The sequence below is a fragment of the Pelophylax lessonae genome (genome assembly GCF_965119305.1).
Source record: "Pelophylax lessonae genome assembly, chromosome: 1".
In the NCBI taxonomy this organism is placed as follows: Eukaryota; Metazoa; Chordata; class Amphibia; order Anura; family Ranidae; genus Pelophylax; species Pelophylax lessonae.
In genome coordinates, this window is record NC_138768.1 from 669,636,274 (window position 1) to 670,212,989 (window position 576,716).

General features: G+C 42.9%; 2 protein-coding genes across 5 annotated transcripts in view; one reads left to right on the top strand and one right to left on the bottom strand.

The window, feature by feature from the left end:
• Nucleotides 1–91,767, top strand: part of FHIP1A (FHF complex subunit HOOK interacting protein 1A) — a 334,888-nt gene extending 243,121 nt beyond the window's left edge. For 3 of the 4 annotated variants that reach the window (XM_082248315.1, XM_082248314.1, XM_082248316.1), the window contains 8 exons: nucleotides 705–791; nucleotides 48,307–48,474; nucleotides 60,476–60,555; nucleotides 66,900–67,084; nucleotides 70,884–71,903; nucleotides 75,992–76,170; nucleotides 84,290–84,431; nucleotides 91,416–91,767. In XM_082248315.1, the coding sequence (XP_082104441.1) occupies nucleotides 705–791; nucleotides 48,307–48,474; nucleotides 60,476–60,555; nucleotides 66,900–67,084; nucleotides 70,884–71,903; nucleotides 75,992–76,170; nucleotides 84,290–84,431; nucleotides 91,416–91,648 (2,094 nt within the window). In that variant the 3' untranslated portion in view covers nucleotides 91,649–91,767. The remainder of the gene's footprint in view (nucleotides 1–704; nucleotides 792–48,306; nucleotides 48,475–60,475; nucleotides 60,556–66,899; nucleotides 67,085–70,883; nucleotides 71,904–75,991; nucleotides 76,171–84,289; nucleotides 84,432–91,415) is intronic. The other variant, XM_082248317.1, reaches the window with a different exon arrangement.
• A 69,612-nt stretch (nucleotides 91,768–161,379) lies between these two features.
• Nucleotides 161,380–411,337, bottom strand: GATB (glutamyl-tRNA amidotransferase subunit B). Its single transcript, XM_082243457.1, has 13 exons — nucleotides 411,187–411,337; nucleotides 396,333–396,483; nucleotides 373,980–374,093; nucleotides 321,069–321,267; nucleotides 285,890–286,012; nucleotides 257,798–257,911; nucleotides 256,314–256,398; nucleotides 254,879–254,923; nucleotides 243,947–244,136; nucleotides 221,192–221,325; nucleotides 218,932–219,010; nucleotides 163,370–163,501; nucleotides 161,380–161,968 (listed from the first exon to the last, which is right to left on the bottom strand). The coding sequence occupies exons 1-13, from the start codon at nucleotides 411,318–411,320 to the stop codon at nucleotides 161,840–161,842; spliced, it is 1,629 nt and encodes a 542-aa protein (XP_082099583.1). The 5' UTR covers nucleotides 411,321–411,337; the 3' UTR covers nucleotides 161,380–161,839.
• Between the last annotated feature and the right edge of the window lie 165,379 nt (nucleotides 411,338–576,716).

Here is a 576,716-nt window from a genome sequence, read left to right on the forward strand (position 1 = left end):
TGTGTTTACACACAGCGGGCGGATCTCCAGACTCGATCCCCGACGATCGGGTAAGAGCAGCGGCGATCGCCGCTGCTCCTCCCCTGGCCCGACTCCCGATGTGAATGAAAACAGCGGGAGCGAGCCTCCGGCGGCGCGCAAGCGCCGCCCAGAAGGGGAGGAGTCCAGTCACGTTAATACTACGTGACTGGACGGGAACGAGCCACTCTGCCGCAGTAGTATTACCGTGAGCGGTAGTAGAGTGGTTAAGGCTGCCCTCCTCATGCCTTGCAGCAGAGAAAGGGCACCAGATAAGAGATGCGGGGCATGTTCCATGGAGGCCCAATGCATATGTCACAGATTATCTGGAGTAATAGCAGTAGTGACTAGATAAACAATTCATTTTTGTGTAAACTTGCTTGAAAATATATAAAATAACCAGAATGTGAGGAGACATTTTAGGCAAGTTGTCCAACTTCTAATAGCCTTTCCTGCAAGAGAGAGATATAAAATACCTTTATATAATGAATACAAAGCATGACTGGTGTGCAGACTTATGTGATTTGAATATTTTCATGGATAATCTTATAACCACAAATCTAACCTTATGCAAGTATAAAGAGGGAACAGCAAGATCTCCACTCTCTGCAGATATTGTAAAGATTTCATTTTAATGTCCGGAGGTCACTTTGTTTTAATATGGATACATTGTTTTATCTTTTCAGGTGGCACATCCACTTATACAAGCTCAGCTAGTGGACTACATTTACAATGGCTTCCTTTTGCCAGTGATGGCTCCTGCATTACACAAGGTTAGTGAATTTGCGTAAAATATTTATCTCAATGTAAAGATCTCAATCTGCAATAATGAACACGTCTGAAGGTTATTGGTGCAATGCCCAATCCTTGTCTGAATGCCACAAGCAGTTCATTATGTACAGATCCCCTAAACCAGTGATGGCGAACCTTGGCACTCCAGATGTTTTGGAACTACATTTCCCATGATGCTCAACTACACTCAAAAACATCTGGAGTGCCAAGGTTCGCCATCACTGCCCTAAACCATTGGGTATCAATGGACATGAGAAAAGAGGTTGAATATTCTTATGAAAGATTTTTTCATAAACATGCATGATTGGACTGTCCTAGTATGGGTGGCCATAGCTAAAGAGGAGGCAGGAGAAAGAACAGGAAAGTATCTCCTTTGGCTAAGTAATCCAAGATGGACATTTCCTATTTCACCAAGGTCAGTAAGTTAGGAAAATCAGTGGAAACCTTGTGGTTGTGCTCATAGACATGCGTATAATTTCATGTATATCGGTGCCTTAGCTCAATGACTTTTGGCAGGCTCTCCTCATCAGCTGTAACATACAGACAGATTTAAATGTTTTGAACACAAGATAAGCGAGAGATTAGAGACTTTAAATGCTAAAATGCGCTGTAATCCGCTAGGGCTCCTTCCTAAATGACAGAAAGTGAAGTACCTTTGTTCTCCTAGAGACTCCAGGAGTGTGATCAAGCGTTTCATTTAGTGGCTATTAAGAGTGTTCTCTATGATGCAGAAAAAATTGACCTCGTCAGCAGCAATAATGCTAATATTATGGCTCAGAGGACTGTGTTGGCTAATGCAGTTAACCCATGGCCATTTTTTTAAATAAAGATCTGTCGTAGCTTCTACCTTTTTGCAATGTGCGAAGTCAAAATCTTTAAAGAGAGATTCTTTCTTGACATATTTTCAGAAAATTTCTGACATTTTCTTCCCATGTACAGGCAGTTCTTTTACTGAACAGAACCTGATATTTGTCTTTTTTCAAATAATCTATAAGTAATTCTGCAAACTGCCTGTGATATAAATGATTTAACCTAAAAGTGCTGACATTCCCTTGCTTGCTGAATAAATTACTAATAAACGCTACAGATTGTTATTTAACCACTTGCCAACCAGCGACGCACAGGTACATTGCTGGATTCAAAGGGGTATATCTTAGTAATCACTGCAATGATCGAGATATAATTTTTCAGGGCTGGCAATTCTCTTCAATGTAAAAGTAATCCTAGTATCTAAGAAGCTGCTGGGTTACTTTTACAGGCAGTAGAAGGGGGTCCCAACACCCTCATGCTGCCACTGCCATTACCAGGCTCCCCCGTACAAGTGGGGCCAATACCAACTTGAACAAGCATCTGATCTAAAAAAGGTGAATAAGGCACCTGGATTCAATAGCATACACCCACGGGTCCTAAAGGAACTGAAGGAACTGAGCTCTGTCATTTCAAAGCCATTGTTTCTAATTTTTAACGACTCTTTAATGACTGGCATAGTACCACTGGATTGGAGTAAGACCAATGTGGTGCCTGTATTTGAAAAGGGATCAAAGTCTCAAGTACCAAGTAATTTTAGACCTGTTAGTTTAACTTGTATAGCTAAGAAGATACTGGAGAGTTTAATAAAAGACCATATAGATACGTTTTTGCTAGAAGAAAAAAAAAAAAAACAACACTTTAAGCAATAGCCAGCATGGATTCATAAAAGACAGAAGTTGTCAAACAAATCTGATTCCTTTTTGAGGAGGAAAGCAAAACCTTAGACAAAGGAGTTGCTGTGGGCATAGCATACCTGGATTTTGCAAAAGTGTTTGACCCAGTCCCCCACATACGGCTAATGTGTAAGGTAAAGACTACAGGCTTGGAAAAATCAGTTTGTTAATGGAGAGAAAACTGTCTAAAATGAACCACGTATTCAGAGAAGTGGTTAATGATTCCTATTTGAATGGTCTTAAGTTTATCAATGGTGTACCCCAAGGTTTAGTGTAGGGACCCATACTTTTTAATATATTTATCCACTTGCCAACTGCCCAGGCAGATTTACTGCAGCAGGGCAGCTCAGCTGTGCATAATCATGTAGATCTACGTGATTATGTGCACTCAGTCTCAGCGGGGCGCACGCCGCTGTAGCCACGCTCCCGATGTGATTAAACACAGCGGGAGCCAGACCGCGGGAGGAGTGGGCTCAATCGCCTGCCTATGTAAACAAAGCAGACGCTCTCCTGTCACACAGGCACAGTGAGTTACAGCTAAGCTGAAACACAGATCTCTGTGTGCCTTTCACAGAGCCCTTCCCCCCAACATTTAGCAAGCACATTTAACCCCTTGATCACCCCCAGTATTAACCCTTACTGTATTAATTTCACTGGTCCCCAAAAACTGTCAAAAAATGTCAGTTAGGGGTCCGATCTGTCCGCCGCAATGTCGCAGTGCTGCTACAAATTGCAGATCGCCGCCATTACTAATAAAAACAAAAAAATAAATAAAAAGTCCAAAAATCTATCCTGTAGTTTGTAAATGCTATAATTTTTGCGCAAACCAATTAATATACACTTTTTGGGATTTTTTTTTGCCAAAAATTTGTAGCAGAATACAAATTGGCCTAAACTGAAAAAAAATTAGATTTTTAAATTTTTTTTATTGGGAATGTTTTATAGCAGAATGTAAAACATATTGTGTCTTTTTCACAATAGTTGCTTTTTTTTTTTGCATTTATAGCACAAAGTCTAAAAACCGCAGAGGTGATCAAATATCACCAAAAGAAAGCTCTATTTGTGGGAAAAAACGGACATCAATTGTATTTGGGTACAGTGTCGCACAACAGTGTCGGTTATAAATGATGTAGGGTCTGGGATTTAAAAAACATTTCAGTCTTTGCAGATGACACTGATCTATGCAGTGGAATAACGTCCTTACAGGATGCCTCTAATTTACTAGCTTACCTTAATGCACTGTTTATTTAAGTAACCGTGTGGCAAATTAGGTTATTGTTGTTAAATTTAAAGTTATGCACTTGGGGGCTAAGAATATGCACTCCTACAGCTGGGGGAATCAATAGTGGAGAAGGATCTGGGTGCTCTGGTAGATCATAAGCTTAATACTAGCATGCAATGCCAAGCTGCAATTTCCAAAGCAAGCAAAATCCTTTCTTGTATTAAAAGAGGTATTGACTGCAGAGAGAGAGAGAGACCTGTTTTCCCCTGTAAAAATCATTAGTAAGACCTCATCTGGAATATGCAGTTCAGTTATGGGCACCAGTTCACAAAAAAGGATATTAGGGAACTGAAGAAAGTGCAGAGAAGGGCAACCAAACTAATAAGAGGCATGAAGGAGCTCAGCTATGGGGAAAGATTAGTGGAACTGAATTAATTATTTCTTGAGAAAACGAGTTTAAGGGGGGATATGATCAAAATGTACCAATACATAAGTGGTTCATATAGTGAACTTGGTGTGGTGTTTTTTACCTTAAGGTCATCACAGTAGACAAGGAGGCACTCTTTACATCTGGAGGAAAATACATTTAATTTTAAGACATTCAAAAGGCTTCTTCACAGTAAGAACTGTGAAAATGTGAAATAGACTCCCTCAAGAGCTGGTTCCGGTCAGCTCAGTAGATTGTTTTAAGAAAGGCCTGCATTCTTTCCTAAATGTACATAATATACAGTGCCTTGAAAAAGTATTCATACCCCTTGAAATGTTCCACGTTTTGTCAAGTTACCAGAGGCGGTAACTAATAATGACTTAGTTGATGGTCAAGCAGAGGACTTGGGTCGGGGCTGGAAGATGCCCAAATTTTGTCAGCTTCCCAGTTAATCAGTAAATGAAAAAACAATCAGCGCAAACAGGTAAGTGTAGCTAAACTAGATGGAAATGCCAGCTGAACACCGACCCAGGACACACAGCAAAAAATCCCAGAGAGATATGACAGACAAAATGATGCAGCGCAAATCCTGTAAATAATGGCATAAGAAATAAAGAGTCCCAGAAAGATGAAAGAGACAGTTCCTTAGGTCCAATCTGTGTTGAAAGAGGATATAGGAGACAACGACTCCACACAGTGATCTCCCTCCACCATAAAGCACACTGATGCCCTCACCTCATGATTCGACCACTGTGTTACCAGAGGTCAAAAATCGCAGTGTCAATCCACATCAATAAGCAGGCTTCAGGTACATTCGTATACACTCCTTGATAACTAAGGACCAGATAGGACTCACAGACCGGATTCCCCAAATGTAGACATTCCGAGGTATAAATGAAAGAAGAAAACCTCTAAGTGCAGACTGCCAGTACTAAACTTCCTTTAATAAATATAGTATGCACTTACATGGTAAACGATAAACACAGGCACATCAGTACAGGTGCACATCAATAAGACTTCAGCGTCGTGGGCTGTGCATGCCAGCAGCCAGCCACACACGCTCGGAAGTCGGAACAGCAGCAGCAGCGGGTGACGTCAGACGGATGCGGCTCAACCTCCCGTACGTACGTTACGTCCACCGGGACTTCGTCAGCGGGGGTGGAGCCTATCAGTCACCAACATGATTATATAACCTGACGCTGCTCACATGATCTTGAGGACGTACTTGACAAAACACTGAGGACATCTAGTGGTCAATGTCAAGTATTACATCCTTCAAGTAAAAGAACCCACAAGGTCTCTTATAAATACTAATGTCTCATGGTCAATTTGTAAAAAACTTTTTTCCATATCCCAGACAGTTAAAAGACCTGACATCAACCGCTGCTGTAATAAATAACACATGTATATATCTTTACAAATGAAGGCACATACATATAATGTAAAAATACCCACACTGTTAAAAACACATAAAAACACATAAAAAAAATATATGTATTAAAAAGTTCATATAAAATCAGAAACAAATATAAGATATAAAAAAAGAAGAAAGAAAGAGTCAATCACCTATCCGAAATAAAACAATTAAGGTCAAATTCAACATTTAACCCTGACGGATGAGAAACTTTAGTTTCAAATATCCAGTAAGATTCCCTTTGACTCAGGAACCTAACAAAATGTCCTCCCCTCCAGTGCCTATTCACCCTCTCTATGCCCCAAAACCGCAAGCCTCTAGGGTCACGATTGTGCACCATCCTGAAATGTTTGGACACACTATGGGTTTTCAGGCCTTTCTTGATGTTACTCACATGTTCGCCAATGCGAACCTGCAATGTCCTGGAAGTTCTGCCGACATACTGGAGGCCACAATCACACTCCAGCATGTAGACAACTCCCTGGGTCTGGCATGTGATCAATTCCCGTATTGGATAGACCTTATTTGTGGCAGATGCTGAAAATTCCTTCCGCTTCTTTACATTGCACTTGGAATGCCTGCAATTCCAAGTGCAATGTAAAGAAGCGGAAGGAATTTTCAGCATCTGCCACAAATAAGGTCTATCCAATACGGGAATTGATCACATGCCAGACCCAGGGAGTTGTCTACATGCTGGAGTGTGATTGTGGCCTCCAGTATGTCGGCAGAACTTCCAGGACATTGCAGGTTCGCATTGGCGAACATGTGAGTAACATCAAGAAAGGCCTGAAAACCCATAGTGTGTCCAAACATTTCAGGATGGTGCACAATCGTGACCCTAGAGGCTTGCGGTTTTGGGGCATAGAGAGGGTGAATAGGCACTGGAGGGGAGGACATTTTGTTAGGTTCCTGAGTCAAAGGGAATCTTACTGGATATTTGAAACTAAAGTTTCTCATCCGTCAGGGTTAAATGTTGAATTTGACCTTAATTGTTTTATTTCGGATAGGTGATTGACTCTTTCTTTCTTCTTTTTTTATATCTTATATTTGTTTCTGATTTTATATGAACTTTTTAATACATATATTTTTTTTATGTGTTTTTATGTGTTTTTAACAGTGTGGGTATTTTTACATTATATGTATGTGCCTTCATTTGTAAAGATATATACATGTGTTATTTATTACAGCAGCGGTTGATGTCAGGTCTTTTAACTGTCTGGGATATGGAAAAAAGTTTTTTACAAATTGACCATGAGACATTAGTATTTATAAGAGACCTTGTGGGTTCTTTTACTTGAAGGATGTAATACTTGACATTGACCACTAGATGTCCTCAGTGTTTTGTCAAGTACGTCCTCAAGATCATGTGAGCAGCGTCAGGTTATATAATCATGTTGGTGATTGATAGGCTCCACCCCCGCTGACGAAGTCCCGGTGGACGTAACGTACGTACGGGAGGTTGAGCCGCATCCGTCTGACGTCACCCGCTGCTGCTGCTGTTCCGACTTCCGAGCGTGTGTGGCTGGCTGCTGGCATGCACAGCCCACGACGCTGAAGTCTTATCGATGTGCACCTGTACTGATGTGCCTGTGTTTATCGTTTACCATGTAAGTGCATACTATATTTATTAAAGGAAGTTTAGTACTGGCAGTCTGCACTTAGAGGTTTTCTTCTTTCATTTATACCTCGGAATGTCTACATTTGGGGAATCCGGTCTGTGAGTCCTATCTGGTCCTTAGTTATCAAGGAGTGTATACGAATGTACCTGAAGCCTGCTTATTGATGTGGATTGACACTGCGATTTTTGACCTCTGGTAACACAGTGGTCGAATCATGAGGTGAGGGCATCAGTGTGCTTTATGGTGGAGGGAGATCACTGTGTGGAGTCGTTGTCTCCTATATCCTCTTTCAACACAGATTGGACCTAAGGAACTGTCTCTTTCATCTTTCTGGGACTCTTTATTTCTTATGCCATTATTTACAGGATTTGCGCTGCATCATTTTGTCTGACAGCTTCCCAGTTAGCTTCCCAGTCACAAAGGCTTTTGATCCAGTCTCTTACAGAGATGGTTTGTTCGTCATTTAGGTTGCCTCCAGTATAAGTCTCCAAGACCCTGTGCTCCTCTTTGAGGACTTCAGGGCCTTCTTTTAGAGCACATAGGATTTTCCATTTCAGCCGCTATGGGAGCAGGTGCAGTATTCTGATTGGGAGGACCCAGACAGAATTTCTGTTCCTCCTAAAAGGTTCTCCTTCTTAAATCCTACAGAGGAAAAGTTGTAAAGAAATTGAGCATGCCAGCTGTGAATGCAGCAGTCTCTTCCTTAAATAAGAGTTTAACTTGTCCAGTGGACAATGCACAGGCCTTTAAAGACTTTGCTGATAAGAAATTGGAGTCACTATTAAAGACTTTCTTTTCTCTTGCTGGTTCCACCATTTAGCCTACGGTTGCAGCAATTGGAGCTTGTCACTCCTTAAAGAGGTTGTAAACCCATTAAAAAATGTTTTTTTTTCAACCTGAAAGAGAAACACATAATGAGCTAGTATGCATCACATACTAGCTCATTATGAAATTCTTACAATAGAACGAGCCCCCGCCGTGCCGCCCGCTTACCTGTATGACGGGCGAAATGTTCACTCGCCCACCTTCCGGGATCGCGGGATCCGGCCATCTGATTGGCCGGAGCCGCGGTGACGTCACTCCCACGCGTGCGCGCTGGAGCCGACGGTCACGGCACAGGGCTCTGAAGAAACGGCACCAGCGGCCGTTCCTTCAGAGCGCATGCGCCAGTGATGTCACTGGCTGCATGTAAGGTAAATATCTCCTAAACAGTACATGTTTAGGAGATATTTAGAGTGCCTATAGGTAAGTCTTATCATAGGCTTACCTATAGGTAAAGGTTGCAGAGGAGGGTTTACTTCCTCTTTAAAGGTTTGGGTCAAACTGCCTAATAGGCCTAGTCAGGAGGATGATTCTTCTGATGATTTGTGGATTTATTTAGGCTTTGTATTTTGCTGTAGATGCCCTTAAGGACTGAAAACAGCAAGTCTCCCATTTAGCTCTCTTGTCTGTGCATTTGCGCAGAATTTTGTGGTTAAAGAATTGGTTGGCTGAACTTCCTGGCAAAAAGTTGTTAGCTGGTTTTCCCTTTTATGGGGAATGGTTGTTTGGTGAAGATCTGGATAAATATATCCAAAAAATTTCCGGGGGGAAAGAGCTCTCTTCTTCCTGTTAAAAGAAGGGTCAAGCACCCTTCATTTAATAGCTCGGGGACTGCTTCTTTAAATTTTTCAGCCCCTAGACAATTTTGGTGGGAGCAGAGGAATAGGGCTAGAGGCAAGCCTCAAAATCAGGGCCAAAAGAAGCCTTGGGTCCTCTAAGGCTGGTGCCAAGCCCTCCTTTTGAAGGGACGCCCCCACTCGTTCGGGTTGGGGGAAAGCTACTGTACTTTTCAAAGGTTTGGAAAACACTGATTCAGGAAAAGAGGGTCATCTCCATGGTGTCCCAAGGATACAGGTTGGAATTACGAGTCTCTCCTCCTCAGCATTTTCTAAGATCCAGCGTCCCCCCAAATCCTCTAAAAAAGAGCTTACTGTTTCAGGCACTAGACAGCATGAGACTTCAAGGGGTGATTGTAGAGGTTCCAATGACCGAGAATCAAACCTGTTCACGGTTCCAAAACCGAACAGGGACATATGGCCTATTAAGGAGCTAAAGGCTTTCAACCGTTATTTTTCAGTTTGGTCCTTTTCGAATGGAATCAATCTGCTCAGTGGTGGCCTTACTGCAAGTAGGAGACTTTTTGGCATCCATAGGTTGCGTTCTGCAAAAGAAGATCATCACTTCCAGTTTGTTGCACTGTCCTTTGGGCTTGCAACAGCTTCCCGAGTCTTCACAAGGGCACCAGTTTTAGGCATTCTAAGGTCTCAGGGGATCTTGGTGTTGGGTTTTCTAGACAACCTCTTGCTCAGGGATCAATCTCTGCAGGACCTAAAACGGAATGTAGCTCTCACGGTTAAATTCTTGGAATGTCTGGGCTGGATCATGAATGTTGAAAAATTGGCTTTGGAAACAGTCCAGTGTCTAGAGTACTTAAGACTAGTTCTAAATACGGCCCAGGCAGAGGTGTTTCTGCCCTTCAAGGAAGGTCAATGCCTTGAAGGTTCAAATTCAACAGGTGAGGGGCCAGTAGTTTGGAAGATAGTGACCACAGATGGCAGTTTCTCTGTTTGGGGGGGCAGACCTGGAAGACTCCACAATTCAGGGAAGGTGGTCTCCAGTGGAACAGAGTTTATCTATCAATGTTCTAGAGCTGCGGGCAGTGCGCCTGGCTCTGAAATTCTCTGAAAGTCAGATTACAGGATTGCCCGATAAGGGCTCAGTCCAACAATGCCACAGCAGTGGCTTATGTCAACCACCAAGGCAGCACCAAGAGCCATTTGCCTCAGGAGGAGGTGAGCCATGTATTTACTTGGACAGAGAAGCATATGCCAGTTCTGTCTGCAATCTATATTCTGGAGGTGGAGAACTGGAAGGTGGACTATCTCAGTCACCAACAAATACACCCAGGAGAATGGTATCTTCATCCCGAGGTTTTTCCGGAAATTTGCCGGTGATGGGGCATGCCGGATGTAGATCTGTTGGCATCCAGGTACAACAACATGCAGCGGTTGGTGTCCAGAGCAAGAGATCCTCTTGTGATTGGAGTAGATGCTCTAGTATTTCCTTGTGCATACATTCACAAAATGTTATCAAGTGGATGTTAGAGCAGCAGAGGATTCGGCTTTTGGCCGTAGTGTGTTACAGGCTGCTGTATAGACTGATGGTGTTTTTTTTCTTTTAGTATGTCTCCCTCCCCTCACAGGGATTGCTCTGGGATGCCTCAGATAGTAATGTATACAGTCTGTTCTGTGTTCTGTGATGTATGATAAAGAAAATAGGACTTTTTTTTTCATACTTACCTGTAAAATCAATTTCTTGGAGTACATCATGGGACACAGAGGTCCCTCCCCTCTTTTTTGGGAGTTATTGCTTGCTACAAAACTGAGGTACTTCCTGTATGGGAGGGGTTATATAGAGGGGGACTTCCTGCCTATTTTTTGGTCTGCCAGTGTCTATTCACCTATAGGTGGTGCATAACCCAGATAGTAATGTATATAGCCTGCTCTGTGTCCCGCCCGTGATCTACTCCAAGAAATTAATTTTACGGGTAAGAATGTAGAAAAAATCAAATTATTTTAAAGTTCAGTTTTGGCCAAAACTTTTCATTTTGTTTTAGATAAAACAAGCTTTTATTCTCTCTGTTGGGGAGAGTTCCCCTTCAACTCCTGTCAGTACAGAAAGTGATGGGAAATCTCTCAAATGGGGAAAAAGTCAAAAGCCAAAAATGGAAAATTGTTATCAAATACTTACTGTAATTTTCCTTTCCTGACCAATCTCTATGACAGCATACACATGGGTAAGCCTCTGCCGCCAAACTCCCATAGGACCTCATATCATTTTTAATTTCATGGTGGCATACACATTGGGAATATCTAGCCAAACAAAACTGGGTGGGCCTCTAGAATGAAACATTTACATGCTTCACAATTTCCAGCACTCTTTTGCCAAACTCTACTGTAGTCAGAGACAGGGCCAGGTTAACGTAGGGGCTATTGGAGCTGCAGCTCCAGGCCCCTACCTTTATATAGGCCCCGGGTTGGCCATATTCACTGTTACCGCTCTTCTGTCACTTGTAAACACAGAAGTCTGGCTTCTATGCTCGCTTCCCCAGGCAGCTCCCTCAGAACCTCCCCACACAGCACGAAGGCCAGACAAGGAGGGACAGTTGCCGATGCATGGATGTGTTTATGGGCTTCAGAGACAGCATCCCATGTTGAATTAGGCATGCATGGCTGCACCCTTCCTCCTCTGGGTGCATGCCAAGGCACGGCCCTTAAGGCCCTTCAAAATCCTCAGCACCAAGCCCATGATGCTCTTAATCCGGCCCTGGTCAGAGAAGTAGGCTCAATACAATAATGCAACATAAACATGTTAAAAAATGATTATGTTGCTGCTTTGCTGATTGTCTTGGGCAAAATCTTTGTAGAATATTCTTAGGAAGTGGCAACACTGCTTGTAGAAAGCACTGCCTTCTCACATAGTGAAATATAACTTTCTCAGCTTGATACTGTGAAGAGAAGTGAACAAATTTACCTTCAGATGAAACCAAATTTGGACTATCCAATGAAAGCCTCCGGATCTAAAGCCTGGTACACACGGTAAGTTTTTTTTCATACAGCCACGGGGGCTGAACAAAAAGGAGGTCTCTGCACTAATTATTTGATGTCAGTACAGCGATCTCCCTGCTGTGCTTTTGTGTTCTGACAGTGGGACCCCCCAGTCAGAACACATGAGTGAGAGCTGATCAGATGCCGATCAGTTGCTGGTTTTCCAGCATGCTTGTTTGACAGAATGATCTACTGTACCGGCTGATTTTGGCCCATGTGTACAGAACTTAATAGTTATTCATTGTTGTTTGTCACTGGCCTGAAAAGGTGTTTTGCCTATGTCCAAAATACATATAACACCATACACCACTACTAGGTGCAATTCATAATCTCTTTGCTGACATACTGACCGACACTGGTAGTACAGTTGGGCTAAGCACTGTTCTCCGAGCATGTGAGAATCCTTACAGTGTTCATATAGGTGAGGTAACTTGGTGAAAACTGCCATGGATTTATCTATGGCACAGGTAAGGGGATTTCTTCATCCTGATTCTTTGGTCCTATATAGTGAGGACAAAAAAAAATGGTGCTAGCTGGGTGGGATGTCAATTTAATTGTATGTGGTCCTATGGGAGTTCAGTGGGGAAAATTTACCAAAGTGTATGCTGCTGTAAGATAGCCATAGAAGATGCTATGTTCAGTGCTGCATGCATGCTATGGTTTCACCTGTAGGCCTACTGCCCTACCTGATTTACAAATCTCTATATGTAACATAAAAAAAAACAACTATGTTCAGTATGACTATATCAAGCTCTGTATGGGTATCTTTAATCTGATGATCCCTCTTGTTTATATTGATATCCATATCCTGGGTTATATATGATTAAAGATTTTTATACACACAAAATACCAACACAATGAGACATTTAAAAGGTCTAGAGCTGAACATTTTAATTGTATAGTCAAACTTGGGAACACTAAACTTATAGCAACAGCCTCAGAAACAGTCTTAATTGTCAATTTGACCCATCGTGATGAATGAATATTTAATTTCTCATTAAGACATGCTAAGGATTGTGGAATTTTGTTCCAGAATTCTATATCGCTTGCCTCTTCATCTACTTTCTATTGCTGTTATTTATCTCTGGTCAGCAGCCGTGATTGGCCATGTTGATGCCTTTCCTGATTCCAGTGGGACACATTGTGGTGTCTTATTGAGCTGCTGCTGTGATAAAATGTGAAGTCACTATTCTAAATGTATACCTCAGTGGTGTTGTTTATGTTGTACTAATCTAATTCCCAGTACAATGGATGTTGCTTGCGCACAGTAAATAATATGCTTGTTAGGCAGAAATTACAAAGGCATAATAAAGGATATTCCATTAAAATTCTGCACGAAACGGAAATTATTTGTCAATTAAATATTTTCATATTCCTGTTTATGCTTCCACAGAACTTTCTTCATAAAATGATATTGGTTTTTGATTTGTTAGAGCTTAACTACATCATGCTCAAATATTAATATGTTCTCATAAGTGTTTACAGTTTACCTTCATATTGCTCAAAAATGTTCTCTGAAATCTGATATTTGAATTGTTCTGTCTTCCACGAATGATAGGCAGTTTTTGGAATACTGGATAGGCTTATTTAATAAGGTAGTGCCAAAATGTATAGTGATTTGAAAGGTACTGTAAGCAATAACTACCAATCAGATTTCAGATTACTGTAGCCAGATCAGTTAGATATGAAGTGATTTGTTGTCATGGGTTGTTGTACATCAGTATTGCAATTTTTATAGGATTTTCTGAAGCTAGTTTGGACATTTACACCTATTTATACTGGCCTATTGACAGCAATGCCAACACTTGCAGGTGCTGTTGAGTGCTGGCCAGCCCTTGTCCTGTGTCCTAGAAGTTCCCATTATCATGAGCCATTGGGCGTATATGCGGTAGGTGGGAGGAGACAGGCCAGCACTCAGGAAGTATTAAAATGTGCTATAGTGCTCCAGGAGTACTGTCCGTATGCAGATACACTTGTGATGGTGAAAATGAGTCTACATAACTTAGCAGGGAGCAGGATACATGGGAGTTGATTCAATAAAGGGAAATAGGCTGTTCACATGGGATTTTTCCAGAGCTTAATGAATGTGCTGAAATTTCACTTTGCAAAATACCCAATCATAAGCAAGGAATAAAAAACAAAACAAAACAACAAAGTGCTTGCACTTGATTGTATGATGGAAGTCAGCAGATATTCACCTCATTCACTAAGCTCTAAGGAAAATTAATTTGCAAAGTGAACAGTCTACAGCAGGGTTTCTCAACCAGGGTCCCTCCTGAGGTTGCTAGGGGTTCCTTGAGAAATGGGCAATTTCTGCCTCTCAGATAATTTTTCAATGACACCATTGTTCCTTTCAGCTATCTGTAAGGGGGTCATTCTTAATATGTCATGAGTTGTAGATTTTTCATTTTTAGCAGGGGTTCCCCTAGACCAGAAATTTATCTCAAGGGTTCCTCTGTGCTGAAAAGGTTCAGAAAGGCTGCTCTAAGGGGCCATTCTCCCAGGCACCAATTTGCAGTCTGTCATTGCTGTGCTCTGCTTCTAAAAGTGCAAATTATCTGCATATTTGCTAATTATCTGCCTGTCCTGCTGATCCTGTAGCTTCAGTATTTCCTGATACAGTAAATACATTGGCAGATAAGGAATTCTTCCCAATGATGACAAGAGTAAGGAGCATTCTTCCCACTGACTGTCACACTAATGTGTCATGAGTTGTAGATTTTTCATTTTTAGCAGGTGTTCCCAGAGATCAGAAATTTATTTCAAGGGTTCCTCTGTGTTGAAAAGGTTGAGAAAGGCTGGTCTACAGTATTTGCCTTAAGTAAATTATCCCCATGCTATTAACTTTTGTTCCATTCGGACACCTAGTGCTTTCATACTATACATAGGGCAAGTGCATTATTAGGGATACCTACAGAACAATGCACGCATCTTAGGTAAAAAGAGCTCACTTCAAATGGGTCTTGTTATACTACAGCATTTCCAGGTTGGTTTTGCAAGCACTGCTATAGGCCAAAGAATCTTCTTTGCACTATATACAGCATTTCATATCTTTTGAATTTACGTTCACATCCTATTGTGTACATAGTTTATACCTCCGTCGTTATCAGTTTATCCCTGATGTGAACAACCTTAGCCTAAGAAAACGTTCAGCTGGTCATGCGTGCCTCCATTTTCACAGGAATTTGCTGAAATTCGAGTTGTGGGTGATCCTCTTGGCACCACTGAGCTCAACAAACTTTGATTAGGAAATTAAAAAACCTGCACAGATAAAGTCAGCTGAACAATGACTGTAGCCAATCAGATGCAGTCTCTGCTTGGATACTTTGACAGCTGCGGGTGCTGGGTGTCAAAATACAGTAATTGGCAGCAAGAGATACATCCATTCACGCTGCTTAGAGTGAGTGAGGGTGGGGGTGGGGGGGCAAGCAGTTTTATCTCATTCGACCCACGTGCTGAACAAGAAAAAACTACATGAGTATGGCCAGCTTTAGCTGTGCGGTGCAATGAAGCACTTATGTACGTAGAACGTTCCCCTGTGGTCTTGCTGAGAAGATTAATTCTATTGTTGATTTGGACAGGTTCTTGTTATCAGCACAATTCTGTTGTAGCATAGCAGAAATAAGGCTATTGCCATCCTGCAGCAGATACAAGCAATTAATGAAGCTAATTAACTCTATATTTACTATTCTGTCTTTAAGCGAAGTCCCCTGTTCTTTTTCTAATTAGTTTAACACACTGCAAAGGCAGAATCACTTCTTTTATCACCTCTCTTACTAATGAATGTTATTAGCATATCTGTACACAAATGCTATCGGCACCTGAAAAATATTGTACCAGTGTGTCTTTTGTCTGTGAATTATGTTGATCTAGTGTTACAAATTACACCTTGAAAACTTGATGGTTATAGCTGTTTTTGTACATCCACATTAGCTAGGCTTTGTAATGCTGTATTGTGGTTTTGTATATTTACAGGCCCTTTCTGTAATAATGGGGAAAATCAGTTTGTGTTGTCCAGATTCCATTTATTAAAAAGAGCAGCCTTTTTCAGATTTTTTATCATATGTGTATAAACGACTCCACTTAATAAGTAACATTTCCTTAAAGTAGTTCTAAACGCAGGAGGTTTTGCATTAAGGAAAAAAGACCTCTGCATGCAGGTTCCCTCCCAGCCCCCCTTATACTCACCTGGGCCCAATTTCAATCCAGCAATGTGCATGAGAGCAGAGCTTCCCCTCCTTATTGACTCAGCCAACGGCTCCCGCTGCTCTCAACCATAGCAAGTAAGAAGGGAGTTAGGGGGCTGGGCCAAGCTGTACTCTATGGACACTCAGAGCTGGCTCGGGAGTGAGCGTGCACAAGTGCCCCCAATGCAAGCCCATTGCTATATTGGTGGGGGGAGCCTAGGAGGACCCAACAAGAGGAGGATCAGGGGTGCTCTGTTTAAAATTATTGCAAAGAGCGGGTAAGTATAAAAAATGTTGTTAATTTAAAAAATAAAAAGTGTTCCTTTACAATCACATTAAAAAATCTTTTAGTTGAATACTTTATAAGATGTGTATAAATATGTATGTTTGTATATACATATGTGCATGTGTGTGTTTGTTTGTGTGTGTGTGTATATATATATATATACTATATTGTCAAAAGTATTGGGACACCTGCCTTTACACGCACATGAACTTTAATGGCATCCCGTCTTAGTCTGTAGGGTTTAATATTGAGTTGGCTCACCCTTTGCAGCTATAACAGCTTTAACTCTTCTGGGAAGGCTGTCCACAAGGTTTAGGAGTGTGTCTATGTGAATGCTTGACCATTCTTCCAGAAGCGCATTTGCGAGGTCAGGCACTGATGTTTGACAAGGCCTGGCTCGCAGTCTCCACTCGAGTTCATCCCAAAGGTGTACTCGGTGCAGGCCAGTCAAGTTCCTCCACCCCAAACTTGTTCATCCATGTCTTTATGGGCCTTGCTTTGTGTATTGGTGCTCAGTAATGTTGGAACAAGAAGGAGCCATCCCCAAACTGTTCCCACAAAGTTGGGAGCATGAAATTGACAAAAATGTCTTGGTATGCTGATGCCTTAAGAGTTCCCTTAACTGGAACTAAGGGGCCAAGCCCAACCCCTAAAAAACACCCCCACACCATAATCCCCCCTCCACTGAATGATTTGGACCAGTGCACAATGCAAGGTCCATTAAGACATGGATGAGGGAGTTTGGGGTGGAAGAACTTGACTGGCCTAACCTCAACCTGATAGAACACCTTTGGAATGAATTAGAGTGGAAACTTTGAGACACGCCTTCTCGTCCACATCAGTGCCTGACCTAACAAATGCGCTTCTGGAAGAATGGTCAATACTTCACATAGACACACTCCTAAACCTTGTGGACAGCCTTCCCAGAAGAGTTGAAGCTGTTATAGCTGCAAAGGTTGGGCCAACTCAATATTGAACCCTACAGACTAATGGGCCATACACACTTTAAGATTTTCTGAAGACTTTTTCCTTTAGATTTACCAGAACCATATAATATGAGGTCAAACCTAAACACTTTCAATTTGTTTGCAATCTGGCTGGCCCTTGCACTACATAGAAAAGGTAAATCTGAAGGAAAAAGTCTTCAGAAAATCTTATAGTGTGTATGGCCCTTAAGATGGGGATGCCATTAAAGTTCATGTTTTTTGTAAAGGGAGGTGTCCCAATACTTTTGACAATATAGTGTATATAAACCATTGTAAATTATAGTTGTTACATGAGTAACATGGTAGCTTAGTGGTTGTCACGTCCGCCTTGCAGCATTGGAGCCTATGGTTCAAATCTCAGCTTGGAGCATGCATGTTCTCCTTGGGTTTCCTCTGGGTACCCTGTTTTTTCCCCCCACACTCTAGAGACATGCTGGTAGGTTAACCACTTGCCGACCGCCGCACGACTATTTACGTCGGCGGTCAGCCCCTCACAGGCAGAGCGACGTAGGGCTACGTCGCTAGCCTGTGAGGGTCTAGGGAGCGAGCACGTGCTGCCGGAGGCGCGCTCCCGCGTGGTCACGGACCCCCCCCGCGCATGTGACCGGCGGACCCGATGTCCGCCGGTCACTCGCGATCGTCGGGTGGAGAGGGAGAAAGGCAGGCGGCTAATGTAAAAAAGCCGCCTGTCATTCTCCCCTGTGTAGGAATGGTGATCATACGGTTCTACTATGTAGGACCGTTGATCACTGTTCCTACACCTCAAGCCACAGCCAATCACAGTTAGAATCATGCCCCTAGGGACACACATAACCCCTCCCTCTCAAAAAAAGTTAACCCCTTCACTGCCAGTGTAATTTTACAGTAACAGTGCATATGTATAGCACTGATTACTGTAGAAATGTCACTGGTAACCCCAAAAGTGTCAAAAATGTCAGTCAAGGGTCCGATCTGTCCACCGCAAAGTCGCAGTCCCGCAAAAAAATCGCAGATCGCCACCATTACGCGTTAAAAAAAAAAACAACAAAAATTACAAAAATCTTTCCCTTAGTAAACGCAATAACTTTTGCGCAAACCAATCAAAATACGCTTTTTGCGATTTTTTTTACCAAACATATGGTAAAAAAAAAATCGGCCCAAAATGTTAAAAAATTTTGATTTTTACTTTTTTTGGGGGGATTTCATATAAAAAAATGTGAAAAATATTGTTATTTTTGCAAAATTGACGCCGTTTTTTTGTTTATAGCGCAAAAAGTAAAAATCGCACAGGTGATCAAATACCACCAAAAGAAAGCTCTGTTTTCGGGAAAAAAGGACGTCAAATGTGTTTCGGTACAGCGTCAGACGACCGCGCAATTGTCCGTTAAAGTCACGCAGTGCCGAATCGCAAAATAGGCCCTGGTCAGGAAGGGGGTAAAATCTTCCGGGGCTTAAGTGGTTAATTGGCTCCTGTCTAAGTTGGCTTTAGTATTTTTGTGTGTATACAGGTGAGTCAAATCTAAAAAAAAATAAAAACACTGACAGGCAGGGTTTTTATAACAGAAAAAGTTTGTCCTATCATAATGCCTTCCCCCGAGCTGTCAGTGGTAATGTGATCTGAGCCGCACATATGCAGCTCAAATCACATATACGGCACTTGCTGTTTGCCGTGGTTATGTGATTCCAGTGTACATGCGTGGAAGTGATGTCATAGTGGCCTGATCATGCAAGTGGCCGAAGAGACAAAAGAAGACTGGGTAAAGGTAAAAGTGTCTGGGACTAGCAGGAGCAGTGACAGCACAGTGCTGGAGGACTCTGTTTGACAGGTATGTTTATCATAATGTGCTAGTATGCGGTGCATAAAAACACATAATGGCAGGAGTTTAATACCGCTTTAAGGGGCAGGAACTGTTGTGAATGTGCAGTATGCAAATTGTTGGCGCTATATAAATACCTGTAATAAAAATTGACTATGTTAATTACCAAAGTGCCAAATCTGCTTAAATAAACTTTGGGTTTTGGCTTCTTTTGGTTTAGACTTCACATTTGTGTTGTGGTAATGTGTGGTAAATCACTCATTTTCTTAGCCATATATCAAAATTTCTTAAATCGCAGGGAGGTTCAATCCATTACCCTGTAGATTAAAACTAATGATCATAGATAGAAACATGCTTGTTAACACTATATACATTTTTAAAACCAAAAACCAATATAAAGCTGCCCTCTGGAGAGCTCACATACAGTGGGTACGGAAAGTATTCAGACCCCCTTAAATTTCTCACTCTTTGTTATATTGCAGCCATTTGCTAAAATCATTTAAGTTCATTCTTCTTCCTCATGAATGTACACATAGCACCCCATACTGACAGAAAAACACAGAATTGTTGACATTGTTGCGGATTTATTAAAAAAGAAAAACTGAACTATCACATGTTCCTAAGTATTCAGACCCTTTGCTGTGACACTCATATATTTAACTCAGGTGCTTTCCATTTCTTCTGATCATCCTTGAGATGGTTCTACACCTTCATTTGAGTCCAGCTGTGTTTGATTATACTGATTGGACTTGATTAGGAAAGCCACACACCTGTCTATATAAGACCTTCCAGATCACAATGCATGTCAGAGCAAATGAGAATCATGAGGTCAAAGGAACTGCCTAAAAGAGCTCAGAGACAGAATTGTGGCAAGGCACAGATCTGGCCAAGGTTACAAAAAGATTTCTGCTGCACTTAAGGTTCCTAAGAGCACAGTGGCCTCCATAATCCTCAAATGGAAGACGTTTGGGACGACCAGAACCCTTCCTAGAGCTGGCCGTCCGGCCAAACTGAGCTATCGGGGGAGAAGAGCCTTGGTGAGAGAGGTAAAGAAGAACCCAAAGATCACTGTGGCTGAGCTCCAGAGATGCAGTCAGAAGATGGGAGAAAGTTGTAGAAAGTCAACCATCACTGCAGCCCTCCACCAGTCGGGGCTTTATGGCAGAGTGGCCCGACGGAAGCCTCTCCTCAGTGTAAGACACATGAAAGCCTGCATGGAGTTTGCTAAAAAAACACCCGAAGGACTCCAAGATGGTGAGAAATAAGATTCTCTGGTCTGATGAGACCAAAATAGAACTTTTTGGCCTTAATTCTAAGCGGTATGTGTGGAGAAAACCAGGCACTGCTCATCACCTGTCCAATACAGTCCCAACAGTGAAGCATGGTGGTGGCAGCATCATGCTGTGGGGGTGTTTTTCAGCTGCAGGGACAGGATGACTGGTTACAATCGAGGGAAAGATGAATGCGGCCAAGTACAGGGATATCCTGGACAAAAACCTTCTCCAGAGTGCTCTGGACCTCAGACTGGGCCGAAGGTTTACCTTCCAACAAGACAATGACCCTAAGCACACAGCTAAAATAACGAAGGAGTGGCTTCACAACAACTCCGTGACTGTTCTTGAATGGCCCAGCCAGAGCCCTGACTTAAACCCAATTGAGCATCTCTGGAGAGAGCTAAAAATGGCTGTCCACCAACGTTTACCATCCAACCTGACAGAACTGGAGAGGATCTGCAAGGAGGAATGGCAGATGATCCCCAAATCCAGGTGTGAAAGACTTGTTGCATCTTTCCCAAAAAGACTCCTGGCTGTATTAGATCAAAAGGGGGCTTCTACTAAATACTGTGCAAAGGGTCTGAATACTTAGGACCATGTGATATTTCAGTTTTTCTTTTTTAATAAATCTGCAACAATGTCAACAATTCTGTGTTTTTCTGTCAGTATGGGGTGCTATGTGTACATTCATGAGGAAGAAGAATGAACTTAAATGATTTTAGCAAATGGCTGCAATATAACAAAGAGTGAAAAATTTAAGGGGGTCTGAATACTTTCCGTACCCACTGTATAGCAGTGAAATTGATCTAAAATAAAACACACTTAATGTTTGGTACACGGATTATTGGTGGGCAGCCGCTTTAACCACTTCTGGACCGGACCGCAGTGCGATTCGGCACTGCATTACTTTAACTGACAATGTACCCAAATAAAATTGATGTTCTTTTTTCCCCCACAAATAGAGCTTTCTTTTGGTGGTATTTGATCACCTGTGCGATTTTTATTTTTTGCGCTATAAACAAAAAAAGAGCAACAATTCTGAAAAAAAAAAAAACAATATTTTTTACCCTCCTGCTTTAGAACATTCCCAATGAAAAAAATGTAAAAATCAAATGTTTTCATCATTTTAGGCCAATATGTATTCTGCTACATATTTTGGTAAAAAAAAAAATCCCAATAAGACTATATTGATTGGTTTGCGCAAAAGGTATCACGTCTACAAACTAGGGGAAAGACTTATATCATTTATATTATTATTTTTATTTTTTACTAGTAATGGCAGCGATCAGCGATTTTTAGCAGGACTGTGACATTGCGGCGGACAGATCGAACACCTTACTGACATTTTTAGCTCTTTTGGGGAGACCAGTGACATTACTACAGTAATCAGTGCTAAAAATATGCACTGTTACTGTACTAATGACACTGGCAGGGAAGGGGTTAACACCAGGGGTGATCAAAAGGTTAAATATATCCCTTTCTAACTGCGTGGGGGATGTACTTATGGAATGAACACAGAGACCTGTGTTCCTAAATGGGGGAACACAGGCAGGGCCGGTGCTACCACTAGGGGAACTAGGCAGCTAGGGGGAGATTCTGGAGACCCTGATGTAAGTGGGGCAATGGGGACCCTGAAGGAAGGGAAGATTTTGGGGATCCTAATGAAACTGGGGTCTCTGTTGTAAGAGGGAACTCTGATGTAAGGGAGGGGGGCCTTTGGGGACCCTAATGTAAGGGGTGAAAGGGGTTCAGGCCTAAAGCTGTGTAAGAGGCCCCAAAATTTCAGCAAGTTGCTGGTCTTGCCTAGGGCACAAAATAGTCTAGCACCGGCCCTGAACACAGGAGCCATGTGTTCATTGCTGACAGAACAGCGGTCTGCCGTGTTTACACGTGGCCGCCATCTTGGAGAGGGCATGGAGGAGAGGGGGTGACTTTCTCTCCAGCACTCAGTCTGGTCTGCTGCATAACCACCTTTTATGATGAATGACGAGCAGCCGGTGTGGAATTAGCAGAGTGACATCATTTCTATATGCCTTACACTTGCCTAATTGGGGTAAGAGATTAATACATAGGGAGCGGGATGCGCTTGTAGTGATCGGTGTTGATGGCTGAACTCGACTCATGCATATTACTATTTCACAGACTGTCTTCTCACACATATATTGGACTATCAATTTTATGTGCAATTGAGTGATAGAAAAACTGACTGTTAGATGAATTAATATATGCATTTGTTTATTCTATGCTATTTTTGAGCACTGCTGAATTGTGTATCTACTATATACATTATTGTTTAACCACTTGACGATCGCCCACCGCAGATTTACTGCAGCAGGCGGCCGCTCCTGGGCAAACCGACGTAGTACTACGCCGCTCGCTCAGAAGCCACTGGCGGCGTGCGCTCGCCCCCACTCGTCAGCTAGGGAGCTGGTGCGTGTGACAGGCGGCTCCAATGGCCGCCGGCCACTCGCGATCTCCCCCCGCTGACAGAGAAGGACGGACGGCTGATGTAAACACAGCCGTTTGTCCTTCTCCCTGAAGTGATCACAGAGGCTATGTGATCCTGCTATAAAAGATCACATGTCTCTTTGATGATCTCTCAAGTCACGCCCCTCCACAGTTAGAATCACTCCCCCCTAGGCTCACATTTAACCCCTTGATCACTAATAGTATTAACCCCTTCCCTGCCAATGGCATTATTACAGTAACAGTGCATATTTTTAGCACTGATTACTGTAGTAATGTCACTGGTCCCCCCCCAAAAGTGTCAAAAATGTCAGTTAGGGGTCCGATCTGTCCACCACAATGTCGCAGTCCTGCAAAAAATTGCAGATCGCCGCCATTACTAGTAAAAAAAAACAAACAATAAAAATGATATAAATCTTTCCCGTAGTTAGTAGACACAATAACTTTTGCGTAAACCAATCAAAATATGCTTATTGCAATTTTTTTTTACCAAAAATATGTAGTAGAAAACAATTTGGCCTAAAATGTTAAAAAATTTTGATTTTTAGTTTTTTTTTTTTGGGAATGTTATATAGCAGAATGTGAAAAATATTGTTTTTTTTTTTTTTTTTCAAAATTGTCACTCTTTTTTTGTTTATGGCGCAAAAAAAAAAAATCGCACAGGTGATCAAATACCACCAAAATAAAGCTCTATTTGTGGGGAAAAAAAGCTCATCAATTTTATTTGGGTACAGCGTCGCATGACCGCGCAATTGTCCATTAAAATAACGCAGTGCCGAATCGCAAAATAGGGCCTGGTTATTAAGCAGCAAAATCCTCCGGTGCTAAAGTGGTTAAAAAGAAACTACTTTCCCAGGCTTCTTTGGTCACTGCATTTTGGTCGAATGCACTAGATAAATGTTAAAATATGCCTTTGTCCATGCAAACTAAGTACAGTAGATCTCACCCTAAACTAATAAAAACATAGCAGTAAATATTGGAGCTGGTTGAGATATAAAGTTTAGGAGAACTTTAGTATTGGTTTGTGATCACATGATATTGAAACGTAACTCCTCTCTTTATTTAATATGTGGTTGATTTACACAATACCAGCTCAGACTTTCCTTTAACAAATATTTAGCACATTACAAATATTCATACATCTTGCAATTTACACTTCCCACAGTTCGCTATTCTATCGCATTAAGCAAACTTTCTTTTCATTACAAGTTCTCTAAATAATACTGCCCTCAGTAGTCCTCTATAGACATGTATAGATATATATTTGTAATAATGCCCCAGACTGACCCCTTCCCTGTTCTGTGCTATCCTGGGAATGTAGAATGTGTACATCTCAACTATTTTACAAGTAACTTGAGAGACCTACAGAAAGATTGCCAACCCCTTCTGCAAGCTCTAAGTCTGCTTCCCAGCTCAATGACAAATGAAGAGACATTATGGTGCTATATATGTAACATTAAATTGGCAATCACAGGGCTTTCACAGTTGCAAAGCATGTTGGTGGTATTATTAGCTTATGTAAAGCTGCATGATGTGCATGGTTTTACCAACATCAACACTATTATTTACTCATATTTATTATGCTGTTCCACAGCACAAGCAAAACCTGCGATAAGTAAAAAATGCAGGCTGCCATTACTGGCCTTCTTTGGAAAGTGCTGGTTGTCTGGTTTTTCCTTGAGTCAGTGACCTAGAATGAATATGTAGCAAAGGAATTAGAAGTCAAAATTCCTTATCTGCCAATGTATTTACTGTATCAGGAAAAACTGAAGCTACTGGATCAGTAGGACAGGCAGATACCGGTAATTAGCAAATATGCAGATAATTAGCACTTTTAGAAGAAGAGCACAGCAATGACAGACTGCATATTTGTGCCTGGGAGAATGGCCCCTTAGAGCAGCCTTTCTCAACCTTTTCAACACAGAGGAACCCTTGAAATAAATGTCTGGTCTCCAGTGTTGGGGGTAACTAGTTACAAAGTAACTGATTACAGTAACTACATTACTTTTTTTGGTAACGAAGTAATGTAACTAGTTACAATAATAATATTGGTAACTACACTACTTTACTAGGCTATAGGAAGTAACTACACTACTTTACTAGGCTATAGGAGGTAACTACACTACTTTACTAGTAGTGCTATTGGAACGCGGTTTCCTGCGTTACCCAAGCCGTGCGATACAATCGTTATTTAGAAGAATAGAGAGGGTATTGCACTTTATGTTTTATTCTGTTTTTTTCAGGTTTTGTTCTCATGTTTCCCAAAGCCTGTGTTTATACAATAAACTCTATGCAGAAAGAGTGTCATGTATCTTCTTCTACATGGTCAATTAAGAAAGAGGAAAGTAAAGTAATAGGTAGTGAAGTTACTTTTCAAATGCAGGAACTAGTAAAGTAATCTCGTTACAATTTACAGAAGTAACTAGTTACATTGTTTGAGTAACTACCCCAACACTGCTGGTCTCGAGGAACCCCTGCTAAAAATTAAGAATCTACAACTCATGACACATTAAGAATGACCCCCTTACAGATAGCTAAAAGGAACAATGGTGTCATTGGAAACTTATCTGAGAGGCAGAAATTGGCCATTACTCAAGGAACCCCTAGCAACCTCAGGAGGAACCCTAGTTGAGAAATCCTTCCTTAGAGGGTCATGTGGAGACCATCTTTCTAGAGGAACAGGCGGCCCTGATGTTTGGCCGGTGAACGGAGATGTGCATACTTTCTATTTACATACAATTATAATGAAATTACTTTCATGATGATACTGATCTTACTGTACACCTGCAGACACTAGGATGAATTGTATGAAATAATGTGTTCTATTTGGGTTTCCCTTGTTCTAAAGAAGACCCAAGATATGTAAAAATGTATTGGACACCCTGTTGTAATCATGTATACTATGTTTGGTCATCATTTTTTAACCGTGTAATATCTTGTTGATCATTATATACAGTGCCTTGCGAAAGTATTCGGCCCCCTTGAACTTTGCAACCTTTTGCCACATTTCAGGCTTCAAACATAAAGATATAAAACTGTAAATTTTTGTGAAGAATCAACAACAAGTGGGACACAATAATGAAGTGGAACGAAATTTATTGGATATTTCAAACTTTGTTAACAAATAAAAAACTGAAAAATTGGGCGTGCAAAATTATTCAGCCCCTTTACTTTCAGTGCAGCAATCTCTCTCCAGAAGTTCAGTGAGGATCTCTGAATGATCCAATGTTGACCTAAATGACTAATGATGATAAATAGAATCCACCTGTGTGTAATCAAGTCTCCATATAAATGCACCTGTACTGTGATAGTCTCAGAGGTCCATTTAAAGTGCAGAGAAGATCATGAAGAACAAGGAACACACCAGGCAGGTCCGAAATACTGTTGTGGAGAAGTTTAAAGCCGGATTTGGATACAAAAAGATTTCCCAAGCTTTAAACATCCCAAGGAGCACTGTGCAAGCGATAATATTGAAATGGAAGGAGTATCAGACCACTGCAAATCTATGAAGACCTGGCCGTTCCTCTAAACTTTCAACTCATACAAGGAGAAGACTGATCAGAGATGCAGCCAAGAGGCCCATGATCACTCTGGATGAACTGCAGAGATCTACAGCTGAGGTGGGAGACTCTGTCCATAGGACAACAATCATCGTATACTGCACAAATCTGGCCTTCATGAAAGAGTGGCAAGAAGAAAGCCATTTCTTAAAGATATTCATAAAAAGTGTTGTTTATAGTTTGCCACAAGCCACCTGGGAGACACACCAAACATGTGGAAGAAGGTGCTCTGGTCAGATGAAACCAAAATCAAACTTTTTGGCAACATTGCAAAATGTTATGTTTGGCGTAAAAGCAACACAGCTCATCACCCTGAACACACCATCCCCACTGTCAAACATGGTGGTGGCAGCATCATGGTTTGGGCCTGCTTTCCTTTAGCAGGGTCAGGGAAGATGGTTAAAATTTATGGGAAGATGGATGGAGCCAAATACAGGACCATTCTGGAAGAAAACCTGATGGAGTCTGCAAAAGACCTGAGACTGGGATGGAGATTTGTCTTCCAACAAGACAATGATCCAAAACATAAAGCAAAATCTACAATGGAATGGTTCACAAATAAACATATCCAGGTGTTAGAATGGCCAAGTCAAAGTTAAGACCTGAATCCAATCGAGAATCTGTGGAAAGAACTGAAAACTGCTGCTCACAAACGCTCTTCATCCAACCTCACTGAGCTCGAGCTGTTTTGCAAGGAGGAATGGGCAAAAATGTCAGTCTCTCGATGTGCAAAACTGATAGAGACATACCCCAAGCGACTTACAGCTGTAATCGCAGCAAAAGGTGGCGCTACAAAGCATTAACTTAAGGGGGCTGAATAATTTTGCACGCCCAATTTTTCAATTTTTTATTTGTTAAAAAAGTTTGAAATATCCAATAAGTGTCGTTCTACTTCATGATTGTGTCCCACTTGTTGTTGATTCTTCACAAAAAATTACAGTTTTATATCTTTATGTTTGAAGCCTGAAATGTGGCAAAAGGTCGAAAAGTTCAAGGGGGCCGAATACTTTCGCAAGGCACTGTATCTGATGTACAGTTATAATTGTCAGTAGATATGTATCCGAAATAAGTCCATACTTTGATCGTTAGTTTTTATTTAAAGGGTAATGGACTGAGAGACTCCCTGTGATTATAAACATTTTGATATATAGTTAAAAAAAATTAGTTCCTTATCACGCATCACCACAACACACAAGTGTGAAGCCTAAACCCAAGAAACCAAACCCCAAGACTTATTTACACTAATTTGTATTTTTAACCCTTGTTCAAGTTCTGTCTGTATAAATGGCCTGTGTAGGTATTATAGGGATAATTGATCCTTTGTTTTATACAAGACTGAGTTTCAGCTAGTCTTGTAGCACAGTGAGATATAAGTTAAGCATGGGTGCTGGCTGTATTCTAAGAGCCCTGTTTTGATGGAAATGCAGTAGACACAAGCACAACTACTTCAACCACTTATTTTTTCTAGCCATGAAGAATAAAGGCAGTTTAGACAAAATAAGATGGAAAAGATCTTCTGTCTACCTATTTCCATTTCACAGGCCATTGCAATCTGCTGCTTACTAAATATTGCTTTTTATAGCCTATTCACTTCAATGAGCTATTAGGAGTCTTGCAGAGTAGTGCTTATTAATAAATATGTCTTTTTATCTTCAGATGAGGTCCTTAATTTCTCTCTAGGAGCTTTAAACACTGGAGCGTTCTTACTGTGGGTACTGCTGATATTTCATGACCATAGATCCAATATAAAAGACTGCAGAAGCAAAAATATTAGGCCTTGAATCCATAGAATATGAATGCTCTTTCTCACGCGGAAATTTCTTTGTGAGCAATAAAGGCAAACATTCAGGCAAATAAAAAGTAGTAGCGTGAAAAGTCAAAATGCTATGTACTGGAATAAAAGCAAACCGTGAGCTATCAGACATGGGCATATCTTAAATAAAAACAGCTAGCCTTTGAAATACTGTATACAGTATATGTAACAAACACACACACACATAACTATTGCATGCATATCCTTTGTTTGTTACAAACGTTGAGTATAGTCTTGGAGTCTAAATATTCGAAAAGTTTTGAAAATCCCTAATCTTAAAGTGGTTCTTCAGTCGGTTCTGCAAAAAAATTAAAATTCAGCAGCTACAAAAATCAGACACTCACCTGCAGGGCCGTGCAGAGACCTTTGGAGGGGCAGGTGCTCAAAGTATAAAAGGAGCACATGGAACAGGGCTTTAAATAGGGCAGGTGCGGGGGGTGATCAGTGGCTGCGGACATGGTGCGGGGGGTGATCAGTGGCTGCAGACATGGTGCAGGTGGTGGTCAGCGGCTGAGGCAACAGACATGGTGCAGGGGGTGGTCAGAGGCTGCGAACATGGTGCAGGGGGGTGTCAGAGGCTGCGGATATGGTGCAGGTGGTGGTCTGGTCATTGGCTGAGGACATGGTGCAGGGGGTGGTAAGAGGCTGTGGACATGGTGCAGGTGGTGGTCTGGTCAGAGGCTGTGGACATGGTGTAGGGGGTAGTCAGAGGCCGTGGAGTAGTCTGGGGTCTGGTCTTACCTGCTGATGTGACAACGAGGCGCCGTCGCTGCACAGAGACCAAATGCCCCACTTTCAAAAATGGCACCAGGTGGCACCATTATGTCACTGTGCATGCGCCCACTCTGCCGAGCATGTACAAGCTTTCCTGAGCCCAGCAGGCTTAGAGAATGGCGAATGCGCAGTTGCACTGTCGGCCCGCAGCTATACTGTTTATGGGCACTGCTGTGGAAATTTTGCCTTGACAAAATGGCACTTCGTGCATCAAGGGGCAAAGGGGCAGGTGCTCAAGCACCCTCTGACCCGCCATGCATGTGCCTGCACACCTGTCCATGAATCCAGTGCCGTCCTCACCTGAGCTGGTTCTTTACTGGTCTTTGGGTCCCTGCCACCAGCATGTTAACTGTGAGCAGTGCAGAGTCCTGACCTCAACCTAATAGAACACCTTTGGGATGAATTAGAGCGCAGGCTGCAAGCCAGGCCTTCTCTCCAACATCAGTGCCTGACCCCCCAATGCGCTTCTGGAAGAATGGTCAAACATTCCCATAGACACACTCCTAAACCTTGTGGACAGCCTTCCCAGAAGATTTGAAGCTCTTATAGCTGCAAAGGGCGGGCCAACTCAATATGGAACTCTATGGACTAAGACTGGGATGCAATTAAAGTGCACGTGCGTGTAAAGGCAGGCGTCCCAATACTGTTGGTCATATAGTGTATGTCACACTGGTGTTATCTTCACATAGCTCAAATAATATAATTGTATGTAGTTTCTTTATGCCCCCCCCCCCCCTCCAATACCTTTCCTCAGTTACAAGATGTCCTCACTCTTTTGTGTTAAATGGTGGCCAGCATCACTCGACACTGAAAACTGAGGAAAGACTGTGAGTGCAGGGTGTTATTGCCCCACCATTATAGCACAATGCCCTGCATTCAGTAAATTGATGTAGAATGTGGGGCTGATGTCATTATGTCCGTGCCACACTCTGCATCATCCAGGTCTGCCCACTGCTCGAAGAAGAGGACCAAGCATGTCATATGACTGGTCAGAAGTTATTTCAGTAAAGTACAAGGTGGTTGAAGTACAGAGTCTAAAGTTGGGCTTTAAAGAGAAATCATAATGATATGGGGTCCGTTTTATTTATTTATTTTTTGTAGGTTATAAAGCACTTAAGCTCTTGTACCCGTATATGCCTTATAGACCTGGGCAATTTTTACAATATTCCATGAGTCTGTTTATTCAGGAATAACCTTATCATTACATAACATAATAAAGTAATACATAATTTGTTTTTGGAACCAATTAAACTTTCTGTTGGCAGAATTGTCTTGCCGTAATACATCATTTTTTTTTTGGAACCAACTAAACTTTCTGTTGGCAGAATTGTCTTGCCAAAATAATTTTATTTTCTATAACAAAAAAATGTACTAATTTATTTTTTTTTCTATTACCAGTGTTGGTTTTTAAAGTATTTGTATGGTAGTTGTAGTAGTGTACATTTTTTTTAAACAATTATACAAAGTATGGCAAAGTTATTTGAAAATGAATGGCAGTTTTTTTTCCAATCTTTTACATTTTAGGCAACACTAAAAAAAAAATCACAAACAAAACAAGTAAAAATGAAAAAAAATAAAAAATTTTATTTGTAAATAATAGCAATAAAAAAAAAAAATAGAAATCAGTAGAAAACCAATAGCTATAGGGAGGAGTTAATTAGGGCTGATTAGGGTTAACTAAGGGTTATTAAAGCATTAAATAGAATTACATTCTGCTAAAAAAAATATCAACAATGCAATTCTTGGCTGGTAATAGTGGCTGGGGAAGTCGCGGCAGGGGAAGAGGAGCAGGAAGTAAAAGAGAGCACTGCGCAAAGCAGGTTTTGCCACAATATTCACCTTCATTCTGGAGCTGTCCTGTGAATGGACACAGAGGAGAAAACAGCACAGTAATAAGATGATCAATTTGTCACTCAAAAAATGTCATGATGATCTTTTTTATCTGCCTGGATAATTTTATCTTGATCTTTTGAGTTAGGCAGGCATACAGGCATACAGGCATACAATAGATGGGGTAAAATGTAAATGTGAAGCTTGTGAAAAAAAGCCAACAGCTCCATCTTCTAGCTGTAAAAAACAAAAAAAAAAAAAAAAACACATTTTTTTAAATGTAAATTTTTAGTCTTTCGAAAAAAAAAAAAAAAAATACATGAAGAAATGATATACAAAAGTACTATGTATTCTCTTTAAGGATAGATTCATTTACGTTTTTCCATCATGTTGGTGAGCTTTACCCTTCCAATACATTGCAAATCCTCTTATTTTAAATTAAGCTTTGAATAAAAATGACTTGATGCATTTTCATTTCAGTGTTCTGAGGCTTAATAAACTTCCATAGCTATTTAATGGATTTAAAAGCAAAGCATTTTCGCAAACTATTTTACTTCTTTGTTTGCTTTTTTCAGGTAGCTAAAAGGATTTTAGACTTTCCTTAAAAGGGTAAAGAATTTATTCTGCTGTAAATGTAATAGATTTGTTTTAAATCATGCAAATGTACTAGTCAAGTAAAACATTTTGTGAAACCTATTTTAGATCATTTTTGCTGGGATGGGGAAAGTTAAATAAGTATTATGCAAGAATGATAGTTATATTATCCTGGATATGGCCATAGGATGACAAAATAATTATTAAAGCAAAACTATACTTGCCTGCCCCACCAGGGATAACAGATCAAAGCTGTCACTCATGGCTCTGTTCACAACATTGTTATCTCACAGTCTTATATTAGGCAGATGATTTGGTTTCTTTCATTTTGTAATTTTGTTTTTCTCAGTTTATACAACACATATATACTGTGTATATACATATATACTGTGTATATATATATATATATATATATATATATATGTGTTTTATAGTTAGTTGGAAAAAAATTGTAACCAGTAAATTGTTTATTGCATTAAGTTTCCATCTTTCCCCTCAGCTTCGTGCACAAGGTAGAGAAGAATTCTTTTTATGTTCCTTCTGGCCACTATAACCTGCTCAGAAAATGTATTTAAATTTTTAATAAATTAATCAATTGCGTCACTGTATGAGTAGGAATCACCCTCCTGGTGGCAACCATCTGCTTCTAGCTCTGTGGAGAGAGGCCACGTTATTAACAACATTTATCACTTGCCTTGCAACTCTCAATTGAAGTCAATTCATATAATCATCCTTTGTGTTACCTGACAACAAGGCAAAGACGATCAATGTGTTCATTAATGTAATACAAGTGATCACTTTTTAGACTCTTTAAAATCCCCTATTTATAATAGATTATGGAAAAGCATGTAGAAAATTGGGCTAAAATTTGAAATGTGAGATTCCCATCCTTTTAATCACTTTGACTTCCATGTACTTATATTATCCTGAATGTACATACTGTATATAAACACAACATGTGTTTATGGATATGAATGCATGGATGTTCTCTTATATTGGGAAAAAGCAGTTTGGCTTGTGATCCTGTACCAGTCCACCACAAGTGAGTGAATATGAAAATCAGACAGGAAATCTACTGTACTAAGTTAGTGCAGACTGCTGGGAACCCTGTTAGGACATGGGAGCAAAAAGTAAGGCGCCTCGAGCATTACCTAATTGGAAAGAAGTCTTGTTGCAGTCAAGCAAACCTGTCACTGAGTAGTCCAGATTGAGCTTATGATGGAAAAAACGCATAAGTAAGGGTTACTTTCCATGAAAATAACATGTTTTGACAATCGGTAGATCCAGATATGAGGACAGCTAAAATGATATGCAAATCTAATTTTTTTCCTTGAGGCTGGGTTCATACCTCCATGCGGAGCAGCTCACAGCAGCGGTCTGGTGTGTCCCTCTTCACTGTTTCAGGTCCGATCTCAGTCTGAATTTTTGGCTGAATTCGGACCTGAAATGGACCAGAAGATGCACAGGACTCCTGTGCAATTCGTTCTGCAACTGTCCCGGAGCTGTGTGAACCGGCTCCATTGAGAGCCAGTCACAATCTTCTGACATGCGAATTGGATGGGGGGAAATCCAATTCGCAATAGTGTGAACCCAACCTAAAAGTTGTTATTCATCCTGCCCCCTCCAACCTCTTAAGTCTTTCTGTTGGTTATTTATTATGATGGGCACTTGGGCAGACTTAATGACCAGTACGGGGCCTTGAAAAGTGGAAAGGAACAGACTCAAGCTCCATTTTACAGGAAAAGCCGAAATTTCCTTATGAATCAACAGTCTGTTGATCAATTTGACATATGGTTTTTACTGAGGGTAACCCCTGACTATTTATTTTTATCATACACTTAGTCCCGGTTCACACTAGGGCGACCTGTGAGGCGACCTGGTCGCCTCACAGGTCGCCGTAGGTCGCCTTCCATAGGGAAGCTGCGGACCCATTCTAATAGGAGCGACACAAGTCGCTCCGACTTAGAAAAAGGGTCCGGAGCTTCTTTGGGGCGACCAGGAGGCGACCGCCATAAACTTCAATGTTATGAAGTCCGTGGCAGCCGCTCCGAGGTCGCGGGGCGCTGCTCGCACCGCGACCTCGGAGGTCGCGGTGCGAAGTAGCGTCGCTCGTATGTGAACGGGCACTTAGTGTTCATTGCTCAAGTGTTACAGGTTTACCTAAACGTTTTTTTTTCCTGAATGCTTTATTGAGAAATAACTTGAAAATAAACTATGTCTGACTAAACATGCTTTACTGTACATTTAAAACTGAAATTTCGTATTTTTTTATTTTGGGATGCAACACTATACACATTCATTATGTGTATTATGTGTAATATAGTCACAAAAAAGTGCAGCGCTCTCCTTCAATAAAGTGCATTCAAATTATAATGCATAAATAAATATCTGAAAACATTGTAAAAATCATCCATATATAATAAATTAACGCAAGTCCATATTTTCTTTTACGTAGTTACATAGTTAGTCAGGTTGAAAAAAGACACAAGTCCATCTGGCTCAACCAATAAAAAACAAAAAAAAACAGTAATGAAAACCCAACCATACAATCCCATATACACAATCCTATACCCGCAGTTGATCCAAAGAAAGGTGAAAAAACCCCAGCAAAGCATGATCCAATTTGCTACAGCAGGGGAAAAAAATTCCTTCCTGATCCCCCGAGAGGCAATCTGATATTCCCTGGAATAACTTTACCTATAAATATTAGTACCCACTTATAGTAAGTACACCCAGGAAAGAATCCAGGCCTTTTTTTAAAGCAATCTAGTGAGCTAGCCGGACCCACCTCTGGAGGGAGTCTATTCCACATTTTCACAGCTCTTACAGCTCTTAAATATATATATATACAGTTCATCAATAAATGATTTAATGTCCATGAAAAAAGGTTGCAGTCCCATACACCAGAAGCTCTTCAGTAATTGCTTATAATCACCACAGTGCCCTTCACCCCTCCTATGGGTGTCTTCTTAACTGCTTGAATGCACCTCACTACTTTAAGGAGGTTGCAGTGTTATAAATGGCACTGCTCCCACTGGCTGCACATTCCAAATCCCTGACTCTCAGCAGCTCTCAGCATGATCTCTATCATATAGGAGGCACAAGGAAAGACCCAAAGTGCAAATCTCTAATAAAAAGTACTTATTCCCATTCACATTTCAGTAGTAAAAATTGAGCATTTCACAACACAATCCTCTGCATACACAGCTCCACCTCGTCCCAGCGTGATTAAGTCAGGACCCATGTAGTTCCTCCACCCCAAAATCGCTTATCCATGTCTTTATGGGCCTTGCTTTGTGCACTGGTCCAAGTCATTTGGTGGAGGGGGGATTATGGTGTGGGGTTGTATTTCATGGGTTGGGCATGGCCCCTTAGTTCCAGTGAAGGAACTCTTAAGACGTCAGCATACCAAGACATTTTGGACAATTTCATGCTCCGAACTTTGTGGGAGCAATTTGGGGATGGCCTCTTCCTGCTCCAACATGACTACGCACCAGTGCACAAACAAAGTTCCATAAAGAAATGAATGAGTGAGTTTGGGGTGGAGGAACTTGATTGGCCTGCACAGAGTCCTGACCTGAACCAGATAGAACACCTTTGGGATGCATTAGAGTGGAGACTGCGAGCTAGGCTTTGTCCACGTCAGTGCCTGACCTTACAAATGTGCTTCTGGAAGAATGGTCAAACATTTCCATAGACACACTTCCAAACCTTGTAGACAGCCTTCCCAAAAGAGTTGACGCTGTTATAGTTGCAAAGGGTAGGCCAAGTCAATATTGAACCCTACGGACTAAGACTGTAATGCCATTGAAGTTCATGTGCGTATGGGCATTGTAATGACAGCAACCTTCCTTTTGCTGTTTCTTGGGGTAGACAGACTCAGGAAAGGAAAGGTTTAAAACTTGCTAAATCTAGTTTATTTGCCCATCAAAGAAGCATAACTGGCATTTCATTCTGCATTAAATAATCTAAACAGCTTGTCCACACCAATGAAACATAACATGTAAAAATAAATCTTTGACTGAATGGCTCTAACAACAGATCAAGTTCCTTTCTAGCAGAGAAATGGACCTTGCCTTCATTCTTTAAAATCACCCCATCCACAATCTTCTGCCACACAGTACTGTATCTTTCCAAAGAGCCAGGGCATAGTCCTCTCCAGACCCATGTGAGGCCAGCTTCATTAATTTAAAAGTACACCTGTCATGATGGAAATATAGTTGTTGCCATTGCTGATTGCCTTCTGAGAATGCTAGTTACCTGGCTGATTCTGGCTTTCAAACTAAAATAACACATAAAAGTCAGAGATTAGTCAGAATTTCTTATTTCTATACTTGCTCCTGGTTAGTGACACAGAAATGATTGAAGACAATCAATCTTTAATGACTAAAGAATAAGAATCAAGCAAATAGTTGAAGGAAAGGTCAATATTGGAAGACTACATCTATTACCTTCTATGAAGAAGTGAGCTGCCATCTAGATAAAAGAAGGCCTGTGGAGTTTGCAAAGGCATTTGATACAGTTCCCCACAAACGTTTACTATACAAACTAATGTAAGTAGGTATGGACTATACGGTGAGTACCTGGATTAAAAACTGGCTTCAAGGGCGAGCCTAAAGGGTGGTGATAAATGGGGAGTACTGGGAATGGTTTAGTGTGGAAAGTGGGGTCCCCCAAGGATCTGTTCTGGGACCAATCCTGTTTAATTTATCCATAAACGATCTAGAGGATGGGATAAACAGCTCAATCTCTGTATTTGCGGATAATACAAAGCTAGGCAGGGCAATAACTGTTACACAGGATTTGGAAACCTTACAAGAAAACCTGAACAAAATAATGGGGTGGGCAACTACATGGCAAATGAGGTTTAATGATGAAAAATGTAAAGTAATGCATTTGGGTGCCACAAATACGAAGGCAAGTTACTCACTAGGGGGTAAACCTCTGGGGGAATCTAGGATAGAAAAGGACTTGGGGGTCCTAGTAGATTACAAGCTCAGCAATGGCATGCAATGCCAAGCTGCTGCAAGCAAAGCCAACAGCATACTGGCATGTATTAAAAAGGAGATTCACTCCAGAGATAAAACTACAAGACTCTGGTCTGGCCACATCTGGAGTATGCTGTCCAGTTCTGGGCACCGGTCATCAGAAAGGATGTGCTGGAACTGGAGAGAGTCCAGAGAAGGGCAACAAAGCTAATAAAGGGACAGGAGGACTTCAGCTATGAGAAAAGACTACAAGCATTGAACTTATTCTCTCTGGAAAGGAGACACTTGAGAAGGGATTAGATAACAATGTACAAATACAGTACTGGTGACCCTAGCATAGGGAACAAACTTTTTTGTGAGAGGGAATTTAAAAAGACATGCGGCCATTCACTAAAATTAGAAGAGAAGCGGTTTAACCTAAAACTGCTTAAAGGGTTCTTTACCGTCAGAGTGGTAAGGATGTGGAGTTCTCTTCCACAAGCAGTGTTTATCAGCAGGGATGGTTGATAGTTTAAAAAAAAGATTAGATGGGTACCTTAATGACCACAACATACAGGGATATACAATGTACTATTGACATAAACAAACACTGAAGCCCCGTACACACGTACCGATGGTCGGCTTACAAATGTTCCTCTTTTCTCCCCGGGATGTCGGTGTCTGCTGAAAAGTGCAAAGACAGCACAAGGACAGCACAAGAATTTTGTCCGCCGACTGCAGAAGTGATGTCATGTAATGGTTAACTTTCCCTGTGTTTTCTATTTTCTGAGCATGCCCAGTCTTGCAAATCTGCGGTCTGTCGGCCGAATTGTGTACTGACAGGCGAACAATCGTCCGTTCTGGTGTCGGCATACAAATATTTTCATGTTTGCACGAAAGACTTTTGTCCGCGGATTGTGCGCAGACATCTGTCGGAGGCACCATACTAACACGCGTACAATCGGCAGATCCTTCGTCCACCGACGTTTGTATGCCGACGATCGGTACGTGTGTACGGGCCTTTACACACACTTGCGCACACACACACACACATCATAGGTTGAACTGGATGGAATGGTGTTTTTTTTCAACCTCACTAACTATGTAACTATGTAACATATTTCAACACAAATTTCTTTCAAAGAACACTTTTTATAAGGCGTATGAGGGTTGCCATTGCTCCCTTTGACAAAACAATATAAAATTAGTTGCCTTTTTTATTTTGTTGTTTCTGACAATGTTGGGCTGGCCATACATTATGATTTTTTCTTTCCTTCAACCAATTATCCAATTAGTGTTGATGGGGGAATCCCCCCCCAGTATTGTATTTTGACAGCGGGAGGTTTCTCCGCCATCAGAATACAATGTTCACTGCAGCCAGCTATAGCCAGTGGCAGTAACTGTATGAAAAAAAAAAAACAGGCTGGTTGTACTGAAGTTGATTGATAGAAGGACTTCAGTAAAACCAGCCTGTCCATGGATGAATCAAGATTCATCCGGTTCCTGCTAAACCAGACAAATTTTGATCTGTCTATGGCCAGTTTTAGTGGCTTGACTGTTACGCTGGCTTAGAGGATCCAATATGTAGGGAAGGTCAGCAATGGCATGTCTTCCTGATGTAAGGGCTAAGTTGCGCTAACGGGTACTAAATCCACAAATAAATGTCAGATAAAGCACACTAATGATAGTCCACAGTAATGACAAGTCCGTGTCCAAAATGAGAAAGGCACAGTCCAAAAATGAGTAATTCCAATGGTGGATGGTTAAACCAACATTCAAATCTCCTTACCGGAAAGCAGAATGGAGTTCGCCCAAAAACTCTAGTCGGATTTAAAACCTCAGCCTTCAGTCAATATGATCAGAAGTCCTCACATCCACAGGTGATGGTCATATGTAAAGATAAATAGACAATCCATAGCGTAATACTGTTGAATGCTATTTCATCACCCAGAGGAGTGCACACCGTCACCAGATGGTTAATAGTAGGAAACACCAGTGACCTTAAGTCCCAAATGCTTACCAGATAGTAAAGGTAATGATTGGAAATAGAAGCACCACACAGAGCCCTTTCCCGACACCACTGCCTCTTACCAGATATAAATTAGTGAGAGCCACACAAACTGTCATCCAATCCCCGGAGCCAGTAGCTCTAATGGTCCTTCCAAGTTATGTCAGGCTCTCCCAGAAACATGGGTTAAACACTCTCTCCAGAAGCCAATCCACGGAGCAGATGTCACCAGGAGAAAAACTCTATTGCTGACTCGATCATGTATCATATGGTATGTAAAAAACAAAAGGCACTACACCTGCTTGTGGGAACGAGTGTTGAATAGGACGGGCGGAGGAGCCGACCGGCCGGTGGCCTGCCTTTATCCTCGCTGATATCTGTTTTAATTTCTGTAAGTTGCTGTCTTTTTCTTTATTAAAGTGTCTTTGGTAATGCACTATGTAGTGCCTTTTGTTTTTTACATACCATATGATACATGATCGAGTCAGCAATAGAGTTTTTCTCCTGGTGACATCTGCTCCGTGGATTGGCTTCTGGAGAGAGTGTTTAACCCATGTTTCTGGGAGAGCCTGACATAACTTGGAAGGACCATTAGAGCTACTGGCTCCGGGGATTGGATGACAGTTTGTGTGGCTCTCACTAATTTATATCTGGTAAGAGGCAGTGGTGTCGGGAAAGGGCTCTGTGTGGTGCTTCTATTTCCAATCATTACCTTTACTATCTGGTAAGCATTTGGGACTGAAGGTCACTGGTGTTTCCTACTATTAACCATCTGGTGACGGTGTGCACTCCTCTGGGTGATGAAATAGCATTCAACAGTATTACGCTATGGATTGTCTATTTATCTTTACATATGACCATCACCTGTGGATGTGAGGACTTCTGATCATATTGACTGAAGGCTGAGGTTTTAAATCCGACTAGAGTTTTTGGGCGAACTCCATTCTGCTTTCCGGTAAGGAGATTTGAATGTTGGTTTAACCATCCACCATTGGAATTACTCATTTTTGGACTGTGCCTTTCTCATTTTGGACACGGACTTGTCATTACTGTGGACTATCATTAGTGTGCTTTATCTGACATTTATTTGTGGATTTAGTACCCGTTAGCGCAACTTAGCCCTTACATTTACCTATTTTGCTTGTCACAATTTAAGTTGCTGCTGTGTTTCTTAGTAGTTAGCGCAGTTATATTTTCTTCTTTTATATGTCTTCCTGATGACAGATTTTCTTAAAGGGTGCAGGTAACTGTATGTTCTAGATATGGCCATATTGTCATATGTTTTGTTTTGTCTTCTGCGAAAACAACTGGTGTAATTATGGGAATCTCTTTTAGATAAATATTGCAATAATAACTTTTGCTGTGGCCTTTACATACACTCACAGGCCACTTTATTAGATAAACCTGTTAAATTGCTTTGTTTAAATGCCATGGCCTACCTGAGTATTGTTGCTGACTAGGGATGAGCTTCGAGTTCGAGTCCGAGTCAAACGCAAGTTCAACTCCAACATTGGCTGTTCGCTCGTTCGTCGAATGACGAACAAATGGGATTCTTTGCAGGAACTTCGAGTTCCCGCATTATTATGGACCTCTGATTCCAATAAATCACCTTGCTGACCAGGGGATTTGAACCCACAGCCATCTCAGTTGCAAGTCTGGTATTCTACCACCTACACCACTGTCAAGCCTGCTTAGGCTGAATACACTCTCCCTAACTTCTATCTCATCCACTGTGTGTAGGGTGGCATATTTGGTAGAATACCAGGCTTGTAATTACGAGGTTGTGGGTTGGAATCCCTTGGCCAGCGGTGATTTATCAGTGGACTTTGAAAGTTAATAATACATTGCTGGCAGGGAGAGAGATTTTTGCTTTTTACAGTTTGTTGAGATCAGATAGTGCAGTGTATACCACATTTATATATATATATATATATATATATATATATATATATATATAGGCACTATATATTGCTGTTTATTGCTGTAAAAACGGCGCCAAAATTAAAAAATTAAAAAATGGCATGGGGTTCCCCCTAAAATCCATACCAGACCCTTATCCGAGCACACAGCCTAGCTGGCCAGGATAGGGGGGGAGGCCCCCCTCCTGAACCATATCAGGCCACATGCCCTCAACATGGGGGGTTGCTCTGCCCCACAACCTTGGGCTGTGGTTGTTGAGGTCTGCGGAGGGAGGCTTATCACAATCTGGAAGCCCCCTTTTCATTTTTCCCGCCCCCCCATTTTTCATTTTTATTGTTTCACTTTAAGCATTATTAAAATCACTGCTCCTGTAAAAACAATTGTTTTAAAAAAAAAAAAAAAATTGCATTGATTCTTGTACCCCAGGGCAGTACCCAGGTCCCAATACACTTTTTTGGGCCAATAACGTGTTGTGTCCCATAGACTTTAATGGAGTTTGCATGTTCGCTAGAACATTAGCCCTGTTCCAGATGTTCTGGTGCGAACCGAACAGGGGGGTGTTCGGCTCATCACTATTGCTGACCATGCCCATCCTTTTATGACTATAGTGTACACATCTTCTGATGGCTACTCCCATTAGGATAAGGCACCATGTCACAAAGCTCAAATCATCTCAAACTTGTTTCTTGAGCATGACAATGAGTTCACTGTACTCCAATAGCCTCCACAGCCACCAGATCTCAATCCAATAAAGCACCTTTTAGATGTGTTGGAACGGGAGATTTGCATCATGGATGTGCAGCCGACAAATCTGCAGCAACTGCGCTATGCTATTATGTCAATATGGACCAAAATCCTGAGAAATGTTTCCAACACCTTGTTCAATCTATGCCATGAAGAATTAAAGCAGTTCTGAAGGCAACAGGGGTCCAATCTGGTACTAGCAACTAGCAACATGTACCTAATAAAGTGGCTGTGAGTGTAAATTTATATGCTTACTGTACCATATTGCCATTACTATATTGCATAAACAGGTTTGTAGATTTCCCTTTAGTTGCCTTCTCTGTGTCAAACAATGACTTTGTTTCTCTGATCAGCCACTGCAAGGATATAAGCTCAGATAGATATGCATTGTTTTTATTCAGTCAGACCTGGCTTGTAGATGTTCACTGGCAATAAAGTGCAACCATTGATAGACTACTAGTAGTAGTAGTAGGCAGAAACCACATATACTCAGGCAATACACATATTAATAAGTGTGATTTCCATTGAGCTGATCATATACTCAAGTTTTTTTTACTCTAGTATACATCTTGTGGCCTGCAACGTGATGGACGTTCATGTAAATTACCTTATTTTCCACATGCACCTAGGTATGGGGAAAACCATAATACTCCCCTTGTCCTCATCACAATGCAGAGCTCATTGCCTGATGGCCACTCACCAGGTCTTCTGGGAATGGGTGGATCATAGCTTTTGTAATATTCAAGAAGTTTAAACTTGGAGGATTCAGGACGCTAAAGCAGGAGATTCATGGTGAGGGAATGACTGGAAGGCAAGTAAATAATGTGAAATTGCCTACATTAAAGCAATCTTATTGTTTTGCTAGTAAGGACAAAATTCAACTTTACTTTATTTCCTCACAGCTTACTACTTGTACTTTGGCTTTGGTTTAATACAGTATCTGTCTCTTATTCTATGTATAGAGATAAATGACAGCTCTCAAAGCTGTGTTCTATTCTTGATTCTTGGGGATCAGTTGTCTAGAATTCCTATAATCACTGTGCACATTGCAGTATATATACTGTTAACTGTCTGTGTTTCAAATTTGGCATTTAACTTCATAGAAACACAACACTCAAAATTGACACTTCAAATATTTTATCACACTTGCCTACACTGGCTCATAGATAAAAATAACACATGCTAATGATGCACTACAGCTAGTGCAGGCTGTATTCATATAAAAGTAGATACGTTACCTGTCATGATGAACACATGGCTCGCATAAGGTGTTGCAGGTTGTTGATGTGAGCATGCCGCTCTAAGGACATTCAGCTTTGCATTTCATACAATTTGCTGTGACATGCACTAGCTCTCCACATGTCTTTATTTAATGATAGCACAGCCATTTCTAGCATTCCGAATTCTAAAATAAGTATCATAGATCATGGATGAACAGCTATCATGATGGCATAAAGAAGAAGGATAGTGACCATGTGCAGCTGATTCAGGCTTTCCAACCTGCAAAAACTAATTTCAGGGAGGTGGCAAACTCATTTCAGGATGGTGGCACTCAGCACCGCCACTGCCCCGCTGCGCCCTTCCCACGCCACCGCGCCCCCCCCCCCCACACTAATTTAACACAACTAGAGGATGATGAAATGAAATGGAATGAGTATACAGAGGATTACTTCTTCTAAAAGATATTAACCACTTAAGCCCCGGAGGATTTGGCTGCTAAACGACCAGAGGGCATTTTGCGATTCGGCACTGCGTGACTTTAACGGACAATTGCGCGGTCGTGCGACGCTGTACCGAAACGAATTTGGCGTCCTTTTTTTCCCACAAACAGAGCTTTCTTTTGGTGGTATTTGATCACCTGTGCGATTTTTTGATCACGCGCTATAAACAAAAAAAGAGCGTAAATTTTGCAAAAATAGCAATATTTTTCCCTTTTTTTTATATGAAATTCCCCCAAAAAAAAATGTAAAAATCAAAATTTTTTAATATTTTCGGCCAATTTGTTTTATGCTACCTATGTTTGGTAAAAAAAATCGCAAAAAGCGTATTTTGATTGGTTTGCGCAAAAGTTATTGCGTTTACTAACAAAGGGAAAGATTTTTGTCATTTTTGTTGTTTTTTTTTTTAACGCGTAATGGCGGCGATCTGCGATTTTTTTTGCGGTACTGCGACATTGCGGCGGACAGATCGGACCCTTGACTGACATTTTTGACACTTTTGGGGTTACCAGTGACATTTCTACAGTAATCAGTGCTATACATATGCACTGTTACTGTAAAAATGCACTGGTAGTGAAGGGGTTAACTTTATTTGAGAGGGAGGGGCTGTGTGTGTCCCTAGGGGCGTGATTCTAACTGTGATTGGCTGTGGCTTCAACTGTATGAGGAGTGATCAATGGATCTACATAGTAGATCCATGTGATCAGCTCTCATACAGAGAGGAGAATGACAGGCAGCTTGTTTACACAAGCTGCCTGACTATCTCCCTCTCCCCCGCCGATCGCAGAGTGGCCGGCGGCGATCGGGTCCGCCGGTCACGCGCGCGGGGGGGTCCGTGACCACGCGGGAGCGGGAGCGCGCCTCCGGCGGCGCGCGCTCGCTCCCTAAACCCTCACAGGCGAGCGACGTAGACCTACGTCACTTTGCCTGTGAGGGGCTGACCGCCCACGTAGATAGTCGTGCGGCGGTCGGCAAGTGGTTAAAGGAACACTCTAACCACCATGACCACTTCAGTGATTTGAAGTGGTGATGGTGGTAGGAGTCGGAAACACTGCACATGCTGGGATATTTACAGTTATGTGCTGGGGGCTGGTTGCACCCTAGCACATATGACTTAGGCAGCCAGAAAATGTCATGTCCTTATTCATACATGTATGAACAAGGACATGACATATTATGACAAAACACAACTAGTTATTAAAAAACATATTGCAACAGTTTACACACGCTAATGCACATACCTTTTCTACTTATTTTGCAGACTGCTGGCGGGTACTGCTGGTGGTTACTGCTGGTGGTTACTGCTGGCGGGTACTGCTGGCTGTTACTGCTGGCGGTTACTGCTGGTGGGTAATGCTGGCAGTTACTTCTGGTGGTTACTGATGGCGGGTAATGCTGGTGGGTAGTGCTGGCGGTTACTGCTGGAAGGTAGTGCTGGTGGGTTAATGCTGTTGTTTACTGCTGGCTGTTACTGCTGGTGGGTAATGCTGGTGGGTACTGCTTGCGGGTAGTGTTGGTGGTGGGTAATGCTGGCGGTTACTGCTGGTGGGTACTACTGGCGTACTGCTTGGCGGGTACTTCTGGCGGTTACTGCTGGATGGTAATGCTGGTGGTTACTGCTGGTGGGTACTGCTTGCACTACTGGTGGGTAATGCTGGTCATGCGGGTACTGCTGGAGAAAGCAGCGGCTGCAGTAGAGAGCAGAGCCGCTGCTTCCTGTATGGCTCCTGTCACAGGCGGAGTGTATTTCATATCACTCCACCTGTGACAGAGCCGGAACTATACAGGAAGCAGTGGCTCTGTCACTGACTGCAGACATCCTAAGTCTCCCTCAGCAGCCGGGAGATCGCACGGTACTAGCGGATATCCGTGAGCCACCGTCCAAAGATGGGAGGCTCCCGCAAGTCGTGGGAGACTTGTGATGTCTGTTGATTCATACACAAACATTGCATATATATCCTACACAATATATTGTGCATATCCTACAAGTATTTCTACACAAAGATTTCATACATATCTATCACACGCATCACACATTTTGCACAGATCATCAACACCCTGCAAACTTCATGTTGTACTTGAAAAATCTCAGTCAAGTGCACTCTACTTTAAAATATATTACAATACTATGCCCTAATATACAATGTATTTTTTTTACACATATTTACCATACAAGTGCTATCCAAAACAATTTACAAAACCACAGTATGGCTGTTTAAAAGTCTTACTTTATTCGTTTAACTGTGTGCTTGTAAGTGTAAGTGCATGAAATGACACTAGGAAATAGAATCATTGTGCCATCTTGGTAAATAATTATACAGGTTCTGCTTGTATTTCCATAGCCAATCAGCTAGTACTCATCTGCTATTCTAATTAAAAAGTGCTCTTCACTTTGTCTGGTGAGTGTCTTTTATGTTATAAGTCACAAATACAATGATACATTTGTTTCATATCTAATGAAATTTGGTACAATTATCAATGTATGTAAATGTTTCAAAAAAGTTTTCACTGTTCCAGATAACACGAAGGTGAAATTCTAAATACAAATATTAGAAGTTAGAGTTTGATTTCCAATTGTAACTTCCTCTATAGCATTGTTTCCAAAACCTAATTTCTCAGGTACCCCCAACAGGCCATGTTTTGGCCATTTCTTTTCGATTAGTGATAGTAGTCAACTTTCTGGATATGGAGGGCATCAAGTGCGGCCTGCACATAGAATTCAGTAAAATTTCAGTGCCACAAAGCAGACACACAACAGGATATATTCAGAGACTGCAGACATGATACAAGAGGCGGTCAAAGACTGTGGATAGGATACAAGAGATGATAGAAGAGATGGTAAGGAGGGCATGCTGCAGGAGATTGACAGAGACTGAACATGCTGTAAGATTTTTTGAAGACAGTCATAGACTGGAGACATATTATATGAGACTGCTAGAAATTATTGCTATCACAGGCAAATAGAAAAACACAGATCAATGTCTACAAGGTCCGCACAGAAAGTGTCAAAGGGCCGCTTGTGGCCCCTGGGCTACAGGTTGGGCACCAGGGCCATATATAAAATAGCTGTCATAAATACCAAGCCATTGACCCGGATTTAAAGCATGGGTACTGGGTGCCAAAGAACAGGCACAGAGAAGGGACTATAAATGTACCACAAGTCAAAAACAATATCTAGAAATCATAACAAACCCTAGACGTATATCATTTTAAATATACCACAAAAAATATGCTTGTAAAATTCACAGAATTCAATAAAAACAAATTGAAGAAATCACAAACAGTTGTTTGTACCAATACAGATTCAACAGCGATGCATATATCAAAGCCCATAAGTCAATGCATTTCGCAGTAAAACAGTCGCTACTACATTGTAGATCAGGTGACCAGATCATGTCATTGATATGTAAAATTATGTAGAATTATAAATGGAATGTCGACAATTATATAACCATTCTTCCTCCAATCTGTCCAATATACTGTAAATACAAGAAAGGAAACCGACAGATGAGCCGCCTGTTGGAATGGGCCAAATAGCCCATGGTGGGGTTTCATCGGGGTCCTAGCAGATGCTAAAACAATCACAAATAACCAGTGGTTCAAATAACTCCTTAACCACTTGCCTACCTGGCACTTTCACCTCCTTCCTATCCAGGCCAATTTTCAGCTTTCAGTGCTCTCACGCTTTGAATGACAATTGCGCGGTCATGCTACACTGTACCCATATGAAATTTTTATCATTTTTTCCACACAAATAGAGCTTTTTTTTGGTGGTATTTAATCATCTCTGGGTTTTTTATTTCTCACAAAAAAAAAGAAAAAAGACAGAAAATTTTGAAAAAAAAAGTTTTTCTTATTTTCTGCGAGTAAATTTTGAAAATAAATAAATTTTTCTCCTTCACTGATGAGGCCGCACTGATGGGCACTGATAGGCTGCACTGATGGGCACTGATGAGGTGGCATTTATGGGCACTGATGAGGTGGCACTTATGGGCACTGATGAGGTGGCACTGATGAGGAGGTACTAATATGCCGCACTGATGAGCACTGATAGGCGGCACTGATAGGTGGCACTGATGAGCACTGATAGGTGGCACTGCTGGGCACTGAGAGGTGGCACTGCTGGGCACTGAGAGGTGGCACTGCTGGGCACTGAGAGGCGGCACTGACGGGCGGCACCGATGGGCACTGATGGGTGGCACTGATGGACACTGACGGGTGGCACTGATGGGCAGCACTGATGGGCAGCACCATCAGTGCCCACACTCAGTGCCCATAGTGCTGCCAGTCAGTGCTCATCAGTGCCTAGATGAGCAGGCACTGATGGGCACTGACTGGCAGCACTATGGGCACTGATTGTGGGCACTGATGGGGGCACTGATGGCGGGCACTGTGGGCACTGATGGTGGGCACTTAGTGTATTTTATTTACCTTGTGTAATCAGGGCACTGATGATCAGTGCCCTGATTACATTCCTCTGTGTCCCTGAACGGATGATTGGGTCTGCTCCTTCCTCACATGCAGTCTCTGTGTGGGGAAGGAGAGCTGGCGATGAGAGATGATCTCATATGTTTACATATGAGATCATCTCTCATTGCATGGGCCGATCACGTGGTAAATGGCCGCTGTAATTGGCCATTTACCACGATCTGTGATTGGCTGTGTCCAAGGGACACGGCCGACACAGATTTTCCCCGATGCGCGCTCGCGGGAGCGCGCGGGGAGCCTGTCTCTGGGAGGCCGTTTAAAGACGGCCTCCCGGAAATTCGAGTCCGCGCTGCAGCCGTACTTCGGCTATATCGCGGATCGGAAGAAGTTAACATGTACACCATAACTACCTCAAACAAGAGCAAACACATCCAGTCTGCAGTTCCGAAATCAAAAAATTTAAAGTGCCTGTATACAGTGAAGTAAATCCTGAAAATCTGACCTTTTGGGGGTAATTGCGGACTGAGGATGGAAACCACTGTTCAGTGGGCCTGGGAGAGACTAACAGGGCTAGGTAACAATCCATTACAGTTTACCTTGGCATATCTGCTTTCCATTGTATCTACAAAAAAAAACCTTAAAACATTTTGAAAACCATTTATTATTTTCCTTTCACATTACAATTATGTGCCACTTTGTTGGTCTACCATAAAAAATCCCAATAAAATACATTTACGTCTTTGGTTGTAACATAACAAAATGTGGAAAATTTCAAGGGGTATGAATACTTTTTCAAGGCACTGTATGTACAGATCAGATATTGGGAGCAGATAGGTAAGGGGAAAGAAGCACAAGTAGTGCAATGAGAATACAAGAATGAGATTTCCTGGAGGATTTGCAGCATACAGCCTTGCCTTGGCTATTCTTTTTGCTATCTCAATTAAGTGCCCTGGATAGGGAAAATGTTTGGCATTCTTGAATTCTTAGCACCAACATATTGCTTCATTTTTGATTTGCTATTATGTAATTGTGTTGTCATGTTATAAATTTGTATTCAGTGTGATAAATATTTTTGTATTTAAGTATTTATGTATGTATTTTTGTATTTAAGGTGACAGTGGAGGAAGTAATGACAACAACTGCTTACTTGGACCTCTTTCTACGTAGTGTCTCAGAACCAACTTTACTAAAGATTTTTCTCCGTTTTGTTCTCATCTACCAACATGAAAATGTTCAAATCCTGGACACACTGGTCAGCCGTATCAATACACCATTTCGGGTAAATTGGTTAAATTTTTTCCCCTTTATTTCTCAAGTAAAGTTGGAAATGTTATTATACACTTAAGTAGAATATTAACTTAAACACTTCTCTGAATCTAGGAAATATAATTTTTTTAGCAATCTGTTCTAATGTAAGATGATGAATTGTAACTCTAGCCAAGGAAAATGAAAGTTCTGGTTAGAATTCATGTCAGGTATTTTATGACTATCTATGTTACCATTTCCAAAGCCAATAAAATGACTTAGTGAGACGTGGCCTCTATTGACTCTGCTCTCAGCTCACAAAGAAGCTGCCTTGTAAACCCCAGCTGTAGGTACCATGCCTGAACTGGGTCCCATCACTTCCCACACGTAGACCCAATGTAAAAAAATGTCCACTTATCCATACTGCTCCATAGTACCTTTATTCAAACAAGAGGATGCAACACTTCACAGGTTGATGCATTCTAATTGGCATAACTAAAGAATTAAAGGGTCTTTACGCCCACAACATCATCTGAAATGATCCTCCTGTCTGCTATAAGTTGCTGAAGAGTAAAGTGAAACTCCCTCTTTGTTAAAAAAAAAAAAACACTACAAGCTTCATAGAAATGTTTCCTAGGGGGTAGGTGGGTGCACTTCTGGGTAATTTACAAATAAAGTGCATATTTAGACATAGAAAAATACATGTTTTCTCCTGGCCCCCTTCTTTTTAAAATAAAACCACTCACCTTCCCGTTTTGAAGATGCTGTATGCTACCTAAGAATCAGTGTTCAGGTTTTTTTTTTTTTAACCTCCCTGGCGGTATGATTATGTCAGGAATTATATACCAAAAGCGGTACAATTTTTTTCATGGAAATTTGGCGTTATGTATTATAGATAATACTGTAAAAGTAGGGTGGCGCTCACTGGTGTTTATAAATATCTGTCCTCTATGGATAAAAGACCGGAAAGTGTATCTTTAAGGTAACAATGGTATTTATTGAAATCATAAATGAATAAGGGGTTAAAATATTGACCACGACAGTCCCGACAGTCCTACACCTCCTTGGGTTGCTGTGGGATACCAAGGGAGATGTAACTACAGCAGATAATAGCCGATGTTACCTGGGGATCTGCTGACGTCCCACTTGATGGAAGATGGCTAGCGGAAATAGCTGGTGGAGTGGAGAGTGGGGTACCTCGAAGGGCGCATTGGCGCCGTTGTCCGGCTGGAAGGAGGACACTGTGCGCGGCTGCCGCACAGTCCTACGATGGATAAGGCTTGCCTGTGTTGAGTCCCAGAATCATCCACTACTTCCGCGATAGCCGGAAGTGACATGGGGATCGCGTCACCGGAAGTGACGATCAGGAAGTCGGGCTGGTCACGTGTATAAACAATCTTGCTTTCTGGTTCCAGCAACTACATGTTTCGGGCGCATGCGCTTTGTCAAAGGACTTGACAAAGCGCATGCGTGCGAAACATGTAGTTGCGGCATGCTGCAGGGAACGGAACTAGGAAGTCATCACACCGACGGAGGACGGACGAGCGGCCGGACTCTCGGCTGGTGGTCACAGCAATGAGAGATCATCGCTGGATCGCCAGGAGAAGGTGAGAGACACCGCTGCGCTCTCTGCACATTCACCCCGAGCGTGACTCGGGATACCGATCCTGGACTAAAAAATCCACCCCGAGTCACACTCGGGATTACCGCCAGGGGGGTTAATAGAAAGTTGATTGGAGAGCCAGAAGTCAATTACAGCCTTTGGGTTTGCAGGAACCACATTTCAGCACCCTGTTTATATGTAAACCCAATGGCTGAATTGCTGGGCAGTACACGGCAGCCTAGTAAGGACCTCGGAGGAAACTATTATTTTTATGTCTAAATATGTTCTTTTCCTTTTCATTAGCCCAGATATGCACCCATATATACCCTACAAAATATTTCCTACTGTTAAGGTGTTAAGGTAAATATTTTTAATCAATAGTAAATTCATAATATAATTTGTACAATAAATCAATAGTTACTTTAAGTTCTTCTCTGACAGTTTAATTAAAAGAGGAAAGTATTTTGAATTATACTACAAATGTACAAGCTATTTTTTCTAATAGAAAATCCAGATTATTTTTACCTGTGCAGGTAGTACACCTGCATGACAATATGCCTTTTTTGTATTATATTTCATATAGTTAAAGACCTTACTGCAGTATGTGTATTAACCTCTCTCATTTAGCAGTGTTACAATGTTATGACAATTTGTTCTTTCAGCAACTTACTGCCAAGTTCCTTCACAAATTAAAGCAGAAGTTCTAAATGCCATGTGTACAATGGCATGCATTCTTATTTAGTTCTTAAATTAAACTACTAACTTTTATGGCTTACTTTTTATGCTTGCTAGGCAAAGCACGCACATTGTTCTGTGTATCTAGTTTAATCATAATATCTAAATGATTTCTTGCCTTTGCTCAGAAGTTGCAATATGAATGTACTAGCAAAAAAAAAAAAAGTCAAATGGATTATGGAAAAGGACCACTATTGTTAATTAAGAGCTTGCTGAGTGCTGTACGTGCCTGTAATCCATAGCCTGGTATGGCCCATGCTACTGCCTATGCCTATTCTATTACAGATGGTTTTGTTATTGGGAGATGCTACAGTCTAATAGAGCACTGGCTCAGAATGGGGAAGTTCTCTACATAAAAATCAAATCATCATAAATTCTACAAATCACACAGTCATATAAACGAAATCAATGAACTGTAAAAACCAAACAAGCAGTGCAGAATATTAAAAGAAGGTTAAGCTAGTGCATCTGATTTTACAGCACATTATCAAACTCAGAAACCTAGGCCGAAGCAATTTTCTTAACTGTGCCATTAAAAATTTAGCATACACAATGCCATGCATTTTCATGGAACTTTGGTCAGTAGATGTCACCGTTTTATAGGCTTATATTGGTAATTGCCTAATAAAAAGTGACAAGATGCCTAAATGAACAAAAGGAAAAAAGTAAAAGTTAAACTTGCAATACTGTGAATTTTTTTTTTCAGTTTTGGATTGAGTGCAAAATGACTAGAATCTCTTATCAATATTTTTTTTCTGTTTGGGGTGTCATTTGGGAGATTTCCACTGACTTATTTTCAGTGACAATGTTATGACCAGGGTAGAAAGTGTGCTTAATTAAAAAGCTGGCAGGGGTTCTAGCTTTCCCCCTATCTGCTTAAAAATATATTTTATTGCTTTTGGAGATTTACCTTTACTTCTGGCCTTGGTGAAAACTTTATCACAGAGAGGAAGGAAAGGAAATAAACTTGCAGAGGTTCGAACCCCTGTCCTCTATTTCTAAAACAACATTTTTTGGAATGTATATGTACTGTCACAAATTAAATAAGTATTCAATAAAGGCAGGGCAGGGAAATTTTGGATTTTTAATGGGCACCAGTAAGGATGAGCTGTGGCTTTTGATACAGAAAGAACTAAAGGTAGTTATTCATCAAAAATGATTGTAATTATTATTATATTAATATTAATTCTGCTCATTGAGTTTTCTTCTAAACATACACCATATTGTCAAAAGTATTGGGAAGCCTGCAATGCACACATGAACTTTAATGGCATCTGCTGGGAAGGCTGTCCACAAGATTTAGGAGTGTGTCTATGGGAATGTTTGATCATTCTTTTAGAATCTGCACATTTGTGAGGTCAGGCACTGACATGGACGAGAAGGTCTGGTTCGCAGTCTCCACTCTATTTCATCCCAAAGGTGTTTTATCGGGTAGAGGTCAGGACTCTGTGCAGGCCAGTGAAGTTCCTCCACCCCAAACTTGCTCATCACTGTCTTTATGGACCTTGCTTGGTGCACTGGTGCGCAGTCATGGTGGAACAAGAAGAGGCCATCCTCAAACTGTTCCCACAAACATGGGAGCATGAAATTGTCCAAAATGTCTTCGTATGCAGACGCCTTAAGAGTTCACTGGAACTACGTCCCTTCACTGGAACTAAGGGGCCATAGATGAGCAAGTTTGTGGTGGGGGAACTTCACTGGCCTGCACAAAGTCTTCACCTCCTGATAGAAAACCTTTGGGATGCTTTAGAGTGGACACTGCGATCCAGGCCTTCTCATCCAACATCAGTGCCTTACCTCACAAATGCGCTTCTGGAAGAATGGTCAAACATTCTAATAGACACACTCCTAAACCTTGTGGACAGCCTTCCCAGAAGAGTTGAAGCTTTTATCACTTCAAAGGGTGGGCCAACTCAATATTTTGATAACGCCCACAAGTCGGGCGAAACGCGTCGACGCACTTCCGGGCAGCAGCACGCTACAGCGTCATTTCCTGCGAACCACCGTGAACCGCACACCGGCAGCGGACACGGAAGAGAAGGACTTCGCTGTATATGCCAATCCGTGCTTAATTACATTTTACCTTTGTGAGTACCTCTATTTTCTAATATTTTTAAATAAACAAATTACGGGCTTCACGATGTCTGGCTTCTCTCCTTTCTTCTGAGTACACCATTGGGGAGAGAGTGGAGAGGAGGTAGTAAGGAGCCCATAGTAAAGGATTGCAGCCATCCATCCATCCATCCAGGCAAGGGAAACCTTAAGTCTCCGTGGGGCTGCTCTTACTTTCTAAACGGAGTACCACACATATTCAAGGCTCATTTACATCCTAAGTTTGGTGAGTGCATCCCCATAGGGGGATTTTCTTTGAAGAGCACTTGGGCACTTTATTTGGATTTTGAGCACTTTTTGGCACATAAACTTCTTTGGAAGAATATAAGTTTGGACTGCACCTTAAATATATCTTGCACTTTAATATTTTTTACATTTTTGGACACTGGAAGCACTTTATTTTTGGAGATTATATTTATTGTTACATTTTATGAATTTTTGATTTTCACTGTTGCATTTTATGGATTTATGAATTTATGTATTCACTGAATTATATACACTCAATTTTAGTACTATTTTTATCATATTATATTAATGTTAATCATTTAGCACGTATTTATAGATTTTACCTGCTAGCGCTGCCTTTATATGTTGTTCAGCTTTTCCCGGTCTTTTACTTGGTGAGCAGCAGCTTCAGGATAGATATAAATATATTTACAATTGTTTAAAAATCACTAATATTTATTCATCACAGCGCGGGTATTAATCTATTGTTTTACACAACTCAATATTGAACCTTACGGACTAAGGCTGGGATGCCATTAAAAGTTCATGTGCCTGTAAATGCAGGTGTCCCAATACTATTGACAATATAGTGTATAGTAAAAGGTATAGCTATGGTGGAGCTAACAATCATAGCAATAAGTGAGTTCACTTAATTCCATTTTTCCAGAGCACACTCCTTTGCCTAATGCCCATGAAGCCACTTGGGGCATTTACTTCAAGGATTTCTTTTTTTTTTTTAATTTAAGTTTTTGTTAATTGAGTTTAACCATGGAGTTGTACAATACAAAAATATTTCAATACAAAACGTTGTAGGAAGACCACATCACTACTCCAATCATACAGCACAAGTGCGGAGTTATATACATAAAAAGCATTGATGAATAGAGATGTAGTAAAAATACTCAAAACCTATATCAAACAAACCTTAAGTACAGCTGTGCATTGTAGGGAAAGCTATATTCAACAAAAGCCTCCTACAACGCAAATACTGTGAGGGGCCTAAATATGTTTTATTTTCAAAGGCTGGGGAAGTGTGTGGGTGAGCTAACCCCACTCCCACTCCCACACAAAAAGTATAAAGACTGGGAATAAAGCCAGATAAACTGACAGTCAGAAAGTGAGGACGAAAGGCATCCCAATTTTGGTACCACAGCCTGGGTGGTGCCTTTTAAAGGGTGTGCCTTTACATCAGGGGGAAGTGATGAAGGTTGCCATGGTAGGGTCATTAAAGGGAGATAAGCCCTGTCCTGTTCCAAACTCATCAACTGTTTAACCACTTTACCACCGGAGGATTTTGCTGTCTTACGTCTGGGCCACTTTTTGCACTGTACAACTTTAACTGACAATTGCGCGGTCATGCGACACTGTACCCAAACGAAATGTACGTCCTTTTTTTCCCACAAACAGAGCTTTCTTTTGGTAAGAATTTAATCACCTGTGCGATTTTTACTTTTTGCGCTATAAACAAAAAAAGAGCGTCAATTTTGAAAAAATAACAATATTTTTCACATTTTTTTTATATGAAATTCCCCCCCCCAAAAAATGTAAAAATCGAATTTTTTTATCATTTTAGGCCAATTTGTTTTCTGCTACATATTTTTGGTAAAAAAAATTGCAATAAGCGTATTTTGATTGGTTTGCGCAAAAGTTATCGCGTTTACTAACTAAGGGAAATATTTCTGTCGTTTTTGGTGTTTTTTTTTTTAACGAGTAATGGCGGCGATCTGCGATTTTTTTTGCGGGACTGCGACATTGCGGCGGACAGATCGGACCCTTGACTGCCATTTTTGACACTTTTGGGGTTACCAGTGACATTACTGCAGTAATCAGTGCTATAAATATGCACTGTTACTGTAAAAATGACACTGGCAGGGAAGGGGTTAATTTTATTGGAGAGGGAAGGGTTAATGTATGCCTGGTGCTTACTGACGTGTGTGGGGGGAGGTGACTGAGTGACTCAAGGACAGATCGCAGGTTCAGCTATGCTGAACCCTGCAATCTGACCCTGCCTGTCACTTCGGAGATCCGCCCGCTTTGTTTACACAAGCGGGCGGATCTCCAGACTCGATTCCCCGACGATCGGGGAAGAGCAGCGGTGATCACCGCTGCTCCTCCCCTGGCCCGACTCCCACTGTGACTGAACACAGCCGAGAAGGGGGAGGGTCTGCCGTCGTAGGTCTACGTCGTCAGACCTACAACAGCCACTTTGCCGCAGTAGTGCTCTAGTAAGCAGACGGCAAGTGGTTAAGGGCATCATGTTTGAGCCAATCAAGGGCTCTGCTGATATGCATGCTTGATGATATTTAGAGGGGTTGGAAAATCCCCATTGCATCCCCCCCCCCCCCCCACACACACACACACTACCTTAGGAAGGGACAATATCTGATACAATATCCCCTTTGTCCCCTAAGACCAGAGGAAATTGATGAATTCCGATTTGACTGAGAGGACAGAGGAGACCCTAGGAATGTGGTCTGGGAGGGTTTGTAAAAAGTACAGAAGCCTGTGGAGAATTTTTAAAATATTGTTTCTGCCAAACCAGGTAAAGGATCAAGAATTCCAGAGTTTCAGATCAGACCAAATTACTGCTAAGAGGGGTGGGAAGTTTTCCTTGTCTGTCAGAGAAGGTGTGATTTGAACCCTCAAGTATCAGTGTTTAGTGGCTGCCCACATGAAAGGAAAGTTAGCTTGAATAGCTCTAAATCTTCAAGAATTTCTTAACCCAAAAACAGAAATGTGATATATGACATCATGTACCATATAACATTTATTGAAAACGTGAAGAAAATCCAAATTAACGGGTCCAAACTTTCAGGTAACACTTACAATGAAAAAAAAAAAATGAAATTGTTGGTTAGTTAGTTTTCATGAGTCAGAATATTAACAAAATTTAATTTTTTATTTGTAACATTATCATTGACAGGTAAAGCAGGCATGCCCATCAATCTGCCTTGGTGGGGAATAACTCTTCTCAGAATTTTAATGCAGAGTTTTTAAAATGTCTGCTTCCTGACAATTTACAGGGGAAGTGGTCTGCCTGACAGGAGACAACTTTTATGGGGCCTGGTCCATCTTTGGAAACAGAATACTGAAAGGAACTCTAAACTCAAGAACACACATTTAATACATTGCAGCTTACCAGTCCTTAGATGTAATAGCTGCACTATATTTATTTTAGCAGACTAAGAACATTTTCACAACTAACAGGTGGATGACCGCACATTGATATCGCTAAGATCCATAACATCTATTGAAAAAGTAAAAGAAAATCTAAATATCATAGCACACACCAAGAGAAAATGTTAACACGTTTTGCACCAATGGACGCTAATCATAAAACCCCATGCACAGTGGGTCAATTATTTAATTAGTTATTTCATTCGAACACTCAACTGGAGCCAATCTATGCAAATACTCAAACAATAACAAACCCTTTTCCAATCTCTAAGCCCCCGTTCACATAGGGGCGACGCTACTTCGCACCGCGACCTCCGGACTTCATAACATTGAAGTCTATGGCGGTCGCCTCCGGGTCGCCCCAAAGAAGCTCGGGACCCTTTTTCTAGGACGGAGCGACTTGTGTCGCTCCTATTAGAACGGGTCCGCAGCTTCCCTATGGGAGGCGACCTGCAGCGACCTGTGAGGCGACCAGGTCGCCTCACAGGTCGCCCTAGTGTGAACCGGCACTAAACCATAAATGTTTATACACAATAAAAAAAAAGAACAAAAACAGATAAATAAATTAAGTCAATGAAAAATAAACACTACCCAACAATAAAGAACACATTTAATACAAAAAAAAACATATTTCATATAAAAGAGGAAAAAAAGAAAAGGTAAAAGAAGAAAAATCCATAAGAAACTAGAATTAATCTGTGAAATAATTGCATCACAAGAAAATAATATTGTATAATCCTACATCATTAAATGTATATAAATAAATCCATATACAATGAGATATATATTTATAGAACAAATCATATAAATACTATTTAACAAAAAAATTAACATTTGATCCAATGCACTGCATGTCGCATACTAAACCCAATCTCATTTAAAGAGAAATCAACAAAGAAATTATTAAGATTAAACTGCTTATGTCAAATATTATCAATTACATCACTATTAGGTATAAATTATGAATGTAGACAAACATTTGGATGAACACACATCTAACTGAAACTTAAGATGCCGACATTGGTAACACAGACACCTGTTTTTTCCACAATACAAAATCCCCATGAACTGTTACCAGGTCGTGGATTGAGTAGGGTTAAAGCTAAACAAACTAAAAACAAAACATTTCCCACTGCAGGAACCCTTTCCGATACAAAATTATACCTCTCTTTAGGATTTCAGAATAAATATTGTCATTGAACAAGACAGGCAGATTTCTATTGATAATCTTTCTAACTTGGCAAAACTCAAGGCTAAAGGCAGTAAAAAATACTTGTTTTCTCCCATGGGATCTGGTATTACTGCTGGTTCCTAAAAGTTCCCACCTAGTTTTATTTTTGGCTATACTGTAATTGCGATTCAAGTTTCATGTATGATATTTTGTAGATCCATTATCAATAAAGTGTATATAGGTGATTGCAGCTTCCATTTCAGAACTACCTTCCTCACTACAAATGCAACATAGTCGCTAAAACTGTCCAATTGGTATCGATGTGATAGTGTGTTTTGGATTTCCTGACTGTGCTCGCAGTAAATTGTTACCTGACATGGGCTTTCTTTATAAATTTGTAATCGCATGATTCCCACCATCCAGTCAGTTTGACGTCCAGAAAAGCCACTTCTTTTGCATCCATGTAGTCCGTGAATGATAGGTTGATAGTGAAATGTGCAGCGCTAAAACAATAAGACAATAAAAACATCAATGGATAAATGAAAAGTCTATGAATGGCACGCAGTAGTCTTGTAAAAAAGAGGAGAAAACAGTCCAATAAGAAATCCCAATGAAAGTGCTCAGTGCTGATCAGTAAACAGGACACAAGTGCTTGTTCAGTGCAATCCTTCACCAGAGGTGCTAGCCTCTCACCTGTAGGCTGTGAAAAGACAGCCTTAAAAGTACACTCCCAGCAATGTGAAAATCCTGACCAGGACAGCAATCACAGAGGGCATCTCTCTTCAAGGTAATGCAAAAACGAGCAGTACAGCAATCCAGCTCATCTCCAGACAGAGCGGAACGCTCTGCTAACAGGGGCTACGAGTGACGTCACGATCTCCTCCCCCTTGCGCACGCGTATCGTCCGTGGGCGGGACTTCCTCAGCGTACGCGTGCGCAAGGGGGAGGAGATCGTGACGTCACTCGTAGCCCCTGTTAGCAGAGCGTTCCGCTCTGTCTGGAGATGAGCTGGATTGCTGTACTGCTCGTTTTTGCATTACCTTGAAGAGAGATGCCCTCTGTGATTGCTGTCCTGGTCAGGATTTTCACATTGCTGGGAGTGTACTTTTAAGGCTGTCTTTTCACAGCCTACAGGTGAGAGGCTAGCACCTCTGGTGAAGGATTGCACTGAACAAGCACTTGTGTCCTGTTTACTGATCAGCACTGAGCACTTTCATTGAGATTTCTTATTGGACTGTTTTCTCCTCTTTTTTACAAGACTACTGCGTGCCATTCATAGACTTTTAATTTATCCATTGATGTTTTTATTGTCTTATTGTTTTAGCGCTGCACATTTCACTATCAGTTTTACATTGGGTTTTACATATTTTTTACCTTGGTGTCAGCTGCTTTTATCTATTTCCATCCATTTATTTATTCATGCTTGCGCCGATATTCCTGTTTTTTCTGTGAATGATAGGTTTACATGATTAATATTAAGATAATCCAGAAATGTATTCAGATCTCCCACATCCTGATTACAAGTGAATATAAGATCACCTATATAACAAAATAAGTTTTATTATGCAGTCTAAAAAGGTCATCATCTCCATAGATATGGGACTGCTCCCATCAATCCATATAGTATACAGGTTGGTGAGTGAGGGCAACAAGTTTCTCAGCTTTCAGCTCCAGCATAGTGTTCAACTGAATTAACTATTTAAATAAACGAGCCACTGTGCATGATGTGTTTTGATTAAGCGCCCATCGGCGTGAAACGTGTCAACACTTGCTCTTGTTTTGTGCTATGCTATTTGGATTTTTTTAACTTTTTCAAATAATATGTTATGGATCTTAGCAATATAGTAGACTTCACATCCCAGGACTGGTAAGCTGCAATATATTAAATGTTTATTCTTGGGTTTAGAGTAGTGATCGACCGATATCAGTTTTTCGTTGCCGATACCGATATTTTTGTCAATGCATATCGGTATCGGCCGATATGGGCCGATATTTTCATACATTTAAAAAATTTTTTTTTTTTTATCTTTGACAGGTACTCTTGTGGAGGGATCTGGGGGTCTAAAAGACCCCAAACCCCTCCTCTGCACTTAAAAGCATTCAAAACTCCAAGTTTGGCTTTTTCGAAGTGATGTCATGACATCACTTCCGGGTTTTTGCATGAAGACCCGATCAGATCCGAATGCGGCTTTGATCAGGTCTTCGGCGGCTGTGCAGGCTGGTTGTCCAGGTCTCCTGGTGGGACGGGAGACCCGGGCAAGTCGCATAAGGCAGCGGGAGGGGGGGGCGTCCCCCTCTGCTCCTTGTAATGACAGCTGAGCGGCTTCTCAGCCGCATCGGTTGTCATTACAAGACAGCCGACCGTCAGCTATGGACGCCGGTACCAGGGTTATGCCTCTAGCTGCAGGCATCACTCTGGTACAAGCACTTTCCCGAAATATCAGCAATATCGGTCACGATATATCAGGGAAAGTGCAGATCAGCCCTCGATATATCGGCTTTGCTGTTAATTGGTCGATCCCTAGTTTAGAGGTCCTTTCAGTATTCTGTTTCCAAAGGTGGACCAGGCTGTCTCCTGTCAGCTATAGGCCACTTCCTCTGTAAATTGTCGGAAGCAGACATTTTAAAAGCTCTGCACTAAAGAAACCTGAGGAGAGATGTTCCCAACAAAGGCATATCGATGGCCATGCCTGCTTTACCTGCCAACGATAATGCTACAAATAAACAATTACATTTTATTAATATTCCAACTCTAATGAAAAGGTGTAATCACAAAAACTACCCAACACTTTCTACTTTTTCATTGTAAGAGTGTTATCTGGGGGCCATGTAAAACATATGATAATCATACTAAGTGGGAGACACTTGCTGGGGCTGCATCTCACAGTTATACCATAGCCAAAAAAGCACAGGTTGCTGATCCTGGTCCTGGACAAAACAGCTACACTATGGAATTGTTTTAACACTGATGTTGTTAGTAATTGTTTAACCATATTGTTTTCATTATTCTAGCTCTGTGTGGTTTCCTTAGCATTATTCCGAACTCTTATTGGTTTACATTGTGAAGATGTCATGCTACAACTCATTTTAAGGTATGATCACTTGTATTTAATGAAAACTGCCTTTTTAATTATTAGTGTGTGCTATTTTTTTCAAAATGTAGCTTTCATTTCACTATGGATGAAATACCATTCCACTAGCTTTTAACAAGCATTTGGTATTGTTCTTCTGAGTGACGTAATTTGACTTTCAGTCAGTAGAGCGAATTACCAGCTTTTTTAGTTTTCAAGTGATATCTCATCAGCTGACCAAGTAGCAGCTTTGAAAGATGGCTCTGCCATTAGAGAAACCCAGTAAACCAAAAGGAATTGCATACTAAATCTGAGCATTGAATGTATACATGGCTACAGTGATTTTTTTTTATTATTATATTAAGCTCAAATAGGCCAAGGATCACTCAGCAGCTTACAATAACCCACACATTGGCTTAGACAGATCAGGACTGGGCGCTGAACTCCAAGCAAATACTAAATATAGAGCTTAAATACACATATAGAGGCTGTTTTAACTTCAAATTGATTTGTATTTCTGTCCATCCAGTCATGAGGTTTGCATAGCCCTCATAGAAAGCCCAGTCTGGTTGATAACTTCACTTTTATTTACTGCAGACGTATGGTTAGATCCCCTCCCTATCCTCTCGGTAAAGACATGTTGCTGTTTGCTCCCCTGCTGTACTGTACTGTGTTCCTGGAAAGTCTTTTGAAGGTGGGCCCAACCAGTGTCTTCCAGTGGGAGCCAGGATAGTCTCCTTTTTTGAGGGTTTGGGCGACAAACATCAAAGACAGTTAGCTGGGAGTACAATCACCAAATCCTTTTATTCATGATCAACAGATCTCAAGAAGAAAGAATTACTATAAGAATACGTATAGGAATTCTACTGCAACAAGTCCATAGTGCTGCTACCACCAAAAGAACAAATCTGGGGGTTTCTCCCCATTCTTTCTAGTGCCCAAGGCATTAGGAGCTTTCCCAACTGTCTGGGCTTGAAGAAATTGAATGGGTACATACACAAAAAAAGGTTCAAGATGGAGCCTGTGCAAACAGTCATGGTGATAGTTCAGCATGAGGACCGGTTAGAGTCAATAATTCTGGCTGACGTATATTTCCATGTACCAATCGGTGCGTAAAACCAGAGACATCTGAGATTTGCAGTGATCGCGTGTCACTTCCAGTTCAGGTGTTTGCCATTTTTAGAATTGGCACAGCACCAAGAAACTTTTTGAACATTTTGTTGGCAGTAATTCGTCTTTGGGGATAAGACTACTTGGGTGATGTTTTGATTTTCACAGGTGTAAGACAGGAGCTGGCAAAGCATCACAACCTTGTCCTAGAAATCCTTTTCCAAGTTCAGTCGACTAGTGAACAAACATAAAAAGCAGTTAACCCCTTCTTAATCTATGAAGGATCTTGGAGAACTTTTTCATTTTTTCATAAGTGAAGAAGTTTTCCAAAATGACAAAAATTTTCAAATTAAAAATCTGCGTACGAATTGCTCCCCCAGATGTCATCCGCACCACCAATCCCATTTCCGGTCAAACAAGATCTTTTATGCCAACGTCAATGGCAGCACCCCGATCCAGTGGGACTCTTAATAGCCTGGCTATTGAATTGGTCGGACTAGAGGTGCAGGGATTCTTATCCAAAGTGGTTCAGACCTTGGTGAAGACCATGAACGCTAAATAAAAGAGGATATGAAGGAAGTTTGTTCTGTTTGCTGTGCAAAGTTTATTCTCTCTTGTGTCCTCAGCTCTAGCCAATATCATGGACATTTTTACATTCAGTGCTTGAGGTTGGTCTGGCATATAACTCAATTAAAGTACAGATCTCTGCCTTTTTTTCAAGCTTCAGATGGGTGGAAGAGCCATTGAACAAATGCCTCATGCAGGCTGTAATCCATATAAGACCACCAAGGAAATCCTTGTTTCCTTCATGGGATTTAGGCTTGGCTCTGAAACACTAGTACAGGCATCCTTTGCTTCAATAGCTTCATTTTCATTGCAGTTCCCAGTGGTAAAATGAATTCCTCTGAAAGCAGTTTCTTCAGACAGAAGAATGTTGGAGATTGCAGCACTTTCCTGCAAAGATCCCTTTTGTGTCTTTTTACCAGAAATAGTGATACTACGTCCATCTCTAAGTGGTATCCAGTTTCCAGGAAAACCTGGGGGAAGTCCCTCCAAGCATTCACATGGAGTCGCTGAGTAAACAGCAGGAAGACTTCAGGTCCTTACACAAGTAGCTAACCACGTACATGGAAAGGTCAAATACATGAGGAAAGTGGACAATTTTTTCTTTTCTATGTCAGGTTCTTGAGTCCTCTTCTATTGGTTTACCAGGGTGATTAGATTGGCATGCAGGAATTAGGCCTTTCTGCTCAGGAACAGGGGCAAGCTCCTTTGACCGGAGGGTGGCAGCCTTTGGGGCAGTTATGCCAGGATTTCAGTGAAGGATATATGAGAGATGGCTAGCCCTTCATTTGACTTTACAAGCTAGGCATGCAGTCAGCAAGTTCTGCAAAGTTTGGGACAAGACAGGTAAATTATTTTTGTCTTTGGCAGCTTTTCTTGGATTGTCAATATTTCCCTTCATGTGTTCTTTCCCGTCCATTTATTCAGCTAGTTATATCCCATTGTGTGCTGATGTGAGGTATTGCCAGGAATATGGAAAATTGTTATCAAATACTTACCATACTTTTCCTTCCCTGGCCTATCCTCACGTCAGCACAGGACTCCCTCCCTAGTGGCCTGTTGCAGGCTAGGTTATCGAACACTTCAGTGGGGGAGGGACTGTCTTTTATTTAGCTAGGAAGAGGTGGTCCTCTGTGAGCTCCAGAGGAGGTGTTAACCCCATTGTGTGCTGACGTGAGGATAGGCCAGGAAAGGAAAATTACGATAAGTATTTGATAACAATTTTCCATATTCCTACCAAAACAATAGCTTGGGTACAACGTACAGTATATACAGCATTTTATTGCAAAACATGATTTCATGTACCAAATCATGCACAGCGGATATGACATCTAAAAACAATGCAGTATTTGTTTGAATTCTTTAAGGTCTTCTTCACATATTTCCATAAAAATAAAAAAAACATGTTATAGCAACATTATTTAAGCTCACTTTTATGTTTTGACATGCGGTAGCATTCCTTTTTTAAAAAGCATGCATGTGTACTTCAAGTCTGAGAAATTACTATATATCATATTTTGCACTGTATAAAATGGCATATTGGTGAACTGTACCATTAAAATACAATTTGCGTGTGTGATTTATTATGTGGGGCACTGCTGTGCAAGAGGCATAACAGTAAAAAAAAAAAAAGATCTTTTCCTTTCAGGAAAGGACCTCTGTTTCTGCACTTTCACACATGCAGCTTCATTGACTTACTGCTATGAACAAAGACTTTTTTTAATTAATGAAATACCTCTTTTTATGTACAACACCAATTGAAGATAAAATATTCCCTGTTATACATACAAAGTTTAATCCTGTGCTTATTACAGAAGCTCTTAGAAACTGTGGGATTAAAAAGAGAAGCTAGCACAAGGGAGAGGTAGACTAAAACCAGTTTTTTAGTTTGATTTTAGTAGCTCTGCATTTCATAATGTTTTAACAAGTTTGTAAAGCATAGAGGGCTGATGTGTTTAATACTCAGCTATAAACAATGCTGTTTTCTGTTTATCCCCTTCCCACTCTAAGGCATTGGGAGTGCAACGTGGGTTTTTCCTTCATTTGTTCCTGATGCTGTTGAATTAAAGTGTATGTTAGAGAAAAATAAGAAAAAAATATGTAGTACAAATCTGCAACATGTGGACATTTCTCCTTCTTTTTTCCTTTAAAGATGCTGCAGGTACAGAAAAACTCTTCTCAATCTGCCAGAAATGCTTTTAGCTTCTAGGTCTTGATGTGGGCTGACAACACACAGCATTTTTGTGGACTGAGTATTGTCAGCCCTGCCCAGTTGTCTTTAGCTAATCTACTCAGCCCAGTTGTTTTAAGTTGATCCACCCCTTATCCCAAAATCCACAACACAAATACTAATTAGTCCTCCTATCTGTGATTATGGACCACATAATTATTAGATCCCTTCAGTTAAGTGTGCACAGGACAGGTCTTCATTTCTTATCATTTTTCACTTTTGAAACTGATATATAACAGAATCCCTTAATTTTTTTTTTTTCAAAGTTCTCTTTATTGGAAAATTATATAAATTATATATAGGTAGAAAAACATAGCCTTGGGGGCTAACAAGTGTACATAACCACGTACAAGACATAAAAGTCACACTTAACCTTATAACACTAAACACGCATTGCTCAGATCTTTGTTGACCAGGAGTATCTCAAAGGATTAATGAAGCTAAGAACAATCCCTCTCCTTCCTACACACCTGAATACCTGAACCTACAATGATAACATTAGTTCTCGACCATTGTCACACCAATGCCACTATGGTAGAATACAACTCTAAGGATAAATCTCAACCAGGTTTAAATTAGGGCAGATGCTTAGGAAAGGTATGTAAGACCAACCCAAAGGCTCATAATAATCTACTGTGGAGTTCACATCAGTCTACAGGTGCCAAACCTTTTCATATTTCTTGGGGCAGCCCCGAAATAAGTAAGTGGCCTTATAAAGGGGCACTTCTGAGTTAACTAGTTGCTTCCAAAAGGACAATGTAGGAGCCCTGTCTGACTTCCACTTGAGCACAATTGCTTTCTGAGTGTAAAATATTAGGAGGCCCATTAGGATGCATATTGCTCTGGCAAAAGCCAAAGTCGACCAACTCCAGGAGACAAACACTAACCGTAAAGTGAACAGGTATAGTGGTCAGGGTGGATATATTGGGTCACCTCCAGCCAATAATCTTGGATTTGTGGGTATTCCTAAAAAATATGGGCAAATCCTGCAGGGTCGCTAGAACATTTCCAACAGCAGAGGGAAGAGCTGGGGTAGATGTGGCGTAGCCATTGTGTCAGATAGTAAATCCTATGTAATAATTTGAATAGAATTAACTTATCACTGGTCGCAATTAGTAGCTGAAATGGGTTGTCCCGCATATCCTCCCAGTCTTGGCTGTCCAGTTCCTGCTCCTCCGCATGCTTCAAGGTTATTTTTACCAGACCAAAAGATAGAAACTAAAAGAAGTGCATTGTTAGGATGTACATATACTTTTTGCCCTGGATAAAAACAGATTGATTAATGGTTAGTTGAGACCTTTGAATGTGCCATCTCATACTTTGTATGTTAAGTTTGTGTTAAAAAGGAACCAAAAACCATAATTGAATCCTAGTATTTCTAATAGTCTTTTTAATTAGTGTTTCAAAAGGTTTTTTCATTATTCAGCTAAAGGTATTTTTATTGATCCATTGACTTCTGAATTGCATGTTGTTGCAATGAGAGTATTTTTTTTCAGTCCTGTGTGGCTAAATACTCATAGCAATCCAAATACTAGGATGGACACCCAAGTTTGGCATGAAAAAAAAAATAGTTTTTTATTTAAGATTTCTTTCTCTTCATGTAATAATGTCTTGATAGGATATTGCTTTGCATAACGCTGTTCAGCCACAACAGCTGTTATTGGGGTGGTACTTCAAGTCATATTAAGAATCTATAACTGAAATCTGTCTCCATTGCCACCTCACATGCCAGAGGCTATTCAAGTATTGTTTACATTTCTGTTGCTTGGGAAGTTTGTTTTCAGAATCAGACTCAAAGGCCTTCAAGTCTGTTTGAAAATGACTGTACAACCATCACAACAAAATAACATTTCAGAAGAGATTTGCTTGAGTTAAAGGCTCAACCGGTCTGGTGATGGCAGTAAGAATAGTTGGATAAAAGATATAACACCATTTGACTGCGTAGGACAATACACTTTATTTCACAATAAAATGTCAGAGAGTAAAGCCATGTCATATGAATTGTTTATCACAGACATTTTTTCTTTTGTCTTTCCAAGTTATGGCCCCAGACATCCATAAATGACCATACACTGTGTTGTGGAATGAAGTTATGGTATAACTCGGAGGCTGATCTCATGTGGGAATTAAGCAGGAGATTAAAATGGTTACTTGCCTTCCTGCGATTTGTAGTCCAATACCATGTGTGCTTCAAAATGAAAGTGTCTTGTACTTCATGGCCTACTTTATCTTGACTTCTATTTCTGTTACAATTAGGAAATGACAGTTTCCAGTAGCAACTAGATTTCCATTTACTAATCAATAAATTATGATTTACTATCTTTTTTTTTTTTTAAGTTGTTTTTATAAATTATAAACTCCTGTGCCTTTCAAGCTCTCATTAAGCTCATTTCAAAATATAGATTGTCTTGTTTTTCTTTTGGGCTGAGTAAATAATTTTTTTATTATTTGTCTTTGCCAGGTATTTATTGCCATGTAACCACATGATGGTTAGTCAGAAATGGGCAGTGAAAGAAGAAGATTGCTATTCTGCATCTGCTGCTAAATTTTTGGCCTTAACCCCAGGCTGCTGCGCAAACAATACTACTGATAATGCCGGGAGTTTGGAAAGAAATTTTATAATGTTGTCAAAATTTAGACAAAAAGGTAACAGGCAGCTCTGATGTGCTTTAAAATGATGTGTTAGGGTTTCTAATTCCTTGGAAAAAAATAATTTTTCAGCTTTCCTATGGTAATGACTTTTTTATGGCTACTTTATAAATGCTGTAAAAAAAAAAAAAAATATATATATATATATATATATATATATATATATATATATATATATATATATATATTATTATTATTCTATATTATTACATTATTAATATATTATAATATATATTGTGAGGGATTTAGCTCGGTGGCGGGTGTGGATGACCCCTTGGGGGGGGTTAGTTACACAGGGAGATAGCCGAGAAGTGGTTGCAAACAACAGTGTATGGTTTTATTCTTGCAATTTTCTTCACACAAGTGCAAGCATCAAAAACAGCATACTTAAAAATAAACATAAAATAAAATAAACCCTTGCCACTGTGGGCAGCTAAACTTCTCACACACAGGAACCTACCTAAGGAGTCTGTCCCCAACCTACTGTTGGGCAGACTTTGCTGATCCTACAGCAGACCATCAATAGTCCATTTATTTTCTCTTCACACAGAAAATGTCTCTTTTCTCTTCACATAGAAAACATCCATTGGTTTTTCTCTTCACATAGAAAACAATCCAAGACCTCACCTTGAGAAGTCTTCAGTTTTTTTATTTTCTCCTCACACAGAAAATGTCCATTGGTTTCTCTTCACATAGAAACAATCCATGACCTCACCTTGAGAAGTCTTCAGTCTTTTTACCCTCCTCAGCGCACATCGCTTCAGGAGGCATTCCTCTCCCTTGCTCACACAGCTTCAGGAGGCACCCATCTGACTGTCCTTCTCTACTCACACAGCGTCAGGAGGCAGCAATCAATAGACTTCCTCTGGAAAAATTATAGAGGCCTTAATTTCCTCATTCTGAATAGCTGAAGGTTTTTCAACTTCCCTAAACCTTCCTGCTGGCTACCTCTGCAGCCGACACCCTATAGTAATTGGTGAATTGTCTAAACCAAGCAGACATGTATCTCCTGTCTGTGACAACATCCACAGGTTTACCTGACTTCCTGTCACAATATATATATATATATATATATATATATATATATATATATATATATATATATATATAATTATTATTATTAATAATATTATTGTTATTATTAAATAAACATACACTTTTCATTTGCAGCCAGCTATTTTTTAAAGATACCACAAATTAAAGCATATTTAAATGTAAGAACAAAGATATAATGTATTACAGCCTACAAACCCTTAGATGCGGTGGCTGCATTGATTTTCTTTTTTCAGCCTAAGAACATTTTCAGAAATACATAAAACACCCGTTAATCTTGCCAGAAATGCAGTATCCAAAAATTTTTTTATCTTTCTACTGTAAACTTTTAATCCCCTCACCCCCATAAAAGGTAGATGAAGGGAAATTGTTGGGCAGCACAGTGGCTAAGTGGGTAGCATTTCTGCCTAGCAGAACTCGGGTTATTGGGTTCAAAGCCCAACCATGGCACTGCCTGCATGGGTTTCCTCCCACACTCCAAAGACATGTTGGTAGGTACAGTGGCCCTAGTATGGGTATGTATGAATGTAAGTTAGGGACCTTAGACGGACCTTAGACTGCAAGCTGCTTGAGGGCAGGGACTGATGTGAATGTATAATTGCTATGTAAATTGAGTGCACTATATAAGTACCTGCAATAAATAAAATATAAGGACATGTTTAAAGTTCAACCTAGATGGCAACCATAATTACAGTGAAGAAAGAGTAGCCAGTGCAGGACAGGAAATGTGTATAGGCAAGATTACCAGGTAAAAATAAAGGAAAAAAAGAAAAGCCTGAATAAGGAACCTTAAAGCAACTATTTAATCTATGAACTGATAAGCTTCAATATATTAAAATTTTGTTTTTGGGTTAAATGTGCTTAAGCAAACACCCTTTTCTACAGAAGAACAGAAGGTATCATCCCGAGTAAAATCCAATTAATATATTTCTAACGTTTAACAAATGTGTTTGTATGGGCATTGGACTCGCTTTAATGAGCTTTAGTATGGGCAATAGACAGGTGTTTATAAAGCGTTAATCAGTTAAAAATGCTCCCCAAACGCCCTATGGGCAGTTCTGAAGCGTTTGATGAGCGTTAAGGCACGTTAAAACTGCTTCACAAATGCCTATTCCATTACAGTTAATATGGTAATCCTAACGCCCCGAAACTGCTCCGCAACTGCATTTGCAAAGCCTTATCATAGACTTGAATGGAAGGCGTTTGAAAGGCTTTAAACGCATCCTGACTCAACATGAGTCTTTAATTTTGAAGCTAACGCTTCATGTTTTGATTGTGTTAACAGCACTATGAACTGTCTATTGTATCTTGTGCATGGGCGTTTTTAGCGCCCCTCAAACCCCTGTTTTTAATGCCAGTGTGAACTCTGTCTTTTGCCAGAGTGGGAGGCTACAAAATAACCTTATTGTATGTACTGCATGCTATGCATTGTAGACATACTGTAAGTACATAGTAACAATGTGATTGATAGCTGTTTTTAAAAAATGTTCTATAATATTAACAACAACTTTGTACAGAGTTATAAACTGTATGGTTTACTTGGTTCATGCTCAACATCAAGTGACATGACACCAGAGCTACTGATTTGCAAACTTTACAAAGTAGCTTCAAAAAGTAAAAGTTTTTCACCTGTACTTACTCAGCAGGTGTCTGCAATGTAAAGGGAACCAAATTCTCTCTTCTGATATTTCTTTTAACAAAATAAATGAAGACTAACAATCCGGTCCTGTGATTTTTTTTCCTTTTCAATAGCGTAGATTAAACTGTTGGCCTATTTGTCATCTGAGTATGTGCACACTCCAGTATAACTTTCACAAGGTTAAGAGGATCAGGATTCAGCACAATTGCAATAATAACTTTTCGGTTTACAATCAGCTTTGTGTCAGAAGAGCATTTACCTTAGAGGAAGATATTCAGAGCAAAAAGAGGCGATTTCATGCTTTTTGTTATTTTGGGAGACAAATGAGCAAAAAACTCAATAAGCAATTTTACAAAACTGTAATTTCTTGGACATTGTGCTCTACAACCCTGTCCAACTGACTAATACATAAATCAGTATTTTACTAATCATGATTAAAGAGGTTGGAATCCTTCCCGGTTTAAGTTACTGTATACATAGCCCTTATGTCAATGCCTTCACAATTTGTGCTGGAAAGAAGGGAAAGCTATCTTTTAGTACTTTGGTCCCCCTATAGGACTAAAGGAAATGTGATGACAATATACACAATAATGCAGAAAAAGCGGAAGTCAGGGCGCACATGGACTATTTAAATTTTCTGTTAATCTAAACATTGCTGAAGATCGCCCTGCAATTATTTGCTAGTGATCTCAACACATGTTGTTTGTTATTGAGATTAATCACCTAAATTAAAGTATTGTGCTACTAATAGCAATTGATAGCTACTACATGCTGTGTTCTATTGTTCCAGTCTTGCAGCAATCACTAGTGATTAATAGTGGGGTCATCGTGGGCAAAATTCACCCGTGTGCACCTGTGTGGCGGTCATTTTGTATTCTTATATGCATTGGTTACAGGAGATGTTCCATTCAAAGTTCAGTGGAACCATAGCTGAGAAGCTGCCTTAATTCTATTTTCTGAGCAACTTAAGCATACAGCCTTTTTCTATACTAGTATTTCTATTGTGTGAATCTCAACTTTGTGCAAGCTATTTTGGTGTCTTAAAGGTGGATACTTAATAAGCAATAGACACACTTATCAAATTATTCATGCTTCCTTTTACAGATTCCAATGATCCTAAAGTATCATCACCTTCATCCGATGTCGTGTCAGCCTTTAATGAGGAAACCATGCAAATTGTGGATGCCAGCTACTTAGAGTATCTTTGGGAAGCTCATGAAAATATTACTAAGTGTGTTCAAGACTGTAAGGTATGGTCAGCCCCATATGATGGGGAAAATCCAGATCCAGAGACTTCTTTTCAAGCTCTGCTGGAGAGCAGTTTTAGAAGAGGTGAGTTTCCAACTTTCAGAGGTACAAACAGACGTAATTTAGAGTCTTACTCTTCTGACCATCCCTCTCTTGGAGGCAAACTTCAGATTGATCTTGAATGGGATGACAGCTATGACACTGGAATATCTCCAGATTCTGGTAACTGTTCACCACAGCCAACTCCTGATCCCATGTTACCACCAGAGCCCCCACAAGACATTCAAGAAATGAAAATGAATGCAATAATGTTTGTTAAAGGGTCATATATTGAAGAATCCGATTTTCAGGATGATGTAATGGTTTACAGGTTGTGTGCGGAAAAAGATTCTACTGATACAGTAGAGGAAGAAAATAAAGACATGTCAACAAATAAACTGACATCAGATCAGCTGAATAAACTTAATGATGAGAATTCTCAGGGTCAAAAAGAAAATAAAATTGTGGAAAACAATAAAAAAAATGCAACTGTGAACAAATATACTGTAAAAAGACACAGTAAAGATTTACCAAAACTGGATCTTGATTTTACAACTGATGCAGACTTGAATTCCAATAAAAAGACATTAAGTCCGGAGAGCGAGGATTTCATAGCTCGTTGTGATGAGATCATAAATGGACTGAACACCACCTCAATAGAAGTTCCCAGCTCACCAGCTCATGAAAGCGTTTCTCTAGTTGATGAAGACGATGATGACTTTGAAAAGTATTCTCTGGGAACACCATCGTCAGAAAGTGTCCCATCCCCATTTGGGCCAAAGGAACCTGCAAAATACACTAATAACTCTCCACGTTCCCAAGCAGCGCCTTTCACAGGTATTCATGTTTATCACTTTTAATTTAAATGAATTAAGCAAAACTCAAGCTCCCTGGAGAGCTCTAGCACTAACTCTAGAAAGGCTTTACTACTACAGACTGTGATTGCTTACTAAAAAAATTTAACTAATTTAACCTGGTAGTTCAATTATGACAGTTGTTGTGAAAAAGTAACTGGGTCCACTAATGTAATTCTTTCAATATTACACTTGAAAACCATGTTCCAGCTAAAGTGATGCTAAAGTTTTGCTTTTTTTTGGGTTAAAAATAACAAACATGGTGAATGTACCTGCTCTGTGCAGTAGTTTTGCACAGAGCAGACCAGATCCTCCTCTTCTCTGATCCCTTTCCAGCGCTTCTGGCCCCTCCCTCCTGCCGGGTGCCCCCACAGCAAGCAGTTGGCTCTCTGACTTTGATTGACAGAATGGCACCCACTGCTGTGTCTCAGCCAATGAAGAGAGAGAGTCCTGGTCAGCCGAGTCTCCCGTGCAACATTGCTGGATCGAGATGGGGCTCAGGTAAGTATTGGGGGGCTGAGGGGAGCTGCTACACACAGAAGGTTTTTTATCCTAATTCATTGAATGCATTGAGATAAAAAGCCTTCTGCCTTTAGAACCACTTGAAGCCTATTTCTAGTCAAATTGTTATTTTTGCATTGACTATAGTGGAGAAGAATTCAAATTGCTGTGATGTATTAAGTTCTAATTGTGCACCTGAGAGAAAGAGTTTACTTTACTTCCTGTCTCTGTGATTGCTGAAGGTAGTAGGGGTGCAGAAAAAAAGCATTGTTGGATGTTCTAACTCTTCTCAACTTTATTTATTTTTTTATAACTGTTTGAGTGATTTACCACCACTTTCTGTCCTGAAAGAAATCGGCCAAACCAGAACACAGAAAGCAATAACAACCTGATAGAGGCTCCAAGCCTTTTCTGTTCTATCTGAAACTGAATAAAAGGTTTTGGCTGGGATTTTATTTAATAATAGAGATGTAAACCTTTTGCCTACTGAAGTTAGGTACAGAGAACCCTCATTCAACCAGGCATTTCTTTTCCACCTCTACCCATAATTTATTTATTTGACTTTAAAGTGGTTGTAAAGGCAGAAGGTTTGTTATCCTAATGTATTCTATGGATTAAGATAAAAAGCTGTCTGTGTGCTGCAGCCTCCCTCAGCCCCTCTAATACTTACCTGAGGTCCATCTAAGTCAAGCAATGTTGTACAGGAGACTCGGCTGTCTAGGACTCTCCCTCCTCATTGGCTGAGACAGCAGCGTGGCACCATTGGCTTCCACTGCTGTTAATCAAAGTCAGTGAGCCAATGAGGAGAGAAAGGGGGTGGGCTGCAGCTCCATATCTGAATGGCCACAGGCACCAGCAACTCCACTTGGGTGCCACCATAGCAAGCTGCCTGCTGTGGGGGCACTCAACAGGAGGGAGGGGCTAGGAGCACCAAAGAGGGACCCAAGAACAGGAGGATCTGGGCTGCTCTGTGCAAAACCATTACACAAAGCAGGTAAGTATAACATGTTTGTTATTTATAAAAAAAGAAAAAACATGAGACTTTAGTATCGCTGTCAATATAATTTCTTTGCAGGTGATACTTAATGTGGAATTCAAGTCTAAATCTAACTTTTCTTAAAACTGCCCCCCCCCCCCTTCTAACTCCTATTTTAACTATCCTATAGAAGGAAGACTCATATGCTTACCTATTCTCAGGGCACTCTGGTCTGGTCACATGATCTCCCCAGTGGCCAGCTTCAAGGGAGAGAAAAGAGCGCCAACAATAGAGGGAATGCTTGGGCAGTGATATTACTCATATGCTTACTATGGGGCATACGTTGTCAGTACTCCCCCATCCCTGAAGCCAGCGGCTGTGAGCTGATCATGTGACCGGACTGGAAAGCCTTGAGAATTGGCAAGTAAAAGCATCTTCCTTCAAGTAGTTAAAATAGAAGTTAGGAGGGGGTGGGAGTTGTTTTTAGCTTAGTTAGATCTAGCCTGGACTTCCACTTCAAATGTATATTTTAACATCTGATCTTGCTTTCCTGCTGTTATGGTTCCCTGGATTTCTATATATGCTGTCTCTACTTGAATGCCTCTGTACTTCCTTATAAATAAAATAAATACATTTTACTGCCAGCTTGCACTACTAACTTACATAAGATGATAATTATTGTTGACAATGGTAATACTTAATTCCTTTTATTTTAACCTCACTTTCATGCATTAACCATCTTATGTCAACTTTGTCTAAAAGCATTATCTGCAACTACCCCTTCCGCATGCATGACAAAAAAAAAAAAAAAATGCTAGTGCTTTCCTGTATCACATCCGACTTGACTAGTCTAATAATTTACTATATAGTCTACCAACAAACTGATTGGTCCAGTCCATCCTTAACTTTGCTACTCAATATATCTACCTCCCTCTCATTGCACAGATTCTGCCTTTCTCTGTAAGTTCCTGCACTGCCTGCTATTTCCCTCACACATCTGCATCTAGGACCTCTTACATCATGCCATGCCTACTTCTCTCCATCATGCCATGCCTACTTCTCTCCATCATGCCATGCCTACTTCTCTCCATCATGCCATGCCTACTTCCCTCTATCATGCCATGCCTACTTCTCTCAATCATGCCATGCCTACTTCTCTCCATCATGTCATGCCAACTTCTTTCCATCATGCCATGCCTACTTCTCTCCATCATGCCATGCTAACTTCTTTCCATCATGCCTTGCCTACTTTCCAATCCCTTGTAACCTCAAGCACTGCCTTAAAACACATCTCTTCAGTCAAGCATACAACCTGGACAAAGTTATTCTATTATCCTATTTATCACTGCTATCTCATCTGACAAGGCACTTGCTATCACCTGTAATCTGTGTCTGAATTGTTGAGTGAAAATTTGAAAAATGGTTGGACTTTTGAAGTTTTAGACTTGAAGAGCTTCCAGGAAAATTAAAAGTGACCTACTCAATATCATTAAGACTCCATTCACACCTGAGCGCAGTGACAGCTGATGCAGCGCATGTTTTTTAGCTGTTTTGTATTTTTTTTGGTAGAGCGTTTTCGGAGTGGCACAATTCATTTGAATGGGCCTCCCTCCACTCCAAAAACGCTCCAAAGAAGCTCATGTACCAAATCTTGGCACAGAGCCAGGAGCATTTGGCATTGTGATTTTTGCATGTTTTGTCTCAAAATCGCATTGCGTTTAGGGTGCCATTGAGAAATAATGCCATCACAAACATGTCCCGCGTTTGCCACGATTCTGGATTTGCAGGCAGAATCGCTGTGGTTCCACCCACAATTCAAATCGCCTAGGTGTGAACATAGGCTGAATGAACTAGAATTGTAGACTTTTGTAATTATTTTGATTGGGCATGATTAGTTAAAGGGTTGTTTCAACAGCACATTGGGTAGATTTACGAAAACCAGAGAGTGCAAAATCTGGTGCATCTCTGCCTAGAAACCAATCAGCTTCCAGGTTTTATTGTCAAAACTTAATTGAGCAAGCTGAAGTTAGAAACTGTTTGGTCACCATGCACAGCTGCACCAGATTTTGCACTCTCCAGTTCTAGTAAATCTCGCCATTGATTTTATTAGAATGTTTTTATATGTTCTTGTCAAATGAAGAATGATAGAGTTTGAAAGAAAAAGGTTTTGTGTGAGTGAAATGCCTCAAAAGACCAACTATTTTTCTAGTTTCTACTCAATATCGTTTTTATAAGGATGTGGCACAAATAACTGAACCAGTCTACTTGTTCTCTATATGTGGCTTATTTCTTTTAACCTTTATTTGTACCCCTTACCTTATGGATTGTTAGCATGAACAGAAAAGGGCCCTATTTATTTTTTCTTTTTGCTACATTTTGCTTTTGTGTTGTTTTTTTATTACTTGTACTATCCAATTTTGTTATTTATTGCTTTGTACAGCACCACAGGAGAAAAGGGTACTATATAAAATAATAATGGAAATGTCACATGACAAGAAAATCCATACTCTGAGAACTGAATGTTATGGATGCAAACTGTATTAAAGGTCTATTTGTGAAATAATAATAATAATGTATTTATGTTCTTTACTTAGGTCCGTTCATCAGTGTTGTTTTATCAAAGTTAGAAAATATGCTTGAGAATTCTTTACATGTGAACTTGTTGCTGATTGGGATTGTTACACAGCTTGCAACTTACCCCCAACCTCTCATCCGATCCTTCCTTCTTAACACGAACATGGTCCTGCAACCCAGCGTCCGATCACTCTACCAGGTACAGTAAAAAACCTTAGATTAAATTGGTATTTCTCTTAGTGTATTCTCATTCACTTTAATTTTGCTGCACACTCTAACGTTCTCACAGTATCCATTCGAAGCTGCAGCTCATCTTATTTCTTGGATTAAAGATGTCCAGAATCATCTAGTCCTTTTCTTCCCAGCCTTAGGGCTCTTTCACACAGCCCGCCCGTCGGACAGACTCCGTTTTTTTCAGCGGGGGATCAATCCGCCGATCCCCAGCTGAGCAGGAGAATGACAGCTGTTCTCCGCACTGTGTGCGGAGACACAGCTGTCAGAGCCCCATACATCTCTATGGGGGTATCGTATGGGAACGGACCGTCGGTCGGTTCCCATCCAATCCGATCAGCTGGACGGATAGAAAATAGGGTTTCCATCCGTCCAGATTTGACGGATCGGATCGGGTGTCAGCGGACATGTCTCCGCTGACATCCGATGCCCCATAGAGATGCATGGGGGGACCGTTCAGATCCGCCAAAAAAACGGACAGGCGGATCTGAACGGTCCGCCTGTGTGAAAGTGGCCTTACTGTCCCATTCATTTATTGGATTTTAGCCATATCAATCATGGAGGCTCAGCATCACATGTGGGCATTGCCTAGGGCAGTCTGCATGCATACCAGGCTGACACCTATTCATCAAGGCAATTTGATATGTACATAACTCCTCCCAAGAGATAATGCACCACTTGTATCAGGGCTAAGGGCTCTTGAGAGGAGTACTAAGGCAGGGTGCTGCAATATTTTCAATAAGCTATATACAGAACCCTGCTAGCTACTCCCTCCAGCCACAATCTGCCTGCATTGCACAGAGAAGCACAAAGACCCAGTGATGATGTCACTGGGTCTAACATAAGGTATGTAAATAAAATGGAAAGGTTTTAATTAAAGGTAGGGAGGGGTTGATCTAGGGAAGGTGAAATACTGTATAAACAAATTAAACTTAATCTTTAAGCATAATTGACAAACTTTTACTTTCTTTCCCTGCACTGGGAGAGAGGCTATTTTGCAGTAGACTGACAGCACACAATGCAGGGTAGCGAAAGCTCCTAGTGCATCATTGGTGCTGTTTTTTTCGTTCTTTAGTCTCAGCGAGCTAAGCATAATGAGTAGAAGGAATGGCCACCATCAGAACCTAAAATTTAAATTTCTGCATTTGCAAAAGTGGTGATAGGGTTGCATTTTATAGCAATTATAGAAACAGATATTGTAGTGGAAGTCTTTAAAGTAAATCCAACGACACAAAATAATATATGTATAAAATGAAAAATTAGAAGCAAAGGGTGATATCTGTTACAAATAGTTTGGGTTTAAATGTTAACCTTTTGCAGCAGATGCACATAAATGGATGTTCTCTTGCTGAGAATGATGACAAGCATGATCCTAACAGCAGGCGGAATTTGAAGACTGTGAAGAAATGTCACATCAATGAAAGACACTTTCCTTTTTTTGTTGCTTCAATGTCTCCTTTCTTTTCACTTGATAGATACCTAGTACACATATACAACAAAATGCTTCTCTTTATTCTGTAATGGATGCCGCAGGATTGAAGGACAAAATGACTAAACTTTAGTGGCACACCGTACACTGTCTGCTGATAACTACTTCAAATGACAGTCTTTATTAAGAGCGTTCCATGGATCTCAGGCCCCTGAGTGTAGTCCAACATACCGGCTTTCTCTTTTCTGTTTTTAATCTGTGTCTTCCTCAGTAGAAGTACAAGTGTATTTATTATTTCATTCATTTTTGTCATTTATATAGAACCAACACATTCTGTAGCTCAATACCAATTGCATAGATTATCCACATCAATCTCTGTCCTTAAAAGAACTTGCAACGTTTTGTCTCTGCCACAGTCTTATAGACAAAAATACAGTATACAATGTAGGGCCAGCCTGCATGGCAGGCAGCTGACCATTGTATTTTTGAACAGGGAAATGAGAAAATGTTGGCTCACATTAACACAACAATCATTGCCACATCGCTAAATCATAATTAGAAAAATATAAAAATGGTTAGGGGCAGGCCCGGCACTTTATCAAGCCAAAGGGCTGAAGGGATGCCAGAGCTGCACTTCTCCAAGCGCATGGGATTTTCAAGGGCAATGATTGGTGGTGAATTGTGGTAGAAATTCTTGACAAATGACAGTTATAAAAGGAATTAATTTTATTCAAAATGCAAATACAAATATTAAAAACAACATAGAGCAGACATAGACATATCCAAACATAGTAGAAAAACAATGAACAGCAGTATGGATCACATAGGTCATATGTGATCCATACTGCTATTCAATGTTTTTCTACTATGTTTGGATATGTCTATGTCTGCTCTATGTTGTTTTTAATATTTGTATTTGCATTTTGAATAAAATGAATTCCTTTTATAACTGTCCTTTGTCAAGAATTTCTACCACAATTCACCACCAATCATTGCCCTTGAAAATCCCATGCGCTTGGAGAAGTGCAGCTCTGGCATCCCTTCAGCCTTTTGGCTTGATCGAGTGCCGAGCCTGCCCCTAACCATTTTTATATTTTTCTCATTGTATTTTTGAGTTGGACGGGGAAAAAAGCAGAACACCCAGAATAAACCAGTGCAGCTTTGTGGATAAAAACAAGGGGAGATTTTAAAAGCAAGCAGGATGCTGATGACCTTCAATCTCACAGGCCCGATCAGGTTCAGGAGTACTGACTCACCCAATCATTTGGGTGGAGTTCCTCTCATTAGAACAAGGCTAATAGCCAAAAAATGGGGTGGGTGGGAGGAAGGAAAAACCCAAAAGTAGTCCTTAACTCCAAAAAAAAGGAAGGGGGAACTAGAAGTGGTATTTTCCTGGTTAAGTCTTTATTCAAAAATGTACACAAATTAGAAACATGGATAGGCATAAACAATAGGCGATTGCATAATACAACTAAAAGATGACAACGTTGTCAAGTTAAAAACATATGCCCATGGACTCAGCCACGCCACTACTTTCGCACGTGTCAGTCAAACTAGCTTAGCCAACAGTGTTATCCGTAAACAGTAAAATATAACAGAAGGTCTGAGAGAGTCCCGGGAAACCTCTAGGGCATGCATTGTATACTAACTGAGTTACTCAGTATACTTACTTGTATATTAACTGAGGACCGCCAGGATCTCTATTTGTCCTTGAAAGAGGTACATACAATTATGTGGTAACAGATGCATTAAAAATGGTATCATGGTAATCAGACAGAGTAAACTGCATTGAGAAAACTGAAAGGCTCCTTTCATGCGGTCCGCTCTGTCGGCGGACTCCGTGCTGCTCAGCGGGGGATCGATACACTGATCCCCGCTGAGCCGGCGGATGACAGCTCCCTCTCCGCTCTGTGTGCAGAGAGGGAGGTATCAGAGCCCCGCTGCTCTCTATGGGAAATCGGATGAGAGCGGACCGCCTGTCCTGTCTCATCCGATCCGATCCCCTGGGCACAGATAGAAAATAGGGTTTCCATCCTTCCAGATTTCACAGACAGGATCGGATGCGGATGGCAGCGGGTGTCAGCGGACATGTCTTCCATGACATCCGCTGCCCTATAGGGATGCATGGAGGATCCGATCAGATCCGCCTAAAAAAACTGACAGGCGTATCTAATCGGATCCTTCGTGTGAAAGGACCCTTATCCAGTTGGATAATATCAGTTATGAAAAATCCTACAATACTGCACTGTAGATACCATACAGACTGAGGCTCCATGTGCATTAGGCTTAAAATACACCAGTTCCCTTGGCAGGAAAAAAAAAAGCTCAAATAGAGCGTTTCCGTACACATCTTTAGGTGAGTTTAGAGTTTTTTTCTGTTAGAAAACTCCAATCAAAAAAGCAAACCAGAAGGGGTTTTTTTCCTGCCTCTAAACGCTTAGCTTAAAGTATGCCTGTAATCGTCTTAATGTTCATGGTCACATAAGATAACATTAGCTGCTTCTACAGTCAAACCACAAAACGCCTGTGGAAACAGTGTTTTCTAAGTCAGTGTGCATTGACTCTTAATGCAGATATTGTATTTAGAGGGGAGTGAGCCAAGACCCCTTCTTTGTTTATTAGCTCTCTGGCTTTTTCTTCTACTTGCTTACATGAGGCTTGAGTTACATTTGACTGTGTGGGGCTAAACTTCCCCAAAAACATGGAGAATCAGAACTAGGCTTTAATTGTGAGTTATAACCTTGCATTGCTAAGGTTCACATTCAGAACTCTTGCTGACAGTTTTTTCATGGCAGAGTCAAATAGCAGGATACTGTGAATGCCGCAGTCTATATTCAGATTGCTGTGGTATACTCTGAGACAGGAAAAGAAACTGGTGCTGGAAACTGGAAAGTACAGGGGCAAGCTTCTAGAAAAGACTGACAGACCTTTTAGAATGTGCAACATAGCTGCATAGTTGCGAATGTTCAATTGTCAATAAGTCATCTCTTGTCATATTCCGATCTGTTAAGACTGTAAATAAATCCTCAGCCTATTCTTCTGGTCTCCACCAATTTTAACAGTCTGTCTCATTTATCCAAAAACTTGAAAGAAGTCTATTTGCGGAATGTTCCATTTTAATAAATGAAGTTTGTCTTTTTCTCTGGGGGGGGGGGGGTACTTGAATGTGATATGAATGATCTAGTGCAGTGTTTCTCACCCTTTATCAGTCAAGGCACCCTTTTTAAAATGATGGACAATCTCGAGGCACCCTTAAAAACTTATGGACAGTCTTGAGGCACCCCATTCTAAAATGTAAAAACGATTTTATTAGTTTTACAATATGCAGCAACATCCACACATGTAGGACACCCAGGTGATTTATTCTTCCAAAGCAAATACACTTTTTCAAACTGGTACTGACTAGTATTCCAATGTTTCTCTTCTCCCTCAGTTTTTCTCCATCGCTCAGTTAATGTGACCCCCAAAGCTGATGGAGAGGGGCAGGGGAGGGTCAAACAAGGAAGCTATGCAGGCGACTGACATCCTCCTTATCAAGTGATTATGCCAATGGACGTTAGGACGCTGGCAGCTAGAAGGTTGCAATGGTGTACAATGAAAACTTGCTTTGTGTAACTAAAAGGCAGGCTTCATCAACATGCCAGTTTGTATATCATTTTTGGGCAATTTTTAGGCATTTTGCCAAGACACCCTTGAAGAAACCTCAAGGCACCCTGGTTGAAAAAGGCTAATCTAGTGCATGTCTACAGGTAAAGTGGATTAATAACAATGCAGAGGCATGTTTATAGATATACAGTACAGTTTAAACTGTGGTCTAGTGTTTATAGATGTAAGCTGTAATGTACATATAGTGGTTTGGATGTAAACGGCAACCTTTACATAGGTTCAGTGCAGTACCAATATGTATAGTGGTACAGTGCATTGAGCTGTAATATGATGATAATTTTATCAATTACAATGGCCTGATATGGAAAATGCACACTTCTGTACATTGCTTTTATGCATGAAGCCCACTGTGACTAGGTGTTTCCATTTTCCCAAGTGTTCTAATATGTTAGTATTTAAATGGCATGTAGTCACATACCATGAGATGGCTATATCTTGATTATACCATGCGACAAAGAAATCTTGCTGAATTAATAGGCTGAATATTGGGCAATATCATGGAATGGCTGTCCCCATTGAATATGGGTAAAAGCTATCTTTTCAGCTACCATTACCAATAGCTGAACATAGTCAGGCTTATTCCACAAAATATTCTGAACCACAGTGACAGTGTAAAACACTGTCTTTTACTTCCATAAATGTATAAAAAAAAGTAAAAAGGTTTTCTGTTTTACTGCAACCTGTAACTGAAGGCTTTCAATGCTTTGGGCACAGCCTTACATTACTGAAAATGTTTTCAGTATCTGCACTAACAAATTGTACGCAAGTAATTTTGTGTCACCAATAAATGCTGGGCACTAATGCAAATTGCGCAAATTATGTTTTTGTGCAGCAAGAAGACCTAAAAGTAAGTAATTACCCTATTATTTAGTCTTTAAGTATAGGTTTTAGCTTTAGAACTAATGTTCTTTTTAGGCACCCTTCTCGAACATTTTGTCACAAGTCATACGTACCTGAAGCACAATTCAAGGGAGATACCTACTCAGTGCCAAACAGCATGGCTCCCCCTGTATATGTAGCCCAACGAAAAGCCTGAATGGATCCAATGCACCCTAGGATTAGGCCTTTAAATATCAGTTTATCCATTTAAATAGCCCTACACTAAAATGTTATCCTAAAGTGTAACTAAAGGCAATTTATTTATTTTATTTTTATTTTTTTAAGTGGAAGAAAGGATTATAATGCCATCAGTTTTTGTTTTTTTTGGCCCACTGGAGGATTTCCCTTGACTACCTGTCCTATAGCCAAAACAGGATGTGAGAGGAAATCCCACCAATGTGAAGGAATCCCACTGTGTCATCAGGGTCATCTGGTGTCACAGTGGGATTCCTTCCAATCTGTCCCATAGTCAAAACAGAAAGTAAAAGGAAACTCCTACAAATTGAAAGAATCCCTTGGGGACACCCAGGTCACCAGAACTAGTGTCCCAATTGGAAGATTTCTCCTCCATTAGTGTTCTGATGTCAACCCAAAATTTGGGATATTCTTTTACTTTCACTTTCAATGATAATAGTAAGCAGGACAAATAGAGAGGGAGGATGTCCCTAACCGGGACACAGACAGCAATAAATGTTGACAGGTGTTCGAATTCCTCTCCACTCTAAAACTCCAATCCAAAACTAAAAAAATGTTTTGCCTTTAGTTAGACTTCAAAGATTGTTTTGTTGAGAATAATTGAATAAAATCTAAAAGCCTAGGATTTTGAACCGGTTGAACTTTGCTGAAGGAGAGGAACACAGTTCGGATTTGTTGAACATCTCTAGTAATGGCCACACTCCCTGAAATCCTCTGGACCACAAAAAGTGCCATAATTACCTTCAGTTTCTAATAGCAGTGGAGGGTGGCACATGGCACTTCTACGTGACTTTTATACAATATTCTACTTTTCCTAGAGATCACCACTAGACAGCTAGAACTCTAAAGGTCACAAGATGGGTGCTTTGAATAAGATTTAGAGAAAGGTATAGTTGACGAGTTAAAAAAAAATAAAATTGCACCACATTGAGTAGGGTATAGAAGGGGATGTTATTGGGTCTTTTAATTTGGTTCTGAAATTGGACTTGGGATCTAAAACCCCAAACCATTTTTTCTCAACTCTCACACTCAGCCCTTAATCTCTAATTGTAACACATTTGTGCTCAATTCAGTACACTAGCTGTAATACTAATTCTGATATTTTGACTCTGAATTTTTTTTTGCCAAATCAAACCTTTGCCTTAAGTTAATAACAAAAAAAATATTTTTGCCAATTTATAATATGTCAAAAAGCAGTACCATAAAGAGCTATTCCTCAATGTCTTCATCAAATACAACCAATCTGCTGTAGGTGGCTAAAGGAATGATGGGCTTTGAAATGTGTTTATTCTTGTTTGGTCATTATTAGTCACTTCATTTGAGCAGCACTTAAATAAGTAATCACTTCTGTCAGTCATGCTATAAATAAATAAATTGAGTTGTTACCATATACCTTCATTTGATTTCAACTCCAGCCTCTGCCATTTGTGTCATTTTTATTTTGACTGACACCGAATAATGAACATATAGGTGGTATACACATCAAGTAATGCCATTTTTCATGCAGCTTTCCACCTTTTTCATAAGAGCTGAAAAGATGCAGTGAGAAATAAATCTTCTATTGTATTACTGTAAATGGCCAAATCCCCCAGTGTATCCTGGCAATGTGCCCTAAACTTGTATTTGGAGCAGCTTTAGCAGAGAATAGAGAGCAGAATTCAAATGATCATTTAGCTGTAGCTCTCAGGATGTCAAGTGAGCTGCCAGTTATATTAGAGACTTCATCATGGCACAGACATACGCTTCCTGAGCTGCTGTGGGTTCACTTTTTTCTGGGACTTCAAGGCTATTTTCTGCAAAATTGCTCATTCATCACCTCATGAAATCAACTCAACCCCATTTTTTAACATCTGAAGAGAAAAGTAATTTTGGAGAGAAAAACCATAAATGACATATATTTCTCCCTCTTCGTTTCCAGGTACTTGCGTCTGTCAAACATAAAATTGAACAATTTGCAGCAGCAGAGCAAAGTTTTCCCTTGTTACTTGCAGAAGCTCAACAATACTTGCTGGCTCGCATGGACTCTCCAAGTCCCGATCTCCCAGGTGTGTTAACCAAAGGTAATAAACAGGTTGCATGTAAGCTTATTAGATCATTGAATGACTTTGTTGAAATATGAGAGGAGACAATTGTATATATGAAATATTATTTCACCATATTTTTGCATTACCTAGAATATATTTCCTCCAACATGTCTCCTCTATCATTTATCTAATATAAAAATTATTTTTTTTTTTTACACTTAAAGCTGAACTCCAGGAATAATCGTTTTACTTACTTTGGTCCAGCTTGGTTGCCTCTAATTCTTCTTAGCTCATCGAACAAGGCAGAAAGGAAGGGGAAATCTCTGCCTCATCCAATCAGAGAAAGACTTGTATTCACTGAGCACAATACAAGATATTCTCTGAATGATGGTGGTGTGAAGCAACCTCTATGTTCAATATACAGAAGGCAAGTCGCTCAAGCAGCCCCCAGAAGTGACCAGCGCTTACTTATGTAGCATAGATTACTATAGTAAATTTCTGCATCCCCAAAGCCCCTTGAATGTGAGCTATGATGGATTAGCTGTAACCAATCTGGACCATGTAAGCTGTAAATGCTTGAAAAGGCTTATTCCTGGAGTTTAGCTTTATTGCTTAATATTAAGGAATTTTCAGTGAAAGAGGAATATAATTAGTAAATAACCTAATCTGCTTCTTTTCTTCTGCCTGTGGGAGTTCAGTCTGTATTAACAATGTGTTTCTCCTTAAAGTGATCCTCTGCTTTGTCCACATAAGGCAAAGCAATAGGTTTACTTTATTTCTGTCTAGGCCTTTCTTGTGCTGTCTAAATTTAGGCCTTATCCACTCAGACATATAGACATTTCTAATTCTATTACTTGCATGTAATAATTTTAAATGGTATAATGCACACTGTGCGTTTACTTGCGTTCAACTACGTTCAGTTTAATTGTGTTTAGAAAAATAGAAATCTGTACATCCAGGGGCAGAATATATATTTTTAAAACACATGTAAATGCATGTAAGCTGATTGATATGTAATATATTTCCCATAAATGCAAAACAAAACAAACACTAAACTGTCCAGAAACCATTTGTCCTGCATTTAAATAAAACACATGCAGAAGGCCCATGTGAATGAGACCGAACCTGAGCTGTCGTCAGGTCCTGAAGCTGTAACAAAGGAAGTGGGAAGAACCCTGTGTAAGCTCAAACTAGATCAACTGAGAACTAATACAGGACTCCTTCTCTTCGTTCCTGTGGGTAAATGGATTATCAGGGTCGTGAAATGACAACAAATTAAAGCAGGGAGGAGATAGAACTTGGATTAAGCACGGCCTATTTTCTAACCTAATTATAGGTAGACGCAATATTAAGAGCCGGTTCACATAGGCGCGACCCGACTTGCCGGGGCGACCTGTGAAGTTACAGTGCACAGCTCACACCGTGACCTCGGAGCGGCATGCACGGACTTCATATCATTGAAGTCAATGCAGGTCGCTCCAGGTCGCCTCAAAGTAGTACAGGACCCTTTTTCTAAGTCGGAGCAACTTGTGTCGCTCCTATTAGAACGGGTCCTGTGCTAATCTATGGCAGGCAACCCACGGCGACTTGTCAGACGACCAGGTCGCCTGACAAGTCGCCCCAGTGTGAACGGGGTCTTAAAGTGATTGTAAAGTCTTGTTTTATTTTTTTGTTTATAAAAATAAAACATGTTATACTTGACCTCCTCTGTGCAGTTGGTTTTGCACAGAGCAGCCCCGATCCTCCTCTTCTCGGGTCCCTTTTCTGCTCTCCTGGCCCTTCCCTCCTGATGAGTGCCCCCCCCAGCAAGCAGCTTGCTATGGGGGCACCCAAGCCGAGTCACAGCTCCCTGTGTCTATTCAGATCCTTTCTCTCCTCATTGGCTGACTGACTTTGATTGACAGCAACGGGAGCCAATGGTGCCGCTGTTGTGTCTCAGCCAATCAGGAGGTAGATTCCTGGGATGGCCAAGAAACTTGTGAACATTGTTGGATAGAGATGGACTCAGGTGGGTATTAGGGGGGCTGGGGGGGGGGGTACTGTTACACACAGAAGGCTTTTTATCTTAATGCATAGAATACAACCTTCTGCCTTTACAATCACTTTAAAGTCCATTAAATTAATTATGGATAGAGGTGGAAAAGAAATGCCTGGTTGAATGAGGGTTCTCTGTACCTAACTTCAGTAGGCAAAAGGTTTACATCTCTATTATTAAATAAAATCGCAGCCAAAACCTTTTGTTCAGTCTCAAAACCTTCTGACTTTACAACCACTTTAATATGTAATATTTGGAAACACATAAATGTACAGTATTTCTAAATAGTATTAATTAGAAATACATACATGTATTTTAAAAAAAGTATCTCATTCTGTCTTTATACTAACCCACTCCCTAGCATTAAGACTAGGAAAGGAAGGGACAGCACTGTAAGCTGATCAGCCTTTCCTGAATTGTACCGTACTCTCAGCCTAATAAATGCAGTTCACTGACTAGAGAGGAGTGCGGGGTAATGACTTCATGAGTAAACTGCTACTCCTTCACTATCCAGTCACAGTCTTCATCAAGCTGCACTGCTTTGATTGCAGTGGCCAGGATCATATTCTATGTCTGCCAGGTATATTTGGATTAGAAAGCCAACTGATCAGAATTACAACATGAGTGGCACATAATTGTTCACAAATATGCATTTTACTAAATTTAAGAAAATAGGGATTTTCAGGGTGCATTAATCAATACTCCACAAGTAACATTTAGGTATGTGATAAAAAAATGTTTTATTAAGTTTACAATGTGTTAAAAAAAACAACAAGATACATATGTTAACACAGAAAAACATGCGGCTTGAGTATTAATACTTCTCAGCAATTTTTATTTGTCTGTGTTTTCGTATTTATGAATTGCATATTTTATTTATTTTGGTAGCCTATGCAGCACTCCAGAAGAAGCCATATCTTGGTAAAACATGTAGAATGGTTTGTGGTTTTAACATTTGTATCTTATTGGTTTTCTAAGACTTTGTAAACTTAATAAAAATTATTTTTCTCCATCGTCTGTGAAATGGGAGCAGGGTACCCTCCTCCAACCTTCTTTCCCCTCTCTCTCTCTACGGTTCTTTTCCCCCCTTCTTTATCTACTTTTCCTCATATTATATTTACCTTTTGTTTTCCTTCTTTTCCTTCTATCCGACAACTTTTATACACAACTAATTGATAATATGGAAATACATTTTGCTCACCCTTCCAAATGCTTTTGATTGGATTCCTATATGTGCCTTGTTGCCTATACTGTAAAGTTACACACCTGTTGTAAATTTTGAGTTATGTCACTGATGGATGTATAATGTTGTATTGTTGTTATACTCTGCTTTTCTCAATTAAAATGTATTGAACAAAAATATATATATATTTTTATCATATACCTAAATGTTACTTGTGGAGTATTGATTATGGCACCCCAAAAATCCAGATTTTCTTATTTTTTGTAAATTAATAGCTCTTGTTGGGATGTGGTGCCTTTGATCCCTTGACACCTGGCAGCTTTAATACAATTTAACAAATATGCATTCACCTGTGTTTTTAGCTATTTGCCTACCCTTACATTTACACTTACACTTAGGCTTTATACATTCAGAATAGCCAAAAGAAAGATCCCTCCATCACAACCCACTGCACACAACTGCAAATTAATTTTACCATTTTTTTTCATGGCATACCACTGTACTTGTGGGTTACACATATGGTGAGGATAGGTTGGGGGCATTGCAGTAATGTATGTGAACATGCTGTAAGATTCCAGAGACAGCTGAGCTTCAGCTTGCTAACCGGTTGTGCTTAGATAGACCAGTCCTTCAATATATGTACTCATTTAGTCACATGATTATCTATAAAACAGGAACTTTCGGACCTTATACAACCCTAGGCACTGAACATAAAGCATGTTTAAAATAATACTAAGGCAGTTCAGCCAAATCTTACATCTGTCCCTCTTCAATAACTATAAAATGGCTAAGATGCTTTATATACTGTCAAAACCAGAACTTGACTACCCTCATAGACATGCTTGCAGTCCTATGTTAGCATGAAGACAGGCAGAGGTTTATGGGTTTGTAAACTTTTCATTATTCTAAAGCCCACCTTGTTGTAGCTGTTGATATTGTTGTTATCATGTGTATTACAGTGTAGTGATTACTTTCTGCACTTTCTTACCTTAGCAAGCTAGCCCTGACCAATGTCTGGTTTCCAGGTTATAGATGACTTAACACCAATACGCAATTTCTTGACTGTATGACACCTTGTACTTCCAGAGAATAAGGAAAATGGAAAGACATCTCAGTCATACTGTGTAAATTAGTCTTGTCAAGTATAACACGAAGATTCTGCTCTGACATGCTGTAGATCTTTATTCTATGTACTGAAACAGACCACATTCTCTATGTACAACCGCTACTCTATATTTATCCCCAAATACTGGCATAGCCATATGTCCATTCCAAAGAAGCCTAGTTATGTCCCAAGCTGACACCCAGCATGTTTTATATATAGTATTCTCCAGGCAAGTAGCCAAGCTCAGGAATAAATATGTTGTATTATTACAACCAACTAACCTTGGCATGCAACATCATCAAGGACTCTGCATAAGGGAATCATAAGACTTGCCACGCAGTTCCTGTATTTGCAGTGGCCTCTGATATGCCATTAGTTACATGGAAGCTTTAAAATAAGTCACTATTTTCAGAAAAAAATCTTAGAGAAAAAAAAAAACTAGGACATTTTTTCTTTCCCCACCACACACCCTTTCGACTGTTCTTGCATTTTATTTAACACAATATTATAACTACCTGCTTTCAATTTCAAGATGCCTCCATTTAATAACTTGTACCCCTACTGCAGAATTGTATATCTTATCATCTAGCCTAAATTTAAAGGGCCCATTTTTCAGGAAACACCATTAATATGCTTACCTCTTCCTCCACCCTGTGCCTGCTTTTGCCTGTGTTCTAAAATTTAATCGGACCCGTGAAAATTCCGGACCTCGTCACTTCCGGTGATGCTACGTCACCACCAGCTGGTGCGACAGCTGGTGTGAGCCCCGGTGCGCATGCGCACAAGACATTTTTCAGGTCCGATGAAATTTTAAGACTTAGCGAACTGCTGACTGAGAGGAGGCGGGGCTGAGGCACCGGGTATGTGCAGTCCACCAACTCCACTTCCGGGTCTATGCGTTCCAGACATAGATCTTTTTTTTGTTGTTTTCTTTTTTATCATTCCACACATTCACACACATTCCCTTTACTTCAATGGAACGGAAAGGTGGACACACTGTGCAGGGGTCCAGAAGCACTGCATTTCCCATGATTCATTTCCCTTTTCTGCTTAATATAAATACTAATTATGATTACGATGAGTATTAAACATTTTATTATTTCTCTCGATGTGTGCAAGGGAATGTGTGTAATTGTGTGGAATGATAGAAAAGAAAACAACAAAAAAAAGATCTATGTCTGGAACGCATAGACCCGGAAGTGGAGTTGGTGGACCGCACATACCCGGTGCCTCAGCCCCGCCTCCTCTCAGTCAGCTGTTCGCTAAGTCTTAAAATTTCATCGGACCTGAAAAATGTCTTGTGCACATGCGCACCAGGGCTCGCACCAGCTGTCGCACCAGCTGGTGGTGACGTAGCGTCACCGGAAGTGACGAGGTCCGGAATTTTCACGGATCCGATGAAATTTTAGAACACCTGCACTAAGCCAACATATAACCATCCTGTTGAACTTGCCTGCCTCCCAAGTCTGTACATTTTACTTAAATCTGCAGGAAAAAAGGTTTGCAGCAGAATCATCCCATTATAGGTATTACCAGTTTTTTTTCACACCATGCCAGACCAAAATAATTACATACATCTGAAATATGATTATATCTTACTCTACTAGATCAGGTTCACATGTATAATTTCAAAGTAGTTGAGAGGTATAGATCACTATGACATGTTTACAATGTATAAAACAGTGCAGCACAATAAATAACTAAAATATTTCTAAAAAATTGAATTGGTAAGAAAAGTCCAAAATGTCCAGAGGATCCAAGTGGTCCAATTCAGTGTGAAAAAGGAAGTTGATTATTTCAAGTGACAGACCCCTCACCAGTGAGAACACCCCACACTCACCTGAGAGCAATGACCTCTGTGTTACCAGCAGGCCAAACACACTTTCCCATAAAGGGTAAACCAAAGGCAACAGACTCCAACTTCTTCCAAACATCCAGGCAAAAGATAGGGACTGAAAATCCTCCTGGGGTAACTTGAGTCAGGTCACCATAAAATCAACAGGTCCTCTCAGATACACAGCAATGATTCTTCTGCAGTGTCTTCTGTATTGTGGATCAGATTTGTGATTGAGGCACCTGTAGATGAAGACCCTTCATTTATTTACTTACTATAATTACTATTCTGAAATGCATAAATACTCCATATATTATTCTTCTATGTAGAAAGATACCCCATAGCATAATAATCTATGTACAAAGATACTCCATGGTGTATTATTCTATGTAGAAATATGCTCCATAGCATAATAATCTATGTACAAAGATACTCCATGGTGTATTATTCTATGTAGAAATATACTCCATAGTGTATTAATCTAACTAGAAAAATACTCCATGGTGTATTATTCTATGTAGAAATATACTCCATAGTGTATTAGGCTATATAGAAAAATACTCTATGGTGTATTATTCCATGTAGAAATATACTCCATAGTGTATTAGGCTATGTAGAAAAATACTCCATGGTGTATTATTCTATGTAGCAATGTACTCCATAGTGTAATAATCGATCTAGAAAAATACTCCATGGTGTACTATTCTATGTAGAAACGTACTCTATATTGTATTAGGCAATGTGGAAAGAAACTCTAAAGGTGTATTATGCTATTCTTATTGAAGCTCCATAGTGTATTACTCAATGTAGAAAGATACCTTATATTGTATCATGTGAATACTAACAGTTATGTTCCCTGGCAGATGCTGCACTGAATATTGGAGAGCAAGAAACTAGCACTGGAGAGAATTCTCATCTGGTGATGCAAAAGAATAAAGAACAAAGAGTAAAGATGTCACCACCACTTTCTACAGCCTCTACTCGTACCAGAAATGCTGTGCTTGCAGCTGCCATATTCCCAGAATTCCTAAAAGAACTTGCAGCTTTTGCCCAGGAACACTCATTGTTATATTATATAATAGGGGACTCTTTTTAGAACTTTTTTTTTATAGCTGGTGATAGGATGTTATATTGTTTTTATTGTAATGTTTATTTTCTATATCATGAAAAGACCTATTTTATCCAGCTGGGAATATTGCAATATAGTGATCAATACCTTAATTGCAAAAAGCTACTTCCTGTAATACTTGATAGATGCTGGACTTTCTGGTCCATCTGAATATGGTGGTTGTCTTTCCTGTTCTGTGTTAGTTTATGTGTTCATTGTTTTACTGTTCTCTTTTTGCCTTTGTACACTTTTTGCTTTGTTACCTGTTTGCATTGGGCACTTTTTAGAGGTTAATTCACCTTAAACTGTTATTTTTGCCTAGGGTGAATGCTAATAATATGTACAGGTACATTTTTGTAAAGAGAATTCATGAGTAAGATTTACTAATGATTTATTGACTCTTCAGGCAATACTTCAGCCTCTGCCATGGCTTCACTGACTGTGTTGAACTTGACCTATTTGGAAAAACAAGTCGTTATTTTAGTGCGGTTTGCAAAAAAAAAAAAGTTAGGAATTAGCATTTTCAGAAGAAGGTCAACAATAGTTGCTGGCATATTTTATTCAGCACAGGTTTCCTTTAACCTCTTGCCACCCACATCAGAATCAGGAGTCGGCAGGATGGGCTCCTGACCATGTGGCCACTGTGACAGCCAATCATAGTGATCACGTGAATATGAAGTTTGTCCCACCCCCTTGCACATAAACAGTCATTTAAATGAATGCCGGAGCTGGGTGGGAAGGGGTTCAAACTTTACTCTGGGCACAACTGCTTTATTATTGCCATGTGCCTCTAGTGTCATCATTTGATTGAATTACATTATTTTAGACAAAGAAGTAACTGCAAAAAAATATATTACTTTAAAAAAAATGGTGTCCTCACATGCCTGCCCAAAGTGTTTGAATAGTTCTGCAGGTGGGAATCTCCTTGTGCACCATGACATTTCCCGTGAATATGGGTGCAATGGGGAGAATACATATCCCATAATTATGCTGTTAGGTGTGTAGAGGTAGTGAATAGTTTTTAGCTGGAGCTTAGGTACGGCTTGGGTGGTGATTGGGTAGATATGTGGGCAACATGTTCTACTTTCTTATTTCCAATTCATGCCCATGATGTGTCTGGGCCAGTAAAGCTGACTAAGACCACATTGACTGGATATAATTTCAAGAACATACCGTATTTTTGGCTGTATAAGACGTTCCGTAATATAAGACACACCCAATTTTAAAGGAGGAAAATCTAGAAAAAAAAAGATTCTGAACCAAATACTGTAGTATTAAGAACTATCTTTAATCTCATTAACAGTCAGTAAAGTCAGTAAACAGTGAAAGTAACACGGGCATCAAATCAAGTAGGAGCGGGGCGGAGCACAGCACGGACAGCACACAGTAAACATTTGCCGGAGGAGGCGGAACGTATGGAGCAGGAGGGGCAGACGTGCGGACATTTCAGGGCAGCATAGATTGATACAGTGCCCGGGAGATATGCACAGAAGCGGCGCGATTGTGCCCACACTGCCCGGCAAGGAGTGAGACTGCCCGGGGAGACATGAGGAGGCACAGCCCGCACTGATGGAGGGAAAGGTACCGGTAAGCTCAGCAGAGCGTTGAGATGGTGCCCGGGCAGCATGTGGTTAGACTGTCGGGAGGGGGGGACAAGGCGCACTATAGGAGGGAGAGGGAAGCCCGAACACACACAGCCTGGCCGTGCAAGGAGGGTCAGAGAAGTCTCCACAGCCCGCAGTACATGCGAGCAAGCACCACACAAAGTTAGGGGCAGTTTTAATGCAGGCAAAATGTGTATTTGTCGTATAAGACGCACCAGTTTTGGGGAAGAAAAAGTGCATCTTATACGGCGAAAAATACGGTAAATTGTAATTGCTTGTATAGCGATTATATATATATATATATATATATATATACACACATAAAAGTTACGTTTTCTCTTTTATTATGGGGGAACAACGGAAACAGGTCTTTAGAACGGAGTTGTGTTTTTGGACTTTCCTTCTAATGGTTCTCATTGTACATGCAGCATTCTGTAGACACAGGTTGAAACCTGGCCTGATAGAGGGATGCAGATCTTTTCTAATTTAGGAAGATCTAACTATGGCCCATTGTTTTCTATATGTAATGTTCACACTATGCATGTGGAGTGGTGTGACAAAGAAAAAAAAAACACTGTTTAACCAAGATAATGTGAACAAGCCCCCATGGTGATTACTGAGGCCTCGAGCTCTAGTCCTGGCTCAGCTTTTTCAGTTTCTGAAGGCTGTTTTACTTTTAAATACTGTACTCCGTTTCTGAACCATAAAATATCAAATGACCACATGAGGCGCTCAAACTGACTATATTAAAAATGAACGTGAATGTCATTTACAATCCCATGAATTTTCCAGCAAAAGTAGTTGTAGAATCGGTTCAAGGTTAATTTTATGTTTTCGATGTTAAACACTTTGGTTGTAGTTATTTATATGTAGGAATGTCACCATATGTGTTCATTTACCTTAAAGTGTACCTGCTCTGCCTGCATAGAATTAAAATTAAGTAAAGTGCTAAAAAAAAAAAAATGACACTAGTAGAGCCATCAGCATAACTTTAATTTTCCATCCTGCACAGAAATAGCTAACAGGGCTCCCAATAAATCCAATGCTGCCCATACTTCAGTGTTCAGGTTTTTACAGAACTTTGTGTGACATGTGGAAAATAAAATGTATGCTGAGGACCCTTATAGCACCTTCTATTCGTCACTAATCTTATTTTACAGTTGTGCCAGGAATACAGCCTTCCTTTAAGTAGCTGAAAAGCTGCTCAAATTATCATATATATGCAGCCTATATTTAAAAGATTTGTATACATGAACTGTTGCAAACTAATCAGCAACCATATGAAAATGTTGGAGGAGTATCACTAAATAAAGTGCCTTTGTATTTATACTGTAACTGTAATACATTAATGTCTCCATCATTTTACATATAATGGTGAATAAAGTATATTGCAGGCTATCATTTTTACAAATGCCTGTGATGATTTTCAGTATTTGCAGGTGAGTCAATAAGGGTTAAAGCGGTTGTCAACCCCGCTTTATTTTTATCTACAGGTAAGCCTATATTAAGGCTTGAAAAAAGGGGAGGGGGAATGTACAGCTGTATAGGACAGACTGTATAAAGTAGGCATAAAGTAGACCATGATGCAGCGTAATGTACAAAAATTTATTGAATTTCATAAAGTATACAGAAATCATTCCATTTAAAATTACTTACACCTTCCAGAAAAACAACACAAGACACACTATACTCAAAACATAATTAAAAACAAACCCGGTGAAGTAACCAATGTATTGGCGCCCAGGGCCGGGAAAAGGGGTGGGCAGGAGGGAAAGTTGCCCTGGGCACAGTGAAACACAGGGGCAATAAATGGATGCACGGTGGTACACCCATTCTACGACATGTAATTCCTCACCCTTGGCCTCTGGATGACACTGTCCCGGCCCTGTTGGCGCTTATTATCATAAGTGACATAGCAATAGTTGAAGTTCAACCAGATATTCAGTGAGGAGGCTGTCTCCCTTAATTATCAGTGGATGGTCGCAATGTGTCATGCCACAATTATTTTCCCATAGATCGTCACTGTTAGGGACAGTGGAGTATTGCATTAGGTTGGAGTTTTGCAATGAACTTGTGCACAGTCTAGAGGCTTTGTGAAAAAAGGGATGTCGTTGAAGATCCTCAGAACCTTCGATGACATGGATATCCGGAGCCAACAATTTTTGAAAAATGAGGCCTGTGTCCTCAATGGCAATAAATATCGGATTCATTCACAGTTGCCATCATTGCTTTCACGATAAAAGCTGCTTTCACAGTACATTGTAGTAAAGATAGCAAGCAATTCAGCCAAGCAAATAGATAGATTGAAACAAGCTGAAGATGCATGCTGCAGATCATAGGACACATTGCAAAAAAAGTGGGAGAGAGCCAAGCGCAGTAATTTGCATCAAGCGATTGAATTAGAATCCTTGCTGGTCATAGTATTCATTAAGTGCTTACCGCTCTACCTTCCCATGTTAGGCCAAACATCTGTGTCCTCCACTGTTGTTTCTCATTAGACAGCGGTTTGGCATTATTGATTGATGTGATGGCTTGCTACAGTCTCCGCAGTCCCCTTTTACCGTCTTATGGTGTGGAGCATAGGCCTGCCGGCTCAGTCCCTTGCTTTCACACACGTGGATCGGCATTTGGGACGTACATTCGTTCCCCCTCCGGGTGTGATCACGTCACTACATTTACGCGTTTCGTCCGCCAATCAGCAAACTTCTTCAGAACAAGGAGGGGTTATTCTAATGTCCCTTATATATTCATTGAAAAGTACAAATTGGTGAATTCCCTCCAGTGTTTGATTGTCATCACTACAGTCAATTAGTCAAATTGGATACTATTTATTCATTAACTATCTCCATCTTGTGGTCAAAGAATATAAATGTCATTCCAAGTTTCAGTCTGGGGATTTATGATTTTTTTTATTATTATATTATTATATATTTGAATATTGAAGCCCTATTAGATGATTCCCTCCCTCTTTTACCCTAGGGAATGACCTTCAATATTAGATTAACTTTTGTTATACATATGGAGCTATAGAGCTGGCACCTCCAGGGTACCCTATACCAATCTTTCCAATATTAGAGATAAATCATTTTTAAAAATGCCTGTGATGATTTTCAGTATTTGCAGGTGAGTCAATAAGGGTTAAAGCAGTTGTAAACCCTGCTTTGTTATTTTTACTTACTTTTTACTTTATTATAGGTTTACCTGTAGGTAAAATTAATATCTCCTGAATGCGCACAGTTTATGAGATATTCATCCAGCATGCAGCCACTGACATCAGCATGCATGCACTCTGAAGGTCCGGCATGCTGTGCCAGACCTATGAAGAGAGATAACACCGCACAGGCTAGGCAAAGTCCACGATTCAAGGTGGGTGATGAACCTCGGCTCACCACCAGGAGAAGCATGAAAGAAAAAAAAGGTTGCACACCACCACGGAATCCAATGAAGAAAAGTTCTTTATTCACATAAGTGGTACAAGGTACAGCAGGATAGGACAGTACTGTCCTACCCTGCTGTACCTTGTACCACTTATGTGAATAAAGAACTTTTCTTCATTGGATTTCGTGGTGGTGTGCGACCATTTTCTTCTTTCATACTGTGCCAGACCTCCAGAGCTTCTTTCTGTAAATTTTGCGCGCTTGGGCGGGAGTGACATCTTTGCCGCTCTGGATACTCACAGCGCTGGAGGTCACGATCCCGGAAAAAAGTATGGGAGAAGATGACAGCCCCCACAGTGGTGAGCGGGCGCCACTCTAAGGGCTTTGTTCTAAGGCGAGTATTTCATAATGTGCTAGTATCTGATGCATACTAGCACATTATGCCACTGTCTTGCAAGTTTAATAAAAAAGGATGGCAGCTGTATTGTATTTTCACTCTTCGACATACTAGCAAATTAAAAGTTTGTTAAGAGGCAAGTAAAAATATATTCCAAGTTGGTTTATATTAAAGATCCACTCATAATAATCACATACAATTTTCATGTCCTTATCATGATAATGGCTATGCACCCCCCATAATAGCATGACACCTGACATGCTGAACTCTAGCCATACCTTCAGCGTTGCATAGATGTACAGGCTTCTTTTCTGTACTTAAATAGCATAATCTGATTTCACTGCACAAAGTCAGCTTCTCATACTGGACTCAGTTCACGAATAGGGTTGAGCGGACACCTAGATGTCCGTGTTCGACGGGTTCGGCCGAACTTTAAAAAAAAGTCCGGGTCCGTGTCCCGGACTTTTACCGAACTTTTCCCGGACACCGAACCCCATTGAAGTCAATGGGGACCCGAACTTTAAGGCACTAAAATGGCTCTAAAACACCAATGGAAAGGGCTAGAGTGCTGCAAATGGCAGCAAAACGTAGTTAAGAGCATGGCAAGTGCTCTGCAAACAAATGTGGATAGGGAAATAACTTAAAACAACCAAAAATAAACAGAAAAATAAAACAATGTTCTTCATCTCTGAAGGACGAGGCCCATATGGAGTAGGAGGGAGGTTGAGGTGGTGGTGGATGTGGCGGTGTCATAGGCGTGCGCACAGGGTGTGCCTGGTGTACCTGGGCACACCCTAATCACCTAGGGCACATAGCATTATCGCTCTGTTTGCCAGTGAGGAGATGGGAAAGATCTCCCTCGCACCTGCTCTGCTCTATTTCTCTTTGCCAGCAGGGAGAGTAATGTATCGGGGCCATGTACATGTAGGCAAACACATGCATGTGTATTTCAACTTTGGGGTGCACACCCTAATGCAATAGGCTGCGCACACCTATGGGCGGTGTAGGTGGAAGCGGCGGTGGAGGAGGACCAGGGCCGGATTAAGAGCATCATGGTCTTGGTGCTGAGGATTTTGAAGGGCCTTAAGGGCCGTGCCTTGGCATGCACCCAGAGGAGGAAGGGTGCAGCCATGCATGCCTAATTCAACATGGGATGCTGTCTCTGAAGCCCATAAACACATCCATGCATCGGCAACTGTCCCTCCTTGTCCGGCCTTCGCGCTGTGTGGGGAGGTTCTGAGGGTGCTGCCTGGGGAAGCGAGCATAGAAGCCAGACTTCTGTGTTTACAAGTGACAGAAGAGCGGTCACAGTGAATATGGCCAACCCGGGGCCTATATAAAAGGTAGGGGCCTGCATGGAGCTGCAGCTCCAATAGCCCCTACGTTAATCTGGCCCTGAGGAGGAGGACGAGGTAGCCAACACTGCTTCTTTTCACAAATTTTAAATGAGGGTACACCCCAAAAGAGTGAGAAAGAGCAAAAATGGAACAATGGCTGGGTAAGGTCGGTATCCATTGCTATTCTGCACAAGGTACGGAAAAGTCCCGTGGGATCCATGCCTGGTTCATTTTAATAAACGTGAGCTTGTCCACATTGTCTCTGGACAGGCGGCTGCGCTTGTCTGTTATAACACCCCCAGCCGTGCTAAATACCCGTTCAGATAATACACTGGCTGCAGGGCACGCCAGCACCTCCAAGGCGTAAAGGGCAAGCTCAGGCCATGTGCCCAATTTGGAGACCCAGAAGTTGAAGGGGGCAGACCCCTCATTCACTACATGTAGGCGTGTGCACACATACTGCTCCACCATGTTGGTAAAATGCTGCCTCCTGCTAAGACGTTCCATCTGAGCTGCTGGTGCTGCTGTTTGTTGTGGCGTGCTGACAAAGCTTTTCCACATTTCGGCCATGCTAACCCTGCCTTCTGAGGTGCTGGCGGTGCCCTGGTTGAGTTGGCGACCTCCTCCTCCTCCTCCTCTGCCTTGTGCTTCCACTGTGGCCCCGCTGTCAGATGGGAATGCCAGCAGCATCGCGTCTACCAGCGTGCGCTTGTACTCGCGCATCTTGCGATCGCGCTCCAGTGAGTGAATTAAGGACGGTACGTTGTCCTTGTAACGGGGATCCAGCAGCGTGGCCACCCAGTAATCAGCACAAGTTAGAATGTGGGCAACTCGGCGGTCGTTGTGGAGACACTGCAGCATGTAATCGCTCATGTGTGCCAGGCTGCCCAGAGGTGACGAAAGGCTGTCCTCTGTGGGAGGTGTATCGTCCGTGTCCTCTGTATCCCCCCAGCCACGCACCAGTGATGGCCATGAGCTGGCCTGGGTGCCACCCTGCTGTGAACATGGTTCCATCTCCTCCTCCAGCTCCTCCTCCTCCTCCTCATCCTCCTTATCCTCCAGAACTGTGCCCCTGCTGGACAATTGTGTCCCTGGCGTTTGTGTGTGCAGGAACCCACCCTCGGAGCCCCTTGCGAATGACTGCCCTGAAAGCCTTGGAAATGTTACCTCTTCATCCTCCTCCTCCTCCTCATCCTGTGCCACATCCTCTTCCATCATCGCCCGAATTGTTTTTTCAAGGAGGCATAGAAGTGGGCTAGTTAAGCTGAGAACGGCGTCATTGCCACTGGCCATGTTGGTGGAGTACTCAAAACAGCGCAACAAGGCACACAGGTCTCGCATGGAGGCCCAGTTATTGGTGGTGAGGTGGTGCTGTTCTGCAGAGCGACTCACGCGTGCGTGCTGCAGCTGAAACTCCACTATGGCCTGCTGCTGCTCGCACAGTCTTTTCAGCATGTGCAAGGTGGAGTTCCACCTTGTGGGCACGTCACATATGAGGCGGTGAGCGGGAAGGCCGAAGTTACGCTGCAGCGCTGCCAGGCGAGCAGCAGCAGGGTGAGAACGCCGAAAGTGCGCACAAACGGCCCGCACTTTCTGCAGCAGCTCTGACATATCGGGGTCGTTTTTAAGGAACCTCTGCACCACCAAATTCAGCACATGCGCCAGGAAAGGGATGTGCGTCAAACCGGCTAGGCCCAGAGCTGCTATGAGATTTCTCCCGTTATCGCACACCACCAGGCCGGGCTTGAGGCTCGCTGGCAGCAACCACTCATTTGTCTGCTGTTCCATGCTCCTCCACAACTCCTGCGCGGTGTGTGGTTTGTCCCCCAAACAGGCAAGTTGTAAAACTGCCTGCTGTCGTTTACCCCTGGCCGTGCTGAAGTTGGTGGTGAAGGTGTTACGCTGTCCGGATGAGGAGGCGGTAGAGGATGAGGAAGCGGAGTAGGAGGAGTTAGGAACAGGAGGCAAACTGAAGTGCCCTGCAATCCTCGGTGGTGGAAGGACATGCGCCAAATTGCTATCCGCCTCAGGCCCATCCGCCACTGCATTTACCCAGTGTGCCGTTAGGGAGATATAACGCCCCTGACCGTGCTTACTGGTCCACGTATCGGTAGTTAGGTGGACCTTGGCACAGATGGCGTTGCGCAGTGCACACCTGATTTTTTCCCCCACTTGGTTGTGCAGGGAAGGGATGGCTTGCCTGGAAAAGTAGTGGCGGCTGGGCACGACGTACTGTGGGACAGCCACCGACATAAGGTTTTTAAAACTGTGCGTCTCCACCAGACGGAATGACAGCATTTCAAAGGCCAATAATTTTGAAATGCTGGCATTCAGGGCCAGGGATCGCGGGTGGGTAGGGGGGTACTTCCTCTTCCTCTCAAGTGTTTGGGAAATGGAAAGCTGAACGCTTCCACGGGACATTGTGGAGATGGTTGTTGGTGACCCAGGTGGTGGTGTTGCTGACAGATCGTCTGTTTGCGGGGTGGCAGGTGCCGGTATCACTACAGATGTGGCTGGAGCGGCCGAGACTGCAGCAGAAGAGGAAGCAGGATGAGCCAGAGACGTTTCTTGGTTTTGAAGGTGTGTACTCCACTGCAGCTCGTGCTTTGCACTTAGATGCCTGATCATGCAGGTTGTGCTCAGGTTGAGAAGGTTTATGCCTCGCTTCAAGCTCTGATTGCACAGGGTGCAAACCACTCGTGTCCTGTCATCAGCACATTTTCTAAAGAACTTCCACGCTAGAGAACTCCTTTGAGCTGACTTTGGTGCGCTCGTTCCCTTGCTGCGTTGGGCAGTAGCGGGCGTAGTGTCTAGGGCACGGCCACTCCGCTTCTGCACCCTGCTCCCTCTTCTGCTGTGCTGGTGGCTCTGTGCGACCACCGCCTCTTCCTCCAAACTACTCAGGTCACCTGCATGACGTTCATTCCATGTGGGGTCGAGGACCTCATCGTCCTCCACATCATCTTCCACTCAGTCTTCACCCCTGCCCTCCTTGTCGGTCTCCACAATGCTGAACGCCGCAGCAGTTGGCACCTGCGTTTCGTCATCATCGGAGACGTGCTGCGATGATCCTTGCATGTACTCATCTTGAGAAATAAGTGGTTGGGCATCGCTGCACTCAATCTCTTCCACTTCTGGGGCAGGGCTAGGTGGATGGCCCTGGGAAACCCTGCTGACAGAGTCATCAAAAAGAAGAAGAGACTGCTGTATGGCTTGGGGCTCAGACTGCTTGCCTGATTTGCAAGGGGGTGAGGTGAAAGACGGTTGGACATCGGCTGCAGGTGCCAACTGTGACCTTTCTGCAGTAGACTGGGTGGGAGACAATGTGAAGGAACTGGAGGCACTGTCAGCAGCAAACCAATCTACTATCGCCTCCACTTGTTCTGGCCTCATCACTTCTAGGGGCGTATGATGCCCTACCAAATACTGATGCAGGTTCTGTCGCCTACTCACACTTGAGGAAGGTGTTTCACTTGTGCGTGTAGCTGGCACAGATCGACCACGTCCTCTCCTTGCAACAGGAGCTCTAGCAGCAGCACCACCACGACCCAGGCCACGGCCCCTATTTGACGCTCTCCTCATATTTCTGAAATTTAAGATCTTGCCCTAGAAAGGTCTTTATTGAATAGCGGAACAAAAGAACAACAGTATCGCACGGGTGTATCTCACAGTCAAATATGCAAACTATGCCGCAATTTAATGTTTTTTACACCAAAAGGGTGTGTATTGAATAGCGGAATAGGATAAAAAACTGTGTATCTCACACGTACAAACACAGACTAGGCCCGATTAAATTTTTTCCTACCCTAAAGGGAGGATGAGGAAGAGGAGTATGGAACAGGCAGCACCCTCAAATCTTCAGAAGTATGAGATGAACCCCAAAAACTTGGAAAGGTGGATCTCACACGTACCGACACAGACTATTCCGCAATTTAATTGAGCCCCAAAGGTTTTTATTGAATAGCGGAATAGGAAATATGATCAAAAAAAAGTGTATGTTTTTCACACGTACAGAAGCACACTAGGCCCCAATTACTATTGTTTGTACACCTAAAAGGATGGATGAGGAAGAGGAGGAGGAGGAGTATAGAACAGGCAGCACCCTCAAAGCTTCAGAAGTATGAGATGAACCCCAAAAACTTGGAAAGGTGGATCTCACACGTACCGACACAGACTATTCCGCAATTTAATTGAGCCCCAAAGGTTTTTATTGAATAGCGGAATAGGAAATATGATCAAAAAAAAGTGTATGTTTTTCACACGTACAGAAGCACACTAGGCCCCAATTACTATTGTTTGTACACCTAAAAGGATGGATGAGGAGGAGGAGGAGTATAGAACAGGCAGCACCCTCAAAGCTTCAGAAGTATGAGATGAACCCCAAAAACTTGGAAAGGTGGATCTCACAAGTACCGACACAGACTATTCCGCAATTTAATTGAGCCCCAAAGGTTTTTATTGAATAGCGGAATAGGAAATATGATCAAAAAAAAGTGTATGTTTTTCACACGTACAGAAGCACACTAGGCCCCAATTACTATTGTTTGTACACCTAAAAGGATGGATGAGGAAGAGGAGGAGGAGGAGTATAGAACAGGCAGCACCCTCAAAGCTTCAGAAGTATGAGATGAACCCCAAAAACTTGGAAAGGTGGATCTCACACGTACCGACACAGACTATTCCGCAATTTAATTGAGCCCCAAAGGTTTTTATTGAATAGCGGAATAGGAAATATGATAAAAAAAAAGTGTATGTTTTTCACACGTACAGAAGCACACTAGGCCCCAATTACTATTGTTTGTACACCTAAAAGGATGGATGAGGAGGAGGAGGAGGAGGAGTATAGAACAGGCAGCACCCTCAAAGCTTCAGAAGTATGAGATGAACCCCAAAAATTGGAAAGGTGGATCTCACACGTACCGACACAGACTATTCCGCAATTTAATTGAGCCCCAAAGGTTTTTATTGAATAGCGGAATAGGAAATATGATCAAAAAAAAGTGTATGTTTTTCACACGTACAGAAGCACACTAGGCCCCAATTACTATTGTTTGTACACCTAAAAGGATGGATGAGGAGGAGGAGGAGGAGGAGTATAGAACAGGCAGCACCCTCAAAGCTTCAGAAGTATGAGATGAACCCCAAAAACTTGGAAAGGTGGATCTCACACGTACAGACACAGACTATTCCGCAATTTAATTGAGCCCCAAAGGTTTTTATTGAATAGCGGAATAGGAAATATGATCAAAAAAAAGTGTATGTTTTTCACACGTACAGAAGCACACTAGGCCCCAATTACTATTGTTTGTACACCTAAAAGGATGGATGAGGAAGAGGAGGAGGAGGAGTATAGAACAGGCAGCACCCTCAAAGCTTCAGAAGTATGAGATGAACCCCAAAAACTTGGAAAGGTGGATCTCACACGTACCGACACAGACTATTCCGCAATTTAATTGAGCCCCAAAGGTTTTTATTGAATAGCGGAATAGGAAATATGATCAAAAAAAAGTGTATGTTTTTCACACGTACAGAAGCACACTAGGCCCCAATTAATATTGTTTGTACACCTAAAAGGATGGATGAGGAGGAGGAGGAGGAGTATAGAACAGGCAGCACCCTCAAAGCTTCAGAAGTATGAGATTGTGTTCACTGTACCCCACAAAGATTGTGTTCACTGTACCCCACAAAGGTTTTGTTCACTGCACCCCACAAAGATTGTGTTCACTGTACCCCACAAAGGTTTTGTTCACTGCACCCCACAAAGATTGTGTTCACTGTACCCCACAAAGATTGTGTTCACTGCACCCCAAAAGGATTGTCTTCTCTGCACCCCACAAAGATTGTGTTCACTGTACCCCACAAAGGTTTTGTTCACTGTACCCCACAAAGATTGTGTTCACTGCACTCCAAAAGGATTGTCTTCACTGCACCCCACAAAGATTGTGTTCACTGTACCCCACAAAGGTTTTGTTCACTGCACCCCACAAAGATTGTGTTCACTGTACCCCACAAAGGTTTTGTTCACTGCACCCCACAAAGATTGTGTTCACTGTACCCCCCAAAGATTTTGTTCACTGCACCCCACAAGGATTGTCTTCACTGCACCCCACAAGGATTGTCTTCACTGCACCCCACAAGGATTGTCTTCACTGCACCCCACAAAGATTGTGTTCACTGTACCCCACAAAGATTTTGTTCACTGCACCCCACAAAGATTGTGTTCACTGTACCCCACAAAGATTTTGTTCACTGCACTCCAAAAGGATTGTCTTCACTGCACCCCACAAAGATTGTGTTCACTGTACCCCACAAAGGTTTTGTTCACTGCACCCCACAAAGATTGTGTTCACTGTACCCCACAAAGGTTTTGTTCACTGCACCCCACAAAGATTGTGTTCACTGTACCCCACAAAGATTGTGTTCACTGTACCCCACAAAGGTTTTGTTCACTGCACCCCACAAAGATTGTGTTCACTGTACCCCACAAAGGTTGTGTTCACTGCACCCCACAAAGGTTTTGTTCACTGCACCCCACAAAGATTGTGTTCACTGCACCCCAGAAAGATTGTGTTCACTGTACCCCACAAAGGTTTTGTTCACTGCACCCCACAAAGATTGTGTTCACTGTACCCCACAAAGATTGTGTTCACTGCACTCCAAAAGGATTGTCTTCACTGCACCCCACAAAGATTGTGTTCACTGTACCCCACAAAGGTTTTGTTCACTGCACCCCACAAAGATTGTGTTCACTGTACCCCCCAAAAGATTTTGTTCACTGCACTCCAAAAGGATTGTCTTCACTGCACCCCACAAAGATTGTGTTCACTGTACCCCACAAAGGTTTTGTTCACTGCACCCCACAAAGATTGTGTTCACTGTACCCCACAAAGGTTTTGTTCACTGCACCCCACAAAGATTGTGTTCACTGTACCCCCCAAAGATTTTGTTCACTGCACCCCACAAGGATTTTCTTCACTGCACCCCACAAGGATTGTCTTCACTGCACCCCACAAAGATTGTGTTCACTGCACCCCACAAAGGTTTTGTTCACTGCACCCCACAAAGATTGTGTTCACTGTACCCCCCCAAAGATTTTGTTCACTGCACCCCACAAGGATTGTCTTCTCTGCACCCCACAAAGATTGTGTTCACTGTACCCCCCAAAGATTTTGTTCACTGCACCCCACAAGGATTGTCTTCACTGCACCCCACAAGGATAGTCTTCACTGCACCCCACAAAGATTGTGTTCACTGTACCCCCACAAAGGTTTTGTTCACTGCACCCCACAAAGATTTTGTTCACTGCACTCCAAAAGGATTGTGTTCACTGCACCCCAAAAAGATTGTGTTCACTGCAGCCCACACACAGAAAAATGGATGTGGATCACTGACACCTGCCTATCTCCTATCCCACACCACACAGCAATAGCGATTGTAGTTTGTAGAACACACTTTCCCTAAAATTCAGCAGACTCTGTCCCTAACAGGATTGAGAAGAGATCGTAGATCAGGAGAACTAAGTGCAGACCCCACCCCACACAGCAATATCGATTGTAGTTTGTAGAACACACTGACCCTATAATTCAGCAGACTCTATCCCTAAAATGCCTACAACTCGCCCTGCCTAAACACTCCGACCTGTCCCTCAATTCTATCCGGACACAAATGGTTTTTTCCTGCCTATCTTTCCCTAATCAGCAGCCAGCACATTGATGTGTGCTCTGTCCCTGAGCTAAGCAGCATAATGACGCCGCTGCGGCTGCCTCGAACTTATAAAGACTTGGTCACATGCTTCAGACGGCCAATCACAGCTACTGAGACATTTGCAGGCATGGCTGGGATGGCTTAAGGCACACCAGTTAAACGATTGTTGATTGGCTGTTGAAAGCCCGCCATGAAAAGAGCGCCAAAGCATGCAAAACCCGGAAATAAAACGATCGAACACTGATTTTTACCCGAATATACAGTAAAGTGTCCGTGTTCGTGTTCGGGTAACAAAAATCCAATTATTCGGTACGAACACGAATAATACAGTCCGTGTTCGCTCAACACTATTCACGAAGAGTTATTTTCCTCTTTAAAATCTGGGATAAAATAGCTCATAGCTTTTTTCACAAATTTTTTTGCAATTGACAAAAAGAGGCGACTGAAATAAAGCATGAGATATATAATGGAAATGTGAGGTATTTTATCTCATGATGTGATCTTCAGTGGAATGGATACAGTGGAGAAGGATTAGAACCCCTGTCAGTTTTTATTACTAATAAAGAGGTACATGGTTTAAACCATAGAAATATGTCCACTCACAAGTCTGTGCAGTCCCTGCAGCATATGTATTATTACAAAAGAAAAAAGGTGACTGGAATACCACTCAAAGGGAAGCTGCTTTCACAGGACACAAATGAACCATATCCCATATATAAAAACCCCCTAAACCCCCCTCCAAATCCATATGTCTAAACGAAAAACCCCCTATAGAGGGCATAAATTTAGAAACAGCCCTATTTATCTTTATACGTGTTTTCTCCAAAAACAATTGTTCTTCCGAAAACCAACACAATCTGGGTATAATTTCGGAAAAAACAAAAATACAAGCAGAAAACACAGACTTTAAATGCATAAAATCAGATTTAATATGTAACAACAAATCCACACTTTTACGGGAACCTAAATCATTGCCCCCTAGATGAATAATTACCGCATCGGGGGAAGGCCAAATTAAACACAGTTCATAAAAAACAGAACAGATGTCATGCCAACGCATTCCACACCTACCGTACCAGAATAGCGAAGCAGAGGACGGTGAAAAACCCAAACTTGCAGTATAAAGCCGAACTTCTGCCCTCCTGTGGGCCCAAAAAACGAACGAATGTCCGATGATCCAAATAATTTTACGGGAACCTGCAATTAAATACAAGAATTAGGACGGACATACGACTTGAAAGTGGCAGAACGCCATCTACCAATACTTCTAATAGAATTGTCAGACATACCAAATTGAGCAGCAATGGTAGCGGCGCCAATTCGGAAGGAATGAGCGGAAATCGGAAGATGGCCCAAATTCAAATGGATCAAACATTTCTTTAAAATAGCATTGAATTGAAAAACCGTCAGTGGGTCACCATTCTGATGTATGAGAAAATGAAGAAACGGAAGAGGCCTCACTGACAAATAACTTTCAACCCGATGAACAGCGCAAATTTTAGAATTTTCATATCGCCCCAAAGATATCCAATGGCCTTTACCAAATTGATCTGTTTTACTTCGCCTCAAAAAAACGCGAAGCACACCTTTGGTAATAGAAACATCAGAGAAACGTAAACCATCGATGGCAGATGATTTTGACGCCAGCAGCTCTGAAATGCGAAATGCGCCGAAAAAACATAAGCAAAAAGCGCACTGTAACAACACAGCCTCATATTGTGAAAAACAAACAGAAATGGAGGCCACACACAAATTTTCCAACAAGGAAAGGGAAACAGCAAGTCTCCTATCAGGGGCAATATTAGACTTGCGATAACCCTTCAAAGCCATTTTTACTGAGAAAATTTCCATACATGAGCGGTGACCATGCAATTTCGCGAAAAAGGAAATACCTGCTAAAGACTTGAGAACATGAGAATAAGAAAACTTTCTATTAAATAAATATTCCAAAAAAAGACAATACATTTTTTTCAGAAAAAGAAAAATCATGACTATCATGGCTAACAAAAAAGGAAGACCACATACGCCACGCGGCGTGATACGAGCGCCACGTAGAAGGAGCCAGGGAAGAGAAAATTGCAGAAGAAACCGCTGTCAGACCAGATTCCACAATTGAGAAGGGCATGAAAGGCCCAAGAGATCCGCGCCAGGAGCTGCAATCCGAAAACGGTCCATCTGCTGGCGAGACAGAGAATCAGCAATAACGTTGGAATATCCGGGAATATATTTAGCTTTCAGCCAGATATTAAGTTTTAAGTATAACAACACTAAATACCTAAGAAGTAAAATGACCGGAAGAGTCTTGGAGGATAAGCAATTAATTGCAAATACTACTCCTTTATTGTCGGAATGCAACAATATATGCTTATTACTAAATTGCAGTCCCCAGATCTCCAATGCAACTAGAACTGGAAACAGTTCCAATAAAACTATGCAACCAGTCAAACCCTCATCTATCCATGTGGCAGGCCAAGTAGCAGCTGACCAATGGCCGTTCCAGTAAACGCCATATCCGTGTGAGCCGGAGGCATCAGTGAACAAATCTAATGCAGAAGATGAGCAAAAACAGTCTTGCCAAACAGTGTAGCCATTGAAGGAATCCAAAAATTGCAACCAAATCAATAAATCATCTTTAATGTCAGCCGACACAGTAATGAAATGACTAGGGGATGAGACGCCGGAAATAGCCCTATACAACCTTTTAGTAAAGGCCCTGCCCATAGGCATGACCCTTGATGCAAAGTTGAGTAAACCTAGAAGAGACTGAATAAATTTCAACCTGACTCTAGTTTTACCCACAACAAAATTCAAAAGCAAACGAATTTTAGATATTTTTGAATCAGGTAGACGAAAAACCATGGCAGTCGTGTCAATTTGAATACCTAAAAATTCAAGGCAAGATGTAGGATATACTGACTTTTCGGCTGCCAATGGAACACCAAATTCGCAGCAAATATATTCAAAGTACCTAAAACAAGAAATGCAATCAGAAGACCCCGCCTTTCCAATAAAGAGAAAGTCATTCAAATAATGTAACACACTATCCGGACCTGACTTGCTAACAATCACCCATTCCAAAAACGTGGAGAATAATTCGAAATAATAACAAGAGATGAGCACCCCATTGGCAAACATTTGTCAAAAAAGAATTCTCCATCAAAACAAAAACCCAAAGAATCGAAAGCATTGGGATGAATGGGCAATAGCCGAAATGCGGATTTTATGTCGGCTTTAGCAAGTAAAGCAGAGCAACCTGCTTTTCTAATTTTGGACAGTGCATCGTCAAACGTAGCATATGATACAGAACACAAATCAGTATCAATCTCGTCATTTAATGATTCCCCTGTCGGGAAAGACAGGTGGTGTATCAAACGAAATTCACCATCCACCTTCTTGGCTAGGACTCCTAAAGGGGAGACCCTAAAATTAGGAAAGGGAGGAGCAAAAAAAGGCCCAGCAACCCTACCGCTAGCAATCTCCTTAGCAATTTTTTGCCTGACAACGTCAGGATGCACAGCCACAGAAGGAAGATTATCGTGAATTACACAGCCTGTACCTGAAAAAGAAGGTAAAGAAAAACCAAAACAAAAACCCTGAATCAAAATATCAGCAGACTTACGGTTTGGGTAAACCTATAGCCAGGGGAGCATTTTTTCCAAGCTCACTGTAGTTTTCGCCTTTAAGAAAAATCCGATTTTTATTCGATTGACTACCAAGCGAAGCCTGTTTTTTGTAGCACTTAGATACAGGGTGAGCCCCAGCACAATGCGAGCACTCGTGCTTGAACTTACATGCATGCGGCCATTTACACATGCCATCGTTGAATCCAAAACAAACACCTTTCCTATGTGTAACTGAATTGGCAGGTTTTGGTACAAAAGTAGGTTTCTGCGGTAACAACAAGTTGAGCCATAATCCCACGTCCTTAACTCCCCAGTGTAAAGACCTATTGATGGATAGCTTTTGTCTGAACGATTCATCGTAAGCCAACCAACCTAAACCAGGGAAACTCTTGTATGCCTCCAGCACAATATCCAAATGCTGGAAAAGCCTGCTACATAATTCTGGTCTTTTCTCACCTAGTACACTGGAAGAAACCCTGTAACCAATTATTGAATGTCCTAGGAGCCACCCTGGATCTATCCTTGCCAGTCTTTTCACTGTCAAATTTTGAAAGCTTGAGGCCAGGAAGCAACGACAGGATGTCAACATACTCCCCTCTAAAAAATGTTTTCTTTAACAGTTTCCTTAAAATGAAATCCTAAAGGAGACACAGGACAAGGTAAAGCTTATTTTAAAGCAATCTCAGGTACAGTCCTCAAACTCCCAGCGAACGCCTCATGTTGAGTAACCGGTACCGGATCCACAACGTAGGTATCAGAAGGAGAAGCATCCTGAAGCATATCAGTACCCCAAACTTCCTGCAAGGAGGCAGGAACCTCAGACTCAAAAACATTCCCACTTAAAGTAGAATTACTAGCCAAAACAGGAGCGGAAATTTTTTTACAAAAGTCAGACATAACATTTAAAAATTCAGACATTAACACAGCACTAGCAGGATGCTCACCTGCAACAGCTGCGTCATCACTGACCGCAGCACCGCCAGCCGATGGCCGTTGGACTGGAGCTGGAGGCAAAGAAACTGAAATACCAGAAGATGACGAAGCTGAGGCCAACGTCGCCGGTACCGAACCGGGTAGAACCGTACATGCCGACTGACCTGTAACAACTTTCTTCTTCTTAGAGGCAGGGATCGGAGCCAAGGAAACCGCAGCCGGACCGAATCTGCTAGGCCTCCTCTTGATCCGTGGCGATTTCCTATCCCGGGACCCGGAGGAAGCCGTCGCCCGGAAATGACGATCGCCGCAAACCGCATCCAGGTCACCGGGGGCGGACGATCCCATTTGTGAAAACTGCAGAGCGGAAGCCGCGTCAGCACCGGGGTCAACAGGAGCCGGAAACACACAGGAAGCCGGAGACGAAGATGGCGGAGGACCAGCAGAGACGGAGGCATCCACCGGAATGGAAAGGCATTTCTTCACCCATTCCTCACCATCCGCACCACGGGCTCTCTCCAGCAATTCACGAAGAAGGGACTCCATGACAAGGTAACCGCCAGGCAAACGAACTTCTTGGTCCTCTCCTGTCGACTGATTTTTTTAACCGTTACTGCACTCCCTTATATAGGGAATAACTGTCACCTCAAGGTATTGAGATTATTAAAAATCCTCCAATCGTTACAGTATATATATATATATATATATATATATTTTTTTTTTAAATTACCAATAACATTTCAGCTTTAACTGACCAATCCTGACACTTGTAATTTAACTAATAGAAATATTTATATTCTATACAAAAAATTTTTTTTTTGTCTTGCCACGGCCCCATACATGCATGGCAGGTACTATGACGCCATGCATTTCATTCTAAATTAATAAAATGTAACAAAAGAAATCTGGCTGCTTGCTTGGCGCTACTGCTCTAATTTTATCTTGACTTTATTTTCTCTAAAGCCTGTGCTGAAAAAATCATTGTTGGCTGCCACTTCTGACCTTCTTTGCCCCCAAAAATGTTTTGTGTCTGGCTGTCACTGTACTTTTCAAAACTTTCAGCATCATTGGCTCAGAACCAGTGTGCAGGCACTGAAGCCAGAATTCCTGTTCTACATAATGGTTCTGGCTCAGTGATTCAGAAAGCAATGGCAGCCATAGCAAGCCATCATATTGAAGTCAGGAATGACATCCTCCATATTTCTTACAGCATGGGTTTCCTTTAAAGAATTCCAAAAAACAGTACATGTATATACAATTATATTAGAATAATGATACCAATTTAATTTGGTAAGATCTCAAATGCATTATGTGAAAATATATGCAGGCATGGTATCTTTGTATTCGGCTGCTCTGTCTCTAAGTGTCTTCTGTAACCTCTAAGCAATGTCGCTACATAAAAATACACTAGGACTCTCCCATGTATAATAGGACTATGGGATAATGTATGGGTATATCCAGGCTAAATGGATTTTTCAGATTTGAGTAGAATGTGAAAAGCTTAGAACCTCTCTGGGACTGTTATTACTATCGGGGCTCTGTATTAGAGATGCTGCCTCATTTTCTGTCCCAGAGACAATGTTTTTACCAGACAGAAAGTGTAGGAAAATCTACAACTGGGACACATACAGCAATAAAAATCTGACAGGGCTTTTATTTACCCATGTTGTTGTTTCATATTTTTCCTTACTTCTTGTTTTGTGAGCCTGGCCACAAAGGCTAATTCCACCTTTTAGACCATGGTACAGCTGTATTTAGGGTGTAACATGGTGAAAATAGGATCCGCCACCCCCCAAACTCACCCCTGTGACAGTGTACTGGGGTCCCCCACAGCTGCTGTCACTTTTAAAATTTGTGTAGCCATGTGTGGCTCTGCCTGCACAGATGCTTCATTCATTCACAGAGATCTGTGAATGAATGAACTACAAGTCCCGTCTACCATTGCAGCAGATGGACTTGTGGTTATCAATGGAACACAAGTCCACACATAGTCCATTGACAATTCCTGCAGCTTTAAAAATTTAAGTCTGTACCTTGGTACAGACATAAAGCTGGAGGAAATGTCTGCAGAACTTTGGCCCTGATCCACTGATTGCAAAGAAATAATAAATGCACATTTTTTGCTGCAAGTATACAGGTGCATCTCATAAAAATAGAATATCATCAAAAAGGTACTTTATTTCAGTAATTCAATTTGAAAAAGTGAAACTCATATATTTTATATAGATGTGTTACACACAGAGTGATATATTTCAATCATTTCTTTCTTTGAGATTTGATGATTATGGCTTACAGCTAGTGAAAACACAAAATTCAGTATCTCAGAAAATTAGAATATTACATAAGACCAATAAATAAAAGGGACTTTTAATACAGAAATGTTTGCTTACTGAAAAGTATGTCCACGTACAGTATAGTATGCACTCAATACTTGGTCGGGGTTCCTTTTGCATGAATTACTGCATCAATGCGGCGTGGCATGGAGGCGATCAGCCTGTGGCACTGCTGAGGTGTTATGGAAGCCCAGGTTGCTTTGATAGCGACCTTCAGCTCGTCTGCATTGTTGGGTCTTGTCTTTCATCTTCCTCTTGACTATATCCGACACATTCTCTATGGGGTTTAGGTCAGGCGAGTTTGCTGGCTAATCAAGCACAATCATCACGGACTGTGGAAAATGTTGCATTGCATTTGGAAATCAAGATCCCAGAGTCTGGAGGAAGAGTAGAGAGGCACAGAATCCAAGTTACATCAGGTCCAGTGTGAAGCTTCCACAGTAAGTGGTGATTTGGGGAGCCATGTCATCTGCTGGTGTTGGCCCACTGTTTTTTATCAAGTCCAAAGTCAGTGCAGTCCTCTACCAGGAAATTCTAGAGCACTTCATGCTTCCCTCTGCTGATCAGCTTTATGGAGATTTCATTTTCCAGCAGGACTTGGCACCCGCCCACACTGCCAAAAGTACCATTACCGGGTATAATGATCATGGTATCCCTGTGCTCAATTGGCCAGCAAACTTGCCTGACCTAAACCCCATAGAGAATTTGTGGGGTATTGTCAAGAGGAAGATGAGAGACACCAGACCCAACAATGCAGACGAGCTGAAGGACACTATCAAAGCAACCTGGGATCCATAACACCTCAGCAGTGCCACAGGCTGATCTCTCCATGCTATGCCGCATTGATGCAGTAATTCATGGAAAAGGAGCCCTGACCAAGTATTGGTATAGTGCATACTATACTGTACATGGACATGGACATACATTTTAGTAAACCAACATTTCTGTATTAAAAATCCTTTTTTTTTTATTGGTCTTATGTAATATTCAAATTTTCTGAGATCCTGAATTTTGGGTTTTCACTAGCTGTAAGCCATAATCATCAAAATTAAAAGAAATAAATCCTTGAAATATATCACTCTGTGTGTAACGCATTTATATAATATATATGAGTTTCACTTTTTGAATTGAATAACTGAAAACAATTAACTTTTTGATGATATTCTAATTTATGAGGTGTGCCTATGTTCATTCTTGTTTTTTCTTTTTTAATAAACTTACCCTTTAAATTAGCTGTAAAAAATAAAAATAAAAAATAAGCAAATTGCATACCTTAAGATGCCACTTTATATAAAAACTCCAGACTTGATCTGTGTTACCCAAAATGCTGATTGAAGGTTGCATTTTATTTAAAGTGAAACTTACGGGCCACCAGCAAAATAAATGATTAAAGGTTGCACACCTCTGAAAATCAGAAAGATTACTCTGCTACTTCCTGGTGTAGCATTACTGAATTATGTGTCCTTTGATGGCTTCCTATGTAAACTTGTGCTTACTGGACAGAGGTGTTGATGCCGATTCACTGTTCAATGGGGTAGCTGAAGGAATGGTGATAAATGAACTGCAACGGAGAACCAAGACGATTAATTATATATTCAAGAACTAAGCGTGTCACCTGTGCAATGTGGAAAATGTGTGTTATTCACAAAACTGGCTGTACAGAATTACAAATCCTTTGGCATGTAAAACAGAAAATATGCATTATATATGCATGTATCGAAAACCTGAATTCTGGAAACCTGAAACTTCTCCCTTGGAGTGGGGCCAAGCTCGCTCTACAAGAGTTAATTGCTCATTCAGTCTAGGGGCCGCCAAATAACTTTTACTCACCTGATCCTCCACTGCCCCAGGATACTGTGCATCTGTGCTCTGGCGGTGGACTGTCCCTACCTTGGTCTTACTGATATCAGAACCATAAACTGCTGGAACATGGGGGAGAAGATGCTGCAGGGACAGGTCTAGCAGTGTGGAGGATCCATTAATTAAATCTAATTTCCCTTGCCCCCTAGACCAGTGGTCCTCAACCCTGGCCTACAGGGCCCACTAACAGGCCAGGTTTGCAAGATAACTGAAATACATCACAGGTGTTATCATTTGCTGCTCAGTGATTGCGTACTCTAGTCTGCATCTCCCCAAGGTAATACTTAAAATCTGGCCTGTTAGTGGGCCCTGAGGACCGGAGTTGAGGACCACTGCCCTAGACCACCTAAATCAATAGTTAACCCTTAATGTGCAAGCTCGACCCCACTGCAAGAAAGATATTTCAAGGTTACCGAAGCTCGGCTTTTACTGTTTGCCTGAATCTTTTAATGGCTGCTGAAAAACTAAAAAATAGGTAATATTTTTAAAAGCATGACAGTTTTAAGGCTACATTCACACCTGAGCGTAGCGTTTTTCGCGCGTTTTTTACCGCGATTTTACCGCGATTTTTGCGGCGTTTTTTACCGCGATTTTTACCGCGATTTTTGTGCAGGCGTTTTTAGATTGAATAGAGATCAATGGAAAACGCCTGTAATCTGCCCAAAAAGAAGCTCATGTACTTTTTTGAGCGTTGGGCGTTTTGTATACAGCGTCAAAACGCTCAGATGTGAACAGGGGCCATTGAAATGAATAGGATTTGTCTTGTTGGGCGTTTTGAGAGCTGATCCTAGAGCAGAAAAACGCCCCAAAAACGCCCCAAAACGCCTAGATGTGAACGGAGCCTTAATATCTTGTCTATTATTAGCTCTTCTGCTAAAACAGATTATGATGACCTGACCTTGATAACCTCCAGGACATAAACAACCAAGTTGTCCTCATTACTGATCAGCTGTCTGCACTCCAAATCTTATGCATTATTCATAGTGGTTACCACCAACGTAGATCAGATCAGATATAAATAGTTACTCCTACATACATTACTCATCTGGTATACTGCATTATATGTGCAACAAGTTGTAATTAGAGGAGTCTGAAATGATCCCCTGCATATTTCCCACAGGAGGATGAAGCAGTGATATTCAGTCAACAATCTGGCAGACTGAACGAATTATATTTCAGTGACTCTGGTCACTTAAACTCTCATTCATTCTGTTCAGTATTATCTGGTAAAGCATGGTGTTCCTTAACTACTTCAAAACAGTCCACTTTCACCCCCTTCCTGCCCAGGCCAATTTTCAGCTTTCAGCGCTGTCACACTTTGAAGGACAGTTGCGCGGTCATGCTACACTATACCCATATGAAGTTTTTATCATTTATTTATTATTTATTTGGTGGTATTTAATCACTGCTGGGTTTTAAATTTCTAACAAAAAAAAGAAAAAAGACAGAAAATTTGGGAAAAAAAGTTTTTCTTATTTTCTGTGAGTAAATTTTGAAAATAAAAAAATGTTCTCCTTCACTTATGTGCGCTGATGAGGCGGCACTGATAGGCTGCACTGATGAGGTGGCACAGATGAGGAGGTACTAATATACCACACTGATGGACACTAATAGGTGGCACTGATGGGCACAGAGAGGCGGCACTGATGAGCACTGACGGGCGGCACCCTCAGTGCCCACACCAGTGCCCATAGTGCTGCCAGTCAGTGCCTAGATGAACACTGACTGGCAGCACTTTGGGCACTGATGGTGGGCACTGTTTTTCAATTTTTTGTAATCAGTGCCCTGATTACCTGTCCTGGTCTCCTCTAACAGTGTGAGAGCCGATAAACGTCACTTCCTCCTTTACATGTGATCGGCTGTGATTGGACACAGCCGATCACATGGGATCACATGGATCCTCATATGACGGCTTCCCAGAACAATATCTGCACCGCTCTGCCGTCATATGACGATGGGCGGGCAGTATGTGGTTAAAAAAAGGTACAAGAGAAACTCCTGACATTGACATATAAGCCATACCCAGGAGGCCTTTCAGATTGCTATCTTTGGAGTGAAATGGAGCATCAAGTCCAAGCATACTGTTAAATGAGACTTAAAATGGTAGTAAAGTCACATAAAAAACCAAAAACATCCAGGCACTTGTAAGTTAATAGCATAATGTGCTTGTATTCATTGCATAGTAGAACATTATGAGAGACTTTCCTGAAAAACAAAGCCCTCCAGCAGCGCACTCTCACCGCTGACAGGGCTTCCACCTTCACCCGGTCTTCCTTCTGAGTTTGCGGGCTCTGGCAGTTTTTATGGCCGAGTCACTAAGATGTCATTCTGGTGCATACACACAGGAGTCATGGCCACACAGCTGTGGATTGACAATACATGCACTCACAGAGCAGCGCGCATGTACCGGTGACGTCACTGGCTGCAAAACAATTGAATATTTCCTAAGTGCTGCAAGTTTTTCAAGCTTTATTATAAGCTTCCCTGTAGGTAAAAGTAGAGTTTACTACCAATTTAACCCAAAAGGAAGGAAGCACAAGCTCCCAAGGAAAGTATTACTGTGCTATAATGGAGTGAAAACTGCTTTTGAAGGTTCTTAATATTTGTATCTGTGTTCATACAAAAGAATGGTGTTAGCCATAAATCCTATTGCAGCATAAAAAGAGATTTGTGTTCTTTTTCTCTATCGTGTGCCTCAGTGTTTTATAAGATGCCTTGTAAATCTGACTTTCACAAAAATGCAATGACTACAGAGTCAAGTCAACTTTACAACATCTATGAAACAATTTGATGATCCCCATGGTGTACCGGTTCCAGTCTTCAACTAAACTAAACAAAAAAAAAAAAAACGACTAAATGTGACAATTGAAGCTACTTATGAGATTTTTGAGCTTGTTGCAACTTACATTTACAAAATCACTGTGATCACTGTCTACATCACCAGGGGCTGACTGGAAACTTTTGGCCCAGGGGGCATGTACAACCCAGAGGCGCATGGTGCAGCGACTCCCGCTCTCCTTCTTTTCTGCCTCCTTCCGACCCCCTTCCCAGGCTGAAGCTCCACTCCACGTACTCTCTACTCACCAGGTGGGTTGGACTGGACAGCGCCTGCTGCACTGACTCCAGGTTCCAGACTTGGCTGGCTGGGGGAGGTGAGGCATGGAACTGATCTCTGCTTGGACACAGCTTACACCATCCATGCCGGGATGTGCGCTGCCTTTGTCCGCACTTGGTAGGTCACCAGCTGGAACTTTTTACTCCTCTCCATCAGGAATCCTTTAGGCATGTCTGTGGTGGAAGCGGTGCAGCCTTTTTACAAGGCATCAGAGCTGGCAATCGCCCCCCCCCCCCCTGGCCCAGTCCTCCCCTGCACATTGCCTTGTGTTATCCCAACTTATAACCAGTCTGTCCTTGCAACCTGCTACTCTGTCCACACAAGCATCTGTGCACATCACCTTATGTCCTCTTTTGCCTCCTTCTGCCTAAATGTTTTGGCTGGTCTGTGCTACTGACAATGAAAACCTGTGTTCACATCACTTTTCTAATAATGGGCATAAAAAAGCTTTTCTTTTTATATTTCACTGCCAATGATTGGATATTTTGCATTCGCCATTTGCACTTCACAGTTTGGTAACTCATGCGTACATCAGGAAAATCTATCTATGAGTATAGGTCCACTTTAATCACTACTACAGTCATGTTGCTGACTACTGCGTCAAGTCTGCTAACATAGATGTAGACATTTCTATATTTGTCAAGACCAGACCATAAACAAAATATTCAGTCATGGGTGTATGTGTGTTACAGCCACTTAATAAGCTAGAAAAAAAGAATGTTTAATGTTTTAAACCTGCATCTTTCATTACGTTAATACTTGATCATCCTGCCATGAAGGTCCTTGTTCAAGCACTTTATTGTATATAATGACAACTCTTTGTCTCTGTTTTCCAGCTGTGCCCCTGTGTTGTCAACCTGTCACATGAACTTCTGATGAAGACTACAAAGTGGCTGGGTCATCACACGTTAGGCAGGCATAGTCCATTTTTGTCACCATCAGGAAACTACATGTGATTAATGCCATGAAGCCATTGCATTTTTAGAGATCAGCAGGAACAAATATTAATTGTTAAGAGAAAGGGAATACAATAAGACACGTGGCCACTCACTAAAACTAGAGGAAAGGCAGTTTAACCTTAAAATACGCAGGGGGTTCTTCACTGTGAGAGCGGTAAGGATGTGGAATTCTCTTCCGCAAACTGTCTTATCAGCAGCGAGCATTGATAGTTTCAAAAAACTATTAGATGGGCACCTTAAAGACCACAACATTCCGGGGTATACAATGTAAAGTTAACAGTAGACACACACACACATCATAGGTTGAACTGGATGGACTGATGTATTTTTTCAACCTCACTAACTATGTATAAGGATAAACAGTAATATAATTTAGTTAGAGTTTACATCTACTTTAAAAGAGACAAATAAATGCAGTTGTGTGATCAGTAATCCAGTAGTAAATGTAATTTTTAAATATAAACAGTGTAAGCACCTGAATATGACCTTGTATGATGCTTTTCTAGTCCTTGTATACCCAATATAGCAGAGCTGGGGTTTTAAAGGAAGAAGCAGTACAAGGAGCCAATCAGTTCATGGGCTGACAGGAAGCATGCTGAGGCTGGAGTGTTTGAGAGTGTTTTATCTGGCATTTTTGTACAGTCCGCCTATCAGTGCTGCATATTAGTGCCTCATCATCAGTGCCCATCAGTGCAGGAGAAAAATTAATTTTTTACAAACTTTTCATAACATAAATGAAAAAAAACTTTTTTTTTTAAAACTTTTCAGTCTTCTTTTATTTGCTTAGCAAAAAAGAAAAAACCCAGTGGTGATCAAATACCACCAAAAGAAATCTCTATTTTTCGAAAAAAAAAAAAAATATATAAAATTTTTTTTTGGGTAACAGCGCAATTGTCATTCAAAATGTGACAGCGCTAAAAGCTGAGAATTGGGCTGGGCAGGAAGGGGGTGAAAGTGCCTGGTATTGAAGTGGTTCAAGCGTTTTTGTACTTTTGGCATTTTTTATTAGCCAATAGAGAAAAATATAATCTGTTTCATCATTTGTTGCTATGTTTTTCATCTACTTTTATTTATTAATGATTTTTAAATTTTTTTTTTTTTCCGTAAGTGGTTTAAGAGTATGGTTAGTGGTTAAAGAGGTTGTAAACCCATTAAAACTTTTTTTTTTTCAACCTGAAAGAGAAACACTTTATGAGCTAGTATGCATCGCATGAATGAAATACTTACCTTAGAACGAGCCCCCACCTTGCCGCCCGCTTACCTGTATGACGGGCGACATGTTCAGTCGCCCGTCTTCCGGGATCGCGGCATCCGGCCATCTGATTGGCCGGAGCCGCGGTGACGTTACTCCCGTGACCGTCACGGCACGGGGCTCTGAAGGAACGGCCGCTGGTGCCAATGGATGTCACTGGCTGCATGTGAGGTAAATATCTCCTAAACGGTACATGTTTAGGAGATATTTACAGTACCTATAGGTAAGCCTTATCATAGGCTTACCTATAGGTAAAAGTTGCAGAGGAGGGTTTACTTCCTCTTTAATGTATTTGTTTTTTATTTATTTATGACTATTTTTGTTAGGTTAGGGGTTATAGAAGGAATACACGGTTAGAATATCGATCGCTCGATCGATGAGCAACAAAACAGCGTTCATTGATTGAAATCGTCGCCAACATTAACCAATCGAAAAAAATCTTTCAAAGAGCAATCAATTTTATAAGTAGTGTTGATGTCTCACGTACAAGTGGAAGTGACGTAGTGTGCATGTGACCTTGTAGCCACACCCTTCCTCCCAGCACGAACGTTGCTACGCAATTCGTTTAAGGGACCGGCGTTGGAACCCGGATAATTCATGGACTCCGTAGTGAAAGTTGTTATATTCTCCGTGTTGTGAGAGACACAGGACTCTGGTCTGGAACAACGGTTGTTTATTCAGGACTCACTGTACAGCATTACAGAACAGCTCTGCATATCATACATCTCTACATGTGTCTAAAGATGGCCACTCTGCCCCTTGACCCTTGTCATCACTCCTGGGTGGAGCCAGCCTTAAAGTGACAGTACATGTGAAACCCTTCAGGTATAACACCTTCCATCCATACCTAAAAAAAAAACAAAAAACAAAAAAAAAAAAAACAACAAAACAAGAACAGGCATAAAACAGTAACTCATAATTGTCCAATACAGTCCTCCAACTCAGGAGATTTACATGGTTTCTTCCATGTCCGGATGTGAGAACAACTTCCAGGGAAGCTCCGGGGAGAAAATGGCAGCGGATCACTTTCGGCGGGCCCGTCGAAAGTCTCGTAACCGGTCTTGCATTTGAAACCGGTCAGGAGGGCGACAGTGTCGTTGAGGACGGGCACCCAGCGACTCGGGGCTGGAGGAAGCAGGGCTGGCCGGAATGGACACCGGCGGGGCCAAGAGGGGATTCCCTAGCTCAGAGGGTGAGCAGACCTCTGGACCAGGGCTGGAGGGCTCTGTTGGAGCTGAGTTCAAAAGTTCAGAGTCTCCCCAAGCATCAGTCTCAATGCCTCCTGATCCGGTAGGAGCAGATCCTTGAGACACTGGAGGTGCAGCCGATGTCAGGGATTCGGGCAGCTGAGAACGAGGACGCAATTGGTCCGCATGCCTTCTGCAAATGGAACCATCTTCCAGGCAGACCCTATACATTTTGGGTCCCAAAGTCTCTGCGACGATAGCAGGAATCCAACGAGTGTTGGAAGCGCCATAAGATCGGGCCCATACCTTTTGCTGGGCTGTAAACCGGGGAATCTCGTCGTGTTCGACCCTCTTGTCTTGGGACTGCCGTACATGTTCCTGGACCGTTTGAGGGCGGAGCATATCCAAAACAGTCCATGGCTGCCGACCCAAAAGAAGTTCAGCTGGAGTTTTCCCAGTGGTTGCATGTGGTGTGGTTCTGTAAGCAGAAAGGAAGGAGTCCAGCTGCTGGGGTGACAGGGACTGTTGTTTACTTGTAGCCACAGTAGCTTTGAAATAGCGTTTGAAGGTCTGTACAAACCTTTCTGCTTGACCATTTGTAGCCGGGTGGTAAGGTGCGGTCAACTTGTGTTTGATGTTGTGGGCAGTCAGGAAACCCTGAAACTCCTGGCTTGTGAATTGTGCACCGTTGTCTGTGACAATTTCTCTGGGGTATCCAAACGTAGCAGCGAGATGTAACAGTATGGAAATCGTCGCCTTAGTCGTTGGCTGAGTAACAGGAACGACCTCAGGCCACTTTGAATGGGCATCAATAATGATCAAAAAGGTGTGTCCTCTGATCGGGCCTGCAAAGTCCAAGTGTAGGCGAAACCAGGGAACCGTGGGCCAAGTCCAGGGCTGGACGCACCCTCGAGGAGGGTCTCTCGCAGTTTGTGCACATCCAGCACACGCATTCACATATGTCGTGATATCGGAGTCGAGGTTCGGCCACCACACATAGCCTCGGGCCTTTTGTTTCATACGTGTGCCCCCGGGATGACCAGTATGTAGCAATTCCAGAATGTGTCTCCGGAGGGTCTGTGGAACGATCACTCGGTCTCCCCATAAAACACAGTTGCCAGACACAGTTAATTCCAGACGCCTACGGAAGTAAGGCTCATAATCCTGTGTGACAGTTGCAGGCCAACCGTACCGTACCCAGGAGAGTATTGTCTTAAGGAAGGTATCCTTGGCTGTATGGGCTGCTACTTCCCCGGAAGACAGAAAGGACAGGCTGGTGTAACGACAACTCTTGACAGGTGGAGAAGAGTCTGTTAATGTCCTTGTCAGACGGGACATGGCGTCTGCATTAGCGTTGGCATCATGGCTGCGATACTGGATTTTGTAGCTATATGCTCCCAAGAATAGGGCATAGCGTTGAAGACGGGCTGCAGTCGTCTGGGAGATGCCTTTGTCAGGGCTAAAGATCTGAAGGAGTGGTTTATGATCAGTCAGTATGGTGAATTCCCTACCATACAGGTAAAGATGAAACTTCTTAATTGCCCATATGAGCGCCAGAGCCTCTTTGTCAATGTGAGAGTAATTGCTTTCTGCTTTTGTCAAGGACCTGGAGGCGAATGCCACAGGTTTCTCTGACCCATCTGGTAAAACGTGAGATAGTACAGCCCCTAGACCATAGGGTGAGGCATCACAAGCCAAGGTGAGAGGCCTTTGGAGGTCATAATGCACGAGCATGCGTGACGCCAACAGCTTTCGCTTAGAAACTTCAAAAGCACGTTGGCATGCAGCCGACCAGTTCCATCTGGAGTGTTTCTCCAAAAGCTTGTTTAATGGAAACAAAGTGTGTGCTAGATCCGGCAGGAATTTGTGGTAATAGTTCAGCAAGCCCAGGTATGATCGCAGCTGCTGGACGTTGGTCGGGGCTGGAGCTTTTACTAAAGCATCAACTTTGGCTTCCGTGGTGTGTATACCCTCTGCATCCACAAGGTGGCCACAAAACTCCAATTTAGGTACCATGAATTGGCATTTCGCCAAGTTCACTTTTAGACCCTGTTCTTGCAGTCTCGCCAACACAAGCTCCACGTTATGCTTGTGTTCCTGGTCCGTCAGGCCCGTGATGAGCATGTCATCTAACAGGCACTGTGTGAAAGGAATGTCCGCCAAAATCTCATCCATTTTGCGTTGCCAAATGGCTGGGGCGGAGGCTACCCCAAACACCATCCGATTGTATTCATACAGTCCCTTGTGAGTGTTGATTGTTAGAAACTTGCGGGACGAAGGGTGGACCTCAAACTGTAAATAAGCTTGCCTGAGATCAAGCTTGGTGAACTTTTGACCTCCTGCAAGAGAGGCAAAAATGTCATCTACTCTGGGTAGGGGATACTGGTCTATCTCCAGTTGAGAATTTAGTGCCATGCGGAAATCGCCACAAATGCGTAAGTCCCCATTCGCTTTCTTTACTGGTACAACTGGTGATGCCCACTCGCTGTGCTCTACCTTTGAGATGACACCTTGTTCCTCCAGCCGGCTTAGTTCAGCTTCCACACCTGCTCGGAGTGCGAAAGGTACCGTCCGAGCTTTGAAGAACCTAGGCTGGGCATTGGGTTTCAGCCTGAGTCTCACACAGTCATGCTTTATTTTTCCCAAATGGTTATCAAAGACTTGCGGGAATCGCTGTTTCAGGGACTTCACCCATCCCTCTTCATCCCCTGATGGGATGGTCACGCTGTTGCAGGGGTTAATGGCGATGTCTGGCATGCCAAAGTGAGCAATCCAGTCTCTCCCAAAGAGAGGGGGTCCCCCATGTTCTAGGATATATAATGGCATTCTCTTTGTCTGACCCTTGTAGGATACCTGTACTTTCACGTACCCCAGTGGGTGGAGTATCTGCTTTGAATATGTCTGCAGTTTGATTGGTGTTGGACGGACAGTTGTTCGGATCAGAAGTTTTCTCCATTGTTTCTGGGTGATAACTGAAACTGCTGCTCCTGTGTCTACATCCATCTTGAGTTTCTTTCCTTCCACGGTTACCTCTACAGTCATTGCAGAGGGTGCTGAATGCATATGATGTATGTCCAATCTGTGGAGCACTTCCTCATCCTCTGATTCAGATGACGATGTATATCTTCCCACCATATATGCCTTTGTCCTGGGGTTCAGAGGTTGTTTATTTCGCACCTTCTTACTACGGCAGACTCGTTTCAGATGGCCTGCCTTTCCACAATTATGACAGAGCTGATCCTTAAACCGGCAGACTTTGTGATCATGGTCTGTATTCCCACAACGGTAGCAAGCTGACGTCCTGGTTGGTGAGGGTCTATATTTACCGTTAGCTGCAGTTTGCTTGACTGCTGTTCTGAAAACTTCCTCTTTAACCTCTCCCCTTCTGCTCTGGGGGTTCAAAGCTTCTGTATCTTTCACAGCCATTTCCATCACTGAAGCTATCTCAATTGCCTTTGTAAGGGTAAGGTCTTTCTCTGTTAACAGTCTCTTTTGGCTAGACTCACTATTCAGTCCCATGACAAACTTATCCCTCAGTGCAGTTGGTAAATACTCCCCAAAAGAACAGGTTGAGGCTAGTCTGCGAAGGGCGAGCACATAAGCCTTAATATCTTCACCCGGCTGCTGCTGCCGCTGATAGAACCGGAATCTTTCTGCAATCTCTAGTGGTTTAGGCTGGAAGTGATTCCCTAACAGTGTCAGGAGCTCTGCCAAAGTCTTAGTTGCTGGTTTTTCAGGGAAAAGGAGATCCCTAAGAGTGTCATATGTCCTAGCACCAACCAGTGTCAGAAAAACTGCTACTTGCCTGTCGTCTGGGATGGCATTTGCACAGAAATATTGTTCTAATCTTTCAATCCAGGAGCTCCACGTTGTCTGTTCGCCATCAAATTCACTTAATGTCCCGATCAATGACATTTTCCTGCTGGGCTCTGTGGGTTTTGTATTCCTGACAATCCAGAGTTTTTTTTTTCTTCCTTTCCTTTCTCACACGGATAGTAACCTTGTAAATCCCATCCTCGTCGCCAGTGTTATATTCTCCGTGTTGTGAGAGACACAGGACTCTGGTCTGGAACAACGGTTGTTTATTCAGGACTCACTGTACAGCATTACAGGACAGCTCTGCATATCATACATCTCTACATGTGTCTAAAGATGGCCACTCTGCCCCTTGACCCTTGTCATCACTCCTGGGTGGAGCCAGCCTTAAAGTGACAGTACATGTGAAACCCTTCAGGTATAACAAAAGTATCTACGTGAGTTTGTTGTGAATCTCCGTTGTGTGTTCATGAACGTGCAGTTCACATTCATTATGGAGGAGGCCCAGAGTTCAAAAATTTGCAACAAAAGAATTGTTAAACCTTTTTTTAAATTACATGATTTTTTTATATTCTATTATAAATTTTTGCTTACATTTCTTTTGCCATGTTTATTTGAAAATTTTCATTTGTTCTCGAACACTGCTTCCGGGTCGTCGACTATTTCCGCTCATATTTTTTCTCCTCCAGGCGTAAATGAGGCCTAATAGCAGAGTGACAACGGTGAGCTAATTTCTTTGTTGTTTCTTTTTTCACTATCTAGTCAGAGGCTGGGGCAGGCCCAGGATAACCTGGGCTCAGAGGAAGCTGGTTGATTGATATTCGTTTTTAGACTGAGAACATCTGGTGGCATAAAAAAGTATTGCAGGTATAATCCCTGGATTAAAGCTAAATATTGCAGCAAGCACTGGTTTTGTTATTTTGTCTTATATTTGGCTATTCGTTTTTATTTTGTAGTTTTTTGGCTTTATTATTCTTGTTGCAGACCTGATGACAGAACAACTGTACACCGGCTATAACAGTATTCACTGTAAAAATAAATACAGCCAGTAGCAGTGGATGCAGGAAAATCTTTGCAGCTCTTTTTTTTTTCCCCCCATGACTACTTTTACAAGCAGTGTGGCATCCTGAAAGCTGCATCCCTTTGGCAGAGTGGATAATGCAGATACCATAGATCAATGTGCTGGCACTGCCCTTACTCAGCTATTTAAAAAAACTGTAGTACAGAGCATTACATTGCAAATGTTCTGGGCATAATATGCTGCAGGTGATTTGATGTTACAATTCTGGAGAGTTGTGTGAAGGATTTATACAATCCTGAATAACTTTTACGAGACAGATTAAAATTAAAACTAGTATGTTATAACTGGAAGGCTGAAGCTTTTCCTTTTAACGCAAACCTCGCTACGAAGGAAAAGCAAAGTTGCATCTGCTTGATGGAAGACATTTTTCAATTTACTACAGAAGATGGCCGGTGACACCAGGGAAATACATTTTCGGCTTTCTCAGGGATCCAAGACTCCTGCCCAAATGACTATAGCAAACAAATGAAATTTATGTAAAAGATATGATGTGCTCACAGCTCGGAAAGCTGCAGGTGTAATCTTTCCTTGCATCCATCAGGACCGAAACACCACAGCTTTTTAATTGAAAGTAGTCTTCCCATCCAAAGCGGCTGATTGGTATTCCAGCCAGTTACCATACTTCAAGTTCTGTGCTTTGATATGTAACCATCCAGCCTTAACCTCTTGTTTTTAAATAATGTTTCTAAGTATTAGCTGCTGTACAGCATTCATGAGCCCTGATCTAGTCTTAAAGTATAGAGTTAGTAGGGTTAAGTTCAGGTACGGAATATAAGCCTGTCCACCACAATAATAAAACACCCAATCCAACTGCCCAGTTCCAAAATATATACCTTACCTCCATACAATACTATATCCCAGGTATAAGAACAGTTAGATAATGCACCCCCTTAAATCAAAAATTGTATAGATTCCGCTCTAGGATATCTAAGGGATATAAAGACTGCTGCCTACCTCAAATACCCCAAGAGGTATAACAATATGAAAAAAAGAAAAGGTATGGTGGCGTTGCCTAGAGATAAAGTGTCATATGTGCAAAGAAAAAAATCATGTGTGCAAAAATATATAGTGGCATAACATGTAAATAAAATGTCGAGTGTGCTCAGGTGTGATCATACAAAAAATAAAGTGCAATGGTGCAAATGGGTACAATAAATATAACCTAATTATAAACAAAGTACCTAATAAATGCAATTATTACAATGCTAAAAATTATAACAGATCATAAAAAAGGATATCAACATCAGAGAATATATAAAAGATATTAAAAACCATGCAAAAAGTTAATTATATCGTCCAATAGCCCCAGTAATCGTGCAAAGTGCAAAAGTCATGCAAAAAATGTATAATTCCGATTGTGTAGAAATCACTCTGCAAGCAGGTGCAATCGTGCTCCCCCAATTGGACCGCATTCACCAAATGGAGGTACCCCTATGGGGGGTCACAGGTATATAGCCAGCAAAATAGCAATAACAGAGTTGGACTCCACCAACCACTCTGGTACCGACCGTCATAGATAGACTCAGTCCACGCTTTTTATAAGATAGTTCCTATCCAGCGTTAGTGTAAATGGTGGATACTCCACAGATGAGCAGCTGGATGGCAATAATACCAGAAAATACACCACCCCCTTAAAGCCTAGCTATAACCATTAATGAATAGTCTTGGATAGAGAAGGAAAGAGTCAAACATTTCTTTTTGCCAGTGACCCCATTGGATAGATTTTCTAACTTCCTGCACCTATAATGCTAATATAACAAAGGGGGTGCAGTTGGAACCTGGACAGAAAGGCACAAATAGCAATAAAACATTTAAAATAATATATGAGATGGATTAATAGATAATTATAGACAGCAAATCCCTAATTTCAATGGACACATTTTACTAAGGGAAATGGCAGGATAATGCAGATATGAATAGGGTGAGAACATAGATAAAAGTTTAAATAGGGTGTAACTCAAAAAAAAAAAAAAAAAAAAACTCCTGTCCCATTAAGGCATGATGTATAACATAGTGATTTTGCAGAGTGAGTTGGCCCTTTCTATGTTGTGCAATGCCTGGTTGATCCTGACTATTCCTGTTTTCCCCTGTGTGTACTGACCACGCTAATCCTGGCTGCCGATTCATGATAGCATGGTCAATTTACGTGCCTCCATCATCCAGCTCTCTCCCTAGTGTCTCTGCATCTCCCCCTCTCCCTGTCATTTCTGTAGTCTGTGTGTGAAGCTGATCTCCTTCCCAACCCTCCCCTCCCCTCTCCTCCTGCCTTGAGTAATACTATTCTCTGAAGCTGCTCGAGTGCTTGTAAACTAACAGTAATTACTTTGATCCTTTCTGTTTTAGGTCCATGTTTAGCAGTGTTTGTGTTTTCTTATAATTCTAATGCTACATGCCTTCTTTGCAGTGCGGCTGTGCAGTCAAGTGTCCTTCCTCTGCCATCTTGTATACATCAGAAGGGAATCTCAGCCCTCCCATGGTAGTCTCGAAGGGAAGGGAACCAGAATGAGGACACATGACTGCATAGTAGCACTATGCAAAGAAGGTATTTAGCATTATAATTTTATGAATGAAAACACACACACTATACTACACATGGACCTAAAACAGAAAGGATCCCCTCTTCTTACCGTTCCTCCTTTTACTTCCCTTCCTCTCTCTCTCCTTCTATACCTCTCCCCCTCACCCCCCCCCTTTCATGTCTTCTTATCCTCATTCCATTGGTTATGATTTGTACCACATTTGAATTTCATTCCTTTGCATGTACTGTTGTTCATGTTTACTATTGAATAACCAAATAAAAATGTTTTAAAATAACCCCCAGAAAGGATCAAAGTAATTAATAGATGTGACTTTACAACCACTTTAACGTTGTCTTACCTGGGGATCAGTATAAAGTATGGTTTAGCCCACGTTCACATTGGTCGGTTTTGACAAATCAAAGCCAATTGTCGGCAATGGCACTGTCCGAATCAGTGCGAAGCGGCACCGATTCCCAAAAGTAGTTTCTGTACTACTTTGGTGACTTCAGGGGGCTATTTCAATAGACATCTGTGCAGGAACCCGCACAGATGTCTGTGAAATCGCCCTCGAAGTTGGACTGAAATGCCGGTTTGAAAACGTGCAAGTTCAGCTGAACTCGTACGATTTTAAACCGGCTTCAGTGTAAACCTAGGCTTAATCTAGATTCCAGCAACTTGTATATCTTTCCCCCTGCGTTCACCCCTGGAGGGTGATGTGCTTTATTGTACAGCATGTATGCACAGTATTTTAACTGAATTATACTTGTTTCTGAAGAAGCTAATTGCGAACCAAGTCAACTGAGCCACCTCTCCTGTATTGTACCACATGAGCCTGTATCCATATGGAAACAGGTCAACATTCATAATAGTTACCGTAAACTAGTTTAAGATGTGCTGAATATTAAATCTTGTAAAAGCTGGCTGGAATGATGGAAGGCCGTACTTTTTAGGCCCTCTAATTTTTGGTGATTGTGTCCATTTCATACAATATGACTTTTTTAATGGTTATCATTACACATAATTATAAAGTATGTGTTATTTGTGTTGGGCACTCTAAAAAAGTCTCATTGACTAAAGCCTCGTACACACGATCAGATTATCAGACGAATTTTCGCCCGTTTTTTGTTGCGTGCTAGTCTTATATGGAGAGTGAAGAGGTTACTTTCATACGAAAATTCTCATACGACAGAATAAAACTTTAGAAGTCTTGTGTTGAATTTTTTTTGTATGTATTCTTTCATTTCCGAGCATACGTAGTCTTGTTCTTAGGTTTTTTTTCGGACGAAAACTGTTCTAATTAAACGAAAATCGGACGTTGTGCCCGCATATGATAACAATTTTATAGCCTGAACATCCAGTTTTTGTCGTAGGAATAATACAGTGTTCTGTCCTTGTAGGAAAAGTACATGTAGTACATTGTACCATCTTCCTACTTGATGTAGAAGGCTAGTTACGTGGTCATCCAGGAATCCCCCTTCCCTCCATAGTCATGGCCATCTTCAGCATTTCCAAGATAAGTGCCAGCAGGAGCAATGTGGGGGATAGCATTACAGCTGTCTCCCTGCTAGCTGTGTTGTATGATGGCAGTAGGGGAATGGAGGGGGTCCTATCCATCCACATAGCTAGCTTTCCACACCACGTAGCAAGATGAGACAAAGTCCTATATCTACTTTGTCCCCTGAGGGTCAGAACACTGTAATAAACAAGAAATGGGACTTCTTCCTAAGAGTCGGTTTACACTAGCGCGACTTGTCAGCCTGACAAGTCGCGCTCCCTCGCGGTCTATTGACCGTTTCAGAACCCGTTCTAATAGGAGCGACACAAGTCGCTCTGACTTAGAAAAAGGGTCCTGTACTACTTCGGGGCGACCTTGGAGCGACTTGCATAGACTTCAATTATGTGAAGTCCCTGCAAGTCGCTCCAAAGTCATGGTGCACGGGACTGCACAAGTCGCCCCCGAAGTAGTAAGGAGACGTGTCGCCTCAGTGTGAACCGGCTCTTAAACTCCCAACAAATTAAAATCGTTCAACTGATAAAATGTGGTCTTGATGTGTAAAAGATGGAAGTTTTTTTTAACATCAACAAAGGCTCGCAGCAGTTGTTTGATTATTGGTTTGGATTTGGAAAATAAATTCTTCAAAATTCCCTGTATTCTCAGTTATTTTGGTGCAGAATACTTTCACTCTCTATCACTGTCATCTCATTGAGGTCCAAGCCCCAGAGTTTAGGGGCTTTTGTTCACTTCAAAACAGCTTCACTTTTCAAACATGTCTATGGGAATGCAAAAGCAGCTCAAATGCACCTGCAATAAATTCTAAATGATCTCATAAGCACCTCAAACTAATGTCAAAAGCATTTGCTCATCAAAGCTCTTTGACACAGGCTCTGTCACTTTCTTCTACGGACCATTCAAATTTCCCACATGACCAACTGCTATTTTTCTCCAGCATGCGAATGCCATGCTGACTAAAGAACACCCATAATGCCTCTTAACAGCAATGGCAGTTGCTAGAAATTGTGGATGCTACATACTTTGCTGTTAATAGCCTTCTCACGGAATTGTCTATAACTTGCTTATTAGTACTTGACGCATAATTTAGGAAACCCACTGCATCAGTGCAGGCCTGCAGCAAATCTAAGGCTCCATTCACACGTGTGTGACTCCAATGTCGTGCGATTTCCATTGCAACTTTGATGCAGCTTTGGATGGATGTGACCTGGATGCGACTTTGGCTGTTGACTGTTGCACAACTGTCACATTGATAAAATTAGGATGCAAATTTCATGAGATTTTTTAGAGTTTACATTGCAGCCTATGACACTCTTTTTCCTGCGGCGGTCAGCCGCTCCTGGGCAAACCGACGTAGGGCTACGTCACTCACCCAGGAGTCTGTAGGGGACGAGAGCACGCGCCGCCGGAGGCATGCTCCCGCCCCCGCTCATTCGCAGTGATATCCGCGCGAGTGACCGGCCGCAGCAATGTCCGCCGATCACTCACGATCTCCCGCAGGAGAGGGAGAAAGGCAGACGGCTGATGTAAACACAGCCGTCTGTCATTCTACCTGATGTAAGTGCAGAGACTATACGATCCTGCTATGTAGGATCGTATGTCTCTGTTGTTACATTACAAGCCACGCCCCCCACAGTTAAAATCATGCCCCTAGGGATACATTTAACCCACTGATCACCAATAAACATTTAACCCACTGATCACCAATAAAGTTAACCCCTTCTCTGCCAGTGTCATTTTTACAGTAACAGTGCATATTTATAGCACTGATTACTGCAGTAATGTCACTGGTACTCCCAAAAGTGTCAAAAATGTCAGTCAGGGGTCCGATCTGTCCGCCGCAATGTTGCAGTCCCGCAAAAAAAAAAATCGCAGATCGTCGCCATTACTAGTTTAAAAAAAACAATAAAAATGACATAAATCTTTCCCGTAGTTAGTAAACGCAATAACTTTTGCGCAAACCAATCCAAAAACGCTTATTGCGATTTTTTTTACCAAAAATATGTAGCAAAAAAATTGGCCTAAAATGTTAAAAAATTTTGATTTTACATTTTTTTTGAGAATTTCATATAAAAAAATGTGAAAAATATTGTTATTTTTTCAAAAGTGTCGATCTTTTTTTGTTTATAGCGCAAAAAATAAAAATCGCACAGGTGATCAAATACCACCAAAAGAAAGCTCTATTTGTGGGAAAAAAGGATGTAAATTTCAGTTGGGTACAGCGTCGCACGACCGCACAAATGTCCGTTAAAGTCACGCAGTGCCGAATCGCAAAATAAGGCCTGGTCTTTGAGCAGCCAAATCCTCCGGGGCTTAAGTGGTTAATGGCTTCCATTGAAATGGGCTGCGACTTTATGTGTCTAAAGATTTTTTTACACTGTTCCCAAAGCACACATTCCTGTAGAAATGGGTTCTGAACCGTATATAGTTAGAGCGAGATAACGTCACCAGCGTGTGTGCAGGAACTTAGGCTCCATTCACACTTGAAAATACCAACGAAAATGGTCGCACTCCAACAGATATAATGATGCTTCTTTATTGAACCAACGGACAGCCAATACAGGATACAAAAAGGTAGACGCGTTTCACACGTAAAGTCATGCTTGTTCCCCACCTACACACATACAAAGCAAAGGTCTATTTAAGGTGTGTACCGAATCGATACCACGCCCCAAGCAGATCAGTGCCAAATCCCCATCACAAGAGGCCACAATAGAATAAAAAATATTCACACTTGTGCGGCTTGTAATGCGACTTTGGACACATATAGAGAGAGCGAGAGGACGTCAACAGAACATCATGGATCTTCAGAATGGGTCCAAATCTTTATTCAGTGATCACATTGTTATAGCAAAAGCAACATTTCGAAGCCTCTCAGGACCCCTTCACCAGGAATGTGACGTGATGAATGGGGTCCTATAAGGATCCTAAACAGTACATTTGCTGTAACAATGTGATTGTTGAACAACGTTTTGGACCGTTCTGGAGATCCATGGTGTGCTGGTGGTGTTCTCCCACTCTCTCTATATGTGTTCAAAGTCGCATGACAAACCACACAAGTGTGAATGGAGCCTAAGTTTCTGCACACATGTAAATCATGCACTAGAACACATTCAGGGTATCACAGACTATCAGAAGACCCTTTGGGTCCTAACTCAATGTTTTCTTTTAATCTCTAAACCATATTCGTTTATAGTGAGGCCTAGACTAGCTAGCACATAGTCATTACTAGTATAGTATGGGACAGGGGTGTCCAAATTTTCTAAAAAAGGGTCAGTTTACTGTCCTTCAGACTTTGGGGGGAGGGCTGGTCTGTGCCCAGTGGGAGTAAACAATTCCTGATCTTTGGTATTAGGAGGAAAAATAGTTGGTGTCTGTTGAAGAAATAGTGCCCTATTGTTGGTGTCAGTGGCTGGAATTATGCCCTATCATTGGTGTCTGTTGAAGAAATAGGGCCCTATTGTTGGTGTCAGTGGCAGGAATTATGTCCCATTTTAGTTGTCTGTGGAAGGAATAGGGCCCTATTGTTGGTGTCAGTGGCAGGAATTATGCCCCATTGTTGGTGTCAATGGCAGGAATAATGCCTCAAGGGCCGAATAAAGGCAAGAAAAGGGCTGTATCTGGTTCAAGGGACACATTTTGGAGACCACTGGTCTAGGCCAATGTTTCTTAAAGTAAGGCTCCGAACCAAAATTGGGTGTTGTAAGTGTTTGTGATAGGTCACCATATTACAGTGTAGCAAAAAAAGTCTAATTTGTCAATCAGTGGCAATTGATATATACAAACATAAAACAATCTGACTTGAATCTTGAACAGGTTGTCTCTGAATTGTTAATACAATATAAAGCCTACAATTCAGCTGCGTTATCATAATGTTCTACAACACATCAGAAAATAAACTAAGTGAGATGGTAACCTGCCAAGACAAAACACTCTTCTTTGTTGTACTTCAGTTTACTAGTCGCTGTTGTTTCTAGTTACAAAAACAAAGCCTATTGTGCTGCATTATAGAAAAGGTGTAAAAAGGTGATCATTTAATTAGAGGCACATGTTTACATCTCAATGCACCAGAATAACAATCTCTAAGTGTTGTTGCTTATCACAGCATGCACTGATGAGAATCAAAGGAATGCATTATTTGATGCTCTGTAGCATCTAGAATAATAACAAAAAAAAATAGTACAATAAAATGTTTGTCTAAGTGGCCTGAAGCAGTGTAGCGAATTTAAACACTTGAGCGGCTATTTGCACAGAGCTTCTAATGTGTCAATACCAGCTGTCGTATTATTAGTTAGCATAGGAGTACACAAAGGATAGGGACTGTACGTGTTGTCATGTCCAGCTACTTAATACTTTTTAATGAACCTATGCATAGGTATGTATGTTCAGTGACATTCAAGCATGCATTCCTAGACAGTGAGCAAACAGCCTTTAATAAAAACTCACAAAAGCTTAATGTAGCACCCTACAGGTAGGTGCTAGGTAAATGTATAGTGGGCCTTGTATGTCTAACAGCAGGGCTGTGATTTATTAAGTCAGGGTGTCATGGTTTCCAGATGTGCCTGTTGAGGGGAGAAATATCCCCACTGGCTCCTGTGAGAGGCTTCTCATAGGGCAGTGTGGGTAGCCCAATCAGGGGACACATCCAATCTTGTAACTACCCCAGAAGGCAGATTATGCTGCAAAGGATTCTGGGAGTGGGTATACGTTTGGGGGAAGTGCGTGACAGGGGGTCTTTGGCGGGAGCAGAGTCCCAGGAGGGAGAGTACGGCTGTCTCTCCTCCTGTCTGAGGAGGTGGTTGTCTCGGGGTGTCGCCTGAGGACACAGAGAGTGTTGAGCTGAGCTGAGGGGATCCGGTGTGCCGAGAGCCTGCGGAGCGAGAGAGGGGTCCAGTCCCAGGAAAGCCTACACAGGTCGTGAGTACTGCGGATTGCCCCTGGGGGGTCTGCCAGAGTCAGAGGAGACCACTCCGGAAGAGGTTCTGGGATCCAGTGCCAGCTAGCTGAAAGGGCCTTAATGGGCCCTGCTTATGGGCCCTGAATTGGACAGAATATTTCCATTTTTACTTCATCTTTCATTATTCAATTATCTTTGTTGTTACTCCAATATATGTGCCCTTCCTATATCTTACATCATACCCATTTACTTTTATATATGTGATAACCTTATCCATATTTATATACTTATACTACTTTACCTACACTTTGATGACAGATTTGGAAGGTTTACTCCCCCTCTGCACACACCCACCATCTAGCCACCATGGGCCCGTATGTCGGCATGGTCCAGTTGGACCCTTCAGCTCCCGGGTCAGACATCCCCCACCGCCACCTCACAATGGCTCATCCTGACTCTAGCCATACTGGCCTGTGAGAATTCTGGCACTCCACCAGAGTCCCTCATATTTACAGAATATTTTCATTTTTACTTTATCTTTCATTATTCAATTATCTTTGTTGTTACTCCAAAATATGTGCTTCTCTCTTTCTAGACATATTTATATGCATTTAGTCTGAAGAAGCAAGTGCACAGCTCGCGAAAAGCATCAGTTCAAGATGCATTATACTCATTCATTATGATATTATGTATTTATGGCTATTTTGGAGACCGAGATGTACTGTACTACTGTGATATATATATTATGTGACTTATTATCCTTTATGTTATGTATTGTTTAAAGCAATTACCAGTTTAGCATTTCATGTGTTTTAGCGAATGATGTCTATTCATTGTTATAAAAGTTACTTTTTCATTTAATTTTATTTTGTTTTTTATTCCCAGCCACATGTACTCACCTCATGTAAAGTCCCCTGGGCCATTTCCCCTTTTTCTATGTATATATTGAGATGGAGGTGTTTTACTGATGATACCAGACCATAACCCCCGTCTTTTTCAGTTCTCACACCCAGGGTCGGAGCTCACATGGGCTGGAGCGGTAACCGGTAACAATGGCAGACCCACATCAGGCCAAAGGCCTGGAAAACCTGCTACACTAACATAATTGTATTTTTATTCTTGTGTATTTACTTCTAATTGGTCACTCTTTATCAATGCATTTAGGCGGGATTCACACTGCTGTGGTGTGTTAAGGCACCCTAGTTATTTTAATATGCAGTCAGGTTCAAAAATATTGGTAACCCTGCATTTCTGTCAGATAGTGCGGTGCTTTACCCAGAAAATTGTTGCAATTACAAATGTTTAGGCATTCTCATGTTTATTTTGATGGTATTGGTATGACACAAAAAAAGTGTAGAAACAAACAGCCAAAATCTGACACTTTCCACCCAAAACTTGAATAGACTGCACAAAATTTTTGGCACCTTCTCATAAATTGTAGGAAATTATTGCATTCCAAGGTGGTGATGGTGGTTTAATTTGTAATTAAACTCACCTTTATCAATTAACAGCTGCTGGCAATATAGAAATAACATGGGCAACCAGGTAAAATGGTGAAAAATTGACTCACCCCATCTGTTGTGTGTCTCTGTGTGCCACATGGAGCATGGAGAAGAGAAAGAGAGCAAAGAATTGTCTGAGGATTTGAGAACAAAAATTGTGGAAAAGCGTAGACAATCTCAAAGTTACAAGTCCATCTACAGAGATGTTCCTGTGTCCGCTGTGCTCAACATTGTCAAGACGTTTACAGCCCATGGCACTGTAGCTAATCTCCCTGGACGTGGACGAAAGTTTGGATGAAAAATTGATCAAAGACCTTGCCAAAACGTACCTGAGAAAGCCAAAATCCTTTTGGCAGAATGTGCTGTGGACAGACGAAACAAAATTACAGCTTTTTGGTAAAGCCCATCATTCTACTGTTTTCAGAAAAAGAAAACCGCTCTGAGGGCATTCATTGAGAGCAAAGGTTACAAGTGGAATCAAAATCAGCACCAATTCAGATATTGGTCTCTAAAGAAAAATGGGCATTGCTCTGCCACAATCCTCTATATCTGTCTATTCACATGTGTCCTCTAAACACAAAGGCTCACATGGGCAACTTGCTAAGAGATCAAATTTTGATGCGCATAACGTTTCACCCCATCAGAGCAGATCTACACTTGGGTTTTCCTCTCTTCCAGTACCAGGTAATGCACTGACTATGGTGACAGATTCTATTGTTTCTACCAATAAATTTAATGGTTTCAGTTCAAGATCCCATTAGTAATTTAACATTGACCGATAAGAGCTATGGTTGACCAACTTGTATCTTTCATTGATCGATTGGATATCACTCAACTCTTACAATCAATGGAGGAATCCTCCACAAATGATACAGATAGACAGAATAGGTGGAAGCTAAGAAAAAAAAAATTCTGACAATTTCCACCTAGCTCTAATTCAAATGTAGCAGCCTTTCCTAAACGAATAAGTTGGGAGATTGATACATTGAAGGTCAAACCTTCTATTAACTGAAATCTTATTGAAGGTGAAAAACGAGTTTTGATACAATTATCCAAGAACTCCTCCATAACCATAAAACCAATAGACTAGGGAGCCAAAATTGTCCCTGTGAATAACATACAATATGTGTAAACAAATCTTGAATAACCTGAATTGGTACCGTCCCATTACAACTTCCCTAATTTAAAAAATGTAATAAAGAATATTACAAACTATCTGATGCTGCATAACTCAATGGAACATGATGGGAATTTATTAGAACTAATTTCCCCACTATCCCGACCTTTTAAGCCCTCCCGAAGATTTACAAGAATACCAACAACCCACCTGGGAGATCTCTAATCTTAGGGAGGGGGCACTAACTAAAAATGTGAGCAGACTTGATGGATATCTTAGGCTACGTGACAAGCCTGCCCTCATATGTCTGAAAAACAATACATCTTCTCCAGATTGTTGATGGATTACATGTCTCTGGAAACGCCCTGTTGATTACTGTGGATGTGGAAGCTCTTTACAGCTCCATTCCCCATGGCAGGGGTCTGGCAGCTGTAAGGAACACTCTAGCCCAATGGGGACAACAGCATTGAGCATATAATGAATTTATTGTTTCCATCTTGGATTTTATTCTTTAAAATAATGTCTTTACATTGAATATATAATATTCAATAGAGATATATAAAGGAGAGGATGGTGCTCTTAGCACGAACCTCTATCATAAACTGACAAGTGATAATGTCTTTCTCCATGCCTCAAGCTTTTACCCTAAAGCCCTCAATAACTCAACCTTACAGACCATATTTAAGGGTGCGGCGTAATTGCTCTGACATTTCTTCTTTTGCAATTGAGGCATAAAAAAATTGATTTTTGACTTACTGTAAAATCCTTTTCACTGAAGTTCATTGACAGACGCAGCTCCATATTCTTCTTGACCATTGGGTTTATGCTACCCCCTACAGGAGTAGGACACTAGGCAGGAATAAAACTTTACTATGCCTATGGGGCAGTCCCTGCAGGCATACACCCACACACTCTACTATAGCCTTCAGTGTTGTTGCAAGCAGTGTTTAGAAGAAAAAACCCCCATCCCACTCAGGATTAGAGGGGCGGGTGCTGCGCCTGTCAATGAACTTCAGAGAAAAGGATTTTACGGTAAGTCAAAAATCCAGTTTTCTCTATCATTCATTGACAGACGCAGCTCCATATTGTTCTTGACCATTGGGACATCCCAAAGCAGTATTTGCATGAGGGGTGGGAAAAACAACGCAGAGAAAGAACGTAATTCCCCAAAGGCTAAACTTAGCAAACCAGGTAACATGGAGCTCAACCAGGAACAACTGGAGCTCACCTAGAAAAAACATACACCCTCAAAGAGAATATTTTCTCTTTTAAACAGCAGCCTGCAAAACCTTGCGGCCAAAAGAAGCATCCGAGGATGCCAACACATCTACTTTGTAGAATTTTGTGAACGTGTGCCCAAACGACCATGTTGCCGCCTTTTAAACTTGCATTACTGGCGCCTGATGGTGAAAAGCCCAGGAAGCACTCAGCGCCCCAGTAGAATGCACCTTCACAGGGAAAAGTGGAACCTGACCCCTCAGAGAATAAGCCTGTACCACCGTCTGTCTGATCCATCTGGATATGGTCGCAGCAGAAGCAGCCAATCCCTTTCGAGGTCCTTCGGTGAGGACAAAGAGAATCTGATTTCCTAAAAGATTCAGTAACCACCAGGTAAAACTCAAATTGCCCGAACCACATCCAAACATGCAAAGCAACTTCCTTGGGATGCTTTGGCTTAGGACAGACTGAATGCAGCACAAGGTCTTCACTCAGGATTAAAATCAGAAACCACTTTAGGAAGAAATTACTGATTACGTCAAAGTACCAATTTATCTCTGTGGACCACCAGATAAGGTGAACAGCAGGACAGCGCCGCCAATTCAGATACTCTGCAGGCAGAAGCAAAAGCCATCAAAAAGGCAACCTTCTGAGACAGTGTAAGCAGAAGAATCTCCCTAATGTTCTCAAAAAGAGGTTTTTGAAGAACAGACAATACCAAATTAAGATCCCACGAAGGTAACCGGGATCGTCTCGGAGTAACCATATAGCGAATGCCTTGTATAAAAGTGCGAATCAAGGCATGCGTAGCTAAAGGACGTTGGAAAAACACAGCCAAAGCCGACACTTGGCCTTTGGTAGTGCCCAAAGCCAATCGCTATTCAACCCCTTTTTGAAGAAAAGCCAAAATCCTAGCCACCGAAAAGATGCGAGGATGCACTGTCAGCGATTCGCACAATGAGATGTGCGATTTCCACGTACAATGATAGATCTCCCTAGAAGTAGACTTTCTGGCCTTCAACAGAGTTGGAATCACTGATTCAGAAAGACCTCTATCCTTCAACACCTGGCTTTCAACAGCCACGCCATTAAAGCCAGCGACTGAAAAGCAGGATGAAAGGTCAGCCCTCGAGACAGCAGACCTTCCCTGAGAGGAAGTCTCCAAGGAGCATCGGCAGACCAACCTTAACAGATCGGCATACAAAGACCAGTGAGGCCAGTCTGGGGCCACTAGAATGACCGGAATCCCTTCCACCTCTATTCTGCACAGAAGCCTCGGTGGGAGTTTCAGCGGAGGGAACGCATAGATCAGCCGATATTTACCCAAAGGAGCCACCAGTGCGTCTGTGGCGTCGGCCAGAGAATCCTGCGACCTGGCTACAAACCTCTAAACCTTTTTGTTGAGTCGAGAAGCAAACAGGTCGACATCGGGTGTCCCCCACCATACACACTGGAGGTGACGGGTTATGGGACCACTCCCCCTGATTCAACACCTAATGATTCAGGTAATCCGTCTGCCAGTTTTCCACACCTAGGATGTGAACTGCAGAAAGGGCTGGAACAAACTTTTTCGCTCATTTCAGGATCTCGGCACTTCCCGGGCCACCAAGTCACTCTTGGTGCCCTCTTGATGATTGATGTAAGCCACGCACGTGGCATTGTCCGATTTGATCCAGACTGGACAACCCTCTAAACGATTTGTCCAGTGACTGAGGCAAAGCTTTATCGCTCTGAGTTCCAGAATATTGATCGGAAGTCTGGACTCTTCTACTGTCCAAGACCCCTGGATACACAGCTTCCCCAGCACTCCTCGCCAGCCGGCTGGCATCTGTGGATACCACAGTCCAATACAGTGGGAGGAAGAACTTGCCCTGGCGTAGTGCTAACGAGTGAAGCCACCATAATATAGTCCTTGTGTTGTGACTCAACCGAATCAAAGTATCCAAGGACTTTGGATCTTTGTTCCATTTGACAAGAATCTCCCTTTGTAAGGGTCTCGTGTGAAACTGAGCAAACAGAACCGCCTTGAATGTTGATACCATCAGACCCAAGGTCCACATGCAAGTCCGCAGAGAGGAAAGATTGCTGGTTAACAGCAAATAAATTGCCCCCTGCAACTTTTGCAGCTGGTCCGGGGGAAGAAAAACCCTTGCCGAAGCGGAGTCCAGAGTCAGGCCCAGATAATCCAGTTTTAAGGATGGTACCAGGGCAGATTTTTTTAAATTGATGTTCCAACCGAACTCTTGCATAGTCCGTACAGTAACTGTCAAGTCGCCCAACAGGGCTGAATGTGTGTCTGCTCTTAAGAGGAGTTCGTCCAGGTACCCCAGTACTATAATCCCCCATTGTCGCAGTAATGCCAACACCGGAGGCCAACACTTTGGTGAAGATCCTGGGGGCAGAGGCGAGACCAAAGGGTAATGCCACAAATTGATAATACTCTTCTCCTACAGCGAAGCGAAGAAAACACTGGTGTCCAGCGTAAATAGAGATGTGTAGATATGCGTTCTTGATAACTATGGAGGCCAAAAAGTCTCCTTGGTGTAGAGACGTCACTACCGTGCAAATGGACTCCATTTGAAACTTCTGTACCCACACAAAGCAGTTCAGAGCCTTGAAGTCGAGGATTGGACGTACTCTGCCTTCTTTCCTGGGCACAGTGAACAGGTTTAAATAGAAAACCTGAAAGCGTTCCCGAGAAGGAACCAACACAATCACCCCTTTGTGACAGCAGATCGTGTACCGCCTCTCATAGATCCCTTAATCGGTCTGGAGATGGGCGTAGATTGGACGGGAAGAACCTGTCTGACTGTCTACACCGGAATTCGATCTTGCAACCCGATCAGATCAGTTTGTGGACCCATTTGTCCTGAATCAAGGAAGTCCATGGTTCCAGAAAGAAGCGAAGGCATCCTCCCACCGCAGAAACGGGTGAGGGCATCCCTTCATGCAGACGAAGATTTGTCCGCAGATCCAGATTGGCCTTTTCTCGACTTACCCGACCATGTCTTCTTGGAACCCCTGGAAGGCCTGAATGGCTTAGCTCCCTTCTCCAGTGACCCAGAGGTATGAAAGGGCCACCTACGAGTAGTAAATTAAGTCCCCCATTTATTAAGCGGTGCCTTGCCCTTGGTGGATTGGGGTAGAAGAGTACTCTTCCCACACGTAAGGCCTTTGAACAACTCATCCAGGGAGGATCCAAACAACCTGTCCCCCATAAAGGGAAGGTCAGGAAGAGCCTTTTTGGAAGCCTGGTCTGCAGACCAGCTTTTTAGCCACACCATGCGTCTAATAGCAATCCCCACCGCAGACACTCTGGTTACCACTGGAGCCGCATCCAGCGACACATCACATATATACAGAAGGGCGTGGACCATTTGGTTCGTTGGCTCTATCAGGCTCGGTGAGAGCTGATCTATTTCCATGTCACCTTACATGTCAACCGGTCTTTGTGATCACTCTGATGTCACCTCTGTAATGGTCTGTGACATCAGAGTGATCACAAAGACCGGTTTTAGTATTAAGCCCGCTAATACATGCAAATGGCGGGACAGAGACTCAATCCATCTATCCACAAGGTCTGTAAATACCAGGGACTCCTCCACCAAAACCACAGTAGACTTGTTTAGTCTGGAAACCAGATGATCCACCTTTGATGGTACTGTCCATCTAGCGGATGCCGTGTCCGCGAAGGGGTATCGCCTTTTAAAGTGCTTAGGCACCACCAACATTTGTTTGATGCGCCCCCACTGTTCATTGACAATGTGTTCAAAAATTTCACGGACAGGGAAAAACCTTGCCTGACTTCTGGGATTTGGGGGTGCCAAAAGACACCTGCGTCCCTGATGCTGTAGAATCATCCCCCATTTTTAAGGTTTCCCGCACTGACACCAGCGCGCTTTCCCTCGCCGTCAGAATGCGAAGACACAGATCCACCAGGATGGCATGCGTCCATAGCAGCCTTATCTACCTCAGAATCTGAGGATACTAGAGAGGCAGGGAAAGGTCTAGGGCGCTTTCTGCTAGTGGCATTTTTTAAAACGAAATCCACTTTTGACACTAGGTTTTACAAAACTGCTGTAAAAGCAGACAGGGGCTGCAACCCAGAGGGTTCTGCAACCGCACTGAGGGGGTCTGTAGGTGAGATGTGGTCCTGGGACTCCATATTTACTTAATAGAGAAAAAACAGTGTCACTTTAAGAAAAACTGCCAAAAACGTGATCCGCACCGCTGCACCAGTGGCACCACAAGTCACAGCCCTAGCACAGCCTGCAGCAGGGTGAGTGAGAAATACCTACAGGGACTCCAGTAACATACCACCAAAACGATATGGAGGGATACATTGACCTTCTGTGCACAGAGAAAAAACGATCTGACACAGGAACAGGGAAAACCTGGGTCATGTACTAGAGTCACCCTAGCTTCTTCCTTGCTGTCCAGCTATCGTGGACTCCAAGAAAATGGCCGCCCTATGCATTCCTATGGGGGAACTACCAAAACATGGCCACCCATGGATTCCAATGAGAAACTTTTATATACAGAGCGAAAACTACAGCAAAATGAGAAAGGAGACCCCACCAGGACAAAAATCCCCTGCAGAACCGCCACACTGGCCACAATACATCCGCTCCGGGCTAGGAACCTGCTTGTGGGAGGGGGGGAAGCCTAAGGGAGCGCCTGGTATCACTGAGAAGCCAAGGGATACCCGAGGGCCCAACTTTCCCAGGGAGGGGGCCCATGTCCACCCCGAGACCGCCAGAGAAATGGGGGGACACTTACTCACCATACAAACGGCATCAGGTGGGCACCACTCCGAACAGACTACCTCTCCACTCGGGGTGGGGGTACTGACAGCCAGGGGGTGCACTTCAACTCAGGGCATCCCAAGTCGTGTGCGTCCCGGCAAGGTGTTTCACTCACAGGCCAGCCCCTGTCCATCGGGCTCTGTTGTGGCGAGTCCTAGTGATGGACTATAACCTGCGTACGCTCGCTGGCCGGGCTGGGAGACCTTAAGGATCTAGCATTTCCAGTACGAAATCCAGCCGGTTATTGCTTGTAGTTCTCTCAGGAACAACTAACTAAAAAATAAAGTCTTACAAAAAGGTTCCCAAAAAAAAACAGCTAAGACCGAAGTCCCAGCAGAGAACTAGGTCCTACTCCTAAACAAGGCAGAACAAACTGAACGCTATAGCAGAGTGTGTGTGTGTATGCCTGCAGGGACTGCCCCACAGGCATAGTAAAGTTTTTTCCTGCCTAGTGTCCAACTCCTGTAGGGGGCAGCATAACCCAATGGTCAAGAAGAATATGGAGCATTTGTCAATGAACGCTAGAGAAACTACAACAGATTATTGGAGAGAGGTTATTCACACAGTTCTTTAAAAACTAGGAATTATTTGTTATATAACAAAAAATTCAGGGAAGATAAAAATCTAAATTAAGAATCATTACAAAGCATTCTTCTCAACATCAAACAGGTCAAAATAATTTTATAAAAAATTTGGCATATGCTCACAATGGACCCTACCATAGGCCAACTTGTCCCAGAAACTCCATTATTTACATTTAGAAGAGCCACCTCAATTAGAGATCCCATAGTACGAAGTGAATACAAAGGGGTATCACATGGGGACCTCTGTAAATATAAAGGCACCTTCATTTGTGGTTCTTGCAAATATTGTAAATTTATGTGCACTGAACAAAAAGATTAAACTTCAAAATGGATTAACCAACTAAGGTCTACCCACCCTCCAGGAACCCTTTTTGGAGGACTTTGTCTCTAGAGGGATGGAAAAATAATTATGCGATGGCCTCCAGGGTTTACTTTTGGTCTTGCTGGAATGTGGATTTGCACCCTGTGGTTGGCAATACTCTTATTGAATTTCTAATTTGCTGATTACTTTGTTAGGATGATAATCTGTCCTGATTCAATTCCGGTTTATGGCCATTTTGCAATTGATGTATATACTCAATGTGGGTTTACACTCCATTTTTATATGCGATTGTTCCCCCCCCCCTTTTTCCTTTCCAGCTTCTTGATGGTGCTGTCCCTCCTTGGGTTGTGGAGAATATGGTGGCCACCCGTCACGCACACACCTTCGCAAATAGTTCATCCTTCTGCGGCGTTTAGTTAGGGGAAGATTGGGGAGGGGGGCCATATGGTTCCTGCAGTGTCCGACTCCCTTTCACTGTTCACTGTGTCTTGTCAGATGGGCAGACATTATATTACAGAGCTGCTCCAGCCTTTGCAAGGATCCCGTCAATAATGTTGGAATCCACGCAGATACATGCCTGACAGCTGGCTCAGCCTCTCAGTGTGCTACAGGGAGCCAGAGGCAGCCACTCCTGCTCTCTCTCCACCCAGCACTTCAGTGAGCACTGAAGGGGCAGAGCATATAGTGGTGACTGACAGTCACCGCTCTCTGCTGAGTGGCCCAAGAAATGAGCAATCAGTGGTCATGTGATCGCATTGTTCTTGGTGGTAGAGATGGCAGAGAACAGCTGCAGCATCAGGTGAATATGTGTGTTTTTTTTTTTTTACAATCCCATAATTGTTTGTCAGGACAGCATAAAAAAAAGTCTATTTAGTCCTACCAGGCATAAAGTGGTTCTAAAGGTAAAATGTTATTTTTTTCCTTAATGCTTTCCTTGCGTTAAAGTAAAAAATGTTTTGCAACTTGCTGTGCCCTCCCCCCAAATACCTATCTGTATTGATCCAGTGCTGTGCCCGTCTGCTGGTCTTAACACCTCTCTCACAAGCTTGGAGCCATTGGTTCCTGTGAGTGAAATCCTGTCAACAGAAAGCAAGAGGCAGAGCCGAGCCACGCTGTTTTACAATGGACACACATAGCCCAGCTTGGGATGGGGACAGACACTGAAGAGGAGGAGCCAAGGTCGCCAGCGGGGGACCCCAGAAGAGGAGGTTCAGAGCTGCTCTGTGCAATACCATTGCACAGAGCAGGCGAGTATAACATGTTTTTTATTTTAATTTAAAAAATTCCTTTAAAACTGCTTTAACACCCAATACTCCAACCTTCTACCTGTGTGCCAGCATCTGCTCTGTACCTGAACCTTCTTTAGTCTGTATCATGATGTAGAGTAAGATTTGACCCACACCTGACCTTTAAGCCACCTGTCTAAAACTGTTCTGTCCTGATCTCCACTTGCATGTGTTATTTTATATAAAGTTATATAATATATGCTCATGTGAAATCACTCCGCACTGTGCCACATCCCATAAACAAGATTCAAGAAGGAAGTTCCCCTGGGGGTGGGACTTTTTAGGCACAATTATTCATATATGGCTACAAATCGGTAAAGTACAATATTGAAATTTATTGAAAAAAATACAATTTACAAAAATACATTAAAAGCATGTGGCAAGCTGTATACAATCATGGGGTCATGAGGCCAATCAAATACCGCTGTGATGAGGTTAGTGCCCGACACGTTTCAGAGACACAGGTAAGAATTCTTTCTTCAGGGGCAACCTTTAAATAGCGGTCTGCAAGTGATCAATCACATAGTAATTAATCATTAATAAGTATGAGAAAAATATGCATATATAGAAAATAAACATGATATATAGAATATTCATTATAATCATTAAATTGCATGTACAATTTAATCAAAAAGTATATTCATAGCATAATGTGTTAAAACACTTACAGAATCTGCCGAATGACACTTTTGAGTGTATGCCTGCCAATAACATTAAAAACACAAAGCTGGATTGCTCTCGTCACTGCATTGGAATGCCTTGTTGAAAAGGGCGAATGGTAGAAAGGTAGCAATCATATAAACACGTTCCTATTCATATGTGACCAACAGCCATTGGCTGAGTGGGGACAGCTGAAACCCAAAAAGGACTGGGAGATCTGCCAGGCAAAAAAAGGGAATAGTTAGTAAAAAAGGTTTTTGTTTGGCTGATTTTATAGCCATGAAAAAAATGTATATATATATTCAGCAATGTGCTGCTTGATGCCGTTGATGTCTGAAACAAGTGCCACATGGGTCAATCAGGATCTATATACATAACTTGGGCATTGCCCAAAAAGTAGACATATAAAAAGAAATGCAAAAGGTTACTTTCAAAGCGACCCACCCAACTTATTCAGTTTGAAATAGCAAGATTGAGAAAAAAAAAAAAAGGGTGTATTGGTTTTCACATTTAAATTTCAATACACAGTCACCGCACTGACCAAAACTATCAGCGGTGTTTGGCGGGTGGGGAGTGGTTGAACAAATGCAGCACCAGTAGCAGGCAGAAACCATCATATGCAGTCACAAAATAAAAGTGAAAATTGGGCTTAAATTACCTTCACAATAACGTAGGCTGGTTTGGAAACGTGTGTCAAAGCATCCACCTTCGGGCAAGTGAGCAATACTGATCACTGCTCGAAGGGGAGCTGTATATATTAGATGTTCAATTGGTTAATTGAAATTAGCTGGGTGAAGTGATCCTCAATTTGCCTAATAGGCATTCTCCCTATGGGTTCCCTGGTGCGCAGCCGCCGAACAGGCTCCCGACCGCGCACGTGCGGGCACAAGCGAGGCGGAAGTCCTTGCGGCCAATGCGCTCCACCGGCACGGTCACATCCGCCGTGTGGAACGCAAGCAGGAAGTGAATGAGCGAGGCCAGAGGGTCTCGAAGAGAGCCGCTGGCACTCGCCCAAAGAGGCGGACATCCCGAAGGGTGCCCGCCTACCGTGCCGGGCATGTCACCCAAGGCCCAATATAGATCTAGGAGGTGAATGATTGCTTAAATACTGGTCAAAAGGTTTTTTTATCAGAGCAATATAATGCTGAAGAAAAATAATAACAATGCTGGTCATTTGAAATTCATTATATCAGAGTAAATAAATAGGCATAAGAATTGCCCTATGAAGGAATATTAACCAAATAGCAGGAGGAGAGCAACGCAGTTACATAATGTGCAGATTTAACAGAAAATCCCCTCAAAAAAGATAACAATGTTGAATGGCCCTAAAACAGTTACATACTCCAACAGCAAAAGTAATTTCTAAAGTTACATATTTTACATGTTAATACATTGGTAGGGGGGTTTTTTTACCCCAAAAATCAAATAGCAATTGAAAAATAGTGGAAAATATTGTTTGCCCTATATGGCAGTAGATAGGGAACTCATAGAAAGAGACAGAGTTGAATGGAGGGATAATTATAAGGTTATTGTTCCATACCCCCTGATGTAAATCCCTCTAGGAATGGCTTGAAGGAAATCATTTCATTCAACCCAGGAGGATCTGTAGCCTTCAAGGTATAGATCCACCGTAATTCCATTTGTAGAAGAATTTTATTCCAGTCCCCTCCACGGGGACTGGGATGAATTCTATCTAAAATCAAAAATCTGATTGTGGGAAACCTGCCTGCATGTACTAAAGAAGTATGTCGTCCTAGTGGCAAATCTGGATTACAGGTCTTCATGCTCTTAACATGTCTATTCGCTCGTTTAAAGAATGGCAATTTAGTTTTACCAACATAAAAGCAACCGCACCCACAGAGGAGTAGATATACCACTCCATGGGTGCGGCAGTTGGCAAAATGTTTTGGAGCGAAAACTTGACCATTTGGTAATGTGGGATTTTTTGTAGTTAACATATATCTGCAGTAGTTGCAGCTACCACAGATGTATGTGCCCTTAAGTTTACATGGGTCTTGGTTTTTAAAGGATTTAAATTCGCTTTGTACCAATCAGATTTTTGATTTTAGATAGAATTCATCCCAGTCCCCGTGGAGGGGACTGGAATAAAATTCTTCAACAAATGGAATTACGGTGGATCTATACCTTGAAGGCTACAGATCCTCCTGGGTTGAATGAAATGATTTCCTTCAAGCCATTCCTAGAGGGATTTACATCAGGGGGTATGGAACAATAACCTTATAATTATCCCTCCATTCAACTCTGTCTCTTTCTATGAGTTCCCTATCTACTGCCATATAGGACAAACAATATTTTCCACTATTTTTCAATTGCTATTTGATTTTTGGGGTCAAAAAACCCCCCTACCAATGTATTAACATGTAAAATATGTAACTTTAGAAATTACTTTTGCTGTTGGAGTATGTAACTGTTTTAGGGCCATTCAACATTGTTATCTTTTTTGAGGGGATTTTCTGTTAGATCTGCACATTATGTAACTGCGTTGCTCTCCTCCTGCAATTTGGTTAATATTCCTTCATAGGGCAATTCTTATGCCTATTTATTTACTCTGATATAATGAATTTCAAATGATCAGCATTGTTATTATTTTTCTTCAGCATTATATTGCTCTGATAAAAAACCTTTTGACCAGTATTTAAGCAATCATTCACCTCCTAGATCTATATTGTGCCTTGGGTGACATGCCCGGCACAGTAGGCGGGCACCCTTCGGGATGTCCGCCTCTTTGGGCGAGTGCCAGCGGCTCTCTTCGAGACCCTCTGGCCTCGCTCATTCACTTCCTGCTTGCGTTCCACACGGCAGGTGTGACCGTGCCGGTGGAGCGCATCGGCCGCATGGACTTCCACCTCGCTTGTGCCCGCACGTGCGCGGTCGGGAGCCTGTTCGGCGGCTGCGCACCAGGGAACCCATAGGGGGAATGCCTATTAGGCAAATTGAGGATCACTTCACCCAGCTAATTTCAATTAACCAATTGACCATGTAATATATACAGCTCCCCTTCGAGCAGTGATCAGTATTGCTCACTTGCCCGAAGGTGGATGCTTTGACACACGTTTCCAAACCAGAATACGTTATTGTGAAGGTAATTTAAGCCCAATTTTCACTTTTATTTTGTGACTGCATATGATGGTTTCTGCCTGCTACTGGTGCTGCATTTGTTCAATCACTCCCCAGCCGCCAAACACCGCTGATAGTTTTGGTCAGTGCGGTGACTGTGTATTGAAATTTAAATGTGAAAACCAATACACCCTTTTTTTTTTTTTTCTCAATCTTGCTATTTCAAACTGAATAAGTTGGGTGGGTCGCTTTGAAAGTAACCTTTTGCATTTCTTTTTATATGTCTACTTTTTGGGCAATGCCCAAGTTATGTATATAGATCCTGATTGACCCATGTGGCACTTGTTTCAGACATCAACGGCATCAAGCAGCACATTGCTGAATATATATATATACATTTTTTTCATGGCTATAAAATCAGCCAAACAAAAACCTTTTTTACTAACTATTCCCTTTTTTTGCCTGGCAGATCTCCCAGTCCTTTTTGGGTTTCAGCTGTCCCCACTCAGCCAATGGCTGTTGGTCACATATGAATAGGAACGTGTTTATATGATTGCTACCTTTCTACCATTCGCCCTTTTCAACAAGGCATTCCAATGCAGTGACGAGAGCAATCCAGCTTTGTGTTTTTAATGTTATTGGCAGGCATACACTCAAAAGTGTCATTCGGCAGATTCTGTAAGTGTTTTAACACATTATGCTATGAATATACTTTTTGATTAAATTGTACATGCAATTTAATGATTATAATGAATATTCTATATATCATGTTTATTTTCTATATATGCATATTTTTCTCATAGTTATTAATGATTAATTACTATGTGATTGATCACTTGCAGACCGCTATTTAAAGGTTGCCCCTGAAGAAAGAATTCTTACCTGTGTCTCTGAAACGCGTCGGGCACTAACCTCATCACAGCGGTATTTGATTGGCCTCATGACCCCATGATTGTATACAGCTTGCCACATGCTTTTAATGTATTTTTGTAAATTGTATTTTTTTCAATAAATTTCAATATTGTACTTTACCGATTTGTAGCCATATATGAATAATTGTGCCTAAAAAGTCCCACCCCCAGGGGAACTTCCTTCTTGAATTTTATATAAAGTTAGTTTCCCTTTGCTCACATTTTTAAGTGCCTGTTTGTTTTATTTGTGTCAGGGTGTTTCACAGTAAGTCCCGGTTCACACTAGGGCGACCTGTGAGGCGACCTGGTCGCCTCACAGGTCGCCGCAGGTCGCCTCCCATAGGGAAGCTGCTGACCCGTTCTAATAGGAGCGACACAAGTCGCTCCGACCTAGAAAAAGGGTCCGGAGCTTCTTTGGGGCGACCAGGAGGCGACCGCCATAGACTTCAATGTTATGAAGTCCGTTATGCTCGCACCGCGACCTCGGAGGTCGCCACCCAAAGTAGCGTCGCTCGTATGTGAACGGGCACTAAACCGTCATGTTTTTACTTAAAGCAGAACAAACTATGCAATACACTACTTCCCTCCAACATTCCAGCAAATGCAAGGTCCCTTGCAGGCATCTTCTTCTAAATGCCAGGTCTTCAGCCGCCTTGATTGGCCAGTGTGGGAGACACTTACATATAGTGTTACAAGTAATAACTCTTCTCAATGGAGATGTAGGAAGAAGGGGGCATGCCCCATCAGACCATCTGTATTGCTGTTTGGCCTGAAGACAAGAATCTGTCAACCACTGCAGTGTTGGAAGTTCAGTGACAGGAAAAACAACAGGCATCTCGGCAGTAAAGATATCTTAGGGATCCAGCTGCCCGCACAATGTGGGAAATACAGATAACTGGTGAGACTAAAGCTGCAGGTATATATATATTTTTTTTTTTTACTAAACTTCAGCTTTAATAAGAACTTACAAACTGCCTATGCTATGGCACTGTATACTTGCACGCTGATAAAGCACATTTTAAATCAAAATATAATAAGATTCTGTAGATTAGATGCCAGTGTGAATTTTATTCAGTAAGTTCAAAAACAGTAAGTTCAATAAACAATAACTCTGAACATTTGTCCTTTTGGCAAATAATAACAATGTACACTTATAACATTTCTTTAAAAAAAAGGAACATAAGAAAGTTGTGTTCCTTATTGGACTCAGAGAAAAGGATTTTACAATGAGTACAAAAATCCTAAAAAAGAAAGTGGCACAGCTTGATAGTAATATGTAATGAAGGGAAGTCCAAAAACAGTCAAACATAGGGGGTGGTATACCCAAAACAACACAAGCAAACCAGCCTGTACACACGATCAAAATATCATCCAACAAATACAGCTTTCAAAGATCTGATTGTTAGTACACAGCTTTTGTCGTCCAAAATTTTCGAAGGGACAAAACACCAAACTTTTTCTCGTACGATACTAGATAGTACAATTTTTGTTTGACCACTTCCGGACCGGCCACTGTGTCTTTACGTTGGTATTTTGACATTAAATACCAGTGTTATGGCAGCAGATAGCTGCCATAGCCCTGGTATTTTTCTACACGGCTGGCAGCCTTCTTTCACATAAAAGCAGAGATGTATAGTAACTAAGTAGAACTACTTCACTACTGTACTTAAGTACCGAAAGGCGGTATCTGTACTTTCCTAGAGTAGAATTTTATTCTCCTACTTCCACTTTTACTTCACTACATTTTTTCAATGATTTCAATACTTCTACTCCGATATTTTTTTTTTTTGTGCTGCATAGTTACTCGTTACAATTATAAAAATTACCACTGCCAGAACAGTAGATGGCAGGTTTCATGAAGCTCAAAACATGTGTATTATCAGCGCATACGAAAATAAATGCTACTGTATGTATAAATAAAATCTGCATTTGAAATGATAAAAAACAATTTGATGTTCAAACTTTTGACTTCTTTCTTTAATAACTACATAACACAGTACTTGTACTTTTACTTTCAGTACTTGAGTAGCAATTTTTTTTTCAAAACTACTGGTACTTTTACTTTCAGTACTTGAGTAGCAACATTTTTTAAAAAACTACTTGCAATACTTAAGTACAAAAAATGTTGAATACTTTAGTACTTCTACTCAAGTCACTTTTTGATCGAGCACTTCTACTCAAGTCACTTTTTGATCAAGCACTTGTACTTTTACTCAAGTATGGGTTTCAAGTACTTTATACAACTCTGCATAAAAGTGGTCCCAGAGGTGGATTTGCCCACCTATCTCCCACTGCTTTCCGGTCGTTTTCCCCGCTTACCGGAGCCGTCGGAAGCAGGGAAAACTATCCGATCCTTTCAGGTCCTCGGCAGGAAGTCGAGTGAGGGCAAGATGGACCCCACTTGACTCTATGGCCTTGGAGGACTGGAGCGAGGTTGTACATCGCTTCCTCCCAATGGCCTTAATGGGCCCATTCTTTTTCTAGCAGACATTTATTTAATTTTTTTAATAGCAAATTATAGGAAGGCGCCTGGCTCTTTTTAAAGATATATCTGAACCTGCTGCCCTTTTAATTGTGAAAACAATATAAAATATGGGACGTAGATAAAAAAGGCGCTGGTGATCTTTTATATTACTGGAATAAAACTTGTTCAGGGTAGCACGTGTATTAAATATGTATTACTAGTGTTAAAAGTGCTTATTAGTGAATAAATTAATATAATTAAAGGTAATAGATATATTTTAAAGTGCACAACTCAAAATTAAAGAATATTTCTGTTGCTTATTAGTAGATAAATATATAAATAATTATATATATATATAAATAAATAAATATAATGTACATGCAACAAGCAAATCAATTATATAAATATATAGTATTCCGTGCAACAAGCAAATAAAAGTGCTTATTAGTGCGTGCATAAAAAACTCATCAAATATAAACGGATATAGTCGTGCTCTCCAGTGAGAAATAATTATATAGCAAGTGTCTCTGCAATTCGTGCAACAAAAATATGCTCCTTAAAGTGCTTCAGGTGGTGGGGTGTGACACACGTGGCCTCTTACCAGCTTCCAATGAGTCACAATGACTCCCAACGCCTGTGATCCCTTTAATTGGGTGGATCAGACCTCTCCTCGATATCTTTTGGGTTGGATATCTGCTCCTACATTAGGCATGTATGGACCATATAGTCCGCATAAAGATAAACAAAAAAAGCCTCCAATAGTGAAATATTGTATGCTTTATTTGAAAATTACTAAAAAGGTATACAGTTGGTCCCTTACTATTAGTTGTGCCCTCCTGGCACTGGGCAATTCGGCAGTACACAAAATCTTTGAGTAGTGGGGAATCGTATCCGAGGATCTGAAGCTTCCTCTTAGCTTTCCTCTCACTGTGCTGTGTGCGGCGGTCGGCGAGCGTCCCTGCCTCTGCTACCAATGCCTGTGTGTTTGCTTCCGGGTTTGTCAGTAACCACAATGCATTTCGCATCTGTGCGTCATCAGGCGGTTAAGGAGCATATTTTTGTTGCACGAATTGCAGAGACACTTGCTATATAATTATTTCTCACTGGAGAGCACGACTATATCCGTTTATATTTGATGAGTTTTTTATGCACGCACTAATAAGCACTTTTATTTGCTTGTTGCACGGAATACTATATATTTATATAATTGATTTGCTTGTTGCATGTACATTATATTTATTTATTTATATATATAATTATTTATATATTTATCTACTAATAAGCAACAGAAATATTCTTTAATTTTGAGTTGTGCACTTTAAAATATATCTATTACCTTTAATTATATTAATTTATTCACTAATAAGCACTTTTAACACTAGTAATACATATTTAATACACGTGCTACCCTGAACAAGTTTTATTCCAGTAATATAAAAGATCACCAGCGCCTTTTTTATCTACGTCCCATATTTAATTTTTTTGCTTTTAAGTGTAGATGCGAGATCTGAGGTCTTTTTGACCCCAGATCTCACATTAAAGAGGACCTGTCCTGCTTATTTCTATTACAAGGGATGTTTACATTCCTTGTAAAAGGGAAAAAGGTGATCAAAATGTTTTTTTTTTTAAAAGGGACAGTGTAAAAATAAAATAAACATAATATAATAATAATAAAAGGTAAAATAAATAAGAAAAAAATAATTTAAAGTGTCCTGTCCCTCCGAGCTCGCGCACAGAAGTGAATGCATACGCAAGTCCTTCCCACATATGTAGACTGTGTTCAAACCACACGAGGTATCGCCGCGATCGTTAGAGCGAGAGCAATAATCCTAGACCTCCTCTGTAACTCTAAACTTGTAACCTATAGAGATTTTTAAGTACCAATGTTTGTAGTCATTCCACGAGCATGGGTATTTTTGAAGCATGACATGTTAGGTATCAATTTACTTGGCGCAACATTTTTTCACATTATAGAAAAAAATTGGACTAAGTTTACTGTGTTCTTTCTTATTTTTTAATTCAAAAAAGTGTATTTTTCATTCTAAAAAACTATGCTTGTAAGACGAAGTGACAAAGTATTGCAAGGATCTCCATTTTATTCTCTAGGGTCTGTTCTAAGTAATTTTTTTTAGCAAAAAATACTGATTTTAACTTGTAAACAAGTGTCAGAAATAGGCCTGGTCCTTAAGTGGTTAATCAGTGCAGTTTTCTTCCAAATATACAATACAAATACATTACATCACTTCTGAATTTTTAATCTGTTGTATGAGAATTGTAATACTTTATTAACCTCTTCGTTTTTTATATGGAGACTAGCATGCAAAAACAAAATGGACAATTATTCCTCCGGTAACCTCATCGTGTGTACTAGGCCAAAGAAAAAAACAAAACAAGGGATTTTCATCCTAAAATAGCCGTAGCAACATCGACCCTCTAGATAGAATAGCAAACAAGTATTCCATTTGTTTAAAAGGAGCAGTGATTGAAGAGTATATCCTAAAAGCCCTCGCAAACATCTAGAAATGGGGGGAGAAATCTTTCTGGGATAAACAGGATCTGGACAAAAAGAAAGTAACACAATGTTCTCAATAGAATGAAAGACCGAGGCCATGTTGGGCATTGATCTCAAAATAACCTTGTCATGATATAAAAATCAAATAGGGCTCCTTACAGGATAATGCTGATACCTTGAGGAACACTTCTAGCTAAAAAGATGGCCACAAGAAACTCAAATGGGTGTTTCTGTGACACAGAGAAAACCAGGTTTAAATCCCACAGCTGGAGTGGCCGAACTAAAGGAGCAACTTTGACGAACCCTAAAAGAAAGTACAAATTAATCAATTTAGTAATAAGAGGATGCTCAAAAAAGAACAGACAAGGCAGATAGAGTACCTGACTTTTCACAGTGCTAAGGGCTAAACATTGTACTATTCCACCTGAAGAAAGGAAAGTACATGGCCCATCAAAAGGGCATTGGGAAAATCCCCAAAGCCTCACACCAGCAATGATTCCACTCATGATAAATCTTGTGGGATGTAGATTTACAAGTTTTAAATATGGCCAGGATAACAGAATCTGCAATGCCCCTGACTCTCAGGACCCGGGTTTTGACAGCCAAAATGTCAAATTCAGCAAATGAGAGATAACAGATCTGGTTGAGGCAACAGATCACTGGCTAACAGACAAAAGAAGCTGGTGTATCACAATCTATAAGACTAACCTGAAAATATAAGAATCACTTTAATCGCTTTCCATCCTGTGAAGCAGACAAGGTAGCAGCTTCAACAGATGAAAGGCATAGATAAGGGCTTACTGATCCCACCGTGCCACCCAGGCACTGTGTTCATTGTTGGATCACCCACCTTGAAGACCAATCTTTCCAGCTTCTTGTTGAACCAAGAGGCTAAAAGATCCACATCTAGCATCCTCATTGCAGACATTTGTCTCAAAAAAACTCCTGATGGAAAGATTAGGTCCAGACGTTGTCTTCTGAAGAAATCCACTTTCTAATTCTCTACTCCAGGAATGGGCACCACAGAAATCACTGGAACATGAAGCTATACCAAGGACAGGTTAGACTCTTCTGCTGTCACTGCAATAACACCCATGGTACCCCCCTGATAATTGATGTAAGCTACTGCTGTGTTTTGTCCAGCTGAACCTGAACCGCATGACTAGTCAAAAGGGAGATCCAATGAATTGATGACAGATGACTCGCTCCCAATTCCAGGATGTTGATTGGAAATATGGATTCCTCTGTGGGCCAACAACCCTAAACAGTGATCCAGAACTCTGCCTCAACCTAGAAGGCTGATGTCCTTTGTGACAATCTTCCAATATAGCAGCAGAAATCACTTGCCCTTAGACAAGGCAGGGGGCAGAAGGCACCATGATAGAGACATCTTGGTTCAAACAGTTACCCTGACTATTTTGTTCAGAGAAAAGATGGACTTTACCTATGCTGTGAGAGTGTTTTAATGTAAAGCCCTGGAATGGATCTGAGTAAAAGAAACAGCCTTCAAGGTAAATACAATAAATCCCAGCACTTGCATATAGCTAGGAAGGGAAGACAATGGGATTTAAGTCATCAAACCTGACCCTGCAGTTTTGTCAGCCTCTCCTGAAAAAGGAAGACTTTGGCTTGGAAGGCACCCATGACTTGGTCCAAGTATTCCAAGAGGTGCTATGGAATCAAAGACGACTTCATGATGTTTGGGGTCCATCTGAAGTATTCCAAAGTCCATGGCATGACTGACACATCGGATTCCAAGGTCAAAGAAGTCTGTTTGCAAAGCAGCAGATTGTCCAAGTATCTGACAATTGGAAAACCTATAAGATGAAGAAGTCCCAAAACTGAAGTGAGGACCTTTGTGAATACTCTCAGAGACGAGGCAAGGCAGAAGGGAATAGCCACAAACTTATAGCCGCGTTTATCTAGGCCAAAACAAAGAAAATGTTGGTGACTTGGATGGTTTCAATGGGCAGTCTCCGCGCTGAAGGGAGGCAATAACTGAACAAATATATTACATTCAAAATGTCTGAGGGCGTACAAAAGTATTGTTCACCTTTAATCCTTTTGCTGCCAGATCCATACCTTGTATGGACTTGACAGAAGCAGGGGGGTTTTACATAAATTTCTGGTGGCAGCAGCCACTGGGATTGTGTGTATCTGACCGCCCGATTGCTTCCACACATTCTCGGTAATGTGCCAACCCCCCTCCCGCCCCTGTATTCTGGCCTCTGCTTGGCCATCTGCAAGCCCTAGACCGGCATAGCAGGTGCCACGGGGTAGGGGAGAAGAAGCTGAGCGGACTTACATCTGCTCTCCTCCCTAAAAAAGGGTCTAAAAGTCCCTGGATGTCTCATTAAAGAAAACCGTCACAAAAAAAATCATCATATAGGGGACTTTTTGTCCTCAATGTGATGAAAAAAAAAAAAGGTAAATTAAAAAATTTTTTTTTAATTGTAAAAACTTAAAGTTACACCCAAGCACAGATAATACCCCTTCAAAAAAACAAAAAAAACTTTTTGATGCCCCCAGAGCAATATTTCTAACACCAGACTTGCTCTGTTATGCTAAACTGATGACCTATAGGAGGCTTTTAAAGCATCGCCTAATGAGGATATAGGGTAATGAAGTTTGTCTGCATTTCATGGGCTCAAGCAAATTTAAAGCTTGACATGTTGGGTATCTATATACTTGGTGCAACCTCGTCTTTTATATTTTACGAAATCTTGGGTAAATTATTCCATACATATGCCCTAAAATTACCTTTAGTGTATATTTACTAATCATTCCCTAGACCTCAATGTGAAATACAAAAATTGGAGCTACCACTATTTTATTCTCTAGGGTGTATGTTGCATTCAGAAAATATATAATGTTTTGAGGGTTTTATGTAATCTTCAGGCTTAAACTAATTTTTTAAACATGTGTGCAAAAAATGCCAACATGGCTTTGGCAGCGAAAGCGTTAAATCCAGGATGAGATGGAGGCCTCTTTAGGGTTTGGGAACTGTAAACCCTGAAACGTTTTGGTTAAAGGAAAAACAATTCCCTAAATCAACATTCTTTGAACAGCCAACCATGCTGAGATACTAGAATGCGCAAAGCAAAAAAATCTTGGTGGAGGAAAAATACTAAATTTTATCTTTAAACCTGTAGAGATTACCTCTCACACCCAAATGTCTGATATGCAAGCTTTCCAAATCTCAGCAAAAATTATCAGATGTCCCTCTACCTGAGATGGAGCTGGTAGGGGCAGACCAAACTGAAGTGGATTATCTGCAGGTTTTGACATCTGGGATTGCTATGGGCGAGGAGGTGGAGGAAGACATGTGGCTCTGAGGAAGAGGCACGGCCTCGAAACGCGTCAGCCCTCCGTCTTCATGAGACATTGGACTTTTCAAAACGATGCTGTTCAATTGAATTGATATGCTGGACTACTACGCATGTTTGTGAGTAGTTGATTTTAAAAATGGATTTTTGTAAGATCTTACCGTAAAATCCTTTTCTCTTAAGCTCATTGACAGACGTAGTCTTCTTGATTCTCAAGAGCTGGGTTATGTTGTCTCCGCAGGAGTAGGACTAGGCAGAAAGACAAAACGTTCTGGCTCCACCTTAGGGGCAGTCCCTGAGGGTATATCCTCCCTCTCTCTGCTACAGGGAATCAGTTCTGTTCTAAAGCAGTAACAGAGAATTTAACCCAACCCAAGTCAATGATAGAGGGGCGGGTACTACGTCTGTCAATGAGCTTAAGAGAAAAGGATTTTACGGTAAGATCTTACAAAAATCCATTTTTCTCTATCGCTCATTGACAGACGTAGTCTTCTTGATTCTCAAGAGCTGGGACATCCAGAAGCAGTGCCACAAATGAGGGGTGGGATTGACAAAATCAAATCCAATCTAGAAGGCCCAACCGGTGCCAAACTAGAAGTTTTAAAGGCTCATTATAAACAAAGAATGAGACTAAAAGAAAAATTTCCAACGGAAAAAACCCTTGAGGTAGACCACTGGTCTCCTCAAATTGCGGCCTGCAAAACCTTGCGGCCAAACGAGGCATCAGACGATGCCATTACAACAACTTTATAATGTTTTGTAAAGGTATGCACCGACGACCAGGTAGCCGCCTTGCACACCTGGACCACTGACGCCTGATGGCGAAAGGCCCATGACGCACTAAGCGCCCGAGTGGAGTGCGCCTTAACAGGGAACGGGGGCTCCCGACCCTTAATAGAATAAGCCTGTACTACCGTCTGTCTGATCCATCTGGAAATGGTCGCGGCAGATGCAGGCAACCCCTTTTTGGGTCCATCCGGGATCACAAAAAGTGAATCCGTCTTGCGAAACGAGTCTGTCGTTTTCAAGTATACCCTGATCGCCCAGACCACATCCAAGGAGTGTAAAGCAAACTCCCGAGGATGACTGGGCTTAGGACACAGGGAAGGTAATACAATTTCTTCATTCAGATGAAATTCTGAAAGCACTTTTGGTAGGAAGGATGGATTCGGACGAAGAACCACCTTATCTCTATGAACCACCAGATATGGTGAACGACAAGATAATGCGGCCAGTTCTGACACCCTGCGTGCAGAAGTAATAGCCTGACTAGACAGAAAAAAACTGATTCCCTGTAGCAGAGAGAGGGAGGATATACCCTCAGGGACTGCCCCTAAGGTGGAGCCAGAACGTTTTGTCTTTCTGCCTAGTCCTACTCCTGCGGAGACAACATAACCCAGCTCTTGAGAATCAAGAAGACTACGTCTGTCAATGAGCGATAGAGAAATTTATGTTATTAAAAGCCTGCTGAGGATAATGCGCTAGGCTGGTGCGCCCTTCTTTGTGTTTGTATTTGCATGTGACTAGCTCTAACCTGGCCTAAAGGAACAAAAGGAATGCTTTCATGCAGGATAAGAAGGTGTTGATTTATGTTGTTGATTCTTATGTTTGTGCACCTGAAGTAAATGACCACTCTTTTCCTTCTCACCTTTTTAATGATTTTCTATAGCAAAGTCCTGAAACAATAAAGGTTAGTTGAAACAAGCCTTTCTTAAGCTGTGGCTCCTCTGAGCAGAACTTAAGCCCAGTTCAGCCTTGTGCGGGCTGTGTTCTGGCTGTAGGGCAGTAGATTTATTTCAATGTGCTTCCCTACCCTCTAAAACGCAGGGAAAAAAGTCCCGGGCCCCTTTTAAAATCACACCGCACAGAATTGCATGGTGCTGTGAGACCATGCAGTTCTGATTGCAAAATTGCAGGCATTTCTCTGATGTGTGGTGGTGTCATTAAGAATTAATAGTACCCTGCACATCTGCTAAACAGCAATGCATTTCTCTTGCATTTCAGAACACACGCAATGGCGCACAGGTTCCCAGCATGCAATAGTTTGAGCATTTGCTCTGCAAATCTGAACCAAAGTAAGGGATGCTTGAGATAAAAAACAGAAGTATTTAGTACTGCAGTATGTTCAACTTTTATGAAAACCAAGTTTAGACAGCGCAGTAGGTTAAGTAATGATAGAATCCTCTAAATTTAAAGTGGAACACACAGCCTCAATTAAAAACAAAACAGTTTCCTGAAGGGGCCACATCATTCTCCTTGGAAAGAAGAGACTGGAATGATAATACGTTCTAAGTCAGATAGAGACATTTTAGGAATCTTTTAATCAGAGACTGCTGTAGAATGAAACTCAGTGTTTTTTACCCTTTTGAGCAACAAGTTCCTCCAACTGAGATATGAAACCTTCCACAATGGAAAAAATAAAATAAAAAATCAGCCTTAGTGAGATGGGAAGAGGGAGAAATGCCCAATAAAGAGGAAAATGTAGAACTATTTGCTGACAATGACTTTTCAGACTTGCTTGAAGCACAAGCTGCACAATTTTACCTGCGTAAACCCCCACCTTACAGCCATTACATACATTAGACGTGGACAAGTCATCTGTAGTTGCAGAATGATCTTCTCTCAGTTTGGTAACATGTTGCCTACAACAAAAAAGGTGTATGCACCTTTAAGATGGAACTACAATTCCCCTCAGGAATATTCAGATCTGGAGTACCAAGGGTTAAACAGAGGCTCTGTGCTACTTGTCCTTGCAGGGACAGTAGAAGGTAAAGTGGAGGCTGTGTATACATTTGAAAACACAGGGCAATGGAGCAGAGAAGCGAGCAGCTGCCAATCCCTTCAGAGCAGGGCCCACCATTTATTGACTTTTAGACTTTAGTCTGACATTTTAAGATAGCACTTTCTCTTCAAGTATGGTCTTCACAAGAGCTGGATCTGTCCGTCCTTTTGAAGCCTTCTGAACTAAACCTATGAGCTTATTCAGAACTTTAAGGTTTCCTTGTCTTATGGCAGCAACCTAGAAATAAGGACAAAAAGTCAATAATGATAACCAGAAAAATGCATGCTACTGTCTCTTTTTTAGTAATTTTTGTACTTTTGCTTCTTAGACTTCAGTTTACCACTCATGCACAGAATTCTATGCCAATTAAAATGATACAACACACTGCAAGAAGCAACCAAACCTGAATTAAAGCATATCTATTGTCAAAAAGTAAAATTACATATTAATTTCCACATTGTGTTTTAATTATTTCGAGTCTACTCAAATTATTCTAAACAGTCTTGCAGTTTGTAAACTTACTTTGTAAAGGAAACATTTACTTCCCTAAATTCTGACACATATTCTCTATGCTCTCTTAGTAGGCACTTCTGTGTTACAGAATTCACAGAGCCTGCATTCTAAGCTGCAGAGGTGCAGAGAGGAGGAGTTTCAAGAGGCGGAGTCAGTACAGGAACCACTGCCTGCAGGCACTAAGGTACTATGGCAAATGTAGTTTTCGGAAATTTGAAAATAATCAGAAAGCGAAGGGAAGTTGCAAAACATGCAGGGAATCCATGAAGTTGATGAAATTGATGGCCAGCAGACAGGCTGCATTCATAATGTGAAAGAAAATTAAGCGTATATTGAATTGTCAAAAATAACTACTATTTGCATTGCTATTATAATGTTGATGTTATAAAATGAAAGTGTATGCTGTGACCACAGAACTTCTTTAAAATGATAGATCAGGACCGGTGGTGGGTTGATTTATTGGAACATTCCAAAACTGACAAGCATCATTACTCTTATTTAGTAAGGTAAACCACTGTAATCTGAATGATTTGAAAGGAGGTAAGTGAAACTTATTGAGTCCTATGGGTTAACACTCTGAATGTTGTGCTGCTTTACTGAAAAAGCCCAATGGAGCGACCTCTTGGATTCATAGTTACACAGTTTACACACTTACAATAGTACTCTGTGTATTCAGGTGTACAATGACTCCTCAGAGAGTGCCACTCTCTGCCCAAGAATAACACTGTAAATTCCGGACTGGCACTATGTAAAGTAAGCCTATTTCCTGGAGTCTACTCCATGCTGCCTATGGGGTGGTGATGTCACTACTAGTATAGTTTAATGCACCGAGGCTCACAGCTTTGAAATTAAAATGGAGCCAGATCTCCCAGTAGCCAGCTTCATTTGCATGGTTTTGTTTGTTCCTCTTATGCAGATGATTATTGGAATAAAAAAGTTACATGCTACATACAGTACATTCAATATTAGGCCTATTATATCTTTACCTTTTGCAGACATGTAAATTTCTTACATAATATGCACAAATATATATATTTAGAACTTTTTAGATTTGTTTCTATGCCTACACATGCTTTCCTTTTGGAAATAAATTCCTATCATTAATGAAACATAACTGTTTAATACCTCTATGTTGTGTTCATCCACAATCTTCTGACAGATGTCCTCTAGCTGTCTCCTATCAAGAAGTCCTAGGTTCTTCTCCTTCACGATCTGTGTTGGGGTCTTATTTACTCCCTTGCAGAGCTCCAGGAACACCTGCAGTCCAGTACCAGAAAACAGACTTTAAATGAAGCCATAATCCTCTCTCCTGGGCTTTCTTTGACTGATGCTTATTTGATTAAAATGAGATCGCAGATTTTCCACTTTGCAGTATTTCTAATGCATGATCTAACAATTGCCCTTGTACTAATGAGACGACTGAAGAGGCTTGATAACGTAATTAAGTTTCAGATTAAATGAAAAAAAGACTTAATTGCTTTTAGCATCAACAAGATACAGTCAACTTGAACTAGAGATTACTAAATACAACAAATAGTAAGAAAGTTCTGTGGGATCAGTAGCTGAAATGTAGTAATTAAGCATTTGTTCCCATTTAGGAGATATTATATTTTGTACAAAAACTCTTAAAACTCTATCAGTTAAACATATTTCTGCATAAGTCAATGACTAATCACACATTATATTATTTAAATCACTGAGGGTAAAAGATAGGGGAGACTAAAAAAAAGACACAGTGATCTACAAGTGCAAAGGATTGCAGAAGGCAGCAAGTGGGAGAACAAGAGTTGGATAATGCTAAAGCATCATTTTCATTCTGTCTTTGCTACCTCTTGGTGCAAACTATGCCTAACCTTAATTCAGGGTGTGATGAGAAGGCACTAAAGTACAGCGCAATAAGCTACTGAGGCATTCATACTGCAACTCATTCTCTACGCTTACAAACCTTTGCATGAAGGAAAATAGTTTACTGTCAGATGCAGTAAAAGGCATCTTCAAAAGAGAAGTATGGGTTTCCTTTTTCTAGCCTAACCCTAATCCCTATGAGCTGCTAGTACCTAAAAATCTTTCTAGCCTTCTGAGAAGTGCACCCTTTCTGTTAAAAAAGAGGTAATTACCTATGGGAAGGACTACAGTATTCTCTGAAGCGTCATACCGGCAATGGGAGTCTGAATCCGCCCCCCTGCCTTCTCTGTGATTAAAGTGGAGTTCCAGCCTCAAAACCAACTATGGCCCATCCGCTTGCTCTAAAAAACCTGAAAAAGAATTGGATAATCCCATTTTTTTTATTTACCTACCTTGTTTTTAACCACTTAAGCCCCGAAAGATTTTACCCCCTTCCTGACCAGGGCCTATTTTGCGATTTGGCACTGCGTGACTTTAACGGACAATTACGCAGTCATGCGATGCTGTACCTAAACAAATTTGGCGTCCTTTTTTTCCCACAAACAGAGCTTTCTTTTGGTGGTATTTGATCACCTGTGCGATTTTTTGATCATGCGCTATAAACAAAAATTTTTTTTGCAAAAATAATATTTTTCACATTTTTTTATATGAAATTCCCCCCCAAAAATGTAAAAATTAAATTTTTTTAACATTTTAGGCCAATTTTTTTTTTTTACCATATGTTTGGTAAAAAAAAAAAAATCGCAAAAAGCGTATTTCGATTGGTTTGCGCAGAAGTTATTGCGTTTACTAACAAAGGGAAAGATTTTTGTCATTTTTTTTAACGCGTAATGGCGGCGATCTGCGATTTTTTTTGCGGGACTGCGACATTGGGGCGGACAGATCGGACCCTTGACTGACATTTTTGACACTTTTGGGGTTACCAGTGACAGTACTACAGTAATCAGTGCTATATATATGCACTGTTACTGTAAAAATGACACTGGCAGTGAAGGAGTTAACTGTATTGGAGAGGGAGGGGTTAAGTGTGTTCTAGGGGCGTGCTTCTAACTGTGATTGGCTGTGGCTGTGTGTGTAAGAACAGTGATCAACGGTCCTACATAGTAGAACCGTATGATCATCATTCTTACACAGGGAGAACCGACAGGCGGCTTTGGTTACACTAGCCGCCTGCCTTTCTCCCGCTGTCACGGACTATCGCGAGTCCGCCGGACACACGCGGGGGGGGGGGGGGGGGGGGGGTTCCGTGACTGAGCGGGAGCGCGCCTCCGGCGGCGCGCACTCGCTCCCCCCACCCTTACAGGCTAGCGACGTATCCCTACGTCGCTCTGCCTGTGAGGGGCTGACTGACGACGTAAATAGTCGTGCGGCAGTCGGCAAGTGGTTAAAGAAAATATAAAAATATACTTACCTTCCTTCCATTTCCTCCCTCTGCGGCCGCAGCCCACCCCGTCACTTCCTGCACTGCAATGCGTCATGGGAGCTCTTTCTCATCACTCCCAGGAGGCAATGGACAGTGACGTGGAAACCCGTACTATGCCGATCGCATAGTACTGCGCATGCGCAAGATTTTGCGGTGCATTCTGGGTAGCCATCCTGCAATCAGGAAGAAGGCAAAAAATGATTACACTGTGGCTTCAGATGACCACAGCAAAGATGGCCACGCTCAGACACCAGTTTTAAAAGGAAGAATTTCACACAAAACATACACTATAAAACTAATAAATATGGAAATAGCGGTTATTTAAAGGGCAATTGATTACTATTTATGGAGAATTTTTTTCTAAAAAAAGTTTCTGAGGCCAGAACTCTGCTTTAATGTCAGCTCTGGGCTTTCACACAGCACACAGATCTGCTCCCCTCCTCCCTTCTTCCCCCTCCCCTCTAGGCAGACAGCGCATAGAGCAGCCTTCAATAATAGCAGCTGAACTTCAGTGACTGTATGCCAAGTCACTGAAAATGCTGCTTATTATACTGTATATATTTATTCTTCCTTTTATGATAATTAATAGAATACACTAACTTTTACCAACATACTGTACCAGCATTGCCAACAATTACTTTTACAGTAAAACAAAATACAATAAAATCAGAGCTAATATTGTGGATGGATGATTTTATTTACAATTCAGATTGTTATATGGGACTGAGGCAATGACAGCTTATATTTGCATTTGCTTAGGCTGGTTCCACGCTGCTGTGTTGCAGTTTGGCCACAGCGTGGGTGTTCCACGATTTCCCACAGACTTTCTATTAGGTCCTGTGTTTTTGGTGCATTTTCTGAAAGTGCACCAAACATGCAGCGTGCAGGACTTTTGGTGTGTTCTCAGAAAAACACCAAAAAATGCGCAACCTAATAATAAGTCTTGAGGAAACTGCAGGTTAACTGAACAAAAACCACAGGTATAACTGCACTGCAACCAAACCACAGCACAGTAGTGTCAAACTAGTTTTGGACCCCATTTACACAAAGGGTCTGCGCAGGTCTGCCTGCTAGTTTTTCAGACGGACCTGATCGGACCCTCCATTCACCCCTATGGACCAGAGGGTGTAAACAGACTTATGTTTGTTTACTCCCGCGTTCCTTCGATCAATCTGGTCCACTAAAAAAAAAACCAAAAAAAAAAAACTAACCAAACACTGCACCACTTTCTACTCATCTCTGCACTCTGCGTCACTTAATACTGATCTCTATACTCTGCACTATTTACTACTCACCTTTGCACTCTGTCACTACTCACCTCTGAACTCTGCATCACTTACTATTATCTCTGCACTCTGAATCACTTACTGCTGACCTCCGAACTCCACATCACTTACTACTCACCTCTGCACTCTGTGTCACTTAGTACGCACCAGTGAAAGCTGAACCACTTTCTATTTACCTCTGTGTCACCTACTACTGACCGCTGCACTCTGCTTTATTTACTACTGATCTCTGCACCACCTAATACTGACCTCTGCACTCTGCATCACTTAATACTGACCTCTTTACTCTGTGGCACTTACTACTGACCTCTGAACTCCACATCACCTACTACTCACCTTTGCATCACTTACTACAGACTACTGAACTCCACATCACTTACTACTGACCACTGAATGCTGCATCACTTACTACTGAGCACTGAACGCTGGGTCATTTACTACTGACCACTGAATGCTGCGTCATTTACTACTGACCACTGAACGCTGCGTCACTTACTACCCACCACTGCACTCTGAGTCACTTACTACCGATCTCTGAATTCTGCACTATTTACTGCTCACCTCTGAACTCTGCGTCAATAACTACTGATCTCTGAACTCTGTATCACCTACTGCTCACCTCTGCATTTTGCCTCATTTACTACTGACCTCTAAACTCTAAGCTTATAAGCAGTGGAGGCGTTCCCTTCCCTGCATCTGTTTGTCTACATGCCTATTGTATATGTGCAGCTGTGGGGTGGGGTATGCTTTAGCCACTTATAAATGGCTGTCCAAAGTAACCGCTTTCTGACCGTGATTGCTCAGTTGGATTCAAACATGTTTCTGAATACACCTTAGCTCATTTCTAGTAAGGGGGTTGGGATTTTATTTTTATTTATTTTTTACTATATACCGTATTTATCTGCGTATAACACGCACTTTTTCGTCCTAAAAATTGAGGAAAAAGTAACAGTGCGTGTTATACGCCTGTATAAAAAAAAAAAGTCCAGGAAGCAGCGCCGAGAGGTAGAAGGGGGCGGGCGGCGCCGAGGAGAAGGAAGGACGCGCTGTCTTCGGAAGTCCCGCCTCCTATGCCGACGTCTATCATAGGCGCCGGGACTTCCGATGACAGCGCCGCCCGCCCCGTTCTACCTCTCGGCGCTGCTTTCTGGACTTTTTTAAAAGTGATTCTGATAGTGTCAATGGCCCTGGCGAGGCTGCAATTATGGGCACTGCACTGGCGAGGCTGCAATTATGGGCACCCCACTGGCGAAGCTGCATGTATGGGCACCCCACTGGCGAGGCTGCATGTATGGGCACTGCGCTGGTGAGGCTGCATTTAAGGACACTGCGCTGGCGAGGCTGCATTTGTGGGCACTGCGCTGGCGAGGCTGCATTCGTGGGCACTGCGCTGATGAGGTTGCAGTGTGTTCATTCACAAAACAGACACACATTTTAAACCTGTAGCTGATGTTTACCATATCTTTTCTACTGAATGAATGCAGTGGAATGTGTAGAGAAGATTTCCTGTGTTCATCCAGGGGGTCGCCGAGCATGAGAACATCTTCAACTCGCCGGCACTCCCCCCTCCCTGCTCACATCGTGGCAAGCAGATCCCTTCCCCCGCCCAGCAGCGGCTGCAGGAGAAGCCGACACAGGCTTTGAAAGTTGCTGAGGAAGGGGGGGGGGGGGTCGGAGGACAGAAGAGATCAAAGCCTAGGGGGAGGAGGTGATGGACAGAGGGGAGAGGATACAAAACTGCAAGGAAAGTGCAGCCCAGAAGATGAGACTGAAGTAAGCACACTGCATACCTTATCAGCTGTCTCTGCTTCCTGGTTTTAGCAGTGAGATGTTACCAGGGAAAATGAGGAACATGCCCACTCTAGCCGCCAGCTTGGGTGTGTGCCAAGCACAGCCAATGTCTAATAGATGGATTGGAGATGTATCCACCCACTCTTAACTTTCAAACAGAGGGAGAACAATTATTCACTCATTCCGGACAGTTAAAGTATCCATACTAGATGACTATGGAAAGAAAGAAACATTATGGAAGCAATCTGGTAGCATGTACTTCTTATTTTGCCTTTCCCATACTTTTCCTTTAAAGGTGGAACAATCCTGGTCAGATGTCCTGGGACCTACAATTACTGAGCTATGACTAAGGCTGTTTCGGTCTGAAACATGTCAGCTTTTCCTGCAGGGATGTGGTTTTAGCCTGTATCAATAAAACTTATGACTTTTTACATTGAAACTTTCTAAGATGGGGACTATCTATTACTATTAGAAAGGTTTATTTCTCTATTCTACACAGAAAAGAATAACTGGCACCCACACACACAACCATTTATCATCCCTATGCAGTGAATCCTAACACATGGAAGCAATCATGAAATGAAACATTGTGCATTAACCCATGTTTTGCGCTCACTATCAAGGTTTTCAACAACCTTATACAAGTATGTATGTCATGGGTTGCAAGTTTTCAACGTAATATGGTTTCCCATAGTGACTTCACGTTTCTTCCTTCCAGAGAATTAGTGTTGTTTTCAACTGACCAAACTCATCCGGTACCCATTGATATCAGATCTTTTTTCTCACCTCAAGTTTAATGACTTTTGGCAAAGACAGCTACAGTACGTACACATCAGAAGCGAGTTGTGTTAAATATAAAAGTTCATCATCTATCATACATCTAATTATCAGATTTCCTCCATGCTCTATGCAGGTTAAGCAGCACAACAAAAAAAAATCTGCCATAAGTATGGTAGAACTATAGAATACATTATAATGAGGATTGTAGCAACAGATTGTAGGGAGGAGTTCTGGCATGTGATGATGCTCACGCTGGAGCCGTGAGTCACAGTCCGAGCCCCCAACTACTGCCCAATGTTGGAAGCAAAGGCGCACCTGAGAGGGAGTGGCGCGCGGCTGCCTGAAGCAGTGACCGGATGTGGTGCTGTGCTGCCGGTCCCTAAGCTCCCTGAGCCTCCTTTTGTCTCCCCTTTCATCTCTGTTCATGAGCGGGAGCCGCGGCAGGATAGCGGTCCCCTGATGGGGAGAACATACCCTATGGACATCAGTGGGGGTCAGATGACCAGCAAGCCTACCTCTCTGAGAAAGTGTGGAGTGGGCTCCTAAGGGAGTCCACGGACGCTGGGAGAAACACCATCCAAAGCCCTCCTTGGCTGTACCAGTACATACACCCCCCTCCTGGCTTCACCTTTGCAGGATTCCTGGAAACAGGAGCAAAGAGCAGACCTCGCACCCAGACCAGGAGGGACAGGTTGCTTTGGAGGTGGGTGGCTTTCAATGTTTGTTTGTGGACTGCCATACTGACTCTGTATTTGACCACCTCATTGCCCTAGTTACCCCTCTACGTGACTTACATACATTACATACACTTTCCTAGCAACCAGATGCCCCTCTGTACCTCCATAATAAGGTGGACATTGGAACTTTTATAAGAAAACCCCTAGTTTTCTATATGTTGGTTCTCCTGGGGAAGGTTGAATGGAGCACGGAGAGGGGCAAACACTTAGCAGTGAGTGTAAACTGGCTATTTGAAATATCATCAATTGAATGTGACTGAGTTTCTCCTTGGCCCACGCAGACTGCTCTTTACTTCCCCCCCTTTTTTTCCCCTGCTTTTTCCGATCAAGCCATCTACTGAAGTCACTAAGTCATCTTTATTAATAGAGTTTAGCAGTTGCTCGCTTATCCATCCATTCATCCATCTATCCTGCAGCTGAGATTCCTCAGGGGTTGAAGATGAGCGGTAAATCCAATAAAACTGGCAAAACAACTCAACTTACTCCTAACCCAGGGGGTGTTCAATGGTACATGTCAGCAGAAACTAGCATGTCCGAAGAGGGGCTTGGTAGCTCCCGAGAAGGGGTTCCAGGATGGGCAGGAAAAAGCCATCCATGGAAGAAGCCACAACTGGAAGGCCTAGTTGCCTGATGTCAACTCAGCTGAAAAGTACTGGGGGAAATCTGCAGGGAGGGCCCAAAATGCAGAATGGGGAACCAAAAAAAGGGACCTACCCTTATCAGTGGACGAGGATGTTGGCCTTGAGGAGGCTCAAGCAAGCATGCCTCTGATTAAAGAGGCGCTAGCAGAGATACTGTCCAAAATGGAAACATCTTTGAAAACAGATATTGGACAGGTATTGGGTCGAGTGGAAGAGATGAAGGAAAGGCTAGATGCACATGATCAAATACTTGAGGAAATGAATGAACAAATGAAGCTTCTGCAGAGAGCTAATAGATCCTTATTACATAAATTGGAAGATCAAGAGAACTGAAATCGGCGAAAAAACTTGCAAATAAGGGGCCTATTGGAGAAGTATAAGGAGGAAGAGTTGCCAGCAGTGATACGCAGACTTTTAACTCCATGCTGGGAAAGGAGCCCTCAGAAATATTAAAATTGGCAGGGCACATAGGGCTGGAAGGTACCAGGCCAGGCTGGGGATAATACAAAAGAAGTGATTGTTAGGTTCAATTATGAAGAGAAAAAAATCGATAATGATGGAAAAAGTGTGGAACTCCCTTTTGAAGGAGTGAACTTACAGCTATAAGCCGATCTTTCGGCTGAAACATTCGCAAGAAGGAGACTGCATAAATCATTGACAGAGCAAATGCGGGTGTCCAATGTTCTATACCGCTGGGGCTTTCCATCCTGTCTTAAGGGGAAAAAGGAAGGCGGGTCAGCGGTTTCGAGATTTCCAGAAGATTTAAAGCGGTAGTATCCCGCTTTTTGACACTTTTACCTACAGGTAAGCCTATAATAAGGCTTACCTGTAGGTACAAATAATATCTCCTAAACTGGCATGGTTTAGGAGATATTTACAGTGCATGCAGCCGCTCGCGCGAGCGGCGCATGCGCTCTGAAGGTCCGGGGAGACCTTCAATTTATTTGCCGGGAGCTTGCCGGAAAATCACTCCCGCGCGCATGCGCGGGAGTGACGTCATCGCGGCTTAGGCCAATCATCGCGCCGGAGCCATCTCTTCCGGCCAATCACCGCGCCAGAGCCGCCGAACCCGGAAGAGACGGCGAGGGATCATGGCAGCGCCCGCAGCGATGTCCGGGGGTCCGTGTCGGGGCTTCGTTCTAAGGTAAGTTACACATAATGGGCTAGTATGCGATGTATACTAGCTAATTATGCCTTTGTCTTGCAGGTTTTTTTTTTTATTTTTTTTTATTTTTTAGGGTTAAGAGCCGGGTCACACTATTGCGATGCGGGAAGGCTGCGAATTCGCAGCCTTTTCCCGCATCGCACACGCACCCCCGGCAGTTCACACTGCCATATGCGATCCGCTGGGGGTGTCAATGTAATCTTAACGACACCCCCAGTTTGATCGCATATCGCAGTGCGATCGTGCAGTTCGCACAGGATGGGATCGCACAAGTGTGAACCGCTGTGCGATCCGATCCTGATGCGGCTGCAAAAATGCCTCCTGTGCGTGTTTGCACCGGGTGCGATGCGAATTTAGCCATACAAACTGTATGGCTAAACTCGCACCGCACAGCTGATCGCATGTAATGTCGGAGCAGTGCGCTCCGACATTACATGCGAACCCGGCACTCGCATCAGTGTGAACCGGGTCTTACAACCGCTTTAAGAGACTTCTGTAGACCTATCAACTCCATCCCTCCCGAGGTGAGAAGAGAATAAGGGATCAATGTCGCTAAGAAACAAACAATAAAAAGAGGTGGGAAGGGGGAGTAGGAGGAAGGAGAAAGGAAGGAGGGAGGAAGGGAAGAAAGGGAAAATTAACTTAGGGATACTGGGGCCATGGTGACTTTTGTAGAACCCATTTTGCCTCTCTGCTAACCTTTTCCCTCCATAGGTGGGGACAGGGGGGGAAAATTACTGTAAGAATTGGCAAAGAGAGAGATGAGAGTGTTAGCGGCCGAAAGTAAAGGAAAAGGGTAATGGTGGCGGTGGGTGGGACTAGGGAGGATACAGAGGGCTTGCACATCCAGTGGTTGGGGTGGGATTGAGTTGTCAGGATGGATGCCCCTCAAGAAGGTATGGACAAGAGGCGACATGTAGTCGAGTGCCGTCAGATCCATATATTGAATAAGTGTTAGATACTTGTTCAACCATTCAAAGGGATACGTTCCTTGGTAAGGGAGATAGGATGGGGTTGTTCGAGTTTTTTTTTCTATTCCCTCCCCCCCCCTCTTGCTCCGGCAAGATTCCACTTGGAGAATATGACAGCTGCCCCTTTGGTCAATTATGGCCTGACAAATATTTGGTGTTGTATAATGATGTTAGAGGCCTGAATACTTCCAGTAAAAGGTATAAGGTAAATAAAGAATTGCACCATTATGGGGCAAATGTGGTGTGTTTACAAGAGCCACATGTCATGCATGCCTCGGGGTTTAGACTGTCATCTATCCTCTCCCAATGTGGTTTTATGGTGACTCGACTTTGAGCCACTCACGGGGAGTGACTATCGAATTTGATAGAAGCACTGTGTTTGTGCTAAAGGAGCAGCTAGTAGACCCTCAGGGGGGTTCTTTTTCATTAAGGGCAGATTATTCAATATGGAGTGTACCTTTGCAAATATCTACTCCCTCAATAGAGAACCAATCAGGTTTCTTAGGAAAATCTTGAAAAGACTGATGGTATTCAAGGAAGGGTGCCTTATTGTAGCTGGAGACCTTAACATGGGTTTAGATCCGCAGGTGGATTCCTCGATGGGTTGTTTTCACTTCCCACCACAAAGACATTACAAAATCAAAAGACTAATAGTGGAGTGCCAGTTAGTGGACGTTTGGAGGATTAGACACCCGGAGGTTAGGGATTACACCTATTACTCCTCAGTTCATGGGTCCTACACAAGGATCGATTACATCCTAATAGAATATAAACTGTTACCCACTCTCAAAGACGTGACTATCAAGACCATTACACTTTCTGACCATGTGCCAGTAATGGTTCAGTTAGAAGCGGCGTCAGGGGCACCTAGAGAAATGGCTTGGAAGCTGAATGGCTCGCTCATTCAGGATCCTAAGGTAGCCGAGAAGGTTGAAACAGGAGTTGGAGAGTTTTTTCTCTAATAATGATATGCCAGAAATTACGCAGGCTACCCTGTGGGAGTCACTTAAGGCCTATATAAGGGGGATATTAATAGGCATGGGAACACAGAAAAAAAGAGAAAAAAAGAAAAAAAAAAAGAGAAAAAAAGAAAAAAAGAAAAAAAAAAGGGAGATTCAGATGCTGGAACAACAGACTAGGCCCAAAGGTATCCAAGAGAAGTGAGAGCTAATTACAGTCAGGTCCATAAATATTGGGACATCGACACAATTTTTAACTTTTTGGCTCTATACACCACCACAATGGATTTGAAATGAAACAAACAAGATGTGCTTTTAACTGCAGACTTTCAGCTTTAATCTGAGGGTATTTACATCCAAATCAGGTGAAAGGTGTAGGAATTACAACAGTTTGTATATGTGGCACCCACTTTTTAAAGGGACTAAAAGTGATGGGAAAATTGGCTGCTCAGCTCTACCATGGCCAGGTGTGTGTTATTCCCTCATTATCACATTTACAAGGAGCAGATAAAAGGTCCAGAGTTTATTTCAAGTGTGCTATTTGCATTTGGAATCTGTTGCTGTTAGCTCTTAATATGAGATCCAAAGAGCTTTCACTATCAGTGAAGCAAGCCATCATTAGGCTGAAAAAACAAAACAAACCCATCAGAGAGTTAGCAAAAACATTAGGTGTGGCCAAATCAACTGTTTGGAACATCCTTAAAATGAAAGAACGCACTGGTGAGCTCAGCAATACCAAAAGACCCGGAAGACCACGGAAAACAACTGTGGTGGATGACCGAAGAATTCTTTCCCTGGTGAAGAAAACACCCTTCACAACAGTCGGCCAGGTGAAGAACACTCTCCAGGAGGTAGGTGTATGTGTGCCAAAGTCACCAATCAAGAGAAGACCTTCACCAGAGTGAATACAGAGGGTTCACCACAAGATGTAAACCATTGGTGAGCCTGAAAAACAGGAAGGCCAGATTAGAGTTTGCCAAACAACATCTAAAAAAGCCTTCACAGTTCTGGAACAACGTCCTGTGGACACATGAGACCAAGATCAACTTGTACCAGAGTGATGGGGAGAAGGAAAGGAACTGCTCATGATCCAAAGCATACCACCTCATCAGTGAAACATGGTGGTGGTAGTGTCATGGCGTGGGCATGTATGGCTGCCAATGGAACTGGCTCTCTTGTATTTATTGATGATGTGACTGCTGACAAAAGCAGGATGAATTCTGAAGTGTTTCGGGCAACATTATCTGCTCATATTCAGCCAAATGCTTCAGAACTCATTGGACGGCGTTTCACAGTGCAGATGGACAATGACCCGAAGCATACTGCGAAAGCAACCAAAGAGTTTTTTAAGGGAAAGAAGTGGAATGCTATGCAATGGCCAAGTCAATCACCTGACCTGAATCCGATTGAGCATGCATCCCACTTGCTGAAGACAAAACTGAAGGGAAAATGCCCCAAGAACAAGCAGGAACTGAAGACAGTTGCAGTAGAGGCCTGGAAGAGCATCACCAGGGATGAAACCCAGCATCTGGTGATGTTTATGCATTCCAGACTTCAGGCTGTAATTGACTGCAAAGGATTTGCAACCAAGTATTAAAAAGTGAAAGTTTGATTTATTAATGTTAATCTGTCCCATTACTTTTGGTCCCTTAAAAAGTGGGAGGCACATATACAAACTGTTGTAATTCCTACACCGTTCACCTGATTTGAATGTAAATACCCTCAAATTAAAGCTGCAATTCTGCAGTTAAAGAACATTGTGTTTATTTAATTTCAAATTCATTGTGGTGGTGTCTAGAGCCAAAAAGATTAGAATTGTGTCGATGTCCCAATATTTATGGACCTGACTGTACTAAGTTCTCACTTCTCTGGGATACCTTTGGGCCTAGTCTGTTGTTCCAGCATCTGAATCTCCCTTTTTTTTTTCTTTTTTTAGCAGCACTCTCGGAACAAGAAACAAAACGTGCATTCCACATAGTTACGAAGGAGAAATACCAATGGGGAAATAAATCTGGGAAATCGTTGGCAAAAGCAGTGAGGGAGAAAAAAAAATGCATCTTTTATCTCCAAAATTTAAAACCATAAAAGGGAAATAGTGCATTCATCCCCAGAAATTGCTGTGGTATTCCTCTCATATTATAGCCATTTCTATAACATCAGACAAAAAGAATGGGATAGGGAGAAAGGAAGAGCTTGTAGTGCGGGAATACGCGCCGGGACTGGACTTTCCGATTGTCCCTAGGGATGAGTTAGAACACCTATAGGCCCCGATCACACAGGGGGAGGTGATGGAGGCAATAAAGAATGTGGTCCTAGGGAAGAGTCCAGGCCCTGATGGATATTCAATACTGTACTATAAAAGGTTTCAGAAAATTTTATTTCCTAAACTATGTGAATATTTTAATATTCTAGGGGAGGGGGGGGAATCTGCAAGAGGAATCATTGCTTGCCCCCCTATATAACCCTTATTCTGAAAGGGGGGAAAGGATCCTACAGCTCCTACGAACTATAGACCAACCTCCCTACTGAATACAGATATAAAAATCTTTGCCAAAATAATAGCAGAAAGATTAAAACCATTGTTGCCAAGGTGGATTCACAATGATCAAGTAGGTTTTGTGACTGGTCAGGAGGGGAGGGAAAACTGCTTTAAGTCACTATTCTTGATCCATGATGTAAAAAAGAAGGGGACTCCAGCTGTATTCCGGTTAATAGATGCCGAAAAGGCTTTTGACAGGGTTGACTGGGGCTTCATGTTAGAGACGTTGAGACATTTAGGTTTTAGGGATAGGATGATTCGCTGGATCACCACCTTCTACCACCACCCAACGGCAAAAATTAAAGTTATTGGCAGTTTGTCCCCCTCCTTTGAACTTCTCAATGGGACGAGGCAAGGATGCCCCCTCTACCCAATGTTGTTTGTCATAGCTCCGGAACCCCTATTGGCAACAATCTGTAAAAATACAGACATAAGAGGGGTGAGAGTGGGAAATAAGGAGTACAAGGTAGCTGCGTATACAGATGATGTGCTATTTTATATCTCCAATCCCAGGTTAACATTACCAATTGTACTGGAGGAACTGGGCAGATATGGGAAGATGTCAAATTTTAAAATTAACATAGCTAAATAGGAAATTTTGAATAGGTCAACCCAAAGGAGAGAACAGCAGGCAATACAGCCGACATTTCCTTTTGTGTGGTGTAGAGAGGAGTTAGGATACTTGGGAATGAATCTTTTAAGACTTCGTATAAGGCCAACTATATTCCAATGCTTAATAAGGTCAAGGACCAGCTGAACTTCCTGAGATATAGACCCCTCTCATGGCTAAGTAGAATAGATGCTTTACAAATGAACATCTTACCCAAGCTCATACATATTTTCCAAATGATTCCAATTACTTTACCCCAGGCCTATTTTAGACAACTAAGAACTATGACATTAAAATATATTTGGGCACATAAACGACCCAGGATCTCTTATGCAGTATTGGCAAAGGACAAAAGAGTAGGGGGGCTTGCAGCCCCCGATTTTAAAAAATATTATCAGGCAATCACTATTGCACGAATAGCGGACTGGATGCATAATAAGGATGTTAAAAGTTGGGTGGAGATTGAACAAGCACGGCGTAAGATTGACTTAGGCAAGATGGTCTGGGTTCCAGGGGCACATTGAGAATTGTCCAATAGCACAAATCCACTTACTAGGAACACTTTTGGGATATGGGATAGCCTTTGTAAATCATATCACTGGGATTATAATGCACCTTTCATTTCATTATTACACACAAATAATTTTAAACCTGAAAAAGAGGATTACTTATATTTTGTTAGATGGGCAAAAAAAAAAAAAAAGAGGTGATACGGCTGCAGGATATAATTGAGGGGAATCGAATGTGCACAATTTTTGAAATAACACAAAAATGGGGGAGTATGCCACTGGATATATGGAGATATATACAAGTGCAACACTTTGCACATTCACTACCACAACTGCTGCGGAATAACATGAGACCAATAGAGAAACTTTTTTGTTCTCCATAGTGTATAAAGCAAAGCATATCTAAAATATATAAGATATTGATAAATGATGCAGAACCTGTACACCCGCCATATCAAGAGAAATGGGAACAGGAATTAGGACCCCTTAAAGATGAGGGAAAGAGGAGGAATGTTTTGAGACTAGCTGGTTACTCATCAGTGGTGCAGGGACAACGGAGATGTGTTACAAGCTTTTTACCAGGTGGTATGTTACCCTGCTGAGGGCGCGAAGGTTCGGAGGGGATGCGTCCCGAACTTGTTGGAAAGTATGTAATGCTCCTGGGACCTTCACTCATTTGTGGTGGAAATGTTCAAAGATACAATCCTATTGGGAGAGGATCACTAAGGCAATTTACCAGATCACAGGAGAACACATTCAGGTAGAGCCATGGACTTGTTTATTTCACAGCACAGAGAAAAAGGTGATAGAATATAAGAATATGTTAGTGCCACACTTATTAAAGGCGACCAAAAGCTTGGTTCCGAGACTCTGGCGATCACCAGAAGCCCAGAGTATGGGAGAATGGGTTCTAAAAGTGGAATGGGTGAGATTCATTGAGGAAACAATATTTATAGCAGAAGATTCCCTCTGGAAATATCTTGACATCTGAAAGAAGTGGTTGAGTTTCAAAAAAATCTGAAGGCTATAGGAGTCTGCTTGGTGTCTGAGATCAATGTCTAAGGAAGCTACAACCTTGGCCTGTGAGGTGGGCTTTGGGGCGTGGGATTTTATTTAAAAAGCAGGTGAACCTAGGGGGAGTCAAGGATAGGGTGAAAGGTGGGTGGTGTGTGGGCCTTTTTTTTTCTGGGTGGGAGGGCGAGGGATATTAGAAGCTGTATTTGTAATGTTTTTAAAATGATTTATCAACTGTGTGTACTGGCGTTTTTTTCAAAAATCTTTTTCATAATAAGAATAAAAAGTTAATATACAAAAAAAATAAAAATAATGAGGAGGCATTGAAGCAGGGACCAACTATTATTCCTACATAGTACCAGAAGTAAATGTCAGCTATGTCTTCCCGTTGCCATTTAAAAAAGAGACTGCAAAAACCCTTTTTTTGAATAACTGATAATAAGGGAATTCTAAGACCACCAAGTTAAACTATTGCCTGCGGAGAATTTGATACTGTGAAAATGCCAGGAAACCAGACCACACCAAGATGCAGGTAAAATAAAGCAGTTTATTTAAACAAACCAGGGTCAAGTCCAGAAGCGGGTAGTCATCCAAACCATGGTCGAGTCAAGATGCGGGTAGTCATCCAAGCCGGGGTTATGTCCAGAAGCGGGTAGTCTGCCGATGCGGGGTCAAGAGCCAGGAGAGTCCTCAGCCAAGCCTGGTCATACATTGAGGAACACAGAGAACAGAAGACTGCTAGCAGTGATGCACTTTGGAGCACAAATGTCAGGGCAAGGACTGCAACCCATCAGGTGATTGATATAGTCAGGTGTACAGCATCATCCATGCGACACTCAAGCAGCAGGCAAGCAATGAGCAATCAGAGCTTATAAGAGTCAGCAGTCTGCACATGTCCAAGATGGCTGCCAACAGGAGGACAAGGTAAGACCTTAACAGAGACAAAAGGCTGTTTGGCACTCCCTTTATGCTTCAGTTTTATGTAAAAGGAGAAACAGGAGTGGATCATTAAGACAGATTGGGACCTGTGTACCTTAATGAACTCCAAGAAAAGGATTTTGCATCAAGTCAAAATTCCTGTTTTCCTTAATTGTTCATTTAGGGACACAGGGTCAGAAGGAATTGTGGGACAACAGACATCCCCAAGTAGTCCAACTGAGGAATGGGCTACACACCAAACGAAATACTCATAAGCCCAAAAAGCTTGGAGCAACCTGGTGCTTAAAGGACCTGACATCCGAAGCTGGCATTAAATGAGGCCTGAACATCCACTTGGTTAAAGGCTGAGAGTGTGTGAACAGAAAACCAGGTGGAAGACTTGCAAATCTGTGTAAGAGAGGTCTGACTGACTTTGTTGAACAATCCCTGCTGAAGGGACACGATAGAAAAATTTTATAAATCAGTGACTACGGCCAATCAGCGGGGTTCCACTGACAGAATACAATGTCCTGGCTGGCTGAATGAAGATAATGCCAATGAGGAAGGCTTGTGATTCAGAGTCGACAGGGGAATGCCGTTAGTAAGTTTAAAGGATGATCTTTGAAGAATTGAGAGAAGCAGGTTGAGATTCCATGGAGTCACTGGAGGTTGTACAGGTGGGAACTGTAGAAGTGACCCCTTGGGCAAAGGCCTTCACTAAGGAATGAGAAGCAGTGGTTGTGGAGTGTAGATGTCCAGTTCTTTACACACCGAAGCACACATGGCCTCCCTATTTTTTTTTTTAATATTCTTTAATTGTTACTTTGTATGTATTCGTTTTGTTTGGCTTTGACTTATCACCTCTCCCTCAGCTGGCGTGACTTAATTTTCCAAATGATGTAAAGCTAGCATTGTATTAGACTTATTAATGACTCATTATACTTGTTCTCCAAATGCTGTAAAACAGATTGTAATACAAAGTCTTATTATTTATGATGCATATTCATCTTTCAGTTAAAATAATGTCTGATCTCAACAAGAAGACTATAATTGCAGCATGTATCATTGATCTTTGCAATTAAATATCACACTTACCTCAAGCAAAACAAAAGCGACCCCCCCCCCCCCTTTCCACTGCAGAGCAGACATGCAAGACCCACTCAAGGAGAATAAATTACATAATACAGTGGCAAGAAGAGGTATGTGAACCCCTTGGAATTAACTGTTATTTTGCAGTAACTTGCTATAAAATGTGATCTGACTCTCAGCTAAGTCACAACAAAAAACAAAAACGTGCTTATTCTGATATCAAATGAACAATTTTAATTTCTTGTCTCTTTATTGAACACACCCATTACTATTCAAACCACAACCCTAAGTGAACCTTTAGGAGTTATTAGCTGTCTGAACCTCCATTGGCAGCAATTACTTCAAGCAAGTGCTTTCGGTAGCTCTGGATCAGACCAAAAAAATGTTCAGGAAGATTTTTGATCATTACTCTTTAAAAAACTGCTTCAACTCAGACACATTTGTAGTATGTCTAGTGTGAATAGCTCTAAAGGTCATTCTACAGGATCACTGTGGGGTTAAGGTCTGGGCTCTGACTGAGCCACTCCAAAAGACACATTTTCTTATTCTAAAGCCAGTCTGTAGTGGATTTACTTTAATGCTTAGGATACATTGTCCTGCTGTTATCACCCAAAATCTACTAAGCTTTTAAAGTGGTCCGTCACCCTGACATTATCCTGTAGGATATTTCAGAAAACTTAGGAATTAATTTTCCCCTTGATTATGGCAAGTGGCCTAGGCTCTGAAGCAAGCCCAAATCGTGATATTCCCTCCATCATACTTCACTGTTGTGATGTTTTCTTGTTGGTATGCTGTGCCTTTTTTGTGCCATACAAAGTGCAGAGCATTCTTCCCAAACAATTCAACGTTTGTTTCATTTGTCCACAAAATATTTGGCCAGTAGGGTTGTGCTTTGCAAAGGTGCTCTAAAACAAAATTCAGACATGCAGCAATGTTTTTTTTTTTTTTTTTTCAGAGCAATGGCTTCCTCTGTGGTGTTCTGCCATGGACACCCTGCCTTTTCAAAGAGGTATGTATGGTAGAATCATGAACAGGGATGTTTGCCAGTTTCAGTGATATTTTCAAGCCTTTACCTGTTACTCATGGGTTCTTCTTTATCTCACTAATGATTTTGCATTGTGCCTTGGTAGCCATCTTGGCTGGGGGCCCACTTCCAGGAAGAGTACCCACAGTACTAAACTGTTCATCAGTTGACAGTTAGACAAATTGTCTTTAAAGACATTTATAGACAATTTGTCTGTCAACTGATGGATGCCTAAACACATTAGGATTGCTTTATATCCCTTTCTAGTCTTATGCAGATCAACTACTCTTGATCGTAGGTCTTCACCGAGCTCAGAATGCATGGGTCAAACCAGCTGATGCTTCTTATGAGCAGCAATCTTAAAATGTTTGAGCATCTTTTATGAATCAAAGTCATTTTTAACCAGATCTCCAATCTCATCCTCCAATCCCGTTTCATTAACCCCTTCACCCCCTTCATGACAAGGCATTTAACCACATTTTACCACACTGTACCCAAGACAGATGTAATTTTTTCCCACAGAGCTTTCTTTTAGTGGTATTTGATTACCTCTGCTGTTTTTTATTTTTTTGTGCTATTAACAAAAAAAGGCCATTTAAAAAAAAAAAAAAAAAAAACAATAAAAAAATGTTTTACATTCTGTTATAAAACACATCCAATAAAAAACCTAAAAAAATCGAATTTCTTCATAAATGTAGGCCAATATGTATTCTGCTACATGTTTTTCGTAAAACAAAATTCCCAATACGCATATATTGATCAGTTTAAATGAATGTTATAGCGTCTACAAACTATGGGATATATTTATGGAATTTTTTTTTTATACTAGTAATGGCGGCAATCAGCGACTTATAGCAGGACTGTGATATTGCAGAGGACAATCGGACACTGACACTTTTGGGGAACTAGCGACACTAATACAGTGATTAGTGCTAAAAATATGCACTGTCACTTTACTAATGACACTGGCTGGGAAGGGGTTAGACATCTAGGGCGATCGAAGGGTTAAAAGTGTGCCTAGCCACTTTTTGTGTTTTCTATACAGTGGGGAAAATAATGAAAGATATATAATTGTTATCATAGTAGTTATCATGTATTTTAAATGATATAGACAGAATATTTACCAGAAAAAAACACATGATGCAAATGTTAAAAATTAAGTTGTAGTTCAGCGAGTAAAATAAGTATTTGATCCCCAAACAAAATATGACTTATTACTTGATAGAGAAACCCTTGTCTGTAAGACGTTTCTTGTAGCTGGTTACCAGGTTTGCACACATCTCAGGAGGGATTTTGGTCTACTATTCTTTACAGATGTTCTCCAAATCCTTAAGGGTTCTTGGTTGTCGCATGGAAACTCAAACAATCAGCTCCTTCCTTAAATTTTCTATAGAATTAGGGTCTAAAGACTGGCTAGGCCACTCCATGATCTTAAAGGGGCTTCTTCTTGAGCCACTCCTTTGTTGCATTGGTGGTATGTTTTGGGTCATTTTCATGCTGGAAGACCCATCCACGACCCATAGTCAGTGTTCTGGCTAAGGGAAGAAGGTTCTCATCCAAGATTTTACAATACATGGTCCCGTTCTTTAACCCCTCAATGCAGCAAAGTCGACTATTACCTTTAGCAGAGAAACAGTCCCAAAGCATCATGTTTCGATCTCCGTGCTTGACTTTAGAGATTGTGTGAAGAATAGAAAAGGTGTTGGTGCTTCACCATGTGTACTTATAAATGGACATATCAAGTTATTAAGGGGCCATCTGAGACCGCATGACCCATAAAAATAGTAATATACAATTGATGCAAAGGCAAGTTGAATACAAACAATGAATAAGCCCAATGTGACTGTGCCCAACACCAATAACAAAGTGCTTCTGAATGTGTATGTCTTCTAACTGCTTCACCACGGGTGCTCAGGAGGTAGATGGTAACTCAACAGAGACGTTTGACCTCTTTTTACAGAACATCAAATTGCACTTTTTTAGGAAACCAGATTGGTTTCTAAGATGGCACCCATTCCACTCCAGTAATTCTTTGGGTTGTAGCTAAAAAGGTAGGAAATGTACTCCACCAGGGACACGTAGAAGGACTTTATATGGTAGTAAGTTTATTGAGGTTAAAAAGGCATACAAAATATATATATTGCACTCACATGTAACAGTGCCAAGCCTGGCACTGGGGATCTACAGCATGTGTGGATGTGGCCTGTCAGTTTGAGCACCGGCGTGCGTTCCATGCCTTGTTCTCAGCTTAGGTCCTCGGTATAGAGTCACGCGGGAATCCGAAAGTGACCAGTCCCCGCTCTGATGTATGTTTCACCATACATGGCGTCTTCAGGAAGTACTTAGAATTAAATAGTGATTTAACACCTTTAAAAAGGGGCAGCTACTCACCATTTTTTTTACTATATAGGGCGCCACCACTTGCCACATTGTTATCTACTTTAGAGATTGTGTTCTTAGGGTCATAGTCAGCATTTTTCTTCCTCCAAACACAGCGAGTCGAGTTAATGCCAAAGAACTCAATATTGGACTCATATGACCACAGCACTTTCGCCCAATCCTTCTCTGAATTTTTTACATGTTCAATGGCAAACTTCAGACGGACCTGTACATATGCCTTCTTGAGGAGGGGGACCATGAGGGTGCTGCAGGATTTCAATACACGGAGGCGTATTCTGTTACAAATTGGTACCTTTGGTCTCAACTGCCTTGAGATCATTCTCAAGCTCCTCCTGTGTAGTTCTGGGCCAATCCCTCACTTTTCTCATGATCATCCTTACCTCTTGAGGCGATATCTTGCATGGAGCTCCAGACCAAGGCCAATTGATGGTTATTTTGTATTTCTTCCATTTGTGAATAATCACTGCAACAGTTGTCTCCTTCTCACCCAGCTTCTTGCTGATGGTCTTGTTTCCCATTCCAGCCTTGTGCAGGTCTACAACCTTGTCCCTGACATCCTTTGATAGCTCTTTGGTCTTGCCCATGATGGTGAGATTTAAATGGAAGAGAGAGATTCTGTGGACAGGTGTCTTTTATACACATAAGTTGTTGAGCACTTTTTTTAATTGATAGGACTAATATGTGTACCACATGAGCACATACTGTAGACAGCCTGTGGGAGCCAGAATTGTTGTTGGTTGGCAGGTGATCAAATAACGGAATTTTTGTAAAATCTTACCTGTAAAATTCCTTTCTCTGAGTCCTCCGACAGTCGCCGGCATCTTCATATTCGTCACAATGGGGTATTAGACTTTGCTCCGAAGGAGTAGCTAGGCAACAGAATATGTTAACATTAAAGCTTTTAACATATCCCACCCCCAGGGGGTGGTCCCCTCAGTCAATACCCTCCTACTTCCTGCATCCATATCTCAGTTTCAGTGGAATAGCAGTAGAGTATATAACCAAACCCCAAAAGAGGGGCGGCGACTGTCGGAGGACTCAGAGAAAGGAATTTTACAGGTAAGATTATACAAAAATTCAGTTTTCTCTTACGTCCTCCAACAGTCGCCGCCATCTTCATATTCGTCACAATGGGGACGTCCCAAAGCAGTGCAAACATGAGGGGTGGGAAACGCAGCCGCGCCGTAAGGCAACGCAGTCTCCACATCAAAGAAAGGAACCTTACCAAAGGAAGGAAACCAGTTGGGCAACACGAAAAAAACTTGCTCAACAGGAGCAACAACCCAGGAAAAGCAAATAACCCAGGGATAAAACACGTATCCCAAAACAGCCAGGGGTCCAAAACAAGGGACCCTAAGGAACTGCTGCACTAAGAACCTTGGGGCCAAAGGAAGCATCTGCCGATGCCTGAACATCCACTTTATAGAATTTTGTGAAAGTGTGCACGGTCGACCAGGTCGCCGCCTTACACACCTGGGCCACAGAAGCCCCATGACGACAGGCCCAAGACGTACTCAGAGATCTAGTAGAGTGCGCCTTCACAGGCATAGGGGGAACTTTTCCCTGCAAAGCATATGCCTGTTCAATGGTCTGTCTGATCCATTTGGCGATGGTAGAAGCCGACGCCGCCATGCCCTTCCGAGGACCTTCCGGAAGAACAAACAAAGAGTCCGTCTTGCGAAAAGACTTAGTCGATTTAAGGTAAACCCTTATCGCCCGAACAACATCCAAGGAGTGCAACCTCACCTCCTTCGGATGCTTAGGCTTCGCGCAGAGCGAAGGCAAAACAATATCCTCATTGAGATGAAATTCCGAAACTCGCTTCAGAAGAAAAGAAGGGTTAGGTCGCAAGACCACCTTATCCAAGTGAATAACCAGATACGGAGACTTGCAGGACAAAGCCGCCAGCTCCGACACTCTACGAGCCGAAGCGATCGCCACCAAAAAGGCGACCTTTTTGGACAACATAGACAACGAGATCCCCCTGATCTGTTCAAAAGGATCACGTTGTAACACGGAGAGAACGAGATTCAAATCCCAAGGAGGCAGAGGTTCCCTCCTAGGAGGGACCAGATGTCGCACCCCCTGAACAAAAGTGCCAACCAAGGGGTTAGAAGCCACAAGACGTTGAAAAAGAACGGCCAGCGCAGACACCTGACCCTTGACCGTAGCCAGCGCCAAACGCTGGTCGACACCCGTTTGAAGGAAGGACAACACTCGAGAAACCGAGTACGTGCGAGGTGAAAACCCCCTGGACTCACACCAGGCAAAATAGGCCTTCCAAGTACGGTAATAGACCTTCCCCGAGGAAGGCTTCCTCGCGTTGATCAAAGTGTGAATGACCTCAGGGGAGAGACCCCTATCCTTCAGGACCTCGGTCTCAACAGCCAGGCCGTCAAAGCCAGCGACTGTAAAGCAGGATGGAATATCGGCCCTTGAGACAGGAGATCGTCTCGAAGAGGCAGAGATTCACGAGGTCCGCGTACCAGGACCGGCGAGGCCAGTCCGGTGCCACAAGAATCACCGTGCTGCGTTCCGAGTGCAACCTGCGAAGGAACCTGGACAGCAATTGAATCGGTGGAAACGCATACATCAGTCGGTACTGATGCCACAGGGCCACTAACGCGTCCGACGCGTCTGCCCGAGGGTCGCGCGTCCTTGCCACGAACTTTTTCACCTTGTTTTTCAGACGAGACGTGAACAGGTCCACATCTGGAAGACCCCACTTCGCGCACAACATCTGGAAGACAGCCGGATGGAGAGACCATTCCCCCTGATCCAGGGTCTGGCGACTCAGATAGTCCGCCTGCCAGTTCTCCACCCCGGAATGTGAACTGCCGTTATCGCCGGGACGTGAGTCTCGGCCCAAGATAGAATGTCGGCTACTTCCCGAGCCGCTCGGGCACTCCTGGTGCCCCCTTGGTGGTTGATGTAGGCCACCGCCGTGGCATTGTCCGTCTGCACCCGAACCGGACAGCCCTGCAGCCGGTCCGTCCAACGACGAAGGCAGAGATTTATCGCACGCAATTCCAGAATGTTGATCGGAAGGGAGGACTCCCCCTCCGACCAAGTTCCCTGGGCGGACAGAACGCCCAGAACACCACCCCAGCCCGACAGGCTGGCATCCGTGGTGATCACTGTCCACGAGAGAGGACGAAAGGACTGGAGCCACCACAGAAGATCCCTTCTGGTGCGATGGCTCAACGAGATCTGAAGATCCAGAGATTGCGGTCGCCCGTCCCACCTGGACAGGATCTCCGCTTGGAGACCCCGCGTGTGGAACTGGGCAAAGGGGATCGCCTCGAAGGCCGAGACCATCAACCCCAGACATCTCATGCACGTCCGCAGTGACGAGTGTGGAACGTCCCTGAGGGACTTGACCTCCTCCTGAAGAGTCCTGAGTTTGTCGTCCGGCAGGAAGACCTTCGCCTGGACCGAGTCCAGGATCATTCCCAGGTAGGGAAGACGAACCGACGGACCCAGCGTCGATTTTGGAAAATTTATCGTCCAACCAAACTCCTGTAGAGTTTGCATCGTGACGGACAGGTCCTTTTCCAGACCCTGGCTGGTCGCAGACCGAACCAGAATATCGTCCAGATATCCCAGGACAGAGATGCCCTGGGCTCTCAACAAAGCCAGAACCGGTGCAAGCACCTTGGTGAAAACCCGCGGAGCCGAGGCGAGACCAAAAGGTAACGCCACAAATTGGTAATGATCCTCCGCAATGGCGAATCGCAGGTACCTCTGGTGACCCTCGAAAATCGGGATGTGAAGGTACGCATCCTTCAAATCGATGGAGGCCATGAATTCCCCCGGAACCAGGGCAGCCACCACCGACCGCAGGGATTCCATGCGGAACTTGCGAACCCGCACAAAGCGGTACAGAGCCTTCAAGTCCAGAATTGGACGAACCTTGCCCTCCTTAATGGGCACGGTGAACAGATTTGAATAAAACCCCCGAAATCTGTCCCGATGAGGCACCGGAACCACCACTCCCTGAGCCCTCAGGTCCCGCATCGCTAGGTGCAGATCCCGCAAACGCTCTGGAGACAGTTGAAGATTTGAGGGAAAGAATCTGCTCTCCGGCCGAGAGAGAAACTCGATCTTGTAGCCAGATCGAACGATCTCCTGAACCCACCGGTCCCGAACGCGGGCCAGCCAGGGTTGAAGAAAACCGAGCAAGCGTCCCCCCACCCCAGAACTGGGTGAGGGCGTCCCTTCAGGCCGCATTGTTATGGGCAGCGGGTCCGGACTTCTGCTTACCAGACCACGGCTTCTTTTGGGAGCCGTGACCCTTGAACGGTTTGCCCTTGTAGTGCGACCGAAAGGCACGAAAGGACCCCTGAGAAGGCCGAAAATTAGTATGCTTCTTCCAGGAGCCCCCTTAGCCTTGGGGAAATGGGGCAAGAGCGTGCTCTTACCGCCCGTGATCCCCTTTATCAACGTATCCAAGGATTCCCCAAAAAGGCGAGATCCATCATAAGGCAGATTGGCTAGGGTCTTGCGCGAAGATTGGTCCACAGACCAACACTTTAACCAAACCAGGCGGCGAGACAACACCGCCACGCTGTGTACACGTGCAGCCAACGGCACTAAATCCAAGTCCGCATCACACAAATACATGACACCTTCATGGATTTGATCCACCATATCCAATGTCGCCGGTGAGGCCGAATCAGCCACTAGGACGCGCCTAAGCACCTGCGTCCAACTCGCGACAGCCTGGGCTGCCATAAGAGAGGCAAACAGAGCTTTAAGCATCGAACCCGTAACAGAATAAGTATGACGGTCAAGAGACTCAAGTCTCCTATCCGTGGCATCTCGGAACACCGGAGTATCTTCTGCAGGAATCGCAGTGGACTTATTCAAAACCGCTATCGCGTGAGCCACCGGGGGTGGCACACACCACCGTTCATCAGTGGTAGGCGTGAAAGGATAACCCAGCCTGAACCTACTTGGCACAGCAAAAGGTTTGCGTAAATTGCGCCATTGTTCCTTAACAGCGCGCTGAAAATCATCAGTGCAGGGAAAGACCTGCGATGTCTTGCGTCTTTTCTGTGTCCCATAAGCCGGCAGGGCAGCAGGAGGACACGGTTCATCCTGCAAACGCAGCGTTTAATAGAAGCAACCAATTCATCCATGATTGCAAGCAGGCGAGCCAGGGGGAGAACTATCAACCCCTTCAACCTCAGCCTCCACCTCGGACCCCACGAGATCCAGGGAGGAACGGGACCCCGATAAGGAGATCCCAGCCATAGCAGCCCCATCACCATCACCCTCTGAATCAGAGGACATTGAAACTCTGGGTCTTTTAGTGGATTGAGCAGCCACAAGCATCTGCACCTGAGCAGCAAGGTTAGCCACCACCTCAGCCAAATCCCCCCCTGGGGGGGAAACAGCAGTCCCCTGGCTACCCACCAAGGTGGCAGGAAATTTGCCTTCCTGAGAATCCATTGCCCCAAAAAATATGCTGGAGAATAAAGGGTTAACTGCCCCTTTAACAAGCGCGGCGAGCGCAGCCCACCGCACACACACACACTAGCACAAGCAGACCCCCACAGGGATAAAACTGAATACAGGCAATGGATATAGGAAGAAGAGAGGATTAAACCTGAAGAGACCACTGCTGCTGCTGCCGCCTCGATCGGTGCACCCAGGAAAGAGGAAGTGATGAGTCAGGGCGCTCTATTAAAGCCTATGGAAGGCTACAAGAAAATGGCCGCCCGCAGTGCAAACATGCGGCGGGGGCGAGCGCAGCCAAAATGGCGCCGTTTGGCGCCGAAACCGCCGCTCCCCCACTACTGTGAGGTAAAAAACATGGCGGACCGCCGCAGCGATCGCTATATTGTGCCCAAACATGACAAAACATGCCCCACAGCACACAGCCTGTCACACATCCCACAGTCTGACACAGATAGTGCAGCACAGCCCCCCCCTTGCAGCCCACAGCATGCAGCCAGAGCGATAGGGAGCCAAACAGTGTGAACAGAGGCAGGTTACACAGTCCCAGACTGACACCCCCCCCAACAGACAGGTCCCCACACAGATACACTTACCTAAATGGCGTGGGGAACCCGCACAGGCGAACAAGCCACTGCACATGTGGCAGGGAGAGTCGCATTCAGGACGCAGAAAAATCGGGGTTAAGAAACCGCACAGCATCCAGTGAGGTAGCCACCTCACCAAGCATCCCTGCACCGAACAGGGATGGGTCGTTCACTGTGCCAGGAGCGTTACCTGGCTGAACGCTCGATGGCAGGCTGGGAAGCCACTGACCCACAACCTGAGACCAGGGGAATCAGCCCGAGACCCAGCCCGCACGAATCCTCTTCATCAGAAGAACTAATGCTGACAAAAAGAACAGCTAAGTAAAGAGAGAGAAAAAACTCAAACAAAAAATCAAAAAAGAAGATAAAGGCTGAGACAAAATGCCCCAGCATAGAGAGATCCAGCTACTCCTGACAAGCTAGACATTGAAACTGAGATATGGATGCAGGAAGTAGGGTGGTATTGACTGAGGGGACCACCCCCTGGGGGTGGGATATGTTAAAAGCTTTAATGTTAACATATTCTGTTGCCTAGCTACTCCTTCGGAGCAAAGTCTAATACCCCATTGTGACGAATATGAAGATGGCGGCGACTGTCGGAGGACGTAAGAGAAACTTATTTTTACTGAACTGCAACTCAATTTAAAACATTTGTATCGTGTTTTTTTTGGGATTTTTGGTTGATATTCTGTCTCTATCATTTAAAATACACCTATGACAATTATAGACCTTTCATTTCTTTGTACGTGGGCAAACTTACAAAGCCTGCAGGGGATCAAATAATTACTTTCACAGCTGTATGTGCTGCTTTTACTAGGGGAAGAGATTGATTCTAGTCCCTGCTTTGCAGGAAAACAGAATCCATGCCTCCCCCCTGTTAGAACCAGGATCTGCCTTGTTTACATAGGCAGATCCCTGTGCTCTGTAGTTTACCAGTTTAACATTGAGTGCACGACACCCGCAGATTGGCTTCTGCTGTAAATTTTTACAACAGAAGCGGCCTGCGCACGCCCCCTGCAGGCAGAAGTCCGGAATTACGCATATATACGTAACCCAGCGCATTACTTTACATTTTTCAACATTAAACCTCATCTGCCATGTAGTTGCCCACCCCGTTATTTTGTTCAGGTCCGCTTGTAAGGTTTCCACATCCTGCAAAGAAGATATTGGCAAGCATAGTTTAGTATCATCTGCAAATACTGAGATTGTACTAGATATCCCCTCCTCTAGATCATTTATGAATAAATTAAACAGGATTGGTCCCAGGACAGAACCCTGGGGGGTTGTGACCTAGATGTTGATCAGATCATATTTTATGGCAAATAGTGGAAAAAACTTAATTCCAAAGTGTTCACAAAAAAATGTATTACACATGAAATAAAGCTGCGACCTAAATATGTCATTATTTTTAGAAAAATCTTTGTTAAAAAAGTATTTTAATTTCATATACAGCGCATCCGGAAAGAATTCACAGCGTTCACTTTTTTCACATTTTTTTATGTTACAGCCTTATTCCAAAATGGATTAAATGCTTTTCCTACAAAATTCTACAAAAAGTACCCTAAAATGACAACGTGAAAGAAGTTGGTTTAAAATCTTTGCAAATTTAATAAAAATGAAAAAAATCACATGTACATAAGTATTCACAGTCTTTGCCATGACACTCAAAATTGAGCTCAGTTTCCACTGATAATCCTTGAGATGTTTCTACAACTTGTCCATTTATGGTAAATTCAGTTGATTGGACATGATTTGGAAAGGCACACACCTGTCTATATAAAGGTCCCACAGTTAGCAGTGCATGTCAGAACACAAACCAAGCCATGAAGTCCAAGGAATGGTCTGTAGACCACGAGACAGGATTGTATCGAGGCACAGATCTGGGGAAGGGTACAGAAAAATTTCTGTAGCATTGAAGGTCCCAATGAGCACAGTGGTCTCATCCATCAGTAAATCCATCTGCTTCCATTGTGGAGACACTCAAATTAGAAAGTGTTAGGACTGCAGGTAAAACATGGTGCCGTGTAGTGGCCCTGCAGCTTACAAATGCGTGTCAACTAAACCCCTGTTCTTTATTTATATCATGAGGCAGGTCTACTTGGTTGGTGGCAGACTGGAGGGTGAGTACATCAGACTGGGGGCTGGCTGGCTTCCATGCACCTCTTTTAATCCTTTTCATTTCAACTTTCGTTTTTTCTGATACAGGGATGGAGACGCTGGGCATTACCTGCTGGTGTCTCACCTAAAGTCCCACATAGCCTACATTGTTTATGTTTATTTTTTTAATGGAAGAAGTTTGGAACCACCAGGACTCTTCCCAGAGCGGGCCGCCCGGCCAAACTGAGCGATTGGGGAGAAAGGCCTTACTCAGGGAGGTGACCAAGAACCTGATGGGCACTCTGACAAAGCTCCAGCGTTTCTCTGTGGAGAGAGGAAAACCTTCCAGAAGAAAAACCATCTCTGCAGCACTCCACCAATTAGGCCAGTATGGCAGAGTGGCCATTCTCCTAAGTAAAAGCCACATGACCACCTGCCTGGAGTTTGACAAAAGACACCTGAAGGACTCTCAGACCATGAGAAACAAAATTCTCTGGTCTGATGAAACAAAGATTGAACTCTTTGGCTTGAATGGCAAGCGTCATGTCTGGAGAAAACCAGGCACCGCTCATCACCTGGCCAATACCATCCCAACAGTGAAGCATGGTGGTGGCAGAGCCATGCCGTGGGGATGTTTTTCCAGCAGCAGGAAATGGGAGACTAGTCAGGATTGATGCAGCAATGTACAGAGACATCCTTGATGAAAACCTGCTCCAAAGCGCTCTGGACCTCAGACTGGGGTGAAGGTTTATCTTCCAACAGGACAACGACCCTAAGAACACAGCCAAGATAACAAAGGAGTGGCTACGGGACAACTCTGTGAATGTCCTTGAGTGGCCCAGCCAGAGCCCAGACTTGAACCTAATTGAACATCTATGTAGAGATCTGAAAAATGGCTGTGCACCGACGCTCCCCATCCAACCTGGTGAGGCTTGAGAGGTCCTGCACAGAAGAATAAAAGAAAATGCCCAAAAATAGGTGTGCCAAGCTTGTAGCACCATACTCAAAAGTACTTGAGGAAGTAATTGGTGCCAAAGGTGCTTCAACAAAGTATTGAACAAAGGCTATGAATACTTACGTGAATGTGACTTTTTTTTCCAATACATTTGCAAAGATTTTAAACAAACTTCTTCCATGTTGTCAATATGGGGTATTGTTTGCAGAATTTTTAGGGAAAACAATTTAATCCATTTTGGAATAAGACTAACATAACAAACTGTTGAAAAAGTCAATAGCTGTGAATACTTTCCAGATGCACTGTAGCTGCAGCAATACCAACAGCATCCACTTAGCACACGTGAAGATACGTGGAGCTAAAAATGTGCTGAAATGTCTGCTCAAAGGATGAAATGTTGCAGCTTCGCTATAGAAGCAGATGGTAAGGTAAGTAGATTATCTAACTCATAGCATTATTTTAAAGCTTGGTTTAGCAAGAGGAAGGAGGCCCACACTAAATGAGCAGACCTTGCTTGCAGAGCAGAGCAAAGTCAGTTGTTTTTAAAAGAACAAGTTCTCTAGAACATGTATCAGTTAGGGATTAGACAGACCATTCAACACTGTCAGGGGCGCTTACAACGATCAGTTTATTTAATTTTTCTTTAACCACTTGCCTACCGGTCACGTTGACCGTACTGCGGCAAAGTGGCTCGATACCGTCAAGCGACGTAGACCTACGTCGCTGGACTCCTCCCCCTGTAGGCGGCGCGCTCCCGCTGTTTTCAGTCACAGCGGGAGTCAAGCCAGGGGAGGAGCGGTGGCGATCGCCGCCGCTCTTCCCCGATCGTCGGGGAATCCAGTTTGGAGATCCGCCCGCTTGTGTAAACAGAGAGGGCGGATCTCCTAAGTGACAAGGAGTGACAGATTGCAGTGTTCAGCATAGCTGAACATGCGATCTGTCCTTGTGTCACTCAGTCACCTCCCCTCACACACGTCAGTAAGCACCAGGCATACATTAACCCCTCCCTCTCCAATAAAATTAACCCCTTCCCTGCCAGTGTCATTTTTACAGTAACAGTGCATATTTATAGCACTGATTACTATAGAAATGTCACTGGTACCCCCAAGTGTGTCAAAAATGTCAGTCAAGGGTCCGATCTGTCCGCCGCAATGTCGCAGTCCCGCAAAAAAAAAAAAATCGCAGATAAAAAACACCAAAAATGACAGAAATCTTTCCCTTAGTTAGTAAACGCAATAACTTTTGCGCAAACCAATCAAAATACGCTTATTGTGATTTTTTTTTACCAAACATGTAGCAGAAAACAAATTGGCCAAAAATTTAAAAAAATTTAGATTTTTAAATTTTTTTGGCGGGGAATTTCATATAAAAAAATGTTAAAAATATTGTTATTTTTTCAAAATAAACGCTCTTTTTTTTGTTTATAGCGCAAAAAGTAAAAATCGCACAGGTGATCAAATACCACCAAAAGAAAGCTCTGTTTGTGGGAAAAAAAGGACGTACATTTCGTATGGGTACAGCGTCGCACGACCGCGCAATTGTCAGTTAAAGTCGCACAGCGCCGAATCGCAAAAAGTGGCCTGGACGGAAGACAGCAAAATCCTCCGGTGGTAAAGTGGTTAAGAAAAACCTTTATCCCCAAAGAAAAATAAAAAATAAAACGAAACTGCTTATGAAGTGTTAGCTTGAATTTGGCTTTAATTTGTTATTGTATTTAAATCTTCCAGTACATCTAACACTTCCCTCCCCTCAGACTGAAACTCCTGCTGTCCAAAATCCCCTGTGCTCCCTCATCCTGAATAGGGACACTAATACAGAAGGTGTGCTACTGGCCTGATCACCAGATGAAAACAGCCTAAAAAAAATGCAGCCACCACACTTAATGACTGCTAAGCTGCAATATATTGGGGGTTTATTACTGTTTTAAATATTTATATGTCAGACTAGGGGTGAGCCATAATGGGAAAGTAATATATCTCCAGTCAGTGAAAAGATCAAATAGGCTCAAACACCTATTATAAACCTAAAAAATGCAAAGGAAAGAATGCTGCATGAGTAAATGGTTAAAAAATGCAAAGGAGAGAATGCTGCACAACTAAATGGCAAATCCGCACAATTGATTTATTTTCTGCTATATCAGGTTCACTGGTCCTTGTTTTCAATACTATATATCAACACACATATGCAGTCACAGCCAAAAGTATCACTACCCCTTCATGTTTTTGTAAAAATTCCATAGTGACATAGTCTATAATGTAGATACCTTTCTTATAGGTAATAGAGTAGACATTTTCTTTAATACTTTTGTCAACAACAAAACAAAAATTCTTGTAAATAAAACAAAAATAGCTTCAACATAAATATTTGTTCCCCAATCTAATATTTTATATTTTTTTGAGCCAACAAATGCAATCAAGCACTTTCTGTAGCCCTGGATAAGACTTCTACATTCCTCATTTAACTGGCAATTTTTCCCACTCTTCTTGAATTAACTGTTCTAGTTGTCTTAGATTTAATGTGTTCCTTCTATCAACTGTACAATTCAGCTCTTTCCATAGTTCTCACCATAGAAAATAGATTAAACTGCAAGATTTTGGAACCTCTTCCATGTTCCATGACATTGTTTTTTTCCTTGTAAACAGAGCTCCTTTAACTTACAAAAATAGCTTTTTCTTTCCTATGTCCATTGGATATTTCTCCAGGACTGTAACTTGTCAACTTTTGCAAACTCTAGTCTGGCTGTTTTCAGAACTTTATTACCATGGAGGCGGCTTTCATTCAGACAATGGAAAGTGGTATGACTTTGATATTGTTGCCCCTTGATTTGGAGATCAATTAGGATCTGTTTCAATCTTTCCTGGGTTCTTTTGCTACCATTTAGATTACCCTTCTGTTCAATTTGGGGTCCACTTGACTTTATTGGCTATTTTCAAGGAGGTTGGCCACAGTTCCATGGACCTTTAATTTCTTGATGGAGATGGTTTTGTAGACTTCATCATGGTGGACTAATTACCTTTTTTCCTTCTCAAATACCTCTCTGCCTTTCTTTCTCTTGTCACACTTGTTCACTGTGCGCACAGCATGACACAAAATTCCTTAGTGAGGACCTTTTATTAATTCAGTCAGCCTGAGTCACTGATTATGACACTGAAGACATCCATTACGCTAATTACAGTAAATTAGTCTGTTTGGAAAATCACTAAAATTCAATAATGCCTTTAGGGATAAGAATAATCATTGATAAATGTTCATGCTACTGAATTATATGCTCAAATTCATTAGGCCTCTATCACATGGAAGAATACATGCAGACAAGCACGGACAGCAACAGAAATCAGATTCTTGCAAATGGACTGAATTGTGGTTGTGGGCAGCCATGGCCTCTCAGCTTGTAAAAAGCAATAACAGGCTGACAACAGCCATTGTATCCGTACATCGAGTGGTTACCTGCAGTTAGATGTCTGTCCCTGGATGCATTTATGTGCATCAAAGGTCATTGCTTTACACAGTCAGCTCCTATCATTGCTTTAAACAGGCTGAGCTACCAGAGATGTCCATAACCAGCCATAAACTTTTTTTGCTGCTGTTCGTGATTGTCTATGTGTATTCATTCGTGCAAAAGGGGCCTTAAAGTATATTTAAATACTTTTTTTATTTGTCAGAAGAAGGAAAAAAAAAACGTTTTTTTTAATGTTGTCTGTGTCCCCACTGGAGATAATTAATTCTCTGTTTGTCCGGGTGACCACTGTTACAGAGACAGAAAGGGGAAATTCAAAAATCTGTCACCAGAGCAAGAGGGAAGGAAAAAATAAGATTTTTGTAAGATCTTACTGTAAAATCTTTTTCTCTGATGTCCGTCAACAGACGCAGCCTCATCTCCATGAGCTGAGTGGGGTGTCCCAAAGCAGCATAGGTATGAGGGGTGGGAAATACGCAACCAGATAGTAACGTCTGATAATTTGGGGGGTTGTGATGCGCTTCGGGGTGTTTTAAAATATATTAAAGTGCTTGTGTATAATTGTTCACCTCTAAAATCAATTATCTGTGTACAAAAAAATCATACAATCCTGTTGCATATATTCCAAAATATACCTTGATTCATGTAAAAATAAATACAAAGTGCTTAGTTAAAAACATATTCCTTTAAAATTAATAAAGTTGATTGTAAAAATGAATAGTGCTTCTTATAGGTGCTTCTATTAAGAAAGTGCTCTGTGCATCCAGTGACAATATAAATACAAATCAATTAAAGTTTCAACTATAAAATGCAATGTATCAAATATGTGCAAAATAGCGTCTGATCCAAAACAATGCTTCAAACAGTTCTCAATCGACTGGCTGCACCAGAAGCCTTGATATAACAAAAAAGGTAAAATCAATAAATAACGGTGATTAAATAGTGTGATTTCTTTTCCTCCACCTTGTGCCGTGGTTTCACTTCTAGGTGTGCTATATTCTCACCTCAAATCAGAGGATAATACGCCTGTATTATGTGTCTGGATAGATGGTGGTTCCTTTTCCTCCTTTGTTCCAGCGTGGTGTCTAATATCTGCAATCTCTTCCCCTGGATTCCTGTGTTCCTTCCCGACCTTGGACTGTCTGTGGGGATCTTTTAATACCTTCCTTTGAGTTGACCTCTTTGGGTGTATGTCACCTCCTTAGGGCTCTTTAGGAAGGACAGAAAGTATTTGAGCATCAATATCCTTGGAACGGTTCTCAAAATCACCCGGGGCTCCACTGGAAAAGCTCTTCTGAAGGCTGGGTGTTCTCCTTTGGTGAAGTCTCAGAGTTCTGTGATGAAACGGTCCTTCTCGATTAAAACTTTTGCAATCTTCTCCAACAAGGTCTTGCTGAGGCATTCGACATCAAAGGAAGCTATTCATTACGGCCAATAACCCACCGGGCGGAGACTGAGAGAAGAGCCGCCAGCACCGCTCTCCCCGGGCTCTGACACTTCCACAGATCCCACTTGTACAAGCCCGCAAGGAGGACTGATCGGTCTCCATCAGCAACCTGACCGCCCCTTGCAACTTCTGAAGCTTGTCCAAGAGAAGGAAGACCCTCGCCAAAGCAGAGTCGAGGTTCAGCCCCAGATAGGTGATCTGCACAGACGGAGTCAGGGCAGATTTGGCAACATTGATTTTCCACCCGAATTCCTGAAGGGTCTGAATGGTGATGGAGACTTTGTCCAGCAGAACTCCGAATGGGAACCTGCTCACAACAGGAGATCATCCAGATATCCCACAATGGAGATACCTCGGTGACGCAACAAGGCCAGCACAGGGGCTATGACCTTGGTAAAAACTCTGGGAGCCGAAGCGAGACCAAAGGGTTAACGCCACTAATTGAAAGTGCTCCTCTGCCACCGCAAAGTGGAGGAATCGCTGGTGTCCCTTGAATATGGGGACATGCAGATACGCATCTTTGAGATTGATGGAAGCCATAAAATCCCCCTGATTCAAAGATGCCACCACTGACAGAATGGACTCCATTCAAAACTTCTGCACCCGCACAAAGCGGTTGAGAGCCTTGCCTTCCTTTCTCGGCACAGTGAACAGGTTTGAACAGAAACCTTGAGAGCGGTCCTGTTGGGGAACCGGCACAATCACTCCTTGAACCAGGAGATCTCGCAAAGCCTCCCGCAGATGCTTAAAACGCCCTGGAGACAGGTGAAGTTTTGACTGAAAGAACCTGTCCGCTGGCTGGGACCGGAATTCGATCTTGTACCCGGAGCAAACAAGTTTGCGAACCCAATCGTCCTGAAGGAAGTCCCTTCAAAAGAAGCGCAGACGTCCCCCCACCCCTGAGCCGGATGAGGGCGCCCCTTCATGCTGAAGAGGACTTGTCTGCCACACCAGCTGACTAGCCTTGGTCTTGCCCCAGGGAGTGTTAGCACCTCCAGAAGTTCTGAATGGCTTACCTTTTTCTTGCGCCCTGGAGGCACGAAAAAAACGTTTGTGAGCAGAAAAGGAAGGACCCTGCTTGGGACGGGGTGTCTTAACCTTGGAAGATTGAGGAAGAAGAGTACTCTTCCCGCCAGTCAGTCCCTTGATCAACTCATCCAGTGAGTCGCCAAATAACCTGTCTCCCAGAAAGGGGAGATCAGCTAAGGCCTTTTAGAAGCTTGGTCAGCCGACCAGTTCTTCAACCAAACCATGCGTCTTAAAACAATCCCCACGGTCGAGACCCTGGCCACCAGGGGAGCCGTATCTACAGCTGTATCACACAGGAACACCAGAGCCTAGATCACCTGGTCCAACAGTTCCAGCTGTTCCGGAGGAACAGTCTCGGGGTCCAAAGACTCCCGCAAACCCCCTAATCCATTCTGTCACCGTCTGTGAAACCAACACAGACACAAAAACCAGTTTCAAAATGGAACCTGCCAGCACATGAAGATGAGGGGAAAGGGATTCCCCCTACCTGTCCATTGGATCCGTAAAAACTGGGGAATCCTCCAGAGGCACAAGGGTAGATTTATTCAATCTGGAAACAGGATGGTCCACTTTAGGTGGCCCCATCCAACGGTTGGAGACCTTTTCAGCAAAAGGATACCGGCATTTAAAGCATTAAGGCATCACTAACACGTGCTTAACACGCTGCCATTGGTCATTTACAATATCGTGAAAGGTGTCAGGACAAGGGAAAACCTTGCCAGATTTCTGAGACTTTTGGGAGCCAAAAGCCAACCGCCTCCCTGCCGGCGTGGGCTCATCAGCCAATTTTAAAGTATCCCGCACTGAAATAATCAGGGCTTCCACTAAGGTGCATTCCTTTCCTCACAGTCCTTTTCACCATCTGACTGTGAGGACAGCAATCCCACAGGAAGGGGGGTGGTTTTCCAGTTTGGGACTCCATAGTTCAAATCGTAAAAAACTGTGCGCTTTAAGAGCACCGATCGTGGTATCTACTACTGATCCCAGCGGTCTGCAGGGAACCCCTTTAAACCAAACTGATAGCAGAAAGTGTAAGGATATGCCCGCAGAGACCCCCAATACATTACCACCTCAGACACACTTCCTCCTGAATTTACCAGAGCATGGAGAGAAAAGCAGGAATTGACCTCTGCACAGCAGCAGGAAATGACCACACAGGATGTGATTTTGCCTGATAGGGAAACACTACTGAGTATAGCACCAGGGCTACACAAAGATGGATGCACATAGGAAACAATAGGAAGCTGCAGGGAAAATGTCTGCCCTATACAAGTCTATGGGGAAAAAAATCGCATTGCCCACATCTAAGATGGCGACGCCCACATCGCACCATGCGGCTAGGGGCTGACACATGAAAGCCTCAGGAACCACAACAGGGACCAGCAAGCCCAAGGTACCATGTCATCCCCCCCCCCCCCATAGTGCCAGAGCACACCAGATATACAGTCCCTGCAGGGACAGGGAAGGACACACAGACTGGGTACCGAGCAGACCAAGGGAATCTCTTGGGAGGCACAAATCCCATTATCATCAGGGGAGGGCCCACATCCCCCCAAGGCCAGCAGGGGCAAAGGGGGGCACATTTACTCACCATACCATGGACTGGGTGGGCTCTGCTCTGGGCAGACTGCCTCCCACCCAAAGTGGGGGTGCTGCCAGCCGATGGGTACGCTGCGACTTAGGGCGTTCCAGGTCAATGCGTCCCAGCGAGGCATCTGCTCACAGGCACGTAACCGTCCGAACCATTGTGGCTAGGCCTAGGTCAGAACTATAACCTGCTCACACTCGTAGGCCAGACTGGAGGGACCATAAGGATCTAGATTATCCAGTGCAAAGATGATAAAGGGAAGTGTAGCGCTATGACCAAGTGTATCAGTCCAAACACAGCCCTTTAAATGAGGTCCAGCTGATTGGGTAAATAAGTGCCACCACCACCAAAAGTATCCCCAATCACACTGCCTCTTACCGTCTGGCTTGTAATAAACAGAGCTCTCATAAATTCCACTAAAGGCTCATCCAGATCTCCTCTTCTCCAGTTGTCACTACCAAGGGTCAGATGGTATAGCCAAACAGCCAGGTACTCAGGGAAAGATAATCATAAGAAGGCCCCAAGGATAGAAGAAATACGGATAGTGTAGTATTTAAGTTGTAATTTGTTTTTATTTAATAAATAAAAGCAATACACTCACAAAAAATGCAGAGCAGCGTCAGCATGTGTGTGTCCACTGGTTTCTTAGCCAAAAGATGGCTGCTGTGTCCTCGGCACGATGACGTCACATGTCCCAGTACCCGCACGAAGCGGCATTTTGTCAACAGATGAAGTCGTCAGGGGTGTGGTCAGTGGGGGCCATTGCGCTCCTTATATACAGTAGCAGAAGCAGGCGGCTCAGTTAACCAGGGGGTGCAACATCCGGCAGATGCCTTTGACAGCAAGACCGGAAGAAAAAAAACAGCGCTCAGCCCTAGTGGTCCAGTCAATAAAGGAGAAATAAAAGAAAAACAAACAATGTATCCTGCAGAGCTCTTACTCTATCAATGTTGCACCGAAATGAACAATCATTCCGTGCACCCTCATAAAGAATAAAATCAAAAATAATAATAATATATAGCAGCTCCCTCTTGTGGAGAAAACCGGAACTACACAACACAGACATTAAAAATTCTTATTCCAAAAGTAAATCCACATATATCAGAAATAACATTTAAAACATATGTACAGTTAAAAAATATATTTTAAACAGCAATTAAAATACAAAACAAATAAAACGTGAGGAAACAAAAAATAGGAGAATCCGCTATTAGCTATAAAGGCGTTGACATCCCACTCCACATTCATACCATGTGGAGTGTAAGTCTTTGCCCTATAGATCCACCGTGCCTCTAACCTTGAGAGCTCCCTGACCATATTACTCCCTTGCCAATTTGCCACAAAATGTTAAATTCCAATAAAAACGGTTCCCTTCGGATCCCTATTGTGGCAAAGGGCATAATGTTTGGAGAAACTATGGCCTGGAAAACTTTTATGGATGTTGGCGACGTGCTCATTGAGTCTCGTCACCAGCATCCGCTTGGTATGACCAATGTTTTCTAGGTCACAAGGCCACAAATAACGTATACTACATACTTGGTCGTACACGTAATAATCTGCTCGATGGTAAAATTTTCATGAGTAGAGAAGGACTCAAAAGATGTGACCTTTCTAGGACGGTGTGCATTCAGCACCCATATAGGACATTTACGACAAGGAAAAAATCCAATCATATTCTGAAAGGAAAAAAAATCCAGTGCGAAGCCCCAGCCGGCATCGTGGCTTGTAGATCGCAGGAAAATTCTTCCCTGAACACTAGCTAGCAAGTGAGTAAAGATAAATGAAAGAAAATATTCTGAAAAGAATAAAAAAAACTGAGACCGGAGTCCCAGCAGAAAACCTAGGTCTACTCCTTTTCTAAGCAGAAACAAACTGATGTGCTGGATTGTGCAGTGGGGGTTTATACCTAGAGGGACAGCCCCCTGGGTGTGTGTATTCAAATTTTACTGCCTAGACTACTCCTGATGGGAGGAACATAAACCGGAGCTCCGCCCAAAAGGGAATCTCTGCTGTCTGCCTGCCCCTCCCCCCACATCCACATTTAGCACCTTTTGGGGGGGGGGGTACCTAGTTTTGACAGGTACCCGCTCCCACTTCTGGCTCAGTTTACCACCCCCTCCTTACCCCACAGCCTACTGGGACCTGCGAAGTGTGACTGTGACTGCAGCCCATTCGCAAAGTGCAGCGCTCTTCACGCATGCGCAGTAGGAGACCGTCTGTGAAGCCGCAAGGCTTCACTGCTTGTTTCCCTTAGTCAAAATGGTGGCGCACGTACCCAATAGCCGACTCAAGATTATGCTTGGTGAGGATGCCTCGACAGGTAAGTGCCCTAACAGCAAAAGTCAGCAGCTACAGTATTTGTAGCTCCTGAGTTTTAATTTTTTTGAAGGAGCCTGGAGCTTCTCTTTAAGACAAAAAGAAAGAAAATACAATGTCCTGGTGGAGATGTAACAAGGAAACTAACATTCAAAAATGGATGGTTGAGACTGTAGAGCCACCTTGTCATAGTGAAAAACCAGGAACGGTTCCGCAAAAAAGGAAGAACAGTCAATTCCAAAACGCTGCATACCGGAGTAATGGTAATTAGAAAAATAACCTTGCAATGCAGAAGGACTAAATTAATATTTCAGATAGGTTCAAACAGATTTCTGCAATACAGAAGGTAACAAGTACCAATAGAATCAGCAGTGTCTTAACCAGTGGAACAATATGCGATACCTTGTACAAGGGTATGTGCCGAGGAATGCGATGCAATAGGTCTCTGAAAGAGGCCCTTCAAGGTGGAAATCTGACCCTTGATTGTACTCAAGAGAACTCAAGACTGAAAAAAAGCCAGGATGCAGACCACTACATACTTGCAAGAATGAAATCCATTAGCCTCACACCAAGCAACATAAGATTCTGTCCTGTGGAAAGTTTTCCCTGAAGTCGCCTTCCAAGCTTTAGTAGAGTAGGAATGTCCGAATCAGAGACTCAACTGTCTCTCAAGACTCTGGCTTCAACAACCATGCAGGTAGTGCCAGCGGCTGTAAAGCAGGATGGAATATTGGACCTTGTGTCAGGTTGAGATGATCCAGAAGGGTCCAAAGGTCACCCATTAACATGTTCTCATTGTTAAAGTACCAAGTTCCCTGGTGCCAAGTTAGGTGATCGGAGGCACCAGCATTCCTTTTGCTTGAATTCTGCAAAGCAGACAAGGTAGAAGCTGTAATGGTGAGAAGGCACAGATTACTCGAGGACTCATGGTTCTGAGGACACCTCAGGCAGAAGAGACCACTCCCCTGGGACAGTTTTTGACAGATGAGAAAATCCACCTGCCAATTTTCTGCGCCTGGAATGCGGACAGTGCTGGGACATGGAGTTCCGTGAGGAGATCCATCAGTCCAAAGACTTGTGCTGGGCTATAACATCACTGAGGAATCCAACGACACTGAACTCCTTTCCCAACCAGTCAAGACATTTATTTGGAGAGCTCTGGATTTGAATTGGGCAAGGACACGCAAGAAAGCTACCATCTTACCCAGAAGCCTCATGCAAAGGGAAATTGAGGGTTTGTGAGCTTCTTAAAGTAGAACTATAGACAAAACATTTTTTTCATTTTGGATAGAGCAAGAGAAGGTTTTTTTTGTCACCAGAACTAGTGTCGTCATAGGAAGATTTCCCCTCTATTACTTTTCTGGGAAAACACAAAATTTGTGATTTTATTTTTACCTTCACTTTCAATTATAATGGTAAACAAAACAAATGCAGAGGGTGAATCTTCTTAACGGGGGGCACAGACAGCAATAGGAAACTGACAAGCATTCTAATCCCACTCCACTAAAATAGAAAAAATCGGATTTTTGTAAGATCTTACCATAAAATCCTTTTCTCTTAGCTCATTGACAGACGTAGTCTTCTTGATTCACATCAATTGGGTTATGTTGTCTCCGCAGGAGTAGGACTAGGCAGAAAGAAAAAACGTTCTGGCTCCACCCTAGGGGCAGTCCCAGAGGGTATATCCTCCCTCTCTCTGCTACAAGGAATCAGTTCTGTTATAAAGCAGCAACAGAGAATTTAACCCAACCCAACTCAATGATAGAGGGGCGGGTACTACGTCTGTCAATGAGCTAAGAGAAAAGGATTTTACGGTAAGATCTTACAAAAATCAGATTTTTCTGTCGCTCATTGACAGACGTAGTCTTCTTGATTCACATCAATTGGGACATCCAGAAGCAGTGCCACAAATGAGGGGTGGGATTGACAAAATCAAAATCCAATCTAGAAGGCCCAACCGGTGCCAACTAGACGTTTTAAAGGCTCATTATAAGCAAAGAATGAGACTCAAATAAAAATTCCAACGGAAAAAAACCCTCGAGGTAGACCACTGGTCTCCTCAAATGGCGGCCTGCAAAACCTTGCGGCCAAACGAGGCATCAGACGATGCCATTACATCAACTTTATAATGTTTTGTAAAGGTATGCACCGACGACCAGGTAGCCGCCTTGCACACCTGGACCACTGACGCCTGATGGCGAAAGGCCCATGACGCACTAAGTGCCCAAGTGGAGTGCGCCTTAACAGGGAACGGGGGCTCCCGACCCTTAATAGAATAAGCCTGTACCACCGTCTGTCTGATCCATTTGGAAATAGTCGCGGCAGATGCAGGCAACCCCTTTTTGGGTCCATCCGGGATCACAAAAAGTGAATCCGTCTTGCGAAACGAGTCTGTCGTTTTCAAGTATACCCTGATCGCCCGGACCACATCCAAGGAGTGTAAAGCAAACTCCCGAGGATGACTGGGCTTAGGACACAGGGAAGGTAATACAATTTCTTCATTCAGATGAAATTCTGAAACCACTTTTGGTAGGAAGGATGGATTCGGACGAAGAACCACCTTATCTCTTTGAACCACCAGATATGGGGAACGACAAGATAATGCGGCCAGTTCTGACACCCTGCGTGCAGAAGTGATAGCCACCAAGAAGGCCACCTTCTGGGACAACGTAGGTAGAGGAATCTCCCTAATATCTTCAAAGGGAGGTTTCTGAAGAACCGACAATACTAAATTAAGATCCCAGGGTGGTAACGGCGCGCGCACTGGCGGAGCCAGATGTCGCACCCCCTGGATGAAATTCCGCACCAAGGAATGAGTAGCCAAAGGCTTCTGAAAGAAGATAGCTAATGCTGAGACCTGACCCTTGATAGTGCTCAAAGCCAGTTTCTGCTCAACCCCTTGTTGCAGAAAAGCTAATATTCGACTAACCGAATAAGATCGTGGGTGGAACCCCAGGGGTTCACACCATGCAATGTAGGACTTCCATGTGCGATGATAAATCTTTCTGGAAGTCGCTTTCCTTGCTTTAACTAGAGTAGGAATAACTGAAGCTGACAATCCCTTGTCCTTCAGCACCTGGGTCTCAATAGCCAGGCCGTTAAAGCCAGCGATCGTAAAGCAGGATGGAAGATCGGTCCCTGAGACAGTAGATCCTCCCTGAGAGGAAGTCTCCACGGGACGTCCGCCACCAGTCTGACCAAGTCGGCGTACCAAGCTCGGCGAGGCCAGTCCGGAGCTACCAGGATTACTGGAATTCCTTCCTCCTCTATCCTGCGAAAAAGTCTTGGCAGTAACCCGAGAGGAGGGAAGGCATACATTAGCTGGTATTGCCCCCACGGGGCGACAAGTGCGTCTGCGGTCTCTGCTAGAGGATCGCGGGAGCGAGCCACGAATCTCTGTACTTTCCTGTTGAATCGTGATGCCAACAGATCCACATCCGGGGTGCCCCAACGTAGGCACAACTGGTGGAAAACTTCTGGATGGAGGGACCATTCCCCCTGATCCAGAGTCTGACGGCTGAGATAATCTGCCTGCCAATTCTCCACCCCCGGAATGAACACCGCAGAGATAGTTGGAACAAACCGTTCCGCCCAGCGAAGAATGCAAGCCACTTCCTTGGCCGCCCGGACACTCTTGGTGCCCCCCTGGTGATTGACATAAGCCACAGCCGTGGCGTTGTCCGACTGGATCCGAACTGGGCTGCCCTGGAGCTGCTCGGTCCAGTGAATCAGACAAAGTCTGATCGCTCTCAGTTCCAATACATTTATCGGTAACCTGGATTCTTCCGGGGACCAAAGTCCCTGAACGGATAACTGACCAAGAATTCCTCCCCATCCGGATAGGCTGGCATCCGTGGTCACTATCGTCCAATATATTGGCAGAAATGACTTTCCCTGGCTGAGCATCGGAGACCGAAACCACCAGACCAGAGACTCTCTGGTCTGTTCGCTCAGTCGGATCCGATAGTCCAGGGATTCCGGATTCCGATTCCATCTGAGGAGAATCTCTTGCTGAAGAATTCGGGTATGGGACTGGGCAAATGGGACTGCTTCGAAGGAAGCCACCATCAACCCCAGAACCCTCATGCAAGTCCGAAGGGAAGACCAGCTGTTGGATAGTAACAACTGGACTGCTGATTGAATCTTCCGGAGTTTCCCTACCAGAAGGAAAACTCTTGTCCTGACTGTGTCTAGAATTAGACCCAGATATTCGAGCCTCTGGGTGGGAACCAGAAATTACTTTTGCTGGTTCACCAGCCACCCGAATTCCTGTAAAGAAATTATAGTAATTTCTATGTTTTGTAGCTGGGTCTGAGGAGACTCTGCATGAAGCAGGAGATCGTCTAGGTAACCTAGAATCGATATGCCTCTTTGGCGCAGTAGTGCCAACATTGGGGTCAACACCTTCGTGAAGACCCGAGGAGCCGTGGCGAGACCGAAAGGTAATGCCGCAAACTGATAGTGGTTCTCTTCTACGGAAAAACGTAGAAACCGCTGATGTCCTGCAAAAATGGGAATGTGAAGATAGGCGTCCTTGATGTCTATGGACGCTAGGACATCCCCTGGATGCAGGAAGGCTGCTACTGTGCGAATGGATTCCATCTTGAATTTTCTTATGTTGAGAAAGGAATTGAGTGCCCTTAAGTCCAGAATTGGACGCACTTTGCCCTCTTTCCTGGGTATTGTAAATAGGTTTGAATAAAACCCCTGAAAGCGTTCTGTCCAAGGAACGTGGACTACCACTCCTTGTTGTAGTAAATCTGTGACTGCTCTCCGCAGATCTTCTAAACGATCCGGGGATAGTCGGATATTGGAAGGGAAGAATCGCGCCGGTGGGAGAGATCGAAACTCGATCTTGTACCCTGACCTTATGATTTCGCAAAGCCACTTGTCCGGGATTCTGGAAAGCCATGGATCCGGGAACCGGCGAAGACGTCCCCCCACCCCAGTTATGGGTGGGGGCGCACCTTCAGGCTTTGGTAGACTTATCTTCAGGTCTGGAGGGGGCGGGCCTTTGCTTGCCCGACCAACGACCCCTGAAGCCTCCTGAAGGAGCTTTGGAGGACTTCATTTTTTCACTCGCGGGGCGAAAAAAATTTTTGTGAGCAGAGAAAGAAGGCCCTCGTCTTTGACGAGGTCCTTTACCCTTAACATTTTGCTGTAAAAAGGTGCTCTTTCCTCCCGTGAGATCCTTAATGATCTCATCTAAGTTGGCTCCAAATAAACGCTCTCCTAAAAAGGGGATATTAGCCAATGCTTTTTTGGAACCTTGGTCGGCTAACCAACCTTTTAGCCACAGTGTACGCCTGAGAACCACTGCTGAAACTGATGCTCGCGCCAATAATGGAGTGGCGTCTAATGCCGCATCACACACAAACTGTAACCCCTGTATCATCTGTTCCAAAAAATCTGATACCGTCTGTGGGACCTCTTCTAAGTCCCGGCGTAACCACTTGGTCCATTCAGTTACAGTCTGCGAAACCAGCCCAATAGCAATTATTGGTCTGAAAGCTGATCCAATCAAGGAAAACATGGTGCGAGACATAGCTTCTATCTTGCGATCCACCGGATCTTTAAAAGACGGAGCGTCTTCTAAAGGAATAACCGTGGCTTTATTCAATCTAGCAATTGGTGAATCCACCACAGGTGGTTCTGTCCATTTCTTAATGAGGGTTTCCTCAAACGGATAACGCCTGTTAATGCGTTTAGAAATAGCAGAAGTGCGTTTTGGCAGACTCCATTCTTCTTTGATTGGAATGCCAAAACATTTGGGCAATGGAAAAACCTTCGCCACTTTGATGCGTTTTTTAGTCCCAAAGGGGATTTCAGTTTCAGCTATTTCCGACGGAGTACCCTGTAATCTTAAGGTTTCTTGAACAGATACAATGAGTGCGTTTACCAACGCTTCCTCTCGGGCTATGGCTGATGCCGAAACATCCTCCTCACTGTCTGAAGAGACAGTACCCGAGACACCAATCCCAGATGAGGTACCTGCAACTGCAGAAATAGGCTCAGATTCTGAATCCGAAGTTTCAGATAATATGGGGTTAGGCGGGGGTCGCTTTCTTGCGCCCTGTCCCTGACAAGCCACTTCCACCCGGGACACAAAAGTTTCCATAATAGCTGACAATGATTCAATCGTCAGTGGGGTGCTGGAGGATCCTGTAGACACCTCGAGGGGATCCGGTGGAGATACACGAGTGGCAGGGTCCATGTTAACTCAGGACACCTCTGCCAGAAAAAACAAAAAACCCTTCTTTTTTTTTTTTATGTGTATCCCCCTAGCGCAATAGCGCCCCTCAGAGTACCTGCTTCTTGATCCCCAGAGAGAGAGAGAGGGACCCTCAAGGCTCACCACCCGATGCAGAGAAGTTTCCTACCAACTGCAGTCAGCGTTTGTCTCTTACAGACTGGAAAGAGCTGTGTTCGTTTTCCCGGGTAGAAGGAAGTGGCTCCGCCCCCTGTGTACGCCTTCCGGCGTTCCCAGCTCTCCCCGAGGTTAGCTGGGCTCTTCAAACATGGCCGCCCCCATACAGGAGACAATAGACTCCAAAAAAATGGCGGCCGACGTGACCTGCGGACATACATGTACCTGGTCTACAGCAAAATGGCGGCGGATTGCCGAAGTCTCGTTTTCCCAGCACATCCACCTGTATATCATGCTGATGGCGGTTTATCGATCTGCAGGAGGTCCACTACAATTAAGGTGGGATTATACCTCCTATGTCTGCTGCAATACTGCAGTCTGCTGGGTAGAGTGTTAGCTCCCAAACCAAGTCCGCTTGCCCATTGTATTTACAAGGGGGATTTTTAGTGTCAGATAGATACTGACCATGTATGGAGGGGCCCATATTCCATACTGCCTCATAACGAGGAAAAAAGGAAACATTTACTCACCATACCGAACCGACAGGCACCCTCTCTTCACAATACCCTCTCCACCGGAGTGGGGGGTTGTTGACCACTCCGGACGCCTCGACTCTCTGGTTCCTGGCGTCCAAGCGAGACTTAACTCGCAAGGTCAGTCCCTCCAATGGGACTCCGTCGCGGCCGACCCAGCGTGGAGCTCTGGTCTGCACGCGCTCGTAGGCAGAAACCGGGGTGACCACTGGATCTCAACATCCAGCCCGTCGCCCGGCCCCGCATACTTACTTGAATGTGTCGCGGCCGACCAAGCGCGATGCAATGGTCTGCGCGCGCTCGTAGGCCGGCTGGGGTGACCACTAGTGTCGCCCAGATCCGGCATAATTGCTTGAAGATCTCACAGGAAAAAACACTGGAGAAAACTACCTAAAAAAATATTTTTTCTAAAAAAAAAATCTTGCCAGGACCAAAAGATCCCAGCAAGGAACTTAGGTCCTTACTCCTGACTAGACAGAAAAAAACTGATTCCTTGTAGCAGAGAGAGGGAGGATATACCCTCTGGGACTGCCCCTAGGGTGGAGCCAGAACGTTTTTTCTTTCTGCCTAGTCCTACTCCTGCGGAGACAACATAACCCAATTGATGTGAATCAAGAAGACTACGTCTGTCAATGAGCGACAGAGAAAAAAGTTTAGCCTTTAAATATACTTAAAGCATGGCCAAGTTCTCAGAGCAAAACACTTGTCCAGAAAGAGGATCACTTTCTCCTGGATGGTATCCAGGGTCAGACTCAAATATTCCAACCTTTGAGTAGGGATTTTGGCTGACTTCTGGAAATAAAGAGCCCATATAGACCTCTTCAGAGTGAGCACCAAAGCAGGCACATCGAAGCAAATTGCTCCCTCAGAAGTATGTTGTTGAGGTAAACTATAATGGGAATACCAAGGGAGTACAGGTACTGTATCCATTGAACGGAGCCTGATCCCTTAATGAACACTGCGAGCAGTGGATAGGCTGAGTGGCAGAGGCACAAACTGAAAGTGATAATACTCCACCACAAACTGCAGAAACTTTTGGTGGGGCAGAAAGATAGGAAGCGAAGACAAGCATCCATGATATCCACTAATGACAGGAAAATATCTCTGCCTCCTGCATTTTTGGCCCTCTGAGCCTCCTTGACTACCTCTAAAGTCCACTACTGCTATGTAGCGCTTGGGGTGGCCCAGGAGATCATTACAGTGAACGTAAACAACAAAAAAAGGTATAAAAGACCACAATAAACTTTCTTTTACCCCTGTTCTTCCTGAGATGGGGGCAGCAGAGATAAGCCAAAAGGGTATCAGCAGGGCTACTGCCAGGGCACTCACCATTCCATGCCTCAGGACTCCCCAAAGGGGGCCCAATATTTACCCATCATAGTGGGTTCTGTCACAAGGACGTTCAGAGATTCGAATCTCCCGGTTGGGATCACAGCGCTGTGTGCAAGGCAATATATATTTGCACAGTGCCCCATTTTGTTGGGCTCAGTGCCAGCCAGCAACATTACAGATCATCCCTGCGTGTCCAGAGTGGGGTCCAGGTACCATTCATCTGAGTCCAGAAAAGCTGTAGGAAATTGATCCAAAAAAGCTAGTCTCCTAACCCCAGATGGAACTGCTGAGTAGCTAGCTATGTTTTAATGCAGAGACCAGAGAGATATGACCATGACTTATAAAACTAGCAAAAAACAAAAAACAAAGCCTTAGCCAACAGGGAGGAGTTATGCCTGGAAGGGGATTTCCTGTTTTTTTTTTTGCCAGTGTCCAATTACCTGAATGCGGCACCATAACCCTATTGTAATAAAGATGAAGATACCTTGCGTCCTGGGATGTATGATAAAGAAAAAAGTTTGCGCTTTACGAACACTTTATGTGACTATGTAAAATAATAGGCAGTTGCAGGAGTTATTTCTAACCCTTTAGACAATAGGTAGAATATAAGAGATTCAAGGTTATGCAAAACATCTTGCTGCCATAACAACTGATGGATTTTTTTGTGCACTGCCTACATGAATGAAGACACATACATTCCAAAAAAAAAAAATGGATTTCTGACACAATGATGTAAGTGATGTATACAATACAAAAAAATGTTGCTTGTATGAGTAACTACAATCAACGTAACCTTGTATATGTGGTTGGTGAAACAGAACAGCATGAGATACAGGGACTTGACAGCTGCCATGGACAATTCTATGTTTTAAAGACATATTAGTAAAACAGACAGTATAACTGTAAAGCTTATTGGAATTTCAGTTTTAACAAACGTATTATTAAAAGACCAAATAGGGATATCTGACTATGTTTATACCATGAGTCACTTGTTATGTCAAGGGCATATTAAGAGATCTTTCCAGCAAAGATGCCAATGCCTGTTGTCATTCCCATATTGTGTAGTAACTTTATAAAACGGGTGCAGGGAACCTTTAGTCACTCAGTAGGAGCAAGAAAAGCGTGGGTAGGATACAAGAAGTTGTGGCATTTCTTACAGCATTTTTATGGCTGGGATTAATTGAACTATACTGTATTATGTTTGGCACATCATAATTCCATGGTATTATCAAGGCTTTAAGCAGTTTATATCATTTGATATACTTTGATATAAGAATAGATGTTCTATTGCTAACCATTAATATACAATCCAACACAAGGTCACTCTTTAGTCTTTTTAATGCCAGGGTTACAAATGTGTGAAAATGAGTTTACTACTTCCTAATCCATAAACTGGAGTCACTTGAAGTTCACCATCTATTTCCACAAAAACAAAGGATGTGTGAGGTTGGTGCTCAACAGGAGACATATGAAAGCCATACAGTTCAATTTAATTTAGTGTTTCTTAGCTAAGGATTTCAACGGCCATTATCTTTAGAGCATTTATATATGTCTTTCCCTCACTAAAATAGCTATTGTATACATTAGGACAACACCATGGGTATAACCGCAGTCATGACATGCAACGGCATGGAAGACCGACAGCATAAAAGAGAATATATTCTCCTATTAGCCAATCCCTCACGGGGATCAGCTTTTGTTCCACTTGCCCCTCCCTATTAGATTGTAAGCTCTTAAGAGCAGGACCACCCCCCCCTAACATGTGTGTACTGAATTGTACCTGTACTGTCTCCCTTTATAATGTACAGCACTGCAAAAATGGTTGGCATGATATACATCTTAAATAATAAAAACGACAACATGTCTTTAAAGTGTATTTCCACTTTTGTTGTTACATTTGAGTAAACCCTACTAGATATTTGTTATGTGTTTCTATTCACACCTACAAAAAAAAAAAAAAAAAAAGGTTTTCTACATTTTAGATGTTTCTGAAGAAAAGATGTCATGGCTGACTGCAAACATTCCTTGGCTAGGTCAGTGTTCTGTCTCAATAGCTGGGCTGGGGAATGGCTGAGCCAGTTCTCATTTACATAGAATGGAGAAGACCATCTCCTAAAACTTAAACTTTTTTTTAAAAGAGAAGTTTGGGAATCAAAAATAACAGTCATACTCGCCAAGATGGCTGCAGCACTGATGACAGCTGCATGCTGTCTCCTGCTGCCTCTGCATAGAGAACTGAGCAATCAATAACCACTGATTGCTTAGTTTTCACTCTTTAGAGAGCAGAGAGTCGGTGACTGCCAGTCACAGGCACACTCCTCTGCCCCTCCAGTGCTCACTGGACCGCTGGGTCAGGGAGGGGGCTGGAGCAGCAGGCTCAGTCTCCCAGAGGCTCACTGAGCGGCTGAGCTAGCTGCTGGTCAAGGTATCTGGTTGAATGCCAATATTAAAGTTGGGATTGATCAAGAGCCTGGACTGGCTGAGTGAAATAAGGCGACAGCAGACTTAAGCCGGCTGTCGACAGAAAACGGGTAACAGCAGAATGAAGAATGAAGTGAGCCACAGGAGAAGAAGGGCCAAACGAGCTTTGGCCCTACTTCTCCTTTAAGACAGACAGAGCTCAAAATAGTAAAAGTGATAAGATGTCTGCCTCCTGACAAGGGTTATTTATGCTAAATGCAGCTTTTGAGCCCCCTCATAACAAAGAGAACTAAGCAGATTTTTACCTGTTGGAAGTTCCATATTTTTTTTTTTAAAAGTAAGCTGCACTTTCTAAAAATATTTTTAGCTAGTTGCTATGCAAATGAGGACTTATAACAAATCTAAGTATTATCTCAATATAACAGCAAAATAGGAAATACCCGTTCTTTGCAGTGGCAACAGGGGGCTATACACACACCTGGTGGCCACAGTCTCTAGGAGTGTGTGTAAGTTTCACAACCGACTTTCGGCTTTCTAATAAAAGCAATGAGGCGGTATATATAGTTTGGGGGTTTTAAGGGGTTTTCTAGAAAATAAATTGATGTAGGACAGGAATGTCAAAATTGGCCCTGAACCTGCCCCAGTATGCGCACACAAACAAACCTAAATGCACCCATTTGGAACATGTACTTCACTTGTGCTACACATATTACACATCTAAATAACAATATAAAGTAATCCGTGCTCAGGTTTTCAAAAAAGACCAAATTGTGAATAACAGCTTCCTCTATATTCTGATACAAGCTCCACAATTTAAAGGTTTACATGTTAGACATTACAGCACATGCCAGAGTGGGAGCAATAATTCTAGGGTAATTATTCACAGTTACTTCAAAACTAATGACTTGTAGGGGCTTTTAAAGCATTGCCTATGAAAAAAATAAATGGCATGGATGTGTGTTCTTGTTTTGCACGTGCAAATTTAAAGCTTGATATATTGGGTATATATTTACTGTGAAAATACTGTGCGACATAAAAAACTGGAGCTACCACTATTTTTTTCTCTAGGGCCTCTGCTTTCAAAAAATATGTAACGTTTGGGATTTTAAACTAATCTTCAGGCCTACAATTATCTTTTAAACGTGTGTAAAAAAAGTAAAAATGGCTCATGTAGCGAAAGGGTTAAAAAACCAGTCTCATACGTTAATTCATACAGGTAGCACGTGCAGAATACACATAAAAAAGTATATATAGTTCAGGAGCTAGGGCACTATGTTTTATAAATGGAATTGCTAGTGTTGGTACAGATGTATCTTGGAGTCAGGAAGACAGCATAACTTTGAAGAAACTCGCATTTTCAGAAGGTGGTCAATGGCAACCAACAGATTTAACTTTTGACAGGTTTATTGTTGTCAGGGATATACAGTGGGTACGGAAAGTATTCAGACCCCCTTAAATTTTTCACTCTTTGTTATATTGCAGCCATTTGCTAAAATCATTTAGGTTCATTCTTCTTCCTCATGAATGTACACATAGCACCCCATACTGACAGAAAAACACAGAATTGTTGACATTGTTGCAGATTTATTAAAAAAGAAAAACTGAAATATCACATGGTCCTAAGTATTCAGACCCTTTGCTCAGTATTTAGTAGAAGCCCCCTTTTGATCTAATACAGCCAGGAGTCTTTTTGGGAAAGATGCAACAAGTCTTTCACACCTGGATTTGGGGATCCTCTGCCATTCCTCCTTGCAGATCCTCTCCAGTTCTGTCAGGTTGGATGGTAAACGTTGGTGGACTGACATTTTTAGGTCTCTCCAGAGATGCTCAATTGGGTTTAAGTCAGGGCTCTGGCTGGGCCATTCAAGAACAGTCACGGAGTTGTTGTGAAGCCACTCCTTCGTTATTTTAGCTGTGTGCTTAGTGTCATTGTCTTGTTGGAAGGTAAACCTTCGGCCCAGTCTGAGGTCCAGAGCACTCTGGAGAAGGCTTTTGTCCAGGATATCCCTGTACTTGGCCGCATTCATCTTTCCCTCGATTGCAACCAGTCGTCCTGTCCCTGCAGCTGAAAAACACCCCCACAGCATGATGCTGCCACCACCATGCTTCACCGTTGGGACTGTATTGGACAGGTGATGAGCAGTGCCTGGTTTTCTCCACACATACCGCTTAGAATTAAGGCCAAAAAGTTCTATTTTGGTCTCATCAGACCAGAGAATCTTATTTCTCACCATCTTGGAGTCCTTCAGGTGTTTTTTTAGCAAACTCCATGCGGGCTTTCATGTGTCTTACACTGAGGAGAGGCTTCCGTCGGGCCACTCTGCCATAAAGCCCCGACTGGTGGAGGGCTGCAGTGATGGTTGACTTTCTACAACTTTCTCCCATCTCCTGACTGCATCTCTGGAGCTCAGCCACAGTGATCTTAGGGTTCTTCTTTACCTCTCTCACCAAGGCTCTTCTCCCCCGATAGCTCAGTTTGGCCGGACGGCCAGCTCTAGGAAGGGTTCTGGTCGTCCCAAACGTCTTCCATTTGAGGATTATGGAGGCCACTGTGCTCTTAGAAACCTTAAGTGCAGCAGAAATCTTTTTGTAACCTTGGCCAGATCTGTGCCTTGCCACAATTCTGTCTCTGAGCTCTTCAGGCAGTTCCTTTGACCTTGTGATTCTCATTTGCTCTGACATGCATTGTGATCTGGAAGGTCTTATATAGACAAGTGTGTGGCTTTCCTAATCAAGTCCAATCAGTATAATCAAACACAGCTGGACTCAAATGAAGGTGTAGAACCATCTCAAGGATGATCAGAAGAAATGGAAAGCACCTGAGTTAAATATATGAGTGTCACAGCAAAGGGTCTGAATACTTAGGACCATGTGATATTTCAGTTTTTCTTTTTTAATAAATCTGCAACAATGTCAACAATTCTGTGTTTTTCTGTCAGTATGGGGTGCTATGTGTACATTCATGAGGAAGAAGAATGAACTTAAATGATTTTAGCAAATGGCTGCAATATAACAAAGAGTGAAAAATTTAAGGGGGTCTGAATACTTTCCGTACCCACTGTATACTGATTTTACTAGTCCAAATAAGGGCAGCATTGCAATTGTAATGCAAAAAGTAAAAATTATATCCTGGAAACTTATCATAGCAAAACTGCAAAGGAGACTCACAAAAACATTTCATTGCTAAATAAAAAAAAAAAAAACTATCGGCATTGACAGAATTAAAAAAAAATAAATAAAAAAGGTTTACAGAAATTTGTAGAGCAAAACAGCAAATTGTGATTTTTATGAGACACAGCCAAGCTGAGAAGATCCAATTTATTGTGTCACATCCTACTGGCAGACACAATGAGTAGAGATTTTCATAAAGTAGATAAGTATAATCTATAATCACAGTTTTATTTGCTAGTTATTTCTCAGCTACAGATGTTCTTAAATACACAAAGAATCTGAAGTCTCCAGTGGTAAATTAACATGTTACTTCAAAAAAAGAAGAAAACTGCAGCAACGTCAAATATACTTTACAAGGTAAAATTTAGGAGTGTGGCATCAGTGTTAGTTATTGGGGTACCAAAAATTTATGTGGCAGAGGTATTGGCATGTACAGCATAATATTTTTAGTAACTGGATGAAATAAAATGCCTGGTTTAAAGGCAGCATAAAAAAGGTACACATAACAGTAGATTAAACCCTGTCTGGATATACCGTACCTAACAGTACACAAGATTACAAAAAAACAACACCGTTTTATAGCACTAGTTGAATAAGTATATCAATGTGCTGGAAAATATTTGTCTTTCAAGAGTCAGAGGTCAATATACTGTAGTTGTGAAGATTTTCAGTATTACACACTTGAACTATGGCAGAGGTCTTTTAAACAGAAGATCAAAGGTAAGTCATACTGTTTTTTTCATTTTTTACAGTACAAAATTAACAAAACTGACAGATACATAAGCAAAAACATTGGTCCTGTGACCCCTGAGAAGGACCAATGATAGATGCTGTCAAGAACCCATAACTCAAACATGTTTGAAAACATTGGGCTCAGGTTCCCTAAGGGCAGAAGCCCTGGAGAAAGGAAAAATAACCACCAAGCTGGGTGAAAGAAGAGGGAGGAATTGAAAAAAAGGACCACCCTGGGAGGAATGAAAGAGGGGGGCAGGTGGAAAGGAAATACATGGCAGGCAGCCATAGATTATAGGTCTTAACTCCATCCATAAAGTGAATCGTAAGTGTCTAACATGCCTTCAAGCCAGCAAATGGGGAACTGCCTGGGTCTCATAACTGACATTTTGATGTAAAACACTGAGTTACTGACCCAGAACAAGATTGCAGCTAAGGACTTCTGACTTTTCTGATCTGCATACTTCTTCCTGACCAGTGACTGAGTATTATAACAGCCAGGAAAAAAGCATACCTTAGAAGCAACTAGCATTTTCAGAAGGTGGTCAATGGCAACTCACAGATTTCTAATATGACAGATTTATTGTTTAGAGGGATATGTAGAGGGGGAAAGATATTTCCACAGAAGGTGATAAATATAACCCCAGGAAAGCAAGGACTAGCTTCCATGATGCTCTGTCCCATGAAGCTTTAGAAAAAGAGGGGGACCCCAGGAGGAACACAGAGGGAGCCAATGAAGAACTTCAGGTGTTTGGGGTAACTGAAAGAAAAAAGATTCTTATAGAGGACCCTTAAGTGTGTAAAGCCTTTGAGCACGAAAGAAGGGCTCTATGTGAGCAAGAACACCCGAGGAAGGCCTCAGAAGGGTACAGAAAGTCCAATGGCAATGAAGAGGAGCAACTTGCAAAAGGGAGTGTACAAGAAGTGCAAAAGCCAAGGTGTTAGAAATAGGATATACAAGCCCTAACCAGAGCCTGCAGTGACCAAGAGCTAGGTGTTTTGTGATTCCAAACCGAAGAAATTGCAGCACAAGAAACAATTTCTAGGATGGGATTGCCTATCACCACACTACATGAGAACTACCTCACATGACAGATTACAGAGTATGGGGGGAGAGTCTTGCTTGTCCATGAAAAAAAAGGGACACCCGAGCTAGAAGTTGAAATGTGCCTAACAGGAAAATATCAGGGAATTAGAGATGCTGGGAGATATCTGGGTGAAAGTCTGTAGAGTATCTCAAACAAAAAACTGTACCACGATAAAAAACTCGTTACCAATATAAAACCAATGTGCCAAGTATTATTTAGTTACAACAAAGGTGCTTGTATCCAATTAGTACACAAATCAAACTTGTAAGCCAGAACTTATAATACTGAGAATGCTAAAAATAAAAATAAAATTGCTTAAGGTAATAAACACAAAGTCTTTACATACCTGTTGGGCCGCTGATGAAGAAATTACTCTGTTCTCCAGCAGTGTCACAAGTTCAGCTAACGAGGCGGGAGTTATCACACTAGGAACACCAAAAAAAAAAAAACACAATAAATCTCCAATTCTTAAAAAAAAAAAAATAATAATTTTGCATTACTAAATTCCTATGCAATCTCCAGCAAAATACAAGACTTATTCATAAATATGCAAAGATAATGATTTTTAGCTGTGTCTGCTTTGTGTTTCTAAAGGTATTCTGTAAAAAAAAAAAAAATAATAATAATGCTCTATAACACAGGTGTCAAACACAAGGCCCGTGGGCCGAATACGGCCGCTAGGCCATTTCATGTGGCCCTCGCACCCAGGGCATTTTTCAGCTGGAATGTGGTGGAACACCGGCCTGCCACCTCTGTCTCTTGCAGATCACTGCCTACCCTGTGGTAGGGCACAGAAGTGCCGATCATTGATCCACCGGCAAGTGAGAGAGAGACGTGGAGCCACCTACGCTACTGGGAGGTACTAGAGTTAGGCCGATAAGATGTGAGAAAGATTTTTGAGGGGCGGGGGGGAACTCTGTACTCCACACACTCCTGAACTCTGCATGCCCCGTACTTCTTATCTCTGTATTCTGTACGTAGCGCACCCATAAAACCTGCACTCTGTATGTCATAAACTCCTCAACCCTGCAGTCTGTACAAGGCGCATCCCTGAACTTTGCAATCTGTATGTAGCGCACTTGTGATCTCTACACTCTGTACACTGCGCACTCCTAGATATCCAAGTAGATACATAGTCTTACAGATACAACCGGCCCTTTGAGGACAATCCGAATGCTGATGTGGTCCACAATTAAATTTAGTTTGACACCCCTGCTCTATAAAGCATGGTGGCAGGAGATAAAGGCATACTTAGAGCCAAAACTGATATTAAAGTCTAATTTTTTTCATTAAAATAACAAACATGTCTTACTTACCTGCTCCGTGCAGTGGTTTTGCACAGAGCAGCCCAGATCCTCCTATTCTTGCGGTCCCTTGTTGGAGCTCCTGGCCCCTACCTCTGTTGAGTGACCCCACAGCAAACAGCTTGCTATGGGGGCATCCGAGCCACAGCTCCCTGTGTCTATTCAGACACAGGCCCCTTTCTCACCTCATTGGCTTGCTGACTTTGATTGACTGCAGCAGGAGCCAATGGTGCCTCGCTGCTGTCTCTGCCAATGAGGAGGGGAGTCCCACAAAGCTGAGTCAGGTTAATATTAGGGGGGCTGCTGCACACAGGTGGTTTTTTATCTTAATGCATAGAATGTGTTAGGGAAAACAAATCTTCTGCCTTTACAACTACTTTAATATTGTGCTTTTATGTGACAAAAAGGACGCTGCACACAGTGCAAGTTCAACCAACCACACTTCTTCAAACAGCAACTCAAAACACACCTAAAGTGCATACTGGATAATGGGGCACAATGTGAAATGACATGTTACACTAATCAAGAGGTACATCACACAAATTTCCTCAGAATAAAGCCTTCCTAGCCAACAAGATCCCAATTTAAACCTGATCATAAAATTGACCATAGCATGGCATGGCTAATGCTTTATTTGGTTCCATGCCCTTGGGTAAGACGGATGCTTGCTGGCCAATTATTTTGGGTAAGGGGGACCATTACCACAGTTTTCCAAATGGTCTGATCACATGGTTTCCTTACAAGATAACTTGCATTGGCAGCATATTCCAATGCAGTTTTCCTGCTCTGTCCTCTACTGACAAAACACTTGGCTGAACTAGGTAACTGTTATCGATGTGGGTGCTGTGAAACTGACGAGCCAAAGGCAGAAGGATCATACCTCCATATCCACGTTCACACTGAGGGCGGGTTTGAAATTGTGCGAGTTTAGCTGAACTTGCTTTCAAACCCGCATTTCAGTGCGAGTTCAGGGTAATTTGAAAGACATTTGTGCGGCTTCATGCACAGATGTCTATTGAAATTGCCCCCGAAGTTGCCAAAAGTAGTGCAGGAACTACTTTTGGGAATCGGTGCCGCGCCGCAAAGTTGGCAGCGCACCGATTCAGGTGGCGCCATTGCCAGAAATAGGCTTCAATTTGGCATGCGATTTGACATGTCAGATTGCATGTCAAATTGGCCCTATGTGAATGGGGACTTACTATATTTTTATGCTTGCACTAAAAGAATAAAGTTTTTTTGGCAGGAGGATTTTTTCCTAAACCCTGAATCAGCTTTAGAAATTACCTTCTAAACAAATCTCACCTTTGTTTGATAGTGAGATTTTCCTGCCGAAGGTAGCCAAGAAAATCCTTAATTACCCATCCAATTATCTTCTTTGGGTCAACTCTGGTCATTCTGACCACAGTTTCAAAGAAATCTTTGAGTCCATCTTCATTCTAAAGAAAACATGCATGCAGGAGAGAAACAGAAACATTTTTATAAACAAAACAATTGGTTCAAAAAGGTTGTTAAAATGCATCACACAATTATACAGCTTTTTTTCTCTTGGTCAATACTTATGCATACATAATGGAAAAAAAAAACCCATAGCTACATTTAAGAAGATAAAGCTGAGCTGAGCGCCAGGCAATCAATTAATGCATATAAATCAATATTTAAAATACAACTGGTATATGGGTCTAAATTTATCTCAATATCCGCCTTCTGCAATCCTTAGCAATTAGGTGCGTCTGCATTACACGTGAGCCGACAAGAAGGAAAAAAGAAAGACCACATCACTGCTCCTTCATGATCCAATCAGCAGGCCAGAGTGTGCTCTGGAGCAAGCTATGCTGTTGCAGAGAAGAGCTGACTATTCTGGCTAGCATGGAGGCCTTGAGCACAACGGGAGCTAGACAGATTTACAATACTCCGACGGGTCAAACAATTCCTGTACATGTGTTTAAGATGCTTATCTACAGTTCAGTTTTAAGTAAACTTCTGTTAACATTTCTCATGTAAAGTTTTCCCTTATTTGAATTTTAATGAGACCACTCACTTAGCAAGAGAACCTGCAGCTGTTTTAGTGGTGAACTATCCGCCACAGGGAACATTCACCAGTTCTTATCTTCAAAATGCCAGCAGACGTTAGAAATACAGGTTTTTATTTTTAGCAACAGCTTGAAAAATTACCAGAAACAATGCCAAAATTTCTAAGCCTTTTCTATTGTTATCAATGAAAGCAAATGTTCCCTTATGCCTCGTTTCCACTGAGTGGTACGGTACACAATTTTTGCTGTTTCCATTGTCAAAATTTGTAAATGGTACCCTAATTCCGAACCGTACTGTACCACTTTTTTGGTACCCTTTCATTGGGGTAGCAAGCACATTAGTACCGTAAAAACAGGGTAGAGCAATACTGTTGAGGTACTGTTGAGCTTTGGTACTGTTGGCAGTGGAATCGCAAGCCTGATTAAGGTGTACCGTACCGAACCGTACTGAACTGTACCGAACCGTACCGTACAGTGGAAACGAGGCATTAGACATGCATTACTGTTCCCAGTATGAAATGACTGGCTACTGATTTGTACAATAATTTGTCCACCCCTGCCTCATTAAACAAACTTAACAGTACAGATTCTGCAGTGAACAGACAGCAGAATTTAGAGGCCTAGAGCTGAACACATTTTGCAGTTCCAGATCAACAGTGTACCAAAATATAAATGTTTTTTGATTTACAAAACTTTGAAGAGAGAAAGAGGTTTTATACATTGGAAATTTCAAGGAACTTCAAAGCAGGAGCATGATGATGAAAAACAAAAAAAAAAAAAAAAGACAAAACATGAAAAGTGAGGATTTATCGGGAGGTTATATTTGTTTTGTGCGGACTCCCAGTTTGTCTTTGGTAAGATGACATATTTTAGTATCTGCCAGGACTCCAACAGACTGATAACTACAAAGTGAAAAGCAATTTAGAAGATCACAGGCATGCCATTACAGACAAGAATCTATTTTAGCCAAGACAATACACAGTACAAGACAGTTGGTGGTACGAAACTTAAAATTATGATTTCTGTGCTTGAATGTAAACAACTATACAGCACTTTACATCATCTCTATCACTTACCCCTTTGCACTGAGAACAGTTTGTGCCAAGAGATTATTAGAAAACGGAATCAATTAGGGGAAATGTAATAGTGGAATGAATAAACTAACAAATGCTTTCCATTTTCTTCTTGGGCTGGCCAAGGGATCTGTCTCAATCATCTAATTAAATACCTTAAAGTGGTTCTAAAGCCTAAACATTTTTTACCTTAATGCATTCCTTGCATAAAGGTAAAAAATGTATAAGCGTCAGCACCCCCCCCCCCCCCTCACCCATCATTCAATCCAGCACTGTGCATGTCTGCAGCTCTTCTCTCCCCTCACTTTCAGGTCTCAGTGGCTTTGCTGGGGCACTGCGAGCCATTGGCTCCTGCTGCTGTCAATCACAGCTAGTTAAGAGGGAGCAGGGGGTGGGGTAGTTGGGCTCTGGAGTGAGCACCCACAAGTGCCCCCTTTGGAAGCAGCTTCCTGTGGGGGCATTAGACAGAGAGGAGGGGCCAGGAGTGCCAGCCAGGGACCCGAAAAGAGGAGTTTGGCACGTTTTTTTTTTTCATACCTTTACAATATCTTTAACTTACAAGATTCAAGGAGGAAAACAGCAATAGTTTAACAACACTACTATAAACAGCATCCACAACAAAAACATCAAGGTGGTGCCAGCCTTCAGTAAAAAAAAATAAATAAATTATAACAAATATGTAATATACTGCAGCCTAAAAGACCTCCTCAGGTGTAATGGCTGCATTCATTTTCATTTTTCAGGCCAAGAACATTTTCGGCAAGTACAAAAAGTGTGTTATTTGTAGAATTACCAGGTGGAAATAAAGAGAAAAAAATGCTGAAGAAGAAAAAAAAAAAAAAAAAAGGATGCAGGCCCCACACTTAAAGAGGAAGTAAAGTCTTTTTTTTCATTTGTACCTACAGGTGTGAATATCTCCTTAACTTGTACAGTTTAGGAGATATTCAGAGTGCATGCAGCCAATGACGTCATTGGCGCATGCGCTCTGAAGGTCTGGCTTATCATGCCGGACCTTCAGAGCCTGTGCCGTAAACTACCACTCCCGCACGCATGCGCAGGAGTGATGTCATCGCGGCTCCAGCCACTTACAGTGCCAGAGCCCACGAATTCGGAAGAAACACCGGGAAAGAGTTCAGCTGTCTCAGCAGTGTGCATCCGCCGCTGGAGGGCTTAGTTCTAAGGTAAATATTTCATAATGCTGCATACTAGCACATTATGCCTTTGTCTTACAGGTTTTTTTAAAACAACCTCTTTAAGGACTGGTAAGATGCAATATATTCAGTTTTTGTTTTTGGGATTAGATACACTTTAAAGAGACCCCATCACAAGGAAGATGGACATATTGCTGCATGCAAGAAGTGCAGACACCTTACCTCCCAGAACATCCAGTCATGGCCAAAGCTCCAAAGTATCTGAGTAGTGTTGCAGCTTGCTGCCTAATCAAGGTGAGGCACTAAGGAAATCTACTAAACTTTATGCCAATCCAGTCTATGGAAGGATATACTACATCACATAGGGGTTTCCTATTAATCATTTTTATTGCTTTATTGCATTACACCAATGCACTTTTAGCAGTAATCAGTTGCTTTCTCCACTCATTAGAACATTCAGTCAACTTAATGTCCAAATTGGATAGTACTAAGCTTTCTAGTCAATTGAATATATTAATAATGTCTATATAAATAATTATTTTGTGGCCAGTTATGTTAGTTACAGTGGGGATCGAAAGTTTGGGCACCCCAGGTAAAAATTTGTATTAATGTGCATAAAGAAGCCAAGGAAAGATGGAACAATCTCCAAAAGGCATCAATTTACAGATTAGATATTCCTATAATATGTCGACAAAAGTTAGATTTTATTTCCATCATTTACACTTTCAAAATAACAGAAAACAAAAAAATGACATCTGCAAAAGTTTGGGCACCCTGCAGAGTTAATATCTTGTACTGCCCCCTTTGGCAAGTATCACAGCTTGTAAAAGCTTTTTGTAGCCAGCCAAGAGTCTTTCAATTCTTGTTTGAGGTATCTTTGCCCATTCTTCCTTACAAAAGTCTTCCAGTTCTTTGAGATTTCTGGGCTGTCTGTCATGCACTGCTCTTTTAAGGTCTATCCATAGATTTTCAATTATGTTGAGGTCAGGAGATTGTGAAGGCCATGGCAAAACCTTCAGTTTACGCCTCTTGATTTAATCCTCCGTGGATTTCGAGGTGTGATCTATCCATTTATAGAAGCCATCCTCTCTTTAACTTCAGCTTTTTCAAAGATGGCATCAAGTTACCATCCAAAATTTGCTGAAATTTTATTGAATACATTTTTCCTTCTACTCGTGAGATGTTCCCTGTGCCACTGGCTGCAATACAACCCCAAAGCATGATTGATCCACCCCCATGCTTAACAGTTGGACAGAGGTTCTTTTTAATAAATTCTGTGCCCCTTCTCCAAACATACCTTTGCTCATTCCGGCCAAAAAGTTCAATTTTAACCTCATCGGTCCACAGAACTTGTTTCCAAAATGCATCAGGCTTGTCTATATGTTCATTTGCAAAGTTCAAACGCTGATTTTTGTGGTGAGGACGTAGAAGAGGTTTTCTTCTGATGACTCTTCCATGAAAACCATATTTGTACAAGTATCTCTTTATAGTGGAATAGTGTACCACAACTCCAGTGTCTGCCAGATCTTTCTGGAGGGATCGTGCAGTGAAACGTGGGTTTTGAATTGTTTTTCTCACAATCCTGCGAGCTGTTCTGTCTGATATTTTTCTTGGTCTTCCAGATCTTGCTTTAACTTCCACTGTTCCTGATGACTGCCATTTCTTGATTACATTCCGAACAGAGGATATTGACATCTGGATACGCTTTTCTATCTTCTTATAGCCTTCTCCAGCTTTGTGAGCGTCAACTATTTTCAGTTTCAGTTTTCTAGACAACTGCTTAGAAGATCCCATGGTGCTGATTGTTGGGGCAAGGTCAGATTAGTCTGGGCATTTAAAACCTTTGAGATTGACATCACCTGGTCTTCCCAGACAATGATTGAGAACAATCCATGACACTGGCAGGTCTCAGCCTTGCAAAGGGGGCAGTGCATGCTATAAATTCTACAGGGTGCCCAAACTTTTGCAGACACCATTTTTTTTTTGTTTTCTGTAATTTTGAAAGTGTCAATGATAAAAAATAAAATAGAACTTTTGTTGACATATAGTAAGAATGTCTAATCTGTAATTTGATGCCTTTTGGAGATTTTTCCATCTTTCCTTGGCTTCTTTATGCACATTAATACAAATTTTTACCTGGGGTGCCCAAACTTTAGATCCCCACTGTAGGTGCTGTCACATATTCTTTTTAAAGAATAAATAAAACTGAAGAAATATGTGATGCTAATTGTGGAGGAGCTGCTGGATTGTTTGGGTTCTTCTGCCTTGCATTTGCGATGACCGACCCTGTACCTGGACTCAAGTGACGCTGAGACATCTGGAACTTTGCCAACTACCAGCGCTACAGATATTTAAAAAAAAAAAAAAAAATGGAATAAGATAGATAGGAAAGTGTTTTGGCTTAAAGTTGAACTTCCAAACCATTTAATACTTAGTTGGAACATAGGAAAATACACAGCTAGGAAATCTCCCAGCTTGTGACTGGATATTGAAGAGGAAGCAGCTGACTGATCAGTTTGCTCTCCACTTTAGTCAGCATGATCCTTTTCAGCACACGTACAAGCAGCACAACTGATTGGCCCCCCAACTGCTGCCCCAAATGAAGGCACTTCTATTAACCGCATCTAAAAATAAATTTTACACTGAACAAAATTATAAACGCAACACTTTTGTTTTTGCCCCCATTTTTTCTTTAGCTGAACTCAAAGATCAAAGACTTTTTCTACGTACAGAAAAGGCCTATTTCTTTCAAATATTGTTCACAAATCTGTCTAAATCCGTGATAGTGAGCACTTCTCCTTTGCCATGATAATTCATCCACCTCACAGGTGTGGCATATCAAGATGCTGATTAGGCAGCATGATTATTGCAAAGGTGTACCTTAGGCTGGCCACAATAAAGGTCACTCTAAAATGTGCAGTTTTACTGTATTGAAGGGGGGGGCGTCAGTATCTGGTCAGTATCTGGTGTGACCACCATTTACCTCACGCAGTGCAACACATCTCCTTCGCATAGAGTTGATCAGTTTGTTGATTGGGGCCTGTGGAATGTTGCGTCACTCCTCTTTAATGGTTGTGCGAAGTTGCAGGATATTGGCAGAACCTGGAACACGCCGTTCGTATACGCCGATCCAGGGCATCCCAAACATGCCCAATGGTTGACATGTCAGGTGAGTATGCTGGCCATGCAAGAACTGGGATGTTTTCAGCTTCCAAGAATTGTGTACAGATCCTTGCAACATGGGGCTGTGCATTATTATGCTGCAACGTGAGGTGATGGTCGTGGATGCATGGCACAACAATGGGCCTCAGGATCTCGTCACAGAATCTCTGTGCATTCAAAATGGCAATAAAATGCACCTATGTTTGTTGTCCATTACATACGCCTGCCCATACCGTAACCCCACTGCCACCATGGGCCACTCGATCCACAACATTTACATCAGTATACTGCTCACCCACACGATGCCATACACGCTGTCTGCTATCTGCCTTGTACAGCGAAAACCAGGATTCATCCGTGAAGAGAACACCTATCCAAAGCGCCAGACGCCGTCGAATGTGAACATTTGCCCACTCAAGTGAAGATGCTGGATGTGGAGGTCCTGGGCTGGTGTGGTTACATGTGGTCTGCGTTCCAGAGGACAGTTGGATGTACTGCCAAATTCTCTGAAACGCCTTTGGAGACGTCTTATGGTAGAGAAATGAACATTCAATTCACGGGCAACAACTGTGGTGGACATTCCTGCAGTCAGCATGCCAATTGCACGCTCCCTCAAAACTTGCGACATCTATGGCATTGTGCTGTGTGATAAAACTGCTATTTTAGAGTGGCCTTTTATTGTGGCCAGCCTAAGGCACACCTGTGCAATAATCATGCTGTCTAATCAGCATCTTGATATGCCACACTTGTCAGGTGGATGGATTATCTCGGCAAAGGAGAAGTGCTCACTAACACAGATTTGTGAATATTTGAGAGAAATAGGCCTTTTGTGTACATAGAAAAAGTCTTAGATCTCTTGAGTTCAGCTCATGAAAAATGGGGCAAAAACAAAAGTATTGCATTTATAATTTTGTTCACTGTATACATTAAAATGAACATGCAGTTCCATTAGCTGGTGTGTTGTTTAATATCTGTCTGGAGTTCAGTTTGTGGGCATAAATGTCAATTTGTCACAGTTCTGTTCTGCACTGAGGCCTGTTTATCAGAAGTTTTCTGGAGAAATCCCATTTCCACTGCCAATACAAGCAACTATGAAAATTAAGGGTGGTGACAGACATGCAGAGTTAGCACAAAGATAAACAAGATGTGAGCGTGCCTGTCCTCAAACCTGCAGTGAAGTAACCTGCTTTTGGTTGATGAACAAAAATGACATAGATTTGTCATTCATACAAGCACATCATGTTAGCATTTTATTGCACCTCACTGCAACGCAACCTGGAGGTGCAGAGCAGTGAGGTGCGATAAAATGCCAACATGATGTTCCCTTTTGGTTACTGGCAATGTGGGAAAAAAAGCTAGTCACTGCTCCATAGTGGAAAACTGTGCACAAAGCAAAATTTACATGGAAAGAACTATAACCCATATCAATCAATAACAATTCACTCCACTGAAGTTAGGGCAGTACAATATAGATTTAGACTGGCTGCTGTGGATATTATATTTGTTTTTAGCAATATGCCCGCCATTTTCAGTTATGCAAAGAAGCATCTCAAGAGAATGAAAATAGTGAAAAATACATTTAATTAGCATAGGCAATAACAAATGCAGGATGGCTAAAATAATTGTATGGTTTCCAGGCAGCAAAGCATTCAATATGTGGTTTAGTTGGACCATTATTGTATGCATCAACAGTTTCTTAGTCTACTCTTCAAACAATAACTGACAACAGGTTGTTATAGCAACAGGCAACATATACAATTTTTTTGGGCTAAATTACTAGCTATAGCTCTAGACAGTTAAGTAGTTGTTACTGATTAAACTAATGTCTAAAGGATAAGATACATACATGGAAAAAAAGCAAAGGGGTCAAAAAGAATAAACAAATTATTATAAGACAACAGAAGTGGGTCAGTATATGACATGATTATGCACACGAGGTATAAAATGATTATGCCAATGGTCAGGTCATAAATGGAAGAATAAAACTGCAAATACAATGCAGGGCCAGCGGTTAAAGTACACCTGTAGTGGAGCTAAATTGACCACAGTGAAGTTTGCTTGAAAAAAACAGAAATCTCTATTTGTCTACAGGCTTGTTCCAAACTGCCTCCATAAACCCTCCCACTTCAAACCTAGGCACTCTATTATTATATACCTTCAAACCAAAGCTGTAAGTTCAAGGTCTGCACCCCATGTTTGTCTGACTGTGATGGGTCAATGGGCTAAGTGCAGGAGTAGGGATGGAACAGCCCACAGGAGAACCCTACAGCTCTATTCAGAATTTAGAAAACCTTGAGGTTTGGGGCTTCCTAGATACACTAAAAATGTTGGCTCTTGCACCCAAGTGTCAGTCACTGGGCGCACTGTGTATGTTTCAGTTGTATATCACAATAATTTATTGTGATACAGAAAGGGTAATATATTTCTTTTGCTGTTACCTTAACTTCCTTTTGATGAAGACAAACACTAAGGCCCTTTTCACACAAAGGGTCCGTTCATCTCCACCTGTCAGTTTTTCTGGCGGACCTGATTGGACGCTCCATTCCTCGCTATTAACCGGTGGGTGTAAACAGACTTGTGTCTGTCTATACCCGTCTACCTCCAATCCGCTTAAAAAAAAAAAAGGAAAGGTGAGGAGGAGAGGTGAATTGTACCTTGTTTTTACATGACACACTGGGTCCTTCATTTGATAGTAAATGTTAAAGAAAATTGAATGAATACTGGCACAAAAAAAACGGAAGCTATAAATACCTCTAATAATTTACTTTTATTTTTACTTTAGCGAACAAGCTGAAGATGGAAGCTGAATGGTTCCAGTTTTGATAAATTTGCCTCATTGTTTCTTTGCGGGGGCTCTCTAGAATAATTTGGTTTAAAAAAATAAATAAATAAATCAATAAAGCTAAAATAGTTAGATCAGGGCTTGATCTAGGTTAGTGTTAATGTCAGTGTTAGCATTAGGGTCTGTGTTTGGTTTAGTGTTAATCTGTTTTAGGTAAGATAGAACAGGATTTTATATTTAGCATCAGTGCCAGTATTAGTGTCAGTGTTTGTGTGTTTTAGGTAGGATTAAAAAAACTCAAAATGCAGACTATTGTTTCAGAACAGTACCAGGGGTACAAACAAATATGCACACACATATGTGGCGTCCTCATGCACTTTAAGAGTAGAAGTTATTTTAGATTTTTTTTGGTTATAAGTCAGGGTAGTGGCAAGAAATATACTGTACAGCTGAAAATGTAAAAAAAAAATTTTTTATTTAAAAAAATTATTTCTCTTACGTCCTCTGACAGTCGCTGCCTCCTCTAAGTCATCACTGTTGGGGTATTGTCCTCTGCTCCGCAGGAGTAGCTAGGCATATAGACTTAGTTAAAAACAAAAGGCATTTGCATATACACACCCCTGGGGGCTGTCCCATCTGGTCAATACCCCCTTGCAGTGATCACTCCCAACTCAGTTTGGTAGCATAGCAGTAGGTAATAAGAACCCCAAAAGAGGGGCGGGGCGGGGGCGGCGACTGTCGGAGGACTCAGAGAAAGGAATTTTACAGGTAAGATGTTACAAAAATTCAGTTTTCTCTTACGTCCTCCGACAGTCGCCGCCTCCTCCAAGTCATCACTGTTGGGATGTCCCAAAGCCGTATGGGAGACGCAACCGTAGAAAAGGCAACGCATTACCCACATCAGAGAAAGGAATCTTACAGGCACCGTAAGAGAACCTTCTGGGCAACAGAAATAAACAATGCTCAACAGCCCAGGAAAGCAAATACTAACAGCCAGGGACCCATAAAAAAACAAGGGTCCTTCATGGCACTGCCGCACCTTGCGGCCAAAGGAAGCATCAGCTGATGCCAGAACATCAGCTTTGTAGAATTTTGAGAAAGTGTGCAACGACGACCAAGTCGCAGCCTTGCACACCTGGGCCACCGAGGCCCGATGCCAACAGGCCCAGGACATACTCACAGATCTGGTAGAGTGCGCCTTAACAGGGAAGGGTGGAACCCGCTCAATGGTCTGTCTGATCCATTTGGCAATAGTTGCTGCAGACGCAGCCATGCCCTTCCGAGATCCCTCAGGAAGGACAAATAGGGAATCCGTCTTCTGAAAGGATTCCGTAGACGACAGGTAAACCCTGATCGCCCTGACAACATCCAAGGAATGCAAAAGCAACCTCCTTCGGATGCTTAGGCTTCGTACAAAGCGAAGGCAGGACAATGTCCTCATTAAGGTGAAACTCAGTGATCACCTTGGGAAGAAAGGACGGGGGTGGTCTCAAAACCACCTTATCCTTGTGAATTATCAAGTAAGGAGAGCGGCAAGACAACGCCGCCAGCTCCACCACTCTGCGAGCCGAAGTGATCGCCACTAAAAAGGCGACCTTTCTTGACAGCAGAGGCAACGATATCTCCCTGATGTTTTCAAAGGGAGCACGCTGTAACACGGACAGAACCAAGTTCAAGTCCCATGGAGGTAAAGGCTCCTTCCTGGGAGGAGCCAAATGTCGCACACCTTGAATGAAGGTGCGAATCAAAGAATGAGATGCCACAGGGCGTTGGAAAATGATAGCCAGTGCAGACACCTGGCCCTTTATCGTGGCCAGCGCCAGGCGCTGGTCCACTCCAGACTGGAGGAAAGCCAACACTCTCGACACCGAGTAAGAGCGAGGGGAGAACCCCCTGGACTCACACCAGGCGAAATAAGCTTTCCAGGTACGGTAATAGATTTTACCAGAGGAGGTTTTCCTAGCCTTGATTAGAGTTGGGATAACCTCAGGGGAGAGACCCTTGTCCCTCAGGACCTGGGTCTCAACAGCCAGGCCGTTAAAGCCAGCGACTGTAAAGCAGGATGGAAGATAGGTCCCTGAGACAGTAGATCTTCCCGCATTGGCAGTTGCCATGGAGGCGCCACTGCCAGGTGAACAACATCGGCGTACCAGGACCGGCGAGGCCAGTCCGGCACCACCAGAATCACCAGGTGCGGTTCCGAGGTTAACCTGCGGAGGAACCTGGACAGCAACTGAATCGGAGGAAAGGCATACATCAGGCGATACTGATGCCAAGGGGCCACTAACGCATCCGAGGCGTCTGCCAGCGGATCGCGCGTTCTTGCCACGAACCTTTCCATCTTTCGGTTTAGCCGAGATGCAAACAGATCCACGTCCGGGGATCCCCACTTCGCACACAGCATTTGGAAGACCTCCGGATGTAGGGACCATTCCATCTGGTCCAGGGTCTAGCGGCTCAGATAGTCAGCCTGCCAATTCTCCATACCCGGAATGTAAACTGCCGAGATCGCCGGGACATGAGTCTCGGCCCAAGACAGAATGTCGGTCACCTCCCGGGCCGCCCGAGCACTCCTGGTGCCCCCTTGGTGGTTGATGTAAGCTACCGCGGTAGCATTGTCCGTCTGTACCCGGACAGGACGACCCCGAAGATGGTCCGACCACTGGAAGAGACAGAGTTTTATCGCTCGCAATTCCAGCACATTTATCGGGAGGGAGGATTCTTCCCCCGACCAAGTGCCCTGGGCAGACAGGTTGCCCAGGACCCCACCCCAGCCTGACAGGCTGGCATCCGTAGTAATCACTGTCCACACCAACGGACAGAAGGACTTGCCCTCCGCCACCGATGGGGACTGGAGCCACCACAGAAGAGCCAATCTGGTCTGACGACTCAAGGAGACACTCAGACCCAGGGACTGAGGCAGTCCGTCCCACTTGGCCAGGATCTCCGCTTGGAGAGCCCGCGTGTGAAACTGAGCAAAGGGTATCGCCTCGAAGGCCGACACCATTAACCCCAGACCCCGCATACAGGTCCTGAGTGACGAGGATGGTTTGTCCCTGAGGGACCTGATCTCGTCTTGCAACGTCCGGAGCTTTTCCTCCGGTAAGAACACCTTTGCCTGAGCAGAGTCCAGATTCATTCCCAGATAGGAAAAACGAACCGAAGGAGACAAGTCGATTTTTGAATGTTGATGGTCCATCCGAACTCCCGGAGCGTCTGTACCGTGGTGGACAGATCGCGCACTAGGTCCTGGCTGACACTCGCTCTTATGAGGAGATCGTCCAGATACCCCAAGACCGCAATGCCCTGAGCCCTCAGCAGGCCCAGAACCGGCGCCAACACTTTGGTAAAAACCCTTGGAGCCGAAGCAAGACCAAAAGGTAACGCCACAAACTGGTAGTGGTCCTCTGCGATAGCAAACCGGAGGTACCGCTGATGACCCTCGAAAATGGGGATGTGCAGGTACGCATCCTTGAGATCTATCGAGGCCAGGAATTCTCCTGGGCTCAGGGAAGCCACCACCAAGCGGAGAGACTCCATACGGAATTTCCGAACGTGCACAAAGCGGTTCAGCGCTTTCAGGTCCAGAATAGGACGCACTTTGCCCTCCTTTCTGGGCACAGTGAACAGACTGGAATAAAAGCCCGAAACCTGTCCCGATGAAGCACCGGGACAATCACCCCCTGAGCAAGAAGGTCCTGAACCGCTCGGTGCAGGTCCTGCAGACGCCCCGGAGGCAAATGAAGATTTGAGGGGAAGAATCTGTCCGCTGGCCGGGAAAGAAATTCGATCTTGTATCCCGATCGAACGATTTCCTGAACCCACTTGTCCGATATCCGGAGCAGCCAGGGTCGGAGGAAACCACGCAAACGTCCCCACACCCCAGAAACAGGTGAGGGCGCCCCTTCAGGCAGAGGTGGACCGACTCGCCGCACCGGCATTGTCTGACTTCTGCTTACCCGCCCAGGGCTTCTTCTGGCCCCCCTGGGCCTTGAAGGGCTTGCCCTTGGATTGGTTCCGAAAGGCACGAAAGGACCCCTGATTGGATCTAGGCGCAGAACCCCGCTTGACTCGAAAGGACTTGTGCTTCGGGTTCTGGGGCAGCATGGTGCTCTTGCCCCCCGTGACGCCTTTCACCAGGGTATCCAACGCCTCGCCAAAAAGGCAAGAGCCAGCATAGGGAAAATCGGCAACCGTTTTCCGCGAGGACTGGTCAGCTGACCAGCTCTTCAGCCATATCAGTCGCCGGTTAAGTACCGAGACACTAGACAGGCGTGCTACTAAGGGGGCCTCATTCAAGGCCGCATCACACAGATACATGATTCCCTGGTGGATGTGATCCACCATTTCCAGCCGGGCAGGCGGCACAGCATCAGACACGAGGTTGCTCCTAAGCATCTTAGTCCAATCAGCAACCGCCTGAGCCACCAACACGGACCAGAAAATGGGTTTGAGCAGTGAGCCCGCCACCGTATAGGAATGGCGGGCTAAAGACTCCAACCGCCGGTCCGTGTGATCCCGGAAAACCGGGGAATCCTCCGTAGGAACCAAGATAGCCTTGTTTAACACAGCAACCGTGTGATCCACCTGTGGAGGCACACACCATCGCGATTCCGTAGCCGGTGCAAAAGGATAAAGCAATTTGAACCGACTAGGCACCACGAATGGACGTTCTAACGTGCGCCACATTTCATTAACAGTGTAATGAATCTCAGCAGGGCAGGGAAAAACCTGCGCCGACTTGCGGGTCCTGTGCGTCCCAAAAGAGGACACAATGCCCGGAGGACTGGGCTCATCCTCCGAATGTAAAGTTTCATTCACAAAAAGAATTCATCCATCCATGGTCGCCCGCTCTTCAGGCGACCCGGGGAGGAGGTATCAACCCCCTCCACCTCCGCCTCCCCCTCAGACCCCAGCGGGTCCAAGGATGAGCGGGACCCTGAAAAGGGCACGCTCGCAGCAGCAGCAGCCATATCACCATCTGAATCAGAGGAGAGAGACAATCTGGGCCTCTTACGAGCAGCACGTTCAGCCATCAGCATTTCCATATTTGACACCAAAGTCGCCACTACAGCGGCCAAATCAGGTCTCAGAGGGGCCACAGGAGAACTGGGGGCCCCCACCAAGGCTGGGGGGAATTTGCTGTCCTGAGAATCCATTGCTCAAAGTGAGAAAAAATAACAGTGCAAGAATTAAGTACTGTCCCTTTAAGAGCGCTGCGGAGTGCGCAGCCCACCGCTACAGCTACAGTGACAAAGGACCCCAAAACAGGAGAAGAAAAAACTGAGCCAGAAGCGATAATACAGAGAGATATTGAGAGCAATAACCTGCAGAGCCCCGCAGAGTGTTGCCACCGATGTCCTGCTTCAGAGGAAAAGAAAGTGCTGCTAAAGTAGGCTGAACATATAAGCTGCATGACCCAGGGAAAATGGCTGCCCCATAGGAAAGCATAGGAGGCTCTGCCAAAATGGCCGCCGAACATGCGGCCGAACCGATCGTTCGTCTACCGCAAAATGGTGGCGATTGGCGCCAAAACAGCATGTAGTATAGCCCATAGTGAAGCCTACATGCCTGCCCATAGTTAAAACATGGCGGACCGCGCGGTTTCACCCCGCTGCGGCCCCATACACAGTCTGCACCCCCAAACACCGAAGTGACACAGGGAAGGGGACTCCCAAACACACACAGCGCCGCAGCGCATGTACAAGCGATCCCCGCAGGGACCGCATCAGGGAGTCACACAGGCACAGACATGGGGAACACACAGCAACACAGGACTGCCACCCCATACAGAGGCCCCACACAGAAGTACTTACCTATACCAGATGGCGTGGGGAGCCTCTCAGAACGGAAAGCCGCTGTCCTCATCTGACAGGGAATGCCGTTTGCCAGGGACATTGCACTGCTGAATCGCAGATGCGTCCAGTGAGGTAGCCACCTCACAGCTGCATCCCTGCTGCGAACAGGGATGGGTCGTTCATAGTGCCAGGGCGAACCATAGCGGAACGCTCAATGGCAGGCTGGGGGTCCATCTGACCCTCTGCCCTGGAGAACCAGGGCGGCCAGTCCGAATCCCAGCACCGCATGATCCATCTTCTTCCGAAGAGTCGACTAAAACTAAAGCTGACAAAATAAACAGCTAGTAAAGTAAGAGAAAACTGACATTTTCAAAGAAAATCAAAGAAAAAATTAGATAGGCTGAGACTGTAGCCCCAGCACAGGGAAGCCTAACTACTCCTGACGCTAGGCAGATTAAAACTGAGTTGGGAGTGATCACTGCAGGGGGGAATTGACCAGATGGGACAGCCCCCAGGGGTGTGTATATGCAAATGCCTTTTGTTTTTAACTAAGTCTATATGCCTAGCTACTCCTGCGGAGCAGAGGACAATACCCCAACAGTGATGACTTAGAGGAGGCGGCGACTGTCGGAGGACGTAAGAGAAATAATTTTTTTTAAATAAAATTTTTTTTTTTTTTTACATTTTCAGCTGTACAGTATATTTCTTGCCACTACCCTGACTTATAACCAAAAAAAAATCTAAAATAACTTCTACTCTTAAAGTGCATGAGGACGCCACATATGTGTGTGCATATTTGTTTGTACCCCTGGTACTGTTCAGAAACAATAGTCTGCATTTTGAGTTTTTTTAATCCTACCTAAAACACACAAACACTGACACTAACACTGGCACTGATGCTAAATATAAAATCCTGTTCTATCTTACCTAAAACAGATTAACACTAAACCAAACACAGACCCTAATGCTAACACTGACATTAACACTAACCTAGTTCAAGCCCTGATCTAACTATTTTAGCTTTATTGATTTATTATTTTTTTTTAAACCAAATTATTCTAGAGAGCCCCCGCAAAGAAACAATGAGGCAAATTTATCAAAACTGGAATCATTCAGCTTCCATCTTCAGCTTGTTCGCTAAAGTAAAAATAAAAGTAAATTATTAGAGGTATTTATAGCTGTCTGTGACCCCGTTCGGGAGATTCACACTCTCCATTAGTCCGGTTTACTGTTATCACCAAAGGTAAAAGTAAAAGAAAATCTCATATTTTGAGTTGCCCCCGAACAGGAATAGTGAGGATATCTTCCAACACTAGTTCTACTGAACGTGGTGACAACCAGGGTTTCCCTCACTTTAGAGGGATTTTATCTCAATTCCTGTTTGGGCTATGGGACAGGATGCAGATGTCAAAAAATAAACCTTCCGCTATCCAAAATAAAAAATAAAGATTTTCTTTTAGTTCTACTGGATGCCATGCACAGCTGCTCTGGATTATGTCTGATCCAGTTTTGATAAATTCTCCACTATGTTTCCTTCCACACAGGACACATCACCTGGAATGCAAACATTACTCTGGGATTAGTAGCTGTCAGTGACAGCTTGGTCTGCGTGCCGGGGGGGGGGGGGGGGTGCAAGATTGAGCCCACGTCTAGCACAAATAAAGGTATTCACATACACTGCTCAAAAAAAATTAAAGGAACACTTTGAAAACACATCAGATCTCAATAGGAAAAATATCATGCTGGATATCTATACTGATATGGACTGGGTAATGTGTTAAGAGCGAAAGGATGCCACATCATTTGATGGAAATGAAAACTATCAACCTACAGAGGGCTGAATTCAAAGACACCCCAAAAGTCAAAAGTGAAAAAAGTATGCAGCAGGCTAGTCCATTTTGCTGAAAGTCCATTGCAGTAACTCAAAATGGTACTCAGTAGTTTGTATGGCCCCAACATGCTTGTTAGCATGCCAAACAACATCGGGGCATGTTCCTAATGAAACGACGGATGGTTTTCTGGGGTATTTCCTCCCAGATCTGGACCAGGGCATCACTAAGCTTCTAAAAAGACTGAAGTGCAACCTAGCGGTGTCCGATGGACCAAAACATAATGTCACAGGGGTGTTCTATTAGATTTAGGTCAGGCGAGCAAGGGGGCCATTCAATGCTATCAATTCCCTTATCCTCTGGGAACTGGCTGCATACTCTCACCACATAAGGCCGGGCATTGCCGTGCACCAGAAGGAATCCAGAACCCACTGCACCAGCGTAGGGTCTGACAACGGGTCCAAGGATTTTATCCCCATACCTAATGGTAGTCAGGATGCCATTGTCTAGCCATTAGAGGTCTGTGCGTCCCTTCATGGATATGCCTCCCCAGACCATCACTGACCCACCACCAAACCAGTCATGGTGAGCAATGTTACAGGTAGCATAACGTTCTCAACGACTTCTCCAGACCCTGTCACGTCTGTCACATGTGCTCAGGGGCGCCAGAGGTGGACCTGCAAATTCTGGTGTTCAATGGCAAATGCCAATCGAGCTCCATAGTGCTGGGCAGTGACCACTATAGGACGTCGGGCTCTCAGGCCACCCTCATACAGTCTGTTTCTGATTGTTTGGTCAGAGATATTTACACCAGTGGCCTGCTGGCGTTCATTTTGTAGTGCTCTGGCAGTGCTCGTCCTGTTCCTCCTTGCACAAAGGAGCAGATGCCGGTCCTGCTGATGGGTTAGGGACCTTCTATGGCCCTGTCCAGCTCTTCTAGAGTAACCGCGAGTCTCCTGGAATCTCCTCCATGCTCTTCAGACTGTGCTGGCAGACACAGCAAACCTTCTGGCAGTGGCACGTATTGATGTGCCATCCTGGAGGAGTTGGACTGCCTGTGCAATTTCTACAGGGTCCCGGTATCGCCTCATGCTACCAGTGGGAACACTGACCCTGGCCAAATGCAAAACTAGTGGAAAACAGTCAGAAAAGGTGAGTAGGTAAAAAAATGTCAGTGACCTTCACCTGTAAAAGCATTCCTGGTTTTACAGGTGGTTTGCCCATCTAGTGAACCTGTTGTTAATTGCATTAACACAAAAGCAGTTGAAACTGATTAACAACCCCCTCTGTTACTTTACTGACCAGATCAATATTCCAGGAGTTTAATTGAATTGATGTTATACTCTGATTAAAAAGTGTTCCTTTAACCACTTTAGCCCCGGAGGATTTGGCTGCTCAATGACCAGGCCCTATTTTGCGATTCGGCACTGCGTTACTTTAACGGACAATTGAGCGGTCGTGTGACGCTGTACCCAAACTAAATTAATGTCCTTTTTTTACCACAAATAGAGCTTCCTTTTGGTGGTATTTGATCACCTGTGCGATTTTTATTTTTTGCGCTATAAACAAAAAAATAGCGACAATTTTGAAAAAATTACAATATTTTTCACATTCTTTTATATGAAATTCTCAACAAAAAAAAAATGTAAAAATCAAAATTTTTTAACATTTTAGGCCAATTTGTTTTCTGCTACATATTTTTGGTAAAAAAAAAAAAAAATCGCAATAAGCGTATTTTGATTGGTTTGCGCAAAAGTTATTGCGTTTACTAACTACAGGAAAGATTTATGTAATTTTTATTGTTTTTTTTTTTACTAGTAATGGCGGCAATCTGCGATTTGTTTTTTAGGACTGCGACATTGCGGTGGACAGATCGGACCAATAACTGACATTTTTGACACTTTTGGGGGGTACCAGTGACATTACTACAGTAATCAGTGCTAAAAATATGCACTGTTACTGTAAAAATTACACTGGCAGGGAAGGGGTTAACAGTATGGGTGATCAGTGGGTTAAATGTGACCCTAGGGGCATGATTCTAACTGTCAGGAAGCGTGGCTTGTAATGTAATCACAGAGACATGCGATCCTATATAGCAGGATCACATAGCCTCTGTGATCACTTCAGGGAGAATGACAGATGGCTGTGTTTACATCAGCCGTCTGTTCTTCTCTCTCAGCTGCAGGAGATCGCAAGTGGCCGGCGGCCATCGGAGCTGCCGGTCACATGCACTGGCTCCCCAGCTAACGAGCGGGGGCACGCTCACCCCCTAGAGTCTCCTGAGCGAGCGATGTAGTATAACGTCGCTTAGCCCAGGAGCGGCTGCCTGCCGCAGTAAAACTGCGGCGGGCGGAGCTCAAGTGGTAAATTTTTTTGAGCAGTGTATGCGGCAGAGCAGCTTAAAGCTCACGTCATGCTATTCCATATGTATATCTTCAGTGCTTTTCCAATATTGTCTTTATTTTTGTTCTCCAAATTTTTTTTCTCCGTCACTTTCTTTGATAGTAATTACTTATATGAAATGTATATGAGCGATAGAGGTGTTGAAAATGATCGGCGCATCGATGCATCGCGATGCAACCTTTTACGATTTGGCAACGATACGAAACCCAGATTAATTGCGAATTGCGCGTGACGTCATCCTGGCTCCTCCCCCTCCCTGCACAGAAGTGTCATTGCTGGAATGACACACGCTGGTGGCCTGGCTAAGTTCGGCACTGTTCCCCCCTCATTGGATGGTGTAGCCTCAGGAGGCGGGCGCTGCAGTACATCAACGTCCTGCCCTCACCCACGCTTTCCTCCTTCCTCTGGATTTGTAGCTCTGTCACCATCCCCATGGGATGAGACACAGAGTCTGCTTTAGGAAATGAGCTGCGAGGGGAGGAGGAGGGGTGGTAGGAGTGCTCGGAAGGTGAGAGACCAGCCTGTTATGCCTAACGTAAGTGAGGGGTAAGTGCATAGAAGTGGCACATCCCCCACCTCTGCTGTACCTCCAGTCTGTGTGTGCCTATCACATTGGGGCTTTTTTCTGTCTAGTTCTTCCTGAGATTTCCCTATAAACTTTCCCACCCAGAAACATCCACTTGCAGACATACAGTGGGTACGGAAAGTATTCAGACCCCCCTTAAATTTTTCACTCTTTGTTATATTGCAGCCATTTGCTAAAATCATTTAAGTTCATTCTTCTTCCTCATGAATGTACACATAGCACCCCATACTGACAGAAAAACACAGAATTGTTGACATTGTTGCAGATTTATTAAAAAAGAAAAACTGAAATATCACATGGTCCTAAGTATTCAGACCCTTTGCTGTGACACTCATATATTTAACTCAGGTGCTTTCCATTTCTTCTGATCATCCTTGAGATGGTTCTACACCTTCATTTGAGTCCAGCTGTGTTTGATTATACTGATTGGACTTGATTAGGAAAGCCACACACCTGTCTATATAAGACCTTCCAGATCACAATGCATGTCAGAGCAAATGAGAATCATGAGGTCAAAGGAACTGCCTGAAGAGCTCAGAGACAGAATTGTGGCAAGGCACAGATCTGGCCAAGGTTACAAAATGATTTCTGCTGCACTTAAGGTTCCTAAGAGCACAGTGGCCTCCATAATCCTCAAATGGAAGACGTTTGGGACGACCAGAACCCTTCCTAGAGCTGGCCGTCCGGCCAATCTGAGCTATCGGGGGAGAAAAGCCTTGGTGAGAGAGGTAAAGAAGAACCCAAAGATCACTGTGGCTGAGCTCCAGAGATGCAGTCAGGAGATGGGAGAAAGTTGTAGAAAGTCAACCATCACTGCAGCCCTCCACCAGTCGGGGCTTTATGGCAGAGTGGCCCGACGGAAGCCTCTCCTCAGTGTAAGACACATGAAAGCCTGCATGGAGTTTGCTAAAAAACACCTGAAGGACTCCAAAAAAACACCTGAAGGACTCCAAGATGGTGAGAAATAAGATTCTCTGGTCTGATGAGACCAAAATAGAACTTTTGGCCTTAATTCTAAGCGGTATGTGTGGAGAAAACCAGGCACTGCTCATCACCTGTCCAATACAGTCCCAACAGTGAAGCATGGTGGTGGCAGCATCATGCTGTGGGGGTGTTTTTCAGCTGCAGGGACAGGACGACTGGTTGCAATCGAGGGAAAGATGAATGCGGCCAAGTACAGGGATATCCTGGACAAAAACCTTCTCCAGAGTGCTCTGGACCTCAGACTGGGCCGAAGGTTTACCTTCCAACAAGACAATGACCCTAAGCACACAGCTAAAATAACGAAGGAGTGGCTTCACAACAACTCCGTGACTGTTCTTGAATGGCCCAGCCAGAGCCCTGACTTAAACCCAATTGAGCATCTCTGGAGAGACCTAAAAATGGCTGTCCACCACTGTTTACCATGCAACCTGACAGAACTGGAGAGGATCTGCAAGGAGGAATGGCAGAGGATCCCCAAATCCAGGTGTGAAAGACTTGTTGCATCTTTCCCAAAAAGACTCCTGGCTGTATTAGATCAAAAGGGGGCTTCTACTAAATACTGAGCAAAGGGTCTGAATACTTAGGACCATGTGATATTTCAGTTTTTCTTTTTTAATAAATCTGCAACAATGTCAACAATTCTGTGTTTTTCTGTCAGTATGGGGTGCTATGTGTACATTCATGAGGAAGAAGAATGAACTTAAATGATTTTAGCAAATGGCTGCAATATAACAAAGAGTGAAAAATTTAAGGGGGTCTGAATACTTTCCGTACCCACTGTATACTTGCAGATAGAATGCCTTCCTTTTTTCTTTTTTTTTTTCATTGATGTTGATGCCAAAAGACTCACTAATGATTTGTTAAAGTGATACTAAAGGGTATTATTATTATTATTTCAGGTACTTATATAGCGCTGTCAATTTACGCAGCGCTTTACATATACATTGTACATTCACATCAGTCCCTGCCCTCAAGGAGCTTACAATCTAAGGTCCCTAACTCACATACATACACAGTAGGGCCATTTTTTTTTTTTTAATACAGGATCCAATTAACCTACCAGCATGTCTTTGGAGTGTGGGAGGAAACCGGAGTAGGACACTAGGCAGAAAAAAAGTATGTCTGCATTCTCTGATCATTCCTTGTATTATGTCTGTAGTCTGATCATCTCTTGTAGAATGTCTGCAGTCTCTGACCATCTCTTGTATCATGTCTGCAGTCTCTGACCTTCTCTTTTAATATGTCTGCAGTCTCTGACACTCTTTTTAAAATTTCTGCAGTCTCTGACCTTCGCTTTTAATATGTCTACAGCCTCTGATCATTTCTTGTATCATGTCTGCAGTCTCTTATCATCTCTTGTATCATGTATGCAGTCTCTGACCCTCTTCCTGTAGTGTGTCTGCAGTCTCTGACCCTCTTCCTGTAGTGTGTCTGCAGTCTCTGACCCTCTCCTGTAGTGTGTCTGCGGTCTCTCACCCTCTCATGTAGTGTGTCTGCAGTCTCTGACCCTCTCCTGTAGTGTGTCTGCAGTCTCTGACCCTCTCCTGTAGTGTTTCAGCGGTCTCTCACCCTCTCCTGCAGTGTGTTTGTGGTCTCTGACCATCTCCTCTAGTATTTAGGGGGAGCCCGGAGCTCCTTTTTAAGTTGTTGTCTGCTGTATTTAGACTTTGCTACATGTGTTGAGTGTTTTTTCTTTTTTTAAGAACAGATAAAATAAAAAAATGGAGTTCTTATGACTGCTTCAATTTTGTTGATGAAAACCATGGGCATTATTCATGATGCATCGTGATACAACGCAGAATCAAATGGAATCGAATCGAATCATGAGGCCAGGGAAGATGCGCACCTCTAATGAGCGACATACTCAAACTGAGAATGCGGCACTGTGCTCTGCATCTGAAAATTTTATGCTGTTGACGTGAAAACTTTATTTTCTGGGACTTCAGAGGCAAAGTTGCCACTGCAAGTCACCTTGAAAGCATGTATAGAAACGAATAAAAGGAATATCATATCCAAAAATCTATTTGTTCCTGATATTTACTGTGGGCCCCCAGTACAGTGAACTTATCCTTTGAAAACCTCTGAGACGATTGCGATTTTAAGGCTCATTTTCTCTTCCTCAATTACTTGTTTGAAAACTAAGTCATAATGTAAAATAGGCAAAACTTTTGTTCTTTTGGTAATTTTTAAAAAACATCTGTCTCTTATTAATACATTAGTATAATCTTCAGAGCACTGACCAGCTCAAAAGAAACTTACCACTAGAACAAAACTGTGCTCAGGCAATATCCCATGTTCTTCAACAAGTCTTTCTCTGGTGACACTTGGAAGTTCTGGCAACATTTCTTTTATTGAGTCTATATTTATAACTTGACTGGCATCCACATGATTTGGTAAAGTCTTGTTATCATAAAGTATCAGTGGGGGAAGGTTTGGTTCGGGCATAAACCTTTAGAGAACACAGAACATTTTAAATGCAAAAAACAAAAAGAAATTTAAAGTTATAATTAGACAGTTTTTTTTTTACCATAATATTAGTCACTAAATTCTCTACTAAGCCCCCTGCTCACTCAGTATGTGTTTTGTAATGCACTTCACATACCTAAATAGTTGCAGTAACATGACTGTTAAAGCAACATGTAGATGATAAGGAGAATATGTGCTGCAATGCACATTTACAACTAGGATGCACTCAAATACCTGAAATTTGTAAGACTAGAGTTGAGCTTTACAGGCAGTCCCCGAGTTACAAACATTAAACTTACATACGACTCCTACTTACAAACAGTGGGAGACAACAGAAGGTGAGAAGAAATCTACCCCTAGGAAGCGAAATTCATTCCTGTAGGAGTTATCATGGGAAAAATGTTCTCCACTGAAGCTTAATCACTAATTATTGTTTCCACAACAACCCAGAATTTATAAAATCCAATTGTCACATAGACAGAAAGCGAGGTAAAATCTTCTAAACAGGGGCACAGATAGCAAAACAAACATTACAGGGGTGTTCCTATCCTAAAAGTTTTTTGGCTGGAATAAGCTTTAAAAAATATACCTGTTCCAACTTACAGTATCTCACAGAGTACACCCCTCACATTTTTGTAAATATTTTATTATATCTTTTCATGTGACAAGACTGAAGAAATGACACTTTGCTACAATGTAAAGTACAGCTTGAATAACATTGTAAATTTGCTGTCCCCTCACAATAACTTAACACACAGCCATTAATGTCTAAACCGCTGGCAACCAAAGTGAGTACACCCCTAGGTGAAAATGTCCAAATTTGGCCCAATTATCCATTTTCCCTCCCCCAGTGTCATGTGACTCGTTAGAGTTACAAGGCCTCAGGTGTGAATGGGAAGCAGGTGTGTTAAATTTGGTGTTATCGCTCTCACTCTCTCATACTGGTCACTGGAAGTTCAACATGGCACCTAATGGCAAAGAACTCTCTGAGGATCTGAAAAAAAGAACTGTTGCCCTACATAAAGATGGCCTAGGCTATACGATGATTGCCAAGACCCTGGAACTGAGCTGCAGCACGGTGGCCAAGACCACACAGAGGTTTAACAGGACAGGTTCCACTCAAAACAGGCCTCGCCATGGTCGACCAAAGCAGTTGAGTGCACATGCTCAGCGTCATATCCAGAGGTTGTCTTTGGGAAAAAGACGTGTGAGTGCTGCCAGCATTGCTGCAGAGGTTGAAGGGGTGGGGGTTAGCCTGTCAGTCCTCAGACCATACGCCGCACACTGCATCAAATTGGTCTGCATGGCTGTCATCCCAGAAGAAAGCCTCTTCTAAAGATGATGCACAAGAAAAGCCCGTAAACAGTTTGCTGACGACAAACAGACTAAGGACATGGATTGCTGGAATCATGTCCTGTAGTCTGATGAGACCAAGATAAACTTATTTGGTTCAGAAGGTGTCAAGCGTGTGTGGCGGCAACTAGGTGAGGAGTGCAAAGATAAGTGTGTCCTGCCTACAATCAAAGTGTCATAGTCTGGGGCTGTATGAGTGCTGCTGTGACATGAATGCCAAAATGTACTGTGACATACTGAAGCAAACAGTTTGCTGAAGACAAGTAGACTTAGGACATGGATTACTGGAACCAGGTCCTGTGGTCTGATAAAACCAAGATAAACTTATTTGGTTCAGATGGTGTCATGGTGTGGCGGCAACCAGGTGAGGAGTACAAAGACAAGTGTGTCTTGTCTACAGTCAAGCATGGTGGTGGGTGTGTCATTGTCTGGGGCTGCATGAATGCTGCCGGCAGAGGGGAGCTACAGTTCATTGAGGAAACCATGAATGCCAACATGTACTGTTACATACTGAAGCAGAGCATGATCCCCTCCCTTCGGAGATTGGGCCGCAGGGCAGTATTCCACCATGATAATGACCCCAAACATACCTCCAAGACAACCACTGCTTTGATAAAGAAGCTGAGGGTAAAGGTGATAGACTGGCTAAGCATATATCCAGAACTAAACCCTATTGAGCATCTGTGGGGCATCCTCAAACAGAAGGTGGAGAAGCGCAAGGTCTCTAACATCCATCAGCTCAGTAATGTCGTCATGGAGAAGTGGAAGAGGACTCCAGTGGCAACCTGTGAAGCTCTGGTGAACTCCATGCCCAAGAGGGTTAAGGCAGCGCTGGAAAATAATGGTGGTCACACAAAATATTGACACTTTGGGCCCAATTTGGACATTTTAACTTAAGGGTGTACTCACTTTTGTTGTAAGTGCTTTAGACATTAATGGCTGTGTGTTGAGTTATTTTGAGGGGACAGCAAATTTACACTGTTATACAAGCTGTACACTCACTACTTTACATTGTAGCAAAGTGTCATTTCTTGAGTGCTGTCACATGAAAAGATATAATAAAATATTCACAAAAATGTGAGGGTTGTACTCACTTTTGTGACATACTGTACATACAAATTCAACTTAAGAACAAACCTACAGAATCCATCTTGTTTGTAACCCGGGGACTGCCTGTAAAACGAGGACATAAAAAATAGTATTTTTAGGGCTCTTTCACACAGGCGGACCGTTCAGATCTGCCTGTCTGTTTTTTTGACGGATCTGAACGGTCCCCCCATACATCCCTATGGGGCATCGGATGTCAGCAGAGACATGTCCGCTGACATCCGATCCGATCCGTCAAATTTGGACGGAAGGAAACCCTATTTTCCATCCATCCAGCGGATCGGATGAGAACGGACCGACGGGCCGTTCCCATCCGATTCCCCCATAGAGATGTATGGGCAACTGAAGCTGTCCTCCACCTGCTATGCGGGGATCGGCGGATCGATCCCCCGCTGAGATAAACGGAGTCCGTCCGACGGACCGACAGTGTAAAAGGGGCCTTATACTTACTGTAAAAGCCATTTCTCGAAGTTCATTGACTGACACAGCGCTCCATATTCAGAACCATCGGGTTATATCACGCCCTACAGGAGTAGGACACTAGGCAGAAAAAAGACTTGGCTATGCCTATGGGCAGTCCTAGCTGGTATATATCCCCTTCCATGCTATAGGCCTTCAGTTTAGTAACAAGCAGCGTCAGAAGTACCAAATCTCCATAGAGGTGTCAATAAACTCAGAAATGGATTTTACGGTAAGTACAAAAATCCTATTTTGTCATTTGTTCATTGACAGACACAGCGCTCCATATTCAGAACCAGAGGGACATCCCCAAGGAGTGCCAAACATGAGGAATGGGACAACAAAAAAATTCCAAGGTTTAACACAAGAGCCAAATAGGTAACAGGAGCTCAACGAAAAAACAACTGGAGCCCAACCTGAACAATACACCTCTAAAGAGGGAACAAACCCTCTAAACACATCCACCTTGTAGAAATTAGCAAAAGTGTGCACCGATGACCAAGCAGCCACCTTGCAAACCCGCACGAGTAGAGTGCGCATTTACAGGGAAAGGAGGAACCTGACCCTTGATAGAATATCTGAGCGGCCATCTGTCTGATCCATCTGAAAATGATCGCAATAGAAGCAGACAGCCCTTTTCTTGGCACGTCCGTGATCACAAACAGTGAGCCTGACCTCCAAAAATACTCTGTGGCTGCCAGATACACCCGAACCACATCCAGGGCATGCAAGCAAATTCCTTGGGATGTGTGGGTCTGGGACACAGGGAATGCAACACAATGTCTTCAATCAAATGGAAGTCAGAGACCACCATAGAAAGGAACAACGGGCGTGGACAAAGAACAACCCTATCTTTGTGGACGACCAGATAGAAGGTACAACAAGATAACGCCCCCAGTTCCGACACCCTGCGAACAGAGGTGATGGCCACCGAAAATCTACCTTCTGAGACAGCGTAAGCAGGGGAATCTCCTGAATAATTTCAAAGGGAGGCTTTTAAAGAACTGAGAGCACCATGTTCCCACGGAGGTAGAGGAGACCGTACCGGCAGGGTCAAGTGTCGAACCCCTTGATTAAAAGTACACACCAATGAATGCGTGGCTAGGGGTTGCTGAAAGAAGGCCACCAAGGCAGACACCTGACCCTTGATGGTACCTAAGGCTATCTTCCGCTCAACACCTCAATGTAGGAAGGTTAAAATCCAAGCCACTGAAAAAGAATGGGGATGAACACCGATCGACTCACACCATGAAATGTATGCTTTCCACGTATGATGGTAAATCTTTCTAGAGGTAGACTTCCTAGCCTTCAGCAGAATCAGAATCAACCCAGGCAAACCTCTATCCATCAGCACCTGGTTTTCAACAGCCAGGCTGTCAAAGCCAATGACTGTAAAGCAGGATAAAAAGATCGGTCCTTGGGACAGCAGGTCCTCCCTGAGAGGCAGTCTCCAAGGAACGTTGGCGATCAATCACACTAAGCTGGCGTAACATGACTGTCGAGGTCAGTCCGGGGCCACCAGAATGACCGGAATCCCTTCGGCCTCGATTCTGCGCAGCAGCCACGGAAAAAACTTGATAGAAGGGAAAAATGGATTTTTGTAAAATCTTACCGTAAAATCCTTTTCTCTTAAGCTCATTGACAGACGTAGTCCTCCTTGATTAATATCAACTCGGGTTATACTGCCCTCTACAGGAGTAGGACTAGACAGGAAAGAAAACGTTCTGGCCACACCCTAGGGGCAGTCCCAGAGGGTATATCCTCTCACTTCCTGCTACAGCAAATCAATTATGTCACAAAGCAGTGTTTAGAGAATTTAACCCAACCCAACTCAAAAACAGAGGGGCGGGTACTACGTCTGTCAATGAGCTTAAGAGAAAAGGATTTTACGGTAAGATTTTACAAAAATCCATTTTTCTCTGTCACTCATTGACAGACGTAGTCCTCCTTGATTAATATCAACTCGGGACGTCCCAAAGCAGTGCCACAAATGAGGGGTGGGAAAATGGAAATCAAAATCCAATCTAGAAGGCCCAACCGGTGCCAACTATAAGTTTTTCTAAAAAAATCCTGCCAGGACCGAAGATCCTAGCAAGGAATCTAGGTCCTTACTCCTAACTAGACAGAAAAAAACTGATTTGCTGTAGCAGGAAGTGAGAGGATATACCTTCTGGGACTGCCCCTAGGGTGTGGCCAGAATGTTTTCTTTCCTGTCTAGTCCTACTCCTGTAGAGGGCAGTATAACCCGAGTTGATATTAATCAAGGAGGACTACGTCTGTCAATGAGCGACAGAGAAAGCATAGATTAGATGATACTGGCCCCACCAGAGCATCTGTGATGTCCAAACAGACATATAGGATAACACATGTCCAGATTAAGGAACCACTTCCCTTGGTGCAACGTCTGCCGACTGAGATAGTCCACCTGCCAGTTTTCCACTTCTGGAATGTGTACAGCGGAGAGGGCCAGGACAAATCATTCTGCCCACCGCAGAATGGCCGCTTCTTCAAGAGCTGCAAACACACTTTTTGTACCACCTTGGCGATTGACATAAGCCAACGCCGTGGCATTGTCTGACTGGATCCGTACTGGGAACCCCCAGAGCCGATCTGTCGAGTGATCCAGGCACAGCATGATCACCCGAAGTTCCAAGACATTGACCGATAGTGAGGATTCCTCCAGTGTCCCACAACCCTGAGCGGAGCTCAGTCCCAGGACACCTCCCCACCTGGACAGACTGGCATTCATAGTCACCACTGTCTAATACAAGGGGACTAAAGAATTGCCCTGTCGAAGACCCGGAAAGCGAAGCCACCAAACCAGGGAAACCCTGGTTTCTCGGCTCAGCCAGATCTGATTGCCCAGAGAATTTGGGCACTTGTCCCATTTCACCAGGATCTCCCTTGGAGGGACCTCGTATGGAACTGTGCAAATGGAACCGCCTTGAAGGTAAACACCATTAGGCCCAGCACCCGCATGCAAGTTTGGAGAGAGGGCCACCTGCTGGACAGCAATAGATGAATCACAGCATGCATCTTCTGGAGTTTGTCCAGAGAAAGGGACACTCTGGCTAGAGCTGAATCTAGAGTCAGACCCAGATAATCCAATTTTCCGGATGGAATCAGAGCAGACTTATGGTAGTTTAGAAGCCAACCAAACTCTTTCAGGGTCTGTATAGTGATCTCCACGTCATCCATCAAGGCAGGAGAGGATTCCACTCACAGGAGGAGGTCTTCCAGGTAGCCCAGTACCACAATCCCCTGCTGATGTAGCAGCACCAAAACCGGGGCAAGCACTTTTCTGAAGACCCGATGAGTGGAGGCGAGACCAAAGGGTAACACCACGAACTGATAGTGCTCCTCTCCCACAGCAAAACAGGATTGTTGGGCACATATTGGAATGTGCAAGAAAGCATCATTGATGTTGATAGAGGCTAGAAAATCCCCCTGATGTAGGGATGCCACTACCGTGTGAATGGACTCCATTCTGAATTTCTGTACCCGGATAAAGCAGTTAAGGGCCTTGAGGACCAGAATCGGACTGACCTTGCCCTCCTTTTTTGGGACCGTAAACCTTGAAACTGCTCCAATATCGTAACCAGGACAATCACACCCTGAAGCAACAGGTTCTGCACTGCCCTGAAGAGAGCTTGCAATCGGTCCGGGGACAGACGTACATTGGAAGAAAATAATCTTTTCGGAGGGCAAGAACGAAATTCTATTTTGTAACTGGACAGAATCACTACCTGGACCCATTTATCGTTTACCAAGGAGGTCCAAGGGCCTGGAAACCAACAAAGACATCAACCTACCCCAGGCATAGGTGAGGGCGCACCTTCATGCTGAAGGAGCTTTGTTTGTGGGTCTAGAGAATCCCACTTTCGGCTTGCCAGACCAGGGCCACTTGGAACCTCCCGAGGAGGGCTTGTAGGGTTTTGAACCCTTGTCAGAGGACCCTGAGGGAGGAAAAAAACTTTTTGTGTGCCGAGAAAGAAGGGCTGCATCTACGACTAAGTTCTTTACCCTTCCCAGACTGTGGAAGAAAGGTATTCTTCCCCCCCGGTGAGACTCTTAATGATGTCATCCTGGGTAGCCCCAAACAGGTGATCACCTTGAAAGGGCAAATCAGTCAGAGCTTTTTTTTTTTTTTTTTTTTTTTTAGAAGTCTGATCCGCAGACCAACATTTAAGCCACAACACATGCCTAAGCACCAATTCTGAAGCAGATAGCTTAGAAATCAAGGGAGCCGTGTCCAAAGAGGCATCACAGACAAATTGCAGTCCTTGGGCCAATTGGTCTGCCAACTCAACAAAGGCCGGGGAATCTGTTCGTCCCACAGATCATGGCACAAAAGGTTAGCCAACTCAGTTAGTGTTTGTAACACCAGGGCAATGGCCTACCTCAGGGCCGAACCAGCAATAGTGAACATATTGCGGGCCACAGACTCCACTTTTTTGTTAGACGGATGCTTAAAGGCCAGGGGTTCCTACACTGGAATCATGATTGCTTTGTCCAGCCTGGACACAGGAGGGTCCACCACTGGTGGTACAGCCCAGCAGGGTGGTCCACGTCCACGGCAGCAGAGTCAGATTCAGGGTCTGACAAGACAAGGCTAACTCAGCCTGGGAAACAAAAGGACTCCAGGACCGCCGTCAGTGCATCAATGGAGGGGCTGGGACCCCGAGGGGCCTGCTGCTTCCGAGAGGGGGTCAGGTGGGGAAACATGCTCCTGAGACTCCATAAGGTAAAGGGGGAACCGACTAGCAAAAAGTGTCTAGCACCACTAGTGGACTCACCCACCGAAGGCACTGCACCTATATCACTACAGGGGTACCCGAAGGCAGAGCACCCCACAACCTGCAGCAGAGAGAGGGAGGGACCCCACCAGAACTCACCACCCCACCAGAGTAGCACCAGTCTGCACTAGAGATAAACCAGCATCCGCGTGCGGCATCTAAGGGAAAAGGAAACCCAGGAGTCGACACCAAGGGAAAAGGAGGAGTCCCCACAGCCATAATCGTCGCCCAGAGGCTCCACGTGTACATCGGACCAACCAAACATGGCCCTCGAACTACACAAACATGGCCACCGGCATAGAGAATCACAGAGGCCCCAAATCAATCATGCCGACCACAGAAAAGTGGCAAACACACGGCACCCACAAGGCTCCCAGGGATCCAGGAGGGACCCCTGGAGCCCAGGCCACATCCACAATGGACGGGGGGATCCGGACACAGGACCACAAACAACAGACAGAGCCCACCGCAGCCGGGAAGTCCGTCCCATTGGCGGCATGCCCACCCACCCACAGGTACAGCTACCACTGCGCTACCTTGGGGGGGGGGGGGGTACAAAAATGGTCCATAGGGACCACCAAAACAGAGGGGGTCTGGGAGAAAGGAGAGGATCCCACAGGTCTGACCGTTTCAGGGGGGTGCTCACGTCCACCACAAACCGCATCCAGGGGGAGAGAGGGGGGGGGACATCGTACTCACCATACCACGGAACCAGGCACGTACCACTCCAGGCAGAACCTCCTCACCTTCAAAATGGGGGGCTGTGAGCCAGGATGAATGCTGCGACATGGGCCAAGACCCAGTCGTATGCCAGCCCCTGTCCAGTAGGGCTGTGTTGCAACCAACCTATCACGGAGCTCTGGACTGCGCATGCTCGCTGGTCAGACTGGGGGGACCACTGGAACTACCTATCTAGCCCATCACCCAGCAGTTGATTGTAGATCTCATGGGGAAAAAAACAGGAGAAAAAATGCCATTAAAAGGAAAAAAATTGACAGGACTAAAGATCCTGGCAGGGAACTAGGTCCTTACTCCTGACTAGGCAGACAAAAACTGTAGGCCTATAGCAGAGAGGGGGATGTATACAAGCTAGGACTAGCCTGGTGTAGCCAAATCTTTTTTCTGCCTAGTGTCCTACTCCTGTAGGGGTTGATATTACCCTACGGTTCTGAATATGGAATGCTGTATCCGTCAATGAACACAAGAGAAAAGAGATTTTGACTTACCTACAAATGCCTTATCTTGGAATACAGTACAGAGCTTGTATTCATAGACCACGACTTAATATGGGCTACCTTCAGGTGATTAAACACTGGCCAGAAAAACTTTGCTAAGGCCGTTCCTACTGTATGACCACATAACCCCACCCACTTTGTGAGGCTCCAGTTTTAATGCAAGCAAAAAACAGTGATTACAGAAGACAGAGGGGAGAGTCCTGTGCTCTGTACTATTCTCCAAGATAAAAGATTCCCATTATCTTAAAAAGTGTCACTAAAGGCAAATTTGTTTTTTTTTTTTTTGCATTGGAGTGGAGAGGTATTTGAATTATTTTAAAGCCTAGTACACACCACTATTTTTTTTGTCATTAAACCCAGCTAAACCTGACAGCTCAGATCTGAGCCATTGTACTAACAATTTGATGTTAGTACAGCGTTCTCCCCTGCTGTGCTATTGTGTTCTGACAGGGGGACAGCCCTCCCGGCAGAACACTCTGGTCAGCGCTCTCAGTCATTGGCTGAGAGTGCTGACTGGGAGCCTGTCAGCAGACCTTTTTTTGGTCATGAGCTGAATGCCCAGCTTCTGTCAGACCACCAGCTGTATCTATTGAACCGGCCGACATTTGGCTCCTGTATACTAGGCTTTAGGTTTTATTGCTGTCAGTGCCAACTTTAGAGAGATTCACCCTATATTGGTCCTGTAAAAGAAAATTCTAAATTTGGGGGTCACATCAAAACAGGAATAGAAAGGGTATCTTACAATGGAGACACTAGTTCTGGTGACACTTTTTGAGGATCTCCTTTACTGCCTGTTTTGGTGATGGGACAGAAAGTGAAGAGAAATCTCTGAGATGAGCCTATAACCCTTTTTCTATTAATAGCCAGGAACCAGTCCCAAAATACAAGAACAGCCTGTCCTACCTTATCCACATTGCTGGAACTGTTAGAGTTCCAGGCTCTGATCATCACAGTAGGTCTTCAGTGTCTGGGAACCAGACCATGACCTGGACCTGTAAAGCAACCTGTGGCTAACTACACACATTGCACTTATTATCAAGTCAAGTGCTTAGCGCAGTATCTGTGTCTGAAGCAATCATTACAGGCCTGCCTCACACACAGGGGCCTGAAAACATTCCCCAAGGTACAGCTCCGAGGGGGACCAATCTGGAAATTTCTTGATAGTCCAGAGTAATAAGTAGATCTTGATAGAAGTGTCAGAATAAAAAAAAGCTTCTCAAAAAATGAAGAGATCCATCAGATAAGGACACTAGCAAAAAACAGGATTATTTCGGAGTGGGTAAAGATATACGAGCATGTAGTAGGGCGGCCCTAACAAAGTTTAGTTTGTCAGTGTCTAATCACATGAAAGTAGTCTGCAGTTAACCCATTGGCCTATGACTGCAAGTCTGGTGTCCTGTACTGTATGAATAAAATAGAATGTATTCAATTTAGGCAGTCTGCATATTTGAAATGTATTGATACCATATAATTAAAGAAAAAGGAACAAAAACTCCAGACTGTGGATTTCTAAAGCATACAACTGGTGAATATAAATGAATGTATATTTTTAAAGTATGAATCCCGAACAAACCAAGGAAAGTGATTAAACAGTTAGGAGCACATGCTGCTATTGCACAGTTACAGAAATATTGCAAATACATGAGAAATACTTAAACACCCTTTGTTATCTATCTACATACATCAGGCCTCCAGCTGCTGTAAACGCAAAAAAAAAAAAAAAAGACGATAAATGTTTTGAAAATTATTAAACCAAGCGAAAAGTATGCACTTACCGGTAATCTTGCTTTCCTTCCTTGTCCCTCATAGGTATGGTGGTGCTTAAAAAAGTGCAAAACAGCAAATAATTTAATTAGCAGAAGAAGATATTTTTTAGTTGCTGTTCTAATGACAATTCTGGACCAAACAAATAATGATAAAGAAAAGCTGGCAAGGAAAGAGAATATAATGATAACAGGAAATGAAAAAGAAGAAAATTTTTCAAGTGAATGAGTATATTAAAGGGGATCTGTTGCTAAGAGTCTGTGTGACTTTAACTGATTTTACAATGTAATACTACATGAATTGCTGGATAATCATGTTAAATAACCATGTACTCTCTCTCGAGGCTAAAACCATTGTTATAAAAATATTAGTAACATTTCTAGAACTTGCATTACAACACACATCTAATACAGAAACTACAGTCTTTATTTTATAACGCACGGAGACAAACCCTTTTTTTATCCTATACCGATAAAGGTTGGACAAAACAAGAGTACAAGTCTGTCAAAAACTACAGCGAGGGTCGCACATCTATGTTGGTTACAGGCAGTCAACAGGTACAGATACACAGCAGAGACGCTTCCAAAGCTCATACCCCTAAAGCCTCGTACACACGTACCGATCGTCGGCCGAACGATCGGCCGTCTTTTGTCCAGGGCTGTCGTGTCTGTTGAAAACTGCAAAAGACTGCACACGAATTTTGTCGGCCAACAACAGCCGACTGCAGAAGTGATGTCATTTGATGGTTAACTTTCCTTGTCTTTTTTCTTTTCTGAGCATGCCCAGTCTTGCTAATCTGCTGTCTGTCGGCCAAAATCTGTACTGACTGGCAAACAATCGGCCGTTCTGGTGTTGGCCAACAAAAATTTTAATGCTTGCACGACAGATTCTGTTCAGCCGAAAATGCGCTGTCTGCTGTCGGAAGCATCATACTAACAAGCCTACAATCGGCCGATCGGTCGTCGGCCGAATATTTACGGCCGACAATCGGTACGTGTGTACGGGGCATAATTGATTGGGGAACTCTAGCTTTGGCTCAGTAGGTCATGCCTAAGAGATCACTATGTCCCCAAAGAAAGCAAGGGTGCATCTCTGCAGCTGCAGGCAGGGGACAGGATTTTATATTCAAGCTGTGGCTGTTTTTTTTAAGGAAAACTAACTGTAAAGACTGTTCATGATTTCTTTTTTTTTTTTTTAATGCACCTGGGATGTATTTTTGGTTATTCAAATTGAAGGTTTATTTGGGTTTTAAATTACCCAATTACAAGCAAGCATTACAGTTATATGTCTAGTTATAACATCATAATTCAACAGTTCTAATTCATAAAATTCTTAACAAAAAAAAGTATTTGTATGTACAATCAGCAGCCACTTTATTAGGTACAGTAAGTCTGCTTACTAACACAAAATGAAGAACACCGTCCAATGAAAAATATTCTTGCTTACCCAAGTTTGTAATCAAAGGCCCTTGTTTCATTTGGGATTACCCCTCCATTATTAAGAATTTCTGTTTGCCTTTTAATTTCATAATCTAAGTTTAAAAAAATGAAAGATTAGCCCTGTTATCTGATGACCAGTTGAAAGTCTCATTCACACTAACTGCTGAGCTATGTCTTTAAAGGCTAAGTTCACATAAAAAAAAAAAAAAAAAAAAAAAAAAGAATAAATGCACATATTTTGTTGCATGTTAAAATGTGCATTTATTATTATTAATATTATTTTGAGCCTGCAGAGCATTGCACCTACAATCAGCAGTTCATAGGTGCAATGTCAGGCTTCTGCGGAAACGCAGTATAGCTGTCTACCTGTACCTCCCGTGTGGACAGACAGTTACTGGGCAATGATCAATGAACTATGAGAGCGCTCAACAGCGCCTTTGCAATTCATTACGAACTACAAGCCAACTGTCACAGTGAAAGACAGTAGTTATAGTTCATTCACTCAAATCGCCGCAAGCGAATTATGAGGCAATGTGGCCGGAGCCCCGCACAGCTGTGCTCTTTTTAAATTGAGACAGCAGGTACGATGAGGCAGGTTCCCTGCCTGCTGTCACAGCAGGGGATCAGCGGGGCTCAGGCAGGTGCTCTCTGGTAACAGGCTACTCCCTCATTACGGGTATACCATGTAACAAAAGGTGAAGTTATCCTTTAAAACCCACTTTTCTGCTCTGCTTGTTCTCTGCAAATAAAACTTTTTTTTAAGCAACTGTACGCCTCTATTCATCTCTATAGAAAAACAACTGCCCTCCGCCCCCCCAATCCCTGCTGTGACAGCAGCCGTGTCACTCATTCACAGTATCCTGTGAATGGCAAACTACAACTACCAACAGCCTCTGCGGCTGTTGAATTGTAGTTCTCAATGAACTACCACGGCGCTGCTGGACGCTGTGGTAGTTCATTAAAAGTTCCTGTGTCTAACTGAATGCTCGTACGAAGTACAAGAGCACAGCTTACACAGAGTCTGCAGGAACCCTGCATAGCACCCACAATCTGCTGATCATGGGTGCAATACTTTGCAGGATCCCATTAAAAAAAAAATATTTAATGCACATTTTTTTTTTCTGTCAGAAAGATGTGCATTTATTATTTTTTGGAAAAGGTGAACTTATTCTTTAAAGGCCTAGCGGAATTGGTTATGCAAGAGCAGGTGGTACTGTCATATTTTATACTAAACAATAAAAGGTCAGCTTAAACAAAATGCTACGATCTATAATATTTTGTACAATCAGGATTTATTGAGAACTGGTAGGCAATGTAATATTAATTTTCTCTTTAGTACACAGTGAAATATAGGGTGCATAGTTCTAGAACCAAATTACAAGCACTGCTAAAAACTGTCTGTGATTTGTTTCTACTGAGCAAATTAAAGAAGAGATTCTAAAACAGTATATAAATATACATCTCCTAATTTGTAAGAAAACGTTACAGTACCGATAGCTCTTGCCACAAAACGAGCGCTGTTAATGTTCTTAACTTCAGTCCTTACTCCATATGGCTCTCCAGGATGATGAACAGAAATATTTGCATCAACTCTCAATTGTCCCTCTGTAACAAAGAGGCAGGATAAAAATCTGAGGCTGGTTTTTATTTTTTTTTTATTTTTAAAGAGATCCTGTAAGATTTCTAAAAAAAAAAAAATTGAATGGCAGCTCCCTGTTGGAGTAGAAGTAGTAGACTCACCTATCTGACATCCCATTATGTGCTACCTCCCTTGTTAGCTAGCACTGCAGCCTCTATCAGTGTATAAGGCCTTTGGGGAGTGCCCAATGCCTGTGTTCTCTACCACACATCATGGTTTCTTCCTTCAACACCTGACAGGGTCTCTTTCAGCACAAGTGACAGAACTTAAAGCTAGCATGATGTGTCCCTTGTGTTTATTCTTCTTCATGTCTCACTTTGATTAAATCGCTATTTAAACCCCAAAAATCTCAACAGCAAACACTTATTATATTGCAGCTTACCAATTCTTAGATGTGATGGCTGCATTTTCTTTTTTTAGGCTTGCTTTCGTCTATTTTCATCTGGCAATCCAGCCAGTAAGTCTGTTGTTTTTTCAAAGGAACAAGCTCTCCAGCAGATGTATCAGTTACAAAGACGAGACAAACAATGTAAATATGAAAGAGGTGCTTACAATGATCCGTTTTTATTTATTTATACAAAACCTTTATCCCAAAAGGAAACAAACTGTTTTATAAAGTATTAGCTGGAGTTTGGCCTCAATTTTTAGTGTATTTAAATCTGCTAATGCATCTAACACTACCCTCCCCCCAGATTAACAATGCTGCTGTCCAAAGGTACCCCCCTGTTGCGTCTTCATCCAGAGTGGGCAAACTCAAATACAGGAGGTGTGTTACTGGCCAGATCACCAGGTGAAAACAGAGGGGGGGGGGGGGAAGCCTAAAAAATGCAGTCGCCACATCTAATGATTAGTAAGGTTCAATATATTACATTTTTAGTTTTTGCTGCTTTAAGAGCCGGTTCACACTGAGGCGGGACGGCTCCTTACTACTTCGGGGGCGACTTGTGCATTACATTGCACCACGACTTCGGAGAGACTTGCAGGGACTTCACATAATGGAAGTCTATGCAAGTCGCTCCGAGGTCGCCCCGAAGTAGTACAGGACCCTTTTTCTAAGTCGGAGCGACTTGTGACGCTCCTATTAGAACGGGTCCTATAGCGGTCAATGGACCGCGAAGGAGCGCGACTTGTCAGGCTGACAAGTCGCCTGACAAGTCGCGCTAATGTGAACCGGCTCTAACTTTCTGACAAATTTGTAACTTCTGTTACCTTTGCACCTTAACAGCAATGGGAAGCACACGTTTAATTTACATATACTAGGAGTGTACTCAGTACAAACAACTACATAACTGAACATTTTGTAGCTGCAGTTTATATATTGTTCTAAATGGAAAGATACCTTGCAAGAGCCAAATGGACATGCATCTTAACTATACATGAGATAGTAGAACAAGCTACATTTTGAATAATATAATGGCTCTCTTGTTCTTGGCTAAAATAGTTGTAACAAAACGAATGTATGAAAAACACAAGGAAGCAAAGCGGAGGGGTTGCCAATTGCTTCCAAACAGATGTCTGATTTCATTTGGTTATTACATGCAAACAATGCCAGTTGGAATCGGGTTATTATGGGCAACACTTTCACATTTTTTCTTGGAGTTTTCCTAAATTAGTTAGAATACCTACAGTAGGTTTATACAACAGCATGTACACTAAGGCTGGCCATAGATTGTACAATTTTCTTATTGAATTTACCAAAACCATATAATATGAGGTCAAACCTAAACACTTTCAATGTGTATGTGGTCAGGCAGGCCCTTGCCAGGGCCGCCATCAGGGGGGTACAGCCCATACACTTGTAAGGGGCCCGAGCCTCTGGACGGGCCCAGCAAGGATGGGAAAAGGCAGAAGTGTGTGCAAAGGTGCTCCGTGACTGCCCTGGCTTTGAGTGTGAGTCGGAAGCTGCTGCGTCTCTGTGTCAATGAGCTCACATCTGGCTCTTTGCTGCCACCTCTGGCTACTTCCTGCATTTGCACTCCTCGTCTGTGCTGCCTGTACTGTATCCTGGACTGCAGCTCCTCTCTGTGTCACAGACACATGGGGGAAACAAGAGCGGGGGATGGGAAGACCACCTTACATTTAAGGGCTATGTACAACTGAAGGGGGGTGGTTGTGTACACGTGTGTCTCTGTATGTACATGTGTGTCTGTGTGTCTCTGTATGTACATGTGTGTGTGTATGTACACATATCTGTGTGTGTGTTTGTGTACATATCTGTGTGTGTACATGGGGGTGGGTGTCTGTGAGTACGTGCGTTTGCATGTCTGTGTGTGTTCATGTCTGTGAGTGTACATGTCTGTGTGTGTATATATCTGTGAGTGTACATGTGTGTACACACGTGACTGTGTGTACATGTCTGTGTGTGTGTACATGTCTGTGAGTGTACATGTGTGTGCGTGTGCTTACATGTCTGTGTGTGTATATATCTGTGAGTGTACATGTGTGTGTACACGTGACTGTGTGTGCATGTGCGTACATGTCTGTGTGTGTGTATAAATCTGTGAGTGTACATGTGTGTGTACACGTGACTGTGTGTGTGTACATGTCTGTCTGAGTCTGTACATGTGTGTGTGAAATATATACATGTGTGAGGGGGGCTGAGTGCGTACACATATGAGGGGGGGCTGAGTGCGTACACGTGTGAGGGGGGGCTGAGTGCGTACACGTGTGAGGGGGGCTGAGTGCGTACACGTGTGAGGGGGGGCTGAGTGCGTACACGTGTGAGGGGGGGCTGAGTGCGTAAACGCGTGAGGGGGGGCTGAGTGCTGGATACACACTATCCAATATTTTGTTGGTAGATTTCCTTCAGATTTACCTTTTCTACGTAGTGCAAGGGTCTGCCAGATTGCATACAAATTGAAAGTGTTTAGGTTTGACCTCATATTATATGGTTTTAGTAAATCTAAAGGAAAAAGTCTTCAGAAAATCTTAGGCTCCGTTCACATGTAGGCGTTTTGGGGCATTTTTGGGGAGTTTTTCTGCTCTAGGATCAGCTCTCAAAATGCCCAACAAGACAAATCCTATTCATTTCAATGGCCCCTGTTCACATCTGAGCGTTTTGACGCTGTGAGCAAAACGCCCAACGCTCAAAAAAGTACATGAGCTTCTTTTTGGGCAGATTACAGGCATTTTCCATTGGTCTCTATTCAATCTAAAAACGTCTGCGCAAAAAATGCCTGTAAAAACGCCTGTAAATCGCGGTAAAAATTGCGGTAAATATTGTGGTAAAATCGCGGTAAAAAACGCGCGAAAACACTACGCTCAGGTGTGAATGTAGCCTTATAGTGTGTATGGCCCATAAAGCTGTGTAAGGGGCCCCACAATTTCTGATGGCTGCCCTGGCCCTTGCACTACATAGTTGAAGGTGAATCTAAGGAAATTTGTATAGTGTATGGTAAGCCCAAGGCCACAATTATATGTGCAAATGTGCACTGACATTGGAGCGCACAATAACACACCTATTGTGTTAGGACAGTTTTTTGTGCATTTATGAGGCATTTTAAAAGCATTTGCATTCAGTTACTAAACTCTTTCAAGATGCCTCCTCTGTGTTGGTTTTCTATTGCATGGATTCTTGTACTGTCATCTCAGCTAGTAACGCTTTCTAATCACATCTTAACGCACTGTAAATGGAAAAGGGGCATCAGTGGTGAGTTTGTAGCACATTTACATTGATGAGAATGAGGGATTTGGGGAACAGTAAAGCCAGCCATATGACATGTCAGATCAATTTTAGTGCAATGCAAATGTAACTATTTGAACACAGGTTGCTGCAGGGGACATCATTTTGACAGGTGTTCATGAGGCTTCAAAAATGATTATGTAAATTTGTAATATTTATGACATGTGGCTTAATGTTTTATGTGTTTAGGGCCCATTCACACCATATGTGATGGGCTGCGTTGGGCAGCGTTGCCCAGCACAGTCTCAAGATATAAAATCAAAATAAAACAAATTACAAAACAGCAAGCCAGCACAATATGTGTATCCCTCAAAGAACTTAAAGTGGAACTTAAGTTATAAAATGAAAAGCGTAAAAAAAGGGGAAGCTCTGCTTGTCTGATTTCAGCTCCTACTGCGGTGAACTCAGCTCAAAGTTCGGCTCTCCTTCCCCGCAGCCAGCCCATTCACAGAGTGCAGCGTGCTTTGCGCATGCGCGGTAGGGAACTGGCTGTAAAGCCGCAAGTCTTCACTGCCGGTTTCCCTTAGTGGAGATGGTGGCGACAGCAGCACCCAAAAGCTGATTGCAAAATTGGTTTGGCTGAAGACACCACTGGATTCCTGATCAGGTAAGTGTCTTAATATTAAAAGTCAGCAGCTACAGTATTTGTAGCTGCTGACTTAAATTTTTTTTTGAAGGAGCCTGGAGCTCCTCTAAGTCCTGCTAGATCACTTCAGGCTGGCCCCTTTTGCAGGTATAGCTATGTAAAGCATAAAAAATAAGTGCCTATACTGTTTAAAATCTAGTAACCCACTGTTTTACCCTGCTCTGCGCATGCTCAGTTTGCTCTCCATTTTTAGGCACTGATGTATTTGTAGAGGCCGATCTGATGACAGCATTAAAGCGGAATTAAACCCTCCTATCCTTTACAGCCAAGAAAGCTGCTTCGGTTTTATATGCAACTGCCACAGTGCTGCACAAGTGATCAATTATGACACCAGCCATTTGATGATTTGACAGTTTGGTTGAGAACACAAGTAAATGTAACAGTTAATAATCCCAGCATTCTAGGAATTGAACTGTTTTTTGAAACCAGTTAATTGATGGGTTTAATTCCGGTTTATGATTTAATTCTGCTTAGTGGCTCTGGGCTTCAGCAAAATAAATATTATTATAATACAGAATTTATATTGCGCCAACAGTTTGTGCAGCGCTTTTCACATTGCAGCGCTTGGCAGCGGAAGTTCTCTTTCCTCCCCCTGCAGTCTTTTGGACACTGACAGGTCCCAGAAGACTGCATCGATCTACCCACGAAACGAAGCGCGACTCGCGTATGCGCCGTTGGCAGACAGCTGTGAAGCCCAAGCTGTCACAGCCGGGTGCTCATAGTGAAGATGCCGGCACCAGGGACAGAAGACAGTGGGTGAGACCGCCTGGGGCGAGCTCACCGCTGGATGCTGGGACAGGTAAGGGGCTACACTTTTTGCAGCTGCTGACTTTTATTTCACACTGCAGTTTTTAGAGAAATGGTAATGAGAGATATAGAAAAGATGGTGGTTAAAAAGGCACAGGAGAACCATAAAATTAAAAAGGGAATAAATGTTATGTTGGCCAGAAAGGATTTAATTACCGCCGGATAAGGGGGATCACGTTTTTTCTATACACTATGGATAACATTCCCCAAGCACAGAAAGAGTTTATTCTAAAGTTAATCGATTTTGCTATGTCCTATAATTACTTTTGGTTTGATAACCAGTTTTCATTCAAACCAAAGGTGTAGCAATGGGTGGGAAGTTTGCACCAAGTTTAGCAAATTTATTTATGGCTATGTGGCAGCAAGAGGTGATGTCTGATAAATACTGGCCCGCTCTGGGCTTTTACAAGAGGTATATCGACAATATCATCTTTATCTGGAGGGGAAGTATACAGTCTCTACATGAATTTATGAATTTTTAAATAACATAAAAAATATCCAACTGACCTATTTTCACAGTGAAAAAAAAATATAATACATTTGTCATCTGTACAGTTAATGGCCAAAGACATAGAAAAATGGTGGACTTTACATCATCCAATACAGGGAGACAGTGTAAAAATTACTCATTTAGAACCACGAGACACCTGAGAGACGATCTCATGGAGCAGGTTTATAACATCAAACGCGGCTTTAAAAACCACAGCCTTTCACCCATTTCAGGAGGGTTCATGGGAGAAACCCTAAGGACATCAAATTTAGTTATTGACAAATTGAAACCTCATTGGAGGGGCTGTAACATGACTCGGGAGATCTCTAAGCTTGAAATGCGCTGGATATAGGAGCTTAGAACTTATTCTCTCTATGAACACAACACAGATTAGGACATTAACTGCTTTATTGATAGTAAATAGGCCCCTTTTTTGTTTTATTTACACGTTCCTTTACATGCAGAAGGATGAAACCACCCTTTTTGATCTATCCATCTCGACTGTTGTTCATTAAGCATAGTATACTTTGTTTAAGTCAGAGATCCCCTTTAAAAGTTTTCAGAACCATATCGCCATTCTTTTGATGAAACATATGCATATATGGGCAGTGTATGTTCGGCTCTTAGTGTCTTGTATCCCTGTTTTTTTCACTATTATCTTTTTCATTTTTTACTTTTTAGATTAATAAATGTAATTATATTGGACATACTCCCTTCTCCATTTCGTCTTGGCGTCTTCCCTTTCAAGACACATGGGCATATCGGGTATTATTTTTAATATCTCTGGATGTACTGTATTTGAGAGTTATTTAAATTCTATGACTAATTTTAGATTGTTATTTATAGATATATAGATATCTGCTGTCAATTTTTTATTTTTGTTTCGTTCATTATTTATATCATTGATGGTTTTTTAATATATAACTTTTTTGTGGATATACTTACCTGTAAGTAGTGGATCGACTTTGCTCTCTCATAGCGGTCAGATTACTTTGCCAGGATTAATTGATGCTTCTATATGAGGAAAAGTATATTTACTATACAAGTCCTAATTGGGCAGATGTGACTATAATTTTTTATTCAGAGACACTGCTGTGTCATCCTATTACATGTGGGCCGTGCAAGCGCCTTAAATTTTTATTTATCAAGTCTACATGAAAATGGCGGAATTAAGATTTCTGGCTTTCTGATCCATAACAAAATATGTGGAATTATCACTTCTGGTTTCCGGACCTACAGTAACATGGCAGAATGATTACTTCCGGTTTTCGGATTTACCATGTTAATTGCCTTGAGAAGGCGTGTTTTTTGAGAAGCTACAAAATCATGGTGGACGTCGACACTAAAAGGACCCCTTGATAACATCCTAGTGGATAAAAAGCATCGGGCAGGAGTTACTACTGCTGACATCACGCCACTACACCATCCCGAGTTGGCAACGGCTTTTTATGTAAGAAGTTTTGTGATTTTAATTTGGTTTTATATGTATATGCATTCTCATACATACTACACTAGTAGAGGATTATGTTGGCTCCCTAGCAGCTTTATTTACCCTAGTTTGACCCTACTGAGAAGTTCCCCTGGACAAGGATATTGGGCGCAATCCTTTTGCTTCCAGTGGATGTTTGACTTAAAGATATAGGAGTGTATGCTGTTGTAAAAGCAGCCATCGTCTCTGGTGAATGGTAACTTTACTGGGATGTGGTGGCTGACCTCTGAGCACTCTTAGGGAAACATATTTTCACTTCGAAAGGTGTCGGATCCTATCTGTACTATTTCTTCCCAAGACTTTGTTTTTAATTTTTTTTTTTTTTTTTCACAGAGGACTGATCCTACTATTGATGGACATTCACCACACAGTTGCTTTATCTTTGCTGAATTGGTTCTACGGTGGATATAAAGGGTCTACATTTTCTGTGATGTAAAAAAATGAGACAAGAATAAATCATTTCAGAACTTTTTCTACCTTTAATGTGACCTATAAACTGTACAAGTCAATTGAAGAACAAACTGAAATCTTTTAAGGGGGGGTGAAGCAAAAATAAAAACTAAAATATTGTGGTTGCATTACTGTGCACACCCTCTTATAACTGGGGATGTAGCTGTGTTCAGAATTCAGCAATCGCATTCAAACTCATGTTAAATAGGAGTCAGTACACACCTGCCATCATTTAGAGTGCCTCCGAATAACCCCCCAAAAAAGCTCAGCTGTTCTAGTAGGTCTTTCCTGACATTTTCTTATTCGCAACCTACAGCAAAAGCCATTGTCCGCAGAGAGCTTCCAAAGCATCAGAGGGCTCTCATTGTTAAAAGGTATCAGTCAGGAGACGGGTACAAAAGAATTTCTAAGGCATTAGATATACCATGGAACACAGAGAAGACCGTCGCCATCAAGTGGAGAAAATATGGCACAACAGAGAAGCAAACTGGTCAGGGAGGCTGCCAAGAGGCCTACAGCAATATTAAAGTAGCTGCAGGAAAATCTGGCAGGTACTGGCTGTGTGGTACGTGACAACAATCTCCCGTATTCTTCATATTTCTGGGCTATGGGGTAGAGCGGCAGGACAAAAGCCTTTTCTTACGAAAAAAAACATCCAAGCCTGGCTAAATTTTGCAAAAACACATCTGAAGTCTCCCAAAAGCATGTGGGAAAATGTGTTATGATCTGATGAACCCAAGGTTGAACTTTTTGGCCATAATTCCAAAAGATATGATTTGGGCAAAAACAACACTGCACATCACCAAAAGAACACCATACCCACAGTGAAGCACGGTGGTGGCAGCATCATGTATTGGGGCTGTTTTTCTTCAGCTGGAACAGGGGCCTTAGTCAGGGTAGAGGGAATTATGAACAGTTCCAAATACCTGTCAATATTGGCACAAAACCTTCAGGCTTCTGCTAGAAAGCAAAACATGAAGAGGAACTTCATCTTTCAGCATGGAAACGACCCAAAGCATACATCCAAATCAACAAAGGAATAGCTTCACCAGAAGATGATTAAAGTTTTGGAATGGCCCAGCCAGAGCCCAGACCCGAATCCAATTGAAAATCTGTGAGGTGATCTGAAGAGGGCTTTGCACAGGAGATGCCCTCGCAATCTGACAGATTTGGAGTGTTTTTGCAAAGAAGAGTGGCAAATATTGCCAAGTCAAGATGTGCAATGCTGATAGACTCATACCGAAACAGACTGAGTGCTTTAAAAAAACCAATAGATACTTCAACAAAGTATTAGTTTAAGGTTGTGCACACTTATGCAACCATAATATTTTCGTTTTTTATTTTTACTTCTCTCCACCTAAAAGATTGCAGTTTGTTGTTCAACTGAGTTGTACAGTTTATAGGTCACATTAAAGGTGGAAAAAGTTCTGAAAGGATTTATCATTGTCTCATTTTGTTACATCACATAAACCTGACATTTTAACAGGGGTGTGTAGCCTTTTGCATATCCACTGTATATACAGATACATCTCATGAAATTAGAATATCAAAAAGTTGATTTATTTCAGCAATTTAATTCAAAAAGTAAAACTCATATTTGATATAGATGCGTTACACACAGAGTGATATACACTATATTGTCAAAAGTATTGGGACACCTGCCTTTACATGCACATGAGATTTAATGGCATCCCAGTCTTAGTTTGTAGGGTTCAATATTGAGTTGGCCCACCATTTGCAGCTATAACAGCTTTAACTCTTTTGGGAAGGCTGTCCACAAGGTTTAGGAGTGTGTCTATGGGAATGTTTGACCATTCTTTCCAGAAGCTCATTTGTGAGGTCATACACGGATGTTGGACAAGAAGGCCTGGCTCGCAGTCTCCGCTCTAATTCATCCCAATGGTGTTCTATCGGGTTGAGGTCAGAACTCTGTGCAGGCCAGTCAAATTCCTCCACGTCTTAATGGACCTTGCTTTGTGCACTGGTCCAAATCATTTGGTGGTGGGGGGGGGGGGGTTTTGGTGTGGGGTTGTTTTTCAGGGGTTGAGCTTGGCCCCTTAGCGCCATTGAAGGGAACTCCTAAGGCGTCAGCATACCAAGACATTTGGGACAATTTCATGATTCCAACTTTGTGAGAACAGTTTGGGGATGGCCCCTTCCTGTTCAAACATAACTGCACACCAGTGCACAAAGCAAGGTCCATAAAGACATGGACGAGTGAGTTTGGGGTGGAGAAGCTTGACTGGCCTGCACAAATTTCTGACCTCCAACACGACAGAACACCTTTGGGATGAATTAGAGCACAGACCGCGAGCCAGATCTTCTTGTCCAACATCAGTGCCTCTCACAAATGCGCTTCTAGAAGAATGGTCAAACATTGCCATAGACACACTCCTAAAGAGTTGAAGCTGTTATAGCTGCAAAGGGTCAGCCAACTCAATATTAGACCCTACAGACTAAGGCTGGGATACCATTAAAGTTAATGTGTGTCCCAATACTTTTGACAATATAGTGTACTTCATGCATTTCTTTATTTTAATGATTATGGCTTACAGCTAGTGAAAACCCAAAATTCAGTCTCTCAGAAAATTAGATTACATAAGACTAAAAAAAAAAAGGATTTTTAAATACAGAAATTTTGGCTTACTGAAAAGTACAGTAAAGTATGCACTCAACACTTGATCGGGGCTCCTTTTGCATGAATTACTGCATCAATGCGGCGTGGCATGGAGGCGATCAGCCTGTGGCACTGCTGAGGTGTTATAGAACCAATGTTCTTTTGATAGTGGCTTTCAGCTCATTTGCGTTGTTGGGTCTGCTCTCTCTCATTTTCCTCTTGACAATACCACGATCATTAAACCAGGTATTGGTACTTTTGGCAGTGTGGGCAGGTGCCAAGTCCTGCTGGAAAATGAAATCAGCATCTCCATAAAGCTGGTCAGCAGAGGGAAGCATGAACTTCTCTAGAATTTCCTGGTAGAGGGCTACGTTGACTATGGACTTAAAACACAGTGGACCAACACCAGCAGATGACATGGCTCCCCAAACCATCACTGGCTGTGGAAACTTCACACTGGACCTCATGCAACTTGGCTTCTGTGCCTCTCCACTATTCCTCCAGACTCTGGGACCAAATGAAATGCAAAATTTTTCCCAGTCCATGAAGATTTGGGGAGTAATGTCATATACTGGTGTTGGTTAAAACATGCTCCCAAAAAGACCAAAATACAAAACAAAATTAGGTATTTGTTTGTATTTTGGCCAAAATATGTAAGCTCGCCAATGGCATCAATGGTCCTCATGTTTGAAGTGTGTCCTACGTTAACACTTTACTGAGTACAATTTCTCAGGCTGTTTTGCTGTCATCTGAAGTATGCCTTGGGGACACTCATTTTTCTCCTGAACGTTAACTACTGTTATTACAAGAAAACAAAATATATTAGCATAACTTTTTTTTGCATATTAGTTTTATACGCTTGTCTGTGCACACCAATTGCTAGTATAAAATTATTAAAAAGGATTTAATGAACATACGGTTCAAATTCAGAAACATTCAGCTTTTCTGAAACACGGGACAACTAAAAAGCTCTTTAAGTCGCACATTCGTTTCAAAAGTAATATTTGTTGTATTTAAATATCGATTACGATGACATCTGCTTTGGCAAGCTTTATAAAATCAATATGTTTGAATGGTCTCCAAGAAAGTATTATGTACATTTTCATTTTTCTTCTGTACACATAACTTCTTTTTCATTGTTTTAAATCTGTGTAATAAATGGGAAATAGCTTGTGGTTAAACACAAGAGAACAAGTCATGTCTGTGAATCTGGTGATATGGTAGGAATCTCTGAAGCATTTTTTATTATCCACAGCGGTGGGACTTAGCTTAATTGGAAAATACAAACATTGCAGCAGAATGTGAAACAAAAAGAAGACGCTTCAGTGACTCTAAAAGCATCTGGAGCCACATTAAATATGATGTCTAGCCAATACTAACATTTGTTAAACAGGTGAGCACAAGCCAGTAAGACCTTCATTTGCAAACATGACCTCTTTTCATGCTGAGGAGTGAGCAGCTTCTAATTGATCTCATTTCAGATCTAAGAATATAACAGGGGAATATTAATTCTCTTTACCTCTGAGTCTACAGTACTCTTCTGGTGGCATCTTTTAACAACTTGAGTTATGAACATTTTAGGTACGTCACAGGTAAAATACCATACTGTTTCTGTACTCGGTTATGCCTTTGCTGTATGTCTGTATGTCTAATGCAGCCTTTCTCAACCTTTTTAACACACAGGTACCCTTAAAATAATTTTTAGGTCTCAGGGAACCCCTGCTAAAAAGGACTATACAAATCATGATACATTAGTGTGATGGTCAGTGGGATGAATGCTTCTTACACTTGTTGACAGTGGGAAGAATTACCTTCTTCCAGATAGCTAAAAAGATCAATGGTGTCAGGGGAACGTATCGGAGAGGCGGAAATTGCTCATTGCTCAAGGAACCTTTTTTTAGGGCACTTTTTTGGAAGTATCGGTATTGGCCACAAACTTGGCTGATATGACCGATATTTCTGCCTCCGGAGGGGAAGGGGGGGGGGTGGGGATTAGAGCACCACCTGATAACACAAAAAGCAGGGTTATTTTGCTTACGAAGTCCCGCCTCCCGATCCAGGAGACGGGACTTCGTATGACAGTGCCCGCGCTGGGTAAGCAGAAGAACCCTGCTCTGTGTAATCAGGCGGCGCTCTAATCCCCATGCACTGGTCACTCTGCATTGATGGGGGCACTGGTCACTCTGCATGGATGGGGGCACTGGTCACTCTGCATTGGATGGGGGCACTGGTCACTCTGCACTGGACACTCTGCACTGGATGGGGGCACTGGTCACTGTGCACTGGATGGGGGCACTGGTCACTCTGCACTGGATGGGGGAACTGGTCACTCTGCACTGGATGGGGGAACTGGTCACTCTGCACTGGATGGGGGCAATGGTCACTCTGCACTGGATGGGGGCAATGGTCACTCTGCACTGGATGGGGGCAATGGTCACTCTGCACTGGATGGGGGCACTGGTCACTCACTGGATGTGTGATTGAATGTGCAGAATATCAGCCGATACCGATACGTTGTGACCAATATATCGGTATCTGCCCTGAAAAAAAACATATCTGTCTATCCCTAGTCCATACTTCTCAAATGGAAGAAGTTTGGCACAACCAGGACTTTTGGAAGTGCAGGTCCACCAGCCAAACTGGGCATTCAGGGGAGAGGGGCCTTAGTAAGAGAGGTAACCAAGAACCAGATGGCCACTCTAGTTGGAGTTTGCAAAAAAAGTACCCGAAGGATGTGAGAAACAAGATTCCCTGGTCTGATAAAACCAAGATTGAACTGTTTGGCCTAAATTCTAAACATTATGTCTGGAGGACACCAGGCACTGCCCTTTACCTGCCCAATACCATCCCAATGGTGAAGCATGGTGGTGGCAGCATCATGCTGTGGGGGTTTTTCAGCAGTAGAGAATGGAAGACTGGTCAGGTTTGAAGGAAAGATGAATGTAGCAAAGTACAGAGTAGGGCTGCAACTAACGATTATTTTTATAATCAAATTATTGTTTATTATTTATTCGTGAATATTTATATGCAGTGATCAATATAAATAACCAGCTATGTGGTTAGGGAACAAAATATCTAATCCACTCTGAGAATAACAGACAGAAGAGATGTATATACTACTGGAGGTTGAGTGCCGGTTCACACTATAGTGATGCAAGACATCGCATGTGATTCGCACCGCACTGCTCTGCAAATCACATGTGATGTCTGTGCGATGCAAATTCAGCCATACAGATTAAATGGCTGAATTCGCATCCCATTCGAACTAAAGTCGTGCAGGATCCTTTTTCTGGTCCGCACCAGAATCGGATCCACATGGGTGTTCACACCTATGCGATCCGAATCCTGTCCAAATTGAAAGTTCACAATGTGATATGCGAACTAATCAGGGGGTGTCATTAACTTTGTATAGACACTCCCAGCAGTTCACATATGGCAGTGTGAAGTGCCTGCGAGTCCAGTGCGATGCGGAAACCCGCAGTGGATTTGTAGGGCCCCTGCATCGCACCAATGTGAAATGGCACTTAAGCTGGTACATATCATCAAAATTAAAACAAGAAAAAAATAAAAAATAAATAAAAAGACCTAAAATGCTGTTTGTCAGATTTTCAGACAGGATTGTAATATTATAAAATGCATGACAGACTCCCTTGTCATAGGCGGGTAGCTACATACAAGCTACCTTCACCTGCTGTCACGTTTGCTGGCCATACACAAACTAATTTTTCCTTTTAAGAGCGTTCATTCGATTTTCTAATTGTTAGTGGCCTCAAATCAACGTCTGTTTTCTACTACAGTGATGGGAAAATTTGAAGGAGCAGAAGTGAAGACTTTTCTTGATCAAACAAAATTTCAGACAGTGTATGTGGTTTCTGTACAGAAATTACATTAATTTTAAAATGTAATGTTAAAAGCAATATAATAATAAATTTATCCAGAAGTAGGATATACAGGGTATTTTAATGGGAATCAGAGATGAAGCTATATGAAGGGTGGAAGGGGAATAATATACATATTTTATATTAACCACTTGCCTACTGGCCACTCTCACCCCTTCCTGCCTAGGCCAATTTTCAGCTTTCCGCGCTGTCGCACTTTGAATGACAATTGCGCTGTCATGCAACATTATTTGAAATTTTTATCATTTTTTTCACACACATAGAGCTTTCTTTTGATAGTATTTACCACTTGCTTACACCCTTGCTTATACCCCCTTCCTGCCCAGGCCAATTTTCAGCTTTCAGCGCTCTCACACTTTGACTGACAATTGCGTAGTCATGGAACACTGTACCCCTATGAAATTTTTATCACACAAATAGAGATTTCTTTTGGTCGTATTTAATCACCACTGGGTTTTCTATTTTTTGCTAAAAAAAAAAAAAAAAAGTTAAAATAAAAAAATAAATGTTTTTCATATTTTGGTATAAAATTTTGAAAACTGGTAATTTTTCTCCTTCACTGATGTATGCTGATGAGGCGGCACTGATAGGCTGCCATGATGGGCATTGATCGTTGGCACTGGTGAGATTGCACTGATGGGAGGCACTAATAGGTCGCACTGATAAATTACACTGATGATAAGGCACCGATTGGCAGCACTGGTGGGCATTGAAGTGCACTGTGCAGGACCGATGTCCCTCTAACAGAAGCTGGTTTCCTCATGCTGACAGCGTGAGGAAAAAGCAGATAACTGGCTTCTGTTTACTTCCGTGATCAGCGGTCATTGGCTGACAGCTGATCATGTGGTAAAGGGCCCTCTGTGATTGGCCCTTTATCTGATCTATAATCAGCCTAATCCCAAAGACTCGGTGATCACACAGTGTGGCACGCAGGCAGCACGAGTATGGGAAGACGTCTATGTATGTCCTCCCGGCATTTTAGGCCTGCGCTGTAGCCGTCTTACAGCTGTAGCCCGGGCGCCAAGTAGTTACTTACCACTGGGTTTTTAATTTTTTGCTAAACAAACAAAAATAAGAACAAAAAATTAGAAAAAAATAAATTTTATTTTTAATTATTTTATTTATAATTTTATAAAATTTTGCAAACAGGTAATTTTTCTCCTTCACTGATGTGTGCTGATGAGGCTGCACTGATGGGCACTGATTGGCGGCACTGTTGGCACTGCACTGATAATCAGTGCCCTAAATATCAGTGTCGATGTCCCTTTAACACAAGCCTGTTCCGTGAGAATTACCTACCCTGTGAGAATTACCTACCCCTCGTCACTTCCGGCCAGAAGCATCTGAGCAGCGCAGCAGTGCGCATGCTCAGAGCGCCGGATACCTAATGGCAGAACAGAGGAGCTTACTAGTGCGCATGCGCACTAGTATAAAACGATCACGGTGTACCGTGAAAAAAACCTACCGACGCGGCACTTACCTAAAACAGCTGTGCTGACATACGAGTCATCCCCGCACCTGTCCCGGTCACTTCCCTGCTCTCGGCAAGTAAATATAAAAGCGGCTTACGGCTCAGTGATTTATGTTTTCATACAGCCGCCGCCGCTTTTATATTTACTATCCGAGAGCAGGGAAGTGACCGGGACAGGAGCGGAGATCACTCGTATTTCAGCACAGCTGTTTTAATGTACCCGCTGCATTACATACAGTGCGGAGTACCGGAAGTGACGAGGGGTAGGTTTTTCTCACGGGTAGGTAATTCTCACGGAACACCGGTTATCTGCTCTACTTCTCTCCTCACTCTGTATAAGCTATATTGTTTTTTTCTTTATTTACTATTTTTTTTTCCCCACGAAAGTCGAGTTACCCTTTAGTGCCGGTTCACACTTCTGCGATGCGGGAATGCTGCGAATATGCAGCGTGTTTCCGCATCGCATCCGCACATCTGGCAGTTCACACTGCCATATGCGATACGCAGGGGGTGTCAATTAAAAGTTAACGACACCCCCAGTTGCGATCGCATATCGCAGTGCGATCTGCAAGTACGCACAGAATCCGATCGCACAAGTGTGAACCACTATGCGATCCGATTCTACTGCGGCTCAAAAAAAGCCTCATGTGCGTGTTTGGTGCGGATACAGTGCGAATTCAGCCATACAAAGTGTATGGCTGAACTCGCATCCGCACATCAGATTGCATGTAATTAGGAGCAGTGCGCTCCAAATTACATGCGATCTCCGCAAACGCGGAAGTGTGAACCGGCACTTAAGGAGGGAATCCTCATAAGGGTACTGCATTGTAAAACGCTTAGGGATTGCAAAAGTGCATTTTGGGCGCCCCCACTGTTTTTTGACAATATTGTCAAAAAGCAGGAAAGGGGGACACCTTCGCCGCCTTGGAGGACCTGTGGGTGCCAAAAGTGACCTGCGCCTCCGATGCTGCGTTAGTCGCATCCTCCATCTTAAAGGTTTCCCACACTGACACAATCAGTGCATCCACTAGTGCCTTTTAATGCGCGGCTAGAGAAGCAGGGGAATCATCTTCCCAATCTGAGCACGCAGGGTGCGTGGACGCAGACCCCAAAGGGTAACTCGCATCCGCAGCGGCCGAATCAGATTCAGGATCTGATGAGACAGAGGAAGCAGGTAAAGGCGGGAGACGCTTTTTGCTAGCCCATTTTCCCACGACCAAATCCACCTTGGACACCAAGGACTTCAGGACCGCCGTTAGTGCAGTCAGTTGTTGGAGCCCGGAGGGTCTGACAGCCTCCGAGAGGGGATCAGGTGGGGAGATGTGCTCTAGGGACTCCATTAGTGGAACCCACACAAAAAAGGTGTATAAGACTGCAAGGGACACCCCACCGCACTGGTGACACCACAAGGCCCCGCACAGAGCATAACCGCTGCTACAGCAGAGAGAGGGCGCGAAAACCCCACAAAAAAACTCACCACCACCGATCAGGCACTCACAGCCTCAAGTTAATGCACATTATGCCAGGATCAGGAAAGGAAAGGTCCAGGAGTCAGCACTAGGGGCTAAGGAAAGGCTCCCAGTGCCGAATCACTGCCCCTCTGGATTCAAAAACATGGCCACCACTATTTTCAATAGGAAACCACAAGAAAATGGCCTCCGAGGTTACACAAACATGGCCCCCGATCTGTAGCACAAAAGATTACAAGAAAATGGGGGCCCCGCGTGGCACTACGTAGCTCCCGGGGGGGGGGCAGAGCTTGAAAACTATCCCAAAAGGAAGGGGGGCCCTGGCAGGTGCTCCCCCCAACCCCCATCACCAGCTTGACACACCAGACAAACCTAAAAAGCTAGGTCAACCCCATGGTGGGGGGGGAGGGGGTGTGGGCAGAGGGGGGTTAACAAGGCCACAGAGGACCACCGAGAAAAGGGGGGGCACTGCATTGAAAGGAGGGGAACCCGGGGTCTGACTATCCCAGGGAGGGGCCCAAATCCGCCCCAAAAATCCTCCAGAGGTAGATGAGGGAAAACTACTTACCAAAACAGGAACCAGGTGGGCGTTACGGACAGACCACCACTCCATAGGAATGTGGGTGCTGTCGGCCAGGAGGATTGCTGCGACTCAGGCCAAAGCCAGGTCGTATGAAACCTCACGAGACGTTTAACTCGCAGGCCAGCCCCCATCCAGTGAGGCTATGTCGCAGCCCACCTAGCACAGAGCTGAGGTCTGTGCGCGCTAGCCAGACTGGGGGGACCCTCTGGATCTAGGTTATTCAGTCCGTCACCCAGTCCGTCGCCCAGTCTAGCAGTTGATTGTAGATTCTCACAGGAACAAAGAAAGAAAAAGAGGAAAAACTTCCATTTAAAAATAGGTAAATTGCCAGGACCAGATATCCCAGCAAGGAACTAGGTCCTTACTCCTGACTAGGCAGAGAGTGGGAGTATACCCCCCTGGGACTGCCCCATAGGCGTAGTCAAGTTCTTTCCTGCCTAGTGTCCTACCTCGGTAGGAGGCAGCATAACCCACGTAGTGAAGAAGATGAAGAGCTGTGTTCATCAATGAATGGAAGAGAAAATTTAGTTCCATGTTTGTTGGCTTGCATATCCCCTGCTAGTTGTTGTGGTTCCTCTTGCCAACCCCTTCGTCACCATTGTTTCCTGTACCCAGGAGTTTTAGATAATAACCTGGAACTCTTTGAATCAGCAAAGTTTCATTCAACACACCGTCCACAGAAAAGGGAAGTATGAAGCTTATTCTTTTATTTTCAACACACAACAGAGTTGCTTTGAAGGCAATTACAACCACATTTATAGGTATAAAAATGTTATAATAAACCTATAATAACCAAACCGTATGAAAACTAATATTCTCATAAAAAAGTAGGCACCATAGGTTTCCAGTATATGTCCTTGTATCAATCTACACCTTCCTGAACTTACTATCTGCATGTCAGCATATCTATCCATCCCTATCGCACCATTAAATGTCCTTACCTCTTCTTAGGTTGCTAACACTGTAGGGCATTGGATAGGGGTAAAGTGTGCCAAAGCACACTGAGTCTTCATTACTGAGTGATTCTTCCGCAATCCTAATATCCTAAGTGCTGCGCTGTTGCCTGCCTAAATTCCTTTTTTCATCGCTGTGCAAACAAGAAGAAGCCGGTTTGAAAACAACCAAAGAGGATCTAAACTTTTACTGGGAGGTTGCAGTAATGAATTCACCAACATAATAAACTTGATAAATATAAGGTCAACTTTTAAAACACTACATTGCTACTAAATGTGCCACTACCATGGCATTTTATGAGTGTTAAAACATTAGGCAGGCTCATTTAAAAGGCAAGAGAGACAGACAAATATAAGCTTTGCTAAAAAATAATCAGGATACACACTATATACATTAAAACAGGGAGCTACTGATGGGTTTGTGCCTAAATGTAATATTCCCAACTTACTTTGTCTAAAATGTACATAACATACAAGAAAATTAACAATCTGTGTATATTACTGAAAAGCTAGAAGACTGACAAGATTCTCAGACAGTTTAATGCCCATGCTGTCAAACTAACTTCAGAATTCTAAATTAAATATGACAAATATGAGACATGAAAACTGAAAAATCAAGCAATGCGAAAACTCAAAAAGCAAATAAAAAACTGTGCTGCTGAGGTAAATGGAGCACACATATACACTGGACATATTACCTACAACAAAATGTAGTGATGAAAAATAATGGTAGTTGATTTTTTAAAAAGGTAATATATTGAATAGTTTTAGTAGCTAGATAATTTATTTATATTATCGTTAATGTTGGCAAGCAGCGAACAACAAAGTAAAAAAAGTGAACTAAATTTATGTGAACGGGGTTATCTAAGAAAAGTTTTTGTATTTTGTATTCTGCGATTGGATAGTCCAATGAGCACAGCCAGATCCTGGTTCTCCAGTGCAGTGTCAGCATTGCTTGATCAAGTACACATCTCCAGACCACACAGAAAAGGAGAAGCAACACTGCTTTCTTCTCCAGTCAACATGTAAACTGCTGGCATATATGCACTGCAGTACAGCCTTACTGGCATTTAGTGCTGGCCTTTACTCTCCCTGTCTATATGCTGCTGTACAGGAGATTACAGAGGACTGATATCAAAACAAATTAAGGTACTTTCACTGGTTACATTTAACAAATTTCATATATTAAAGTGGAAGTCCGGGCTGTTAGAGCACTTAGACCTACAGCATACTTGTTTTGGCTCATGTAGCTAGGGCACCTGCCCGTGCTGCATCGGCACATCCATGTACTGTACCTAGGTGTCGATCATATATATTACGCCTTGTTCTACTATGACATCTCTTGTTTAACCTCTGTATACTAAGGATTCCGGTATATGGGTAGAGTTTATGTTGCTCTCTGTTTCGCTATGTTATTTTACTCTGTATCAGTTGGCCTTGCCACCTTGCTACTGCTCGTCACTGTTCCTTTTATACTTTTTCAATAAAATGTTCAAAAAAAAAATGTATGTAAAGGAAGTCCGGGCTGTTACTAAGCTTAAAACCTACTCCCAACCTTACTTCTAAATCCTATTCTAAATACCCTGTAGAGAAAGATGCTTATCCACTTCCAGACTAAGGCTGCATTCACACTTGAGTGTAGCATTTTACCGCGTTTTTTTACTGCGATTTTTACCGCAATTTTTTCAGGCGTTTTTGGAGGCAGGCATTGACATCTATCAAAAACGTTGGTAATCAGCCCAAAAAGAAGCTCATGTACTTTTTTCAGCTACAGGCGTTTTGCAAAACGCTCAGATGTGAACAGGGGCCATTTAAATGAATGGGGTTTTACTTGTTGGGCGTTTTGGAGCGTTTTTGGAGCTGAAAAACACTCAAAAACGCCCAGGTGTGAATGGAGCCTTAGCCTTTTCTGGCACGTTTTGTTTACCTGTAACAATCAGTATTTTCTGCTAAAAAATTACCTAGAACCCCAAACATTATATATTATATATATATATATATATATATATATATATATATATATATATATACACACACACACACACAGTATCTCACAAACGTGAGTACACCCCTCACATTTTTGTGATTATTTTTTTTATATCTTTTCATGTAAATTTGCTGTCCCCTCAAAATAACTCAACACACAGCCATTAATGTCTAAATCGCTAGCAACAGAAGGGAGTACACCCCTAAGTTAAAATGCCCAAATTGGGCCCAGTGTCAAGAGAAATACTGCCCTGCGGCCCAGATTCGGAAGGGAAGGGATCATGCTCTGCTTCAGTATGTCACAGTACATGTTGGCATTCATGGTTCCCTCAATGAACTGTAGCTGCTCAGTGCCGGCAGCACTCATGCAGCCCCAGACTATGACACTTTGATTGTAGGCAGGACACACTTGTCTTTGTACTCCTCACCTGGTTGCCGCCACACACACTTGACACCATCTGAACCAAATAAGTTTATCTTGGTCTCATCAGACCACAGGACATGGTTCCAGTAATCCCATGTCCTTAGTCTGCTTGTCTTAAGCAAACTGTTTGCGAGCTCTCTTGTGCATCATCTTTAGAAGAGGCTTCTTTCTGGGACGACAGCTATACAGACCAATTTGATGCAGTGTATGGTCTGAGCACTGACAGGCTGAACCCCCTCCCCTTTAACCTCTGCAGCAATGCTGGCAGCACTCATACTTCTATTTCCCAATGCAGCCACTGGGCTGCAGCTCAGTTTCAGGGTCTTGGAAATCTTCTTATAGCCTAGGCCATCTTTATGTAGAGCAGCAATTTTTTTTTTCAGATCCTCAGAGAGTTCATGAGGTGCCATGTTGAACTTCCAGTGACCAGTATGAGAGAGTGAAAGCGATAAAACCAAATTTAACACACCTGCTCCCCATTCACACCTGAGACCTTGTAACACTAACGAGTCACATGACGACGGGGAGGGAAAATGGCTAATTGGGCCCAATTTGGACATTTTAACTTAGGGATGTACTCACTTTTGTTGGTTTAAACATTAATGGCTGTGTATTTAGTTTTTTTGAGGGGGTAGCACATTTACACTGTTATACAAGCTGTACACTCACTAGTTTACATTGTAGCAAAGTGTAATTTCTTCACGGTTGTCACATGAAAAGATATAATAAAATATTTACAAAAATGTGAGGGGTGTACTCACTTTTGTGAGATACTGTATATATATCTATATATATATACACACATTTTTTATAAAGCAGAGACCCTAGAGAATAAATTGGTGGATCTTGCAATTTTTTTGTCATTTTATGCATTTGCACAGCGGCTTTTCAAACGCAATTTTTTGAGAAAAAATACGAAAAAACCCATGTAATGCTATTATACTTGAGAATAAAAAAGATGATGTTACACGAGTAAATAGATACCAAACATATCACACTTTAAAATTACGCAGGCCTGTGCAACGGCAACAACATTGTGGATTTACAGAGGCCGCCTCATGCTAGAATTATTGCCCATGACCTGATGTTCGTGGTAATATCTCACATGTGTGATATGATCACTGTTTGCGCGCATGAAGGACAGAAGCACGCACTCATCTTTGCGTGTGAGCGTGTGGGGACAGGGGCACTTCACTTTTTTTTTTTTAATTATTAATTCATTTATTTTTTGTTTTTACACTGTTGCTTTAATTTTTTTTTTTTGTTCACATGTAAACATCCTTGTGACAGCTTGATGAATAGGAAGGAGTGAATGTGGCGCTGCTCTATTGGGTATGTTATAAACAGATGTGTAGATCCCTTTCAATAGTAAGTGTGTAGGAAATCACATGAACACTAAAAAGTGCCTAGTGCTCCAAACTGCATAAACTGACAACCAATGTTTCATATGTGCAAGCAGAAAAAAAAATATATAAAATGATACTGACAGTTGATATTAATAAAACAAAGAAATTGTCAAGTTCATAACAAGTGCAAAAGTGCTTAGGTGTATGTCCAAAAATATATATAGAACCAATCCTCATTTAATTGATTTAATAATTTAAAGTGACAGGTGCTCTGTAAACCACAGAAAAAAAAAAAAATGGATTTTTGACAACGTAAAAATCATTTTCTCTGAAGTTCATTGACATTAGGTCAAAGTACCACCTTATCTCTGTGGACCACCAGATAAGGTGAACGGCAGAATAGCGCCGCTAATTCAGATACTCTGCGAGCAGAGGTAATAGCTACCAAAAAGGCTACCTTCTGTGACAGTGTAAGCAGAGGAATCTCCCTAATGTTCTCAAAAGGAGGTTTTTGAAGAACAGACAGTACCAAGTTAAGATCCCACGGAAGTAACGGGGATCGTATAGGAGGAGCCATATGGAGAACCCTTGAATAAAAGTGCGAATCAAAGCATGCGTATCTAAAGGGCATTGGAAAAACACAGCCAAAGCTGACACTTGGCCTATAATAGTACCCAAGGCCAACCGCTGTTCAACCCCTCTTTGGAGAAAGATCAAAATCCTAGCCACCGAAAAAAGGCAAGGATGCATCTTCAGCCATTCACACCATGAGATGTACCATTTCCACGTACGATGATAGATCTTCCTGGGAGGTAGATTTTTTAGCCTTCAACGGTGTAGGAATCACTGAGTCAGAAAGACCCCTGTCCCTCAAAACCTGGCTTTCAACAGCCATGCCGTTAAAGCCAGCGACTCTAAAGCAGGATGGAAGATCGGCCCTTGAGACAGCAGATCTTCCCTGAGAGGAAGTCTCCAAGGAGCATCGGCGATCAACCTTACCAAATCTGCATACCAAGACCGGCGAGACCAGTCTGGGGCCACCAGAATGACCGGAATCTATTCCACCTCTATTCTGCGCAAAATGCTCGGCAGGAGTTTCAGCGGAGGGAACGCATAGATCAGCCGATATCGACACTAAGGAGCCACCAGTGCGTCTGTGGCATCTGACAGAGGATCCCGAGACCTGGCTACAAACTCTGTACCTTCTTGCTGAGCCAAGAGGCTAACAGGTCGACATCGGGTGTCCCCCACCTGACACACAGCAGGTGAAACACCTCTGGGTGCAGGGACCATTCCCCCTGATCCAACACCTGATGACTCAGGTAATCTGCATGCCAGTTCTCCACTCCTGGGATATGCATGGCAGAAAGAGCTGGAACAAAATTTTCTGCCCATTTAAGGATCTCGGCCACCTCCCGGGCTGCCAAGCCACTCTTGGTGCACTCTTGATGATTGATGTAAGCCACGGCCGTGGCATTGTCCAATTGAATCTGAACTGGGCAACCCTGCAGATGATTTGTCCAGTGACGCAGGCAAAGCTTTATCGCTCTGAGTTCCAGAATATTGTTTGGTAGTCTGGATTCCTCCACGGTCCAGGACCCCTGGACACACTGCTTCCCAAGCACTCCTCCCCAGCCGGTTACCACAGTCCAATACAATGGGAGGAAGGACTTGCCCTGGCATAGAGCCAACGAGCGAAGCCACCACAGAAGAGCACACTTTGTGCTGTGACTCAACCGAATCATAGTGTCCAAGGATTTTGGAACTTTGTTCCACTTGACAAGAATCTCCCTTTGTAAGGGTCTCGTGTGGAACTGAGCAAACGGAACCGCCTCGAAGGTCGACACCATCAGACCTAAGGCTCGCCTGCAGGTCCACAGAGAGGACAGGTTGCTGGATAACAGCAAATGAATCGCCCTCTGCAACTTTTGCAGCTTTTCTGGGGGAAGAAACACTCTCGCCCAAGCTAAGTCCAGAGTCAAGCCCAGATAATCCAGTTTTAAAGATGGCAGATTTTTTTTTAAATTGATGTTCCAACCGAACTCTTGCACAGTACTCTTGTCACAGTAATGCCAATACCGGAGCCAACACTTTGATGAAGACCCTAGGAGCGGAGGCGAGATCAAAAGGTAACGCCACAAATTGAGAATGCTCCTCTCCTACAGCAAAGCGAGAAAGGGCTGGTGTTCATCGTAAATAGGGATGTGCAGATATGCATCCTTGATATCAATGGAGGCCAAAAAGTCTCCTTAGTGTAGGGACGCCACTACCGTGGGCATGGACTCCATTCAAAACTTCTGTACCCGCACAAAGAAATTTAGGGCCTTGAGGTCAAGGATTGGACGCACTTTGCCTTCTTTCCTGGGATCAGTGAAAGCATTCCTGAGAGGAAACCGGCACAATCACCCCTTGCGACAGCAGATCTTGTACCGCCTCTCGTAGATCCCTTAACTGGTCTGGAGATAGACGTAGATTGGACGGGCAGAATCTGTCCGACGGTCGAGACTTGAATTCGATCTTGTAACCCGATTGGATCAGTTAGTGAACCCATTTGTCCTGAATCATGGAAGTCCATGGTTCCGGAAAGAAGCGAAGACGTCCCCCCCACCCCAGTTACGGGTGAGTGCGTCCCTTCATACAGACAGGGATTTCCCTGTAGATCTGGATTGGCCTGCTCTCGGCTTACCCAACCAGGTCTTCTTGGAACCCCCAGAAGACCTAAATGGCTTAGATCCTTTCTCCTGCGTGCCGGAGGCACGAAAGAGCCGCCTGTGGGCTGTAAAATAAGGCCCCCTCTATTCCGTGGTGACTTGCCCTTGGAGGATTGAGGAAGAAGAGTACTCTTCCCACCTGTAAGACCATTTATCAGTTCATCCAATGAGGATCCAAACAAACGGTCCCCCGTAAAGGGGAGCTCTGATAGAGCCTTTTTTGAAGCTTGATCCGCAGGCCAGCTTTTTAGCCACACCATGCGTCTAATAGCTACCCCCACCACAGATACTCTGGCTACAAGAGGGGCCGCATCTAGCGAGGCATCACATATAAATAGTAGGGCTTGGACCATTTGGTCCATTAGCTCTGCCAGGCCCGGAGGGAGCTGTACTGTTTCTAGGTCACTTTTTAGTAACTTTGCCCATTCCGTTATGGTCTGGGACACCAGAGTGATCAAAGATATCCTTCTATTCACAGGGCCTGTAAAGACCGGGGCTCCTCCAAAGGGACCACAGTAGATTTGTTCAGTCTGGAGACCGGATGGTTCCCTGATGCTGCAGAATCATCAGCCATTTTTAAAGTTTCCCGCACTGACACTATAAGTGCCTCCACCAGCATGCTTTTCCGCGTGGCTGCAGACGAGGATACGTCGCCCTCCCCATCTGAGTGCGATAATGCAGAACCCTCAGGGTGTCATGCATCCGCGGCGGCCATATCTACCTCAGAATCAGCCCCAAGACCGCCAGAGCTATGGGGGACACTACTCATCATACCAACGACACAGGGTGGGCGCCACTCCAGACAGACTACCTCTCCACTCGGGGTGGGGGTGCTAACAGCCAAGGGGTACGCTGCAACTCAGGCCAAACCAGGTCCAGTGCGTCCCGGCGAGGTGTTTTATTCGCGGCCATCCCATCCATTGGGGCTCTGTTGTGGTGAGGCCTAGCGCTGGGCTATAATCTGCACACCCTCGCTGGCTGGGCTGGGAGACCTTAAGAATCTAGGATATCCAGTCCGAAACCGAGTCCGGCTGTTGATTGCAGTTCTCTCAAGAACATAACTAGCTAAAAAAAATTTAATTTTTTAACAAAGGTTCCCTATAAAATAAAAAGACAAGCTAAGACCGAAGTCCCAGTCGGGAACTAGGTCCTACTCCTAAACTAGGCAGAAACAAACTGAATCCTATAGAAGAGTGAGCGGGTGTATGCCTGCAGGGACTGCTGCCCATAGGCGTGGTAAAGATTTTTCCTGCCTAGTGTCCTACTAATTGTATATATATATATATATACACACACACACATTTCTCCCCTTCAAGCAGAGCTCCACCCAAAAGGGGAAGCTCTGCTTGTTTGCTTCCCCCCCCCTTCTGCTGCCACATTTAGCACATTTCGGGGGGGGGGGGAGCGGGAACCTGTTTTTGACAGCAGCGAGGTCCCCCGGAAGTTCGGCCCCCTCCTCCTTCCCTGCCGGGCCATTCACAAAGCACAGCATGGAACAGGCTGTGAAGGCGACAGCTTCACTGCCGGTTTCCCTTACAAGTAGTGGCAGCGGCAGCACCCGAGAGCCAATTTAAAAATCGGCTAGGATGCCGACATCACAGGATCCCTGGACAGGTAGGTGTCCTAATATTAAAAGTCAGCAGCTACAGTATTTGGTGGGGGGCTGGAACTCTGCTTTAACTTGAATGATTTCAAATAGACCAATTCGGCTTTAGATGTTTAAAATCATTATGGGATATGCCAATGTTTAATATATGTGGCCCTGTTGTTACTGGTTTAATAAAGGATGTCCCGGAGGTGTCACCGAACCTGAAAGACCTATTAATGTTCCCACCACATAATATATATTCACAAAAAATTACAAACCTAAAAATGACATTGCAAACATATAATAAACACTATCAATAGGTAAATATGAAAGCATTAAAAAGTATATTCATTGAAAATGAAAATAAAATACCTTTATTTGCATATAGGTTAACTAAAAATTAGGGGAAATGGAAATTGGGGGTGGTTTTATATATCTCTAAAAAGCTAATTTTCCACCAGGTTTCCCATATATTCCCATAAGTCTCTGTGGTGTAGGTACTAAATAATTTTATAGGAATCTATAGACTCCGTTTAGACCAGGCCAGATATGAATGAGAGAGGCACGAATGTGTATTCACCCAGACAAATTTAATGAAAGCACCAGGAATGAATTTTAGAAACGTGGTGGGATCATTTATAGGCAATGTTTGAAAGAGATAAAGCAGCCTGGGCATGACACTCATTTTAAGGATCTTTCATCCATGTGTATGAATCCGTGTGCCATCTGGCCAAACCTGCAGTAAGGACACGAAGCATAGGTGGCAAATTTGCCACAAATATCTTATCTACAGAGGAGGTAAATTTCAATGTTATTAATAAATGAAAGTGCATCTAAATACACACTTAAAGGAGAAGTATGGCCAAAGCTTTTTTGGCTATATTTCATCTATGGATCACAGGAGTGCAGTTTGTTCTGCACTCCTGTGACCCATTTTCAGTCACATAAGGCTGACATCACTTGATCCACTGAGAGCCTGAACGAACCCCTCCTGCCCCCCCTGCACAGCCCAGCCCTCCAGTGAGCGCTGGAGGGGAGAGCAGACAGCCGTGTTTGATCACTAAATTCTCAATGCAGAGCCAGCGGGGGACAGATGCAGCATTGGATTGATGCTGCATCCACCTAGGTGAGTATAATTGTTTTTTTTAATCATTAACTTCTCTTTTAATACACAAAGCTAAAACTCCTGGATAAGGATCCTTATTGTAAAAAAGTGAGCTATTTTGAGTCCTCAGATCCTTATTACTGTGTGAAGCTTTATCAATGAGCTTTTCTTTTGTAAAACATAGTTTCAACAACTAGCTTCATAATATTATGAGTATGAAACCTTTACCTGACATGTTTGCAAGACTTGTTCCAAGAGATTGCAGAATAAGTTGAAGTTCCCTGACAGCAGCAGCGGCTTCCTCTCCACACGTCATGTCAGGTTCCATTACAATTTCCATAAGCCCAATTCCTATAAAGTTAAACATCAGGCTTTAATATACAAATGATATGCCTCTGCAATCAACCGTATTCATTCACTGGCAGAGGGACACATTCAGTGGTCTGTGAAATATTAATTATATCTTGAGCTAATGTATGGACAGTCGATCGAAGTCTATGTAGGGAACTAGCACAGGAATAGAACTGCAATAGCAAATGAGGCTCTAATATGAAGTATGTCGTTTTTTCAAAAACTCATCATTAGTATAAGCCTCCATATACCTTCTGCACTTCCAGGCAAATTCCCCTATGTTTAGGTAGCAAATGCTATTACCTTTTTAGGCATACGTCTATTGGTCTCCCCTCTCTCTTAAATGACCTTAATTACATACCATTCTTATCCTCTTCATTCCATTAACAAACACAATTACACTCCTATGAACGTTCTATAGCTGACAGAATAGAAGCCCTAAAAATTACACTGCTCCCTACATTGCTCTACCTTTTACAAAGTATTATACCGCTCTCTTTCACACACCTGACGGCCATACAAAATCTTATGACACCAAGTATGGAAAAATAAACCTCCTAGATGTACACTTAATATTATGCTTAGACATAAAACAAATAGCAGTATGGGATATAACCAAATATTCATCTTTATTTTAAAGCTGCCATCTTTGATAAACTTTGCTTTTGCTGGGCTCAAACACCAGACAAACTATGGTCACTTATGGAGACCTCCAATTTTGTAGATAAAAATACCAAATTGACAACGTTGTCAATTAAGCAGTTGCCTACTGGGAACTTTCAACCCCTTCCTGCCTAGGCGAATTTTCAGCTTTCAGCCCTGTCGCACTTTGAATTACATTTGCGCGGTCATGCAACACTGCACCCAAACAAAATTTTTATCATTTTTTTGAGACAGAGCTTTCTTTTCATGGTATTTCATTGACACTGTTTATTATTTTTGCTAAACAAATGAAAAAAGACCAAACATTTTGAAAAGAAAAAGTTTTTCTAAGTTCCTGTAATAAAATGTTGTAAATAATGGGATTTTTGACTTATTGTAAAATCCATTTCTCTGATGTTCATTGATGGACACAGCTCCTGATTCTTCTTGACCAGGTAGTCTCAGGGAGTATACAACGACTCTCAGCTATAGGCACTCACTTTTTTTTTTACAAACAGTTTTAGAAGAAAGCCAACTCCAAAGAGGGGTGGGTGCTGTGTTCGTCAATGAACATCAGAGAAATGGATTTTACGTTAAGTCAAAAATCCCATTTTCTCTTTCTTTCATTAACAGACACAGCTCCCGATTCTTCTTAACCATTGAGACGACCCAAAGCAGTGTTTAAACATGAGGGGTTGAAAAACATCAGAAAAAATTCCCAAGACTAACCATAGCCAACCAGGTAATATAGAGCTCAACCATAAACAACTGGAGCTCGCCTGAAAAACAATACACCCTCAAAGAGGACCGGGTCCTCTAAGCAGCAGCCAGCAAAACCTTGCGACCAAAAGAAGCATCCCCAGATGCCAACACAACCACTTACAAAAAACTTTGTAAAAGTGTGCACCGACGACCAGGTGGTCGCCTTGCAAAACCTGCGTCACTGATGCTTGAAGATGGAAAGCCCAGGAGACACTAAGCACCCTAGTAGAGTGCGCCCAAACAGGGAAAGGAGGAACCTGACCCCTGATGCAATAGGCCTGAACCACCGTCTGTCAGATCCATCTGGAAATGGCTGTAGAAGGAGCGGGCAAACCTTTGTGAGGTCCGCCCGTAAGCGTAAATAGAGAGTCTTACTTCCTAAAAGACTCCGTAGCTGCCAGGTACACCCTAATTGCCCGGACCACATGCAAGACATGCAAGGCAATTTCCTTCAGATGTTTAGGCTTGGGGCACAGGGAAGCCAACACAATGTCTTCATTCAAATGACAATCAGAGACCACCTTAGGAAGGAATGATGGGCAGAGGCAAAGCACCACCTTATCCTTGTGAAGCACCATAAGGTGAACGATGGGATAATGCCGTCAGTTCAGACACCCTGCATGCAGAGGTAATAGCCACCAAAGAAGGCCACCTTCTGGGGCAATGTAAGCAGGGAAACCTCCCAAATAAGAGAAGCTTCAGTAGAGCAGAAAGCACCACATCAAGATTCCAGGGCGGCAACGAAGCCCGCACTGAAGGAACCAAAATGTCAGACACCCTGAAGAAAAGGTACGCACCAGGGAGTGTGTGGCCAAAAGTCGTTGAAAAAAGACCGCCAAAATCGGATACCTGACCCATGATGGTATTCAAGGCCAATTTTTGTTCAACGCCCCCGTTGAAGAAAGGTTAATATCCAGTCCACCAAGAAGGAGCGAGGATGAACCCCAAGAGACTCACACCACGCAATGTACGTCTTCCACGTACAATGGATGGTAGTTCTTCCTAGAGGCAGATTTCCAAGCTCTTAACAGCATAGGAATCACTGATTCAAACAAACCTCCACCCTTCAGCACCTGCCGTTCAACAGCCAAGCCGTTAAAGCCAGCGACTGTAAAGGAGAATGGAAGATTGGTCCTCAAGACAACAGATCCCCAAGGAGCATCGGCAGCCAGCCGTACCAGATTGGCATACCAAGACCAGCAAGACCAGTCTGGAGCCACTAGAATGACCTGAATCCCTTCTGCCTGCCCTGCACAGTCGTAGCAGATGTTTAGGAGAGCTGGAACGAATCAGTCAGCCCACCTTAGTATGCCGGGTACTTACCGAGCTGCCAGGACACTTCTTGTGCCCCCTTGAAGATTGACATGGACCACGGCCATGGCATTGTCTGAATTAATACATACCGGACACCCCTGAAGACGATTGTCCAATGAGCCAAACAAAGTCTGATTGCTCGGAGTTCCAGTACACTAATCGGCAGTCTTGGCTCTGCCAGAGTCCAGACCCCCTAAGCACATCTATGCTGTGGATGCCTCTCCACCTGGACAGGCTGGCATCAGTGGAGACAACCGTCAAGTACAGGAGGAGAAGGATTTTCCCTGTTGAAGTGCCAGACAGCGAAGCCACCTCTAGAGCCCGTGGACCCCTGAACCATTTCACCAGAATCTCTTTAGCAGAGATCTTGTGTGGAACTGTGCAAACAGACCGCCTCAAGGGTGGACACCATCAGGCCCCGCACGTGCATGCAAGCCCTAAATGGGTGAAAACTGGTGCACAACAGGGGAAGGGGTGTCCAAAACTTCACAAACTCCACTAGTGGACATAGAAACATGTGCTAATACAATAAAATCAGCAACACAATGGTGGCTATATGAAAAGTCCATATAAAGTCCATATACATAAAATCTCAAACCACCACACTCCGTAGGCTGCTCTGATGACAAGTAGAAGGGGCTTGTGGCGAGCTGAAAGGAGAACACAGGCGCCACACTAAGTGCAGTATATCGAGATTTATTATGAGTTAACCAATAGAAAGGTACTCACAAGAGTGTATATAAAAACAGCATGACAGACATCATAATGGAGGCAATGATTCCCGGTGCAAAAAACACCTATGTAAGAGACCAATGTGTCCAGAAGATATGTTCAACCGGACACCAACCATCCGAGACACCTATTAGGAATTCCTAATGGTCTTCTTCTGAAGCAGGGAGCCACTGCAATGCAAGCAATGTGATAAAATAGTTTGGGGAAGGAACTGGAGATCAGCTCCTAGGAATGGCTGCAATAAGGGATACTCACACCTGCTTATTTCAAAAATGCAAAAACTTTATTGAAAGACATTGAGTATAAAACAACCCCTATGTAAGGGGAGAATCAAAAGTGATAATACATGGAATGGAATCAATTGCGGTGACAGTGAACATGTACAACATAAAAACAAAACAATGACTCACACACACACACATGGCCGGCCACACACACATGGCCGGCCACACACACACCAGAAGAAAAGATACACTGATACAGTTACCCGCAGCATATAGCTCAATTATAGCTTTGTTAATGCTGCCTAGGTGTCTGATCGTGTATCAGCATGCCACATACTCAAGATGTCAAAATGATGCTGACCTTGTGCTTCACCTACATTGGAATATGACAAGCTGAATATGGTATTAATGAAAATACAATAATCCTACACCTCATGTATCAAAACAAACGTGTGGACCTGAAGAAATGTCTGCACTTTGCTTGATACCAATCTGGTGTCAGACCTGGTCTGTGGGCTACCAGACTAGTGCAATATTTTGCCAGTATTAAGGCTATGGACAAATCATGGCATCCTCACATATTGATGGACTGCAAATATCAGGAGTTGACACTGAATTCATGGATTCAAAATTGATGAAGTGTCTACATGGAGGAGGAATGTAGGATAAATAACAGCTGTCAATCCTTAATTAAGGAATAATAATTGATCCTCAATGTGGTAAAGTCAATGGCAGTAGTATGCCCACGTTGTGACAAAATGGACAATTTTGGACCATGACGGTCATCCAGGGACAGATTAGTGCGGACCTTCCAAGTGACTCTGATCTGGAATGGGAGCAGGGGAGAGACGCAGGTTCACTCTAAAACTGCGCAGGCTCACACCGGTGTCTAGCAGTTATGGATATTGGTATAGAGTATTGTGCAGGGTATATCTTGTAGGGATATATCATCCAAATAACCTTCTGCTGCATAACACAGTTCATCCTAGTGCTCTATACACCAGGTGCTCACAGCCCTTTCTCGATCCCCATGTATGTCTATAAGCTCACCAAAAATAAAAATAAATATATATGAAGTAAAAATAAAAATAATAATAATAATAATAATACATAATATAGTAAAGTCACGGAAAGTTTAAAAATACATGGAAAGTTTAAATATATATATATATATATATATATATATATATATATATATATATATATATATATCTATCCCCATATGTTATACATATGCAAAGACACATAAGGATATATTATTATTAATACATAAAAAAATCCACAAATATATATAAAAGTGTAATTTTGCAAAAACTATTATTATAAAAATTATTATTATAAAACCATCAACTAATGGAACCTATTGGATATTCCAACCACATAAGTCGCTATTATGAAAGACTGATAAGGCATAACAATCAAGGAAAAGGCCAAATCAAACACAAGAACCCAATCCGAAGGATATTGGATAGGATCAAATAAGAGAGTTGGTCTCAATTTCTTCATTCAAGCCACCCGGAACTAGAGTATCTAAGGTATAGATCCAATAGGCCTCCCTTTGGCATAATCTCTTAAAGCGTTCTGCTGGCGTGAAAGTGGCAGGTATGGACTCTATAATCCACACCCTGAGACCAAGAGATGATTGTTCATGGTGTAACAAGAAGTGGCGTGGAACACTATGTTTATCATCGCCAGCCTCTACAAACCTACGATGCTCACCAAATCTCTTCCTCAGGGTGCGGATTGTCCTCCCTACATAAAATAAACCACATGGACACGTGAGACAGTAGATGACAAACTCTGTGGAGCAATTATAAAATTGTGTCAAGGGATATGTTTTACCTTTTACTTTAAACGTTTTTTTTCCATGGGTTACGTGTTTGCAAGTCAAACACAATCTTTTTCGACATTGGAACATGCCAATAAGTGGGATCAAACAAGGTCTTTCTGAAAGTAATGTGGGTGGGTGCTTCAACTTACTAGGGGCCACCACTACTCTTAATGTTCTTCGCTCTTCTATAAGCGACCTTGGATTTAGGTGGTAAATTCTCCCTTAAATGGGGGTCCTCCAATAGGATCGGCCAATGTTTTTCCAGGATTTTCTCCATTTTCTTAAACTTAGTGTGGAATTGGGTCACAAATCTGGGTGTGGTAACCTCTGTATCAAGTTGATCCCTCGTATTACTTACAAGGCCAGCCAAACACATGTTTTGAGCATGGTTTAGAAGGGATTCAGGGAAAGCCTTTTAAGTAATTTTTTTCTTTAATTGGACGCTCTGTTCAATGTAATCTCCATCGTTGGTACAATTTCTTCTCAGTCTGCAGAACTGGCTCTTAGGGATGTTGTTGATCCACCTGGGATGGTGGCAACTCTTAAAATGTAAGAAGGAATTACCCTCTGTGGGCTTAGTGTAGTTTTTTGTCTCTATTTTTCCTTCATGATGATATAAGAGAAGATCCAAAAAAGCTAATTCTGCAGAATGATGAACTGAGGTGAAGGATAAATTGTATTTGTTGGTATTACAATGGCTAACAAATTCTAGGAGTGAGGATTCAGAGCCATCCCAGACAACAATAATGTCGTCTATGTATCTTCCATAAAAGACAATATGGGAGGCATACGGATTGCTGTTCCAGATGTAATTGTCCTCCCACATCCCCATAGTCAAATTGGCATAGCTAGGGGCAAAATTTGCCCCCATAGCGGTGCCATTGACTTGTAAATAAAAATCTCCATGAAATAAAAAATAGTTGTGGGTAAGGCAAAATCTAGTTGCCTCCACAATAAACTGAGCTTGGGATGGGTTGATGGTAGGATGATCCATGAGAGACTGAGTGACTGCTTGAAGGCCTACGGAATGGGGGATGGAGGTATAGAGGGAGTCCACATCCAGGGAAACCCACATGTACGTGGGCTCCCAACTATACGGTGCCAATAGCTCCAACAGATGGACCCCATCTTGAATATAGGATGGTAGATTTTGGGTCAGAGGCTGCAGAAACGAATCTACATATTGGGAAAATGGATTGGTGACGCTATCCATAGCCGCAACTATCGGTTGGATTCTGTAGATTTTTATGTGCTTTAGCAATGTGATAAAAGTACGGTGTGGAAAAGAAATCTCTATGGAAAAAGGAGTATTCTGACTTATTAATGATACCATCTTCCTTAGCCTGTGTAGTGAGCCCTATGGCTTCAAGGATATAGCTGGATTGGGGGTCGGCCGGTAGTTTGCGGTATGTAGTAGTATCTGCCAGCAGGCGTTGGGCTTCTCTAAGATAGTCAGCTCTATCCTGGATGACTATACCCCCTCCTTTGTCTGCAGTTTTAATGATCAAGTTGTGATTTTTGGACAAATCAGTTAGGGCCTGTCTCTCAACATGACTTAAATTGGAGTTTTTAAAGAGAGACTTACTACAGGAGTTAGTCTGGGTGCACATCTTCTTAATCTCTGAAAACACTACCTGGTAAAACGTTTGTATGTATTGGCCTTTGGAATGTACAGGGTTAAAATTAGATTTGGCACGAAAACTAGTGTGTTGGACTGGTGGAGACGTAGAGGGGTGCTGGGAAAAAACGCCAAGTCCTCGTCATCATCACTAATGTAAAGCTCCTCTAGGAGTTTTAATCCAATAGGATCAATGGAGAGCTCAGATTCCGTCTCTAAAATAGATGGAGATGGCTGTACAAAAACATTTTTATTCGTTTGGATCTGAAAGTGCTGTTTTAATGTAAGCAGGCGAATAAAACTATTGAGATCCTTGAATAGAGTAAAAGGATTGGGGGAGGCCGAGGGAGCAAAATTGAGACCTCTATGAAGAAGTGAGGTCTCAGATTGAGACAGAATATGTGACGACAAATTTAATATTTTTATGGTTTCAACAGTCTGAAGGCCCGTACACACGTACCGATCGTCGGCATACAAACGTCGGTGGACGAAGGATCTGCCGATTGTACGCGTGTTAGTATGGTGCCTCCGACAGATGTCTGCGCACAATCCGCGGACAAAAGTCTTTCGTGCAAACATGAAAATATTTGTATGCCGACACCAGAACGGACGATTGTTCGCCTGTCAGTACACAATTCGGCCGACAGACCGCAGATTTGCAAGACTGGGCATGCTCAGAAAATAGAAAACACAGGGAAAGTTAACCATTACATGACATCACTTCTGCAGTCGGCGGACAAAATTCTTGTGCTGTCCTTGTGCTGTCTTTGCACTTTTCAGCAGACACCGACATCCCGGGGAGAAAAGAGGAACATTTGTAAGCCGACCATCGGTACGTGTGTACGGGGCTTTACTCTTTTCTTTGTTACTATGCTGTCCTCTTCCCCCCCCCGCTTTCCCCTTCGTCGAGCTTTCTCTTTGAATGGGTGAGCGGAGGGGGAAGACCTAAAAAACCCTGGACATCGGACGCACCAACACTGGGGGTGGCCACATTACTGGAAGGAATCCCTGCGCCGTCACCAGCAGGTCCCAGTTGAGAGGAGTCGGGGCCCCTAAAGGACGGTGACACCGGGAGGGGCAAAAAATCCCCAATAACCGCATCAGATATTGTATTGCATATGGGGCTGGTTCCAGAAACTGCCAAACTGGTTTCAACTGAAGGAACTTCCTGTACTACAGTAGAACTGGGAACCCTCGTCAGGGCAGTATTAGTCTTATCAGAACCCTTATCCTTTTTGGAATTACGTTTCTGTTTTGGCTTTGGCTTACGCTGGGGTTTAGGTATGGAGGAGGGGGACGGCCTGGGGCTCGGCTCCCAAGGATCATCTCCAGAAGCTGAGGGTACCAGACATCCTCCTCTTTTGTTCTTTTTCTTGTTGTTATCCCCATCCTTATCCTTCTGACGGTTTCCATGGAAATTAGAATTGGAAACACATTTGTGACCTTTGTGAATGGTCTGAAGTTGGTGGTGGGGATTCGCACCATGATGGAAAATTCTATTTGGAGGCTGTGGGATGCACTCCATTAGTGGTGTAGTATTAGAATTATGGTGTTGCCCATTCTCCACACAAGTGCGGGGGTGGGAAGCATTCCCTCTTTTCCAACTGAAAACACAATCTAGATTGTAATCATCCAGATCTCTACAGATTTTGCATAATTTCACCTGCATCGCTGCATCCTCCTTTTTCTTAGTATGGATTTTATATGTGTGTAACCATGAGAAAGGCAAATGAGGAGTAAGTAACACTAGGGAGGAAATGGTCTCCTTGAGTTTAACGAGATCCTCATTATATTTAAGGTCTCTTTGTTGGATGATTATTTGCATCCACTTGCGTGTGCAAAATTCTGAAATCTGACACCATTCCTTCCCCAAAGTGGGGGATAGAAATGAGCAGGTCTTGAGGACTCTTAGGCCTCTTGGGGTGATCATACTAGAAACATATTGGGTCAGGAAGAATTTGTCCCACCAATGATGGTTAGCTGATATTATCAGATGTTCAATTTTCCTCAACAGGAAACTACATTCTTTAGACACTGTAGGAGAAATGTGAAAAGTAGCTGAAAAAAAGCCAGATGGGAAAAGATCATACAACTGATCTAAATTCTCAAATTTGGCCCTTGTCCAAAATGGCGCATTATCGGCCTGAAGAAGGAGCGCATGCTCCGATAACGCTTCGCCGGCGCCATTACGTATCCCGGAAGTGACGTCAGGACGGTCAGTGTTGTGTCCCCGCAATCGGGAAGTACCGTTCGTTCATCGGTTACAACCCAACGCCCTGAGACCGCTCGTGCCATCCTGAATCAGGACACCGGGAATCATTGCCTCCATTATGATGTCTGACATGCTGTTTTTATATACACTCTTGTGAGTACCTTTCTATTGGTTAACTCATAATAAATCTCGATATACTGCACTTAGTGTGGCGCCTGTGTTCTCCTTTAAGCCCTGAGGGATGACCGTCTGCTAAACAACAGAAGCTGAATTGCTCCTGCAATGTCTGGAGTTTTTACTGAGGAAGAAACACTCTGGCAGAGGCCGAGTCCAGAGTCAGATCCAGATAAGCCATTTTTTGTGGACAGACCCAAAGAAGACTCCAGAATGTTCAGGATCCAACCGAACTCCCTCAGAGTTTGCAGAGCAATCTGCAGTAGTCCATCAAAGCAGTCAGAGACTCTGCTCGCAGAAGATTGTCCAGGTACTCAAGGACCGCGATCCCCCGCTGACTCAAAAAATGCCAGCACCGGGGCCAACACTCCTGTGAAGACTCGAGATGCGGAGGTGAGAGCAAAGGTCAGTGCCACAAACTGATAATGCTCCTTGTCCACGGAAAAATGGAGGAAGCGCTGGCGACCAGCACATATTAGCATGTGCAGGTAGGCGTCCTGGATGTCGAAAGAAGCAAGAAGAAATCCCCCTGATGTAGGGACGCCACTACCATGTGAATGAACTACATGCCAAACCTCTGTACTAGAGGAGCAGAGGAATCCTCCTCACTATCTGAACCCTCAGGGTGCGTGGAAGCAGACCCAGTAGTGTCTCTAAAACATAATCAGGGGAGGCCACCGACTGCGACCCCGCAAAGGTGACGCTGGCCAAGGGTCCACAAATGGACCACCTATTGGACCCCGTAAAAAAAAAAAACAAGGGGGTCGCCCTCCGAGGCCTCAATAGAGGACATAATAGGGCATAGCCCCCTTAAAAGGGGGCCACTGCCATGACGCAGAAGTGCAGGCAGGGTTACTCTCGCTAAAACAAGGCAGGTACTCCACACAATAATGGTGGCAAGACTGACATTAAAAATGAAGCGCCCCCACAGCGCCACCTGGTCCAAGAGAGGTGCCAAGCTGACCATATGGCCCAGCAGCCCGCGGTCTAAATTGTTGTGGGGGCCCAGCAACAATTGCATGGATCCTCAGCCCGGCAGATGCCCAAAGGAAGAGTGGGGGCCTCAGCTACACGCACTGGGGCTGGCGCCCGACTCGGCAGCATGGCCCATAGTGACTGAAATTTGAGGGGCTGGGGGGAAGGGAGGAGAACCCGGATGTCTGACCATCCCAGGGAGGGCCCACGTCCACCCCAAAAACCCACCAGGGGTAGTGTGGGGACAGCTACTTACCACACCAGAAACAAGGTGGGCACTGCTCCAGACAGGACTCCCCCCCTCCATCGTAATGTAGGTGCTGTCGGCCAGAAGGAAACGCTGCGACTCAGGCCAAAGCCAGTTAGTATGTGTCCTCGCGTGATGTTTAACTCACAGGCCAGCCCCCGTCCAGTGGTGCTATGTTGCGGCCTACCAAGTGCGGAGCTGCGGTCTGCACGTGCTCGCTGGCACTTGATTGTAGTTCTCACAGGAACAAAATAATAAAAGAGGAAAAAAATTCCATACAAAATGAAAAAATTGCGAGGACCAGAGATCCCAGCAAGGAACTAGGTCCTTACTCCTGACTAGGCAGAAAAAAAAAACTGAGTGTCTATAGCTGAGATTGGGTGTATACCCCCTGGGACTGCCCATATGCATAGTCAATCTTTTTCCTGCCTAGTGTCCTACTCTTGTAGGGGGCAGTATAACTCAATGCTTAAGAAGAATCAGGAGCTGTGTCCGTCAATGAACGAAAAAGAAAAGTAATTTTTCCCCTTCACTGATGTGTGCTGACTAGGTAGTATTGATGGGCACTGATGAGCAGCACTGGTATGCACTGTTGGGACTGCACTGATCATCAGGACACAGATAATCAGTGCCCTGATTATCAGTGTAGATGTCCCCTGTGTGGATTTGCGGGTTATTGGCTCTCCTCTCCTTACGTGCTGTCAGCATGAGGAGAGGATTGCCGATAACTGGCCACTCCTGTTTACACTGTAATCAGCTGTGATTGGACACAGCGGGTCACATGGTAAAGAGCTGCTGTGATTAGCTGTTGTGCACCCAGGCCCATTTTTTTATCCCCGATTTGTGTGTGGTGGCAGCCATTGCATATTTTATATATAGATATACAGTACAGACCAAAAGTTTGGACACACCTTCTCATTCAAAGAGTTTTCTTTATTTTCATGACTATGAAAATTGTAGAGTCACACTTCAAGAGGAAATCATCTGAAATGGTCTTCCAACAGTCTTGAAGGCGTTCCCAGAGATGCTTAGCACTTGTTGGCCCTTTTGCCTTCACTCTGCGGTCCAGCTCACCCCAAACCATCTTGATTGGGTTCAGGTCCGGTGACTGTGGAGGCCAGGTCATCTGGTGCAGCACCCCATCACTCTCCCTCTTGGTCAAATAGCCCTTACACAGCCTGGAGGTGTGTTTGGTGTCATTGTCCTGTTGAAAAATAAATGATGGTCCAACTAAACGCAAACCGGATGGAATAGAATGCCGCTGCAAGATGCTGTGGTAGCCATGCTGGTTCAGTATGCCTTCAATTTTGAATAAATCCCCACACCATCACACCTCCTCCTCCATGCTTCACGGTGGGAACCAGGCATGTAGAGTCCATCCGTTCACCTTTTCTGCGTCGCACAAAGGCACGGTGGTTGGAACCAAAGATCTCAAATTTGGACTCATCAGACCAAAGCACAGATTTCCACTGGTCTAATGTCCATTCCTTGTGTTCTTTAGCTCAAACAAGTCTCTTCTGCTTGTTGCCTTTCTTTAGCAGTGGTTTCCTAGCAGATATTCTACCATGAAGGCCTGATTCACACAGTCTCCTCTTAACAGTTGTTCTAGAGATGTGTCTGCTGCTAGAACTCTGGGTGCCATTAACCTGGTCTCTAATCTGAGCTGCTGTTAGCCTGCGATTTCTGAGGCTGGTGACTCGGATGAACTTATCCTCCACAGCAGAGGTGACTCTTGGTCTTCCTTTCCTGGGGCGGTCCCGCATGTGAGCCAGTTTCTTTGTAGCGCTTGATGGTTTTTGTGACTGCACTTGGGGACACTTTCAAAGTTTTCCCAATTTTTCGGACTGACTAACCTTCATTTCTTAAAGTAATGATGGCCACTCGTTTTCCTGTACTTAGCTGCTTTTTTCTTGCCATAATACAAATTCTAACAGTCTATTAAGTAGGACTATCAGCTGTGTATCCACCTGACTTCTGCACAACACAACTGATGGTCCCAACCCCATTTATGAGGCAAGAAATCACACTTATTAAACCTGACAGGGCACACCTGTGAAGTGAAAACCATTTCAGGTGACTACCTCTTGAAGTGTGACTCTAAAAACTCTTTGAATGAGAAGGTGTGTCCAAACTTTTGGTCTGTACTGTATATACTGTATATCAGGAGCACTCTGTACTTATGGAAGTGTTTTGGTCAACAGTTATCATCGGGCCTGCGCGATACGTCATCGGACATTGTTGTGGCGACGGCAGTGGCTGAGGAATCTTCCTTTCGGAATGCCGAGGGAGCCACATAGCGTCCGCCATCGTGGACATGAACCTCCATGTGGGTTGCGGGACATCTGCCTTGCATTCAAAATTATGCAGGTATATATAAGGCATTACAACTTGCATCAAATTCATTACCTTCCTTGAATGCTGGCCGGTAGGGGTTCGTTTTGATGCTCTCGGTTGGTGCATGTAAGTAAAGGCCCACTGTCACTCCCTTTATCACTTCTTTTCATTTCCATTTTTTCAATTCTGTTCATTATTTAAACACGTCTATCTACATCTAGAGATACGCGTCATCCACTAGATGTACACCTTGTTATTTGGCCACCATTGGAAATCATTATTCTACTATAGGTATTTATATTTTATTTCAGTTTTTTCTTTTTTAAAGCCACACTACTCTACAATTCACAATTTATGTTTTTTCCACATGGTTGGTGTTACATTCATTTCTTTTGTCCTGCTTCTCTTTATTCCATTTCTCTTTCTACGCAGTAAGGGCATGAAAGCTATCCACTTTGGGTGTATTCACCGAACCCCCGGCCTATTCACTCCCTGCCATCAATCTACCCATCTAATTAGCTTCCACCAAGCTACATTCGTTACAATGATAATTTTTTGCAGGCAGGTGTCTGGCTGTCTCGTGGGGAGCTCCAACTGTGACCCCCTGTAAGTCAGTATATTTCTCCCACTCATCCAGGGCATCAGGAAGACCCCCTTCTGGAGGACTCTGTACTTATGGAAGTGTTTTGGTCAACAGTTATCCATCAATTATAGGGTAAATATAAATGTAATAATCAATCATATGTATCAAATGATATGTAATCAAATGTAATAAACTCCTATAATTCATTTTGATATACTGTATACTATGTTTCTAATTGTAGAATGTTCTTTATAGACATCACACACCCCTTGAGGAAGACCTTTGTCGGGAGACCGCTTTGTTGGTTGTGATGATTTATCAACCTCGGTTTATGTTTTTATCAGTTGTGCCATTAATTATGATGGACTTATATCTGTTACCAGAGCTCATATTTTACCACACGGATTTCATTGTCAATATTTTATTTATTTCACAATAAAGATGAATTATTTTTAACAAACTCCCAGTTGACTCACTTTGCTGCCTGAAAACCCCTGGGGGCATTTCTCTCCTTTTCCTACATATTATTGGGGTGTGCAGCCTTCTCCCCCTATTTGTGTTGTTTTCCTTCCCATTTCCAGAGGCAGAAGATTGATGCTCCCAGAGGCCGTTCCCACACAGCGTGTCAGAGCAGTGTGGGCGGCGCTACTCGGGAGTCCGGAAATAAACTGGTGCTGGGCTGCACAGGGATACACAAGCCACAGAGCATGGTGTATGGTATCTAAGGAAAAACAGTGCTTCTCACAGAGATGGACACATGGGGACAGCACAGCGCTTCACCTGAAGAACTCTGCAAACTGAAAATACTACAGGTAGTTTATTTAGAGAAGAAATAAAATGCCATACTGATCAAAGGAAAAAAAAATGTAAAGTGAAATTACCCTTTAAAGGCTTTTTTCTCTTCCAGCAAGTGGAAATAAGCAAATGTATCAAATATTTGTTTTAATGCAGTGCATGTCCATATTAAAGCAACTTATTTTATTTTCCAGTTGACACAAAACTCTTCCATTACCACCAATGGGATAGTTAATGACTAGTGAAAACAATAAGATGGTTTAAAAAGCATTGTTTTTATATAAGCGTAAATTTGCTGTCCCCTCAAAATAACTCAACACAGCCATTAATGTCTAAACCGCTGGCAACAAAAGTGAGTACACCCCTAAGTGAAAATTTCCAAATTGGGCCCAATTAGTAATTTTCCATTCCCGGTGTCATGTGACTCGTTAGTGTTACAAGGTCTCTGGTGTTAATGTTATCTTCATTGAAAGAAAACAGTGCTTTTCTTTCAAAAATAAGGACATTTCTAAGTGACCCCAAACGTTAACGGTACACGGTAGTGTATATGTTTAAAAATATATGAATCTAAAGGAATTTAAAGCAAGTATAGTTTATTGGTTGTATGCATTACAAAACACATGGCAGTCATAAAAACTGGAAAACAATGCTTTTTCTAAACTGAATATAAACATATAAAGGAGCAATAAATTAGATATTCTACATGTTTTCCAGTAGAATCGTCCAAGGATTTATAGCACTTCTGACATTTCCACTGTCACTATATTGGCACAACCTGAAAACTCCTCAGCCCTCTCCTTGGGATCCGCTTCTGAGCAACATAAACCTATCATTTTCCCTCAGCACTGTCGTGAAAAGGTGATAGATGGGTGAAGTTGCCCAGTTCACCAAGATGCAGAATTAATAAGAGACCATGTTACACAGCTGACTCTTCATACAGTGCAGTACTGTACTTTACTTCATAATGATATCATAAAAACTCAGCACCATCATGATCCTCTGAATGGTAATCCTAGAATCTCAGTTTGGATTTAACAAGTCTAAGCCTTAATTTACTGATGTCAGTCTTGCTTGGCCTTTCAATTGCACAATACACTTTACTCATAGGAGAAGGCAGTTCCTTTTTTTTTTTTGCTCTTAAATTCAATGAATAATACTGCAGTAATCTGGTATCTACTGTATGTTTAACTCTTAAATTGATATGTATTCTTGTTCAAGAGTATGTTTAATGCCGTTTAATAGGATTAGAGATTTCTTTTGGTTGTATTTGATCACCACTGCATTGAACAAAAAAAAAAACAATTTTGAAAAAAAATATATATATTTGTAACTTTCTGCTCTAAAGCATATCCATAAAAAATTAACAAACCTGTATTCTGCTACATGGTTTTAGTAAAAAAAAAAAAAAAAAAAAAAAAATCCCAATAAGCGTAAATTGATTGGTTTACTCCTTGCATTTTAAGATCCTGGTTACAAACTCTTATTTTTTGGAGAAAAAAATGACAAATGTTATTTGAGTACAGTGTTGCATGACTGCGCAATTGTCAATTAAAGTAATACAGTTATGAAGGTGGTTAAATCTTCTGGAGGTCAAGTGGTTAGGGAGCTGGCACCCACTGGCATCCTAAAAATTATTGAGTCATCCCTGTTGCCAGCAGAAGGTAAACATAAGAGCCGTCATTTAAAATGCAAAAAAAAAAAAAAAATGTCCCGGGTCCTCCCCAAAATCAGGCCAGGAAAGGAGGACTATGAGCGATTGCCCCCCCCCCCTTCTGAACCATACCAGGCCAGATGCCCGGAGGGGACGGGGGACTTTGCACTGCAAAATAGCATTGAAAATTGGATCAAAATTGCACTGCACTAGCATAAACCTAGCCCTAACACATTTCCACTGTCAATATAATGGCAGCAACCTGAAAACTCCTTGGCCTTCTCCTTGGGATCGGCTTCTGAGCAACACAAACCTGTCATTTTCTCTCAGCACTATTGTGAAAAGGTGAAAGATGGGCGAAGTTATGCAGTTCGCCAAGATGCAGAATTAATAAGAGGCCATGTTACACAGCCGATTCCTCATACTGCAGTACTTTATAATGATATCATAAAAACTCAGCACCGTCATGATCCTCTGAATGGTAATCCTAGAAACCTCTATTTTGAATTTAACAAGTCTAAGTCTTAATTTATTGAAGATGTCAGTCTTGCTTGGCCTATCAATTGCATAAAAGGGATAGCAAAATACACTTTACTCAGTGGGCTAAAATTCAGTGAATAAAACTGCAGCAATTTGGAATGTACTGTATGTTTACCTTTTAAATTGATATTTATTCTTGTTCAAGAGTATATTTAATGCTGTCAGTAGGATATAAGAGTTTGTAACCAGGATCCTAAAATGCAAGGAGCTAAGGCTTCAATTATGTGTTCTAGTGGAAATACATGTATCACTTATCAAACAATATAAATCAGGAGCGAAAAACTGGCGTTTCTTAGACAGACTACAGCCCTTTCACGCATAAAAAAAAAATAAAGGAAAATAAATTGTGGGTGCGACCAAAATGTGTCACCAGTGGAAAGGGCTTAAAGGGCCATGGCTAATTAAACCTGACCCTACTCACTGTATGCACAAGCACACATATGCCACAACACTCATACCTACAAGTGCATAAGTGCAGGACGTAGGAGTGGGTAATGCACAGGCCACTGCACAGAATGTTATATAGACCCTTTCCCATGGTAAAGTATAGTTATCACTATAGTGTTTAACTACTTGCCGGACCAAAGCCGAATGACGGCTACAGCGCGGGCAACTTATTCTGGGAGGGTGTCCTATGACACCCTCCCAGAATCGCGCTTCCTGCGTGCCCTCTGGTGTGCACACACAGAAGTGTCCGTGCTTGCTGGGTACAGGGGACCCGGCGCATCATGGATCATGGTAAAGGGCAATGACAACAAACCGCCGCATGTCTGGTTAATTTCTCTCCTCTCCTCGCACACTGCACACAATAATCAGTACAGTGTGCGAGGAGAGAAACTGCAGCTGCACCCATCCTCTGCCTCTTCCATACCTCAATTATGCCAATCCGTGCCACATCCATGCCTCATCCATGCCCATCTGTGCCACATCCATGCAACCTCAGTGCTCATCCATGCCACCTCAGTGCTCATACCTGCCACGCCAGTGCTCATCTGTGCCTCATCCATGCCACGTCAGTGCTCATCAATGCCACATCCATGCCAAATCAGTGCTTATCCCTGCCACGTAAGTGCTCATCCGTACCACATCCATGCCACGTCAGTGGTCATTGGTTCCACATCCATGCTACGTCAGTGCTCATCCGTGCCACATCAGTGCTAATCCATGCCCCATCAGTGCTCATCTGTACCATATCAGTGCTCATCCGTACATCATCCATGCCACGCCAGTGCTCATCTGTGCCACATCCATGCCATGTCCATGCTCATCTGTGCCACATCCATTCCACGTCAGTGCTCATCCGTGCTACATCCATGCCACGTCAGTGCTCATTCGTGCTACATCCATTCCACGTCAGTGCTTATCCGTGCTATATCCATGCCACGTCAGTGCTCATCCATGCTACATACCTGCCACGTCAGTGCTCATCTGTGCCACATTCATGGCACATCATTGCTCATCCATGCCACATCAGTGCCACTAAAGTGCTTATCAGTGCCCTACAGTGCCTCACAAAATTGTAATGGGAAGTCAGGAAATGATGGTGCTCCCTGCATGTTGGGCCTCTGTATGTGAATAGGCTGTCTAAAGGTGTCAAACATGTGGTATCGCCAAACTCAGGAGGAGTAGCAGAATGTATTTTGGGGTGTCATTTTTGCTATGTAAATGCTATGTATTAGAAATATTTTATAAATGGACAACTTTGTGTAAAAAAAAAAAAAAATGCGTTTTCATTTTCTTTCCACACTTTCCAAAAACTTGTGGAAAAAATGATGTTCAAAAGACGCATTATGTAAAGGCAAGAGATGACCAGCGCTATGGAGTGTACGGTGAAGCGTGAGAGACTGACAGGTGTAAGCAGCCAACAACCAAACCCCAAAAGGGGTCAGGATATGTGTAAAGTGCAAAGAGAGGTTGTAAACGGCGCTACCTTTGTGCAATTAAAAGAGATAAAGTGCATACATTCACTGTTAAAGAATTATAAAAAGGGAGTGTCCCATAAAATTGAAAAAATATATGTGCTATATATCAAGTGGGTTCAGGTCATAAAAGATCAAGATATCCTAGTCTGTGATAAGATAAAACCCAAAAAGTGCTGAAGTGCAATAAATAAATTTAATACCATAGACAGTGTTTTTATTGTGATGTACAAATAATAAAAATCAATCCAGTGTAGAAATAAAATCAGATGTTAGTGATATTTCGGGCACTGTTTATTGCTGAAAGTGCACCATGCCCGCAGAAAAACAAATCAGTGAAGTGAAAGTGATAAAGGTTACCGGGGAAAAAATCCCTAAAAATAAAAAAGAAATAATGAAATGAAAATGCCAGCTGCAATCACCCGTGTGACCACTAGGTGTCGCGCTGTAAATACAACCTGCCCTGCACGGAAGCTTTAGGCAAGGATGGATCTCCAGGGGTCCCCCTCCACAGTCAAAGCACCAGTTGGCGTGTTTCCATATGGAGAGAAAGAAGAGGGGAGCCTCATGAAGTATCAGATCGTATAAATAAAGAAGAAACGTAGCATCCACTCACTGTGTGAAACCGTGATAGCTGCCTCGGATCAGTAGTGCTCGCCAGGAAGCTTCCGCGTTCCACGGCAGTGGAATCTCAAAACCGGAAGTGACGCTGTGACGCAATGGACCCGCCCTACGCGTTTCGTCATCGACGTCTGCTGGAGTGGCCGCTCCAGCAGACGTCGATGACGAAACGCGTAGGGCGGGTCCATTGCGTCACAGCGTCACTTCCGGTTTTGAGATTCCACCGCCGTGGAACGCGGAAGCTTCCTGGCGAGCACTACTGATCCGAGGCAGCTATCACGGTTTCACACAGTGAGTGGATGCTACGTTTCTTCTTTATTTATACGATCTGATACTTCATGAGGCTCCCCTCTTCTTTCTCTCCATATGGAAACACGCCAACTGGTGCTTTGACTGTGGAGGGGGACCCCTGGAGATCCATCCTTGCCTAAAGCTTCCGTGCAGGGCAGGTTGTATTTACAGCGCGACACCTAGTGGTCACACGGGTGATTGCAGCTGGCATTTTCATTTCATTATTTCTTTTTTATTTTTAGGGATTTTTTCCCCGGTAACCTTTATCACTTTCACTTCACTGATTTGTTTTTCTGCGGGCATGGTGCACTTTCAGCAATAAACAGTGCCCGAAATATCACTAACATCTGATTTTATTTCTACACTGGATTGATTTTTATTATTTGTACATCACAACAAAAACACTGTCTATGGTATTAAATTTATTTATTGCACTTCAGCACTTTTTGGGTTTTATCTTATCACAGACTAGGATATCTTGATCTTTTATGACCTGAACCCACTTGATATATAGCACATATATTTTTTCAATTTTATGGGACACTCCCTTTTTATAATTCTTTAACAGTGAATGTATGCACTTTATCTCTTTTAATTGCACAAAGGTAGCGCCGTTTACAACCTCTCTTTGCACTTTACAAAAGACGCATTATGCCTCCTAGATTATGTGTTAGGATGTTTGCTTTCCAAAATAGGGTCATTTTTTGGGCGTTTCCATTGTCCTAGTGCTCCAGAGCCTTCAAAAGTGTGATAGGTTGTCAGGAAATTACGTGTGTAGTTTTTGCTCCTACAGCTGGAGGTGCTACTTGAATGTTGGACCTCTGTATGTGGTCAGGCTGTGGAAAAGTCCCACACATGTGGTATTGTCATACTCAGGAGGCGTAGAAGAATGTATTTTGAGGTGTAGTTGCAAATATGCCTCTACAGTGTGTGAGAAATAAATTTGTAATATGACCATTTTGTGGGAAAAAAAAAATCTTCATTATGCAAAGAATTGTGGAAATAAAATTACAACTTCAAAAAACTCATCATGCATCTTACTAAATACCTTGGAATGTCTGGGTCATTTGGGGGGGGGGGGGTAATTTGTACATTACTGGCTTGTTAGGGTCTCAATAAATTAGAGAGGCCGTCAGTACATCAGGTGTGATAAATTTTCAATGATTGGCACCATAGCTTTTAAACTCTATAACCTTCAAAAAGACCAAAAAAATGTATACTTTTTTTGGTTTATTGTTTACTAAAGATATGTAGCAGTATAAATTTTGGCCAAAATTTATATAGAAAAATTACTAAATTTGCTAAATTTTTAAACTAAAACAAAGAAAAATGCATTTTAAAAAAAAAAAAAATGTTTTTTCCATTTATAGCACACAAAATAAAAAACCCAATGATGATTAAATACCACCAAACGAAAGATCTGTTTGTGTGAAAAAAAGGAAGAAAGTGTCATATGGGTACAGTGTTGCATGACTGAGTGTCATTCAAAATGTGAGAGCACTGAAAACTGGTCTGGTTAGGAAGAGGGTTTAAGTGCCCAGTGGGTAAGTGGTTAAGCTGAACTCAAGAACTCAAGAGTCACAAGAAAAGGATTTTACAGCTAAGCTGTAGGAAAAATACAATTTTCTTTATCGTACATCACGGGACACAGAGCAGCCATATTCATTACTATTTTGGATTTCCCAAAGCAATGCACTTGAGGGGAGGGGGACTGTTACGGACCGTTTCAGCAGACAAGGGGTTAAAATCCGTTTAGGCGATATGCCCCTTTCTGAGAGACAGGCACAGCTACTGCAGAACACCAAAATCCCGAACTGGATACAAAATAGCGCTCCAACCTGGAACCTCACGAATAGCTGCTAGCAGACGAACAGGAAAAGCATACATTAGCTTACACTCCTAGCAATCAGTCTCCAACAGCATACAGTGAATCCCCCCAAGAACGAGACAAAGCTCCGAGTTGAGGGTAAAACAGGAACAACATTTATTGGAAGAACACAGCACACTTTTATACAGAATTTTGAACATCCTTCCCCCAACAACCGCTTTCCCATTGGTCAATTTCACAGTACCTGCAGTCCTCCATAAGGTCCTCTCCAGACATGCAAATGAGGGCTCGAAAATGGGTCAGTAGTGATTGGTCAGATAGCTTGACCAGGAGGGCTGCTATGCAAATGAGGACTTGAAAATGAGTCAACAGGGATTGGTCAGATAGCTTTGACCAATGCAAGGAGACAGAAGCCCCAGGGGGCAAACAATGTAAACTATAGTCAGACACAGAACAATGGTTCCCGAACGAGCCCTCAATACACATTACTCTGAGTGTCAATACCTCCCTTAGCAGACAACAGGTGAGGTCATTAGCACACCTGACAAAAGGTGAATGGGGAGCCACCTTAGACAGTCCGTCTCCTCAGAACTTCCTGGAATGACCATATTAGGAGTTGACTTCCTGTTCTTTACAGTTTACAGGAATAAGTTTCAGCTTCCAGGATAGAGGCAAGACTCTATTAGCCACATTGGTTAAAGAAACACAAAAAGACACAAAAATGCATAACTCCCAGTCTACTGAACAGAACCCCCACATTCAACCCATCCCCAGATAGCCTGGATCGGAGCGCTCAACATATCCAAACAGCGCTCAGATGCCACAAACACAGTCAAATTGCCATGGGGTTTACGTTTAGCATGGGCTGATGAGAGAGGGTCCATAGTCACCTTGCAGGAGGTGAGCAACCAGGCTTCTCCAATGCCCAGTGGCGAGATTGGTCTCGTCACAGGGACACTATATGAAAAAACCGCCATTAAACTAAAAGATCTACAGAGCTGCCTGCAGCACACTGCGGCAAAATGCAGACTCCTCCTGGGTCCTCACATCCACTTGATAGAATCTAGTGAATGTACTGTATGTACTGAAGACCAAGTAGCGGCCCTGCAAATCTGAGCCATAGAAGCTTGATGGCAAACTGCCCAAGAGGCACCTACTTCTGGTAAAGTGTGCCTTTACCGGAAAAGGTGGAACCTTCCCTTTTAAACCATACCCTTGGATAATAACCTGGCGAATCCATTGAGAAATCGTAGACCTAGATGCTGCCTGCCCTTTCCTGGGCCCTTCTGGCAGCACAAACAAAAGGTCGGTCTTACAAATCTGAGCTGACATCTTCAAATAGACCTTAAATGCACGTACTATATCAAGAGAATGTAATAACTTTTCCTCTGCTGTTTTTTGGATTTGGAAAGAAGGAAGGCAGTATACTGTCCTGATTCAAATGAAAAGCGGACACCGCCTTGGGCAAAAACCCTGGGTATAATCACCCTATCTTGATGTAAAATCAAAAATGGCTCCTTACAAGAAAGAGCCGCTAATTCTGATACTCTTCTAGCTAAAGTTACTGCAACCAAAAAGACTATGCCGAATGGGCTCAAAAGGCTGTTTCTGAAGAACCGCCAGAACCAAATTTAAATTCCAAGGACACAAAGGTGGCCTCACTGGTGGAAACATATGTAGCACACCTTAAATAAAGGCTTGGACTAAGGAATGCAAAGTCTTTGGAAAAAAAAAATGAGAAGGCTGAAATTTGACCTTAAATAGTGCTTAAGGCCAGTTTCATATCTACCCCTACTTGCAAGAAGGCTAGAATTCACCTGATGATATATTTACAGGAATGCCACTTCCTGGTCTCGCACCAAGAAATGAAAGACTTACAGACTCTGTAATAAATTCCCCTAGAGATTGGATTCCTAGCGTTTTTCAGGGTAGAGACTGCAGGGTCAGATATGCCCTGCTCCCTCAAAATCCAGGCTTCAATAGCCAAGGCGCCAAATTTAGAGACTGTAAAGCAGGGTGGAATATAGGACCCTGAGAGAGCAGGTCCGGACACAGTGGGAGAACCCAAGGCCTTCCCCCTGCCAACCTTAGAATTTGTGCGTGCCAAATCCTCCTGGGCCAGGCTGGAGCCACCAGGATTACTGGTTTCCTCTCTTCCTGAATCCTGCACAGAAGTCGTGGCAGCAGCTGAACCGGAGGAAAGGCATAGATCAGAGAGAACTGCTCCTAGGGAGTCACCAAGGCATCCGCTCCGACTGCAAGTGGATCCCTGGGCCCGGACACACATTTTTTCAACTTGTTGTTCAACCTGGATGCCAACAGATCTACATCTGGGACCCCCCAGCATTGACAAATTAATGTTACGATCTTGAGATGTAAGGACCATTCCCCCCCGGAAACATCTGCCTGCCAGTTCTCTGCTCCCAGAATGAAAACCGCCGACAGGCATGGAACAAATTTCCCCGCCCAGGATAGGATGTGACCCACCTCCTTCTGGGCTGACTGACTCTTGGTGTTCCCCTGATGATTAATATAGGCCACAGCCATGGCATTGTTGGATTGTACCCTGACGGGGCAACCCCGAAGTCTGGGAGTCCAGTACCTTAATGCCTGACAAACCGCTCGGATTTCCAGGATATTGATGGGGAAGTTCCTTTCTAATCAGGACCATTTCCCTTGGACAGTGGCTTTCTCCAGAAATGCTCCCCAGCTGGAGAGACTGGCATCTGTAGTCACCACCTTCCAGACTACTGGAAAAAAGGATTTCCCGCTCTCCAAATTCCTGGCTACCAACCACCAACCTAGACTCTGACGTAACTTTTGCTACTAGAGACATGCGACAATCTAGGGCCTGGATCTGTTTGCTCCAGGCTAACAGAATGTTGTTCTGTAAAGGTCTGGCATGGAATTGGGCATAAGGAACTGCTTCGAATGAGGACACCATCTTCCCTAGTAACCTCATACAAAGATGTACAGAAGGATACATTCTCTCTCTTATGATCCAAACTAGATCCTTCAGGGCTACGACCTTTCTAGGCGGAAAAACTCCTTTGCCTGTACTAAGGAAACCCAGATACTCTAGACTCTGAATCGGCTGCAACGCTGACTTTGCCAAATTCAGAATCCAACCCAGACGTTCTAAAAACTGAACTGCCCGAACACATTCTGGCTTAAAGAAGAAGCCGACTGGTCTATAAGTAATAGATCATCCTAGTATCAGACCACTGCTATCCATTGAGACCTTAGAATAGCCTGAAGGGCAAGGCCACAAACTGAAAATGGCAGTCTTCCACCGCAAAGTGCAAAAACCTTTGATGGGCCTGAAAAATTGGCACATGAAGGTATTCATCCTTGATGTCTATGGATGCTAGAAATTCTCCTCCTTATAAATCCTTTTCTCGAATTGACTTAATGTTTGCAGGTGGGCCATTACTATCTCGGGTGCGGGAGATTCGGGTTCTTCCTCGTGGGATCTCCGACCATGCTCCACTTCTCTTAAACATGGAATTATCTGGTAACCCCTCTCATAGACTATGGCGATTATCCAGATATTGGATCTCTGATCCTGATATAAACCCTTTAGTCGAGCCCCAGATAGCGGCCTTTTGGGAGATAAATCCGGGCACGTCATCAGTGGCTATGGTCTGGGACGCTTTTAAGGTTTGCACCAGGGGGTATTATCAGACAGCTATTGGGAAGATCCAACGATATAGGCGAACAAATCTATTGCAAAAAGAAAAGGAAGCTAGAGATATGGAAAATTTGTATATTCAAACTAGAGACCCCACTCACTATACACGATTTCAATCCTTGACTAGGGAGGTAATGGGAATATGCACAGCTCTTACACAGAAAAAACTGCTTTCTCAATCCCAACGTATTTTCGTACAAGGAGAGTATAACGGTAAAATGCTAGCGCAAATTTCTAGGGAACAGACAAGTGGGCATAGTATAGCACATATTCAGGATCAATCAGGTACTCTTCATTCTAATCCAGAAACTATTAATTATAACTTCACTGATTACTATCGGGCCCTATATAATACTAGGGTTAATTATTCAGGAGATGAACTCGATTATTATTTGCAGGCAGTGGACTTTCCAGTTTTAACTGATAGAGATAGGGCCAAATTAGACGCCCCTATTACTCTTTTGGAGATCCAGGAAGTGGTGGCTTCCCTACAACCTGATAAAACACCAGGACCGGATGGAATTCCTGTTGAATTCTATAAGGCCCATATGGACCTTTTGGGCCCGCATTTATTAGCCACTCTTCTAGGATCTCTAAATGACGGGGAACTCCCTAAAACAATGAGCGAAGCGGTTATTGTTGTGATCCCTAAACCAGGGAAGGACCCATCATTATGTTCATCATATAGACCTATCTCTTTATTAAATGTTGATGGGAAGATCCTTTCAAAGGTCTTGGCCACTCGACTTAATAGTGTTATTATAGGCTTGATCCATCCGGACCAAACTGGATTTATACCTGAACAGGGCACTGATATCAATATCCGGAGATTGTTTACACATATGGCCTTGGCGTCGGGGGAGGGAGCAGGTGTGGTCGCCTCCCTCGACGCCGAGAAAGCATTCGATTCTGTTGAGTGGCCATTTCTTTGGAGGATTCTAGCTAGCTTCGGGTTTGGCCCTAATTTCGTCTCATGGATTAAGCTTCTCTATGGGAACCCTACGGCTAGAGTCCGTACTAATGCATCACTGTCGGATAAATTCCCTCTACTGAGGGGTACCAGACAGGGATGTCCGTTATCCCCAGCCTTGTTTGCCTTGGCTTTGGAGCCGCTCGCGATTATGTTGCGAGCGGACCCACAAGTCCGAGGCATTAAGGTGGGGGTCATTGAAGAGAAGTTGTCTATATGCAGACGACACCTTGATCTATTTGGCGGATGCTTCCACTTCATTACATAGGGCCCTACAATTATTCGACATCTTTGGTCGTTTTTCAGGTATAAGTATTAATTGGTCTAAGTCCGTCCTCTTTCCACTACACCCATCGATACCTTTAATTGATACTCAGACACCGTTGAAATGGGTACAGGATATGGTGTACTTAGGCATCAAAGTGGGTCCAACATTGGATGTGTACAAGCAAAATAACATTGACCCTGTAGTCTCACAATTAAATAAAAAGTGTGCGTCTTGGCGCATGCTTCCCTTGTCCCCGGTTGGCAGAATTAACTTAATAAAAATGAACTATCTTCCGAAATTTCTGTATCTTTTTCGTAACTCCCCCATTGATATGACTAGAACCTTTTTTTCAAGATTAGATAGTATTGTAACAACTTTTGTATGGGCCGGGCGTACTCCACGAGTCGCAAGGCGCACGCTATATCTTCCTTTTGCAAGAGGAGGTTTAGCGCTTCCTAACTTTAAGTTGTATTTTTGGGCGGCTGTTCTGGTGACGGTCCGGTGGTGGTTCTCCCAGCCCAAAACTAACTCCTCAGTTACACTAGAAGCAGCACTACTGGGTTCATATGCGGCCCTTAGTAATCTTGTTTTCCGGGGTGAACACGCACATCCCCAAATAACCAGTCTGATGAAGACTGTCCTGCGGATATGGACTCGGGTGATATATAACACACCTCTGCATATATCCCCCCACACTCCGTTGTGGGGTAATCCTAATCTAAAACATCTGTATCATCTTCCTGATCCACAGGTATGGGCTGCTAGAGGGATTGTGACTATGAAACATGTTATTAAAGATGGAAGACTTCAAGGCTTTAATGTTCTCCAGTCTACCCAACTCATTGCCTCCCACCATGGGGTTTCGTTACTGCCAGCTTAGTCATGCTATGCGGGCTCAGTTCCAAGGCCCTGTTGTCCTGGAATCAGACCCCTTGGAGAAAATGTTAACTTTTAAGGTAATAGGGAAAACTCTCTCTGCTATACATTCTATACTCTCAACAGATCATAGTCAGTCCCCTGAGAAAACCTATAATAAATGGAAGGAGGACATTCCAGATCTGACTATTGAAGAGTGGGAGGACTCGGTTAATAATTATATCCCCTCAATGATAGCGGCTAGGGACAGATTCATACAACTCAAATTCTTACATAGAGCATATTATACGCCGCAACGTCTTGCTAGGATATATCCTATGAAGGATCCCTCGTGCACCAGATGTGGGCATGAAATTGGTACATTCTTACACGTTGTTTGGTCGTGCCCTGAGCTGGCAACCTTTTGGAAAGAAGTGACGGAGACTATTGGTGAAATCTTTGACATTATGATTCCTTTGGACCCAAAGGTAACTTTATTGAGTAACCTTACAGAACTGGCTGGGGACAAATATGCTAAAATGTGCATTATATATACCCTGTTTTATGCCAGGAGAGAAATCCTTTTGCGATGGAAGTTACCCGAACCTCCCACCCGATTATCCTGGATAGCTGCCGTTACTAAGACACTTCCATTCTACCGTTTCACATACGGTAGTAGGAATTGCCCAAAAAAATTTGATAAAGTGTGGTCAGCCTGGATTGATGCTGTAGGTGTGCCAATGTCACCTGTTCCATAATGACATAAGTAGGCACTTATTAATTAATTTGATGATAATTAATTTTTTTTTTTTTTTCCTGCTCCTAAACTGGCTTATTGATATTCCCCTTCCCTTCCTCTCCCTAAGGTTTTTTTTTTTTTTTTTGTGTTTGTATGTATGGATAATATTATTTTTTTGTGCAGAGTAATGTATTGTATTGGAATATCTGTGTTGTTTATATGTTTAACAATAAAATAAAATTTAACTGTTAAAAAAAAAAAAAAAAAAAGAAATTCTCCTCCTTGCAGAGAGGCCATGACTGAGAAAATTGACTCCATTCGGAATGTGCAAATGTTTAAGAATTGGCTCAGAGCTTTGAGATGCAGAATAGGTCTCACATCTCCATTTGGCTTAGGGGCTACAAAAAGATTTGAGTAAAACCCTGAATTTATCATCGTCTGGAACCTCTGTAATCACTGCTTGAGACCTCAGATGGTCCAGAGCCAGAAAGAAGGATCTTCTTTTTAGAGGATCTGCAGGTATTTTTGACCATAAAAACCGAAGATGAGGAAATACCCGAAATTCTAGTTTGTACCCCTACGAGAATGTGGAAATAACCCAGTTGTCCTGAATCATTTCCACCCAGGCCTCAGAGAACTGTAGCAGCCTTCCCCCCCACCTGATTGAGTGGGGGCGTTCCTTCACAAGGTAGATTTAAAGCTAGGCTTGGTAGGCCTCTGGGCCCAGGGTTCCTCTGCCCTTGACCTGAAGGCTTGTCTCTAGATCCAGATGGCTGAGGCTGTCGAAAATGCCTGGGATTAGAAGTACTGGGAACCTGAGTGTTAGTCACCTTAAAAGAAGAACGTTTACTTCTCCTCTTAACTGTTAGAAGCACACTCTCCCCCCCCCCCCCCCCCCTCAAAATCTTTTGGATATATTTGTCCAGATCTTCACCAAATAGGCTTTTTAGCCACAGAATTCTGCACATATGAACTGACAGAAGAGCAAACCGTGACATTTGCTGTATGGAGTCCTTAAGTTCATCTACTGCAAAACACAAAGCCTGAGGAAAATCTGCTAAATCTTCAACAGACTCCCCCTTATAAGGAACACGCCTGGACACCCATTTAATACGGTCTTTCAAAGATTGACAAACTCCTCTAGCCGCCATTGCAGACCCTGCAATAGTAAAAGGAAGCTTTTAGTAAAGATTCCAATTTCTTATCAGCTGGTTCTTTAAAAACCTGGGCATTATCTACAAGACAGGTTAAATTTCAGTTTACAGAAGAAATGGCAGCATCCACTGTAGGCATACTCCATTTTCTTGTGAATTGTTCCTCCATAGGATAAAACAAAGAAAACCTTTTGGGAGGAATAACAATCATATCAGGATGATCCCAATCAGCATATACTATCTGCTCTAAAAGCGGATACAAGGGAAAAGCCTGAGAATTTTGAGGAGGGCATAACGAGCCTAATGAGGAAAAAGACTTCATAAATTAATCTCTGGGAATGAGAGGCCCAGAATGGCTCCTCAGACCCTGACTCCCCATAGTTACATAGTTAGTGAGGTTGAAAAAAGACATCAGTCCATCCAGTTCAACCTATGATGTGTGTGTGTGTTTGCTTTTAACCGTACATTGTATACCCCTGTATGTTGTGGTCTTTAAGGTGCCCATCTAATAGTTTTTTGAAACTATCAATGCTCCCTGCTGATACGACTGCTTGTGGAAGAGAATTCCACATCCTTACCGCCCTTACAGTGAAGAACCCCTTACGCATTTTAAGGTTAAACCGCCTTTCCTCTAGTTTTAGTGAGTGGCCACGTGTCTTGTTGTATTTCCTTACTCTGAATAGTTGGTTCCTTATGCTAGGGTCGCCAGTACAGTATTTGTACATTGATATCATATCCCCCCTCAATCGTCTCTTCTCTAGAGAGAATAGGTTCAGTGCTTGTAGTCTTTCCTCATAGCTGATGTCCTCCATTCCCCTAATTATTTTTGTTGCCCTTCTCTGGACTCTTTCCAATTCCAGCACATCCTTCCTGAGGACCGGTGCCCAGAACTGGACAGCATACTCCAGATGTGGCCAGACCAGAGTCTTGTAGAGCGGGAGAATAATCTCTTTATTTCTGGAGTGAATCCCCTTTTTTATACATCCCAATATTCTGTTGGCTTTGCTTGCAGCTGCTTGGCATTGCATGCCACTGCCAAGCCTGTTGTCTACCAGTACCCCCAAGTCTTTTTCCATCCTAGACTCCCCCAGAGGTTCCCCCTAGTGAGTAGCTTGCTTTCTGGTTTCTGGCCCCCAAGTACATTACTTTACATTTATCAACATTAAACCTCATCTGCCATGTAGTTGCCCACCCCGTTATTTTGTTTAGGTCCACTTGTAAGGTTTCCACATCCTGTATAGAAGATATTGGCATGCTTAGTTTAGTATCGTCCGCAAATACTGAGATTGTACTAGATATCCCCTCCTCTAGATCATTTATGAATAAATTAAACAGGATTGGCCCCAGGACAGAACCCTGGGGGACCCCACTTTCCACCCCCGCCCAATCCGAGTACTCCCCATTAATCACCACCCTCTGGACTCTCCCCTGGAGCCAGTTCTCTATCCAGGTACTCACCTTATGGTCCATACCTACCTTCCTTAGTTTGCACAGTAAGCGTTTGTGGGGAACGGTGTCAAAGGCCTTTGCAAAGTCCAGATACACCACATCCACTGGCTTACCTTTATCTAGATGGCAGCTCACTTCATCGTAGAAGGTTAATAGATTGGTTTGGCAAGAACGATTTTTCATAAATCCATGCTGATTACTACTAATTATATTGTTTACATTACTAAAGTCTTGTATGTGGTCCCTTAACATCCCCTCCAAAATCTTGCAGACTACAGATGTTAGGCTGACAGGTCTATAGTTACCCGGGATACACCTCGGCCCCTTTTTAAATATTGGTACTACGTTGGCTTTTTTCCAATCAGCTGGCACCATACCTGTCTGTAAACTATCCTTAAAGATCAAGAATAATGGTCTGGCAATCACCTGGCTGAGCTCTTTAAGAACCCTCGGGTGCAAGCCATCCGGTCCCGGTGATTTATTTATGTTAAGTTTCTCAAGTTTAGTTCTAAGTCTGTCTTCTGTTAGCCATGGCGGCACTTCCTGATGTGTGTTGTTTAGATTGGCCTTACGAGTGGACTCCTCTGCTTGGCCTTCTTCTAAGCCATTTACAGCTACTTTTTCCACATCCTCTGCCCAATCCTGAACTAAAATAGGGGGGGGCTCAGATGAGGGGGATCTATCACGTTCCCTCCCTCCTTGTGACACTGAAGCAATCATGACAGCAATTTTTCCCTCAAGGCAGGCTAAAGCTGATGCCAAATCGTGCTTCGTGATGTAGGCTGAGACAGAAGCACAAGATGTGGCTACTATGCCTGACAACCGTAATGGCTCAGATTGGTCAGTCGCCCCTGGCCACTCAGGGAAGTTTAACACAGAGGATGCACAACTAGGATCTTCCAATCCTGATGGCGACACACTTGTGCCCCTTCCCACTATGCCCTCCCCCCCCACACTCCTTTTCCTGAGAGGACTTTACTCCAGACAACACAAGACAAGAAAACTTAAAGTGGAGTTCCACCCATTTTTGGAACTTTAGATCTATGTAATCCCCTTTAAAATGGCTTTTACCAATGGAAACTTTTTTTTTTTTTTTTGCTAGTAAATACCTTAATTTCGGCTTTATTCCTCCTCTCCTCACTTCCTGGTCCGATCGGCGATGACGTCATTCGGCGATCCGCAGTGTCTGCTGGGATGTATTCTATTCCAGAAATCTCGCAGTAGCTGTATCTGTACTGAGCCGTGCCTGCCCCGCCTCCGCCCCGCCTCCGCCTCGCCTCCTCTAATTGAGTTGCATTGTATGAATGTATTAAGGCTGTTCTCTGCCCCGCCTCCGCCCCGCCTCCTCTCATTGAGTTGCATTGTATGAATGTATTAAGGTTGTTCTCTGCCCCGCCTCTGCCCCGCCTCCTCTCATTGATTTGTAAGCGGAGGCGGGGCAGAGAACGGCCTTAATACATTAATGCATTAATGCCGAAATTAAGGTACTTACTAGCAAAAAAAAAAAAAAAAAAGTTTCCATTGGTAAAAGCCGTTTTAAAGGGGATTACATACAGCTATGTATTCCAACCTATTAAAAATGGGTGGAACTCCGCTTTAAGGTACTCACTTTAGTGTACTCAAAGCTTGTTCCAAGCTGTAACAGCTTTTCACACCAAGCACAGTTATCCCAAAATAACAGAACCCATCAGTGCCTGTAAACATCCACCCACAGTGACCCATCAAGCTTCTGACAGAGGCTCATGCCATCTCCGCCCCTTACTGCTGCAGAGATGTACAAAGTCCCGCTGCCCGCCAAGCATCAGGGGGGTTGAGAGCAGAAAAAACATCCAAGCATCCAAGGTACGCAGGCCACAGCTGAATACACTGCCTCTAGTGGAGAGATAAAACATGGTACCCGGTATCTTTTAAATTAGAATGTAACAGTGCATCATAATTAAAGTGAACTTACCATTCCCGCCACAGGATTCTGCCTATAGCTAGAATCCAATCTTCACCCATCACGCGGGTTCTGTCACTTGTAGACCTTCAAGGACAGGGTCCCCCTAATTTTTGGGGCCACTCCCTTGGAACTGTAGGGTGCTTTTGGAGTTACTCTTACCAAGGGTCTGGATCCCAGGGTCGCATTACAGACAATATCTCATTTCCCTTTATTGAGGCTCAGGTACCATCCCTTTTAGTCCTCAACTTTCGGATGGATCTGATTGCTAATCCCCTTGGATCCAGAGATTTTAATTGGGATTGTAGCATAATCTTATCTTCTTCTTTATAAATATGGAGAGCTTCTGCAACTATGACCATCACCTCTAAGACGCTGGTGAAAAAAACGGAGGTACATCCTGTATGGGAGGGGTTTTATAGAGGGGGACTTCCTGTCTTTTTGGTTGCCAGTGTCCATTCACCTATAGGTGGCATATAAACCCAGATAGTAATTATTATGGCTGCACTGTGTCACGTGATGTACGATAAAGGAAAAAAAAAAGCTCTAGCTGTGTGAACAAAATGATAAAAATGTAGTTTAGATATAGTGTTGTATGACCGAGCAATTGTCATTCAAAGTGCAACAGCTTTGAAAACTGAAAATTGGCATGGGCAGGAAGGGGGTAAAAGTGCCTGGCATTGAAGTCTTTACTTGCATGCTAATGCAACACGACGATGCGAACAGGCTCTACTAGGCTACTCAAATATATTGACAAGAAACATGCTGCAGTTCATTCACTGCTTAATCATATGCTGGATGGAGGAAGGAGACAAAGCTGTATAGTTTACCTGCAGTATAAAAAAGGATAGCATATATATCAGGACTAGATAGACACAAATATAAATCCTTTGGTAGGTAAATCAGATCCCTTATATGTATTTCAAATCTGTATCTGGATGTTTTTCTGCAATTCAGCGTTAACTTTGTCAAGTACGTTGGTTGGTTGCTATTGAGATTTGTACAGCCCTTGTTTATTAAAGTGATTGTAAAGTCTCATTTAAAAAAAAAAAAAAAAAAACAAATATATGTTATAATTCCCTCCTCTGCAGTTGGTTTTGCACAGAGCAGCCTGGATCCTCCCTCTTCTCGGGTCCCTCGTTCCTGCTTCTGGCCCCTCCCGCCTATCAAATGTCCCCACAGCAAGCAGCTTGCTATGGGGGCACCGGAGCCGAGCTGCAGCTCCGTGTGTCCATTCAGACACGGAGCTGCCATTTGGCCCCACCCCTCTCTACTGATTGGCTCACTGACTTTAATTGGTAGCCAATGCAGCGGCTGTATCTCAGCCAATCAGGAGGGAGAAACCCAAAACGGCGGAGGGACTAGTTGACATCGCTGAACAGAGAGGGGGGCACAGGTAAGTATTAGAGGGTACTGGGGAGGCTGCTACACACAGAAGGCTTTTTATCTTAATGCATAGAATGTATTAAGATAAAAAAAACCTTCTGCCTTTACAACTCTTTTAACCACTTCACCCGGGCAGACGTCATATGACGCCGCAGGGTTTAAGTGGGGATATCTGAATGATGCCTGCAGCTGCAGACATCATTCAGATATTTTTTTCCTCAGGCGATACCCTACATTATAAGAACAATCATAGCGGCTGAACCGCCGCTTGATCGTTCTTACAGGCGTCGGGAGGGGACATCCCCCCCCTCCCGCCGCCCTCCGGTGCTTCTACCGGCTCGCCCGAAGAAGGAATCGGCCACCGGAAGGAAGTGTACCATAGAGAATGCGAGGACTCCTTCCCACTTCTTTCCTTCTGCATCTCTTCTGCTTTCTCTGCACTACCGATATCCTATATTACTGTAGGTCCTTGAATAGGGGATTTATTAACCAATTTTGGGTACCCCCCTCTGTGTGCTAAGTTCTCCAAGCACCATACTCTGCTTTGGAGATTTGACATATAAGAGTGGATAACCCACTCTCCTCTGAAATCTCTTATATTTGTAGCCTAAATTGTACACCATTCGCTCATGCCATTTGGGGACCCATGTCTCCTCCATTTTCTGAAATTACCTGCTCTATCTATTGACTTTCTTTTTTTGTGGACCACTTCATATGTTTTTTTTATTTTCCAATGGATATTGTGTCACTTCTATGTTACATGTTTGCATTGAAACTTGCTTATGTTCATATATTTTAAAAATTATTGCAAGTAAAAAAAAATAAAAATAAAAACAAATTTAGAAGTACGTAAATCCTAACTCTAAGGCCTCATGTACACTGCTGCTGATAAACTTAGTTTTTTATAGTCGTTTAGAGGGAATTGAGTTTAGTGGCATTTTTTTTAAAGCAAAAACATGCGTTCAGAAGAATGTTTATTGGCATTTGAAACGCCAAATGCTTCTCTAAACGTCTAAGAGGTAACTCACGTATATAAGCGTTTCGTTTATAGGTGTTTTCAGTAGGGATACATTTCTGACCATTTTGCAATGTAAAAATGCTTCTAAACGCAAATGGCGCTAAAGACGGATAAACGCAGCATGTAAACGTGGCAAAACTGAGGCTTTTAACCATCGATTACTAGCCGTCAAGTTCCAGCTTTCAGGAGAGATTTTCAAACGTCCCATGTACATGAAGCCTTACTTACATGAACGGTGAAATAAAGCCAACTTTTTAAACAAATACAGATCACCACAGTACTGTAAACATTTACCTGCTCTGTTTAGATCAATGAGTGTCTGCCTCCTAGAGTCATCATGAAGACTTTTACCACTATCTTGCTCCAGCTGGATTTGTTTAATCCTGATGCACTTGGTGACCATATCATTCCGTTTTTTTCCGGATGGATAGCGGTATGTAAGGAGCCCATTAACTGCGATTGGAAGCCTTTGTTGAGTAATTTGATAACCAGCCTGCAAAATAACATACCATGTTATAGTGAAAGACATTTTCTCTTTTTGGCTTATTACATCTGGTCATTTGGCATATGACTCTCTGAACTATTCAATCACGACCAATTTGTTGCCATAGGCATCTGCTGCTGTAATATTATACTGGCATGTCATACATTCATCATAGAATTAAATCAAGCTCACAAATAATAATTATGTCTGATTGAAAGAAAGAAATCTAATTCCAGTGACATTAATTGATTTCTGGATCAAGAATACAAAAGCTCAATTCTGTTTATAATAGATAAGCAGAATATCAGCAAACAACATGCAGAGCAAGGGCTCAAATTTACAATTACACAGTTGCTGTTCTTAAAAATATGTAAATTCCTTTGACACTTTGGGGTTGATTTACTAAAACTGGAAAGTGCAAAATCTGCTGTAGCTCTGCATAATAGGCAATCAGCTTTTAACTTCAGCTTGTTCCAGTAAAGTAGTTGTCAACCTCAGACATGAAATATGAACAAAGCATATCCCTCCATAATGTATTCTCAATCCAGAACAAGTGTTATGTCTGTCTGCTGTCCAGTTCCTCTTCTGTAAGCACTTCTGAGAAATTTTTCTGACACCAACAGAAAAATGGTGGCAGGGGAGGGAGCTTCAGCAGATTGACAGCATCAGATTTGTTCATGTGTGCTGTGTGAAGGGGTGTGTGTCTCTTCCCTCCAATCAGCTCTTGGAGCTCTCCTCACTGATGTAACTTCAGCTCTCTGCCCCTTTCTTTTCAGAGCTGAGAGATCCTGTGTATATTCTGCACTTTAAATGGATGTAGGGAAAGATGGCTCTAGATAGACAGGTAGAACTTATGTAGGAGGATTGGTTTCATCTCTGTGTATCACCTGACGCCAGTTACTTCACTGCGTATATACTTTATAAGGTCCCTTTCACACATACAGTCCGTTCAGTTCATCAGTTCAGTCACGTCAAATGTATCAGTTTTTCATCCGTTTTTCATCAGTTTTTCATCCGTTTTTCATCCGTTTTTCGTCAGTTGTCATCAGTTTTTCATCCGTTTTTCGTCAGTTGTTATCCGTTTTTCATCCGTTTTTCATCAGTTGTTATCCGTTTTTCATCCGTTTTTCATCAGTTGACATCAGTTTTTCATCCGCTGTCATCCGTTGTCATCAGTTGACATCCGTTTTTCATCCGTTGTCATCCGTTTTTCGTCCGATCCGTTTTTTTGACGGATGAAAAATAGGGCATTCATCCGTTCAAAAAAACGGACATTGACGGAAGTGGATGAAAACGGATGTTAACTGATGATCATCAGTTGTCATCCGTTTTTACATAGAGATGCATTGATGTCCGTTTTTCATCCGTCAACGGATGGATGAAAAACGGACAAACGGACAGCATGTGTGAAAGGGGCCTAAGGGTTTAACACCACCTCAAGCTTTGACAAAAAAAAAAAAACCATGGAAGCTGATTACCATGTACAGCTGCACCAGATTTTGCACTCTCAAGTTTTAGTAAATCAACCTCTTTGTCTACAGCTCTATACACCTGTCATACTACAGGTAGCATTCTGTGACACAAAAAATACAGCAAAGTATCACTAAATGTTGACAACTATGCAGTGAATCAATGGAGTTGGGTTATAAAAATAGGTATTTAATGCAGAAGTAGTATATTAAAACTCCATTCCACCTATATAACTCCTATTCCACCTATATAACGTACTAATCACTAATTTAGTACTGGGTGGCATCAAACCTGACTTCACTAAGTGGCCAAAGGAAGGCCTACATTCCTTGTAGGTTTAGAAGTTTCCAGGACATGGCTGAGTATTCAGCGATTTGAAATGTAAAATTCTCTCTACCAAAATGAATGTGCTGTAGAGGTCTTTCATGATCTGCACCTCACTGACCCCTGCTTACCTATGTAAAGCCCAACTCTAAGCCAACAGCTAAATACATAGAAGGTAATTGTTTTACTTGCTTTTTCTCTGCTTCTAGTTTGGACAAGACAAGGGAAGGAGAAGCAGTGAACTCTCCGTCACTGCATTCTCTTCTATTATCAGCATGTGATTTTTTTTAGAACATAAACAGTGCAGCATAGCTGACTAGCTGCTTGTGCTACTTCTCCCTCTCCCAGTCTATCTAAACCTCCATGCACGCTAGGCTTAAAAAAAAAAAAAAAACTAGTTCCCTTGGCAGAAAAAAAAAATGCTCATATCCAGTTCTGCACTAGAGCATTTTCTTTTCCGTCTCGTATACAGGTAAAAATCCAAATTTTTGGCAATAAAATTACGTAAACCCCCAGAACATTATATAATATATTTTCTGAAACCAGAGACCCTGTAGAATAAAAAAAGTGATAGTTGCAAATTTTTTCACATATTTGTGCAACTGTTTATTAATCACTTGCCATCCACCCACTGCAGATTTATTGCGGCAAGGTGGCACAGCTGCGCGAAATGACGTGTCTCTGCGTCGCTCGTGCCCCTGACCCAGCGGTGATCTAATTAGTTTCAGAACCAATCACTCTTCAGGTCCAGGCCAATGATTTATGGCCTGCCTCTGCTGATCATTTCTGATGAATCACAGAACGTCCTGTGCCTGTGTAATGTAAACACAGGCACAGGAAATAATGCAATCTCCCCTCCTAGAGCCCGTTTTCGTTCCAACGAAGGAGGAGAGAGCATCGTAGAGCACAAGCACTACACTGACACCAGTACACATATGCATATATTTCACCCCCTGACCGCCCCCCCCCCCCCCAGTTAACCTGTCACAGTGTCACTATATACAGTGAACAGACATTATACTGATCACTGTATTAGTGTCACTGGTGACTTCAGTTAGTGTTAGCAGCAGTTAGGAACAGTCCCATATAGGTTTAGAGTACCCGACATATATTCACTAGTAAAGTTTTAACCCCCTGATCACCCCCAGTTAACCCCTTCACTGCCCTGTCACAGTGTCATTAGTACAGTGTACAGATCTTTTTTCTGATCATTGTATTTGTGTAATGGGTGACGTTAGTGTCAATCCAGGAAAGCAACAGATTACTCGCCACATATTCAGTAACACATTTTAACCCCCTTTGATTGCCAGTGACACACACACTAAACACCTCCATTAATCGTATAGTGTCAGAATGGATCAATATCTTTGATCAGATCAGAACTATACTTGCGCTCCCAATAGTATAGTATAGTATAGTGTTCCCAAAATGCAGCGTTAGCAGGATCAGCCCCGACACCTGTCAGCACCCGCGTTTAGCTCCTCCGCCCAACCCCCAAGAAGTGCAGTATCGGCAGATTACTGTCACTTCTGATACACAGCACACTAAACTGCAGCATTAGCAGAGTCAGGCCTGATCTGACTTTGATCTAGCACTAGCAATTACATTTTTTGGTAGTGGTTTAGTCCTTGACAACAAGGTGCTTTTTTACCTGTGAGTCTAACTACGTACCTATACATTTAAACAAAAAATATATATGAGTGAAGGGGGCGCTGGTGCTTATGTGTATCAAATAAAGAGTTATTCCAACAGTGTGTGAAAAGCAATCATTAATATACAATGTAAAATAATTGTGTGACGTGCTCAAACCAGGCCCAAGTACACCATGTACTGACCAATATGTCCACACCGTATAAACGTGCTAAAGTGGTTAACAAGATCAGAAAACAGTTTGATACAATAAATAGAATAATTGTGTCATGTGCTTAAAACAGGCACAGATATGCCCAATCTATATAAATTAAGTGCTAAAGTGATGAACTAAATCAAAACAACATGATATTTTATACAATTGTGATATGCCGCATCTACCAGTGCCACAAATAGTGATATGCAGTAGATATAAGTGACATATTTAGTGGACTGTTAAACAAGTATAATTGGTGCAATTGCAAGTGCAAGTGTTTCTGTAAATACAGTAACACATGAGTCCATATACTTGCAAGGAGAATATTTAATCCAGGTGTTCCACCTCGTGATCCTTGTGAGCTATGTGGTAATAATTAAATGCTCACCAGAGATGGGCGGGTCACACAGACCCCACAGGCTTTGTTAGGTTAATCCCAATTAAATGGATATATACACTCCTTCGCCTCACTCCTTTAAGGGATCTCCTTTATCACACTTTGTTTCTCATAAACCATGGGCCATCAAGGGGTTAATCCATCTCCTCTTTCCTCCAACAAGGGTTCCCTGAGTGTGGATCTCAATGGTATATGGTATGGGAAAACAGGAAGCCAGATATAGTGTAACACCGTTTTTTTAAAAAAAATAGACAAAATATAAAAGTGGATGCTTACATGTTACTGTGCCCTCCTGGCACAGGTAAGATCGCTTTCTTTGCTATGTGCAAGCTCTGTAGGTAGGGAGGCTTGCCCTGTGGTGACTGTAGCGTGGCAGCGGTCGGCGTGCGTTCCACCACCGGCAGGAAGTGATGTCGCTGGTTCACGATTTCCGGCTTAGACCACAATGCATTTCGCATAGGAATGCGTCATCAGGAAGTCTAAGCTTACACTAGCCCGTCGGAATGATATGCGGCTGGTCCTCTTCTCATTGGTTAGGTAATATTTTACACAACCAATCATATGCCAGCATCTTTTAACTATTATATTGCCCTGACACGGAATGGAATATTGGGGAGTAGATGTGATTCATGTATTTATGCAACAAGAGACAAGTGAAAAAAAAAAACAGAAATAGCAGCAAACTCACGGCATTTTTAAAAAAACGGCCTCCACATAGCAAATTCCGCTTTCTTTTGACATGTACTTAGAACCTCTTTTTTAATATCTGATTCTACATTCCCAGCACATAATATATCAAACAATCAATTTACCATGATAAAACTTCATAAAAACAGTTAATATAAAATATATTACCAAGAAGAGACAACACAAAAAACAGGGATGTAGAGGAGGGAGAAAAAATAAAAATAAAAAAGGGACAACTAGAGAAGGGGATCTTTAATCTGGATGGGATAGACTTAACAACATCAGAACTTAAAGTCCTACAAGAGGGACTTAAGTTTGGCCCAACCAAACCACTTGACCAGTTTGAAACGTTCATGGATATAGAAAAATTCACCAGGAAACTAATCATCAAAACATTCTTTGCAGAACAAAATAAAAAGGGAATTAGAGAGGAACCCTCAGAATTTCAGCATACCCAATTAAAAAACAAGTCTACTTTCAATCCTAAATCAAACACGTACCAATACATTCAAGTGTTCAAGAAAATGGTTCAATTATTGAAATCTAAATCCAATAAAAACATGAAACAAATATGGGAAGGCATAAAAAGTTTGAAAAAGAGAAAGGAAATTGTTATTAGATCAGCGGACAATGGTGGCGGATTAGTCATCCTAAAAAAAGAAGACTATATGGAGGAATTGAATAGAATTGTATAAGACCAAGAAACATACAAAAAACTACCAGGCAATCCCACCAATAAACTAAAGGCCAAAATGACCAAATGGATCAAAAAGGGCCAAGCTAAAGGGTTGTTGAATAAAAAAGAAAGCAAATATCTGAACATCAAAGCCCCCCGAACACAAGTGATTTATCAAATCCCCAAGATACATAAGAACATAGAGAAACCACAGGGGAGACCCATTATTAGTGGTATAAATTCACTATGTGCAAGGATTGGGGAGTATCTAGATGTCTTTTTACAGCCAATAGCCGCGAGAGGGAGATCCTTCCCAAAATACACCAAGGATACCATTAAGTCACTTGAAAACTTTGAAATTGACGAGTCCACTCTATTAGCAACAATAGATGTGGTGTCACTTTACACCAACATCCGACAAAAAGACACAATGCCGGCTACAAGATGGGCTTTCGAAAATGTCCCCAATCTGCGTTCCTCCCAAATTGAATTTTTGCTAGAAGGCCTAGAGATGGCCATGGCCAACCATTACTTCTGGTACGAAGGGGACTTCTATAACCAGATCAAGGGCGCAGCCATGGGGGTTCGTTATGCCCCCAGTGTGGCCAATATATTCTTAGCCAAGTGGGAGGAAGAACAAATCTTCGCAAATAAACCTCCGGAACTAAAATATTACCAAAGGTATATCGATGATATCCTGGTAATATGGGAGGGTTCAATAGAATCCCTGAAGAATTTCTTGCAGTTCATTACCCACAACCAGTATCAAATAAAAATCACGGGAAACACAGACATGAACACGATTCAATTCCTCAATTTAGATATTTACAAAAAGAATAATCAGCTGAACACCAGGACCTTTTTCAAAAAAGTAGACTCGAATGGATATATTTCAACTAGGAGTTGCCATCACCCAGCCTGGGTGAAAGCCATTCCAAAAGGACAATTTGTAAGGATAAAAAGGAACTGCACAAATGCAGACGATTATTTCATCCAAACTGAAAGACTAATCGACCGTTTCAAGGAAAAAGGGTATAAAGAAGCTGAACTAAGACACACTCAAAGAAAAGTCTTCCAAATAGAAAGAAAATAACTCTTGGAAACCAAAAACAAAGAAGAAAAACATTTTGATCTAGCTTTTGTTACAGGTTTCAATTCCCAATACAAGGAAGTAGAAAAGTGCATCCAGAAAAACTGGTCTATATTATTAAGGGATGACACCTTAAAAGATCTCCTTCCAAACCGGCCAAGATTTATCTAAAAACGGCTCCAGGCCTAAGAAATCTGATTGCAAAAAAATTACCGGATCCACCTAAGAGAGCAACTACATTCCTGGACAGAAATGGGTTCTACAGGTGTGGCAGGTGCAAGGCCTGTAGAACCAGTAAACATAAAAAAAGAACAGAACATAAATTTACATCCTCGGACAACAAAGAATTTACCATAAAGAAATGTATAACCTGTAGAACCAAATTCGTCACATACATGTGTGTTTGTCCCTGTGGCCTCAAATACATTGGACGTACTACACGGACTCTGGCCACCAGAATTGGAGAACATGTAGACAACATTAAAAAAGGGTTCAGACAGCATAGCTTGTAGAACCATCTTAGACTGTCACATAACCAAGAGCCATCCCTTCTATGGTTCTGTGGCATTGACCGAGTCTTTAAACATTGGAGGGGCACAGATATGAGGAAACATATCTCACAGAATGAGACCCATTGGATCCATTGCCTTAAAACATTGAGTCCTTTGGGACCCAATCTAGACATAGATTTAAACTGTTTTCTAAATGATTTCTGGACATAAACACAGTTCAGAAATGAACAATACTCTCCAAAATCCCTTGTACATGCATCCTCATTAATATATTATTAGGTGAAAAGAACAGGACTTGAAAAACATGGACATGCATGTTTACCTCCACAGAAACAGAAAAAACATTCATTAGCCCCTATTTTCTATGTAGTAACACGTTCATGTTTCCATAACTCATATTCATTCATTTATTTTATATACTTATTTGTCTAGGAGGGAACTAAGATTGGCCTTGTCCCAGGTGAAGGGCCTTCTGGCTTCTCAAATTATTCTAATATTGCATTTTAATGGGAGATGCTCATATATATTGTGCCACAATTTTTAAAATTAACTCAATAGGCTTTTTTGTATTTACATGCAGTCAGGTTACACTGTCGGCACATCTCTATATAAACCTTAAAAACACCAGCAGAGGTTGCAACACAGTTCTGCGATGCATATAAGCTTATTTCCCCTTTTGTCTCACCAACCTCTGCAATAACATAAAAAAACACTAGATGGTGCTACACAGTCCCGTTATAAATGATTATACCGTATTTTCCGGCGTATAAGACGACTGGGCGTATAAGACGACCCCCCTAATTTTCAAGTTAAAACATAGGTTTTGGGCTATACTCGCCGTATAAGACTACCCCCCTTCCGAAGCAAGGCAACACCATTGAAAAACATCAGATTTCTCATAGATCTCCAAGGTACCCCAAGTACTGTAATACATGTAATCTCTCATAATATCTCCAAGGTACCCTAAGTATACGTATTACCAGTAGATGTAATCTCAAGACGCTGGCTGTGCGGGAATCCTGTACCGGTATACCGTATGTACCGTAGCTTTGGCTACATACAGTATACCGCGCTGAGCCAATCACAGTAAGCGATGTATTCTATTACTGAATGCAAAGCCTGCTCGGATTGGTAGAGTCAGAAAGGCGGGCCGATGTTACTCCGCCAATCCGAGCAGGCTTTGCATTCAATAATAGAATACATCGCTCTCCCTGATTGGCTCAGCGCGGTACACTGTATGTAGCCGAAGCTACGGTACATACGGTATACCGGTACAGGATTCCCACACAGCCAGCGTCTTGAGAGATTACATCTACCGGTAATACTTATACTTGGGTTACCTTGTAGATATTATACTCAGCGTATAAGATGACCCCCCATTTTTGGGGGATTTGTTTGAGGTTCAAAAATAGTCTTTTACGCCAGAAAATACAGTACTTATATATTTTATATTAACTGTTTTTACGAAGTTTTATCATGGTAAATTGATTGTTTGATATATTATGTGTGGGGAATGTAGAATCAGATATTAAAAAAGAGGTTCTAAGTATATGTCAAAAGAAAGCGGAATTTGCTATGTGGAGGCTGTTTTTTTAAAAATGCCATGAGTTTGCTGCTATTTCTGTTTTTTTCACTTGTCTCTTGTTACATTAATACATGAATCACATCTACTCCCCAATATTCCATTCCATGTCAGGGCAATATAATATTTAAAAGATGCTGGAATATGATTGGTTGTGTAAAAAATTACCTAACCAATGAGAAGAGGACCAGCCGCATATCATTCCGACAGGCTAATGTAAGCTTAGACTTCCTGATGACGTATTCCTATGCGAAATGCATTGTGGTCTAAGCCGGAAATCGTGAACGTCACTTCCAGCGGGCGGTGGAACACACGGTGGAATGCACGCCGACCGCTGCCACGCTACCAGTCACTACAGGGCAAGCCTCCCTACCTACAGAGCTTGCACATAGCAAAGAAAGTGATCTTACCTGTGCCAGGAGGGCACAGTAACATGTAAGCACCCACTTTTATATTTTGTCTATTTTTTAAATAAACGGTGTTACACTATATCTGGCTTCCTGTCTTCCCATACCATATACCACTGACCACACTCAGGGAACCATTGTTGGAGGAAAGAGGAGATGGATTAACAACCCCTTGATGGCCCATGGTTTATGAAAAACAAAGTGTGTGAAAGAGGAGATCCCATTAAAGGAGTGAGGCGAAGGAGTGTATACATCCATTTAATTGAGATTAACCTAACAAAGCCTGTGGTGAGCTTTTAATTATTACCGCATAGCTCACAAGGATCACGAGGTGGAACACCTGGATTAAATATTCTCCTTGCAAGTCACTATATGGACTTATGTTTTACTGTATTTACAGAAGCAATTGCACCAATTATATTTAACAGTTCACTAAATATGTCACTTATATCTACTGCATATCACTATTTGTGGCACTGGTAGATACGGCATATCACAATTGTATGAAATATCACGTTGTTTTGATTTAGTTCATCACTTCAGCACTTTATGTATATAGATTGGGCATATCTGTGCCTGGTTTAAGCACATGACACAATTATTCTATTTATTGTATCGAACTGTTTTCTGATTTTGTTAACCACTTTAGCACGTTTATACGGATTGGGCATATTGGTCAGTACATGGTGTACTTGGGCCTGGTTTGAGCACCTCACACAATTATTTTACATTGTATATTAATGATTGTTGTTCATACACTGTTGGAATAACTCTTTATTTGATACACATAAGCACCAGCGCCCCCTTCACTCATATATATATTTTTTGTTTAATTGTGCATACACATTTAAAAGGGGCAGCAGGTCACTTTTTTCAGTGTTCAGTTTTAGTGACTAGGCGCCTTCACCTTCCCTTTTATTTACGTAACTATACATTTATTGGCCAAAATGTCCAAATAGAGGTACACTAGTGATGAGGCCTACACGATGCTGAGCATGACAGATGACAGCGATGGGGAAGCCTCACTGTCAGAATCAGGCTCAGTATACGAACCTGTAGAGAGCAGCGGCACCCTGACAGATAGCTCTGACGACAGAGTAGTGGTCCCTGCTAAGGTCAAGCGTAGCCGACCCCATTCTTCTGTTGCTGAGGTGCAATGATCGCATGGTTCTCGTATGCAGCAGAGAGTCAGTACTAGTGATGCTCAACCTTCTGGTGAATTGGTGAGCACCAGCAGTCTAGTACATCCTGGTCATAGACAAACCAGCACTGCAGTAACACTTGGTGACGTGGCGAGTCCCATAAGTGCAGTTCAAGCTGGTGTGGTGGCTAGCACAACTAGTGGCCTGCAGTCACCAAGAATTTAAAGAAAGGCCCATAGAGCCCATAGTGTCCTTCCTGATGTGCTTGCAAATCCTGATTGGGAGTTCACTACTTCTGCAGCGACGGTACTTTCCTTATTCACAGGGAATTCAGGTGGAAACAGCCAATTTTACTCCCCTTGGTTGTTATGAGCTGTTTTTCATGGAATATGTGTACAGATCTATTGTGGACCAAAGAAATTTATATGCCGATTGATTTATCGCTGCAAACCCAAATTTGACCCTTGCCAGAGAATTTGCATGGAAACGTATCACTGTTTCCAAATTTATAACCTTTCTGGGTCTATCCCTCCTCATGGGCATTACTAAAAAGAATGAGCTGCGGTCATATTGGTCCACTGACCCAATTCATCAAATGCCCGTGTTCTCTGCTGCCATGGGCAGGACTAGATTTGAGCAAATCTTGCAGTTCATGCATTTCAATAACAATGAACTCTGTCGTCCTCGGGGTGACCATGGATATGACCGGCTCCACAAAATTCGGCCCCTCGTAAATTACTTCAACCAAAATTTGCAGCCTTGTATACACCCCAACAAGCTGTCTGCGTTGATGAGTCCCTGCTTATGCTTTCTGGCTTTTTTTTTCAAACAGTTTCTCCCCAGCAAGCATGCCAGACAAGCGATATAAGCTCTGACAGGGCAACAGGCTATCCTTGTAGTCTCCGGTAGCAGATAAGAAAAGATAGCAGTGTGCAGTCCCCGGACTTCCCAGGCTACATAGGGAGCAGCGGAAAGATTGTTTGGGACTTGTAGTCACCCTTATTCGGAAGGGGGTACCATTTATACGTAGACAATTATTACACAAAGCATGCCACTTTTTAGTCACCTTTTTGGTTCTGGAATTTGTGCATGTGGCACCATGCGACCTAATCACCTGGGCTTCCCCCAACGGCTTGTAGATGCCCGACTTAGAGTGGGGGTAGAGAGCCTGCTTGAAGTGTAATAAATTGCTTGCAGTGAAGTGGAGAGACACACGGAATGTTTTCGTTCTGTCCTCCATTCACGTAGATACGACAGTCCACAAATACAACCTTAACCCGGGAGGGGTGGGCTTTAACGACCAGTTGATGGTGCCCTACTTAATTACCATAAGGACAGACGCTGGTACAAAAAAGTGTCTGTATACTTATTACAATTGGCTCTGCTGAACGCTTATGTGCTATACACAGCATCAGGAAGAAGTGGATCCTTCCTAAAATTCCAGGAAGAGATCATCTCAGCATATTTGTATTTAGAAGGTGCTGTGGCCCAAATTCACAATCCAGATGCAATGAGCTGGCTGCATGAGAGGCATTTTCTGGATGTCCTCCCTGGTACCTCTACTTAAAAGCACCCCAAAGAAGATGTTGTGTCTGTAGAAAACGCAGATATAGGCGTGACACCTGCTATTTTTGTCCCTCTTGTCCTGACCAACCTGGTCTCTGCATCGGGGACTGTTTCTGTCGCTACCACATACTAGTGGAGTATTAGTATCAGCTACAGCAGGGCACAGTCTAGGGCACACTTTCACACAAAAAATTAAAGTAAAAAAGAAGACAAAAATAGTTTTTGTTTTAGGCCCCTTTCACACTTGTGCGACTTGGGACTGCAAAGTCGCATGACAAGTTGTACCGCATGATTTCCAATGAGTACTGTTCATATCTGTGCAACTTCAAGTTGCAACGACTTCAAAGTAGTACCTGCACTACCTTGGTCTGACTTTGATGCGTTTTGAGTCCCATAGCTCTCAAGAATACACAAGCATTGCTTCAAGTCCAGTCAAAATCACATCAAAAACTACAAAATCGACTTTTAGGTCGCACAAGTGTGAAAGGAGCCTCATTGAATTTATTTTCTGTTCTTACTGTACTTTATAATATACTGCTATACTGTAATGTTTAATTGATACCGTTTTTCATTGTTAACCATAGTTTGCTTTGCAGATACCGCCATTCTACAGTTTTACTGCACTGTATACTATTATATTGTAATGTTTTATTGTTACTGTGTTTTATTGTTAACTATTATTTGGTTTGCAGGTATGCCCATCACCTGCCGCACTGATCTGTTTATCTTGACAGCAACAACGTTTGCTTTCAGCATATACATAAATCAATGATTGCAGCGCTGTAGGAGGTGATTTAACCACCGCAGTTAAAATAAAAAAAAAAGAGCATATATGGCAAAGCATAGGGGATGGGGTAGACACAGAGGGAGGCTCTCCCCTATGCTTCGCCATATATTTTTTTTACACTTTTCTTGGCAGAGATATCTTCATCCACATCGATCGATGGGAATGGAGAATCTATTAGGTTCTCCTTTTTTTTTTTTTTTTGAGCCCATAGACTGGTACGTCGCTGTACTTTGAGTGGTCATACCGGGATAATGCCTGCAGGTTTAGGTATCATCTTGGTATTGTTTTTTCAGCCAGAAGTTAGCTTTCTTTTAAAAGCAATAGTAAGTGGCTAATTAGCTAGACTGCTTTTACAAACAGTGGGAGGGGACTCCCGCCTGCCGCCTTCCACGGCTTTCTCGGGCTCTCGTGTCCCACCGGGTTACCCAAGAATGCAGCCGGTGGTTCCGCCAGCAGACCATAGAGCTGATCGGAGACCAGAACGGCTGTAATCAACTCTATGGTTTAAGATACCAGAAGCTACGAGCATTTTAACTCTTCAGTTTTGCTGGATATAAACAGCACCATTTTTTATATTGGGAAAGCATCTCATTACACCAATCTTGGTGTGGTCAGATGCTTTAATGTTTTAAAAAGAGTACCTGCCACTACTTACTGCTATCATAGGGGGTATTTACATTTCCTGTAATAACAATAAAGGTGATAAAACAAAAAATGAAAGGGAAAATGTAAAAAAAAAATAAAAAATGAAAGCACCCCTGTCTCCCCGTGCTAGTGTGCAAAGGCGAACGCAAGCATCAGTCTCGTGTCGTATGTAAACAGCAATTGCACCATGGATGTGAGGTATCACCACGAACATCAGATCAAAGGAAGTAATTCTAGCAGTAGAACTCCTCTGTAAATCTAAACTGGTAACCTGTAAAGGGTTTTAAAAATGTATGTAGTTTGTCGCCATTGCATGGGCGTGTGCAATTTTAAAGCATGTCATGTTTGGTATAATATATATATATTTTTTTTTTTACACAAAGTTGTCACTTAAAAGATATATTGCTCATACATACCATGGGTATATGTGGAATTACACCCCAAAATACATTCTGCTATTTTTCCTGAGTACAGGAATCCCACACGTGCGAGACTTTTTGGGAGCCTAGCCTTCTACAGGTGCCAAAAATCAATCACCGTCTTCAGGATTTCAAAGGGCGTAAATTACTCATTTCCCTTCCTTACTACCTATCATAGTTTTAGAGGACCTTAAATGCCAATATAGCACAACCCCCCCCCCCTAAATTACCCCTTTTCAGAAAGTAGACACCAAGCTATTTGCTGAGAGGCATGTTTGTTGAGTCCATGGAATATTTTATGTTTTGCCACAAGTTTCTGGAAAAGTACAAACATTTTATTTATTTTTTTTAATGTTTCAATATCTCTTTTATTGTAATTTTCCACATAACAAAATAACATACAAACAAGAAAAAAAACACAAACCAGTAACAAAATCAGAAGCGACATTATTACAGTAAATTTGTCAATTATAACATTATACTAAATAAAAAAACTAAGAAAAAGGAAAAGAAACAGACAGAAAGGGGATAAGGACCTTCCTTCCAGTATGGTTTTGATCCCCACTCAAGAGATTGCCATATTTAGAATACCCTTTATGTCAAATCTCTCTTCACTTAGCCTCAATTTTGTGGAGAGAAGTAAAACAAGTTTCATAGTACTTAGCAATGCTTATGTTGACCCAAATACAATATCTCTACTCCAATGTTACTGTACATCTCACATTATTTAGCCATGGTTTCCATCTAACTTCAAATATTTTCTTTGTTGAACTTATGGTGGCCATAATTTTTCCATCTGACATTGTTGATTTAATAATTCAACTCCATCAGATGGAGTTGGTACTTCCTGGGAGTTCCATCTTCTAGTAATTAAAAGTTTTTGCCGCTGAGGGCTCTTTCACACACTCCGTCCGTTGGACGGAGTCCGTTTTTCTCAGCGGGGAATCGAGCCGCCGATCCCCCGCTGAGCAGCAGGAGGACAGCTGTGTCTCCGCGCTGTGTGCAGAGACACAGCTGACAGTTCCCCATGCATCTCTATGGGGGAAATCGGATGTCAACGGACCGTCAGTCCATTCTCACCCGATCCCATCTGATCCGCTGGACGGATGGAAAATAGGGTTTCCATCCGTCCAGATTTGACGGATCGGATCGGGTCGGATGTCAGCGGACATGTCTCCGCTGACATCCGATGCCCCATAGGAATGCATGGGGGGACCGTTCAGATCCGCCAAAAAAACGGACAGGCGGATCTGAACGGTCCGCCTGTGTGAAAGGGGCCTAATAGGAGATGTATAATTACTACTCTGAACTTTGGGGGGATCTCATACATATTTAAGTGAAGGATCGCCATTTCAGGGCTTGAGGTTATATTTTTTCCCACAAGTTCTGACGCCAGGGAGAATATTCTGTTCCAGAATGCTCTAATCGATTTACAGTTATATGAAATAACGATCCTTGCTCACCATATTCTCTCCAACATAATGCTGACGTTGAGGAATAAAATTTGGACAGCTTAGTGGGAGTCAGATACCAAAAATTCAACATTTTCTGGTATAGTTCCCAATGGTTGATACATTTTGATGAGATGTATGTAACATCAAAGGCTTTTTTTTTTTTTTTTTTTTTTTACACAAGTTGTGACTTAAATTATATATTGCTCACACATGGGTATATGTGGAATTACACCCCAAAATACATTCTGCTGCTTCTCCTCAGTACGGGGATACTAGCCACGTACAGGACCCCAAAAACCAACCACTGCCTTTAGGTTTTCTAAGGGCGTAAATTTCTCATTTCACTTCCTCACTACCTATTACAGTTTCGGAGGACCTGAAATGGTAAGATAGCACAAAACCTCCCCAAATGATCCCTTTTCGGAAAGTAGAAACCCCAAGCTATTTGTTGAGAGGCATGTTGATTATTTTGCAAATCTCACTTTTTGTCACAAAGTTTTGAAAATGGAAAAAAAAAAAAAAAAAAAAAGGATAAATACATTTACCTTTTCTTTCTTCATTTTCCAAAAAATTGTAGCAACAAATGATATCTGAAAAATGCTCACCATGCCTCTTAGCAAATAGCTTAGGGTGTCTACTTTCCAAAAAAGGGTCATGGGGGGGGGGGGGGGGGGTTTGTACTGCTCTGCCATTTTAGCACTTCAAGAAACGATATAGGCAGTCAGAAAGTAAAAGCTGCGTAAATTCCAGTATATACATCATAGTTTGTAGATGCTATAACTTTTGTGCAAACCAATAAATGTACACTTATTGAGATTTTTTAATCAGACATGTAGATAAATACATTTTGGCCTAAATGTATGACAAAAATTTAGTTTATTGGATATTTTTTATAGGAAAAAGTAGAAAATAAAATTTTTTCTCAAAAATTTCTGTCTTTTTTTCTTTATATCGCAAAAAATAAAAAACCCAGTGGTGATAAAAAACTACCAAAAGAGCTCTATCTGTGGGAAAAAATGGATTTTTGTAAGAACTTACCGTAAAATCCTTTTCTCTTAAGCTCATTGACAGACGTAGTCTTCTTGATTCTCAAGAGCTGGGTTATGTTGTCTCCGCAGGAGTAGGACTAGGCAGAATGACAAAACGTTCTGGCTCCACCTTAGGGGCAGTCCCTGAGGGAATATCCTCCCTCTCTCTGCTACAGGGAATCAGTTCTGTTTAAAGCAGTACAGAGAATTTAACCCAACCCAACTCAATGATAGAGGGGCGGGTACTACGTCTGTCAATGAGCTTAAGAGAAAAGGATTTTACGGTAAGTTCTTACAAAAATCCATTTTTCTCTATCGCTCATTGACAGACGTAGTCTTCTTGATTCTCAAGAGCTGGGACATCCAGAAGCAGTGCCACAAATGAGGGGTGGGATTGACAAAATCAAATCCAATCTAGAAGGCCCAACCGGTGCCAAACTAGAAGTTTTAAAGGCTCATTATAAACAAAGAATGAGACTAAAGAAAAATTTTCCAACGGAAAAAACCCTTGAGGTAGACCACTGGTCTCCTCAAATTGCGGCCTGCAAAACCTTGCGGCCAAACGAGGCATCAGACGATGCCATTACATCAACTTTATAATGTTTAGTAAAGGTATGCACCGACGACCAGGTAGCCGCCTTGCACACCTGGACCACTGACGCCTGATGGCGAAAGGCCCATGACGCACTAAGTGCCCGAGTGGAGTGCGCCTTAACAGGGAACGGGGGCTCCCGACCCTTAATAGAATAAGCCTGTACTACCGTCTGTCTGATCCATCTGGAGATGGTCGCGGCAGATGCAGGCAACCCCTTTTTGGGTCCATCTGGGATCACAAAAAGTGAATCCGTCTTGCGAAACGAGTCTGTCGTTTTCAAGTATACCCTGATCGCCCGGACCACATCCAAGGAGTGTAACGCAAACTCCCGAGGATGACTGGGCTTAGGACACAGGGAAGGTAATACAATTTCTTCATTCAGATGAAATTCTGAAACCACTTTTGGTAGGAAGGATGGATTCGGACGAAGAACCACCTTATCTCTATGAACCACCAGATATGGTGAACGACAAGATAATGCGGCCAGTTCTGACACCCTGCGTGCAGAAGTAATAGCCACCAAGAAGGCCACCTTCTGGGACAACGTGGGTAGAGGAATCTCCCTAATATCTTCAAAGGGAGGTTTCTGAAGAACCGACAACACTAAATTAAGATCCCAGGGGGGTAACGGCGCGTGCACTGGCGGAGCCAGATGTCGCACCCCCTGGATGAAATTCCGCACCAAGGAATGAGTAGCCAAAGGCTTCTGAAAGAAGATGGCTAATGCTGAGACCTGACCCTTGATAGTACTCAAGGCCAGTTTCTGCTCAACCCCTTGTTGCAGAAAAGCCAATATTCGACTAATCGAATAAGACCGAGGACGGAACCCCAAAGGTTCACACCATGCAATGTAGAACTTCCATGTGCGATGATAAATCTTTCTGGAAGTCGCTTTCCTTGCTTCAACTAGAGTAGGAATAACTGAAGCTGACAAACCTTTGTCCTTCAGCACCTGGGTCTCAATAGCCAGGCCGTTAAAGCCAGCGATCGTAAAGCAGGATGGAAGATCGGTCCCTGAGACAGTAGATCCTCCCTGAGAGGAAGTCTCCACGGGACGTCCGCCACCAGTCTGACCATGTCGGCGTACCAAGCTCGACGAGGCCAGTCCAGAGCTACCAGGATTACTGGGATTCCTTCCTCCTCTATTCTGCGAAGAAGTCTTGGCAGTAACGCGAGAGGAGGGAAGGCATATATTAGCTGGTATTGCCCCCACGGGGCGATCAGTGCGTCTGCGGTTTCTGCTAGAGGATCGCGGGAGCGAGCCACGAATCTCTGAACTTTCCTGTTGAATCGTGATGCCAACAGATCCACATCCGGGGTGCCCCACCGTAGGCACAACTGGTGGAAAACGTCTGGATGGAGGGACCATTCCCCCTGATCCAGGGTCTGACGGCTGAGATAATCTGCCTGCCAATTCTCCACCCCCGGAATGAACACCGCAGAGATTGCTGGAACAAATCGTTCCGCCCAGCGAAGAATGCAAGCCACTTCTTTGGCCGCTCGGACACTCTTGGTGCCCCCCTGGTGATTGACATAAGCCACGGCCGTGGCATTGTCCGACTGGATCCGAACCGAGCTGCCCTGGAGCTGCTCGGTCCAGTGAATCAGACAAAGTCTGATCGCTCTCAGTTCCAATACATTTATCGGTAACCTGGATTCTTCCGGGGACCAAAGTCCCTGGACAGATAACTGACCGAGAATTCCTCCCCATCCGGATAGACTGGCATCCGTGGTCACTGTCGTCCAATATATTGGCAGAAATGACTTTCCCTGGCTGAGCATCGGAGACCGAAGCCACCATACCAGAGACTCTCTGGTCTGTTTGCTCAATCGGATCTGATTGTCCAGGGATTCCGGATTCCGATTCCATCTGAGAAGAATCTCTTGCTGAAGAATTCGGGTATGGGACTGGGCAAATGGGACTGCTTCGAACGAAGCCACCATCAACCCCAGAACCCTCATGCAAGTCCGAAGGGAAGACCAGCTGTTGGACAGTAACAACTGGACTGCTGATTGAATCTTTCGGAGTTTCCCTACCGGAAGGAAAACTCTTGTCCTGACTGTGTCTAGAATTAGACCCAGATATTCGAGCCTCTGGGTGGGAACCAGAAATGACTTTTGCTGGTTCACCAGCCACCCGAATTCCTGTAAAGAAATCATAGTAATTTCTATGTTTTGTAGCAAGGTCTGAGGAGACTCTGCATGAAGCAGAAGATCGTCTAGGTAACCTAGAATCGATATACCTCTTTGGCGCAGAAGTGCCAACATTGGGGCCAACACCTTTGTGAAGACCCGCGGAGCCGTGGCGAGACCGAAAGGTAACGCCACAAACTGATAGTGGTTCTCCTCTACGGAAAAGCGTAGAAAACGCTGATGTCCTGCGAAAATGGGAATGTGAAGATAGGCGTCCTTGATGTCTATGGACGCTAGGACATCCCCTGGATGCAGGAAGGCTGCTACCGTGCGAATGGACTCCATTCTGAATCTTCTTATGTTGACGAAAGAATTGAGTGCTCTTAAGTCCAGAATTGGACGCACTTTGCCCTCTTTCCTGGGTATTGTAAACAGGTTTGAATAAAACCCTTGAAACCGTTCTGTCCAAGGAACGTGGACTACCACTCCTTGTAGTAGTAAATCTGTGACTGCTCTCCGCAGCTCTTCTAAACGATCTGCGGATAGACGGATATTGGAAGGGAAGAATCGCGCCGGTGGGAGAGATCGAAACTCGATCTTGTACCCTGACCTTATGACTTCGCAAACCCATTTGTCCGGGATTCTGGAAAGCCATGGATCCGGGAACCGGCGAAGATGTCCCCCCACCCCAGTTATGGGTGGGGGCGCACCATCAGGCTTTGGATGGTTTATCTTCAGGTCTGGAGGGGGCGGGCTTTTGCTTGCCCGACCAACGACCCCTGACGCCTCCTGTAGGAGCTTTGGAGGACTTAGTTTTTTCACCCGCTGGACGAAAAAACCTCTTGTGAGCAGAAAAAGAAGGCCCTCGTCTTTGACGAGTTCCTCTACCTTTAAAATTTTGCGGTAAAATGGTGCTTTTTCCACCGGTGAGATCCTTAATGATCTCATCTAAGTTGGCTCCAAATAGACGCTCTCCTGAAAAGGGGATATTAGCCAAAGCTTTTTTGGAACCTTGGTCGGCTAACCAACCTTTTAGCCACAGTGTACGCCTGAGAACCACTGCTGAGACTGATGCTCGCGCCATTAAAGGAGTGGCGTCTAACGCCGCATCACATACAAACTGTAACCCCTGTATCATTTGTTCCAACAAATCTGATACCGCCTGAGGGACTTCTTCTAAGTCCCGGCGTAACCACTTGGTCCATTCAGTTACAGCCTGCGAAACCAGACCAATAGCAATTATTGGTCTGAAAGCTGATCCAATCAAGGAAAACATGGTGCGAGACATAGCTTCTATCTTGCGATCCACTGGATCTTTAAAAGACGGAGCGTCTTCTAAAGGAATAACCGTGGCTTTATTCAATCTAGCAATAGGTGAATCCACCACAGGTGGTTCTGTCCATTTCTTAATCAGGGTTTCCTCAAACGGATAACGCCTGTCAATGCGTTTAGAAATATTAAAAGTGCGTTTTGGCAGACGCCATTCTTCTTCGATTGGATTGCCAAAACATTTGGGCAATGGAAAAACCTTCGCCACTTTGATGCGTTTTTTAGTCCCAAAAGGGATCTCAGTTTCAGCTATTTCTGATGGAATACCCTGTAACCTTAAGGTCTCTTGAACAGATACAATGAGTGCGTTTACCAACGCTTCCTCTCGGGCTATGGCGGATGCCGAAACATCCTCCTCACTGTCTGAAGAGACAGGACCCGAGACACCAATACCAGATGAAGTACCTGCAACTGCAGAAATAGGCTCAGAGTCTGAATCCGAGGTTTCAGATAATAAGGGGTTAGGCGGGGGTCGCTTTCTTGCGCCCTGTCCCTGACAAGCCACTTCCACCCGGGACACAAAAGTTTCCATAATAGCTGACAAAGATTCAATTGTCAATGGGGTGCTGGAGGATCCCGCAGACCCCTCGAGGGGATCCGGAGGAGATACATGAGTGGCAGGGTCCATGTTAATACAGGACACCTTTGCCAGCAAAACAAAAAAACTTTTTTTTTTTTTTTTGTGTCTCCCCCTAGCGCAATAGCGCCCCTCAGAGTACCTGCTTCTCGATCCCAGAGAGAGAGAGAGGGACCCCCAAGGCTCACCAACCGATGCAGTGCAGTTTCCAACAAACTGCAGTCAGCGTCTGTCTTACACAGACTGGAAGGAGCTGTTGCTTTTTCCCGGGCAGAAGGCGTGGCTCCGCCCCCTGTGTACGCCTTCCGGCGTTCCCAGCCCTCCGCGAGGTAGCTGGGCTCACAAAACATGGCCGCCCCCATAGAAGAGACATAAGACTCCAAAAACATGGCGGCCGGCGTGACCTGAGGACATACATGCATTCGGTCTACGGCAAAATGGCGGCGGACCGCCGATATCGTCTTCCCAGCACATCCACCTGCACTCTGCAAAGAGGTGACATATGGATCTACAGAGATACACTGCACATAAGGTAGGATATACCTCCTATGTCTGCTGTAATGTTACAGTCTGCTGGGTAGAGTGTTAGCTCTTGAACCAAGTCCACTTCCCACAAACACATGCTGTATTACAAGGGGGACTTGTAAGTATCAGATATATACTGACCATATATGGAGGGGCCCATAATATATACTGCCTCATAATGAGGAAAAAAAGGGAACGTTTACTCATCATACCGAACCGACAGGCACCCTCTCTTCACAATACCCTCTCCACCGGGGTGGGGGTTTGTGGACGCCTCGACTCTCTGGTACCTGGCGTCCAAGCGAGACCTTTAACTCGCAAAGTCAGTCCCTTCACTGGGACTCCGTCGCGGCCGACCCAGCGCACTGGTCTGCACGCGCTTGTAGGCAGAAACCGGGATGACCACTGGATCTCAACATCCAGCCCGTCGCCCGGCCCCGCATACTTACTTGAATATGTCGCGGCCGACCAAGCGCAATGCCATGGTCTGCGCGCGCTCGTAGGCCGGCTGGGGTGACCACAAGTGTCGCCCAGTCCGGCATTTTTGCTTGAAGATCTCACAGGAAAAAAACACTGGAGAAAACTACCTAAAAAATGTCTTTTTCTTAAAGAAAAAAAGTCTTGCCAGGACCAAAAGATCCCAGCAAGGAACTTAGGTCCTTACTCCTGACTAGACAGAAAAAAACTGATTCCCTGTAGCAGAGAGAGGGAGGATATACCCTCAGGGACTGCCCCTAAGGTGGAGCCAGAACGTTTTGTCATTCTGCCTAGTCCTACTCCTGCGGAGACAACATAACCCAGCTCTTGAGAATCAAGAAGACTACGTCTGTCAATGAGCGATAGAGAAAAAAGGACAAATACCAGTTAAAGTCACTCATTGTCAAATTGCATTAACTTTCCTAGCGGTATTCCCGAGTGTGGCACGGCGTTAATTTTCAGTACCAAAAGCGGTAACCCGAGCCTGCTATCCCCCGCCGTCCTCCCCAGCCTTCCTCCCACTGTCCACTCGCTCTGTGCTTGGCCGATGCCGGCACCTTCTTCCAGTTCCCTTCCCTGCGAGCGCCGCGTCACAGGGGGGTGGAACCGGCGGGCTTTAGAAAAAAAAAATGACATGATACAGTTTCATCTGTTAGAATTACAACTTTGTATCATGCCATTTCACCTAGAAGCTTTTCCAGTGTCCTGCCTGTACTTTTTGCGGTACTTTGTGCCTGGAAAATTGATAACGTCCATGGCGTCCAAAAAGCGTTCTTTTAGCTCAGAAACACTTTTGGATAACCTGGAAAACAGCAACGGTGTATCGGAAATTATTTGAAGAACTGAGCGATAGCGATTCGTGGGAAAATTTGTCATCAGGTACTAAAAGTGACAACAGCGTCAATTCTGCGACTGAGCTCAGCGATGTGTGGACTTGGTGCTCTATTGACTGCGATATGGATCAGGCAGCGCCCCCGAGTACAGATTCGCCCTCATAATGAAATATCTCCACTTCTAAAACAATGAAGAATTTGATGAAATTTATTATTATTACATTATAATTTATGATTTTGTGTTTCAAACTTTATCATACCTGGGATGTCTACTAGACTCTTGTTTGGACAAAATTGAAGTGAGTTATTCCTAAGAATTACAGGCCTAAAATATAAAACATATTTCCATGCAAAACAACGTACCCCTTTTAGCACAAAAATCCTGACATAATCAGACTGTGAGGGAGGTTAAGGGGGTAAAACCTTCCAGTCCTTAAGTGGTTAAATGCAAATTTTCTAAAAAACTTTAATTTTCACTTTGAAGCCAGTCGCCGGCTCTACAAAGCCCACACAAGCTGATGGCTGCTACTTCAGCCATCAGCTTGTGATCAAAGCTTCACTCTTTGGACGTACATAGTACACCCAAAGAGCTGAACTGGATAAAGAGCATTTTTGTACAGGAGTGTAGGAAAGCTTAGGAGTGTTAAGTGTTTTTTATGCCAGAAAGATCAAATCACAAACGCATACCAGTAGGGTTTTTTTTACCTGCCTCTAAACGCTGAGCTCAAAATATGCCTTTAATTATCCTAATGTGCATGGACACGAAGGTCTCTGGTACAGAGGATCCCAAGAGGCTGTGATTGCACTGCTTATAATGGTAAACTGCAAAACACTGTATAATTACACTTGGTGGTAAAAGGCGCTACATCCAAAATTCCATCAACACTATATATACAGTAAGAAGTCACAGATTTGTAAGGAACCGCACAAGTTAATAAAAATCTCTTAAAAATAATTTCCGTATATTATTTTAATAGCCCTTTAAATTAGTGCAAACTGTCATAAAAAAAAATCTCAATAAAATGGAGAGTCTTATGTTTCGCTTATTCAGAGAGACAAATTTGTTGCTGCTTGGAGATGCAACTAAACACCACATCTGGATGTAGAAGCAACACTCTGTGCTACAGCTGTCACTGGGAAATTAACTGCATCTAGAACAGCTGAATCTGGCTTCAAACTATAAAAGGTTTTTGCCAGTGGCAATTCATCTGAATGAGGTCTAAAAGATCTTTAGTACAAGCCATTCTCTGAACTCCCTACGACTTTTAGCCCCCTTTTTCACACTTGAGCACAACATTTTTTGGGCAACCTGTAATACAGGAACAGGTATATTGTAACTTAAACTATTTAAACCTTTAAATGGGAGCGCCTGAAAACTGAACATAAATGCATGTTTTTCAAGCATTTTTTCAGGTGCTTTCCATTAAAGTCTAGGGGGCCAAAAATGTGCGTTTCTGTCCCAAAGAAGCTCATGTACTTTTTCAAGCTTTACGGAACAGGCAACAAAACACACACAATGCTCAGATGAGAGAATGAGAGAAGGCCCATTGAGCATAAAATAATTCATCATCTATTCGGGAATCACATGTTAAAACACTCAGGTGTAAAAAAGGGCTTAATGTGTAGTTCTTCACTTTTAGAGATCCTCAAAGACCACAACAGGGGTGCCCTTGCGCTATACTAGTATTTATTTGAGTACCTCTGCACGCAGCCATTCAAGTCTATAGGCTGTCCGGAAAGGGGGAGAGAATAGAAATGCCAGGATTTACTTTGCCCGGGTTCAGATGCATACTGCTGTAGTCTGGCAGGCGCACTGCGGCATAATACATTTTTAATGGCACCCAGCCAATGCACATGCTCTAAATCGTACCACAACGCATGGTAACATTGCCATGCATTGTAGTGCTATGTGATTTTTTTTAAAAAATGCCACATTTCTTTTGTGTGGTTATTGTATGTACAGCAGCCAACTAAAATAAATTTGCTATCCTAAAACACAAACTCGCAAAAAAGGTTACCATGCACCACTGCACCTGCATACAGTGAGGGAAAAAAGTATTTGATCCCCTGCTGATTTTGTATGTTATCCCACTGACAAAGAAATGATCAATCTATAATTGTTTTGATAGGTTTATTTTAAAGAGGAAGTAAACCCTCCTCTGACACTTTTACCTATAGGTAAGCCTATGATAAGGCTTACCTATAGGTACTGTAAACATCTCCTAAACATGTACCGTTTAGGAGATATTTACCTTACATGCAGCCAGTGATGTCACTGGCGCATGCGCTCTGAAGGAACGGCCTCTGGTGCCGTTCCTTCAGAGTCCCGTGCCGTGACCGTCGGCTCCCGCGCACGTGCGCGGGAGTGACATCACCGCGGCTCCGGCCAATCAGCTGGCCGGATGCCGCGATCCCGGAAGACGGGCGACTGAACATGTCGCCTGTCATACAGGCGAGTGAGCGGCACGGCGGGGGCTCGTTCTAAGGTAAGTATTTCATAATGAGCTAGTATGCGATGCATACTAGCTCATTATGTCTTTGTCTTTCAGGTTGTAAAAAAAAAAAAACACATTTAAACGAGTTTACAACCTATTTAACAGTGAGAGACAGAACAACAAGAATAATAATCTAGAAAAATGCATTTCAAAAAAGTTATAAATTGATTTACATTTAAATGAGTGAAATAAGTATTTGATCCCCTATCATTTAGCAAGATTTCTGGTTCCCAGGTGTCTTCTTTACAGGTAACAATCTGAGATTAGGAGCACTCCCTTTAAGAGTGCTCCTAATCTCAGCTTGTTCCCTGTATAAAAGACACCTGTCCACAGAAGCAATCAATCAATCATATTCCAATCTCTCCACCATGGCCAAAACCAAAGAGCTGTCCAAGGATGTCAGGGACAAGATCGTAGACTTACACAAGGCTGGAATGGGCTACAAGACCATTGATAGGCAGTTTGGTGAGAGGGTGACAACAGTTGGTGTGATTATTTGCAAATACAAAAAACACAAAATAACTGTCAGTCTTCCTCGGTCTGGGGCTCCATGCAAGATCTCACCTCAAGGAGTTTCAATGATCATGAGAATAGTGAGGAAACAGCCCATAACTAAACAGGAGAATCTTGTCAATGATCTCAAGGCAGCTGGGACCATAGTCAAAAAGAAAACAATTGGTAACACACTACGCCGTAAAGGACTGCAGCGCACGCAAGGTCCCCCTGCTCAAGAAAGCACATGTATAGCTCTATCTGAAGTTTGCTAATGAACAACTGAATGTTTCAGTCAGAGAATAACTGGGTGAAAGTGTTTTGGGCAGATGAGACCAAAATCATGCTCTTTGGCATCAACTCAACTCGCTGTGTTTGGAGAAGGAGGACTGCTGCCTATGACCCCCAAGAACACCATCCCCACCATCAAATATGAAGGTGGAAACATTTTGCTTTGGGGGATGTTTTTCTGCAAAAGGGACAGGACAACTTCATTGCATCAAAGGGACAATGGACGGGGCCATGTACCGTCAAATCTTAGGTAAGATCTTCCTTTCCAGAGCACTGACAATGGGTCGTGGATGGGCATTCCAGCATGACAATGACCCAAAACACACAGCCAAGGCAACAAAGGAATGGCTCAATAGGAAGCACATTAAGGTCCTGGAGTGGCCTAGCCAGTCTCCATATCTTAATCACATAGAAAATATGTGAAGGAAGCTGAAAGGTTCCAGTTACCAAACATCAGACTCGAAGCCTTAATGACTTGGAGAGGATCTGCAAAGAGGAGTGGGACAAAATCCCTCCTGAGTTGTGTGCAAACCTGGTGGCCAACTACAAGAAACGTCTGACCTCTGTAATTGCCAACAAGAGTTTTGCCACTACGTCATGCTTTGCAATGGGGTCAAATATTTATTTCACTCATTGAAATGCAAATCAATTTAGAATTTTTGGAATGCTTTTTTCTGAATTGTTTTTTGTTTTTCTGTCTCTCACTGTTAAAATAAACCTACTGTTAAAATTATAGATTAATCATTTCTTTGTCAGTGGGCAAATATACAAAATCAGCAGGGGAACAAATACTTTTTTCCCTCACTGTAGGTGTGAATGAAGCCTAATGGGGAAAAAGTTAAGCTTTCAATAGCGGTCTTGTGAACTATGAAAATTAACATTTTCCACAATGCTTGCAGATACAGAGGTCAGAGATAGCTGGCTTTTACTGCTTGTTCAAAAAATGTAAATACTTTAGTGTGCATGATGTGGGCACAGATTCACTTTAAAGAGCAATAGTAACATTGCATATAAAAAATGCTCACCACATATTAAACAAAGAATTAGAAGTTGTTAAAATATCTAAATGGTCAGCCCGTGTAACACTGGGTGTCCTTATTTCATTTTACATACCTTGAAAAAATGGTCAGCACAATGTTTGAGGAAGCATGACATAGTCAGATTTTGCAAAACGTGAACTTTGTAGATATCAGGCCATATGAGAATTCTTGTTTTGCTACCCTGATTTTTCAGTGTACATGTTTAAAACACATATTTCAAAGCATTATCTACCATGCAGTGATATCATTACTGCCATAGGCCTTGTTAACTTCTAGTAAAATGTAGACAACTGATCAACATTCATTTAGCATTGTCCTCAGCTAAACCTCAGAAACTTTCTCTCTTTCTCCCCTTGTATGCAAAACTGCCGCTGGACAGAAGACACGTCGGAATTTCAATGTAGCTTTTAAAATGCTGGATATCACTGCATGATTAAATGCTCAGGAATAGTAGACACAGTACATTAAGTTAATTCATCACAAGAGGAGCGTTGAGAGTGTTTATACACATGTACAATACGGATTGATGGATTCCCCCTCTATATCACTCTGTGCAGGAGCGGACAAGGTCACCAAAACACTGATGCATGAGCACATTCATTCTCATTAAGCTGCTGATATTTATAGAGAAAAATTATATATCAGCCTTCCTGAAAATTAAACTATAATAATTAGCATCTGGCCATCTGAAGATCTCCTTGCCAATTAAAAGGGCCTTTTAAAGGCATCCTAGCCTAATAGTAGACCGTGCATTTTACATATGATCAACACAATTAGTATAGCTTGCCACATAAGTGAACTACCTCCTAAAAATAGATTCTTTAGCTCACCACATTTTTAAGTGTGCACCTCAATGTCAGATAATATTTGTCTGTTACTTTTCAGTATACTTGCTGAAAACATGCCTACCCGTGAATGTGTTAACCACTGGCTGACCCTGGCTTTTTCTGACATTTGTTGTTTACAAGTAAAAATCTGTATTTTTTGCTAGAAAATTACTTAGAACCCCCAAACACATATATATATTTTTTTAGAAGAGACCCTAAAGAATAAAATGGCGGTCATTGCAATATTTTATGTCACACTGTAATTGCGCAGCGGTCCTTCAAAAGGCAAAAAAACTGAAACAGTAAAGTTATCCCAATTTTTTTTGTATAATGTGAAAGATGATGTTACCCTGAGTATAAAGATATCCAACATATCATGCTTTAGAATTGCGCATGCTCGTGGAATTATGACAAATTACCGTACTTAAAAATCTCCATAGCCAATGCTTACATTTTTTTATAGGTTACCCGTTTCGAATTACAGAGAAGGTATTGCACTAGAATTAATGCTCTCACATTAACGATCATGGCAATACCTCACGTGTTGTTTGAACACTGTTTACATATTCAGGCGTGAATTACGTGTGCGTGCACTTCTGTGCACAAGCTCAAAGGGATGGGGCGCTTTAATTTTATTTTTTCCTATTTAATTTTACTTTTTTTTTTTTTTTTACACTGTCCCTTTTAATTTTTTATCACTTTTTTTTCTATTACAAGGAATGTAAACATCCCTTGTAATAGAAATAAGCATGGTAGGTCCTCTTTATTAAGAGATCTAGGGCCAAAAAAAAAAAAACCCCCAGATCTCTCATTTACCTTTAAAAGCAAAAAAAAATGTAATAAATAAATTTTGACTTTAAGGGGAAAAAAAATCATCCCTTTAAGGCAAAGAGGCAGACGTGACTTCAGATGTTGTTCCGGTCCTCTAAGCGCATAGAGTCGAGTGGGGACTATCTTGCCCTCACTCGGCTTCCTGCCCAGGCATCTGACAGATAAGATTGGCTCCGGGCTGACAGGTCCAGTAAGCTCGAGGGTCACCTCTCCTGCGGCCTAGTAAAGTGATCTTGCAGTGAATGTGCAGCTGAGACCACTTTTATATGAAAGCCAATCGCCTGCTATAAATAGAGATACCGCTAGCTGCTGCCATAACCCCAGAATTTAACGTCAAAGTAATGCCATATAATTTACAATTAAGCCATCGGCAAGTAGTTAATCAATAACCTTAAAGATGTTTAGAGAAAGATAAAGCTGGGCACAAGAAATGAAGGACAGTGGCACGTGCAGTCCCAAACTGACTTCCCTCAGGCCTCACGTAAACGGGTAATAAAATTGCTCCACACATTTGAGTATGCAAAGTTGAATGCTGATCAAGCTAGCTTTAAAAACTGCCATGCACTTGCTGATTAGGTGTAAACTACTTAGGAGACATGCATTTAAAAGGGGTTCTAAAGCCTTTCTGTCATTAAACCTACACTGTGAAAAACGCTCATTACATGCTATATAACAGGGTTGAATCTGCCTTCAGTTATCCCTCCCATATTCTCCACACTACAGGCTGAGATTGTGTAGACTAGCTGGTGTTCTCTATGGAGCATGCTGGATTTCAGTTCCCTTCTAAGCTCCTCCTTTTTCTTATCTGTGCAGCCACATAACTAAAGAGTCACACATGTGGGTGTATAAACAGTGGTAAATTACACCCCCCCTCCCTCCTCCTTTTGCAAAACACTATAAGTATGGGATACAGTATGCTGATTTATTACATTCATTAAGAAACACAAAAAACGCTCAGGAAATAAATAAATCTATCAAATGTAATTGCTAATACCTGTAAAGTAGTGTCAGTCATCTCTGAATCTGCCTACACCATATTAATGCACACAAAATACACATCTGATGCTCAATAAATATTTATAGGGAGCTGTAAAACACTTATTTAATATTTATAATTTAATTTAAATTGTTTTTCTTAAACTTTTTTTTTTTTTAATGTGACAAATCGGGGCTGGCTAGACACAGACTAACACTAGGGATGCACCGAATGTTCGGCGGCCGAACATTATTTGGCCGAAAATAGAAAAAATAGCACTTTCGGTGTTCGGCCGAATAAGTCAAAAGGCCGAATAATTTTGTGCCGAACAATAGGGCTGAACGATAGTCGATATGATATCGACTATCGTTCTGTGGCCGTAGGCGATATTCATATCGCCGAGGTCACGATATTTACATAGGCAGGGGGAAGGGACTCGGAGGAGGACAGGAGGACTCACAGACTTCCGTGAAGCCGGGACACTTCAGCGGTGAGCATACATACATTACTCACTCGTGCACTGCAGCCCGCCCCACACATTCAGTGAGTCTTACTCTCCTCCCTAGTTTTTTCAATGGCACATTCAGGGAGCCAATCACGCCGTGATTAGCTGCACAGCGAACCAATCACGCGTGCCTGCACACCTGATTGGTTCCGCTGTGCCGCTACTCATGGCGTGATTGGCTTCCTGAATGTGCCATTGAAAAAACTAGGGAGGAGAGTAAGACTCACTGAATGTGTGGGGCGGGCTGCAGTGCACGAGTGAGTAATGTATGTATGCGGCTGTGCTCCTTTCCAGGCTCCTACTAGTCCACCTCCAGCCTCCTACTACCACCACTATGAGAGACTGTCTGTCACTGTATAATCTGATCGAGTCCACACTGACACTGACTGACTGTCACTGAGTAATTGATGTTACCATATTAACCCTGGCCTGCCCAGTGCCCTGTATCTGCAATTAAAATTTACAAGGCTGCCTGCATGCTTCCTGATTTCCATTCCCAGCATCCTTCCCAATCCCTACAGTGTCACTAACATTAACCCTATGGTACAAGGCTGCAGTGTGCACTGAATCCCATTCCCTACAGTAACATTTAGGGAGAGAGAGACATGAGAGGATAAGAGAGAGAGAGAGAGACATGAGAGGATAAGAGAGAGAGAGAGAGACATGAGAGGACAAGAGAGAGAGAGAGAGAGAGAGAGAGAGAGACATATGAGAGGACGAGAGAGAGAGAGACATGAGAGGATAAGAGAGAGAGAGAGACATGAGAGGACAAGAGAGAGAGAGAGAGAGAGAGAGAGAGAGAGACATGAGCGGACAAGAGAGAGAGAGACATGAGAGGACAAGAGAGAGAGAGTGAGAGGACAAGAGAGAGAGAGAGAGACACGAGAGGGCAAGAGAGAGGACAAAAAATTGGCAAAATAAATGGAAAAAAATGCGAAACACCGCGTTCGGTATTCGGCCTTCGGCCAAGCATTTCATTATTATTCGGCTTCGGCTTCGGCCAAGAATTTCATTTCGGTGCATCCCTAACTAACACTATAGATAGCTAACTGTACATCAGCAGAGTAATAGAAGTCCCTACCAAAGATCTTTTTCAGCAGATGCCAAAGAACAGGGAAGGATCAACTGACCACACAGCAGTGCTGCAGGAATAAGGTATTTCGAGAATTTAAAAAAATACAGTGCCATGATATACAGTATCTCACAAAAGTGAGTACACCCCTCACATTTTTGTAAATATTTTATTATATCTTTTCATGTGACAACACTGAAGAAATTACACTTTGCTACAATGTAAAGCAATGAGTGTGCAGCTCGTATAACAGTGTAAATTTGCTGTCCCCTCAAAATAACTCAGCACACAGCCATTATTGTCTAAACCTCTGGCAACAAAAGTGAGTACACCCCTAACTGAAATGTCCAAATTGGGCCCAAATTGTTAATATTTTGTGTGGCCACCATTATTTTCCAGCACTGTCTTAACTCCCTTGGACATGGAGTTCACCAGAGCTTCACAGGTTGCCAATGGAGTCCTCTTCCACTCCTCCATGATGACATAACGGAGCCGGTGGATGTTAGAGACTTTGCGCTCCTCCACCTTTCATTTGAGGATGGCCCACAGATGCTCAAAAGGGTTTAGGTCTGGAGACATGCTTGGCAAGTCCATCACCCTTACCCTCAGCTTCTTTAGCAAGGCAGTGGTCGTCTTGGAGGTGTGGTTGGAGTCGTTATGTTGGATTGCTGGCCTGCGGCCCAGTCTCTGAAGGGAGGGGATCATGTTCTGCTACAATATGTCACATTACATGTTGGAATTCATGGTTCCCTCAATGAACTGTAGCTTCCCAGTGCCGGCAGCACTCATGCAGCCCCAGACCATGACACCATGATTGACTTTAGGCGAGACCCACCTAACTTGGCACTCCTAACCTGATTGCCACCACACACGCTTGACACCATATGAACCAAATAAGTTTATCTTGGTCTCATCAGACCACAGGGCATGGTTCCAGTAATTGATGACCTTAGTCTGCTTGTCTTCAGCAAACTGCTTGTGGGCTTTCTTGTGCATCATCTTTAGAAGAGGCTTCCTTCTGGGATGACAACCATGCAGACCAATCTGATGCAGTGTGTGGCGTATGGTCTGATCACTGACAGGCTGACCCCCCCACCCCCTCACCCTTTCAACCTCTGCAGAAATGCTGGCAGCACTCATGTCTATTTCCCAAAGACAACCTCTGGATAGGACGCGGAGCCTGTGCAGTCAACTTCTTTGGTCCACCAAGGCGAGGCCTATTCTGAGTGGAACCGGTCCTGTTAAACCGCTGTATGGTCTTGGCCACCGTGCTGTAGTATAGTTTCAGGGTCTTGGAAATCTTCTTATAGCCTAGGCCATCGTTATGTAGAGCCACAATTCTTTTCTTCAGCTCTTCAGAGAGTTCTTTGCCATGAGGTGCCATGTTGAACTTCCATTGACCAGTATGGGAGAGTGAGAACAATAACACCAAAATTTAACACACCTGCTCCTCATTCACATTGATAATAAAGATTGCCTGCACAGTACAGACAGGGTTAATTATGGCACAAACAACAGCCCCCTAATAAACAAAGAGAATTACATAGGATTTCTTTTTTTCTTTTGGAGGGTCCAGAATAGAGCATCTACAAAAGGTAAGCTACAATTTTTTTTATTTTTTTAAGTCAGTTTGGACATGAATCAGATCACATTTCTGTGGAACACCCATGTGATCCGATTCTGGTGTGGACCCAAGCTGTGCGAGCTGTGTCCGAATGCGATGTGAATTCAGCCATACAATATGTATGGCTAAATTTGCATCACACAGACATCGCATATGATTTTAAGAGCAGTGCGCTCCGAATCACATGCGATGTCTGTCATCGCACATATGTGAACCGGGACTAAAGGCTGTGACTGACTGCACAGAAAAATCAGAAAAGAAAGACTGCACATGATCAAAAACAATAAACAACAAAAAAATACTTTTTTGTACGAATTTTCATAAGAAAATTCTTTCATCCGTTCCGATTTGCTGTGAAACAACGAGAAAAATTGGACAATCGTTTGCCCGATTTTCTTACAGTGTATACCTCACTTTACCTTCAACTATGTAGAACAAGGGCCTGCCTGATTGCACACAAATTGAAAGTGTTTAGGTCTTACCTCATATTATATGGTTTTGGTAAATCTAAAGGAAAAAATCTAAAGAAAATTGTATAGTGTGTATCCAGCTTTTGGGTTCCACAGGGCTAACAAAAGAAAAAATACACATACTTTCCTATATTACATACAACTACTATGTAGCTTCTCAAACAGCAGCTCTCTGCCCCCTTTTCAGCACTACTCCACAACTTTTAGTTGATAAAGCGCCTGCCAACAATAGAATAAAAAAAAAAAGGCTTGAAAACGTGGCACTTGGCTGTGAATGTAACCTTAACCGCAACACACAGATGTAAATGTATGCATTGGTAGTACATGGTTTTGGGAAAAATAATGCAGGTCATGACAGCTCATTCAAATTAAACACACAAAATGCATGCAAAAAAATGTGAATAGGTCCTAACTGTTTTACTAAAGCAATCTTCAAGCTACACTCCATGAATACATTGGCTAGCAGCACACTTCTGTAGACCCAGATGCTATGCCAAAATGTCCAACATTAACTTCCTTAACCTCTTCTGGACAGGAAGGTTTTACCCCCTTAATTACCAGGCCATTTACTGCGATTTCGGCACTGCGTTTTTTAAAAGCGGAGTTCCACCTAAAAAACAAAAAAATACATAAAAATACCCCAGGGACAGTCAGGGCTAGTGCATTCCACAATGGATAGCCTCTGAACTGTCCCGGGCTGCGTCCTCTTCGGTCCCACGATGCACTGCGCCGGTCCCGCCGTCACTTCCGGGTCTGCAGCGTCATCCTTGCACAGCTTCTGGGCATGCCCAGAAGCTGTTTAGCAAGGTATGACGGCGCCTGCACTGGAACTGACGTTGGGGCCGGTGCAGGCGCATTGATTCCTGGGAGCGATGACGTTCAGCTCCCAGGAATCATTACAAGCCAGGAAGTGACGAATCGCCGTGGCCGCCGAGGGGAGGAAGAGGAAGTAAGGTAAGTATATTATCTTCTAAACAAGGTAAGTAAAAAAAAAAAAATAAATAAAAAAATGCGATTATCCATTTGTTTTTCAGGTGACCCGGACCAAGAAGATGGAACGAACTTTCATTTTCGGGTGGAACTCCGCTTTAACTAACAATTGCACAGACGTGCGACGCTCTATACAAATAAAACTGATGTCCTTTGTTTTCCACAAATAGAGCTTTCTTTTGGTGGTGTTTAATCACCCCTCGAATTTTTATTTTTTGCCCTAAAAACAAAAAAAGAGCAACAATTCTGAAAAAAATAAATAAATAAATAAATCTATATTGTTTACTTTCTGCTATAAAACACAGCCAATAAAAAAAATAAAAAAAAAAATAAAAATTTTTGATCATTTTAGGCCAATATGTATTCTGCCACATATTTTTGGTGAAAAAATCCCAATAAGTGTATATTGATTGGTTTGCACAAAAGTTATCACGGCTACAATCTAGGGCAGGGATTCCCAAACTACGGCCCTCCAGTTGTTCAGGAACTACAATTCCCATCATGCCTAGTCATGTATGTGAATGTCAGAGTTTTGCAATGCCTCATGGGATGTGTAGTTCTGAAACAGCTGCAGGGCCGTAGTTTGGGAATCTCTGATCTAGGGGATAATAGATTTATGTAATTTTTATTTATTTTAACTAGTAGTAGCGGCGATCAGCGATTTTTAGTGACATTGTGGCAGACAGATCAGACACCTGACACTTTTGAAGGGACCAGTGACATTACCACAGTAATCAGTGCTAAAAATATGCAGTTACTGTACTGACGACACTGGCAGGGAAGGGGCTACCCCCAGGGGCGAACAAAGAGTTAAGTGTGTCCCTAGGGGATGCTTTCTAACTGCTTGGGGGATGGGCTCACTAGATGAACATATGTGTTCCTGAATAGCAGCAACACAGGATCCCTGTATTCATCTGTGACAGAATGGCAATCTGCCTTGTTTACATAGGGAGACTGTCGTTCTGTCTCTGTAGGCAGCGATCTCTGGTGAACCGCAGTCATCGGACCTGCTGACTGGCTCCCCCACTGGCAATTGCATGAAAAAATGTACAGGTAGGTAGTTTCGTGTAATAGAGCCGACCTGGCGCAGTATATGTGCGGCGGCTGGTCAACAAGTGGTTAAAGTAGACATTTCATTTGTTGGTAAGGACTAATTGAAAGTTGTGAACTGTATACATACAAAAGAAATTACACAGATATTAAGCAAAATTCAACATTTAACTTAGCTTCAACCACTGAGACACAACAACTGCTGTTCAAAGCTATTCTACTGTCAGGGTGCCCTAAGGCAGCCTTTTTCAAACAGGGCGCCTTCAGGTTTTTTCAGGGGTTCCTTGGCAAATTCCTCAAAATGACCCAAAAATTGTATACAAGTCAGCAGGTGGATCAAGCCTAGCTTTTAGTTACAAATAGTCACAGGTTCTCATTGTGTACCATTACAACTTTCCAGTTGCTGGTGTCAATAACAATAACATCATCGGTTGATAAGGACGACGTCGGACCCCTACACAGCATGCTTGTTTACCCCTTTCTGTCAGCACTAGGGTCACATTAGCTGAGCGAGGTAGAAAAACAATGCAATACTAGTCAATACCTGAGTGCAAAGGTATATTGGAAGAATAAATCACGGGTGACCTGTGTGTGTGATGTTGCTGTGTTATATAAAACTATTCTTTTTTTTTTTTTATATACATTTTAGTAAACTTAAATACTGGTAATGCTCAGGCACCATATCTGTGTTTATCTTGTGGGTTTGGGGTGGAACCTCAGGGGTTGATTTACTACAACAAGTGCAAAATCTGGTGCAACTGTGCATGGTAGCCAATCAGCTTCTAACGTCAGCTTGTTCAAATAAGCATTGGCAAAACAATCTGGAAGCTGATTGGATTCTATGCAGAGCTGCACTAGATTTTGCACTCTCCAGTTTTAGTAAAATAATCCCTCAATTTAGGCTCTAGTTTGTATACAGGATCTCTACTTCTATTCAACGTGGCACTAAAACACCACCCTCTATCAGAAATCTCACCTCTTTTATTTGCTTATTGGCACTTTAGACAGCAAATAAAGCCAGTTGTACAGCCTGGGTTGCAGAACACAGGATTTGCAGGTAATACAATTTACCAGAAATGTTTGTTTACACATTTTGATCTGACAGGTTCGATATAAAAGATGCTTAAAATGAACCTGTGAGCATTCAAATTTGGAAGACAATATTGCTAACACATGATAAATATGTAAACTGCAAAGCTGTCATCTTGATTCTGGATTCCCTACATAGTCTGTCACTAAGCTACACCAAACAGAATAGGTGTGAGAACTTGTCAGACTTCACAGGCTGCTAATTTATCAAGGTAAGTGTTTAAAGCGAAGTTCCACCCTGGTTATACATTTTTTTATAAAAATACCCCCGGGACAGTCAGGGCTAGCACATTCCACAATGGCTAGCCTCTGATCTGTCCCGGGTTGCATTTACCTTTCAGGAGAAATACTTACCTTGAAATTGTCTTGCCCAGCGCTGCCATCTCAGGTGTGGGCAGCTTTAAGCCAGCGCGATCCTCTTCCGCGTCCTCTTCGGTCCTCTTCCTTCTTCTTCGGTCCCACGATGCACTGCACCGGCCCCGACGTCACTTCCGGGCCGCGCGCCTCATCCCTCCACAGCTTCTGGGCATGCCCAGAAGCTGTTTAGAAGGGAATGACGCGCGCGCCCCGGAACTGACGTTGGGGCCGGTGCAGGCGCAATGATTCCTGGGAGCGATGACGTTCAGCTCCCAGGAATCATTGCAAAAGCCAGGAAGTGACGAATCGCCGTGGCCACCGAGGGGAGGAAGAAGGAAGTAAGGTGAGTATATTTTCTCTAAAAGGTAAGTGAAAAAAAAAAAAATTGCGATTATCCATTTGTTTTTCAGGTGACCGGGAGCGAGAAGACGGAGGTAAGTATACATTTCGGGTGGAACACCGCTTTAACTAAGATCAGGGTGACACCTACAGAAACAACTCTAATATTATTGTCCTCACAGGTTCTAATTTCCTTATTCTCCATCAATCAGGTATTCCAAAAAGTCAACTGTAAATGGCAACAAATATTTAACGTGAAGCTTGTATCAGTAAACTTTATTCTCCCTATATCCCCAGCACCATATACTACTCCTGCTATTCTATTCAGCCATGGGGAGTTAGAGAAAACAGCCCTATGTAGGGTCAAACTGTATTCCTATTTAGAGCTTACATAAGGCTGCCTGTCTCCTCACCCCCAATGCTAGGCCAAGTACTAAACTGTACTAAACTCCACTATATCTGGAAGTAATGGATATTAAATTTTCTCCCATACAAACACAGTGGTGGGGAAAAAGAAAACTGCATTTTTGTAACAACTTACCATAAAATCCTTTTCTCTGAAGTCCATTGACAGATGCAACTCTTATGCTTCTTACACCATTGGGTTATGCTGCCCCCCTACAGGAGTAGTACTAGGCAGGAAAAAAACAGTTTGCCATGCCTACGGGGGCTGTCCCTATAGGCGTAACCCCACACACCCTGCTCAAGCATACCAGTTTCGTTGCAAGCAGTGAGAACAAGAAACAAACCATCCCCATATCAGAGGGGTGGGTGCTGGGTCAGTCAATGGACTTCAGAGAAAAGGATTTTACGGTAAGTTCTTACAAAAATCCTTTTCTCTATCGTCCATTGACAGACGCAGCTCTTATGCTTCTTATACCATTGGGACATCCCAAAGCAGTGTAGGCATGAGGGGTGTGAAGAACGCAAACCAAATAGTTAACGTAAACGCCAAAGGCTAAACTTAGCCAAGGGTAACATAAAGCTCAACCAGGAAGAACAGGAGCTCCCTCATTAAATAAAAAACTGGATTTTTGTAAGAACTTACCGTAAAATACTTTTCTCTGAAGTCCATTGACAGACGCAGCTCCTATGCTTCTTATACCATAGGGTTATTCTGCCCCCTACATGAGTAGTACTAGGCAGTGAAAAAATTTACTGACACGCCTACAGGGGCTGTCTTTCATGGCATAACCCCACACATATTTTCTGCCACAAGCCAGTTTCAAAGCAAGCAGTGAAAAAAAAAAAAAAACCACAAACCATCCCCATAACAGAGGGGCGGGTGCTGCGTCTGTCAATGGACTTCAGAGAAAAGGTCTTTACAGTAAGTTCTTACAAAAATCCAGTTTTCTCTATCGTTGACAGACGCAGCTCTCATGCTTCTTATACCATAGGGACGTCCCAAAGCAATGTAGGTATGAGGGGTGGGAAGAACGCAACCAAAAAAAAAAAAAAAAAACAGGTAACGTTTTTCCAAAGGCTAAAACGTAGCTAACTGGGTAACAAAGCTCAACCAGGAACAACAGGAGCGTACCCATAGAAAGCAAATATAAACCCCTTAAAGAGAAAAAACAAGTCTCTTTAAACAGTAGCCAGCAAAACCTTGCGGCCAAAGGATGCATCCGAAGATTTTTGTAAAAGTATCTGGATATCCATCTGGATATAGTCGCAGCAGACACAGCCAACCCTTTACGAGATCCCTCAGTAAGGACAAAAAAAAAAAAAAAAGGAGTCTGATTTCCTAAAAGACTCCGTGGCCAACCGGTAAACCCTGATTGCCCGAACCACATCCAGAGAGTGCAAGGCAATTTCCTTGGGATGCTTGGGCTTAGGATAGAGTGAAGGCAAAACAATGTCTTTATTTAAATGGAAATCAGACACCAGCGTAGGAAGAAAAAAAAACGCATTCAGTCGGAGAACCACTTTATCTCTGTGGACGACCAAATAAGGCGAATGACAGGAAAGCGCCGCCACCTCAGACACTCTGCGAGCAGAAGTAATAACCACCAAAAAGGCAACCTTCTGAGATAAAGGCAGAGATATGTCCCTATATTCCCAAAAAGAGGCCTTTGAAGAATAGACAAAACCAAAGTCAAATCCCATGCAAGCAAGAGGGATCGTCTCGGAGGAGCCATATGACACACCCCTTCAATAAAGGTGCGGATTAAGGTATTAGCAGCCAATGGGCATTGGAAGTACATCAGCATAGCCGACATTTGGCCCTTGATTATGCCCAAGGCCAACCATTGCTCAACTCCTTTCTGCAAAAAAGCCAAGACCCTAGCCACCGGAAAAAAAGGCAAGGGTGCAATTTTTGCGATTCACCCCATGAAATATACATATTCCACATGCAATGATAAATCTTTCTGGAAGTCGCTGTTCTAGCCCTCAGCAGGGTAGGAATTACAGACTCAGAGAGACCGCTATCTCTCAGCACCTGGCCTTCAACAGCCATGCCGTTAAAGCCAGCGACCGTAAAGCAGGATGAAGGATCGGCCCACGAGACAGCAGGTCCTCCCTCAAAGGCAATCTCCAGGGAGGCACGATGACCATCTTTACCAGGTCTGCATATTAAGACCGACGAGGAGCCACAAGAACGGCAAGAACCACCGGAACATGCTCCACCACCATCCTGCGGAGAAAACCTTGACAACAGCTGTATCGGAGGGAAGGCATAAAATCAGCAGATACTGGCTCAAAGGAGCTACCAATGCGTCTGTGGCGTCGGCCAGAGGATCTCCAGCTCTGGCCCTGAATCTTTGTACCTCTTTGTTTAGCCAAGATGCAAACAGGTTGACCTCCGGGGTCCCCCAACGGACACACAGAAGACGAAAGACCTCTGAAAGAAGGGACAATTCCCCGTGATCCAGAACGACTCAGGTAATCTGCTTGCCAATTCTTCACTCCCAGAATGTGAACTGCGGAGAGAGCCAGAACCTATCCTTCCACCCATGTCAGAACCTTGGCCACCTCCTGGGCTGCCTGGGCACTCTTTGTGCCCCTTTGATTGATGTAAGCCATAGCCGTGGCAGTGTCCGATTGGATCCGAACCAGGAGACCGCACAGTCAATTTGTCCAATAGATCCGACAAATCTTGATTGTTCCGAGTACCAGAACATCGATCGGTAAAGAAGACTCCTCTGTCGACTAGACTCCCTGGGCACAGGGGATGTTCCAGCACCCTGCCCCAGCCCGACAGGCTGGCATCCGTGGTGACCACCATCCACAGTAGAGGTAGAAAAGACTTGCCCTGACTCAGGGCAGGCAACTGAAGCCACCAACAGAGCGTTGACCTCGTGATTTGGCTCAAACTTATCATTCTGTCTAAGGACTGTAGAGCCTTGTTCCACTTGACAAGGATCTCCTTTTGCAGAGGCCTGGAATGAAACTGAGCAAAGGGGACCGCCTCGAAGATCGACACCATCAGACAAGGCTGGGTGGGAGCTTGCTCTCAACAGAAGATCGTTCAGATATCCTAGGATCGCAATCCCTCTTTTGCGCAGCAATGCCAACATCGGGGCCAAAAACCTCGGTGAAGACTCTGGGAGCGTAGGTGATCTCAAAGGGTAATGCTGCAAACTGAAAGTGCTCCTCTGCCACCGCAAAACGGAGATACCTCTGGTGTTCCCCGTATATAGGGATGTGCAGATACGCATCTTTGATGTCAATGGAGGCTAAAAAATCCCCCTGATCTAAAGACGCCACTGCGGACCGAATGGATTCCATCCGAAACGACTGCACCCGCACAAAGTGGTTCAGAGACTTGGGGTCCAAATTATGATGCACCTTGCCCTCTTTCCTGGACACAGTGACAGGTTTGAATGAAAACCTCCAAATCGGATCTGCGAGGGAACTGACACAATTACTTCTTGTGCAAGGAAGTCCTGCACTGCCTTCCTGAGATCTTTCTCATCTTTTTTTGCTCCCTCCAGAGGCCCTGAAGGGTTTACCTTTCTCTTGTCCCTGAGACATGAAAAAACCGCCTTTGGATGATTGGGGAAGAAGAGTACACTTACCCCCCGTTAAGCCTTTTATCAACTCATCCAAGGAGTCTCCAAACAATCACTCTCCCAGAAGAGGGAGATCTGTTAAGACCTACATAGACGCCTGGTCAGCCGACCAGCTCTTAATTCACACCATGCGGCGTATGGCAATCCCTACCGCTGACCCTCTGGCAACCAGCTGCGTCCAAAGACGCATCACACAGAAACACCAGGGCCTGGGCCATCTGGTCCGGGAGTCCAATCAAGGTCGGGGGAACTATCTCAGTGTTCAATTTACCCCTAAGCACTTTAACCCATACCATTACCGTCTGTGAAACCAGAATGGACACCAAGATCGGTTTTTGTACCAAACCCGCCAAAACCTGGAGGTGGAGGGAAAGGGATTCCACCCTTCTGTCAACCGGGTCCTTGAAGGCCAGGGAATCTTCCACAGGTACCACAGTAGATTTGTTAAACCTAGGAACAGGGTGGACCACCCTAGGTGGCACCTCCAGTGGTTCGAGACCAAGTCAGCAAAGGGATAACGGCGTTAAAAGGGCTTAGGCACCCTGCCATAGTTCATTCACAATATTGTGAAATTCCTCAGGACAAGGAAACACCTGACCCGATTTCTGGGCTTTGTGGGAGCCAAAAATACCCGCGTTCCTAACTGTGTGGGCTCATCAGTCAATTGTAAAGTTTCCCTTACTGAACAAATCAGTGCTACCACCATAGCGCGTTCCCGCGCTGCGGCTGAGGAAGACAGGTCCTCTTCGCCATTCGTAAGCAAGGACAGGGATCCCTCAGGGAGAGGGTTGTCCGTGTTGACCATATCAGTCTTTGAGTCAGAAGACGGAGAAGGCAGCGGCCGTTTTTGGTTAGCAACATGTTTCATGACAAGATCAACCTTTGATGCCAAACCTTCCAATGCTGCAGAAAAAGACCCCATGGACTGCGAGCTGGACATACCGGCAGTCGCACTGAGGGGGTGTGATGGAGAATTTACCTCCTGGGACTCCATTTTGCAATGTGGCAAAAAAAGTGCACTGCCCCTTTAAATTTGCGATCGCGATTTGCACCGCCCGATCGTACTGTACTTGGAGTTACCCTTTAAACAGCGGCAGAGTGCGCAGGGAATGCCCAGAAACTACCCCCATACTGTATCACCTCACAGAGGTACCAGCAACGCTTGCAGCATGGAGAACTGAGCACAGGAAGCAATGTCACAGGAAGTGACATCAGTCCACAAGAGGCCGAACTGCCTGTGTAGCTCCAGGTTACAAAAAAATGGCGCCAATACAACTGTATAGGAAGCCCAGGGAAAATGGCCACATCACCTCACACACACAGGGAGCCAAATAGAGCGCCCCCATGCGGGAGCAGGGAGGGCAGGGCCAGAATCCTGATAAGCCAGGGGGCCCACATCCCCCTCCAGAGGCCACTAGGGACATGGGGGTCTCAGTTTACTCACCATACCATAGACCGGGTGGGCTTGGCTTCGCTCTGGACCAACTCCCACCCTGAGTGGGGGTTCTGCCAGCCGAGGGGTACGCTGCGACTCAGGGCGTTCCAGGTCGATGCGTCCTGGCGAGACATCCACTCGCAGGCTCGTCCCGGTCCACGGGGGCTCTGTCGTGGCGAGACCTAGTGCGGGACTATAACCTGCTCACGCTCGTCGGCCAGGCTGGGCGACCGTAAGGATCTATATTAACCAGTGCGAAACCTCAGCCTGCTGTCGCTTGTACTTCACCAGGAGGATCCCCCTGACACTAGCTAGCATTAGTGAGTAAAGAGAAATAAACAGAAATATTCTTAAAAGAGCAAAATTTGTCAATGGACGATAAAGAAAAGAAAATTATAAACTTAAACTTTTAAATTCCAAAAAGCGTGCACTTAAAATTAAAAAGGTGTCTACGAAATTATTTAGGCCTTGTTCACATGGACAGCAAGAGGGCAATAAATACATGCAGTTGAAGGACTGTTTTACTGCCACTTGGCAGCCCACCTACCAGATGGCATAAAGTCACTCAGGGTTGTAAACATACTAAAGCTGTTGAAAAACTTTAGCCCCTGTCGCATTCAGTGGGCAGTATAAACCATTCAAGAGAACAGGGACACACTGCAACTGCAAGTCATAGGTCTGGCTTGCAGTCGCATAACATTTACATAAAAAATCCCCCTTCAGAGGTAAAAAATAGGCATTTAGGATGGGATGCTATCTGCTGAACCCTGAAAAGTGAAGTGATAAAGAGTGTACCGCTTTACAGAGGGGCAGTGCACCAAACCTAGGTTTAAAGGCTCTCCACATGTACAGAAGTTGTTTTTACACACCGCTAGAGTTATTTAGATGCATATTTTGGGAGTGATATTTTAGGTTGCCATGCCAGGTTCACTTTAATGTCCAGTAGTTTTGTGGAAATGTACTGCAGAATAAAGCGAAAACCCATCCATTAAACATTTTCAAAAAACAGTTACTCCCATTGGTTGTGCTCTCAACGAAATTGTCAAACCAGCCAATGGCTGGCGTCATAACTGATCACATGTGCAGCATCATGGCAGTTGTAAATTAAACAGAGGCCAAGATGGCAGCTTCCTTACGAGGAAGGAGGGTTTACTACTGCTTTAATGGGCAAATGTTTTGCCTATTAATGGGCAATGCTAATTTGTATGCATTTCCAAGCCTATAACAATATCATATAACAAAGGAAGGGGTCTGTCACAGAAACCCCATACTTTGATATGCCACCAAAAACAGTACAGCAGCTAATGGAAAGCAGTGCAGAATTACACTTGTAAATGCTTCCAAATACAAATGATTCTGGGCCTCTCTCTGGGGGATAGGGAAACAATTAACCTGAGACAGAGCAGTTAAGTAACCGTGCTGTCTATTATACACATGATCAGCCTCTTCTAGGTCTTAACAAATTATCTATTTGACTTTGACTGGACACTGTCAGTTTCTTACTGGGACACTGAGGTAGCATTATGAATATGGATTAACTCTGCAATGTATTATTTAATCTTCAGAATATGTTTAACTCCAGATCAAAGTCATTATGAAATGTCTGCATTATTTAATTTCCTGAAAAATTACACACATTACAAAACGTTTAAAACGTTCCAGAGTTATATTTGGGTGCATAGGCACCAGACATTTAGTGGGTAATTTTACTGAACAACGATGCATTTTTTCCAGCAAAATTTTACCAAAAAGCACAGTTATACTGGCCAATTTTAGAAGGCAAACGTATTTAAATGTGTAATCACAATGCATGATAAAAGCTACAATATCTCACAAAAATTAGTACACGCCTCACATTTAAAGTAGTGAGTGTACAGCTTGTATAACAGTATACATTTGCTGTCCCCTCAAAATTATTCAACACACAGCCATTAATGTCTAAACTACTGGCAACAAAAGTGAGTACACCCCTAAGTAAAAATGTCCAAATTGGGCCCAAATTGTCAATATTTTGTGTGGCCACCATGATTTTCCAGCACTGCCTTAACACTCTTGGGCATAGAGTTCACAAGAGCTTCACAGGTTGCCGCTGGAGTCCTCTTCCACTCCTCCATGACGACATCATGGAGCTGGTGGATGTTAGAGACCTTGTGCTCCTCCACCTTCTGTTTGAAGATGCCCCACAGAGGCTTACTAGGGTTTAGGTCTGAAGACATGCTTGGCCAGTCCATCACCTTTATCCTCAGCTGCTTTAGCAAGGCAGTGGTCATCTTGGAGGTTTGTTGGGGGCATTATCATGTTGGAATACTGCCTTGCGGCCCAGTCTCTGAAGGAAGGGGATCACGCTCTGATTCAGTATGTCACAGTACATGTTGGCATTCATGGTTCCCTCAATGAACTGTAGCTCCCCAGTGCCGGCAGCACTCATGCAGCCGCAGACCATGACACTCCCACCACCATGCTTGACTGTAGGCAAGACACACTTGTCAGTGTACTCTTCACCTGGTTTCCGCGCCACACCCTTGACACCATCTGAACCAAATAAGTTTATCTTGGTCCCATCAGACCATAGGACATGGTTACAGTAATCTATGTCCTTAGTCTGCTTGTCTCCAGCAAACTTTGCAGGCTTTCTTGTGCATCGTTTTTAGAAGAGTCTTCCTTCTGGGATGGCAGCCATGCAGACCAATTTGATGCAGTGTGCGGCATATGGTCTGGGCACTGACAGGCTGACCCCCCCACCCCTTCAACCTCTGCAGCAATGCTGGCAGCACTCATAAGTCTATTTCCCAAAGACAACCTCTGGATATGATGCTGAGCACATGCACTCAACTTCTTTGGTCGACCATCGTGAGACCTGTTCTGAGTGGAACCTGTCCTGTTAAACCGCTGTATGGTTTTGGCCACTGTGCTGCAGCTCAGTTTCAGGGTCTTGGCAATCTTGTTATAGCCTAGGCAAACTTTATGTAGAGCAAAAAAAATTTTTTTCAGATCCTCAGAGAGTTCATGCTATGATGAACTTTCAGGGACCAATATGAGAGAGTGAGAGAAACAACACCAAATTTAACACACCTGCTCCCCATTCACACCTGAGGCATTGTAATACTAACGAGTCACATGACACCGGGGGGGGGGGGTGGCAAACTAGGCCTAATTTGGACATTTTTACTTACCACTTTTGTTGCCAGCTGTTTGGACATTTATGGCTGTGTGTTGAATTATTTTGAGGGGACAGCAAATGTATACTGTTATACAAGCTGTACACTCATCAGTGTTGTCACGTGAAAAGATATAATAAAATATTTAAAAAAAATGTGAGGGGTGTACTCACTTTTGTGAGATACTGTATATATTTTAAAAGCATGTCATGGTGTAACACGGGTTTGGTGTCACCCAGAATTCTCACACATGCAGTTTGAGGGGCTCCGAGATGTGTGCTCATTAGGAGAAAACTGGCCTTTTTCCAGCATTAGTAAATCCTTGTATGGTTCTTGCGATATTGAGAGACCCGTACAGGGTTAATGTTACTGTAGGGATTCGGTGCACACTGCAGCCTTGTACCATATACATTACAGGGTTAATGTTACTGTAGGGTAGGGAAGTAGTGCAGCCTTCTGATTGTACAAGGGACACCTGGGACAGCCAGGGTTAATGTTACTGTAGGGATGGGATGAGTTTTGCAGCAGCCCTTCTTCTGATTGTATATAGTGCACTGGGAGTCCGGGAGAGCCAGGGTTAATGTTACTGACACTGTAGGGAAGGATGCTGGGAATGGATGGAAATCAGGAAGCATGCAGGCAGCAGCACAGCCTTCTAAATTTTAATTGCAGATACAGGGCAGGCCAGGGTTAATAATGGTACTCAATAGTATACTCTCAGTGACAGTCAGTGACAGTGTGGAATTGGATTATTTAGTCTCTCACTCTCGTCAGGACTCACAGTGGTGGTAGAGGACTAGGAGCCGGTAGAAGAACACAGCCGCATACAGTGACTCACTCCACTTCCGTGCAGCCCACACGTTCAGTCTCCGGCTCCGTCCTCAGCTAGTTTTCTCAATGGCAATGATGAACCAAGGCACGCGTGATTGGTTAGCTGTGCAGCTGCTCACCGCTGAAGTGTGGAACGGATGTCTGTGAGTCCTCCTCCGAGTCCTGACTTCTCCCTGCCTGCCTATGCTGCTAAATATTGTGTCCTTGGCGATATGAATATCGCCCACGCCCCCAGAACGATAGTTGATATTATATCGACTATCGTTCAGCCCTAGTTTATACTCGTAGTTTAGTACAGTTCGGGCTCACTAGGAGAGGTGTGCTCCAGGAGGCAGCAGCGTGTGTATGTGTACAGACACAATGGGAGTGTGTGTATCTGTGTTCTGGCCAGTCTGGTCAAAAATAGAAAGGCAAGCTGCCCAGGCCTTCACCTGGGAGTGGCGCAAATCTGTCTGGATTCAGAGGGATAAAGTAGCCTGGTTAGCCAGGAGAACGAATTATTACAGTCGGTGTGGAGACAGACTGTGAGTCCAACCAGACCAAAATAGCTAGGAATCTGTAATTTAGTTTTGTGTCCTGTCTGATGCTAAACCCCTGCATGGGTATTCTGATATAAAATAACTTTTGTGTTGAATAAAAATGGATGGGAAAGCCCTCAAACGAATGTGACTGGTGGATCTGATCTTGAGTTGCGCCCACTTGGAAGTGGCTGATCCCTGTTAAACAAGCAAGTTCTTCTGTAATGAACTGTTTGCTGTATGTGAAAAAGGAATTGAAAAAAAAAAAAAAGTTGCTGGAGGCGTGCAAGTTGCTATGGACTTTGGGAACTGGGTGCCTTAAATATGGGGAGCTTAAAAAAAAAAAAAAAAATGGATATTGGATGAGATACAAAATTCTGTGGCTGGAGATTTCATTACCTGGGCAAGCCTCACAGGTGCCCAAATAAAATGTGCCAGTTTGGGAATCAGCCATGGACTGGTGTAAACATCATTTGGCAACTGTGACCGCAGCTACATTTGTTTAAAAATCCACTCTTACCTACGATGCCTCCAAGCTCTGCACCTACCTATACAGAACCACCTTCCCTTGACCTAGAGACCTGGAAACACTTGGACATAAACATCACTCTTGAGGAAGTTCAGATGGCCCTTGACCTTATGCAGTCAGGTAAAGCCCTTGGTCCAGACAGGGTCCCCACTGAATTTTTTTCTCAGTACCAAGAGCTGTTGGCGCCTAAACGTACTGCCCTCTTTAAACTGTTTACCTTTGAGAATTCTCTGCCGGAATCAATTTTGTTATGCACTTATTTTGTTGGTGCCCACACCCGGCAAAGACCCTGAGGATTGTGCCTCCTACGGGCCAATCTCACTGCTTAAAGTTGCTGGCAAAAATCTTGGCCCTCCGCCTTACCACAGTGATTGAAGAACTCATTCATGTTGACCAAACCGGGTTCATGCCAGGGAAGGGCACCGATATCAATATTCGCCGCCTCTTCCTAAATTTAACCACCTCTGACAATAATGCAGGCACAAGAGTACTGGCTTTCCTAGCTGCAGAGAAGGCCTTCGACTCTGTTGAATGACCTTTTCTGTGGAAAGCATTACGGAGGTTTGGCTTTGGGTCTCAGTTCCTTCAATGGTTGAGTATATCACACCCCTCGCGCCATGGTACTCCGTACCGAGATAATCTTGGAGTTGTTCTCCCCAGGACAGGGAGACTCGCCAAGGATGCCCCCTATGTCCAAGTCTTTTTGCCTTGGTCCTTGAGCCGTTGGCTATATTAATACAGAGTTCCCAACTTGTGGAGGGCTGGCGAGTTGGCCCTTTGGAGGAAAAAATGTTGCTTTACGCAGATGACACCTTGCTGTATCTGATGCGTGATGCACACTCAATGGGCGGCCCTTGTCGTCTTCGACGAGTTCGGGAAGTACTCAGGAGACCCTCTCTGATACATCTTAGATCAATCCTGGAGCCGCATATCTGGGTCCAATATGGTGTTAGGACGCTCAGAGATGGTATGCCAAGGGGAACCCTGCTGTCTTTTGCTGATCTGTCTCACCTGTATACCATATATACAGTATTTGAACTGCAATAGTCTGTGCACCTGGATCAATAGGAGACTAACTCTTGACATCTGACACAGGGTATCAGCCAGTTCGTCAACATGAGCTTAAAGAGGTTGCAAACCATCTCTTATAACTTGTACCTATAGGTAAGTCTTTAATAAGGCTTACCTATAGGTACTGTAAATATCTCCTAAACTTGCACCGTTCAGGAGATATTGACTTTTAATGCAGCCGATGATGACCAGAGGACGCGAACCAGGAAGCAGGACGGCCGAACATGTCGGCTGTCCTGTCGCTGAGCGGGCTGCACTGCGGGAGCTTCGTTCTGAGGTAAGCATTTCATAATGAGTTAGTATGCGATGCATACTCATTATGCCTTTGTCTTACAGGGTTTTTTTTTTTTTTGGGGGGGGGGGTTTACTTACTCTTTAAGGTGAATGAGAGGATATCCAAGTGTCGAAAGACATTGGGTTTAGCAGCTATGGATTGTGGGCCATACTCTTGATCCACACCGCAAGTGTTTGACACAACCTCATAGAGGCAACCACTGGTTGCATTGCAAGGCTAACATGGGTGAATTAGACCTTGAAAAGAACCTCAAGCCCTTTGAGGCTTGGAAATGATTGAGGCAGGAAACGGTGGGATCACCAGTGTCCAATTACCTGAAGGTATCTGTCTTTAACTCTGTCATCTCTAGAGATGCCTGTACTGTGTCTTGTACTGGTTTTTGGTGGCATTTCATATTGTGAGATGGTGACATCTAAACTGCACAATAATTTTAAAATACAATTAAGTTACACATTAAAATGGAAAGGTAGTTGTTTATGGCTAATATTTAAAGAGGTTGTAAACCTTCAAAAAAGAAAATAAAATAAAAAAAAAAACCTGAAAGACAAAGGCATACTGAGCAGCTTGCATCGCATACTAGCTCATTATGAAATACTTACCTTAGAACGAAGCCCTCGCAGCGCCGCCCACTCACGGCTGACAATGCTGACATGTTCACCCGTCTTCCTTCCGGGTTCGCATCCCTCGTCCAATCATGGCCGAAGCCGCGATGACCTATGCGCATGGAAGCCGCAGTTTACGGCACAGGGCTCTGAAGGAATGGCATGGGTGGCCGTTCTTTCAGAGCGCATGCACCAGTGATGTCACTGGCTGCATGCAAAGAAAATATTTACAGTACGTATGGGTAAGCCTTATCATAGGATTACCTATAGTGATAGCCAGACCATTGTTCCTAATTTTTATGGATAGTCTACTGACGGGAATGGTGCCAGCTGATTGGAAAAAAGCCAACGTGGTACCAATATTTAAAAAAGGACCGAGACATATTCCGGGAAACTATAGGCCGGTTAGTCTAACACCAGTAGTCAGCAAGATACTGGTGGGGATGATAAGGGACTATATACAGACTTTTGTAGTGAAAACGGTATTATTAGTAGTGATCAGCATGGATTCATGAAGATCCGTTCTTGCCAAACCAATCTATTAACCTTCTATGAAAAAGTAAGCTGCCATCTAGATAAAGGAAGGCCTGTGGATGTGGTGTATCTGGACTTTGCAAAAGCATTTGATACAGTTTCCCACAAACGCTTACTGTACAAACTAAGGTATGTAGGTATGGACCATAGGGTGAGTACCTGGATTGAAAACTGGCTCCAGGGGCAAATCCAGAGGGTGGTGATAAATAGGGAGTACTCAGATTGGTCAGGTGTGGAAAGTGGGTTCCCCCAAGGATCTGTCCTGGGACCAATCCTGTTTAATTTATTCATAAATAACCTAGAGGATGGGATAACCAGCACAATCTCGGTATGTGCGGACGATACTAAGCTAAGCAGGCCAATATCTTCTATACAGGACGTGGTAACCTTACAAGCAGACCTGGACAAAATAATGGGGTGGGCAACTACATGGCAGATGAGGTTTAATGATGAAAAATGTAAGGTAATGCACTCAGGTGTCAGATATACGAATGCAAGTTGCTCGCTAGGGGGTGAACCTCTGGGTGAATCTAAAATAGAAAAGGACCTACGGGTCCTAGCAGACAACAGGCTTGACAATGGCATGCAACGCCAAGCTGCTGCAAGCAAAGCCAACAGAATACTGGCATGTATAAAAAAGGGGATTCACTCCAGAGATAAAACCATTATCCTCGCAATTTACAAGACTCTGGTCCAGCCACATCTTGAGCCTGCTGTCCAGTTCTGGGCACAAGCGCTCAGAAAGGATGTGCTGGAGCCGGAGAGAGTTCAGAGAAGGGCCACTAAGATAATTAGGGGAATGGAGGACATCAGCTATGAGGAAAGACTACAAGCATTGAACTTATTTTCTCCGGAGAGGAGACGCTTGAGAGGGGATATGATATCAATGTACAAATACCGAACTGGTGACCCTAGCATAGGGAACAAACTTTTCAGAGAAAGGGAATTCAATAAGACACCGGGCCCCTCACTAAAGCTAGAAGAAAAGCGGTTTAACCCTAAACTGCCTAAAGGGTTCTTTACTGTCAGAGCGGTAAGCGGTAAGGATGTGGAATTCTCTTCCACAAGCAGTAGTATCAGCAGGGAACATCGATAGTTTCAAAAAACGATTAGATGGGCACCTTAAAGACCACAACATACAGGGGTATACAATAAACAGTTAACAGCAAACACACACACATCATAGGTTAAACTGGATGGACTGGTGTCTTTTTTCAACCTCACTAACTATGTAACCATAGGTACAAGTTACAGAGAAAGCTTTACTTCCTCTTTAACTAAAAAAAAGCTTGTCTAAAAATGTTTTTTTTTTTTAATTTATTTTTTATTTAGTGATAGTAGATTTTATTTCTGGTGCTTTAGGTTGTTACAACAGCTTTAGGTGGTCAGAAAGATGATTTATTAGCTAAGAAAATCATAGTTAACTTTTATTGCATTTCATTTTCAGTGATTGAGTTTTAACAGCAATTTATGTAATGGACAAGATTGTAAGTAATAGTTGCTTTTAATTCAACTCTTTGGGTTTAATTTGCTTGGCCTAACTACAAATTCCTTATAAACATCAATTTGTAGTAGTGCACAGTAACCCAGTGCTGTAGTTTACCTTGTAGCAGTCACAAATCGCTTCCTAGCAAAAAATCACCAGCAACTCTTGTGAATAAATTTCTTATTTTTAATCACCAGCCTTTGCAATCTGTAGCAACAGCCCATCTTGCTAGTACATTGACCATCATCCTAACATTTTAGACAGAACAAGGACAGTGAAAAGAAATTCCGGCTTCTCCGGCTTTCATTTGCTGCATGCTTGTTTTGGGTCTTCAACTTGAACTAAGATGCTTTAACAGCACGCAATGACAGGCTCAGTATAAACTCTTTGCTTACAAATAGTAATGATGCTACAGAAGGGAAGCAGGCAGAAGCTGAAAGGCTTTAAACATGGCTTGAAACACAGCTTGCTTTTCATTATCTTACCCAGAGGGCATGAACACCTGGACATGCAAACCTTCCATTTCCCTGTTACAGCATGTCCCAGCATTCTCTTTTTCTTTTACTGTGTTGCTCTAGAGAAAAACAGCTTTTATTTCTCACAGTGACATGGCATGTAAAATTCTTGCAGGGACAGCTCCAGGTAGATTAGTTCCTATTGATGTAGATACCCCCCCCCCCCAGAACTACATCACCCAAAAGCCCTTTTTTTTTACACACAGTATGTAGGTAGGCTCTTAGAAGTCAATAGATTAGCACTGTTTTGCAGACAAATAAAATGTATGCATGTATAGAGGACCAGAGAGGGGATGGGTGGAATTCTGCAGTAGGCAGAGCGGTCAACCTAAACAAGGTATTTTAGCTTTTTTAAAGTTATAAAGCATGGGAAAATGTTAATTTAGTGCAGAGATGTATTGAATACATTTTTTTTGCCCTGACATTCACTTCAAGAGAGTCCATTGTTTTTAAAGCAATGAGGCTATGTACTTTTTTTAAATAGTGACTTGCAGACAGCCCTTTAGACTGTCTCCAGCGCTCAATATGGAGAAGGAGAAAGACTACCAGGGCAGAGGTCTCCACCGTCTCAGCAGACTAGGAAATACAGTTGGTCTCTGAATAAGGAAGAAAAAACAATGGAAACCAATTGGGTTTGAACTGTTTCTTTCAATTATTTTTTCTGGTAAGAGAAAAAGACACTCATGGGATAGGCAGGGGCTCAAAGAAAATATTGTTTCAATATTTCAACAAAACTTACTAATCTGAACAATGTAACTTTACTCAGCATTCAAAGAAATACTTACGGGCAAGTCAGCATAGAAGTAGTGCTTTCGATCAAAAAGAGATTTCTTGTTTATAGTGCAGTTCAGCGCTAGGCCAGTCATCACTGCTGCTTCAATGCATCTCTTGTTGAGCGCCTGAGATAAACACAAACATACAAATGAAATCTGTGCAAGATCTACGTTACTCTAACTAAAGGCAAGTGTGGAGCAGATTTTGCAGTAATGCGGTGTTTGATGTGGGAGTCACGTCCTGAGAATAAAGACACCAAGAATTCCTTTAGGGAGCGTAAAGCCAGACATCAGATCACAAAGCTACCCTTATAATCAATGGGATAGTCACTGAGACAAGTGAAATTCCACAGAGCATCTAGGAAGAAAATATTCATTGCTATTGCTTTGTACCAATCAACTTACCATAGCATGATTTATTTACTAGTGCTATTTTAAGAATTTAGACAAAACGTGTATTTCTCATCTATGTGTATTTCTCATCTAATGAAAAAATAAAAGGCTGATTGTCTAATTCTGGTAACAAAGTGGAAACTCTCTACAATCTGCATGCAATGACATAACTAACTTGACCTGTTCAAGATTTTAGAGAAGGTATAAAATCTAAACCATAAAAGTAAGTAGATAGGGACTTCAGTATCTTTACCAACTTTCCTGATTTGAATACATGTTCTAGGCCAGTGACTCATAAGAAGGCCAGCAATGGCTGGTTGCCCTCAGGAAACGTTAACCTTAAGGGTCCACTCCATGACCATGTAATAACATACATGCATAAGTTTATATGGGTCCTTATAGTATCCCTTTAAAAACATATTAAACTTAAGTGCATAGATGTAAACCATTCACATAGGAAAGAATGAGATTTTTTACTTGAGATGCATTTTCATGCAGTAAAATGTATGTTTTACTGCATTAAAAACAGACTAGTACGAATAGGCCCTGAAGGTCTTTTCTTGTTTAGTCACATCCAAGAATGGATAGATTTAAATAAGCAATGATTGAAGTGATCAAAAGACTAAAAGTGGGGTGTTCAGAAAGATCGCACCATTTCAACCTGCATGAGAGGTGTGTTAAGAAAAAGCATTTGCTGTCTTAAAAGAATATCAGGGCAAGATTACAGTTTGCCATTGAACATACAGGCAAAGACCAAGTCATCTGGAATAACGTACTGAAGACTGATCAATCAAAATTAAAGTGATACCAGTGAACATGGCAATTGTGAAGCATAGTGGTGCAAATAATATGGTTTGGGGTTTCTTTGCTGCTTCAGGACCTGGGCAGCTTGCAGTCATTAAGTCATCTATACATTCTGCTTTATGAGAATGTAAGGCCATCTGTGAACTGGAAATGAGTCTTTCAAACAATAGTAATTTAAAGCACACCAACAAAGCCACCAAGGAATGTCGCAAAAACAACAAATAGAGGGTTATGAACTGCCTGATTAGATCGCCACTGAAATCTTGTAGCGCGATTTTGAAACGGGCAGTTCATGCAAGGAAATCTACAACCCCAATTCTAAAAAAGATGGAACACTATGTAGATTCTACATAAAAACAGAATGCAATGATTTGCAAAGAATATAAAACCATATTTTTTTCACAATAGAAAACATATAAATGTTAAAACTGAGAAAGTGTACAATTTTAAGAAAAAATAAGTAGGTAATTTTTTTTTTTCCCAATGATGTTGGTAATCTTTGGGTCCTCAGACATCACTGCATTAAAAACAGGCATGATTCTTTGATGAAGGAATTTAAAAAAAGGTCAGCGCAATATCTGCTGGTTCACCGATTCAAAAATAAATAGTTATGTTATAATCTGTGGGGCTCTGTATATGTATTCAATAAATATAATAATCAAAATTGAACTCTCTGAATATTGTGCGTTAGAAAGTGCTAGTGCAACATATTAATCCATGTCGTTATAATAAACCCTCGGGGTATACAATGAACGGTTAACAGCAAGCCGAAGCTACACCGCTGTGAATGAAGGAACCCACGCCCATGGCGGAGCGGCGGGAGATTTAATATGTGCCTAGATCCTAGTGTCAGGAGTGACAACATCATTTGTGAGTGTAAACTTTTATTTGTCTTAAATAAATTATTTTTTACGGAATTACACTATTGTGGCATCCCTGCCTTCTTCCCTCCTTCATATAACGCCCTTGAGCCATTCCATGGGAGCATTAATATATTGAAGGTAACATACATTGTGCTGATTCCTATGCTGGATATATGCTTTGTCGCTGGTTTAAAATATTACCAGCTCTACTTCTGGTGAGTTCCATCTATTTCCAGTTCTGGTGAGTTCCATCTTCCATCACAGATTGTGGAGCACTGTTGGTGGAAGTGGACACTGTGAACACTTAGTCAGATCTCAGCACTAATTGCACTTTATCACTGGACTTCTTTGTCATTTACATGGATTTTCTTATTATGGACTCTGGATTGTAATGCACATTTTTTTACTATAGCATTTATTTTTTGATATATCTTTTTTGTATTTATTTTTTAATTATTTATGTTTGATGTTATAACAACATGGAATAATATGTTGAACTAGCACTTTCTAACGCACAATGAGAGTTAAATTTTGATTATATTTAATTTTAAATTTTTACACTATCTATAACACATTGAGTTATTTTTACATTGTTTGAATCTATGCACTAGCACTTTATGGTTTATTATTTTTAGCATACTGAGTGTTGCATTTTGAATATATTAGAAGCTCTACATTGCACTTACGGTAGTACTTATACACATACAATTGTGGATTTAATTAATTTCAATTGTATTAATTTAATTGGATAGCACTCTATATACAGAGCCCAACAGATTCCTTTAAATTCCTTTATCCATATATAGTTAATCTATAGTGGATCAGCAGCAATTCTGAGTGTTCAAATAAATTATTTATTGGTGTCACCAAAAAAAAAATTCCATAGGCGCCTGGTCATTTTATTAACATCATTATTCTTTGATGGACATTACTGCATGGGCTCAGGAATGCTTCCAAAAAGTATTTTGTGACTAAAGAGGAGAGTGACATTCCAGCTTGTTATCAGTGCTTAGTTGAAAAGCTTGCATCTCTGATGGTATGGGGGTGTAAAAAGCGTATGAAATGGGCAGCTTGCACATCTATTGATGCAGAAAGATATATTCAAGTTTTAGAGCAGCACATGGTCCCATCCAGATGACTTCTTCAGAAAAGGCTTTACATATTTAGGCAGGACAATGCTAAACTGCATACTGCATCTATGAAAACAGCATGGCTTCATAGTAGAAGAGTCTGGGTGTTTAACTGGCCTGCCTGCAGTCCAGACCTTTCACAAACTGAAGATATTTGGCACATCTTGAAACAATAAATACAACAAAGAAGACCCAGGACTGTTGAGCAGATATAATTCTATATCAGGCAAGAATGGGGCAACATTTCTCTCCCAAAACTCTAGCAACTGTTCTCTTCGGCTTCCATACTTTTACAGAGTGTTACAGTTACACATGGCCCTATCTGAACTTTTTTTAGGCATGTTGCTGCCATCAATTTCAAAATTAGCTTATTTTTTTCTTAAAATAGTAAATGTTTTCACTTTAAACATTTGATATGTTTTCTATTGTGAAGATTGAGATTTGCAAATCACTGCATTTTGTGTTTATGTAGAATTGACACAGTGTCCCAACTTTTTTGGCATTGGGATTGTACAAATATCTTGAAACTTTCCATAGTGTGTATCTAGTTTTTCTCATGACTGTATAAGCATTTCAACTGTTCAGCTGCAGTTATGTGTTTCTTAATTAAATTATTCTCATTTGTTTAATTTGTTGTTTAGAACAGCTCTGGTAAATAGATATACCGTATTTGCCTCAAATGTGTACAAAAACATTTACTTTCAGACTAAAATCAGTGCTGAAGTAAGAAAATTTGGAAGGTACCTATTAATATATATATTAAAAAGGTAATATAGAAGGTATGGAGTCAATAATAATGCTATCCGTTCTTTACTGTCAAAAGGTGACAGCAGAGAAAATGTGATTGCTAATATGAAATTGAGGCTTTTTTATGCTTAAAAGAAAATTGGCTTTAGATTCATTTTATCCTACAAGAGAAATTTAATAAATGGTAGTACATGAAAATGCCTGTGGTTATCTCTTTTTCCTGGAAACAGCTGGGACAATGATACGAGATCTGGTAGTTAAAATTTTGAACAGAAAAAAATACTTTTTTACATTAGGCATTTAAAACTGCTTTAAGCTGCACAAAAGAAATTAACATTAACAAGGATAGCATACAATAGAGTATCCGGGGTTACAGTCAGATATGCTAATTTATGAAATAAAAAAGGTAAACTGTGCAAAAGAAAAGGCTTCCAAAATAAACAGCTAACTCAAAACCCAACAGCATGGTCAACAAAGTGTACATCTGCATTGTGTTTAGCTCCACTTCATCAAAGGAGCAATTGGTAAAGATTTACTAAAACTAGAGCACTCAGAATCTGGTGTAGCTGTGCATGGTAGCCAATCAGCTTCTACCTTCAACTTGTTCAATTAAGCCTCGACAATAAAACCTGGAAGCTGGTTTGTTTCTATGCAGAGCTGCACAAGATTTTGCACTCTCCAGTTCAAGTAAATCTCCCCCATTATGTCAACTTGGTTATATGCTGAAAAAAATACATAGGCAGAGAAATTAAAGCATGTTTACCTGGGATAGACACATTTAGGTTCAGGTTAAAAATCAGCAAACAAATATTGGATGTACTGTAGATTTAAATTAGCCACAAATAGCTTTATTTGTCCAGGTTTGCAAAAACTAACAGATCAGTCCAGATAAAAGTCTACGTTTGTCGTAGCTAAATTTTACAAAGGCGTTTCCTTTGCTATTCAAGCCCAAGGCATGTTGCTTCAGATCCAACAAAACTGGAGGGTAAACATATACTCATGCTAGCTTTACAACAGTGCTCTAACAGTAAGTTGTGTGAGTGGCTCCTGTATCTGCCAACTTGCACCCTAATTCCTAGCTTGTCACTCTACATTGGGAGCATATAAAGTTAAAGTGGTATTAAACTCAAAAGCAAAAAATTATTATATTGCAGCTACCCTGAGCATTTCCTCTCCATAACATCTGAGCAGTCCATGTGACTATAGATGTGCACATGCGTGGGCGTATGCCCAGTGATAAATGATAGCCCACGCCCCCCCCCCCCTCCTCCTCGATGCTTACTAGCCAGCTAAACACAATAGGAGTGGGATATTGCATCTTGATTGATGGAGGCTTCACCTCCTTGTTATTCTAAGACACAGGATGGAGGGGTGTGTTACAGCCCGTGACTGGTAGAAATTCCATGAATCATTTGAAAAAGTCTGCCTGAAAGCCAAACCAGTCAGACATGTTGTCCCTGGCTTTGAAACTTTTGAGGAGCCAACCTACCCCATGTATTGATTCTTTTTAACATACACTATATTACCAAAAGTATTGGGAAACCTGCCTTTACACACACACACACACACAAGAAATTTACTGGCGTCCCAGTCTTAGTTCATAGGGTTCAATATTGAGTTGGTCCACCCTTTGCAGCTATAACAGCTTCAACTCTTCTAGTAAGGCTATCCACAAGGTTTAGGAATGTGTCTATAGAAATGTTTGACCATTCTTCCAGAAGCGCATTTGTGAGGTCAGGCACTGATATTGGAGAGAAGGCCTGGCTCGCAGTGGGCGCTCTAATTCATTCCAAAGGTGTCCTGTCGGGTTAAGGTCAGGACTCTGTGCAGGCCAGTCTAGTTCCTTCACCCCAAACTCGCTTATCCATGTCTTTATGGACCCTTGGTAATATAGTGTATATTTGTACGACAATTTAAACAGTTTACTGATATTACTTATTTATTTTTACTCTGTATTCCCAAGTCTATTTTATGTGACCTGCAGCAAAGAACTAGAAGCTCCTCCTGCCACTGTTTCCCTGCAGACAGGCTGGGAAAGAGCTGGGTCATGTGATAGCTGTATATCGATCAGGAAAGAAGCTATTTAAAATTTTTTTTTTTTTTTTTTTTTTTTTTTTTTAAATAATTACAGTATTATCATCCACATACTGAAAGATAAGGGATAAGGTAAATTTTTTTTTTTTTTTAAATTTCTTTTTATTCCAATATGTGCATAAAAACGAACATTCCAAATGTCCTTTCAACAAGGGGACAAAACAATATAAAATAAAAAAATTATACAATATCCAAATAATTATCTGTTTACTTAGTATTCATAATCTCTTTATGCCAAGGTATATCCATTTAGCTTAATTGATCTCCGTCGTCCCGGTGTGCCCCAACCCCTTGCTCCATTGCATTCATAGATTTATTTCCTCATCATACTATGTGCATCCCTCTATATCCTCTTAGTTATCTCCTTATATTCAACCATTGGTTAATGTTGATTGACTCCAATTATCCCAAATTTTATTATATTTCGTTGAGCATCCTCTATGCATATACAATACTTTTTCAAATGGTAAAATCTGAATTACCCCTCTTATCCAATTCTTAACAACAGGGGGCTTCACTTGAATCCACTTAACTGTGATTGTTTTCCTTGCCATAAACAGCGTTTCTCTAAGCATTATCTTGTGATATCTAGACCATGTTATTTCATCTAATATACCCAGCAAACAGGTTTCTGGGGTCAAAGGTACAGGCATATTCAGGACAGAGGATAATATTTGAATTATTTCCTGCCAGAATCTTGATATCACTGGACAAAACCACATAATATGCATAAAGTCTGCCCGCTTAGCACTGCATCTCAAACATTTAGGAGATGCAATGCTTTGCATTGCATAAAGTCTACTTGGAGAGAGATATGATTGATGTAGCATATATAATTGTATTAACCTATTGTTTGCTGCTGGCGATACATATAAATGGGATGAACAGGCTTCTTTCCAATCTTCATCAGTTAAATTGGGAATTATTTCCTGCCATTTTGTTCTTATTGCCAAGGGATTCATTCCTGAATTAACCCTGGTTAAATGTGCATATATTTTAGAGATTAATCCTTTAGGGCACTGGGACCTAAGGATACCAATCATTGGATATCTAGAGATCCCAGGTCCCAAAACTCCAAATTGCGCTTGTAACGCATGTCGCAACTGTAGGTATCTATATAATGAGGTATGTGGTATATCATATTTCATTTGTATATCTGAAAAAGAGTACATATGTGTTATGTCATATACGTCTGCAAGGACTGATATCCCTTTTGTTCCCAGAACTGATACTCTACCAATTGTTTCAGTTGATTAAACATTGGGTTTCGCCATAGTGGGAAATCCATGTTTATTTGTGTGTTTCCCTCTATACGTTTTGCCTCTCTCCATATTGTACGAGCTGGTATTTTCTTATATTTTAATTTATTCAAAGGTGCTTCTAGGGCTATAAGTAAATTATCGATTTGTAAAACATGAGCCAGGTGTGATTCTACCATCTGTAGTGTTACTGGTACTATCCATCCTGTGAGATGTTTAAGTTGTCCAGCGAGATAGTATCTGTATATATTAGGAAGTGCCATACCTGCTTCTGTTTTAGCTCTCTGAAGTGTGGTTAACTTTATTCTATTTCTACCCTTTCCCCAAATAAATGTGGTAAATAGGGCATCTATTTTTTTAAAAATAGTTTTAGGGACTATAACCGACATATGTGAAAAAATGTATAAACATTTCGCTAATAGGACCATCTTGATTAAATTTATTCTCCCTGCAACTGAAAGTGGTAATTTAGCCCAAGTAGCTAATTTAGTTTTAATTGTTGTCATGAGTGGATTAAGGTTAGCCTGTAAAGCTGCTTGTGGTAATCTTGTAATATTTATTCCCAGGTATTTGAAAGAGGACACTACCTTTAATAAACTTGAATCCTTGCTTAGTGTGAGTAGTTGTGGTTGCAATGGCATAAGAGAGGATTTTTGCCAATTAATTTTAAGGCCTGAATAAGAACCAAATAGTTCTATTATATGCATAGCTGCTTCCAATGATCCATGTGCATCATTTAAATATAAAACAAGATCATCAGCATATAATCCCACTATATCTATCCTTTCTGCCAATGTAATGCCCCGTACAGAAGGAGTTTGCCGAAGTCGAAGTGCCAAAGATTCAATAGCTACTGAAAATAAGAGTGGTGATAGAGGACATCCCTGCCGGGTGCCTCTATATAATTGTATGGCCTTGGTTAAAAAGCCATTTACCAACAGCTAAGAAGTTGGATTTAGATACATTATTTCCACCCAAGTACAGAATTTCTCCCCAAATCCAAATGCCCTAAGCACTGCCTGCAAAAAGGGCCATTCAATAGAATCAAAAGCCTTTGCTGTATCAAGAGAGGCCAAGACACTTGAGTCTGGTAGTTGATCTCTAAGCTGAGCTATAAATTGTGTTCTTCGAAGATTTATAGATGTGGATTTTCCTGGCATAAATCCAGTTTGATCTGGATGTATAATATTAAGTATTACATTGTTTAACCACTTACCGCCCGCCCGCCGTCATATGACGGCGGGACGGTGCGGCTATTATCCTGGGCGGACGTCATATGACGTCCGCCCATTCAAGCACGGCAGGCGCGCGATCGCGGGCGCGCCGCCGTGCACTGCCGGTGTCGGCGTGTCCCCGGGACACAGCCGGTCACCGGCAGGGGGGAAACAGCCAATAGGCATGGCTGTTTCCCACGTGATCGGCTGTGTTCCAATGACACAGCCGATCACAATGAAGGCGCCCGGGAGATGACCGCGCATGCGCGATCGGGAGCGCGCAGCGCGGTCATGTCGGTGGCACTGTGTTCCGTAGGAACACAGCTGTCACCGGCGGTAGTAAACAGTCACTGACAGTGACTGTTTACTAAGTGATCGGCTGTGAATCCATTCACAGCCGATCACAAAATGTAAACACAGAGCAGTAACTGACTGTTACTAGCTCTTCTCCCCTCATACAGTTTCCAGTATGAGGAGAGCAGAGCTAGAAATAGTGAGTTACTGCTCTGTGTACCTGCAAAAGTAAAATCACACTAATAAAGGTCCCCCCACACAGTCCTCAGCCCCCCCCCCCCCCCCCCAATGTCACCTGTCACCCAACAGTCACCTCATCAGTGCCCAGAAATTGACACCCATAACGTTCACATGTGAGCGCAGCGATCGCGGGCAGAATCACCGCGATTCTGCCCGCGATCCGGATATCATTGCAAATTGCGGGACGCCTGTGCGTTGCCCGTTTTTTGCAATAGCACCCCAAACGCTGTGCGATGTTGCCGCCATTTCAGCCTGCCGAATCGCAGTAACATCGCGCAAACATCGCATGACGCCCAAAAAAGGTACAAGAGCTTCTTTGGGGCGTCATGCATTGTTTGCTTGATGTTACCTCGATTTGGCAGGTGGAAATCGCAGCAACATCGCACAGCGTTTGGGGTGCTATTGCAAATCACGGGCAACGCACAGGCGTCCCGCCATTTGCAATGATTTCTGGATCACGGGCAGAATCGCAGTGATTCTGCCTGCGATCGCTACGCTCACATGTGAATGTAGCCTAAAATTCACCGGTCACCAGAGACTGCCATCAGTACCGCCGTGCACCATCGCCCGTCACCTGTCACCCATCAGTGACCATCACCCGTCACCTGTCACCCCATCAATCACCGTCACCTGTCACCCCATCAGTCACCGTCACCTGTCACCCCAGTCATCGTCACCTGTCACCCCATCAGTCACCGTCATCTGTCACCCGGTCAGTGATTGTCATCTGTCACCCCATCAATCATCGTCACCTGTCACCCCATCAATCATCGTCACCTGTCACCTCATCAATCATCATCACCTGTCACCCCATCAGTCATCGTCACCTGTCACCCCATCAGTCATCGTCACCTTTCACCCCATCAGTCATCGTCACCTGTCACCCCATCAGTCATCGTCACCTGTCACCCCATCAGTCATCGTCACCTGTCACCCCATCAGTCATCGTCACCTGTCACCCCATCAGTCATCGTCACCTGTTTGCCATATACATGCAATCACTTACTGACCGCCTAACGACTATATGCGTCGGCCATTAAAAGCTAAATACTGGGGTTATGGCAGAAGATAGCCCCCATAACCCCGGTATTTTTTGAAACGGCGGGCGGTCGGCTTTCAGATAAGGGTGGTCCCAGTGGCGGATTCGCCGCGGAATTACCCTTGCGGTGCAGGGGAAGAGGTGCCCCCCCTCCTGCCGCGTCCCAGACGTTTTCCCAGCTTACCGGACCCGCCGGCAGCGGGGAAAACTATCCGGTCCCGGATCCTCAGAGACAGGAAGTCGAGTGAGGGCAAGATGGCCCTCACTCAACTCTATGGTCTTGGAGGACCGGAGCTACGTCAAAAGACGTTGCCTAGCAACCGGTTTAAAGGGCCGCTTTTTTTTTTGCTTTTTTTTTTTTTTCCTCTTTCAACAATTTTTTTTTTTTTTTTCTTTTTTAGTGTAGTTGTGAGGTGTGAGGTCTTTTTGACCCCAGATCTCACAATAAAGAGGACCTGTCATGCCTATTTCTATTACAAGGCATGTTTACATTCCTTGTAATAGGAATAAAAATGATCAAAACTTTTTTTTTTAAACTGTGTAAAAATAAGAAAATAATAAATAAAATAAATAGGAAAAAAAAAAAAAAAAATTAAAGCGCCCTGTCCCGTTAGCTCGCGCGCAGAAGCAAACGCATACGCAAGTCCCGCCCACATATGTAAACGGTGTTCAAACCATACATGTGAGGTATCGCCGCGATCGTTAGAGCGAGAGCAATAATTTGAGCCCTAGACCTCCTCTGTAACTCTAAGCTAGTAACCTGCAGAAATTTTTAAAATGTTGCCTATGGGGATTTTTAAGTACCAATGTTTGGCGCCATTCTGTGAGCATGCGCAATTTTGAAGCATGACATGTTGGGTATCTAATTACTCGGCGTAACATTATCTTTCACATTATGGAAAAAAATTTTTCTAAATTTACTGTTTTCTTATTTTTTAGATCAAAAAAGTGATTTTTTTTCAAAAAAAAATCGCATTTGGAAGACTGCTGCGCAAATATGGTGTGATAAAAAATATTGCAACAATCTCCATTTTATTCTCTAGGGTCTCTGCTAAAAAAAATATATATAATGTTTGGGGGTTCCAAGTAGTTTTCTAGCAAAAAAAATGATTTTAGCTTGTAAACACCAAGTGTCAAAAATAGGCCCAGTCTTTAAGTGGATAAATGGACAACTTTGTGTAAAGCGCTACTTGGATGTTAGGCCTATGTATGTGGCCAGGCTGTGAAAAAGTGTTACACATGTGGTATCGCCATACTCAGGAGGAATAGCAGAATGTATTTTGGGGTGCAATTTTTGCTATGTACATGCTATGTGTTAGAAATATTGCATAAATGGACAGCTTTGTGTAAAAAAAAAATGTGTTTTCATTTTCTTTCCACATTTTCCAAAAACTTGTGGAAAAAAATGACATATTCAAAAGACTCATTATGCCTCAAAAATTATACGTTGGGCTGTTTGCTTTCCAAAATGGGGTCATTTTATGGGGGTTTCCATTGTCCTGGTGCTCCAGGGCCTTCAAAAGTTTGATAGGTTGTCAGGAAATTATATGTGTAATTTGTGCTCCTAGAATGCCGGACGGTGCTGGTTGGATGTTAGGCCTCTGTATGTGGCCAGGCTGTGAAAAAGTCTCACACATGTGGTATCGCCATACTCAGAAGGAGTAGTAGAATGTGTTTTGGGGTGTAGTTGCAAGTATACATGTGCTGTGTGAGAGAAATAACCTGTTAATACGGCAATTTGTAAAAAAGAAAAAAAAAAATCTTCATTTTGCAAAGCATTGTGGGAAAAAATTACAACTTCAAAAAACTCACCATGCCCCTTATTAAATACCTTGGAATGTCTACTTTCCAAAAAGGGGTCATTTGGGGGGTATTTGTACTTTCCTGACTTTTTAGTGTCTCAAGAAATGAGATAGGCCTTCAGTACATCAGGTGTGATCAAGTGTGATCAATTTTCAATGATTCGCACCATAGCTTGTGGACTCTATAACTTTCATAAAGACCAAATAATATACACTTACTTGGGTTATTTTTACCAAAGATAAGTAGCAGTATAAATTTTGGCCAAAATTTGTGAAGAAAAATTACTAATTTGCAAAATTTTATGACAGAAACAAAGAAAAATGCGTTTTTTCACAATATTTTCAGTCTTTTTTTATTTATAGCACAAAAAATAAAAAACCCAGTAGTGATTAAATACCATCAAAAGAAAGCTCTATTTGTGTGAAAAAAAGGACACAATTTTTGAATGGGTACAGTGTTGCATGACTGAGTAATTCTCAGTCAAAGTGTGAGAGCGCTGAAAGCTGAAAATCGGTCTGGGCAGGAAGGGGGTGAAAGTGCACTGTAGGTAAGTGGTTAATCTATGGGCCAAAATTTTTGCAAGAATTTTGTAGTCTGTATTTAATAATGATATGGGTCGTTATGAAGCACAGTCTGTTAAATTTTTATCTGGTTTTGGAATTAGTACTACTGTAGCTAAATACATGGATTCAGGAAGTCTTTTTACCCTGAAAGCTGCATCAAATACTTGAACTAGCACTGGGGCAAGAATATCCACGTATTTACTATATACTTCTAACGGAAGTCCGTCTGGTCCTGAAGCCTTTCCTATTGCTAGACTTGTTATTGCTCTTCTTACTTCTTCCTCGCTTGGATTTTCCTCTAATAATTTAACCTGCTCGGTCGTTAAGGCTGGAAAGTGTATTTCACTCAGATAAGTTGAAATTTCATCTGCATTATACGTAAAAGAGGTGGCATACATATCAGTATAAAACGAGTGAAAGCATGACATAATACCAGCCACATCCCTTACGCATTCCCCATCAGGGCGCTGTATATTAGTTATAACTAAACTTGTACTTTGTTGCTTAGCCATATGTGCTAAAAGACGACTTGAAGTATTCCCTTGTTCAAAGTACTTCTGTTGATATTCAAATTGTTTGTATTTAGCTATTGCTGCTATATGTGTAGTATATTTTCTTACTGTCATTTCCCATTTTTCCCTATTTATTTCAGTTGGTGTTTTCAAAAACACAGCTTCTGTATCTCTACATTGCTCTTCTAGATCTTCCGTTTCCTGCCTGGTGGCTCTTTTAATATATGATATTGTTGATCTAAGTGCCCCCCCATAGATATGCTTTCAAGGTATCCCAAAAGATCAAATCTCTTTGGGATCCATGTATTTCTAAAAATATCTGCAATTGTTCAGGTATACGATCGTGCGTTCCAATCTGTGATTCCAATTTTGCTTCATTCCCTCAATTCCTATTGCTATATTTACCAGGAGTGGTGAGTGATCAGACACTCCTCTAATCAAATATTCAACAGAGACAACCCTAGAAATAATTTTATCATTTCCCAGCGCCAGATCTATTCTTGACAGACATCCCCTTCCTGGGATGGCCCAGGAATAAGCCCTGGTCTGGGGATTAAGCATTCTCCACAAATCTCTCCATCCAAATTCCTCCCCTAACTCACGAAGCATAAGTGGTTTTCGAGTTCTTTTAAGGGGGGGTCCATGCCTGTCCACCAGCGGGTCCCACAGAAGATTAAAGTCTCCCAGGCATAGCACTAATGCCTCTGGGTATAAACTTGCAAATAGCATAGCTTCTTTAATTACACTTAATGTAGCAGGTGGTGGATTATATATACCTAAAATAACAAATGGTATATCATACACTTGAGCTCGTACAAATACATATTGCCCTTCAGGGTCTACCTTTTTTTGAAAGCACTTCCATGGTACCGACCTATGGACAAGCAATGAAACCCCCCTTGCATATGTTGAATAGCTCGAGTGTACTGACCATTGGATCCAGGGTTTACACAAATGGTTTGTTGTATCTGGGATCATATGTGTCTCTTGCAGGCATATAATTTGTGCTTTAGTTTGTAATATATTTGTAATTACATGGGATCTCTTCTGGGGGGTCCCTAGACCCCTAACATTCCATGATAGGAACCCACATTTTGTAGCCATCTTAGAGGTTTTTTTCAATATATATAGCTGTAGGTTCACTTCGCAAAAGGGATCCCATATATCTAACCGTCTATCTATATATGACATTTATCATGATAATACCCCATAGCAATGTACTCCTTATATTTTATACCAATATAATTACTGAGGTCAGTTGGGCACACCAGGACACAGCGATCTTCAAAAGTAACAAGAAAAAATATGAAAAAGAAAAAAAGAGAAAAAGAAAAAAAAAATCACAAACAAAATTACCAAAAAAAAAATATTTTGTTTTAAAAAGAAAAATCATCATGCACATATAGCAAAATTTTGACCAATAGGTCTTACTCCAAAAAAAAAAAAACAATGGGACATTGCCCGAGCATACAAACATTTGCATGCAAGGACAATATAGCTGCGGCCTCCACTCAAGCTCCCACCTTACTCTCAGAAAAATTTCATGTTTTCCTCTAAGAAATAAAAAAGGAATTTTGCTAAGCCATCAAAAAAAAAAAAATGGTTCAAAGAATTACCAGTGGTGGGAGGAGGGAGGGGAAGAGGAACCCCGAAAAAAAAAAAAAAAAAAAACGCACACAAAAAAAAAAAAAAACGCACAAAAAAAAAAATATAAAATAAAAAAAAAAAAACCCATAGTTCCTTAACTCCCAGTCCCTCCACTCCCCCGCCTCGTCATTTCATCACCCACATGCTTCTTTTTTTTTTTTCCTTTTTCTTGTATCCTTCACCAGAAAAAAAGAAAAAGTTTTCATTACAAGGAAAAACAAAAAAGGAAAATAGCAAGATTCTTCTTTCCGTTCACTTTATAGTTCCTTTCAAACAAAGCCATTCTTGTACACTCTCCGGAGTATTGAAGAAATATATTTTCCCATCTTCCTCCACCCTCATCCTCGCAGGGTATGCCATGGAGTAGATAATGTGTCGTTCTCTTAATTTTTTTTTAACTTCAAAAAAGGTAGCTCTCAATTTTTGTAAATCTATTGAAAAATCAGGGAAAAAAACACTTGTGCGTTTTCATATTGAATGGTGCCCTTTTGTCTTGCTTTCCGTAGTATAAGATCCCGATCTTTACAATTCAAAAATCGTGCAAGTAAAGGTCTTGCAGGGGCTCCAGGGGCTGGTGGTTTTGCAGGAATTCTATGGGCTCTTTCTACTGCAAATGCTGTGGAGAAAGTAGTATCAGGAAATAGGGTTTTAATCCATGTCTCCACAAAATCTCCAGGATTCTTCCCCTCAGCCCTCTCCGGTAAACCCACAAATCTGATATTATTACGTCTTAATCGGTTTTCTAAGTCATCAACTTTTTGATTAAGGTATGTTACTTGCTTTTCAGCTGCTAATATACGATTTGGCACTGGAGTGTAATTATCCTCTAATGAGGATATCCTTTTTTCAGCCTCTGCCATCTGCTCTCTCACAGCCTGCAGATCATGGTGTATTAAACCAATATCCATTCTAATTTCCTCCATTTTACCAGTCAACATAGTATTACTTGCAGTTATAGCAGCCATAAGTTGAGAATGTACCTGTTCAAGTGAGAGTTTTGCTGGTTTCTCCGCCGGCATGTTGCTCTGTGTATTGCTGCGGCTTCCTCCCCTCCGTGTGTTTGGTGGGCTCTGACCTATCTCCTGCTTCTCGGTCCGCACAAACTCAAACGTTCTGTTGCGTAGCAGGACGTTCCTTACTTGTCTCCTTACTCATATTGCCCGGTATGTATCGCAAGCTGCCGCAATACTCACATGGATGTCTGGATCAAGGTGGGTATCAAGGTGCACCGCATGGAGCTCGAGTGGAGGCCTGCAGAGCTTCGATCACATGCAGCCAGCCATCTTGCTGGCTAGCCACGCCCCAAATGTTTGTTATTTGGATAAGGTAAATTTAACCGTGTTTGTGAGTGTAACTTTAAGTTTAAACTTACACTAGTGCTGTCACATGATGATGTGTTTTTCAGTGCAGTTTTATTGGGTTTTACATCCATTTTTGATACATTTTCATGTTTCGTGCGTTTTTTGTTAGTAAAGTAGATTGGATTCCTGTAAACTGCATTCGCTAAGATGACTATCTAAAAGTTTTTTAAAGTGGTAGTATACTCCGCTTTTTAACTTTTACCTACAGGTAAGCCTATAATAAGGCTTACCTGTAGGTGAAATTAATATCTCCAAAACCTGCACGGTTTAGAAGATATTCACCCTGCATGCAGCCGCCGACACCAGCAACGCATGCGCTCTGAAGGTCCGGCGTATGTTGCCAGACCTACAATCTCCTTGCCGGCTCTTTGCAGGAAAGTGATGTCATCGCGGCTCCGGCCACTCACAGCGCCAGAGCCGCCGAACCCGGAAGAGAGGCCGAGGGAACATGTCAGCTGCCTCAGCGGTGTCCGGGCGACCGTGTCGGGGCTTCGTTCTAAGGTATTTCATAATGTGCTAGTATGTGATGCATACTAGCACATATGCCATTGTCCTGCAGGGCTTGTTTTTTTTTTTGGGGGGGGATACAACCGCTTAAAATTACCGACACTCCCCACTTACACCACCAACTGCGTGGAACGAAGTTCTGCATTTTTATCGCTCTAACAGTAAAGAACTCTTTACACAGTTTAAAGTTAAATCACTTCTCGTCCCCAACATCAATGAGTAACCTTGTGTCTTAAGTTACCTGAGACTAAATACTTTTCCCCCAATGCTAGAATCTCCTTTAAGATAACTGTATATTGTGATCATATCTCCTTTTAAAGCGATACTAAACACACACTGTTTAATTTACTTTGTCCTTTCTCTTTCTATATGTGGATGACGGCACTGAAATTATTTTATTAAATAAAAAAAAAACACATCTAAGTAACTTTTTCCTGAATCTATATACAGCTGTCTGTAGAGAAACATAAGCAGGAAGAGCTTCCAGTCCTCTTCTGCTGGTCACATGTTCAAAAAAAAAAAAAACAGCCTTTGGAATACACAGTAAAAACAAATAAATAACATCAATAAAAGTGTTTTAAATTGCCATACAAATATATATTTGAAACAAAACCTTTATTATTTTTTGGTACAACTTAGTGTGGGCGGATTTCTGCCAGTCATTGGCTAAGTCACGCCCCTCCAGCCTGTGTCTAAAGGGTAAAGATGACCATTAATTATACATATATATTTTCTTGTTCAATTTCCTTTAGATTTACCTTCAACTATGTAGTGCGAGGGCCTGCCTCATTACATAAAAATTAAAAGTGTTTAGGTGTGACCTTATATTATATGGTTTTGGTAAATCTAAACGAAAATTGTACAGGATAAATGTATGGCCAGCCATCATTGAGGTGAAGCCATCATGAATCTACATGTAATATCCCACCCCATTGTGTTTAGCTGGTTAGTTAGTGGGCATGGTGGAGGAGGGAGAGAGTGGGCGGTCATTTACACCCACATTTGTGACTCTATAGTCACATGGTCTACTCAGATGTGATATGGAGGAAATGCTCAGCACAGAAACTCACTGAAAACTGAGCATGTGTAGAGTTGCCACCAAAGCTGCAAAGTCCCTAGCTGAATTGGGGGCGTGAACAGAAAGTGGAGATAGAGAGCAGCAGGATCAACCAGGTTTTTTGCAGAATACAGAAAACTAATCTCATAGAGACTGAGTATGAACAGCATGTAATACAGTTATTGATAGTTTTTTGTATGTGGTCTGCCTATGTAAACAAGGCAGATTGTCGTTCTGTGAGAAGGAAAGTTGTGATCCTGTGTTCCTACCAAGCAGGAACACGGATCTCTGCCTTTCCAAAGTACAAGCACCTATCCCATACAGTTAGCAAGACTCCCTAGGCACACATTTAACACTTTGATCGCCCCTGATGTTAACCCCCTCCCAGCCAGTGTCATTAGTGCACTGATCACTGTATTAGTGTCCCCAAAAAAATGTCACTTAGTGTCCTATTTGTTCACCGTAATGTCGCAGTCCCACTATAATTTGCTGATTGCCACCATTACTAGTAAAAATAAAGAAAGAAATAAAACTTTTGCGCAAACCAATAAATATACGCTTATTGGGATTTTTTTTTACCAAAAACATGTCGAATATATATTGGCCTAAAATAATGAGGAAATTTGATTTTTTTTACATTTTTTTATTGGTATTGTTTTATAGCAGAAATAAAGAAATATTGTTTTTTTTTTTTTTTTTTTTTTCAAAATTGTTGGTATTTTTTTGTTTAGCGCAAAAAAAAAAAAAACCGCAGAGGTGACCGAAATTTGTGGGAAAAAAAGGACATACATTTTATTTGGGTACAGTGTCACACAACCACGCAATTGTCAGTTAAAGTAACGTAGTGCCATATCGCAAAAAATGACCTGGTCATGAAGTGGGGTAAACCTTCCAGAGAGCAAGTGGTTAATGTTTGTAGTCATTCCTCAAAACTGAGCTCCACCAGCTCCCTTATTAGCTTTGTTGCCCTTCTCTGGATACTCTCTCTACAGTTCCAGCACATCCATCCTGAGGTCTAGTGACAAGATCTGGATGGCATATACAGTATATACATATACATACACACAGGGATTTTTTTTTCCAACAGAGAATAGGTGCAGGTACTCCCTCTTTCCGATTCCAGGTCACTCTCTGTCTCCACCCTGTACCCACCTCGAAGCACTGACCCTTGGTTCAATCACATACTTACTAGGGATCGACCGATTACCAGCAAAGCCAATTATCGGAGGGCCAATACCACCTTTTTCCGATATATCGGTATCGGCCCCGGAACTGGCCGATATTACTGATATTTTTGTGATGTCATTCTGCCTTCTTAGGCCGCCTCCCTCTCCTTGGACAGCCTCGCCTGGAGTCGGGACTAGTCTCGCGGGAGTGTATCACAGCCATACACACACCCACCCACAGCAGCCCGGTGCCAGCCAGCCACCCACACCCACAGGCCCTGTACCATCCAGCCAGCCACAGGCACTGTACAGTGAGCCAGCCAGCCACCCACAGGCCCTGGACCAGCCAGCCACAGACACTGTACCAACCAGCCAGCCACCCACAGGCCCTGTACCAGCCACCCACAGCCCCTGTGCCAGCCAGCCAGCCACCCACAACAGGGTGCCAGCCACCCACAGGCCCCTGTACCAGCCAGCCAGCCACCCACAGGCCCTGTACCAGCCAGCCAGCCACAGCCCCTGTGCCAGCCACCACAGAGTGCCAGCCAGCCAGCCATCCACCCCAGGGTGCCAGCCAGCCACCCACCACAGGGTGCCAGCCAGCCAGCCACCCACCCACCACAGGGTGCCAGCCAGCCAGCCACCCACCACAGGGTGCCAGCCAGCCACCCACCACAGGGTGCCAGCCAACCATCCACCACAGGTTGCCAGCAAGCCATTAAGCATTAAACAAAAATTAACATGTTCAGTACCAGATTTGTGTCAAAAATTGTCTTATTTTTCAAAACTTTAAATGTACAAAATATCTGCCCATATCGGCCGATACATTGTGACCAAAATATCAGTATCGGCCCTGAAAAAAAACATATCGGTCTATCCCTAATACTTACCGCCCAGTACCGCCCCTTTGGGAGATTACAGAATCAAGTATCATTTTGAGGTGCTAAGTATATTATATGGAATTTGTTACAGATACCAAAAAAAGTAGAAAATAGATCCCTTTCTCTAATAGATCCCCCAAGAAACAGCCGACCCCCCCCCAGCAACAATAACTCCCCCCAGTAACACTAAAACCTCCCACCAGCCACCATCAGCAGCCAGCAATTATAGACTTCTCCCTCAACAGTAGAGCTCTCCTAGCAACAATAGATTTCCCAATCTGCAAGCATCAACAGACACTCCAGCACTCCTTGTCATTATTTGCATTCAGAGTTGGGGGTGCTGGAACTACGCTCCCGCTAAAAAAAAAAAAAAAAAAAAAGACCTGCAAATACATATATAAGTGAGTGTGCGAGAGTGTGTATGTACGGGAGTATGTTGAGTACATGCGTTTATGTATGTGCGCTCTGCACAGGGGTGATACATTCCTGTTTCCTGCACTATGTACTTGACATACTTCTGACCCCTGCACTCTGCTTTCTGGGCTGTAAGTTATTATTATTTATTCCTGACCCCTGTAATCTGTGCATTATCCACTCCCGACTACTGCACTTTGAATGTCACACACTTCTGCCCCCTGCATTATATGTAGTATATTACCGTGTTTCCCTCGAAAATAAGACTGGGTATTGTATTAATTTTGGCTTCAAAAACCACACTAGGGCTTATTTTCAGGGGATGTCTTATTTACGGTATGTACAATGACTATCTTCAAATGATTGTAACCCTAAAATAAATATCCTGATCCTTTAAAGCATGATAGACAGCACAGTGCTTTTGCTGTGTCATTTAGCCCTCTCTATATTCTAAAAAGCCTAGAATAAAACAATAAAATGTTAAAAAAAAAGTTCTCTCCCCCTGTCAGCTCAGAAATCAGCATTATGACATTCTGTCCAATGCTTATGTTTATTCATTCCCAAAAATAAACCTTGGATAAAGTCATTGTAAAATTATGTAATCAATTTTGTCAAAAGATTATATAATGTGCAGTGTGTCTCCTTTTGTAACTTTATTGTGGAAAATACCTTATTTACAGCGCCGCTGGGCGCTCACGTGACCCTCTGGAGCTCTGCTTTCCCTCTCTGAATACTGCAGAGGGAGGAGCGGAGATCAAGGATTGTACTAGGGCTTATTTTCGGGGTAGGGCTTATTTTGCAGCCATCCCTCAAAATCATGCTAGGTCTTATTTTCGGGGTAGGGCTTATTTTCAGGGAAACAGGGTACATACTCCTGATCCCTGCACAATACACACTCCTGGCCCCTGAACTCAGTATGGTACAAGCTTCTGACCTATGCACTCTATTCACAATCACCAGCAGAGGCTAAGAACAATCAGCAAGCAGGTCCCACTGTTTTACTGTGCATTTCCAGGTCCATATGAAACCCAACTGGCGGATCTTGAGCTAGGCAGTGAAGCGAAGTCAAAAATCACGGCAGCAGGGAGTAGAATGCCAGCTGTAGAAAATAATGGGGCTCACACATCTCATCAGCCGTCTGCCTTTCTCCCTCTCCTGCGGGAGATTGTGGATGGCCGCCAGTCACTTGCGCAGGGATGCCAGGGAACGAGCGGGGGCGGGAGCGTGCCCCCTAGAGGCTCGTGGGCGAGTGACGTACCGGTACGTCACTTTGCCCAGGAGGGGCTGACCGTCACAGTATATAGTCGTGCGGCGGTCGGCAAGTGGTTAACAGGAGTGAGATGAGCGTTCAATTCACCGGGTGGTGGTGGCACAAATTAATTTGTTTAAGAAGATTTGAGCACAGCGGTGGAATATATATTTATAAAGGACTTTTACTTTATATATTTATATGTTTATTCACTTGTTATTATTGTCTTTTGTGATTTAATAAGAGTTGTTCATAGTATTGAATATTCGGCAGCGCTGCGCCATATGTTTATATACAAAACTCTGTGTGTTATTAGCCACAGCTGATCAGCTGGGTTCAGCCAAAACCAGCTGCCAAACTCGTGCTGTGTCCAATCATAGCATGGGTCAGCAGAGGGTGTGCCCCAAACCCAGAAGCAAGCTGGCAACATACAGGTACGTTGCCCGGCCTGCCTGTGCCGCCCACTCTCAGTAAATCTACTGTGGGCAGGCAGCAAGTAGTTAATTGGCTAAAGTGCATTCTAGGCACATCAAAACTTATACCCCATACACACGTGCAGATTATCTGCAGACTTTTGTCTGCAGACTTACCAAAACCATATAATATGAGGTCAAACCTAAACACTTTCAATTTGTATGCAATCCGGCAGGCCCTTGCACTACATAGAAAAGGTAAGTCTGCAGACAAAAGTCTGCAGATAATCTGCACGTGTGTATGGGGCATTAGGGTGTTCAAAGTCAGTCCTTTTTCAAATATTAGCAACAGGCTAAGTAGAGAAGTCTTTTAAGCTTTTTCGCTTAGCATCTGGTAAGAAGATAAACTGTAAAACAGGACTCCTTTGTATGTAACTTAGTACAAATATAGTTTTTTTATATATATATATATATATATATACACATATACATACACACACAGTATTTTTCTGTATTTGTTCTCTAATTACAACTTCAAAGTGTGGTAGTCTGAAGTGAAGATTTGAAATACACATTGTAAAAATGTGAACGCCATTTAACTGACCACAGGACAGCACTTTTAATGGACTTTTTTTTTTTTTTTTTTTTTTATACGAACCTCAGTGACAGACCTGGAAAATAAATAAATGTACAAAATACACAATGTGCTACTTACTGGAAGTGTTCCTGGCAAGGAAGCATCAAAAAACGACACTGTGGAATTTGGCGGAGCAGCAAACTTAACTTGTGAACTTGAAAAAAGTTTGGAGGCAGAATTAATCTGTGCATGGACCTCAAGACCAACAACTCCTTCCCAGAGCAAAGATCTGAAAGAAGAACCATATAGTACATTATACAGTTTGAGAATTGCTAAGGATTCCATATAACAGTAAGCATTTATAAATAGTTTCTGAAGGTGTCTGCACAGAGATGTCTTTATTATCGTTTCTTGTGATTTATTAGGAAGTTAAAGTGGAGTTCCACCCTATTTTTATACTTACCTCCATCTTCTCGCTCCGGGTCACCTGAAAAAGAAATGGATAATCGCATATTTTTTTTTTTTTTACTTACCTCGTAGCGAAGAAAATATACTTACCTTACTTCCTTCTTCCTCCTTCCTCGGCCGCGGCCCGTCGTCACTTCCTGGCTCTGCAATGATTCCTGGGAGCTGGACGTCATAGCTCCCAGGAATCATTGCGCCTGCACCGGCCCCGACGTCAGTTCCGGGTCGCGCGCGTCATCCCCTTCTAAACAGCTTCTGGGCATGCCCAGAAGCTGTGGAGGGGTGACGCGCGCGACCCGGAAGTGACGTCGGGGCCGGCGCAGAGCATCGTGGGACCACAGAAGGCGGAAGAAGACGCCGAAGAGGACGCGCTGGCTTCAAGCTGCCCACATCTGAGATGGCAGCGCTGGACAAGACGTTTGCAAGGTAAGTATTTCGTCTTGCAGGTAAGTGCAACCCGGGACAGATCAGAGGCTAGCCATTGTGGAATGCACTAGCCCTGACTGTCCCGGGGGTATTAAAAAAAAAAAAAAAACAAATCCAGGGTGGAACTCCGCTTTAAAGTGAACATAAGTATAAGAAGCCAGGAATAAGCACCTTCAATAGCAAGCCAGTGATTAAAATGTCCATTGTCTATCCTGCCAGGTTCCCTTTACTGGATGCAATTCAGTTCATAACTTTGTTTTAAAGGATAAGTTCACCTTTTTTAAAAAGAATGAATTCAAATCTTTTTGCAGGTTAAAAAAAAAAAAAAGGGATTTTTGCCTTACCGTAAAATCCATTTCAATGATGTTCATGGACGGACACACTTCCTGATTTTTAACCATTGGGTTATACTGCCCCCTACAAGAGTAGGACACTAGGCAGGAAAAAGCTTGACTACGCCAACTCCACAGAGGGGTGGGTGCTGTGTCAGTCAATGAACATCAGAGAAATGGATTTTACTAAGACAAAAATCCCAATTTTCTCTTTCGTTCATTGACAGGACACAGCTCCTGATTCTTCTTAACCATTGGGACATCCCAAAGCAGTGTTAAACATGAGGGGTGGGAAAAAGATCAGAAAAAAATTCCCAAGGCTAACCATAGCCAACCAGGTAACATAGAGCTCAATCATAAACACCTGGAGATCACCTGAAAAACAATACACCCTCAAAGAGAACCAGGTCCCTCTAAACAGCAGCCAGCAAAACCTTGCCAAAATAAGCATCCGCAGATGCCAACACAACCACTTTACAAAAAACTTTGTAAAAGTGTGCACCGACGACCAGGCCTTGCAAACCTGCGTCACTGACGCTTGAAGATGGAAAGCCCAGGAGACACTAAGCGCCCTAGAAGATTGTGCATACACAGGGAAAGGAGGAACCTGTTCCCTGACACAATAGGCCTGAACCACCACTGATCCATCTGGAAATGGTCGCAGAAGAAGCCGACAACCCATTCCGAGGCCCGTCTGAGAGCACAAACAGTGAGTCTGACTTCCTAAAAGACTCTGTAGCTGCCAGGTACACCCTAACTTCCCGGACCACATCCAAGACATGCAAAGCAATTTCCTTCAGATGTTTAGGACTGGGACACAGGGAAGGCAACATAAGGTCTTCATTCAAATAAAAATCAGTGACAACCTTTGGAAGGAACGACAGACAGGGAAGAAGAACCACCTTATCTCTGCGAATCACCAGGTAAGGTGAATGACAGGATAAGGCCGCCATTTCCGACACCAGGGCGCAGAGGTGATAGCCACCAAAAAGGCCACCTTCTGGGACAGAGTAAGCAGGGGAATCTCATAAAGATTCTCAAAGAGAGGCTTTCGGAGGGCAAAAAGCACCAAATTGAGGTCCCAAAGTGCCTCCCTTCTGCCTCGATCCTGCGTAGAAGTCTTGGCAGAAGCTTGAGAGGAGGGAAGGCATAAGTCAGACAGTACTGACCCCACTGGGCCACCAGCGCGTCTGTGGCTTCCACCAGAGAGTCCTTTGACCGAGCCACAAACCTCTGCAACCTGTTGAGCCGAGACGTCAACAGATCCACCTCGGGGATGCCCCACCAGAGACAAAACTAATGAAACACCTCTGGATGAAGGTACCACTCCCCTTGGTCCAACGCCAGCCGGCTGAGGTAATCCACCTGCAAGTTTTCCAGCCCGGGAATGTGTATGGCCGAGAGGGCTGGAACGAATCGCTCTGCCCACCTTAGAATGCCGGCTACCTCCAGAGCCACCAGGACACTTCTTGTGCCCCCTTGGTAAGATTGACATAAGCCACGGCTGTGGCATTGTCTGAATGAATGCGCACTGGACATCCTTGAAGACGATCCGTCCAATGGTCCAGACTCAGTCTGATCGCTTGGAGTTCCAAGCCTCCAGATCCCCTGAGCAGAATGCTTGCCGAGGTCGCCTCCCCAGCCAGACAGGCTGGCATCCGTGGTGACCACTATTAAATACAAGGGGAGGATTGATTTTCCTAGCCGAAGTGCCGGAAAACGAAGCCACCATATCAGAAACTCCTTCGTTCCCAGACTCAGTCGGATCTGATTGTTCAGAAACTGAGGAGTCTTGTCCCATTTGGTCAGAATCTCCCTTTGCAGGGACCTCGTATGGAACTGTGCAAACGGAACCACCTCAAAGTTAGACACCATTAGGCCCAGCACCTGCATGCAAGTCCAGAGGGATGACCATCTGTTGGATAGCAGAAGAGGAATTGCAGGCTGCAATTTCTGGAGTTTGACCAGAGGAAGGAGCACTCTGGCTAAGGCCAAGTCCAGAGGAAGGCCCAGATAGTCCAGCTTTGTGGACGTAACCAGGAAAGACTTCTGAAAATTCAGAATCCAGCCAAACTCCCGCAGAGTTCATATTGTGATCTCCAGGTTTTCCACCAGAGCAGGAGGAGACTCCGTTCGCAGAAGGAGATGGTCCAAGTAGCCCAGTACCGCGATCCCCCGTTGGTGTAGCAAAGCTAGGACCGGGGCTAACAATTTTGTGAAGACCTGAAGATCAGGGGCAAGACCAAGGGGTAACGCCACAAACTTAAAATGATCCACTCCCACTGCAAAGCAGGGGAAGCGCTGGTGACTGGCACATATTGGAATATGAAGGTAAGCAACCTTGATGTCACTAGAGGCGAGTAAATCCCTGTGACGCAGGGATGACACCACCGTGCGAATGCGCACAAAGCAGTTCAGCACCTTGAGGTCCAGGATTGGACGCACTTTGCCTTCCTTCCAGGGAACTGTAAACAGATTTGAGTAAAAACCCTGAAAACGTTCCAAAGTCGGAACCGGGAACTATCACCCCTTGATGTAACAGGTCTTGTACCCCCTAAACAGACCCTGTAAGTGGTCCTGGGACAGGCGCAATTTGGGAGGAAAGAACCTTGCCTGGGGACAAGAGCAAAAATCGATCTTGCAGCCAGACCGAATAACTTTGTGGACCCACTTGTCCTGTACTAGGGAAGTCTACGGGTCCGGAAACCAGCGAAGAGGTCCCCCCACCCCCGATACAGGTGAGGGCGCACCTTCATGCTGAAGGAGCCTAATTTGCAGATCTGGAGAAGCCCACTCTCAGCTTGCCAGACCAGGTTCATTTGGATCCTCCAGAGGAGGCCCTGAAAGGCTTCAAGCCCTTGTCAGTCGACCTTCAGGGACGAAAAAGCTTCTTATAAGCCGAAAAGGAAGGCCCACATCTATGACGAGGTTCCTCGCCCATAGTAGCCTGCGGAAGAAAGGTACTCTTCCCCCCGTGAGACCTTTTATGATGTCATCCAGGGCAGCTACAAACAGGCAATCTCCTTGAAAGAGAAGATCACTTAAGGCCTTTTTAGAAGTCTAGTCCACAGACCAGCATTTGAGCCAAACGACACGCCGAAGGACCACTGCCAAAACAGAGAGCCCAGCCACTAGGGGAGCTGCATGACAGATAAACTGCAGCCCCTGGACCAGTCAGCTCAGTATAGACAGGGGGGAGCTGTTCTCCCTCCAGGTTACGGCGTAAAAGCTTAGCCCAACTGGTCAGAATTTGCAACACCAGGGCAATGGTGAATACCAACCTCAGTGCCGAATCAGCCAGAGTGTACATATTGCGGGCCACAGCCTCCACCTTCCTGTCAGTCGAATCCTTAACCACTTTAAGACCAGGCCTATTTTTGGCACTTGGTGTTTACAAGCTAAAATATTTTTTTTTTTTTTGCTAGAAAACTACTTAGAACCCCCAAACATTATATATTTTTTTTTTTAAGCAGAGACCCTAGAGAAAAAAAATGGTGATTGTTGCAATATTTTTTATCACACCGTATTTGCGCAGCGGTCTTCCAAACACAATTTTTTTGGAACAAATTCAGTTTTTTTAATTAAAAAATAAGAAAACAGTAAAGTTAGCCCAATTTTTTCCATAATGTGAAAGATAATGTTAAGCCGAGTAAATAGATACCCAACATGTCATGCTTCAAAATTGTGCACGCTCGCAGAATGGCAACAAACTTTGGTACTTAAAATCCCCATAGGCGACACTTTAAAACTTTCTACAGGTTACCAGCTTAGAGTTACAGAGGAGGTCTCAGACCTCACAACGACACTAAAAAATAAAAAAAAACGTTGGAAAAAAAATAAATATATAAAAATAAATAAATAAATCGGCCTTTTAAACCGGTTGCTAGGCAACGATGTTTGACGTCGCTCCGGTCCTCCAAGACCATAGAGTCAAGTAAGGGACATCTTGCCCTCACTCAACTTCCTGTCTCAGAGGATCTGGTACCGAATCGTTTTCCCCTCTGTCGGTTTGTCCGGTAAGCGGGGAAAACGGCCGGGACGCGGCGGGAGGGGGGACACCTCTTCCGCCGCACCGTAAAGGTGATCCCGCAGCGAATCCCCCACAGGGACCACCCTTACCTGAAATCCGATCGCCCGCTGTTTTAAAAAATACTGGGGTTATGGCAGCTATCTGCTACCATAACCCCAGTATTTAGCGTCAAAGGACCGACGTAAAACTGCGGCGGGCGGTCGGTAAGTGGTTAAAGGCCAGGGACTCTTCAACTGGAATCATGGTTTCCTTGGAAACCGGAGGGTCACACAGGTGAAACAGTCCACTTCTTAAGAAGGGACTCCTCATAGGGGTAATGCCTAGTAAAGCACTTATGGACCCCCACTGGGGATGCTTTGGTCGTCCCCACTCTTTAGCGACAATTCTTTCAAAATAGGCGGGGAAAGGAAATACCTTTGCCGCTCTGGATGGCTTATGAGTGCCAAAGGGAACCTGAGCCTCTGTCGCAGCTGCATCCTCCATCTTCAAGGTTTCACTCACAGATACAATCAGTGCTTCCACCAGCGCCTTTTCGTGATGCGGACGAATTATCCTCACTATCAGAGGATTCCAGGTGCTTTTTGCTAGCCCGTTGCCCGAAGACCACTTCCACCCGGGACACAAAGTCAGTGCGTCAATAGATGGTTTGGACCTGGAGGACCCGCAGCCTCAGAGAGGGGATCAGGTGGGGAGATGTGCTCCAAAGCCTCTATGAGTCACCAGAGGGACACCACAAAAAATGTAAAAAAACACTGCAAGGGACAACCCCCACCATGCTGGCAGCACTACCCGGTCGCCAGACACAAGCACCAAGCAATTCTCAGCAGAGAGGGAGAGAATCTGTAAGCGGATTGGTTTCTATGCCGAGCTGCACCAGATTTTGCATGCTGCAGTTTTAGTAGACCCCCCCATAACATGCTAGGGCATTTAGAGGCAGAAATAAAGAAAAACCAAATGCCCCTAGGAGCAGCTGAAAAAATGTTCAGTGTGAATGAGGCCTAAATGAGATCCCAGTGAAATTCTCTAAAGTCAGCAAACATCAGAAGAAATAAGATGCTCCCAGGGAAACAGATTATGGTTTCTCCAAAGACACAGTTAAAATATTATCACCAATTTAGGAAACAACCACCTTTCCGAAATAAGATCAGCAACAAACTCCTGGGTAAGCTAATCACTGGTTTTATCTGCTAGGATTTCAGTCAGAACACATTGCACAACTTGTGCTTCTATTCAGTAAAACTCTCTCAGGAGTCTCTTAAGATCTGACAGTATTCCAACTGCACTATTGTTTATTGATCTTTTAGTCATAAAGTACTTCAAGTGACAGCAGATAAGCATCCAGAGAACATTTCTAAGTCCTAAACTCCCCTATTTGCTAGAACATCATATTTCACACTCCGCATTCAGCTACCCTGCACTAATCCTAGTCTATTCTAAATGATTTTATCAAATTAAGCCTGTGACACTCAGTGGAATTGGATCATCTATGGCCAGAAATACAAAATGACTGCTATTTTCTTTAAGCTCACACTGACTTATCAGATTAGCCCACGTTTAAAATATCCATCCCCACAAAAGGGTAGAAAAAACATTCAATTGAAAAAATGACTGTTGCTTCAAACGTTAACAGAATTACACGTATAATAAAAACATCTAAGGGCTCGTTCACACGCGTGGCAATACCCTGTGTTTAAGACACGTTAGAGCAGTGTTTATAAAGCCTCCTAACTGTCCCTAAATGACTTCCATGAACATTACAATGAGCACCAACAGTGCCATTGTAAGAAATGTTCAGCATATGCTAGAACGAGAAGACTACTGCACATGCATACTCAGAATTCAATTCATGTGTAGACAGACAAGCGTGCACGGTAAGCAGTGTGCACATGGGTGTGCATACACACTCAGCACTGGTATGGAGCCGATTTATAGGATAAGTTCACCTTTACGAAAAAAAATAATAAATGCACATTTTTTTGCAGGTTTGTTCGGGGCCTGTATAGCATTGCACCCATGATCAGCAGATACGGGCAAGCAGTTACACTCTGAAAGGAAGCTCAACGAAAGCTCATTGAGAACTATAACCCAACAGGCGCAAAGGATGTCAGTACTTGGTAGTATTCACATTCACACAACACTGAAAGAGAAATGCTGCTGGGTTGGCGGAGGCCCCCATGGTCAAGTTTTTTTTTTTTTAGATTGTGATAGCGAAGGAAGGGAGAAGATCCCCCACTCGCTGTCAAAATGGAGTTTTGGGGGCCAGTGCATCTGTAACATGTTACACCCTGAATATGGGTGTAACATGTTACAAAAGGTGAACTTATCCTTTAAGCTAGACTGTGACTTGAATAGATTCCCGAGTGGTTGTCAGCTAGTCCCCGATTTGCCTGTGATCCATTCTGCTACAATTGACCCCCTGAGTACGATCCAGCTTGCCTTTGACCTGTCTTTGGATTCCTGTCTACCTGTTGTGACCTCAGCCTGTGTTTGTATCCTGCTTACTGATTCAGTACCCTACAGCCTGGCCATGAACTGACCTTGGCTTATATCCTGACTCTACCTCTGCCTCATGTTCCAGTAGCTCGCTGTCCAGCTGTTGATGACCTTTGGCTTGTGTCTTGGCTTCACTTCTGCCTTCTTAACAAGTGTCACTGTGTTCCGGCCTCTGGTTCTTGTCTGATGGTCCACACTGCCCGCTACATCGGCCCTGTGTCCTCACATCTCCTGTTGCCACTACCAGGAGTGTTGGACAAGAGCTGCAAGAGATGCCCCCTTTTCAGCTTGATCTCCGCCAAAGTCCTCTTCTACATTTACCACAATAGGAAGTCGCTTCCTATGGTGCCGTACCTGTGGGCTCACTTCTGAGACGGCTGTGTGCGTCCAAAGACAAACAAAACACGGTTCGGTCCCTCTTCCATGCTCCCTCCTCACTGAATTTAATTGACAGCAGCAGAAGCCAGTGGCTCCCGCTGCTCTTACTGGGTCCTGTGAGGAGAGGGAGAGAGACTAGCACTACTGAAGCAGGGTACAGTGCTGGATTGAGACAGGGTTCTGGAAAGTATAAAAGGGGGGGGGGGCAATAAAACTAAGACATTTTTTACCTTAACGCAGGGAATACATTAAGGCTGAGATCACCCTTGATGCAGCCGCGGCTCGCAACAGGGGGTTCGATGCGTCCCTGTCCTCTTTTTCAGGTGCGAATCGGGCCTGGATTTTTGCCTGAATTCGGACCTGAAACTGAGCCAAGGACACACAGCACCCTTTTCCAGTGTGGACCATGGCCGCCCCGGAGCTGCGTGAACCAACTCCATTGAGAGCTGGTCACAGTCTCCTGCCATGCGAATTGAATGCGGGTAAACACACATCCAATTTGCACGAGTGTGTTTTTCTTGGGAGAGTGCGTGTGATCAGCACAGGGCCAATCGGCCCTGTCCAGACAAAGGGTCAGGGGGTCACACAGCCTCACAGGACAGTGAGAGGAAAATTAAAACTCCTTCTACAAGTTTTAACCAGTGCTCGGCCGGACACTGATAGAAGTCACAAGACTGCTATATACTGCTGATATAAAAAGGTATTTAACAGTTTATATTTACTAAAATAATTGCATTTCCATGTTTTGTGTACTGTGGGAGACCAGATATAGTGAATGCAGTGTCCCGGGTTTAGTAACACTTTAAGGTAAAAATTTTGTCACTTTAGAACCACTTAAAAATTAAGCAGTATGTCACTTTTTAGGAGGCATCAAAAACGTTATAGGCATGTTAATGAGCATTGCTTCATTCTTCATAATAAACATGTGTGAAGAATTCATAAGAATGCATATCAAGTAGTGATCGACTGATATTTGTTTTTCATTGCCGATACCGATATTTTGGCCAATTCATATCGGTATCAGCCAATATGGGCCGATATTTTTGTACATTTAAAAAAAATACATATATTTTCTTTTTGACAGGTACTTTTGTGGAGGGATCTGGGGTCTAAAAGATCCCAAACCCCTCCTCTGCACTTAAAAGCATTCAAAATGCCAAGTTTGGCTGTTTTGAATGCTCACATTTTTTTTAATCTGGCGCCAGACAGTACCCGGAAGTGATGTCACTCATGACATCACTTCCGGGTTTTTGCATGGAGACCCGATCAGAGCCGAATGCGGCTTTGATCGGGTCTTCGGCGGGCGTGCAGGCTGGTTGCCTGGGTCTCCTGGTGGGACGGGAGACCCGGGCGAGCCGCAGAAGGCAGCGGGAGGGGGACACTTCTTGTAATGACAGCCCAGCGGCTTCTCAGCCGCATTGGTTGTCATTACAAGACAGCTGACTGTGGGCTATGGATGCCGGTACCGGGGTGATGCCTCTAGCTGCAGGCATCACTCCGGTACAAGCACTTTCCCGAAATATCGGCAACCTCCTGTGCCGATTCCGGTATATCGGGAAAAGTCCATATCGGCCCTCAGTTGATCCCTAATATCAAGGTAAAGTAACGTGTTGACAAATAAATACACACTTGTATGTTATGCCCCATACACACGTGCAGATTATCTGCAGACTTACCAAAACCATATAATATGAGGTCAAACCTAAACACTTTCAATTTGTATGCAATCCGGCAGGCCCTTGCACTACATAGAAAAGGTAAGTCTGCAGACAAAAGTCTGCAGATAATCTGCACGTGTGTATGGGGCATTAGTCTATATAGGCTTCATACCTTTGAGTCTGTATTTTCATTTGTTACTTTTGGCACATTTTTTGTGCTCTGCCATTGAAGTCTATAGGGTCAAAATGCCTCGAGGCACCAAAGAAACGCTTATAGTATTTTTCCCCTGACACACAGAAGCACAGGGGTGTCCCACGTGATTGGCTGACACAGTGATCACATGATCAGAAGCCTGTCCCACCCTCTCCTGATCATAAACAAAGACTGGGAAATAGTACAAGTTTACTTTAGCATGCCCACACAGAACAAGCTAACCTGTGCTATACAGCAACCCTAAACAGTTATTTACCTTTCTGAAACTCACATCATGCTGTGGTTAACTTGTGCATACCTGTCCCCCAGCAGACCCATTTTGTTCCTACTTCATTCCTAATTTTCACTAAGCATTATTTGTAATAATCAGAAATTTAGCAGAAGAGGGTTGGGTCAAACCACAATCCAAATATTGCTATTTTTTTCTGAAGTTAGCCATGCTTGAAATTGGTCCTTAACCACTTCCATGCAGGGCACATTCATCCCCTTCCTGCCCAGACCAATTTTCAGCTTTCAGCGCTCTCACACTTTAAATGATACTCAGTCATGCAACGCTGTACCCAATCAAATTTTTTATCATTTTTTTTCACACAAATAGAGCTTTCTTTTGGTGGTATTTAATCACCACTGGGTTTTTTATTTGTTGCTATATAAGTAAAAAAAAAGAGCGAAAAGTTTGAAAAAACAACATTTTGTTTTAGTTTCTATTATACAATTTTGCAAATAAGTAATTTTTTTTCATAAATTTGGGCCAAAATTTATACTGCTACATATTTTTGGTAAAAATAACCCAAATTAGTGAATATTATTTACTCTGTGTGAAAGTTATAGAGTCTACAAGCTATGGTGCCAATCACTGAAAATTGATCACATCTGATATACCGAAGGCCTATCTCATTTCGTGAGGGCCTGAAATGTCAGGACAGTACAAATACCCCCCAAACGAATCCTCTTTGGAAAGTATACATTCCAGGGTATTTAGTAAGAGGAATGGCAAGTTTTTTAAAGTTGTAATTTTTTCCCACAATTCTTGGGAAAATTAATAATTTTTTTTTTTTTACACAAAATTGTCATAATAGTTATTTTCTCACACACAGTATATGCATACTTGCAATTACACCCAAAATACATTCTGCTACTCCTCCTGAGTATGGCAATACCACATGTGTGAGACTTTTACACAGCCTGGCCACATACAGCGGCCCAACATTCAAGGAGCACTGTCAGGTGTTCTAGGAGCATAAATTACACATATAATTTCCTAACGACCTACCACACTTTTGAAGGCCCTGGAGCACCAGGACAATGGAAACGCACACAAAATGAACCCATTTTGGAAAGCAAACACCCCAACACATAATCTAGGAGGCATGGGCTGCAAATAGGTGCTCAGGTACTCCGATGACCTGCAGACAGGTACTCAGGTACACTGACCGGCTTCAGAAAGGTACTCGGGTAATCTGATGGGCTGCAGATAGGTACTCCGGCACTCTGGGCTGGAGACAGGTACTCGGGTAGTCTGATGGTCTGCAGATAGGGACTCGGGTACTCTGATGGTCTGCAGATAGGTACTCAGATACCCTGATGGGCTGGAGACAGGTATTCAGGTACTCTGAAGGGCTGGAGACAGGTACTCGGGTAGTCTGATGGTCTGCAGATAGGGACTCGGGTACTCTGATGGTCTGCAGATAGGTACTCAGATACCCTGATGGGCTGGAGACAGGTATTCAGGTACTCTGAAGGGCTGGAGACAGGTATTCAGGTACTCTGAAGGGCTGGAGACAGGTACTCAGGAACTCTGATAACAGACACTCGGGTACTTTGATGGGCTGGTGACAGCTACTTGGGTACGCTGATGACATGTTCTCGGGTACTCTGATGGGCTACAGAGAGGTACTTGGGTACTCTGATGGGATACAGAGAGGTACTCTGATTGGCTGGTGACAGGTACTCGGGTACTCCGATGACAGTTACTCGGGTACCTGTCATCAGAGTACCCGAATACCTGTCACCACCCCATCAGAGTACCTGATAGGCTGGCGACAGGTAATTGGGTACTCTGATTAGCTGGTGACAGGTACTGGGATGGGCTAGTGAAAGGTCCTCTTTATTGGGGGGGGGGGGGGCAATCAGTGTGTTTTAGTGTGGACCGCAATCTCCTCCTCACACAGGATCGGTGTGTGAGGAGGAGAACACAGTAACAGCTATTTACCATGGTTTTTGTTGACATTCTGTGACCGGCTGTGATTGGGCACAGCCGGTCACGTGATATTTACCCTAATCAGGGATGGACTGTGTAAAATGACAATTTCCATCCTCAATCGCCTCTCTGCGCGCACGAGGACAGTGCATGTGGCTGGCTGTGATTGGACACAGCCAGTGCCATGGTAAAGAGACATTTTTTAATGTCTCTTTACACCGATGGGGATGGGCTATGCCCCGAGGGACACGTTGCATCCCAGATCGCCAGGCTGCGATTTCCCGGGGGCACAGGAGTGCAGCGAGAACGTCATATGACATCCGCCCAGAGGGAGAGAATGTTCCTGCCGGCGTCATTTCCCTATTCGCCGGTAGGGAAGTGGTTAAATAAAAACAAAAAAAGTTACTAATAATGTATTATTGCTTTAAATAAGAATTTTATTGATATTTACATACATGTTGTAAATATGGGAGATATTGAAGTTTATCAGAAATGAATACATACGAAATGAGTTTGTATAAAGGGAAGAACTGCTAATTTCTTAGCCACTAACCCCACATAATACTGATGAACTACTGCTAAAGGTTCAACTAAGTTTGAGCTTTCTAATCTCTCAGAAGAATGGCCTCCTAAAAACAAACCTTGTTGCCTATGTGTGTCTGGCTTGAATGCTTTTGAGTAAAACAACAGCCTATTCACTTGAATGGCTGCCCTACATGCAACAAACGCCCCAAAGGAGCTCCTGAACCTTTTTGGTCACGGAGCCTTAAGCCCCATACACACGATCAGATTATCGAACGATCTGTCGTCCATTTTTTGTTGCATGCTAGTCTGATGTGGAAAGTGAAGAGGTTATATTCATACGAATTTTCCCGTACGACAGAATTCTACTTCAGAAGTGATGTCATGTGTTGGATTGCTTTCTATGTGTTCTTTCGTTTCTGAGCATGCCTAGTCTTGCTCTTAAGATTTTTTTCGGACGAAAACTGTACTAATAAAAAGAAAATCGGACATTGTGTTGACGTACGATAAAAATTTTATAGCCTGCACATCCAGTTTTTGTCCTCCGAAATTCCGTAATCGGCTGTCGAAAGCGCCATACTAACAATCCGAAAATCGGCAGATCGTACGTCGGACGAAATTTCCCTTCCGATTTTCGTATAGTGTGTACGGGCCTTTAGGCATTTTTTTAAGTGCACATTTTGGCACATTTGTAGCACGTCTGCTACCTACGTTTGGGGTGCCATTAACAATTAATGACACTGCAAGCGCGACCTGCGATCGCAGAGCATTTCTGAAACGCAGATTGTTGTGTGTTTTTTGGCGCGTTTAGAAAACAATGCGGCCATACATGGAGAGAAATTGAAAGAAAACGGCTTGATTCCCCCATCAACACAGTGCCGAAGCAGAAATCCCTCCTGCCGGGGGCCATTGTCTTCTCCCGGCGGGAGGGGGAAGCCGTCCACGCTGGGAGAAGATAGTGATCATTGTTAGCAGCCGCTATTGATAATCGCAAGAGTATCCGGCAGGCTGGTTGTACCCAAGTTGACCGATCAACTTGATCCATTCAGCCTGCCCATTAACGCTTCGAATCTCAGCCGGTTTAACAGGAACAGCGTATGACCGGTGTTCTGTCGAATAACACATCACGTCGGATAACGCCTCAGTTGTTCTGCCATCTATTGATCAGCTGGCGTGACGTCAACACCGCGCATGCAGATTGTCAGACGCATTATCTGACGATCGGCAAATCGCAGAGGATCTAATTGTCAGATTCTGCCTCGCTCTATCTCCGCATGCACGAGACTTGACCGACGTTATAGGTGGAATACTATTGCTGCTGGGCGGATTTGGCAGTGTTGCAGGGTGGATTCTGTTGCTCAAGTCTTGCGCATGTGCAGAGAGCGCAAGGCAGAATCTGACAATTAGATTCTCCCTCTGTGCTTTGCAGATCGTTGGAGAACGCCCCTGACAATCTGCACACATGTAGAGTTGACGTCACGCCAAGTCATCAATAGATGCGCAGAACATCTGAGGCATTACCCCACATGATGCGTTATTCTACTGCAGTGTTTCTCAACTCCGGTCCTCAGGGCACACTTAACAGGCCAGATTTTAAGTATTACCTTGGGGAGATGCAGACTAGAATTCTGCAATTACTGAGCAGCAAAGGATATCACCTGTGATGTATTTCAGTTTTCTTGCAAACCTGGCCTGTTAGTGTGCCCTGAGGACCGGAGTTGAGAAACACTGATCTACTGCACACCAGCCATACGTGGTTCCTGCTGAGCCAGCTGACATTCAAAGCATTAATGGGCAGGCTGAATGGACCAAGTTGATCGATCAACTTGGGTAAAAGCAGCCTGCCGGATTCTCCTGCGATTATCGCTAGCCTCCGACGATCTCCGCATGCGCACTGTTGACGTTACACCAGCTGATCAATGGATCAGCTGCAGTGACGGTACGTACTGCACATGCGCAGATCTCGTCGGAGGCATTATCCGACCAGATGCACTATTTGACAGAACACTGGTCTTATAGCCCATGGAGATAACAGTTCAGAGAAAGAAAGGACAGCAAGTTATTAGCTCACCAGATCCCTGCACTTGTCAGATGGAATAAAAATCAATGATAAATGTATTAGACCTAAAGGCAACAAGTAAGAAAAATCTCTCTAGAGGTTCTATACACTGGAGGTGGGCAAAGGAGAATGGACTTGTGAAGTGTCCTGTCTGCTTGTGCCACATAATGAAGGCCCCCAGCCTATGACCCCATGTACATTGGAATATAGAATACCCTGTGTCCCGGGCATGTCTGCAGGCGGTGCTGGCTGTCCTCCATCCTCTCCTCACAATGACACCAGAGCGAACACTCTGCACTACGAGCAGCGCACAGCAGCCACTGTTCACCTGCAGCATGGACGCAGCCATGTCTACACAGTGACCGGGCAGCGCACAGCATTGTGGGAAATGAAGTCTACCGCGCATTGGCTGTCTAAGGAGAACACCGGCCGAGAGACTTCATCTTCCACAATGCAGTGCTGTCGAAAGCTATGAAGTATCCAGCAATCAGCGGAGAAATGGTCACGTGAACGAAGTAGCTGTCAGGCTGCTTGATGATTGGACAGTGACCAGGGGGAAAGCTCTGCCAGAACACAAGTCAGATACATAGAAAAGAGGAATTTGCCCAGTGGGACTCATGTCCTTGTCCGGGATACTTACCGATAAATGACCGAGCGTTCTGTTAAGCACTTACATACCGGGCCTATTTTGGCACACCTACATGGAAAAATCATTTTTTTGCTTGAAATTTGCTCAGAACCCCCTAAGCATTATTTGTTTTTTATAACAGAAACTTTAGGGCAGGGGTCTTCAAACTATGGCCCTCCAGCTGTCCAGGAACTCCAATTCCCATCATGCCTCGTCATGTCTGTGAATGTCAGAGTTTTACAATGCCTCATGGGATGTGTAGTTCCACAACAGCTGGAGTTTGAAGATCCCTGCCCTAGGGAATAAAATGGCGGTCTTTACAACTTTTTGTGTCACGGCAATTTTTAAAACGCGTTTTAACCACTTAAGCCCCGGAAGATTTTACCCCCTTCCTGACCAGGGTTTTTTTTGCGATTTTTTTTACTGCGTGACTTTAACGGACAATTGCGCGGTCGTGCGACGCTGTACCTAAACGGATTTCACGTCCTTTTTTCCCCACAAACAGAGCTTTCTTTTGGTGGTATTTGATCACCTGTGCGATTTTTTGATCATGCGCTATAAACAAAAAAAGAGCGTAATTTTTGCAAAAATAACAATATGTTTCACTTTTTTTTTATATGAAATTCCCCACCAAAAAAAATGTAAAAATCAAAATTTTTTAACATTTTCGGCCAATTTGTTTTACGCTACATATGTTTGGTAAAAAAAATCGCAAAAAGCGTATTTTGATTGGTTTGCGCAAAAGTTATCGCGTTTACTAACAAAGGGAAAGATTTTTGTCATTTTTGGTGTTTTTTTTTTTAACGAGTAATGGCGGCGATCTGCGATTTTTTTGCGGTACTGCAACATTGCGGCGGACAGATCGGACCCTTGACTGACATTTTTGACACTTTTGGGGGTACCAGTGACATTACTGCAGTAATCAGTGCTATATATATGCACTGTTACTGTAAAAATGACACTGGCAGGGAAGGGGTTAACTGTATTGGACAGGGAGGGATTAAGTGTGTCCTAGGGGCGTGATTCTAACTGTAGTGGGACATTGCTATTGGTGTAAAAACAAAGATCAACGGTTCTACATAGTAGAACCGTCTGATCTTCATTTTTACACAGGGAGAACTGACAGGCGGCTTGTTTACATAAGCCGCTCTGTCTTTCTCCCGCTGTACCGGCGATTGTAGTGTGACCGGCGGACATCGGGTCTGCCAGTCACACTCCCGCACTCCTCCGTGAACGAGCCGAGGCGGGCGCCCGCTATTGGCTCTAAAAGGAGTGACAGGCGAGCGACGTAGACCTACGTCACTCTGCCTGGCCGGGGCCGACTGCCGCAGTAAATATACTGTGAGCAGTCGGCAACCGGTTAAAAAAAAAAAAACGGTTTCATGAATAAAAACAAAACACTAAAATTAACCCAATTTATTTGTATATTGTAAAAGATGATGTTACAACAAGTAAATAGATACCTAACATGTCACGCTTTAAAATTGCGCACACTTGTGGAATGGCACCAAACTTCGGTACTTAAAAATCTCCATAGATGACCCTTTAAACCTTTGTACAGGTTACCAGTTTAGAGTTACAGAGGGCAAGAATTATTGCTCTCGCTCTAACATTCGCGACGATACCTCACATGTGTGGTTTAAACGTTGTTTACATATGTGGGTGCTACGAATGTATGCGTTTACTTCTGCGTGGGAGCACGCGGGGGCGCTTTAAAAACATTTTTTCTCAATGTTTATTTTATTTTCATATTTTTACACTTTCCTGAATTTTTTTTTTCATTTTTGATCACTTTTATTCCTATGTAAGCATCCCTTGTAATAAGAATAGGGCATGACAGGTTCTCTTTATGGAGAGATGTGGGGTCTATAAGTCCCCACATCTCTCTAGGCTGGAATAACAGATAAAAAAAAATAATCTCAGCCTTTCCAGCCGAGATCTCGGCAGTATTTACAACTGCCAGGCCGCACATGACATCATAACGTGGCGCTCGGGATTCCGAGAGTCATAAAGATAGCAGTGAACCATCTGGTCCTCAGTATTCTCTATAGTGAACATTCTGCCGCTGGCGGATTCCTTCTCCGGCTTGCCGATCGCATGGGCGATCTGGTAGAAGCACTGGAGAGCAGCGGGAGGGGGGGGGCATCTCCTCCCACTGCCTGAAAGAATGATCAAGCAGCTGAACTGCCGCTACAATTTTTCTTATGGTGAAGGGAATCGACAGCTACAAAAGATGATAACTGAATGATACCTGCAGGTGCAGACATCATTCAGATATCCCCGCTCAAAGTCCAGGATGTCATATGATGTCCATGGGCTGGAAGTGGTTAAAGCGGTAGTAAACTGCATAAGAGAGAAAAAAATAGGCACTGGGCAGTTTAGGTCATAATGTGCTAGTATGCATCGCACACTAGCACATTATAACAGACTTAGCCCTCGTTCACATTGAAGCGATTAATCGCATGACAAGTCTCAGCCTATTGCTGGCAATGGCACCATTCTAATTGGTGCGCCAACGACTTTGCAGCGCCGCCCCGATTTGCAAAAGTAGTTACCGCCCTACTTTTGGCGATTTTAGATGTGACTTCAAGAGACACCTGTGCATGAAGCTGCACAGATGTCTTTCAAGTGGCACTGAAATGCAGCTTTGAAATTGTGCGTTTTCAGATGAAGCTGCACGATTTCATACCGCGTTCAATGTGAACGGGGGGATACCAGAAAATGAAGCTCTCCAGCTGTCACCGCTGAAGGAGCTTCCATCTTCACCCGCTCTTCCTTCCAGGTTCGTGGGCGATATCAATGACGGAGCCGGCAAAGGCAGTCACTGCTGTGCATGCACGCTGGAGTCTCTGTTTACGGCACGGCTCTTAAAGCGGAGTTCCACCCAGTGAACCTTTTTTTTTATAAAAAATACCCCCGGAACAGTCAGGGCTAGTGCATTCCACAATGGCTAGCCCCTGATCTGTCCCGGGTTGCACTTACCTTTTAGAAGAAATACTTACCTTGAAAATGTATTCTCCAGCACTGCCATCTCAGGTGTGGGCAGTTTGAAGCCAGCGCGATCCTCTTCTGTGTCCTCTTCCGTCTTCTTCGGTCCCACGATGCACTGCACCGGCCTCGCCGTCACTTCCGGTGTCGCAGTGTCATCTCTGCACAGCTTCTGGGCATGCCCAGAAGCTGTTTAGCAAGGTATGACGGTGCCAACACCGGAACTGACGTCGGGGCCGGTGCAGGCGCATTGATTCCTGGGAGCTGAACGTCATCGCTCCCAGGAATCAATGCGCCTGCACCGGCCAGGTAGTCAGCTGACCTCATTCTTTGGACACATGCAGTAATTATTCAATAGGATAGTTACTGCATGCTTAGTTTAGTTAGTTGCTCAGTTAATTCCAGGTGGCAACTTTATTTTTGGCCAGGCAGTGTATTTTCTCCATTCTATATTTCCACCATCCAGGGAATGTGCACACTTATACTAGTTTCTCTTTATTACACAGGTAAAGTGGGAGTAAATATATATATCTTATGTATGATTTTTTCCTAAAGGTAAGCCTATAATAAGGCTCCTTATAAATATATTGTACATATATATATATATATATATATATATATATATATATCTATATATATATATATATATTGTAAGGGATTAGCTCGGTGGTAGGCGTGGATGACCCCTTTGGGGGTGCGTTTTCACAGAGAGATAGCCGACAAGTGCTTGCAAACAAACAGTGTGGTTTATTAAATGGTGTTTTCTTCACCAGGCTGTATGCAGCAAAACATCCAAAATAAAATAAAACACAAAATAAATCCTTGCCTCTGTGGGCGGCTACCTTCTCACAGCTGGAACCTACCTAAGAAGTCTTTCCAACCTACTGTTGGGCCGACACTGCTGATCCTACAGCAGACACTCAAATGTCCATTTGTTTGCTTTTCACACAGCACAAACATTGTCCATTGAACATGTCCCTTTGTTTTCTTTCACACAGCACATGTTCATTTATAACAGGATCCTTTACTCTTCAGATTCTTCACATTGAACATAGTTCATTTAACAGGTCCCTTTACTCTTCACACTCTTCCCATGGAACACTTTGTCTTCTCACCTTTTAGACGTCTTCACTCGTGGTTACCCTCCTTAGCTTCACATCGCTGTAGGGGGTCTTCTCCCATGCTCACCAGCTTGTCGGGAGGCACACATCCGACTGTCCCCCTCTCCCAGCCCACACGGCGACAGGCGGCAGCAGTCCTTCTCCCATGCCCACACGGCGTCGGGAGGTACACATATGTCTGTCCTCCTCTTCCCAGCTCACACAGCGACAGGAGGCAGCACTCAATAGATTTTCTCTGGACAAATTATAGAGTCCTTGATCTCCTCATTCTGAACAGCTGAATGGTTTTCAACTTCCTGCTGGCTCTCTCTGCAGCCAACACCCTATAGTATCAGTGAACTTTCAAAGCAGGTGGGAATGTGTCTCCTCTCAGTGACTACATTCCCAGATTTACCTGACTTCCTGTCACATACCCCCCCCTCTTGTTTCAACCCTAGGGTTGGGACACATATTTCCAGGCACGCATGTGTCAGGCACTGCTGACTCACTGATAAGCCTCCTATTATCCTCAAGCTTCCGGATGAAACTGTTTTGTCATCTTCATTGACAGATTTCTCATAAATGCCACACAGTTTGTCTCTCATCTCATATACACATTCTTCAACTGCATTTTTGGCATCATTTTGCTCCTTCTCGTTTCTGTCATCTTCATTGACAGCTTTCTCATAAATGTCAGACAGCTTGTCCCTCATAACCGTCTGTCCAATCCACCATGGAGGACCGTGATCCATAGGCAACTCAATTGGGCTAGTCTTAATGTCTTCAACATTCTTAAGACGCCTCTCTCTGCAATCCATAAATGTTTTCCACAAAACTTTGAGAACCTTTGCTTCACTAAGCTTTGTTCCAAGTAGGGACTCTTGACATCCCTCTGTGACTTGAGTTGCCTCTCCATACATCTGTACACAATCATTGACTTTTTGTTGTAAAAGGGAATGATCTTCCTTCTTGAGCTTTGCTTGCTCTAAGATGCTGTGCAGAGGATTTTCCAATTGAGACAACAGGCTGTCACACATTTCTTCAAAGTGACCCCTGTTCCTTTTCCCAGAGATATCAATATCATTCACCAAACATTTCATATTCATAGGCAGATCTGAAGCATTTGCACTCATCAACTTCTTAAACTTTTCGCCCTCCTGAGCGAGTCGCAGTAAAGGCCTACTATTTGATTTGATATTCAGTTTATATTTCTTGCCAAACTCTTCACAGAAGTAGCCAACCAGAACATCATCAACTTTCCTTCCACCAACATCGGGGTTAAAGGCAACAACACAGTTGAACCCAGCGATCTGGGTGGTATCCATTATAGACCTCCTCTCTGCATCAGTGAAGAAGCATGGAACTGCAACACATTCTTTTACAGGTTTCTTCAATGTACTTTCTGCTGAACTATTTGACCGCTCAAGGTCACCTAGTTCCTTTTCTCTATCTGAATTCCACATGGAATGCATCTCAAGATCACGATCAAACTTCTGCCACCCGTCTTTCACCAGTTCCATTTTGGAAACACTCCCTGAAAGGCACTTATTCATTTGCTTCACGTTTTCACCAACAGCCTTAGTTTTCTCCACTAGGTTTTCAGCCTGAACTGAGAAATCATCACATTTCTTACTCAGCTCCTTTGTTTGCTGAAGTTCTAATGATACATTTTCCAATGCTTGAAGTTTTTGAAGGAACGGTTTATTCCAAAGGGGTGATTCAAGCCACATGTCGTCACATTTCTGAGGCTCACTCAGGACAGACCCCAAAACACTGATCCTTTTAAAAACTGCATCAGGCACACTATCCCCTCTTTGGGACAGATCCTCTGTTGCCTGGAATTCCTCTTCCAGTTCCTGCAACGGAATCTTCATCTCTTCTACTTGCTGTTCTAAGGCTCGCTTAGACTTTTCTAGCTCCTGAACGCTTTTCACAACATCATCCTTGGAGCTGACCAAATCTTCCATTTCTGTACACAGCTGTTTGTTAACACTTTCTAGTTCAGCCTTACACTCTAGAGCTTCCTCCAAAGAGCGAGCCAAGAACAGGGCTTTGCTCTCGTTATCACGCACCTCCGTTTCTGCACGTGCGCGTTCTTCTGCATATTTTGCAGACACATTCTTCTCTTCACCAAGCATCTGACCAAACTTCTTTTTCACATCTTCAACACACTGTAATGAACCAACGCTTTCTTCCATGCGTTTTTTCATAACCGCTATCTGAGCTTGCAATGTTGCGACTTGCTCTGATAGGTTTTTCTTTGCTTCCGCCTCCTCTTTTAATTGTTCCAGGAAGCCATTTTTCTCATCTTCCATTTGTTTGAGCTTTGTGCTAAAACTCAGCCTTTGACACCTCTCTTCCTGTAAGAGTTCCTGCGTGTCTTGCAGCTGCGATTCCAAGATAGAAAAATCTTCCGCAATTTCTCTAGATTTGCTGTCTGCTTGAGAAAGCTGATTTGTAACATTGTCCAACTCAACCTGCAGTCGGTTTGCCTTCTCTGACAGCTTAGCACACAATCGGTCACCTTCTGACACCTTGACTTGCGATTCCAGAAGCTGTGCCTCTACTTTTTCCCTCTTATGTTCACAATCTTCTTTTCCCTGCATAAGAGCCTTCACCTCATTGGCTAGCATCTGGGAATAAGAATGTAATTCTGCCACACAGGCTTCTTTCTCCTTTAACTGCTGCTGGACACGTTGGGCTTCCCCTTTCCAACTTTCACAGTCCGCACGCCATTCATCTACCACATTGCTCAAAGTAGTGAGCTCATACACAGTACTCAGTAATTTAGCCTCTCTTTCACTTTTCTCTTTGTCGCTGAGAGACAATGTCGCTTTCAGAGCAACATTCTGTTCCTGCGACTCCTGCAGGTCTATTTTTGTAGCTCCCAAAGACTGAAGACTTTTTTCCAGCTGATTACGCAACTCCAACATATCAGCCATACTTTGCTTCTGCAAAGTCTGAATTTCACTTTCCTTTTCCATGAGGATGGTATCTTTCTCCATTATAGTCTCTCTGCGTTTTTGCAACTCGACCAAAAGAAGAGCAGTGGATTCTTCCCACTGTGACACATGAGACTTGAGTAGTTCATTCGTTTCCTGCAAGTTTCTATGCTCCATTTTAAGCAATTCCAAGGCTTGTTCCTTTTCTTCCATTTTCCGTTGCAAGGCATCCAACTCAGCCCTGCACACATACTCGGTTTCCTCCAAACCGATGGCCTCTATTGGCTGCTGGCGTCTCTGTTTCCAGCCTGCCATGCTCTCTTGATGAGCCTTTTGTTGAGCTGCAAAGCTCCGCTGAAAATCTGCATTTGCCTGCTGTTGAGCTGCATTTGCCTGCTGTTGAGCTGTATTTGATATAATCAGTTGTTTCAACATCTCCTCCATTTTGAGCTTACTTTTCATCTGAGCACACTGCGTCTCCATAGCAGTTTCATCAGTGTTGCTAGGGACAACAACCTTCCTCTTTAGTAGACTCTCTTTAGGCATGGATGGGGCTGGTTCAGACGGCAACATCCCCTCCATCCATAGAATCCGGTCTCTCATTTCATCTATCTTTGCATTTTTCAGGCGTTTGGATCGCCCCATCTTCAATAACTCCACAAACAAATTTTTCACAGTCCAGCAAAAAAAATTTTCAGACCACTGTCTCTTTAACACATGTAGTTGTTCTCTCTCTTGCAAGATCTCTTTTCCTGCGCACACAGTTTGTGCAGTCACTTGCACCAGACACAACAAAGTTCATCAAATAATTTTGAGACCGCTGTCTCTTTAAAACACTTTTTTTTTTTTTCTGTCAGGATCTTCTCTCCTGCACACATAGATTGTGCAATCTCATGCACCAGACAAAGTTCATCAAACATTTGCACTTCCTTGCAGGGATCTTCGCTTATGCCCACTGCATACCTCCACCATATGTAAGGGATTAGCTCGGTGGTAGGCGTGGATGACCCCTTTGGGGGTGCGTTTTCACAGAGAGATAGCCGACAAGTGCTTGCAAACAAACAGTGTGGTTTATTAAATGGTGTTTTCTTCACCAGGCTGTATGCAGCAAAACATCCAAAATAAAATAAAACACAAAATAAATCCTTGCCTCTGTGGGCGGCTACCTTCTCACAGCTGGAACCTACCTAAGAAGTCTTTCCAACCTACTGTTGGGCCGACACTGCTGATCCTACAGCAGACACTCAAATGTCCATTTGTTTGCTTTTCACACAGCACAAACATTGTCCATTGAACATGTCCCTTTGTTTTCTTTCACACAGCACATGTTCATTTATAACAGGATCCTTTACTCTTCAGATTCTTCACATTGAACATAGTTCATTTAACAGGTCCCTTTACTCTTCACACTCTTCCCATGGAACACTTTGTCTTCTCACCTTTTAGACGTCTTCACTCGTGGTTACCCTCCTTAGCTTCACATCGCTGTAGGGGGTCTTCTCCCATGCTCACCAGCTTGTCGGGAGGCACACATCCGACTGTCCCCCTCTCCCAGCCCACACGGCGACAGGCGGCAGCAGTCCTTCTCCCATGCCCACACGGCGTCGGGAGGTACACATATGTCTGTCCTCCTCTTCCCAGCTCACACAGCGACAGGAGGCAGCACTCAATAGATTTTCTCTGGACAAATTATAGAGTCCTTGATCTCCTCATTCTGAACAGCTGAATGGTTTTCAACTTCCTGCTGGCTCTCTCTGCAGCCAACACCCTATAGTATCAGTGAACTTTCAAAGCAGGTGGGAATGTGTCTCCTCTCAGTGACTACATTCCCAGATTTACCTGACTTCCTGTCACAATATATATACGTAAAATATATATATATATATATATATATATATATATATATATATTACGTATCTCCTAAACAGTTTATGTTTAGCAGATATTTACTGTGCCTTAATATATATATATATATATTTACAATATATTTATAAGGAGCCTTATTATATTATATATATATATATATATATCAGGGGCGTAACTACAGGGGTTGCAGGGGTTGCAATCGCTACCGGGCCCCATGCTCCAGGGGGCCCGGTAGCAAACCAGTGGGTGAACTTCTAGGATCTCAAAGGTCACACTTGCGACCGGGCCCTGGCATTTCACCACTGTGGGGAGGCCCCAAGATTGCAGGAAGGGGGCCCACTGCAGAACTTGTGAAAGGATCCTGATGCGGGACCATAATAAAAGGCCATGCAATGAGATTAAAGAGCCCCAGGATTAGTGGGAAGAGCCCCGGGCTTGAAGGGAAGGGCCCCGGCCAGGGGTCTGGGGGGCCCTTCATGGTTTCTTGCATCGGGGCCCTGAAGGTTCTAGTTACGCCTCTGATATATATATATATATATATATATATATATTACGTATCTCCTAAACAGTTTATGTTTAGCAGATATTTACTGTGCCTTAATATATATATATATATATATATTTACAATATATTTATAAGGAGCCTTATTATAGGCTTACCTTTAGGAAAAAATCATACATAAGATATATATATTTACTCCCACTTTACCTGTGTAATAAAGAGAAACTAGTATAAGTGTGCACATTCCCTGGATGGTGGAAATATAGAATGGAGAAAATACACTGCCTGACCAAAAATAAAGTTGCCACCTGGAATTAACTGAGCAACTAACTAAACTAAGCATGCAGTAACTATCCTATTGAATAATTACTGCATGTGTCCTAAGAATGAGGTCAGCTGACTACCTGAATATACCGAATGACCAGGTTATTCCTTCAATGGTGTTTTTCTTCCCTGATGGCATGGGCATAATTCCAAGATGACGTCAGATTAGGAGTGGTGGCTGTGTCCGTGAAGTCACTGTGTCCCGATTGATATTAATGGGACTGCCTCAATGGGGAGGAACAGAGAACACCTGTGCATTCCTGTTGGGTGAACACGGCCCTTCATGGGCATACGCTTTATTGCACACAAAGTGAACAAGATCCTAATCTGATGTTTTGTCCCAAGGAACTTTTCCACAAATAGATGATTAAGTAGGTAGGCAGCAAACAGTATATAACATGCAAAGTAAACAACCAGACGCACAGAAAAATGATCCTACTAAATAGTAAAGATATTTTGAGCTACCAGTTCAGCTACAGGGACTAATCTCATTATGTAGACCAAATGTTACCTCCGCTTCTCTGTAGTCAGAATAGGGCCAAGCCTACCTTCCTCACTACCAACCATCCTAGGAGCCTCCTTTCATCTTCTCATCTGTTCTTGCTGCTAGTTTAGCAATATGGAGGCTGGAGCTGGTCTTACTGGACCAATAATTCAGGCCACCAAGTCTAAGCAGCTACTTGCTCCAAGTGCAGAGCTCTATTCTGAAGCTGGTCTCCATGGACTGTTTGAGTCTCCCATGTTGTTTAAGTCTGATCCACTGTCTGCCAGAGCGCTGCTGCTTCTGCACTTTCTACTTTGGCAGGAATGAACAGCTGCATGGACAATGTTAAAGGATGGGGCAGAGAGAGAGAGAGAGGGTGACTAAAGGCAGAGGATGTAGCAAGGAGCCAACTGTGCTGGTACTCCCTGGCAATCCCAATACGAACCAGTTCATGCTGCAATAACCAAAGGCTTGTTTAAAAACGGATACTGTAGTAGTAAAAGTGGTATACATGTAGGGTCAGATAATGGTACTTTCCTTACAGCATAAGTTTTGGGTATTTTTTACAAATAGTCCAAAAGTTTGTTTTAATATGCTAAAGGTTTTATTGCACAGATCGGCAGAATTTACCTTTTTTTAGCATCAATTTTTCAATATTTTTCTTTGTACAAGTCTATTCACAAGGATCTTCAGATTAGGTTATGGCAACTTAATGTGGACTTAAAGCAATAGATTATATTGATCCTCACGCTACCTGAGTAAGGTAATAAAACCCAGGTGCCGCTAGTACCGAACTGTCACCTTAACAAAGATATTGGCCAATAATGTATAAAACTATAGTACTGCGCTCCTAGATGTTACCTCTTGAGTATCTATGTCTATATTTTAGATCTGATATAAGGTATTGGGTACACGTAGAACTTACAGTGCCTTGCGAAAGTATTCGCCCCCCTTGAACTTTGCGACCTTTTGCCACATTTCAGGCTTCAAACATAAAGATATAAAACTGTAATTTTTTGTGAAGAATCAACAAGTGGGACACAATCATGAAGTGGAACGAAATTTATTGGATATTTCAAACTTTTTTAACAAATAAAAAACTGAAAAATTGGGCGTGCAAAATTATTCAGCCCCCTTAAGAGCATTCAATTGCTCTGCATGCTCGGAAAGTGCTCAGCTGGGTATTCTGGAGAAGGGATAAGTTGGGGGCATCGCCTTTGGTTGTATATACGGATGTATATGTTGGGAAACGTAATAACTGATGGCATAGCAGTTATGATTTGGTCTATATACCTGCTTAGGTTATGAAAAAGAGCATTGTTGTACTTCAACTTCAATTTCTGTGAAAGTATTGTATGAAAAAAACACTCTGGAATGTGCATTGTTTTTGTACTGTTAAAAGGTTGTTAATAAACCTTTTCCTGATTTAAAAAAAAAAAAAAAAAAAACATCAATTCTTCTGCAACTCTTGAAAAGTACTAATATAGAATGATGTACACATTGTAGCAAGAAATGATTATTAACTCCTGTCAGTCTCTTGACATTAACCACTTGCCGACTGCCTAACGCCGATCTACGTCGGCAGTCAGCCCCTCACAGGCAAAGTGACGTAGGGCTACGTCACTAGCTTGTGAGGGTCTAGGGAGCGAGCGCACGCCCCCGGAGGCGCGCTCCCGCTCCCGCGTGGTCACGGACCCTCCCGCGCGTGTGACCAGCGGACCCGATGTCCGCCGGTCACTCGGCGATCGGCGGGGGAGAGGGAGAATGTCAGGCAGATTGTGTAAACAAGCCACCTGTCATTCTCCTCGCTGTAAAGACACTGATCACACGGATCTAGTATGTAGATCCATTGATCAGTGTCCTTACAGCTCAAGCCACAGCCAATCACTGTAGAAAGCACGCCCCTAGGGACACACACAGCCCCTCCCTCCCAAATAAAGTTAACCCCTTCACTACCAGTGTATTTTTACAGTAACAGTGCATATGTATAGCACTGATTACTGTAGAAATGTCACTGGTAACCCCAAAAGTGTCACAAATGTCAGTCAAGGGTCCGATCTGTCCGCCCCAATGTCGCAGTACCGCAAAAAAAATCGCAGATCTCCGCCATTACGCATTAAAAAAAAAAACAACAAAAATGACAAAAATCTTTCCCTTTGTTAGTAAACGCGATAACTTTTGCGCAAACCAATCAAAATACGCTTTTTGCGATTTTTTTTACCAAACATAGGTAGCATAAAACAAATTGGCCGAAAATGTTAAAAAATTTTGATTTTTACATTTTTTTTGGGGGAAATTTCATATAAAAAAATTTGAAAAATATTGCTATTTTTGCAAAATTGACGCTCTTTTTTTGTTTATAGCGCATGATCAAAAAATCGCACAGGTGATCAAATACCGCCAAAAGAAAGCTCTGTTTGTGGAAAAAAAAGGACGCCAAATTTGTTTAGGTACAGTGTCGCACGACCGCGCAATTGTCCGTTAAAGTCACGCAGTGCCGAATCGCAAAATACCCCCTGGTCGGAATGGGGGTAAAATCTTCCGGGGCTTAAGTGGTTAAGAAATGTTAATCCCTATATATTCCCAAAACAGCGTTAAGTTGATCTTGTTTGAGGTCACCTGCTAGTATCAATCCGTATGTGGGTCATAGGGCATTCATAGAGGGATAACATACCTCTATTTGTTCTTTCAAGCAGTGTTGGGGTAGTTACTCAAAAAATGTAACTAGTTACTAGTTACTTCTGTAAATTGTAACGAGATTACTTTACTAGTTACTGCATTTGAAAAGTAACTTCACTACTTATTACTTTACTCTCCTCTTTCTTAATTGACCGTGTAGAAGAAGATACATGACACTCTTTCTGCATAGAGTTTATTGTATAAACACAGGCTTTGGGAAACATGAGAACAAAACCTGAAAAAACAGAATAAAAAATAAAGTGCAACAAAAAGTCATAAACTTCATCCTTCTCTATTCTTCTAAATAACAATTGTATCGCACGGCTTGGGTAACGCAGGAAAACGCGTTCCTATAGCCTAGAAAAGTAGTGTAGTTACTTCCTATAGCCTAGTAAAGTAGTGTAGTTACCAATATTAGTATTGTAACTAGTTACATTACTTAGTTACCAAAAAAAGTAATGTAGTTACTGTAATCAGTTACTTTGTAACTCGTTACCCCCAACACTGCTTTCAACCATAATAACAAGGCATCTCATGGCAAAAGACAATGAATCCAACAGGAGGAAAGCAGCACAGAAGCCTATTTCAACATGCTCAAAACAGGGCAGAGCAAAGCAAAAAGATCCGAAAGACGCTTATAACAACCCTTATCAGGTTTCTAACTAGCATCACATAGGCTCAAGGCCAAATTGCAGATCAAATGCAAGCAGGCAAAGCTGCCACCTATGCAACCACATGTGGCAAAACATAATAGTTATATAGAACAATTCATTGGCTGAATTATTAATCCTTTGATCCATATGATATCCATGTGACTTGTCTGGTAGATCGTAAGCACAGCACAGCAACTAAACAGATAAATTGAAGAAAATATGAAGCATGTAGTAAAGCATGTCCAAAGGCCCCTGGTCAGGATTATAAATGCAACAGTCAACATACCAACAATCATGTGCAGCGAGGCCTTCATTTAATTAGCAAATGGACATCCTCTCCCTGGAGGCTCTGTGTGATAAAAGTCCATTTGAAACCTGTTTGTCTGTAGAACAAGATCGGAGGTAAAGACATTGGGGTTGATTTACTACAACGAGAGTGCGAAATCTGGGGCAGCACCTTACAGAAACCAGTCAGCTTTCAGTTTTTTTTTTTTTTTTTATGTCAAAACGTAAATGAACAAGCCGAAGTTAGAAGCTGACTGGTTATCATGGATAGCTGCAGCAGATTTTGCACTCTCCAGTTTTAGTAAATGAACCTCACTGTATACATCCTTAACCACTTAAGCCCCGGAAGATTTTACCCCCTTCCTGACCAGGGGGTATTTTGCGATTCGGCACTGCGTGACTTTAACGGACAATTGCGTGGTCGTGCGACGCTGTACCCAAACAAACGTCCTTTTTTTTTCCCACAAACAGAGCTTTCTTTTGGTGGTATTTGATCACCTGTGCAATTTTTTGATCATGCGCTATAAACAAAAAAAGAGCGACAATTTTGCAAAAATAACAATATTTTTCACATTTTTTTATATGAAATTCCCCCCCAAAAAAATGTAAAAATCTAAATTTTTTAAAATTTTTGGCCAATTTGTTTTCTGCTGCATATGTTTGGTAAAAAAAAAATCACAATAAGCGTATTTTGATTGGTTTGCGCAAAAGTTATTGAGTTTACTAAGGGAAAGATTTTTGTCATTTTTGTTGTTTTTTTTTTTTAACGCGTAATGGTGGCGATCTGCGATTTTTTTGCGGTACTGCGACATTGTGGCGGACAGATCGGACCCTTGACTGACATTTTTGACACTTTTGGGGTTACCAGTGACATTACTACAGTAATCAGTGCTATACATATGCACTGTTACTGTAAAAATGACACTGGGAGGGAAGGGGTTAACTTTATTGGAGAGGGAGGGGTTAAGTGTGTCCCTAGGGGCGTGTTTCTAACTGTCATTGGATGGGGCTAGTGGTGTAACAGCACAGATCAACGGTCCTACATAGCAGGACCGAGTGATCTGTGCTTTTACACAGGGGAGAATTTACATTAGCCGCCTGCCTTTCTCTCTCTCTCCCCGACGATCGCGAGTGACCCGCCCGTCACACGCGTCGGATACGAGCGGGGGCGGGAGCGCGCCTCCGGCGGCGCGCGCTCGCCTCCTATTCGCTCCCAGGCTAGTGACGTACCGGTACGTCACTTTGCCTGGGAGGGGCTGACCGCCGCCGTATATAGGCGGCGGCGGTCGGCAAGTAGTTAAGGAAATGTGACAAGAACAACACTGCAGCTTCCGTAACATGCTTTGTCTGCTACGTCATCATTGTTTTTTTAGGTAGAAGCAGAATTTTGTTTGACAGTGGATCTGAAAGTTAAGAAAACACACAGTTGTACATTCCTGATCCTCTTTTACATGGTTAATTAAAGGTCTTACGGCAAAGAGCATTTGACATTTGAAAGGAGTACCGTGGTCACAAAGGGAATTCTTCAACAAAATGATTGCAAACAATCTTATCCCTCTAAAGCAAAAAATGATTGGCCTAGAGTAGGTTGGCTATATGCCCACTTACAAATTCAGATTTCATTTCATTAGCGGAACTGTGACTCACATTTTGCTGGGAAAGACCGGACAGGGCTATCTCTTGTCACACAGTCGTCATTCTTACCTTAGAGACCCTTATCCATTCAATACAAGCTTCACCCAAAAATACAGGTCCTTACCTTCAGGTACACGTAAAATCACAGCATAAGTATGTAGCACTGACCCAGTAGGGCTTGCTGTGTGTTCACTTCTTAGGCCTCCCTTTGATTACCTGCAGACAGTTGCTGGGGAATTTTTCACATATCCCTCCTTACTTTCATTTTGCTTGTTACTCAATAAACAGTCCAGGGTACTTGGTTTTTGTATTTATTGTGAAACTTTGATGGGAGAAGGGAATAGTGGGATACTCCAACTGAACTATTCACAGTACATAATGACAACTTTCAATTGGCCTCAACAGATTATTTGTGGAAGCAGACACACTACTTTGACCATACTGCCGCTTGTATAGAATAATTAAGTCATCTTGCTCTCTTTAGTAGCAGACTTGATGCAACTGCTTTATCTTCAGGACACTCTCTAGCATCCCCTTGACATACACCTATCCACTGACTCTTCTAGCTTAAGGGATGGCCCTCACAGGACAGGCCATATGACACTGATCTGTACTCACTGTAGGCAGAATCAGATCCCTTCCAGTGTCTCCTTTCCAGTCAGCTCTGCAGGTCATCTGGGTACAGCTCTTATCTGGCTTTTAGGCCCTCAGGTCGACTATCCAAGGCAACATGGCAGCTTCCACAGAGGAAGGGCAGCCACCCCCTCCCTCCGGGACCCCACTCTCCAGCCGAAGACCCTGAGCACGTGTGCCCTTGGCATTTATAAACTCACTCAGCATGTACCGAGGCACTTTCCTCTGCCAATCATCTGGGCTGTAACAATGCCCATGCCCTCACTTGTCAGGTTTCCTCCCACTGCCCAATATGCCTCCCGATTGGACCAATGTGAAACATTCAGATAAACTGAGCTGCACCTGAACACCACGAGCAGACCCTACCAATGGATCCTGCTCCCTGGTAGGCAGAGAGCACTATACATGTACCTGGCAACCTTTCCTGGTAAGCAGAAAGACCCCAAAACTATACTCTCTTCTAGCACCTACCTAGGAGGGTGCTACACGTAGATGATCTATTTATTTCATTATTCAACCAAAATTTTTTTTTTATTATTTTATTTCACAAAGGTTTTATTAGGTTTTTTATGGTTTGTGACCAGAGACGCAAATCGTTGAACGTAGAAAGGTGCAATAGTAATACTAAGAAAAAAATAAAGTAAGTAAAGGAAGATGGCACATTGTAGCAAGCCGTTTGGACAAAAAGGCAATGCACAATATATCTTCACAAATAATGAATGAGACTGGTAATTGTCTAGATCCATTAGTAATAACTGCCAAGAGGTGGGGGTGGGGGGAGGAAATTTGCCTGGGGGGGAAAGGGAAATTCCCAAGAGATCCAATACACTGTACTGCCGCTCAATGGACATCCCTAGCAATCATATAGATAAGGAGCAGTCCAAACTTAGACGGTCATTAAAAGTGATCTATGGGTCCCATACATTTAAGAACTTGGCGTGGGTATCCACAAGAATAGATGTGAGCTTATTGTGAACCATACTTCCCATGAGACGCTGTTTAACCTCAGCAAAGAAACAGTAGGCACCAGGCCTAGGGTCTGTTGACCTGCCAGAATAACAAACTCCACTAGCTTCCTCTGAGCCTTGGTCAAGGACTGGATGGACCAGGGGTGGCAAGCAAGCAAAACATTTGGAACTCATCTAATCAAAAAGTAGATCTTGGTCCAGAATCACAGGCCTTTCAGGTATGACCACCAGATATGAAGGCGAGGTTCCCTGCATCCCTGAAAACAAAAGGGAGAGGCGGTGGGGACATACTTGGCTTCTCGCTCCAGGGTTATGTACCAACGGGAGAGTAGCTTATAGACATTCTCCTGGGCAAAAATATTTCAAGAAACATCTCAAAGTGTCTAGCCAAAATTGATTCCAGGCAGATTGATCCAGGGTATTGCCTAGGTCAGCTTCCAATTTGGAGACATAGGAAAGTGTGTGAAGCCCCATAAAGTTCAATAGGGAACCATAAAGGTCAGAGACCAAACCTTTCAAAGTAGGGTCTTTGCGGCACCTATTTTTAAAAAGGGTCAGGCGTTAAGGGGGGTTCGATTGATGCTTAAGAAGAGAATGGACATAGTGGTGTATTTGGGTATATCGGAAATTCTCAGTGACACGGATTTGCATTATTTATTTTAAACTGTCAGTAACCAATGGCCTTGAATATTTCAGTTCTAAAAAAAAGCCTCTCTACCACCCAATCTACTTTCCCTTGTAAGTGGACCAAATCATACATAAACACTTAGGAATCTGCAACCCCACTAATTCCTCAGAGATTTTCCTCAGGCATCCTTATTGCCCAAATGACAATATATTATATATAGTCAGGTGGATCAAAGAAGCTTTCACCTCTTTTGATAGTAGTACCATACTAGTGAATTTTTCCCCAGGCTCTTATATCGCCTACAAACTGTGCCAATAGAAAACATCTCTATAAAAAATTTGTGTAAAGTTTACATCCTTTATCTAGAGTTCTAGACCAGTGTTTCTCAACTCTGGTCCTCAGGGCACACTAACAGGCCAGATTTTAAGTATTACCTTGGGGAGATGCAGACTAGAATACTGCAATCACTGAGCAGCAAATTATATCACCTGTGATGTATTTCAGTTTTCTTGCAAACCTGGCCTGTTAGGGTCCTTTCACATGGTCCGCCTTCATAGGCGGATCCTTGCTGCTCAGCGGGGGATCGATACACAGATCCCCGCTGAGCAGGCAGGTGACATCTCCCTCTCCGCTCTGTGTGCGCAGAGGGAGGTGTCAGAGCCCCATGCATCTCCATTGGGGAATCAGATGAGAGCGGAACCGCCTGTCCGCTCTCATCCGATCCGATCCCCTGGACAGATGCAAAATAGGGTTTCCATCCCTCCGGATTTCACGGACAGGATCGGATGCGGATGGCAGCGGATGTCAGCGGACATATCTCCGCTGACATCCACTGCCCCATATGGATGAATGGAGGATTCGATCAGATCCGCCTAAAAAACTGACAGGCGGATCTGATCGGATCGCTCGTGTGAAAGGAGCCTTAGTATGCCCTGAGGACCGTAGTTGAGAAACACTGATCTAGATCTATAAATCAGTTTAGATTAGACAATCCACCTTTAAAAGTAACTCCACTTTTGTGAAGAAAACAATCCCCACTGGGTAATCTATATGCATTGCAGGGATTTTAACAAACTTTATTGCAGATTCCTACCTGTATCTGCTCTGAAGAAAGAGCTGTTTTTTTTGTTTGTTTTTTTCAGAGTGAATTTGAATAGGAGGGACTTTTTCATTATTATTCAGCTTTTAGCTGATGAGCTTGCAGTGTAATGAGGAACGTTGCGGTGTCAGCATCTCTTTATACAGTAAATAACTAACCCTTTTGGAGAATCTCACCCAAAATGAAACTTTTGTTGCATTGTGACTGACTTGTATTGTAGGGAAAATTTGACTTGTTCTGTATCTCCACTTTCATTGGAAAAAATAGAAAGAAAACATAAATAATGTAGGATGCACAATTGCCACACATGCCATATTATAATTAAACAGTATTTGTGGATTTCTTTTGTAGATTCTCTGTTTGGAAGTCATGTGGTATATTGTCACATTGATAAATAGGCATGCATTGTTTATAGGAGTGTTTTATGTAGATAGAAGACATTGCAAATTTGGTTGTTTGTTACGACATTTGTATAAAGTAATGATGGTAATCTCAGCAGCAGCACAATAATCGTCCTCCAATTTCCTTTGTTTAGAAGCAACGTTATGTGCGTAATAAGCCAATCCATCCTCTGTGCTTGTAAGCAAACTGGCAACATGGGAGAAGAAATTCATTTTCATGTCATTGTTTGTTTCCTATTTCCGTGAGTTTCTTTTTTTACACTTTACTAGGTGTATTCTCATATGTGACCTTCTTCTTCTTGTAAAGTTTACAGTTTGGTGGGTTTCCTTAAAAGAAAGAAAAACAGAGTAAGAATATTGCTTTTTTGATTTTGGAGATAGATATAGATAAAAAGAGATAGAGACACACAGAGAGAAATATTTTTTTCAGTTGTTGAACTTTAAATAAAAAAATGAAGAAAAATAAAGTAAGGGTTTAAAAATGGATGTGTTTGTGTTTTATTGCTTTGGGGAGGATATTATAGACATATAGGGGTTGATTTACTAAACCTGGGTGGTACAGTGGTGTAGTGGTTTGAACATTCACCTAACAGCAAAAGGGTCGCTGGTTCAAACCCTAGCCATGACACTACCTGCCTGGAGTTTGCATGTTCTCCCTCTGCCTGTGTGGGTTTCCTCTGGGTACTCTGGTTTCCTCCCACACTCCAAAGACATGTTGGTAGGTAAATTGGCCCTAGTATGTGTATGAATGTGAGTTAAGAGCATTAGCAGGCAATGCAGTGCACTGGGGCCCTGCCTACACAATCACCCACGAGAATAAAAATGTAAATTATTGATAAGGTGATTATCATTGGTACAGCAGTGCCAGGTTAATGACAGCTTCAAAGTTTGGTGGCTGGGTCCAGTGAACACACACACACACACAGATGGGAGTCAGACTTGACTGTCCTATGTGTGCCTATTCCCATGGAGGCGGACAGGAATTCCTGTAGTTGTGGGCTCCCCCTCCGCAGACCAAATGGCCTGACAGCAGCCCAGGGCTGACAGGTGTTTGCCATCTGCTAAGTTTGGTGGCAGGGATGCACACAGGAATTGGAACTAATGCTTGGCTGGGGGCACCCGGGCAACTGCCCAGCGTGTCCATTTGGTAAGATGGCCCTGCTTAGATTGTAAGCTCCTTGAGGGCAGGGACTGATATGCTGCACGATCTCCTGTTAGCTGTGTCCCCCTTGTGAATGTCTCCAGATTCACCACCTGGCTTCACTCCCCCCCCCCCCCCCCGCAAAGGTATTCCCCCCCCTCCTCCTCTCCCCCACACTTGTTGATAGATGCAATGGATTCTCCTCCTTTTACTGCCTTTGGGCTTTACTGTTGTTGCCACTTTATGCTCAGGATGGATTCATTAAGTGTTCTACCTGTTTTTATTCTTTGTATGCATGTAGAATTTCAATAAAATTTGTTTAAAAAAAAAAAAAAGGTACTGTCTGAATGAGAGAAACCTCCAGTGTTTTCTTTGGATAGCACTTCTTTGCTCTCCCGTATCTCTACCCCCACCCGAATATTGCTGTTCAGCTGTGCTATTGCTCAGTGTTGAGTAGAGGTAAACCTACTTTGTGAGTGAGAGCAGCAGTATGACTCTATTGCAACGCTATTGATTCCTCCTATACCTGAACCCGAGTGGAACCAACACACCTGAAAATAGATTAAATAGGCTTTATTAAAGAAAAAGCCCAGAAAAGGAAGGGTGGGTTAAACAGTTGTATACTGGCAGCGCAGATGCAAGACTAGGCTTTGAGGAAACAATGCTTATACTGTAATTTGATAGAAGGGGAATTATAGAAAGGCAGTGCAAGTAACAGTATCAACAGTAGTTTTTCCTATGTAATGCAGACAATGCCCTTCCTAACCACTGGCCAGTGGGCTAGCAACTCAGTCCTGCCAGTATTAGGGCCCTTTACTCATGTTAGAGAACTCACTTCCAACTGTGAGTATTTGTAAAACCAGGGTCCACAAACATTTCAGGCGCTTTGGTAGATCTCCTCAGGGCACAACAAAAAGGTCCCCACCAAACATTGATTTAGCCCACAGGCCTTGCCCAGCTGTCCAGCAAGGCCTGTCACGATCCCTCCCTTCTATTGATGGGGGCAGACTTCCTTTCTGATGTTCACTACTCCAAAATGGCTTCCCCTTCTTCATGTTTGAAAACACTTTCTTCACTGTTCTGTCCCTTACTGGAAGGGAACAATGGAGGGAACAATGGTATGCAGCAAAGAAAGAAAAGCTCGGGGCTGTGGAGGCCGGGGCTCCTACCTGCATGTTTGGTGGGAGGCTCGGTTCACATATATGCGATGCGGGAAGGCTGCGAATTCGCAGCCTGTTCCCGCATCGCACACGCACCCCCGGCAGTTCACACTGCCATATGCGATACGCTGGGGGTGTCAATGTAATCTTAACGACACCCCCAGTTTGATCGCATATCGCAGTGCGATCGTGCAGCTCGCACAGGATCGGATCGCACAAGTGTGAACCGCTGTGCGATCCGATCCTGATGCGGCTAGAAAAAAGGGTCCTGTGTGTGTTTGGTGCGGCTGCGGTGCGAATTTAGCCATACAAACTGTATGGCTAAACTCGCACCGCACAGCCGATCGCATGTAATGTCGGAGCAGTGCGCTCCGATATTACATGCGAACCCCGCACACGCACAAGTGTGAACCGGGGCGGAGTGCCCTAACCTACGCCCCTTTTGGCTGGATATTCGGGCACAGATATTTGCGATTCTGGACGTGGACATCCCAAGTGACCCGAGGCATTGCCTGCTTCACCTCCCATCCATCACTCTTAGCCAATATAGGAAAAGCGTCTGCCACATCTCCTGAACGCGCCGCGCCGCTTGGTACCGCTCTATTGGAAACAATCGGAGGTGCCAACCCGCGCAACTTGGGTTAAGATGGTAAATGATATCATGGCAGGGGAGGAGTGGATGGCTAGGTGTAAAGACCGCTAGGACAAGTTTTATGCTAAATGGGCACTGTGGACGCATTATGTCACCTCGAGATCTTAGTGACTCCCACTCTGGCTGATTTCACATATGACATGCTGTGATGGATTTTGTTTCCGAATAACCCTGACATCACTCCACCGTAGCTCTCCCCCTCCCCATCCCCCCCTTTTGGACCCTATCCGCTACTCCCTCTGGGAGACCCTCTGCCACCTTTTCCTGCCTCCTGATCTACCCACACCCCCCCCCCCCATCTCTGTTCTTCTTCCGTCCTAGTTTCACTACTTCTGCCCTATGTTCGAGGCGGAGGGGCTGCTCTTTTCCCTTCCCCGCTTGCCCTGCAGCACCAATTAGCCTAATTCTTTGACTACTGATTGAATGGGTAGGGTGGGGGAGGTTGGGATTTCTGATATGCCTTTGGGGAATCCCGCCAGGGCGGCGCTGGTCCCACTTCTGTTTGCACATTGTGATTTTTCAACCGGCATGTTTATTACTACATTTACTAGTGCCTTATTGTACTTTTCCCCTCCTGCACCTGATGTACTGTGCACCTTTGATTCCCTTTGGTGTTCCCCTTGATTCCTGTTTTGATATGTTTCTTTGTTATATGATATTCTCTTAAATAAAGATTATATATAAAAAAAAAAAAAAAAATAAAAAAGCTCTGCTGGGTGGTGGAGGCTGCTTACCTGGCACTGCACAGATATTCTATACAGCATACCTAAAAAAAACAAAACAGTAAGACCAATGAATCAGTTTGAAAAAGTCTGCCTGAAAGTCAAAACAGTCAGACATGTTGTCCCTTGCTTGAAACTTTTGAGGAGCCAACCTGGATATTCTACTCCATGTATTGATTCTTTTCAACATACACTTTATTCTCAAACGTATTGGGACGCCTACCTTTACATGCAAATTAACTTTAATGGCATCCCAGTCTTAGTTTGTAGGGGTCAATATTAAGTTGGTTCAACCCTTGCAGTTATAACAGCTTCAACTCTTCTGGGAAGGCTGTCCACAAGCTTTAGGAGTGTGTGTATGGGAATGTTAGACCATTCTTCCAGAAGCGCATTTGTGAGGTCAGGCACTGATGTTGGATGAGAAGGTCTGGCTCGCAGTCTCTGCTCTAATAATTCCAAAGTTCTATCAGGTTGAGGTCAGGACTTTGTGCAGGGAAGTCAAGTTTCTCCACCCCAAACTCACTCATCCATGTCTTTATGGACCTTGCTTTGTGTACTGGTGCGCAGTCATGTTGGAACAGGAAGGGGCCATCCCCAAACTGTTCCCACAAAGCACCATAATCCCCCCTCTACCAAATGTTTTGGCCCAGTGCACAAAACAAGGTCAATAAAGACATGGATGAGAGAGTTTGGGGTTGGGAAACTTGAATGGCCTGCACAGAGTCCTGACCTTAACCCAATAGAACACCTATGGGATTACTTAGAGCGAAGACTGTGAGCCAGGCCTTCTTGTCCAACATCAGTGCCTGACCTCACAAATGCGCTTCTGGAGGAATAGTCAAATATTCCCATAGACACACTCCTAAACCTTGTGGCCAGCCTTCCCAGAAGAGTTGAAGCTGTTATAGCTGCAAAGGGTGGGCCAACTCAATATTGAACCCTACGGACTAGGGCTGGGAAGCCATTAAAGTTCATGTGCGTGTAAAGGCAGGCGTCCCAATACTTTGACAATATAGTGTAGGTATCCACCATAATCTTGTAAGTAGTAGAGCTCAATTCCTAAATAAAAATCTAGCCACCCATGTTGTTAAATTTCATTGCAGCATGCTGTGATTTGTTTTTCCAAAGATGTATTGTAAATTAGGGCTTAATATGGCACATTTCAAATGAATGTTTTTTTTAGGCCAACACAATGCGTAGTTTACTGTTAGCAATTCTTTAAACAGTTTGCTTTTATTAATTTATTGTATTTTCATGCTGAGCATGTTTCTTGTCTAATGAATGTAATTAGTTCTTGTCCTTTTTTCCTTCCCTTAAAACCTTTCTCTGTAATCAATATTTAGCAACCCATGGTCTCTTACCACTCCTTTGTGTGTTGTGTAGTAAATCGGTCTTTAGAAACACCTTATTCCTGGAACTGTGCAATCATAGAGAAGCAATCTTCAAACAGTTATCCCATGGAGTTTATACAAAAAGGTAAAAGAGAATATAGCTCTGAGCTTAGTAATTCAAGCTGCAATTGCAATCATGCTTTCTTTCTTTCTTTCTTTCTTTCTTTCTTTCTTTCTTTCTTTCTTTCTTTCTTTCTTTCTTTCTTTCTTTCTTTCTTTCTTTCTTTCTTTCTTTCTTTCTTTCTTTCTTTCCAGAATATTAATTTTAAACAGGCATCTCAATGTGCAGGTGAGGGGCTTCAGGATTTATGGAGAAAACAAACTTTATTTTCTCAGAAACTTAAAATGGAGTTTCACCCAGGGGGAGTTCCACTTTAAGGCCTTCTCTCCCCCCCCCCCTCCTTTTTAGGCACTTTTTTTGGGGGGGGGGGGGGGGGGAGCGGGTACCTGTCAAAATCAGTCGGAAGTTCTCCCCCCCCCTCCCTCCCTGCAGTCTTCTTGGACACGTCACAGGTCCCACAAGACTGTGGGACCATTCACAATACGTAGCTTGATTCACACCGCACGCTGGCACAGCTGGGTGCCCACAGTTGAAATGCCAGGGACAGAAGACCAATGGAAAGAATGGCTCGAATGAGCACGTTATTGGATCCTGGGAAAGGTGTGTGTCTGTTCATTAAGACTCCATTCCCACTGAAGCGGCACGACTTGTGCACGACTTCGGGGGCGACCTGTGAAGTCACGTGCAGTGTGACTTCGGCGCGACTTGCACGGACTTCATAAAATGAATGTCTATGCAAGTCGCCTCCAGGTCGCCCCGAAGTAGTACAGGACCCTTTTTCTAAGTCGGAGCGACTTGTGTCGCTCCTATTAGAACGGCTCCTGTACTACACAGTGGGAGCCTGAGGACCGCGACTTGTCAGGCTGACAAGTCGCCTGACAAGTCGGATCAGTGTGAATGGAGCCTAAAAGTAAGTAGCTACAGTTTTTGTAGCTGCTGACTTTAATAAACACAAATATGACTGGAGCTCCTCTGTAATAAGTTTTGTTCTGGATCTTGTAGCCCCAAAGGCTTTGAGGGAAAGCCTCCATTTCCACATCTTATCTAATAACTAGACCATGTTATTAATCTAAGTAATGCACAGGCCTTTATATGCTCAGGGCACTCTCTCTTGCTCTCTTTGCTCTGGGAACCTGCTGCCGGGTGAAAAGGCTGAGGACTTACAGGACACTAATAAAGTGCATTTGTTTCCTGTTTGTTTTGGGAAACCCATTGTGGTGCACCCTGTCAGTCAAGAACTGATATAAGTTTAGTTAGTGGCTTGATTGAGCAGATGTTTTGTTTTCTTTCATGCTCTGAACTTGCTGTACAAAGCCCCCTGCATAGATGCTGGATTTGTTTACTGCCTTGCTGAATAAAAGTGCAGGACAAACCTGCTTGCGCCATCTGGTGCTTGCTTTACCATTGCCACTACCAGTTGGGCTTGTCCCCCATACAATATATATATACATGCACACACTACCGTTCAAAAGTTTGGGGTCACTTAGAAATGTCCTTATTTTTGAAAGAAAAGCACAGTTTTTTTTCAATGAAGATAACATTGAATTAATCAGAAATACAGTCTAGACATTGTAATTTACTATTCTAGCTGGAAACGGCTAATTTTTAATGGAATATCTACATAGGTGTACAGAGGCCTCTTTCCAGCAACCATCACTCCTGTATTCTAATGGTGTATTGTGTTAGCTAATAGTGGTAAAAGGCTAATTGGTGATTACAAAACCCTTGTGCAATTATGTTAGCACAGCTGAAAACCATTGTGCTATTTAGAGAAGCTATAAAACTGGCCTTCCTTTGAGCAAGTTGAGTATCTGGAACATCAGCATTTGTGGGTTCGATTATACTCTCAAAATGGCCAGAAAAAGAGAACTTTCTTCTGAAACTCAACAGAATATTCTTGTTCTGAGAAATGAAGGCTATTCCATGCGAGAAATTGCCAAGACACTGAAGATTTCCTACAACGGTGTGTACTACTCCCTTCAGAGAACAGCACGAACAGGCTCTAACCAGAATAGAAAGAGAAGTGGGATGCCCCGGTCAGGGCAGCCATCAGGGGGGGACAGCCTATACACATGTAGGGGGCCCAAGCGTTCTGAGGGGCCCCGTCCCTCAGGCCCTAGCCAACGAGACTGAGTTGTTGCTGCTGTAGTACCTAGCAATTGCTAAATCATGGTGGCTGCAGAGTAACCTGATGCAGCTGAAGGGATGTCTCTTTGCTGGATCGCGCCGTCTCTCTGCTGAAAATATTAGGCTGTCTCTTTGCTGGATTGGGATATCTCTTTGCTGAGTATATGAAGCTGTCTCTTTACTGGATTGGCATGTCTCTTTGCCGAATATATGGGGATGTCTCTTTGATGGATTGGATTCATTTTCATTTATTAAGTTGTAAGAGTGTTAAAATAGAAGTGGGTGCACTGAAGGACTCGGTGGAATGGCCAGTGGGTGGATTCGGTGGGACGGCCAGAGGGCGGGCCCTGCGAAATGTTGGTGGTCAGGCCCGGAGGGACCCAGGCCTTAAGCTGTGTAAGGGGCCCCAAAATTTCTGATGGCTGCCTTGGCCCCGGTGCACAACTAAGCAGGAGGAAAAGTACATTAGAGTCTCTAGTTTGAGAAATAGACGCCTCACAGGGCCTCAACTGGCAGCTTCATTAAAGAGGTTGTAAACTCTCTCAGATAAATTTTCCCCATTAAAATCAGTAAAACACACTGTACAAATTGATGTGTATAAATCAACTCTAACCTGCTCAGTTCAGCTGTAATCTGCACTTTTCATTTTCATGACGTCACTGACGCATGCGCACATTTCGCTCGATTCACGGCACGCTCATTCCATTCATCTAAATGCATGTCCTTTCTGTGGCACTGCTCTGAGATCCTGCGAGATCCCAGTGCTGTTCACAAGTTCCTGAAACACCCCATGTGACTTGCAACGTCACAGGGGGTGTAAACATCAGCACATTGCATGGAACACAGGAGCAGCTGCATCATATAGATTGTGTCAAAAACACATTAAACAATAAATAAATATGATTTGAAATGCTAGCTTACCTCTCTATGTTAAAATATGTGGGAAATGATTGCTGTAGTAATCGGGAATGAAAACGAGGCTTGGCTACAACATTACTGAGCATGTGCGGGGTTACAGCAGGGACAAACAGAAAGGGCGGAAGTAAACTGCTCTTCAGACTCGGAAGGTAGCAGCTAAGATGGCGCTGTCTGCTGCCAGGAAGCAGGAATTTCAAATAAACTGGGAAAAACTTAGGAAAAATCCTTAGGGGGGAAAGAATATTGCAGAATGTTATGGAGAGCTTTATCAGACTGGATTTTGTAAGAAGGAGCATTTTGAGAGGGAGAGAAAAAAACATCCCTCCTAAACCTTATTTACCCTCTTGGTGCATTTAAAGGTTTCAATCATGTCTCCCCTTTCCGTTCTTTCCTCCAGACTGTACATATTATGTTTCTGAAGTCGCTTTCGATGTTTTATCCCCCCAAACTATTTTTGTTACCCGTCTCTGGATTCTTTCTAGTTCATCAATATGTTTGTGTAAGTGCAATCTCCAGAACTGGACACATTTTTCTGAATGGGGTCTCAATAAAGATCTATATAGAGGAATCTGAACCTCCTTCAACCTGCTGGTGATCCCTCTAGCGATGCATCCTAGAATTCTATTTGCTTTTCCACTGCCTGGTCACACTGTTTGCCTATTTTGCAATCATCTGAAATATGTACCCCAAATCTTTTTCCTCTGTAGTGCTGGCTAACTCTGTACCCCCAATGTTGTACTCTCTCAAGTGTTTCTTTTTCCCTAACGCTAACAGCAAATGATTGGTGTTGGTTTATGAAAATGAGGTAAAGGTCAATATCAGCAAGTCAGAATCCAATTATAATTGGTGTAAAAAATTTAGAGAAACCCTGGACACCATTGAATATACGTTTTTTTTTTTTTTTCCAGTTTTCATAAATAGGTCCGAAGTTTAGAGTAGCACTGATTTTAAACATGATATGCTTTTTTTATAGGTTACATTTAATGTAAGAATTTAACTCCCAGTCTATAAATAACTGCAAAAAATAGAATACAGATTTTGCATCTCTGATGTCCTGAAAGATCCCAAAAGTAACAGATCCTTGCTTGTATATTATTGCTGAGTATATTGAAAATGCCTTCTGAGGAAACTTCAGTCTGATTGCGCTATGAATTTCAAATAAAGGAATACGAGACCAACATAAACATTTGTACAAGTTATTGCTGCACTGAGGTATTATGGTAATTGCAGTAATATTTACAATTGTTACAATGTAGGGTTTCTTTGTTAATAAAGTATTTTCATGTAAGGCTGCAGAGATCCTGAACATTTAAATGCACACGGTGGAGCAAGTAAACACTACCTGAAGTAGAGCAATATAAATATTACAAACATATATGCTCTTAAATATGTCTATTCTCAGATTTGACTAATAAACAAAGGTGAGAAAACTCATGCATACAAATTAGGATTCATCCGTTCACACCGTTTGCACATAAAGTCATCATACTTGCTATTTGTAAATGTTTACCTATGTTCTCATTTCCTATTCAGTGTCATATTATCATCATCATCATTTATGACAGCCCCATACATTGCAATAGCTAATTGGCAGTGCTCGCTACAAGCTTTACAAGCTGTCATGGATTCTTCTTTCCAGGACTGTATTTACCATATTAAGACTTATGCCGCGTACACACCAGTAGTTTTTTTATTTTCGCTCAACCCAGCAGGGCTGAAAAAAAAAACAGACAGCTCTGGTCAGTGCCGCTGTACTAACTATCCGATGTTAGTACAGCAATATCCCCTGCTGTGCTATCGTATTCTGACGGGGACGGCCCCTCCAAAACTCTCTGGTCAGCGCTCTTAGCCATTGGCTGAGAGTGCTTATCGGTAGACTTTTTTCCGTCATGTCCAGGCTTCTGTCAGACCGACTCCAGTGCAGACAGGCCAAATGTTGGCCAGTTTCTATTGAACCAGCTGATGCCACCCGTGTATACAAGGCTTTAGGTTGGCCATACATGATTCATTTTTTTTTTTTTTTGTGGGTTGAACAAATAAATGAGCTGATTCCCCCATCCACACATTCATTGTGCATGGGGGATTCCTACTTTACGAAAACAAATAATGGACTTTGTAGGCACTGTGATACACAAAGTTTAAAATTTATCTTATTTATTACAAAAAATCATAAAAAATATACACATTCCTTAAAGAAGTCACAAAAACAATATTGCCTAGTAAACAAAAATCACACCACCAGCTACACCAAGACTAAATCCTAAGTGGTCATGGGAATTCCCAAGGTGTGGCGGCTAGCAATATCCCATCAGGCTTGGTGTAGGTTGGTATGGCATGATGTAGCTCTACATGTTGTGCACAGCAGCGCTTCCTTAGAAGCTTTAGACATATATTACAATGTTCACATTGGAAGAGGTCAGATGGTAAAACAAGAGAAGGGGTATCAAGGAGGCAGCAGGAAATACATAGCATGTCACCAGTCACTAAGACCGTCCCTAGAGACAGGGATAATAGCTAACCTAGGACCATTGTCTCAGAATAGGTAAGCATTTCAGTATATATGCAAGGAGTGAATAAGAGGTTTTAACGATGCAAGTCCTATATGGCCTCCAGTCCCTAAGTGAGTCTAGATCTCGAGTTCTTGAGTGACTGAAAATGGGTTATCGTGTAACAGACGACCGCCCCGTTAATCCGCCAATCAGAGGTGATATTGGATTCTGACACTTAGGAGCCTTCCCTGTTCTCAGAATACAGTGATCAGTGTTGCCGGAGAAAACCCAACAGGTTGGTTGTACACAAGTAGATTGATATATTGACTTGTGTAAAACCTGTTAGCCCATACATGAATTGAAATTTGCTGGTTCTTGCATATATGGCTGTTTGTTTGTTTTTTAACCGGTTGCCGACCGCCGCACGACTATATACTGCGGCGGTCAGCCCCGGCCAGGCAAAGTGACGTATGGATACGTCACTCGCCTGTCACTGACTTGCGAGCCAATTGCGGGCAGGCGCGCGCCCGCCGCGGCTCGTTCACTGACAAGTCAGTGCGTGTGACCGGCGGACCCGATGTCCGCTGGTCCCACTAGGATCGCTCCGGTGAAGGGAGAAAGGCGGAGCGGCTTATGTAAACAAGCCGCCCGTCATTCTCCCTGGTGTAAAAATGCAGATCAGACGGTTCTACTATGTAGGACCGTTGATCTTTGTTTTTACACCAATAGCAATGTCCCTATACAGTTAGAATCACGCCCCTAGGACACACTTAACCCCTCCCTGTCCAATAAAGTTAACCCCTTCCCTGCCAGTGTCATTTTTGCAGTAACAGTGCATATGTATAGCACTGATTACTGCAGTAATGTCACTGGTAACCCCAAAAGTGTCCAAAAAGTCAGTCAAGGGTCCGATCTGTCCGCCGCAATGTCGCAGTACCGAAAAAAAATTGCAAATCGCCGCCATTACGCGTTAAAAAAAACCCACCAAAAATGACAAAAATCTTTCCCTTTGTTAGTAAACGTGATAACTTTTGCGCAAACCAATCAAAATACGCTTTTTGCTATTTTTTTTACCAAACATATGTAGCATAAAACAAATTGGCCGAAAATGTTAAAAAATTTTGATTTTTACATTTTTTTTGGGGAATTTCATATAAAAAAATGTGAAAAATATTGTTATTTTTGCAAAATTGATGCAATTTTTTGTTTATAGCGCATGATCAAAAAATCGCACAGGTGATCAAATACCACCAAAAGAAAGCTCTGTTTGTGGGAAAAAAAGGACGTCAAATTCGTTTAGGTACAGCGTCGCACGACCGCGCAATTGTCCGTTAAAGTCACGCAGTAAAAAATCGCAAAAAACCCCCTGGTCTTTTAGCAGCCAAATCCTCCGGGGCTTAAGTGGTTAATGGGACATAATTTAAAAATGTTCTAGGGTGTTCTTTACCTCAGGCTCCAGTTTCTTCTATAGAAAACTCTTTCATGACTTCCTGGTATACATCCTACAGGACAGGAAGACAGTTAGTAGACTGAGGACGTTTTTCTGCAGCTGACCTGATAAAAAAACACACCCTGCACCTGCCCTTCTCCTTCAGGAGTTTAAATATATGACAAGTTGCAAAATAGCATAGGAAAAATGCCCCAAAATTCTCTAAATAAATTACAATGTAACTTTTTACATTTTTTTTTTTTAAATGTAACCATTTTGCTGAAGCCCAGAGCCCCTGAATAGCAGTAAATCTTTAGGCTGTCAGCAGATCGGCCTGTACAAATTCATAACAGTGCCTACAAATTGAGATCAACTGAGCATGTGCAGAGCAGGATAAGACAGTGTATTACTGGATAAACACCATAGACACATATTTTTATTGTTTTATATAGCTTTACCTACAAAAAGGGCTAGCTTTAAACAATCTATCAGGACCTAATTTTCTGACTAAACTTCCAATTTAGTAATAAAAAGATCAGGTCTGATCATGTAGGCCACACCCAAAAATAAATCAGAGTCGGTGACTGGTGACAAAGAGAAAGTAAATGTCAGAGCCCAAGTCTATAGTTAGGATGGTATTGTCACAGCCTCAAATGAACCACAAGGGCAGAAAATTGATATGGTCCACAAACAGATGAGATCAAAGTGAATAAAGTATCTGGACCAGATGGCTTACACCCTGTCCTTAAAGAGCTGAGCTCTGTGATTTCAAAGTCATTGTTTCTGATTTTTAGAGACTCTGATGACTGGGTTTGTGCTGGTTGATTGGCACAAAGACAATGTGATGTCTATATTTAAAGAGAATAAAGTTTTTACCAAGAAACTACTAGGCAGGTTTGGTGCCTGCACCTATCCTCTGGCTGCTGCTGCAACCAGAAATCATTCAATTAGTGGCAGTATCACTACCACTACTAGAGGAATGACTTCCCAGCCTACCCGAGTAAACAAACAGCGAGTATCTTGGATGACATCATTGACCAAAAATCACCATGACCATCTTTGGTTGATGATGCTGGGCAGCATCTGCAGCCAGCCTAGTGCTGTCAGTCATGGTGGGAGTCTATTATCAGGATTAACAATGGATCAGCATTGCTAAATGATTATGGATTTTCACCATTGGACTTTTTATTTAATAAAAGACATGTTTCCTAGCCAGCTACTCTGCATACTTGGATAAGGGTCTACTGTAGTATATACTGAATATTGGGAGGACTACACACCTTTTTTTCTTTTGTTTAGAAGGATCCCCTTAGGGGATCAGGAAGGATTTTTTTGTTCCTTGTTGGAGCAAATTGGACCATGCTTTATGTGTTTTTTTTTTTTTTTTGCGTTTCTCTTGATCTGTTCTGCATACATATAGAGGTTTTCCATTTATTTATTCAATTTTCCAATCAGTTAAGTTCAGGGGATTGCCACCAGACCTGGGTTGTGCTCATGTTAAGAATCAGGGCTTGTTCACACTTGACTAAATTTTGAACGCTTAAACAAACGCTCTTATAGCATTAATAGGGGCATTAGATGCACTTTTACAAACTTTAGTATGGACATTAGACAGGCATTTTACAAGTATTCATGAGGAATTAAAAATGCTCCCAAAATGCTCTATGGGCAGTTTTGAAGCGTTTGACGAGCATAAAGGCGCATTAAAACTGCTCCACAAACGTTTATTCCAGTACAGTTAATAGGCTTATCTTAACGCTCTCCAACTGCCTGCCAGATCATTTGCAAAGCGTTATGATAGACTTGAATGGGAAGCGTTGAGAGGCTTCAAACGCATCCTGACTCGACACGAGGCTTCAACTTTGAAGCAACGTGTCACTAGTGGTTCATGTTTTGATAGTGTGAACAGCACTATGTGCTGTCTATTGTATCTTGTGCATAGGCATTTGGGGGGCATTTTTAACATCTCTCAAACCCCTGCTTTTAATGCCAGTGTGAACTTAGCCTAACAGCTGTCTGAGACCACCTCTGTTTATTTATGAAGTCTTGTCTATAAATTTGGTACTCTGCTTTGGTTAACTTACTGTTTTTTTCTGGTGTTGCCAGTGGGGGAAACCTGAGGGGTACAAGTAGGGAGCATCTTTTAGATTGTAAGCTCTAACGAGCAGGGCCTTCTGATTCCTTTTGTTCCAAATTGTAGTGTAACTGTAATGTCTGCCTTAATTTTGTTAAGCGCTGCGCAAACTGTTGGCGCTATATAAATCCTGTATAATAATAATAATAATAATAATCACAAAGTGAGCACCAAACCTGCTTTTGGAGATTCTTGGTGGAGGCCAAATACTCTTGGCATCAAAGATCCACACTAAAGCCTCGTACACACGATCAGATTATCGGACAAATTTTCTTTAGTTTTTTGTTGTATTCTAGTCTCATATGGAAAGTGAAGAGGTTACTTTCATACGAAAATTCTCATATGCCAGAATTCAACTTCAGAAGGGATGTTATGTGTTGAATTATTTTGAATGTATTCTTTAGTTTCCGAGCATATGTAGTCTTGCTCCTATGATTTTTTTCGGACGAAAACTGTACTAATTAAATGGAAATCGGACGTTGTGTTGACGTACGATAAAAATTTCATAGCCTGCACATCCAGTTTTTGTCGTACGAAAATCCGCAATCTGCTGTCGAAAGCACTATACTAAAAATCAGCAAATTTTACTTCCGATTTTTTTTATTGTGTGTACAATACAATATATTACATCACTTCCGAATTTGTATTCTGTAGTACGATAATTTTCGTACTTTAGTAACCTCTTCATTTTCGATATGGAGACTAGCATGCAAAAAAAACTGCTTGTCCAGGGAAATCTTTAAAAATGTTCATACACATGTTAAAATGAACATTTTTTACTAGAACATTACATAAAACCCCCAAACATTATCTGCTGTATAGTTTCTGAAAACAGAGGCTCTGTAGAATAAAATACAGTCAGTTACAATTTTTTACGGTATTTGCATAACTTTTTTTATCAAACACTTATGTTTAGGAAAAAATACAATAAAATTATTTTTAGTGCACACAAACCCAATATAATACCCACTTTTTTGGTAAAATATTAAAAGTTGGATTCCTTGAGTAGATAAATACCAAACATGTCACAACTTAAAATTATGTATGCCTGTCAAATGATGAAAAACTATGGTAACTAAAATTTTTACTAGGCAACTCTTTAAAGCCTGTAAAAGTTATATGTTTAGCGTTAACCATGAATTTTGATCCTAGAACTCTTGTTCTCTCCGATGTTTGTGGCACTACCTCCCATGTGTGGTGCAATCACGGTTTACATACATATGCGGGACCTATATGTGCATTTGTATTCACATGTATGCTGGGGGGGAATGGGGGGCTTTTGCTTTTTAATTATTTTTATTTATTTTATTACATTTTTTTTTTACACTTTGGATTTTTTTTTTATTCATTTTTTTTTTGTACAAAGGGGCTAGCAAACCCCCAAACTATCTCTCTCCCTCTCTCTATCGCCCTATCTATATACTAAATATACAGCAAATAAAATAAATATTGAACACGTCACCATTTTTCTAGGTAAATATATTTCTAAAGGTGCTATTAACATGACATTTTCACCAGGTCAGTAACAACCCATGTAATCCATACATACAAAGAAACCAAAACAAATACGTTTAGAAATTAAGTTATGTGTAATAAAATGGAATGACACAGGGAAAAAGTATTAAACACGCTAACTGAATTTTTTAAATACTTCGTATGTAGCACTGTCCCCGTAGGGCTTGCTGTGTATTGACTTCTTGGGCCTCCCTGTGATTACCTGCAGACAGTTTCTGAGTTTTTTTTTTTTCACATATCACTCCTTACTCCCGTTTGCTCATTACTTAATAAACAGTCCAGGGTATATGGTTTTGTATTTATTGTGGAACTTGGATGGGAGAAGGGAATAGATGGATACTCCAATTATTCACAGTGGATAAGGACAACTCTCACTTGGCCTCACCAGATTATTCATGGAAGCAGACACACTGCTTTTACCATACTGCCACTTGCATGGAAGAAAAAGGTCTTCTTGCTCTCTTTAGCAGCAGACTTGATGCAACTACTTTATCTTCAGGCACTCTCTAGCATCCCCTTGACTGACACCTGTCCACGGACTCTTCCACCTGAAGGGATGGCGCTCACATGACAGGACCGATGACACAGATCTGTACTCACTGTAGGCAGAGTCAGATCTTTTTCAGTGTCTCCCTTCCAGTCAGCTCTGGAGCACATCTGTATTCAGCACCTATATGACTTTTAGGCGCTCAGGTCGACTACTCAAGGCCGCATGGCAGCTTCTACAGAGGAAAAACAGCCTAACACCATGATGTTCCCACCTTCAAACTTCACTGTTGGTATAGTGTTTTTGGGATGGTGTGCAGTGCCATATGACATCCAAAAACGGTGTGTATTATGGCATCCAAAGAGTTCAATTTTGGTCTCAAATTACCAGAATTTTTTTCTCCCAGCATTTCAAAGTCATGTCTAAATGTTGTGCAGCAAACTTTATACAAGCTTCAGCATTCTTTTTCTTCAGCAATGGAGTCTTGCGTTAAGCGTTAAGCATGCATACAGGCCATGGCGGTTGAGTGCATTACTTATTGTTTTTCTTGAAAAAATTGTAGCTGCCAATTTTGAAGCTCTCCACAAATGGTCCTTGGCTCTTGGACACCTCTTCTGATGTTCTTTCCACTTCTGGATTATGGCCCCAACAGGGCTCACTGGAACATTGAGAAGTTTAGAAATCCTTCTGTAACCAATGCCATCAGTATGTTTTGTATGCTTGCAAAGGTCTTGAGAGAGCTCTTTGCTTTTACCCATCATGAGAGGTTTCTTCTGTGACACCTTGGTAATGAGACACCTTTTTATAGGCCATCATTTGAGACTGAACCAGCTGATATTAATTTGCACTGACAAGGGGCAGGATTGCTTTCTAATTACTGATAGATTTCAGCTGGTGTCCTAGCTTTCCATGCCTTTTTTGCACCTCCCTTTCTTCATGCGTTCAATTATTTTTCCCTTTGTCGTTCCATTTTATTACACATAACTTAATTTCTCTTAATTTCTGAACTTATTTGTTTTGGTTTATTTGTATGTAGGAGTTGCAGGATTGTTACAACAAAAGTGAGTACACCCCTAAGTGACAATGTCCAAATTGGGCCCAATTAGCCATTTTCCCTCCCCGGTGTCATGTGGCTCATTACTGTTACAAGGTCTCAGGTGTGAATGGGGAACAGGTGTGGTAAATTTGGTGTTATCACTCTCACTCTCTCATACTGGTCACTGGAAGTTCACCATGGCACCTGCTGCAGTGGTTGAAGGGGTGGGGGGTCAGCCTGTCAGTACTCAGACTATACGCCCTACACTGCATCAAATTCATCTGCATGCCTGTCGTCCCAGAAGGAAGCCTCTTCTAAAGATGATGCACAAGAAATCCCACAAAGTTTGCTTGTCCTGTGGTCTGACAAGACCAAGATAAACTTGTTTGGTTCAGATTTTATAAAGCGTGTGTGGCGGCAACCAGGTAAGGAGTACAAAGACAAGTGTGTCTTGCCTACAGTCAAGCATGGTGGTGGGAGTGTCATGGTCTGGGTCTACATGAGTGCTGCCGCAACTGGGGAGCTACAGTTCATTGAGAGAACCATGAATGCCAACATGTACTGTGACATACTGAAGCAGAGCATGATCCCCTCCCGTCGGAGACTGGGCCGCAGGGCAGTATTCCAACATGAAAACGACCCCAAATGCACCTCCAAAACGACCACCGCCTTGCTAAAGAAGCTTAGGGTAAAGGTGATGGACTGGCCAATCATGTCTCCAGATCTAAACCCTATTGAGCATCTGTGGGGCATCCTCAAACGAATGGTGGAGGAGCGCAAGGTCTCTAACATCTACCAGCTCCATGATGTCGTCATGGAGGAGTGGAAGAGAACTCCAGTGGCAACCTGTGACGCTCTGGTGAACTCAATGCCCAAGAGGGTTAAGGCAGTGCTGGAAAATATTGGTGGCCACACAAAATATTGACACTTTGGGCCCAATTTGGACATTTTAACTTAGGGGTGTACTCACTTTTGTTGCCAGCGGTTAAAACATTAAAGGCTGTCTTGAGTTATTTTGAAGGGACAGCAAATTTACACTGTTATACAAGCTGTACATTCACTACTTTACATTGTAGCAAAGTGTCATTTCTTCAGTGTTGTCACATGAAAAGGTATAATAAAATATTATAATAAATAATAAAATATTTTAAGTGAGTACACCCCTTAAAAATGTAAGGGGTGTACTCACTTTTGTGAGATACTGTATATATATATATATATATATATATATATATACATATATTTTTTTTTTATGAAAGATTGATTGCAACAAAGGGTTATTTAGATAAAACCGTAAGATAAAATACAGTTTTTGAATTGTTGGATACATACTTGTTTATTTTCCACTGTAGAAAGCTTTGTTACATTTTAACACGGTCTATTCAGGATCTCAGTATGTGACCAGTGATGTAGTTATTCAAGTGTTGTGAAATAATGATGCTGTAATTCTCTTGGATCTACAGATGTGTGAATCCCAGCACTCAACAAATGAAGTTGTTTACAGTATTTACAGTGTTTGTCTCAAACAGTGATAAATAGGTGTGAATGGCTAATTAGAAATCTATTACTACTACCTTGCTCGTAGTCACGCTCTGAGCACAGCTGGAAGTGAGAAAGATTACTAGGTTCTACTCTACACAAAAAAGTGTCACCTCTAGAATAATACATCCTAATGTGTCTGACATGCAGTGAGGAGAAGGTAGCATAAAGCTAAGCTATTGTCATGTCACTTTTCCCAGGATGTTTTCTTCTTTCAAAATATTCAAGGCTTTAAATATAAAACCATTTGTGTGTGGAAATTGTGTTCGGAGACACTTCAGGTCAATTGTATTTGTTCGAGAAGAGTACAAAAAAACGACCATACTGTGAAATAAAAGTAGAATGGTAGAAGTAAGGCTACATTTAGTCTTTAATGCCTGAGTTTGGTCAAAAAGTCAACAGCAGATGGGATGTTTCTTACGATGAGAAGTGTCCCTTGTGCTAATGGCTGTAGCATTAGTTGAAATCTTTCATCCCCTGATCCCCCCTATCCCTGCTGCTGTACTTTTACAGTGCCATGGGGTTTAATAGAGCTGAGGGACCTTTCATATGCACTTGTCAAGTGTGCCAACTAATCCTGCCCTTTCTGCCCACCCTTTCCATTCATAAAAACTGTACTATAGCTTCTATGAACAATAGGCAATCTATGAATGGAGGAGGCTAGCCTTTCATTCATTCACCCATCCTCCATAGGCTGCAGTGTGGAGTGTAAGGTGGAGCACTCCAGCCCAATGTCAACTGGCAACAGCAATGGCAGCTGTGCTCAGACTGCAATAGCATTCTGATTGTAAATTCATGCTCAATATTGCTGTTAATGAATATTTTTTTGGTGATCTTTGGCATAAAGAAGTACGAAACAACCATGTTTAGTAAATTTTTAATAAAGCCATCCGTGTGCGAAAATTGAGTTCTGCACAACCGAGACACTTCAGGTCAATTGTATTTGTTTTAGAAGAAAACGTATTACCTGACTGTGAATATTACAAAATATTAATTTTTATTTATTTACATTGTATTTATTTGTTAGAATATGCAGATTTGGAATATAAGTCAGAAATGTTACTTTGATACAGAGAAATAGAGTAAGGAGGGATGAAAGGAAAAGTATGGAGTGAGGGGACAAAATTTTAAAAAACTTTATGGACTTAAACACCTTATGGACGTCGAAGATACAGACCATGTGAGGGATATCCAACACATATGAGAATAAGTTAATTGGAAAAAAATCTGAATAAAAAAAACATATTTAACAGATCTATTCAGACTTGAAGCATTAAAGCAAGAAAATTGTAGATGGACTACAATTCTGGTTCAGCCATGAATCTCACTAAGCATTCGCTTTAAGTCAGAATATTAAATATGTTTATCCCTTCAAAATCTATATACAGTATATTTTTAAATGAAAGTTACATTAGTAGTAATGTGAGAATATAAATCATATTAGTCCAATATGTATGCATGTATGTATGCATTGTAGAGATGTGAACTGATACCCATAACACCCCTGAAGAACCAAAGACCCACAAAAAATGCCCAAAAAAATGCCTACGCCAAAAAAAAATTCCCAGGTGTGTTGGCGCAGGCATTTTTTTGGGCATTTTTTGTGGGTCTTTGGAGGCAGGCAAAAGATCTGAAATTCTGTATAGGGGTATATATACACACACACTTATATGTATTTATACACATACACATATATAGGTGTGATAGGAGTGGAGACATATGCCTGTTAATTATTTCATTAGCGCAAGCATAGGTTTATGCTACTTTCACACCTATATATGTATATGTGTATAAATGCATATAAGTGTGTGTGTATATATACCCCTATACAGAAGTTCAGATGTTTTGCCTGCCTCCAAAGACCCACAAAAAATGCCCAAAAAAAAACGCCTGCAACAACACACCCGGGCAGTTTTTTTTGGCGCAGGCATTTTTTTGGGCATTTTTTGTGGGTCTTTGGAGGCAGGCAAAACATCTTAAATTCTGTATAGGGGTATATATACACACACACTTATATGTATTTATACACATACACATATATAGGTGTGAAAGTAGCAGAAACCTATGCTTGCGCTAATGAAATAATTAACCTCCCTGGCGGTATGATTATGTCTGGAATTACATACCAAAAGCGGTACAATTCTTTTCATGGAAATTTGGCGTTATGTATTATAGGCCTACAATTCTTAGTAATTACTGACTTAAACCTGACCAAAACAAGACTCTAGTAGACATCCCAGATGTGATAAATTTGAAACACAAACGCATGAATTATAATCGAATCAATAATATTATTTTATTATTTAATATATAATATATATAATAAAATTATATTATTGATTAGATTATAATTCATGCATTATATATTATATATAGATATATGTGTGTGTGTGTGTATATATATATATATATATATATATACACACACATATATATATATATATATAATATATAATGCATGAATTATAATTGAATCAATAATATAATTTTATATATATATATATATATATATATATATATATATATGCATATATATATATATATATATATATATATATATATATATATATATATACCGGTGTATATATATATATATATATGCATATATATATATATATATATATATATATATATATGCATATATATATATATATATATATATATGCATGCATATATATATATATATATATATATATATGCATATATATATATATATATATAATATAATATAAAGTGTGTTTTGTGTTTTGTGCAACGTTTTTTTTTTTTTTTTTTTGAATTTCCCTCCCTAGTTCCGCTCCCATGCAGCATTGCTGCTGCAGGGAACGGAACTAGGAAGTGATCGTACCGACGGAGGGACGGAGGACCGGCGGGACTCTCGGCTGGCGGTAGCAGCAATGACAGATCATCGCTGGATCGCCAGGAGAAGGTAAGAGAAGCTCCGCTGCGCTCTCTGCAATCCACCCCGAGCGTGACTCGGGGTTACCGCTCCTGCAATGAAAAATCAACCCTGAGTCACGCTCGGGATTACCGCTAAGGTGGTTAACAGGCATATGTCTCCGCTCCTATCACACCTATATATGTGTAAGTGTATAAATACATATAAGTGTGTGTGTATATATATATACCCCTATACAGAATTTCAGATCTTTTGCCTGCCTCCAAAGACCCACAATAAATGCCCAAAAAAATGCCTGCGCCAAAAAAAAAATGCCCAGGTGTGTTGTTGCAGGCGGTTTTTTTGGGCATTTTTTGTGGGTCTTTGGAGGCAGGCAAAACATCTGAACTTCTGTATAGGGGTATATATACACACACACTTATATGTATTTATACACATACACACATATAGGTGTTATAGCAGAGAAGCCATATGGGTGTTAATTATTTAATTAGCGCAAGCATAGGTTTCTGCTATTTTCACACCTATATATGTGTATGTGTATATATACATACATGGGTGTATGTATATATACCCCTACACAGAAGTTCTGATGTTATGCCTGCCTCCAAAGTCCCACAAAAAATGCCCAAAAAAACGCCAGCTACAAAACCGGCAAGGTGTGAAAAAAGCAGAGCCATATCCCTGTTCTATATTAATTCTAAGAGAAACAATCTTTTTTTTTTTCTGGTTCTGGACATGCTACAGAGCTGAAACTTCACAGGTACACTTTTTAGACCCCCCCAGACACTAAATCCAAAGAAATCTCATTTTTTTTTTTTCAATAATTTTTTCAATAATTGGCTCTCTTTAAAAAATGACAATTTTTAAGAACTTTTTTTTGTGTGATTAATAGTCCCTGGGGCATGACCCAGAACCCTAGGCACTTTTTAGGGGCATTTATTGGGTTTTAGGGCTTCAAAATCGTGTTTTTTGATTACCGAAGTTCGGGTCCCATTGATTTAAATGGGGTTCTGAAATCCGGGCCGAACTTTTGGGAACTTCGGGTGTTCTGGTCGAACCAAACTTTTGAAAAGTTCGATCATCCCTAGAGAGCACGTCTATCTCAGAATTGTTAGTTTTTTTTGCTGTGCTGGGAGAACAGACTGCCTGTCCTCTAATGGTCAGACTTGTGCTGAAATGCCTCCCCACACAGCCATTCACTGGGAAGATCAGTGTACTATTGTTTTTTGACCCCTAACTCTCTAAGCCCCTTATGCAAAAATGATGTGATCACTTATAGAAAAATAAAAAAAGGTATATATATATATATATATATATTTTCTTTTATCTATACATGCACGTTTTGCCTTTCATTTCTATTTTAAAGTAAATAGGTTGTTTTACAAGGTAAGGGTTCACATATATTTTAATATGTTGTGTGTTTCCATTTTGATGTTCCTCACTTTTATTTATCTATTGCAGTAAAAGCAAGGTAAAAAATGTTCCTCCTGTATTTGTCAGGGAGCTGGCATTTTAGTTCAGAGATTATGCCTCTTTGTGCGTAAACTATGAACTGGATTAATTCTGTAGTGTATTTTGTCTTTATCTGAAGTCAGATGCATTATTATCAGTGGCAAGATATTTCAGCAAGCAGTATGATTGATAGGATTCTATGTAGATAACATGTTTTAGGTTATCAGCCTATGGCAGGCCCAATTGCCTGACAAATGAGCAGATGGGACTCTGCTTTGATATTTTTGTTTTTAACTCTGCAGCTTCAAGCACAGTTTCTCCTCTTTTAATACATTAAATAATGAGTTTACAATTTATTTTAAGGTGATCTTTGCAGATATATTCTAATTGCATGTTTATCACTGGACACTGACCTAAAAACCACCAAGTTTAATGGCCCAAAATTGTGCTTTAACCAATTCAGCTGCGGAAGTTTTACCTCCCCTACATGACCAGGCCATTTTTTGCAATACGGCACTGCATTACTTTAACTGACATTTGCATGGTCGTGCGGCACTGTACCCAAATAAAATTGATGTCCTTTTTTTTCCCACCTCTGCATTTTTTATTTTTTGTGCTACAAACAAAAAAAGACTTCCAATTTTGAGAAAAAAAAAAAACAATATTTTTTACTTTCTACTTTAAAATATACCCAACTAAAAAAATGTAAAAAAAATCTAATTTCTTCATCAATTTAGTCCAATATGTATTCTACTACATGTTTTTAGTAAAAAAAAAATCAGAATAAGCGTATATTGAAAGGTTTTTGCGTCTTCAAACTATGGGATAGATTTATGGAATTTCTATTTTTTTTAACTAGTAATGGCGGCGATCAGCAAATTTCTGGCGGGACTTCTACATTGCAGTGGACAAATCTGACACTAAGTGACACTTTTTGAGGACCAGTGACACCAATACAGTGATTAGTGCTAAAAGATGCACTGTCACTGTACTAATGACACTGGAAGGGAAGGGGTTAAAATCAGGGCTGAACAAAGGGTTAAATGTGTTCCCTGGGACTGCTTGCTAACTGTGTGGGGATGTTCTGACTGAGGTAAGACAGAGATCCGTGTTCCTGCTAAGCAGAAACACAGGATCTCCATCTTCCCCTCTAACAGAATAGCGATCTGCCTTGTTTGCATAGGCAGATCGCTGTTCTTCTCTCAGAAACAATCTCCGGATGTCAGTGAACATCGGGTCCACCAGCACTGCTGATTGGCTTCTGCTGTGTCCAATCACAGCTGGAGTGGGTCACAGGCGGCGCGCATGGGCACCCAGACTTGGACATTCAAAAGACGTACAGGTAGGTAATTTCGCGCTGCAGGGCCGCCCTGCTGCAGTATGTCCGGGGGGGGGGGGGGGGGTGGTCCGGAAGCAGTTAAAGAGCAAAAGAATAAAGTTATGTTGCTGTGAAGAATTATTTAAATAGAATCGACAGCATTCTTCTAGCAGAGTTATAATAGCCTTCTAAAGTGTGACCATAGGCAGCTTGACATTAGACGAAATACTGGGGCACCTCTAGGGGTTTTAAAGTGGAGTTCCACTAAAAAGTGGAACTTCCAATTATCTGTCTCCTCCCCCCTCCGGTGCCACATTTGGCACCTTTCGGGGGGTAGCGGGTACCTGTTTTTGACAGGTACCCTGTCCCCACTTTCCATGGACCTTGCCGCGGTGAGATACGTCAGAAATTTGGCCCCCTCCTCTGCTTCAAGGTCAGTAACTGAGCGCACTTCGCTGTTCCACAGTAGGTACCCGGCCATGAAGCCACAAAGCTTCACTGCTGGGTTCCCTTACCGGCAATGGCGGCAGCAGCATCGGACAGCCAATGGAAACATCAGCTGCAGTGCCGACATTGCTGGATTCCACACACAAGCACTTTAAATCACATTTTTTTACATTATTCTATACATATTTTTCATTTTCACCTTTGAAGCGCACCACCACCCCATTCAATTAGTTTTGATATTAGCCCCCCTCCCTATGTTTCTGAATGGGAACAAGATCTAAACCGCTCATTCAATGATACTGAATGGTCCAATATATGGTTAGCCACTAAATCTAATTCCTCTAATGTTGTTGCTGTGGAAAAATAATGATAAGATGCTTTCCCGCTGGTATTTAGTTCCTGCTAGGATAGCGAAATAAGCTCCCGATTACCCTGCAGCTTGTTTTCGTGGCTGTTCAGATCCTGGCACCCAACTCCATATATGATGGGATTGTCCAATAGCCCAAAACCTTTGAAAGGCAGTTTTTGATTTAGCTTCTATAATGTTAGAAACTTTTATACAACCTAATCCTGCTATAGCTCTTTTGAATCTGGAAGTATGGCTACTTTCAAAAGACTCTTGGACGTACATATCAAGGATCAGAACATTAAGGGGTATGAGAGATGATTACGGCCACACACACCTAAACAGGTTGAACTGGATGGACTATTGTCTTTATTCAACCTCAACTACTATGTAACTATGTAACTATGAATTTAAAACCAGACTAAATTACACTAAATCAAACAAACTATGGCAAAACAAACCATAGCTAAGGCCTGGAAAACTCAAAATCTGATTGTAGCCGAAACTAATCACAGAACCAATAGAGCCCTTGTCCATGTTACAATTAAAGCAATTGAGAGTGATCAGATTTGCAAGTTTGAAAAACTTTGGTTACCTTGAGTTAAACATTGTTTACCTCCAGACTTTGATGACACTTTACTATTGCCACGGTAATAATACTTAATTTACCCTTTCATCACCCTTCTATCAAATTTACCCTTTCCTCCCACTGTATTTTTTTCTCTTTTCTTTTCTACTTTTATTCTCTTACTCCATTTTCCTAACCCTTTCCCTTTTATCATTTCTTATGTGGTATTCACAGGGTTGCTCTCCAGACCCATTGAAATGTAATTTTGCTTTACTGATTTATTAATTACTTTGTTTTTAAACTAGACCGACAGTCAACAATCTACCTTTCTCTTTCTTTTCAATTACATGACATTTTTGACATTTGACTTTGACAGTCTATTTGATGCTTATATAGTGCGATATTGCATTTGAATTTTTGTTTGTCTCTTTCCAAATGAAGTAGTTCATTTTTTTACCCTTTGAATATATACCACAATTCATGAAAAATTCAGATTGTTCTTCTTTATTTCATTCAAAACTATAAACAAATTTGACAAGAAAATAAAGAAAAATGGAAGGGGCTTTGCATTATCCTCAATACTCATGGTGCAGCACATTACAAACATTAATCAATATATCACATTTATTTATTATTTATTATCACTGTTGTCCTGAAATCATAGAGGATGCAATCACCCAATAACTATAATATAAGCTACTATATGGTTGTGGATGGAGAATCTAGCCATAAGTCCCACACGTTGTCGAACTTTCGAGAACATCCACGAGATTCATAAGTTGTTTTATAAAGGGGTATTACTGTATTTACCTGGATTTTCCAAAATTGTAAGCTAAGGGCCTCCTTAGATTTTCACCTCAAGGTAATAGCCTTATGTGCAAAAAAAAAAAAAAAAAAAAGGAGCAGACTGACAAGGGTCCTAAGAGCCTGATGGGGGATCAATGTGCCCACCAGCCCGAGCAAACATACATAAACACTTTGGGGGATCTCAACAGTGGTGAGCTGTGTGACTAAACCAGCAAACTCTGATCAAAAAGTTTTAATATTTGAGCAGGTCCAGAAAATGTGGTGAAAATCTGCATGACCACCCACACATGTTTATTTTTTAAATAGTTGTGTCAATCATTTTTTTCATTAATTTTGTATCTGTTTTTTGGGTATTCAATTTAAACAAAAAAATCAATTCACAATGCTTTTACAAATAACTGGTCCTATTTTTCTCAACAATTTTTAAATGCTATACTTCTACTTTTTGCTCTTTTTTCATATGAAAGATTGTATTAATATGCCTTATGATTTTTCAGATATATATTTCAGTTTATGCCCATCCTGTGATGAAATGTGGGCCCTTGCATTCACATATTAACGAGCTAAGACTGACAACCATTTATCCACCTTGGTCAGCAGACAGCTATGTTTTGCATTTAGACGACATGTAAACACCTGTTCATTCATTCATTGGGACACTTGACAAAGTTAAGTCTGCGCATGGAAATTACGGACACCACCTAAACAATTGACAATTGCTTACATTAACACATGACAAGCTGAACACGGACGGACCGATACTATAACAGGACACCCCATATTGACACAGATGTAGAGGACACAAAATCCTTTTCATGTAACTGTTTCTATGAGTGATGTTGTACTGTTCAATTGACTTACGATTGTTTCAAGCAGTTTCTGCCGCCGAAATATCCTTTAAATGGGAGCACGAAACTTGAAATAAACAGTTGTGACTGCACTAAGTTTGAGTGCTGTGTGTCGTCATAACTCCCAGCTGGATGGAGGGTGAATTCATTATCTATTGGGAGGGTAGCAACTGAAGGGCTGTAATATCATCGTGATTGCCTCCTGACGAGATTTGAGCTAACATCATATTTTTTCCCTTTTTTTCCACATGGTGATTTTTTTTTTAATGGTCAATTTTTTTATGACAATTTTTTTCTATTCTAGGTTCCTGGTCACAGGACAAACGTTTGCATCCCTACACCATTATTTTTGATGTGTGTGAGCACAATGGCAAAACTGACCAGCAAAATCAGCTTGGCACTCTGGTAGGAGTAGCATTATGTTGTCATGCCTTAGCCAATAGAAGATATGTGGTGAGAGAGGTGGCTGATGAATTTTGGGAAAAAAGACTAAGTTACCCAATTGCATTGGAGCCCTGAACAGAAAATACGCTTTAGTGAAAATGCCACCCAAATCAGGGTTATGCTATTTCAATTACAAGAAATACTTGGGATTGGGGGCTTCCTAGCATTGACATGGGAGCCCTACGATAGTCAGGGGGATGCAAGAATCTTCCATGAGTCTGTGATGGGGTATCAGCTATACAAAGGACACCTCAGATTTCTGCAGGGAGGGCTCTTCTGTGCACAATGGAACCTAGTCTTCCACTTGTGATTGTAGCCGACAAAGCATTTGGACTACTAGAAAACCTAATGCATCCCTATAGTGGCTATGGACTTAGTTTCAAGCAAAACATATTCAACTATAGACTAAGCATGTCCCTGCAAGTTGTCGAATGTGCATTTGGAATATGTACTGCAAAATGGTGTGTCCCCCTCTGTGCCATTCAATTGGATGTGGAGAATGCTATAAAAAGTAGTGGTGGCCTGCTGCGTGCTACGTAACATTCTAATTGCCAAAGACAGTAAACCTGCACCCCCCAAACCTTGTACAGAATGTTCATGGACTTGCGCTCCATTTCTCGAGTTACATACATTAAAAAATCAGTTTGATGATTTTTTACATTCAAAAGGTGGTAGTTTGGCCTTGCAAGATCAATATAACTAGCTTGATTTCTCTTGATACCAGTTACCTTTGATTAATCTCACTGCTGTGTAAAACAAAATTATTTTTCCTTTGAATAAAGTTTTTTTTGTGTTTTGTTTTCTTTCGCAGTAAGGTTGTATATTTTTCATTGGCTGCATTTACCCCAAACACAAGAAAAGGTGTGATATTTTCTTTTGTAGGAAGTAAAGCTGCCATTCTGCAAGGGAATGACTACATTTACCCCACATACAACAAAAAGTGTGGTGGTTTTGTTGTAGGAGGTGAAGCAGCCATTCCGCAAGGGAATGACTACATTTACTCCACATACAACAAAAAGTGTGGTGGTTTTGTTGTAGGAGGTGAAGCAGCCATTCTGCAAGGGAATGACTACATTTACTCCACATACAACAAAAAGTGTGGTGGTTTTGTTGTAGGAGGTGAAGCAGCCATTCCGCAAGGGGATGACTACATTTACTCCACATACAACAAAAAGTGTGGTGGTTTTGTTGTAGGAGGTGAAGCAGCCATTCCGCAAGGGAATGACTACATTTACTCCACATACAACAAAAAGTGTGGTGGTTTTGTTGTAGGAGGTGAAGCAGCCATTCTGCAAGGGAATGACTACATTTACTCCACATACAACAAAAAGTGTGGTGGTTTTGTTGTAGGAGGTGAAGCAGCCATTCCGCAAGGGAATGACTACATTTACTCCACATACAACAAAAAGTGTGGTGGTTTTGTTGTAGGAGGTGAAGCAGCCATTCTGCAAGGGAATGACTACATTTACTCCACATACAACAAAAAGTGTGGTGGTTTTGTTGTAGGAGGTGAAGCAGCCATTCTGCAAGGGAATGACTACATTTACTCCACATACAACAAAACGTGTGGTGGTTTTGTTGTAGGAGGTGAAGCAGCCATTCTGCAAGGGAATGACTACATTTACTCCACATACAACAAAAAGTGTGGTGGTTTTGTTGTAGGAGGTGAAGCAGCCATTCTGCAAGGGAATGACTACATTTACTCCACATACAACAAAAAGTGTGGTGGTTTTGTTGTAGGAGGTGAAGCAGCCATTCCGCAAGGGAATGACTACATTTACTCCACATACAACAAAAAGTGTGGTGGTTTTGTTGTAGGAGGTGAAGCAGCCATTCCGCAAGGGAATGACTACATTTACCCCACATACAACAAAAGTGCGGTGGTTTTGTTGTAGGAGGTGAAGCAGCCATTCTGCAAGGGAATGACTACATTTACCCCACATACAACAAAAAGTGCGGCGGTTTTGTTGTAGGAGGTGAAGCAGCCATTCTACAAGGGAATGACTACATTTACCCCACACACAACAAAAAGTGCGGAGGTTTTGTAGTAGGAGGTCAAGCAGCCATTTTGCAAGGGAATAACTGCATTTACCCCATATACAGGAATTTTTTTTTAACTTGAAATTAAAAAAAAGAAATAATAAACACAAAAGTATGCCTTTGACAAAGTACTTTTATTAGAAGATGTAATTAAGGCACATTTTTTTTTGTTGTTTTCAAAAATACAACCTGAATCTCAAACGTTTGGCCAGTTGAAATCATCACTATACATCGGCCAATAAAACTTTTCACACACGTGAAATATAACAATGTCCAACAGGGACAACGTGCAAAGAAAACCCAAACAATTAAAAAAAATTTACAGCTGGTGATACATCGGATAATCACCCTGAGATTCATGGTGTGGGGATTGGGAGGAATCAATGGTGCCATATGAATGTAGCTAGTATGGGGGTGGGGCAGGCATGCAGGAGGTGGAGATTTTGAGTAGGAGGAGGAGACACTTGGCACAGTGTCTGAGTACAAGGAAGAAGGCCTTGCCACAGTGTGTAAGCATGTGAGTAGGAGGAAGTGCGACCTGCCTACTGAGGTGTGTGAGTAGGCGAAAGAACTGCCACTTTTGGTGAAATGGTACATCACTGGACCAGTACACGGAAAGTTTCCACCTGGAGTAGGTGGAAAGAGTGATGGTGGCATTTCACTCCTTTATGCTGCCCTAGATGCCTAAAAAGAGAAACCAATAAAGCCATCACATCTAAGGATTGGTAAGCTGCAATACAATAAATGTTTACTTTTGGTTTTAATACTGCTTTAAATCTGCAGCTTCTTCTTTATGTCTGAAAGCTCAAGGCTGATGCCCATTAGGAATATTAAGGGCCAGTGGGCTAAAAACAGAGCAATGGAGAGCAAGGGGATGGGAGGACATCCAAGAGGACATATAGGACAGAGGTGAAAAAAATTACTTAAGTCAATAGCTGATCCAGCAAACTAAAGGCGGGTGGGTGTGTGTGGGGGGGGGGGGGGCATATACCTTAGTATGTAGAGACATTGCATCCTTACTCTGTATTTGTTCTTTCCCAACTACTGACATAGTGCTGGGATCTGGAACAATGCTCAGGTAGGTAGTGACAAAGGTACACATGTGCACACTCAGCTCCTATAGCAAAGAAAAGAAACTGGTCATCTGGTGATCATCTGGTGATCCAGCTGTCAATCTCTCCAGCAGTATGTATCAATATACATGGAAGAGATAAACCACTGAACACTAGTCTGGGGTTCTTAAAGTGATCGGCTTTTATTTGTTCATGCAAAACCTTTATCCCAAAAGTTAACAAAAAAACTGTTTTCTGTAACTGTTTATAAAGTGTGAGCTTGAGTTTGGCTGCAAATTGTTAGTGTGCCTAAATCTGCTAGTATCTTTAACACTACCCCAGTGCTGGGACAAGGTCACCTAGCGCCCAGGGCGAAGATGCCAAACTGCGCCCACTCCCCCTAAGATGTATGAGCATTATGTGTTGGCAAACCCTGCCCCCCCCCCCTCCACCCAAAAAAATTGAGCACTAATCTGCATGCTTACTCCCTAAGCATAAATTCCTTTTGCAGGCCAAATTTTTCCTCAAACAAAATTTCCCCCTCTTCTCAGTACAAATCCCAACTACTGAAATCCCCCCTCCTGGCACAAATCTTTGCCCCCCATCCCCCTCCCAGCTCAAATCCTCTCTACCCAAATCCCCCTCCTAGCATAAATAACCTCCCAATCATCCCTATTACCACAAAAGCCCCATCCAAACAATTTCCCATCTTAGCACGAATCCTCTCCCCTCTCAAACATCACCACTTCTAGCACAACCCCCAAAATACCTCCACCTAGCTCAAATCCTCTTTCCTCCATCCCCCAGCACAAATCCCCCCAAATCACCACTCCTAGCACATGCTCCCAAATTGTCCCATCCTAGAACAAATCTTACTCTCTGCTGCTGCCCCACAAATTACCCTCCCAGTACAAATCCCCTCCCCCAACCCCCCCAAGACAAATCCCCCCAATCTCCCCTCCTAGCACAAATATTTTTCTCCCATCCCCCCCAACCCAAATCCCCCCCAAACCCCCTTCCTAGCACAATTGCCCCATATTTCTTCTTCTAGAACAAATCCCCCCAAATATTCCCTCCTAAATCAAATCTTACCCCCGTCACCCCCATATCCTCCCTCCCAAAACAAATTCCCTCCCCAAATTCCCCCAGCACAATTCCCCCCTTCCCCTCTTCAAGCACAAATCCCCCTCCCCCAAAATCACTCCTCCTAGCACACCCCCTACAAATGTTCCCTTCTAGAAGAAATCTTACTCCCGTCAACCTCAAAATATCCTCTCTTAGCAAAAACCCCCCTCCTAGAACAAATATTACTTCTGTGACCCCCCAAATTCCTCCTCCCAAAACAAATCCCCTTCAGTTTCTCCTCCTAGAACAAATTGTACCCCTGTCACCCCCAAATTTCCCTCTTCCAGCACAAATCCCCACACCTTGCACTAATCCTCATCTTCTTCCCCCCTGCTAGCACTCCCCAGCACAAATGTTTTTTACACTGTCCACCCTCAAGGTTCCAGGTACAATCTTCTCCTCCCTTAAACACACAGACCTTAGATGCAGGTCTGCCTCCTGGGCTCCTCCTCATCTTGTGGGCTGTCTCCTGGGCGCCTCCTCGGCTTGTGGATTGTCTCACAGCTCCTCCTCATTTTGACAGGTCCCAGTTAAAAAAGGTTCCTAGGGAAAGTAGCATTGCAATAATTTTGACATGCACTGTGTCGCAGTACTGGGGACCTGCACTAGCAATGGCACTGGCTGTCAGATCAGGACTTTATAGAGTTTGTTTACCCACTCCTACCCACATTACTTGCTGGGATGGGATGAGGGTGCATAAACAAACCCTGCACAGTCCCGATCTGACACTCTCAATTGGCAGTGCTTTCGATTTGGCCTGTCACTTTCTGCGCAAAGCTGACAGTAGTAGTGAGATTTCTGTCATTACTCCTGTCAGCTTGTAGCATCAGGAACTTTCATTGCGGTGCCCCCCCGCATCACATAAGTCCAGTGCCCATGGAAGCCCCCCCTCCTAATCCCCCCCCCCCAACCTTTGTTAGCCTGCAATACTGTTGCTGCTGTCTGCTTTGCCTCCTGTCATTCTTCATCCAGAGTTGTGTCTCAACAATACAGGAGGTGTGTTATTTGCCAGATCCCCAGGTGAAAACAGAGGAAAAGCCAAAAATAAAAAAAAACGAATGCGGCCTCCACATCTAATGTTTAGCAAACTGCAATATAATATATTTTTGGTTTGAAGTTTAATACCACTATAAGCCATAATCTATCTTCATAAACCCTAAGTTCACTGAGTGTTCATTGAGTAGATAATTTGTGCCCAACTCTTTCTAAGTAGGGACCTTAAAGTGGAAGTCCAGCATAATACCTTAAATTCTCCCCTGCAATCATTAATGGGAGTGGAGTTCAGCCTTATGTGTCAAAATGAAAATCACAGTTTTTCTCCCTTTAGTTTGCAGTTTTTAGCGCTATCACGTGACTTTAATCCCTCTTCCTGCTGAGTCCAAGAGCAGCAAGTGGGTGTGATTACTAAAAGCTTGCTTGTGACATCACTTGCAGGGAGGGGTACTGTTTCTGTGTAGCCAGTGGGTGTATACAGGATGGGAGGAGCTGATCATAGGATCCCACCCAGTGTTCTCTCATCAGTAAGGATGCATTGTACATCCTAATTCATGAGAAACTGAAGAAATAAAAAAGAACCATCCACACAGGACACGGCCGGGGGGGGGGGGGGGCTTTGAATGAAGACTTCAAGAGGAGAAGGACACTAAGCTGGGAGTTCTCTGGAGTCTCAGATCACAGTCTACAATGATCATGGTACAGGCAACCACACTATGTCTATGTTTCCACTAGTGCGACTTGTCATGCAACTTTGGACACACAAAATCACATGACAAGTCACAGCCCATTGATTTCAATGGCACCCGTTTAAAGTTGCATTCCAAAGTCGCACTCTAGCCTAGTGTCTACTTTTCCATTAGTGCGACTCTTAAGTTGTGTGATTTAGAGTGCTAACATTAAACTCTCTGGATCAAAGTCGCATCAATGTAGTGAAGGTACCTCTTCAATGTTGCTGATTTTCAAAGTGGCATAGATGCGAACGGGTGTGATTCGTCATGCGATTTTATGTGTCCAAAGTCGCATGACAAGAAGTTGCACTAGTGGAAACGGAGCCTAAAGCTCATTACTCACATGTAATGAGCAATATAAATTGATCTGTATCCTTCTAAACTTTCAAAAATGTTCCTTTGTACCTTATTTCTTTCATATATTGCGCCAGTCATGTGACCCCCCTCTCTCACCCTCTCTCCCCCACTCTCCCTCTCCCTCTCTCTCTCTCTGGAGAAGCTGCTAGCCTAAATGAGGCAATGAAGACAGGAGGAGATCATGGTGAAGGATAGGAGCTATGGGGGTGGGGCTGGGCAGGTCTAGGCATGCCTAAGAAAGACCGACAACCTTTTCAGGAAGTGAAAGACAGCTTAGCAAATTCAGATAAAGGTAGACAGCGTTGTCGGGGAAGAACAGGAAGAATCTGTGTGTCCAGTTTAGATAACACTTTCTAAGCTACACAAGCAGCTAGCAAGAAAATGAATAATATCAAAGATAAAGATATTTAACATACTAATAATAGGAACAATTTCATTTTTGACTGGAGTTTCCCTTTAAACAATGTTATGCCCCATCTCTAAAGGTTACTTTTGTTCCTAATGGTAAATTGGATACATGAAATTTTGTGTTGTCAAAAATAGAAAATAGGACATCTTTTGGATTTCTATCTCACAGTGTTTGCACCTTTGACACATGGAGTAATTACTGCAGTATTTTCAGGAATTTTAGTGCATATCAAATGTTTACAGCATGACAAAAAAGGGAACGATTCTACCACTGAATTGATAGATAAAACATGTAATCTGCTTTTGCTTGCCAAGTAAAAAAGAACTTTGACCTTTTCTGCTATTTATTTTTGAAAATGATTAGTCGTATTTCAGCCTTAAAAGAGCGCTTTTAAAACTTTACACATAGAGGTAAATGATTTCATTCCACATGCCTGCCTTTCGTTATTTTGGTATTAACAGTTAATATTTTCTTTCTGCATTTTAAAATGCCAAAGATAATAAATAATGCATGTTCGGTTCTATCCTTAGTATGTCTGATAGATTTTTTATGAGAACCTTTTTGCTTTAATGTGATCTGCACTAAATGAAGGTAGTTGTGGTATTAATAGATATCTATTTATTATAATAAAACAACACTAAACACATAAATAATTGTTTTCTTATCACATTTATCATCATCTTTTAAACATTTAAACTGTTCTTAAAGAAAATGTTTTTAAACATTTTAATAATGTGTATTTTTCTTCCTATAATGGTCTTTATAGAACATTTCCATACCAAACAAGGCACATGATTACAGTTTTTTTTTTTTTTGCAAATAGTGTTTTCAGTACATTTATTAATGGAGACAGCAATGGTGTTCCCATTTCTCTCTAAACTACTGAGCTGTCTGACGGGGCAGAAGTACGTTTTATTTTACAAGGAGACCCTCTTCCATTATATGCCTCATCACATGACTGATGCTTACAACTGAAAACATGGGGAGAAATAGGCACCATTTTTTTTTTACTCTTTTACACATTGGGGTTGATTTACTAAAGGCAAATAGTCTGTGCACTTTGCAAAGTGCAGTTGATCTCTGCAAGAGCAGTTGCTCCAGAGCTTAGTAAATGAGTAGAAGCTCTGCTGACTTACATCATCCAATCACGTGCTAGCAAAAATGTTGGTTTTTGTCATTTTCCTTGTACATGATTGGGTATTCTTTGCAAAGTGATGCTTTACCTCATTTACCAAGCTCTTGAGCCACTGCACTCGCAGAGCGCAACTGCATTTTGCAAAGTGCATAGTCTATTTGCCTTTAGTAAATCAACCTCATTGTATACCGAGGTAGCTGGGTATAACTACAAGAATTCAATCAGAAGAAGACACATATTCATACTTTGCATTACTACATGCTTACACAATATTCTGTACAAAAAAAGTCTCTGCTTTACATCTCTTTCCAGTTATTTGACATTTTAGCATCCAGCTGCATTACTAAGTTGATTAAAATGAGTGTATTATAATTTGAAATAAATAAAGCAGAATCAAGCCACACATTATAAAAAAAGAAATTGCCCATTAAATAATAAAATAAATATATAAAATATTAAAAAACAAAGCAGCTTTGGTTGCAACAATCACCTTTAATCCAGAGCTGTATCCAGAGTTTTGACTTCCTGGCACGTGATGTCCTCAGTCTTCCAGTCCCACTTCCTCCGAGCCCACGCTGTCAATAAACTGCCTGCTGGGCTGGTAGTGCCAAACAGCCTTGGGGCCATTCAGTACAAACAGATGGCCACTACCCTCACCTAAATCTAGCCTTTGAAGCAAGGAGCAAATGAAAGGGCAACGCATGCAAAACAAAACCAGAGAGATTCCCTGCTTAACTTACCGACCAGCCCGCTAACCAACTAAATGATCCCGTCTAACAGTATGTTATAAAAAACAGGGGTTGAGTCTGCACACATTTGCAAATACATGCGTAAGCTAAAGAGCCCCCGTCAAGTTACCCCATTTTTTTTTGTAGTCCAAACTCTAAATTTTAAAGGCCTCCACAGTGGAAGCACATGCATTATAATGGATAGGCTGATGGCAGGTTGCCAGGAGGGAGCCCACCCCCCCCCTAAAAGGCACAAGGGCACACTGGGCACCAAGCACATAGCACTATGGCAGCAAAGGTGTCCAGTGTGTCCCTTCACCAATATTTCATCAGTACAAACAAATGGCCACTGCCCTCACCATAGGCGTGCGCATGGGGTGTGCCGGGTGTGCCTGGGCACACCCTAATCACCCTCGTGCAGTGCTTCTGCCATGGCCGCCGCCGCTGTGTCTGCTGCTCTCTGCCCCTGGCCGCTCAGCTCCCGAACCCAATCCTGTCGGTGCGGAGACTGAGAGGGACTGAAAATAGTCCAAATAAATATTCAGTGCTTGAAAAAGTCCTTATAGTGATCCAATTAAGGTGCCAAGGTGCCAAATAATTAAGGTGCTTGCAGAGTGATATGGTGCCCCTCAAGGTTCCCCACTCACCAGATTGCAGATAATCATAGACCTTCAAAGTTATTGCACATTGCCCGGGATCTTTACAGGACCAGAACTTCTCCTATGTAGCCTTGGAAATTGTTTTGGGTCAGCTTCCGCTTCCACCGTTAAACAAAAAAATGGCCATACATGGTGAAGTAAGTATGAGCAATTTTATTCCCAAAAAAAATTTAGATGGGTACTCACAAGCAAGAATATAACTCAGGCATATACAAGGAACTCGTGTAGCGCCGCTCTCGGCGTGCGTTCCACACACAGGAAGTTCCTGACCGGAAGTGACGTTTGTTTTGGTCCGCGACCGGAAGTGCGTCAACGCGTTTCGCCGTCAATACAGCGTCTTCAAAGACCTTCAGACCAGGTCAAAGACCAGGTCTTTGAAGACGCTGTATTGACGGCGAAACGCGTTGACGCACTTCCGGTCGCGGACCAAAACAAACGTCACTTCCGGTCAGGAACTTCCTGTGTGTGGAACGCACGCCGAGAGCGGCGCCACACGAGTTCCTTGTATATGCCTGAGTTATATTCTTGCTTGTGAGTACCCATCTAAATTTTTTTTGGGAATAAAATTGCTCATACTTACTTCACCATGTATGGCCATTTTTTTGTTTAACGGTGGAAGCGGAAGCTGACCCAAAACAATTTCCAAGGCTACATAGGAGAAGTTCTGGTCCTGTAAAGATCCCGGGCAATGTGCAATAACTTTGAAGGTCTATGATTATCTGCAATCTGGTGAGTGGGGAACCTTGAGGGGCACCATATCACTCTGCAAGCACCTTAATTATTTGGCACCTTGGCACCTTAATTGGATCACTATAAGGACTTTTTCAAGCACTGAATATTTATTTGGACTATTTTCAATCACTTATTTATTGTGCACTATCATATTTAATTATATATTTATCTGTTACTGCTCAGATATTTATAAGCACTTAGCACTTTTTTTGTATATTTGATCATACTGATTATTGTATTTATATCACAACACTTAACACTTTGTTTTGAGCTAGCGCTGCATAATTTCGGTTTCATCATATTTTCCTAAGACTTTCTTAGTGTCTGCAGCAGCTGCCCAATATTGCATTTATCTTTATTTAAATTCTCACGTTGTGTAGCGCGGGTTTAATTTTTGTTTTTTCACTGAGAGGGACTGTCTGGGGGAGGACCCTGGCCTGCTGTAAGGGGGGATCTATATAGGGGGCCTCACTTAATGGAGCATCTATGGGGACCTGCCCTGGCCTACTCTAAAGGGGGATCTATGGGGATCCTGCTCTAAAGGGGATCTATGCCATAGATCCCCCTTTAGAGCAGGGTCCCCATAGATCCCCCTTTAGAGCAGGGTCCCCATAGATCCCCTTTAGAGCAAAGCCCTGTGATCGGTGTGTGGCCTTAAAAGAATAATGTTTACTTTGATGACTGTTTATTTAATTAAAAATGTTTTAATACCGCTTAGAATGTTTGTTTACATTTATTTATAAAGTGTGTGTATATGTATATATATATATATATACACATATACACACGCACATGTGTTTGAGTTTTGGTTGGAGGTGCACACCCTAATGCCATAGGCTGTGCACGCCTATGGCCCTCATCTATAACTGGCTTTTGCAGCAAGGAGCACATGAAAGGGCAACTTAATAAGTAGAAGTCCCTCACCAACACCATAGGACCTGCAATGTCAGTGTCATCAGTCCAGCCAGCAAACTCTTGGGAAAAAAAAAGTATATATTGATAGCCCTGAAGAACCTAAAACTAAGGATGTTGTATTATTCCAACATTGGAATACTGTTACTTCACACACCTTGGTGTTCCAAGCCTAATGAGCCATGTGTCCTTGCTGAATATTAGTCAAAAGCTGGAGAAGTGAGGATATAGGCCAAATTATGGATTTTCAAGTAAGTACTGAATGTGCAAAACAGAGCTACTTTCAAGGCCTCCAAGCTTCTTGTAAGATAACGTACAGTAAGATATGTACAGGTACAGTACATTTAGGAGCCTGCATTTAACTAATGGAATAAATATAACTTTTAGTTCAGTACACAAGCACTTTAAGAAACAGAAGGCTAATGCTTGGGCCTTTACAAATAAAAATGAAATATAGTTGGAAGTTTGTTTGTTATAATAGGAAACAATCTTAGTATAGATGTGTAGATTCTTCAGCTGGCATGGATTGAAAATGTTCACTAGAATTTAAAGTTTGTTTTTTCTCCACAAATGCAGATCTCTTCAGGTACAAGAATGAAGAGGTCCTTCTTTCACTATTAGGCCCCATGCACACGGGGCGTTTTTAACGCCGCTGTAAGTAGCGTCAGGCATTTTCTTCTTGCAGCCTAAAAACGCCCCTCCATGTTATTCTATGGCCTCATGCACACAAAGACGTTTTTAAGCTGTAGGTGGCCTAAGCGTTTTTCAGCTGCAACAAGAACCCACGGCCTGCGCGTTCTGAGGCCCAGCGTTAGAGCGTTAAAAGCGCTTGACGCTATTTAACGTTTTTATCTGCGTTTTACCGCGTCCGGCGTTATTAAGCTGTAGAAATTTTTAGAAATGTGATTGGTCACTGTAATGGAGTAAAAACACAGGAAATGCATTTTTACATTTCCCAAGTGTCCTTTGCTCAGCCGTGTGGGTGGGTGTGTCTCTGTGGACATACAGGAGAGAGGGACAATGGCTGCTGACATAGGTCAGACAGAGCTGATCTCTGCCGTTGAGGCTCATCCTGAGCTGTGGGATGTCTCCCATCCTTTCTACAGTGACAGGATAAAGAAATCCAAAACATGGATGGACATCTCAAGAGGCACTTACACCAGGCTGGGACCGATTAAGTACCGCAGAAAAGAAGGAAAGAAGTACGTTTTTCTGAAATGCATGACTTGTGTGCTGTATAATTACAAAGAATGCATATTTTAACCTTATTTCTCTTTTCTTAGGCAAAATATTCCAAAAGAGGTGGAAGTCCCTCCGTGATCGGGTCAGGAGGGATCTGACTGAGGAGGAAAAAGCCAACACCAGTGGTGCAGCTGCCTCCCACAAAAGGCCACACGTGTACCACAATCATCTGGCATTCCTGCGTCAAGCTATGATAGACAGCAGTAGAGAGTAAGTTGCACATACTGTATATTTGACTTACATATAGGGGTGCTCAGAGCATCGTTTTCTGTGAATGTATTGCTATTCTGCAGCCATTTTTTTATATATATTTTTCAGGACAACATCTAATATTGCGGACCTGACACAGGATGCTAGACAGGAGGTGGTGGAAGAACCGTCAGAGGACAGACCCCCCCAGTGCTGCCACTGAAAACAGTGACATGACCATATCCATCCAATCCAGTGGATCTCATGTCTTCGATGAATCCACAATACAGGTTAGTGTCTGTCTAGTCTGTCTGCCATTCTGTTCTTCATTGTATGTATGTGACAAACTGAACCTTTTTCTTTCTTAACAGGAATCCAGGGACCTGGAATTTCCAGTGGAAGAAATTCCTGATAGTGGTGTGGGGCGTGGCCATGGCGAGGTACCTGTCCGTGGCAACGAGGTGTGTGTGCGTGGCCGTGGCGCTGTGCGTGGCCGTGGCCACAATCAGCGTCAGAGGGGTGGCGGTATTGTCCTTCAAAACGAGGATGGGTGTTAGCGTTTCTGCAGGAAGTGCGGCAGGAGAGGCGCAGTGTGGATGTGTTCCTGGATCCTGGCAACGCACGCGCCGCCTTCTGCCGTACTGCATACCACATCCTGGAGGACATTGGGGGACCCGAAGAAAAGCTTTGTATGGATCGCATGCTCGCCATTATGACACAATATCGGCACGCTAAACTAAGTGGTGGCCCGCCACCATCAAACGATCCATTCAACACATTTCTTGATCCCCCAATGCCCTCTGGGACCTCAGCAACGCTAACACCCTACTTGCAATACCGCCCCCCTCCGCAACGCCACCTACCTACCTTGTCCCCTCCGCAACGCCACCAAACACCTGTCTTGTCCCCGCCCTCCTATTTCCCACCCCACTCCTCCATTGATTTCTCCCAACCACCTACCCATTACCCACCACAAATCTTACCTGGACCCCCTTACCACCATGAGGTTGCGCAAGAACGACAGGCCCAAGCCACCCACTCGCATCCTGACATCAGCTACCCACGTGCAAAGTCACCGCGGTCAAGTCATGACGATCAGTCAGGATACACCTACCAGCATTTGTGATTTTTTTTTTTTTTTTTGCGTTTATTGAATAAAAGCCTTTTGTTGAAATGATATTTTGCCTCTTTTTTTTTTTTAAGTTGTATGTTGTAAAAGAAGTACATCTGCACAGGCCGGTAAGGGTTGGCACACACTTGCCACAGGCAGAAGGAAACCCCCCTCCTTCTTCTGCATGTGGCAAGTGTATGCACAGACCAGGGCTGGCACACACTTGCCACAGGCAGAAGGAAACCCCCCCTCCTTCTTCTGCATGGGGCAAGTGTATGCGCAGACCAGGGTTGGCATACACTTGCCTCATGCAGATGGAAACCCCCCTCCTTCTTCTGCATGTGGCAAGTGTATGCACAGACCAGGGCTGGCACACACTTGCCACATGCAGAAGGAAACCCCCCTCCTTCTTCTGCATGTGGCAAGTGTATGCACAGACCAGGGCTGGCACACACTTGCCACATGCAGAAGGAAACCCCCCTCCTTCTTCTGCATGTGGCAAGTGTATGCACAGACCAGGGCTGGCACACACTTGCCACAGGCAGAAGGAAACCCCCCTCCTTCTTCTGCATGTGGCAAGTGTATGCACAGACCAGGGCTGGCACACACTTGCCACATGCAGAAGGAAACCCCCCTCCTTCTTCTGCATGTGGCAAGTGTATGCACAGACCAGGGCTGGCACACACTTGCCACATGCAGAAGGAAACCCCCCTCCTTCTTCTGCATGTGGCAAGTGTATGCACAGACCAGGGCTGGCACACACTTGCCACAGGCAGAAGGAAACCCCCCTCCTTCTTCTGCATGTGGCAAGTGTATGCACAGACCAGGGCTGGCACACACTTGCCACATGCAGAAGGAAACCCCCCTCCTTCTTCTGCATGTGGCAAGTGTATGCACAGACCAGGGCTGGCACACACTTGCCACATGCAACATTGAACTGGAACAATGGAAGAATGATAGACATCAAAAGAACTGACATAAATGTTTAATAAAAGCTGTATGTGAAGATATCACAAAGTTTACAAGATGAATGATTTTAGACAAAATTATCCTGCCATGCCACTTTCCCATCAGGCGAGACAAAGAAATCCGTAAACTTATCTCTGATGGTCATGACTCGTGCTGTTGTTCGCAAGTCCATAAACTGCACGCGGTGCATGGGGTTACATGGCTCTGGTTCAACGCTGCTCCTGTCGCTTCTCCTTAGGAAATTGTGCAAAACACAGCAGGCCAGGACAACCTTGGTGGCATTGTCAACATCCAGTTGCATACATGACAGCAAAACCCTCCATTTTGCTGAGCACACACCAAACGCACACTCCACAACACGACGAGCACGGCTCAGCCGATAATTGAATATACGTTTGGTGTGACTCAGTCCATAGCCACTGTATGGCCTCATCAGATTTTCTGCCAGTCCAAATGCTTCGTCGGCCACCATGACCAATGGCAAGCTTGGTTCCTCAGTACACGGTAGCGGCCTGCATGTTGGTATGTTGAGTCGTCCTTCGTGTAGCCGACGTCCAAAGGCCGATTCTCGAAAGATGCGGGCATCACCCTGGCTGCCATATGCTCCTACATCAACAGCAAGGAATTGAAGATGGGCATCAGACAATGCCAGGAGTACCACAGAAAAATATTTCTTGTAGTTAAAGTATGCAGAGCCGGAATGGGGGGGCTTCTTCACCCTGATGTGTTTTCCATCAAGGGCACCGATACAGTTGGAGTTTTTTCTCCCAAAACTCGTCGACAACTGCTTCCCACATCTCTTCAGTCGGCTCCGGCATGACCACCTCCTTCAACTCCTCCCATATTGCCGCACATGTTTCTTTAACAATTTTGGCCACCGTGGAGACACCTAGCAGAAAATAGTGGTGTAAGGAGACAAAGCTTTGGCCAGTAGCAAGAAACCTAAAATAAAAATAAAAAATTATTACATATTACATAAAAGAATATATCTATCTTTCAAAAATACATTGAAAATATGTTTTAACTAGGACCTCACCACCTAACCCTCTTAACCCAAGTACTAACCCTATACAAAACACCCACAAATTATTTCACTTACCGAAGTGTCACAAGCAGCCTTTCCTCCGGTGACACACTGCTTCGCATGTTCGTGTCCATCCTGGATAGCCTTGGCCTGAGCTTCTCCAGCAGGTCATCGAAAAGCGGAACGGACATACGTGAGAAGTTGTACCACTTGTCCGGATACATGCGGAGTTGGGTGTACATGGTGGTAAAGTACCCCACGGACAGACGCTGCGACATGACAGGATGCACCCCAGAACCTTCGCTGTCTGCTCCTCTCATTCTCCTCCTCCAACTGTCTCCTTCTACGCATCCTTCTCAAGATGATGAGCAGGATCGCCTCATCAACCTTCTGCAGAACAGGATCCATGACTCAGAAATGCAAAAAATACTCCGAAAATACAAGAAACACTCACAGCTGATCTGAAAATGCTCTCTCTCTCTGCCACCAAAATGGCATCGACACATTGCATTGTGGTTATTTTGGGTGTGGAAAATGGAGGAGGACTGTTTTTTTAAAAAAACGCTGTTTAGCGCTGACGCGCCTTAACGCGGCTTAACGCTCATTAACATAATTTGACAAATGCTGTTTAACGCGCGTTTTTAACGCCGGTTTTTCCCGGCGTCATAAATAGCTTGGACGTACGTTTTTTTGAACACCCCGTGTGCATGAGGCCTTATAGTTGTAAGGGATTTAAAGAACATGTATAGTGTTTTGTACAGATTTTACCTCTTTCGAAATTATGGTCAAGACTAAAAAACGATAAAAATATTTATTTGGAAAAAAAAAATATTTAAAAAGCATATTAACCACTTTAAGACCGGAAGGATTTGCCCCCTTCCTGACCAGGCCCTATTTTGCGATTCGGCACTGCGTTACTTTAACGGACAATTGCGCAGTCGTGGGACGGTGTACCCAAATAAAATTGATGTCCTTTTTTCCCCACAAATAGAGCTTTCTTTTCGTGGTATTTTATCACCTGTGCAATTTTTATTTTTTGCGCTATAAACAAAAAAAAAGCGACAATTTTGAAAAAAAAAAAAAAAAACAATATTTTTTCCACATTCTGCTATATAACATTCCCAAAAAATAATAATTTAAAAATCAAAATTTTTTAACATTTTGGTCCAATTGGTTTTCTGCTACATATTTTTGGTAAAAAAAAATCGCAATAAGCGTATCTTGATTGGTTTGCGCAAATGTTATCGCGTCTACTAACTACGGGAAAGATTTATGTCATTTTTCTTGTTTTTCTTTTTTTTTACTAGTAATGGCGGCAATCTGTGATTTTGCGACATTGCAGCGGACAGAAGTTCAGATGTTATGCCTGCCTCCAAAGACCCCCAAAAAATGCCCAATAAATGCCTGCAACAAAAACGCCCAGGTGTGTTGTTGCAGGCGTTTATTGGGCATTTTTTGGGCGTCTTTGGAGGCAGGCATAACATCTGAACTTCTGTATAGGGGTATATATACACACACACATATATGTATATATACACATACACACATATAGGTGTGATAGGAGCAGAACCCCATCCCTGCAAATAATTTCAGTAGCGCAGGGATGGGGTTCCGCTACTTTCACACCTATATGTGTGTATGTGTATATATATATATATATATATATATATATATGTGTGTGTGTAAATATACCCCTATACAGAAGTTCAGATGTTATGCCTGCCTCCAAAGACGCCCAAAAAAATGCCCAATAAATGCCTGCAATAAAAACGCCCAGGTGTGTTGTTGCAGGCGTATATTGGGCATTTTTTGGGCGTCTTTGGAGGCAGGCATAACATCTGAACTTCTGTATAGGGGTATATATACACACACACATATATGTATATATACACATACACACATATAGGTGTGATAGGAGCAGAACCCCATCCCTGCAAATAATTTCATTAGCGCAGGGATGGCGTTCCGCTACTTTAACACCTACAGTATATGTGTGTATGTGTATATATATATATATATATATATATATGTGTGTGTGTGTGTATATATATACCCCTATACAGAAGTTCAGATGTCATGCCTGCCTCCAAAGACGCCCAAAAAATGCCCAATAAACGCCTGAAACAAAAACGCCCAGGTGTGAAAGTAGCGGAACCCCATCCCTGCGCTAATAAAAATTCTAAGAAAAAGTATCTTTATTTTCTGGTTCTGGACATGCTACAGAGCTGAAACTTCACAGGTACACTTTTTAGACCCCCCAGACACTAAATCCAAAGAAATCCAATTTTTTTTTTTATCAATAATTTTTTCAATAATTGGCTCTCTATCAAAAACGACAATTTTTAAGAACTCTTTTTTGTGTGATTAATAGTCCCTGGGGCATGACCCAGAACCCTAGGCACTTTTTAGGGGCATTTATTGGGTTTTAGGGCTTCAAAATGGTGTTTTTTTGATTACCGAAGTTCGGGGTCCCATTGATTTCAATGGGGTTCTGGAATCCGGACCCGAACTTTCGGGAAGTTCGGGTGTCCTGGTCGAACCGAACTTTTCAAAAGTTCGATCATCCCTAGTGCCGAACTTTAAACAACACTTTTTATGGATATCTTTAAGAAATGGCTTTCTTCTTGCCACTCTTCCATAAAGGCCAGATTTGTGCAGTAGACGACTGATTGTTGTCCTATGGACAGAGTCTCCCACCTCAGCTGTAGATCTCTGCAGTTCATCCAGAGTGATCATGGGCCTCTTGGCTGCATCTCTGATCAGTCTTCCCCTTGTATGAGCTGAAAGTTTAGAGGGACGCCCAGGTCTTCGTAGATTTGCAGTGGTCTGATACTCCTTCCATTTCAATATTATCGCTTACACAGTGCTCCTTGGGATGTTCAAAGCTTGGGAAATCTTTTTGTGTCCAAATTCGGCTTTAAACTTCTCCACAACAGTATCTCGGACCTGCCTGGTGTGTTTCTTGTTCTTCATGATGCTCTCTGCGCTTTAAACGGACCTCTGAGACTATCACAGTGCAGGTGCATTTATACGGAGACTTGATTACACACAGGTGGATTCTATTTATCATCATTAGTCATTTAGGTCAACATTGGATCATTCAGAGATCCTCAGCCCCCGTTCACACTGGGGCGACGCTACTTCGCACCGCGACCTCCGAGGTCGCGGTGCGAGCAGCGCGCCGCGACCTCGGAGCGGCCGCCACGGACTTCATAACATTGAAGTCTATGGCGGTCGCCTCCTGGTCGCCCCAAAGTAGCTCCGGACCCTTTTTCTGAGTCGGAGCGACTTGTGTCGCTCCTATCAGAACGGGTCCGCAGCTTCCCTATGGGAGGCGACCTGCGGCGACCTGTGAGGCGACCAGGTCGCCTCACAGGTCGCCGCAGTGTGAACGGGGGCTCACTGAACTTCTGGAGAGAGTTTGCTGCACTGAAAGTAAAGGGGCTGAATAATTTTGCACGCCCAATTTTTCAGTTTTTTATTTGTTAACAAAGTTTGAAATATCCAATAAATTTCGTTCCACTTCATGACTGTGTCCCACTTGTTGTTGATTCTTCACAAAAAATTACAGTTTTATATCTTTATGTTTGAAGCCTGAAATGTGGCAAAAGGTCAAAAAGTTCAAGGGGGCCGAATACTTTCGCAATGCACTGTAAGTAACAGAAAATCTATCTGCAAAATGTATTTTTAAAAATAAAAAAAGTTAAAACAATATTGACCCAAAAAAACTGGTGGAGAGAGAATAAATAAAGTAAGTCTCCTCTCTGATTCAGTTGTATGTTGTCTGAGCTCCATCTATTAAATTTTTTAAACATTGGAACATTTTCAGCAAAGTTTTTACAGCGTAAATCCACTTTTATTTAGAAAAAACATTCCCCTCTGGGTGATCTATTTACATGACAGGGATTTGAACAAACTTTGTTGCAGATTCCTACCTTATGTTATTCTGAAGAAATCATTGTTTGTTCCTCTGCCTCTGTGCTAATCGAGTCTAATGGGAGTGGTTTCATAATTATCAATCAGCTGTGGCAGCTGCAGAGCACTAATGAGAAAAGCTGCTGGGCCTGCATCCCTTTAGATGTGCTCCTATTGGGAGTATCTCACCAAAAATGACTTTTTTGTTACAGGGGATGCCAGAAATCTGACTTGTATCTTAGGCAGACTTCTGGGAAAATTGGTGAACCAATCACACAAGCAGGAAATTATGTTTCTGGGGTGTGGTTAGTACACATTCTGTGTACAGAACACCTCCAGGTAGCCATATTGCATTGCATTTACGGAAAATTACAAAAGCTGCAGATTGGAAAGGAAAGGTCATTTTTAATAACATTCAATTACAATATGATTTGTGTCACAATTGAATACGCTATATTGTTTTTTCTTTATTTGCGACTTTTTTTCCCAACGAAAGTGTCGTTACCCTTTCAATGTAGCCTGGTAAATATGTAGAAAAGATCCAGGAGCTCAATGTGTTGACTAAAAACCATAAATATGGTATATTTATGAACAATATTTTATACTTTCCTCATCACCCAAAAAAAAAAGATTATTTAACATTTTTGTAATTCTGGAACATTACAAATAAAGAAAGGAAATACAGATGAAAAATATACAAAATATTCCCAGTAACCTACCAGAGTTGAAATAACAGATAAGTGAAACTGTTAAAGTATGCTAAAAGGTGACTGCGGAAGAAAAGAACTGTATATGCAGAAAACATAAAAAAAAACTCTACTTGAGAAGTCAAATGTGTACAATGTGAATATTCTTACCGGGGAGCAGATAGGCACTGTATTTATTGTGAGAGTATATCAAGTAGATCCAGTGCTGTGAGTTGCCTGAGAGTCGGTATCACTTTGAAAGATGAAAAGCTGACAGCATAAACTGTTTTCACAGCCTGAGATACTTCTAAAAATGTTTTAAGCTGCTTATTTGTAAACATATTTGACAAAAAAAAAAAAAAAAAGACTTTTGGCTTTATAGCAGGAAGACAGCGCAAATACAACATACAAAGTTCAGCAACCCATAGCAACCAATATTTCTCAATGAGCTGCATAAAGTAATCTGATTCGTTTCTAACATATAATGCACTTTGGATAACAATTCTATTACCTGAATATCTTAAAAAGAGTAAAGATAATCATACATGTTACACTTTTATTGTACAATTTTTGCACAACCTTGTTTAGATTTTTCAAAACTATGTAAGATATCCTGTCTAAAAACCCAATAAACTTATCCTTTCAGACAGATTCTTAGACTACATAATTGTTGGAAGATCTACATACTTCTATCTAACTGCAAAGTTTTAAGGTCAGTGTTCTGCCGGTGGTGAATTTACTGTTTTTGTAGAATCGAGAAACTGTTCCCCTTTAAAAAAAATACCCATCATTCTTCAGTCTGAGGAAGAGAGACAGGGGCATCCTGGGAACTCAGACTCCAGTGCCGGTTCACATTGGTGCGATGTGGGAACCCTGTTAATCCACTGTGGGTTCCCGCATCGCACCCGACTCGCATGCAGGTCAACACTGCCATATGCGAACTGCTGGGAGTGTCAATACAAAGTTAATTTATTAGTTTGCATATGGCAGTGCGAACTGTCAATTCGGACAGGAATGGGATTGCACAGCTGTGAACACCCATGCAATCCGATTCTGGTGCAGACCAAAAAGACGGTTCTGCACAACTTTTTTCCGAATACGATGCAAATTCAGCCATAAAATCCGTATGGCTGAATTTGCATCGCACAGACATCGCATGCGGTTTGCAGAGCAGTGGGGTGCAAATCACATGCGATGTCTGACATCGCTATACTGTGAACCGGTAGTGAGACTGAAAAAATATACCAGCTATCAGAACACGTTGGACTATAACTTGCATCCATTTGCATCCTCTAAAGGCAGCATCTTTGGTAAACATTACTTATCGCCATCTACAGCCTAGCTAATTCATTGTATTTCTGTATATTTCATATATTGATTAAATGTATCTTATCAAACTAGGAGTAGAATAAATATAAGTATATAATACTACTCACCCAGCGCTAAAAACAATATATAAAATGATAGAGTGCAACAAGTTGTACTCCAAAATGCAAGCTGCCACTATAAATATAACAAACATAAAACAAAAGGTGCACTCTGTATAGAAGTTTCATATAAAAACCCCCCCAAGAGTCCACTAGCGGCGCTCACAGTGTATTATCCACATACACCTATATTCTTGTCTCATAAATGTAACACAATTCCAGTGAGAGAACCACCTTAGTGGATGCTTCACGCATACAGTTCAGGGTCAAATAGAGCACAGTCCCAATGTTGATCCGTTGAAGTGCATAAATGTACAAAAAAGATGAGTCATATATTAGAAGTTACCGGATAACCAAAAGTCAGAGGCGTGAACACGCGGTTTCCATGGTCACCGGTAACGTCTGACGTCATACCCGAAAGACATCCGGCCAAGGTACCTGGCGGTTTCTGTGTATGGACGGGGAACTGACTGTCGGTTATCCGGTAACTTCTAATATATGACTCATGTTTTTTGTACATATGTGAGTGCAATTCCTAAGGGATGTGTGTTTGGGGTTTTTATTGAAATAAACGGTATAAACAGGATTACGCTATGTGTGTTTTGATATTTACTTCCATGCACATCCTGGTGAGCTAAAAGCAGTCCATTGTATGTTGGAGAGGACGTTGTATCTGTTCCAATATTTGGGCATTTTGAGGATCCTGTCCTTCTGGGAGTAACACTACAAGCTTAATTTTAAGCCGCCTCTGGTAAGTGCATTACCATAAGGCGTGCACAGCAGTGAGGTGGAGGTTTTTTCTGCTGTATGTATGCATGTGGTTTTATGCACTTTAATGGATCAACATTGGGATTGTGCTCTATTTGACCCTGAACTGTATTTGTGAAGCATCCACTAAGGTGGTTCTCTCACTGGAATTGTGTTACATTTTTTTTTTTTAAACATAAATTTTTATTGAAGGTTTTTATATCAATACAAAAATTGACATCAAGAAAATGAGCACACTCGATGACTATTGAGCCGTAAAGTAGCCAAAAACATTCTAATAATAGTGCTGGAGTAAACCATTTGAATATGGGCCGAACGCCCAGGTCTGGAGTTATTCGTCATAGAATAGCAGTACCCGTCCCCCCAAATGGGAGCATAGTGTGGACAGGCCCGCCTGGCGTAGCTTCACCGAGGAGGTGGATTGCCAGACCTCCTACACAAGGCACAGGGTGATTCCAGCACTTCCTGCAAAATGGTAGGGTGGACAGACACGGAATTGTGTTACATTTATGAGACAAGAATATAGGTGTATGTGAATAATACACTGTGAGCGCCGCTAGTGGACTCTTGGGGGGGGGGGGTTATATGAAACTTCTATACAGAGTGCACCTTTTGTTTTAGATTACATGTATCTGTATTTGTTTTTTCTCAATAGTTTCACCCCACCCTGTTTGTGAATAAAGCTTTAAAATGTCACTCAGTCTGGCTTTTTGTGGAATAAGAGGGTTTAGCTGCATGTCGACAACACACAGGGAAACATTTAGCGGTGAGAGAACAGTCAGGTGAAAGGTTTCTAAAGACTTTAGATTACATATTAGTCAATGGTCCAAGGTGTAGATCTATTTTGTTTATATATATATATCTATATATAGATATATATATCTATATATATATCTATATATATATATATATATATATATCTATCTATATATATATATATATATATATATATACATAGATATATATATATATATATATATATATATATATATATTGTCTTTTTGGTACCTTTTCTGCATTTTTTCATCGGGACTTCCGTCCTATGCTGCTGCGGTGAGGTACTTCACTTCTGCAATTGCATCTGCCCCCCCCCCCCCGTTGCCTTCTGGGACCTGTGTGTCCCATAAGACAGCTGGACTATTCAGAAAATTCCATTTCCCTTACTTGCAATGCCAGCGCCTGCACCCCAAGCCGATGGATGGATTGGCTTGTGGTGCCGACATGGCGGGCTCCCCGGACAGGAAAGTGCCTTTATATTAAATCGCTCCGTGTCCGCTACTCCTCTCTGTCAATCCTTCCACTGGCTTCCGCTCACCCAACAAATTAAACTGAAAATACTAACAACATCTTACAAAGCCATCCACAATTTAGCCCCCAACTACATCACTAGCCTAGTCTCAAAATACCAACCTAATCGCTCTCTTCGTTCCTCTCAAAACCTCCTGCTCTCTAGCTCCCTCGTAACCTCCTCCCATGTTCACCTCCAAGACTTTTCCAGAGCCTCTCCAATCCTATGGAACTCTTTACCCCAATCTGTCTGATTATCTCCTACTCTATTAGCTTTTAGACGATCCCTGAAAACCCTCCTCTTATGGGAGAAGCCTATCCTACCCACACCTAACAACTATACTTCAGTTTTCTCCATCAGCTCATCCCCCACAGTTAGTGCCTTTTGTTTCACTTGACCTTCCCTTCTAGATTGTAAGCTCTAATGAGCAGGGCCGTCCAATTCCTCATGTATTGAATGGTATTGTAACGTATTGTCTTCCCTCATATTGTAAAGCGCTGCGCAAACTGTTGGCGCTATATAAATCCTGTATAATAATAATGATAATATTAATAATAATAATAATAACAATTATTACTACAATACATAGGAATCTCAGAATAACTAGGAAATTCTCCCTGACAATCTGAAAAATGTAAAAACTGTCTAGTGAGCCTTGGTGATGTGTTATTATATTGGTTTTATTTTTACACCTAATAATCCTGTAATACTAGTGATTATGTCATTGGCGGCAACTAGCAAGCAACCATTAGGATCACTAAAGAGAGCATCCACGTTCTCCCTCAGAGAGGTATCATCAAAGCAATTCCTTGCTTGTTCAGCCACTAAGGAAGCAATGCCATCAGAGTAGATTAGTGTTGATGTGGAGTAGCCTGTGCCACAGTAATGTCATTAAGCAGTAGTCAGTTGAATAATGATTTGGATCTTTCTTATTAATCAGCATGGGATTAACGATATACAGATCTTTTCTTAACCATATTATTTCCTTACAGCAAGTCTATGACTCATAAATAACTGAGGCAGCTGTTTTTTTTTTTCTTAACCAATATTCATGAACATGCAGCCTATGGGTTATATTAGTTAGGAGTATCTATAAAATTCCTATTACAATGATATATAGCTTCATTTTGACTGATGGAGTGACTTCAACTAGTGTTGAGGGAGGCTAAAGTTCAGTAATTCTGCCATTAGAAGTGTCATTAATGACATCTGGGAACTCATTTTGTCTCTGAAATATGTGATACATAGCTTATAACAGGCTCTCTTACAGAACTACATTTCTCTTTCCTTCTTTTACCTTTTTGGTTTGATGTACAGACCTCTTTAAATACACAAGAGATTTTTAACTAGCAAAAGTACCAATATAATCATTTAAGTGTTACTAAACCCACAACATTAAAAGCAGTCTGTATATGCAGTAAAGCATGCTTGTTGTGCTCACTGTGGAACCTAAGGGGTTAATCCTCTGTATTGTGGTAAAAGGTTGTTTGATCCTGTCTCTTCTGATCCTCTCCACCTTCCACTGTCCGCAATATATTTCCTGATAATAGAGAGCCAGGGGGCAGGCTGCACATGCTCAGTTTGGTGTGTATTGCTAGAGATTTTTTTTTCTTAGGAGGGTGCATGTGATCAGCACAGGGCCAATAAGTACTGCCCAGATAGAGGGTCAGGGGTCCTCCATCCTGATAGGACAATCAGTGCAGAATGAAAACGTATCCTACAAGGTTTAACCAGACACTCATAGAAGTCACAATACTGCTATATACTGCTGATGAGAAAAGGTATTTATCCATTTGTATTTACTAAAATAATTGCATTTCCATGTTCTGTGTACTGTGGGAGACCAGATATAGTGAATGCAGGGTCCTGGGTTTAGTAACACTTTAAATACTTAATTGGTATTGTCGAAAAAGGCTGCTAGATGGCCATGTATGTCAATCTGTATATAAAAAACAGACACCTACGTCTACCTTGTACCATTTACGCTGTTTTTCTTTTTCTTTTTTTTTCCTGTGTTTGTTGTATTGTCTTATATTAGATATGTCTGACTATTTACGCACAAAAAACTTCTGAAGAAGCGGGCTCAATACCGCGTAACATGTAAAGTATCTCAGATGGACATGGACCCTTTGCACCTACTTACCAGAGTTTCTGGTTCTGTTGATACAATATGTATTTTTCAATGTCCCTCTTGTCTATAAACGATATGATATCATACCTTATGTTCTCTGAATAGGTTTATTATCCTGTTCGTTGTCTTTTAAAGATATATGTTTTGCTATGATGCAATAAATAAATTCTTGTTTTTTTAAAAAAACTTTATGAATCTGTCTTTACCCATATTTTATGACACCATCAAAGTCCCATATGTTGCCACTCCCCTTATATGTGTTTTTGGAGCCTCCCATATGGGTGGCACATTAACCCACTGCCTGTTGGGTCTATGAGTGTTCCCCATTTCCGGTTGGGTTAATATTTATGCCATTGCTCCATGGTGACCCCTCTAAACACATTTTTTTGTAATAATTGGTATTGTCAGTGGGACTATCCATTGCTACTTCTTCATGGTCTTTACTATGGGCTTCTGTATGACAGTCTAAACATGTTCAAAATCTAGCTACTATGCGATGTGCAAGCTTCATCAAATAAAAACGTAATTTGCCTTTCCTAAGTGAGCTAAATGTTCCTTCTTTTGTACCCCCCCCCCCCCCCTAGATATTGCAGACTACAGGGGGAGCGTTTCAAAAACAAAGGTGGTGCTGTTAATCTAGAAAGCAGTGGGCAGGACTAGGTGTTGCCAGGGGCTGATTGACAGGCTTTACGTTTGTGAATCAGCAGTGACAATGCTGATGGCCACACCCCTGGAATATTTTTTTATCCCTTTTTAGTTAAAGCAGGCACAGCCAATATGAGAAGGGCAACTCTGATCTAAATTCAGGGGCATCATTTTCACACCATCTTCTGCATTAGATGGACTTTCCTGGCAGACTCAACAGGTATTTGTGGGACTATCTAGTGGTAAGAAAAAAATATAAAGTGCAGGTGCACTTATAATTAAGTTCTACAGCACATACACAATATTACCAAAAGTATTTGGACCTCTTCTGCTATAATAGCTTCAACTCTTCTGGGAAGGCTGTCCAGAAGGTTTAGGAGTGTGTCTATGGGAATGTTTGACCATTCTTCCAGAAGCACATTTGTCAGGTCAGGCAATGATGTTAGAGGGAATTCATCCCAAAGGTGTTCTATCAGGTTGAGGTCAGGACTTTGTACAGACCAATCAAGTTCCTCCACCCCAAACTTGCTCATCTATGTCTTTATGGACCTTGCTTAGTGCACTGGTCCAAATCATTTGATGGAGGGGGAAATTTGGTGTGGAGATGTGTTTCAGGGGTTGGGCTCGGTCCCTTAGTTCCAGTATAGGGAACCCTTAAGGTGTCAGCATACCAAGACTGTTTGGACAATTTCATGCTCCCAACTTTATGGGAAGAGTTTGGGGTTGGCCCTTCCTGTTCCAACATGACTGTGCACCAGGTGCACAAAGCAAGGTCCATAAAGACATGGACGAGTGAGTTTGGGGTGAAAAAACTTGACTGGCCTGCACAAAGTCCTGGTCTAAACCTGAAAGAACACCTTTAGGATGAATTAGAGTGGAGACTGCAAGCCAGGCCTTCTCTCCAACATCAGTACCTGACCTCACAAATGCATTTCTGGAAGAATGGTCAAACATTCCCATAGACACACTCCTAAACCTTGTGGACAGCCTTCCCAGGAGAGATGAAGCTCTAATAGCTATAAAGGAGGCGGGGCAACTCAATATTGAACCCTACAGTCTAATACAGAAATGCTCTTAAAGTTCACGTGCGTGTAAAGGCAGGCGTCCCCATACCTTTGGTAATATAGTGTATTTTATAATTGGCAGACTAAATAGTTCCACTTGACTGGAACTGAACTAAAGGGCTACTAGAGCAGAAAAGATATGTCTTAATAAATTTGATGGAGAGCATTTACTGCCCAATGCACCAAACTGTGTGGGAATGACCTAATCTAAGGATTTTTTTTACTAAAGGCTAATACATAGTTCACGTTCAAGTGACATTGCACTCTGCATGGAAATTTTTCCCAGAGCTTAAGCCTGTTACACACTATTCGTTTTTTTTTTCAATTCTACCTAGCTTTTGTCGGACAGACCGACATACACACAAGCTGATAGTCGGCCGTTTTGGTTTTTTTTTCTATATCGGTGAATGTCTCCCGACATTCAGGCCCGTGTGTATCTGGCTTTAGAGAATGGGGTGAAACTTCACTTTGTAAAGAATAGCCAATCACATGCAAGGAAAATAAAAAAAAACAGCATTTTTGCTTGACATTATTGGATGATGGAAGTCAGCAGAGCTTCATCTCATTCACTAAGCTCTGGGGCAAATTCCCTTGCAAAGTGAACAGTCTATTTGCTTTTAGTAAATCAACTACTAAGTCTTAAATTAATCATGCCATGTAAGAGTTGTCTATTGGTTGCCTTTGGCCACAAATTAGATTCAGATTTTCAGATTTCATCTGGCTGTGAAAAAAAAAAAACAGGCAATCTTAAAGTGATTGTAAAGTCTTGTTTAAAAAAAATAAAAATAAAATAACAAACATGTTATACTTGCCTCCTCTGTGCAGTTGGTTTTGCACAGGGCAGCCCCGATCCTCCTCCTCTCAGGTCCCTCTTCGCTGCTCCTGGCCCCTCCCTCCTATCGAGTGCCCCCACAGCAAGCAGCTTGCTATGGGGGCACCCGAGCCAAGCTGCAGCTCCGTGTGTCCATTCAGACACGGAGCTGCCATTCAGCCCCACCCCCTCTCTCTTTTGATTGTCTAACTGACTGTGATTGATAGCAGCGTAAGCCAATGGCACTGTGGCTGTTTCTCAGCCAATGAGGAGGGAAAGATGGCCGAGGAACTTGTGGACAGGTAAGTATTAGGGGGTGCTGGGGAGGCTGCTACACCACAGAATGCATGAAGATAAAAAAACAAAAAACGAACTGCCTTTACAACTCTTAATCTGACACACATTTATAAATGGTGTTAATTTGTGCACCCCTACCTGCGTACCTTATTGGAGAAATTTTGTAATCTTTCCACGTTTGAATTTTTAACAATTCCCCTATAGGTGGAATACATACATTTTCCGTTCATTTTGGTTAGTACTTTATGGAATACAAATGTATTTCAACCTGTCAGAAAATTGCTACAGGGGTGTTCATATTGAGTGTATTCAGCCTTGGCTTAATACAATCAAAACACCTTGTCAGTTCTCTGGAGTGGATAATTATATCTGATTCTAGGAGCCATACATATCCCCCCCACTGCAAATACACTCACAGATTAAATCTGTCTTTCAGATACATAATTTACCTCTCAAACTTTCAAATTTGCTGACTTTACCTGTAGGATGGACAAAACAGCACTGTTAAAATGCATTTAAAATTAACAATATTGTGTGGGGTAGTTTGACAGTGTGTTGGGGGACTAGTCCATGTCTGCTTTGCAAGTGTAACCGAAAAAGAGTACCTGCTACAAGTTTCAGTATTTTCCCACAATTTATTCTAGATATCAGAAGATAAAACTACTTGTCAGTTTCTGTTTCTATAGTTTTTATTCAGTTTTCAGAATTACAGTACAATGTTACAACGTAATATAAAAGAGAGCAAAATGGTTCTGTCAACATAAACAGTAAACTAGAAATGACCAATTATGATATGTTTTAAGGGTAAGGAATGTAGGATAGAAATCCATGGAAGTCCACCTTTGGGTATCAGGAGCTGCACCTAAGTGATCAACTATGTTGAAGGCTTGTATTACGAAACATGTTCAGCTATAGTCCAATAAAAGGCCAAGCAATCAATGGGCCTAGCATCAGTCCAATATTGTACATATGGCGGAGGGGTCAAGCAGGACAACACCTGCCTTCCCAACCATCAATGTAGACTATAGACTTAAAGAGGAAGTAAAGTAAAAAAAAAAAACCGAGAAAAAAAAAGCCCTGTAAAGAGAAAGGCATAATGAGCTAGTATGCATCCCATACTAGCTCATTATGTAGTACTTACCTTAAAACGAAGCCCCCGCCGTGCCGCCACCTCAGCGACAGGACGGCGACATGTCCTGCCGTCCCGCTTCCGGGTTCGCGTCCTCCGGCCATCTGATTGGCCGGAGGCGCGATTACATCACTCGGCACACGGCACTGAGCTCTGAAGGAACGGCACGGGTGGCCGTTCCCTCAGAGCGCCTGCACCGATGACGTCATCGGCAGTTTGCGCTGTAAATATCTCCTAAACGGTGCAAGTTTGGGAGATATTTATAGCACCTATAGGTAAGCCTTAATATAGGCTTACCTATAGGTAAAAGTTATACAAGAGGGTTTACAACCTCTTTAATAATAAAATTATAGCGAACGTGGTGACCAACATGTCATCTAATACTAGACTTATTAAACCTACCCTGAAAATATTATATACTTAGAAAAATCAAATGGATCAGCAACATGTCCTTATGAGATATATTGTCACATACAAAACCTAGAAGGAAACCCTGAAGTTGAGACAAAGGGAACGAATGGTTTGATTTCCGGCTTAGCCATGGAACGCATGGACGTCATATCTGCTTCCGTTTTTTCCGGAGCTGCGATAAAATAAAACTATCTCCAAAAGCCTTGCTGTCTATCAGTCCAGGGTAAGACAAATTGTCTATAAATGGAGAAAGTTCAGCACTGCTGCTACTCTCCCTAGGAGTGGCCGTCCTGTACAGATGACTGCAAGAGCACAGCGCAGACTGCTCAATGAGGTGAAGAAGAATCCTAGAGTGTCAGCTAAAGACTTACAAAAGTCACTGGCAAATGCTAACATCCCTGTTAGCGAATCTACAATACGCAACACATTAAACAAGAATGGATTTCATGGGAGGATACCACAGAGGAAGCCACTGCTGTCCAAACAAAACATTGCTGCATGTTTACAGTTTGCACAAGAGCACCTGGATGTTCCACGGCAGTACTGGCAAAATATTCTGTGGACAGATGAAACCAAAGTTGAGTTGTTTGGAAGAAACACACAACACTATGTGTGGCGAAAAAGAGGCACAGCACACCAACATCAAAACCTCATCCCAACTGTGAAGAATGGTGGTGGGGGGGGGGCATGGTTTGGGGCTGCTTTGCTGTGTCAGGGCCTGGACGGATTGCTATCATCGAAGGACAAATTCATTTCCAAGTTTATCAAGACATTTTGCAGGAGACCTTCTGTCTACCAGCTGAAGCTCAACAGAAGATGGGTGTTGCAACAGGACAATGACCCAAAGCATAGAAGTAAATCAACAACAGAATGGCTTAAACAGAAGAAAATATGCCTTCTGAAGTGGCCCAGTCAGAGTCCTGACCACAACCCAGGGGCGTAACTACAGGGGTTGCAGGGGTTGCGATTGCAACCGGGCCCAATGCTCCAGGGGGCCCAGAATTGGATAGGAGGGGAGGCGGGGGCAGCATGTAGAGAAATCACTGTCCTCCTTTTTCCTCCTGTAGCTGCAGAAAGAAAATGGAGGAGATTGGATCCTCTGTATGCTACCCCCACCACTCCTCCTATCCAGTTCACTTGTGTTCTGCTGTCTCTGGGCCCCTGTGTGCTCCCCTGGTCCCCCCCCCCACTGTGATCCCTCCCCTTTCCTGCCGGCTGCTGCAGGGGATGTGTAACAATAGAGAACCAGGAAGGGTCGGTAAATATGTAATTTACCAGCTCCTTGCTTCTCTAAATGGGCAGAGTCATAGTCAGTTACATTGTAAAAAAATAAAATAAAATGATAAAAAATAATACAATTAAAATACCAAAAAATAAAAACTACTGACACCAGTGGGTGAACTTTCAGGATCGCAAAGGTCACACTTGCAACCGGGCCCTGGCATTCCACCACCGTGGGGAGGCCCCAAGATGGCAGGAAGGGGGCCCACTGCAAAACTTGTGAAAGGGACCCGCTGTGGGACCGCAATAAAGGGCCCCGCAAGCGGAGTAAAGGGCCCCAGGATCAGTGGGAAGAGCCCGGGGCTTGAAGGGAAGGGCCCCGACCAGGGGTCCGGGGGGGCCCTTCATGGTTTCTTGCACCGGGGCCCTGAAGGTTCTAGTTACGCCTCTGCCTCAACCTGATTGAGATGCTGTGGCATGACCTCAAGAAAGCGATTCACACCAGACATCCAAAGAATATTGCTGAACTGAAACAGTTCTGTAAAGAGGAATGGTCAAGAATTACTCCTGACCGTTGTGCACGTCTGATCTGCAGCTACAGGAAACGTTTGGTTGAAGTTATTGCTGCCAAAGGAGGTTCAACCAGTTATTAAATCCAAGGGTTCACATACTTTTTCCACCTGCACTGTGAATGTTTACATGTTGTGTTCCATAAAAACATGGCAACATTTCATTCTTTGTGTGTTATTGGTTTAAGCAGACTGTGATTGTTTATTGTTGTGCTTTAGATGATGATGATCAGATCACATTTTATGACCAATTTGTGCAGAAATCCATATCATTCCAAAAAGGGTTCACATACTTTTTCTTGCAGCTGTACATGATCCTGCGTACACCTGCTGCCCTGTAGCAGTAAAAGTGCTATAGGGCAGTCAACAAGTGGTTAAGTGAAAAAAATGCCAGCCAATTCTGCCAGAGATACAGTGAACTGCTAACTCTCTGTGCTGAGCTCACAATGCTGCACTGAAATCTCAGTAATTTGTATCAGCCCTACTAAGCTCAGCTATGTGAACTGTGTTCTGTGAACTACAGAGCACTTTCCCCCTATGAAGATAAGTACAGGGGGTGGTTTTCTGTACTCCTAATGCAGTTTCTGTCCTCGAGTGACAATACAATGCTACTTTTCCATAGATACAGTACAATAAGTGAATGTTGTCACCCAAAGACAGGAATTGTGTTATTGGCAGGATAGCAAAGGGGAAATAAGAGAAAAAAACTGAAAATAAGAAATAATGCAGCCACCACATCTAAAGATGGGAAAAATGCAAAATAAAACAATTTATTTATTTTTTCTTGGGTTTCGATACACTGTAAAGGATAGCAGGTTTATTTACCTTTTCATTTATCACAAACACGCCATCTTTAAAGTGGTTCTAAAGTCATCAGGCCCAGGCCAATGATTTTTGACCTGACCCGGTGATCAGTTCTGACCAATTACACAGGCACAGGAAATGATGCAATCTTCTCTCCTGGAGCCCTTTTCGATTCCAGTTTGAGAGAAAAAAGCATCAGACAGTGAGTTCACAAGCACTACACTGACACCAGTACACATAGGCACATATTAATCCCCCCTGATCACCCCCAAGTTAATCCTTTTACTCCCTGTCACAGTGTCACTATATACAGTATACAGATAATTTACTGATCACTGTATTAGTGTCACTTGTGACTTCAGTTAGTGTGAGAGGCAGTTAGTGGGAGTTAGTGTCTGCTCCAGATAGGTCCTCAACCCTGGTCCTCAGGGCCCACTAACAGGCCAGGTTTGCAAGATAACTGAAATACATCCCAGGTGATATAATTTGCTGTTCAATGATTGCAGTACTCTAGTCTGCATCTCCCCAAGGTAATACCTAAAATCTGGCCTGTTAGTGGGCCCCGAGGACCGGAGTTGAGTACCACTGGTTTAGGGTACCTGCCATACATCTCCTAATAAGGATTTAACCCCCTGATCCCCCCCTCCAGTTAACCCCATTCATTGCCATGTCACAGCATCACTATTATAGTGTACAGATCTTTTTCCTGATCACTGTATTAGTGTCACAGGTGACATCAGTTAGCGTTAACAATAGTTAGCTCCAATCTATCCAGGACAGCGTCAGAATGCCCGCCGCATATTTAGTAATACATTTTAACCCTTTTATCGCCAGTGACACAAACACACACAGAAAACACCTTCATTACTAGTATAGTGTCTGAATGGATCAATGTCTTTGATCAGATCAAAACTATACTAGCGCCCTCAATAGTTTAGTATAGTGCTCCCAAAATGCAATGTTAGCAGGATCATCTGCCAGCACCTGCGTTTAGCCCCTCCGCCCATCCCCCAAGAAGTGCAGTATCAGCAGATTAGTCAGGCCTGATCTCTGCTAGCACTAGCAGTTAAATTTTTTGGTAGCCGTTCAAACAGTCCTTGACAACCAGGTGCTTTTTCTAAATGCAGTGTCTAGGGGCAGGGGAATGGGTATGAGTCCCCAGGAGACCACTCCAACGCCCCGAGAATCCTGGGGCGTGAGGGTGTGACGCAAATAATCTCTTACTTCAAATACCTGACGGTGTATAACCGGTGAGCCACGCAACTGAAGCCATATGGAGAAAAAGGAAAAAGGAAGTTGCACACAATGGCTCAAACAAAGGTATTGAAACAGTAAAAAATGGTACTTTATTGAGAAACAATTAATCAGACAATATGCAAACAATGAGTAAAACATTGCAAACCTACAGGTAAAAAATGCCCATGGACCCAAGGCCAAGCAATGATGGTGAAGTGTCCCTTCTCATATGAACCGCTGGTATTGCCTCAAAGGCTCCACCCACCACCCAAACCCACAGCCACCAAGGTCAATGTAACCCCCCCCCCCCCCCCACATAGGTGCAGGTGTGTAGAGGCCCCAATGGGGAGTCTTGATTAAAGATTCACATATCATGGAGAACATCAGGATGTAAAAGAGGGTTAGTTGGGGGACTGAAGATGAACTGTCCAATAACACTTGTGAAGCTCCAGTTTGTCAGGATGTAATCCAAAAGGCTGAAATCCTCCCTGATGGAATCAATCGATGGAGAGGCTCAGTGTCTCCAAAAAGCCCGGGCCTAGGACTGAAGGATATTGATATAACAAGTCCTCAATTAGCACCTAATTCAGGCAAGGTGAGAGACCCAGTTGCAGGGGAGACAGCACAGATATATCTCAAGGCATGAGCATATTGCAAGCAAGCAAAGCAAAGCAGTGTGTATACTTCTTCAACTCAACTCAGCCCTAGGTCACATATATAGGGGGTACACAGTATCCCACCCTGGTATGTATGGGCTTATAGCAGTGTCCATGAAAGGTACTTGGCGTGGAGACCGATGACCCAATACCGGTGTATGTGGTGGAGATTGTCCCTTCAGACCGATCAGGGGAATGAGGAGGAGGTCCATGGACATTTTTTACCTGTAGGTTTGCAATTTTTTACTAATTGTTTGCATATTGTCTGATTAATTGTTTCTCAATAAAGTACCAATTTTTACTGTTTCAATACCTTTGTTTGAGCCATTGTGTGCAACTTCCTTTTTCCTTTTTCTCCAGGTGCTTTTTCTACCTGTGAGTTACACTAGGTACCTATAAATGTATTGTCCAAAATGTCCAAACAGAGGCACACTAGTGAAGAGGCCTACACGATGCTGGGCGTGACAGAAGAGAGCGATGGGGAAGCCTCACTGTCAGAATCAGGCTCAGTATTCAAACCTGTGGAGAGCAGCGGCACCCTGACAGATAGTTTTGATGATGGAGTAGTGGTCCCTGCTAAGATCAGGCATACATAGTTACATAGTAGTTGTAGTTGAGGTTGAACAAAGACAACAGTCCATCCAGTTTAACCTGTGTAGGTGTGTGTGGACTTATCAATTTTCCATAACCCTGAATGTTGTCATCTTTGAGATGCACGTCCAAGAGCCTTTTTCAAAAGTAGCCATATTCCCCACAGTTACCACCATTTGTGGAAGAGAGTTCCACAATCTTATTGCCCTTACAGTAAAAAAATACTTACGTAGCTTAAGGTTAAACCGCCTCTCCTCTAATCTCATTGTGTGGCCACGTGTCCTCTTACACTCCTTGAGACTAAATTGTTTTTTTTCCTATGCTGAGATCACCATTGAGGTTTTTGTAAATCGCTATCATGTCCCCTCTCAGGCGTCTCTTCTCCAGGGAGAATAAATCAAGCGCTTGCAAATGCTCCTAATAATTAAGGCTCTTCAATCCCGAAATTTGTTTAGTTGCCCTTCTCTGGACTCTCTCCCATTCCAACACATCCTTTCTGAGGATTGGCGACCAGAACTGGACAGAGTACTCCAGATGTGGCGGGACCATGGTTTTATAAAGTGGTAGGATTATAGATTTATCTCTGGAATAAATCCCCTTCCTTATGCATGCCAATATTCTGCCGGCTTTGCAGCTGCAGCTTGATATTGCATGCTATTGCTTAGTCTATCTTCTACTAAGACTCCCAGATCTTTCTCCATTCTTGATTTCCCCAGAGCTTCCCCCCCCTAAAGCGTATTTTGCGTTCATGATTTTAGTCTTCAAGTGCAATACCTTTCATTTCTCCACACTAAACCTCATTTGCCATGTAGTTGCCCACTCTGTTATTTTGTTGAGGTAATTCTATAAGATTTCTATATCTTGATGAGAAGTTATTGCCCTGGCTATTTTTGTGTCATCCGCAAAAACTCAGACTGAGCTAATGATCCCGTCCTCTATGTTATTTATGAATAAATTGAACAAAATTGGTCCCAGGACTGAGATTTGGGGAACCCCGCTTACCACTCCAGACCAGTCTGAGTGCGCCTTATTTATCCCCACCCTTTGGACACGCCCCTGTAGCCAGTTTTCTATTGAAGAACAAATCTTGTGGTCGATGCTTGCTGACCTTAGTTTATAGATAAAGCATTTGTGGGGAACTGTATTGAATGCCTTAGCAAAATCCAGATACACCACATCCACAGGTCTCCCCTATCTAGCTCACAGATCACCTCCTCATAAAATGTTAATAGATTGGTTTGACGAGAACGTTCTTTTGTAAACCCGTGCTGATTACTACTGATGATAACCTTGTCCTTAACAAATTCTTGAATATAGACCCTTATCTTCCCTTCCAGTAATTTTACATACTATTGACGTCAGGCTGACCGGCCTATAGGTTCCCGGGATATGCCTCCTCCCGTTTTTGAATATTGGTATCACATTGGCTTTCGTCCAGTCACCTGGTACAGCTCCTGTCAAAATATTATCTGCAAAGATCAGGAACAATGGTCTAGATATAACCCTACTAAGTTCTTTGAGTACTCTCGGGTCCTGGTGATTTATTTGTGTTAATGTTATCAAGCCTTTCCCTGATTTCACCCTCTGTTAGCCATAGCGGCAAATCCTTTGATGTGCTGCTAACCATACATTCATGGTCAGTATACCCCTCCTTTTCCTATGTAAAAAAACTGAGAAGAAAGCATTTAGTACAGTTGCCTTCTCTGTGTCCTCTGTAGCCACTCTCCCATCATCGTTAATTATATGTGCAACATGCTCTGACCTTGCTATTAATATATTTAAAGGGTAACTCCACTTTCATGGGGAAAAAAAACAGCAAATAAAGAAAAAACAATATAGGGTATACAATTGCAGCATATTGCAATTGAATATAAAAATTGTATATGAAAAATTACCTTTCCTTTTCAATCTGCAGCTGTTGTAATTTTCTGAAAATGCAATGCAATATGGCTACCTGGAGTTGTTCTGTACACGGAATGTGTACTGAACACATCCCAGAAACATAATTTCCTGCTTGTGGGATTGGCTCACTGATTTTCCCAGAAGTCTGCCTAAGATACAAGTCAGATTTCTGGCATCCACTGCAACAAAAATGACATTTCCTAATGCCAACATGGCAGCATACACATGATATAGCTCCGCCCCTATATCCACCCACAGGACCTGTTTAAATCTACAAAAGCATGACTGAGAGCAATATCCCCATTCTCCTTTTTGTCCTCAAAAGATCAACACCTACAGACCATTATATTCAAGAGGATTGCTCTTACCTGCCGAGTCCGTCTGGGTTTAGCCTCTCTCAGGTCGCAGTCCCACATTTTAGGCTGCTAAAGGCGCCGACAAGGTGGGGAACCCCTTCTGCTGGTCTTTTGGGGGGGGGGGGGTTTGCTCTGTAGAGTTGGTTTCCCTCTTGTGGTATCCATGTTGTGAAGTCTGATTAAAGCAGAAGGTATTTTTTCTCCTTCTCTCTTTGCGCTCTCTTTCTCTCGCTCCTATTTATTTCCTAGTTTATGAGTTGGTTCTAAATGCTCATTTTTTCATTATATTGACTGCATAGTGATTAAAAAAAAAAAGGGCGGGGAGCCAGAAGCCTGAGAGATTACTTCTCTCATCGAAATTAAAGAGGAATCAGTTTCAGCTGGGGGCAAAGCAACACAGGCAAATTCTACTTTGCAGGTAAGTAAAAAAATAAAAGGGGGGGGGGGGGGGATTTAATAGGAATAAATATGTGTGGATGTGTGTATATGTGGGTTAAAAAAAAAAAAGTATATATATATATATATATATATATGAAATACAGTATTCTATTTCCTTTTATGAAATGTTTATATAGTTTATATATTGTTAAAGGGACGGTGTATACATAAAATTCTGGGATAGAGTAGGGCTGTTAGATATATATATATATATCTATATATCTATCTATGTGTGGTGGCTGCGTGGGGAGGGGGGGGGGCGGTTCAGTATGCGTATTAATGTGACTTGTACATGGGTATGTATATGTATGTATATATATATATATATATATATTAGGGCTGTGCATCTTCACTTACCTCACGATTCGATGCGATTACGATTATTAGGGTCGCGATTCGATACGATTCGATTCCGCGATGCATCACGATGCATCACAATTACTGCCCAATGCCCATGCCCAGCCCACTGCCCAATGGTTTTCAAAACTTTATCAAAAAAAACAAACAATCAAGCAGTCACAAATAAAATTTTCCACATTTACCATATTTACCACCATACTACCACGTATGTGACGGAGACGGATGACGTAAGTTGCCAAACTCTGTCAGTGTTTAAAAAAAAAAATAAAAAAAAAAACTTGTAAACTAAGCCGTAACAAATCAACCAAGCAACATCTTTCATAAAATATGACTGTCTGTCTGTCTGTCAGACTCCCTTCCTTGCATGCACTGAGCCAAAACCCCCGGGGCCCCCCCTTACCCCACAGCTGCCTGTTACAGTGACAGTGACACTGACAGAGACCCCCCTCCCCCCACAGCTGAGCTGACTGCAGCCTGACACACTGACAGAGACCTGGGTGGATGTCCCACACCTTCCCCAATCCCCCACAGCACTGACAAACACTGAGAGTGAGTGAGTCCCCCCCCTTGCCCAGACCCCCACACTGACAGAGACCTGGAAGTCCCACACCTTCACCAATCCCCCACAGCACTGACAAACACTTGAGTGAGAGTGAGTCCCCCCCCTTGCCCAGACCCCCACACTGACAGAGACCTGGATGTCCCCCACACCTTCCCCAATCCCCCACAGCACTGACAAACACTGAGTGAGTCCCCCCCCTTGCCCAGACCCCCATAGCTGACTGACACTGACAGAGACCCCCAGGCCCCCACTGACACTGACTGACCCCCCTGGCTGCCAGACTGCCACAGCAGAACAGTACCCCCGGGCCCCGACCGACCGTCCCCTGTCCCAGGCCCCCCCCATCACAGACATCCCCCAGAGATACAGACGAGAGACCCCCCATGAATGATTACACAATTATTTGTTCGGACATACCTGCTGTGTGACTGTGTGGGTTGTTGTGCAATGCATTGCAGAGGAGGACAGGTGCTGTGCTGCTCTCTGGGCTCTGTGGCGGGCGGCTGGCGTCGCTGGCAGTGGCGTGGCGGCTGGGCCTCCAGGGCCTGTCGGCTACGGTGAGGTGAGGCTGGAAGGCGCTGGCTGGCTGCGATGGGGACGCACTTGGGGCTCCTCGCTCCTGTGTGTGGACTCACTGGACTGGCGGCTTCTGACTTGGATGGCTGGCTGGCTGGCTTCTAGGCCGCAGGCGGGACGCCGATACACGCGGGGGATGTCTTGCTGCGCCTCGGCCCGGGTCAAAGAGGCGGAAGGGGAGGGGCGGAGCCTTTTTATTAAGCTCCCGCCACTAACCCACCAATCAGCTGCCGATCCTGCGATCTTGTGATTTTTTTTCCCTTGCGCGATAGGGCGTGGCCGTGGCTGATGACGTCATTTCGTATAATCGATTATGCCGGCAGCCCGCATCGATGCAGAATCGCGAAGGGTCGAATCGCGATGCATGGATCTTTCGATTATATTCCCCAGCCCTAATATATATATATATATATATATATATATATATATATACATATATATATATATATATATACTGTATATATAAAATGTGTGTGTGTGTGTGTATATATATATATATATATATATATATATATATATATATGTATATGTGAATATGAAGAGTTTCTAGAGGTATGCTTGCATATATATATATATATATATATATATAGACGCATCTAGGGGGATATATAGGTATGTCTTTAACAATATGTCTATAGAGGTTTCAGTTTCCTTCCCCTCTTTACTTTCCTCTTTCTATGTTCATGCAGCCTCCAGAAGATTGGAGCATCTCAGTGGATTTACAAGATGCCTACTTGCATGTCCCAATTTAACAGGAATTTTAGAAATTCCTCAGGTGCGCGATAGAAGACAGACAATTCCAATTTGTCTGCCTTCCCTTTGGGCTATCAACCTCCCTGTGAACCTTTACCAAGGTGCTAATTGCAGTTTTGGCACCCCTCGGAGAGAAGGGGCTCAGAGTCCATCATTTTTGGATGACATCACTCTTGTAAACCAATGTATATAGATAAACTATCCACGGACTTCCGCATATTACGATTCAGTTCGGTTCGTTGCTGGGCAACCGCAGCGTATATATAGCTATAGACCAGGAAGTGAAGTGACGCTGCTGAAGATGTCTATGAAGAAACGCGTACAGCATAGTTGCGTCACTTCCTGATCCGGAGATTTCTTGGAATGCATAGCGTTCCGGAACTGTATTCATCTCGGCGGACTGCCTGCACGGTTTCCTCCCTCTATGGATACGTTTTAAATGCTGTTATTTTACTATGGAAATGTGAGTACCTTACCTTATGAGCTTAAAAAAAAGTATTATTACGGTATCACACTATGTGTCCCCTCTTGTTCATTTTATACATACCACCACTGGAGTCTAACCTGGGAGCAAGTTGAGTATTGAGGAGCAGCACTGTTCCCTCCCCCTCCTGGTACAGAGAAGTACAGAAGTAGGAATATTATCTAGGATTGACAGGAGCAGTTACCTCTACGCTGTGGTATACAGCTTTAGTATACCCTGCCTAATACCCCGGTGTTGGGTTGGGCACTCTGGTGAGTGCAATCTTTTTTACAACCACCCTGGGTACCCTTCATTTTTACATGAAGATATCTGGGATTGCCACATGAAGATTGAGCACCTTCACCTATGAACTTTTTTTATGATTTATGCACCTAATATCCATGAGATGTCACTGTGCATATGATAACCTGCACTTTATATATTAGGAGTTATTTTTTTATCTACCTTTGCACATAATATTCAATTTTTATATTCAATTTGAATATACATTATTTAATTTATTCTATATTGAGGTCCTACTAAACCTCCCACGAGCCACCAACACTATCACCTTTATGGTTTGCACTTTATGTCACTATAGTCACATTTATAAATAGACCACGGCACTAAGCACTTTATTTATTTATATTTTGGTCATTGATGAGTTCCATGTATGATTTTAATATATTATTTAATATATATTTTTATTGATGTGATCTACATATATTAATTTCCTTACCTGTGACACCCACTAAAGTGCATCTTTATTATATCCACCCCTACTGGGCAGCGCCAATTCCCTACCTGCTAATTTATATCCTTGATATAGCCTCGGCTATATTTTAGGGAGGCTGCAGCCCCATCTTTTTACTTATATCTCAATAGCGCGGGAATTTCCCTTTTTATATATAAACTCCTACGGCTGTTACTGCTGGTTGTATCGCAGAACCTGCAACTGCAAAGGAGGCTTTCAATAAAGATTCCAACTTCTTATCTGGGCATTATTTACATGACAGGTTAAACTCTTGTTAACGGCAGAAATAGAAGCATCCACAGAGGGTATATTCCATTTCTTAGTAAACTTTTCCTCAATAGGATACAATAATGAAAACCTTTTGGGAGGAACAAAAATCCTATCAAGGTGGTCCCAATCTGTATACATTTCTTGATCCAAGAGCAGATCTATGGGAAACGTCTGCAGACTATGAGTAGGGCACAATGAGCCTAGAGAGGAAAAAGAGACTTCAGCTGTCTCCAGGGGAGGACATTTGCATCCAGACCAAACCATTTCAGTAAGAGACTGAAAAAACAATCTCTGGGTCTGATAAGTAGATAGAGACTCCTCTGACCCTGACTCCCCAGAAGTGGAAACCTCAGCTTGACCTTCCACAGGGTCACCACCAGCTACTTCTTCCACATCCTCTGCCCAATCCTGAACTGACTCAGGGGGTGGCTCAGGTGAGGGAGATCATGTTTCTTCCCTTGAGATGCTGCAATGATACCAGCAATCTTACCCTCAAGGCTAGCCAGTGCTGCAGCCAAATCGTCCTTAGAGATGTAGGTTGGGGCAGAAGTACTAGGAGTATCTACTATGCCTGACAACAGTAATTGCTCAGATTGGCAAGATGCCTCTGGCTCTTCTGGAGGAGTAGACACAGTGGCTAGGATCTTCAAGGCCTGGCGGTGGCATCCCAGTGCCTTTACTCCCCCCCCCCCCCGCCGGGCAGACATTGCTTTAAGGCAAGACAAACTTGAGGTACTATCTTGAAGTGAACTCAAGGCTAGTGCCAAGCTTATACAGCCTAATGCACACAGCACTGATTATCCCCAGATACTGGACCTGTTTGTGCCATTACCAAAAATCCACAGTGATTCACGCAACCCAACTGCTGTTGCTCTGTGTCCCTTTCAGCCTCTGACAGAGGCTGAAAAGCCGGCCAATTTACTGACCAATCACATCCCCCTGAGGAAGACATGTAGTCCCTCGTGTCGGTGAATGGAGTGAGAGGCAGTGAGAGGAATGCTGACAACAAGCTTTTGCCTGGGATTATCAGTCCATTCACCCCCATCGTCTGTCTGTTATATTGCCTGCAAAGTTTGGTGCACTGTAAGCACCCAATAAATGTGAGTAGTACTCTTCTTTTAAATAAAATTGCTCTTAATCACCAATACTTGCACATATGTAGCAGAAAACAAATTGGCCTAAAATGTTAAAAAATTTTGATTTTTACATTTTTTTTGGGGAATTTCATATAAAAAAATTTGAAAAATATTGTTATTTTTTAAAAATTGACGATATTTCTTCGTTTATAGCGTAAAAAGTTAAAATCGCACAGGTGATCAAATACCACCAAAAGAAAGCTCTGTGGGAAAAAAAGGACGTCAATTTCATTTGGGTACAGCATCGCACGACAGCGCAATTGTCCGTTAAAATCACGCAGTGCCGATTTGCAAAATAGGGCCTGGTCAGGAAGGGGGTAAAATTTTCCCGGGGCTTAAGTGGTTAATCAACATCCTTGGAAATAGTTCTCACGTCTTGGCATTTCATGGCCTCCAAAACTGTGATAGGTAGTGAGGAGTGAAATTAACAATTTACGCCCTTAGAAAGCCTGAAGGCTGTGATTGGTTTTCGGGGTCCTGTATGCAGCTATGTTAAAAGAAATGTGAAGATTGGTGATGGCGCTACCTATAAAATAAAAGCAACCATATATAGTGCCCCTTGTGACGTGAAAGGGGATATATTGGTAAAGTGACCCACGAATGGTGCAATATCTAAAAATAAATTGTGGATAAAAAGTGGAAACAAAGATTTATTCAAAACAACCAATAAATGCGAGAAATAAAATAAACTGATGACGTGACAAAAAACCCACAACCGGAAAAAAGGGCGGAGTCTCCGACGTCAAACGTCACTTCCGGTTGTCGGCCGTGGAACGCGGAAGCCTCCCGGCGAACACGACTCTTCTGATCCTGATCTACTGTACGAGTGAGTCTACTATGCCGCTTTTGTATGACTGTATGTTTCAACAATTCACCATGGGGTATTTTTCCTTTTATGTGAGCACTCAGGGCACCCGCCGCTGACCTTTTGACTGCTCGCTTATCACGAAGAGGAATCTCCCCATACATCAGCATACAGGTTGTACTAATTATTTAGCGCCACCTAGTGGCCACTCGTGGAATTTCACCTATTTTCACCACAAATAATTCTTTTCACCTATGTTTACACATATGTACGTGGCACATTTATAGTTTATTTGGAAACTACTCACATATTTCCGGTTGTGGGTTTTTTGTCACGTCATCAGTTTATTTTATTTCTCGCATTTATTGGTTGTTTTGAATAAATCTTTGTTTCCACTTTTTATCCACAATTTATTTTTAGATATTGCACCATTCGTGGGTCACTTTACCAATATATCCCCTTTCACGTCACAAGGGGCACTATATATGGTTGCTTTTATTTTATAGGTAGCGCCATCACCAATCTTCACATTTCTTTTAACATTTGCACCTTACAGCTAAGGTTTGATTGGGGCAGCTTACACCTCTATCCTTGTTATCTCCCTCCCAAACATATAGTCCGTAGCGCTGGTCACATCTCTTTATTACTGTATGCAGCTAGACTGACAAAAAGTCTCACACATGTGGTATCTCCGTACTTGGGAGAAGCAGCAAAATGTATTTTGAGGTGTCATTTCACATATACCTATGGTATGCGTTAGCAATATATATTTTAAGTGACAACTTTGTGTGAAAAAAAAAAGAAATGTTGTAATTTTCCCAAAACTTGTGGCAAAATATAAAATATTCCATGGACTCAACATGCCTCTCAGCAAATAGCTTAGGCTGTCTACTTTCTGAAAAGGGGTCATTTGGGGGGGGGTTCATGGTTCATGGCTTCCGAAACTGTGATAGGTAGTGAGGAGTGAAATCAACGATTTACGCCCTTAGAAAGCCTGAAGACATTGATTGGTTTTTGGGGTCCTGTATGCAGCTAGACTGCCAAAAAGTCTTACACATGGGGCATCCCTTTACTCAGGAGGAGCAGCAGAATGTATTTTGGGGTGTAATTCCACATATACCCATGGCGTGCGTGAGCAATATATAATTTCAGCTCCAAGGTTTGGCTGGTTGGAGCTGTGGGAAGATACAGTCGGGATTGCATTGTCCTCTTTCAGATATCAAGTACAAGCTGTTGTGAGTGGCTCCGGTATGACGTACTGTGGAGGTATATCTTTTGAGATCCATCTCTGAGAAGAGGTCCGGTCCAATCCATTATTAGTGTGTTGCAGCCTGTGTGTCAACTCAAGGTCCATTATATTCATTTGTCCGGTAAGCGTGTTTTGAACACTCTACTTGGTGGTGGACCTCCTTCACTCTTGCTATACTGAGTGCTGTGCAATATCACTGGGATAATTTTACTGGATATGGACTTTTTATATTGTTTTTTAAATGATTTCAATGTAAAGCTGTGGTACTCCAGTGATGAAGAGTGGAATAAAAGGTTGGAATTGGGCAGAGAAGGAAGGGGAGATTGTCCCTGAATATGTGCTCCTGGAAATTAGATTTTCTAGAAGATGTTCTGTATGCTGAGCTGGGCCAGGAAGAGAGAGAGAGGGGGGGGGGCCAGGGAGAGAGAAATAGAGGGGGTCAGGGAGACAGAGATAGAGGGGGGCAGGGAGAGAGAGGGGAGCAGGGAGAGTGCTCACTCACTTGGATTGGTTCCCAGGGGCTCACTGGCTCATTCAGCAGTTTTTTAGTGTGGCTGTCGGCTGCTTCTTTTTAATCTTACCACCCACCTCTCTTTCACAGATGGACACACAGGAGGGGCGGGAGAAGGAATGTGTGTGAAGCTGCCCAGGGCAGGCTGCAGGCATGCTGGATGGGGAGTGGACAGAGCAGTGTGGGGAATGGATCCTCCCCACCTAGGACAGTTGAACTTCCTGAGCCGTCACCTGCACACAGTGACGCACAGAGAGCAGAGGACGGAGCGGCCACCGGAGGAGGGGAGCAGGTGGATGGGTTTTCTGGGGGACAGGAACTAATTTCTGCACCCCTCACTTCCTTCTCCCGCTGGCTTGTCACATTTGCCGGATGCTTTCCCACCTCCTCCCTCCAAGGGGCCATGGCTGCACCTTAGGTGGAAGTGCGCCCTAGGCAACTGCCTAGTTCACCTAGTGGTAGTACTGGCCCTCTGCGCGAGAGCCTCAGCTGTCAGGTACTCTCCCTCCTGATTTGAAGTGGAGTCAGGTGTAGTGGAATACACAAAGCACACGTCACTTTGCAAGAAGTGTAACACAAGTGGATTGCACATTATTTCTTTGATTTAACATTGAAGATTGCACTTTATGGACATTTGCACTTCACCATCCATGTAGACTGGTACAGTGGTTCTAGGGTTTGAAAACTGGGCTTTCCTTCCTTTTCCAAGAGATGCATGGATGGATTAAAGCAGTTTTGGTTAGTGTGTTCACGTGGGGAAAATCCCTATGCAATATTCAACTTCCCTTTCAAAAAGCAAGAGTCTAATTGCCTTTCAAAAATCTACCCCTCTGTCACAAGTAGCCATGCAGACACATATTGAGCAGGCATGGTCCACTGTTGACAGAATTAGCAGGCAGTGAAGCTGAGACTGTAGCAAGTACATTTAGGCAGGATAAAAAAATCTGGAGGATAACAGCAAGCACTGAGATGCAAAATGATGAAAAACAGTGAAAACTGCATTTAATGGCACTGTTTATGATACACAGTGCTTAGGGAAAATAAACATATTTAGTTAGATTTTTTACATTGTATCCACTCTAATGCAGACAGTGTCCATGATGGCAGTCAAGCCCGGATCTTCAGTTCTGTAAGGTTCTAATGATTTAACTTAATGTTGGTGAGAAAGGAAAAACACATTCACTAGTACTACTATTCTTGGTACAGTGCTTTGAGGATGCTGCTGCTCACAGGTATTTGATATCCCCCCTTGGTCAGCCTCTTAATTCACCAACTTTGGAAAAAGGTGATTCTGTCCACCTGTAAATTATTTTCATTAGAAAGCATTATAGGACACTGTAAATTGGAATAAACACGGATTGCAAATAATTCTATTAAAATGGGTTGCACATGTAAATTGCACATATACTGTAGATTTAGTTATTTTCTAGGCAACAAAAAATTAGTTTCTGCAGTCGTCAAAGCTGAAGTTTATAGTCAGTGCACTCTGGATGGACAGTGAGATTAGAAATAGAAAACATAATTTTCAAAAGTCTTCTGAGAATAAAGCGCGATCTGCATGTGTGATCAAAGCACATTTAATTGTATTTTGGCACTGAAGAGCCAATTATCAGTTGAAGTCTTTCTGAACTTAGGAAAGGATTAGCCTTCTGATTCATATGATTGATCGTTAATGATGAAAAAAGTACAAGTAAAATACAAATTATTTGTAAACGCTTATGCATCACTGTCTTATTAGCTCATACTCAACTTATATTTATATTAAAATTAGGGAAAGGTGGTTCAGATCGCAGAAACCATTTGCCCAAATAAGTTTACCCTGACTCTTGCAGTCTTTTGGAACAATTTATGAAAAAAGAGCCAGACATACAGTTGGGTCTGTATCCATTCGTTTTTAAAAAATGAGATCCTTAGAAGATGTCTTTAGGTTCAATGTGCACACTCACAGTCAAGTGCAGAGCTGATCTCCCAAAGGAGTATTGTCAGCATTAAGCCCCGTACACACGCAACGATTGTTGGTTGTAAATTTTCGGCCAACGTCCGATCGGCCGATTGTTGGCTTGTTAGTATGATGCTTCCAACAACCGACTGCGACTTTTCGGCCGAACAAAATCTGGTGTGCATGCTATAAAATTTTTGTTGGCCGTCAGCAGAACGGCCGATTGTCCCTCAGTCAGTACAGATTTCGGCCGACAAAAATGTGATGATCAAGACTGGGCATGCTCAGAGAAGAAAAAACACACGAAAAGTAGACCAGAACATGACATCACTTCTGCAGTTGGTTGTTGTTGGCCGACAAAATTCGTGTGCAGTCTAGAGCACATTTCAACCAACACAACAACACTGGACAAAAGACGGCCGATCGGTCGGCCAACAATCGGTGCGTGCGTACGAGGCTTTACATGTGAACCTTCAGGAAAAGAAAATAATTTCCAGCCTCTAATACTACAAGGAGCTGCTGCTCTGCTGAGCTGATTGTTCCCCCTATTCACCATAATTTTATTGCATTGTTGTACCAAATCAAGTGAATCAAGTGAAAATAGTTTCCTCTTTTACGGCCTAAGGTTATTACTCAAATGTGTCAAACTTACAGTCTTCAGATGACTATTATCTAGTGCCTCTGGAAATCCTTATTTGTCATATTTTGATGATAAAATATCAAGGTAAGTCAGCTCCTAGGTCTCCTAGGTATCAGATTTTTGGGTGGATCTTATGCATGCCTATGGTGGAGAGGAAAACACAGGTCTGTGTAGAGTGATCATCGGTAGAATATAATGTAAACTTTATTCCAAAATCAACTTTAGCAACAAGGCACTTATGCACATCAAACATAATGCAGTTCTAATATTGCAGAAGAAATACAGTGCATACATTTGCTAGGTTGTCGGTATCTTGCTACATAAATCAGTTTTAATTTTGGCCAATTAATGTGACGGATGCTCCACTATCCAGTCAGGGCACAAGCTTGCGCCAGGCCAGTGCACTGAAAAAGGGATGTTCCTTTTTCCTGATACCAGATGTAGGCAGTAGGTGTCTGTGATGTCCCTAAACTGTCCCTTCTCTACAGGAACCTGCCCAAATGGCCACAGCAGGAGATCTTTAAATCCTCTTTATATCCTCAGCTTAACACCCACAGCACCTGCCTACAGACTGAAAGAATGTAAATTTGTTTTCAGAGTTTAAAGTGAATCCACACTATGCCTGCTACCCTAAAACATCAACCTTCAAATATAGATAGAGTGTGTGCCTCAAAAAAGCTATAGTATTACATATGTGGGGTACCATCATCCTCAAGCTAGTAATGTTTAATCTGCACACTGAGGCAACTCTCAGGGGGCCCCAGTACAGCGAGGACACCCTACTAATGGGATTATGAACAGTGTGACATTGTTCAACTGTAAGAAATTTCCCAGACACCCACCGAGATTGGTGGAACCTCTCAGTGACTATGATCCAAGCCACTTACCCTCCCCAAAGGGTGTTGTCTCTGTGATCTTGGAGTAATTTAGATACTTGCGCTTGTGATTGCCACCCATGTCCACCTTGGTAGAGTACCCTTGGGTGCCCCTGATCATCATGGGCTGCTGGTTATCCTGGATGATAGTAATTAATTCCTCCTGAAGAAGCGGTCCTTACCACGAAACATGTAGAGGATCATACATCAAGATTATTTACATCTGTGCCCTCAATACCCACTGGGGACACCACATCACCAGCATGAACCAATGCATTGCTGTAACTACCGGTTTATTCATATACGATATGGATATGTGTCCTTCTTTTTAATGAATTTTGTATAAATAAAATGTCATATTTTTTATAACAATACTGTAGTTTTCATTTTCTGGGTACCGATATAGGCCATTTTTCCTTTCTTGCAAGGGGCACGATAGGGCAGCCCTGGGCTCCTTCTAAACCCTAAAATATAACAAAAGTCAGCACATTAACTATCTCTGCATTGGTTACTTCCCTTAGTCCTCCACTGCATGGTAGGCTTCTGTGCTGCCAAAGCAGTCTGTTTATATTTGTGCCTTTGATATGTTCCCCTGTTCCCCCTCCTGGCTTGTGCTAGTTGGTACGATCTTAAGCTAGATACTCCCTGCCTCTATCTGATGATCAGTTGTCTAATTTAATTTTTCAAGCAGAAAGAGAGCTAAGGAAAGTTGTTGTCCTCTTTCACTTCAAAATACTGGAGAAACAACCCATCTATTGCACTCATCTGAGTAAAAGCTAGATTAGATTCAACTTCTGTGTCTTATTTATGAGGGAATTTGCCTGTGGATACTGTCAATTCAACAAGTGGCCATACTGCCTGCACAGTCTAGGAGGTACAGTATGTCATTCCATATCTCTCTTGCACAGTTAAAGTGGTTGGAAAGGCACAATGTTTTTTTTTATCTTCATGCATTCTATGTGTGCAGGAGCCCCCAAGACCCCCCTATTACTTACCCGAGCCCTGTCTTGAACTAGCAATGTCTACGAGAGCCTGGCCTCTCCGCGGACTCGCACTACTGATTGGCTTTTGGCAGCATCGGGAGCCATTAGCTCCCGCTGCTGTCAATCACAGCCAGTGAGCCAATCAGGAGACGGAGGAGGCAGGGCTGAGCCACGGCTCCATGTGTGAATGGACACACAGAGCCGTGGGCCAAGAGCACGCCTGGTTGGGTGCCCTCAGAGCACACTGCTTGCTATGGAGGCACCCGGCATGAAGGAGGAGCCAGGAGCACCGGCAAGGGACTCGAGAAGAGGAGGATCTGGGCTGCTCTGTGCAAAACCACTTCACAGAGCAGGTAAGCATGACATGTTTGTTATTTAAAAAAAAAAAAAGGCTTTAATATCACTTTAAGGGCTCTTTCACACGGGCGGTCCGATCAAATCCGCCTGCCAGTTTTTTAGGCGGATCTGATCGGATCCTCCATGCAGCTCTATGGGGCAGTGGATGTCTGAGACACCTCCGCTGACACCCGCTGCCATCCGTATTCGATCCTGTCCGTGAAATCCGGATGCATGGAAACCCTATTTTTCCATACGTTCAGGGATCGGATCGGATGAGAGCGGACAGGCGGTCCGCTCTCATCCGATCCCCCATAGAGAGCAGCGGGAGCTGTGACACCTCCCTCTCCGCACTGCAAGCGGAGACGGAGCTGTCATCCGCCGGCTCAGCAGGGATTGGCGGATCGATCCTCGCTGAGCAGCACGGATCCGCCTACGGAGGCGGACCGTGTGAAAGAGCCCTAAGACTTCTTTGAAGCTTACATGGATTTATTAAGCAAACAAGACAGAAATGTCTGATAATCTATCTGATCTGTGGAATAGAAATATACAATGCATAACTAATGCTGATCTAACATGCAATGATGTATTATGCAGAGAAACCAAGCAGTGTACTTGCAAAGCTTTTCAGAACTTACAAAAGCAATGAAAGACTGTCTTAAAAACATTCTTCTATTAAGTTTTAATACAGAGGAGTTAATTCAAGAGCTAAATAACTTTACTGCTGTTAATCAAAAGATTTGTTACATTCTTAGAAGCCAAGTCACGAACAGTTGACAAAATATCACAATTGTTTGAAACTTCATTCTGCTACTTTACTCCCTCCAGGCATTCATCAGCAGTCCATGGATTATGCAATTTTCTTTCCTTCCACCAGTGACTGCGTTGCGTTGACTTTCAACTCTATGAGCACATAGCTGGCCAGGCATTGAAGCACAAGTTACCCAGGCATGAGTGCAGGAAAAAAGCACAAGCACAGGCAGAGAAACCTGTCCAGACACAGGTGTAGGCAGAAGCAAAAGTCACCAAGCATGCTCACAGGCAGAGACGCAAGCTGCACAGGTAAGAGTGCAGGCAGAAGAAAAAGATGCCTGAGCATAAGCACAAGCCAAGCGAAAGATCCTCCAAATGAAAAGAAAGGAAGAAATATCTGTGGCTAAGCTCAGAGTTTTGGAACATGCTGTGGAGGAAGAAGAAGTTCATCATCAAATTTTGACAACCTCAGATGAACTTGCAAGACAGACCTTGTATTTTATTCTAAACCAGAGCAACATTCACACAATGGCACAGGATGCTCCAAATCCTGTACAACAATCAACCACTCACCAAATCAAAGACTCTAGCAATGTTGTCACTGTAAAAAAAGACAGTAGTTGTGCCAACTGCCAGCTGTAACAGCAAAAAAAAAAAAGAAAAGGCAGAAGGAAACAAATGCCTACTGTCTTTTTCATGGAAATGTTGTGCAATCAAAGGAGAGCCCTTTAAAGAATGTAAGGGGTTTCTAATGAACCATACTATTAGCTTTAGAGCTCTACACATAACACTTAACCATAGACTGCAAAGTAACAGTTAAATACTCAGAAGGCCCATTTAAACAGGACATTTACTGAGCATCTCACACCATTTCAGATTATGGCAGGGAGAGTCACCCCAAGCGAGTATGTCTAAATATAACGAGCTACATCACAAAAAAATAGGAGTGCCAAAATATGTTTGGTCAATGTATTTCCCCAAGGGCAACCAAAGAAAGCTGTCACGATGTATGCTGTTTTAGATGATCAATGTAGTCATTAATTTGTCACTGTCAAGTTCTTTTACATGTTTAACCACTTCAGCTCTGGAAGGTTTACTCCTTTTCATGACCAGGCCATTTTTTGCGACATGGCACTGCGTTAATTTAACTGACAATTGAGCGGTCGTGCGAAACTGTACCTAAATAAAATTGATCTCCTTTTTTCCCCACATATAAAGCTTTTTTTATTTGGTGGTATTTGATCAACTCTGCGGGTTTTATTTTTTGCACTATAAACAAATAAAAACAGACAATTTTGAAAAAAACAAAAACGAAAAAAAAAAACAATATTTACATTCTGCTATAAAACATACCCAATAAAAAAATGTAAATAAATCTATTTTCTTCATCAATTTAGGCCAATATGTATTCTGCTACATGTTTTTGGTAAAAAAAAATAAAAATCCCAGTAAGTGTATATTGATTGGTTTGTACAAAAGTTATTGCATGTGCAAACTATGGAGTAGATAGAATTTTTCTTTTTTTTTTCTTTTTTTTTTTACTAGTAATGGTGGCAATCAGCAACTTACAGCAGGACTTGTGACAACAATACAGTAATCAGTGCTAAAAAAAATGCTGTCACTGTACTAATGACACTGGCAGGGAAGGGGTTAACATCAGGGGTGATGAAAGGGTTAAATGTGTTCCCTAGGAGTGCTTGCTAACTGTGTAGGGGATGCTTTAAATGGGGGAAGACAGAGATCCCTGTTCCTGCTTAGCAGAAACACAGGATCTCCATCTTCCCCTCTGACAGAAAGGGGATCTGCTTTGTTTACATAGACAGACTGCCGTTCTGCCTCTCTTGGGATCGATCACCAGGTGCCGGCGAACATTGGGTCCACCATACATGCTGATTGGCTTCCACTGTGTCCAATCACAGCGGAAGCAGGTCTCAGGTGGCGCGCATGCATGCCCCAGACCCGAAAACAAAAAAGACATACAGGTACCTGATTTTGCACTGCCGCAATATATATGCGTGGGTGGTCCAGAAGCTGTTAAGGTAAATAGAGTTGCTACCTTTAAAAAGTTTGTTATTTCAGGCAATAAAGATGCAGACGAACAAAATGAACAATTACTCTATCCAAAACTAAAAAGAACGTTTTGCCTTTAGTTATACATTAACAGTAATATCAATAATTGTTCACCAAAGTCCTAAGTAACAACCAGCATGGGTTTATGAAAGACCGATCTTTTCAAACCAACCTGCTATTGTTCTATGAGGAAGTAGGTAAGAAATTGAATGGTGGACGTCGTTTATCTGGATTCTTTAAGGAATTTAATACTGTACCTCATAATTGTTTAATCTGTAAAATAAAGTCTGTTAGAGTTATTAAAATTGTATGTACATGGATAGGAATCTGGTTACATGAATGGTTCAGAGAGTAATGATAAATGACTCATTCCCTGCATAGTCTAGGGTTGTGAGTGGTGTCCTCCAGGGCCAATGCTGTTCAGTTTGTTTATGAATGAGTTGGAAGTTGAAATTAAGAGCCTAATTTCAGTGTATGCTGATGATACCAAAAATAAAAATAACTTTGGCACAATATATGGCATATTTACTGGAAGTCCCTAACAGAATAAGGGGTTGAGTAGTTAAATGGCAGATGAGGTTCAATTTTGAGAAATGTAAAGTTATGTACTTGGGTGCAGAAAATACACATGAAAATTACAAATTAGAAGGGGCTCCCCTTGGATATTCAGTGATGGAAGGAGATCTGGGGGTGCTTGTAGATCGCAGACTTAGCAATAGCATGCACGAGCGTATGCCACAACTAACAAAGCTAGTAGTAGGTCTACCTTGGTTGCGCGCGGGAAGCTAGGGGGCGAGCACGCGCTGCCGCCCCCACTCGGCAGCGAGGAAGCCGATGCACGGTTGAGGTGGCTCCAATTGCCGCCTGATACTTGCGATCGTTCTCTGCTGAGAGAGAAGGACGGTCGGCTGTTGTAAATACTGCATTTCCCTGCAATGACCATAGAGCTCATGTGATCCTTCTATATATAGGATCACATGTCTCTATGGTCATTTCTCAAGCCTTGTCCCCCCACAGCTAGAATCAATCCCCTAGGCTTACATTTACCCCTTGATCACCCACAGGGTTAACCCCTTCCCTGCCAGTGTCATTATTACAGTAACAGTGCATATTTTTAGCACTGATTACTGTAGTAATGTCACTGGTACCCCCAAAAGTGTCAAAAATGTCAGTTAGGGGTCCGATCTCTCCGCTGCAATGTTGCAGTCCCGCAAAAAATCGCAAATCGCTGCCATTACTAGTAAAAAAAAAAAAAAAAACAATAACAATTACATAAATCTTTCCCGTAGTTAGTAGACGCGATAACTTTTGTGCAAACCAATCAAAATACGCTTATTGCGATTTTTTTTTTAACAAAAATATGTAGCAGAAAACAAATTGGCCTAAAACGTTTTTTTTGAGAATGTCATATAGCAGAATGTGAAAAATATTGTTTTTTTTTTCAAAATTGTCGCTCTTTTTTTGTTTATAGCGCAAAATATAAAAATCGCACAGCTGATCAAATACCACCAAAAGAAAGCTCTATTTGTGGGGAAAAAATGACATCAATTTTATTTGGGTACAGCCTTCTGGTCTTAAAGTGGTTACTCACCACTGGGCTTATTTTTTTGTGCTACATATAAAAAAAGACCAAAGATTTTTTTCTTTGTTTCGGTTATAAAATTTTGCAAATTATTACTTTTTCTTCCTAAATTTTGCCTAAAAGTTATACTGCTACATATCTTTGGCAAAAAAACAAAAACAAATAAGTATATATTATTTGGTCTTTGTGAAGGTTAAAGAGTCTATAAGTTATGGTGCCAATCATTGAAAATTGATCGCACCTGATGTACTGATCTAATTTCTTGGGACACTAACAAGCCAGGACAATACTAATACCCCCCAAATGACCCATTTTTGGAACGTAGATATTCCAGGGTATTTAGAAAGAGGCAAGATGAGTTTTTTTGAAGTTGTAATTTTTTTCCCACAATTCTTTGCAAAATTAAGATTTTTTTTCACAAAATGTATTGTTTTTACACAGAGTTGTCCATTTATAAGATATTTCTAACACATAGAATGTACATAGCAAAAATTACACCCCAAAATACATTCTGCTACTTCTTCTGAGTATGGCGATACCACATATGTGACACTTTTACACAGACTGACCACATAGAGAGGCCCGATATGCAGGGAGCACATCGGTGCTCTAGGGACATAAAATTACAAATCGAATTTCCTGACTACCTATTACACTTTTGTGAGGCACTGTAGTGCACTGATAAGCACTGTCGTGGCACTAATGTAGCATGAATGAGCACTGATGGGGCATGGATGAGCACTGATGTGGCATGGATGTAACACGGATGAGCACTGATGCGGCATGGATGTGGTATGGATGAGCACTGATGTGGCATGGATGAGCACTGATGTGGCATAGATGAGCACTGATGTCATGTGGCATGGATGTGGCATGGATGAGAACTGATGTGGCATGGATTTGGCACAGATGAGTACTGATGTGACATGAATGAGCACTGATGTTGCATGGATGTGGCAAGGATGAGCACTGATATGGCATGGATGAGCACTGATGTGGCATGGATGTGGCACAGATGAGCACTGATGTGGTATGGATGAGAACTGATGTAGCATGGGTGTGGCAAGGATGAGCACTGATGTGGCACGGATGGGCACAGATGATGCATGATTGTGGCATGGATGGGCATGAATGAGGAACAGACGAAGCACAGATAGGCATGAATGAGACACAGATGGGCATGCATGAGGCACGGATTAGGCACAGATGGGCAAGAATGAGGCACAGATGGGCATGCATGAGGCATGGATGAGGCACAGGTGGGCATGAATAAGACACAGATGGGTATGAATGAGGCATGGATGAGGCACAGATGGGCATGCATGAGGCACAGATGGGCATAGATGAGGCACGGATGAGGCACATATCGGCATGAATTAGGCACAGGTGGGCATGAATGAGGCACAGATGAGGCACAGGTGGGCATGCATAAGGCACAGATGGGTATGAATGAGGCACAAATGGGCATGCATGAGGCACAGATGGGCATGAATGAGGCATGGATGAGGCACAGATTGGCATGAATTAGGCACAGATGGGCATGAATGAGGCACAGATGAGGCACAGATGGGCATTATTGAGACATAGATAGGTATGAATAAGAGACAGATGGGCATTAATGAGGCACAGATGATGCACAGATGGGCATGAATGAGGCACGGATGAGGCACGGGTGAGCACTGCTGCAGTCTTCCTCCTCTCCTCGCACGCTGTGCCGATCGGTGTGTACAGCATGCGAGGAGAGGAGAGATCTGAACTGGACATGTGCTGGTTTGTTGCCAAGTCCAATGATGGAGTGATCACGTGGTAAAGGGCCCATTTACCCAGACCTGTGTTGCGCCGGTTCTGGAGAACTCGACGATCATGGACACTTCTGAATGCCCCCCCCGAGGGGCACGTGGGAAGGGCGAGTCTGGGAAGACGTCATTGTACGCCCTCCCAGAACTATCCATCCCCGCTGTAGCCGCTATTCGGCTATGGCCCAGTTGGCAAGTGGTTAAAAAGGGCAAACATTTAAGAGATGTTTTGCCTGTTTTATTCTCTTCTCATTGTGTTTTTCAGGTCACAAGAACAGCTTCATTAAAGTTTAAAGACTTGCATTGTAGTATAGCGGCATTACATGCCGATAGCAGAACGAGAGTGTGCTGCTACAGCAGCCTGTTTATATTTGTGCACTTGGTATGTTCCCCTGTTCCCCCTCCTTTTTGGTGCTAGAGGAAGGGGACAACATTTAACCATTTAAAAACAAAAAAAAATCCAAAAAAGAGTTAAAGAATTAAAACCAAAATGAGACAACTCATATGGAAACAGTATTACACAGGATGCAAATTATTGTTTCTAATACAGCACAAACATCAATCATAAACCTTCAAGGATGACCAATAAATAATAAAGTTAGAGTATCAAAATCGCTGTAGAATCACAAATTCTCTGCACAATATATGTTTTATCTCAATGTCAATGGCAATGTCAATATTATTGATTGAATCCTAAAAGAGCAGTGCACCTTTTCTCTTTCACACAAAATCACTGGAGTTGCCAATATTCTAAAACGTTTACCTAAAAACCCGTTTACGTTACCCTAATAAAAAAAAGAAAAAAAACCTGTACTTGTTTACGTTACCCTAAAAAAATAAAATAAATGCACCCTGCTACTTTAAAGCATGTATAACAGCACAGTGCTTGTGCTGTGTCATTTGGCCACTTTTATCACCTGCAATACCTGGCTGACCCTGCCTGGATCTGCCCTCCCCCTGTAAACTGACCACCGTATATCATGGTTGCTGAGCCCTGATACCATGGTCAGCCCTGCTTTCTGCTCTCCTGTGTCTCCAGTGTCCTCCTCCACCCTCCTCTCCGTGCCTGTCAGCTCTGTCCCCCTGTCAGGAAAGAGCTCACCTGCTGGTGGCACTGTAGCTCCCAGACCCATAGGCTGCAGTTCCAGTGTCCACCAGCGGGTGTCCCTCAGTAGTCAGAAGCTAACATCTCATGCAATCATTCATCACCTGATGCTGGTTGCAGGAAGTATATTTAAACCCTGTGGTGTATGCTTCTCTTCACTGCCTTGGTATTTTCTCCATGTGCTCCTGACCTGCATGCCTGTGTCCCTGTATCCTGATCCTGATCCTTATCCTTATCCTTATCCTGACCCTGCAGCCTGATCCTGGATTCTGATCCTGACCCTGCAGCCTGATTCCTTCCCTCCTGCTTGCTTACCCCGTCTCTTGTAACCCTCTCTCTGTTCTGTCTTGTTCCCAGCTCCCTCTGCTTGATCTCCCGTGTATTACCCGGCTCTGTTACAATTACTATTCATTTATCCTGTTTTTGTATATATTTGGTTTGAGCAGTTGTTTGCTGTGTGTCACTATTGTTTGGTGATCTGGTTGGTTTTACACAGTTGTAGTTTTCTGGAGGTGCGTTTACATTTGTGTTGTTCACTTATTTTTAAATAAATTATATTCTTTACGCCTTAATTATGCCTAATATTCTCTGTCAGTCCACACATTTCTGGTCACACCTGTTGCTGACACCCCCCTTCCTGCTGCTGAAATTACTATTAATGCCTTATATAATCCTGTTTATCTCCTAAGCCTGTGTGACCCTGTCTGTTGTGTTTTTAAAAAAAAAAAAAATGCAGACTATATCTGATTTCAGAGAGCTCATGTGACCACCAGCTTGCTTCCCTCTCTTCCTCTCCTCCTTATTGACCTCAGCGGGGGGCTTTTTGGCCCCTACCTAGCTGTCGGATTTGGGGAGCAGAGAGCTGGCTGGTCACGTGAGTGCCAAGCGACGCTCTGAAATCTGAAACACAGACACAGGGGCACACAGGATTGGGAAACAAACAGGATTATAGAAAGATATGACAGAGGCTTAACAACCACTTTAAAGTCATATGTGATACCTGTCTCTTGAAAAGACAGGGTCATCAAAACCGCAACTCTGAAGTGTTTGTGGGACGTATGCCCTATATGGTTATCTCAAATGCAAATCAAATGGTCAATTTAGATTAAGTCCAGGCGGGGTCCTAGTTTGCAATTTGAAAATCCACCACACCTCATGCTCCAAGAAGTTTGTGGTTTAGATTTCCTCTTCTACAGGACATGCTGGAGATACTCTTTCAATGCCATAGAAGTGGAATGGGGAAGCTCACTGTACAAATTTGGCACTACAGAATATGACTAAACTGATAAAACTAAAGATGTGTAGGGAGCTCGGGGACGCAGCATTGCTGGAGCTGAGGTGAGCATAGTTCTGCTTTAATGTAGTTCTTATTAATAAAGGTCTCCCGAGTTGTATGAGCAGTTGGACCATTCAGGTTCTTTCCCATGTATTGAGCCCATATGGGAAAGAACCTGAATGGTCCAACCTCAAATAACGGGGAGATTTAGACATAAAAGACTGGGGGACAAGGGGAAGCAAAAGTAGGCGCCCGTCGATTTGAAAACCTACAACCCCCACTGGGAACCATATATAAAAAATTTCTCAGAGAATGGGCCTCGAATTGCACACGTAATGACTTAAGATATTGACGACTCCAGGGTTTTTTTTTTACTCTTCAACTTTATTCACTCTTGAAGGTTTATGTTTGTGCTGTATTAGAAGCAATCATTCGTATCCTGTGTAATGCCTTTTCCACATGAATTGTGTCGTTTTGGTTTTAATTCTTTTTTTGGATTTTTTTGTTTTGTTGTTTTGCTTTTAAATGGTTACATTTTGTCAGCTCCCTCCTAACAATGCGGAATGGAAGTATTTTTAATCAATGTTATTTATATGGTTTTGTAGACTGCTATGAGTAAGGCACATAGAGGCTGAAATGTGTCAGCGTCTCTGTCTGCTGGATTTTATTCATAGAGCTCACCATGTTACCAGCTCTTCTGAATTTTTGAAACTGAATTGGCCTGCAGAGGCTGAGAGCAGGGCACCAGTGTTGAAACTTATCCCGGATTTGCAGGGTTGCAGTGCTGTTCATTTTGTTTGATAGGCAATCCCTACATTCATGTTGCTATTGGCTAGTAATCAACAGTAGTCAGTGGACTGTTGATTTATTGTAAACCTGTACTGCAGCCTGATCTAGGTTAAGTCTTAGTTTAGTAGAACTAATTCTATTCTCACAAACCAGAAGTTATGGCACCTTTACTTTAAATCTTTAACATATAGCAGAAAGCTGTGAACAGCTAGAAGCTATTGGCACTGGTTTGTGTCTGGACACCAGAGATAATTATTCAATATTCCCGAGCTCAGTGTGAGTTTATTATTGAAATTAGTATGGCACTGTTACATTAATCCAGACACTGACAGATTCTTTAGGAATGTGTTAATTTATCTGATTAGTAGACTGCTGAATACCCAAGTGGTCTTTCATTGGTGATGGTGACAGATTCCTTTTTAAGTTAAAACAAAAAAAAAAAAAAATCTTATTAACAAAGGACAAGGTGAATCATTTCACAAAATATGCCTGAGATCATCTAAACACTGCAATAACTTCTAGAGCACAAAGGAAATTTCTAATTTGTAATTCAGTGTGCCTATATTTGCAGCACAGCACTTCTTTTGTTGACTGAGTTTACTGCATCATGGTGGCATTGACTGTATTAGCAGCACAGTTTTGCTCATTATTATTATCAGAACTGGGTGTTTCATGCAAAATACAAGTTATCTACAATAATGAGCAGGTTTCTGCACACAGGTACAGAAATGCTATTATTTTTTCAATTATCTTTCAATGAATTATGCCAACAGATACATAAAGAGGTGTTGCTGATTTAGCAGCATGGTTTATTCTTCTGGTCAGATTAAAGGTAATTTTTTTTACAAAACCTTTAAAGCAGCATTAATTGCAGCCTCACCAGTACTTTAAATAGGAAACTTTGAAGGCTGAGTACATTTTTAAGAGCTTCTGCACAGCTGGAACGGTTATTAAATTAGAATAATACCGTAACCATCCTAATAAACTGTGATTTGTTAATATGTGTCAAATTTCTACCATGTAGGTAAGCTACTGCTCAATGTGGTTAGATACTGTAAGCCTCCCGCTTGAAGTGGTAGTTATATTTATTATATTGCCCATTTGTGTCTTAAAGTGGTTGTAAAGGCAGAACGTTTTTTTTTTACCTTCATGCATTCTGTGTGCAGCAGCACCCCCTAATACTGAGCCCCCTCTCAATCCAGCAATGTCCACGAGAGCCTTGCTTCTTCCGGGACTCGCACTCCTGATTGGCTTTTGGCAGCAGTGAGAGCCATTGGCTCCAACTGCTGTCAATAACAGCCAATGAGCCAATCGGGAGATGGAGGGGTGGGGCTGAGCAACGGCTCCATGTGTGAATGGACACAAAGAGCCGAGGCTCAGGACCATTCAGGCTGCTCCACATAAAACCACAGCACAGAGCAGGTAAGTATAACATTATTGTTTTTTTTGTTTTTTTTTTTAAATCAAGGCTTTAATATCGCTTTACTGTATATCTAAACTCAATCGCATACAAATGTCCTTAGATGTGGAGGCTGCATTAAATTAAAATTTTCGGGCTAAGGACATTCTCAGTAATTGCAGATACCCGGTGATCTTGGTAAAAGCAGTGCCCTTGTAAATTCCTGTGAATCAAACTGATGTAGCAAGCAATGTTTTCTTCTAAGCTATCTTCTATAAATAGTAATTTTTCCATTCTCCCAGGTAATTCTGGTGAAGAAAGGAAGGCATATTTGTAGTCATGTCCTAGTGTGACAACCACGTGTGGCATTTATTCCCTAAGCATCTGTTGGAATGTCTGGGTTTTCTGCCCTTCCCAGTGGTGGTCCGCTCTCAACTGGACTTGACCTTCACTAACACACCAGTAGTAATGGAAGGCATTTTATTTTGCGGGAAAAGCCCTGTAAAAAGAAAGTCCTGTTTAAAACAGTTACAACACTAGCACGGCTAACTCAATATTGAACACAGAGATAAAACAGCCATTGCTATCAATATTTAAGACAGTATTGTATCACCTGTGAAAGGGCCTTGTAAAATGCATTGGGCAGATAGGACTAAAACTATCTGGCTAATAGCAAGAAAATAAATAGGAATGAGCCGTGGTTTGATTTGAACCTAGGTTTGGACAGAACTTTGGCTATTTGGGCATTTAACCCCCTGTTCAGTGGGAGCAGTATTTAGGAGGATGGGGCTTTCCTAATGGAAATAAAGTTCCAAGGCAGCCAGCAAGTCTAAGAAGTAAATGGTGGCTAAATGGCACCTCACCACGGATGTAGAATAGGTGTCACCAGGTCAGCAGTCAGTCCAGGCATCCTCCCTGAAAGCCACCGTAAGTGGCTTGCACTTCAAGGGGCTCCCCTCTTATGTTTGTGCTTTATCCACTGTATAGTTCTCAGTAGAAGTCCCAGGCAGGCCTTATAATGTTCTCTTCTCTACTTGCAGTATACAATACAATTCCTCCAGACTCAGTACACAGACAGATTTGACTGCACATAGCTCGCAGCAGCACAACGGTACTCTCTATAACCTGTGTTTCTCTTTCTGCTCTGCACCCCTGTGCCAAAGCTCCCCTTCTGGCATTTTCTGTCCCCTTTCTTCCTTCCTTGTTTTCCAGTGGGCAGGGCTACAAATTTGTCTCATGAAAGCAGATAATCCAAGTCCTGCTTCAGGAGAACAGTCCTCCAATTCCTATGTGCAAAGGCTGGAATTTTCTGTAGCTATATCTGGATTTTGAGATCAGCTCTCAGGGGCTGATCAGATCTTACTGGCTGGGAATGCCTGGGATGCAAACATGGGTGTTTTCCCTCCCCTTCTTGGGGAGGATGAATTCCTGGAGGAAATTTCTGTGGAGAAGGACGAGAAATAACTGGGAACCATTGAAGATTATAAATCCTCTGTAGATGAGTCCTCCTAGTGTAATCTCAGGGTCCATGGTTGTCTCAGACACAGAAGGCCACAGTGGCTTGTGGCTATGGTTTTTTATTGCTTGTGGCTATGGTTTTCATTAACATTAAGTTACTAACTACTACCAGAATCTTCTTCGGTTTTGGGTTTTGTTGGCTGCCTAAAAATCTCAAGCCCTTCCCAGAGAACCTTCCCTTACAACAAGTGATGTATGCTGATTGGGCTCATCTAAAAAAGGTGTTTTCACCACCAAGATGGTTTGCCCAGTAGCCGGTCACGAGTCCTGCAGGAACGCATGGGAACGGCATTCCTGTACTTTTTCCACAGCAGGAACACCGTTTCCTTTAGCAGCGGCGTCCTGGTGCCCCCCCCCCCCCCACCAGAATCCCAGCGCCACCTTCTGCTCTGGGATGTCGGATCATTAAGCCCAGATTGCAGGTTCCCGATCCGCCATCCCTGAGCATCAGTTTGGAGGAACTGAGCAGGCACTAGAGGAAGCAGAGCCGATACTTCCTGTATAGCGCCGACTCCTGTCACAGGCCGAGTGATACCAAATGTACTCTGCCTATGACAGGGCACAGGAGCGATATTGGAAGCAGCGGCTCTGCTCTCTACTACAGATGCATGCTTCCCTGTATCTCCCTGAGGTGTTTGGGGCATATTGAGGTAGGGACTCTGTTGCCAAGTCCCCCTGAGTCACGGGGGTATAGTCTATGGACTGGAGGATGCCCATTTATGGGCTTAGGGGCGGGGGTTACTGAAGCCCCTCACTCCATTTAGGATGTGGCTTTTATGGCCTTCTACCGGTATGGCCGCACTGCAACTTTAAGGTGCATTTTTTGAAGCCTATCAGCGGTACGGCTATGCCTGCAGCTTTAGGTCACAGCTTTTGCAGCCTACCAGCAGTGCGGCCATGCCCGCAACTTTAGGCCGTGGCTTTTGCAGCGTACTAGCTTTATAGCCACGCCCGTAACTTTAGGCCGGGGATTTTACGGCCGACCGTCGGGACTCCCTTGCCTAACGGAACTACCTGCTCCAGTGGCGGGGCATCCAGAGGCACCGCTGCCTTGCTGGTGGGCCCTTGCCTTCCTCCCTGCTGTAGTGTGGAGTTCAAGGTGGTAGCCATTTTTGTGTTTGTGGCCCCCCCAGGGGCCGGTGCTGGGCCTGAGAGCCTCAGCTGGCAGTACCCTTTGCAGGGGTCCCGGACCTTGATCTTTTTTTGTTGGGTCTCAGACGGTGGGGTCCTTTGCGGAACCTTCAGAAGGTGGGCTCCCTTGCAGAACTCTCAGACGATGGGCTCCCTTTGCGGAACCCTCAGATTATGGGCTCCTTTTCAGATCCCTCAGATGAGCCTTGGCTGGTGGTTCCCTTTAGAGGGGTCTCAGGCCATGTCCTCCCTTTGCAGGGCCTCAGATGGTGGGTTCCCTTGTGGGGCCTCGGGTGGTGGGCTTCCCTTGTGGGGCCTCGTCGGCAACCTCCGTTGCAGGGCCTCAGACAACTGCCTCTCTTTGTGGGGTCTCAGCCGATGGCTGTCTTTGCAGGGCCTCAGCTAGAGGCTTTCCTTGTGGGGCTTTAGCCGGCAGTCTCCTTTGCGAGGCCTCAATCAGCGGCCCTTTGGTAGGGCCTCAGTTGACGGCTCCCTATGCAGGTCCTCAGTCTGCGGCTCCCTTTGCGTGGCCTCAGACGGTGGCTCCTTTTGCTAGTCGGATTTCCCTTGTGGGTTTTCAGCCAGTGGCTTCCTTAGTGGGGTTTCAAGTCAGCAGTTCCCTTTGTGGAGCCTCAGTCTGCAGCTCCCTTTGCTGGGCCTCATCTGGCAGCCTTCTTTGTGGGGTCTCAGACAATGGCCTCCTTTTCAGGGGCCTCCGCCGGCATTCTCCTTTGCGGGGTCTCAGACATTGGCCCCCTTACAGGGCCTTAGCAGATTTGCCTCAAGTCAGCGGCTCTCTTTGCCAGGCCTCAAGTTGGCAGCTCCCTTTGCGAGGCCTCAGCCGGCTGCCTTCCTTGTGGGGTCTGAGACAAGGCCTTTTGGCTAAGATCGAGTGTAGTGTCTGTTCTTATCCATTTAATATCTGATACCTTCCGTTATCTGGGGACCATATTGGGCCCTGGCCGGCAGACTTCTTTACGGGGTCTCAGACAATGGCCTCTTTTCTGACAACGGCCTCTTTTCAGACGGCGACTTGCTTTGCGGGACCTCAGGCGGTGGCTCCCTTTGCGGGGCCTCTGGCGGCGGCTCTCTTTATAGGGCCTTTGTTTGGTGGGACCTCTGTCAGCCTCCTTTTGCAGGTTGGCTTTCTCTAAGTGGCTCAACCGGCGACTGCATGTGGCGGGTCTCCCTTCAAGTCTGCGGCTATGTCTTGACATGTAGATTGGCCTAGCCTTTGTATGTATGCTAGGTGTCATGTCACCGTTGTTGGTTCCATGGTCTTAAGATCCTCAGTATGGGCCATGTACTGTGTCTGTCAGGCCATAGATAGCCACTTTTACTTGCTGCCTGAACAGCTCTTTAAGGCCCTTCCCCCCCTCAGAGGGGGGTTAAGCACTCCTGTACCAATGAGTCCACGATGCTCATGGATAAGTCCTATTCAGCATTGTGATGGTTCTGCTCCTTCGGGTGGCCCCAGACTGATTTGTAGTATGCTGACATGGTACAGCTGGTCTTAGATGTTCCCTGGCGGTTGCCTCTTTGGGAGGGTCGCCTACCCAGGGTCTAGACCTCCCTGGACGACTGGATGGTTTGTGTTGGAGTTTTGGTTCACTAGAAGCCTTCCCTTTGAGAGTATGGAGGATATTAATTAATTAATTAAAAACTGTTTGTTTTTTTCACAGGGATAGGGTGATTTCTGTTTGTCTCTCCTGCCTGGCAGGTGGTGTCAATCTTCCACTTACCTGAGACTATTACCCTGCCTTCCTTGTGGTGATGTCTGGCATTCTAAGGAGCTTGCACTGCATGCTTTTGGATGTGGACTGTGTGGTTCATGTGCCCTTGTCCACTGTGACCTCCTGCTGACTAGTTAGGTGTCTTTTATGTTCCCGTTGGGCTCTGAGGAAGGCCTGGCCTTCCCTGCCACATTTTTTTTCTGTTGGATGACTGTTCAGGCGTTCACTCCTAAGGGCGGGTTCCTCCCTTGCCCGTTACGGCACTCTCCACAAGGGCGCTAGTTCTTTCAGGCATCTGTGTCTCAGGGTTGCGAGGCAGCTCCTGGTCTGTGCTTTTGCTTACTAAATTTTCCCTGTTGATGTGTTTACACTTCCTTGTGGCCCCCTTTAGGGGTCGTTTGGGTGGTTGGCATTTTTGCCTGGTTGCTACAATTGTTTTTTGGTTTCCCCTCATTGAGGCACTGCTTTGAGATATCCCAATGGTCAAGAATAAAGAAAAAGCTGTGTCCATCAATGAACATAAGAGAAAACAGGATTTTTGTTACTTACCGTAAAATCACGTGGCAGTATAACCCAATGGTCAAGAATAAAGAGGAAGCTGTATCCGTCAATGAACTCAGAGAAAGGGATTTTACATAAACAAAAATCCAGTTTTTCCAGCCTCACAATTACAGCATTTTGCAAATGAGGAGCACCACTCTCAGTTTGTGGCATTACCCTTTGGCCTGTCCACTTCCCTCAGGGTCTTTACCAAGGTGTTGGCTTTGGTTCTGGAGAGTTAAGAACTTAGAGGATTCCCATTGTGGGATAATTGGATGACATTTGTGATGGGAGCCACTTTGGGCGGGGGGCCTAAGGAATCCAGCTTACCTTAGAGAGGTTGGGAAACCCCTGTCCCAGCTCCCCAGGTGCATCTTATTTGTAAGTCACCCTGTGTCTATTAGAGGCACAGGGAGACCGTGAAAATGATGGACAACTACCTAATGGACAGTGAGAATGTGGTTTGGATTACTTCAAATGGGACAGTAATATTTATCCACAATATCTCTCAATAAATATATAAAGACTATTCCTGGTTTGTTTGATTCTAAACTATACATGTTCATTGAAAGAGCTGGTCACATTGATCTTTGTTCCATGTTCTTCAATGTAGGAGACGGACAGTCTGTTACTGGTGGTCTCCTGCTACGGTCTGTATATTAAGGCGTTATGTGTTTTCTGCTTGTCTGTCCCATTGATAAATGTTAATTGGGCCACCTATTGTCTGATTATTCACAACATTGTCTGGGTAGGCATTAAGTCACCTAGGCTGGTTTAAGTGACTAGCTAATTAGCTCATGTTAATGAAATCACTGTCAGCTATTAGTTGCTAGTGGGAAAATAGTACAATGTTTGTGTTAGTTGTTCCTTAGTTATGTTATTCTATTTCTGTATACATTTTAATCTGCATACGATAATGTAATCAAGCTCACCTGACATGGTGGGGTATATATTCTGTGTGAGTTTGTTCAATAAACGGTTCCGGTTTTGCAGGTAAACAAGTCCTGTATAGTTCTTGGTTTCAATAGGCGGCTATACTATCTGATATCTATGTTCAGACTGGAGGAAGCAGTATATTGATGGAAGCACTCAAGCAGAGTCTGGGACGGTTCTGTCACATTGGTGGCAAGCAGTGGGATGCTTCCTGCAGTCTGGGACATCCAAACCTGAACCTGGATCCAAGGTCTGGATAACAAAAGAGGAGAGGTACAGATACCAGCCACCATGGAAGAAGAATTCAGAAGAAGGTTGCCAGTGATCTGGATACAGTACAGGGGACCAGTGTCAGAGCAGGTCCTGCTGGGATGGTATGATTCTGTCCGCTGGGTACTCTGGAAAGAAGCACTAGCCTATGAGCAGCGGCACCAGGGAAAAATTATCCCATCCATCCAGGAAAGATACTGGTCACAGTACAAAGTGTAAATACTGTTTTTGGGGAAACAACCGCACAAGGAATGGAAAGCTGAGTTAAGCAGGCAGGTCCAGGCAGAGATGCGGTTGGATGAGAGCTACAAAGCCCTCTGCTGCCATGTAGCCCAAGTGTGCCCCTGGACAGCGGACTACAGCCCAACAGAAGGCTTTGGTTACGGTGGCCTGGGGCTGTTATTAGAGAAGCTATCCAAAGACCGTGACTTTGGGAGTGATCTTCAGTGGTGTTTGGAGAAATATTTGAATACAGAGAACGTATGCTGAATGTCTTGGAAGTGCTCTGGGCACTGGAAGATTTGAACTTTCTAGCCAATCAGGAATGGGGCCTGGAGATCACCTACAGTCAGCTACTAGACTCTGCTTAGCAGCCGCTCTGGGCTCCCTTTGCCTGGGACTATCAGGAAATACCAGTTGACAGCTCTGAAATCCTGGCTGAAGAGTCGGCAATGTGGAAGAGTAACAGTGTGCTTTGCCCATTTCCGCCTGCAGCTATGGAAGCAGAGGTCTTATGGCCGATGCTGACTTACTTTGACGATCCTGTTTCTGCATGGGACGGTCTTGGATGGAGGAATGAGTCTGTCCAGCAGTCAGATGAGTGCATGGGAGATGGAGCTAATCTCTCCAGCCACAGATCAAAGAAATCATGGAGTTAATTGATTTCTCATCGGAGGATGTAACATTTACTGAACTTTTGAATGAAGTGCTGACAACAGGGCAGAGCTCTGCTAGTCTTTGCCCAGCACTGGTCACATCTTATGGGTTTCAGGGACAGGAGAAGGTGAACCTCTATCCCCAGACACTAGTTCCAGAGACTGGGGATTTAATAGACTTTTCTGATGAGGAGGAACAACCCAGTGAGCCTACAGCAGAAGAGTGAGCATCCAGGCATAGTGCTGCTGACCTCTGCCTGAAACAAATGGTGACCCTGGAGGATTTGGGCAAGGCCACCGACTTTTCAGTTTACTTCCCAGCAGAACAGCTGGCATCAGAGCAGAACATCACTGAGCTCTGCCCAGCACCAACAGCAGCTTCAGGCTTCCTGAGAGATGAGGCAGCCGGCCTTTCTCCCACACCACTGACAGGAACATGGAACTTCCCAACAGCAGCATCTGTTGAGTTAAAACAAATTTCTCCAGCTGAAGCACTTGCAACCTCTTCCCCACACCTGCAGGCAGTTCCGGAGGCCAAGGGTGAGAAGGAGGTGGTCCCTTCCCAGCACCAGATCAGGATCCAGGGGAAGAAGGGAGAGGAAGTTGTCGTCCTTCCTTTCCCAATCGTCAGCCATAGTTGTGGAAACTGTCTTCCCTCCCCAGCCAGGATCCGTGCACCTGGGAGACAGTGACAGAGAAATATCATCCCAGCAGCCAGATGAGGGAACGGGAGATGAAGCAGCCGGCTCACGTCCCCAACGGCAGCTACACAGTTTGGGAGAGAAGGAGGTCATCCTTCCTCCCCAGCAGCAGATCCACAGTTTGCCAGCCTCCATCCCCAAGGGTTAGATGGAGCGGATGTGACATCCTCAGCAGAAGTGCTGACAACAGGACAGAGTGCTACCAACCTCTGCCCAGTACCTGCAACAACTACAGAGTTTTAGGGAGCTTCTACTCCCAACAGAATCGCTGGCAACAGGGCTGAGTGACGCTGGCCTCTGACCAGTGGTGGGATTCAAAAATTTTTAGTAACCAGTTCCGACTTTCCCAGCAGAATGACCAGCGTGCCCCCCTTTCAATGCACAGTGACCAGCGTGCCCCCCTTTCAATACACAGTGACCAGCGTGCCCCCTTTCAATGCAGAGAGACCAGCGTGCCCCCCTTCCAATGCAGAGAGACCAGCGTGCCCCCTTTCAATGCACAGTGACCAGCATGCCCCACTTTCAATGCACAGTGATCAGCGCTGTGTGCCCCCCTTTCAATGCACAGTAACCACAGCATTGCCCCCAATCATTGCAGAGTGCCACAGCATTGCCCCCATTCATTGCAAAGTGCCCACAGCATTGTCCCCAATCATTGCAGAGTGCCCACAGCATTGCCCCAAATCATTGCAGAGTGCCACAGCATTGCCCCCAATCATAGCAAAGTGCCCACAGCATTGCCCCCAATGATCATTGCAGAGTGCCACAGCATTGCCCCCAATCATTGCAGAGTGCCACAGCATTGCCCCCAATTATTGCAGAGTGCCCCAGCATTGCGCTCAATCATTGCAGAGTGCCCCAGCATTGCGCTCAATCATTGCAGAGTGCCACAGCATTGCCCCCAATCATTGCAGAGTGCCACAGCATTGTCCCCAATGATCATTGCAGAGTGCCACAGCATTGCCCCCAATCATTGCAGAGTGTCACAACATTGCGCTCAATCATTGCAGAGTGCCACAGCATTGCCCCCAATCATTTCAGAGTGCCACAGCATTGCCCCCAATCATTTCAGAGTGCCACAGCATTGCCCCCAATCATTGCAGAGTGCCACAGCATTGCCCCCAATCATTGCAGAGTGCCACAGCATTGCCCCCAATCATTGCAGTGTGCCACAGCATTGCCCCCAATGATCATTGCAGAGTGCCCACAGCATTGCCCCCAATGATCATTGCAGAGTGCCCTCAGCATTGCCCCCAATCATTGCAGAGCGCCACAGCATTGCCCCCAATCATTGCAGAGCGCCACAGCATTGCCCCCAATCATTGCAGAGCATCACAGTATTGCCCCCAATAATTGCAGAGCGCCACAGCATTGCCCCCAATAATTGCAGAGCGCCACAGCATTGCCCCAATCAATGCAGAGTGCCCACAGCATTGCCCCCAATAATTGCAGAGCACCACAGCATTGCCCGCAATCATTGCAGAGTGCCACAGCATTGCCCCCAATAATTGCAGAGCGCCACAGCATTGCCCCCAATAATTGCAGAGCGCCACAGCATTGTCCCCAATCATTGCAGAGCGCCACAGCATTGCCCCCAATCATTGCAGAACGCCAGCGTTCCCCCCGCGAGACCCGTTTACTTACCTCACGGACGGTCATCACAGCAGCTTCTCTTCAGTCCCGACTCCCCGCGTCTCCTCAGTCCTCCCGCCTCCTCGGCCAATGGCACGGCGTTTGCCTTTCGGCCAATCAGGAAGCGGGAGGACCCACTCCCTGATTGGCTAGGAGGAGGATCCTTGTGACAATAGCAAATTTTAATTTTCATTCGCTATTGTCACAGAATGGGCGGACTCGGCCTCGGGGCGCACTGCTCTGCTGCTCCCCGGCCGCCAGCTTAGAGGGATCGGCCGGTTCTGCGAACTTGCATAAAGTTTGCAACCGGTTCCATATAACCGGTGCGAACCGGCTGAATCCCACCACTGCCTCTGACTAACACCTATAATGTCTCCACAGCTTCGGGGAACTGGGGCAGTTGGCCCCTCTGCCCAACAACAGACCGAGCCAAGGAATGTTAATGACCACCCAGCTGAAGTCAACTTTTGTTGGGGGAGAAATATGACAGACTCACTCGGGACAGAGGCTTTTGAAGAGGACTGGGAGCTAGCCTCTTGCCTGGTGACTATGAGCCCTGGCATTTAAGGGAACACTACTCTTTGGTAGGGATGATCGAACTTTTGAAAAGTTTGGTTCGACCAGAACACCCGAACTTCCCAAAAGTTTGGCCCGGATTTCAGAACCCCATTGAAATCAATGGGACCCGAACTTCGGTAATCAAAAAACACCATTTTGAAGCCCTAAAACCCAATAAATGCCCCTAAAAAGTGCCTAGGGTTCTGGGTCATGCCCCAGGGACAAATCACACAAAAAAAGTTCTTAAAATTTGTCATTTTTGATATAAGGACAGTTATTGATTTTGACTTTGGATTTAGTGTCTGGGGGGTCTAAAAAGTGTACCTGTGAAGTTTCAGCTCTGTAGCATGTCCAGAACCAGAAAAAAAAGATTGTTTGTATTAGGTCACTTATAGAACAGGGATATGGCTCCGCTATTTTCACACCTTGCCGGTTTTGTAGCAAGCGTTTTTTTGGGCATTTTTTGGGGGTTATTGGAGGCAGGCAAAACATCAGAACTTCTGTGTAGGGGTATATATACACACACACACTTATATGTATATATACCCATACACATATATAGGTGTGAAAGTAGCAGAACACTATACTTGCGCTAATGAAATAATTAACACCAATATGTCTCCGCTCCTATCACACCTATATATGTGTAAGTGTAAAATACATATAAGTGTGTGTGTATATATACCCCTATACAGAAGTTCAATTGTTTTGCATGCCTCCAAAGACCCCAAAAAATGCCCCAAAAAACGCCTGCTGCCAAAACACACCTGGGCGTTTTTTTTTTTTTTTTGGCGCAGGCGTTTTTTTGGGCATTTTTTGGGTTCTTTGGAGGCAGGCAAAACATCTGAACTTCTGTATAGGGGTATATATACAGACACACTTATATGTATTTTACACATACACATATATAGGTGTGATAGGAGCGGAGACATATTGGTGTTAATTATTTAATTAGCTCAAGTATAGTGTTCTGCTCCTTTCACACCTATATATGTGCAGGTGTATATATACAGACATGTGTGTGTGTGTGTATATACCCCTATACACAAGTTCAGATGTCATGCCTGACTCCAAACTTGTCCTCAAAAAATCCCTATAAACGCCTGCAGCAAAAAGCAGGCTGACAGGTGAGAAGCCATATCGCTGCTCTGTAAGTGACCAATCTTTTCTCTATAGCGGTCACCCTGACATGGAAGGGTTTGGTCACCCTGCCATAGCAGTCAGAGTCAGTTCACCCTACACTACATTACGGTCACCCTGGCACTTAACACTTTCCCTACAGAAACTAAATTTTTGCATCTAACTAAAGTAGAAAATAGCACCCTAACTACACTAGATATCCCTTTCCTCACACTAATAAATGCTAAATGACACTTTTGAAGCAAAATTAACAGAACTGCTTCAACTCAACTAGCATTCTCCTGCCCCCTCAATTGGCTTTTACTAATGGTTCTGGTCCAATCACGGGCTTTTAAAGCCCATTTCCTGTCCCATTGCATTTTGGTCGGTTCTGGTTGCCGAATTCCAAACTTTTTCAGCAAACAGTTCGGAATTCGGCCGAACCTCGAACAGCCAATGTTCGGGTCGAACCGATGGTCGACCCAAACCGTTCGATCCCTACTCTTTGGAAGGTGTATGCATGGGGGATCCGTGGAGTGGTCTTGTTTCTGATTCAAGTTCATGTCTCCCAAAAACACACAGACTCTGGGAACTGGAGGTTCCATATTTATTTGGGGCCTTTATACTAAACCAGCAAATGACTATAGATGTTAATGTAATCTGCTCAAACCACTGGGGTCCCCTGCCATAGTGTGTTTATTGTAAGTAAGTATCCTACTATAGTCTGTGGCCTACTAGTCTGAGGAGGGGGAGATCACTGTTTGTATTGTTAATTGTTCTAATTATCTCGCCTATTGTCTTCTGATGGGATTTGTTTATACTTGTAATAATGTGTATTGTACTTTTTGAACTCGATGCCAGCAATTCTGACCTGCAATGGGATCCCTGATTGTCCAGGTGGCTAATTGTTTAAAAAACCAAATGTTTATAGTGTTAATTATATTTCTATATACAGTTGCGTTTGCATATGATAATGTGATCAGCCTCACCCAAGTGTGTAGTATATAGAAAGCCTGTATTCTTGTTCAATAAAGAGTTCCAGTTTTGTAGCTAAACTAGTCCTGGCTAGTTCTTGGTTGCAATATGCAGCTATAATATCTGATATCTATGTTCAGACTGCAGGACTGGAGTTGGATCAAAACAGTTGGATTGATGTACAATGTCCAGCAGTACGTCCTGGAGTGAACCTGGAGTGTTCAGCTTGGTGATGAACCTTCAGATGTTGGCCTGGTTTTCAACTCAATATGTGGACTTCTTGGGTTTAGTCCTAGATACTGTAAAGCTTAGGTGAAGGTACAGCTTCCATAGCCAAGACCAGATTGACATTAGAATAGTGGATATCCACACAGATGCTGGACACCCAGAAATTCTTCCTTTTGGTGAATTGGAAGGTTTTAACAAGGGATGCTAGCCTGTTAGTCCTCGAAGGTGTTCTAGAGAACCTCTCAGTTTTGGGAATATGGTTGCCAAAGGAGCAGAGGTTGTTGACCTACATCGGGCAGTTCAGCTAGCTATCCTACACTAGACATGTGCTTATTGTTTTGTTCTGAATCGAAATTCAGGCACATTTTTAGATATTAGGAAATTCCCATATATCTGAATTTCTGAATCACAATAGGAACAATTTTAAAGGAATCCAAACTAAATTATAATGAAACTAAATTTTGTTCAAATTTGAAATTGAAATTAATTCAAAAACAGATTCAAATTTGAAAACAAATTTGAAATGTAAACATGTTGCTGACTATTGCTAATTTCCTTTAAAAACTGCATGCAAGGTTACCTAAAGAATTGATGTTGTTTTGAAGCCAAAGGGGATTCAAATATTGATTGAATTTAGATTTTTTCTTCTGTTCACTCACTCTGCATTTCCTAAATTGATAAAATAAACAATTAAAATATATATTTTTGAAAGCATTCTTGCATTACATTTTTTTCTTCACACCTGCCCAAAACTTCTGCAAAGTACTGTACATATTTATTTTATAACTTAAAACATTTTACATATTCTGAATTAACCTTATTAGTACAAAGAAGATTAACATGTCAAAATTCAATCTGTCAATGAATAATATTAGCATTATTTGTGTCCAGATCATATGGCCTTTTATAACCTAGCTTCCTTCAATTCATTTTCTGTTTCAATCCTTTTATTAAAGGTTTAAGCTGGCCATAGATGGTGTGATTTTAACTTCTGCAACCATGGGTTGATGGGGTAAATACCTCTCGCAAAGCTATTGTGTTCCCTGATCGGGGGGGTGTTGCAGGGAGAAGCTTGATCGATCCAAGCTGACTCGGCAAGATTCAAACCATCTATGTTAGGCTTTACTGTAAGTACAATTAGAGAATAGTACAGCCATAGATCTTTTATGGAAAATGGTAGAACTTGCAAGCAACGCAGGTGGGACACAGTTTGAGACTAACAAACAAGAGTGGTGTACGTACATAGTAGGTACAAGTGACTCAAAAAAGAAGTTCTGGCGCTAAACCAAAGTTGTAAAATCCTGAAATGTCCTTATACAGAGAATGCACAGTTGCATGTAAAGAAGAATGTCTATAGCAACTGTCATGTCTCCATCATTATATTGTCATGTTATTCTTATGAGAGTTTTCACAATGTGTAATTTACTGTGTAACCTACTGTTCGTGTTGTACCAGCGCCATCTAGTGGTCATTTACATATATCACATATTACATATTGGAACAAGTTTTGTCCCAGTTCAGCTACCATAGCTTTCACCTATGAACTTGGTGACATCATCTTCCCTCCATATCTTGCTTTCTACAGGAAACTCAGCTAGAGGAAACACGGCTAGTTGCATCCTCCCTCATCCTAGTTTATGGCGGCATCGCTGGTGTGTACTTGATGTGTGTACTATTACTTGATGTTGTAGTTTAACTCTTTATGCATAGTAAAGTGTCTGTGATTACAGTCTATAGTTAGCAGCTAGAGATCATACTTCTCATGCAGATAAGATAGCATGCTGCTCAGTATATAACTGTGTATACTCTTATGGATGCTTAACATTATCATCCTGTATCTATGTCTTGTGTAACTTACATCTTGTGCACATTTCTTGTATTTGCATTGCTATGTACAGTAATGTCTTATATGCATTGCCACATGTCAGTATACATTAGTAAGTGTATTCTCTTTTCTGTTCCACAGTTTTACCACTCTCTCACTTTCACGTATTTCCTTGCAATAAAAGTTGAAGTTGGACCTTGCTCCTTTGTCAATGCATTGAAGGAAATCAGGGTTATACTGCCTGTCAATCTATGTACCCTCACACATAGGGAGGACAGGACAGCAACACTGTTCGCCCAATCCTAAACACAGGATGGCATGAAAGTAAATAGAAAAAATAATCCCCCCTCCACCAAATGATCTGGTGATTTGGTCAAACATTCCCATAGACACACTCCTAAACCTTGTGGACAGCCTTCCCAGAAGAGTTGAAGCTGTTATAGCTGTAAAGGGTGGGCCAACTCAATATTGAGCCCTACTGATTAAGACTGGGATGCAGTTAAAGTTCATGTGCATGTAAAGGCAGGTGTCCCAATACTTTTGACAATATAGTGTATCTTAGTTTACAAGTTTTTAAAATATTATAGAAGGGTTTTTAATATAGACATAAACGTAAAAAAAAAAAATAAATTGGAAAAAGTACACCAGTGTTTTTTTTAAAGAGAGTGTCAATAGCATTTTCTTATTTAGATCCTGGAGCAGTTTGATTTAACTTTTATATTTTGGCTTTGCAGCAGGAAAGGGAACATAAGCACTGATGGTGGTGTCTGCCAGTTTTGTTTTACACAGCAGTTTTCAATAAATGATGAGTAAATAAAGTGAAAGACGAAATAACACTCGACAGAATACCATGTTGTAGATACTAAATAATAAATTACTGTTAATGTTAAAAATGACCAAAGGCTACAAAGCAACATTTGTTTTGTTGCTTGCACAGTTGTTCTTGAACTGATGTTAAGTATAGAGCTGTTAAATATCTCATATCCAGTATTTAGGTCCTAGGAGGTAGCACGTTCACAAGAGAAGATGAACACAAACATGGTCCGAAGTTTAACTAATGTAAAATAGATCGAGTTTTTCACATTAAAAGCAGGGTAAAAATCTGTTTTAGCACAGCCAAGACATTGAAATCAGCAAATTTATAATGTAATTGAAATACAACATATTATTTTTTTTTTCACTGCAGTAAATTTTAGTCAAGAGTCTCAGTATATTGAAAAGTTCCATTTGACAGATACGACCAAAATGGTACCACATGTACCCCATACTCCCACGGTGTGAAGGCTCAGTTATACATGCGCATGCTATTTTATTAGCCTGGTGAGCGAAACATGCAAATGTTTAACAGCACTACTATAAGTATTTGGATTTATTCGTATCTCTTTTTACAATAGTTGTTTCCTAATGAAATGGGGGGAGGCTATGGGAATTTATTTAAAAACATCCTATGTTGCTGGAGGAGGAGATGATGATGCAGATCCAGAGGACAGGTGGGGAAGGTTAAATCTGCCGAGGTACAATTTAAGGGGGTGCAAATCTGGTTTAAACTTGCAAATTCCAAACCTAAGCACTTAGGTCCCAGGAGCTTTTTTTCATTTTGGCAAAGTCTCTGATCTGTACTTTATATATTTTAGGTTATATAGTCTACCCTGACATTTAATACATTATTTTTCTTGAGACAACAAGGACTTTAATCTTATAATAGATTTGTATATATATATATATATGCTTTTCTAGGTTTAAATTAGGAAGAATTTGTGAAAATTGTATTTTCCTATAATGCTTTAATGTACAACTTTTATGTAATTAGCACAACCCCAGTGTGCGCCTCAAAATTTAAGTCTGCTGATTAAATGCGTGATTTGTATGTAGCATAATGCAGCTATAAAGTTCTAAGTGAAGTTTTGCAGTTTATTTTAGGGGCTTTATTCTCTTTTGATGCTACATTGCAATGACATCAAATCAGGTTGGCGAATTAGCACAATGTATACTTTTTACAGGTTTGTGATCAATAAAACTCGAAATAACTTTTTATTCTTTTATGTGAGCATTTGACACAAAATCAGCATCTCCATAAAGCTGGTCAGCAGAGGGAAGCATGAAGTGCTCTAGAATTTCCTGGTAGAGGGCTGCGCTCGCTTTGGACTTGATAAAACACAGCGGACCAACACTAGCAGATGACATGGCTCCCCAAATCATTACGGACTGTGGAAAATTTTGCATTTCATTTGGAAATCAAGGTCCCAGAGTTTGGAGGAAGAGTGGAGAGGCACAGAATCCAAGTTGCATAAGGTCCAGTGTGCAGTTTCCACAGTCAGTGATGATTTGGGAGCCATGTCATCTGCTGGCATTGGTCCACTGTGTTTTATCAAGTCCAAAGTCAGCGCAGCCCTCTACCAGGAAATTCTAGAGCACTTCATGCTTCCCTTGCTGACCAGCTTTATGAAGATGCTGATTTAATTTTCCAGCAGGACTTGGCACCCGCCCACACTGCCAAATGTACCAATACCTGGTTTAATGATCATGACATCACTGTGCTTGACTGGCAAGCAAACTTGCCTGACCTAAACCTTATAGAGAATCTGTGGGGTATTGTCTGAGCTGAAAGCCACTATCAAAGAACACAACACCCCAGCAGTGCCACAGGTTGATCGCCTCCATGCCACACCGCATTGATGCAGTAATTAATGAGAAAAGAGCTCTGACCAAGTATGGAGTGCATACTATACTGTACATGGACATACTTTTCAGTAAGACAACATTCCTGTATTAAAAATACTTTTTTTTTTTTGTCTTCTGTAATATTCTAATTTTCTGAGATACTGAATTTTGGGTTTTCAGCTGTAAGCCATAATCATCAAAATTAAAATAAAGAAATGCTTAAAATATATCCGTCTGTGTATATCACATCTGTATAAAATATATGAGTTTCACTTTTCAAATTAAATTACTGAAATAAGTTAACTTTTTGATGATATTCTACTTTTATGAGATGCACTTATATATATACAGTATCTCACAACAGTGAGTACACCCCTCACATTTTTGAAAATATTTTATTATATCTTTTCATGTGACAACACTGAAGAAATTACACTTTGATACAATGTAAAGTAGTGAGTGTACAGCTTGTATAACAGTGTAAATTTGCTGTCCCCTTAAAATAACTTAATACACAGCCATTAATGTCTAAACCGCTGGCAACACAAGTGAGTACACCCCTAAGTGAAAATGTCCAAATTGGGCCCAAAGTGTCAATATTTTGTGTGGTTGCCCTTATTTTTCAGCAGTGCCTTAACCCTCTTGGGCATGGAGTTCACCAGAGCTTCACAGTTTGCCACTAGAGTCCTCCTTCACTCCTCCATGACGACATCACGGAGCTGGCGGATGTTAGAGACCTTGCGCTCCTCCACCTTCCATTTGAGGATGCCCTACAGATGCTCAAAAGGGTTTAGGTCTGGAGACATGTTTGGCCAGTCTCCCACCTTTACCCTTACCTTCTTTAGCCAGGCAATGATTGTATTGGAGGTGTGTTTGGGGTCGTTATCATGTTGGAATACTGCCCTGCGGCCCAGTCTCCAAAGAAAGGTGATCATGCTCTGCTTCAGTATGTAACAGTACAGTTGGCATTCATGGTTCCCTCAATGAACTGTAGCTCCCCAGTGCTGGCAGCACTCATGCAGACCTAGACCATGACACTCCCAGCACCATGCTTGACTGGAGGTACTCCACACCTGGTTGCCGCCACACATACTTGACACAATCTGAACCAAATACGTTTATCTTGGTCTCATCAGACCACAGGACATGGTTCCAGTAATCCATGTCCTTAGTCTGCTTGTCGTCAGCAAACTGTTTGCAGGCTTTCTTGTGCATCATCTTTAGAAGAGGCTTCCTTCTGGGACAACAGCCATGCAGACCAGTTTAATGCAGTGTGCGGCATATGGTCTGAGCACTGGCAGACTGACCCCCCACCCCTTCAACTTCTGCAGCAATGATGGCAGCACTCATATGTCTATTTCCCATGGACAACCTCTGGATATGACGCTGAGCATGTGCACTCAACTTCTTTGGTCGACCATGGCGAGGCCTGTTCTGGGTGGAACCTGTACTGTTAAACTGCTGTATGGTCTTGGCCACCATGCTGCAGCTCAGTTTCAGGGTCTTGGCAATCATCTTATAGCCTAGGCCAGCCCTAAAAAATTCTACTCGCCTGCTCGCATTTTGCGAGTGGAATGATGAGGAGGGTGAGCAAGAACAGGTCTGTGCTGTATGGGGAATGTGTAGCTCCTCCGTTCAGCCTGCCCCTCCCCCTGTCACAAGGCTGTGTGTGTATTTCATTCATACACAGCCCAGTGAGCAGCTCCCTGCCCCCTCCAGGAATGGGAGAGGCTACATCTGCTCTGCCTTCTCCCGGCCTACTCTCTCTCTCTCCCTGTGCCCGCCCACACACTCAGTACAGCCCGTGCGTGCTGTATGTGAAGGAGATGTCTGGGCGGGAAAGTTTCATTTAAGCAGCCGGCAGCTACATGGTGAACTGAGTGAGTAAGATGAGCACTGTGACCGGACTTACTCCACCCTACCCTCTCACCCTGTCACCCCCCCTCTGTCCCTGTCACTCCCCCTTTGTCCCTGTCATCTCCCCCCTCTGTCCCTGTCATCTCCCCCTCTGTCCCTGTCATCTCCCCCCTCTGTCCCTGTCATCTCCCCCCTCGGTCCCTGTCATCTCCCCCCTCTGTCCCTGTCATCTCCCCCCTCTGTCCCTGTCATCTCCCCCCTCTGTCCCTGTCATCTCCCCCCTCTGTCCCTGTCATCCCCCCTCTGTCCCTGTGATCTCCCCTCTGTCCCTGTCACCCCCCCTCTGTCCCTGTCATCTCCCCCCTCTGTCCCTGTCATCTCCCCCTGTCCCTGTCACCTCCTGTCTCTCCCTGTCATCTCCCCACTCTTTTCCTGTCATCTCCCTCCTCTGTCCCTGTCACCCCCCCTCACCCCTTTCCTTCTCTTTCTCCGTTTCCCCCCCTCTCTCTCTCCCTGTCACCCCCTCTCTCTCTCTCTGTCACCCCCCCTCTCTCTCCCTCCCTGTCACCCCCCCTCAACCTCTCTCCGTGTCACCCCCCTCTCTCCCTCTCTCCATGTCACCCCCCTCTCTCCGTGTCACACCCTCTCTCTCCCTGTCACCCCCTTGCCTCTCTCTGTGTCAGCCCCCTCTCTCTCCCTGTCACCCCCTCTCTCTCTCTGTCACCCCCTCTCTCTGTCAACCCCCCCCCGTCTCTCTCAGTCAAACCCCCTCTCTCTCTCTGTCGAACCATCTCTCTCTCTTGGTTGTTGTTGTTAATATTTATTTTTGTAACTTAATTCTGAATAAAACATTTAACAGTGTAATTATATGAGATATTTTACGAGGGCATGTTTATGGGCGGAGCAGGGTAGGGTTTTGGTGGGGCAACAAGTGGCGAGTAACTCTTAAGGCCTGGCTAGTAGCTCAGGACTTGATATTTTGAGCCCTAGCCTAGGCCATCTTTTTGTAGAGCAACAATTCTTTTTTCAGATCCTTTTTTTCAGATCCCCAAAATGTGCCATGTTGAACTTCCAGTAACCAGTATGAGCGAGTGAGAGTGATAACACCAAATTCAACACACCTGCTCCCCATTCACACCTGGGATCTTGTAACACTAACGGGTCACATAACACCGGGGAGAGAAAATAGCTAAATGGGCCAAATTTGAACATTTTCACTTAGGGGTGTACTCACTTTTGTTGCCAGTGGTTTAGACATTAATGGCTGTTAGGGTTGAGCGGACACCTAGATGTCCGTGTTCGACGGGTTCGGCCGAACTTTAAAAAAAAGTCCGGGTCCGTGTCCCGGACTTTTACCGAACTTTTCCCGGACACCGAACCCCATTGAAGTCAATGGGGACCCGAACTTTAAGGCACTAAAATGGCTCTAAAACACCAAAGGAAAGGGCTAGAGTGCTGCAAATGGCAGCAAAACGTAATTAAGAGCATGGCAAGTGCTCTGCAAACAAATGTGGATAGGGAAATAACTTAAAACAACAAAAAAAAACAGAAAAATAAAACAATGTTCTTCTTCATCTCTGAAGGACGAGGCCCATATGGAGTAGGAGGGAGGTTGAGGTGGTGGTGGATGTGGCGGTGACATAGGCGTGCGCACAGGGTGTGCTGGGTGTGCCTGGGCACACCCTAATCACCTAGGGCACATAGCATTGCCAGTGAGGAGATGGGAAAGATCTCCCTGGGACCTGCTCTGCTCTATTTCTCCTTGCCTACAGGTACATGGCCCCGATACATTACTCTCCCTGCTGGCAAACACATGCATGTGTATTTCAACTTTGGGGTGCACACCTTAATGCAATAGGCTGCGCACACCTATGGGCGGTGTAGGTGGAAGCGGCGGTGGAGGAGGACCAGGGCCGGATTAACAGCATCATGGGCTTGGTGCTGAGGATTTTGAAGGGCCTTAAGGGCCGTGCCTTGCCATGCACCCAGAGGAGGAAGGGTGCAGCCATGCATGCCTAATTCAACATGGGATGCTGTCTCTGAAGCCCATAAACACATCCATGCATCGCCAACTGTCCCTCCTTGTCCGGCCTTCACGCTGTGTGGGGAGGTTCTGAGGGTGCTGCCTGGGGAAGCGAGCATAGAAGCCAGACTTCTGTGTTTACAAGTGACAGAAGAGCGGTAACAGTGAATATGGCCAACCCGGGGCCTATATAAAAGGTAGGGGCCTGGAGCTGCAGCTCCAATAGCCCCTACATTAATCTGGCCCTGAGGAGGAGGACGAGGTAGCCAACACTGCTTCTTTTCAAAAATTTTAAATGAGGGTACACCCCAAAAGAGTGAGAAAGAGCAAAAATGGAACAATGGGTGGGTAAGGTCGGTATCCATTGCTATTCTGCATAAGGTACGGAAAAGTCCCGTGGGATCCATGCCTGGTTCATTTTAATGAACGTGAGCTTGTCCACATTGTCTCTGGACAGGCGGCTGCGCTTGTCTGTTATAACGCCCCCAGCCGTGCTAAATACCCGTTCAGATAATACACTGGCTGCAGGGCACGCCAGCACCTCCAAGGCGTAAAGGGCAAGCTCAGGCCATGTGCCCAATTTGGAGACCCAGAAGTTGAAGGGGGCAGACCCGTCATTCACTACATGTAGGCGTGTGCACACATACTGCTCCACCATGTTGGTAAAATGCTGCCTCCTGCTAAGACGTTCCATCTGAGCTGCTGGTGCTGCTGTTTGTTGTGGCGTGCTGACAAAGCTTTTCCACATTTCGGCCATGCTAACCCTGCCTTCTGAGGTGCTGGCGGTGCCCTGGTTGCGTTGGCGACCTCCTCCTCCTCCTCCTCTGCCTTGTGCTTCCACTGTGGCCCCGCTGTCAGATGGGAATGCCAGCAGCATGGCGTCTACCAGCGTGCGCTTGTACTCGCGCATCTTGCGATCGCGCTCCAGTGAGTGAATTAAGGACGGTACGTTGTCCTTGTAACGGGGATCCAGCAGCGTGGCCACCCAGTAATCAGCACAAGTTAGAATGTGGGCAACTCGGCGGTCGTTGTGGAGACACTGCAGCATGTAATCGCTCATGTGTGCCAGGCTGCCCAGAGGCAACGAAAGGCTGTCCTCTGTGGGAGGTGTATCGTCCGTGTCCTCTGTATCCCCCCAGCCACGCACCAGTGATGGCCATGAGCTGGCCTGGGTGCCACCCTGCTGTGAACATGGTTCCATCTCCTCCTCCAGCTCCTCCTCCTCCTCATCCTCCTCATCCTCCAGAACTGTGCCCCTGCTGGACAATTGCGTCCCTGGCGTTTGCGTGTGCAGGAACCCACCCTCGGAGCCCCTTGCGAATGACTGCCCTGAAAGCCTTGGAAATGTTACCTCTTCATCCTCCTCCTCCTCCTCATCCTGTGCCACATCCTCTTCCATCATCGCCCGAATTGTTTTTTCAAGGAGGCATAGAAGTGGGATAGTTAAGCTGAGAACGGCGTCATTGCCACTGGCCATGTTGGTGGAGTACTCAAAACAGCGCAACAAGGCACACAGGTCTCGCATGGAGGCCCAGTTATTGGTGGTGAAGTGGTGCTGTTCCGCAGAGCGACTCACGCGTGCGTGCTGCAGCTGAAACTCCACTATGGCCTGCTGCTGCTCGCACAGTCTTTCCAGCATGTGCAAGGTGGAGTTCCACCTTGTGGGCACGTCACATATGAGGCGGTGAGCGGGAAGGCCGAAGTTACGCTGCAGCGCTGCCAGGCGAGCAGCAGCAGGGTGAGAACGCCGAAAGTGCGCACAAACGGCCCGCACTTTCTGCAGCAGCTCTGACATATCGGGGTAGTTTTTAAGGAACCTCTGCACCACCAAATTCAGCACATGCGCCAGGCAAGGGATGTGCGTCAAACCGGCTAGGCCCAGAGCTGCTATGAGATTTCGCCCGTTATCGCACACCACCAGGCCGGGCTTGAGGCTCGCTGGCAGCAACCACTCATTTGTCTGCTGTTCCATGCTCCTCCACAACTCCTGCGCGGTGTGTGGTTTGTCCCCCAAACAGGCAAGTTGTAAAACTGCCTGCTGTCGTTTACCCCTGGCCGTGCTGAAGTTGGTGGTGAAGGTGTTACGCTGTCCGGATGAGGAGGCGGTAGAGGATGAGGAAGCGGAGTAGGAGGAGTTAGGAACAGGAGGCAAACTGAAGCGCCCTGCAATCCTCGGTGGTGGAAGGACATGCGCCAAATTGCTATCCGCCTCAGGCCCATCCGCCACTGCATTTACCCAGTGTGCCGTTAGGGAGATATAACGCCCCTGACCGTGCTTACTGGTCCACGTATCCGTAGTTAGGTGGACCTTGGCACAGATGGCGTTGCGCAGTGCACACCTGATATTTTCCCCCACTTGGTTGTGCAGGGAAGGGATGGCTTGCCTGGAAAAGTAGTGGCGGCTGGGCACGACGTACTGTGGGACAGCCACCGACATAAGGTTTTTAAAACTGTGCGTCTCCACCAGACGGAATGACAGCATTTCAAAGGCCAATAATTTTGAAATGCTGGCATTCAGGGCCAGGGATCGCGGGTGGGTAGGGGGGTACTTCCTCTTCCTCTCAAGTGTTTGGGAGATGGAAAGCTGAACGCTTCCACGGGACATTGTGGAGATGGTTGTTGGTGACCCAGGTGGTGGTGTTGCTGACAGATCGTCTGTTTGCGGGGTGGCAGGTGCCGGTATCACTACAGATGTGGCTGGAGCGGCCGAGACTGCAGCAGAAGAGGAAGCAGGATGAGCCAGAGACGTTTCTTGGTTTTGAAGGTGTGTACTCCACTGCAGCTCGTGCTTTGCACTTAGATGCCTGATCATGCAGGTTGTGCTCAGGTTGAGAAGGTTTATGCCTCGCTTCAAGCTCTGATTGCACAGGGTGCAAACCACTCGTGTCCTGTCATCAGCACATTTTCTAAAGAACTTCCACGCTAGAGAACTCCTTTGAGCTGACTTTGGTGCGCTCGTTCCCTTGCTGCGTTGGGCAGTAGCGGGCGTAGTGTCTAGGGCACGGCCGCTCCGCTTCTGCACCCTGCTCCCTCTTCTGCTGTGCTGGTGGCTCTGTGCGACCACCGCCTCTTCCTCCAAACTACTCAGGTCACCTGCATGACGTTCATTCCATGTGGGGTCGAGGACCTCATCGTCCTCCACATCATCTTCCACCCAGTCTTCACCCCTGCCCTCCTTGTCGGTCTCCACAATGCTGAACGCCGCAGCAGTTGGCACCTGCGTTTCGTCATCATCGGAGACGTGCTGCGATGATCCTTGCATGTACTCATCTTGAGAAATAAGTGGTTGGGCATCGCTGCACTCAATCTCTTCCACTTCTGGGGCAGGGCTAGGTGGATGGCCCTGGGAAACCCTGCTGACAGAGTCCTCAAAAAGAATAAGAGACTGCTGTATGGCTTGGGGCTCAGACTGCTGGCCTGATTTGCAAGGGGGTGAGGTGAAAGACGGTTGGACATTGGCTGCAGGTGCCAACTCTGACCTTTCTGCAGTAGACTGGGTGGGAGACAATGTGAAGGAACTGGAGGCACTGTCAGCAGCAAACCAATCTACTATCGCCTCAACTTGTTCTGGCCTCATCACTTCTAGGGGCGTTTGATGCCCTACCAAATACTGATGCAGGTTCTGTCGCCTACTCACACTTGAGGAAGGTGTTTCACTTGTGCGTGTAGCTGGCACAGATCGACCACGTCCTCTCCTTGCAACAGGAGCTCTACCAGCAGCACCACGACCCAGGCCACGGCCCTTATTTGACGGTCTCCTCATATTTCTGTAATTTAAGATCTTGCCCTAGAAAGGTTTTTATTGAATAGCGGAATAGGAAATATGATCCAAAAAAGTGTATGTATCTCGCACGTACAAAACCACACTAGGCCCCAATTACTATTGTTTGTACCCCTAAAAGGCTAGGAGTAGGGGGAGTATGGAACAGGCAGCACCCTCAAATCTTCAGAAGTATGAGATGAACCCCAACAACTTGGAAAGGTGGATCTCTCTCACACGTACCAACACAGACTATCCCCCAATTTAACTGATCCCCAAAGGTTTTTGATTAAATAGCGGAATAGAAAATATGATCCAAAAAAAGTGTATGTATATCACACGTACACAACCACACTAGGCCCCAATTACTATTGTTTGTACCCCTAAAAGGCTAGATGAGGAGTAGGGGGGGTATGGAACAGGCAGCACCCTCAAACCTTCAGAAGTATGAGATGAACCCCAACAACTTGGAAAGGTGGATCTCTCTCACACGTACCAACACAGACTATCCCCCAATTTAACTGATCCCCAAAGGTTTTTGATTAAATAGCGGAATAGAAAATATGATCCAAAAAAAGTGTATGTATATCACACGTACACAACCACACTAGGCCCCAATTACTATTGTTTGTACCCCTAAAAGGCTAGATGAGGAGTAGGGGGGGTATGGAACAGGCAGCACCCTCAAACCTTCAGAAGTATGAGATGAACCCCAACAACTTGGAAAGGTGGATCTCTCTCACACGTACCAACACAGACTATCCCCCAATTTAACTGATCCCCAAAGGTTTTTGATTAAATAGCGGAATAGAAAATATGATCCAAAAAAAGTGTATGTATATCACACGTACACAACCACACTAGGCCCCAATTACTATTGTTTGTACCCCTAAAAGGCTAGATGAGGAGTAGGGGGGGTATGGAACAGGCAGCACCCTCAAACCTTCAGAAGTATGAGATGAACCCCAACAACTTGGAAAGGTGGATCTCTCTCACACGTACCAACACAGACTATCCCCCAATTTAACTGATCCCCAAAGGTTTTTGATTAAATAGCGGAATAGAAAATATGATCCAAAAAAAGTGTATGTATATCACACGTACACAACCACACTGGGCCCCAATTACTATTGTTTGTACCCCTAAAAGGCTAGATGAGGAGTAGGGGGAGTATGGAACAGGCAGCACCCTCAAACCTTCAGAAGTATGAGATGAACCCCAACAACTTGGAAAGGTGGATCTCTCTCACACGTACCAACACAGACTATCCCCCAATTTAACTGATCCCCAAAGGTTTTTGATTAAATAGCGGAATAGAAAATATGATCCAAAAAAAGTGTATGTATATCACACGTACACAACCACACTAGGCCCCAATTACTATTGTTTGTACCCCTAAAAGGCTAGGAGTAGGGGGAGTATGGAACAGGCAGCACCCTCAAACCTTCAGAAGTATGAGATGAACCCCAACAACTTGGAAAGGTGGATCTCTCTCACACGTACCAACACAGACTATCCCCCAATTTAACTGATCCCCAAAGGTTTTTGATTAAATAGCGGAATAGAAAATATGATCCAAAAAAAGTGTATGTATATCACACGTACACAACCACACTAGGCCCCAATTACTATTGTTTGTACCCCTAAAAGGCTAGGAGTAGGGGGAGTATGGAACAGGCAGCACCCTCAGACCTTCAGAAGTATGAGATGAACCCCAACAACTTGGAAAGGTGGATCTCTCTCACACGTACCAACACAGACTATCCCCCAATTTAACTGATCCCCAAAGGTTTTTGATTAAATAGCGGAATAGAAAATATGATCCAAAAAAAGTGTATGTATATCACACGTACACAACCACACTAGGCCCCAATTACTATTGTTTGTACCCCTAAAAGGCTAGGAGTAGGGGGAGTATGGAACAGGCAGCACCCTCAAACCTTCAGAAGTATGAGATGAACCCCAACAACTTGGAAAGGTGGATCTCTCTCACACGTACCAACACAGACTATCCCCCAATTTAACTGATCCCCAAAGGTTTTTGATTAAATAGCGGAATAGAAAATATGATCCAAAAAAAGTTTATGTATATCACACGTACACAACCACACTGGGCCCCAATTACTATTGTTTGTACCCCTAAAAGGCTAGATGAGGAGTAGGGGGAGTATGGAACAGGCAGCACCCTCAAACCTTCAGAAGTATGAGATGAACCCCAACAACTTGGAAAGGTGGATCTCTCTCACACGTACCAACACAGACTATCCCCCAATTTAACTGATCCCCAAAGGTTTTTGATTAAATAGCGGAATAGAAAATATGATCCAAAAAAAGTGTATGTATATCACACGTACACAACCACACTAGGCCCCAATTACTATTGTTTGTACCCCTAAAAGGCTAGGAGTAGGGGGAGTATGGAACAGGCAGCACCCTCAAACCTTCAGAAGTATGAGATGAACCCCAACAACTTGGAAAGGTGGATCTCTCTCACACGTACCAACACAGACTATCCCCCAATTTAACTGATCCCCAAAGGTTTTTGATTAAATAGCGGAATAGAAAATATGATCCAAAAAAAGTGTATGTATATCACACGTACACAACCACACTAGGCCCCAATTACTATTGTTTGTACCCCTAAAAGGCTAGGAGTAGGGGGAGTATGGAACAGGCAGCACCCTCAAACCTTCAGAAGTATGAGATGAACCCCAACAACTTGGAAAGGTGGATCTCTCTCACACGTACCAACACAGACTATCCCCCAATTTAACTGATCCCCAAAGGTTTTTGATTAAATAGCGGAATAGAAAATATGATCCAAAAAAAGTGTATGTATATCACACGTACACAACCACACTGGGCCCCAATTACTATTGTTTGTACCCCTAAAAGGCTAGATGAGGAGTAGGGGGAGTATGGAACAGGCAGCACCCTCAAACCTTCAGAAGTATGAGATGAACCCCAACAACTTGGAAAGGTGGATCTCTCTCACACGTACCAACACAGACTATCCCCCAATTTAACTGATCCCCAAAGGTTTTTGATTAAATAGCGGAATAGAAAATATGATCCAAAAAAAGTGTATGTATATCACACGTACACAACCACACTAGGCCCCAATTACTATTGTTTGTACCCCTAAAAGGCTAGATGAGGAGTAGGGGGGGTATGGAACAGGCAGCACCCTCAAACCTTCAGAAGTATGAGATGAACCCCAACAACTTGGAAAGGTGGATCTCTCTCACACGTACCAACACAGACTATCCCCCAATTTAACTGATCCCCAAAGGTTTTTGATTAAATAGCGGAATAGAAAATATGATCCAAAAAAAGTGTATGTATATCACACGTACACAACCACACTAGGCCCCAATTACTATTGTTTGTACCCCTAAAAGGCTAGGAGTAGGGGGAGTATGGAACAGGCAGCACCCTCAAACCTTCAGAAGTATGAGATGAACCCCAACAACTTGGAAAGGTGGATCTCTCTCACACGTACCAACACAGACTATCCCCCAATTTAACTGATCCCCAAAGGTTTTTGATTAAATAGCGGAATAGAAAATATGATCCAAAAAAAGTGTATGTATATCACACGTACACAACCACACTACGCCCCAATTACTATTGTTTGTACCCCTAAAAGGCTAGGAGTAGGGGGAGTATGGAACAGGCAGCACCCTCAGACCTTCAGAAGTATGAGATGAACCCCAACAACTTGGAAAGGTGGATCTCTCTCACACGTACCAACACAGACTATCCCCCAATTTAACTGATCCCCAAAGGTTTTTGATTAAATAGCGGAATAGAAAATATGATCCAAAAAAAGTGTATGTATATCACACGTACACAACCACACTAGGCCCCAATTACTATTGTTTGTACCCCTAAAAGGCTAGGAGTAGGGGGAGTATGGAACAGGCAGCACCCTCAAACCTTCAGAAGTATGAGATGAACCCCAACAACTTGGAAAGGTGGATCTCTCTCACACGTACCAACACAGACTATCCCCCAATTTAACTGATCCCCAAAGGTTTTTGATTAAATAGCGGAATAGAAAATATGATCCAAAAAAAGTGTATGTATATCACACGTACACAACCACACTAGGCCCCAATTACTATTGTTTGTACCCCTAAAAGGCTAGATGAGGAGTAGGGGGAGTATGGAACAGGCAGCACCCTCAAATCTTCAGAAGTATGAGATTGTGTTCACTGTACCCCACAAAGATTGAGTTCACTGCACCCCACAATGATTGTGTTCACTGCACCCCACAAAGATTGTGTTCACTGCACCTCACAAAGATTGTGTTCACTGTACCCCCCAAAGATTGTGTTCACTGCACCCCACAAAGATTCTGTTCACTGTACCCCACAAAGATTGTGTTCACTGCACCCTAAAAGGATGTTGTTCACTGCACCCCACAAAGATTGTGTTCACTGCACCCTAAAAGGATGTTGTTCACTGCACCCCAAAAAGTGTTGTGTTCACTGCACCCCACAAAGATTCTGTTCACTGTACCCCACAAAGATTGTGTTCACTGCACCCCAAAAAGATTGTGTTCACTGTACCCCCCCAAAGATTGTGTTCACTGCACCCCACAAAGATTCTGTTCACTGCACCCCACAAAGGATTTTGTTCACTGCACCCCAAAAAGATTGTGTTCACTGCACCCCAAAAAGGATTTTGATCACTGCACCCCAAAAAGGATGTTGTTCACTGCACCCCAAAAATGATTTTGTTCACTCCACCCCAAAAAGATTGTGTTCACTGCACCCCACAAAGATTGTGTTCACTGCACCCCAAAAAGATTGTGTTCACTGTACCCCCCAAAGATTGTGTTCACTGCACCCCACAAAGATTCTGTTCACTGTACCCCACAAAGATTGTGTTCACTGCACCCCAAAAAGATTGTGTTCACTGCACCCCAAAAAGGATGTTGTTCACTGCACCCCAAAAAGGATGTTGTTCACTCCACCCCAAAAAGATTGTGTTCACTGCACCCCACAAAGATTGTGTTCACTGCACCCCAAAAAGATTGTGTTCACTGCACCCCAAAAATGATTTTGTTCACTGCACCCCAAAAAGGATTTTGTTCACTGCACCCCAAAAAGGATGTTGTTCACTCCACCCCAAAAAGATTGTGTTCACTGCACCCCAAAAAGATTGTGTTCACTGCACCCCACAAAGGATTTTGTTCACTGCACCCCAAAAAGATTGTGTTCACTGCACCCCAAAAAGGATGTTGTTCACTGCACCCCAAAAAGGATTTTGTTCACTGCACCCCAAAAAGATTGTGTTCACTGCACCCCACAAAGGATTTTGTTCACTGCACCCCACAAAGATTGTGTTCACTGCACACCAAAAAGGATTGTGTTCACTGCACCCCAAAAAGATTTTGTTCACTGCACCCCAAAAAGATTGTGTTCACTGCAGCCCAAAAAGATTGTGTTCACTGCAGCCCAAAAAGATTGTGTTCACTGCAGCCCAAAAAGATTGTGTTCACTGCAGCTCACACACAGAAAAATGGATGTGGATCACTGACACCTGCCTATCTCCAATCCCACACCACACAGCAATATCGATTGTAGTTTGTAGAACACAGTTTCCCTAAAATTCAGCAGACTCTGTCCCTAACAGGATTGAGAAGAGATCGTAGATCAGGATTGAGTGCAGATTCACCCCACCCCCCACACAGCAATATCGATTGTAGTTTGTAGAAGACACTGACCCTATAATTCAGCAGACTCTATCCCTAAAATGCCTACAACTCGCCCTGCCTAAACACTCCGACCTGTCCCTCAATTCTATCCGGACACAAATGGTTTTTTCCTGCCTATCTTTCCCTAATCAGCAGCCAGCACATTGATGTGTGCTCTGTCCCTTAGCTAAGCAGCAGAATGACGCTGCTGCGGCGGCTGCCTCGAACTTATAAAGACTTGGTCACATGCTTCAGACGGCCAATCACAGCTACTAAGACATTTGCAGGCATGGCTGGGATGGCTTAAGGCACACCAGTTAAACGATTGTTGATTGGCTGTTGAAAGCCTGCCATGAAAAGAGCGCCAAAGCATGCAAAACCCGGAAATAAAACGACCGAACACGGATTTTTACCCGAACATACAGTAAAGTGTCCGTGTCCGTGTTCGGGTAAAAAAAATCCAATTATTCGGTACGAACACGAATAATACAGTCCGTGTTCGCTCAACACTAATGGCTGTGTGTTGAGTTATTTTGAGTGGACAGCAAATTTACACTGTTATACAAGCGGTATTCTCACTACTTTACATTGTAGCCAAGTGTCATTTCTTGCCACATGAAAAGACATAATAAAATGTTTACAAAAATGTGAGGGGTGTATTCACTTTTGTGAGATACTGTATATACAGTGGGTACGGAAAGTATTCAGACCCCCTTAAATTTTTCACTCTTTGTTATATTGCAGCCATTTGCTAAAATCATTTAGGTTCATTCTTCTTCCTCATGAATGTACACATAGCACCCCATACTGACAGAAAAACACAGAATTGTTGACATTATTGCAGATTTATTAAAAAAGAAAAACCGAAATATCACATGGTCCTAAGTATTCAGACCCTTTGCTCAGTATTTAGTAGAAGCCCCTTTTGATCTAATAAAGCCAGGAGTCTTTTTGGGAAAGATGCAACAAGTCTTTCACACCTGGATTTGGGGATCCTCTGCCATTCCTCCTTGCAGATCCTCTCCAGTTCTGTCATGTTGGATGGTAAACGTTGGTGGACAGCCATTTTTAGGTCTCTCCAGAGATGCTCAATTGGGTTTAAGTCAGGGCTCTGGCTGGGCCATTCAAGAACAGTCAGGGAGTTGTTGTGAAGCCACTCCTTCGTTATTTTAGCTGTGTGCTTAGGGTCATTGTCTTGTTGGAAGGTAAACCTTCGGCCCAGTCTGAGGTCCAGAGCACTCTGGAGAAGGTTTTTGTCCAGGGTATCCCTGTACTTGGCTCGATTGCAACCAGTTGTCCTGTCCCTGCAGCTGAAAAACACCCCCACAGCATGATGCTGCCACCACCATGCTTCACTGTTGGGACTGTATTGGACAGGTGATGAGCAGTGCCTGGTTTTCTACACACATACCACTTCGAATTAAGGCCAAAAAGTTCTATTTTGGTCTCATCAGACCAGAGAATCTTATTTCTCACCATCTTGGAGTCCTTCAGGTGTTTTTTAGCAAACTCCATGCGGGCTTTCATGTGTCTTACACTGAGGAGAGGCTTCCGTCGGGCCACTCTGCCATAAAGCCCCGACTGGTGGAGGGCTGCAGTGATGGTTGACTTTCTACAACTTTCTCCCATCTCCTGACTGCATCTATGGAGCTCAGCCACAGTGATCTTTGGGTTCTTCTTTACCTCTCTCACCAAGGCTTTTCTCCCCCGATAGCTCAGTTTGGCCGGACGGCCAGCTCTAGGAAGGGTTCTGGTCGTCCCAAACGTCTTCCATTTGAGGATTATGGAGGCCACTGTGCTCTTAGGAACCTTAAGTGCAGCAGAAATCTTTTTGTAACCTTGGCCAGATCTGTGCCTTGCCACAATTCTGTCTCGGAGCTCTTCAGGCAGTTCCTTTGACCTCATGATTCTCATTTGCTCTGACATGCATTGTGATCTGGAAGGTCTTATATAGACAGGTGTGTGGCTTTCCTAATCAAGTCCAATCAGTATAATCAAACACAGCTGGACTCAAATGAAGGTGTAGAACCATCTCAAGGATGATCAGAAGAAATTGAAAGCACCTGAGTTAAATATATGAGTGTCACAGCAAAGGGTCTGAATACTTAGGACCATGTGATATTTCAGTTTTTCTTTTTTAATAAATCTGCAACAATGTCAACAATTCTGTGTTTTTCTGTGAGTATGGGGTGCTATGTGTACATTCATGAGGAAGAAGAATGAACCTAAATGATTTTAGCAAATGGCTGCAATATAACAAAGAGTGAAAAATTTAAGGGGGTCTGAATACTTTCCGTACCCACTGTATATATATATATATATATATATATATATATATATATATATATATATATATATATATAGATATCTCAATATCTATCTATCTATATATATATATATATATATATATATATATAGATATGTAGCACTGTCCCCTTGAGGGCTGCTGGATTTCTCACCTTTTCGGGTCCCTCTAGGTTACCGGTAGCAATTGCATGCAGAAACGTAACACTATACTCTTTGTTGTTTTTGTTGTTTTATTTTATATTAGGATGGGAGAAGGGATAGAGTGGGATACTCCAGAACTTGAACTATTCACAATGCTAAGGACTTACAGTGGGTACGGAAAGTATTCAGACCCCCTTAAATTTTTCACTCTTTGTTATATTGCAGCCATTTGCTAAAATCATTTAAGTTCATTCTTCTTCCTCATGAATGTACACATAGCACCCCATACTGACAGAAAAACACAGAATTGTTGACATTGTTGCAGATTTATTAAAAAAGAAAAACTGAAATATCACATGGTCCTAAGTATTCAGACCCTTTGCTCAGTATTTAGTAGAAGCCCCCTTTTGATCTAATACAGCCAGGAGTCTTTTTGGGAAAGATGCAACAAGTCTTTCACACCTGGATTTGGGGATCCTCTGCCATTCCTCCTTGCAGATCCTCTCCAGTTCTGTCAGGTTGGATGGTAAACGTTGGTGGACAGCCATTTTTAGGTCTCTCCAGAGATGCTCAATTGGGTTTAAGTCAGGGCTCTGGCTGGGCCATTCAAGAACAGTCACTGAGTTGTTGTGAAGCCACTCCTTCGTTATTTTAGCTGTGTGCTTAAGGTCATTGTCTTGTTGGAAGGTAAACCTTCGGCCCAGTCTGAGGTCCAGAGCACTCTGGAGAAGGTTTTTGTCCAGGATATCCCTATACTTGGCCGCATTCATCTTTCCCTCGATTGCAACCAGTCGTCCTGTCCCTGCAGCTGAAAAACACCCCCACAGCATGATGCTGAAACCACCATGCTTCACTGTTGGGACTGTATTGGACAGGTGATGAGCAGTGCCTGGTTTTCTCCACACATACCAATTAGATTTAAGTTCAAAAAGTTCTATTTTGGTCTCATCAGACCAGAGAATCTTATTTCTCACCATCTTGGAGTCCTTCAGGTGTTTTTTAGCAAACTCCATGCGGGCTTTCATGTGTCTTACACTGAGGAGAGGCTTCCGTCGGGCCACTCTGCCATAAAGCCCCGACTGGTGGAGGGCTGCAGTGATGGTTGACTTTCTACAACTTTCTCCCATCTCCTGACTGCATCTCTGGAGCTCAGCCACAGTGATCTTTGAGTTCTTCTTTACCTCTCTCACCAAGGCTCTTCTCCCCCGATAGCTCAGTTTGGGAATATTTGATCATTCTTCCAGAAGCGCATTCGTGAGGTCAGGCACTGCAGTTGGAGACTCCAAAAGACAATAAGGTGTGACCACCTTTCTCCTGCGCTTGGTATCCCAGCCCCTCTACCACACTCCTCACGGGACTCACACCTGGCTTCTCAGATGGCTATGGTCTTGCTGCCCAAAACGGACTGGGGTAGTCCACCGATACTAGAAGCAAAGAAAACAAAAAGAGGGCGCACCGACCTAGCGCATTATTCTCAATAACAGGCTTTATTGTGTAACATTAAAAATGGCTACTCACAGACGTAGATGAAAGTAAAGCATATCGAGCTAAACTGCTCAAATGTCCGGGTCAGTCCATATAATTGTCCATGACCGATGAGATGATGGCTGACGCGTTTCGAGGCCCTGCCTCTTCCTCAGAGCCACTGCAGTTGGAGAGAAGGCCTAGCTCATCGCAAAGGTGTTCTATCAGGTTGTGGTCAGGAAAGATGTTATTCACAATAGAAAGTAGAATGTTTAAACTGTGAAAATGTACCATATTAATAAAAAAATAAGGTAATTTTAAAATCGATGGCAGCAATGTATTTAAAAAAAGTTGAGACAAGGCAACAAAAAGCTGGAAAAGTATGCAGTACTAACAAGGAATAGCTGGAAGAACGTTTTGCAACTAATTAGGTTAATTGACAACAGGTCAGTAACACGGCTGGGTAAAAAAGAGCAGCTTAGAGAGTCAGAGTATCTCAGAATTAAAAATGGGCAGAGGTTTACCAATATATAAAAAGCTGTGTCTACAAATTGTCAAGCAATTTCAGAATAATGTTCCTCAATGTAAAATTGCAAATATATTATCATCTACATAATGCCATATCAAGATTCTGAGAATCTGAAGAAATCTCTGTGCGCAAGTAACAAGGCTGAAACACAATGTTGAATGCCCATGATCTTTGGGCCCTCAAACGCCACTTTTAAAAATAGGCATGATTATGTGATGCACATCACTGCATGGGCTCAGCAATACTTCCAAAAATCACCAGGGGAGATTGACTAAATTGTATGCACACTGAATCAGGTGCAGCTGTGCACAGTGTCCAGTCAGTTTCTAAATTCAGCTTGTTCAATTAACATTTGACAATAAAACCTGGAAACTGATTGGATACTATGCACTGCTGCACCAGATTCTGTGTGAACCAGTTCTAGTAAATCAGGGGTCAGGCTCAGAGAGCAGTAGAGAGGCTCCCACCAACAAGCAGGACAGGTAAATAAGCAGGCCACCCTGCTGGGGCTAGGTATTTTGCCAGCTGTGCGCCCCAAGAAAGGTACCCCCAGGAGGTGAACACACGATGAACAAATTCCAACATCTATGGAGTATGAAAAATAATTTTTTATCTTTTAGGCCACACTGATTCTGGGACTGCTGGAAACTTTTTAGACTGGAGAATAGTGACATTGCCTAAGCTTTCCTTATTTCCTCTTTTTTTCCCTCTTTTATTTTCTGCCATTGATGGTACTGTCCTTCCAGGAGGACCCATCCACTTCTGGACTTGACCCATTTGAGCTATCTCCCTATAGACCATTTGACTCTGCTATTGATCTCATACCTGACACCACTCCATCTAGGGATCGCATTTATTCCTTATCAGTTCCTGAATTGCAGACCATGTCAGAATATAAAGATAAACGTACACAAAGTTTCATTAGTAAAGCTGCATACGTATTATATATGTGCGCACTGCGCTTTTGAATGAAAAATCTATTTGTGCTACTACTTAAACAAAGTGATCAAATAAAATAGGTGAAAAAATATATATATAAATTGCAATAGCATATATACATTTCACAGTAGCACACTAGCTCAAATCATATGCAAACATTGTGAAAAAAATAATAAATTAAAAATAAGTGTCCATGAAGAATATAAATGTCCACATAAAATATAGCTAAATTGAAACCCAGTGCAGCAAATAAAATCCAACCAGATGTGATGAAGTAAGTTGAAAAAAACATCCGCTACACACCAAATATCCTCCACCAAAGTGATGAAAACCAATTCACTTCCTAAAGAATAAAACTCACCAGATATAATTGCCATTCACTCTTGTGTCTGGCAAAACTTGCTTTCTGTGTTACAATGAAGAGCCTCTAAAGAACGCCAGACTTCATCCAGATAATCTCCAAGAAAAATGGCTGTCTAAGATGTTGTATACATTACCATGATTTACTGTGAATGCCTTTAGCTCTAAGATTCAGTGATGGTCTGCTCGCTTGTAACACGGAATCTCCGTGTTACAAGCGGGCAGACCATCACTGGCGCCCACAACTGGCTTCCCCGGTAGTGATTTTGAGCGATCCCCCATACCAAGAACTTATCTAGTTGTACCACCAACGTTTTTTTTATATTATTTTATATTTGTCGCATTTGTCATATGCTTTTTAATAATAAACACGGATTTTATTCATACTACACCATGAGGAGTGCGATTTTTCTGCCTCACTATACCTACCAATAGGAGCAACCAGGACCACCCAGACATGGATGGCTGGGACCCTGCTGGACACCCATTATACAAGTTCTACTGACCCACTTGTCGAACACCATCTGGTGAGTTTGAATTACCTATTCTATAATACAGCAGCACGGAGGGTGACACCACTATTGCACTAATCTTTTTTTGAACACCATCACTGAAGCTAGAAAACTTCGGACTATTTGGACACTTATCACTTTATTTTCACCAACTTTTGCACCAGTGTACTTATGAACTAAAATAATTTAAAACCATTTCTATATATATTTTTTTACTATATATATTTTTTTATTATAGGTTTTTTTACACCTTTTATTGATACTAATTTAGATACAATTGATTTATTTTCTTGCCATTGATTGCACAGTCACTATAATGCACTGTTTGCATGCTGCAGATAGGTAGCTGAAAGGCTATCTATCACGGTTTTAAGAGCCATTTGTTCTTTTACAATAATTTTTCTAGCATCACACAACTTTGATTTGACACACTACCCATCACATACATCGAATCACTTTGTTTTCAGGATATGCGCTGTGGGTAATACAAGTATTACATTTATTCCAAGCAATAACCATGTTTTTTTTTTTTTTTTTTAAGGAAAACAATTACTTTGGTGATTGTGAGTTCCTGTCCTTCAAATTGGCTATGAAGGAATGGTGTCATCTCTTAAAAGGTTCTTCACATTTCATAAAGATCTTTACTGACTACAAAAATCTACAGTAGTTACAAAATGTAAAACATTTAAATCCCAGACAAACCAGTTGGCGTATTTTCTTTTCTTGTTTTAATCATCACCTACAAACTAGGTTCCTCCAAATGTTGGACGGATGCACTCTCACAGATCATTTAAGTTCTACAGTGAGGACATTCAGGGTTTTATCATTCTGTTCTGCTAATCAGTTGCCACAATTTGGGACCTATGCTCCATGCTGATGAAATATGTTAAGGTCTATTAAATCTGTGTTCAGTCTAAGGCCTCTTTTTAAACAGCAAAGGACTCTAGTCCCAAACAGCCATAGACTTTAGCTTTCACCTTCAAGGAACAATACTGTTCCAGCTCTTTACAGTCTATGGGAGACATCCACAATTTCCTCTTCCAATTTTTTTGTTTTTCTGACGTTTTGTCCTTGACTGACCTTCAAAAATCTTTTACCCTATTTGGTCTGACATTCGTAGTTCACTCCAGGCAGATGCCAGCAAGTTCAAAAAATTTTGCAGATTATTGCAGGCACCATCCACCTTCTCTGCAACCTGGGGACAGAGTCTATCTCTCTCCCAGAGACCTCAGACTCAAGATACCATGCCTACAATTTTCTCCTTATACTATCAAATCCAAGATAAATACAGTCTGATGCAAACTTCAAATTACCAGGAATCTCAGGATTTCTAACCCCCTCCATATCTTATTTTCTAAGCCATTGTCTTCCCTCCCTGCTCAGCATATGCAGGACAGAGAAGTGTAAGCAATAAAATAAGCAGCTGAAAAAGTGAGAATTCTTTACAAAAAGGAGCAATTGCAAGGTAATGTACTGAGGACACTGTAATACCCAGGGAGGTTTGTAGAAAAAGTCAGAAGAGGTAAGCTAACCCTTTACGTAACTCAGGTTTTGGCCTTCAAGAGGTAAATGCCAATTACTTAATTGGAAAGGATTAGGTCCTAAAGAGACACTGGTCATTGATTTATGCATCAGTATTTACATCAGTATTACAGCATCTTGTAAGAGGTACTGTTAGCTGACTCACTACCACTGATGGAAGTTTATTCCAAGCATCAACTACTCTTTCAGTGAAAAAATACTTTCTAAGCTTAGTTTCGAACTTTCCTTCTGCTAGTTTGAGGTCATGTTCCCGTGTTCTTGATCTTGATTTCATATTGAAAATACTGTCCTTCTGAACCTTATTCACCCCCTTGCTGTTTCCTCTTCCCCTTCTTTCCTCTAGACTGTACAAGTTATCTTCCTGAAGTCTCTCCTAATATGGGTAATCCCTCCCTACCTTTCACCATTTGTATTGCCCATCACTGGACCCGTTCTATCTTAGCAATATCTTTCTGTAAGCGAGGTCTCCAGAACTGGACACAGTATTCTAAATGAGGTCTAACTAAAGATCTACAGAATATACAGGAATCAGGACCTTCTTCCTCCCCCTTTAGTGATGCATCCTAGAAATATATTCGCTTTTCCTAATTGCTCATTTTGCAATCATCTGAAATCAGTACTCCCAAATCTTTTTCCTTTGTAGTGCTGACCAACACTGTACCCAAAATATTGTATTATTTTTTTTCCCCGTAGGTGTATTATTTTATATTTAGCAAGTTCGAACTGCAATTTCCAGCTTTAATCTTCCAGCAATGCCAAAGCTGCTATGATTAATAAACACCCATTGTCTAGCTGCTTCTACCTAATAACATTCTCATGTTTGTTACAAAATCAAACTTATAAAAACAAAATTGCTGTAGTGCTTTAACAAATACCCCCCCTTTAAACACAGTTCATCAACTGAAAAACATGTTGTATGTTCCTTTAATATTATCACAATTTGTGTGTACAACACCACTCTTCCACAGATCAGTACTCTTTGGTAACAATCTGGTAACACTTTCACCAGATGTGCTCTCACCTGTTATAATTGACCTACATATAAATGCAAGGTCATATAAAGCGTGTGTCCCCCTTAAATGGGATCTTTACATTCTCCACTCTACCATCAGTAATCCTTGAACATTGAACACTATCTCATACACTGGTAAATGGCACCGGGATCTGCAAAGATTTCAATACCACTTTGCCTTTAGGATTACCTCATATAGAGTAAGTCTGTCTCTCTTTTTTTTTTTTTTATATATATATTCACTTAGCAGCATGCAAAAGAAAAACACTCCATATTGCTTTACCTTTCTATAGATTTTGTTCACACACTCCCAAAGAACAAAACTCACATTAAAAAGTGCAGCATTAAACTCATTTATCAATATACTGTATAAGGGTCACCAGTAGCTCATATTGGTTTGCAAAAAGGAAATACTATTCTCTAGTGGCTCTCTGTTCATGATGACATCATCTAAGTAAGCCCCGCCCTACACATTTTGTCACAGGATCATGATGAGGTCATGTGACCCTGTGACAAAATGAGTAGAGGTGGATCTTACTTAATGACATAATCATATATGGAGAGCCAAGAGAGAAAGGCTTGTTATATAAGCTCACTTTTGTGTTTATAAATGCCAAATCATGTTGGCACAAGTTCCATGTTACAGATACCTCCAGGGATATCAACCCTTTTGCACACCTTTGTGTCATCAGCAAAAAGAGATACATTACCCACCAATCATTTAGTTATATCACCTACAAACAGAATAAATAGAACAGAACCTAGTACACAGCCTTGGGGTACACCACTAGTGGCTGGTCTCTTTTCTGAATGAACATCATTTACATCCACACACTGTTTATTCACTGAACCACCCAAGAATTTACTACCTCAGTTCCGCTGTGCAGATCCTCATATTGAGGTGGTTATACCAGAATCATGGTTTCATCTATAACCATGATTTGGGTATCAATCGTTTTGAAGTGTTCCAAGCGGCTATACAGCCCTTCAATCACTTTTACAGGTGACAGGAGAGGTCCACTCCTGCTGCCATCTTTCCTGGGCTCTCCTATCCTATTGGAAACCCAGGACCATAGCGACCAGTGGCATTAGCTTCCCTTCACACAATAAGAGGAAATGACTTCAGAGACCGGAAGCAAAGATGATTTCTTCATCTCTGGTTCCGGTTTGTTTGTTTACAAGCTATTATCGGCTTGTAAAGCAGCCAATCGAACTGATCTTGGTTTCATTGGCTGCTTTGGAGGCCATAAGAGATATTTGGGATCTTAAAGTCTCTTTCCATAAAGAGGACCAGTCATGGCCCATACTATCTCAAGAAGAGGTACCTGTGTTGGGTGCTATTGGTGGTGCCACATCCCTATAACAATTCAAGAAAAAGTTTCCCCTATTGGTGGGACTTTTTAGGCACTCACATGTACACAAAATTTTGTAAAAAGTATAAATTTTATTGAAAAATTACAATTTCATGGATATGCATAAAAAGCAAGTAAAGTAAGATACATCACATGTGCATTTGGGAAGTGACCACACAAGTACAGGGTGAAGGCTCAAAACCCGACTAGTTTCGGAGCTAAACAATTACTCCTTCTTCAGGGGGGAGACGAGACCCTGGGTGGTGGTATTCTATGCAGTGATGAATGGCACTATAAACCTGCCGGGATGTATTAAAATCAGATGCTGTCTATGCTCCACCGAACCTACACTCTGGCTGAATCACAACATAAAAATGGGGTACTCAGACCTCATACACATGTGTTGTGAAGGAAACGAGTATGCCAATTTCTCGTGGGTGGCTCTCAGGAAACACCAATTACAAACAACCCTCGGTATTCACAGCAAGCGAGCAATGCTGTGAATACCGAGGGTTGTTTGTCTGGCATGATCCAGGCCGTTTACCATCTGAACAAGCTGATCAGCCACTAATTTGGGATCCAGCTATCCTTACCTGATGCTTCCTGAGAGCCACCCACGAGAAATTGGCATACTCGTTTCCTTCACAACACATGTGTATTAGGTCTGAGTACCCCATTTTTATGTTGTGATTCAGCCAGAGTGTAGGTTCGGTGGAGCATAGACAGCATCTGATTTTAATACATCCCGGCAGGTTTATAGTGCCATTCATCACTGCATAGAATACCACCACCCAGGGTCTCGTCTCCCCCCTGAAGAAGGAGTAATTGTTTAGCTCCGAAACTAGTCGGGTTTTGAGCCTTCACCCTGTACTTGTGTGGTCACTTCCCAAATGCACATGTGATGTATCTTACTTTACTTGCTTTTTATGCATATCCATGAAATTGTAATTTTTCAATAAAATTTATACTTTTTACAAAATTTTGTGTACATGTGAGTGCCTAAAAAGTCTCACCAATAGGGGAAACGTTTTCTTGAATCATACTATCTCAAGGGTTGTTGCTCATCCCTTGTGATAGCAATAAAGTTGATAAAAAAATTAAGGGTAAAGGGAAAAAAACGTAAATAAAATAAATAACAAAACTAAAATAAAATTGAATGCACCCCCATTTCTCTGTGCTCACACACAAATGCGAAGACGCATGTCAGTCCCACATGCATATGAGAACGGCGATCGCACTACACATGTAAGGTTTCACTGGGAACATAAATGCAAGAGCAATAATTCTATGACCAGACCTCCTGTAAAACTGTAAACTGGTAACCTGTGGTGTGTGTGTGTGCAATTTTGAAGCATGACATGTTTCGTAACTATTTACTTTGCATAATATCATCTTTTATATTTCACCCAAAAAAACAAAAAAAAAAAAAACAAATGGGTATTATCATGTGTTTGTTTTCACTAAAATTCAATAAAAAAAATTTGTTCCCAAAAAAGTTGCAACAACAACCATTTTATGCAATTTTCTTTCCTTCAACCACAAGTTCAACCACTTATCCCTCCCGCTGCACTACTGTATTCTGCCAGTGGAGGTTTCCCTGATGTCAGAATATGATTACTGCTGGCAAGTATAGTCACCAGCAGTGATCACATGAAAAAACCCGAACTGGCTAAATTTTGATCCGTCTATGGCCAGCTTAAGCCCTAGCATGTACAAGTTTTTTTTAGTAGATCATTACGAGGAACTGTACACAGCACCACCCGGTCCAAAACTTTAGTGATATGGTAAAAAAGTTAAATCAGATTATTCTGGCATGATCTGCCCTCAGTGCTACTTTGAGTCCAGCAAACTGTGTGTTTTTATGTGATCATTGATCCTTCTCTTTGGGATTGATTTAATTAATTTGACTACAACAGATATTAAACTCACTGGCCTGTAATTGCTAGCTTCTACTTTGCTAGGCTATTTGTGGTTAAGTAAAATACTAGCTGTCCACTAGACATTGGGAACTTCTCCTGTTATAACAGATTGACTAAAAAGATCAGCTAATGGTCCAACAACTATACCTTGAAGATCTCTTTGAACCCTTGGATGAATACTGTTAGTTGTACTTGTACTCTTTGTTACGTGGCTGAACACACTTAAATGTTTTACCTAGAGTGTCTCAGCCACCCCAAATTAAAGTACTGCACTCATCCTGAATTCCTGTAGCCAAATAGAGATAGAGATGACTGCAACCTATGTGGTCCTCCTCCTCCCTGTCACTACACAGCCAATCAGGATGACACCTATCAAGATCCTAAAGGCCCTCCACTGTCATTAATGTTGTACGGCTTGCTCTAATGAGCCTATTAGCATGCAGGTTCTCCAGAGGACCCAGCTACTGTGGGGAGCCGCTCTCCCGTTGCTACCAGAGTAATTCAGTTCCAGTGTGGTGGCACTTTGTCCTTGACCTAGGATTCTTAGAGCTGGTTACCTGTGTTATTAGTGTTACATGTAGGGTTGAGCGGACACCTAGATGTCCGTGTTCGACGGGTTCGGCCGAACTTTAAAAAAAAGTCCGGGTCCGTGTCCCGGACTTTTACCGAACTTTTCCCGGACACCGAACCCCATTGAAGTCAATGGGGACCCGAACTTTAAGGCACTAAAATGGCTCTAAAACACCAAAGGAAAGGGCTAGAGTGCTGCAAATGGCAGCAAAACGTAATTAAGAGCATGGCAAGTGCTCTGCAAACAAATGTGGATAGGGAAATAACTTAAAACAACAAAAAAAAACAGAAAAATAAAACAATGTTCTTCTTCATCTCTGAAGGACGAGGCCCATATGGAGTAGGAGGGAGGTTGAGGTGGTGGTGGATGTGGCGGTGACATAGGCGTGCGCACAGGGTGTGCTGGGTGTGCCTGGGCACACCCTAATCACCTAGGGCACATAGCATTGCCAGTGAGGAGATGGGAAAGATCTCCCTGGGACCTGCTCTGCTCTATTTCTCCTTGCCTACAGGTACATGGCCCCGATACATTACTCTCCCTGCTGGCAAACACATGCATGTGTATTTCAACTTTGGGGTGCACACCTTAATGCAATAGGCTGCGCACACCTATGGGCGGTGTAGGTGGAAGCGGCGGTGGAGGAGGACCAGGGCCGGATTAACAGCATCATGGGCTTGGTGCTGAGGATTTTGAAGGGCCTTAGGGCCGTGCCTTGCCATGCACCCAGAGGAGGAAGGGTGCAGCCATGCATGCCTAATTCAACATGGGATGCTGTCTCTGAAGCCCATAAACACATCCATGCATCGCCAACTGTCCCTCCTTGTCCGGCCTTCACGCTGTGTGGGGAGGTTCTGAGGGTGCTGCCTGGGGAAGCGAGCATAGAAGCCAGACTTCTGTGTTTACAAGTGACAGAAGAGCGGTAACAGTGAATATGGCCAACCCGGGGCCTATATAAAAGGTAGGGGCCTGGAGCTGCAGCTCCAATAGACCCTACATTAATCTGGCCCTGAGGAGGAGGACGAGGTAGCCAACACTGCTTCTTTTCACAAATTTTAAATGAGGGTACACCCCAAAAGAGTGAGAAAGAGCAAAAATGGAACAATGGGTGGGTAAGGTCGGTATCCATTGCTATTCTGCATAAGGTACGGAAAAGTCCCGTGGGATCCATGCCTGGTTCATTTTAATGAACGTGAGCTTGTCCACATTGTCTCTGGACAGGCAGCTGCGCTTGTCTGTTATAACGCCCCCAGCCGTGCTAAATACCCGTTCAGATAATACACTGGCTGCAGGGCACGCCAGCACCTCCAAGGCGTAAAGGGCAAGCTCAGGCCATGTGCCCAATTTGGAGACCCAGAAGTTGAAGGGGGCAGACCCGTCATTCACTACATGTAGGCGTGTGCACACATACTGCTCCACCATGTTGGTAAAATGCTGCCTCCTGCTAAGACGTTCCATCTGAGCTGCTGGTGCTGCTGTTTGTTGTGGCGTGCTGACAAAGCTTTTCCACATTTCGGCCATGCTAACCCTGCCTTCTGAGGTGCTGGCGGTGCCCTGGTTGCGTTGGCGACCTCCTCCTCCTCCTCCTCTGCCTTGTGCTTCCACTGTGGCCCCGCTGTCAGATGGGAATGCCAGCAGCATGGCGTCTACCAGCGTGCGCTTGTACTCGCGCATCTTGCGATCGCGCTCCAGTGAGTGAATTAAGGACGGTACGTTGTCCTTGTAACGGGGATCCAGCAGCGTGGCCACCCAGTAATCAGCACAAGTTAGAATGTGGGCAACTCGGCGGTCGTTGTGGAGACACTGCAGCATGTAATCGCTCATGTGTGCCAGGCTGCCCAGAGGCGACGAAAGGCTGTCCTCTGTGGGAGGTGTATGGTCCGTGTCCTCTGTATCCCCCCAGCCACGCACCAGTGATGGCCATGAGCTGGCCTGGGTGCCACCCTGCTGTGAACATGGTTCCATCTCCTCCTCCAGCTCCTCCTCCTCCTCATCCTCCTCATCCTCCAGAACTGTGCCCCTGCTGGACAATTGCGTCCCTGGCGTTTGCGTGTGCAGGAACCCACCCTCGGAGCCCCTTGCGAATGACTGCCCTGAAAGCCTTGGAAATGTTACCTCTTCATCCTCCTCCTCCTCCTCATCCTGTGCCACATCCTCTTCCATCATCGCCCGAATTGTTTTTTCAAGGAGGCATAGAAGTGGGATAGTTAAGCTGAGAACGGCGTCATTGCCACTGGCCATGTTGGTGGAGTACTCAAAACAGCGCAACAAGGCACACAGGTCTCGCATGGAGGCCCAGTTATTGGTGGTGAAGTGGTGCTGTTCCGCAGAGCGACTCACGCGTGCGTGCTGCAGCTGAAACTCCACTATGGCCTGCTGCTGCTCGCACAGTCTTTCCAGCATGTGCAAGGTGGAGTTCCACCTTGTGGGCACGTCACATATGAGGCGGTGAGCGGGAAGGCCGAAGTTACGCTGCAGCGCTGCCAGGCGAGCAGCAGCAGGGTGAGAACGCCGAAAGTGCGCACAAACGGCCCGCACTTTCTGCAGCAGCTCTGACATATCGGGGTAGTTTTTAAGGAACCTCTGCACCACCAAATTCAGCACATGCGCCAGGCAAGGGATGTGCGTCAAACCGGCTAGGCCCAGAGCTGCTATGAGATTTCGCCCGTTATCGCACACCACCAGGCCGGGCTTGAGGCTCGCTGGCAGCAACCACTCATTTGTCTGCTGTTCCATGCTCCTCCACAACTCCTGCGCGGTGTGTGGTTTGTCCCCCAAACAGGCAAGTTGTAAAACTGCCTGCTGTCGTTTACCCCTGGCCGTGCTGAAGTTGGTGGTGAAGGTGTTACGCTGTCCGGATGAGGAGGCGGTAGAGGATGAGGAAGCGGAGTAGGAGGAGTTAGGAACAGGAGGCAAACTGAAGCGCCCTGCAATCCTCGGTGGTGGAAGGACATGCGCCAAATTGCTATCCGCCTCAGGCCCATCCGCCACTGCATTTACCCAGTGTGCCGTTAGGGAGATATAACGCCCCTGACCGTGCTTACTGGTCCACGTATCCGTAGTTAGGTGGACCTTGGCACAGATGGCGTTGCGCAGTGCACACCTGATTTTTTCCCCCACTTGGTTGTGCAGGGAAGGGATGGCTTGCCTGGAAAAGTAGTGGCGGCTGGGCACGACGTACTGTGGGACAGCCACCGACATAAGGTTTTTAAAACTGTGCGTCTCCACCAGACGGAATGACAGCATTTCAAAGGCCAATAATTTTGAAATGCTGGCATTCAGGGCCAGGGATCGCGGGTGGGTAGGGGGGTACTTCCTCTTCCTCTCAAGTGTTTGGGAGATGGAAAGCTGAACGCTTCCACGGGACATTGTGGAGATGGTTGTTGGTGACCCAGGTGGTGGTGTTGCTGACAGATCGTCTGTTTGCGGGGTGGCAGGTGCCGGTATCACTACAGATGTGGCTGGAGCGGCCGAGACTGCAGCAGAAGAGGAAGCAGGATGAGCCAGAGACGTTTCTTGGTTTTGAAGGTGTGTACTCCACTGCAGCTCGTGCTTTGCACTTAGATGCCTGATCATGCAGGTTGTGCTCAGGTTGAGAAGGTTCATGCCTCGCTTCAAGCTCTGATTGCACAGGGTGCAAACCACTCGTGTCCTGTCATCAGCACATTTTCTAAAGAACTTCCACGCTAGAGAACTCCTTTGAGCTGACTTTGGTGCGCTCGTTCCCTTGCTGCGTTGGGCAGTAGCGGGCGTAGTGTCTAGGGCACGGCCGCTCCGCTTCTGCACCCTGCTCCCTCTTCTGCTGTGCTGGTGGCTCTGTGCGACCACCGCCTCTTCCTCCAAACTACTCAGTTCACCTGCATGACGTTCATTCCATGTGGGGTCGAGGACCTCATCGTCCTCCACATCATCTTCCACCCAGTCTTCACCCCTGCCCTCCTTGTCGGTCTCCACAATGCTGAACGCCGCAGCAGTTGGCACCTGCGTTTCGTCATCATCGGAGACGTGCTGCGATGATCCTTGCATGTACTCATCTTGAGGAATAAGTGGTTGGGCATCGCTGCACTCAATCTCTTCCACTTCTGGGGCAGGGCTAGGTGGATGGCCCTGGGAAACCCTGCTGACAGAGTCCTCAAAAAGAATAAGAGACTGCTGTATGGCTTGGGGCTCAGACTGCTGGCCTGATTTGCAAGGGGGTGAGGTGAAAGACGGTTGGACATTGGCTGCAGGTGCCAACTCTGACCTTTCTGCAGTAGACTGGGTGGGAGACAATGTGAAGGAACTGGAGGCACTGTCAGCAGCAAACCAATCTACTATCGCCTCAACTTGTTCTGGCCTCATCACTTCTAGGGGCGTTTGATGCCCTACCAAATACTGATGCAGGTTCTGTCGCCTACTCACACTTGAGGAAGGTGTTTCACTTGTGCGTGTAGCTGGCACAGATCGACCATGTCCTCTCCTTGCAACAGGAGCTCTACCAGCAGCACCACGACCCAGGCCACGGCCCTTATTTGACGGTCTCCTCATATTTCTGTAATTTAAGATCTTGCCCTAGAAAGGTTTTTATTGAATAGCGGAATAGAAAATATGATCCAAAAAAAGTGTATGTATATCACACGTACACAACCACACTAGGCCCCAATTACTATTGTTTGTACCCCTAAAAGGCTAGATGAGGAGTAGGGGGAGTATGGAACAGGCAGCACCCTCAAACCTTCAGAAGTATGAGATGAACCCCAACAACTTGGAAAGGTGGATCTCTCTCACACGTACCGACACAGACTATCCCGCAATTCAATTGATCCTCAAAGGTTTTTATTGAATAGCGGAATAGGAAATATGATCAAAAAAAGTGTATGTATCTCGCACGTACACAACCACACTAGGCCCCAATTACTATTGTTTGTACCCCTAAAAGGCTAGATGAGGAGTAGGGGGGGTATGGAACAGGCAGCACCCTCAAACCTTCAGAAGTATGAGATGAACCCCAACAACTTGGAAAGGTGGATCTCTCTCACACGTACCGACACAGACTATCCCGCAATTCAATTGATCCCCAAAGGTTTTTATTGAATAGCGGAATAGGAAATATGATCAAAAAAAGTGTATGTATCTCACACGTACAGAAACACACTAGGCCCCAATTACTATTGTTTGTACACCTAAAAGGATGGATGAGGAGGAGGAGGAGTATGGAACAGGCAGCACCCTCAAAGCTTCAGAAGTATGAGATGAACCCCAAAAACTTGGAAAGGTGGATCTCACACGTACCGACACAGACTATTCCGCAATTTAATTGATCCCCAAAGGTTTTTATTGAATAGCGGAATAGGAAATATGATCAAAAAATGTGTATGTATCTCACACGTACAGAAGCACACTAGGCCCCAATTACTATTGTTTGTACACCTAAAAGGATGGATGAGGAGGAGGAGGAGTATGGAACAGGCAGCACCCTCAAAGCTTCAGAAGTATGAGATGAACCCCAAAAACTTGGAAAGGTGGATCTCACACGTACCGACACAGACTATCCCGCAATTTAATTGATCCCCAAAGGTTTTTATTGAATAGCGGAATAGGAAATATGATCAAAAAATGTGTATGTATCTCACACGTACAGAAGCACACTAGGCCCCAATTACTATTGTTTGTACACCTAAAAGGATGGATGAGGAGGAGGAGGAGTATGGAACAGGCAGCACCCTCAAAGCTTCAGAAGTATGAGATGAACCCCAAAAACTTGGAAAGGTGGATCTCACACGTACCGACACAGACTATCCCGCAATTTAATTGATCCCCAAAGGTTTTTATTGAATAGCGGAATAGGAAATATGATCAAAAAAAGTGTATGTATCTCGCACGTACAGAAACACACTAGGCCCCAATTACTATTGTTTGTACACCTAAAAGGATGGATGAGGAGGAGGAGGAGTATGGAACAGGCAGCACCCTCAAAGCTTCAGAAGTATGAGATGAACCCCAAAAACTTGGAAAGGTGGATCTCACACGTACCGACACAGACTATTCCGCAATTTAATTGATCCCCAAAGGTTTTTATTGAATAGCGGAATAGGAAATATGATCAAAAAATGTGTATGTATCTCACACGTACAGAAGCACACTAGGCCCCAATTACTATTGTTTGTACACCTAAAAGGATGGATGAGGAGGAGGAGGAGTATGGAACAGGCAGCACCCTCAAAGCTTCAGAAGTATGAGATGAACCCCAAAAACTTGGAAAGGTGGATCTCACACGTACCGACACAGACTATCCCGCAATTTAATTGATCCCCAAAGGTTTTTATTGAATAGCGGAATAGGAAATATGATCAAAAAAAGTGTATGTATCTCGCACGTACACAACCACACTAGGCCCCAATTACTATTGTTTGTACCCCTAAAAGGCTAGATGAGGAGTAGGGGGGGTATGGAACAGGCAGCACCCTCAAACCTTCAGAAGTATGAGATGAACCCCAACAACTTGGAAAGGTGGATCTCTCTCACACGTACCGACACAGACTATCCCGCAATTCAATTGATCCTCAAAGGTTTTTATTGAATAGCGGAATAGGAAATATGATCAAAAAAAGTGTATGTATCTCGCACGTACACAACCACACTAGGCCCCAATTACTATTGTTTGTACCCCTAAAAGGCTAGATGAGGAGTAGGGGGGGTATGGAACAGGCAGCACCCTCAAACCTTCAGAAGTATGAGATGAACCCCAACAACTTGGAAAGGTGGATCTCTCTCACACGTACCGACACAGACTATCCCGCAATTCAATTGATCCTCAAAGGTTTTTATTGAATAGCGGAATAGGAAATATGATCAAAAAAAGTGTATGTATCTCGCACGTACACAACCACACTAGGCCCCAATTACTATTGTTTGTACCCCTAAAAGGCTAGATGAGGAGTAGGGGGAGTATGGAACAGGCAGCACCCTCAAACCTTCAGAAGTATGAGATGAACCCCAACAACTTGGAAAGGTGGATCTCTCTCACACGTACCAACACAGACTATCCCCCAATTTAACTGATCCCCAGAGGTTTTTGATTAAATAGCGGAATAGAAAATATGATCCCAAAAAAGTGTATGTATATCACACGTACACAACCACACTAGGCCCCAATTACTATTGTTTGTACCCCTAAAAGGCTAGGAGTAGGGGGGAGTATGGAACAGGCAGCACCCTCAAACCTTCAGAAGTATGAGATGAACCCCAACAACTTGGAAAGGTGGATCTCTCTCACACGTACCAACACAGACTATCCCCCAATTTAACTGATCCCCAGAGGTTTTTGATTAAATAGCGGAATAGAAAATATGATCCCAAAAAAGTGTATGTATATCACACGTACACAACCACACTAGGCCCCAATTACTATTGTTTGTACCCCTAAAAGGCTAGGAGTAGGGGGAGTATGGAACAGGCAGCACCCTCAAACCTTCAGAAGTATGAGATGAACCCCAACAACTTGGAAAGGTGGATCTCTCTCACACGTACCAACACAGACTATCCCCCAATTTAACTGATCCCCAGAGGTTTTTGATTAAATAGCGGAATAGAAAATATGATCCCAAAAAAGTGTATGTATATCACACGTACACAACCACACTAGGCCCCAATTACTATTGTTTGTACCCCTAAAAGGCTAGGAGTAGGGGGAGTATGGAACAGGCAGCACCCTCAAACCTTCAGAAGTATGAGATGAACCCCAACAACTTGGAAAGGTGGATCTCTCTCACACGTACCAACACAGACTATCCCCCAATTTAACTGATCCCCAAAGGTTTTTGATTAAATAGCGGAATAGAAAATATGATCCCAAAAAAGTGTATGTATATCACACGTACACAACCACACTAGGCCCCAATTACTATTGTTTGTACCCCTAAAAGGCTAGGAGTAGGGGGGAGTATGGAACAGGCAGCACCCTCAAACCTTCAGAAGTATGAGATGAACCCCAACAACTTGGAAAGGTGGATCTCTCTCACACGTACCAACACAGACTATCCCCCAATTTAACTGATCCCCAGAGGTTTTTGATTAAATAGCGGAATAGAAAATATGATCCCAAAAAAGTGTATGTATATCACACGTACACAACCACACTAGGCCCCAATTACTATTGTTTGTACCCCTAAAAGGCTAGGAGTAGGGGGGAGTATGGAACAGGCAGCACCCTCAAACCTTCAGAAGTATGAGATGAACCCCAACAACTTGGAAAGGTGGATCTCTCTCACACGTACCAACACAGACTATCCCCCAATTTAACTGATCCCCAGAGGTTTTTGATTAAATAGCGGAATAGAAAATATGATCCCAAAAAAGTGTATGTATATCACACGTACACAACCACACTAGGCCCCAATTACTATTGTTTGTACCCCTAAAAGGCTAGGAGTAGGGGGAGTATGGAACAGGCAGCACCCTCAAACCTTCAGAAGTATGAGATGAACCCCAACAACTTGGAAAGGTGGATCTCTCTCACACGTACCAACACAGACTATCCCCCAATTTAACTGATCCCCAGAGGTTTTTGATTAAATAGCGGAATAGAAAATATGATCCCAAAAAAGTGTATGTATATCACACGTACACAACCACACTAGGCCCCAATTACTATTGTTTGTACCCCTAAAAGGCTAGGAGTAGGGGGAGTATGGAACAGGCAGCACCCTCAAACCTTCAGAAGTATGAGATGAACCCCAACAACTTGGAAAGGTGGATCTCTCTCACACGTACCAACACAGACTATCCCCCAATTTAACTGATCCCCAGAGGTTTTTGATTAAATAGCGGAATAGAAAATATGATCCCAAAAAAGTGTATGTATATCACACGTACACAACCACACTAGGCCCCAATTACTATTGTTTGTACCCCTAAAAGGCTAGGAGTAGGGGGGAGTATGGAACAGGCAGCACCCTCAAACCTTCAGAAGTATGAGATGAACCCCAACAACTTGGAAAGGTGGATCTCTCTCACACGTACCAACACAGACTATCCCCCAATTTAACTGATTCCCAAAGGTTTTTGATTAAATAGCGGAATAGAAAATATGATCCCAAAAAAGTGTATGTATATCACACGTACACAACCACACTAGGCCCCAATTACTATTGTTTGTACCCCTAAAAGGCTAGGAGTAGGGGGGAGTATGGAACAGGCAGCACCCTCAAACCTTCAGAAGTATGAGATGAACCCCAACAACTTGGAAAGGTGGATCTCTCTCACACGTACCAACACAGACTATCCCCCAATTTAACTGATCCCCAGAGGTTTTTGATTAAATAGCGGAATAGAAAATATGATCCCAAAAAAGTGTATGTATATCACACGTACACAACCACACTAGGCCCCAATTACTATTGTTTGTACCCCTAAAAGGCTAGGAGTAGGGGGGAGTATGGAACAGGCAGCACCCTCAAACCTTCAGAAGTATGAGATGAACCCCAACAACTTGGAAAGGTGGATCTCTCTCACACGTACCAACACAGACTATCCCCCAATTTAACTGATCCCCAAAGGTTTTTGATTAAATAGCGGAATAGAAAATATGATCCCAAAAAAGTGTATGTATATCACACGTACACAACCACACTAGGCCCCAATTACTATTGTTTGTACCCCTAAAAGGCTAGGAGTAGGGGGAGTATGGAACAGGCAGCACCCTCAAACCTTCAGAAGTATGAGATGAACCCCAACAACTTGGAAAGGTGGATCTCTCTCACACGTACCAACACAGACTATCCCCCAATTTAACTGATCCCCAGAGGTTTTTGATTAAATAGCGGAATAGAAAATATGATCCCAAAAAAGTGTATGTATATCACACGTACACAACCACACTAGGCCCCAATTACTATTGTTTGTACCCCTAAAAGGCTAGGAGTAGGGGGAGTATGGAACAGGCAGCACCCTCAAACCTTCAGAAGTATGAGATGAACCCCAACAACTTGGAAAGGTGGATCTCTCTCACACGTACCAACACAGACTATCCCCCAATTTAACTGATCCCCAAAGGTTTTTGATTAAATAGCGGAATAGAAAATATGATCCCAAAAAAGTGTATGTATATCACACGTACACAACCACACTAGGCCCCAATTACTATTGTTTGTACCCCTAAAAGGCTAGGAGTAGGGGGAGTATGGAACAGGCAGCACCCTCAAACCTTCAGAAGTATGAGATGAACCCCAACAACTTGGAAAGGTGGATCTCTCTCACACGTACCAACACAGACTATCCCCCAATTTAACTGATCCCCAGAGGTTTTTGATTAAATAGCGGAATAGAAAATATGATCCCAAAAAAGTGTATGTATATCACACGTACACAACCACACTAGGCCCCAATTACTATTGTTTGTACCCCTAAAAGGCTAGGAGTAGGGGGGAGTATGGAACAGGCAGCACCCTCAAACCTTCAGAAGTATGAGATGAACCCCAACAACTTGGAAAGGTGGATCTCTCTCACACGTACCAACACAGACTATCCCCCAATTTAACTGATCCCCAAAGGTTTTTGATTAAATAGCGGAATAGAAAATATGATCCCAAAAAAGTGTATGTATATCACACGTACACAACCACACTAGGCCCCAATTACTATTGTTTGTACCCCTAAAAGGCTAGGAGTAGGGGGGAGTATGGAACAGGCAGCACCCTCAAACCTTCAGAAGTATGAGATGAACCCCAACAACTTGGAAAGGTGGATCTCTCTCACACGTACCAACACAGACTATCCCCCAATTTAACTGATCCCCAGAGGTTTTTGATTAAATAGCGGAATAGAAAATATGATCCCAAAAAAGTGTATGTATATCACACGTACACAACCACACTAGGCCCCAATTACTATTGTTTGTACCCCTAAAAGGCTAGGAGTAGGGGGGAGTATGGAACAGGCAGCACCCTCAAACCTTCAGAAGTATGAGATGAACCCCAACAACTTGGAAAGGTGGATCTCTCTCACACGTACCAACACAGACTATCCCCCAATTTAACTGATCCCCAGAGGTTTTTGATTAAATAGCGGAATAGAAAATATGATCCCAAAAAAGTGTATGTATATCACACGTACACAACCACACTAGGCCCCAATTACTATTGTTTGTACCCCTAAAAGGCTAGGAGTAGGGGGAGTATGGAACAGGCAGCACCCTCAAACCTTCAGAAGTATGAGATGAACCCCAACAACTTGGAAAGGTGGATCTCTCTCACACGTACCAACACAGACTATCCCCCAATTTAACTGATCCCCAGAGGTTTTTGATTAAATAGCGGAATAGAAAATATGATCCCAAAAAAGTGTATGTATATCACACGTACACAACCACACTAGGCCCCAATTACTATTGTTTGTACCCCTAAAAGGCTAGGAGTAGGGGGAGTATGGAACAGGCAGCACCCTCAAACCTTCAGAAGTATGAGATGAACCCCAACAACTTGGAAAGGTGGATCTCTCTCACACGTACCAACACAGACTATCCCCCAATTTAACTGATCCCCAAAGGTTTTTGATTAAATAGCGGAATAGAAAATATGATCCCAAAAAAGTGTATGTATATCACACGTACACAACCACACTAGGCCCCAATTACTATTGTTTGTACCCCTAAAAGGCTAGGAGTAGGGGGGAGTATGGAACAGGCAGCACCCTCAAACCTTCAGAAGTATGAGATGAACCCCAACAACTTGGAAAGGTGGATCTCTCTCACACGTACCAACACAGACTATCCCCCAATTTAACTGATCCCCAGAGGTTTTTGATTAAATAGCGGAATAGAAAATATGATCCCAAAAAAGTGTATGTATATCACACGTACACAACCACACTAGGCCCCAATTACTATTGTTTGTACCCCTAAAAGGCTAGGAGTAGGGGGGAGTATGGAACAGGCAGCACCCTCAAACCTTCAGAAGTATGAGATGAACCCCAACAACTTGGAAAGGTGGATCTCTCTCACACGTACCAACACAGACTATCCCCCAATTTAACTGATCCCCAGAGGTTTTTGATTAAATAGCGGAATAGAAAATATGATCCCAAAAAAGTGTATGTATATCACACGTACACAACCACACTAGGCCCCAATTACTATTGTTTGTACCCCTAAAAGGCTAGGAGTAGGGGGAGTATGGAACAGGCAGCACCCTCAAACCTTCAGAAGTATGAGATGAACCCCAACAACTTGGAAAGGTGGATCTCTCTCACACGTACCAACACAGACTATCCCCCAATTTAACTGATCCCCAGAGGTTTTTGATTAAATAGCGGAATAGAAAATATGATCCCAAAAAAGTGTATGTATATCACACGTACACAACCACACTAGGCCCCAATTACTATTGTTTGTACCCCTAAAAGGCTAGATGAGGAGTAGGGGGAGTATGGAACAGGCAGCACCCTCAAACCTTCAGTATGAGATTGTGTTCACTGTACCCCACAAAGATTGAGTTCACTGCACCCCACAATGATTGTGTTCACTGCACCCCACAAAGATTGTGTTCACTGCACCTCACAAAGATTGTGTTCACTGTACCCCCCAAAGATTGTGTTCACTGCACCCCACAAAGATTCTGTTCACTGTACCCCACAAAGATTGTGTTCACTGCACCCCAAAAAGATTGTGTTCACTGCACCCCAAAAAGGATGTTGTTCACTGCACCCCAAAAAGGATGTTGTTCACTCCACCCCAAAAAGATTGTGTTCACTGCACCCCACAAAGATTGTGTTCACTGCACCCCAAAAAGATTGTGTTCACTGCACCCCAAAAATGATTTTGTTCACTGCACCCCAAAAAGGATTTTGTTCACTGCACCCCAAAAAGGATGTTGTTCACTCCACCCCAAAAAGATTGTGTTCACTGCACCCCAAAAAGATTGTGTTCACTGCACCCCACAAAGGATTTTGTTCACTGCACCCCAAAAAGATTGTGTTCACTGCACCCCAAAAAGGATGTTGTTCACTGCACCCCAAAAAGGATTTTGTTCACTGCACCCCAAAAAGATTGTGTTCACTGCACCCCACAAAGGATTTTGTTCACTGCACCCCACAAAGATTGTGTTCACTGCACACCAAAAAGGATTGTGTTCACTGCACCCCAAAAAGATTTTGTTCACTGCACCCCAAAAAGATTGTGTTCACTGCAGCCCAAAAAGATTGTGTTCACTGCAGCCCAAAAAGATTGTGTTCACTGCAGCCCAAAAAGATTGTGTTCACTGCAGCCCAAAAAGATTGTGTTCACTGCAGCCCAAAAAGATTGTGTTCACTGCAGCTCACACACAGAAAAATGGATGTGGATCACTGACACCTGCCTATCTCCAATCCCACACCACACAGCAATATCGATTGTAGTTTGTAGAACACAGTTTCCCTAAAATTCAGCAGACTTTGTCCCTAACAGGATTGAGAAGAGATCGTAGATCAGGATTGAGTGCAGATTCACCCCACCCCCCACACAGCAATATCGATTGTAGTTTGTAGAACACAGTTTCCCTAAAATTCAGCAGACTCTGTCCCTAACAGGATTGAGAAGAGATCGTAGATCAGGATTGAGTGCAGATTCACCCCACCCCCCACACAGCAATATCGATTGTAGTTTGTAGAACACAGTTTCCCTAAAATTCAGCAGACTCTGTCCCTAACAGGATTGAGAAGAGATCGTAGATCAGGATTGAGTGCAGATTCACCCCACCCCCCACACAGCAATATCGATTGTAGTTTGTAGAAGACACTGACCCTATATAATTCAGCAGACTCTATCCCTAAAATGCCTACAACTCGCCCTGCCTAAACACTCCGACCTGTCCCTCAATTCTATCCGGACACAAATGGTTTTTTCCTGCCTATCTTTCCCTAATCAGCAGCCAGCACGTTGATGTGTGCTCTGTCCCTGAATCTAAGCAGCATAATGACGCCGCTGCGGCTGCCTCGAACTTATAAAGACTTGGTCACATGCTTCAGACGGCCAATCACAGCTACTGAGACATTTGCAGGCATGGCTGGGATGGCTTAAGGCACACCAGTTAAACGATTGTTGATTGGCTGTTGAAAGCCCGCCATGAAAAGAGCGCCAAAGCATGCAAAACCCGGAAATAAAACGACCGAACACGGATTTTTACCCGAACATACAGTAAAGTGTCCGTGTCCGTGTTCGGGTACAAAAAATCCAATTATTCGGTACGAACACGAATAATACAGTCCGTGTTCGCTCAACACTAGTTACATGTCAGCACATCTAGTGTGAATGAACTCTAACCTGCATAGTTTCCTGTAACTTTATACCTGTTTAGTAAATTGCAAGCTACATTTACTCCCTGTCTGATCATTCAGATAATTACCTCTTCTGATAGACAACTTATAATATTTTTTTTTTATATTTTTGGCTGGAATATTTTTTTTTATCAAGCAGTATTTAGCTTGAATTGACTGCTGAAAGTTGTAGCCACAACATATCTAAAAGTTATAAGAAAGTTTATACTTAAAACAATAAAGCTAAAGCCCTCAACTTCATACAGGTAGCCCAGTGGCAAAACAGTTAAATAGTACAGTGTGTGAGCT

Excerpts from the sequence above, each read along its gene's own strand:
- GATB (XM_082243457.1), bottom strand. The coding sequence starts at position 411,320 with ATGGCTGCGTCCATGCTGCAGGTGAACAGTGGCTGCTGTGCGCTGCTC. Across the intron at positions 396,484-411,186 it reads AGACATGCCCGGGACACAGG|ATCTTTGCTCTGGGAAGGAG; the intron begins GTATTCTATATT and ends TTCTTCTTTCAG. Across the intron at positions 244,137-254,878 it reads GAAGGAAAGCAAGATTACCG|GTTTATGCCCGAACCAAACC; the intron begins GTAAGTGCATAC and ends TGTTCTCTAAAG.